Genomic DNA, 576,716 nt, shown 5'->3' with positions numbered 1-576,716 from the left:
TTATTAATTTTATTTATTGTGCTAGATTTTTTTTTATTGTGAAAGTGGTAACATCCACTACTAGTAGAATAATGGGCACAGTCTGATATAAGCTGCCTGAAGTGCTGCCCCAAGGAAAGAATGAATTCACCCCCCCCCCCATCAAACCATAATACTTGGGACAGGTAAAATAAAAAATTCCTTCAGTAGCACCTTAAAGACCAACTAAGTTTTTATTTTGGTATGAGCTTTCGTGTGCATGCACACTTCTTGGTATCTGAAGAAGTGTGCATGCACACGAAAGCTCATACCAAAATAAAAACTTAGTTGGTCTTTAAGGTGCTACTGAAGGAATTTTTTATTTTACTTCGATCCAGACCAACACGGCTACCTACCTGTAACCAGAACTTGGGACAGGCTTCAGCCAGTCCCTTAAAGGGACAAAGCCTCATACAGGTTTTCAACAAGAGAAAAAATAACCATCGAAATATGTTCAAAACTCGAAACAAACAGTCTTAAAAATGTTACAAAAATGCAGATTAATCTAATCTCTCATTTAAACCATTCAGGATAACTGAAGTGAGGTGGAGGAAATCAAAGATTGAGAAGCTAATATGCAAGAATCTTGTCCTTTCTGAATAAAAGCACTTGCTCAATTGTTTAAAACTTCATATATTCGGGTGTATGACTGCTATTTGAAAACATGAAGAGTTAAAGGAGCTTCAAATGTTTTAATTCTGAGCACGAAGAGTGCCATATTTCTGTTTGTTAGTTAACAAGATTCTTTCTCAAGCAATAGGCAGTTTCTGCTAGCGACAATACAGTGATAGAAAAAAGGAATCTCATAATCGTTGTAGGAAAAGCAGGGCTTAGGGCGCTTAAAACTGAGGAGCATGTTTAGTCCTCAACAACACTGGATGGAGATGATTGCAGGAGATGCACAAATCATGGGGGCAGGGGGGAAGGTAACTTTGCCTAAATTCTTTTAAACTCTCTTTGAAATCCATACAGATATATTTCCTGAGGGTGTCCATCCAAACATACCTTCTGTTTCAATCCAGCCAGAGTGTGGAACAGTCAGAGCAACAGCAGCACTGCAAGGAGTTTGGGGGGTTATTCGCAATGGGAATTCTGACAGGAGTAGAGCAAACAGGAAAAAAGCAACAGACAAGCTGGCTGCATTCATTGCTATGTAGTCAGTGTGCAACCAACAAACCTTCATATTGCTGGGCCATCTCATACATTTAAGAGCAACTGGTGCATTTGAGATAATAAACTTAAGCCCAGCTTCGTAAGCAGATTTCAGGACAGCATCAGCCAATGTTAGCCTAGTCGGCGTGGATATCTGAAGATTAAAAAGCCAATATTTTTAAAGGTACAGCGCCTTTATTCAAAGCTGCTTCACTCACCTTGACAGGAAAGGGAGGGAAATTTAGTTAAGATGTCTGGCACTATGATTGTGTACACGCTCCTATTTACCCTGCATGCAGCACATTCCCACCGCTGGTTTGCTAAGCCATGTACATTTGATGCAATCCTAGGGTAGCCATGTTTTAAGAGGTAAAAATTCGGACACAAAAACTTGTTGAGCTTTTTTAGGACAGTCACCCAATAGCTCTGCCGCCACTGCTGAGCCAGTACCCAGGTCGCCTGCACCTGAGCCTGAACCACAGCTGCCCGCACACATTTTTTTTTAATAAAAAAAACCAATATCCAGGACGTTTACTTTAAATTGTAAATTTCCCCCCAGATGGGCCTGTAGGACCCCCAAAAGAAGACCTGTCCGGGAATTCCTGGATGTATGGCAACCTTATGAAATCCACACCTATCCTGTAGTTTCTTGAGAAACACTGCATTTTGATGTGTTTCCTCTGCCAAACAGCTTTGATCTGATAGCTGTGCTCTGGCTTCACAGTTGGAGGCAGAAGTGCTTCTGAATACCAGCTGCTGGGAACTACAGGAGGGGAGAGGGCTCTTGGGCTTGAATCCTGTCTGTGGGTTTCCCATGGGCATCTGGTTGGCCACTGTGAAAACAGGACGCTGGACTAGATGGGGCATTGGGCTCTTCTGGGAGCCAGTGTGGTGTAGTGGTTAAGAGCGGTAGACTCGTAATCTGGGGAACTGGGTTCGTGTCTCCGCTCCTCCACATGCAGCTGCTGGGTGACCTTGGGCTCATCACACTTCTTTGAAGTCTCTCAGCCTCACTCACCTCACAGAGTGTTTGTTGTGGGGGAGGAAGGGAAAGGAGAATGTTAGCTGTTTTGAGACTCCTTTGGGTAGTGATAAAGCGGAATATCAAATCCAAACTCCTCCTCTTCTTCTTCTTCTTCTTCTTCTTCTTCTTCTTCTTCTTCTTCTTCTTCTTCTTCTTCTTCTTCTTCTTCTTCTTCTTCTTCTTCTTCTTCTTCTGTTCTTATTGATGTGTACAATGACATGCAAATGTGATTCGAAACACGGCAGAAGGAAATGACCTGTGTTTTAAGTCAGTAATGTGTACACAGCTGATGTTTGTGAGGCTGGAAAACATTTGATTAGACAGAACATCTCAAGGTTGCAATCCTCTGCACACATACACAAGAACATAAGGACAGACCAGAGCCCTAAGCCAGCACTCTGTTATCACAGAGGCCAACCATATACTTATGGGAAAGTCAGAAGCAGAGCATGAGTGCAATTGCACTGTTTCATTCACGCTCCCCAGCAATTCAAAGAGACACTGCCTTTAATATATGACAGTAAGTCTCATAAGGGGACGCGGGTGGCGCTGTGGGGTAAACCACTGAACCTAGGGCTTGCCAATCAGAAGGTCGGTGGTTCAAATCTCTGTGACAGGGTGAGCTCACATTGCTCGGTCCCAGCTCCTGCCCACCTAGCAGTTCAAAAGCATGTCAAAGTGCAAGTAGATAAATAGGTACCACTCCAGCGGGAAGGTAAACGGTGTTTCCGTGCGCTGCTCTGGTTCGCCAGAAGTGGCTTAGTCATGCTGGCCACATGACCCGGAAGCTGTACACCGGCTCCCTCAGCCAATAAAGCGAGATGAGCACCGCAACCCCAGAGTCGGACACAACTGGACCTAATGGTCAGGGGTCCATTTACCTTTACATCTCATAAACCATAGTGGGCCTGATTCAGCTACTAAGTACTGTAGTTGCACTAGTGGAAACCAGTGCAAGGACTCTCTCTTCTCTTCCCCCCCCATTGGCTTGGGGGGGGCAAGGATAGTTCCCCCAAAAAGTGTGAGGGGGGAAAGAGAGATTATTCCATCAGGCAAGCAAAAATGCTTGCACTCACAGTATGTTTGTGTCAGTGGAATCCTGAGTTCCAGTGGGACTAGGAAAACCTACATAGGATGCACAACAACTGTGACTTCATAAAATGTTATTTGTGGATGATTAAACCCATATATCAATTGACTGTGAAGAGACTAAAATACAGTCCAGTGGTCACCAGACTTTTTTTTAAACAACAACAACAAAAATAAGTGCACCACAAATAGAATCCAAAGTATTAGATGGTGCAACTCTAATGTCGTGAGGCATTTTCCCCTCTCATCTCCTGAGGAGGGAAGTTGGAAGCAGTTTAGCAAAGATGCAAGACTAGGAATCAAGTGCAGTACTGACTGTTTGTCAAAACCAAGCCAGGCCAAGACAACTCGTGCTGCTCCACAGAAGACCGCAGACAACTCATTTTTGTGCTACTGTGGCATCCATGTCACATAGACTGCCCATCCATGTTATTTAATATAAATATGATACACCTATCAGATCTATATTGGCATGTTGGCTTTAGCTCCAGCTTGGTCTTTCCCTTGCCTATTTCAGGTGAACCCCCAAATGACTTCCATCTCTGTTCCCATACTGGTTCAGGCATCCCAAAATGACCATTTTCTTTTGTCTCTTCCTGCAGTTATGTGCACTGTTGGGGGAGGAGGTGGAGAGGAGTCCATGGAATTCAAACTGAATAATCATCTCTTATAAAATATGATTTGGCTTACGTATATTGTCATAAAAATTCCACAAGTTAAACAATATTTATTTTATGCACCATCCCAACTCCATTAAAATATTAATCTTATAGTACTATTGCAGGACTGCTGTGGGTCAATATACATAAATAAACAGGTAATTAGAAGGGAAGGGAAGGGAAGGGAAGGGAAGGGAAGGAAACAACCATTTTTATTAGACACTACTAATATCCTCTTCTCTCAAGATGTCATTTTCCATAAAACCAAATTAGCTTAAAACTAAGCAATAAGGAGAATTTACTGGCCTTCTTTTATGGCCATCAGTTATATGGAAAAGCCTGGTTTTCCCGACAGAGTCAGTCAGAAAGATGGTGCTTTTTGTGGAACAAATATAAAACTCTGTGAATGGGCAGTCGTGGAGATAAAACAACTGGAAAAGATGTTTACTAATTGGGTTGGGGGAGAGAAAATATTATAAAGCAGAGAGAGGTGAAATGACAACAATTACAGTGATAAACAACCTAAACACCACAAAGGTGGCCAATATAAATAAATTAAGAAGCCCCCACATGATGTAAACAGGTTCACCAATAGCACTCCGCATCTCAAGCCTGCAAATAATTCTGGAAATTCTTTGAGGAGTCCAGGTTGTGATTGCCCAGCTGTTGACCCAAGGTAGCTAGCTATCCAGACTGACTCATCAATTTGTAAGGTGCAGACAATGCTTCCTGAATAGGGTTGCCAAACTCAATAGAGGACAGGACTTCTGTGCCTTTAATCGCCCTGCTCTCTCTTGAGTCTGGAAACCTTAAAGAGAAACCAGCAGACCCTTTGTTTAATTTCCCAGGTGGCGCTGTGGTTAAACCACTGAGCCTAGGGCTTGCTGATCAGAAGGTCGGCGGTTCGAATCCCTGTGACGGGGTGAGCTCCCGTTGCTTGGTCCCAGCTCCTGCCAACCTAGCAGTTTGAAAGCACATCAAAATGCAAGTAGATAAATAGGAACCGCTACAGCGGGAAGGTAAACAGCGTTTCCATGTGCTGCTCTGGTTTGCCAGAAGCGGCTTTGTCATGCTGGCCACATGACCTGGAAGCTATACGCACGCTCCCTCGGCCAATAATGCGAGATGAGCGCGCAACCCCAGAGTCGGTCACGACTGGACCTAATGGTCAGGGGTCCCTTTACCTTTTTATTGAGTCTGGCAACCCTATTCCTGAATAGGGCAGGAGAAACAGCCTAAAGGAAAGCAGAGGAAAATGTGCCCAAGGAAGCTTGTGAACTGATGTCTGAGTAATGAGACATAACCAGAAAGTTCAGAACTAAGAGGTTGTATGGAGGAAGAGGGGAAGAGAGATAATAGACCATTTCTAGCCAATGAAAAATCTAGGCTGAAATCCAGTCAAGGTCTGGCTGTTATTATTCATATGATGATGAATGAGTAAGGGTGTCTCTTAAAGTGTGCTATGTCCTTTTGGGACCCAGTGTGTTTAACTGTTATAAAGCATATAGCTAGGTCCTGAAAAGCTACACAGTTGTGCTCTTTTAAGCACAATGCCTAGTATTTTTCAGTCTTAGAAAATGCTACACTAGTCTGTTTGCAAAATAAACATTTTTTTTTAAAAAAAAGTTGACTGTTTATTTCTGGCTCGTTAAAATTATTCACAACATTCACAGCACTGGGAATTCAAGTTAGTGCCTCAGTCATTTTGGGCAGACATTTTGGAATCAATGGGGCATGACCCACTTTTAAGTCCTATTCATTGAAATGAGGAGGTTAAGGATGTACTTAACCCTCTCCCACGAAAATAAATGGGAATGTAGAATGTGTTTCACTTTGATGGGATCTCCCAGCCCACATTGTGGTGTGTGCATTGTTTTGATAAATGCAAACGGGACGGCCTGTGACATTACTATGCAATGTGCAAATTCATACAACATAAATAAAGTGATCATAGCAACAATAATTAGTGGAAACATAATCTTTCTAGATATGTGAATCTAATTCCCATATTGAAAGAGAAATCCCTGGCCTCAAATTCTCAATTAAGCCCTAAGCAAATACAATCAGATGCTGATAAATTCTAGATGAGCAATTTCATACTGGAGCCTGTTTTCTTGAAACATAGCAACTCTGAGGTCAGCTCTGGAAGATGGAAATGGTCTCCCACTGGTTTCTGAATAGAGTTGTACCTTGGAAATCGAACAGAATCTGTTCGGAAATCCTTTGACTTCCAAAACATTTGGAAAACAAGGCGCAACTTCTGATTGGCTGCTGAAAGCTCCTGCACCCAATCGGAAACCGCGTCGGACATTCAGGTTCCAAAGAACGTTCACAAACCAGAACACTCACTTCTGGGTTTGTGGCATTCAGGAGCCAAAAGTTAGACTTGTCAGGCGTTTGGGATCCAAGGTACAACTGTACTACCATGTTCAATGTCTAATGTGTGACCATTAATTCTCTTTCTTAGAAAATTTTGCCAAGCACATTCTTGACCATTGCTGACATATGTTTATTTTTCATCATATTGGTTGGCTGGTGTTGCTAGATCCTGTAAAAAATGGATCTGCAAATGGATCTGAGTTTTTTTGCCAAATGAGGTTACTATCATGCATCTGACACAGCAGGCTCTGGTCAAAAGGTTGTATGGTACAATGGTATAATGAACTTGATCTTCTACTTGTTTCATTGCAGCACATGGCTATTCTTTTGAAATTTTCCACGGGAAGCTTATAATTAAGACCAATCAAAATCATGATTAAAGTGTCGATTATGTGGAATTATCCAAATTGTATACAAAGGATTGATTTGCACGGGAATACAAAATTTCATTTCATTGAAGGAAATAATTAACATTCCCCATGCTAACTGCCCTCTGGGAAGCTTTATTTGCATTTGTCATTTTAAAAAGAAAAAAAGCAAGCAAACACCAAAATGTTATACAGTGGTACCTCAGTTTAAGTATACAATTGGTTCCGGAAGTCTGTACTTAACCTGAAGCGTACTTAACTTGAAGTGAACTTTCTCACTGAAAGTAATGGAAAGTGGATTAATCCGTTCCAGACTGTTCACGAAGTACTTAAACTGAAGTGTACTTAACCTGAAGCGAACGTTCCCATTGAAAGTAATGGAAAGTGGATTAATCCGTTCCAGGTGGGTCCGCGGAGTACTTAAACTGAAGCATACTTAACCCGAGGTATGAGTGTAATTGGTCCTGGAAGTCCGTACTTAACCTGAAGCGTATTTAACCTGACGTGAACTTTCCCATTGAAAGTAATGGAAAGTGGATTAATCCGTTCCAGACTGGTCTGCAGAGTACTTAAACTGAAAGTACTCAAACCGAAGCGTACTTAAACCGAGGTATGACTGTATACATATGTAATTAGTCCTGAAAGGAGTTGAGAATGCTAGTTACTTCATTTCCATCTGGGTAAGATGTTTAGTTTACAAATAATGCTGACCAAAAATACTGTGTTTACCAAAAAAAAGAGTGTTATTGTACTTATATCCTGCTTGCACAGTTCCTATGGGCATCTGGTTGGCCACTGTGAGAACAGGATGCTGGACTAGATGGCCTTTCGTCTGATCCAGCAAGACACTGACATTTTTAAATATTACAGTCTTAAACCTTTGCAGGGAAAACAATTTATAGAGTTTTCTGCTTACCTTTACATATTTTGTTTGTTTGTTTGTTTATCAATCATCTGTACTTACATAAAGCTATATCATGGCAGTATACAACAAATAAACCTAAACGCAGCAAAAAGCAGCCATAAAATTAATAAACATAGCATCAATAAAAAACAAATAAATACTGATTGGTGAAAAAGAGAAAATTCATATCACAAAGGCCTGTTTAAACAGTATAGTTTCCAAAAGACATATAAAGGAAGGGATAGTTCCAGCTTGGACCTCTGTAGGAGGTGCCACACTAAAGGCTCAGTCCATTGTGAAATAAAAAAAATTCTTTCAGTAGCACCTTAAAGACCAACTAAGTTTTTATTTTGGTATGAGCTTTCGTGTGCATGCACACTTCTTCTTAAGGTCAACTGAACTTAAGGAACCACCAGAAGTGCCCCATCAGATCTTAGGGATCAAGGTGGAGCGTAATGAATTGGACAGACCTTAAGGTACTCTGGGCCAACTTGTTAGGATTTTGTAAATTAACACAAGTGCCTGGTAGCCAATTGCCCACCACTGCAAACCTCTCAGCAACAGAGTAACATATTGCAAGCAATCTACTTTTTATGTTCTGAACTGCCCTGAAGTCTGTGGATGAAGGGTAGTATTAAAAAATAATAATTAATAATAATACTCCTGTGAGCAGTCTGGATGGAGCATTTTGGACTAATTGAAGTTTCTGGACCAGATACAATGGCCAGCCCCACATAAAGTAATCTTGAGCATGTAGACAATCACTAGACATGTATATTTTTTTTCTAAATGTACACAAAAGATTCCAATAACTGTACTCAGTGCTTTTTTCTGGGGGGATGCAGGGATACGCATACCCCTAAACATTTTGTGAATCTAAGTTTGGCCTCATTGAAGGGCAGTATTTCAATATGAGTAGGAAAATGAGAGTAGCCCTAAAAAAATTTTTAAAGAAAAAAAGCACTGACTATGCTTACTCTCGGTTTGTTGAATTGCATAGCTTTATTTTCTCGTGGGAAAGTTAAAACACCTTCTTCAATTTGATCTTTAGCAACTGGATAGTAAAGGTTTTCCTTGCAAGAACTGTGAGCAACTCTACAACTCAGTCATTACCAATTCAATATATTGATTGCAACGACTGAAATAATGTAGCAGGGAATAGATGCATGGAAATGATGTCGGAGCAGTCATTTCCCCTCACTTTTTTCATAATATTCCTGCCAGCTATGCTTCTAACAACTTAGCCACTGCTGTGATTTTCATCTAATAATGATTGGAAACAATTTTAGACTTTAAGGCGACTTTCATTAAAGTTCTACTATATCAGAGTTCATTGAATCAGTACAAACGAGCCAGACTATAATAACATGCTTTGGAGACATTCATGGATTTTATAAGCTATTGAGAGTTATGATAAAAAGGGCATATAACCCTTTTCAAATGGGACAAAATGTCAGGTTTTGATGTATTAGCAATTGTCACTAGTTTTGGAAGATTAACCAGTTTGTCTGGCTCCACCCTACTGTTCTTTAAATTTAGGCTTTTCCTAGTGTCTCCTTTGTTGAATGAACATACTTTAGAGTTGTTATTAAGTCTTTGACCTTAATTGAGAAAAAGCCCAATTCAGGTCCCATTGATTCAATCGAGGCATGAGCAGAACTAGTTTTCTTCAGATTCATGTCTTGAGATGCAAATGACCCTAACCATCTTAGCTTGCAAAGATTTCCATTGCTTTACGTATAGCTTACTGTGAAGTAAGTATGCTTACTATTGCAAATTTCAGCCCAGTTCTGTGCTCAACAGGGCTTAATTGCAGTTAAGTCTGACCAATCTGCAGGAGGCAGTGGAAGACAGGAGTGCCTGGCGTGCTCTGGACTATGGGGTCACAAAGAGTCGGACACGACTAAACGACTAAACAACAACAACAAATGCAATTCTATGCATGCTTACTGAGAAGTAATTCTCACTTTCTTCTAAATAAGTATGTGACTACAGTCCTGGGAATGATAAAAGTATTGAAATGTATGTATACAGTTTCGCCACACCCACAGAGTAGGTGCGGCTAAATTTCTGTGAGATCATGCTGTGCCATGTATTTCTTATGTATAGTATTTTATTGTTCTACAATTTGCATTATGCAGAATACAATATAACACACAATAATAAATAACAAAAATGCAATATAAAAAATAAAAATACAATTTAAAAAATCAATATGAACAATATAATATAATGTGCAATATGAACCCGCTATTTTTCCTGAACACACCATGGAATGAAGCTCACAGACCACTTGGTAATAATACTAATAATCTTAATATTTATATCCCGCCCATCTGGCTGGTTTTCCTAACACTTCCTTTCTTTGATAGGGCCTCCTAACCTTCCACCCCACCAGTCTCAATGGACACAAGCCACCACTGCTGAAGTGGAAACTTGACAAGGTGTCAGCCATGTTTGTCTAACCATTGGCTCTGGTTCCACCTACCACAAACCTCCTTGCCTCCCTGACGGGCCGGCTCTAAGGCACCGCCTGCTGCAGCGGCGACAGCCATGGCGGGAAACGGAGCGGGGGGCACCAGAGTGATATTCGCCAGGCGGTGCCCGGTATGCTTAAGATGGCCCTGCTTCCCTGCCACCAGTCCCAATGGATACAAGTCTCCGCTGTTTCCTAGGGTTCTTTGGGGGGAAGCCATGACTGAGTGACAAGGTACTATTTTAAATGTTTGGGGCAGATGGGCCCTTATACAAAAGACAAGGAACAGAAGTGGAGATGAAGCCTAAATCCTTTGATTTGTGGATTTGGTCTGTATCTTCAGAACAATTAGGAATAGCATGGCTTCATGCAGAGACCCAATGGTCCCATGGACAATATCCCATCTTAAAACAATTCTTTACCTGAGAGTTTGAATGGAGAGAGGAGAGATGAAATGGCCCCACTTGAAGCTCCCTTTAGAACATTGCCATAAGAATGAGTTATCGTGCAATTTAAAATCCTAGTTCAGCCTCTGAGTTATAGGGATACCCTGCCTGTGCTGCTAAAACATCCTTGTATTTTGCTGGGCAAACAAAAAGCACAGCAAGCAATTTATGGCACAATTACCAAGGGATAAGATCAGTATTGAAGGGGAAAGTAATTAAAACAAACTAGAAGAAGTATATTCTAATAATAAAATACTGTATTATCTTTCCCAAAAATGGACTAAAATGTGCCGTAGGTATTAAATAGTGTGTGTACCACGTGAACAAACAAATGTTGGGTAGACGAAGAAATGTATACGGCGGTACCTCAGGTTACAGACGATTCAGGTTGCAGACTCCGCTAACCAAGAAATAGTACCTCGGGTTAAGAACTTTGCTTCAGGGTGAGAACAGAAATTGCATTGTGGCGGTGCGGCGGCAGCAGGAGGCCCCATTAGCTAAAGTGGTACCTCAGGTTAAGAACAGTTTCAGGTTAAGAACGGACCTCCAGAATGAATTAAGTTCTTAACCTGAAGTACCACTGTACAAGCTTAAGTTTGTGTACGTGTGTGGTTAAAATTAGGGGTGACCCAGGATTGTGATGCATTGGAGAAGCTTCGGGTATATAACCCTATACCCAGTTTCTGGGGAGTAATCCCCATTGACCTCAGTAGTATCTTTCTTTTGTGTAGATGTGTATAGGATGTGTTGATACACTCCTAAGTGTGTGGTGTGCTCAAAACCAGCAAGCGGTGGTTAATGAAATGGAGCTCAGCATCTCTTTATATATGTGGGACTCCAATGCACAAAGGGAACTTTTGTATTTACAAGGCACTCCCCATTTCTCAGGACAGGCAGATCCTCCCATACAGCATGGAAAAAAGCAGGCTGCTTTATTTTGAACAACAGGTGAAGGCAGAAATTAGCATGCAAATGATGCAGCAAGACCTCTTTTTATAAAAGTGTTGGCCCTAGCAGGGAGGGACCCTTCAGACAGAAAAATGACTGGGTCTGGCTGGCCGCACATTAATCTTGGTGCATTCACAGAAAAGTCCCCAGTAATTGAGATGAATAAGGAAACCTGCTGTCACCATTATGACTGCCGGAGCTTCTGTAGAGTTCTAGATCAAGGATTTACCAGCCACGATCTTCCCCAATCTATAGAATTTAATACATTCAACTAAACAACTCTTCAGTAATCACCGTATTAAATTCAATGTACTAACTTATATAAAGTGAAATAATTGTAATAGACTAGTAATACTAGTGAAGTCTGTTTGAAAGCTGCATGTGCTATCAGTAGCTGTGGGGTTGCTTTCATCTGTGCTAGAAAAATACAGCCTGTTGGTGCAGCTAAGCTCTTCTAGTGGGGTAGGGATGGAACATTCTTATTTATTATTTAGCCTATTTGCATCCCAACCACCTTCAAAGCTGCTCAGGGCAAAATACATGGAGCTGTCTTATTTTATCGAATGATTCTGTGAAGAAGATGAAGCATGTGATAATGAACAGACATTGTGGAGGAGGCTCAGAACACAGGAAGAGCCCTTTTGGGCAAGGCCAAGGCCAAAGACCCATCTAGTTCAGCAGGCTGTTTTCACAGTTGCAAATCAGAAGCCAGTGTGGGCATGTCCTCACTTGTGACTCGCAGTTAAGTGGCATTCAGAGGAATTGTTGCATTGTTTAATTATGTGCAGAATTTATAACTGATTTTATACTTGTAAACTGCTTAGGGGCCATTTTCACATGTCGGCAGTACATATATTAAAATTATTGTTGTGGTTGTTAATTATAATAGTGCCTCTGAGAGTAGAGGCAGAAGATAGCCATCGTGGCTAGTCTTCTCATTGTTTCTAACCTCATCCTTATGGTTTAACTGTGCCTTGTGTGATGAAATGCTTTCATTTATCTCTGCTGAATTTTCTGTCCTTTATCTTTCTTGTATGTCATTGAGTTCAAGTAGTACTGCAACAGCAGCTTCCACATCTGATCAATGCCTATTTGTTTCAACATCTGAGAGGGTGCGCATTGTGTATATGGATGCCAAGCGTCTGAGTATGACTAAGGCCACGCAGCAAACTCCACAGCTGAGGGATGGGGTTGATCTCCAGGCCTCAAAGTGTACTCTGAAATATCAGAATGGCTTTCCTGGGGGCTATATGACCCCATGGATCTTCATGGGGGGGGGGACACCTTCACATTTTGCCACTTCTAAGGTTCCTAAATGTTCCTAAAATTAGAGGGTCCACCTCAAGACCCACAGTTCCAAAGCCCGATGTGGAAAATAAAAGTCCTTGCTCTTTATTGCTCACTCTTTGTGAACACCTGCAGAGCCATAATAATAATAATAATAATAATAAAGCTACATACCTGTAAATGGAAGGGGATGGTCATGGATTCTGAAATTTGCTCTGCTTACCAGAATCCATATACTTAGCAGCTCTTGAGGAGCTCTGTCAAATCAGGGGGGGTGGGGGTGGGAGAAATTAAAAATTAGACAAATGACTCATGGCTAAGGAAATAATCCTAGTTTTAAACTAATGAGAAAGCTAATTGAAAACATTTGTCTCCGTAGCAGGTTTATTAGCAGAGTGCTGTTTTTATTTATGTCATCATATCTACATGTACACATTTATGGAAAGTTCTGATGTTTGCTTGTTTTATGCAGATAAGTACAGTAAACCATAAAGGATTTCTAAATTGCTCGGATGGCTAAGTAAATTTAAAATTAGGCTCTTCAACTCTCCTAAGCTTCCAATAATTCCATTTCCTGAGACAGAATAATCTACCCTAAATTCCCTATTGAGTAAGTACATGGCTCTCTTTTTTCAGCTCCTTCACAAATGTAAATATGAAGATATACAGTGTTACCCGTGTGGTGTAGTGGTTACAGTGTTGGACACGTGAGACCAGGGTTCAAATCCCCACTTGGCCATGAAGCTCACTAGGTGACCTTCAGCCAGTCACTGCCTCCCATCCCGACCTACCTCTCAGGATTGTTGTGGGATTAAAAGGGGAGGGGGAGCTATGTACATCACCTTGAGCTCCTTGGAGAAAATGTAATAATTAAATAAATCTGTGAAGAACGTCTAGCTCCTATATGCGGCTGGTTTTTTTTAAATATAATTGTGGCACTTCAGTTATTGTGCAGTTGTGGATACAGAAACAAGCAGCCATTGGGAATGGAAGAATCTGACAATATTTATTTCTCTGTTCTCATTTTTCCAATCTTACACTCAGTTCTCAACGTTCAGTTTGTGGTGAAATCTTCATGAAAATTCAGCAGCATTTTAGTGTGGATTCCTTTTAATATATATATATATTTGGGTGCCAGTTTGCCTAGTATACATATATTTGCAAAACAATCTCTCCTAATAGAATGTATGCTATTTCCAGCAATTTATTATTTATACCCCGCCCATCTGGCTGGGTTTCCCCAGCCACTCTGGGCGGCTTCCAACAGAAAAATAAAATAAAATAATCTATTAAACATTAAAAGCCTCCCTAAACAGGGCTGTGAATATGTGAATTTATATACGCACATTACCCTTGTACACATTTCTTGGCAAGAGAACTGCACTGCCATATTAGGAGAAGTGTGGGTTTCAAAGGGCATCTGTGTGTTCAGTTTGTGCATTGTTTTGGAAAGTACAAATTAGAGAGGCTTGCCTTTAGATGTGAACAGAGACACAGGTGCTGGGAACATGCTCACTCACAGAGGCTATATAACAATAACATTTGACTAGGGGAATGATGCTCTTCCCTTAACAGTGGTGGCATTCTCTGATGAATGCTATAAGCTATTGCTTATAGCTACAATTCTAAGCTATTCTAACCTATCCATTCTAAAGGAAATCAGCCCTGAGTGCTCACTGGAAGGACAGACCCTGAAGCTGAGGCTCCAATACTTTGGCCACCTCATGAGAAGAGAAGACTCCCTGGAAAAGACCCTGATGTTGGGAAAGATGGAGGGCACAAGGAGAAGGGGACGACGGAGGACGAGATGGTTGGACAGTGTTCTCGAAGCTACGAACTTGAGTCTGACCGAACTGCAGGAGGCAGTGGAAGACAGGAGTGCCTGGCGTGCTCTGGTCCATGGGGTCACGAAGAGTCGGACACGACTAAATGACTAAACAACAACAACAACAACCATTCTAACAGAGATTTTCTCCTTGGCTTGACTGTTTCCATCTGTCTTGCCCCATCCCTAAGGGCTGTATAAGGAAGCTGCTACCAAAAGGAGCTGAGGTGACATACTTGCCTTTGGGTTCAAGTTATAAAAGTTTTTTTTGGGGGGGGGGGAGTCATTAGGGTCTGATTCCATCAGCTTTGGGAGCAATGCTATGCAAAGAATGTTGGGCTGTCTTTACAGTCCTGACATAGCAGGGACACTGCAAGCTATTGTAGTACTTATATCGGATATTGATAACTGGCCTTGCTAACTGGTTGTGTTTCTGATATAAACTTTTGATACATTTTAATTCCCCCCTTTTTTCAATTGTTGGAATGCCAGTGGTCAATGTCAATGGAGCATTGCTAGTTCTCCCCAGTTACGAGGCCACAATGGCCTCCACTAAAAGTCAGGCATTTAGTTCTACCGGTCCCCCTGCTATGGAATACTCTTCTAGCAGGCAGGCAATCTCACTTTTGACTTTCCAGGATCTCTGGAAGACGGTTGTATGCCAGTTGCATAAAATGTTATGTAGTTGTTTAAAACGTTTTTGATTTGGCCAGTCACATTAATGATTATTTTAATGGTGTGTTGCACTTTTATTGTATATGTATTATTGTGCACCGCCCAATATTTTAAGAGATAAAGGTAAAGGGACCCGTGACCATTAGGTCCAGTCCTGACCGACTCTGGGGTTGCGCGCTCATCTCGCATTATTGGCCGAGGGAGCCGGCGTATAGCTTCCAGGTCATGTGGCCAGCATGACAAAGCCGCTTCTGGCAAACCAGAGCAGCACATGGAAACGCCGTTTACCTTCCCGCTGTAGCAGTTCCTATTTATCTACTTGCATTTTGACATGCTTTCGAACTGCTAGGTTGGCAGGAGCTGGGACCAAGCAATGGGAGCTCACCCCGTCACAGGGATTCAAACCGCCAACCTTCTGATCAGCAAGCTCTAGGCTCAGTGGCTTAACCACAGCGCCACCTGGGTCCCGTATTTTAAGAGATAGCAGTATATAAATATTTTTATAAATAAATAAATGAGGTAGCCTGAAGGGATCTTATGTTGGGTTACACCTAGTCAATAATTACAAGGCAAAGAGTTGTCAATTCAGAATATGCTACTGTTACCACAGAATATGTTACTGTCTCAACTCTGGAAACAATTCAGTCTTGGTAACAAAATCCAACTCTCTCTTATTTTTCAACCCCAGACGAAAGCTTATTAAAATGCACAAAGTACAAGCATGAGCAATTAGCACTCAGTTTCTTAGAAGATACAGGCTGCAATATTTACCCAGAAGTAAGTCCTACTGAATTCAGTGGGTTTTATTTCTGAAGAGACTGCACTGTACATGTTCTTTATCTGAAAATTAGGCCTTATGTACCAAGTATCTGGAAATGTCTGATCTCTTTCATTTTACATATGCCGCAAAACAAGTCTTAAAGGACCATATAATGCATACATACATATACTGAAAAAAGATGTGAATATTGGTGATAATATACCAGCTGAGTCTTTAAAAAAACAGTATTTCACGTTTCCGGTAATAAATGAGGGAGTGTGAGTCTTTTGAGAACTCAGGTGTTTTGTTAATCAAGGTGATTTAAAACATATTTAGCAGCACTAACTATTGTCAGTATAGGTAATGGCCCAGATAAGACACCATTCAGAATTACAGACGCTAACTGGATTTTCCAATCGAGAGTTACAGTAAGTGATGGCATTTGTGCTTTTAATAAGGCCAATCACATAAAGGCTTTGGAGGTGAAAGACACTAATCTAATTCACTGTGTTGAATTTGCTTACTGATATAGTCCTTCTGTGACACATGCATCTTTGAATGAGCAAGAGATCAGGAGAGAAATTGTAGGCCTGGAAACGATGCCTTATGAGGAACAGCTTAGGGAGCTGGGTATGTTTAGCCTAGAGAAGAGAAGGTTAAGGGGTGATATGATAGCCATGTTCAAATATATAAAAAGGATGTCATATAGAGGGGGGAGAAAGGTTGTTTTCTGCTGCTCCAGAGAAACGGACACGGAGCAATGGATTCAAGCTACAAGAAAGAAGATTCCACCTAAACATTAGGAAGAACTTCCTGACAGTAAGAGCTGTTTGGCAGTGGAATTTGCTACCAAGGAGTGTGGTAGAGTCTCCTTCTTTGGAGGTCTTTAAGCAGAGGCTTGACAGGCATACGTCAAGAATGCTTTGATGGTGTTTCCTGCTTGGCAGGGGGTTGGACTGGATGGCCTTTGTGGTCTCTTCCAACTCTATGATTCAATGCGGCAAAATGTTCTGCATCTTGTAAAATGGAACAGAATATATGATCATTGCCCCAGACTTTATATAACTTGGGGAAAGTTGTTTAGGAACTTGTTCTGACTGGAAATCCTACGTGCAGAGTCAAGTCCTGTAAATTAAAGGCAAGGCCTTGTGGTTGTCATGCCATCCCCACCCCAATTGCAAAGTTTTTGTACATACAGATTGAGTGATAGTAGAAGATAAACTTGATTATCAGAATTACATGATTAATATGTTTCATGTATATTCATTCATGGGCTGCTCACTAGCTTCTTTTCTATGGAATTTGTCATATTACTTGCAGGCCCTGCTCCAGTCTTCTGGGGACCCTGGCCAGGCTGAACGGATTTAGGAAGACATCAATTTCCATTCCAATCTGAGTTCTGCAGCAGTGTTTCCGTTCTGCTGCAGTTTGGCTTCCAACAAAAAAGTATGTTAATTATGCCATCTTGTTCATTTTAATGCAAAGGAAATACAAATCAAATTGGGGGGGGGGTTATCAACTACTTACCATTTGCAGACTGACAACAACAGTGAGTACCAATCAGATTTGCTGGATTGCTTTCTGTTCCCAACATTGGACGAAGAAGTGAACACTGACAATTTCCACTCCCGGGTTTTGTTTTTGCCATTGCCAACAGTGCTGCAATGGGCCATCACTGGTGGGCTCAAGTGGTGACAGGCTCTGGGAGGCCAGGCAAGGTGCCAATCCCAGTGGGCTCAGCTGCAGTCCCTGGACTCTGACAAACACCCCAGGTGTTGGGCATGCTTACGTGTCATGCAGCATGTGATTGAAAGTTGGACTAGACACCAGGAGAACTGGTTCAAATTCCCCCCTTGGCGATGAAGTTCATGTAGGTGATCTTGGGTCAGTCAGTGTCAGCTTTGTTGTGAGGACCAGTGGAATGCCATGGACATCTCCTTGAACTCCCGGGAGGAAGGGTGATATAAAGATGCAATAAATAAAATCTGATAAGTTTGATTCCTTCTAAACTCCTTACATCTAGTTATCTTGCAGTTTCCTAGAATAACACCTTCTCCATCCAGTGGCCACAGATTTATTTCACCAACTCGTGCTTTTATCAAGCTCTCTGAACTTAAACTATCAGTTTACCTCAGTGCAATGACTCACTCGGCAGAGAGGCAATAGGTCAGTGTCTACTTCCAAAGAAATACAAAGGTGGCCACAAAGATTACACTTTGCCAGTTTAACTATCATTTTGATTAGGAAAAATCTACCAATTGAACCACCTGTATCTTTTCTTCTAGCAATTTTGAAACTTCAGATCTAAGATCCAAAGTGGCTGGGAGTGAGCAGTCCTCATTCATGATACAGATCCACCGACCATCTGGCAATCATTAACTTTTTGAAGAGTAAGAGCTGTGAGACCCTGTAGCCTGAATTAAATATACCAGTTTCGTAATCTTGTTGAATTGTATGTATCAATGATCTCATTGTGATTATATGTCGCTAACAAGGGGTCTAATGAGTCAAGCTGTAATTTAGAAATGATGTTGAAGTCCGTTTAAATCTAGCAGCCCTCTTTGATAATATTTCTTGGAATTTTATGAAAAGAAATTTTGAAAAAATGGAGGTTGGCCAAAATTTTGTTAATGGGCTTAATGGTATCTATTCTGAGCAAAGAGCGAAGATTATTGTAAATAATGTGGTATCAGATGAGATAAGAATTGAGAAAGGAACAAGACAAGGGTGCCCACTCTCCCCCCTGTTATTTATTTCTGTACTAGAGGTTTTGTTGAATATGATAAGGAGCGATGAAGGTGTCAAAGGGATTACAGTGGGTTCGAAACAATATAAGTTAAAGGCCTTTGCAGATGATTTAGTATTGACTTTGCAGAATCCCGAACAGAGTGCAGTGAGAGCACTGCAGATAATTCAAGAGTTTGGCAGTGTGGCGGGTTTTAAGCTGAATAAAGGGAAAACTAAAGTATTGGATAAAAATCTGACACTACAAGAGAGACAGAATATAGAGGAATGCACAGGACTGAAGTGTGTAAAAAAGGTGAAATATCTAGGAGTTAATATGACGTCAAAAAATTTGAATTTGTATAAAGACAATTATGAGAAATTATGGAAAGAAATCCAGAGAGATTTGGAAGTATGGACGAGGTTAAAATTGTCTTTAATGGGTAGAATAGCAACTGTTAAAATGAATGTTTTGCCGAGAATGTTGTTTTTATTTCAGGCCCTACCGATAGTTGATAAAATGAAATGCTTTCAAGAATGGCAGAAGATACTGTCTAAATTTGTCTGGCAGGGGAAGAAACCAAGAATTAAATATAAACTTTTGACTGATGTTAAAGAAAGAGGAGGATTCTCCCTGCCGGACTTAAAGATTTATTTTGAAGCTGCTGCCTTTTGTTGGTTGAAAGATTGGTTTTTGTTAGATAATGATGATTTGTTGGATTTAGAGGGTCATGATAACGCATTTGGTTGGCATGCATATTTATGGTATGATAAAGTGAAATTGCATAAAGGTTTTAAAAACCATATAATCAGGAAATCATTGTTTAATGTCTGGATGAGATATAAGGATTTGTTGGAAAGGAGAACTCCTAGGTGGATTTCACCTCTTGAGGCAAAGAAACCTAAAAGGACAAATATGGATGAGAATAGGTTGAAATACAAAGATATCTTGATGGAAGTGGGAAACCACTTTAAGTTAAGACCATACGAACAATTGAAAGATAGGTTGAGTGACTGGTTTCAGTATGTGCAGATAAATGAGGTATTCAAGTTAGACAAAAAATTAGGATTCCAATCAGAAAAATCGAAATTAGAGACGGAGTTATTAGAGACAGATCACAAGAATTTGTCCAGAATGTATAATTTGTTGTTAGAATGGCATTTGAAAGATGAGCAAACAAAATCAGTTATGATTGAATGGGCCAAGGATCTGGGTCATAATGTGATGATGTCGGAGTGGGAAAAATTGTGGAAGAAAGGTATGAAATTTACGGCTTGTACGGTGTTGAAGGAAAATTTGATGAAAATGATGTATAGATGGTATCTGACGCCGGTCAAGCTAGCTAAAATGTACCACAAAAGCGACAATAAATGTTGGAAATGTAAACAGGATGTTGGCTCATTCTACCATATGTGGTGGACATGCCCTAAGATAAAAGGCTTCTGGGAAATGATTTACAATGAATTGAAAAAGATGTTTAAGAACACATTTTCGAAAAAACCGGAAGCCTTTTTGCTTGGAATAATTGGGGAAGAAATCCCCAAGGATGATGTTAATCTGTTTATGTATGCCACCGCAGCCGCTAGGATTTTATTAGCAAAATATTGGAAAAAAGAAAAAAAAGTAGACTATCTAGGAGAAAGCAAACTCTAGTCCTAAACCTCTGCTGCCTTGTGGGATAGCTTCAGGAGAAGAAAAGGCTAAGGAGTGGAGTCCTTAAGACAGTTGAATGGTACCTTGTACGCCTCCTTCTGGCAACTCCTGCAGCCAAGCTGGTTTCTGTTTGACCAGAACGGTGAGCCCAAGTGGAAGGTCTTGGCATCTGGTCAACCCTAGGACTTCCATACACACTGCCCAGGCTTATAGCCCAGAGGGGTCACTTTGCTGCTTGTTTGACTTCACCCCCAGAAACTCACTCCATTGCCTTTCAATGCAGATGGATGACAACTACAGTCCAGACTGCAGTGTTTAGATTCATTTAAATCAATGGAACTTATACTAGCCATGACTAAAGTCCCATTGGTTTCAGTGGGTTTTCTCTAATGGCGGCAAAGGTTATCATCCTAACCCCAATGATAAAAAGAGCCTGCTTGATCAGGCCAATGGGCCATCATGTCCAGCATCCTATTATTCTCACAGTGGCCAACCAGATGCCCATGGGAATGCTGTGATTCTCAGCACCAGGTATTCAGAGGCATATTGCCTCTGACAGTATAAACAGAACATAGTTTCTGTTGAGTAGCAAGGATTATGATTGTTTGTTAAGTCTTCGCTTCTTCGGAGAATAGTAGGATCATTTTTCTTGGACTAACAAATGTACTTATCACATTTTTCTCCAAGGAGCACAAGCAGTTATATGTAGATGGATTATTTCCTTTTTATCCTCACAAGAATCCTGTGAAGTAGGATCAGTTGAGCAATAATGACTAACCCAAGATTGCCCACAGAGCTTCATGAATGGTTTTGGATCCAGTTTTCCTTAGTCACAGTCCAACATTTAGCCCTACTGTATGGCACTTGGCAGTCACATTCAATAGTATAGGCAGTTTGGTTATGTTACTATCACAGGATATCAGCCATAGATGGAACATTCTGCCCTGTGTCTGCTGTAGTCATCCCTGGAGACAAGCTTGCCAAGTAATAACAGATCTACTTTTGTTGTATGGGTGATCACAGAAAAAACAACAGTGAGTTCTCCCATTAGCTCATAAAATAAACAGCCTGAACTTTGCACATCAATTTAAACAAATTCTATTGTCCTCTAGAAAGCAAAGGCTAAAAAAAAATCCCTCTTCCCTTGAGATTTGAAAAAGCTGGAGAACATACTGGAGTCAATGAGGCAAAAGAGGGCGGCTGGAAGCTAATGCCGCAGCAAATCTTGCAAGAGCTTATGCACTTTAAATGTGACAACTGAGATCATTTACACATACCTCGGAGTCTGGTGAGGTGAATGAGGTTTTTACATGGAATTTATAGGTAACTTTTGGGAGGACTACATATCAGAGATACATTCGGCAGATTCAGTGTTGCCTCCAACAACAACAACAAAAAGCTCATTTTACCATTATTTTATTATTTTCCTTGGGATAGTTATTCATGTAACTCTTGTTGTTGTTTTTGTCAAATTTACAGAGAAATCAAACAGCAGAAACAAAATCTGTCAGAGTTGCACTGTGTTGGTGTCAATCCACCCCCAATTTAGGTGGCATTTTTGACAATATTTATTGTCCAGCTTGTTGTGGTTGCTTTTGGCTCCTCTTCTAGCATTAGGTGGAAGTGGATATGCTGCGTTTCAGGTTATTTTGAATGAACACTTTTAGCGTATTTTTGATATGATTTTTATGGCTACTTTATGGTTATTTTTAGTATGTAATTTTGTGTTTTATTTCTCTTCTGCAAATTAGTTTGGGAATGCTCTTTGTTGTGTGAACCAATAAATTTAAGATAATTTTTGGTTGTTGGGCTCAAATAAATATGTGTTAAACTAACTTTTCCACCTCCAGACTAAGTATTTTGTGGGAGGGAGTCAGTCACATACAGTACTAGAAATTTAGGTTTGCACAATTAAAGGTGATTAGAGTACTCTGGTGCAACCAATCCACTTTTTGTGTGCGTTCTCCTTCCATATGTGGCATAGTTGAGGTAATAGTGTCTCTTGGCATCTTGACTTCCCTTTTGGCCTGTCACTCAGGAATGGTATTTGGCTTTCTGGGCAACGCTTCTGGGATTTCCTTATAAGAACTAGCTTCATGGCACAGGCTATGTCACAGAATCCTTATTGTCTCCATTGGGATATTATCTCTCTCCCCCCCCCCCTTTTTGAATTTCACTTTATTTTATTGCAGTTCTTATGATTTTACAAAATGCTCCGAAACATCCCGAAATATAACAAAATAAACAAATATAATAAATATAACAAAATAAACAGAGTAAGCAGAATAGCAAGATACTCCACGAAATAATATAAAGCCATTGATAAATGAGAATCAAAGAGAATTGATCCAAATACTGCCAAATACTGCCACTTTATCTCAACCTAATTCTTTCCCCCCACCCTTTCCCTCCTCCCTTACTAGTCTCCCTCCCCCCTCCCTCTCCTAACTTCCCTCACCCGTGTACGATCTCTTTTGATCTAACGTGTAAGTTTTCTGTTGCGTTATATGTGTTATAATTAATATAGTTTCCCTTTCCATTTTACATTTTTCTCCTTGCGAGCATTACTCATTTCTGTTCACACTTATTTAATTGTCCTTTCCATACAATTTCTACAATTTTCCATTCTTCCTTCAGTTTTTGAATAGAGCTCCCCCCCTTATTATTGCTGTTAATTTTGCCATTGCCATGTACTCATACAGCTTAGATCTCCATTCCGATATTTCCGATATTAAACCTGTTTTCCAATGACTTGCCACCATTGGGATATTACCAGAGGGGGAAGATCAGTGCCACATAGGGCACTGTGCATTCTGGGAAATTTAAAATGGGACACTCTGGGAAATTAAAATGCTGTCTAGACTGAGAAGCATGGCAGCGTTTTGGGTACTGTTGGTGCTGCCCACTGCCACCAGGTCAGACTGCTGATGGAGAAGAGAGTCCATTTTTTAAGGTGTCCTCAGACCTGAAGCTGACCCTGATTTCAGCATTCTCTGTTTCCTCAACCTGCCTATGTCCAAATATAAGGAGTGACTTGGATCTAATAAAGCATTTCATGCTTTTATTTTACAAAAAGTTCCACAGCTCTTTCTTAACTATAAAGCAATGCGGAGAGAGGGCAAATTATAACTGATCGGTGTGTGTATATGTTAATTCTTCCCATCCATGTTGACTTCCCTTTCTTCTCCTCATATCAACATTTTTCACATTGTGGGGTTCCAGGAGTAGGGGAAATTGAATCTTTTACTTTCTTGTAGTCCATGAGCACCTGGAAGGCACCAGATTCGGGATAGGGATGGGAAAGAAATTTGATTAAATTTACATTTTAAAGTGAACCTACCAAATTCACACTTTCTGAAACAATACAGGGACAGGAATACAGGTATCCTTTGGAATTCACAGTTATTTGAATTTTGCAGTGGATTTTTCCAAACAATGTTTACAAAAATCGCATATAGGAGAGGAAAGTGAGCATTAAAACGCATTAATGGATTGAATTTGCCCCCTTATTCCTATCCAAAGGTAAAATACACAGCTGGAACCCCATGGCATCAATAAATAAGCAAATCATTTAGCAACACTGCACACTTACACAGATAATATTTAGTAAGATCTGCACATTATTAAAGTAGAACTCCTAAACATACTATAATACCATTAGTCAGAGTATAACCTTTTATAGGCTATATATTTCCCTGTCAGATTTTTGCAACACATCTGGGGGGGGGGAGGCGTCAGACCAACAAATTTGCAGATAATCGTGTTTGAGAACATTTTGGATTACTTTCCTATTAGTAGAGCAGTGCAATTAGAAAGAGATCTAATAAAGATCAGGTAGGGGAAGATGTAATAGGATTAATGGAATGTGCAGCTGAGCACTGCCTCTAAGAATGAAGCAGGAGATGTTTGAGGAGACAGATTTATTGCAACCAAAGGAAATGTTAAAAGTAAATGAAACTTTTTATAAGCTACCAAGACCACAAGTTAATGATTTTTTCTCCCCAGCGTTGGAACTCCTTTTCAGTTTTTAAACTATTATTTATGATGGCTTGTTCAGAGTGACATGAAGCATGGTATAGAATATCTGAGGGCAAAGCAAATTCCAGAAGAACAGCAAGAAAACCCCAAACTCATTTCTTGTAAATTGCAGTTGGAAATATTTTTGAACCCCAGTTATTTAGAATTCCTGTGCTCGCTTCGGCAGCACATATACTAAATTTGGAACGATACAGAGAATTTCTTTCTACATGGACTAATCTGTCTCATCTGTTGGGCTGGACTGAGGAATGGTGGGGGCCGCCCCCCTTTCTCCTGAAACTTCCTGAGAACAGGAGGGCAGTATAGATTTAGAACAGTGGTTTGCAGAAGGCTGCAGAGGGGAGAAGCTGGAAAATATTGGAAGAGGAACAGCTGGAAGAAGAAACACCAGGGGAGAAACAGCTGACAGACTCAGTGTTTTTGGAAAGCATCCCTGACCTCCCCCCCCGGCCCCCCTCCCACCCTGTCTTGACTAGGCAGGCATTGAGGGTAGTAAAACAGAAAGCTCAGCAGCAAAAAGCTCAGATCAGCCAACGTAGGGGTGACGTAGAATAGGAGAGATGGAGGGGATAGGACTTTACTTAGAACAACACCATTTCTAGAGAGAGACCGCATTTCAGCTATCAAAATCTAGCAACAAAATCATCAAGTTTGCTGATGACACCACTGTGGTGGGACTCATTTCTGGGGGGGGGGGATGAGTCTGCCTATTGGGACGAGGTGGAGCGGCTCTATGGTTGGTGTGGATATAATAATCTGGTCCTTAATACTGCCAAGACCAAGGAACTGGTGGTGGACTACAGGAAGAAAAAGGCGGACATTCACCCCCTGTATATTGGTGGGCTGTATTTAAGTTTTTGGGTGTTACCATTGAGCAGAGTATGACCTGGAGCACGAATACCACTGCTCTGGTGAAGAAGGCCCAGCAGAGAATATATTTCCTCAGACTTTTAAAAAAGAACAAGCTGAGTGAGAGACTGCTTGTGTCCTTCTACCAAGGCTCCATAGGGAGCATTCTTACATACTGTATCTGTGCTTGGTTTTCCAGCTGCACAGTCATGGATAGGAAAGTGCTCCAGAAGGTCATAACCACAGCCCAAAAGATTATCGGTCATCCTCTCCCATCTCTGGAAGAACTATACAACTCCCGTTGCCTTAAAAAAGCAAATAATATTCTACAGGATTCATCTCAGCCTGCATATAATCTTGTTGCACCGTTACCTTCGGGCAGGAGATTCAGAACAATTAAATCAAGAACAAATAGATTAAAAAACAGTTTCTATCTAAGAGCTGTAACCATCTTAAATGCTGTAACTAAATCATATGATCCCGAGGAGTTGTGATGGGTGTGCATGTATATGTGTGTGTGTGTGGCTGTAATTGTGTTTTTATATTGTTTTTTATGGGATGGCATTCAATTTTGTTGTACTATGTACAATGACAATAAAGTATTCTATTCTATTCTATTCTTTGTCTCTCGCAGTGATTATTGAATAAGCTAATTGGTAAGAACTCTTCTTCTTTTTTTATATCTGCTTCTTTGCTACCGCTGGGGTAGGGATCTGATCCCCCGAAGCCTGACACAATCACATGCAACGGACAATGGGCTGGGATGTGCAGGGAGAAAGAACCCTGTGATGGACTGGAGGTGGAGCGAGGCAAAGAACTAGTCTTCTCTGCACCAGTGTAAAAATGTATGCACAAACCGATCCCTATCAAACACACATTTTTAAGCAGGAAAAATGGAGCCCGTTCATTCCTATTCGTTCCACCTGGTCCAATGTGTATATTTACCTGAAATATACTCGGAGTCGAGAGTGAATTTCATGCTCTTTATTCAGCTCATATTCATCAAGGAGAAGAAGAGAAGACGAATGGCTCTTTTCCCAAAACCCTCTGCTTATATACATTATTTACACAATGGGCCTTGCGTGATTGGCTACTTCAGGGCTACACCTGTGGGCCAATTATATTGTGGATTGACTTCTGCCTGCAGCCTGATTGGCTGCTCCTACAGGCCAATCAGGTAGCAGATTCACTTCTGCCAGCCGCCTGATTGGCTGCTCCAGCAGGCCAATCAGGTTGCGGATTCACTTCCACCTGGAGTTGGATTGGGTAGCTCCCGCTGATTCTGAATCCTATTGTTCTAGGATTCAGCTCAGTACATAACACCCCTCCCCTCTAAGTTCCAGTCCTGCCCGGGAAGTTGCATTCGTAGTCCCCAAGGTCTGCTGGCCGCCTCCGTGTGCGTTGTGGCCTGGGGTGTTCCTTGGTCAGGGGTTCTGGTTCTGGCTCGTGTTCCGAGGCTGCTGGCTGTGCCGGGGCTGTCTGGTCTGGCGCCACTGAACCACTAGGTTGTGACTCTGGTTCCGGTGTCCTTCCAGCCTCGGGGCGCCCCTCTGTGCCTACTGCTTCTGCTTCCCCTGCCCACCCCTCTCGCTCTACAGGCCTCACTGCCCTGCTGTCCCCTTGGGACCCCTCTGTCCCGCTCTCCTCCCGGGTTCCTCCTGGGAATCGTCGCCGTAGCTGGTCGCAGTGGCGGCACCAACATTGCCCCCCTTCCGTTAGTACCTCGTACGACACGGGACCGGTCACCTTGGTGACTGTGGCGGGTACCCATGCTGGGCCTGCCCCAAAATTCTTTGCATACACTGGGTCCTGGGCCACAAATGTCCGGGGGTTCCTGCCTTTCCCCACCACTACCTCATCCTGAGCTCTGTCGGGGTGAAGTCGGTCCAGTCTAGTTGCAAGGCGCCGGCCCATGAGTAGTTCAGCTGGGCTCCGGCCCGTCGTTGTGCTTGGGGTGCTGTGCTGTGCTAGAAGAAATGCGGCAAGGCGGTATTCCCAGTCCCCTTGTGTTATGCGGCGGAGGCTGTCCTTGGTGGTCCGCACCATGCGCTCCGCTTGGCCATTGGTGGCAGGGTGGAGTGGTGCTGAGCGGATGTGGCGGATGGCGTTCTGCGCTGTGAAGGTCTGGAACTCCTCTGACGTGAATGCGGTTCCATTGTCCGAGACGAGGGTGTCAGGGAGCCCGTGGGTTGCAAACAGCTTACGTAGTACCCGGATGGCTGCCGCCGTAGAAGTGGACGGTACCAGTGCGACCTCCAGCCATTTGGTGTAGGAATCCACCACTATGAAGAATGTTTTTCCCTGGAAGGGGCCAGCGAAGTCCACGTGCAAGCGTGACCATGGATGTCGGGCGGACTCCCAGGGCTGGACTGGGGCCCTTGGGGGATCCGGGCGGGATTCTTGGCAGGTCTGGCAGTGTTGGACCCAGGCCTCTATCTCTCTGTCAATCCCCGGCCACCACACATAACTCCTGGCAAGGGCCTTCATCCTCACTACCCCTGGGTGTGTCTCGTGTAGGGCTGTGAGGACCCTTTTGCGGAGGGGCTGGGGAACAACAACCCTGCTTCCCCATAACAGGCACCCCTTGTGGGCCGACAGTTCATGTTTGCGGTTTGTGTAGCCAGCGAATTCTGGCCCGGGGCTGCTGCTGGGCCATCCTCGCCACACCCAGTCCAGGACCCGGGAGATGACCCTATCTTTTGTGGAATGGTGCGCAACTTCTTGTGCCTGAATGGGTCGGTCGGGAAGCAGCTCCAGGGTCATAACCTCTTGCGCAGGCTCTGGGTCGGGGCCTGTCTCTGGTAGTGGTAGCCTGCTGAGTGCGTCTGCGTGGCCCATCGCCTTCCCAGGGCGGTGGATTAGTGCATACTGGTAGCCGGCAAGGAAAATTGACCACCTGAGGACACGTGGAGACAACACTTGGGGGGTCTGCTTCTCGGAGGCAAACAGGCCAAGCAACGGCTTGTGGTCAGTCACTATGGTAAAGGGCCGCCCGTACAAGAAATCATGGAATTTTTTTACGCCCTTCACGATTGCCAGACCCTCCTTGTCAATCTGTGAGTAGTTTCGTTCGGCTGCAGCAAGCGTCTGGGAGAAGTATGCCACCGGCACCTCTCTTCCATCCGGGAGTTGGTGTCCCAGGACAGCGCCGATGCCAGAGGGAGAGGCGTCGCATGCCAGCACCACTGGCAGCCTCTCGTCGAAGTGTGCCAAGACCGAGTTCGAGACAAGCAAGTCCTTGACTGCCTGGAATGCGGCCCTTTGTCGCTGGCCCCACACCCAAGGGGCCCTTTTATCTAGGAGTCTGTGTAGGGGCTCCGCTACCGCTGCCTTATGGGGAAGGAAGGCATGGTAAAAGTTCAATAGTCCCAAGAATGACTGAAGTTCGGGCTTGCTCTTGGGCGCTGGGGCCTCACAAATGGCCCGTACCTTGTCACCGGTTGGATGGACCCCTTCTGCGTCCACCTTAAATCCCAGAAAGTCCACCTGCGGCACTCCCAGTAAACACTTTTCCCGCTTCACCTTGAGGCCCGCCGTCTGGAAACGGTGCAGGACGGAGCGGAGGCGGTCCTCAAATTCCTCTGGTGTGGGCCCGGCGATCAGTACATCATCGAAGAAGGGGGTGACGCCAGGAATCCCTTTAAGGAGAGAGTCCATTAGATTCTGGAATATGCCTGGTGCCACGCTAACGCCAAATTGCAGCCGCTTTACTCTGAATGCCCCTCTGTGCGTCACAATCGTCTGAGCCTCTGCTGTGGCTTCGTCCACAGGCAACTGTTGATACGCTTGGGCCAAGTCCAGTTTGCCAAAGATTTTTGACCCAGCCAGGGTGGCGAGGACATGGCTGACCACTGGCACTGGGTATGCATGGGCCGTGAGAGCCTTGTTTATGGTGCATTTGTAGTCTGCACAGATGCGGACCGAACCGTTAGGCTTGACGGGTGTGACAATTGGAGTTTCCCAGGGGGCGTTGGGCACCGGCTCCAGCACTCCTTGCTCCACGAGCCGGTCCAATTCCTCGTCTATGCGGGGTTTCAGGGCGAACGGGACCCGGCGGGCCTTGTGCCTGATGGGTCGTACAGCGGGGTCTAGCTGTAGGGCAATGGGGGGTCCTGTATATCGTCCCAATGCCCCATCGAAAACCCCTGGAAACTCTTTGCATATGGCGTCCACGTCCACTTGTAAGCTAGTGCGGTTCACCCCGGTAACGGCTAGCCCCAGAGGTCCAAACCATGCCAGTCCCAGTAAGCTAACGTAGGGGCCCTTAACTACCAGCAAGTCCAATTGTTGCTTTCGCCCTCGATATTGCACCCTGAAGGTCCCCACCCCCATTGTAGGGACCTTACGTTTCTGGAAGTCCCGGAGGGTGAATGGGGCCGGCCTTAGTTTGGGACCCCCATTAGGGCACAGTTCCCTTAATGTTCGGGCCGAGATTATGGATAGAGTTGAACCCGTGTCCAGCTCCATGCGGCATGGGGCTCCCTCTATCTGTACCTCTATATAAATTTTCTCTGTGCTGGGATGGGGCAACTGGAATACCTGGTAGTCCGTGATCTCCGTCGAGTTGCCTTGGTGCATGGTGCCGTGTGACCTGGGGCTCCTGGGTCGGTCATCTGATGCTTGTCGACGGGCGAGTCGAGCCCGACACACCCGGGCGATGTGTCCCAATTTTCTGCACTGCCTGCACTCTGCGTTGCGGAAACGACAGGTCCTCCTCTCGTGGTTCTCCCCGCAGCTTGCACAGTTCCCTCCTTCTCGTCGAGGCTGCTGTGGTGTGTGTGCTGCTTGAGTGCGCCGCTGTACTCGGTGTACTTCCTCCCTGTCAGATTCGGATTCGTCGGTGAGGTCTTCGTGGTAGACCCTCGGTTGGGATGGCGGGGCCGGTCGTGCCTCTTGCGTTGACCTCTCGGCGGCTTCGGTTGCCAGGGCTTCCTCCAGAGCAATCTGGAACGTGAGGTCTTTTTTGGCGTAGAGGCGTCGTTGCAACATCTCGTCCCTCAGGCCACCGACGAGGCGGTCACGAAGCATGTTCTCCAACTCTGAGAAGTTGCATAACCGGGCGGCTTGGCGGAGGGAGGTCACAAACCCAGTTATGGTTTCCCCCGGGGCTTGCCGCTTTGCGTAGAAGGCATTTCGGCAAGCTACCACCGAGGGCTGTGGTGAAAAGTGCTCCTTCAGCCGTTCCATTATTGTTTTGTAAGAGACGGTAGCGACATCTCTAGGTGCAAGGAGAGCCCGGGCGATTTGAAACGTCTCCTCTCCACAGACGCTGAAGAATGTCGCCCTCTTCATGGCATCGTTGGTGACTTCTTTCGCTTGCAGGAGGAAGTTGAAACGGGCGGCGTACCCTTCCCAGTCTCCTGATGCTGGTTTGAATGGCAAGAAGCTGCTGTCGGTTGCCATTCTGGGTTCCTTGGGTCCTGGAGCTGAAGCCTGGATGCACGGTGCGATGCAGCGGTGCAGCAGGTGGCGGTGCTGCGGTGCAGTGTGTGGTGGCGGTCAGCTCATCAGCATCCCATCCTCGTCGCCAGTGAAATATACTCGGAGTCGAGAGTGAATTTCATGCTCTTTATTCAGCTCATATTCATCAAGGAGAAGAAGAGAAGACGAATGGCTCTTTTCCCAAAACCCTCTGCTTATATACATTATTTACACAATGGGCCTTGCATGATTGGCTACTTCAGGGCTACACCTGTGGGCCAATTATATTGTGGATTGACTTCTGCCTGCAGCCTGATTGGCTGCTCCTACAGGCCAATCAGGTAGCAGATTCACTTCTGCCAGCCGCCTGATTGGCTGCTCCAGCAGGCCAATCAGGTTGCGGATTCACTTCCACCTGGAGTTGGATTGGGTAGCTCCCGCTGATTCTGAATCCTATTGTTCTAGGATTCAGCTCAGTACATAACATTACCCATGTGTTTGACATTACAATGAGTAAGAATGTCACCACGTAATTTGGACAATGGGTTTGCTTTTAAATATACTTAACTCAGCTAATGAGGTGGAGCAGGAGGCAGTGCTTAGTCTTAGTGTAAGGTTACTAGATTTTTTCAATGAATTCGGCAACAATTTTCAACTTCCTACTAAATAGATGGATTTAGCGTAGTGGGGCTGCTGCTGCTGCTATTGTTGCGTTACTGAATGGGAGGATCAGAGGCAAGGCAATGCTGGATCAGCAATGTGTAGGTACGAGAATACCAGCAGGCCAAAGAGTCAGCAACTGTACATCACCCACACAGGGCTGATTCTTCTTTCCACTGCCTCTGATGCCACATTGCCATCTTTCCTAGCAGAAATATGGATACTGCCTGTTCTGTTACAAGATCATACCCTGCACCTCTTAGCCACTAACATCAGCCCCTTTAAATGTAAAAGGATGACCATTGACTTGGATTGCTTTAAAACAGAATGAGACAAAATTATGCAGGAACCTCAAACTGCCAAGTTATAGAATCGTAGAGTTGGAAGGTAACCTGAGGATCATCTAGTCCACCCCCCTGCAATGCATGCATATGCAGCTGTTCCATACAGGGATCGAACCTGCAACCTTGGTGTTATCAGCACCATGCTCTAGCCAACTGAGCTAATATATAAGTCCTTAACATTAAGGGCATGCCAACAACTTACAGTGACTACTAGCCACAATGTCTATGTTCTATTTCCAGTGTTGGAGGTACTATACCACCGATGATCACTTGCTGAACATTGTAAGCAGGGAGAGTTCTCTGGTGCGCATGCTCTGCTTTCAGGCTTCCCATTGGCCTGGTTGGCTACTGTGAGTGGAGGACAGAGTGCTGGGCTAGATGGGCCTTTGGCTCGATCCTGCAGGTAATCTTTTTAGGATTCTCCATTAAGCTGATCCATTGGGGGGGGGCACGTGGGGCTAAGAAGGAGGAATGGTGAGGTAAAACTCTGGTAAAACTCTCCCTACCTTCATATGTAGTTTATTTCCACATTGATAACAGTGTGACAGTTTTGAGTTGTGGATCCCAGTCTAGCTTACAATTATGAGCTGCACGTTTTTTGTTGGTAATTATGGCTATTTGTAATCATGAGGTTTCGGCAGCGAGCACTGTGCAATATGCATATTAAATAGAATCAGTAACTAAGGTTGTAGTCTTTAATAAGCTTAATCAGTTGATTAATCAGCAAAAGGTTTTGCTGATTAATTGGGGAAGGTCAATTTTATTCAATGAGGACAGATTTTAATGGGAGAGAGACTATGCATTTTTAAATGCAGTGTTGGATCCGAGATGCTGACATAACAGGAAGCACAAAGGGGGAACCGCCATATCTCCCCTAGGGAGAATCTATATATTCCTGTTTTGTGGAGAACAATACATATCTCAGAAGGGAAATTCTTAAGTTCCTCCCTCTCTCCCTCCACACATTGCTATGGAATCTCAAAGGGTGGAAATGCATCTCAACCCAGTTTCACTTTCCAGGAAGCAACTCTTCCTGGAAAGTGAAATTAGATTAATCATAACTTAAATCAGAGTTCAAAGGTTAATGAAGAAGTGGTATGTGAACCAACCACATTTTTATTTATCTTTAGGAGTTGGAAAATAATATATGAGGAGGTAAAAAAAAAGTAAAGGTAAAGGACCCCTGGGCAGTTAAGTCCAGTCAAAGGCGACTATGGCAAGGGTTAGCAACCTTTTTCAGCCATGGACCAGTCCACCGTCCCTCAGACCATGTGGTGGGCCAGACTATATTTTGAAAAAAATATGAATGAATTCCTATGCCCCACAAATAACCCAGAGATGCATTTTAAATAAAAGCACACATTCTACACATGTAAAAACACTAGGCAGGCCATACAAATAACCCAGAGATGCATTTTAAATAAAAGGACACATTCTACTCATGTAAAAACACGCTGATTCCTGGACCATCCGCGGGCCGGATTAAGAAGGCGATTGGGCCACATCCGGCCCCCAGGTCTTAGGTTGCTTACCCCTGGATAATTATGGCTATTTGTAGGTTGCTTAGGTTGCTTAAAGGTAAAGGGACCCCTGACCATTAGGTCCACTCATGAACAACTCTGGGGTTGCGGCGCTCATCTTGCTTTATTGGCCGAGGGAGCCGGCATACAGCTTCCAGGTCATGTGGCCAGCATGACTAAGCCACTTCTGGCGAACCAGAGCAGGGCACGGAAACGCCGTTTACCTTCCTGCCAGAGCGGTACCTATTAATCTACTTGCACTTTGAGGTGCTTTCGAACTGCTAGGTTGACAGGAGCAGGGACCAAGCAACGGGAGCTCACCCCGTCACAGGGATTTGAACTGCTGACCTTCTGATTGGCAAGCCCTAGGCTCAGTGGTTTAACCCACAGCACCACCTGCGTTGCTTACCCCTGGATAATTATAGGTGGCAATGCTCATCTCACTTTCAGGCCGACAGCTTTCTGGGTCATGTGGCCAGCATGACATTGCGCTTCTGGCACAATGGAACACCCTGACGGAAACCAGAGAGCACGGAAGTGCTGTTTACCTTCCCACCAAAAAGGTACCTATTTATCTGCTTGCACTGGCAGGCTTCCAAACTGCTAGGTTGACAGGAGCTGGGGCAGAGTAACGGGAGCTCACCCCGTCACATGGATTCAAACTGCTCACCTTCTGATCAGCAAGCCCAAGAGGCTAAGTAGTTTAGACCACAGTGCCGCCCACTCCCAGTAATATATGAGGAACCCCCTCCTCCACCTCAGTAACTTAAAATGTCTTTGTCGTGTTCATTCATCAGCATCAAACTTTTTATCAGTATAATTGCATGGGGTGGGCGGAGGAGCAGCAATTGTCTGCATTTTATTCAATTAATTTCCAAGATATTGAAATAGAATTGCAGTCAAAATCAGATTGGGTTAACAAACGGAGACCCAATCTTATCTAAAATGATTTTGCTGTGTCGGCTCTGCAGCTCCCTAGCACAGTAATCCTCTTTCTTAATTTTGCTCTGTCATTCACTTGTCGTAAGTCCTATTGCCATCACTTTTAGACTCAAGGTGAACCTTAGCTTCAAAAGGATTGCTTTTTCTCATATGACCTTTGTTTTATATTCTCTGGTTGTCTGTTGTTTTGTTTCCTAAGATGAGGTACTGGGCAGGTTTCTGTGCAATGCTAAGACATGGAGGTGACTGTAAACCATGTTTTATAAGTCAACAACAAACCATAGCTTACAAACATGGTTTGTTTGTGGTGAAGAAGAAGAAGAAGAAGAAGAAGAAGAAGAAGAAGAAGAAGAAGAAGAAGAAGAAGAAGAAGAAGAAGAAGAAGAGTGTGGATTTGATATCCCGCTGTATCACTACCCTGAGGAATCTCAAAGCGGCTAACATTCTCCTTTCCCTTCCTCCCCCACAACAAACACTCTGTGAGGTGAGTGGGGCTGAGAGACTTCAGAGAAGTGTGACTAGCCCAAGGTCATCCAGCAGCTGTATGTGGAGGAGCGAAGATGCGAATCCAGTTCCCCAGATTACGAGACTACCGATAAACCATGAGTATGACACTGAGCTGAGTTTGGATGATCAAATTAATCATATTTTTGGTTTTAAAAAAGCCAATTGCTTAGCATTATTTGCAAACCAGGCCACTGCATCAGTGTTCATTGTTTGCATCTGTTCTCAACTAATAATTAGTGCATCTGATGTAATTGCCATTAATAATAAGAATAGTGATATTAAAAGCTTCCTGTTCTACACAAACAGAATTTTATGGTTGCTTAAATGACCAAAACATCTGTTCAATACTTCTATGCTTCAAGATAATCAGAGTGTAAATGACCAAAACATCTGTTCAATACATCTATGCTTCAAGATAATCAGAGTGTAATGAGATTTTAAATTTACCTGCGCAGAAAACAATACAGTCCTATATTAGAAGAAAAAATGGAAATTGCCACTATTGGCTATAGGGGGGAGGGGGTGAAACCCTCTTTCATCCACTCTCTGCTGTGAGAAAGGCAGCATTTTTCAAACAGGGGAAATGAAAGTAAGGTCAAAATGCTATTAATTACCGATTTGCCTAAGGGATACATGTTTGAAATGTTTTTTTGTAGGATGATGAGTTTGATCATCTCGGTCTGAAAATTTGCTTGAGTTACTCTTCTTGCTTGTTAAGTACTATTCCTGCAGCGTGCCTCTGAACCAATTTGGAATAATATTATTTAATTGCTCAGAATGATGGAACATGTTGTTTTCTCAAATGCTACCCACCTGCACCATTTTTTAAAAAATATTCTCAATGGAACTACAGACAACAATACACTGAAAGATGAGCATAATCTCCATCACTATGCCGAAATGTCAAATATCAAAGCTCAGACATCAACGAGCTCAAAAAAAGTACAGAACACTCATCCCTAAGGGGATATTTTTGCTACAAGCACACTTTAAGGCTTAAAAAGTTGCAGAATTGACCTTTAATGAGTAGTTCTGCCCTTGGCTACAGCATTTTCTCCCACTAATCCTATTAGATAAACTAGTGGGGCTGTAGGGGGCTCTAAACCTCATCCCTCATGAAAGTCCTGATTTGGAATGTGACACTTGTGCCTGTGATTTGAATGGCACAAAGATCACTTCTAAATGAAAAGGGCATTTTTACAGGAGTGCCCCTGAATCACATTTGAAACGACAGTGGGGAGGGAACTTGTAGGAGTCCGGATCCACACTGGCTGTTTAGTGGGTAAGGGGAACAAACCCTGTATTCAAGGACAGAACTATGAAGTTTAGGTCACGTACTGTAGGTTGGCCTTAGTACTTAATCTTTTGGAACAGATTGTACGTCCTGGTGCATCCAGCAGACAGCAGAGAGGTTTTCACAGGTTGCTAGCTACGAACATGAGTTTGACCAAACTGCGGGAGGCAGTGGAAGACAGGAGTGCCTGGCGTGCTCTGGTCCATGGGGTCACGAAGAGTCGGACACGACTAAACGACTAAACAACAACAACAACAGCTGTGAAATAAGCTGTGAAACCGATTGTGGACCAACAGCAGTAGTGCCTACAGAATGTGCTGGTGTTGCTTCTGTATGTCAGGGCAGCATCTGGCTGTAAAAGCTGAAAGTTGCTCACCTGAACTCATGGAAGTACAGCCACCCCACCCCCACCCCCCGCTTATTTGGAAAATACTGTACCCATAGTGGAGTGAAAACTTTGGCATATATTCAGTGATTGCTGGCTCTTGTTAAGTGTTATTGTTGTTTGTTTGTTTGTTTGTTTGTTTGTTTGTTTGTTTGTTTGTTTGTTGTTAAACTACTTGTTTTGTGTGGACATTTTATTTTATTTTTAAGCCCCCTTTGGATATTTTCCCTATTTCTCCATCTCCCCACAACTTTCTAAGTCTGTGGAAATTTGCAAAGAATGAGGATCTGGAGGGCAAGTGATGGTGGACGACCTATTCCAACATGGATGTTTCTGGTATTTGGAGACTTTTGAGAAGTTTTCGCTCATTCACAGGACTTTTAAGTGATAGCGAGAGTATTTCCACTTAAAGGTGTTTCAATAAACATTTGCTGGAAACCATCAAGTGAGAACTAGAGAGGAAAATATGTCAGTGTATTTATTCCACTCATACCTCAATCATTTTTAATTAATGGTAATGGTTATCTGTATTGGTAGAGCCAATGACTCAAATCTTTACCACAATGTTCTCGTTTCCAGTTCTGTTGCAAAGAAGGATGAGTTTGGCATTGTTTAAATGCTTCTAAAATGTGCCTTTGGTATCAAATAAGTAAATGAATCAGAGGAGAGGACTGATTTCACTTTGTGCCATTAGTGCTTTTGTGTAAAGATGGCAACTGAGTTGATCAGCCCAAAGCGGAGTCCATCAGTCATGTACTTAAGACACAAACCACTTCACAGTGAGTACAGTCAAGCAGCACACCACAACCAGAAATATGGATTGCTTGCATTTATTTCCCTTGAAAGCCAATTGTTGTGACACTTCAGAAGCTTGACTGAAGAGGCTTGAAAACCCTGTGGTATTACAAATGGCACCTAGGCAAAAATGTTATGTGCCTGACCTTTCCTCGATGTGCCACACAGCAGCCAGTAACAAAACAAGCTGTCTAAATGTCAAAGCAGCAGAATAAATAAGAAAATCCAATCACTGAGCCGGTAGCTACCAGTTAGTTTCCTCTGCTTATATCATCGGCATGCGGCAAGGGAAATCTCATTTGTTTTACTGCCCCATCATTGAGTCGTCCTAGCCTAGCACAAGAAATGCCAGTGCTGTGCAGTCTTCATATTATGGGTAGACGCCTGATATTTGGGGAGGGGGTGGGACAAATGATATTGGATAATGTTTTTCTATCACCCCATCCTTCTATCGCCCCATCCCCCGATTGTATGAAAGAGCTGATCATGACTTTTCAGAAACAAAGTTTGTCTGCTGTGTCTGGCCTCACTAATGGACTGGATGAGAGCAAACAACATGGAGCTCAATCCAGATAAGACTGTCAGGAGTGGTTGCCAAGTCCAGGCAGGGGAGGCATAACCCATTCTGCATCCTCTTGAATGAGCAGGTGCACAGCTGGGGGGTACTCCAGGACCCATCACTGTCACAAGCCTCCATGGTGCAGGGAAAGGCAAGTAGCTTTCTCCTGATGGTTCTTCATCAATTCTGGTCTGCAGTGTAGACCAGAGGTAGCCAATGTAGTAACCTCCAGATGTTGATGAACTACAACTCCCATCTTGCCTGATCATTAGCCATCCAGGCTGATGGGAGCTGCAGTCCAACAATGTCTAAAGGGCATCAGGTTGGACATAAACTGTAGATAAACCACAATGGACTCAATGGAGATTCTAAAGCAGTGCTCCCAACCCACCAACTTAGAGGAACACTGTTCTGCATATGCTTGCCTCTCTCCAACTGAATTTCCCCCTCCATCCTAGGGCTTGTCACACTATTACATTTAATTCTCCCTTGATCAAGAGCTCTTTTCTCAAAGAGCATGTATAAATAAACCACCCAAAGTTTTGTTTTCCCATTCCCTCCTACAGTGTTGACTTGGTAATGTATGTAAAAGAAAACAGGGCTACTGTGACCTCGTGCTGAGCACAATAAAAGGAGAAGAAATATGCTTTTTGAAAAACATTTCAGCCTCACATCGTCAAGTGCATTAGTCCCCAGAAGTTTAGTTCCCGGAGTTTGCTCAGCAAGCTGACAACTGGGCTGTTTGGCTGCCAAAACGTGAAAGAGAAAAACAGACCTCCAGCTGAGATGCAGCCACTGTTTCTGTATTTTATTTATTTATGTAGATGCTTCCCCTTTCCTGTCTCAATTACAATTTCAAGAGGGCTCATTACAGTATCTCTCTCCCTTGGGCACAGTTCTCGTTTACCCAGTTTTGTACTTTCACAAAGGGTGGGATCCAATGGGTGCTGCTACACTGATGGAAGGCATCCGTCAGCGGAATGGGAAGAGAGGCAGCTCTCAGTGATAACTCCGCTCTTCTGAATCCACCCCGCCGCCCCCCCCCAAAAAAAATGTGCTGGAAGGTTGGGAGTTATGTGGAAAACTATGGGGAGGCTTTCAGAGACAGTATGCCTAGGACTACCAGTTTCTGGGAGCTGCAGGTGGGGAGAGAGCTGTTCTGTTCAGCCTCTGCTTGCAGGCTTCCCGTGGGTTTCTGCTTGGCCGCTGTGAGAACACAGGGCAGGACTACGTGGGACTTTGGCCTGTTCTAATGGGAACAAATCTCTGAAAGCTGCCTCTTTCTTCTCATTCCACTGACAGGCATCTTGCATCAGTGTAGCAACACTCCTTTGCCCCCACCCCCCTTTTAAACCCCCTATGACATAGATGCTTTGTCAGAGCAGAACTCTCCTATCGGAATTTTCCCTGCTCTAGGTACCAAGAGTCTTCAGAACTCCAAGTAGTCTCTTTAGCTTTGAGATACCCCTCATGGGGCCCTTACTCAGAGAGCTTGGTCATCCCCTTCTCCCGCCACTCTTCCTAGTTTGCTTCTTGGGTTTACAGTCCCAAACTCTTCCTTCCTGTTATTCTTTTCTTCCATTCTTCTTGTCCTCACAGAGCTAGCACAATTTCCCTCTGCTGTTTGGTTCTTCCTATGCCTCTCCCATTTTCTCCCTCTGCTCCAAGTCCCGTTGACTTCCTTGTAGTGCCTGTGCTTCTAATTTGTCACTCCTGTCCCTTTCCTCCTCTACACTGAGGTCCAGCGCCGAGGGCCTTCTGGCGGTTCCCTCGCTACGAGAAGCTAAGTTACAGGGAACCAGGCAGAGGGCCTTCTTGGTATGGCACCCACCCTGTGGAATGCCCTCCCACCAGAGGTCAAAGAGAACAACAATTACCAGACCTTTAGAAGGCATCTTAAGGCAGCCCTGTTTAGGGAAGCTTTTAATGTTTGATGGATTTCTGTATTTTGGTGTTTTGTTGGAAGCCACCCAGAGTGGCTGGGGGAACCCGGCCAGATGGGAGGGGTATAAATAATAATAAATTATTATTATTATTATTATTATTATTATTATTATTATTATTATTATTACTACTACTACTACGCTGGGACTAATACTGGGCAGTCCCACACAAGAGCTTTCAAAGAGATTGCGTTTGATGGAATCCCCTCATACCTCCCTATTGACTTTGCCTTCTTTTTGCAACTTCTAGCAGCAAGCCTTCCAAGCATACCTGAATTGTAATTCAATCCCATGTCCTACAGATCCAAGATCCAGGCTTAACTGCCCTATATTTTGTAGGGGGAGAGGTGTTTGATAATTCTAGCCTGCTTCTTATGTCTACCACTATTTTAAGAACATTGCCCTCATTCTGTCTTGGGAGATTATAATGCTTGCATGCATAATCCTACTTCTTAAATGAATTTGCTTCTTAATATCTAGCTCCAACTTTAATAATAATAATAATAATAATAATAATAATAATAATAATAATACTTTTATTATACCCTGCCCATCTGACTGGATTGCCCCAGCCACTCTGGGCGGCTTCCAAGAAAAATACAGGAACAACAACAACAACAACAACAAACATTATACACTTCCTGAAACAGACACTAATATATACACTAGTTGATGAACTTGCCTGTCAACCTTTAGGCATATTAAAATATCCTAAATGTTTTAGAAGCATTTTCTAGTTCCTTGTCAGACTAACCCCAGAGAAGTAAAAATTAAATATTCATCTTGCAGCTGCTAAACACCTGGAACTGTCTTATACTAACTCAGATTGTTTGTTCACCTAGCATAGTATTGTATATCCTGGTCGCTAGTAGTTCTGTAAAGTCTCAGGAAGAAGCCACTCTCAGTAATGCACATGATCCGTTTAAGTTCTAGGAATGGAAAATGGACCCTCCAGCATGAAAAATGTGCTTTACTACTCAACTATGACCCTGCCAGTACTTTCCTGTGTTGATGTTCCTGATACTGTATATGACAGGTTCTTTCTCAGCAAGCTTGTTGCCTGCAATAGCACTGCAGTGGGATTTGGATATTTGATTGTTTGTCTGGGTTGGCCTGATATTTCCAGCTTCTATGATTTGTAAGGTATTCATTGGTTCACATCACAAGACGTGTAGAGTAGTGAAATAATGAGTCCTATACAGTGGGATTCTAGACATACTCATAGTAGTTGTACACATACATACATGGGAATAAGTCCCATCAAAAAACAGTGGGAGTTACTTCCATGGAATTATGCATAGAACTGCAACCTAATAAGTCTTTTTGTTTGACTATGTTTTGTGCTATGCTTTTCCCATTCATTTAAAAAAAATGGTAAAGGACCTCTGACAGTTAAGTCCAGTCATGAACAACTCTGGGGTTCCGGCGCTCATCTCGCTTTACTGGCTGAGGGAGCCGACGTTTTATCCGCAGACAGTTTTCCCGGGTCATGTGGCCAGCATGATTAAGCCGCTTCTGGCAAAACCAGAGCAGCACACGGAAACGCCATCTACCTTCCCGCCGGAGCAGTACCTATTTATCTACTTGCACTTTGACATGCTTTCGAACTGCTAGGTGGGCTGGAGCTGGGACCGAGGAACAGGAGCTCACCCCATCACGGGGATTCGAACTGCCGACCTTCCGATCGGCAAGCCCTAGGCTCTGTGGTTTAGACCACAGCGCCACCATTTGAAATACATTTCATTTAATAAGCATTTTATATAAGGGCATCAGCTTTTCAACCAACCTTTTAGCTGTGTCTTTATTTGAACCAATTAGCAGTTGATAACACTTATCTGCCCCTTCATGGATCAATGCCTTGTCGTGGCGAAGGGGCTTGAATAACTCAGAGAAGCTATGAGCTATGCCATGCAGGGCCACCCAAGATGGACAGGTCATAGTGGAGAGTTTTTTTTTTTAAAACATAATTTTTATTGATTTTACAAATTACAAAAGATGGTACATACATATACACCTTTTCCACCTTCTTCCCACCCCCCTCCATGGGTCCTCCCCTGCCACAGAAGTATCCCACGCAGGTGAACAGTCAGAAGTGGTCCATTTTATGATTGGGTTTCTGTCCTCCTCCCCCTCCCCTGCCCCCGAAGCCCCCCCCTGCCACCAGGGAGCTCCAGTGAACCAGGGCAGTACGCAGGAGTTCATCCATCCAACCATCTATTGTCATACCAAAAAAAAAAAGAAAATACAAAAAGAGAAAAAGAGAAAAAAGAGAAGAAAAAAAAAGACAAAAAGGAAAAAAAGACAAAAAAAAAATTCATCATAATTGTTAAATTCATAATTGTTAAACCATATTTTGTGGGCTTCCCCACCCTCCCCCCTTCCCCGGTTTTCCTCCCTTATTTATCATCTTCAACAGTTTCATAGTTCATATTTTATAACATACACCTTTATATCTTGTACCACTTTTAAACTAACTATTATCATTTTCGCCTATTGTCCAATCACTGAGAAATCAAACTCCCATTTTTTCTTCCCGTGCCTAATTTTTACCCCTCTATAGGCCTCCATATTTTCACCTTTTTCCAGAATCAATTCACTTTTTAAACCTATAATTATTCCCAAACTAACCTTACACCCCCCCGAGTACTGGCTCCACCCCACCAATCCAGCAAGTTCCATAGTCAGCAGTCCAGTTATAGTCCTATTAACCCATCCTTACAATCACAACTTCACTTTCCCTTCACCCCACCCCCTGTTTACAGTCTTTTGCCATCCAGGCCTCCATATCAGACCCCTGAGCTTCTTCTCTTCTCTGCTTAATTTTTCCTTCTTCCCTGTGGTCATTCTGGAGTTCCAGTAAGTCCAATCGTGCCCCCCTCGAAGGGGAGGCACTCCATCCAACTTTTTGTAGAGTAAAATCATCATTTTTTTCGTGATGGGCTTCATTTTGTGTTAAGTCATCACAGTCCTCATCATTGTCATTCTCACATTCGTCTTCTTCAGTTTCAAAAGCTTCATCTTCTAAGAAATCATATTCTGCCATCATCATCTGGAATTGTTGCTGTAACACTTGCCGTTGTGTCTCCTCTTGACATAGTTCTATTCTTGCTTCCCACATTAAGGTCAAAACAGTCCGCTGAAACTCAGGCGGGTACCTTTTTGTTGACATAGTTCAGTCCTGTCAAGGTCAAAACTTGTCACATGGGGTGGAATATAATCGCAGTCTATTTTCTCGACTCCATTTTAACAAGCTGGCTGCATTCTTAAAAATAAAGTTCGAACTCACATTTCAAAAGTATATAAACCAAAAAAGAATTTCCAAAAAGTCCAGAGATAAAGATAGAAATAGAATTTAACTATAAATCCTGATCAACTCACTGGATTGTCTGGGCTGCCGGCTCCCGAGGAACAGAAAGGTCTTTCTTAGTCTTAACTTCTTTCTGCAGGGCAATCACAACCACAGTCTCTCTCCCCTTTTACCCTGCATTTAGGGGAGATTCTCTTTGATGCCTTTGAGGAATCCTTTTAAGTTGAAATCTTCTGTTTACGGCTTCGGGTTTCTGTTTACTGTCTCTTATGTTACCGTAGGGGGGGGTGGCTTCCTCTTTTCCCCTCTCTCCCAGGTCCAAATTGTTGCCTTAATTTACATTCCAAAGAATCCAAATTACTCACAGTCTATTCATTTGCTGAATGTTCTTTGAAGAATTGGCCACCTCCACTTCCCAGACTCGCAGCTTCGCACTCTCAGAGCAGCAATGTCAGCCTGTCCGCCGCGGTTCACCTCCTCGCTCTCGGGGGCTTAAACAAAGCCGATCCGGGGAGGAGAGAGCCCGCTTTTGGCGCCGCCAGGCAAAATCTGTCCCCAAAAAGCTCGATTTGGGGCTTTTAAGGAGGTTTCGCTTCGCTGGAACGATTCCCTCCACCTCTGAAGCGCCGAGGTCCGCTCCGCTGTGCGGACCCCCGTCTGAGCAAGATGGCGTGGTCAACCGGAAGCCCCATAGTGGAGAGTTTTGACTAAACGTGATCCACCTGGAGAAGGAACTGGCAAGCCACTCCAGTATCCCTGCCAAGAAAACTCCATGGACAAAGACAACAGGCATATAAAAGTTATGACGCTAGAAGATGAGCCCCTCAGGTCGGAAGGCGTCCAACATGCTACTGAGGAAGAGCGGAGGACAAGTACAAGTAGATTCAGAGCTGATGAAGCGGCTGGGCCAAAGCCGAAAGGACGCTCAGTTGCGGATATGCCTGGAAGCGAAAGGAAAGTCCGATGCTGTAAAGAAAAATATTGCATAGGAACCTGGAATGTAAGAACCATGAGTGGAGGTAAGCTGGATGTGGTCAAAAATGAGATGACAAGAATAAATATCGACATCCTGGGCATCAGTGAACTAAAATGGAAGGGAATGGGCGAATTCAGTTCGGATGACTATCATATCTACTACTGTGGGCAAGAATCCTGTAGCAGAAATGGAGTGGCCCTCATAGTCAACAAAAGAGTGGCAAAAGCTGTAATGGGATGCAATCTCAAAAATGACAGAATGATCTCGATACGAATCCAAGGCAGACCTTTTAACATCACAGTAATCCAAGTTTATGCACCAACTACCGGTGCTGAAGAAAGTGAAATTGACCAATTCTATGAAGACCTACAACACCTTCTAGAAATGACACCAAAGAAGGATGTTCTTCTCATTACAGGGGACTGGAATGCTAAAGAAGGGAATCAAGAGATAAAAGGAACAACTGGCAAGTTTGGCCTTGGAGTTCAAAATGAAGCAGGGCAAAGGCTAATAGAGTTCTGTCAAGAGAACAAGCTGGTCATCACAAACACTCTCTTCCAACAACACAAGAGACGACTCTACACATGGATATCACCAAATGGGCAGCATCGAAATCAGATTGATTATATTCTCTGCAGCCAAAGATGGAGAAGCTCTATACAGTCAGCAAAAACAAGACCTGGAGCTGACTGTAACTCAGATCATCAGCTTCTTATAGCAAAATTCCAGCTTAAACTGAAGAAAGTAGGAAAAACCACTGGGCCAGTAAGATACAATCTGAATCAAATCCCTTATGAATACACAGTGGAAGTGAGGAACAGGTTTAAGGATTTAGATTTGGTGGACAGAGTGCCTGAAGAACTATGGATGGAGGCTCGTAACATTATACAGGAGGCAGCAATGAAAACCATCCCAAGGAAAAGGAAATGCAAGAAAGCAAAATGGCTGTCCAACGAGGCCTTACAAATAGTGGAGGAGAGGAGGCAAGCAAAATGCAAGGGAGATAGGGAAAGATACAGGAAACTGAATGCAGATTTCCAAAAAACAGCAAGGAGAGACAAGAGGGTCTTCTTAAATGAGCAATGCAAAGAAATAGAGGAAAACAATAGAATGGGGAAAACCAGAGATCTGTTCAAGAAAATTGGAGATATGAAAGGAACATTTCGTACAAAGATTACCATAATCAAGGACAAAAGTGGTAAGGACCTAACAGAAGCAGAAGACATCAAGAAGAGGTGGCAAGAATACACAGAGGAATTATACCAGAAAGATATGGAGGTCTCGTACACCTCAGGTAGTGTGGTTGCTGACCTTGAGCCAGACATCTTGGAGAGTGAAGTCAAATGGGCCTTAGAAAGCATTGCTAATAACAAGGCCAGTGGAAGTGATGATATTCCAGCTGAACTGTTTAAAATTTTAAAAGATGATGCTGTTAAGGTGCTACACCCAATATGCCAGCAAGTTTGGAAAACTCAGCAATGGCCAGAGGATTGGAGAAGATCAGTCTACATCCCAATTCCAAAGAAGGGCAGTGCCAAAGAATGCTCCAACTACCGCACAATTGCGCTCATTTCACACGCTAGCAAGGTTATGCTTAAAATTCTACAAGGCAGGCTTAGGCAGTATGTGGACCGAGAACTCCCAGAAGTGCAAGCTGGATTTCGAAAGGGCAGAGGAACCAGAGACCAAATAGCAAACATGCGCTGGATTATGGAGAAAGCTAGAGAGTTCCAGAAAAACGTCTACTTCTGCTTCATTGACTATGCAAAAGCCTTTGACTGTGTCGACCACAGCAAACTATGGTAAGTTCTTAAAGAAATGGGAGTGCCTGATCACCTCATCTGTCTCCTGAGAAATCTCTATGTGGGACAAGAAGCTACAGTTAGAACTGGATATGGAACAACTGATTGGTTCAAAATTGGGAAAGGAGTACGACAAGGTTGTATATTGTCTCCCTGCTTATTTAACTTATATGCAGAATTCATCATGCGAAAGGCTGGACTAGATGAATCCCAAGCCGGAATTAAGATTGCTGGAATAAATATCAACAACCTCAGATATGCAGATGACACAACCTTGATGGCAGAAAGCGAGGAGGAATTAAAGAACCTTTTAATGAGGGTGAAAGAGGAGAGCGCAAAATATGGTCTGAAGCTCAACATCAAAAAAACCAAGATCATGGCCACTGGTCCCATCACCTCCTGGCAAATAGAAGGGGAAGAAATGGAGGCAGTGAGAGATTTTACTTTCTTGGGCTCCTTGATCACTGCAGATGGTGACAGCAGTCACGAAATTAAAAGACGCCTGCTTCTTGGGAGAAAAGCAATGACAAACCTAGACAGCATCTTAAAAAGCAGAGACATCACCTTGCCGACAAAGGTCCGTATAGTTAAAGCTATGGTTTTCCCAGTAGTGATGTATGGAAGTGAGAGTTGGACCATAAAGAAGGCTGATCGCCGAAGAATTGATGCTTTTGAATTATGGTGCTGGAGGAGACTCTTGAGAGTCCCATGGACTGCAAGAAGATCAAACCTATCCATTCTTAAGGAAATCAGCCCTGAGTGCTCCCTGGAAGGACAGATCGTGAAGCTGAGGCTCCAATACTTTGGCCACCTCATGAGAAGAGAAGAATCCTTGGAAAAGACCCTGATGTTGGGAAAGATTGAGGGCACTAGGAGAAGGGGACGACAGAGGACAAGATGGTTGGACAGTGTTCTCGAAGCTACGAACATGAGTTTGACCAAACTGTGGGAGGCAGTGCAAGACAGAAGTGCCTGGCGTGCTCTGGTCCATGGGGTCACGAAGAGTCGGACACGACTAAACGACTAAACAACAACAACAACAACACAACACTTATCTGAATGAACTTGGACAGTGTATTTCAATTTGATGTAAATGCACATGAGAGTTTTAAGCTTGTAATTCTATATCTGAGAGTCAGACCCCACCCCACCCCAAGACTCAGTGGCCGTTATTTATGAGTAGTCATGCATAGGACCCATGTTGTCAAGGTAGGGGAAAGCTTGAGAAAATAAAAACCTCCTGGGCAGATGCCTGTACAGCTCTGTCTTTCTGATTAATTGCTCACATTTTATTTTTGCGGAAGTCACAGACCGGGCAATTTCCATCATTGACTAGAATATGAAGGAATTCAGCTTGCATTATTCTCAAGTCCCTGTTCTTTGTGTGAAGTAATTAATCATTCTAAACTACTGAAATAAAGGTAAGTGAAGTGTAAAATAACTTATTAATTTACTACTTTGCTCATATCCACTTTTGAAAGAGTTTAACTTAATTTGCTGCCAGAGGAAATGCCTCCTGCTAACTGGCATTATGCTAAAATTGTGATGGATAAAAGTTCCTCTTAATATATACAAGGCCAAATCACATATCTTGCATATTTTAATCAAATTGGAGCTCAGCTGAAATTGATCAGAAAACATTTTTCGGAGAAAGTTTCTGCGACCCCATTTTTTCATCCCCTTAGAAAATACCACTTTGCAGAATTTACTCGGAATATTGTCCCATGTTGTTTAAATGGCAGACACCACTACCCCTCCATAGTGCCCAACTCCTTCTCTCAAGAAGGTAAAAGAAGTTTCTATATTGTATTGATCACGATGAGATTACTCAGCAGTAAGGAGAGCCCTCAAACTGGTTTTCAAATGAGTTCTCATCCATCTAGACAGTCTTCAAGGCAAGATCTTCCTAGCTTCACACCGGGGGCAGGGTGGGGCATGGAAAGTGAATGGATGCCAGCCCAGCCCTTGCTGCCAGTGCCTCCAGAGCGACTCTCCCCCTGAAGCCAAGCAGGGCCACGTTGTGCCGCTGGCCGGCCCACAAAGTCTCGCCCTTGCTTTGTGAGGTTGAGGTTGAAGGGCACATGCCTGTTGCATCCTTCGGGCCCTGCCAGCCCGAAGCTGCTTTTTGAGGCTGGGATCTGATCTGAATAATTCACCTGGTACATCCCTTGCCGCCTGAAGCTTGTATTGTATCTGCTTTTCTGATTCTGACATGGTCCATGCAAGCTATGCAAGTATCTTCCTAGCCTTCACTGACTTGTCCTCCTTTTCACTCCCTATAATAATCTTGCATTGTGTCAAGTTCATTTAAACGATTGCAGAGCAGCCATGCCAGCTTTTTTATCTTCATTTTTTGTAGGCTTACATTTCTCCATCTAGAATAACTCAGTGGAACAGCCATGCCCTCTTGAACTATTTTCTATTAGGTTTTCTTTCGAAGAAGATTCCCTTAATCATGAAGTCTGGTTTTCTAGAATCTTCTTCCTTTTTCCTTTACTTTGAATCACAAAAAGATGTGTGTGTGTGTCCGCAATATCACCCCTGCTTTTTCTCACCCACAAGGCACCTGACACTTGTGTGTTCACTATGAATTCTCCTTTGCTAATCAATAAATGCGGAGTCTAGCTGCCAACTTTTCATATAATATTTAATACAAAAATGCTGTCTGTAGAAGTCTTACCTGAAATGCATCACAACAGTTGCTTAGCTGCTTGTCTCTGTTAATGAGAACCAGATCTAAAACAATTGAGTCTCTACTTGCTGCTTCAGTCATCTGAAGCAACAGGTTCTTACCACAACCCATGTTTTCATGCATTTTTGAAATGAATATCAGTACTGAAGTCCTCCATTATCTGACTTGTGGACAGTTAAATCCTTTCTTCCAGCACCCCAGGCAAATATGTCTTTTATCTGTTTTGGTGGTCTACAGCAGACTCCAATTATAATACCTTACAGAAAACACCAGAGAAATCTGAAGTAATGAGAATGAAGGAGGATAAAATAGCAGAGAACAAAGCAGAAAAGGCAGAGACAGGTTATCCACAAAATCAAACTGGATATTCTAGCTCTGGGAATGAATTAAAGCTTTGTCACAGCACACTTTTCATTTGGAATATGTTTCACTACACAAAGCAAGCAGTGGGTGCCAATGAACAATGGGTGAGGGACAACAAAATGGCGGGTGAGACTTAGGTCCCATTTACACTGTACATTTAAAGCAGTATCATAACTCTTTCAGTTATGGCTTCCCCCAAATGAATTGTAGTTTCTTAAAGGAGCTATGTTAGGAGACCCCCTAGTCCCCCCTCAGAGCTACAGTTCAGAGTGGTTCAACAGTCAATCCCACTTTCCTAGGGAGCTCAAGGAATTGTAGCTCTATGAGGGAAATAAGGGTCTCTTGACAACCTTAAATGTAAACTGCAGATGAGGTCCTACTTCATACGCAAACTGATGCACATGGGACACCCTGACACCGTGTGATATGATCTGAGTTGGCTGTCGCTATCTGGAAAGAGATTTTGGGAGCCCAGTGAAACCATCAACTCACTGTGCAGCAGCTGTGAAAAATGCAAACCCAGTGTTGATAATGATTAGGAAAGGAGTTTGAAATAAAGCTGCCAGGATCATAATGTCTTTATGGTATGGCCACATTGGGAGTTTGGTATCCAGTTCTGATTGCCTGATCTCAGAAAGAATATCACAGCACTGGGAAAGACAGAATGTGGAAAAACTCGATAAAAACACTGGTTGATTGGTTGGTTTGGATACAAATGTTTGTATAAGCACTTGGTCCATTACTTTTTGGGGGGAGGACAATAACTAAGAGGTGGCATGATAGAGGTTTATACAATTACAATTGCCATGGAGATGGTGGAGAAATATTTTCTTTCTTTCTTTCTCTGTAAATACTGGAAGTTGGGTGCCACCCAAATAAATGGATCAGCAGCAGGTTCAGAACAGACAAAAGGAAGTTGTGTTTCATACAACATATAGTTGATTTTAAAGGATTTGATTCCATAGGATGTGGCAATAGTCAGTTATATAAGATGGAGCAGATTGTGCTTATCCACCTCTGTGGGAAGACTTGAAAAGTAGAGGTCTTGGATTCTGCCTGGCAAGTCAGATCAACTAAATTGATGGCAGCTGGCCTCTTCTAACTGCTTGCCGGATTCTGATTTGTCTTTGTGGCAGAGACTTTGTTAAGCTGCTGAAAAGAAGAAATGGATTCGGGTTTAATTTTATTATTGTAATATGTGTGTCAATTAAATCTGTAACTACCTAACAGCATACTTAATGGCAGTGCTCATATAGCTAAATAAGTCAAATTGTGCCTCACAAATAATCCTTTAAAAGGGGATTTGAGTAAGACCGAGATGATAAGAGCTGTAATTTTGGATTATGTGTTCTATAAAGCTCAACATGCATCCGTAATAACGGGTAGTGATGAAGGGTTTTCACCTCAGGGTTGAGTCATTTCCTCCAGCCACAATTACGCAGCTAACTCCTTGCCCTTCACAGAGCGAGAGCCTGAACTTGGCCCTGGATGTGTGTGGTCAGTTGACTGCCAATAGGATGTTAGAAAGTGCTAAGCAATGTTTAACCACAGCAATTAAATGTAGGTAGGCATTTATAAATCATCAAACTATTGTATGGGGTTGTAGTAGCTCAGCTCTTCTAGTTTAAGATGAGCATTTTTGTGTGTTCTGTGATCTTTAACACATCAAAAATATTAAGTGTCCTGCTATAATCAGTTCATATTATTGTAATGATGAGGTCTGAACTGAAATCAAAGAGAGGGGCATTCTGTAAAAAGCTTTCAAAAATGTGCCTCCCTTTAAGGACTCCTCAGAGGGGCTGAAAAATGGGTGCAGGGGTCTATACAGTGCTTGCATCCAGCCATTGCCTGACCCTTTGGGTATTTTAGGTGCCACCTGGCATATAGGAAGCCAGCAGTCCAGGCCGTGCTTTTCATAGCCTCACACAGCTTCAGCACCATTTGTTGACATTGAAAATAGTCATCCTTTCCCAAGAATAAAAAAATTCCTTCCAGTAGCACCTTAGAGACCAACTAAGTTTGTCATAGGTATGAGCTTTTGTGTGCATGCACACGAAAGCTCATACCTATGACAAACTTAGTTGGTCTCTACGGTGCTACTGGAAGGAATTTTTTTGTTGTTATTGTTTCAACTACGTCAGACCAACACAGCTACCTACCTGTAACTTTTCCCAAGAATGACAGCATCACATAGCTAATCAAATTGGGATTTGTGGTGATTCCAATTGGGAGTGAGAGCTGGACCATAAAGAAGGCTGATCGTCGAAGAATTGATGCTTTTGAATTATGGTGCTGGAGGAGACTCTTGAGAGTCCCATGGACTGCAAGAAGATCAAACCTATCCATTCTGAAGGAAATCAGTCCCGAGTGCTCACTGGAAGGACAGATCCTGAAGCTGAGGCTCCAATACTTTGGCCACCTCATGAGAAGAGAAGACTCCTTGGAAAAGACCCTGATGCTGAGAAAGATGGGGGGGACGACGACGACGACAGAGGACAAGATGGTTGGACAGTGTTTTCGAAGCTACAAACATGAGTTTGACTAAACTGCGGGAGGCAGTGGAAGACAGGAGTGCCTGGCATGCTCTGGTCCAAGGGGTCACAAAGAGTCGGACACGACTAAATGACTAAACAACAACAAAGCTAATTCATATTTGGGTTGGGCAAGCACACTTGACATTTCCTGAGCACTGGACATGCATACTCTAAGGATATAGTTGACTGCCGGCATGACACCCTGCCCATCCCAGTAAACATGGGAGAGGATCAGCAGGTCTCTCTGCCAATGGCAAATGATGATCTGTACATCTTCTGTCACGGTGGGGTTTGGCACTTCATGTAGCCAATGTGGTTTGGAGCTTCATGTATGTGGCTGAATTCAGCTTTGACTCAAAAATAAGCCGAGCTACATGTGAGGTTGTGGGGGGGGGGGTCTTTTTCATCCGAACTCAGGGTGTTTCACAAGATAATGTCCCATTCATTATAGAACGTTTTGCTTATGGAAAATTTTCTAACCCAAAAGTTGCTAAGCACATAATAGATTACAAGTTTATTCAGGAATTTTCCCATTGTTGCTGTTCTAGAAGATGCATTGTGCTGGTTCCTCTATTGTGGTGGAGATGAAGAAGTTGCTGCAACAAAGAGCTGTAGGAACTTAATCCATTGTTTCTCATCCTTTGGGTTCCTATTACTGTATGTCAGTTCCTTCCTGGTCTGATCCCTTCCACTTTAGAGCACCTTATGATATTTTGACAGTCATCTTATGGAATATTGTTCATTTGTAGAGTTGCTTTTGTTGCTTTTAGTTTATTGAGCCTGCAATCATTTGTGTTTTATCATATTGTACACCCCACCTTGATAGCTTTTGGTTTATAACTGGTTTATAAATCTGCAAAAACAACAGCAACCCAAACAAACCCAACTTCAAATTCAGCTCACTGAGGATGATGCTTATTGGGTGACCTTTAGGAACACACAATTTCCAGCCCAATTTGCCCTGGAAGGTGGTTATTCAGATAAACGAGCACCGTGACATCAAATTGCAGAAGTCTGGCCATTGGCTTTTATTGATGTGATGAAATCTGACTTGCGTTTCTGGCAGAAAATGTCCTTGTCAAACCCAGTTCAGGCAGTTAAGTCCAACAGATAAATTCCTGTGCTCTGCGCACAATGGAAGTTTTGGTGCATGTTACCCTTCCTTCAGGCAGTGAGAGATTTTACTTTCTTGGGTTCCTTGATCACTGCAGATGGTGACAGCAGTCACAAAATTAAAAGACACCTGCTTCTTGGGAGAAAAAGCAATGACAAACCTAGACAGCATCTTAAAGAGCAGAGACATCACCTTGCCTACAAAGGTCCATATAGTTAAAGCTATGGTTTTCCCAGTAGTGATGTATGGAAGTGAGAGCTGGACCATCAAGAAGGCTGATCACCAAAGAATTGATGCTTTTGAATTATGGTGCTGGAGGAGACTCTTGAGAGTCCCATGGACTGCAAGAAGATCAAACCTATCCATTCTGAAGGAAATCAGCCCTGAGTGCTCACTGGAAGGACAGATCCTGAAGCTGAGGCTCCAATACTTTGGCCACCTCATGAGAAGAGAAGACTCCCTGGAAAAAGACCCTGATGTTGGGAAAGATTGAGGGCACAAGGAGAAGGGGACGACCAAGGACAAGATGGTTGGACAGTGTTCTCGAAGCTATGAACATGAGTTTGACCAAACTGTGGGAGGCAGTGCAAGACAGGAGTGCCTGGCGTGCTATGGTCCATGGGGGTCACAAAGAGTCGGTCATGACTAAATGACTAAACAACAAAAACAACACCCTTCCACCAGCTTCATCTTTTAATGGGCAATGTTGATGAACATAGTGCAAAAACTTTGCTTAGAACAATGATGTAGAAGCCCACATCCCTGTCTTCTTTTTTGATTGGGTGTTTCCCTCATTTAGGTAAGTGTAGAAAGAAATACTCCTACCTTTGAAAGAGAAACAGCTGAATGATACACCTGAAAAGAGAGTTGGGATATATTCCCCATATATGTATAGGATGATTTTCTTGCCAGAAGAGAGCAGTGCATCAGAAGTGGAGCCTTAGCAACACGCACATTGATTTTCTTGCTGCCTGAACTACTGCAGGACAATTGGTCAAGGTGAAAAGAAATGCTGTAAATGAAAACAGAATAGATGGAGATAAATTGATAGCCCGTACAGCCAAAGCCTGAATTAGACAGGTACTTTGTAGGTCTTAAATGAATGGGGGCTTTAAACTCTGGGCATGAATTCAAAAAGGTCATAACAATACTTCTCCGATATCAGTTTTTGCCCTTGATTTGTTTCTAGGTAAATGAATTAAAGCATGACATCATGTTGCCTCAGCATATGATAATGCCAACCAATCAGAATATACACTGTGTTGCACCTTTAGGTCGTTTGATCAGTAGTGCAGTTGTGTTTCTTTGCTTTAAGTTTTTCCCCATCTACAGCAGGGTGGTGTGTGTTTTAGCTTTTGAATATTATTGATTTCCTTGTCTCCTCCTAACTGGCGGGGACTATAGGGCTTACAAAGCTAGCAAACACTTTGGTTGATATGAACATTTAAATGTCCATAATGCAGATTGCTTGGTATGGTGTCATTTAGAAGAAAGTGTGTGTGTGTGTGTGTGTGTGTGTGTGTGTGTGTGTGTGTGTGGAGAGAGAGAGAGAGAGAGAGAGAGAGAGAGAGAGAGAGAGAGAGAGAGAGAGAGAATGTGCCTAAAATGAAAAAAAGACACTATGTGGCAGTGAGTTGAGGACAGGAAAAGGGAGAGGCAGATTTTTTTTTCTACAGCAAAATATACCCTCCCTACACACACATTTCTATTTCTTTCCATTTTCCTGAAATACATGAGGACTGCACCAATAATGAAGGGTGGAATGGGGCTGCACTGCTTGCCTGGCCTCCCTCTGACTGCATTGCTGCTGTATATCAGGATGAAGGGGAACAGGGGTGAAGCGGTGATGTTTTTGGTGAGGCCCAAGTCCACCAGCAGAGCCAATCCAGTGCTCCTGCTGCCACCTTACCCCTACCTCTCTCCACCTCGGAATGCAGTAGCCACTTAGCCAGAGGGAGGCCAGGAACAGCCCCACCACCTTCTCGGTAGTGGCACCCGCCCTGTGGAATGCTCTCCCATCAGATATCAAGGAAATAAACAACTATCTGACTTTTAGAAGACACCTGAAGGCAACTCTGTTTTGGGAAAAATTTTAATGTCTAATGTTTTACCATTTCTTTATGTGCTGTAAGCCGCCAGTCAGATGGGCAGGGTATAACAACAACAACAACAACAACAACAACAACAACAACAACAACCATGCCATCTGCTACAAACTATTCCACAGCACACAGCACTGAGCTTTCTAACCCTAGGTGGCAAATTGGAGAATGCACGAACTAAGCAGCCAATACAGTGGTACCTCTACCTATTAATTTAATGCATTCCGAACGCACATTCGTAAGTCGAAAAAAGTTGTAAGTTGAATCCCATAGGAATGCATTGGGAGAAAAAATTCGTAAGTCGAAGCAACCCTACCTAACAATTCATAAGTCAAAAAAATCCTATCTAAACCACATCCAAGATGGCGGACGGAGCTCCGTTCGTAAGTAGAAACATTTGTAAGTAGAGATATTCGTAAGTAGAGGTACCACTTAACTCTTGGGCCCCCATACCAGACTCTGAGAAAGCAGTGGCCCTTTTCTCTCTCATCTGGGGCCTCTTTTCAAGCGAGACCTCTGGATCCACCCCTTCTCTTCTTCTCTGTGAGAAATTCCACCTGGGCTTACCTGCCCCCAACACAGAAGATGTAGGTGATGGGATATGTGACGTGGTTGGCTACCCCTTTTCCTTTTCCAGGTCAGACCTGGTTCCAGCTAGTACAATTTCCTTCAGTGCTTGGAGTGGGGTTTGCCAAGCTTTTGGCACTCATGGGCACATTTGCAAACTGGAGAAAATGTTGTGGACTGCACAGGCGCACTCACAGCAACCAGGTACTCATCAAAGTCCATTTTATTGCCTACAGTAGATAACTTCTTTGAAGCCTAATTTTGGCAGTGGGCGGGGTCCCCAGGATAGGCCTCTACAAGTGCATGGGTGCCCATGGTGCCAAGCTGTCAGCCTCTGGCCTAGATACTGTAGTTTGTGCAATTACTTTTCATTACATTTATACCCACATTTCCTTAATAGAACTGAAGGGCTCCAAGAAAGGCTTCTATCCAGCCATAGAACCAGATGTGGCCTCATACTAGTTCTGGAAGCAGTGGCTGAAGGCATCACCTATTTTTTACCTGTCTATGCTTTACCAGTGAAAGGACCCAGCTAGAAACTCTGACATATGCTGTAATAAACCAAGTGAAAAGAATGCTTTGGGATAACCTTGAAGGGGTCTAATGAGCAGGCAAGCAAGTGACGTCAGATAAGATTTCTATTGGCAGAAAAATGGAGGTCATACTGAGTTTAAGAAAAGCACAAACTAAGTCTTACTTTGGGCTGTGTGTGTGTGTGTGTGTGTGTGTGTGTGTGGTGTCTTAGTTTTTGAGTGAAAGATTCTGTGTAGTTCTAATAGGAGGAAAGGATTAAATATAATGACACCGGGACAATGCAAAACAATTCCGTTCTCTTGAATAATTGTGCATTCCATAAAGACAAAGCTTGCTCACCTACTAAGGATAATAAAGTACTTAATATTGCAGTGCTTTTTACAGAAATGGGAAGGGCCATAGTTTAGTGACAGAGTCATACATTCATTGCTTTTAAAGTGGCTGGTTCAAATCCAGGTATCTCAAACTGTAGGTTCTCAGATAGCAGAGTTGGAAGACACCTCCGCTTGACATTTTGCAGTACTGTTTCTAATTGAATTAGACAGTATTAGTTAAGTCGGGCTAAGGTTGCATTCGCATGGCAGTTTATTCCCTCTTTCCAACATTTCCCTACTGTTAATTGCACTAGATGGACTTTTTGTCTGATCCAGCAGGGATCTGATGTTTATTATTTTCAATCTCATTATATTACCTGTGGATTCACACATTACATGAGTCACAGGGCTGGTGCTGGAAACATTCCCAGTTTCCCTCCCCACTTTCAAAGTCACTGGCTGCTATCTGTCTGGTGAAGGAAATGCATAATACTGGGAGCTCATGACAACTACTGTGGAGTAAAAACACATAGGCATGTTGATACTGCAACAGAGGGCAATATGGGACGTTCTCTAGCAGCCTTCTGCTACATGGTTCTCTCCACCTGTTTTGGACTACAATTCCCATCAGCCCCAGCCAGCGTGGCCAATGGTCAAGGAAGATGGGAGCTGTAGACAAAAACTTCTAGAGGGCTTCACATTGTGTATAGGGTAGACTTGGCTACAGAGATAGTAGTAGCCCAAGTCTCCTCCTTCATTCTACAGTGCCTGTGTGGAACTGAGGGTGATTTACAATAATCTGAAATCACAATACCGTATAAAACACAACAAATAAATGCAAGAACCATGTGTGTTTCCACTCCTTTTTCTTCTACAGCCTGATTCCAAATCTTTTTATGTTATTTTGTAGATAATTTGACCCTTGCATTCGTCCTGAAACTTGGAATATTCCTTAAAAAAAACCACATGGATACAGCAAGCAGGTAATAAACAGATGGTGTACTCTGTGCGTGTGGGTTTTTTCGTCTGGTGCTCCACAGCAACAAGGTGGGAAATCGAAAAGTCCCCAACACAAACAGATGGGATGGCGAGCAAACTGAGATTGTCAGCAGTGGGTTTGCTTATTTTCAGATGGCGCCCAGCCTTGCTCCACAGGATCATCTGCAATTCTCAAATTCACATTCTGTTGTAAAACTAGCTCCTGCATTTTATTTTGTATTCAGAGGATCACTCCTGTGAGTGACCATGTGGACAAAAGTGTGAGCAAGTTATTTCTGTAGTTTGAGTCCCCGTCCGTGAACTCTGTCAAACAAGACAGTGTGGTTACTCTTTATCTTTTCGGTAATTGTACGTGTCCTTCTTTCTGATTTTTGAATTTTTCTGTGCAACCAAAGCAGTAAGGCAGTCTTGTGCAATTCATGATCTACCAATCTGAATGAAGCCCAGCAGGCTGGCACTGTGCCTGGCTGCTTTCTTGACAAGTCCCTTGTCCAAAAAAATGCAGCAAAAAAAAAAGGCAAAAAAGAGAGAGGTTTGATGAGCCCATAAAAGGAGACCAAAGACTGTTGGTGCAATTTGTGAAGCTTTTGGGATGGTTCCACAGCATTGCAGGAGCAGAGCTGATCTCTCCTGCCCCATTTGAAAATGCCGTTCCAACACAGAGCTGCTGAGATTTTCAGAACACAGCTCCTGCTATTTTCATTCCTGCAAGTCCTGCAGATTGTCCTCATGGTCTTCCTTGGCTTCTCCTGCCCTCCCTGACCCTCTCTAGCAGCTGACCAATCTGTCAGGGCAGCCCTTATCCAGATCATCCAATGACTGTCAGGGGCTTCACCTCCACCATACATTCTTCTTTTTCAAGGTACAAACTACACATCTCTGCACAAAAGCTTCTTTTCATTCCCCTTTCCCTTTTAAGCACGAGTTGTTGCTTAATGTCTTAATTGGCCTAGATATGACTTTGTGCTTTGATCTGGCATGCAGTCTTTGGTCTTTTTCTACTAATCTTTCAGAGGAGCCCTTGAAGAATATATTAAACACCAAACGTCAGGTAATGGATTCTGTTTGTCTGGTTTTATTTGATTGGACACCACGAGACCATGACAAAAAATAATATTCTTTTTAATCTTTACCATACTGTGAAGCTCTGGGTGACTGAAAGTGCTCACCTGCACATTTTCTGTGTTTGTTCACTTGTTTATTTTTTATAAAATCTCTTTCTGCTTCCAAAATACCGTGTATTTTTTTAAAAAACTTCGGCCTGTTTCCCCTTAAATAGCATTCACAGTATGAGTATCACATGAAAGGCAAGTCATAAAATAAAAAATTAAAAAAAGATAAAACATTAATTCAGTTCAGGCGTCAAGAAAGCAAAGCCTTGCATGATTGCAGTTTTCATTTCAATTAATTTGGGGCATTGCATAACCACTGAAGGACATGATGATGCAAACATATATAGCATCACTTAATTTGGACGTAGTTCTTCTCACACAGATCCATACTGCTGAGAATAACAGAGCTGAACTAGATGGATAAGTGAGAGATATCTTTGAGTTTCAGACTGATGGAAAGTATTGGGCATTATGAAAAAGAACAAAAATGTATGTAGTAATTGTGGGGGTACTTAATGTAGTACTCCCCACCTCCCAGTGGATTTTCCTCTCTTCAAAAATGTCTTTAAGGGGAAACTAATGAAAAAAGCATGATTGAACCAAAATTAAACACTTTTGTGTTTTGTGTCATGACAGACCAAAGATTCTTGGTGGGCTTTGTGCATCTGACTGGGAAGTTGTGCAGCACTGGAGTGTTTTTGCCTCATTTTTTCTATGCCATTTCAACATAGGTCAATACTGCTGAGATTCACATATCTGTTCCTGCTACTGAAGAGTTAAAAACAAAGTTTGGCTTTCTCCACCCACACACCCGCACACCCAACTTCTTCTAAATGAATGTCCAAGAGAGATAGGTTTAGAAGATTGATTTAGCCTTTGCAAGAATGATGAAACTAGGATTTCACCTGGAAGAAAAGAAAAGAAATCCCTGTGCCAGTAGACTGACTGATGCATTCAATAGTGTTTGTAATTGGGCAGCGCAACTGAATTATCACCACGGAAACTCAGACTCTCCAAAAGATCAAGGTTAAAGGAGGCAGTATGTAACACTGTGTAGAATCTGAGTTCTTTATGCCTTTCATTTGGGGGCTGTTTTGTTATTAACTTTCAGTTTCCATTATATCTGGAAGACAGATCAGCATCCCATAAGAAGACCTCAGGAATCTTCATAACCAAGCATTCCTCTTCTTCAGCAGTCATACCAATTCTCTCTCTCCTCAAGAAGAGAGGGAGTGGTCTAGCAGTGCACCAACCCAATCCTACACTAAAAAAATGCTTGTAGATCGGAATGCAGCTCCCAGCAGGATCATATACACTTCTCTGAATTTTGCGGTGCAGTTTGAATGTGCAAAAGGCGTGCTCAAAAATTCAAAAAAGCGTAACAAAATGCATACAAAATGTCAATTTTACAGATGACTGCATTCAAATGCGTATCTTATGTCACAGTGTGTAATTTCTGTAAAATTTGTGTACAATTTTAATGTAGATTTTTTGCATATTCTTTTTTTTAAAAAAAAGATCCACATGAAACAAGACAGATGTGCTGTTCCACTTGTGGATTTCCCTTGTTTAGGGAAGATTTTAATATTTGATGAATTACTGTATTTTAATTTTTTGTTGGAAGCCGCACAGAGTGGCTGGGGAAACCCAGCCAGATGGGCGGGGCATAAATAAATAAATAAATCATGATGATCATGATGATCATGATGATCATGATGATCATGATGGTGATGATGATGATATGGAACTTCCCATTCTTTTCCCCATTACAGGCTCCTGCACATCTGGAGTTTAGCTCTGGAGGATTGGGGACCCCTTAGAGTGGGTTTGGGGAGTGCACAGTGGGAGGAGAGATAATGGGAATCCACTGGCCCTGCTTGGAATACAACTCGGAACTGATAATTGAGTGCCAGTGAGACTGAAATGGGATGAAATTAGTTCCATCCCTAACCTAACCCTAACAAGTTCACTATCCCTAGGATAACTCTCTGCACATGGTTCTTGGAATCAAGGATAGAATTAATGGCTTCAGTTATTTCCTCTCCTTGCTTTTAATTGTATACACCAGAGGATGAACATTCATTACTCATAATTAAATATTCCTGACACAATTTCTCCAGCATATAATGTGAAACAAGATGCTTGCTGTTATAGATGCATCGTTCAACCTGGACACTGAGGTCCAGCGCCGAGGGCCTTCTGGCGGTTCCCTCATTGTGAGAAGCGAAGTTACAGGGAACTAGCCTTCTCAGTAGTGGTGCCTGCCCTGTGGAACACCCTCCCATCAGATGTCAAAGAAATAAACAACTATCTGATATTTAGAAGACATCTGAAGGGAGCCCTGTTTTGGGAAGTTTTTAATGACTGATGTTTTAATGTATTTTTGTTGGAAGCCACCCAGAGCGGCTGGGGAAAACCAGCCAGATGGGTGGGGTAGAAATATATTATTATTATTATTATTATTATTATTATTATTATTATTATTATTATTCTACCACTGTACACAGTGAGTGTGCAGATGTGCTGAGGAGCCAGGTGGCATTCTCATACACAAGGTCTCTCAAAGCTTTGAAGGAATATTTTCATGAGGGAAAATAATATCCTCCCACAATAAGACTGTGTTATTAGTTTTTTCCAGTTATTTTTTATTGATTTTCCAAATTTCAACCCAATCTCCATAAATTATTACAAATTAATACCAAATTAATACAATTTTGATTAAATGACTTCCCACTCACCTTTGTTGATGCGACCTTAGCTTCCAATATTACTGCATTGAGTATTTTACATTATCTCCAGTACAATCCATTACCCAAACCAATCCCTTAATTATCAGCTGTATTCATAGCCATTTCCATTCATGTTGAAGCATTATTTAAAGCATTGCATACTTTTGTAAAACTTCAAGTGAAAATAGAATACTTCTTTTCCTTTCATGCTGTGTATGACAGCTCTGATATAAGACCTTCATATATAATTGTCATTGGCTTTATCCTCTGCCATTTATATCAAACGTCTCCATTTCTGAAGATGACCTTGAGCAGCATTCCTTTCTGAGTACCTGCGGTGCTATTACTTTTGTTATTCAGTGCATGTGGCATTTGAGGGTGGCATTAATGCGTTACCCTCTTGGTGCTGATAAACAATGGGAAGAAAAGTAACTTTCAGGCACCACCCATAAACAACCAAGGCTGGCGGTTAGGCTAAAGGTGGTTGAGGTGCCTCCATGCTTAAGAACACGAGAAGAACCCTGCAGGATCACGCCCACCTACTCTAGTATGCTGTTTTCACAGTGGCCAACCAGATGTTGGTGCAAGACGTGGCTGCAACAGTGCTCTCTCCTGGCCACTGGTATTTAGAGACATTCTGCCTGTGAGGGTGGAGGGTATAGTAGTAATTGATAGCCTTATCCTCCATGAATTTGTGTTTTTTAAGCAATCCTAGTTAGTGGCCATCCCTACCTCCTATGGGAGCGGATTCCATAGGGACACCACCACTCTCTGATTCAAACAGAGGGCTGCTGCAATTGCCCGGATACCTTAAACGTGGGCGGATGCGTGAAGAATTTTCATTTTGCAAATTGACTTGATCTGCACTTCCCAGACAAATGTTCAGATCGGGACTTGGAATTCAGTATTCAGCAGCTCCCACAAACTTCAAATATCTCAATGCACTTCTCAGCTCAGAAAGCAAATCAACATATGTTTAGAAATGAGTGGGAGGTGTTTTTTATTATTATTATTTATTTATTTTTGAAAGAGAGAGAAATATGTTTAGAATTCAGATGTGAACTTCCTGGCAGGATTTTTATTTTTAATCACAGATTACTCTGGAAATGTGATGTGGGGGAGGGACATATGGATGCAAAACTGCCACAGATCCGGGGGGTGGGGTGGGGGGGATGCTTTGCTCACCCCTGGAGCAGCTGTTACTATTACCAAACTAGTACGTATATACAAGAGGGGGACAAATGGGAGGACCACCACCCCTCATTGCGCTTGTTGTTGCCTTCCAGTTCATGGAAGGCAAACCTACAGAGTGGAGTCTGTGGAGTGCATCTGTGGAGGCTTCCTGCAGGTTGCAGAACCTGACTTCCCATGGCCCTAACATTAGCTGCCCCTGACATTAGAGACTCTCTGGTCAAGAAAAAGTAGCAGAATAATTTGGTATTTCGCTGCCGCTATTGCCAAACTATGAATCTTCACTTGGCTTTTCTAAATTTGTCAAGTTCTAGATCTCTTTTTACCACTAGCCCCATACCTCCTTCCTAAGGCTGTACCAGTGCCTTGACTAGTACATGTGTTAATTATATCATCTGCTATATCTGAAAACATTAAAGTTATAATTGGGTATGTAGTTACACACTGAAATTTCATAGTGAAATCAATGGGACTTGACCTGTGAACAAGATTGCAACCATCACCCTTAAAACCTATTGATTTCAAAGGATTTGGAACATGCACAATTTCATCTCCAATAGTAGCTGCAATTTGCTTCAGAGAACCCTTATGTGTTTTTTTCATTCTCAATAGGCCTTAAGTGGAGGGGGCTTAATGACATCAGGACACTCATGGACTCTCAGGTTGTCTGAATGTGCAGGTGGGAGAGAATGATATAGTTGCCTTGTGCATTGGCTCCAGGGCTTGATAATTTAGTTACTTAAAATCTTTATTTGATAGATTCATATCTCAGCCTTCCTTCAAACCAGAGCAAGGGGTGGATTTCAACAAGGATAATTAAATAACATTATCAAACTACCGTGTTTCTCATATTATAAGACATGTCTTATATTTATTTTTCCCTCAAAAAAACACACTATGGCTTATTTTCAAGGGATGTCTTATTTTTTTCTCCTCCTCCTGCCGCGGCCGGCATTGCTGCTGCGCCTATCACTATGTCTTATTTTCGGGGTATGGCTTATATTCCTCGAATGCTTAAAAATCCTGCTATGGCTTATTTTATGGGTATGTCTTAAAATATGAGAAACAGGGTAAAACGAGTATTAAAACCAACAAGTCAAGCAATATGTAGGGGACAATAGAGCATTTATAGGAAGTTGCCAGTTTCCCTTCTGAGTTTGTTGAATGCTATTTTAGAGGCTCTAATGGCTTGCAGAAGCAGATTTCATATGCTTGAGGGGGCTACAATCTGAAAGGGAGCTTGTGTTGGTTTAGTTTGGGAATATGTGCAAAATTGCACTAACTGCTTGGTCTGTGTCTTGAGCCAAAACATCCGAGTACTGGTGGACATGCGAAAAAGTTAAAAGATTTTGGGAAATGATATATAATGAACTGAAAAAGATTCTTAGGTATACCTTTCCCAAAAAACCTGAGGCATTTTTATTAGGTCTTATTGGACAAGAGATTGCAAAGGAGGATTATATAATATTTTTGTATGCAACAACCGCGGCTAGGACTTTGTTAGCCCAAAAATGGAAAACTCAGGATCTACCGACGATTGAAGAGTGGCAGACAAAAATGATAGACTATGCAGAATTAGCAAGACTGACTAGCAGGATCCGGAACCAGGGGGAAACAAGGTTCCAAAAAGACTGGAGTAAATTTGTGGACTATATGGGGGAAAAAACTGTAGAAGTTTAAAGGCACTTGCAGGACTGAAATAAATCCTACGAATTGACTTCAAATGGATGGAATAAAGGAACTGAGAGATAAGAGTTAAAAAGAAAACCAAATGAGGGGAGGGAGGGAATTCAAGCTCGGCAGAGCATTGGGAATGAGAGATTTGGGAAGAGTTGTTAAAAAGATAATTGTGTGTGTTGTATTTGTTTTTGAATGTTTGTTTTGTTTATTGTCTTTAATGTGTTTATTTGGAAAATTTAATAAATTGCTTTTTTTAAAACACACACACACACACACACACACACACACACACCCGAGTACCAAGGCATTCGGGATCCAAAGTATGACTGCATTTCAAAAAGTGTGTCTTGAGGCAGTAAAACACTTTACACTGAACTGTGTGGGCAAGGAGTTTTCTTCACTGTCAATGCTGGAAAGCTGACAACTGGAAAGGGAGAAGAATCTGAAGTGCTGCTAGGGCTGGTTGTAATAGTAAGATATGATATCAAAACAGTATCAATTTGCAGTTGACATATTAGCAGTTTGTTGTTCATAGTAGTTAGCCTTATTTTAAACCTTTTGTGGTCCCTTGCATGAAGACACTATTTAACGACTCTATGTGGTTCACTTTATATTTTTCTGAGCAGTGGCTGTGTTATGCTGCTTTGACAAATGATGTTTTATTACAGGAATGTTTCCCTTTCCCTTAAACTTTGTACAAATGCAAGACAAAATTGAATGGCATTTCTTTGAACATGATGACAACTCTTTCACCCTATAATTATGATATAATGTGGAGCGGGTTAGAAGCTAAACTTCATCTCGTTTGCATTTTCACAAAGTAAATAACTTCATGGAGTCAGTCAAATTATACTGTGATACTTATACTGTTGTAATGGAGGTATAATGGGATTCTGCTGTTTTGAGGAACTATTGGTTAAGCAATAGCCTGAATAATTCACTGTTAAATTGGCTTTGGAATATTACTTCACAGACATAAGTAGCTTGTTTTGTAAATGACCTAGAATAGTCTTTACCTCCTCAAATTCCAAAATCCATTGAAAATAGTGACCATGCTGGTCTATTATTCAGATTTATTTTACTATTTTTTCTTTCTCCAGTTATATAATCAGCAAATTAAGGATAAACCAAGGCTTCTTCCCTCTCCCTTCCATTTCTCCCCTTGTGTTTCAGAGCTTAATTCCTGGCCTGGGTCCCCAATTATTAAGATGGTCCAAACCAGCTCATTATGGAAAGATACGTGATTTCTGTTGAAAACTACAGCTCCATATAGAAGAAGGAAATGTATGCTTATTCCCAGAGTTTTCTCATCTTTCCCAACATCAGGGTCTTTTCCAGCCACTCTGGGCGGCTTCCAACAGAAGCATTAAAATACAATAATTTATTAAACATTAAAAGCTTCCCTAAACATGATTTCCTTCAGAATGGATAGGTTTGATCTTCTTGCAGTCCATGGGACTCTCAAGAGTGTCCTCCAGCACCATAATTCAAAAGCATCAATTCTTCAGCGACCAGCCTTCTTCATGGTCCAGCTCTCACTTCCATACATCACTACTGGGAAAACCATAGCTTTAACTATACCAAATGTGATCTATATGTTGTCTTTTTGCTACATAGTTGCTATCAGGAGAACAAGAAGCGGGAGAGATAGGACCCCCTTTTAAAGCTTCTGTCCTGTAGGAGCTGTGATGTGTTGTTTCATCCTAAGATTCTTTAACTGCAGATTCAAGGCCGTAGACTTCTAAAGTTCAAAGTTGGTGCTCTGCTGGGTCTTCTACCCTGTTTCTCCTAAAATAAGACATGCCCACAAAATAAGCCGTAGCAGGAATTCTAAGCATTTGCGCAAAATAAGCCATACCCCCAAAATAAGACATAGTGATAGGCGCAGTTCTGGAGGGCGCCAAGGAAGAGGCTAGGCTGGACCTGTAATAAAAAATGAGACATCCCCTGAAAATAAGCCACTGTGGGGGTTTTTGAGGAAAAATAAATATAAGACAGTGTCTTATTTTCGGAGAAACACAGTATTAACATTGTTGCTGAACTTCCACAAAGTTCTCCTGGACGGGAAACAAGCAAAATCTTGCAATGCATGTTCACATGAGTTGTCCCCATATGCACCATAATGTCAATAAGCAAGTACAAAAAGTTGATTCATAGACCATTATATAGAATGATACAAATGGGACATTTTCAGAAGAACTAGTCCAATGTAATAAAACAACACAGAAGAGAAAACAACATCTAACAGAGAGATCAAGGTCACAGTACCAGGGATGCTGAGTGGAGGTCATATGCATTCCACTTATATCAGAAGAGGTATTCACTTAGTTAAATGGTCACCCAAATGTCAATAATGATGCAGATGAAAATGCACATTTAGATTTGCATCTCTGCACTGTTGTTGGTCTACTTTCACAAGTTAATCTCTTGCTGGACCTGGACTTCTGTATTTTCTAGCGCAGCAGTGGACACATAGGCTTTATGTTGTTCCCCTATTTTTTTCAAAGGGGGAAAAGGTGTATATACAATTCATACTAGAAGTGCAAAAATTAGCCCCTTACAAGTGTCTTTCATAGGAGTCTATTTGTTTACCCCACCTTATCAGGGAGAAAACCTGCAGTTATTTCCAAGGGTTTGATTTACTGTTCTACTCTATCTTTTCATAAAGCTAGGTTTAGGATTGCTACATTATTCATGCCTCAGGCTTCATCTGAAACAAGTAGCATACCCTGGTGAGTAAATAACGTAACCTGACTGATGGTTTACCGCTTTGCCAAAAGGCGAGGTATAAAAGAAAAACTCACACTGTGTACGATCAAGGAAATTTTACTCCATAGATTAAAGGTGTCTTTAAAAAAATTACAAAAGGAACAGATTGTTAGAGATAAATGATCAACTCTTTCATAAGGGAACAGAATTGCAAAGTACAGAGTTTGACAGGGTGTTCTTCAAGCGAAGTTAAGTTACGAGGCAATTTGAACTGTCTCTGTAATTGTAAGCTAAATCCACCAGATGGCATAAGGAAATGAATGTCATTAACTGCACATGTCCCCTGTTCTGGCTTTAGTCCAAACTAAACAACTGACACTAGCATACAGAAAGAAGAAAAGCTTTATTACACCAAAGGGAAATAAAACAGGAATAAAAGATGGCCCTCGTAATTAAAATCTGGGACCGGATCAGATGAAATCCTTGGCTCGTAAGTCATAGGGTAGCATTTGGGAGTTCGGGTGTTTGTTTGGTTTTTTTTAAATGGAAGATGTATTCAAATGGGGCATTTTAAAAAGTTTAATAAAATTATGGAAGATATGGAGAGAATGAATAGAGAGGCTTGGTACTCAAACAACTTGGAACTCAAACACTGCAAACATGGAAGTAAGTGTTCCGGTTTGCAAACTGTTTTCGGAAGCCAAATGCGATCAAAATCTTTCCATGCTCAAATCCATCATTGTTCCATTATTAAACAGACTGTGTCACTAAAGGCACTCCTGGAGTGTACTTATGCATTGCTACAACTCTGCTGTTAAATATTTGCACCCATACTTCTATGTAACTAAAGATGATGAGTAATAATAATAATAATAAAGCAGGTTTGAGGTGGGGGGGGGGGGCAGAAGCACCACTTCCTTTACATAGCTTGCTGGAACGAACAAGGAAATACTAAGGAATTGAAATTACAAGGGGAAATTAATGGTGACAAACTCATTTTGCATCATAAAAGTTGGCTTAATTGTTCCCAAGTCCACTAGAAATCTGTTATACTGAAGAACATTGTGAATTCATCACTACTTTAGGTTTATGAGCAGTTAGCACCAGGCACTCAATATGAGGCCCTATCACACAGCTGTTTCATATCCCTTGGTTCTTCTGCTGCTAAAGGCATCAAAATGCCTCTTATAGACTCCAGCAAAGGGCTGGTGAAGACCTCCGGTCCAGATTAGCCGCATAATGTTCACATTCACAAAATGAGGGTAGATGCCATTAGGCCTTTGACTTATAAAATATCTCTAAAAGAAACACCTCAGAAAAACCGACCTACCTTCTGATACATCTTAGTTTGAACAGAGTTTGCATCGTGATTATTTCATTAAAGGCCAAGGAAGTTTGCATGGGTGTAAGGGGCACAATAGTTCTGGTGGATACATAACTAGTGACAACTAGCACACCAGAATTTCTCAGGGCCCTTTTGTGCCATTTAGAATGGTTTTTATAATTGCTTTCCTTTCCTGATTTCTTTTCTTTTCTTTTCTTTTTTGCCTAAAGAGCAAAATTTAAAACAATCTACATAACTAGGGTTGCCAGACTCAATAGTGGACAGGACTTCTGTGCCTTTAATTGCCCTACTCTCTTTTGAGTCTGGAAACCTTAAAGAGAAACTAGCAGACCCTTTGCTTGGGAATTAAACAAAGGGTTCTGAAGAAGTGTGCATGCACACGAAAGCTCATACCTACGACAAACTTAGTTGGTCTCTAAGGTGCTACTGCTGGAAGGATTTTTTATTTTTATTTTGACTGCGTCAGACCGACACGGCTATCTACCTGTAACCTGTGTTAAGTTCCACATTCTATTTGAGTTTTCACAGGGTGTTCAATATAGTGGGATATTGTGCAAGTTTGGTGGTTATTTCCATGTTATTTTCTGCCAGAAAAAAAAATCTGGAAGTTTGCAAATGATTTAGAAATGAGGGCTAAGCTTGCAATATATTCTACCATTGATCAGCTATATTGCACTATAGTTCTGGAAGTGGATTTTACATTGTGTGAATGCTCAAACTGAATTTGGGGGGAAATTAAAATAAGCTGCCATGTAGATGCAGCCTTAAACTTTTATTGATTCCCACATGCTTCTTTATATCAGGAGAGGCGGGGAGCCTCAAGCCCAGGGTCTGAATGTGGCCCCCTAGGCCTCCCTATCCATCCCTTGGGATTCTCTTGAGGCCATGCTCTTTTGCAATGCCATGTCCCATCTCCCTTGGTCACAAATCTCACCAGTCCTGCTCCTGTGATGATGCTTACCTGGATGAAGAGGTGTGCATGTGTGGAAACCTGACATTTGTGTGGTTGGAATGTAGCCTACTGTAAAGACAAGAGTCATATCCATTGCCCTGCCCATTGCCTCAGACCCCGCCTATCTCGAACATGTCACCTCTTGAAGGTTTGCCTTGGGAGCTGAAAAGGGTTACTCACCTCTTTTAAATATGGTAGGCCTTGCCTTTGGGGCAAAAGCTTCTAATGGTCACAGCATCTTTGGGGAAATCAGCTTCCAGTTGCCTAGATATGCATGGGACATGGCTTCTTGCCTACCTTGGAGATCCTTCTCACTCACCGCTGCTCAGTCATCCTGACTGCTTGTGGATTCTTCTTCTGACACCTTGTTCAGAGCCAGACTTGAAGATTAGAGTTGGGCTTCCTGGAAACAAAATATGATAGCTTGTTTAAAGGGGGGGGGATTGAAATGAAAGTGGGGGGGGAAATACAACATTTGAGTCAGAGGGACAATCCAGAACGAAGGTCAGCGAAAAAACCCCACCAGTACTAACTTTTCTGGTAGGTAAGCAAGGACATTGCATGAATTGTTGAGCTGAGTAAAGAACAGAGAATATTTCTGGCTGAAGGAGAAAGATTAGGGGGGAATGAAGCAGAAGTTGATGGTAGAAAGAGCCACCTGAAATAAGGCAGGATAAAATGAACAGGGAATGGAGACAAGCAACTCAGAACACAATTGTTGGAAATGGACCTAAAATATATACAATAGATTCTATTGATAGGTAGGTTAATGGAGTGGGTAAAGGAGTTTGTGCGGCGTACAGTTTTGTGAGTGCTTTTATGCAACTCTCTCCCAAGATTTCTCTAAAGGTTTCTGTTGTCCCCTGTAGGAAAAGTATTTGGGCAGTGCTCCCCCCAAAAGGTTACCAAATCTGGTCACCCCCCTTTCCTTCTCCCTAAAAAAGCTCAACAACTTTGAGCCGAACCCCAAAAAATGGGGGTAGATCACCACCAGATTTTAATTCTGAAAGTAGATCACAGTCTCTTGGGAGTTGGCCACCCCTGCAATAGAAGGTTGCTTCAAATATACTTCTTCTTGATCAGATTGATCAAGAGAAAGGCTCAGTACAGGTCAGAAGGAGCCAGTATTAAATTAAATCTGTGTCTTTCACACAGATCCTAAACCAAATTCCCTACAAAGAAGAAGAGCTATTTAGTTTGTCTTAATGCTATGGAGGTAGCTTAGGATCACAACTGTCATTTTAACTGCTGACTGGGCATGGTAAATATTTGAGATTGCTTCTATACTTCAGGCACATTTGTAAATTTAATACCCCCTTGTACATGCTGCTACATGTACAAGTGGCAAACCTATTGTTCTCTCATGAATCTGCATCCAGGGAAATCCCTGCATGTTGATCAAAGATGGAGAAAAAGGCTTACAGAATAAGTTGTGGGATTTGACTCACCCGTTGCTTGAAGGCAGGTAGGAATACTCCACACTTTATTCTTCGTTGGCTCTTGTTTTTGCACAGTCACTCAATGCTGGTAAGAATATAACTTAACACCTTATTGTTGTATAGCACTTTTTCGTCCTTCAGTTTTTCACCTACTGTATTTTGTGTGTAGCAGCCAGTGATATTGCACACTTTGGATTCTGTCAGAGTCTGAAGGTTCAGGAACAGAAGAGAATTGATGTTTCCTTCTCTTTCTGAACTGCAGTTTGCCAAGGAAAGTCCTGTCTCTAACTGTACTCCCTGCTGTTCCACCAGCATTTGTTAAACGGACGAGAAGCAAACTGTAGGGATCATCATCAAGCATTTCACTTTGCCCATAGCGCAGGTAGGTTTTCCATTCCATGGGACACCAGGACTTCCACAGTGGACAATAAAATAAAATGACAAGCTCGTTGAAAGGTAGCAATGGACGTTCATGGTTTGCAAAAGTGACAGTACTAGTCTGTGGAACACAAAATAAAAGAATCTACCATTTTCTGAATACTTCATTGGTTCAGATAATTATATTGATTCAAGTGTTTGTTGTTGTTTTCTTTTACTAAGCCATTCCCATGGACTATTTCTACTACCCCTTAAGGGGGTGGCTATGTAACCAGGAGGGAGGCAGCAATTAGAGGATTCTCCTTTTGAGAGTGTGTGAGGGGGGAGTCCATCCACCTTCTCCTCGAACCAGGAGAGCTGAAAGGGTAAAAATGCAACAGAAAGACAAGAGAGGAAGGACTGGACTTTGGCACCCTTTGTGTTGTTGAAAGGGCAGAGACTCTGAGTGAGCAACACTGAGAGCCAGTGTGGTGTAGTGGTTAAGAGCGGTAGACTCGTAATCTGGGGAACCGGGTTCACGTCTCCGCTCCTCCGCATACAGCTGCTGGGTGACCTTGGGCTAGTCACACTTCTCTGAAGTCTCTCAGCCCCACCCACCTCACAGGGTGTCTGTTGTGGGGGAGGAGGGGAAAGGAGATTGTTAGCCGCTTTGAGACTCCTTCGGGTAGTGATAAAGCGGGATATCAAATCCAAACTACTCTTCTTCTACTTCGTAAGCAAGAGCAGTGGGCTCGGTGCTGCTCTCTCTGTGTTAATTGTAAATAAACCTGCCATAAACCTGCCAGAGGCTCATTAATTCTTATTGGAGCTTGCTTGCCAGCCTGAGATCTTTACATCCTATGTGTCTGCCCTGTTGCCATCAAGCATGGCCCTCCTGCTTCTGATGCCCATGTGTCAAAGTGGCACATTTCCCCCGGAGCGAGATCTAAGTGCATGGAGACTAACATGTTTAGACCCCAAGGAAATGAGCTGCACACTTCATTTTTCTGTACAGATCCCATAGGTAGGACCTTTAGGGAGATAAAACGATGATCAAATGCACGGATGTTGGGGGCTGAGGGACTTCACGACGATAGCAGGACAGGACTGCATAGGGTTCTAGGATAACCTTGCAAAACAACTTCTTTGAAGTGCCTCTCAAATAGCAGATGTGTTCTCTTAACAACAGAGCTTTGTCCAATAAAAGAATCAGCAGGCATCATTCTGGCCAACTAGAAATATAAAATAAGCTACACCAGATTTACAAATATTGTTTCTAATGCTGACACATATGCAGTGCTTTAGGGACCCTTTACCACCATTTGAATGGGAAAAGAAAGCACATCAAGTAGGGAACACAAAGGTTAATCACAAGAGCTGGAAATCTTTGTACTACCACTGTACTGAATGCTAAGAATTATCTGTCATTCTGTTATCACCCCGTGTTCATGGCTTAAGCAGATGTCTTTTCTAGGACATGACGAAGGGCTTGTTGACATGACAACCCCATAATTTAACTTCAGTCCCTATAGCTATAATATAAAGTGATGGTGTTGACCTTGAAAGCCCTATGCAGCTTGGGAGCAGATTACCATCCATATGAGCCTTCCTGGGTGTTAACATCAGAAGTCATAGGAGCAGATAGAATCAGGAACTTGGCAGATTGGACATATTCAGTGATGGTCCCGTACATGTGGAACTACCTCCCAAAAGAAGTATGCTCAATCGCCTCCCAGCTTTCTTTTAAGTGGGCCCTGAAGCCTTTACGTAAACCCGTTTTTTGTTAAAATGTGTAAAATTAAATTATTACTGCTTTGCAGTAGCAGATGGTGTGGTGGGCCTGCAATGCTCACCCGTCTTCCTTCTGGCTGCATTGCTGCTGCAAAACAAGAGGAAGAGGAGGAGGCAGCAACACTGGCAGGAATGCTAGATTGGTTCCATCGGCATGTTTGCTTCGCATCAACTTTGCTGCTACTCCGCTCTGTCCCAATTTGCAGCAGTGATGCAGCTGGAAGGGGGTCAGGTGAGCAGCGCAGATCCACCACACCATCTACAACTGCTGCTTCCAGGTGTGTTCAACAGTATTTAGAGCTGATCTGAGATGTAATATTGTGCTGTTTTTTAAAATATTGTTCTTAAAATGTTGAAGCGTTTTTATAATTTTATACTCATTGCATCCTGCCATAGAATAAAATTATATTTTGTAAGGCGGCACAGAATATTTTTAAATGAATAAACAGAGATAAAGCTTTTAAGAACGCAGATGAAAAGCTTTGTAATACTTTGCAGGAAAAAAATGAAAAAAGAGATAGCTACGGTATGTCAGTAACTCTGTATCTTATTTTCATTAGTGTCTTTCAAACTTCTGCAAAGAACTGGTCAACTGGATTTTTCTTTTTCTTTTTTTTGCCATGTGTGCAATTTATTATGATTCAATCAAGGAAAAATGTAGATAGGTCATTGTTTTCAAGGATAAAATATCCTCTGCTGTTATTATACAAGAAAGATAGTTTCCCACAGTCCTTGGTTTTTTGATGGCAAAAGGATCTGGGCTGAATTTTTTTGAAGCGTGTCAAATGACTCCTTTGCTTTATCTCAGTTAGAACTGACCCATTGTTTCTTCCACCCACAGGGACCCCACATTTATTTATTTATTATTTAAAAATCAGTTATATGTAAAACATGACTAAAATCTACCAGCTGATTAAAAACAAATGCATATAAAAACACAATTCAAAACAAAGCTAAAATTATTAAAACGTAAAGATGACTGTAACTAAAGCATGTGTTTGCTGAAAAAGAAAGGCTTTCAGCTGGCATGTAAAACAGTCCAGTGAAGGCACTTGCCTAATGCCAATAGGCAGGGAGTTCTAGAGCAAACCCCAGTTGCAACCAGCAGTGGGTGAAGGGGTGGGGCTGCTCCACTCACCTGATCTCCATCCAGCTAAATTGCTGCATCACACCAAGACAAAGAAAGGGAGGGGCATGGCAGTGATGAGATTGGTGCAGTGTAAATGCGTCAGCAGCAGCACAGAGGCAGCTCCAGCCGTGTGTTGACACTGCACCAACCGTGCCGCTCCCCCTTCACCTCTTTGTCTTGGTGTGTTGCAGGGACTTAGTTGGAAGGACATCTACTGAGTCGAGCAGCCCTCCCATGCCATCCACATCTGATTACAACTTCCCAAACATTTACAGTTGGATTACACATTTTAAGTCCATTACCCACAGCCAGGGGTGGACGAAGGTGTCGTGACACCCAGGGCGGGGCGTCGCTACATAGGGTGCATGTGCGGCGCCACTACGTACGATGCATGCGCTGTACGTAGCGATGCTGCACATGCGCTGTACATAGCGGTATGCCGGTGGCGGCGCTTCAGTGGCATATGGACCGTGCTGGGATCCTCTGCTCACAGCTGCAGCAGTGAACGGAGGATCCTCCGTTTGCGGCTGTAGCGGTGACGGAGGGATCCCACCACTGTCCAAATAGCACTTGAGCGGCGCCAGTGTACAGCGGCGTACAGCACATGTGCGGTGTCGTTATGTACAGTGCATGCGTTATGTACAGAGCATGGTTTGCCGCCGGCACCGGGATCCTCTGCTCACGACTGCAGCAGCGAATGGAGGATACTCCACATGCGGCTGTGGCGGCATAATAGCTGCTTGCGCTGCCGCAAGCCCCTGCATGGTGCCTTCTTGTCACCCTCCCAGACAAGGTGCATGGGGCACACCGCCCCCGCCCCCCCATTGTGACGCCATTGCCCACAGCATTCCCCCTTATCCTATTTCTTTGTGATTATTTGTATCTATTCGTTCCATTTATGATTGGTTTATGGAATAGCTGGACTGTGTGTCTGTATGCCTTCCTAACTTACAATGAAACAGGATCTTTTTACCCATCTGGGATATGGCAGCTATGATCCCAAGGGGTAGTAGTATGTCCAAACATTTCACATCCATCAGATAGAAAATGAAGATATTGCAGGCAGTGGGAAACAAACATGAGTTGCCATAATGAAATGAATGATGTTGGGAAACAAAAAATACAAAGCGTATGTAATTTTAAAGAATGTAATGTGAAATGAACAAGACGTTGAGTAACAAAAATGGATGAATAAACAAAACATTGTTTCTTGAACACTTTAAACCTATGCACACTTACCTGGGAGTAAGTCCAACTGGAATAAATAGAATCTGTGAGCTAGCATACATACATAGGTCTGGACTACAGATCTTTAGTCCACAGAATGTCAACAGTTATTTTTAGTGCATGAATTCAGCATAGGTTGATAGCAGGAAATTTACATCAGAATCAGAAAAAAAATTGGTTGGATATTTGTCAGTTTCTGTAACACCTTGCTGCTAAATATATGCTAGGTTTAGTAAAAGTCATCCTTAAATTACTATGCAGACGCAGAAGATGACAGTCATTTCAAATCTCACTTCCTCAAGTTAGAAATAATGAAGAAGTGGCAGGGGGGAGTCCAGGTTATATAGTGCTCATGAAGAAAATGCACACAGAAAAACACACTTTACTGCACTAGTAAAAATTTACACAGAAAGAAATCTATACATTTTAAACACCTTAACTCTATCAGTAAGTTCATAGTTGTTGTCCTCCACCATATCTTGGAAAATACCAGAATATTATCATGCATTTTGCTTTTCCCACAAGCCTCCAAATGTGAGTCCTAGTCACAGGATGAATCTACTTTCATTTAACGTGTAGGAGTTCATGTGCACAGAATCAGACCCACTGGCCCTGCTACCAATCTCTTCACGCCCAGACAACTATTTAAACAGGTAGGTAGCCGGGTTGGTCTGACGTAGTCGAAACAAAATAAAAAAAATTCCTTCCAGTAGCACCTTAGAGACCAACTAAGTTTGTCATTGGTATGAGCTTTTGTGTGCAGCATCCTCCCCCCTATCCTATTTCTTTCCTATTCTTTCATCTGAAGAAGTGTGCATGCACACGAAAGCTCATACCAATGAAAAACTTAGTTGGTCTCTAAGGTGCTACTGGAAGGATTTTTTTTATTTGGTTTCAACTATTTAAACAGTGGGGGGGGGCTCTATTCAGTGTTTCAGCTGAGCATGCAGATGTTGGGAGGAGGGACTGCTAACTCCCTGTGTTCCTGGAACATGGATTCGGTGTGAATAGAGAGGCTGTACATTTTCACTTCGAGATGTAGCTGGGATTCTGACTGTGCAACATTACAAGAACATATGAAGAGTCCTGCTGGGTAAGAAGAAGGGTCTATCTAGTCTAGCAACCTGTTGCTTACAGGCAGGTGACTAGCTCAGTTGGTTAGAGCATGGAGATGATGATGCCAAGGTTTCAGGTTTGAGCCCCATATAGGGCATCTGCATATTCCTGCATTGCAGGGAGTTGTTGTTGTTTATTGAATTCATATACCGCCTATACCTGCGGGTCTCAGGGCGGTTCACATAATAAAGTTGGACTAGATCAGGGGTCGGCAATGCTTAACTTGCCTGGGCCAGTTCACTGCCACGGAGCATGCAGGGACTCACCGAGTGGGCAGCTCGGTTTGGGGGCAGCTCGTGGACTGGTAAAAAGACCCCCGTGGCCGCTTGTGGATGCAATAGCCCTAGCCCTGCTGTTGCCCCTCAGCAACAAGTATTTAGAGGCATGCTACGTCCCATTCTGGATGTACAGCCATCATGACATGTTGTCTTCGAAAGCCTTATCTCCCATAAATATGTTGAATGCCATTTTGATGCTAAATTGGTTGCTGTCACCACAGCTTGTGGCAGCGAATCACATAGTTTAACTATGTGCTTTGTGAATACTCATGTATGGTCTTCCCTGAATCTCCAATGATTTAGGTTTGTTTGATGACTCCGGATCTAGTATTATGAGTGAGAGAGGAAAAGTACCTCTCTTTTCAATTTTCTTCACACATGAATAGTTTTATTCACCTCTGCATTGACCCTCTTACCTTTTCTTCTAAACTAACCCCCTTACCTTTCATCCTATGGGATTTTATCCAACCCCCACTGAAGACCTTTCAGGTTGTGCTTTTCAGGTTGCTATTGCCTATGACTCGTGTTCATTTCACCTTATGTTTGACCACAGTCTTGGTGCTCATATTTCAGGAAAAAAGCATTCTAGTTCTGTTCTAGTCTTGTGTTTCTAACCATTTGCCTCCAGCCTACTGGACTAGTAATTTCTTCAATTTGTCACTAGGCTGGAATTTTATTGTGCTTGTAACTCAGCCCTCTGGCTTAATGCTTCCTTTTGGTCCAGTGCTTTGACTTTTGACCTCCCAGCCTCTACTTTTGCTTTGCTCCTGGTTAGTTTACTATGTGAGACTTCATCATGACCAGAGTTGTAAAGTTAGGTGATACTGCAAATAGCTGTTTGCATCCTGGTCCTAACACTAACACCCTGTCATCTTCATTCCATGTTGTCCATGGCTGATGTGCAATTTGGTCTTTGTCATCAACATCCCAGGCCATTTTATCGTGGCTCCGAGCCATCTGCAGCACAGAATAGTGACATTGTGCTGGGGTATCTGTCCTGGAATTCATCATTCATGGTTATTTAAAGCCTAACATAGATACTCTGCTAGGAAGAAGAAAAAGGGGAGGGGGGAAATAAAGGCCCAGCTGCATTCATTTCAATGATTACATATCCAGCTATGTCTGATTATGCGAATGTAAAACACAGCTGCATTCATTTAAGTCATTACATGTTGAAACGTGTAGGGGCTGTACTTTGGTCTTTCAAAAATTAAAAGGAGTTTTGCACTGATGGTAGGAAGACTAGCTTTTGGTCATTCATGTGTGTTTGGATTATAAGCGTTTAATAATTCATTTATCTCCCAGTAGTTTTTCTAGGCTAGGAATATACATTTCTCTCGCATACTTAACAGTCTGTTTATTTCCATTAGAAATGAAAAGACCTATTTGTAATTGAGGCATTGCCACTGACCTGTGCAGCATAGATGATTTTGAACCTGCAGCATACTGTCGTAATTACTGCTACAACTCTATAATTTAACGTTCATTTGCATTGGAGTGTTCCAGGTTCCATGAAAACACTGTTCTTCAAAGGGCGAGGCATCATCTGCACTTGTTTGGCACTTGCATTTGAAGTGGGTCAAGCCTAGCAGTTTCCTTTTCCAGAATAGATGGGCAGACAGTGAATGGAAAAATAAGAGATATATGTTGCTGCTGTTTAGTCGTTTAGTCGTCTCTGACTCTTCGTGACCCCATGGACCAGAGCACGCCAGGCACTCCTGTCTTGCACTGCCTCCCGCAGTTTGGTCAAACTCATGTTAGTAGCTTCGAGAACACTGTCCAACCATCTCGTCCTCTGCCGTCCCCTTCTCCTTGTGCCCTCCATCTTTCCCAACATCAAGGTCTTTTCCAGGGAGTCTCCTCTTCTCATGAGGTGGACAAAGTATTGGAGCCTCAGCTTCACGATCTGTCCTTCCAGGGAGCACTCAGGGCTGATTTCCTTCAGAATGGATAGGTTTGATCTTCTTGCAGTCCATGGGACTCTCAAGAGTCTCCTCCAGCACCATAATTCAAAAGCATCAATTCTTTGGTGATCAGCCTTCTTTATGGTCTAGCTCTCCATACATCCCTACTGGGAAAACTAGTATATAATATGTATATAGTACATATTAAATGATTGTTGCTGTTGTTGCTAAAGCTTGCTAGTAGCTTGTTACCACCAAAAGATCTCTAAGTGGCTTACAATATATTTCAATCACCAGCATGAGTAAAAAATACATTACAATATAAGCATTTTTACAAGATCTAATATACAAGATTGCCCTTGGAATCCTTTCCTATTCTACAATTCTGTGATTCTATGAAGATTAAAAAGGCACCAAAAGGATTCCACCCTGTTCCCATCCATTTCATTGCATTGCTGTTAGACATGCAAAAGTGAGAGCTGCTAACAGCACCCCCCCCCCCAGCTTTAATGCATTTTAACGGAACTTTCTAACATTCAAATGTTTTGCAACAGGATCCTACTTCCAAGGACATACCAAGCCACACAGGCTAGCTCACAGCCCAACAGCCTCCGATTCATTCTTGTTCTTGAAAGACATGAGGAGGGGAGAGAGAAAAGAGAAATAAAAAGGGGCGTCAGAGGAAGCGGACAGCAGGTGAGCTCATGCAAGATGACAAGCAAAAATTTACAGTCACTGTGAGAGACGCAGAAAGTAACGAGTATAAGCAACAAACTGAGAATCAGCACAAATTATTGTTGAAGTGAGATTGTCATTGAGCAGTCCAATCATATTATTATGCAATATTGTCCTCATTTATTTAGTCATCCAATCGTTTTCTATCCCCCTTTTCAGGCAGAAGGCTCACAAGCTGGGATGGAATTTGTTTTACACATGGAAATTGGTGGTCCTGACCTGATTTGAGCTTTGCTGGTATTGGATGGCCAGCTATATCAAGTGGACATTCACGTGTGAGCCACTTGTGCTTTTAAAGTTCATATAGAAATAAATCCCAGGCAAATTAGCTGCCTGGAATACAATATTGTCAAAAAAAATAATTAGCTCCCATGACAGCAAATTCAGGTTTTGAGGGGGTGTTTTAAAGAAAAGAAAAATACATAGTGAATTTATGATAGGAATTGGAAGGCAGGTGCCTTCTAACGGTTTGACTTCACCCACACTGAACTCTTCCAGTGTCACCGAGACAGAAGGATGCTAACCAAATAATTTTATATTAAGTCATATTTTATTGCAGAACATGATGAGAAGTTTTTTTAATTTTCAAATCATTAAATAAATGTAAGAAATTAAACTAAATTAAAAATGCATATACTCGGGTAACGTTTGTGTGTGTATAAATGCATACACTAGGAGATAGAATACAATATATTAGGGGATATTAGGGGAAATTCCTTGGCAATAATGTGCATAATAGTCAAAACAGCATGGAAAAATGTGTATATCAGGAGAGATAGCACTAAAAATTTCATGAGGTTTTTTTAATTTTTTTTTTTTTTTTGCAAATGTGGAGATGTGGAGAATTGAACTTTAAATGGGGAAAATGACTAAGTGAGAGAAATTAAAATTGACAGATTCATCCATTCCTACATATAAAACAGTTGAGCCCCGTGCTGTGATGTACTGGTATTTCTGCAGCATAATTTTATATCACCACATCAATATTTTTATTCAGTTTTACACAGTTAAATGCACTATTGTATGTGCCTCTTTATGTGTAAATGAGGCAGATTTTCAGATTAGGGGACAAAACTCTATATTCCACCTTCCCTCCATGGTTCTCTCCCTCCCAGGTTTCTCTGCACAACCGCCCTGTGAGGTAGGTTAGGCTGAGAGACAGTGATTGGCTCAAGGTCCCCCAGTGAGATTCCGGCTGGGTGGGGATTTGAATGCTGGTACCCTAATCCCTGATCCAAGACAACAACGTGCTGCCTTTGCAACTGATGTTCTAGACACACTTCTGAGTAGACATGCAGTGGGTCACACTCTCAGGCGCATTTGAACCCCTGCATTTCTGTTTATCGACTGCTGAATTCCATCACGCCTGCCGCGATTTCATCACGTCTTTGCTGTTCTTGAAAGTGGAAACCATAAAGAAAAAGGGAGGCAAGAGATGGCTGGCTGAAGGAAGGATGCAGTTGAATGGGAGGAAAGCTTTCTGTCCTTGGCAATTATAAAACTCTTTTCACTGCAGCTCCCATTTCTGCTGCTAGTCCACTAATACTGTCCCCCTCTGCTGAGTCTGCTGTTCCAGAAACAGTATTTTCTGTCAGCAAATGACAGGAGACATTGCTTCTGGCAGGGCTGATGCAGTGGGAGGCCAGTAAACCAGAAGAAACTGTGTGGTAAAAGAATTTTTAAGGTCTGCTGCCTGCAAAACAGGAGTTCCCCAGCACATAATAAGGAAAGAAGAGATTTAGTAGTGTATTAGCGTCATGATGGCTTCTGACAGGTACTGTATGGTACAATAATGTTATTACACTATACTCTTTCTTGCTCACGGGGCTATAAATCTGTGTTTCAGTTATGAAGCCCTATCTTTTGTTCCATTCTCTATAAAAGATGTGGCTTTCAAACACACAGATGTTTGACAATTTTGTTCTGCTAATTCTCTCAAGCTGGGGGTGTTTGTGTGAAAAGGGGAGGAAGGAGGAAAAGAATGGAAACCTATCCCATTCGCATGCTCTGATTCTCCCGGCTGTTCAAAGCGCTGAATGATTTAGTGAAAAGCCTTAATGGCTTTACATTAGGCATATAGCATAGATATTAACAAAGGCATCAAGTCTAATTAATCAAATATACTGCACCATATCCCAAGGCGTTTTCCAATGAAGTCGTTCAGAAGAAACAAAAGAGGCAAACAAAGGTTGGATGTGGCTTGGCGGGGGTGGGTGGGTGGGTGAGAGACACTTAGTTAAAGGGTAGCAAACGTCTGGCAAAGTGACCAAATCCAGCCCTCTAGGCAGCACTGTCCAGTCTTTTTTTTCCAGGCCATGTCCCATCAGTGAGCAACTACAGACTACACCTCTTACTAGCCCTGATCTGCTCCCCATGACCTTCAGTGCTTTTGGCTGAGTTGATTCTACACATGCTCTGCCCATTTCCAAAATGGCCGCAGTCGCGCTGCGGCCATTTTGGAACTGGGCAGAGCGGCACCGGAAGTCACTTCTACGCATGCTCTGCCCATTTCCAAAATGGCTGCAGAGCCAGAAATTGCTTCTGCGCATGTCCAGAGACTCCAGACATGTGCAGAAGGAGCCTCCCCGGGCCGGTAAGAATCCGGGGGATTTACGGGGGTTTTAAAAATCCGGGCTGCCGGCAGGAAACGGCTGGAAAAATGGGGGTTTCCTGGGGAATACGGGAGACTTGGCAGCTATGATCTCTTGCTTCCCTGGGTGTGTGGGTTCAGATGTCTAGAAACCTCTGGCTTTTATATGGTTGGTGTACATGTTAATGTTCAAAAGAGAGAGTAAAATTAATCCATAAGTGGTATTTGACCCCGGCCAGCAGGGAAAACGTGGTGAGGCATCTCTGCCCAGGGCTGCCCGCTGGGCATGGAGGCTCTGATGCTGGCTGCCCTGTTTGACAGCTGTGTGGAGGGTGGCCGTCTGCCAAGGATTGAAGGGGTGTTGGCTACATGACTCTCGGAGGTCCCTTTCCAACTCTACAGATCCCCGCCTCAGTTAGCAACCATCCTGAAGGGGCCGTGTGTGTAGGGGGGAAGCAGGCTAGATGGTGTGTGGCCCACGGGTTCTGTGACAAAATGGTGCTCAAGTGGGTGGCCTAGTGGTGAAGTTACCACTGGCACCACTTCCAAAATGGTGCCAAGGCTTGTGGGCGCTTGACAAAGTGCTCACTTTATACTGCCAAGCAGGCCCGCTCAACCTGTATATTGTGTGTAAATATTACAGCTTTGGAGTTCCTGAGTCAAGAGGACAAGAGGATTTTAGGAAGCGAAGGGAGTCATTATTCAGTGGCACCAAACTCTTTTTGAGAAGATGGCCTTCCAATTGAACTGATAAATGTGTAAACACTCTAAATATGATGCTTTGTAAGAAACTGAGTGCAAGCAACTGGGGAAAATCTTTATTCTGCTTAGGAAATTCAAATTTGTTTTGTTTTGTTTTCATCCATTTGGAATGTCTCTTTGGTTTCAAAGCCTAGAGAAATTAAACACCATGATTTGGCTTTAAAAAGGGAGCCAGCATGGTGTAGTGGTTAAATGCGGTGGACTCGTAATCTGGGGAACCGGGTTCATGTCTCTGCTCCTCCACATGCAGCTGCTGGGTGACCTTGGGCTAATCACACTTCTCTGAAGGCTCCCAGCCTCACTCACCTCACAGACTGTTTATTATGGGGGAGGAAGGGAAAGGAGATTGTTAGCCACTTTGAGGTGAGTAAAAGGCGGGATATCAAGTCCAAACTCTTCTTCTCACTTAGGTGGGACACCCTACCATCATAGGCTTCTGAGTTCTGGCAAGATACTAGAACATGGAACCTGACCCTACAGTCACACAACCTCTGTTTTGGCAGGGTGGTGGTAGAGGTGGCAGAAGCCAAACCAAGCAACACTTCCACTTCAGGATCGACCATCTCCCCCCCCCCCCCCCCAGTGTTTAATTAAAAATAAAGACAAAGCATGATTCAAGATAGAAGGTGATTTTTTACAAGGTTGAAGGATAGTTCATATGAACCTGCTTAGGATTTGCCCTCAGTTTGTGAGGCCCTTTCTTGTCAATTCATCCCCTGTCAGCTGATGTCCAACAGGTGGGTACAACAGAGGGGACTATTTGGGGTTGCTGCACCTAAATTATGAAATAACATCCAAAGAGAGATTTGTCTGGCACCTTTTCACCAACTTTTTAAAGGTTCCTGACTGTTTCATTTTCAGCAGGCTAAACCCCCCCCCCTTTATAATGAACTTCCTTGAGTTAACGTAGCTTAGGGGCCATGTCTATGTGTTTCATTTGCGACTCCTGTTGTGTTTTATTCAGTTGGTTTATTGCTGCTGAGGATTGCTTGCTGTTCTTAGAATTGCATTTTAAGCTTGCTTTTGTCATATATATTTAATTTATGACTTCATGAGTGTGCCGTTGACATTGGAAATGAAGCCTACCCAGACATGGAGAATGGTGGCATGTGTTTTTATCTTGTTTTTGGCTTAACAAACATTTTATTTTAATTTTTTTAAAAAAAATGCTTTACATATTTTAACTGGTGTTTTGTTTTTTTTGTTTTTTGTTGGTAATTTTCTTGCTTCTTTCTTGTAAGCTGCTTTGAGGTTTTAATGCAATTCAAAGATACAGAAATCTCGTGAAATAAAATAATAAATGGATAAATGACATTGACGACAGCAATAAATTTCCAGGTATAATTTGAAGCTGAGGCCTAAGTCAATATAACTTATGAAATCTGGACCATATTTGCACACCTGATCAATGATTACCTCACTAAGTGGCAACGGGGAAATGTGTGTCTCTTTCTCCTAAATCATCCATTTCAAGGGGATGAAAAGGAACCAATGTTAGATGTCCGTATAGGGCCTTAGTCAGGATCACTGGCTATAAAGTGCCTGGCATGTTGGAATAACTGAAATTTTCAGGCCTGGCAGAAGGACTTAGTGTCTATTATGCTAACGAGAACTGTCTAAAAATCTATGAGAAATGAATTATTTAAAATAGAATGAATGACTCCATTACAGAAGTGCAGAAAACTGCAGCAAGGGTACAAGTGTGTGACATTATATGAAAATTAATCCAGAATTTCAGGCAGAAAAACAAACTGAATAACATTTAAATAAAATTGAAGAACTCTTTTTTTCAAAAAAAAAAAAAGTATGAGCCAATTACTTGTGGGTTGTTGTGGGGATCAAATGGGGGAGGAACCATGTACCACTTTAAGTTTCATGGGGGAAAGGCAGGTTATAAATGTAGTAAGTATGTAAGATTATCTCAAGAAGGCAGAACAAGACTAGACAATTTGCCCACACTGAGGGAGGGCAGCATATCTGGAAACATTTCATTGGCCATCTGGTATCACCTGACTGTTCAACCAAAGGAGCTTATAGGCTGCACTATGAACATTCCAAATGATAATTCTGTCCATTGACCAGTTTAGTGAACAGAGCAGGAAGCCAGTTTCCTGATCTACAAGACTTCTGGATTGAGTCCTGCAGCTTCTGTCATGAAACGTCTTCTGTTAGGAATATATATTTGATTCTTTGCAGCAGAGTCTTTAATCAAAAGCAAATCCCAGAGTAAATGCCCAGAATCGCCTTCCCCACAGCCCCAAAAGTAACAACTTATTATCCTGGACCAAAATGTTTCTTCTCGCTTTTTGTTTTGAACCCCTTTGAGTATTCTTGTTTTTAAAATTTGAAAATCACCAACTCCATGCTGCTAGATGTGCTGTTTCATGGCATGTACCTCCACGGGCAGCCTCCGGCATTGAGAATTCTTCCTACAGGTCACTGAAAGATTGAAGAGGCCATGCGCCTTGTAAATCCGAAATCATCTGGCACCATTGAACATGCTCAGGTCACCCAAAACCCAACAACATGTGCATTTTAAAAAGCCCATTCTGACTACTGAGAGTAATTAGCTCATGTTTATATGGTCTTTTTACCCACAGGCCAGAACACTGCTTTCTGATAGCTGGAAACCAATAGATCAAAAAGGCAACACAGGTGCATAGCTGAACAAAGGCTAAGACTGACATGAAAACATCCCACAGCAGCCCATCATGTACACTACAAAGGATGACCTACAGGCAAACAAAAATACATGATATAAAATATTGCACAGAGTAAGAAACTAACTCTGCTGACTGGCTGTGGAGCTCACAGGGAGAGGGCCTATGGCAAATTGTCCCTAGAAGAGGAAGAGCAAACACTTTATTTACAATTTTGCTGCAATTGTTACTCACAGAATGACATATTGCTATATTAACCTCAGATGCATACGAGGGAATAATGGCCTATTATGTTTTTCTTTTTTTAAATGTCCAGTCTAATGCCTTTTTTTGCAATAACAGCAGCAATCTCCTTTAAAAATAGTAATGAGATGTATTGCATCTCATAGTGAATAGTGCAGACTGTGAGTGTGTCACACTTTTCATTCAGCCATGGCTAATCCAGCCTTGCGTAATCTCAAGATCTTGCTGGACTATGACTCCCATCAGCTCTCACCATTGGCCATGCTGACCAGGCCTGAAGCGAGCTGGAGTCTAAGAACACCAGGAGAGCACCAGTTTGGGAAAGGATGACACACTGCAAGTACACTCCAATTAGTTTCTACAAATGGAAAATTGAAATTACTTCCTTTCCACATAATCTGTTATGCAGTCAAAATGATGTCCCCTTGATTAGGGTCTTATAATTTACCCCATTTCTCTTGGTGTAGACGTGAGTATTGAGAACTCATGGAGGATGAGTGGGCCTGTTGTCTCCACACTCCTTATCTCAATGTACTAATATTGCACCTTGATAACTCCAATGATTTACAGTTAGTCAAGTTTGTGGGAGTAGTGCATGTGTGTGTTGCTGGGTGAGGCCTATTATTATTATTATTATTATTATTATTATTATTATTATTATTAAATTTGTATACCACCCTATATCCGCAGGTCTCGGGGCAGTTCACAGGATAAAATCACAATATACAATACAAAAACACAATACACAATACAAAAACACAGAATACATAATCAAAATAAATGCACGCGCTGAAAGAGGAAGCTCTGGGTCACGTGCATGGGTATATATAGGTCCCTCGATCCGTTTGGACTGCGCCCCATTGGCCAGATTGAACCTAACATTGAGGGACCTACCAATTGGGTTTTGTGGCTGACCAATCTTACCCACCCACAACACAGGGGATCGGTTTCCAGGTCTCACCGCAACACGTGCCCTCTTTTAGGGAGGACAAGATTTTTCATTAGTGTTCACAACACTTCCATCTCTGACTAGCCTCTTGGATATATAAATAAATGGAAGGTTGAATTAAGTTGTTTGGTAACTTCTCAGTATCAAAAGTGTAAGCAGGCGTAAGAGTGGATAAGGAGCTACTGTGAATCAGCCCATCGCTAGTATTTCAGTATTTCGTACAATATTCAGTTGAGTGAAATTTTAAAAACGTGGGCATCATCAGTTCTGGCAGATAATAGCCCCACATAAAATTTTGCTTTTTTATGTCAGCTGCAGCCTGATTTAGCCTCCCAAAATGTCCAGTGGAATGACGGAATCCGCAGGTCACAAACAAAGTGGCTCAAAAAGGGTGATATGTCACAATCGGGGCAATGCTAAAAGCTTAATTTATATGAAAGCTGATGTCTGTAGCACTTGCTTCAAGAAAAGGGACAAGAGAAAAAGTGATAATACCAAGATAGGATGATAAATCTGCTCAGAGATCCAGTAGCCTCTGCCAGAACTGATGATTTTCTTTTTTAAAATGTCAAACCTCTCACATTTTTATCTGGAAGGCAAAATGTTAATTTTCCATAGCTAAGTGTTCATGTTTGCTTTCCACATACAGTACAAGTGTTCTTGACTAAGATTTGTTTCCAATCTGGTTTTTCCCCCTGAATGCTTGCTGCTAACTGCTCCTTGATTAAAAAATCGAAAGGCAGGCTACTACTACTTCTATGGCTATAAGCCACTATGTCTAGGTTTTTGCCTCCGCTCTCAGTGGCCATATTTATTTGAATTGCTTTATTGCACAACTTTTATATACCATTTGATTATAACAAAACCTCAAACTGGTTTGCTATAGATATTAAAATAATAAAACCAATTAAAAATATTGAAAGATAATTAATATTAACAGCAAAAACAATAACAATATGTCAACATCTAGGTGTCTGGGTAGGCTTGCCTGAAGAAAAATGGTTTTAGGAGGTACCAAAAGGAGTACAGCAAATAGGCAGGAAGTTCCAAAGTATAGGGAGTGGCACACTAAAATATAGATTTTGTAACAGTGCAGATCGAGTATTATGTTGCACCTCTTATGTGGCACTTATAATAGTGCCAGTTCTGCAGATTGAAGTGGTTGACTGGGCAAATATGGAGGAAGGCCATCCCTTAAGTATCAGGAATTAGTTTGACTGGTTCCAAGCTGTTATGGGCTTTATATACCCTCCCACTTGACTCCTTGGTCTGGGCTAGTGCTGTGCCATGTTCTCAGATGAGCGCAGCTGACTTAGGTCTGGGCCACTCAGCTCACCAATCCAAGTCTCAATAATACAGGCCACCTCAACCCCCTGTCAAGATCAAGTCATGGATGAGCATGGTCTTACTATGGACTGATCAAAATTCCAGTTTCTGGGAATCACAAGTGAGTAGAGTGATGTTGCTTTGGGGCTTCCCTTAGGCATATGCCTGGCCACTGTGAGAACAGGATGCTGAACTAGATGGGCCATTGGAATGATCCATCAGGCTCTCCTTGTGTTCTGAGGCTGCAGTAGTTTTGACAGGCCCGCTTCACGCTTAATCAGTGACAAGGGGGAACTTAAAGAACGTTAGCTAACTTATATACGAGGGAGAGCGCAACTGCAATTCAGAATAACTCCTTCTGAAGGTCCAGCCAGAAGCTGATGCTTTTCTCTCTCACACAGCAGCGTAGTAAATATTTCCTATTTCCTTCTGCCCATGAAGCTACAACTTAATAAAAAAAGAACCCAAGGTATACTGCTTTTTTTTTTTTTATGACCACATAAGTCAAAGGTACCGGCTGTATTTTTGAGTAAGTTGCTGAAGGAAAAGTTGCTTGGCAAAAACTAATTTGAAACTTGTTTTCTGGGTTTTCCTGAACATGATTCCTTCTGGCTTACATATTTGGTGTTTATTGCATTGCAGATTTCCTCTGCAGAAGGTACAAGTGGGTGTAGCTCTGTCTATGATTAATTATTTTTATTTAGACCTTATCTCTGCAGGTGAAATTTTTCAAACGATGCCATCAAGCAAATGCATTTGATGCTTTCTCCCTTAGCAACCTCCCAACATTATTTTCTCATGAAGTTGTGATAGGCTACACCAAATGCGAACTCCAGTTTCAAGGCTCAATCAATGCCAGAGATGCTGTAAAACTGAACTGCGAGCTTCTGCATAGTATTTGCATGATGTGAGACCCAAGGTCCTCTTGCCAAGGCCTCCGATTCAAACTGGCTTTTTATTTCTCATGCATGTGTATAGATTCGGCAGTGCATAAAAAACGAAGTGAAATTTCCCACCCATTTCACCCGTTACTCAGTTATCATCATCTTTTGTCACTAACAGCTTTTTGTAATGACAGGCAAGGCTAGTGAAAGGAGAGGGAGGCTATAGAAAACCATGGAGTGCTGTGGTTCAGAATTGCATGTAAATTAACCTGTCATCATTTTTGTAGCATTCCAGGTGCTCTTTCAAGCAATTTGTACAAAAATGCATATACTGGAGACAAAGTGTGAATGAAAACACATATATCAGAGAAAACAACATCCACATAAGCATTGTATTAAGGGAAATTGCTCTCCAAAAATATGTACATTGGGGAAAATTGCATACGAAAATGTATATTGGAAGACTAGCACCCAAATGCTTGTCACTTTTTTGGTTTTCGCAAACTTGTGGAAATTTGAAGAACTGAATTGAAGATTGGAAAAATGAGAGAGAGAATGAAGCCACCATTGACAGATTCTCCCGTCCTTAGTTCAGTGTTCCAAGCAAATGGTTAAAGAAAGTCACCTTCTCTCGGAAAACAGCCACTTGGAGCACATTTGGGTCAAATCCAGTTGGAAGTCTGTTATGGTCACATCTGTACCACTTCACCCACATGCAGCTGGAATAGATCTAGTCTGTTGCTGGGGATGAGGAAGTACCATTTAAAAATAAATAGGTAAAGTACTGGAGATCGCATATTGTGACTACTCCAAGGTCACTAAGAGATTTAGCTACATGTCTGCTACTGCCATCCTAAGTGCTCTTGGACTTCAAGTCCCATCATTCCTGGCCACTAGCCATGCTGGCTGGGGCTGATGGGAGCTGGAGTCCAACAACATCTAGAGGGCACCAGGTGGAGGAAGGTTGGTCTTTTATAATGCTATGGTTAAAAAATAAAGTTTTTATTTCGGACGTTTATTTATTTTATTTCTCTCCCATCCCATAGCGTATCTGCCATGAATGTTGTGTGCATTTCCTGCTAGAAAAATGTGGGAAGCTTAATCTGGCCTGCAAAAGTCTCATTTATTGCTTTTCTTTAGGACTCTGAAGAAATTACTGGCATTAACAATCCTAAACATGCTTGCTGTTTCTGTTTCACTGAGGCTTCTTTGGTACTATCAGCTGGGTGTTTCAGTTCAAAGTGTTTTAGATCTGATCCTTTATCTCATGCATTCACACAACAACTTGTGTTGTAGGTAGGGCATTGTAAAGCCAGGTCCTTGATTCAATTCAGTACTATGCCACAAGGTGGTTGTGTGGATGCGTCTGATAAAGGCTCACATCTAAAGAAAAATGGCTTTTTTTCTGCCTTCTTTCAAAACACGTTTCAGAGGCCCTTGACACTGCTCTGTGAACTACGTAATCTATTCAAAAGAAGAAAAGACACTCATTCGCACACAAGTCAAGATCATGGCACATATGAGCATAATTCAACATTCTGCCCATTCTCTTACATGAAAACTCCTCTATATGTACATTTGAATTGCATATACCCAACACATTTCTTTGCTCATAAAGGAAGAAGAAAGTACTACAGGCATAGGCAATGAACATATTTCAAAGCCAATGAATCATGACCATAAAAGCTTACAGAAATTATTATTACTAAAAAAATATAATGGGGAAAGCAAATAGAGTGAGAAACTATTATAAGGTATGAATAGAAGACAGAATCTAAAGAATTAAGATTTGGTGATAACATCAGGAATTATAGCTTCTTGGCATGCACTCAACATTAACACTGACTTGATGAGGACAAATAAAGAAAAAATATAATGAAAAAGTATAAAGAAAATGTTGGTAATAACTTCGGCTGAAATTGGATTTTATGTTGGAACAAGCCTCTCTGTCATATAAATTTCCTTGGAGGTTTTAATGATCATAAACATTGAGATTCAGCTTTCAGTTCCATCTTTCAGTTAATATCTCCATTAAAATACTGGTAGTTTTTTTTAAAAAAATGTTTCTGCTAGCTAGCAGTTCTAACCTGATGGGTCATTGGGGCCAAGGACTCAACACTACTGCATTTGAAGGGCACAAAAGATGGCATTGTGCTTGCAATGTGGGTGGATTTGTGCACATGGCCATATTTAAGAATTGGATATATGTTAGTTTTCAAATGGAGGGCATCATATGTATAGTAGTCGTACATATGTTCCTTGGGGAGAGTGATGAGGTGCGAAGGAGGCCACAGCTCCTGGGTCTTTAACATTTCATAGGGCATTTCATAGGGCATTCATACTGTGGAAAATTAACTTGCTATTTTAAAAGCATCAGTTCAAACAAAGCATAGACCTGGTATAAGATGATTAATTAAGGATAGCATATAAGGGTATGCCTCAGTCCAAGTTTAAACTTTCCATTCAATATAAAACCAGCTAAAAGCTCGTTTCAGGTTTTTCTTTTCCTTTCCTTTAAAACTTCCACATGGGTCACTATCCTTTGCTTACTTCTCACCTGTTGTCTATTCTCCTGACAAAAACCCCCCTTCATTTCATGGGGCTAAACTGACCTAAAACCACCTCACTTTCAAATTCCTACTCACTGGATTTGGGTGAGCCCAGTAGTTTAACCACACATATTTTTGTTAGACCCCCCCCACTCTGAAAGACATAAAATAGTGGACCTATGGTGGTTAAATTTTTCAAGTCACACCACCTCCTTTCATGGGACCCTAGTGTGTATTAGTACCATTTAAGAACGACTGTTTCGGAGGCACGAGATCCCCCGTCCCCATTGAATTGTTCCTCAGAAAGATTGGCCTGATGCATCCTTTCAAAATTGGCAATAAATAAAGCAGTTATGCTTCAGTTACCTCCTCTATCTTTCTATAGCCAGAGACATACCGCAAACTAAAGCAAGCAACTACACATCAGTCACGCTGCATATACACACTTTTAAATTACTCATTTTTCCCTCCCTTCTAAATTAACTAAATTAAGTATAAAGCCTAACTGGAATTCCCATGCCAGAAGTTTTAAGAAAGTGTTGGGATAAGCACAATTCTTGCTGAGAATACTTTTTGTGGAAGAGACATCAATCTAACAGTTAAGGCAGTTATTCAGTATCGAGTGAGGAAAGACTGGGACATATTTTATTAGCTTCAGTTCGTGAATATAATTTTGTACTGCTCATAATTCAAAGGAGATTTGAAAACTTCGGCCAGATTTCCAAGAGCTGTAAAACTGACTTGTTTCCATTACCTGTAATTCTTATCAATCCTTTGTGTTGCTAAACATCCCACCTCCCCCTACATTAGGCTAGTGTAGCGCCTGCAATTCATTCTGAGCGTGCAGCAACATCTTCACTGTGGCTACAAAAGTTACGGTAAACCTCCAGTCAAACTACTGCAATGTATGGTCCATGGAGCTGCCACTTGTTCAACACAGATCCATGACTACCGTACTAAGTGGAACTGAGCATCAGTGTCATATGATGCCAGTGTCTGAAAAGGCTCTACTGGCTTCCCAGTGTGTTTTCATCCTCAGTCCAAAGTGCTGATGCTCACCTTCATGGCAAAGTCCTTCATGCCTTAAGGTCCAGCTTGGACCATCTCCTCCTGAACTAGTCCATTCTGTTACTGAATCATCCCCTGGCTTCCTCTGCTTTTTGTAGAGTAGTGGTTAGTGAGAGAACTTTTTACAGTTTTTTGTTTTGTATTTCCTGGGGTGCTCCCCTGTCAACTATGTTGATGCCATTTTGGCACCAGGCAAAGGCCTTACTCTCTGAGCCTTTTAAATCTTGTAAGCCTATATGAACGTTGTATCGGCTCTGATTTATTTCTGATGCTTTTCTGCTTCTTTATGCTGCCATTTCATTTAGTTTATGAGATTTCTATCTCGTATCGATTCTGTTATTGTGGCCCACCGTGGCAACACCAGGAGCTAAAGGTACAGGTAATAAATTTAAATAACTATATACATAAAACATATAAAAAGTGTTCAATGTACTAAACACTTTACAGTTACTAAATGTGAAAAGAGGTATACAACATCTGTAGCATTCCTCCTCATAAGACCTTTGTTCAGAAAGGTTTTTCTGAAAAGTATCTGATAATAAAAAGGTGGATGGTTAATCCAAGTTTAGAAAGTAGTCTTTTGAAGGACTTTGGCTCAAACTGGGATGTGAAGTTTTACAAGACTTTTTATATATATAAAAAAGGTGAGAGCCTCTGGGGGTGATTAAGATTAACTGTGCTGGAGTTTTGGAACAGAACCATTTATACCTAGAACTAGAAATGTTTAAAAGTAAAGATAACAGTTTAGATTAAAACTTTATCTGGGTTTTGATAAAGATATGGTGATGAAAATTTCCGGAAATATGTTATTTTGTGACAGAAAAAAGGATTGAGAACCAGAGGCTTATCAGCAAAATACTAATATTTCAATTTGGAATATTTCTATATTTTTAATTGGAAAATATTCTAATATCCTCAGTTATACATACCCAAGCTCTCTCTCTCCCCCCACCCTCTCTCTCTCTCTCTCTCTCTCTCTCTCTCTCTCTCTCTCTCTGTGTGTGTGTGTGAGAGAGAGAGAGAGAGAGAGAGAGAGAGAGAGAGAGAGAGAGAGAGAGAAGATGAACATGCTCCTATTGAGTCTTAAATCTATTAAACAGGGTATTTTATTTTTTTCTAAAAGGAAGCTTGAGAAACCATACGTGGGGCGGGGGGGTTGGGGGGGGAGAATAACATTTCATATCTTTATTTTACTTGAGGTGCCAATTTACTGAACCAAATGCACCAGCACAGCAAGGGATGATAACAGTGGAATCTTCTAATCTGTTCAAATGTAGCTAACAAATTTGGCAACATGACGATTTTTGTGGGGGGACCAATTGCGCTTTGTAGATTAATTTCCTTCAAAATGGAGCCGATAACTGCAGGGTTGGAGTCTGAAAATATTAATTTGGTGCTTCATAGTCTACAAAATCCATCACATAAATTGTAATCAGATTTGTCAGAGCCATTTTTCTTTTCAAAGGCAACATTTTAAGGCTTTTCTGCAAGCACAACTCAGCTTTCATTGCTTTTTTCTATAATGGGAAGCTTATTTCAACACTGCTGCTGAGGCAATGGTGTGCTCCCTCCCCCAACTGTTATTTCAGTTATAACATAAACATGCATTATTTTGTGTAGACTGGCTGCCTTTTCAAGCGCTTTTATCTGTTTTCACCCTGGAAGCACAGTCAGTAAGGGCCTGGGAGCAAGCAGTGCTTTGTCCCCCCCCCCTAAAAAAATGTTTAGTGGTATTCTCATTTTGACTCAAGAAAAACACCATTTTATAGTTCAAATCAGGAAAAATAAATACAGTAAATACAACGAAACTGACTAGATTCCAACTCCTACTTCACACATTAAACACTCACTTCCACCTGAAACTCAGGAAACACCATGACAGGAAATGAGGCCGCCATCGGGGGAAGCAACGGAACTGGCGTTTCACTGTGCTAGAGAAGAAACAAAAAAATGCAGTTTCATCTCCTGTTAGATTCACAAAATGTACCCCTGCATCCCCTCAGAAAAAAAGCACTGGACACCTTTGCAGGTGAAGGAGGCAGTGGCAGAGGCAGAGCGCACGTTCTGGAGGCAGTGGCAGAGCGCACGTTCTGGGGACGTTGTGCGCCTCCCAGAGGGGTGTGACACACGTTCCGGGGGCAGGGTGTGCGTTTGGGGGCAGGGCGGGCACCTACGATGGCGCCCCTTGGAGCCCGCAGCTCGGGGTGGCCCGCCCCCACTGCCCCTATCTTCCTACGCCCCTGTCTGGAGGTGAGTTGGGCTGTGGGGCAAAGAGTGGAGAGATGCTCATCTTTGTAAAGCTGGATACTTGACCATCCTACCATTCTAGTACTTTTGACCCATACTCTTTGAGCATAACCAGGGCTGGCTTGCAAAGATCTGCATCCTCCCACTCTGTTCTGTGATAAGGTTAAAAAATAATAATAAAGGATTCCTGGACAGTTAAGTCCAGTCAAAGGCGACTATGGGGTGCGGCACTCATCTCGCTTCAGGCCAAGGTGTTTGTCCACAGACAGCTTTCCCGGTCATGTGGCCAGCGTGACTAAACTGCTTCTGGCGCAACGGAACATCATGCTGGAAACCAGAGCGCACGGAAATGCTGTTTACCTTCCCGCCGCAGCGGTACCTGTTTATCTATTTGCACTGGTGTGCTTTTAAACTGCTAGGTTGGAAGAAGCTGGGATAGAGCAATGGGAGCTCACCTCATTGCACAGATTCAAACCACCGACCTTCTGATCACAGCGCCACCTGCTCCTGTGATACTTGTGTGCCAGCTCTTACAGTGCAGTCCTGTATACGATGGTCTGTTGGAGGATAGCCCTCTATTTGAAGCCATCCTCTATTTGAAGGGATGTATGGTCCTAGTCCAATATAAAGCGAAAGAACAATTAGAGTGGAGAGCAGGGACCATCAGTTGTCCATCAGTAACTGGACAGCATGTATGAGCATGCAGAAAGCAGGCAGATCAGGCACACAGGTCACCACCTCACATTCTCTCTCACAAGGATGAGAGGCATTGGAGTTCCATTTAAAGTGTACTCATTATTCCCTGATTTGCATTGGCACTTAGAAAGTAACATGTGCACATTTTCTGCAAATCTGTGGCCTCTCTTTGGGCAATGTGTACATGGCCACCCAATGCAATGACCATTGCCTTGGTGTGTTTAGTGATGTGGTGGAAAAAAATTATGCTGAATAGATAGAATGAAGGTAAGGTCATGCTGGTGGGGATTATTCATACCACAGAGATGTGCATCTGCAAAAACACAACATCCAACTTGCAGGCTCTCTTTACACTTGTCACATTGTCAGGGAAGCAGAACCATGTCTTTTTTGCCCTGTCTCTTGAGCTCCATGGATTGGTTCAATTTGTAAAGAGAGCCTGCAAGTTGGATGTTGTGTTTTTGCAGATGAACGTGCCAATTGTACACACATCTTTTGGGGGAGACAGAAAGGAAGACAATTCATATAGCAAAGTAAGGAGGAGGAATGTAAGTCTGCCGCTGAAAAATTAGTAAGCCCCCTAGACATCAATACTTTTGTGAAAATATGCCTACTCGGAAGCAAGGTCCAGAGAGTTCAGTGGAACTTCACTTATGTCTAGCCAAACATGAGTTGACAGCCTAAGTCTCTTTCACTGGGATTTTCAGAAACAGTGTTGCAGGCAACGATCTTGCCAATATATGAGAAAACAAACAAACAAAGCATAATCCTGACATACTCCTCTGCCATGAAAAGCAGCTTTGTATACAGAAACCACGCCTGAAGTTTTTCTCTTCTTGTTTAGTCGTTTGGCGTGTCCGACTCTTTGTGACCCCATGGAACAGAGCATGCCAGGCACTCCTGTCTTCCACTGCCTCCCGCAGCTTGGTCAAACTCATGTTCGTAGCTTCGAGAACACTGTCCAGCCATCTCATCCTCTGTCATCCCCTTCTCCTTGTGCCCTCAATCTTTCCCAACATCAGGGTCTTTTCCAAGGATTCTTCTCTTCTCATGAGGTGGCCAAAGTATTGGAGCCTCAGCTTCAGGATCTGTCCTTCCAGTGAGCACTCAGGGCTGATTTCCTTCAGAATGGATAGGTTTGATCTTCTTGCAGTCCATGGGACTCTCAAGAGTCTCCTCCAGCACCATAATTCAAAAGCATCAATTCTCCGGTGATCAGCCTTCTTGATGGTCCAGCTCTCACTTCCATACATCACTACTGGGAAAACCATAGCTTTAACTATACGGACCTTTGTTGGCAAGGTGATGTCTCTGCTTTTTAAGATGCTGTCTAGGTTTGTCATTGCTGTTCTCCCAAGAAGCAGGCGTCTTTTAATTTCTTGATTGCTACCACCATCTGCAGTGATCATGGAAGCTAAGAATGTAAAATCTCTCATTGCTTCCATTTCTTCCCCTTCTATTTGCCAGGAGGTGATGGGACCAGTGGCCATGATCTTAGGTTTTTTTTGATGTTGAGCTTCAGACCATATTTTGCGCTCTTCTCTTTCACCCTCATTAAAAGGTTCTTTAATTCCCCCTCACTTTCTGCCATCAAGGTTGTGTCATAAATGTCTGCTGCTGTTGGAGATTCAGCTACAGAGAGCAGCTGAAAAATAGAAATTCTGTAGGAAGTGGATTTATCAGTCTTTCTTTCTTTCTTTCTTTCTTTCTTTCTTTCTTTCTTTCTTTCTCTTTCTTTCTTTCTTTCTTTCTTTCTTTCTTATTTCAAAAGGCACTCCTTCCTTTTAAAAAGAAATGCAGCCTCAAAGAATTTCAGAGAAGCGACAAAGGGTGTGGGCAGGCTGCTTAACGCTTTCGTCCCTACTGTGTTCCATCTTCAAATTAACTCCTCTGGCTTTTCTCTCCTGTACGATTTAACACACATTTTCAATGAGGGAGGTATATTTGGAATCTAGCAATGGAAGTTGTTGGGTGACTTTGTTATGAGAAAACAAAATAAAAACGGGGGATACGCATATTATTAGCACAGACTACACCATTTGTGATGGAAGAGAATTAGTGCTATGCGGCTGCAGAAAACACATTACTTAAAATGCTTATTTTAAAAATAGTGATGATCTAATTTCTATCATGGAGTGAAATACAATTTAAAAATTAAGAGGTGGAAGGGTTAGTTCCCTGGTTGCAGAGCTGCCCACTTGGAGTAGCGCAGGAAAGAATCAGATCAGAACTGCAAGGTGAAAGTCCCAGGGATTCCTATGCAGGTGAAAAGGCAGATGGTGGTAATTGCAGGCCAATGTGAGAAATGTTAAAAGGTTAACCAAAACAAACAAACAAACAAAAAACAGTAAAAAGTGCTTTCTTAGACATCATTTAAAAACATGATAAACTACATTGTTTTCAGTTTAGTTTTTGGCTCAAGCAAGAACTTTTACTTATTGATTAAATAACAACCAGCCCTTGAATATTTCTTTTTCTTCACTGCTGATTCTCTGATTGAACACTGGCCATTTCTTAACCCTTACCCTGAAATCCTAAGGTTATGTGTAGAGGTGAATAAAAGAGTTGATGCTCTTATTATTTCCTAACTATCAGCGGAAAAGTTTGAAGTTGAGCATATTCTTCTTCCTATTTTATTATGTAATGAGCATTAACACTAGCCACCGACAGTATATAAAACCAATAGGCAGCTGCACAAAATATAAGGTTTTGTTGTTAGTATATGAGGCCCTGAACAACTTGGGGCCATCACCTTTAAGGGACCCTTGCTCCTTATGTTGTTGCCTGACTATTAGAACTGGAGAAGCACTTTTTACAGTCCTACAAGATGTCCACTCTATGGCAACTTGAAGCCAGGCATTTAGTGTGGGAACAATAGTCTGTGGCATTCCTTACCTATGAGTATTAAGCATCACTGCTACATTTTAGGCACTTGCTAAAAACCTTTCTATATTCACAAGCTTCCCTTGGAATATATTATAGTGATTTATATATATATACCTCATAATTTGATTTGCTTATTGCATGGATATTTCTATGGCCAAGAAGTATATAAATCTGTAAACAAACAAGCAAATTAAAATTCCCCACCATGTGTTTTAAATGTGCTATGTCTGCCCAAACAGCATGGTGTCCATGAGACTAAATGATGTATCCTAGAGAAAACAGTTCCTTGCATTGTAGTGACTGGCAGCAGTTTATCATTGATCTCCCTATTCAAAAGTGGTGGAAGAAATTGGAATGGATGTTTGTTGTGGATTCTGGCAACCCTTGCGGACATTCAAGAAGCCAAACTCCACACCACTGCCTTTAAATGCTCTCATGACATGCCAGATGATACTTGAAGCCCTGCTCATGCATTACAACAATAAATTAGGGCAAGACATAAATTCTCTAATGTGCAGTTAATCACTAAGGAACAAGAAGACACATTCCTCAGATTGTGCTAGCTGCATGCAAATGAAACAGAACAAGGATGCAGAAGGGAAGAACAATACAGAGAATGAGTGAAAATGACTCTGACTCATGCCCATCCTTTGGAATTTTTGATGGTTGAGCTTTTACTAGTCATCCAGTGGCTTTTTATTTATTAATGACCTTCCATCATCAAAGTCTATTCTGACCTGCTATGGCTGGAGTGCTATTAACTTGCACATATGTGGATACTGGTTGACTTTCAAAACACCCTAACTTACTCCTTTCAGGTTTTTCTACAAAGAGCTGATATATTGGTCAGAAAGCTAGCCATGCACATCACTCTGAATTCCTGCAAAGGCACATGTTCTTTGTAAGCAATTGTTTCAAAATCTGAACTTGTAGCTCATAAAAATGGTGATATGTTGATATTTGAATCGGCCCATGATGGAGAAGGCTGTTTTTGGCCTTCTTATTCTACTATGGCTCCCAAATTTTTCTCGTGATGTGCACCTACTATTCCACTGTCTATGACAGGCATCCCCAAACTTGGCCCTCCAGCTGTTTTGGGACTACAACTCCCATCATCCCTAGCTAACAGGACCAGTGGTCAGGGATGGTGGGAATTGTAGTCCCCAAACAACTGGAGGGCTAAGTTGGCAACCCAACCTCTCTAGTCTCTTAAGGTACTCTTGAATCTCAATTTTGTCTTCAGCAGCATTGGTTACCCCTCCCAATTTGGTGCCATCTGCAGATTTGATTACCATTGTGTCAAATAAGTGCTGCCTATTTGTTTATTTAATAAAAAAAACATTGAGGTCATGAATGTGACACAACTGGAAGGCAGCATAAAAGTACTTAAAACTGGATACAAAAAAATGGAGGGATTGAGCTGTAAATCAGAAAAATCCTTTGTCAACAGAAGGACAATTGAAACAAAGTAATTCTGGTGCTTAATATCAATAGGCAAAAACTTCCACAACCCAGTGTAATAATAATAATAATAATAATAATAATAATAATAATAATAATAATAATATATTATTTATACCCCGCCCATCTGGCCGGGGTCCCCCAGCCACTCTGGGCGGCTTCCAACAAAACATTAAAATACAGAAATCCATCAAACATTAAAAGCTTCCCTAAATCGGGCTGCCTTGAGATGCCTTCTAAAGGTCTGGTAGTTGTTTTCTCTATCATCTGGTGGGAGGGCATTCTACAGGGTGGGTGCCACTACCGAGAAGGCCCTCTGCCTGGTTCCCTGTAACTTGGCTTCTCGTAGCGAGGGAACCGCCAGAAGACCCTCAGCGCTGGACCTCAGTGTCCGGGCAGAACAATGGGGGTGGAGACGCTCCTTCAGGTATACTGGACCGAGGCCGTTTAGACACACAAAACATATATTTTTGTTTTCTATTTTTTGTAAACTAGGGTGAACATCATATATGGGCCTTTGGTCTGATCTTCTTTTGTTTCCTGGGCTGCAGAGGGAGAGCTGCCTTCTACTCATGCAATGTTGGACACAACTGATATATATATCAGAATATGGATTCTACTTTTTTTCATGCATTCTCATGGTGCAAGGTTTATGTTCCTTGCTGGCATGGGTTTTAAGGAATATGAAACAAGAGGCTGTTCTCCTGGGATTATGATTGTCACTGTGCCCTGAGATAATGCAGCAGTGATACCAGGAGATAGCAAGGTAGAAGTGATCATTATTTCTGAAACTCAGCCATGCATCAGGTAATGATTTGTTCCTATTAGCTTGGTAACACTGTGTGAATTTTATTAGCCAAAATCAGCTTTACTTCTTATTTCTTGGCCTGGTTTCCAGCAGAGGTGTTGCTTATTGAGTACAGAAGAGCACTGGAGAATGAAAAAGAGAGGAGGACAACATGTGGATTGTTGATTTTCACGTGCCAGTGAGCCTCAGCTAAGATGAAGGGAAAACGTCTACCAACAAGCTATATGGGAAGACGATATTTATTTGTATGGACCTACCCACACCAAATTGCATTTCAGAGCTGGATCCCTGTGAGAGACCATAGAGAATTATCGAAGCGCAATTGTCTTTCAATGCAGAGACTCTCAAGAAGGTTTTTGGAAGTCCCCACTCAGCTGGGGCTCCAGGTGGGCAGTGTTTGCTTCCCAGTGCGGCCAAAGCTAGGACCTTCTTCCCACATGGCTGTTGGGGGGGGGATGCCCAGCACCTCACCTTCCAGTCGCATAGGTCTGGCAGGAAGGCCAACTCTTAGGAATGGAGAATATTTATGCTTCCTTAGATTAAGATGTGGCTATGGTAATGCCTCATGAGCTCATATCAACTAATCAGCATAACGAAGTGAAGATGTTAATAGCTTTTGCTCATGTCAGATAGCTGAGGAAAAACATATGCAATGTTTTCACTTGAGGCATATGCATTGTAAGAGAAGAAGAGGCTTGCCTGGACTGAAGAGGTCCCTCCCTGAATAGGGGTGAGCACATTTGTCAATTTCAATTCATCCTAGTTTCTCATTTTACTAATCTTGCACCCAATTCCCCACATTCCCATGGCACTTCGCATTAAAATCCACATAATCATTATTATTTCAGTGCCAATTTCTAATAGTAAATGCATTTTTATGCAATTTTGACTAATATACTAATATCTTTGCAAGCTTCCCCCCCCTAATTTATGCAATTTGTGTGCTGTTTCCACTCATATATGCATTGCTATGCACCCTTTTAATAATTGCATTTTTGAACCTGTTGTTTGGTTGGAGGTGTATTTGAAGGATAGCTGTATTTCAGTTCACATACTGGTCTGAGAAGTGTGACTCATACAATAACCATTTCCTCACCCATTCCTACTTGCGACTCATGTATTTATCCTTTAGATCAGGCATCCCCAAACTGCGGCCCTCTAGATGTTTTGGCCTACAACTCCCATGATCCCTAGCTAACAGGACCAGTGGTCGGGGAAGATGGGAATTGTAGTCCAAAACATCTGGAGGGCCGAAGTTTGGGGATGCCTTCTTTAGATGCTAAGCTAATGGTGCAATGATTCTTCTGATCCAGACAGATGTGTTAACATTTCAACAGAATCTAATCCTCCCTAAGATTTTGCACACGTTGCATTTCAAGTTCCTGAAATAAAAATCTGATATGAAACCAAATTGGAAAAATATGCCTAAACATTTCAGCATCTGCAAAAAAACCCCAAAACACTTAAGCTCAGCCCACTCAACCGATTTAAATTCATTTAATTACACTTTCTGTAAAGAAGTTCACAGCTTTGTTCCTACCAGATGGAGACATCCACTTATGTGCTTAAATTATGCCAGTAGCTATCTTATTTTCTGCTACTGTTCTTTTTCTCAATGATGACTATTATGCATTTTTTTAAAAAAAATATTTCCAATAAACACATTATAAACATGGACCAAATTGTCAGCTTCATTAACTGCAAGGGGTAAGGGAAGCAGCGGAAATAGCTAGAGTATATAAAGGGGCTGGACACCTGCTCTGTGGAGTAACCTATTTATAGATAAAGCTGCCAGCAGTGACATTGTAAAAAGAAAGTTTTCCTTCCCACTAACTTGGCATTTGTGGATTGTTGGTCATTTGTTGGCGGATGAACACACCTCTTCGCATCTGAAAGAAGAATGATCTACAAAGCATTGCTTCATGTTGGCAATACAATCCATAGTTAACATCAGTGATGTATATATATAGAGAGAGGGTGTGTGTGTATTTGTATGTGTGTGTGCCGGTACTCACCATGAAGTTTTTATAGTAAGTGCCACACTTTAAACATTTTTTTTGGGGGGGAGGGAAGGTGCTGGTATACCCTTGAGCACTCCCAGAAAAATCCCTGGGCAACATCCTCCAGATCAAGATGAACAGGTAACAGCAAAGTTTTCAAGGTTTTTACCTGGGGCAATCAGAATAAGATTCATTATTTGACTATTGATCCAAACCCCCAATATGTATTTTATGTACAATCATACCTCAGGTTACAGCTGCTTCTGGTTGCATCTTTTCAGGTTGCGCTCTGCGCTGAACCTGGAAGTACCGAAAAGGGTTACTTCTGGGTTTTGGCAGGCGCACATGCACAGAAACACTAAATCGTGCTTTGCGCATGCGCAGAAGCACCAAATTGTGATCCACGCGTGCGCAGACATGGAGACACAGGTTGCGAACGCTGTGGGTTGCGAACGTGTCTCCCGCACGGATCACGTTCCGAACCCGAGCGTCCACTGTAATTGACTTTTTCCCTTTATCCTCTGTATTTTGTTTGTTTTATTTCTGTGGCTGGTGGTTGATGCAAATAAAGATTCATTCATCCAGATTTATTCAAATTGTCCTATTAAACAAAGTATACACCTCAAGGGCCATTGGCACCATCTTGCTGCCTTTGCACCACCTCTTTCAGTTTATGGGAGGTATCCAAACCAGTATTTCTGATAGCACAAGCAATGGAATGAATCTGTCGCCTCTCCTCCTGCTTCACATTCCTGCAACCCCAGGAGGGTTGGGGGGGGGGACCCAGAACAGATTTAGGGGGCACATGGGAAGAGGAGGAGAGAGTAGGGAAGTTCAGTTGCATAATCAAAAGTCCTTGCACTCACAGAACTACTTCACTTGATACCACAGGCAATGCCCTGCCACCAGTTAATTGGTAACGCTAAAATCATTGTGTGCCTTTCGGTGTAAGCAGTCGCTCACTCATCAAACATCTATGACCTTTTCAGAAACCATCTTAGCAGACACCTCTATCCCTCTTGTTTCCCATGGAACTTTTTAAAAAATCATAATAATATAATATAATATCTAATTTCAGAAAAAAATACAGTTAAGACAGCCAACCACAAAAGAGAGAGGAACCGAGGCGGTCATTTTGTTTTGTCTCAAGCATGATGATCCTTGTTTCTTTTAACTTCTGAGAGAAACTTTGCCACAGCCAGTGTAATATCATTAGACCCATCATCCAAAAGCTATTTAATATGGGAGGCTTCAGATTTTCCTTCCGGTTTTTTTTTAATTATAGCAGACTATCTATTATTTTGTCTTCTTAAAACTGTAGTTGCTTTCAGACTCCTCTGCTCAGTATGTTCTCAAGAGCAGCTCCTGCTGGCAAACACTCTGTTTCACTTTCTCTTAGAAATCCTGTCTTTGCATCCCCTCGATCCATGGTCTTCCTCTGTGGAAGCCCTCCTACAGCCTGGAAGCACTATCTCCTTCCTTCACCATTCACCAGCAGCAGATCTGTTCCCCTCCCCCTCTTTTTACCGTGGTGTAATCTGCTCTGAAGACGTATGCTGCAATCCTCTGCACATCTCCTTGGGGGCAAGACCTCCTGAACACAGCAGGACCTGCTTTTGTGTAAATATGCATACGGTTGCATGCTTATAGTCTGGGAAGACAAGCTGTATACCACGCATGAGTAATCCTATTGAAATTTGCAGTTGTAGTTGTATAAAACTGCCAGTAAGGCAATAAATGTAAGTACTAGTATTTATGACACACTTTCAAGTGGTCATTTTCAGAAATGGAATTGCCTTCACAATAAATGTAGAAACTGTATCCACACTGCTCATTGGCCACAGTTAATAATCTTACTGCTTGTGGGTACCCTAGTAGTAAATTTATCTGTTCCTCTGAGTTGCTTGATTTCTCTTTCAGGATGTTTTGGACAAACTGCTTTCCCCTTGTAATATAGAGAAATACTCATTGTTTAATTCATGCAGAAAAGCTCCATGGAATACATGCCTTGACATAATTTAAATTATATCTGGCTCTGCTTTCCTGTGTTCATATTTTAAACTCTTCCTTGTGAAGTTTAAATTTAAGCATTTCTGGCATTTGAGGTCAGAAATCTTCACTGCAGAATTGAATATCCTTTGGATAATATATTATAACAGATCATAAATTATCTAAAGCTGTTTTACAATGCTGTTGAAGAACCTTGGTTTCAATTTTTGTCCCTATTTTAAAATTGGATGCTCTCAGGGGATATGCCTTTTTCTGTCCAAAAGTCACTGGAACTATCTTTTCAGGCATCAATGCTAACAAATGTAGGTGAGTGTAAGGTAACAACACTACATTTTAACCAACAACAGTTCTTGCTTGTGTAGATTGCTCTTATCTTGGAAAGATGCTGGAAGGCTAGCAATGAGATGTGATCTTCCAGAAGCTATTGCAATGATTTTGATAGGTAGACCTTGAATTTGAAGTCTCTGTTTTGTTGATATATAAACTAGTTCCTGTTTGCTTCCTGGCTCAGTAATCCAAAAACTGTTGCTAAGTAGGGATGGGAAAGAAATTCAATTCAATTCACACCGGAAGGCCACCCTACCTAGTTCATACTTTCCAAAGTGATACACAAAATGGAAACACAACAATCCTTTGAAATTTGCACTTCTCTGAATTTTCAGATGTAGTTCTTCCGCCAAGTACTGTCTACAGAAACACATTTACTATGCTTCAGTGTGCATAAGAAACAATATATTAGTTCAGATATACAAAAATGTATTAAACTAGGCATTTTATGAGGATAAAACTCACAAACTCATTCTGAAATGTGGAGAACTGAATTTAAGATTAGAAAGATGAGAAACTGAGAGAAAGCAAAACTGATATATTCACCCATCCCTAGTTGCTGGCCAGTTAAAACCCTGCAGATAGATCTGGCCATTTCAGTTCACCCACAAACACACTCTCTTCTCCCTGCCCTCACATATCCACTGAAAAAGGAAGGGAGAGAACAAAGTAGATGCAAAATATCCCTCTCTTATCATTGTTAGCCATGCGAAATGAATCTCCATGTTCTGTGATAATGCTATGGTTAGTTTTTCTACTGTCTTTTGTAAAATTTAAAATGCGTATTTCAAAAACTCAATTTTAAATCAGAAGCTAATAATAGCAAGCATGCAAATCATAGCAGTGCTTTCATTGTTGATTTAAAATGCAAGCTGAACATTTAAACAACATGGGTTTGATGCAATTCCACAGAAAGTGCAGTGCCGGGGGGGGGGGGGGTCACACATCATGAGGTACAATGGTGTTTTGTTTACCGCTCCCCTCGTTCCAAATGAGAGAATGCATGATGGCAATTGTAGGAGGCGAAAGAGTCAGAAGGGCCAACACTGCAAATGGGCAGGGCCACACTAACACCTTCTTGTGTGCATGAACCATACACATAGGGAGACAGGCGGCCACACATACCTAGACACACCTGCAGGCAGGTACAAACATAAACATACTCTCACCTGCAGCCATAGCTTGAAAAACAGAAATTAGAACTAGAACCAATGACAGGCAGAGGCAACTAAATCCAGTTTTGCCCTCATTCGTTCTCTGCAGAGTTCCACAATGGCAATACAGAGAATGACAGCAGGAAACTGACAACTGATTGTAAGTATGAAGGCCAGCAGGTGGGGGCAGACTGAGGTTGGTAGGGAAGCCCCCAACTTGCCCTGGTGCAGCAGCCTGCACTGCTTATAACAAATCAAATTTGGCATGGGAAAATCACTAATGTAGGCAGGCATTAAGAATCCAGACCAAATTTCCCACTGGAGATCACTATTGTCAAAGTTCATAGTACCAATTACCTCTTGAGCAGGCACATGTGTGCACTTCTAGTACTTCTGTTCAATTGGTGGATTGCTTCTGTTGCCATTAGTTGTACAAAAATGATCAGCTGAGAACAGAGCTGAAGCAGGAAATGGAAATGGCTGCTGCACCATTGCAACACTCGTTCCCCTCCCACCCATTGATTTATAGTAATCTGCAAACTATTATAGCGGCAGCTAAAGAATGCAGAAGTAAATCTCAACCAGCTCTTAAAATAAGATGGATGAGAGATTCCAATTAGTTATCATTTACTGAAAAGCTATACAATATTTTATTGCGTGCAGAGGCATTTGAAACACTTTCCATGCAGAAGGAAAGGTTTTGGTCTCCACACGCCAACTACGTTAAACATCTAATGGAATTACATTTGCAGCTGTTAATTAACATAATCAAAGTAGACTCAGGTAGATAAGTTGCTATTATTACCATATAGTGAAGGGAAGGCATTCAGCATTAACAACTAGTGTCTTCCATTTCCATGGGAGTATTAAAATCCCAAATGCGTAATTCGATTTTATACTGCAAGGCAAAGGAGATTTGCAAAAGAGTTTCTGAGGGCGCACTAGATGTGTTCGGAGAACACTTTTCTATGCTGCAGTGGGGTAGCAGACAGAGAGAATGGAAGGATTATATTTACAACCCCAGAGATGGGAATAGGCGCTTGAACTTTTTAGTTGCTTGCTTTCCTTCATTGTTACCAAAACGCAGACTGACAGTGGGCTAATATAAAGCATCTTAAAGCTCTGTTTGTTTGTTATTTAGGGCTGATTTTAAAAATGTTAATATATTGATTCCCAACAAACTTTCAGATACCTTATCAACAAGACGACCCACTATAGGCAAGTCTGTGTCCTAGACCTAGAATATAGTAAGAGAGGAAGGAATGTTCCTTGTATCACATCCACCTGGCCAAGTATTGTGAGCTCTGAGAGTAGCAGCTTTCTGGGATTTCCAGGAGATACTGTATTTCCTATCACTGCTATCTGATCCTTGATGCCAAGGATTTAACCTGGCACCTTTTGCATGGAAAACAAGTGCTCTACCATTGAGTGACAAATGTTTTATTGGTTAAGTGGTGACTCTTAGCTATTCCTAAAAAGAACCATAATTCTCACTCTGGTCAAATGATGCTTTGATAGATGTATGCAGTGAAAAAAGAGGCCATATCCAAAAGTGAAGGGGGCAACAGAGAACATGCAACCTACTGTACAAGGCAAGTGTAGAAAATGGCATTGATCATGAAAAAGACTATGCTGCTCTCACTATGGCTTGAGCTGGGCGTCTATAGCACAGCATCACAGGTCACAGGAGCCCTGCTTTCCTTGTTTCTTTGCCATTCTTTTGAGTACAACTGCTCTACATCAGCAGTGGGGAACCAGAACTAGCCGGTGGACTGGATCCCTGCAATTTATTTCTGTGCGCCAGCTTTGACCACTGGTTGGAGCTGCCCACCTGTGGATCACTTGATGGCACAATGACATCAGGTGACCTGTTTTCCTCTGCCCATGTGGTTTGATTTGTAAGTGCCACCCATAATCAAGTATATATGTGCCCCACCCCTGATACCAAGTTGTTAAGCTAATTTGGAAGGCGAGTCTGATCGGGTACAATGCCTAAGATGAATAGAACACCTGCGTTTCATCTTGCAAAGGAATTCTAGAAAGTTGTCAGCCATTTGTCTATGATCAATGAAAGACAGAATGGGGACAGTCTTTGTCCATATGCTTTCTCAAAAAGCAGTTCAAATTTTGTATTGCAACATGGAGCCTAAGGATTCTAGGTAGAAAAATAGTTGAAGGTAATTATTGTCCCTCCTACCCCAATATGTGTGTGGGACTACCCAATAGGTTCCACCATCTTCTAATTTTAACATTAAAGATCCATGCAGCAATAAAAGCTTCAGTTCTATTGTATTCTGAGTTCAGCAAATTGCCAGAGCTGTTTAGTATCACTCTTTAATATCAATGTCTAGCCTACAAAGAGCCTTTTTAGGCGTCTCATAGGGCTTGTGGATACTCTTACCAAATCACATGGTTTGGGGGTTCCTAGTTATGATATGGCATAATGATGGTAATGGCATGGACAGCCAAAAAGGACCAGATACCTTGCGTAAGGTGAATCCTATCAACTCTTGCTTAGTGAGTCACCAAGAATCTCGGGGAGGGGGGGAATAGCCCCTGCAAGACTGGTCAGCCTATCACTGCCTAGACTCACTAGAGCATTTCTTCTATCTGAGGCCACAACTATGAAGTAGAATGCAAGGCAAGAGGTGGGGGACACTGGGTTTTGGCATCACATAGGGCGCCACTAAAATGTGAAACCCCAAGGTCTGCCACTTTTATGCAAGCTTTCGGTGCTGCTGGCACAACAGATGAAGCTTTCAGCATCCAATAGATGCTAGACAGTAACACAAATGAACCATCTATGAAAATAATTGACTGTTTGGACTTAGGGTCTAGTTAGGAAAGTGCCAAAGCTAATTATATTTGCCATCGTTTAAAGTGGTAAAGAGCCTACCTTGAAGTTAATTAGGCTTTTAAAGGTATTCACTGTTCTTAACACAGTGTACCCACACTGAGGGCTCAGACAATGGTGATTAAGATTCATGTCCAGCATGAGTAAAAGTTTTCTGTTTTCTGTTCTCATATTTAAGAATATATTATTTTGCATTTGTGGCAGCAGTATTGTTAAAATATGGTGATGATGCTGGACTATAACTATTCCAGATGTATCATTTTTCTCTCATTCATTGTTATTTTTAAAATGGTCTAGGATAGCATTGTCTCTAGAAAAAAAGTACATTATTAGTACTTCAAATATGAGCCAGGGAAATTTATGGGCATTATCTCAACTGCGAAAATAGGAGATAACATATGACTATCAGTTAAGCGAACAAATTACCAGTCCAATTCTGGTTTAAATTACAAAAATATGAATCTCGTGAATTGCCTTTAAAATCAGATAACTTACATTTCCATCACAGGTAGGGAAAATTGGCTCAAGTATTTTGGTACAGAGCATTAGAGTTTAATATTTCAGTACCTATATTTTTGTTGTTTCAAAGCAGTTCAAGTATTAGGAGATGATATTGCAGCACAGTTCTATGAGTGACTGTTGCTGCCATTATAATTGTGTGGCAATGTCCCTCCTTCCCAGTGGAAATAAAACACAAGACACAAAGATAGATTTTAATGGGCGAAAAGGCCACAACTTTATTGGTTACGGATGTTGAGCGGTATTGGCTTAGGCATTGGATCCTAACCGACTATGTCCGACTCCAACCCGTGTGTTGGAGTCTGGGAGAAGTTAACCACCAGTAATAATAATATTAATAATAATTTATTATTTATACCCCGCCCATCTGGCCGGGTTCCCCCAGCCACTCTGGGCGGCTTCCAAAAAAACAGAAATTCTAAAATACAGAAATCCATCAAACATTAAAAGCTTCCCTAAACAGGGCTGCCTTGAGATGCCTTCTAAAGGTCTGGTAATTGTTCTCTTTGACCTCTAGTGGGAGGGCATTCCACAGGGTGGGTGCCACTACCGAGAAGGCCCTTTGCCTGGTTCCCTGTAACTTGGCTTCTCGTAATGAGGGAACCGCCAGAAGGCCCTCGGAGCTGGACCTCAGTGTCCGGGCAGAACGATGGGGGTGGAGACGCTCCTTCAGGTATACCGGACCGAGGCCGTTTAGGGCTTTAAAGGTCAACACCAACACTTTGAATTGTGCTCGGAAACGTACTGGGAGCCAATGTAGGTCTTTTAGGATCGGTGTTATGTGATCTCGGCGGCCGCTCCCAGTCACCAGTCTAGCTGCCGCATTCTGGATTAGTTGTAGTTTCCGGGTCACCTTCAAAGGTAGCCCCACGTAGAGCGCATTGCAGTAGTCCAAGCGAGAGATAACTAGAGCATGCACCACTCTGGAGAGACAGTCAGTGGGCAGGTAGGGACTCAGCCTGCGTACCAGATGGAGCTGATAAACAGCTGCCCTGGACACGGAGTTGACCTGTGCCTCCATGGACAGCTGTGAGTCTAAAATGACTCCCAGGCTGCGCACCTGGTCTTTCAGGGGCACAGTTACCCCATTCAGGACCAGGGAGTCCTCCACACCCGCCCGCCTCCTGTCCCCCACAAACAGTACTTCTGTCTTGTCAGGATTCAATCTCAATCTGTTAGCCGCCATCCATCCTCCAACCGCCTCCAAGCACTCACACAGGACCTTCACCGCCTTCACTGGTTCTGATTTAAAAGAGAGGTAGAGCTGGGTATCATCAGCATACTGATGGACACCCAGCCCAAACCCCCTGATGATCTCTCCCAGCGGCTGCATATAGATGTTAAAAAGCATGGGGGAGAGGACAGAACCCTGAGGCACCCCACAAGTGAGCGCCCAGGGGTCTGAACACTCATCCCCCACCACCACTTTCTGAACACAGCCCAGGAGGAAGGAGCGGAACCACTGCATGACAGTGCCCCCAGCTCCCAAGCCCTCTAGACGGTCCAGAAGGATGTTATGGTCGATGGTGTCAAAAGCCGCTGAGAGATCCAGCAGAACAAGGAAACAGCTCTTACCTTTGTCCCTAGCCCGCCAGAGATCATCGACCAGTGCGACCAAGGCAGTTTCAGTCCCATGATGAGGCCTGAATCCTGACTGGAAGGGATCCAAATGGTCCGCTTCTTCCAGGCGTGCCTGGAGTTGTTCCGCAACCACTCGCTCAATCACCTTGCCCAAGAATGGAAGATTTGAGACTGGGCGATAGTTGGCCATATTGGCCGGATCTAAAGATGGTTTTTTAAGAAGCGGTTTAATAACCGCCTCTTTCAGCGGGTCTGGGAAGGCTCCCTCATGGAGAGAAGCATTTACCAACCCGCGAAGCCCATCGCCCAGCCCTTCCTGGCTAGCTTTTATAAGCCAGGATGGGCAAGGATCAAGGAGACAGGTGGTTGGTTTCATTCGTCTAAGCAGCCTGTCCACATCCTCGGAGGTAACAGATTGAAATTGATCCCACAAAACTTGACTAGACAGGACTCTGGCACTCCCCCGCCCCGGCCCTGCTCCAACGGTGGAGTCTACCTCTTCCCGAATCTGAGCGACTTTATCTGCAAAAAACTTTGCAAAATCATTGCAGGAGATCATGTGGCCCGTACTGGGCCCGGATGGAGCAGGTGGTTCCGCTAAATTGCGAACCACCTGGAAGAGTCTCCTGCTGCTGTTTTCTGCAGATGCGATGGAGATGGTGAAGAAGGTCCTCTTCGCCGTCGCCATTGCCACTTGGTAGGCTCGAAGTTGAGCTCTAGCCCGTGTCCGGTCTGATTTAAAATGAGTTTTCCGCCACCGGCGCTCTAGCCGTCTCAACGACTGTTTCATTGCCCTCAGCGCCGGGGAAAACCACGGGGCTGTCCGGGCTCCATGCAATCTGAGAGGGCGCTTCGGAGCCAGACAGTCAATAGCGCTGGTTAACTCCACATTCCAGTGGGCCACCAGGGAATCAGCTGAAAGGCCATCGACATGGGATAAAACATCCCCTACCACTCTTTGGAAGCCAATTGGATCCATTAAGTAGCGGGGGCGGACCATCCGAATCGGTCCCACCTCCCTGCAGAGGGGAAGGGTTGCGGAGAAGTCCAGTTGCACCAGAAAGTGATCTGACCATGGCACTTCTTTTGTTTCGCTTTTACTTAATGTCAGATCACCAACATCCATAGAGGTAAACACCAAGTCCAAGGCATGTCCGCGGCTATGAGTTGGGCCAGACTTATTCAGGGACAGCCCCATGGTGGCCATGCTTTCCACGAAGTCCCGAGCGGCTCCTTGTAAGGTCGTGTCGGCATGGATGTTAAAATCCCCTAAGACAACCAAGCTAGGTGTCTCCAGGAGCACATCCGACACGACCTGAAGCAGCTCGGGCAGGGAATCCTTGGTGCAGCGGTAAGGAGTACATCAGTGATGTACATCAGCCGAAACTCCTCCTGTGATCACCGTTAGGGGCGTGCCTTATGGCCCTGGCCTCACCAGGCTCTGGACCAAGCCCCGCCTCCGGAAACCTTTAACGGAATACTCCATTTCCTGGGCAAATGATGGCACTACCTGCCCCCCACTCATCTTTTACTGTAATATCCAATGCCTAACCGCCAAACCAATAGTTGTGATGGATTGCTACGAGGTAGGCAAAAAAACCATCTTGGCTAGCCCAAGTGGGAAAAGTCCTACCAGGCCCCTGGCCAACCAGGCAACCAACCAAAGTCCATAGCAGCGTCAGTCTATCTTAAATGGTGGGCGGGCGGGTGAACCGATGCAGCTGGGAGCTGGGGCGAAAGAGACTAGGTTCCCGCCTACGGTCTGCTTAAGAACAGCTGGTCACACCCCCGGCCAACCAAATTGGTCGGCTCCGGTCTGACGTAGGTGGGAACACGCCCCCCCCCAATCACGAAGGGGCTGAGCTCTCAATACCACCCAGGTGCGGAAGTGGTTTAACAGTCATATAGTACATTTCACCCTAAATATTACCAAAGATGCTGTACTATAATGCTGAAATAGCAAAGCACAGTCCATTACTTAATTGTTCAAGTTGGAACCTGAATTTCAGGCTGATGACACTGAGATGTACATTGGATACAAATCCATGCATATTCAGAATAGATTATAATAGTTCATTTAATAATGAAGCATAGAAGAAACAGAATAGATGGTAAATGAAGCATAAGCAAATCAGAATAGTCAGCCAGCCTACTGCTTCAGATCTCCAAGTTGCCTTTCCAAATTTTGCATGTCGAGGTCACAAGACATCCCCACAATTATTCACACGGCATACAGCAATTTAAGTTTAATGTTTTTGGCATTATTTTGGCCACAACTTTATTTAAATACAACCAAATGTGAGTGGTTGCTCAGGCATTGGTTAATCCATCTGTCCCCCACCCTGGGACAGATCCACACTGACTTCCGCTAGCCATCTAGAGAAGTCAGTAGGTAAACACCCCGTGGGAGAGGAGGATGTAGCTGTGAGTCAGGCCCTCTCCCCTCCCCGAAATGCTCCCTGAGGCTCTTGCTCTTGTAAGGCCCTACCCCTTGTGGGGGTACAGAGCCCGTCGAGCCCCAGGATTCCTTTAACGGAATACCTCTATAAGCGGCAGCAATTTTTGAGGCGTAGGCCCAGTCTTTCCATACCCCTCCACCAACCAAATTTTTAACCAATGCCTAACCACCAACCACAGCCAATCAGCCAAATGGACAAAGTTCCTACCAGGCCCCTGTCCCAAAGCAGACGACCCCATGACAGGCATAGCAATGTCAATAGCAAAAGACCCTTAAAGAGGGTGGGTGGGCGGGAGATCCGTTGCACTTGGCAAAAGTGAAACCGCAAGCTGCACACAGGGGTTTTTAGTGGCTAAGGCTGTCAATCAACACTTGCAACATGCTTTTTACCCCAGCAACAAGAATGCCCAATCACCAGAGACCATCTAGACTAATCTGCCTAACAACCCAGGGGATGTCTCATTAACCCTTCCGCAACTTGTGCTCTCCATGATTGGAGAACCCGTTTTGCTGAAAAGAAAGATACGGAGGAAAACAGTGGTAGACATGTCATTATTGTGTTTTCCCCATAAATTGTAAGGTGGGCATAGACCAATGAACCTGTCCACCTCACAGCCACTTCTGAATCATCATTATATTTATTAATGAGCCCACAATAAATTTAACAACTTTATGAGAAATTAATGACATGAGATTTTCATTGCCTAGTTAAAATATTTCTGTTCTCCAAGGATTTTTAAATATTGCTGCTTTGGGCATTTTGCTACTCATATCTAAAAAATCTCTAGCATAACTCCCTGAGCATTCTTCACGCAAAAGACATAAATAAAACAAATATGTAAGCTGCAGATTGAAGTTTGGATATTGCCATGTGACTTGCTTGCATAGCCACAAACTTGTGTTAGTTTTATTCTTAACTATACACTTTTATTGGCTTCCTACTTCTTTAGGATGCAACCCTTATGCACACTTACCCAAATGTGCATTATATTGTACATCCAATTGCATGCCTTCCCCAAAGAATCCTAGGAATCACAATTTAGTGAGCAATCACCTTCCCTGCCTCTATCAATCAAACTTTGAGCTTCTTAAAGCATGAGGGGATATATATTGCCAATTAACAAAGCCTCACTTTGAATTTTCTACAGACCCTTCCCCTTTTTAATGTTTGTTGGAGGTGGAGAGTGTTTAGAAATTTAAAGTCACTTCCTTTACAACCATATCACATCATACAGCTCTACACTAGGGGAGTAGGAAGCAAAACATAGATTGCATAGCATTTACCGGTACCACATGCATTGATTTCAAACTTTTTACTGGAGTTTTATTTACACAGTTGCACACAAGTTGCTGTTTCTTTTGCTCTTACAGTTTTGCACAAATGGCTTATCATTCTGTTCCATTTGAAACAGTTCTATGTATTTTGCAATGGTAACGATGTTATCTGTTTCTGTCATTGTATTTTCTATTGCTATCACCTGACCGGGGACCTTGTGGTGAAAGGTGGGTAAGAAATCTTACAAACAAACTAATATGTATACAGTGAAGGAAAACTATAAGCACATACCAAGACCTCATGCAGACACAGTAAAACATCGCCTATTTTTCTCTGTGTTTCATCTGCAGAGGCTGGGAGTGAAATCTCCTGAACATTATCATCAACAAATCCCATCACACTCAATGAGGGATTAAAGAGGGTGGGGGCCAAAGTAGGAGCTTGCATTTTACACTGTCCTTTCAGTTTGGCTCTAGCTGTGCACAACTGATGCAAGAGGGGCATTCTCTCCCACATTAAAAAGGCTTCCAATCAATTCAGTGGGGTCCACCATCACTGCAGTACAGCTGCTTATGTGTATCCCAATGTCTGGATCTATATCTGCACTGCCCACATGTACATGTGTTTCCCATGCTGGTTTAGGGCATTCTTATGTTTAACTTTGCTTAAGTTTCATGTGCCATTGTTGATAGCAGACTTCTCTCTGAATTTGTCCACATGTGTGATGAAGGCAATAGAAGAGGAGAAACCAACTTACTTTCCTCCAGATTTTGTTGGACTGCAACTCCCACGATCCCTGACCATTGACCATGCTGGCTGGGGCTGATGAGAACTAAAGTCCAACAACTTCTGCAGACCACCCCATTAGCTCCCATACAATAGTGACCATCATGGGTGCCACTCCAAGATATATAAACTCTTGAGCCAAACGCCCATCACTTCATTATCAGGGCTGATTCAAACAGAAGGTATGGTATGCAATTCACCCACGATATTCTTCTTCTGCTCCCTGAACTGTATTGAATACAGTTAATTCAAGCCTTTTCTCAAAACTAAGGTGGCAGAGCAGCGCAGAGGGACAAGAGGGAGTTTGTAGAGTTAATAGCTGTGACCTGCTGCCATTCAGCTCTAAATTTTCAAGGCAACATCTGAGTCCTCTCGCCTACTTAAAGTTTTCTTTCATACTCATCTCTGATACAGCTGGCATTCTTCTTCGTGGATCTTTTTATGTATGTGCTCTAATGTACATGGTGAGTCTACTACCTAACATGGGTGCAAAGTGGCTCTGTGGGTGCTGCTGCTCATAGCCACTCAAAGTTGTATATTGTGGGAAGCCTCATACAGTGGAACCTCGGTTTATGAACACCTCGGTTTATGAATTTTCGGTTTACAAACACCGCGGACCCATCTGGAATGGATTAATTCATTTTCCATTACTTTCAATGGGAAAGTTCGCTTCAGTTTATGAATGCTTCAGTTTATGAACAGACTTCCGGAACCAATTGTGTTCATAAACCGAGGTACCACTGTATTAATCTCATCAAGGTGGATAACCAATGGTGGAAATTTCCTTAACACAGGCCAAAGAAATGCCAGGACAGTGACAGCAAGAAGGGGTAATATCACTGAAACTGACCAATTAAAGTCATGGAGCTTCTCGGACAAATTAGAGCAAAGGCAATTAGTGCTGCTGCCATGTTGAAAACCAGAGAGAGGGAGAGGAAAGCAGAGACAGATTTGTGGAAAGCCTATATGGGCTCCTTAATAGCAATTGACCACATCTCCAGACCTACGCAGAGATAAAGAGCAGAACTGAGACAAATTAGTGGCACCCCTGGAGGGCGGGGGGCATGTAGCTCAAGCCCAAAAACCAATTAAGCTTAATCTAGGGGTGCCATGGGAGTGACAACAGTGACACATCAGAAGCCAAGCAGCCCCACAGATGTAATTTTCTATATGAAGTGGTGCCAGATACAGGAGTCAGTATTATATATGTTGTGCTGGCTGAGGGAATTGTCTGAGTGCAATATCACCTCTTGAAAGCTGGTACTTGAAAGGAAGCCTCTTATTTCCTATGGAACTCATTCACAATCCTGTCTCTCTTTCTGTGTAAGTTAGAAACCGGCTGCTGCCCAGCAGAGAAGCCTTCCTGACACTGGAACAAGCAGTTGTGCTTTTATGGAGTGACGATTAATATTCTGACTTCACAGAATGAAGGCGTTTGATTGATACAGATTGTGGTTGACTCTTACCTGTCAAATTTAGCCTGCTAGGGAAAGGAGCAATAAGGATTTGGCCCTACGGTTAGATCCTGTCTCCTATACCTGTCACACAGGCTCAGTTAAGGATAGACAGGCCAATTCATGTGCAATCCCTCTCAGTTTTGCATTGGGACAGGACTAAGTGCATCCTATCCTGTTTCCCAGAGGAATTCACAGAGCAAGGAGCCCAGGGAACCATTCTAGTTCGTAGGCATCTGGAATACTCATGTTAAGTGTTTAAAGCACATAAATCTGTTTTGGCAGAATGGATGCAGTGTGGCAGCCCCTGGACTTTCTAAAGGGATCTGCAGGATGGCAGGTTCTGAAGCACAGCCGTGATCCGTTTGGGGTCCATTTTGAAATCTGAGTTCAGCAGATTCCTCCCTCATCCCTAGGTTCAATGCATGGACAATGAAATGGATGGCAGCCACTTGCGCCCATTCATCAGGAGCTTAGAACACCCTCTGTGCCTATGCATGATGCAAAGATCTCAGCTGTATGGAGAAAGCCCACAGACCTACCAGTTGCATACACATTGGTTCTGCTCTAATATTTGGATTGGCATGTGGAGACTGGTCAATGGCATATGCAGTCCTATATATGCATTTTGCTTGGTTGGCTTTTGAAGGGTTGGAAAGGAGCTAAAGTTGTAAGGGAAGAAAACAGTCCAACTAATATGGGTGGGGCTCATCTTAATGAGTGCAAAATAAAGTCAAGTCAGCCACATCATGAAAAATCAGCATCACTTACAATGATAGAAGACAGTGGCTTGGATTTTTATTTTTAAAAAAGTTGTCATTGCATTCACTGATGGGCAGAGGCTCCCCCCCAAAAAAAAACCCCACCATTGGAAAGAAGTTTTTTTATATTCTCCTTTCTCTCTGCAATTCTTTGTCCTACTCCCCACTATCCAAGAGGATCGGACAACTCTTCAAAGTATATTATGGGGGTTAAGGATGGGAAGAATTGGGGAGAATTACTTCTGCTCCCTCACCAACAGGAGGAATCCATGAGTGAAGTTCTGTTCATGAGAACTTAGTATGCAAGCAATCAGTTGTATCTATAGTAGGACTGAGTAATGTGGTCCGACAGTGCAAGGATTTATCCCTATGCAATGAGACTTCCCTCCTCTCTTCCCCTCTGCACCCCCCAAAAAATCTGTTTTAGGGGTTCCCCAATCCTCTGAAGCAGATTTGGAGAGGGCATGGGACGCACATGGAGAGGGGGGTGGGCAAGTCCCATTGCACAAGCAAAAATCATTATACCAATGGGATGCATTAGTTGGACACTACCTGTTATATCGAGTTAGCACAGCTGATTCTCTACACCAGGCATCCCCAAAGTGTGGCCCTCCAGATGTTTTGGCCTACAACTCCCATGATCCCTAGCTAACAGGACCAGTGGTCAGGAATGATGAGAATTGATCTGGAGGGCCGAAGTTTGGGGATGCCTGCTCTACATTGTCCTTTTTGTGCAATCCAAATTCCTAAAAAAGCATTTTTATCAATTCTCATAAAACAGTCAAATACACCAGACACTCTTTATTAGTATTTCCTGAAATTCACTTCAATTCTGCTTTTTAAAACAAACAAATCACAAACCTATCTGCGCATTTGGGTTCCACGTAGAACTGAACCCAGGAGAAAATAAGTTTCGAATGTAATGGCATGTTCTGAGTTTGGGAGGCAGTCATTCTGGCAAGCACTCTGTGGTTAAGAGAAAACCACCAATAGGGGAAAAGCTGGAAGGGTGTCTCTGTGTAAGAAAGGTAAAAAGGATGAAGTTATCAGTGGTTACTTGCCACAGCAGCTATGCTCTGCCTCCATAGTCATAGGCACTAAGGCTGGAAATCACAGAAAGGGAGGGCCTGATCCAACAGGCTCTTCCTATGTTCTAACTAAGCTGTGGATATGAAGGAAGATTCTCTGAGCCAGCTCTTTTTAACAAAACACGTTTCCTACCATGCTGATCTCAAGATGGTGAAAGAGTTGGAGGGGGGAAAGTGGCAGAACGTGGGTGTAGGCTGACAAGAATATAGATAGAAAATACAACACACCCGCAATAACAATTTCAATGTGTGGAATTCAGCTTTCGCTTCAGTCTCTCAGCTCCAAAGGGAAGAGATGAGAGGCTTGGCCAGTCCAAGCTAATATTTCATTTCTCTTGCAGAGCTGTACTCCTTGTCAACATTCTGTCTGCCGTGATGTCAGGTAATGCTGTGCTTTGAAGCCCCAATGATTGACTGGCTTGGAATAAACTCGAAGTCCCGGCAATGAGCTGCTCACCAAGGACTTCGAAAGCACTGCCAATATGGTCTGGTAGGGCAAATGGAGAGGTGTGGTGGGCCCAATTAGGCCACTGGCTTGGAGGCTCCGTCCGCACCACGCAGTTTCTTAAGGTGTCTTTTTCAATGCCTGTTTTAACATAGCTAAATGAAACCTTTACATCCCAATTTGCTGTGTTTCTGAATACTGACTTTTAAGGGGAAATCAGTAAGGCTTTTACTTTACCGGGAAAAATAGCCATTATGGGTGTAAGCAATGTTAAAAAGCCATTAGACTAAATGTGATTGGCCTCCATTGGCCTCTTAAATGTCCATTTAGGACAGTGGTTCCCAAACCTATTGAAGCCACCACCACTTTAGTTCCATAAACTCATCCCCAGTGACACCTACCCTATAAAAAGAATTATTCAAAATGAAGGTTTGCATGACCCACTGTGGAGGACAACAATACAATAAAGTTCAAAACAGTAAGAATTAATTGCACATTTATTCCAAATCCAATTAAACCTATGTAGTTTGATTAACTCAACAAAATGAATGAACTTGATCTGTTGATACCAGCTTTTCAAAGTCTGATAGTCATTTACACCTACAGCATTCCCCTGCTGCCATCTTGCCTTTTAGCAGCCCTTAGGAAATCTCTGGGAGGCAGGAGTCTCCACGTTAGAAACCACTGGTTTAGGGCATTATAGGGTTGGCATTGTATTAGTTTCAGAGAAACACTGAGATGGCGAGCTGATTTTGCTGGTGAACTTGTGCCAACGTTTTGAACTTTATGGATGAAAATTAATCTTCTAACCATAGAGGAGCCAGTTCCTCCCATGCAATTACATACAGAAGTTGGAAATTTCACATAACTTTCTGCAGCTTGGGAAATGATTTAAGACCCCTTATACTTGTCCTTTCGGGAACTTCTTAAGAAAAAGTCAATGCAAACATTTAAGTGCCTGTTTCTGAATATAGATGCTTTACTAAGCAGAAGGAACAGACAGTTGTTCAGGATGTTTACAGTGATGCAGATGTCAAGGTAGTCATGACTCAGACAGCAGTTGATGGATTTCATATTTTAGATCCCCCCACATTTCCTGCTATTGACTGCGCTTGGTAATAATTTCTTGTTTTATGTCAGTGTGAACTTCCAAAATGTTTAGTGAAAGCACCATAAATATTCAGAGCTGCATATTTTAACACATTGCACTTATCTGGCTGTCACTGAGTATGCATGAGAAAGGATTGCTCTCTTCCGTTAATGTATGTATCAAGATTCTTTTTATCTCCAAAGCTTAGGGTGGGTTGCAGGATATTTTTAATCAAAGGGTTTTTGTTTGTTTTTAAGTTAAAATACAGCAGAGCTTTATTATTATTTTTGAAGAAAAAAAATCTAAGCAACGTGAAGTATCAAGTGGATTTAAATCTCAGCTCACAATGGCTGGACAAAATAGCATTTAAGTTCTGTAAGGCAGTGGCTCCCAACTGGTAGTCTGTATACCCCAGGGGGGGTCTGCGAAACCCACCCATGGAGTCTGTGACACAGGCCCATCAACTATCTGAGACATCCTGTTTTGGGTTGCTGTGCTCTCACACAAGAGTGCAGAGCCCAAAACTGCATGAAATAGCAGCTGGACACATGTGAGCTTGCACACCCAAAAATGTGCATTTTGGGACACCGTGCTTTCACATGGGTCACGTGAAGATGTGTGTACCGGTTTTGTGCTGGGACGTGCTGGAGGGTATGGAGGCATCATTCACATAATAAGCACTAACACAGAGGTATCAACATTTTCAAAAGTAGGGGGGGGGCATGGATTGACTTTTGAAAAGAGGGAGTCCACCATGCTTAGCTAACTGGGATCTACTGCTAAGGCATGGAAATAAAACAAGATATGAGCACATGCAAAAGGTTCCAGCATGAAGGTACATCATTTCCTCTTCTGAGACTGAATCTGAACCCAGCCTCCATAAAGGCTATGGGCAGGAGTCAGCATCATTTTTAAGCCCATGGGCTGTCAGGATGCTATCGGCGGCTCCTGGCTGATTGCCCAGGAAAGCAGCGAGACAGAGGAAATACAGGCTTTTTAATCCCTTTTCATTATTATTCCATTATTATTCGACGCCTGCTTTCTCCGTACTTCCCTATTCATTAGACTCCTCCCCAATCCTATGTTTGCTGTTAAGGGCCAACTGCCTTTGAGCCCTCTGCTCTGCTATTCTCAGTGAACGATTGGTTTTGTGGAAGGGAGCGGGTCCTGGGAGACTCTCCAGTGACAGGGTGTCAGTCAATTGCTGCTCGGACTCTGTCTCCTCAATGCTACCTGGCTCCTCATTTCCCATTATTTCCCAACTTCTTGCCTCTTCTTCCTCCTCTGGGGTGTATCCTGTGTCAAACCAGTCCTGTAGATCTATACTATCTGCCCCTTGCTCCTCTCTGGAAGGCTCCTGGGGAGGTGGTGTCCACCACTCCTCTTCATCTGCCCATTCCCTGACATGGGCACAGTTGGATTTCTGAGCCAGCATGATAAGCACAACTTCCTTTGGTCCTTCTCTCTCCCCTCCCCTGGTTAACTCCACCCCAAGAGACAGAAAGGGAAAGCACACAAGCACACACACACAAACAAACTTCCAGGATTGGGGATTCAGAATCTGAGCCTTGAAAAGTGCATAATGATGAAAAAGGAAGTGGGAAAGATTGTGACTCTTCCAACTTCCTCCTTCAGCTGTATGTGTTTTTTTCAATGCAGAAAGATGTAACCACCCTTACCACCTCATGGCAGTGAAGTGGAGGGAATTCAGAAACTTTGTGGGTACAAGGTATTAGTACATTGCACTAATATGCATCACACTGGTGACTCCAAGACTACATTGTGCAGACCCTTTGTCCTCTTCCCTTCCTTTCCAACCCCTGCACAGATGAATAACACAAAGCGTTTACATGCCTAGGAGCAAGTCTTTTATTTATCAGGAGAAGTAGCAGCCATCACGAAATTTATAGACCCTATTCCTTGACTTCTCACCATTTAAGCTAAATCATGTCCCAGTAGCCTTCCAGAAACCACAACTGAGGAAGCTGGCTAAGGAACACACACAGTGCCAGCATGCCAAAACATTGAAAATAAAATAAAAACCCCTTGGATGTGCCTGCAAGACTGTAATCCAAGATACCAATTTAAACAAAATTATTTCTGAAATTATTGCTGAATAGGACTTTATAAAGAAATATTATTTTTGCTTGCTGCAAAGGGGTCTAGCATGAGTTGAAAGATTTGTTTGTACAAAATGGTGTGTGGGTGCATGTGTTTTCTGCTCCCCTCCCTCCATATGTAGTAACCAACACCATATCTCATGCCATTCCCAAGGGTCTGGATTAGCTTTTTAAGGGCACTGGAAGGTGCAGGAAAGCACTTTGCAAAGTGCTGCTGGGAATTGTAACTCTCTGAGGGGTAAGGTACAGAGCCCAGAATTCTTGGAGAGAAAGCAGGTGCTTCTAATTTGCTTTAAAGGTATAGCCTTAGCATCCAAGCCAATGTCTCACTGCAGGTTGATGGTACCTTGGACCACCCTCCCCCCCTTTTATATCCTTATTTACAAAAGAGTTGTTTCTGTATTGCATAAGCCTATCTAGCAAGAGAACCTGTACCATTGTTCCAAAGTGAAAAGCCAAAGTGGAACGTATTAGGAGTCAGCAATGTTACCTGGTGAGCTTTTGAGTCTGACCTAAAAGCTTTCCTACTTTTGTACACGGTTTTGTTTTCCTGAATGGTAAGAGCAGGTGCTTTCACTCTGGGATGTATAACTAAATTCGGTTGCCAGTGGTTCTGCGGCTGTGCCTTTTTACTTTGTGGCAAGAAGAAAGCAGGACGGAATGCTTCTAAATAAGAACAAGTAATTACATACAAATTTCTGATTCCAATTTCCCTCCCTTAAAGTGGACCTTTTAAAAAAACTTAATAGCACACATTATTATCTTGATGATGCCAGCTGGATTAAAGGAGAGAACTGGAGTAGTTTGTAAGATTATTACTTTTGTACTCTGTTCGGCAATCTTTTCTTTTGAGTTTTTGTTTCATTTCTTTCCCTGTATGGGAGGCAATGTGTTCACAAAGACATCATTCTGATCTTATGAAAATGTTTCTATTTACTTCATTGTGAATTGGGATTGTGTTGCTGGCCTTCTGTATCACATGGATATATTCAGAGACAGATACCGTGTTTCTCCAAAAATAAGACACCGTCTTATCTTTATTTTTCCCCAAAACAACAACACGGTGGCTTATTTTCAGGGGATGTCTTATTTTTTTATTACATGTCCAGCCTAGCCTCTTCCTTGGCGCCCTCCAGAACTGCGCCTATCACTATGTCTTATATTGCGCAAATGCTTAGAAATCCTGCTACGGCTTATTTTATGGGTATGTCTTATTTTCAGAGAAACAGGTTAGCCACGACCAATGACTAGTGATGGTGGCAATTTGATTGTGCAAAATACTGCTCCTGATAAAAAAAGCCACACAACACATTTAGCAGAGGAACAGCTTGTAGATGTACACATCGGTGAGTGTGTAAGAGAAGCAAAGTGGGTCAGTGAAGTTCACAGAAGAAATGTGCTCATAAAGTAGGTTTCTATTGGAATTGTATGGAAGAATGCACAGGGAGTTGAAAAGAGATTGATGCAGTTAGAAGCTATAATGAAAATAGAATTGCATGATTATATGTACATATTGCATGAAACCTCTCAGTAACACCTTAGGAGATGTGATTTTGTCTATATATACTGGTAAACATCCTAAAGAAACACAAGGGATGCAAGGATGGGATTGTCAGTACACACATCCACTGCAGAATGACTTTTTGGAGATAAATACTCTTAGGGAGTTCAGTGAAAGCAACCAGTTATTTGGAAATTGATTTAAATTGGTTACAACTTGAAATGGGGAGTACTAGATGAGTACTAGCACATTGGTCAATACCTTTAGTTGTTATCGGTTGCAACTCAAGTTGTTTTAAACTATTTCTAATATTATTTTTAATGATATAACCTGCCCTGGGACTTTAGGTTGAAGGGCAGGTAAAAAAAATGATGATGTTGATTATGTACAATTAATCCACCATCACCCTCAAAAAGCAAAACAAAATGTATTTCTAAAATAAGGATAAGGATGTGTACATACACATATTGTTTCAAGAAATAGATCACATGAAAGCTCGTACCTATGACAAACTTAGTTGGTCTCCAAGGTGCTACTGGACGGAATTTTGTTTGTTTGTTTTGACTACGTCAGACAGACCAACACAGCTACCTACCTGTAACTAGGTCTCTATTGGTTTAAATGAATGGAGAAGCAACATGCACTAAGGTTAGGAGCCGAACTAACCTAATTAGACAGTTCAGCACTTGAAAAAAATGCAAGAAATACCCTAATATTTTGATGCCACATTTTGACCAATAGCAGCATGGAGTGGAACCCTAACATGTTCACAGAGTACAGAATTACCTTATAGGAAATGCCCAATGCCCAGTGAGACCATTAGTCCATCAAGTTCAGAACTGTCTAAACTGGCTGGCAATGGCATTCCAGTATTTCAGGCAAGCACCTTTCCTAGCTCTATCTGTCTTCAATATATCAGAGAGGTACCAGACGGCCCTTCTGCATGCCAAATATGTGATCTCTAGGACTGAGCTACAGACTTTCCCCAAGTCATATTCATGCTGACTTGGTGTCTTTAGTACTAAGCAGTGGCTTTCATGTGTGAATGAGCCATCAGAGATCAAAAACCACACAAATGAATACTTTTCATATCATCTCACAGAAGTTTCAAAACTGCTCAATTGTTTGTTTGTTTGTTTGTTGCCCACTAGGGCCAGCTGTGATTCATTAAAAACTGGCTAAGGAAGTAATAAGAAACGGAGTTCCAGTATTCTGGACAGAGTGAAAAATATACAATTCTGTCACAGATCTCTTTTTCTAAATTAAAAACTCCCAGCCTAAGCTATTCCTCATGGAGAAAACTCTCCAACCCCTTTATTATTCTAATTGCACTTTCCAAGATCGTGGACACCAGATTGTACACCATAACTGTATACAGTATTTAAACAGGTGATCACTCCATAGATTTATATATTGTCATTTATATATTGTCATTGTCTCTTTCTCTGTATATGTGAGTTCGCAGAATTGTACTACAAACTGAGTGAGATGATGTTGCTGTCTTCTTGCCCAAAGGCCAAGAAGGAACAGGAGTCAGAGTAACTTAAAAAGCCATCTTTATTCAGGAAATTGGGTCCTCCCATCAAGAGAGGGCACGCGTTGCGGTGGGGCTCGGCAACCAGGTCTAGGTGTTGGGGCGGGACAATTGGAGCGGCCGCAACACCCTATTGGTGTTCCCTCTGACAGGGTGCAATTGGGATGAGGGCATGCCAATCAAAAGAGTCAGAGGGAACACTATTTAACCGCTGCACGTAACCTTCAAGACTCTCTTCTTAGGCACAGTACATCGGAACAGACCTGTGTGTCTCCGCTGCCAGCCTGGAAGGAATCTGCGATCCTTCTGGAGAGTGTCGAACGGTGAATCGTTCTTAATTTATTGCCTTTAATTTTCTCTATTCCATCCTATTTATTTGTTTTAGCCAAACCTTCATTCCCCCCCTTCCCCCTTTCTTTTCCCTATCCCCTTTCCTTTTAAAAGAGGACTTTGCCTCAGCGTACTGGGGGGGGGGGTTCCCTCTCTTCTACTGCTGTCACCCCCCAGCTTTGGGAGCTAGTTTCCCTTTGCTTCAAGTGGAGCGTGTGGGCAGCCCTGTTCAGTCACGTTCCAGTAGATCCAGTAGACCAGGCACCCCCAAACTTCAGCCCAGATGTTTTGGACTACAATTCCCATCTTCCCTGACCTGTTAGCTAGGGATCATGGGAGTTGTAGGCCAAAACATCTGGAGGGCCGCAGTTTGGGGATGCCGGCAGTAGACCTTGCTAAATTATTGCTTTAAGCATCTGGAACATTGCTTCAGCAGGCCGGGAGAACGTTGCACTTTCTATATTGCATATTTGGCTTGGCATATCACCCTTAATCGCTGTGGCATTGCTTACCATTTGGGTGGGAGCGTCATTCCCGGGGCTCTGCCTTTCTCTTGGCCTTTAGATTGAGTCATAGCTGCCAAGTCTCCCGTTTTCCCCGGGAAAACCCCTTTTTTACTTACCTTTTCCTGGTGGTCCCCCGTATCACTTCGTCTCCCGTTTTTCTCCGTTATTTTCTCCTGCCGGCGGCCATTTTTTTTCTTTTCGGGTTTGCCCTTCTATGGGCACCAAAAATGGCCACCGCCAGCTTCAAAAGCCGCATGTACGCATGTCCGGAAGTGCATAGACGGCAGCCATTTGTTGGCGGCGGCCATTTTGGTGCCCATAGATGGCGGAGCGACACCGGAAGTTGCGTCGGAGCACTTCCTGACATGCACACAAGTGATTTTCGAAGCCGCCAGCGGCCATTTTGGGTGCCCATAGAAGGGCAAAGTGACACCGGAAGTTACATCGACACAACTTCCGGTGTCAAATGGCTGCTGGTCCTGGATTCTGCAGTCCGGAACTTGGAAGGTAAGGATTGAGTGCGAGCATCACTATACTGGACGGCGGCCATTTTATTTTGGCGCGAATGCTGCCCTACTGAGCCCGTCCTTCTCCTGGGGTGCCTTTGTCCGGGAACGCTGTCCTAGTTATCAGCGGACATTATAATTTTGGTGCAAATACCATCATTGTGGGCCCATCTTTTCTCCTGGGTGATTGAGCAGGACGCCATCTCAATTTCCGGTGGCCATCTTGTTTTGGCAGGAATGCCATCTTGGGGCCTAGCTTTCCCTTTCAGGGCTAGTTTGGGCAGGGTCACCACCTTAAGTCTCGGCGGCCATTTTATTTTGGCGGGAAGCCCATCTGCCCAGTAAATTGATTCATTGCAAGTTGGGAATTTACTTTGGGCATTATGCCTGGAAAGTGCATTGCTAGCCCAGCTCCTCCTGTGAAACGGCCTATCCGCGGCCTTTCTCAGACGCTTCAATCCACCCCCTGCGGGCCTTGCCCCAGTATATTGCAGATCGTTTGCAGTCCATCATGGCCGAGTGGGTACAGGCCCTTCAGCTTTGGCCAGACTCTCTTCGGAGATGGACAATTTCCTATTGTGAAGGTCTAGCCCAGAATGTGCAACATATACGGTTCATATGTACGGTGTATAACTGTATTTGCATAGCAATGTGTTGAGCTTGTTTTGACTTTGTTGTTTACTAAATAATTTGGCATCATCTGCAAATTTTGCTGCCTTGCTATTTCACCATTGTGGCTTGTAGCATTTGTGAGTGAGGTAGTCTGGGAAGCTGACAGAAGAAAGGTGCACTGAAATGAGTGCCTAAACAACAACTACAAATAAAGCAAAGGTGGATGAAAGGAAGGTCGCCAAAAAGGTTACTGTAAATAATAAGAAGTTTGTAAGCAACAAAAGGTCAGTGAGGAAGATGGAAAGGCCTCTTAAGTGATGGCAGCAGCAATTTATTGACAAAAGAAGTAGACAGTTCTATGAAATTGGATGAATTCTATTGCAGCCCTCACAAAAGAGGGCAGGGTGAGATGCCAGAGCCAGACATAAATTTCCCCAGGGCAAAAACTAATGGCAATAATAATAATAATAAATAAATAAATCAGTTTTGTGGCAAAACAGATGCTCTAGAAATCAGCTCATCTGAACTCTGAAGGCTAACGAGACTTGAGGCAGCTCTAAAGGGAGGGAACAATCACACAGCAATAGGAAGAGGTTTTGTTTCGAACAATAATAAGAGGGCTGGTTAAAAAGGCTGCCGTGACCTATTCATGCCCTACCCTGATCTCAGCTGTTATCCGGAAGGTCACACTGGCACGTCACCACAGAAGCCCTAATGCCTCCATTGCTACCTTCTGCTGCTGTCCAGTAAGGACATCAGATGTGCACCCCTGTGTTCAGCCATTATACTTGAAACAGTTCATCCATCTAAGTAATAATAATTTATAATAATGTATTATTTATACCCCGCCCATCTGGCTGAGTCTCCCCAGCAAAGTCTGATCTATTCGACTGATCTATTCAACTCAACGTTCCGTTAATGAATAGAATTTGCTCTGAGCCTCTCCATGAAGCGAGTCCTACTTAGAATGGTGTGTTGGGTAAATTCTCCCATACTGTTGTCACATCATCATAGCTACAAACATAGAATCAAAGAGTTGGAAGGAACTTCAGATTTCGTCAACCTCCGCTTCTGCCCACCAATGCAGGAAATGCACTGAAACAACACCTCTCATATCGTACTGGGAGGGACATATAGGCTTGTGTTTATCAGATGACTGTTTGGAATTCTTAAAGAGTGATAAAAAGGGGTGGGTGAGAGGGAAAATCCAAATAGATAGACTCACCTGTTTCTAGCCAAACTTGCATGCTCCAGGGTTGATGAAGTTCGTTCCCTACTCCCAGATCAACAGTTTTTCCCAGCATGTCCTTAACACCAACACCCTCCCCCCAAGGCTGCTTCCTTTTCACCCTCTTTGATGCCACAGCATTTCACAAGTGCTACAGGGTAGCAAAAGATGATGATGGTGATGGTGAGGGTGATAGTGATGATGGTGATGGTGATGGTGATGATGGTGATGGTGATGATAATCTATATCCCACCTCTTGGAGGTAAAATCTTCCTCCTCAACACTAAATCTCAGTCCCTCTTTCCACTCTCAGAGAGTGAGATTAAATTAATAATCTGACCCCCTCAGATGCCCTCACAGGAATCATAGGGTTAGGGTTGCAGCCTTAAATGCACTTTGCTTTTACCTTTGTATTTTGATTGTGCAAATAGCTTTGGCTTGGGGATTGGGATTGGCTGGTTGTTTTGCTTGCTTATACATTATTTTGCTAGTAATTTGTACTAAGTTTCTTTGGGGAAATTAGATACAATGGATTTTTTTAAAAAAGAAAATAAGTGAAGTGTACACATTCATGCAGCATTTGGTCATCAGAAGCTGTAGAATCTAATGTGGCTAGAAACTTTTCCTAAGACATTGGCCCAGTGGCATAAATACATCAGACCTGACCCTGGACTATTGTTTTCTTGTGTGGTGTCCTTCCAGCTGACTAGCCTGTGCCACACAGGAAAAAAAATTCAAAGCAGGTTTTCAGGCTCTCCAAGCAGGAGAGCAGCGAACTCCTCCAGACTCAACCAATTCTATCTTGTTTTAAAGTACAGAAGTGTTTGTGAGATGGGGCCTCCCATGGTGTGCCCTCTTCCGTAGTTCTGTAGCTTCGAAAGACCCTCTCTGAACTGCCTCATACTGACTGCTGTGCTCAGTAGTGCAGCTGGAAGAGACCCTTGGGGGAAAAGAATAGCTCCAAATCTTTATGAAAGCTCGAAAGCACAGAGCACACCCCAGATTCCCTGAAAGCTTCATTTTACAACAACAGCTGTTGCTACTTACACGGCAGAAATAATTTTGTGCTCTCTGAGGAAGGAGTTGGTGGAAACCTATGAGAGTAGCTAGATTAGTTCCATTTTTATTTTTATTTTTAAAATGAACTAAACACACTTGTGATTTATATATGCTGGGTGTGGATGCTGGGTTCTGTCGATGCCATAAATTAATTGCAAAAACACAAGGGCAAGTATTCAGGCTGGACTTGGCCACATTGATTTTTATTCCCCGCGACTGTGGGAGAGATTTGCAAATGTTTCACTTTTCATAGGGAGGGTATGAAACAGCAAGAAAATGCCTGTAACAAAAAAAGAGAGAAAGTTTATTTTAAAAACCAACAGCAGCCACAAAGACATTCTCTGAAAATGAAGGTTTGAATTCTCCCAGCACCAAAGGGTCCCCTCTTTCTTTCCCTTTATGTATATTTATGAACTATGTGCCTGTGGGGGAAGGAAAAGGATCACATGGCCTGTTCCCTCTCTCTGTTTTCTTATTTCCTCGCGATTGAGTTTGAAGAAACTGTGGCCGTGGCTTTCCTTTTCACAGCATTGATCGGGCACTTGTGGCTGCTGCTACATACTAATGTCTGTCAAACACCTCACTCCTTTTGTAGTCTGGGAATGTTTCTGTGGTTTGCAAGTTGCTATTAGCACCCTGTGAGTCCGAGAGCAGCACGAGTGGTTCTGGGCTTCAGGAAGGAGGCATGAGAGCTCTGACGGGGGCTTTGAGTCCTCCTGTCTCCTTCCCAAAGCTGGACAAGTGCTTACTAGGCTTTGGGAAGTATGTAGCAGGGCTCTAGGACCTTTCCAGAGCTTCTTCCCAAAGCCGTGCTTAAGCCAGTGCCGTGAAGGCTGGGGAAAACGTTTGGTTGTATGGCAGGGGTGGGGAACCTGCGGCCTTCCAAACGTTGCTGGACTTTGGGTGGTATTCAGCTAAGTTTTATGCAGGGTGAAGCCATTGAAATCAAAGAACATGACAAAGTTAGGTACATTAATTTCAATGGGTCTTTTCTGAGTAAAACTTAGTTGAATATTGCCCAATTAACAATTTGTGGTGCCTGATGGGAATTATGATTCAACAACATCTGGCCATTCCCCTTTGCTTTATAGTGAGCTTTCTAAAGGCACCACAAGGCATTAGTTTGACCTTTCAAAAATCTGTGGCTTTTTTTTTAAAGATGTGTGATATTTCCCGGCCCATAGCTGTATGCATCTCTTATGTTTCTGGGTGCACCATAGTGGATGTGCTATTTTTTAATGAATATGTGGTTCTAAGGATATATGCTTATTTGCTACATGAGCTGCCCAAATGCATCCGTTTGCAATGGTGGTTACTTTTGTTGTGAAGACAATAGCACTTACTTGCGTGTGCACAGGAAATATATGCTTGTGGGGCTGGATCTAGACACATCAAAGAAGCGCTTCAGTTTAAAGCATTGTAAATTTAAACAGGGAAAACAGGTAGAGAAAAACGGGACTCTGCATCGCCATCTGGTGGCACAACGTTAAATCGCACATACGACACACATAAATCGCTTTTTCTTTACCAGTCTAGCTGAGTCCTGAGTCTTGGTGCATAAGATACTTATGCACCAATAAGATACTTATGCACCTTGCAAGTCTCAAGGGCCAGATAGAGAGGCCTTGAGGCCATGTTCAAGCCCTTGGTTTGAGCTTCCTTACTTGTACCTTAAGCCAAGATCCTATGTAGTTTTCAGAGTAAACACAGATCCTTAAGTCAGGGTTGGACCTTTAGCTATGGACCCATTTAGTAGTGGGAACATTTCTGAACTTGCAGGTGCCAGTTGCCAAGCATTTTTCATTTAACTTTTTGTTTGTTTATTTGAGAAAAGGCTCACATCTTAGACTGGGGGTGAGGTTACTTTAGTATTTATAGACATTTCCTCACCATTGTATATGCATAGCCCGCACCGACACATTTATGATTAGGTGAAAAAGGGGTTTTCATCCCTCGTCTGTTCTGTTTGCATAAGTTTAGATGGAGATATCACACCTACACATTTCCTTTTCATTTCTCTAAATTGAAATTTCTGTGTGTTTTTGTGTGTTGAACCAAAGGTGAAATGTTCTGGAAGGCCTGCAGATGCCATCTTAGTAGTCAAGACAAACCCAAAACTAATTGGTAGTTTTTGAAAGAATGAGCTCATCTATGTTTATAGTCGCTTGCTTTGATATATGTGAATTGGCTTGCTTTGATGCTATGGGCCCTGGGATGCTGGGCTCTTGGCCCACAGAAGGGAGCTATCTGTAAGCCTTGGATAGTTGCCACCTATGGCCTCAACGGTCAAGTGAATTGATGGGAGGGTATTGACAAACTGCTTTGTGTATAAAAAATGTATAAATGTTTGCTTGGGTGCAAACAAGTCATGCTGACCTCTCACTGTTGCAGTGTTCACCTCACAACTGTAAAGGTGTTGAGGGCTCCGAGGGCTGTGCATGTCCTTATTTTAATAGAGCACTAGAATTGATTGCTCTAGTGTTTTTGACATCCTCCTTTGGTATCCTTGCATCAAATGACTCCCAAGAGCCCACCTTTGGGCTGGTGGATTAGAACAGTGTGTGTGTGTGTGTGTGTGTGTGTGAGAGAGAGAGAGAGAGAGAGAGAGAGAAACGTTTCTTCTTCTTCTTCTTCTTCTTCTTCTTCTTCTTCTTCTTCTTCTTCTTCTTCTTCTTCTTTGGCGATCACTCATAGCTGAAACAAAATTAAAAAAAAAAATCCTTCCAGCAGCACCTTAGAGACCAACTAAGTTCATGAAAGCTCATACCAATGACAAACTTAGTTGGTCTTTAAGGTGCTGCTGGAAGGATTTTTTTATTATTATTTTTAATACGTCAGACCAACACGGCTACCTACCTGTAACCACTCATAGCTGAGTAAGATTGTCTTCCATGACATAAGACGCCTGCACACAAATTTGTTTTATGTGTGGAGATCAAAATAAAAAAAAATTCCTTCCAGTAGTACCTTAGAGACCAACTAAGTTTGTCATTGGTATGAGCTTTAGTGTGCATGCAGTCTTCGCAGTAAGGCTTTGCCTGTTTTGCCGTTGAGGACTTATTGGTTCATTATTTGTCTAGCTCCTTCCCTTTGACCTTAACACCTTGGATGACCCTGCTGCAAGTACGAGACTCCCTATGGCTTCACTCCCTATGGATCACAGGAATTTGCAAGCCCACTCACCATGACAAAGTGATGATCCAGTGGGTGATATTTTTATATCTTCACAGAAACACAGGCAGGTTTCTTCCAAAGTGCTGTAGCACTTCAAACCATATGTTGTGTCTGCAAATCTTTGCAGAGGTTTCTAAATGCTTGTTCTTTTTCTTTTCTTTTTTAAAGTTTCCAAATCTTTGCAGAGTTTTAAACTTTTTCAGCATGAGCAAATTCCAGCAGTTTCGTCCAGTAAAAAAATAAGGTTACATTTTAAAATAAGGTAAGGTTTGTTTGTTTTTGAGAGAGAGAGAGAGAGAGAGAGAGAGAGAGAGAGAGAGAGAGAGAACAATCAGACTGTCATAAGAAGCTAAGCATACCAAAGGTTGCAATATTCAGCTCAATCCAAAACAGACAAACCTTTTCAAACATTTAAACTATTATATACTAATAGTAACACCTTGAACCTGGCCGGGTAGTAAATCAGGAAACACTGCAAATCTCTAAGCAAGGATGTTGTACACAGCGGTGGTGTGTGTGTGTGCGCGCACACACACACACACGCACACACACTGCATTGAGCAGGTCATTACAACTTTTCATGTGCTGTTTCTAGTCTGGTTGTTATCTCAGTACAGTACAGTTGTATCTTGGATCCCGAACACCCTGGAACTCAGACATTTTGGCTCCCGAACGCCACAAACCCGGAAGTGATTGTTCCAGTTTGCGAATGCTCTTTTGGAACCTGAATGTCTGACGGGGCTTCCTCAACTTCTGATTGGCTGCAGGAGCTTCCTGTAGCCAATTAGAAGTCTCGATTTGGTTTTCAAATGTTTAGGAAGTCGAACGGACTTACAGAATGGATTCCGTTCGACGTCCAAGGTATGACTGTAATTTGCAATAATTTGTTTGCAATATTTTTTAATGCAGTGTGAAACCCCGGAGAGCCTCTGCCACATAGTATATGAGCTGTATAGGCCAGTGGTCTGAATCCATTGAACAGCTGAACTGAACTGTTATATGCATAGCTATTGTTAGGTATTAATGTTAAACGCTATACCGCAAACAGGAAATATCAAGTACCTGAGTTGAACTTTATATTGTTCAGCCAACCATGTTTTCCTTTTCCTTTGGCCTTTCAGATGGAAAAATATATTCTGTTGTGAATTTTGAAACAGCTACTTTTATCCAGAAAGAGTTGCATAAAATTATTCAGTGGAATGATTTTATATTTAGTATTTCTAAATCTTCTCTATTATGGATGAAGGAGTTCAATTATTGAGGGACACATTGTGGGAGATGTTTGTTTCAGGTATTCAAAAACTTCTTTGCATTATCCCTTTTGCAAAGAGGATTTCACTTCAGATCCTTGCATGTGGAATGCTATTGAAATGCAAAAATATTATGAAAAACACCATTATTTTAAAAATGAATTCCTTTGCTAATGGTGGGGTTTTTTTACACAAGGCTACTAAAAGGATGCAAAGCAGCCCATTTATCTCAAAATTTGCATTTTAATGACACTAGGCAGAAGGGCAGGAAGGCATTAGAAGTTAATTTTAGAATAGTACTGGAGTGGGGGACCCTCTTAGGACTTCATGCTACAATAAAAGAGGCCTGTCTTGGTGATAATAATAATAACTACTTGCTTTCATTAATCATGTCAAAAAGAGAACCATGACACTGATTAATTAATGATTGGCAAGCCAGTCCTTCCTAATGGAACTCCTCGTTCATTGACAGTACCACTTTGGCTTTTTTTGTGAACAAGAATCAGCCTTTGATTAATGGATTACCATTTTTTACTGCTCTCCAAATGAAGCTTTCCTCTCCCGCTACCCCCCAAAGTGGGGCATCTTAGTTACGTCCGTGACAGTAGCGATAGGTTGTGTGAAGAGTTATTTTCATGGTTGGCATTTCAGGATAATGCAAGCCACCATTACAGCAAAGTGTGGCCAGATCATGTGGTTAAAACAAGTATCTTTTAAAGAAGGGGAAATGCTGGGCTCACCCAAGACCCACTGGTTTCAACTGGAAAACTATAGGATAATCCTGAGAAGTAACTCCCATTGAGTCAACAGGGATTACTTGGAGGTAAGTAGCTATGTGTAATAGGATGGGTCATAAAAAACTTTTTTTGGAAAATGTTTCCTCCCTTGATCTTATATCAGGCGTATGGTATAAACATAGTCAAATTTCAAATTTGGGACAAATCGGTTAATATTTAGACCCTGCTCCTACAGATTGAAATTTTGCCTCACTACGAGTGATGAAAACATAGGGATTTGACTCATTTATTCTCAGTATGTTAAACTGTGATCTAATAAACATAAATTTTAGGTTTTATGTAGAGCAATAATAGTTGCATACTATTATTTTCTGCAATATTTATTTATTTAAGATAAAACGTGTTGATAATTTACATGAAAAACCAATGGTTTTGAACAAATTATATGGAACAATTAAGCAAACGGTGTACTAAACAAGTAAGCATAAACAATAAACAATAAAACACCATTCATATTATGTGTTGCGTCAAAACATCATATTATACTTAATTAGGTAAAGGTAAAGGGACCCCTGACCATTAGGTCCAGTCGTGACCGTCTCTGGGGTTGCACGCTCATCTCACATTACTGGCCGAGGGAGCCGGCGTACAGCTTCCAGGTCATGTGGCCAGCATGACAAAGCCGCTTCTGGCAAACCAGAGCAGCACATGGAAACGCCGTTTACCTTCCCGCTATAGCGGTTCCTATTCATCTACTTGCATTTTGATGTGCTTTCGAACTGCTAGGTTGGCAGGAGCTGGGACCAAGCAACGGGCGCTCACCCCGTCACAGGGATTCGAACCGCCAACCTTCTGATCAGCAAGCCCTAGGCTCAGTGGTTTAGCCCACAGCGCCACCTGGGTCCCTATACTGGGTCCCTATTACTTAGGTATAAATTGTACTAAATGATTACATTTTGTGTAATTAATAAAATTTAACAGAGGAGCATATTTCAATTGTTTCATTGCCTGATGAAAATTACACTTGTGGTCATGTTACACCGGTTGATAGCAAGGTGAAAGACCTACTGTGAGTCAACTTGCAGCAGTTGCTTGTGATGGAACAAACACAAACATAGGTGCCCCGGGAGGAATTAACCATCTTATTGAAATAGACATTGGCCGGCCATTGCAATGGAATATTTGCCTCCTTCCTGCTAATGAACTGCCTCTACAACATCTCATCATTGAACTAGATGGACCCACATCTGGGGCTAACACCTTTTCAGGGCATATTGGGAAATTACTGCCCAGTGTCACCGATTTGCCAGTTGTTGAATATAAATGCTTTGCACAATCAGATTCAATCCCAGAAATGCCATAAGTAGTTTGGAAAAATCTATCTACTGACAAAAAGTATTTGTGGCAAGTTACATCTGCACTCATCTCTGGAGAATTCAGCAGTGACTTACAGCTGCTCAGAATTGGCCCATGCAGCCATAGCAGGTGCCTGTCGTATCTGCCGGCTGTATGGAACAAATGATAAAATGGTCGGATACTGACACATATGAGCCACCAATAATCAGGAACATGGCAAACAATGAACTGTTAAATATTGTGACCACTCCATTAACAATTCCAAAATTCACGTGCCATTCACAAATGGTTGAACGTGCAGTGAAGGAGGTTACTAGAGCATCTAGGATAGTTATTGGAGAGAAAAGACGTGATGCTACCATCAAAACAGCAATGAACAATCGCTCTAAATTCCCAAAACGAGACAAATAAGGACTTTGCACCAAAATAGACATTTAGTGTAAGGCATAAAAGCATATTTTTAGCATGATAATATGGTGAACATGTACAATGTATAATATTGCATAAGGCATAATTTTATTAATTACACAAAATGTAAGCATTTAGTACAATTTATACCTAAGTAATTAAGTATAATGTGATGTTTTGATGCAACATATAATATGAGTGGTGTTTTATTGTTTATTGTTTATGTTTACTTGTTCAGTACGCCGTTTGCTTAATTGTTCCATATAATTTGTTCAAAACCATTGGTTTTTCATGTAAATTATCAACATGTTTTATCTTAAATAAATAAATATTGCAGAAAATAATAGTATGCAACTATTATTGCTCTACATAAAACCTAAAATTTATGTTTATTAGATCACAATTTAACATACTGAGAATAAATGAGTCAAATCCCTATGTTTTCATCACTCGTAGTGAGGCAAAATTTCAATCTGTAGGAGCAGGGTCTAAATATTAACCGATTTGTCCCAAATTTGAAATTTGACTATGTTTATACCATACGCCTGATATAAGATCAAGGGAGTAAACATTTTCCAAAAAAAGTTTTTTATGACCCACCCTAATGTGTAAGTATCTCCCGCTGACATCAACCAAACTTGGAGTGCCTGCAATTGAGGACTCATTCCTAATTTCATTTTCATACAGTGACTCCACAATTCCTGGTGTTCATTAGTGATAACTTATACTTGCTCCCCGGATGTCTGGCACATGTACTGCCCATGAGAAAAAAATGTAATTTTTCCTGTTCCCCAACATTTCTCTTGCTCTGCTTGTTCCAGACAAGAACACGTTAACTAGCCTGCCATCCATTAACAGTATATGTGGACTCCTGATTGGGTTCCTCTTTTCCTATTCTCAATGAAGCCATAGCAAAAAGCTTGTTATATTTCCCGTTATTTGTTTCTGAAGCTACCACCGTAATGCTGAACTTTGGTGTCATGGGAACATTCAAGTGTACAGCTTGTTCCATTTTCCGGTTTCGTCTAATGGAACGTTAGTACTGCTGGGTCATCACAATGCAGCTTGAAATATCTTTGTTTTATTCCTTTGATATATTGCCTGCATATGTGTGTAATTCTAGGGTTTCTTGGTCTTGCTCACCTTATTATTTCACTTGACTTTGAAAGTATTTTTGCAACAGGTTGCTTTCCACTTCTCTCTGTGCGATACGTCTGGAGATTTTACTCAGCTGTGGAACATCAAGAATTCAACTATGGAACACTCCTCATAATGAAATAATAACATTACAGGAGAGTTGTGTGCTGGCTTCTAGCATCTCTCTGATTTACATTTATTTATTTATTTATTTTGGTCCTCGGGCTGTTCCCAAGTGGTTTAAGGACTACGAATACCAGTGTGCTTACAGCAGGCACTATTTGATTAATGAACAATTATTTTGAGTTAATCATTAGATACTTGCCTATGGGGACTGCCTTAATTAGCTAAATGCAAAGAATTTCCTATCTCTACACAGACAGGCTGTGATATTTTCTTTCCATAAAACAAAAATAAGATAAAAAGGATGTTAATCATGCTCAGCCGCCTGTTTGAGCAGCTATTCTGCTGGGATTTTTCCTTCCCAAAGCTCAACATCATTTGTGACTTCAGCAGAAAACAGGTCAAGGTATGCAATGTATTAGGGGTCCAAAATATTCTTCATTGACCTAGCAGTCAAAAATTGCATTTTTAAACTGCTTTTCTACACTGTAGGTAGCAATAGTGATATTTTTATATATAGATCTTGACTTCTGTATAGCTAAAAGTGTTCCTGCAATGTCTTGTAACTGTATCAGTGGCATTCTCAGATGAAACATCTTAGATTTGAACATGCATAGGAAATATGGTAGGTCCTTAAATGTTTGTCCTGCAATGCATCCAGTAGTGTGGTACCAGGCATACCTCAAAGATATTGTGAATTCAACTCCAGACCACCACAATAAAAGCAAATATCACAATAAAGTGATTCACATGATATTTTTGGTTTCCCAGTGCCTAAATGTTACATTTACACTATACAGTGGTGCCTCGACTTACAAATTGAATCCGTTCCGAAGGCACCTTCATAAGTCAAAAAATTAGTAAGTTGAAAAACGCCATTGGGAACGCGATTTCCCATAGGATTGCATTGGAAACGGAAAAATTCATAAGTCGAAGCAACCCTATCTAAAAATTCGTCAGTCGAAAAATCCCCATCTAAAACCGCCACAGTTTTTTGGGGGGATGTCAAGACATTCGTAAGCGCGTGACCATTAGCCCCATTTGTAAGTCGAAAAATTCGCTTGTTGAGTCGTTCGTAAGTCAAGGTACCACTGTGCTATACTGTAGTTGATTAAGCCAGGCCCCCCTGACTGCAGGGGTGGTGGTGCTGAAACAGCTCCAGCTCTAGCCAGCTCCACTCCCGTGGCCAGAAGAGGGGCAGCCGTGAGGGACTTTCTTTCCATGGAAGTGGCCTGCAATATCTATCTAAGAAAGCTATCTAAGAAAGCAAACACAGTAAAAAGTAGTTGGGGTTTCCTTGTCAGGAGCCAGCACATTCATATGCCCATGTTAAGCCACTGTTTGTCTTACATGCAAATGAGGTCAATGGTCCTCATATGATGCAGACCTCATATACCGGTTGCATGAACCTGCACCACAAATTAGTTTGCTTGGAAATTGTTGAGCATCTGTCATGTAACCAACCTGTAGGCATGAGCATGGCTCCATTTACAGTCGTACCTTGGTTCTCGAATGCCTTGGTACTTGTACGTTTTGGCTCCCGAATGCCAAAAACCCAGGAGTAAGTGTTCCGGTTTTTGTATGTTTTTCAGAAGTGGAATGTCCAATGCAGTTGTCAGCTATTTTTTCCAGAGTGCTTGAGCAAATCAGAAGCTGCGCCTTGGTTTTTGAACATTTCGGAAGTCAAACAGACTTCTGGAATGGGTTATGTTCGAGAACCAAGGTACGACTGTACACAGAAAGGTGGGGGTTTCAGAGATAGAATTTCCTTTTAGGCATTCACCAAACTTGGAGGATTTCTAACTACTCATGGCCAGGGGTAAACTAGAAAGCTGCAATTGCAGAAAGAGGAATCACATGCCATTGTAATTTTAATATATCTATATGCTCCTAAAACTTGAACACGCTTCAAGCCTTTGTGTAAAGATGGATTTGCTCTTATTTTTGTTTTATGCCTAAAAAAATAAAATTAATCACCCTTTTATGAAAACAGAGAGAGGCAGAAAAATGAGATACAAAGACAAGGAAAATTGTTTCCATGAAATGTAATAGAACAATATGCAAGTGGAGGGAACAAAATTGACCTTAGTAATCATCCCGCCAATCTCACATGCAGAGAAATACTTTATTCAATTCAACTGTAATTACTTTTGTTCATTAGATTAATCTATATGATCTAGTCTTTGGGCATTTTAAAATAGGATGAAGTAATGCCATATTTCTTCTTGTATTGTAAAGAGATTTTCTGCAAAGAAGTTGCCAGTGTTTCCCTTTTCAAAGGGCTGACATTGCTGAAATCATCATTTTTATGTGAGAATCCTGGTTTGTAAAGTTTTCATTGCTGTCACAGATCAATAAGGACTATGTTTCCATCATATTATTAGTCTCATTATGTTTTAATTTTCTGTGCCAAGCAAAATACCCTATAATTGCCATCTAAACCTGCAATATTACCTTTCGCCTCGTGACCAAATATGCATATATAACAATGATGATGGTTGTTCTCATTTATGACTTATGCAGTATAAATCCAAGTTAAATATCCAACCATATATATGACTGTTTATGCAACTTCAAGATCCATGTTTCAATGGAGTTCTGTGTGAAACTGTATATATGGTGACACCTGGGGCATAGATTGGGAAAGCAAGTAAAAAGTATAAGATGTTTGTAGGTGTCTTCTTTATGAACTTCACTCATTTCTGTTGTTGTTGTTGTTTAGTCGTGTCCGACTCTTCGTGACCCCATGGACCAGAGCATGCCAGGCACTCCTGTCTTCCACTGCCTCCCGCAGTTTGGTCAGACTCATGCTGGTGGCTTCGAGAACACTGTCCAACCATCTCATCCTCTGTCATCCCCTTCTCCCTTTGCCCTCAATCTTTCCCAACATCAGGGTCTTTTCCAGGGAGTCTTCTCTTCTCATGAGGTGGCCAAAGTATTGGAGCCTCAGCATCACAATCTGTCCTTCCAGTGAGCACTCAGGGCTGACTTCTTTCAGAATGGATAGGTTTGATCTTCTTGCAGTCCATGGGACTCTCAAGAGTCTCCTCCAGCACCGTAATTCAAAAGCATCAATTCTTCGGTGATCAGCCTTCTTTAGGGTCCAGCTCTCACTTCCATACATCACTACTGGGAAAACCATAGCTTTAACTATACGGACCTTTGTCGGCAAGGTGATATCTCTGCTTTTTAAGATGCTGTCTAGGTTTGTCATTGCTTTTCTCCCAAGAAGCAGGCGTCTTTTAATTTCATAACTGCTGTCACCATCTGCAGTGATCATGGAACCCAAGAATGTAAAATCTCTCACTGCCTCCATTTCTTCCCCTTCTATTTGCCAGGAGGTGATGGGACCAGTGGCCATGATCTTGGTTTTTTTGATGTTGAGCTTCAGACTATATTTTGTGCACTCCTCTTTCACCCTCCTAAAAGGTTCGTTAATTCCTCCTCACTTTCTGCCATCAAGGTTGTGTCATCAGCATATCTGAGGTTGTTGATATTTCTTCCGGCAATCTTAATTCTGGCTTAATTCCTCATTTCTAGTCTTGTCTTATTCACACACACCCCATTACAATTTATGCATAAAGTTTGGTGATCTTATTCCCCTCACATTAAATAGGAGGAGACAGAGAACGAAAGATACCTTATTTTGTATAAGAATTGTTTCTGAGACACTCAAATTGGGGGGAGAAAACCAAGGGAACTATAGATCTTGCTTAAAATCAATCATTAACATTTATTGGCCTCATCTCCGAGACTCGACACCAGGTAAATGAAAGCAAATGAGTGTCTGTGCCAAAACATAGCACACTGCTCAATGCAAATGAATCATCGCAGTGCAGACAGAGGCTTTTAACAGACTAGACACTTGCAAATTGCAAAGAAATTCCATAGCAGTAAAGAGGATACTGATGAGTCAGGCAACTGCATGACATGCCATTTTAGGGAGTTCAAGTTGGCTCTTGCCGCCTACACAAATTCAGACTTACATTCTCTTCCAAGAAGAGAAAAGGGAGCTTGTTGTTATGGTGAGATAAGAGTTCACGGACATGTCTTGCAACTGAGGCCATGGTTGGCCTAGTTGCTGAGACTGCACCGTATAACAAATACTTTCCAGGAGCTTCAGGGCTGAGTAGGAATTTTTCTTCTCTGCTTGCATATTGGCCAACCCCAACAAGTTGTATTGTAAAAAAATATCTTGTACTGGATTCAGGGGACAAGGGATCTAGGGAGTAGCTGCAATTAATAGGTTGGCCATGTTGTTGGCAGGGAAGGCTATATTAGTTAAGGGAACAGGTGAGCAATCTTAGACACCTTTGCAGGTGAAAAGGCGAGTTGGGCTGTGGGGCCCTTGGCCAGGATAATGTCTGTTCTTCTGGCTAAGCTGCCAGGAGTTGTGGGACCTTGGGTGGGATGGGGCAGGAAAACTTCCCTTCTCACCATACTCACTATGCCTTACTGAGCCCCTTGGAATGGGCAGAGTATTGCTGTCCCAAGGCTGAGATTAAAGTTAGCTTCCCACTCTTCTGATTTACCCTGCAGATGTTATTAATAAAAGGTGGCCATAAGAACTCATCACTCGGGTCTCACCTCTTTTATTCCTGGGTCCAGTTCCAACAAGTATCCATATTTGAGGACAAGATACTAGTTTGGGAAGTGGAGGGCAAGCCACATGGCGCACACACAGTTCTGTCCTCCGATGCCTGAGGCAGCTGCCTGCATTTGCCTAACAATAGAGCCCTGAATGGAAGGAAGGGGAAGATGTGTTTCCTTCCCAACCTGTTCTGTTGGAAGTGAAGTGTCTGTCCCCATACATTTATATCCCCCCCCAATTGTTGGATGATGATGATGATGATAAATAATAATAATAATAATAATAATAATAATAATAATAATAATAATAATAAGTTACTTATACCCTGCCCATCTGGCTGGGCTTCCCCAGCCACTCTGGGTGGCTTCCAACAGAACATTAAAAACACGGTAAAAGATCAAACATTAAAAACTTCCCTAAAGAGGGCTGCTTTCAGATGTCTTCTAAAGGTCAGTTGGTTGTTTATTTCCTTAACATCTGATGGGAGGGCGTTCCACAGGGCGGGCGCCACTACCGAGAAGGCCCTTCGCCTGGTTCCCTTTAACCTCACTTCTTGCAGGGAGGGAACCGCCAGAAGGCCCTCGGCGGTGAATCTCAGTGTCTGGGCTGAATGGTAGGGGTGGAGACGCTCCTTCAGGTATACATGTACAGGATTATTAGAAACTAGATTATTAGAGATGATTCAAGAAGGCTGCTCTTCTATGCATTTTGTAAAAGGAAAAAAGAGAGACGTTGTCCCTATCTTTACAACACAAGAAAATGCTACCTTTTTACTCAGATCATTCAGTGTATGAACAGTAGGACTGGGTCTTAGAAAAACTCATCAGTACATTGTACATTATGATGATTGTGCTAGGATCGCAATACAGCTTGTTAAAAATAAAAAATTGTTAAGTGCCCACAATGTTGAATGCTTTATTTCACAGTTGTACACAGCTGAAAGCAGAATTCTATAGAGAGCCAGCTTCCAGGTAACAATAAATATTGAGGTGCAATCTACCCTGTCATGTAATTCTCCCTTCCTAAACTTAATGGTACATTCCCTTTAATTCTAATGAAGCTTGATATCACCTTTTGAAAAGCAATGATGAAACACTTGTCTTTAAAAAAACACACATCAGTGCTTTGAAATATTCTTTTTCTATGTGTGTGTTTGGGGAAATAATAATTGAATGGAAAGCAATTAATATTTCTGAGTCATTTAGTCCCCATTATTTAAAATAAAGGGAGGATAGATGTCAATCATTGTCAAAACAATGTTGCATGGAAATACACACTGGAGTAGATAAAAGCATTAGTGCTGTCAGTCTAAAATTCAGGAATAATATGTGTTTTGCAAGAATCCATAAGTTACTGGTCAAAGATTTCTGACTAACAGTTTGGGTCTTTTAAATAGAACTATAGAAAAAATATACAAAGGAGCTGGTAGAATGATGGATGGAACTGAACAAATTTATAACTCCTCACTGCTGTTTTGAATACACCCATGCCAAATATCTACAAATCTGAGTAGCAATGAAGATTGCAATAATAACCATCTGTCAGTGCGCTTTTTCAGCTTCTGTTTTCCAGGCTATAAAGTTCTGCTTCATGTACATATGCAGAACAACTCTTTCCTGTTTTATTTCACGGCATATAATTCTGACCTGATGCTGCAGCCAAGCATAGAATGCAGTGAGGAAAAAATTGGACTGGTTATTCTGGTTTAACCCAGCCTTCCCCAACCCATGCCATCCATATGTTTTGGACTACAACACCCATGAGCCAAAGCAAGTGTGGCTGTGCTGGTTGGAGATGATAGGACTTGAAGACCAAATCACCTGAAAGGCACGAGGTTCAGGGAAGCGGGCCTAGCCTGATGAGCCACTGCTCTGGAACAGCTTGATAGTATAATGCTTAAGGGCCTGAGAGCTGTTGCCAGGTGAAAATGAGATCCAATCAGCTTTCAGCACTGGCAGATTATTGGTCCTGAAGGAGGAAGTAGGTAAAGTGGCTATCTGGAAAGGAAAGATTGCAAAACTGTGCTCCAGATTTATTTTATTTTATTTTTTTGCAGTAAGGGCTCTGGGGTGGAAGTTTCCCTGACAGGATGCAGAGATATTTAGCTATGCCCTAATTGTCAGGAATTGAATTCTATGGCTAATAAAAATAGAAATATAGGGTTCACCTGTTCCGCTTCGTTAATGAAACACTTGCTTTAAAGATACAGGTAAATGGTAAAGGTAAAGGACCCTTGGATGGTTAAGTCCAGTCAAAGGCGACTATGGGGTTGCGGCACACATCTCGTTTGTCCACAGACAGCTTTCTGGGTCATGTGGTCAGTATGACTAAACCACTTATGGTGCAATGGAACACCATGACGGAAACCAGAGCGCACAGAAATGCCGTTTACCTTCCTGCCTCACTGGTACCTATTTATCTACTTGTACTGGCGTGTTTTCAAACTGCTAGGTTGGCAGTGCAGCAGCAAGCTATACTACAGACAAAGGTGCAGCACATCTGATCAATCCTGACAAGTTGATGGTAAGAGAGTGCTTTCCGGCCCAAATTCAGCCTGGGAGTCAAGTCTGCTCTCCGTGCGGAAAGATTTGGGATCAGAGGCGGTAAAGGAAAAGTGTTTTGTACAGTCAGCTGCAAGGAGTGAGAACGTTGTCTGTGTGTGTGTACAATCGCGTTGACATTCTTAATCTTTATAAAAATTATGCATGGAGGAAGTTGGATAGAGAAAAGTTTTTCTCCCTCATACCACTAGAATTGTGGTCATCCAATGAGGCTGAATGTTGGAAGATTCAGGAGGACAAATAAAAGGAAGTACTCCTTCTCATGGCACAGTTAAACTATGGAACTCACTCCCCAAGGAAGCTGTGGTGACCAATAGTTGGGTGGCTTTAAAAGAGGAGTAGACACATTCACAGAGGACAAGGCTATCAAGAGCTACAGGTTATGATGTGTTCTACCTCCACTGTCAGAGGCAGTATGCCTCTGAATGCCACTTGCTGGGAACTGTACGTTGGCAGAGTGCTGCCACACTCACATCCTGCTTCTTTGCTTCACAAAGGCATCTGGGTGGCCACTGTGAGAATAGGATGCTGGACTAGATAGGTCATTGGCTTGATTCAGCAGACTCTTCCTGTGACCTTTTGTACTCAAATTTTTGCAGCATTAATTAATCTATATTAATTAACCTTTGTTTGAGCTCTGTGTGGAACCTCTTAGAAGTGTCTTTGTCAAATAAAACCTAAAACAAATAGGAAAAGGACTGATTTCTGCTTAGTAGCAACCACCTCTAAGTGACGCTTATCATTTAATATTTATTTTAATACAAGTTAACAAAAAAAACAGATTAAGGAATTCTCTATCAATGACAATTTAAATGAATCAGGTCAGAAATGCATCTAGCTTTCATTCTACCAATGTTTAATTGAGCTTAATAAAGGTGGCATCATTTAGAACTATGTGCCAGTTTTTACCACACTTAGAATCAAGATGTGGTAAAAAAAAACTGGCTCATAGTTAAACTTCTAAGTGATGCCTGCTTTATTTTCTGAGAAATCGTGTCCTCCATCATGGAGAGCACATGTTGCAGGAAGAGCTCCAGAAACTGCCTCCTTGTTGTTGGGGTGGGAGCATTTGGATAGCCACAACCCCATTGGATGCCCCTCGGTTGCTGGGGTCGAATTCAGCTTGCTGGGAATCTGATTGGCAACCGAGGGGATACTTAAGCCGCTGCATGTCGCGTGGAGCTTCCTCTTTATCATGACGTGCACCGGATCACCTGCCCTCCCTCCCTATATTTAGGGTTCTTCTTTCAGCCTTGCTATGTCTGTTTAGGGGTGGTCTGTTTTGGAGCAGGGGCCTGGTATGAATTTTGCCATTTGGCAGATTGGCTGGTGCCACTTGGTTTTTGCCTACCATGTAGCAAATCGTCACAACTTTGTAAGGTTAGCAGTTAGGCATTGGTTCAATGTTTTGCAGAGGGGAAGTGGTTGGCTGTGCCTGCCCCTCCATTGCCGCTGCTAGGGAATTCCGTTAAAAGAATCCAGGGATTCATCTTGCTTTTGTCCGATCCCCTTTCAGGGGTTAGGGCCACACCAGAGTCCCTGAGAACATAAGGGGTGAACTGGAGCCTGCACTCAACTCCGTGCTCCCCCAGTATGTTTTCCCTTACTGACCTCTGGTGGTGTCCAGTTGTCAGTCCTGTTCCTGCCACCACGCAGGTTCAGGTAGTTGGGAATCATTGCCTAAGCAACCACTCACATGCTGTAATCAATAAAGCTGTGGCCAAATTATTGCCAAAAAACCTTAAACAAATATTCTGTGTCCATTGTGTCTTATTTTGCGGGGTGGTTTTGGGGGTGTTCACACGCTCATCACTCCAATTCTACCTAAGGAGTAGCAGCTTTCCCCATTCCATTTTAAAAAATGGATATCTTTTGAAGAGTAATTGATTTTTGCTCATCATCTAGAACCAATGGAAAGATGCCAAAGATGGGGCCACGATCTATACATAAATGGAGTGAAGTACAGCACTTAATTCTTGAATTTAGGGAGCAAACTGTACACATGCATGGATGCTTGAAGAGTCTCTTAGCAAATATATAGGCCAGCCTCCTCTATGACATGTTGATTTTTGATGTGTATTTGTTGGAGATCAGCTTTGAAAACAGTTTGAAAACCATAAAAGCACAGTCCAGGGGGGAAAGGCAGCATACAGTTTGCTTCATATATAAATTGATTGCTCCTGCTCACGGTTCTCTTGAAATACACACACCACAGTGGCAACAATTGCCTCAGTGTAGCACTCCACAACTACTATACTAAATCAGCCACAGCCATAGCAGAGAGCATATGGAATTATATTAAATTTAGAATGATCATTGGCATAGTCATTGCAGCCTGAATTTGCACACCTATCTGTCCAATAAATCCACAATTAGTGCATTTGGATTATTGTGTTGTCCAAATTTCAAGTGCTTTGGAACTCCCAATGCACACCACAGACTTAGGCTGCATGAAGCATCTAAGCTGCTGGTTGGAACTATAGGAATTCTAATTAAGAAAGGCCAGTTGCAGACTATAATCTTCCTGGATTGAGACGTGAGGACCACTCTATTGGCTGCTATAAGGATGCTAAGACTGGATGACTTCCCTTAGCCTGAACAACTTGTTGATGAGGGAGACATCTGGGATTGCCCCCAGCCTTCATCCAGCTTTCATGTAGCTTTGAACTTGTCATCTGCCCTGAAATCTGAGAGCCTGTTCAGAGTTCCTAATAGCATTCTGCATGTCTCACTCCAAAACAGGGGAACGATGGAAAACTTCACCAAGTAGGTCCTTTGAACCCACAGTACAAGATCTCCCTCCCAAGAGATCCACTTCCATGGAAGAATAATATAGTTATTTTATCTTGGAGAATAGATTGTGTTCATTTCCACAAAACATGGCCACCAATCACCAGCTACAAAAACTTTCCTAACTATTAAGGCTATTTTCTAAGGAAATATTTCAGAATCATCTTTCCTGCACTGCATGTATCTTTTACCTGAGGTGTCTCCTGGTTCAATTATTCACCAGTATCCAGAGGTTACATGTTGTGCTTCATACCTGCTAAGCAATCATTTGCATTCCAGAGCTACATCCTGACTCCTCTGGTTCTTCTCTGACATCCTTCAATGCACAGCATCCATAATGAAGATCAGGTGACAGTGGGCAACTATACCAGCAGTTCCGCTTCTTGAGGCAGGAAATAGTTTTTCCTCTGTGGCTTATAAAGAGTCTGACAGCCCCTTTCAAGCAGCCTGAGCATAAGCAATTAATAGTAGCAATAGAGAGCCAGAGTTGGATTAGCTATTATGCTAAGTATGCTATAGAGTACAAACATAGCCAAATTGAACCCACTGCTGCACTGTAATTATTGGAGAGTTTCTCCCTTTCTCCTAATGATGAGCTCTTTTAAAACTCACCAAGGCTCAGAATGTAGTGGTTGTATCTTCCTTGATAATAAACATTTCCAAGTACTAACGGTCTGCAAAACATGAAAACGTGAGGTAGTAAATAGGAGGAGGAGGAGGAGGAGGAGGAGGAGGAGGAGGAGGAGGAGGAGGAGTCTCAAAGTGGCTAACAATCTCCTTTCCCTTCCTCCCCCACAACAAACACTCTGTGAGGTGAGTGAGGCTGAGAGCCTTCAGAGAAGTGTGACTAGCCCAAGTTCTAGCAGCTGCATGTGGAGGAGCGGGGAATCGAACCTGGTTCACCAGATTATCAGTCCACTGCTCTTAACCACTACACCACTAGGGGACTTCTGGGTGAATGCTGTATGGGTGAACCATTGATATTACTGGGTGCTGCAAGAAAGCCAAAAGAAAGTATGGCCTAGGAATCAAAGAGTTAAGAGGCCCAGGTCATGTGTTTGTCAGAAGAACATTTCCCCCTTAAAACGCAGCATGAAAAATTAGGCTTAGCGATCTCTAAGAAATATATTTAGCTTCAAAAGACATTTAGATTTCTTAACCACACACGTTTCAGCTGCAAAATACTATTAGCTGATTTTCCATGGTTAAATTAGTGAGTAATCTGAATCTTTGCTGCTGGAAGGGATTAGGATATAGTGAGTCCACTGGTGCCTGCTGGTCTCAGTTGACAAGGGATGGTTTTCATCACAGAAATAATGCTTGCAAGTGAAGGGCCCTGGAATGGGGCATTGCAGGACCAGGGTGAGGATGGAGCAGAGATGACCATGGATTGCTGTATCCAGGGCCGGTGCTGGGTTTTCTGTGCTCTAGGAGAGATCACCTTCTGGCGCCCCCTGCCAATCACAGATGACAGCTTCATGAATAGGAGCTGGGTGTGCATACAGGTGTAGGGAAACCAAACAGATAAATGCACAGATATCCCAATCTCCGCTGCCGTTTACAACAGCAAGGGGGAAGCAATCTCATGGTGTTTTAAGCCACTAATGTGCCCACTGACTAACTCCAAAATACGGGCTGTTCCTCTCTCACACACCTCTCCCTGCTGAGCCCTATTCCCCAATGCTAGACTCCCCAATCAGGAAAAATCAACATTATTTTAAAATAAAACCCTGGATTATTCATTCACAGTGACTAAGCTGGCCAGACTACAACAATATGTGCTTAAATAAATAAACTACCATGAAAGCTGTACACCAGATTTCTCTCTCTAAAAGCAAAAACTCTGTAGAGAGAGAAAAAAACTTAATAGGAACTGAACCTACAGGTGCAAAGAAACATAGAATTGTAGAGTTCAAAGGGAACCCATGGGTCATCTAGTCCAACACCTTGTAATTGAGGAATCTCATCTAAAGTATACCGTACATGGCAGGTCGCTACCGAAACTCTGCTTAAAGACCTCCAAGGAATGAGAGTCCACCACCTCTCATGGGAGACTGTTCCATTGTCAAACAGCTCTTACTGTCAGAAAGTTATTCCTGATGTTTATTGAGAATCTCCTTTCTTGTAACTAGAAGCCATTGGTTCAGATCCTAGCCTCTGGAGCAGGAGAAAACAAGCTTGCTCCATCCTCCATGTGATAACCCTTTAAATATTTGACAATGGCTATCATATCTCCTCTTTTCCAGGCTAAACATACTCAACACCCTCAACCATTCCTCATAACCTTTCAGCATATTGGTCGTCCTCCTCTGCACATGTTCTAGCTTGTCAATATCCTTAAATTGTGGCACCCAGAACTGGACACAGTACTCCAGGTGTGGTCTAACAAAAGCAGAATAGAACAGGACTGTTATGCCCCTTGATCAGAACACTATACATCTGTTGATGTAGCCTAGAATAGCATTAGGGGTTTTTGTTTGTTTGTTTTTTGCTGCTGCATCACACTGTTGACTCATGTTAAGCTTGCGGTCTACTAAGACACCAAGATCTTTTTCACGTGTACTACTGGGAAGCTGCTCTGCAGGACATATTCAGGAGAAGAAAAGGCTATTATCATATTTTAAATGGTATTTTAATTTAATTGTTTTTTTTCTGTTTGTTTTGCTGTGATTTTAGTGTTGTTAGCCGCCCTGAGCCTGGTTTTGACTGGCAAGGGTGGGATATAAATAAAATTTATTATTAGTATAATTATTATTATTATTAGGCTGTAAAGTGCAGTACTCCTTGCTCCAGACTGTAACAGGTTGGTGAAAGCAGCCCTATTTTTTTGAGTTCTAGATGCTCCCCCCACCCCAATGTATTTTATTTTATTGTCTATTCAGGATTTTCACCCTAAGCAATTGTGAGAACACCATTTAATCCTCTAGCTCAGGAACACTTCCTTTCGTCTCTCCCACCTTGTGATTTTTCTGTCACATATATATATATACATATATATATATATATATATATATATATATATATATATATGGATTTTTATTGAAGTACGAGAATTTTTACATACATCATATTCTCTCCTTCCAATGTTTAATTTCCCGTACCATTTTTTCTTTCCCTTCCCACCCCCTCCCTCACCCATAATCCATTGGAAGGGTTCAAACAGTTGTCCTCAGCCACGGGCACAATGTCTTTAATTTCCACTGAATGTCTTCTGGTCCAGTAGTTGTTATCCATTGAAGATAGGGGTTCCATCTGGTCCTTATCACAGTAGACTTGGCCTTCCATGTTATATCCTGTGACGTTACTGCCACAATGTCTGACTGAATAAATTCAAACAGATAATTAGTCCAGACCTCTACTGTCCATTTTTCTCTATCTTTCCAACCTAAAGCTATTGTTGCCTTTCCTGCTAGTATCATTGCTTTGAAGGTATGCTGGTCACCTTTCTCTATGGCCGTGTTTCCTAGTATACCCATTGTCATAAGATTGAAGTCTATAGGTAGCTTCACTTTAAAAACTTCATTAATAACCTTAAGGATTTTATTCCAAAATCCCCCTACCTCTGGGCATTCCCAATACATATGGGAGAACCATCCCTTGGCTTGTTCACAGTGCCAGCAGTTAGGGTTCAATCCTGGTATCATATTAGCTAGCTGGGCCGGAGTTCTATACCATTTTAGAAAGAATTTTAGTTCGAGCTCCCTAAATTTGCTTACTTTAATCTCATCTATTCCTTTCATTATCCTTTCGACCTTTGATTCGCTAATTTGTTCTTCCTTACTCCACATCTTTTGAATAAATTGTCTAAAAGACAATTAAAAATTCAGGAACTAGAAATATTACAGAACAAACAAATTATTAGATACTGTTCCAAAACCCAAAATCAAATCAAGGAGATTAAAAAACAATTAGAGGAATTAGATCTGACTTTGCTGTGGAAGAAGGAAGTAATGGTCAGAAATGATTTTCAGAGGAACAATATAAAATCAGTAAAAAGACTTGCAAATTATCTTAAAATAAGGAAAGAGAAACAAAAAGTTAAAAGTTTAAAAATAAACGGTATTAAAATGCAAGACCCAAAGGAAATCAAAGAGGCCTTTGCAAGCTTTTATAAAAATCTATATAAAAAAGGGAGGTAGCTAATTTTCAGGAGAATATACATTTAACAATGAATCAGACTGAGAAAAGTAAACTAGATAGCAAAATTACAATAAAAGATTTTTCTGTCTTATATTATTCTATCTGCTGATTGATTGATTGATGGCCTTCTATTGTACTCTTCTATTATATTTTGTTTTAATATGCTATTTGCCACATTAAGGGGTTTTTGGACTCAAAAGCCGTATATAACAGCAACAACATCTATTTGGTGGAGAGGTGCACACAGACACACTTGCGCAGCAGCACTCATTACTGTGTGCCCATATCTTTGGGCAGAAGCAACTCAATTCTTGGGAGAAGTTGACACCATATTATAAACCTAGTTTTTGAAAAGCTTAGTGAAAACAATGTTTGGCATTGTTTCTAACACATCTTTTTAATTTTTAACTCCACAAGTTTGATATCTAGAAAAGTAGCCCATGTCAATAATTTGGGGGTAAAATTCCAACAGCACGGGTTGCTTTTTTCTTATATTATAGCATTCCTGGCATATATTCTAGCTTTTCTTGACCATAGCCTGGCATGCTATGGTCCATGGGGTCACGAAGAGTTGGACACGACTAAACGACTAAACAACAACAAGCTTTCTTGGCAGAGGCAACCCGGAGGCATGTCCTTGCCAGGCACCAGGCCGGCTCTTTGCCCTGCGCCCCAAGGGCTTTCCCGGCCCTTTGCCCTGCGCAGCCCGCAGCTGCAGCGGCCTCACCTCCTCCAGGACGTGCCAGATGCCCTCGTGGGGGTGTCGCGGTAGTTGGCAGCGGGCAAAGACGTCCGTGAAGGTGCCACTGCGGTCGATGGCAAACTGGAAGTTGCCAGCACCGGGCGCAGCCATGGCCTTACCAAACACCCGTCGTACAGGTAGCGGGTGTGCCGCCGCCCGCCGACGGGGATCGAAGGCCTTAACGATGGTGGGCACCCGGCGCCGGCACCAGGGGGCTCTTTGCCCTGTGCCCCAAGGGCTTCCCCGGCCCTTCGCCCTGCGCAGCCCGCAGCCGCAGCGGCCTCCCCTCCCCCAGGATGCATTGGATGCCCTCGTGGGGGCGTCGCAATAGTTGGCAGCGGGCTCCCTAGCATTTTCCTGGCCAGGTCAATTCCTGATCCCCACTTCCCAGCTTGGCTGGGGGGGCGCGCAACACACAGGAGCCGTTTGGCGGGAGGAAGGTGGTGCAGGGGGCGAGGCCGGCGCCGAGGGGCGGAGCGGGTCCGGCTTCCTCCTCCTGCTCCTGCTGCTGCCGGGCATGGTGGGGCTGGAGCTGCTGTCTGTCGGAGCAGGGCTAACATGGACGGTGGCGGGCGGCGGGCAGCGGGCAGGCTGGCCAGCGCCCCTCCATTTTTTGCACTCTAGGCCATGGCCTACCGTGTTTCTCATATTATAAGACACGTCTTATATTCATTTTTACTCAAGAAAATAAGCCTGTGGCTTATTTTCGGGGGTGTCTTATTTTTTAAAAAATTACCTCCTCTTCCTGCTGCGGCTCGGCGCCCGGAACTGGCTGCTGCACACTTTGTTGGCACTTCAGCAGGGCACGCTGCTGGGTCCTGCCGGGTTGGGGCTCCAAGCTGTGCGCGCTGCAGCTCTTGCTGCGTCCCGCCGCCGGCTTGGAGCTTGGCAAAGCGCGCGCTGCTGCCTTTGCCAGCTCCCGCTCCGTTGGGGCTTGGAAAAGTGCGCACTTTGCCGAGCCCCGACTGAGCGGGAACCAGCAAAGGCAGCAGCCCGCCGCCGGCTTGGAGCTTGAGCCGGCAAAGGGTGGGCTCCCCACCATGTAGTCCTGCTCCCATCCGGAGGAGGCTGCCATGGGTGCCGAGGCCCCGCCTCCTCTTCCTCTTCCTCCTCCTTCCCCGTGTTCTTGTCTCGGCTCTGGCTGAGCTGGAAGAGACGGCGGGAGAGCAGCACAGCGCGAGCACAGCGCGCGCCAGGGAAGGAGGAGCCAGGCCGGGCGGAGCTGCCACACTGCAGTACACGAGGAGCCGGAACACGCATCGCTTCCTCCTCCTTCCAGGGCATAGTTGTGATGACATCACCACACTAGTTTTCTTTCCTTTAATCCATCCCAGCACATGTTCCTTGCTATTGATTATCTGTTCTCCTCACTGTTTCATTATTCAGCAATAACCTCCTTCAGAAATAAGGCTCAATAAATTCAAACAATGCATGGAGGCAGAGATGGATTAAGTTGCCAATTTTGGTTTCTCTCAGTGTTTCATGTTTCCAACTGTGAGTTCACATCCTCCCATTTATGCAGCAATTTGAAAATTTTACTTTAAGAAGTCCAGATGAAAAATTGCATTCCTTTTCGAGCACATTTCTCCTAATTTATACATTGTTTGTGCACAATCTTCCCTTATACAGTGGACCCTCGGGTTACGTACCTCTCTGGATTTATCCGGGTTTCATCGCTTGCGCATGCGCAGAAGCTGGCTTTCTTGTGCAGCCTTAGTCTTTGACACTTTACCACTTTCACAACAAATGATGCTGATTTGGCCCTTGCCTATTAGGGCAGGCAGGCAGCAGTCTCCCAGGTGTCTCTTCCACACCACCAGCCTCTGCACAAGCATGTCTTCCACAAAGTCTGGTATGCTCTTGACGCTGGTAAGTTGGTTACTGATTTCACCTGGGCTACTTGGTTTAGTGTTGTATTTAAGTATTTGGCATAGACAATATATTTATTTTTTGGGGGGAACTCTACAGGACAGGGCAAGAAAAGGCTTTGCTGCTGGTTGCTTCAAGTCGTGGCTTAACTATCTTCAGCTCAGTGGCATCCCCATTGACATTTGGGATAGGCTATAATGATATAGCATCATTCTCATGGGTATTGTGGAGTGAGGAGGAGGAGGTGTTTGGATTTGATATCCCACTTTATCACTACCCGAAGGAGTCTCAAAGCAGCTAACAATCTCCTTTCCCTTCCTCCCCCACAACAAACACTCTGTGAGGTGAGTGAGGCTGAGAGACTTCAGAAAAGTGTGACTAGCCCAAGGTCACCCAGCAGCTGCATGTGGAGGAGCAGGGATGTGAACCCAGTTCACCAGATTATGAGTCCACTGCTCTTAACACTACACCACACTGGCCTCTTCCCAAAAAAAGGCTGAATTTATTGCTCAAATTCTTCATGCAATATTTTTTCTTTTAACTCAACACATTGATGTTGAGTTGTATGTATGTACAGAACAATATCAATAGACTGGGCAATGAATAATAAAACCATTTCTGCATTTTGATTAAGGATCACATGCCTGAGTTTCTCATATTATTCAATGAAGAAATATAAGGAAGAAATGTGTATATAATATTTTCTGGAACAGAATATGAAGATGGTTTCTCTTCACTTATTATGGGGCACCCAAGAAATGAACAGCTATAGTTTGGGGAAAATATTGCACCATCTGTCTGTATCTTCAGCTCCTGTTATTCTACTAATATTTGCTTCAGGAAACATTTCCCAAAAGATGGAATGAATATGCATCACACTGCAATGTCTGGTCACTTAAAAATATTAGCAATTCACCTGATCAATTACATTCAGCTCAAGTATGATCTACTTCATAGTTACACCAGAATACATCAGAAGTCACTATAAATTCAGTACTGTAGCATGGAAAAACTGCTGCTGATTATTTACTTATAGCCAAGATAAAATGAAAACACCATAGCTTTTTTGGGGGGGAGGATACTTACCTTTTTATTGTGATTTAAAATTATATTGACAGTCTTGCTGTGTATTTTAGAGATGTTTGCACAGAGCACCTGGGGAATTTGCTGTTCTCTTAGATGACAGCCCTGTAGAAGTGAGATTGGAAACCATTTCTGTAGAAACAGAGTATTTGAACAGAATACTACTGATTGGAGTATTTTGGCCTCCTTTCAAAAAGGTAATTAAGCATGGACAGTTCTTATATCTACTGAAGAGAATTGTAAATATGATTCAGTGCTCATGTATCCTAGAAAAAACATGTTTGCATAATTTTGCTGATTTGTTTCCTTCGTAATTGTTTTACCTTCACCTGACTAATGAAAGAAGGAGTTGAACAAGGTACAAAAATAGTCACATTTCCTAATCTTTACTACACTGAAGTCAAAACTTTGTCTTCCCTTTTTCACGTGGGTAATTAAAAGTGCCCCACCTTCATCTTATCTTTGCTTGACAGCACATTTCATAGAAAGTGTGTCCTCCCTAAAAAAGAGGGTACATGTTGCTGTAAGACCTGGAGACTGACTTCCTGGTTATGGGTGGGTCTATTGGACAGCCACAACACCCAATTGGTAGGTCCCTCGTTTCTGGGTTTAATCTGGCCAATGGGGTGCAGTCTAAATGGGCTGAGGGACTTAAATATACCTATGCACGTGACCCAGAGCTTCCTCTTTCTGTGTGTGCATCAGAACAGCGAACAGCGTTTCCTCTGTGCAGCTGAGAGATTTGCCTTCGACGATCGTCTTTGGTGATATCCTTCCGTTATCCCCTTATTTTTCTTTCTTAATTCAGTTCCTTAATTGCCTTTCCCCCAGATTTAAGTTGATCCCTTCCCCTTCCATTCCATTCCCTTCCCTTCGGAGGGGCTTGTGCCCCATGGGGCTTTTGGCCCCTGAGAGCTCCCGGTTTAGGGAGCTTGCCGCTGCTCGTTTAATTTCCGCCCTTGGGATGCAATTTACAGCGGCTTCAATTTCTTTTATTTGTACTGCGGCTGCGGCTTCGAGCTTTATGGCCTTAGCGCAGCCTTGGGATTTTTTAATTTTTATTTTTGGCGATTGCTGCTGCCTTGGGTGTTTGTATTCAGCCTGTATCATTTTGCATTATTGAGAGTTCCCTCTCTTGTATCGCGGCGATTTCTGTCCAACTGTTTTGTTTAAAGGCTAGCTGGGGTTTTTCTAAGGGCGAGAACCCCCCCACCTCTGTTGGCCCGGCCACCATTTTGGGTTCCCTTCTGTATTGTATGAGGTCCAACCCTGCATTTTTTGGGCAGGAGCCCCATTTTGTTTTGGTGGGAGCGCCATTGTAGTTAAGGGAGTGATAATTTAATACCCCCCCCAAACTCGGCAAGGAAGGAATTGAGATGTCTATTAAAAGGAATCCCAGTCCTGCTCTTCCTTCTAAGAGGGTGATTAGAGGTCCGTCATAATCCCTGCGTCCAGCGCCGGCCTCAGCGGTTCCAGCTTGGGTGCAATTGTGGCTAATATTGGTTCAGACCCAGCTGCCATTGTAAGGTTCAATTCTGAACTCGAGATGCTGGCCCAGAAGTTTTTTTGGGGGGTAGCCTGAGTCATACTCTGGCCCCTCCACGTCTTCCACTGTTTTTGAGGCTCATGGTCCTTCGGATCTGAGTGAGAAGAGCACTCTTTGGGGGGGCTTGCTTTCTCAACTCCAGCCTTCTAGGATTCCAGTTCTAGCCAGTCTGAGGGGTCGCCCTAGGAGTCCGGGTGCTTTGGAACAGTGGGCCTTTCAGTCCGGGCTGCCTCGTTCACAGTCAGCACTCCTGGGGCCTGGGATCTTGGGGCCCCAGTTGGCACCGTATGTGGAAGAAAGAGTCTTTGTCCAGACAAGCGCCTCACATGTTTTTAGTTCTGTGCAGGTTCGATTGGCCCCTGTGAGGGAGGTGCTCAGTGTCCAGCGGTTTCTGCTCAAACCCAGTTTCTGCTCAAACTAGGGGTAGGGGATAGATTATGCCTGAGGGTAGTCTAGGGAAGAATAATAGAATTGCAGAGTTGGAAGGGACCCTGAGGATTATCTAATTTGAGTCCCTGCAATGCGGGAACTCACAGAACAGGGCACAGGTGAAGGAGAGGGGGGTGGTTGTCCCATCTGGCAAGCAGAAATACTTCTGCTGACTGAGCAGAGCTAGTGTGGTGTAGTGGTTAGAGTTTCTGACTAGGACCTGGGAGACCAGGGTTCAAACCCCCCACTTGGGCCAGTCACTGCCTGTCAGCCTAACCTGCCTCACAGAGTTGTTGTGGGGATTAAATGAGGAAAGGGAGAGCCATGACACTTCTGGCTCCTTGGAGAAAAAGGTGGGAAGTGCATGCAATAAATGTTGTTCTTGTTGAAATGTTGATGCTATTCTTAATAATGCTTGAAATGTTGATGCAATTCATTATAAGAACCCTTAAACATTTTTAAAGTGAAGAGATGATGCCCAAATACATTAAATCCATAAATACATGTGCACACTAACTTTTTTACTTTCTTTTTTAAGTGGGGAAAAGCTAAAAGCACTGTCCACAATCTGCCATGGAAGGAAATGTTTCAGTAGAAGGCTGTGACACCTTTATAAGCGTCAACATTCTATAAAAAATGACATCTGCTTGGCTAACATTTTGAAAACTGGCATACATGATCTAGCAGATGAAATCTACAAATCTGCCAAATTTCAAATTGATACAATAAAAACTGTCATAGGTAGATATAGTTACAACATGCTGTAAAGTGACACATTTACCCATTTCATTCCAAATTTTGAAGAAATATGTCGCATATGTTTATTAAAAAATTGGGAAAACTACTGATGCAAATTATTCTGATTTATCAAGGAAGGAAATCCTTCACTGGTTTGCTAAAGATCAATGAGTATTAAGGTTTTCCCCACCCCATTAAAGCCCAAGGCAGTGAATGCTGGCATAAAAAGGTAAAGGGACCCCTGACCATTAGGTCCAGTCATGACCGACTCTGGGGTTGCACGCTCATTTCGCATTATTGGCCAAGGGAGCCAGCGTATAGCTTCCAGGTCATGTGGCCAGCATGACAAAGCCGCTTCTGGCAAACCAGAGCAGCACATGGAAACGCCGTTTACCTTCCCACTGTAGCGGTTCCTATTTATCTACTTGCATTTTGACGTGCTTTCAAACTGCTAGGTTGGCAGGAGCTGGGACCAAGCAACGGGAGCTCACCCCCTCACAGGGAGTCAAACCGCCGACCTTCTGATCAGCAAGCCCTAGGCTCAGTGGTTTAACCCACAGCGCCACCTGGGTCCCCAGAATGCTGGCATATAAGACTCCCGCTGCTGCTGCGTGATTTCCGTTCTTGTCCTGGGGGAAAGTTCTCAACCCGAGGTAGTACTTCCGGGTTAGCGGAGTTTGTAACCCAAAGTGTTTGTAACCCAAAGCGTTTGTAACCTGAGGTACCACTGTAATTGCAAAGGGAACAAAATAGTGGATGCTTGTTCAATGACTGATCCTTTAGTTATGAATACAGCACTGTGATGCACTGGTGAGTTGAAATTATTAAAAATACCATTCAGTATTTGTATCTGAATGCTATTTTACTCTATGTTGAAATGTGTCTTTTCTTTCAAAACTCATATTTAAAAATACAGCCCTATGCACATTTTCCTGGGAGTAAGAACCAGGAGCAGACATTCAGAGGATTGTAGCATAAATGTGATTTCCTCTCAAAAGTTCAGTGCACATTTTGATGCATTTTAACTGCTGGGAACTGCATTACAATATTTCAGAAAGTACAAAATTTGGTGAATCATTACGTTCTGCCTGCACATTCATTCAAGTGATGCAGCTGAGTTGTACAGAATCCTTTTGGCATTCCTATGTGCAATGTGGGGGCACTAGATATTTGGTTCCCAAAATAATCACTAGTGCAGTTGGGGAACATGGATACCATTTGTTACGTGCTGGCTCTTCCTGACTTTACAATCAAATTCCATTTTGCAGGTAGCATAGCTGCCAAGTTATCCCCTTTTTAAAGGGATTTTCCCTTATGCTGAATAGGCTTCCTCGTGAGAAAAGGGAAAACTTGGCAGCTATGGCAGGTAGTCATGTGTGAAGCAGCCCTGAAAGACATATCCTGACCCTAAACAGACTCCAAGTATCTGAAGGAGTACCACCCTCACAGAGATATGCCTGGGGGTTAAGATTTGAATGAGAGACCCTGTTAAAGGTCTCTGTGCCCTGTGAAATTCTGGTGTGGTAGTGCATAAGAGCAGAGGCAGAGAAAAGTGGGTGCGGTGGGTGCAATCTGCCCTGGGTGCCATCCCTGAGGGGGGGTGACATCGCCACACCGTCCCTGATGCTCACTGTGGGCTGCGCCCCCCTGGGACGTGGCAGCCAGCGCACCCCCCAGGAGGCTCGCAGTGACCAGCGCACCTCCCAAGCAGCTTGCCCCGCCTCCGTGGGTGGCCCACCCTGCCCCCAGGTGCACGCCGCTCCGGGTTCCAGAGCAGTTAGCTCCGCCTCTGCATAAGAGATTTTTCTCAAGGTATGGAATGCCTTCTCCTCTGAGGTGCATCTGGACCCCACATTGAATTCATTTTGGAGGTGTGTGTATGACAAGGTGAACCCGTTTGCTTACAAGTGAAAAATGAGAAAGTTATAATAGTCTTGCCTTTGTAAGTGGTTCTGTTTAAAATACAATTTTATCTATTATTTTAGCTGCTGGTTTCATGTGTGAGTTGTTTTAATCGCTACAATGATTGAGGTATATCCCCCATGGTCAAGGGTGAGTTATAAATGTTTGAAATAAATACATAAATATAATGAATGCATAATATGTAATACATGCATAAATATGGTTATTCAGTCCAGTGTATTGTCAATGCAGCATATGGATGCACAAGCCTGGCCTCCAGGGAGTATATGCAGAGAAATAAATTGCTTGCCAAAATTACCCTTCAGAAGTTGGCAATAGATATTTTCTTTACTTGTTTCTTGGCATCCAGTACAGAAGACTTTTACAACCACTTACTGCAGCCAGCCTTTATATATATATAAAAAAAACCCTAAAGGACTTCTCCCTCCTGGGACATTCCAACAGTCAAGGATTTTTTGTTGTTTGTTTCCCATTCTCATCCTAGATCGGATAGATTAGCTAGGTTATGATGGATCAGTGTAATAAGAACTATAAGCCAATCGATACTGTAGATACTGCAAGGTGAAAATAACAATAAAGCTATAATTGAGAGAAGTGAAAATATACCAGGGACTTGCCATGGAATGAAAAAGAAGAAAGGAATAATGCCTTGGGTTTGTATCAGAGACATAGACGTGGATTTGAAAACCTGCCCTGTGTACAGACACCTGCAGAAACGATGATGGACGAGTCAATTAAAAAGAGGTTGGCAATCGTTTAGATTTGCTGTCAAAACCTACCAATAAAAGAGGAATTCAGGTTGAGCATTGCAGTTCCAGGAATCCAGATTAAATACTATGGTTCCAGAGATTTGGCTTTTTGCTCCAAAGATTCTGGCAGTCGTACAAAAACCCACCTGCTTTCAACTGATCCCACAAAACTTCACTTCATTGTTGTTACACATCCATGAGCACTATGTATATTTTAAACACCTGCATTTTAATGATATTTTACCGTTCTTTCCCACCCAGCCCTACAGTGTAATTCACCAAATCCCACTATGCAAAGTTAGCAGCATAAAGGAAAATGCACGGACACAGAAATCACAAATGATTAATAGAATCATCCAAAAAACAGCAAGGAGAGATAAGAGGGTCTTCTTAAATGAGCAATGCAAAGAAATAGAGGAAAACAATAGAATGGGGAAAACCAGAGATCTGTTCAAGAAAATTGGAGATATGAAAGGAGCATTTCGTACAAAGATTACCATAATCAAGGACAAAAGTGGTAAGGACCTAACAGAAGCAGAAGACATCAAGAAGAGGTGGCAAGAATACACAGAGGAATTATACCAGAAAGATATGGAGGTCTCGCACACCCCAGGTAGTGTGGTTGCTGACCTTGAGCCAGACATCTTGGAGAGTGAAGTCAAATGGGCCTTAGAAAGCACTGCTAATAACAAAGCCAGTGGAAGTGATGATATTCCAGCTGAACTATTTAAAATTTTAAAAGATGATGCTGTTAAGGTGCTACACCCAATATGCCAGCAAGTTTGGAAAACTCAGCAATGGCCAGAGGATTGGAGAAGATCAGTCTACATCCCAATTCCAAAGAAGGGCAGTGCCAAAGAATGCTCCAACTACCGCACAATTGCGCTCATTTCACACGCTAGCAAGGTTATGCTTAAAATTCTACAAGGCAGGCTTAGGCAGTATGTGGACCGAGAACTCCCAGAAGTGCAAGCTGGATTTCGAAAGGGCAGAGGAACCAGAGACCAAATAGCAAACATGCGCTGGATTATGGAGAAAGCTAGAGAGTTCCAGAAAAATGTCTACTTCTGCTTCATTGACTATGCAAAAGCCTTTGACTGTGTCGACCACAGCAAACTATGGCAAGTTCTTAAAGAAATGGGAGTGCCTGATCACCTCATCTGTCTCCTGAGAAATCTCTATGTGGGACAAGAAGCTACAGTTAGAACTGGATATGGAACAACTGATTGGTTCAAAATTGGGAAAGGAGTACGACAAGGTTGTATATTGTCTCCCTGCTTATTTAACTTATATGCAGAATTCATCATGCGAAAGGCTGGACTAGATGAATCCCAAGCAGGAATTAAGATTGCCGGAAGAAATATCAACAACCTCAGATATGCAGATGACACAACCTTGATGGCAGAAAGTGAGGAGGAATTAAAGAACCTTTTAATGAGGGTGAAAGAGGAGAGCGCAAAATATGGTCTGAAGCTGAACATCAAAAAAACCAAGATCATGGCCACTGGTCCCATCACCTCCTGGCAAATAGAAGGGGAAGAAATGGAGGCAGTGAGAGATTTTACTTTCTTGGGCTCCTTGATCACTGCAGATGGTGACAGCAGTCACGAAATTAAAAGACGCCTGCTTCTTGGGAGAAAAGCAATGACAAACCTAGACAGCATCTTAAAAAGCAGAGACATCACCTTGCCGACAAAGGTCCGTATAGTTAAAGCTATGGTTTTCCCAGTAGTGATGTATGGAAGTGAGAGCTGGACCATAAAGAAGGCTGATCACCGAAGAATTGATGCTTTTGAATTATGGTGCTGGAGGAGACTCTTGAGAGTCTCATGGACTGCTAGAAGATCAAACCTATCCATTCTTAAGGAAATCAGCCCTGAGTGCTCCCTGGAAGGACAGATCGTGAAGCTGAGGCTCCAATACTTTGGCCACCTCATGAGAAGAGAAGAATCCTTGGAAAAGACCCTGATGTTGGGAAAGATTGAGGGCACTAGGAGAAGAGGACGACAGAGGACAAGATGGTTGGACAGTGTTCTCGAAGCTACGAACATGAGTTTGACCAAACTACGGGAGGCAGTGCAAGACAGGAGTGCCTGGCGTGCTATGGTCCATGGGGTCACGAAGAGTCGGACACGACTAAACGACTAAACAACAACAACAAGACTTTTGGAGCTGGAAGGGAGTTTGCGGTTCCTATAGCCCCATCTCCTGTTTGATGTAGGAATATTTCAGCTACAACACCCCTGACAGATAAATACCCAACTTCAGATGAAAGATCTCTAGTTTAATGAAAGAGAACCCATCAACTCCTAAGGTTCCTTTTCCCATCATTGAGCAGTTTCTCCAAATATTTAGCCAACATCTGCTTCTTTGCAATTTTCATCCTTCTGTCTGGAGCAACGGAGAACAAGTCTGCTACGTTTTCTATTCTGTAGGCCCTCAGCTATAAAACCCATGTATCCCAAAGTGGAAACATCTGGAGCCTTGAAGTAAAGTAGGCATTTATTTCAGCAGAAAGAATGGAATCACAACTAGAACTAGACAAAATCAGCATTGGAACACAAATTTCACATTGAGATATAATGGAGAATGGTATTCCTTGAGTGGGTTTGTACATAACTTCTTTCAGTGTTCTATTTAATATTAAAATGTGGTCCAAACATAAAACTATTTTATACAGTCACATTTGAAATATCTTCCCCAAAAGGTCTGAGACCAGTAGGTTTAGAAGGTATGTGCTTTTTTCTTGGGGAAGCACTTGCAAAGGTTTTCTAAATCAGGCAAAGCTTTCTAATAGCCCTGTGCTTTAAAACACACAAAAAGGTTACAGAATCCACTCACAGAACCTGCATTAAGTATATGCTGGTTTTGAGATGACAAGTACCGGTATTTAATTTACACACGGGAGCAAATACGAGCAAGTAAATGTGAAAGTTCATTTACCATACACAATCATTTTTTGCCTTCTTTCCTATTCTCACTCTACATCAGGAAAAAATAAAGTTTCAGGATTAACATGTGCTGCCAATTATTTCCAGGCAATTAATTATGGTTCCAAAAACCCATCCTGAATTTTAGGGGGCAAATTAACTGATACTGAAAAGCTTAGTATGAATTTAGCTTTGCCACCCACAATTGATTGGTGGTTTTGGAGAGGCTTGAAGCTGCTTGCTTCTTAGGCTGCAATCCTATATATACACTTACTTAGAAGTAAACCCTAGTGGCCTCAGTAGGGCTTATTTCTGAGTATACATGCATAGGATTGTGCTGTCAGTCATTCCAGAATACACATAAGGGAATTCCATCACTATAGCCAGTAAGCTACTTTGGCGTTTCAGCTGCTTATTACCAAGTCTTGCAGAATAATCAATAACAAGATATATTGTTAACACGTTGAATATCTTTTTAAAAATACAACTAAGAAAACTTTAGTCATAGTTTGTATTTATTTATTTATTTACTGCGAAGGATATTGTTTTAGGAGAGATTTAAATCTAGGACTAAAATAATTTTTGTATTAATTTATAACTTACTAGCTGGCCCAGCCACACCTTGCTGTGGGTAATTTGTGTGATTTCCCCTACCCTGTGCCGATCCATGATGTGTCCCTGTGATTCCCCCACTCCTCCCCACACCCCCGGCTTATCCCTGTGATTCACCCCTCATCCCCCTCCCTCATCCCTGTGAATCTCCCAACTCTGTCCTGATCCATGACCTATTATGCCCCCTCTCCTCCCCCACCCCGGCTTATCCCTGTGATTTCCTCCCTCTCCTCCCCCTAACCTCCCCACTTACCCTTGTGATTTCCCTCCTCTCCTCCATCCACCCCCCCCCGGTTATCCCTGTGACCTGTTCATTTTGCATACAATCATTCCCCCCAGTGTGTGTGTTCTGTAAATTTTTGCCTTGTCCCAACCATGACTCCCCTACCCACGTGTGTTATGTGAAATAATATTTATTCTACCCAAAGGCATGGCCCTGTAAAAGGCCCATATTCAGTTGATTTTATGCTGCGGCCTATTCGCCCCCCCATCCCACCCCCCGGCAGGCTCCACTTTGCAATGTTGGGCCTTGTTGCTGCAAAAGGCCTGTTTTCAGTTGGTTGCTGTGGAATTTTGTGATGTCATCTGGTGGTGCAGCTTTTGAGGCAGCAGTGGGCAATCTGCCTTTCTATTGGATGCTGCTGGAGTCTTCCAAGCTTCTGCTGGTGACGTCTAATTTGGGTTTCACTTTTTTGTGTTTAATCATTATTTTAGGTATGAAAGGTTTGCTTTTTGGGGAAATTTTTAATGCCAGATCCCTCACTGATGGGCATGGAACGTGGCGGCCAATTTTGTTACATTACAGTTCAGCAGTTACAGAGAAAGGCTGTGACCTCTGCGCACGCAATGCCTACAGATAGATAGATAGATAGATAGATAGATAGATAGATAGATAGATAGATGGATGGATGGATGTCTAGTCATCTGAATTTTATGTTGAGAAGACAATCAAGCATTTCTGCTCCCTTGTGTTTCCTTTTACTATGGAAGGCAAAGATATATTGTAAGAAATCAGACTGCAAGCTATAAAAGTGTTATGTAACACAATGTGACTTTAAATTCTGTAATGGATTTGCATCTTGCAATACAAAATGATGTCTAGCTGTCTATATCAATATGAAAAAAACGAAGCATAATTTTGAAGTTGGTTTCATGAAAGCAATCTCTTTAGAAAAGAGATGAGGAACATACCAAAAATTCAAGGGTGTGGGTACTCTTTCATTCAAGATCATAATGGAGTTTGGGGAAAATATCACTATTATAGTCATATAAGTTCTCCGTATTAATGGTAGCATTCACATCAACTTTAGAGTCTTTTCCCATGTGCATTCAGAGCCAAGTCCAGGATGGAGTCATTTGGTGCACCACCCCACCGGGAACACTGGATTGTCTACATGACAACATTTCCAAAAAAACAGGCTTTTAGATTCCTGGCGTAATAGCTTCTATTTAAACAATAAGAGCTGGTTTCTGAATAGGAAACATTCTGTTAAACATAATCAGCAGTGGCTCGGCTAATCTGGCTTGTTTTCCCTTAGATCTCCCCTAGTTCAGGATGGATTTATTCATAAAAAAACAAAATCTGCTAGATGAGTCTATTTGCATCCTGTTTGATTTACAATTTCCTTAATTTTTTTGTATAATGCACACTCCACATTGTGCACTCATAGGTTTCTGGAGCTTTCCATTTCTTCAGCTCATTCAAGTCCCCCTACCACGATACCAATGTCTATATATTCACTGATAAAAAGCTGTCCCATGAGCCCTTGCTGAAGAGGGGAGAGGAAGCCTATATAAGTCTGCTTCCTCTGGAGCTCACAGCCATTTTACTTTGAGAGCTTTCTGCCCACCCACCCTTGGGTTAGAGCCTTCACTGAGCAATTTTGGGCTTCTGGTTGACAGAACTGGAAAGGAATTTCTCTCTCTCAACCTGATTGGCACTTGGTTGACTGTGAGCTCTTATTTCACCCTGTTTGGATGCATTTCTATGCTGGGTACCAGTTTTGTCCTCCACTACATAGTGTTGGTAGTGTAGTAACAAAGGCCAATGTGGCTAGGCAGTGCCCTGCACATGAGACCAGCGCAGCCTCAAATACTACAAGTTTACATCTACCCAGTCATGATACCACATTCTGATCACTCACTGGATGATGAAATCACCCCTAGGCTCATCATAAACATTCATGAAGCCTCTTAAATCCCACAGAAAACCCGGATTTTGTTTTACATCTTTTATGTATGTGTACACACTCTAATAGAGACAGAAATATTCTCTCTCGCAGACCAAAGCAAAACTCCCACCGAGTTCAATGCTATCAAGATGTAACTTACTGTATACTAATGTAGGCTCCCAAGAACAAGTAAATATACTAATAAAATATTTAACACACTATTGAAGCACTCTCCGTCCTCATTTAATCTAGTTAAAAGTTTCAATGTTCAACATGTTTTGAGCTTAAGTTCTAGGACAAGAGGGTAGATCAAGCAAGGCTTTCTGCGGTGTTCCTCCATTAGTCTGTCTGCACTTGTTTGGCAGCTGAGGGGCCAATTGCCCCTCTTCAGGAGGCTAGGAAGGTTGTTAATTGTTACAGATCACTGTATCAGAGGTTCAGAAGGTAAGAATTTCTCAGGGAAACCTAAAGGAGAGAGTTGTGAATTGAAAATGAGTGGCACAGAAAGAGCTAAATATTTATTATCCTTGTAATTGTTCCATCCAGTATCTCCTCCTTGGTGGCGCTGTCCACAATTACACAAAATATATTGAATAGGTGCTTCACACATGCATTTTTCAGAAAGATGGGCCTAATATCCTTTGTAGCAGCATTAGATGTTGTAGAATTTGACCACAATGTGTCTCTTGATAGACCATTGCAAACAACCAAGTTATTAAAAAGTTACATATCCAAATAAAATTTCTAACAGATCAATAATTTTTACACAATTAAAAAAAACACCTTCAGCAAAATATATTTTAATACCTCGTCTTGCTTTCATAGTCTTAAACCACAAAACACTTTAAATTTAAAAGAAGCTATGATTGTGAATGCCTTGGGGGTGAAATACACCTAGCAATGCTTCTATGCAAGCCTTTATTTAAATAAATAGGATAAGTTTAACACTAGCTTGATGGCAGCTCTCTTTCCCATTCCACAATATACACCAGGAGCATAGCTGTCAAGTTTTCCCTTTTCTCGTGAGGAAGCCTATTCAGCATAAAGGAATTTCCCTTTAAAAAAGGGAGAACTTGACAGCTATGACCAGGAGGCTTAGTTTGGTCAGAATCAAGTACACCAGGCATCCCCAACCTGCAGCCCTCCAGATGTTTTGGCCTACAACTCCTATGATCCCTAGCTAACAGGACCAGTGGTCAGGGATGGTGGGTATGTTAGTCCAAAACATCTGGAGGGCCGAAGGTTGGGGATGCCTGAAGTATAGACTTCAAGAGTTAACACTGAATACATTATTTCTGGTAAATGAGCTACCATAGCTGCTAGAGGGTCGTGAAAATTTGTGTCCTGGGCATTTTAGACTTGAGCATGTCAAAGTGCAAGTAGATAAATAGGTACCGCTCCGGCGGGAAGGTAAACAGTGTTTCCGTGCACTGCTCTGGTTCCCCAGAAGCAGCTTTGTCATGCTGGCCACATGACCTGGAAGCTGTACACCAGCTCCCTCAGCCAGTAAAGCGAGATGAGCGCCGCAACCCCAGAGTCGGTCGCGACTGGACCTAATGGTCAGGGGTCCCTTTACCTTTACCTTTAACTATATTCTATCTGAAACCAAAGGGGACCATTGGTTGCTAGATATGAAATATATTGGCTTTATTTTCAGCTCTCCTCCGCCACTATTACTCATACTCAATTTCTGGATTCTAGGCAGTTCTGTCCCTTTCTTCCCATTTCCTTAAAAAATTGGATCATGAGCGCCTTGGGTCATATGCCCCATGCCCCAACCCCCCAGGGCACAATTGGCAATAGTGCAGACACATGAAGAGGCAAGGAAATGTTGGGAAGATGGAACGCCTTCTGAATGCATCCCAAGTCAGAAAACAGCAAAAGGCAGGTCTCTGTGACTGAGCTGGGATATAAGGATTCAAGTGGGTCCAAAGGTATGCTGGACCCAATGCGTTCAAGGGGTTTGTAAATGAATAGAGCCACGAACCTGGCTTTGCAACAGATGGACAACCTGTGCAAATGTTTTAACAATGGTGTCCCATGCTGTCAGCTATCTGCCCCCATCAGTAGTGTAGCCACCTTGTTCTGCACCAGCTGGAATTTCCAGACCAGGCCTAAAGGTCTACCTAGAGGAGATCAAGGCAGACCACACAGAGTGCACTGCAACAATCCAGTACTGAAATGATAATGAAAGTGATTTAGTCCTACAATATTTTATTTGATAAAAAATTCAAGAACTGATTTTCCTTTACAAAGGACTCATTTCCTAGCACATTAAAGCAATTGCTACAATTTTTCCTCTCTGAATTACATGACGTTGCTTCTAGAGGGAATCGTGAAGACAAGAAAAATATTGCCAAAGAGAGAGAAAGAAAAGAAAACCCACTGAAATTTTCAAATTCAATTAGCACTTCCATTTGGCTAAACCTCTGTGTGTGTTGAGAAGAAAAGATTGCTGACAAAATATTCCCTGTGCATGATTCACTCAGACTTCAAAATAGGATGTCTTCAAGATGCTATTACAGTGGAACCTCGGGTTGTGGACGTGATCCATGCGGGAGGCACATCCGCAACCCACAGTGCTGCGTCTGCACATGCGCGTGACACGATTTGGCGCTTCTGCACATGCACGAAGCACGAAGCACTCCAAATAATTCTTATGATCAAACTTCTTATGATCAAACTTCAGATTCCAGGATTCTATTGCATTAAATGTATAGTGCAGATGGGACCTAAATTAATACTGAGAACAAACTCCCCAACCGAGTTCCTGGGTAAGGTAAGGAATGGATGGTTCCCATTTATAGGAGAGGGTGGAAAGGAAGTGGGAAAAACTACTAGAAAGGGAATAGGGAAGAAGTCTAGGAATGTATTTTTTATGGGGGTAGGCCTTTATTTTCTGATGATGCAGTATGCTTGCAATGACAGATGTGGTTGGGCAACCTTTGTTTTGTTTCTAAAAAGAGAAGTTCCAGGAGCCAAACTCGTATCACTGTCCTGCTCCATACAACATGCATCTTCAAAACAGTAAGCGGATATGTAGCATCAGGTAGGTAGCCGTGTTGGTCTGATGCAATTGAAATAAATAAATAAATAAAGTCCAGTAGCACGTTACAGACCAACTAAGTTTGTTCTGGGTATAAGCTTTTGTTTGTATCTGAAGAAGTGTGCATGCACATGAAAGCTTATACCCAGAACATACTTAGTTGGTCTCTAAGGTGCTACTGAACAATTTTATTTATTTTTTATTTTTGGATATTTAGCAGTAAGGGATGTGCATTCTCCATAGGTTAGTGGCACAGTTTTATTTATATATTCCAGGACTCAACCTTGGTATACAAAAACTGATTCTGTGGTTGAGTCATAGCATACATGAAACATGGAGATTTTTCTACTTACAACCACTGACAGCAAGATGAAGTAAAAAAGAAGAGCAGGCTGTGTAACTAGGCCTTGAGTAGGAAAGCAATTCAAAGAGAGAGAACTAGCTTGAGAAACTAAATGGCATAAAAAATAGAAATGAATACATTTTGTTCTGCTTGCATAATATATTATTTCTAGGACAAATGAGGATCTTGTGTATTGCCATTTTGTCCCCATGCTTCCATTTTCTCTCACAGTTCCCATAGTTGTGAAGCTGGCAAGGGCTGAAAACAAAGGACAGAGGTGGCGGATTGGCTGAACTAGCCTCCACTCTCCCTTTAACCCCTGTACTATTTTGGAATGTGCTACGGCCACATTCAATGAAATCAGGGCACCTTTGTGACATCCCACTCAACACTATTCCTTTTCAGAAGTGTCCTTGCTACCTCCATCTCTGTTGTTCTTCTGAAAAATTCCCTTTAGGGGACACCTTGTTTTGTCTAGAAATGTTGGGGAATCCCTGAATTGTGTGTACTCGGGGAGGGGCTGGGGTTGTTTTCCTGCATCCACATTACAGTACCTACATCTTTCTCAAAGTACCTAGAAATCTGCCTACTTTTGTATTTGATGCTCCCACCATTGACTGGGAATGCCAGTCCTTGCTGTTTTGGGGTTTACCCTGCTGCCAAGGATTGATCTCCCTACCCCAGTTGACTGAGTAGTAATACAGTAACCCCCCCCCCTCATCTCTTTCACACAAACACAATTGCTGAGCTGCCCTTGGCTTACTGCCATTCCCCTACTCTTCCTCCTCATCTTTCTTCTGGGATAAACTCCAGTATATTTACACTGATTTTGTATCCTTTTGCTTTTTATTCGGTAAAACTCCCTTGTGGGTTAAGTCACTTTTTGTTTGGAGTTTCTTTTCTTTTCTCGGAAACCTTATGGAGATTTCCTGCCATCAAGACAAAAGACCGAAAGTTACTCATACGGTGCTCCTATTCATTTGTCAAATTGTGCTAGTTTCTGGATTAGCTGTTCCAGCCTGACAGCAGCCTATCTTCCAGCAGCGGAAGAGGCTCACTGAGTGGCGATGGAGTCACTATGCTAGCTTTTTGTCAATTGGGTCAGTGCTGCTTACTGGGAGGGGGAGGGGGCAAGGTGAAGATCAGGTCAGCGTGGTGCAAATGCAGCAGCGGGTAACACGGGATTGACTTTACTACGGGTAGTGCATTTGCATCATGCTGACCTGCCGGCATCTCACCCCTCTGGAAAGCTAGCATAGTGGTTCCATTCCACCTGGTGATCTGCTTCTGTCCAGCAGAATTAGAACCAAGGGCAACATAGAGGAGACATTCCTCCTCCCCCCACCCGCCAGTCATCCACTTGAACAGCAAATATAAATTCAGACATGACTTATTTACTACTATTATTATTACACTTTATTAGTTGCTTGACATATCTCCTAGTGACTTAACTTTTTTTAAAGCCTAATGCGTGGCATTAAATAAGAAAAAAAGAACAATGCATTACATAAGTCACACAACAAAACAGAGCCAATAAAACAGTAAAAGCTTCAGCAGCAAAAAATAATAATAATACACCAATAGACAGCAAAATGATCATACTCAGCAAATGCCTGGGAGAAGAGTTCAGTATAGAAATATGTGTCTTGAGCCAGTGCGGCAACATGAGTTTGAACAATAGCAGTGGGTGACTCAATGGGTCACATGCAAAGCATAGGTGGAAGGAAACGTTGTTCCATTACAGCTGAGTAATGCTATCTTTGGGCACTGCATGCATTTTTGGATAAGTGCCTTCATGGTATGTCCTTCTAGAGGGCAAACTGATATTTCATTGAGCCGTTACCATTTCACACCATCCCAGTAGCCCAGTCTAAAAGCATTGCACTGATGCACCTGGCTGTAGAGCTTGCTTAGCTAATGTAATGCTTCTGGAGATATTTTGCTGGCACAGCATTCTGCGTATGCACATTCTAAATATTTGTTTGCTGGTGCAGCAAGTCTTAGGGAATGGTAATTAGTCTCGCCCTGAAGCGGGCACAAGTGACTTCATGAAAGAAATGGAACATACCCACAATTCTCTTCACATGCATGTTCATTTCTGAGCCGTAGTGGAGTCCTTTTCCTGGATTCTGCATTAATCATGTTTTGTTGTGACACTGAGTATCGGTTGCTTTCCCCCTCCTTAATTCCAGCTCCTGAAAGACCACATATATCGATTTCCTTTTCATCGATGCTAGCAAAAAGTCTAGTTCATGTGGCAGTGAAGAATACCCAAACGTGGTTCAATGACATCTTTGTTCATAACATTGACATATAAACCTAGGCCAACATTTTCTTTAAAAAAGAGTTTGCTATTACCCCTGGTGACCACCTCTACTCCTTCCTCCCTTTCCTTTTGGAACAATACAATGTCAGACAAAGTATTGTTCCAGGGACGTTGCAGGGGGAACTGGTCATACCAAGCGGGTTTCAAACCAGGGCCTTCCACTACCTTACTCCTTGCATCCTGGGTCCTCAGGAAGCCAGGAAGACTAGACCTTAGAGCATCAGTGCCCAGTGCATGGCCCTCAAGATGCGTAATAATACAACTCCCAGCAGCCCCAGCTAACATGGCCAATGGACCTCAGAGATGGGTGGAGTTGCACCCACAGATGAGTCTTTGAGTCAAAAATATAGTTCCAGCCTGAAGATAATCAGCTGACTCTCTAAATCAACTGGAGCACATACATCCAAGCTAGTTCATCAGTCTGAGTAACTTGTCTCGAGCATTTCGCTCTTCTGTTGCTGTTTTGGAAGTTGACCTTCTGCCTGCTCCCAATTTTGCACTTGGCTCTGGCCCTTTAATTCTTGTCTGCTTGATCCAGTGTCTATCCTCCAGCCTGCTGGTGACTATAACTGCTGCCTATGGCCCTCTGCTCCTCATGTTCTCGATCCAGTGACTAACCTCCATCTTATCTATGGCCGCATTATTGCCCTTCTGATACTTTCCTGCCTTCACCCAAACTGGATCCCACCAGTAGCCAACCTTGGGAGGAAGCCAAGGTCAGCAAAAGAGGAACATTAAGGAAAAAAGAAAGCAGTGGTATCACTGCTACACAATAAGCCTCTTGAAATTTGCAAATAAATTTGCCCCCCTACAAAACTTTGCCTCTCGGTAGTGGCACCCACCCTGTGGAACGCCCTCCCACCAGATGTCAAAGAGAAAAACAACTACCAGACTTTTAGAAGACATCTGAAGGCAGTCCTGTTTAGGGAAGCTTTTAATGTTTAATAGATTATTGCATTTTAATGTTCTGTTTTGTTGGAAGCCGCCCAGAGTGGCTGGGCAAACTCAGCCAGATGGGTGGGGTATAAATATATTATTATTATTATTATTATTATTATTATTATTATTATTATTATTTTGATCTCCCCCACCAGCTGATACCTTCTAGTGCAACTCCATCCCCCCTCCCCAAATGTGCAAATAATCCCCAGCTACAAATCCTTGCTTCAGATTTGCCACCTGCAATGGGAAAGTTTTTGTGCCCGTTTTGCTTAGTTTTAGAAACACTATCACCTTTGTTTGTTACTGGTTTCATGAAGCAAAGCATGCTGAATGGGATGCAGAGTCCTCCCTTTGGCCTTGCACCTGACATTGCATAGATTCCCCCCCCCCCCATCATTTTACACACTGAGAGATTTGAAGGACAAAGGTCATGCAGCCCCTGTCAACAGAAAGCCTGGGCAGAAGTTAAGAGGCAAAAACCAGAAGCACACAGTGCTTTAGGATAAATCTCATGGCATCATTTGTGGAACATTGACTTCAAAGCCTTGCACAGTTTGGCAGGACTGCACTTCATACTGTTAAAAGCAAACTGAACAGCTGAACTAGTTTTGATGGAAGCTGTTTCCATTTATTTAACAAGAATAATCAGAAGTACCAGATTTCAATAAAGTCACCCAAAGTAATTTTGGAATTGAAATGTAAATATTAGCCCAAGCTTTTAAAAATGAAAACAGAAGGATAGCTCTTCTAAGCATATTGTGCTCTACATTTGTCAAAATTAAAGGTGACCCTTTTCCCTTGTAGTTATAACCTTGCCTTAGAAAGCTTGGTGTTTGTGGTGTTAAAACTCTAAGGTTGCTTTTTGAAAATCTCACTGCTGGGCATTCAGCCTTTATCCTGGATGGAATGAATCTGAAATTCTTAGCTCAAATGCTCTTAGCAGATACTGTTCTACATCATTTCAAACACTGAATCATAGGTCAGTACAATTTTTCTGGCTTGACTAAAAATGAGCTAGCATGAAGACTCAATTTTCTAGTGAATTACACAGTAATGCTGTTTGTCCTACAGGGCCTTTTAATATAAGGTGACAGTTTATGGAGGATCAGCTACTTCTGCTATCTCAGACTTAAAATAACCAGGCCTTGCTATGAGAAAGTGTTATTACCCCAAAGGAAGCTTGAAAAATAAGGCTGATGCAGCACTATAGCAAAAATGTAGAAACCATGCTCTAGGAAAACCTGGGATTCCTCAGGAACCTTTTCATCTGTCTGTCTGACTTTCTCTTCTTATCTGTTATCGGTCTACCAGAAGGATCTCCAAGGCAATTTACAAAAGAAATTTTGTCTAAGGAGAGCAATGGATGTGATCGAGGACAAAATGACAAGATCAGTAGTGGCAATGAGCTTTACTGAAAGATAATGTGCCAGTGTCATGAAGCTGGCATCCATCTGTCTCGAGAGAGAATGGGGTGCACCTCCAGGGATGAAGTCAAACTACTGAGATAGCAGCACCAAAGCAACCATGAACAGCTCCCTCGTTCTTTTAGAATGGCAATGGTGCCTACCTGAGACATGCCGGAATTGAGTTCCAGCGAGTTCCAGCTGAAAAAAAGCCCTGAGTGCAATATGTTTGGCACCAGCTGGCTGCAGGAGTTGCTGGAAGGAGGCGTACAAGGCACCATCCAGCCATCTTAGGGGCTCCACTCTGGTTTTGTTTAGAGTTTACTCTTTATCCTTTTCTATTCCCAAAGATATCCCACAGGACAACAGAGGTTTAAGATAGGTATCTCCAAACTTTGACCCTCCAGATGTTTTGGACTACAATTCCCATCTTCCCCGATCACTGGTCCTGTTAACTAGGGATCATGGGAGTTGTAGGCCAAAACATGTGGAGGGCCGCAGTTTCGGGATGCCTGGTTTAAGACCAGAGCTGTGCTACCTTCCCAGGTTGATGAGCCCCATCTGTCCCTCACTTCTTTCTACAGAATGTGCAGACACTGCCTTCTTGACGATTGGACTCACTATTGGTCCCATCTGCTCAATCCACCACCTGTGTTTGCATGTAGGGGATGTCCCTAAGTCACCAAGGGCTGGAGACCCATCGGGTACCCTCAGCTGGCTTAGATGGCCAGCTGAAGCTGTTCCTGGGGTGTGGCCGCTGTTGCCTACTGACAGCTTCTGAGAGCCACAGGTGAGAGTGCAGGTGGGAGCCAAAGTTACCCCAGTGTCATGAACTGGCAGGGCAATGGGGAGGTGGAAGAGGATCCCAGCGAGGGATGTAGCTGGGAATGGGACACACTGGGGCAAACTGGGGGTGGGGAAGGGAAGGTTGGTGTAGAAAGTACTCACGGGGTGGTTGAGGATGACAAGGGGATGAGGGTCAGTGCACAGGAACCAGAGCAGCAGGACTCATCACCAGATCCAGAGGGGGCCCTGTCTTCACAAACACGACAGGCTCTGAGGCAGAGGGAGCAGTAGATGGGATACTTTAGGAGGCTGAGGCAGGCAAGGGCCCAGAGCCCAGCTCCCTAGCTGGCCAGGTGGGGCTTGGTGTGTGCTTCCTCAGCTGGAGTAGGCTTGGAACAGGTGAGGGTCACATGGCTCATCAAGCCCAGATGCTGCAATCAGCATGCAGAGTATAAAAGGGCAGCAGAGCTGGGGTGCTGTGTCTGTTCAACTGTCCATGTTGAGGGACCTTGACTTGGATGCTTCTGGGCCTCCATGGGGCTGTGCTTTGGGTTTGACTCTGGACCAGGCATCCCCAAACTGCGGCCCTCCAGATGTTTTGGCCTACAACTCCCATGACTCCTAGCTAAGAGGACCAGTGGTCAGGCATGATGGGAATTGTAGTACAAAACATCTGGAGGGCCGAAGTTTGGGGGTGCCTGCTCTGGACTGTATCCTGACTGCTGGATTTTGGACTTGGCTACTGGTATTGACCTTGACCTTCACACTTTGAACCTTCACACTTTGAACTTGCTGCCAGGTAGGCCAGGGGTTCAGGACACCCAGAAGGAGCCCAACATGTCCCCCCACCTGAGGTACTACTGCTCCCTAACACCCTGTCCATGTAATGTACCCTTTTCAGACTTTCCTTCCATGCTGACCCCAAAGATGCAGAGAGGCCTGGGATAGCTGTATGTCTTGGGGGCTCTTGCGTTGAACACAAGGCACGAATGGGTGGGGCCAGAGGACATGTGAAGGGCACAGCCCGTAAGTTGTGATAACAGTCCAGCTCCATTCTCTGTGTGCTCAATATATGCACAGTGAAAAGGGCTAGAGAAATATAGCTAAGGAGAATATTGGGTGTGTTCTATGACATAATGAGGTATGATAACACGGCAGAATAGTCTTGGCTGGCACTCTTCGTGAACTGACTGAGCACCGTAGGACATGGACCACAATCTTCTGCAACACAGATTCCCTGGTCTCCAAACTGACACAGAAATAGATTCCTGAAGGCAGAAGCTTTGCAAGCGATTGCATTATGGAAAGAAGTGAAAATGTTATTCTAGCTTATATGGGAAGTGATAAGCTGACAAATTTCAACATCTCAATTCAGCTCGAGTCAATGCAAGGGCGATTTTCTCAACCAACACTCTGAAAATAACAATGGCCATGATCCAGGCAAAGTTAAGAATTGTTGGCGGCAATCCTGTACACCTACATGGAAGTAACCCCCATTGAACTTAATAGAATTTGAGAGTAGATGAAGGATTGTACTGCTAAATGTCTGCGCTAAAAATGTAATTAACTGCATTGAAATCGATGTGACCTTAAAATGTTTAACTTTGGCTGAATCTAGCCCATTGTTTTTGTTTGTGACCTGTGGAGTAGGTTTTACAATGATTTAAAGCAAATTATTGAATGCATCTATTGCTGCTAATAGAAGCCATGCTGCTGTGGATCCTTACTATAGATTTTTTTATTAGTTGAAGGAGTGATGACTCCTAATGAGTACGATGCATTACTCATGGCTTACAGTCTATTCAGTGCTGCTACCGCTTACAAAACTAGATGCTAATTGAATTGTAATTGGATTTTAATTGGAATCTAGTCAGAACCAACCCCGGCAGTTGTTTTCACTTCTGAAATTTAAGATCCCATCTGGCTGATATTAAATCTAATTCAGTACTGGCATCTTCTGCCCCACAAAAAGCCTTGTGCCCCAATCTAGGGAACTAGGAACATAGGTTAAAAAAAACAACAACTTTGTGCTACCCAGAAATCACATGGTGTGCAATGGGGTTGTAAGTTGTTGCTATTCTCTCTACCCACTTCCCTCCCTGTAGGTTACAAGTTTCTCCGGTCAGATAGTTAACTAAAATACTGAAGTTTGACATGTTTGGTATTCAGGAAGAAGGAAATGCAATATTGGGGAAAATTTCACCTCTTGAATATCTGCCTGTTGCATAGCTATTAAAGGCTCAGCTCTGTTGGGGAAAAGAATAGTACATTTTACTATTTATATCCAGCCCATCTGGCTGGGTTTCCCCAGCCACTCTGAATGGCTATCCTATTTTGTGGCAATCCTATTTTTGCCACCTTACTACCTACCCATTGGAGACGCTGGGTACCCAGTTTAGCTGATCTGCATGAGGGAACCTGTATCTACATGAAGAGTGCCCATAGTAGTCTAAGATGATTTGGTTGCAATGTGTTCTACAAATATTTGTGGTTTTTAATGGGATTTTGGAATAATAGCTACCGTATATAAAAATCAGGAGGGAAGAGAGTGGTGGGCTGAATTATGACTTTCCTCCAGTCCATAGGGAAGTCTTTCCCTTTGCATACTCTGAATGGAACTTTATCAGAAGCTTGGCTGTTATTAAATTAAAGCCTTCACAGAAGCTGCTCATATGTTTTCATGGTTCTCCTATAAATTAAGCTCTTCCTCTTCTAAAAACGAAATATGATATCCTCAAGATAGTGCAGAAGCTAGAAGATAATGCAGTAGAGCTGTCATCAACAAATGGCAATCATTTTAAATAAATCATGCAAAGAGAGAGAAAGTATCAGATTCATAACAGAAATAGCAAACATTCAAATGCATAAAACTGCCAGAGAGAAGAAATCCATGGTGTTCTCGCCCTCGGAAGTCTGAGAAGCTTGAGCTGTTCCAGAGGCATAGGAAGCTTTTTAAAAAATAAATAAATAAATTGGATAGCATTTAGCATTTGAGCATGAAAATGGTATTATTTATAACTTTTTAAAAAAATGCTATTTCCTTCTCTGAGCCTTTAGCACAAAAGTCTTATAACTAATTAAACTATAACAGATCTTTCCATGTGAGGCTATTAATTTTGAGTCCCGGTAATTCTTTGGAACATCCAGGAGATGGAAATACTTATTATGCACCATTAGGAAATGCAGGGACTGATCCCTGCATTGGCATGCACATTCGCAGTGCCATTTTTTTCTAGAAAAAGAGGTGCTGGAACTTACCATGAACGCCTCCCTTGTTTTCTTGTAATGGCGCCCACCTGAGAGGTGCCAGAACTGAGATCTGGTGAGTTCTGGCTGGGGAAAAAAAATCCCTGAATATTCCCTTATATCTGCAATACCCACAGAGGTAAGAGATAGAGGTCAAATATAAATGTGTGTGACAATGCACATCCAGATCCTCAGTGCTCATCCTCAACCCCTAGATACTAGGTTTTGCATGACTTTGTTGTGCCTGAAAATGCCTGCATCAGGGTCATATTAAAGGAAGAAGCCTCCAAAGACAATCTGGTATTTATGAACAATAGGCTGTTACTTCATTAGTACCTTCTTCAAAAGTATGTGCCTCTGTGTACCTCTCTGCTTTGAGGAGAATTGCCAAAAATAAGAGCTGATGACAGCATAAAAAGCCCTGAGCTGGAGCATCACAGGGGAATAAGTTGCAGAGGGGGAGGAGAAAGCAAGACCTTGGTTAAAAGGGCAGGTTACATAACCCCAGGTAAACTGTATTGCTAAATGCAGCCAGTGCACTTAGCCAATGTGGGGAAACCAGGAAAACATCATGGTGAGAAATGATTTAACTGTTAGCTTTAGCTTCTGCTGCGAATGAAATAGCTAGTGAGTATTTTCAGAGAAGATGGAATCCATCAGGACAAAAGAACTTTCTCAAATGGAAAGCTTCAGAAATTGAAATATAAGGGGAACAGAAGTTATCTTTTTTGTTTTTAACCAAGCTGATCAAAACATGGGTAGGAGGCTCTCAACCTGAGGATTGCCACCATCAATAACCCTGCTCAGAGTACAGCTACCGGTACACACACTGACCATACAGAGGAGGCAGTCGAATTGTGCACCCAGAGAGTGTAACGGATTAGCCCCAGGATGAAAGATTTATTACACCCTGGATTAGAAAGAGTTAATCCACCTCCAGATTAACTGACAGCACATTTTTAGGAGGTGGGATGGTGCCTGGTTTATAAAGGAGGGAATAACCGTTTTGGCAGTTGCAAGAGTGGGAGTGTGGTGACGAAGAGGGAAGAAAGGGTGTGGGGCCAGGATAGTGGTGGTCTTAGGTTAGGCTTAGGATAACTTGAAGTTAAAGTCTGACAGAGTTAATGTATAACTGTAACTAAGCTTGTAAACTTATGCATCATTAAGAAAAGAAAAACCTATGTTCTCAAGAAAATAAAATTCATCTTCTTTTTGTGCCAAAGAGTATCATCTTGGTTATTCCAGCAGCGTATTAAAACTCAGAGGTGGAGACTCAGAAAAGGGCAAAACGTACCTAAGGAAAAGGGGGTAGTTTGTCTCCTAGAGTCACACGGGAAGGGCAGTATGGTGAAAACCTAGAGTGCCACAAGTTTGCCAAGGTGATATGGCAGACTGATACAGTGGGGATCCAAGTTGAGGGAGTCCCTGTTCTGTAGGCAAGAGGTTGTTCATTCAAATAGCCCTGAGTGTTTGTGAGATCAGGCCATGAAAGCTGGAATTAGACTCTCTTTACGGAGAAGCCCCAAATTGAGGGGTTTATTTTAAGGCATAAGGAATTGAGTGGGGATTGCTTTACCCCTGTACCCTTTCGTCTCATAATCTATTGGCAACAGCTACACACACTGGCCATACAGAGGAGGCAGTGGAATTGTGCACCCAGAGAGCTTCATGACTAGGCACTTGTCCAACATGCTAACTGCTATGCCATGTTGGTTCTCAGATATGCTGTCTGAGCTGGGCGTGGGAGGCTGTTCAGTGAAATACAATTTTCAGAAGGTGCTGCTGCTGAATTTTTGCTTGGCTCTTATGCTGCTTATATTTGGCACTACTGAAAAGTTCTGTCTTCTTTTTCATGCTGTTTCATATCTACATGAAACCAGGGGACGAAGTCATCTAGGGATCTAGCTTGCAATATCATCAGTATGTGGATAACACCCAACTCTCATCAAACCCAGGGGAGACAGTGGAAATGCTAAATCAATGTCTGGCTACGATAATGAACTGGATGACGGCCAATAAACTGGAGCTCAATTCAGACAAGAAGGAGGTAGTGTTAGTGGGTGGTGGGTTTTTTTTAAAAAAAAAGATGCAAAAAAATTAAAAGTTGTAACATATACTCGATATAGAAACCACATTGCTGTAATATGGAACATATTTGCAGTGGGCAGATTATTACCCTCTAAATGGACTTGACCATTCCATTGTTCTGGTAATTGGGGTGAAGACTGCTAGGAGATGTGGCAGAGGCAAAATCAAATTAAAAATAAAATCTGTTGTTGCCATCCAAGCTATTGGCTCACTAAAAGATGCAAATAGGTTTGTCCCTGAAATCACACACCTCCCATCAACCAAGTGATTATACTTATCTTCTAAAGCCTTAACCCCATTTGGAGTTGAAAGTTCTTAGAGGATAAATTTTGCCTCAGCTCTATCCCCTTCAATGGCCTTCCTCAAACTGCTGTCTACTGCAAGTTCCATTAGTTGGAATCAGTGCTATTTTTCTAGAAAAAGAGGTGCTGAAATGAACACCTCCCTTGTTCTCTTAGAATATCAATGGCACCCACCTTTGAGGTGTCTGAACTGAGTTCCAGCGAGTTCCAGCTGCAAAAAAGCCCTGGTTGGAATATATGTGAAAAGATAACTGCATCAATTGAGCATGCTATTAAATCTTTACCAGGCCCCACTCACTCTTGGATCTCTCACAGAGGGCAGCCTGTGATCATGTCTATTTATCTGGGTGTGAATCGCACAGTAGGTTGCAACATGTATAGATGCAAGACACTTCGGCCCCAAATCTATCAATTCAGTTAAATCCTATTGAAACTAATGGATGTGAGTGAATGTAGCCAACTTACATCCCATTTTACTCAAAATCATATCTCAATGGGACATACAGCCATCTACATATAATTACAGTCATAATCACAATTGGGTTTAATGAGAAATTTGCCTAAATGTGCCATCATATTTTGTCGTCTTACAGTGACATGAATGTGTTTTGAATAAGCTATTTCAAAACCTTCTGGATAAAATACAGTGCAATCCTGGATGTTCTATTTCTTCCCCTCCCAAACCCACAAAGGTGCTAAATTATAATTTACTATCATCCCATTCAGAAGATTTGTGGGATCTGGCAACAATAAGTAACTTTACAAGTTTAGTTTGAAGATTTGTGAGTTGAAGGAACGAGAGAGGATTGAGGTCTTTCTCTGTTTGAGGAAGCTGAAACGGCTTCAACAGTTTTTATGGGTTTCAGAAATGGAAGGCAGTAGCCTGTCATTTTGTCTGAAAATGATTCAGGAGAGAAAACACAGAGGACCCAAAGGAAATGGGACAATTTTGTGGGTGGTTGTTTTAAAAAAGGGAATGTGTTAGGCACAAGAGTGATGCATGTGTTTGCGATTTTTATGAATGAATGGGAATTATAATTGCAATCTGTCAGTTGCATTTAAAGAGTGATTACACGTCTCAATGCAGAGTATGTTTCAGAGCTTACTTGAATAAGGATTATGCAATAAAAAGTCTTATGAACACCCAGCTGCATCTCTCCTCTCAGTTTTCTATATCAGATGCGTAGATATGATTTGGAACTTACTGCTTATTGACTTTTTAAAAATCTGATCTTTTAAAAATATGTTGACACAAAACTGCAGTCAGAGTTGTGCTGCTATCCAGAGTCTTGCATGTGCTATGAATGATGTAGCCATGAACATTCTGGTCATGCACTATGCCTTTTACTTCATTGAGGAGACATTTCACACCTTACTTTTGATATCCAGACCTGTGCTCCTCTTTTTAATGAATATGAGTATGAAGGTGGTTTCTTCTTCCTCATGAGCATCATTCAAATGTCCAAGGATGTGCTGATACAGCTCGTTTTCCTCCAACCCAACCTGAAATGTCAGTGGAAAGGGCTTGTGAGTGCTATAGGTAGGGGAGTTTGCCCCGTCTCCAAAGCAGCTGCCTTGCACAGTCTTGGGGCACAGGAAGAGACACTCAGCACCCTCAACATGCTTCATCTGCCCTCTCCCCTCCCCCAACACCTGCAGTAACTAAGACAGCATAGCCAGGCCTCCTGGCTTGTCTTGCACTTCCTGAAACTGTGGACTCGGCTTTTGTTGTTGTTGTTTAGTTGTGTCCGACTCTTTGTGACCCCATGGACCAGAGCACGCCAGGCACTCCTGTCTTCCACTGCCTCCTATAGCTTGGTCAGACTCATGTTGGTGGCTTCAAGAACACTGACCAACCACCTCATCCTCTGTCATCCCCTTCTCCTTGTGCCCTCCATCTTTCCCAATATCAGGGTCTTTTCCAGGGAGTCTTCTCTTCTCATGAGGTTTCCAAAGTATTGGAGCCTCAGCTTGAGGATCTGTCCTTCCAGTGAGCACTCAGGACTGATTTCCTTCAGAATGGATAGGTTTGATCTTCTTGCAATCCATGGGACTCTCAAGAGTTTCCTCCAGCACCATAATACAAAAGCATCAATTCTTTGGCGATCAGCCTTCTTTATGGTCCAGCTCTCACTTCCATACATCACTACTGGGAAAACCATAGCTTTAACTATATGGACCTTTAATAAAAAATTCCTTCAGTAGCACCTTAAAGACCAACTAAGTTTTTATTTTGGTATGAGCTTTCGTGTGCATGCACACTTCTTCAGATACACTGGAAACAGAAGTGTCAGACCAGTGTATCTGAAGAAGTGTGCATGCAGTGTATCTGAAGAAGTGTGCATGCACACTTAGTTGGTCTTTAAGGTGCTACTGAAGGAATTTTTTTTTTATTTTGCTTCGACTCAGACCAACCCGGCTACCTACCTGTAACTAGATATATGGACCTTTGTCGGCAAGGTGGTGTCTCTGCTTTTTAAGATGCTGTCTAGGTTTGTCATTGCTTTTCTCCCAAGAAGCAGGAGTCTTTTAATTTTGTGACTGTTGTCACCATCTGCAGTGATCAAGGAGCCCAAGAAAGTAAAATTTCTCACTGCCTCCATTTCTTACACAGCTGCAAATAAAATGTTTTAAATGTGTTGCAGAGTGCAATATACATATGTGACTCTAAATGGTGACAGTGAGCTATGCAAAATTCAATGTATTTTTCAAAACGTTTTAAAATAAAGCCTTTTCACAATGTGTTTTTTATATATTTGTGTAGATTCCACCTGTGTGTCCTTTCAACTTTTATGTTGGGAATCATCTGCTTCCCAGCAACAGCTGTTCTCAATTGTCACTAAGACTTTCATTCTGCAGTACAGTACAGGAGTAGCACAAATGAGGCTATTGGGGAGGTGAGGGGCATGGACTTGGGCGCATCCTTAAAGCAGGGAAGGTGTGATCCTGTCTTTATAGGGCTGGTGCAAACCAGAATATTGGTGTAACTATTTGTTCCAAGTTAACTGCTCAGCCCAGCATGTTTCATATAGATGTAAGCAGAAGCAAGCACCACAAAAACTATTCAAAAAGGAGATGTGATCAGGTTATTCATGGAACATTGCATAAAATGTATGAGGAAAAGTCTTGGGCAAGGCTGTGGGGAAATCTGGGCTTAATTCTTGGCATCCCATTTCTTGTTAGGATGGAAACACATGAATTGTGTAAGGCACAAGGGTATCATCAATCTATCCAAAGAAATAAGCAGAACAGATTTGTGCAAATCAATCAATACACGACAGAGGATTTTCAGCACATCTCTGTTCCTACTAATTCCTCCTGCAGAATAAATCAAAATGACAAATCTAGGGCTGGCATCAGATTTGAGAGGGTTCTGGGCAAAGAGTGGATCACCTGGTTCTGCTAGTGGACCCTGGCAGTCTTATTTAGTTCTGGTAGAGTTGTTCCAGCAGCGCTGGCCTTGGGTGGCTGAATCTAAGCAAATTTCCTACAAGGTCCCATGGTTATGTGAGATCAGGGCATTGTGGTCAAATAAAAGGGTGCTCTGACTACTTGGGCAGATGTGTGTGTGTGTGTGTGTGTGTGTGATGATATATCTAGAGATAGAGATAGAGATAGAGATAGAGATAGAGATAGAGATAGAGATAGAGATAGAGATAGAGATAGAGATAGATATATAGTGGGCCAGGGCAGACATTAGCAGGTAAAAAGAAAAAAAGGGTAAAGGAGCCCTGGATGGTTAAGTCCAGTCAAAAGCGACTATGGGGTGTGGCACTCATATCGCTTGAGGCCGAGTGAGCCAGTGTTTGTCCACAGACAGCTTTCTGGGTCATGTGGCCAGCATGACTAAACCACTTCTGGCACCATGGAACCATGGCAGAAGCCAGAGCACATGGAAACGTCTTTTACCTCCCCTGCTGCAGTGGTACCTATTTATCTACTTGCACTTTTTGGCCTGCTTTCAAACTGCTAGGTTGGCAGGAGCTGGGACAGAGCAATGGGAGCTCACCCCGGTCGCAGGAATTCGTACCGCTGACCACTTGATCCGCAAGCCCAAGAGGCACAGTGGTTTAGACCACAGCGCTACCCACACCCATACATTAGCAGGACTCCTGCAGTTGCCCAAGAATGAAATTTACTGAGGCCAGCCCTGATAGGGTTGTCATATGCCCTCTTTTTCCAAGACACATCCATTTTTTCATGGGTAGAGTCGTAATAGCAATCCATAATTGCCATAAAGTTGGAAAATGTGTCTTCTTTCTTGCTCTTCAGAATATGGCAACTTACCATATATGCCAAGAGTGGCTAATAAAAGCCTTTTAAGTAGAGTGACCATTTACCCAACATAAAAGGGGAGGCACATTTTGCGCAGTCGCGTGCAGCCCCCCCCCCCCAGGATCCCCAAGGCAGTTCTGGAGTTTGGAAGCTGGCACTGCCTACCTGAGGCTGGAGGCGGGAGTCGCCGCCCACTCAGTTAGCAGACCAATCCAGCCAGGGGGATTGGCCAGGCAGGTTCAGGTAGGCTTACCTGCACACAAAGAAGAGGAGCCATTCCAGGGAAGCATTAGAATTGTTGAGATGTTTTAATTGCTTTCTTGCTTTGGTGTTTGTCTCCCCTAACCTCTTTCAGAGGACAGGCACAATATACGTTTAATAAAGAATAGCTCCTCCTATACACAGTGATGTGTTGGAACATATTATTTAAATTTTCTGTACTGGTATTACTCTGCTATGTTCCTTAAGAACTGCAAGGACACCTTTAGGGAATTTGTAGAAGTAAATCAAGAGCTTCTAGATACTGCAGTCCTGGGTAAACATAAAGGAAAGCATATACAGTAGCATCAGAAATATATAGGTATAATATCTAGAGGTTATGTTTGAAGCAGCATAGAAGACATGAATTTTCAGAATGACTCAGCAATGTAATTTTTGCTCAGCTGTGACCATTTACTTTTGTCTACTGAGAATTACCATAATTGCATGTGCTAAGTGCAGATAAGCATGCTGTTCAATATACAGTCTATACAAACTAACGTCAACCCTCCGTTTCCAGTTACTGTGCCCATTAATTTAATGCCTGCCATTCTCTGTTGGGCAGGGTTGTTTTTTTCCTGAGGTACAGTAAAGACTGCAAAGAAGCTTGAAATTCAATGCAAAAAATAATTAGCTAGTATTAATGAGGTTTAAATGAGAAGTGTTAGAAATGGTTTTAGCTCCTCTTTCTCTTTAACAAACTATTAAGCAAAGTGAGAGAAAGAGAGAGAATTAGTAACAGTGTGAGTGCATAGAGGCCAGGCTGACCGTCTGCCCTTTTGTGGGACCACTCAGCCTCTTGTGAGGTGGAGGGAATATCCACAACTTTCCAGGAGAAAATTCTAAAACTTTCAGATGACAGTGGGCTTCCCTTTAAAGGCAAGGTGGCTATGCTTCTTTCTCCTGTTTTCTTTTGTATTGTAAGGCTTTGCCATTGCTTCAGGCAACAAGTAGGCTGCCCTCAGCAGCCCAGAGACATCCCCTTGGAATATTCTATCCCAACTTTTATCAAAATTATACCACATCACAACTTCATGCTCCTGATGATGAATCCCATCTTCGCCCCATTCACCCCCATGCAAAAAAATTATCCAGCTCAAGTGGAAGCTGCATCTGAAGCCACAGAACGTTCTGGAGTTCTGAAGGTTTATGAGACTGTAGGAGGAGCTACTGTGGAGACCTATGAAAAGAATCACTGAGGGAAGTGGGATGGTCTTTGGTTGTGTTCTCCAAAATCCGCCTCCGGTTCCAGCTTGTCAATGTCCTTCTTAAATTGTGGTGTCATGGTGCCCCAAGCTGGACACAGTAGTCCAGGTATGGTCTGAGTCTGACCAAGGCAGAATAGAGCAGTACTATTCCTTCCATTGATCTGGACACTTCCATTGACTCGTGTTAAGCTTGTCTTCTACTGAGACACCTAAATCCTTTGCACATGAACGATCAACAATGATCAGATGGCCCCTTTCCTTATATTTGTGCAGCTGGTTAATCCTGCCTAAGTGCAGAACCTTACATTTGTCCCTATCTAAATTCCTTTTGTTAGTTTGAGCCCAGTTCTTCTATGAAAGTCATATTGAATCCCAATTCTGCATGGCATTAGCTACCCCTCACAGTCTGATGTGATCTGCAAATTTGATGAGAATCCCGTTAATTTCTTCATCTGAAAAGGCTGGACAACAATAGGCCCAGGACTGAGCTGTGCAGCACCCCACCTGACAGTCTCCCCCCCCCCAGGTGATGAGGAACCATTAGTGAGCACCATTTGGGCAATGAATATGGGGTTAAGCATAACATTGTTGGAAGGTCGTCAAGGGTAGTGTGAGTGTCTATTATTTTCCCCATTAAGAATTTCTACAGCGCTCCCAGTTGCCTATGGTTCCTGATCTGAAAAGAAACCCTTGGGTGGAGTCACCTTAAGACATCTTTCCTTAGAATTTAATTGATGCGCAGAGAGCTATGAGGTTGCCTACACAGTGCCTGAAAGCAGTGTGCTCACTGATCCTTTCTTCCACCTTTTAAAAAACGAATTCCCACACCGACTGCTTTAACTGTAGAGATGTGGCATGTAAGAATTCATTTGAGACATAAGATTGTAATCTGCATCTCAGTTACTTTCAGAATCTACAATTAAATCGGTGAGGTCATCAGAGCAATTGGAAGACTGTGGCTTAATTTCTATGTAGGCATTGCCAATGTTCACCTTTACTTACTGGCTGTATTGTTATTGCCCACAAATGGAAGAGATTTTTAAGATCTATTTTTATCCTGATTTGCAGTAAGCTTGAAGCAAGTTTAACAAAAGAAGCCCCACAATTTAAAATTGCAACTTCCATTTTTAAAAGAAGTAGTATAATAGAAAATCAAAACATTGAAGAGAAAAAATAAAACCAATAAGTATAATTGGCCTTTATGCCAAGGTCAGACTTGCACTGTTCATACAACCAATAATTAAGGGTAAGAACAATTTAGGCAGATTCTGCTCTGTGGTAGATCACTGGTAGATCACTGGCTCCCCCCAAAGAAGCTCAACAACTTCGGCTCCCCTAAAAAAAGCTCAATTTTTTCCCCTGCACCCCCCAAAAATGGAGCTTCCCCCCTCCCTAAAAAAGCTAAACAACTTTGACCTTAACCCCGAAAAAGGGGGTAGATCACTGCCAGTTTTTAACTCTGTAAGTAGATCACAGTCTCTCGGGAGTTGGCCACCCCTGTTATATTCCTTTATTTTGTTGCATTGCAGTTTGAATGCTATGGAATGTGTCTTGCAATACAATACAATAAAATACAATATAAGAAAGCAAAGAAGCAATAAAGGCACAATTAAGAAACATACAGCATCTAACACTCATTGAACAAAATTCAAGGTGCTGCCATTGATTTGTCAAGCTCTGTTCAGTATTTGTTGGAGCAGCCTACCTATATCAACTGACCTTGGCTTTGAGATCAGCAGAATGGAAGCACCTTCTTGTAAGTGTGCTATTGCATGCTTGGCAGTGGTGATGAATGGGCTTTCTCTATAATAGATGCCCTAATACAGAATTTGATGCCCACTCCCATGAAATAGAGAATTCTCTAACTTGGATGGTATTCTGGCACCATGTTAAAACATCTTTGTTCTCCAGGCATTTGGTGAATAAAATCTAGGTAAGTCCAGGTCTTTCGATGTGTCAAACGGCTGCTTTTACCTGTAGTGTTTTAAAAATTAACACAATTTTCATTGTTTAATTGTTGTTTCTAAGTTTAATATTAGAGATGGCTTATTTTTGCTGTTATTCAGGATGTTTTTGTATGGTTATTGTTAGACTTCATGAATTATGTTGAGATTGTTTAATTTTGTATTTGAGATGTTTTCATTTATTATTTATGACTCGCTAAATTTGTTGTACTTTTATAAGAGTTAATGTGAATTATGTAATTTTTGATGTTGTAAGCTGCCTTGGGCACGGTTTAACTATGAAAAGGTCACATACAAATAAATGATGGTGATGATGTGTTGCAGCCACTCTGTAATTATTATTATTATTATTAATGAATAATAGTCTGAAGTTTGGTTAATAAAGAACAAAAAAGGAAATAAAATGGCTTTGGATTCCTACCGGAGTTCTCCTGACTATTTTATTGTTGCTTCTAACTCATAATGATTATAAACAAGGATGTGAAGTTTTCGTGTCAAAAATCTGCCTATATGAGGTTTTTTTAAAGACAAATCATATTTCAGAAACATTCCTATAATGATTTTTACCGTATCTATTTATTGATTGAATTTTCACTTACCAGTTTTCTTTTTTCTTTTTATAGAGAAAGAGCCAGTGCCTGCTAATATAGCCAGAAGGTTAGTATCAATGGTTTTATTTAGGGCTTAGAAACTGGAAATCACTGGGCCCAATCCAGCTATCCAACTGATGCCATCTTGTCCCCAAATACAAATTCCAAAGATGGGTGTGATAGAGCAGCATTCATGGGCAAGAAGGCTTGACAAAAGGCAATCCAAGGCAGTGGAATCCTATATAATAAAGTCCAAGTTGTCCCTGCGTCCAAGTTGTCCCGTGTGTCCCTGGGGTACTGCGCATGGGCCCCAGGAACACAGGGATTGGACGGAGAGACAGGACGCACACACACACACACGCTCCCCCCCCTCTGCCAACCACCGCTCTCCCTCACACTCCCCTCTCGCATTGCCACACGGCTCAGGTGCAGGCGGCGGCCGGATCCTCTCAAGCTTCTCCGGCAGGAGCTGGGAGGGAGCGCGGCTGCTGCCGCCCCGGGCTTCCTGGCGGGGCCACCGGCGCTTGCGGCGCTCTCTGTTGTTGCCAGTGGCTGCGCTCCTGGGCACCTGCCCTCGCCCTCCCTCCATCCCGCGGTCGCCAGGTGCGCCGCCGACGCTGTGGCGGCAGCGCGTGGGGGGGCTGGCCCCTCCCACAGTCGCCGTTCGTTGGGGCGCTTCGCTGAGCCCAGCTGGGCAGCGGGCGCCCAGAAGAAGGCCGCAATTCGGCCTCTTTCTGTGGCGGCGGCGCGTGGGGGGGCCGGCTGGCCCCTCCCACGACCGCCGCTTCGTCGGGACGCTCCGCTGAGCCCAGCTGGGCAGCGGGCGCCCAGGAGGAGGCCGCGATTCGGCCTCTTTCTGTGGCAGCGGCGCATGGGGGGCGGTTGGCCCCTCCCACGGCCGCCGCTTCGGCGGGGCGCTCCGCTGAGCCCAGCTGGGCAGCAGGTGCCCAGGAGGAGGCCGCGATTCAGCCTCTTTCTGTGGCGGCGCCGCCAAAACAGGCCGAATCACGGCTTTCTCCTGGGCGCCCGCTGCCCAGCTGGGCTCAGCGGAGCGCCCTTGAGGAAGCGACGGCCGAGGGAGGGCCAGCCGCCCCGCCCCCCGTGCCGCCATCACCGAAACAAGCTTCTCTTGGGTGCCCGCTGCCCAACTGGGCTCAGCGGAGCGCCCACTGCTAAAGGGAGGGAAGGCTGCGGCCCCGCCACTTCTCTAGCGCCCGTTTACTGAACAGGCTGAATGACACTAGTATGAGAATATCCCACCCATTGCCTTTTTAAAGTGCCCCCCACCACATAAAGACCGAGTTACTGTCAAAGTCTATATGGATTCATCTATAAAGGACTGTAAGTTTCCAAGTCAACTCCACAGCCCTATAAAAACATTCTTTCTCTCACACACTTGTCATTCTGTGCAGGGCACACCCCTCACAACATACCTGGAGAGGAACATTTGCAGTGGGGACCCTGCAAGTTCAGGATTCCAGATCATATGGGGATCCTAGACAAAGAGAAAGGTCTCTCCACCGCAAAACACAAGGATGACAATGCAAAGGGAGGGAGGTCAGGAGCCCACCCCTGCTCCCACCCCCAATACACAATGACAGTTAACAGAACTAAATTCCACTATGTTCATTCCACTTGCTTCCTAGTAAGTGAGGGTGTAAGACTCAGGAACTTCAGTGAGATATGCTTCTGAGTAGAGCATGCCAAAAGAAGGCTTTCAACAACCTTGGATCTAAACAAACAAACGAGACACATTTATAGAGTAAGCTTGAAGGACCAGGTCCGCAGCCTGGGAGTCATTCTGGACTCACAGCTGTCCATGGAGGCGCAGGTCAATTCTGTGTCCAAGGCAGCTGTCTATCAGCTCCATCTGGTACGCAGGCTGAGACCCTACCTGCCTGCGGACTGTCTCGCCAGAGTGGTGTATGCTCCAGTTATCTCCCGCTTGGACTACTGCAATGCGCTCTACGTGGGGCTACCTCTGAAGGTGACCCGGAAACTACAACTAATCCAGAATGCAGCAGCTAGACTGGTGACTGGGAGCGGCCGCCGAGACCACATAACACCGGTCTTGAAAGATCTACATTGGCTCCCAGTACGTTTCCGAGCACAGTTCAAAGTGATGGTGCTGACATTTAAAGCCCTAAATGGCCTCCGTCCAGTATACCTGAAGGAGCGTCTCCACCCCCATCGTTCTGCCCGGACACTGAGGTCCAGTACCGAGGGCCTTCTGGCGGTTCCCTCGTTGCGAGAAGCCAAGTTGCAGATGTCAAAGAGAAAAACAGCTACCAGATTTTTAGAAGACATCTGAAGGCAGCCCTGTTTAGGGAGGCTTTTAATGTTTAATAGATTATTTTATTTCATTTTTCTGTTGGAAGCCGCCCAGAGTGGCTGGGGAAACCCAGCCAGATGGGCGGGGTATACATAAAATATTATTATTATTATTATTATTATTATTATTATTATTATTATTAGCTTCTCATTTTAATTTCCCAAACATGAGCATATCTTCCTCTTCCTCCCTACTAAAGCTGCTTGCACTGGCTCATACTGTCACTGAAAATTGAAAACAGACGTCTCTCAGAAGCCTGATGTGTTGTGGAGAACTGGGTAACGGAACACTTTTTAACTTGCTTTATTCTGATAACTAGCTCACTACAATCCCATTTAAATTTATCTATTTTAAGAATCTCCTTATTGCTTGTGTTGCAGGTGGTGGTGGTCCTGTTGTTCATTAATTGATTGCTTTCCCTTTCTTGCTCTTTTGATGTTTTTTTGTGCTTTATTAGATTTCTAAGTTGTAAGCACCATTCAACATAATGCATAAGACACGGAGTGTACAAAAAATATAAATAATAATTAGATTGCAAGCTTTGTTTTATGCCCTGCAACATTCAGCACTTTGCAACCTAATCGTTAGAACTAATGATCTGGTTAACAAATATTAGGTATAATTAACAACTGTCAAGACTTTGCTGCATTACCTTTGTTTTGAATTATTACTTCATTTGCACATTTTTAATTAGTATATGGAGATTGGGTTTTTTTGATTTTTTTTTTTAAAAAAACCTGTTTAATGTTGTAGTTCTTTTGAGCCATTTTGGGGGACAACCTCTTGTGTTTGAGATTGTGAGAGCACCTTGATAAACTGGTATTTTCTGTCCCAGATGACTTTATATTTATACTTTACAGGCAAAGTAGGAATGTCAGCATCATGTCACCTCTCCATAATATACCTCTCCATAATATACAGCTAGTGTGCCTTTTGCTACTGCTTCTGCACAAATAATCTACTCCAGTAATTTCTGAATAAACCATGCCATGCTCCTAAACATGATGGTTGATTCACACATTACACCAGGCATCCCCAAACTTCGGCCCTCCATATGTTTTGGACTACAATTCCCATCATCCCTGACCACTAGTCCTGTTAGCTAGGGATCATGGGAGTTGTAGGCCAAAACATCTGGAGGGCCGCAGGTTGGGGATGCCTGCATTACACTGTTAGCCATGTGCCCACCAGTGTTTGTAGCACTAAACACCTTAAAGCAGTCTTTCTCTGCTTTGTGTCCTCCTGTTGCTGCTGGATTACAACTCCCATCAGCCTTAGCCAGCATGGCCAATGGTCAGGGATGATGGGATTTGTAGTCCAACGACAACAACAGGCTGAGGGAGGCTTCCTTAAGGAATTCTGCCCACATATCCATTAACTGTGTGAAATGGTTCATAGTGTTTAGCGTTACTAATATTGATGAGCAAAAGTCAAGTGGTAGAAGGGTGCCTACTTTAAAAGCTTACAGCAGGGTTCAACCTGAGGACCCCATTCCTTTCTGGGCCATCTTCTGGGGACCACATGTCAGTGGTCATTGAGGCCTGGGGCAAAAGATTGGGTGGAGCAATTACTTTTGTACAGTTGGCTAGTTTCTAAGCACACCTATTTCGAGCCTCCATCCAGGCAAGGAAGAGTCTGGGATACATCTTAGCCAGGGAAAATACTTGAGGGTGCAAAGCAAGGGCAGTGAGTGGCATGGGTTGGGGAGAGGAAGAGTGGCTAGGGATTGGGAAAGTTTGAAGGGTAGGGGGAGGGAGATAATAATAATAATAATAATAATAATAATAATAATAATAATAATAATAATAAATTTATTATTTATACCCCACTCTGGGCGGCTTCCAACAGAAAATTTATTATTTATACCCACTCTGGGCGGCTTCCAACAGAAAAATAAAACACAGTAATCTATTAAACATTAAAAGCCTCACTGAACAGGGCAGCCTTCAGATGTCTTCTAAAAGTCTGGTAGTTGTTTTCCTCTTTGACATCTGTTGGGAGGGCGTTCCACAGGGCAGGCGCCACTACCGAGAAGGCCCTCTGCCTAGTTCCCTGCAACTTGGCTTCTCGCAACGAGGGAATCGCCAGAAGGCACTCGGTGCTGGACCTTAGTGTCCGGGCAGAATGATGGAGGTGGAGACGCTCCTTCAGGTATACTGGACCGAGGCCATTTAGGGCTTTAAAGGTCAACACCAACACTTTGAATTGTGCTCGGAAATGTACTGGGAGCCAATGTAGATCTTTCAAGACCAGTGTTATGTGGTCTCGGCGGCTGCTCCCAGTCACCAGCCTAGCTGCCACATTCTGGATTAGTTGTAGTTTCCGAGTCACCTTCAAAGGTAGCCCCATGTAGAGTGCATTGCAGTAGTCCAAGCGGGAGATAACTAGAGCATGCACCACTCTGGCTAGGCAGTCTGCAGGCAGGTAGGGTCTCAGCCTGTGTACCAGATGGAGCTGATAGACAGCTGCCCTGGACACAGAATTGACCTGCGCCTCCATGGACAGCTGTGAGTCCAAAATTACTCCCAGGCTGCACACCTGGTCTTTCAGGGGCACAGTTAACCCATTCAGAACCAGGGAATCCTCCACACCTGCCCGCCTCCTGTCCCCCACGAACAGTACTTCTGTCTTGTCAGGATTCAACCTCAAATCTGATTTTCCCCATCCCTGGCTTATAGCATCATTGAACTCAAGAGTCATGTTACATCAGGGGAAGGACCATCTGAACCAGCATCCTGGTCTCCATGTCCCTATTGGAAAACAGAAGAAACATCATCGTTGAATGGGAAAGCATCAAATGCAAGCACTATCTTTTGTAAACCTTCCACAAACCCTATTTGCAAAGCTCAGTTCATTTAAGTCAGTGTTTCCTAAACTTGGGTCTCCAGCTGTTTTTGGACTACAACTCCCATCATCCCAAGCTAGCAAGACCAGTAGTCAGGGATGATGGGAATTGTAGTCCAAAACAGCTGGAAACCCAGGTTTTGGAAATGCTGGTTCAACTGGAGCAGTAGATCAGGTTTCCCAAAGTACCCTAACTATGCATTTGCGTTGGCTTGACTATAATTTGTCATTGTGGTTTATTTGAGGGACTAGGCTTTGACAGATATAGTCAATGATACATTGATCTCAGAATCACTTCTCAGTGTGACATCCTGGTATGTTAAGGCCCATTACACTAAGCTGTGGTGACTAACCAGATGCCTAATAAAATGTGTCTCCAGTACAGGGAAGAGGGAGCTTTCTTAAGTTTTAATCCCCCTTCTGAGAAAATGTTTCTGTTGAGAGGCAAAACAGTGATTGAATTCAGAAATTAATCTTCCACTCGCCTTTCCTCCCTTCACTCAAAAATAAATAAGTAAACATCACTCCGGATGTAAATGACAGAAGGTTGGTTTAATGGGCTGAAGGTGAGGTGGCTGGCAAGGTTGAAAGGTGAGGATCTGAGAGGTGGGCTTCCAGTAATAGGTCACCACATCACCATGGTAACACGACTGACTCTGCCATGCAATATGAAGAAATTAAATATAAAAAACACATTCTCACATTAATAGGGAACTGTGAAAAATCATGCTGAACTGAGTACAGTAGCTGCTATTCTAACCGCTGTAGTTATGGAGTAGTGAAAAAAGTAAGAGCTATCAAATATGGTCTTTTTTATCAATATGCACAGTCTTATTTCTCAATAGAACACATCCTCAAACTATGACTAGAATGTGGTTGTATTTGTGACTGTTAAAATGCCTTAAAGATCAGATGGTGTGTAGACAACCAAGATTGGGCATTTAGCTTCAGTTTAGACTTAAATTTGCCAAACCTGGACTGATTCAGGTTTCCGATCTAAGCCCTTAAACTAGTTTATAAATGAGTACCAATTGGGGAACTCTGCTGGGAGCTGGTGCAGGAGGGAAAATTGGTGAAAATCTCTCTTCTCCCCCCCCCCCAACCTGCACTGCCAGGTGGTCAGACCTCACCTGGAGTACTATGTCCAGTTCTGGGCACCACAGTTCAAGAAGGATACTGACAAACTGGAACGTGTCCAGAGAAGGGCAACCAAAATGGTCAAAGGCCTGGAAACAATGCCTTATGAGGAACGGCTTAGGGAGCTGGGCATGTTTATCCTGGAGAAGAGAAGGTTAAGGGGTGATATGATTTTGTTGTTGTTTAGTCGTTTAGTCGTGTCCGACTCTTCGTGACCCCATGGACCATAGCACGCCAGGCACTCCTGTCTTGCACTGCCTCCCGTAGTTTGGTCAAACTCATGTTCGTAGCTTCGAGAACACTGTGATATGATAGCCATGTTCAAATATATTAAAGGATGCCATATAGAGGAGGGAGAAAGGTTGTTTTCTGCTGCTCCAGAGAAGCGGACACAGAGCAATGGATTCAAACTACAAGAAAGAAGATTCCACCTAACCATTAGGAAGAACTTCCTGACAGTAAGAGCTGTTCGACAGTGGAATTTGCTGCCAAGGAGTGTGGTGGAGTCTCCTTCTTTGGAGGTCTTTAAGCAGAGGCTTGACAGCCATCAGTCAGGAATGCTTTGATGGTGTTTCCTGCTTGGCAGGGGGTTGAACTGGATGGCCCTTGTGGTCTCTTCCAACTCTATGATTCTATGCTAGAAGTTGCATCCTGAGCAATCCACTCAAGGGTTGTCACCTTTGGTAAGAGCAAACTCCAGAGCCAATCCATTGTGGTCGCATACAGAGTATATCTCTATGTCACCATTACAGCTGTCGTTGGGGCTTCCACACATACTGTTTGTAGCAGTCTAGCTATTTGTCAGAGACATGGCTGGCAGAGAGGAATCTGCAGAGGGGAAGGAAGAGGCAGAGGGAAACAGAAACTTGCTTCTTTCACAGAACGAAAGTGAGATAAGCCCCTCTCGCTCTGGAATGCTGCCTGTAAGTTTTCGCAGCAGCACAGAGATGAAGGAGCAGGATGCAGGTGGTAGGAACGGGGCTGATTCAACTCCAGAGAAGGAGGAATGGGCTGCACCTGAGTCTCCGAGAAGTAGGAGGCGGAGCAAGCGATTAGAACAAGGGAAGACCAGCAGGAAGCGGGGGCAGGCTTGGGGTATTTCTGGCCTTGGAAGGGGCCGGAAGACAGTCGAGTCAACTGACTCTGACAGTGAGGTATGAGCTGTGGGAAGCTGGGGTTGCTGAAAGCCTGTTGTTGATAAATGAATCTCAACTAGTCGAACTGCCAGCGTGTCGTGTCTTGTGTGAGAGAAGTGCTAAACCTGACACTGTTGTTTGTTCCAAGGGTTTTCAGAGTGAAATTGTAGTGGACCATTCACACCAGTGATGTTACTCAAACTGCAAATCCCAAGCACATCCAAAATGCGGGGCACAGCAGAAACCAACATTTCACACAAAGAACAACATTGTGGAACCATGCTGGAACATTCACAAATGTCAGGTTTTTTTGAGACAGAAGAAAAGGTCGTTTGATAGCTACAGTAACCTGAAAAAGCAATGAAATGATTGATGACATTAAGTTGGAAGCAGGCAGGAAAAACCTGTAGCTATAGCACAGGGCAGGCCAACTTTTCATACCAAGTAGGCTGCAAGAGTACTTCGATACAGAACCAATGGGCCACACCCTGCCTTGTCGCCTGGGCAGGGGAACAAGGCCAAAATTTGATAGCCCAAACCCCCACCCTCCCCATGCACTGCATTTACAAAGCCAGCTAAGTGAGGCAGTGGGCTTTGGGAAGGACGCTGGAGGACTCTAGGACCCTGTCAGAGCCCTGACACCTCCTTCTCAAACTCCAGCATCTTACCCCTTGGGGAAGGCAGCACAAGGGTTGTGGGTGGGTTGTGCATCAAATGTTGCTGAAGGCTGCAAAAGGAGGCCTCAAGGTATGTGCACTGGACCACCCTGCTATAGCTCTACAAATGTTACATATGGAAGGGCCCCTTCTGTACCAAACCAGTATTTCAATGTGCGTTTGGTTGGATCCAGACTGCCTCCCAAGAACAGAAGGGCTGTTTCCATCAGTGGAAGGCACCTGATTCAGTGGATGAGTCCTTCTGGTAGCAGGAGGGGAAGTTATTTCCCTTTATTTTGCCTTGCTGAAATCTGTTTCAGAGCATTGGGGTACCTTTTGGAACAGTGTAGGATGTGGCGGAGGAGAGGGAGACAAAATTGGTGCCAGTTTCTCTTCCATTCCATCCCTGGCCACCTTCTGCTGGCAGGCACCTTCTGAGCAGAACCACACTCCAGGGTGTGTGGGTGTTGTTGCCTCCAGTGTGAGCAAACTCTGGATCCAATCCACTGCAGTTGCTTGCACAGTGCTTTTCAAATAGCAGAGGCATATACAATTAGGATCCTGTGAGCACACACAAGCTAATAGGAACCACTTGAGTAGTGACAGTGATTAGCAGCAAGTATTAGACTGCAGTTGGGACAGCACATCAAGGGCATGGGTCCCTTGAACCTGAATCTCTACCTTTTTGCCAGGGCCAAAGTCATTTAAATACAAAAAGTTAAATACTTTATATTAGCACTGTTCACTCTGAAGGGTATGTATCCATTTCCACATCATAAAAACAAAAACAGGGGGCTGATTCAGACACTGTGTGTCCCTATTTTCCAGGGGTGCCCCTGATTTAGAGAAGCCATACCGGTTACTGATTTGATCCTGGAATGTCCCACTTTTCCTTAGGATGTCCCTATTTTCATTGGAGAAATGTTGGAGGTTATGGAGTTATCCAACCCTCAAGTCGTCTGAAGGAAATCCTGTTTAGGAATTATTATTTTTAATGTTTAATGTTTTATTACATTGTTATATATGTTGGAAGCTGCCCAGTAAGATGTGTGGGGTATAAATAGCAAAATTATCATTATGGAATGGGGTGTCCCTATTTTCATTGGGAAAATGTTGGAGGGTATGCTGATTCTGTTTGAATTTTTCTACAATGTTTATTTGCATTGCAACAACACCTTGCCATTTGACGATGCATGCCCCGTTCACTATTAATTACCATGTGTGCATTTTGCCATTTAAACTGAATTAGCTTCTAGTTAGCATGTTTATAGCTGATGGTTGCCAAATATTTCCTTTCCTAATCTGCCAGAGGGTGAAAAGAAAGAAGCATAGGTTGAATCTGGGAAGCTGTTGTCTGTAATGTATTGCCACTGTATGGTGTATCAAACCATTTTAAATCTTTCTGATGCGTTCTGCATGAGCAATTATGTATTCAGGCAACCGAACTCTCCTTTCTTATGACCCATGTAACCGTCTTTGCTTTCCAGAACAAGCTGTTCTCATTTCATGTAACTGCATTATGCTTTAAATTCTGCATTTCTGTCATACCTTAAAATCTGGGAATCTATTGCCTATCAAAGAGTGGAGTTTTATTTATGTGTCTTGGGAATGAAGGGCATTCAGGACTTTTACACTTTTGTCAAAAACAGTTTGCCAGTAAAAGATGAGGACCATCATGTAAAGAATTTAACCTCTTTCAGAACACACACACACACAAACCCCTTAATGAAATGTGTGACATTTATGCCAACTGTTGGGCTTTTCTCTTAATTAAATGACATATAGAGAGAGAAAGCATAAGGCACACAAACACAGAAAGCAGAAATTTGAATTGTCTCTTAAATAGGTGCCTCAGGACTTTGTGACATCTCAGGGTCTTTAGAGTGGCACTAACATTTCAATATATCTTTTGGGGTGTATTTTTACTTCATTTGTTTTGGTGCCAACTCCCATGCCGCCAAGATCTGCGCTTCTAATTGGCACAATAACTTCCATTTCTAACTGAGCAGAGTACAGCCGTCATATGCACAGTGCATGAGGTTAATTTGAAACTTGTCTGTTAATTTAAAGAAGCCTGAACTGTGGTCTACATTGCAAATCCTGTTGAGTGATGCAACTTTAATTCTAACAACAGGCAGATTTCGCGTCTGTGTGCTTTTCCTTTGATCTTGTTTTGAAGGCAAAAGTGATGTGCACTTCTAGCCTGGGAACTAAGTAGCATCCATGGTGCTCTCGATTCCCTCCCTAGTTGCCACTTAAACTGCTAGTAATAACAAATCCTTCAGGACATCAATAGAGTCGCTGTGTTGAATAATCGCAGGCTATCAGGCAGGAGGCTTGCAGCAGCAGCTCCATTGCCTGTGACATCACTCCTGAAGCTCAAACCCCACTCTAAGCTGCCTTCATTAGTCAGTGTGTTGGTCTGTCTGCTTTCTCCAGATCTACAGACCGTCACACGCGGGAGCAGGCTCTTTGCAGAGGAAGGACTTTGGGAATCAGAAGCACTGGGAGAGACGGCGGAATAAAGAAGGGAGGGAGAGCGGCAGCGAGCCCCAGAGAACGCAACAGACACACTTACAATATGAAATTCATCCTGCCTCGTTACTTGCTGTCCCTTTTCCCTGTTCTGGTTCTCAGCACCAGGTGAGTGCACAGATCTCTGACTTTGGAATGTGTTTGAGAAGCAGTTAGGGTGCATTTTTAAAGCATGATTTTCATTCCGTCTTCTCTCATGCTTGTAAGTTCAGGGAGCCCCTTTTCTTGAACTGATTCCAGGGTAGGTTTTCGTTTCATGTTTCTCCTCTCTCTCTCTCTCTCTCTCTCTCTCTCTCTCTCTCTCTCTCTCTCTCTCTCTCTCTCTCTCTCTCTCTCTCTCTCTCTCTCTCTCTCACACACACACACACACACACACACACACACACACACGTCTTTGATTCTGGGTCATTTCCTAGTTAGTCCAGTCCATTCATCTCCTTAGCTGGTGGTAGCAGGGGAACTGCGAGCTCTGCAATGACCCAAACGCTTTTGTGATGAAGCAAAACTGTTCCTGACGTCCAGTATAGCTGTAGCAATTTTGCATGTGTTCCAGTGGAAATAAAGCTAAAGAAATGGGAATGGAGAACGTGGATTTCTGATGCTATGAGATCTGAGCTGTAAAATAGAATGCCAAAGCCTGGAACAGTTTTATTGCAGTAGGAGTTTTGCAATTGAAACATAACCGTGTTGAGTCTTTCTGCTTGTATTTGTGAATGGCATGAGGCTGGAATGGCATCAGGATGGCAGGGGAAATGTTTTAAAGTTCCAGAAATATAGGAATCTCCCAGTGTGTGGCTTCCAATCAACAAAAGGTTTCGAGTTTTTAATTTGGGGCATCACAGTTTGGGATCTATGGAGAACATTTATTCCTGAGTCAGGTGCAGCATGACCTGCAGCCGGTATACATAGCATGTGCAGTAAATTAGATCTTAAGGGATGACACTCTGTCTCGCAGCCACATTGCACACAGATTGAAAGTTAATACTGTGTGCAGAGTAGGATCTGTTTGAGTAAAGACCTCTTCCGACGTCTTGCTGTCAGTGCATGGCTTCCAATTTCCTGGTGCTTATAAACAAGAAAACGACAGCCTCCTGCTATGTTGGCTATTAAGTACCTTGTAAACTTCTAAGTCCCCAGAGAAGGTAAAAAGGTGTGTGCCCACACCTAGGCATGTCTCAGAGAATTGCCCGTATCCCTTTATGATTAAGTTTTGCTTTCCTGCAAGGTTTCTCCAGCAGTGGATTTGAAGAAGCTTTCTATTCTGGGCTCTAAGTGTACTGTCACTGAAACAAGATTACTCACTAAACAGTTGGGTTTTCAGATGTAATCCTGCCAACTGCAGGTGTAACTGAGAAGGAAGGGTCAAAGAAGTAGGGAGAGAAGGAGCGGGACCACAGATAGTTTTGTGCTGAGATGTGCCAGGACTTCTTACTCAGCTGTCTACACTTTTAAAGAAGTTGTAATTTTAGGTTCTGCCCTGCACAGCCAGTAATGAATCCCTTAGATGCTCTTTGATAGACCATGCAATTCTCTTTGAAGCCTTGCGTTGCAATCTGCTAATTATCTGAGGCTCTGTTTTGATTTACCGAGTAGATCTTGGAAATACCCTGTCAGTATGAAAGTCTCTGTCAATTCAGGCTGCTGATTTGGTGGCTAAACTGGATGTGCATTGCCAAATGACACAGGAGTTAAATTCAAATGGAGGCTTGAGATGGAAAAAGCAACTCACCAAGAGATAGAAGTTTGCATCTTAAATGGGCTTTTGATTGAAGTGCTTTTATAGCTGAGTTGATGCCTGCCAACTTATCCCCTGCTTACAAAGAAAAGGAAAGGAAAGGCATATTTGCATTTCCATATGTTTTCAAAATTTGAATAGATTTTCTGAAAGAAAATGAGATCAGAGTATCAGCTGCTGTAACCTAGAATCTTGGCCAATAAACTTTGAAAGGATGTCATTAAAAAGGTTGTCACGTAAACCTCTTTGACATGAAGTATATCAACAGTAAACAGTTTTCTTCTTCTCTGGACTTACCTTGGAGTAAGCCCCACTGAATTCAGTGGAACTTGCTTCTGAGTAGACATGGTTAGGCTAGCAGCTTTAGATGACAAAACTGGAAAAAAATATACCTGAGTGTCCACCCCACCTCCATCAGTGTAACTTTCAGACTTGAACTCAACTTGCACAGAGTTCTGAAATGCATGTTAGCTTGCTACTTTTCTGGTGATATTGAAAAGATATACCAATGCATGCAAATCACCAACCAGTCATTGATTACATATCAGTGAGTACTGATTTACAAGTAACTTCCTTTTAGAACTTTTATTATTATACGACTAAACGACTGAACAGCAACAAGAAGTTTTGAACCTGCACTGGAAGCCACAAAGATTTACAGCTCCAAGAGAAAGTGATTTTTTTAAAATAACGTAGCTTTTATTTCGGCTCTTAATGAATGCTTAACAGAAAGAAACAAGAGTTGATTGATACTGCATTGCTGCTGGAAGCATGTTAAGAGATGAGACTTTATTGGGAATGCCCATAATTACAGAATAGGAGTGAGAGGGAGGAGACAGTAGACAAATTGGCTCCGGGAACTAATTGGAAGTTACCTTCTAAAGTATTAGTTTTAGGGTGCATATAATTTGAAACAAAGCTGCACCAGGGGGCATTTGTATGTTACATTTTACATTGTGATTTTGAATCCAAACTTTTGGAGAATATATTTTTGAAGTTACCCTCTTGTTTTGGGTTAAATATTGGCATGATCCAATGACAGTAATTCAGGAGGCTGTTGGAAGTGAGCATATGGGGTGGTATTTTGGTAATGTGGTAACTTTGAAGAACTATGGGTATGGCCCCATAGGGACTTCTCTGCAGCCACCTGGTCTTTGCCTTCTGTTGGTTTTTCTCTTGCAGGATTTAGCCAGTGATATTTCTCCTGCAATTTATTCTAGAAGAATGTCATTGAGTTTGTAGCATCCAAGACTGTTCCTAGCTAACATATGGTTAATGCTCAGGCAATTGCCCAAGCTGAGAAGGTTTGCAAGAACAGTTGCTGTAGTGAAGATGGGAATCTATTATCCTGCTGTGTGAAACTGCTTAGCACAGGCATAGCTAAAGCCAAGAGTGCTCTGAGATTTCTTTAGAAGTATTTTCCTGTCAACTTGTCATGGACACAGAACAATCTTCATTTCTTGTATTTACCAGCACTAGAATCAGTGGACAGTCCACTTGATTGGCGGGTGAGGGGAGGATGCAGACAGTTAAGCTAAGTTTACCATTCTTATTCCTTTGAAGGGTTTATCCCCATTTCTCTCTATCTCTCTTTATGAAGAGGAGTATAATTTTAAATAAGTATGCATTCTGCATGCAGTTTTTCAGGAATAACTTATTTCCTTTTCCTTTTCCTAAATTGTATTTTTTCCCATGAGCAAAGTAGAATAATCACAATCAAAGTTCTGGATTTCAGTACCTTGAAACTGCTGGTGGCCAAACCATGAGTCATGATTTGAGTCTTCTGATCTAGGTCTCCAACTGGGGCTTCATCAGTAAAATGGAAGCTAGGTCAAAATAATAAAAAATAAGGTGTACTCTCAAGCTGCCTTGCCTAAAACAGCCTTTGCCAACTTGGTGCCTGCCAAATGTTTTGCAGTAGAGGCCCCATCAGCCCAGCCAGAACATACCTAAGGGTAAAGGTTCGCAGAAAGAGACATTTCTGTAAGATGCACTGTCAGAAATCTATCTGGTGGAAAGTCACTGGGGATTGTTCTTCCTTCCCAGCCTCCAGGCATACTGGGTCAAGAAAGCAGCACTGCGGCATCCCAATACATGTATCTTTTCACCTTTCACTGCCATCACTTCGATAGTTGTAAATAGGGATACAGAAGTTGTCTATGTATTTGTGCTTTGAGCTGCAACCTGACCAACACGTTTGAAATCATGGGAGTTGGTATCTCAAGGACTGCCAGCTTCTATGTGAATATGCCCAAATGGTCATTACCTGAGGCCCTCCTCTGGATGTTCCTGTTTTCTGAGGTAAGGCTAGGTATGTGGCAGGTGGAGAAATGCAAATATTAAAAATAAAAATAAAAGAAATGAGAGCACATCTCCAGTCACCTCATTCCAAAAGCAACCAAACCCAGGAAATCTCTGAAAGCCCTGAAACTTTTCACCAGTCAGGAAAATGGGGGTATGCGTAGCAATGCCCTCTTTTTAACACTTTACTTCAGCTCTATCATTTGCAGGCACATGAACTACTTGAGCTCACAGAACAGTAGGCTGTGATTTTGTAGCGAGCCAGTAGGAATTGCATCTTAATCATTCTAAGCAATTTATTTTCTAGCTGGCAGTCCAGTGGGTCAAATCCATCCCAAGTAGTATAGTTTAACTGTCTTATGGATTGTAGCTTTTCTTAAACAACTTTGCTGGTGTGCCTGTGGACTTTTCCAATAGCCTTACAACCATGAAATAATTTTAGTGAAGCTGTATTGATGTGGCTTTCGATGTATCCCTCTCAGCAAATAATTCTTAGGATCACAAGTTAATATACTGGCTAAGTGGAGAGTACAGCATTAACAAAAGCAGTTTGCTGGGCGGCACAGAGCCACTACTCTAGCCTTCCTGCAGGAACCTTGTTGCTTACCAGGAGAGAGAGGGGTGAGGCAGCAGGGAGGTCTGTGTGGTGCAAACATGGCAGCAGACCCAACCCGGCACTTCTGCCATTGCTTGTGCATGGTGGAGCCACCTGCTGGGAAGTTTGTGTAGCAGGTCTGCCTTTACCCAATGAGCTGCTTCTGAGCATTAAGCACCCTGAAATCTTCCAGACCTCTAATGCAGATCTATGACCCTCTGCTCTAACAGTACACTCTACACTATGTACATTGTTGTAAAAGAACATATGCAAGTATTAAAAGTTTTACAAGACCAGACAGATACTGCTTCTAATCCAGTATTCTGGTAGCTTAAAGCAATGAAATAAAGTTGATATACATATGTCAAAAGTCTGTTCCCCCACACTTTTAAGTTTATAGGCATTGGTGTTCTTTTTCTAATTGCATTTTTTTTGGTCTTTTTTATTTCATTATACCAGAATTGTTACGACAACGTACTGTGAAAAGACATTCAAAGGTTAATTTGCATTTTAGCTTTTTTTTCTTTGCCTGAAGTGTGTATTTTAAAAGATGTCAGAAAGTTACTACTACTGTGAAATTATTATAGATGTTAAAGAATGCTAGGACTGTGCTGAATATTTTCCATATTTGGGTCAAAGCTAGCAATTTTGAAAACTTCTCCCCTCAGAAGCTTAGACTGCCTAAATGCTTGTTGCTTTTTCAGGCCTGCATACTGTCACCCCACCCCCGTTGGCTGTTGTTTCTTCAGCAGAAGAATGGAGAAAAGAGAAAGGCAATATGTATGGGAAGATTTATTAACAAATTACTTATCAGATTTTACAGCACATTTTGAACATCCACGTTCTTCCTCGGGGGAAACTGTAATTCAGGTTCCAGCAAAAGCACAGCTAAATAGATCAAGATTTAGATGGTGAACCTTTGCTAGAAAAGCTATTCTTTCCTGGTGTTAAATGAGTAAATGAACAGTTTTTGCCAGAATAGCTGGAAAATCATTAGAAAAGTAGGATCAGGCTGCTTGTTTTCTGCACCATCATTTGCAAATATGGTTGGTAACCTTTTCAGACTCTGGCTACGGGTGTCACGCTATTCAAAAGCTCTTTCTACTGAAGGAGTGGGGCTGGTTCAAGTCAATGAGATAAGTCAACAACAGCTGACTTATGAAACCTCTTGAGGTTCTAAGATGATAATAATAAACCCTTACAGGCATATGCAGGGTTTTCCAATGAAAATTTACGGATATAAATAACTTGCAACATGTGTATAACAAACCTCAAAATTTTGGCTCCTCCCTGAAGCTTCCCCCGTTCCATCTGACCGAGAGGGTACCTCGTCCCCTTTGGATCAGATGGTTGGGGGGAGGTGATGGCTGCAGACAAAGGAAGGTTCACCAAAAATTGCTTTCCTCTTCATTTTGCTGGCATATGCATTTTGATCTTGGAGCTTAACCAACTGGATTCCACCCAATGTGCTTTTCCACTGCTTTTATTATTAACAGAAACCTATTGGGGTTCTTCTTCCTATGCTAGCAACCTTTTCTATAGTCTGTCTGTCTGTCTGTCTGTCTGTCTGTCTGTCTGTCTGTCTGTCTCTCTCTCTCTCTCTCTCTGTGTGTGTGTGTGTGTGTATCTAAAATGGTATGCAGTGTGAACTGAAACCTGGTCTTGCAGTCATCAACAGGCATGTAATACAACCTTAAGAAAATGCCGTTTACTACTAATAATGTGTGTAATGCCGACACTCACTAAATGGGTGTACTGTACAAATAATAGGGTAAGATTTGGTTTATTTAAAAAAGAAAATATAACTGGGTCTCATAATAGCAGGGGAAAGGTTTATGGTAGCACCCCTCCCCAAAGTTCAATAGAGCCATTCCACGGCCGTCTTAAATTGCTATTATAAAGCACTTTGTAATTCAGTTCAGAGGAACAAGTGCCACATTAGTGACTTTTGACAGAAATGAATATAGATTTCTCGAGTCATGTAGACACGATTTCTGGATTTCATTTTAAATTTACTTATTTATTTAAAACATTCATACCCTGTTACTTTCATGCCCAAAATGCTTATGGGAACAATGTTTCACATTTCTTCCTAAGAACAGCAGAGAAAGCAGTGATGGGTATTGGGTAAAGCCTCTGTTGTTGAAGCCAAAAGTATGATCCTAAAATGAAACTTTGAACTTGCAACATAAAACTACAATATTGACTTTCCTGGCTGTGTGCCAAGGCAACCTCTTTACTTATTGTTTCCTTAGACAATAGGCGGAATTCTTTGAGCACATTAATTATCTCTTCTTACAATGACTGGATCAAGTATAAAAAAAATGTCTGAAGAAAGGCAAGACTAGATATTGGGTCTTTTGAGTAGACATGCATAAGGTTGAACTTTAAATCTTCCCCATCCTATGGGATCACCTCATACTACAAGATGTGAATTGTTGTGTCTGGCTTGCTTCACATCACTATAGAAAGTGGCAGGGGGTTGGACTGGATGGCCCTTGTGGTCTCTTCCAACTCTATGATTCTATGGTTCTAATAAAGGAAGGACCCCCAACATGGAGAGGGTGGGGGAGTAGCTAGCATAAGGCACTAAAGCATCTCCACCTTATACCGCAAGGGTGCCATAATTTTGTTGGCACTAACATCTGGCAACAAAGCTATTTTGAAATTTGTGATTTAGCTCTGCCAAGAATGTGCACATATATAGATATGTGAGCATTGCATTGATGCCATTCAACTTCTGATCTTTCTCTGCTTCTTAACGTGAAAAAGATACTAGTTGATGGCACCATTTCTGAAGCATTCGTCTTCAAAGTTATATAATCAGCTTTACTTTCCAGGTTCCCACCCCACCCCACCCCGGACATTTCATGTTTTGTTTTTTATTGTACGTATTTATAAACCATTTGCCAAAATAATGGACTGGAGGTTTTAGTAAATGTTGATTTCTTTTACAGACAAAGTTAATTAGTACCACTTCCTTTATTTTACAATAGCTTCCCCCAGCCTGATGCTCTCGTTACGTTTTGTACGAAGTTGTTTTAAATAGTTCTGATATTGTGCAATATTGTGATTTCATATTAAACTTGCATTTTCATTGGTGTTACCTACCCTGGGACCTTAGAGAGAAGGGCAGGTGATAAAATATAGTAACAACAACAACAACAGCCACAGTGTACCTATCAACCCCAGCAAATGTAGCCTTGCTTGATAGGAGATACAGTCCATAACCTCTGGTGGACATCAGCTTGAGGAATGCTGCTTTGGGTGCGCATTTAGGAGAGCCAGTTTGGGATAGCGATTAAGAGTTCAAATTCCCATTCAGCAATGACACTCCCGTGGTGACCTTGGAGCAGTTGCCTTCTCTCAGCCTAACCTATCTCACAGACTTGTTGCGAAGCTAAAATGGGGGAAGCCACGCCACTCCTTGGGGAAAAGGCGGGATATAAAGGCAATGATAAATAAATAAAATCAAGAACTGTGACAAGACTCATCAGAGGGTGCTTTCAGAGGGATTTTACTGCCCACTTGTTGCTCTCTTCCTGTAAGCTCCACAACTTTCCACACTTCAGCAAATTATCCCACTATCATCTATCATGTCAAAAACTTTTTATGAGGCAAAGAGTGGCAAGTCCACATTAAAACACCTAGAATGAAAGTACTTGGAGTGTCAAATACAAAAACTCAAAAATAGGCAGAGATCAGTAGACAGATAAAGTGCCATTCCTGCCTGTTGAAGCTTGCCAAACTATTTTTAAAAATGTCCAGTTGGTTAACTATATGCCAAATCACTTATTAATTGTTTAATTGGTTGACTATGTTGACATTGCCAAAACCTCACTCCAGATATATATTTTTAATAAGCAAAGGTTGCAATTGCTCATTAGATGAAAAAGCAGTATTGGGTTTTCTCTACCCCCATCTCAAATTCCATTTACTCAATCTGATGAGAACCAAATACAATTAAAAAGCAAATGTCTCCTGGTACAATCACATACATATTTCTTGCAAAAATAAAAATAAAAATGTTGTGTTGTGCATTACATGCCAACGTGTGTAACAGAAACAAGGGTATGTACGCACCCAGCCCTCAATTATGTTCGCTTCAGAGCGCAGCTACTGTTGTTGTGACATCTGTGTATTCCAAACATTGCTATACTTTAATTTTGCCTGTTTGAATTTCTCTGGGAAGATGAAAGATCAAGCTTTCCTCTTGACACATAATTCATTCCACATTTGCTTTCCTATTGTCTTGGAATATTTTCTGGTTTCTTGTAAAATGTATATCTGAAAGGATGCTAGTTTTTCCTCTGCTTTGTGGGCCATGGACATTGGTGAAAGGAAGGGGAAGGTACTGGTCCTATATTTGAACCTTCTAACTCCTTGGACTTTTCATATAAATGCTCCTTTGTGAGCTACTGTAATGAACCACAGCCACAGTTGATCATTTTTCCAGCATAGCACTCCTAGTCATCCGTCAATTCATTGGATTCCTGATAAACATAATGGTTCATATCCATTCCAGGTATAACTTCCATTGATTGCAAAGCCACAAAAATCAATACAGTATAGCTACATCAGGGATGGACTGAGCTTGAAGACTTAATAACTACGTACTTTGATGACTTATGATTTGGGGGGGGGGAATGCTACAAAATGCAAGGAATGCCCAAATCCCTGTTCAGATTCTTTGACTCTGATAAAAATGCATGGCGGCACCCTCAAAACTCATTTTAAAGTGAGCTCAAACATTATGTCATTCGTGTAATAATGAGCTATTACGCAATCAATCTGAATTTGTGAAACTCCTAGCATGAGGGTTGACATTTTTAATGCATGACTGAAATTTAGACAAGTTCATACAGAGGAAAGACAAGAAGCAGCCCTGAAGACAGCTAAGTAGCACCTATAAGTTTAGAGGCACGCGTGCTGTTGTCTTTGAGAGAGACAGCAGAGAAGGGCTGTTAGGTTCATATTAGTCCAATACAGTTGAATGTCTGAGAGAAAAGATAAGGTGCAGCCCCTACACCATGACACATACAAAAACCATCCAGACTGGTAGCTGAATCTTCTTTCAGCATAGTGCAAGGAACAGCAAGTTAGCTTGGAGAGGGTGTGTGTATGTCCTGGGTAGACCACATTTCTTTTTTTTCTTTTTCTTTTTGTAATTATTTTTATAAAGGATTTTCTTGGGTTACAAAGGTAGTGCAATGTCTCATCCCCCCCCCTCCCATGTATCATTTTTACACATCAATTTTACTTGTCGAGACATTATTAGGAAGGGGGGAAAGGGATGGGTGGGATGGGTGTGGTGGATTGCCGATGTTTCTGTTTTTCTTGATATGTGTAGGGGTTCGGCGTCAGCGTTGTTTGTGCAGGTTCTCTGTTGTTTGTTTGCGCTTCTTTGTTGGTGAGAGAGGTCGGGATTCGTCTTAGGATGTGATTGTTCATTTGTGGTTGGCTGTGATGATCCTTAGTTTCTTGTGTGAGTGGGGAGGGAGGATGTTTCGATTAGGTTAGCCATATTGATTTGTATGCTGACGGTAAGTTTTTGTCATTGTCTTGCTGGGCTGTATAAGTGATGAAGGGAAACCATATTGGGGTGAAGGTTTCTTCTGTTTGTCCCCATGTCAGTTTCAGCTTACTGGTTAGTTTTTCTAGTAGGGCCGTTTCCCATACAACTTGGTACCATTGGTCCATGCTTACTCCTGACAGGTCCCTCCAGTGTCTGGCTATGATGTTTCTGGTTGCTGACAGTAGGTGGATTATAAGTTCTTTGTGGTAGACCACATTTCTGTCCTTTGCAGCTTCCTGGTATCTTCTACATTGAGGCATCTGCTTCATTCTGCCTGATGGTATGGCCAGATTTCCAAACTGTGATTGGCTAATACCACTGAATTTTATCCTTGGTCTGATCCAATTGGGCGCTTACCTTCTTAAGGCTGTTCTGGGGAAAACCTTACACATTCCAGCTACTCGCAACTTCAGAAACTGTACACACCTCTCTGTGTTTGACTCCATTTTGGATGCATATTCTATGGCAAACTAGTGAAATCAATGTGATATCTGGTTCTTAACAGGAATAGCATTTGGATGAAGTTCTCTGGATTCTAAAGGGTTTCCAATATTTGTGTGGAATAGTACCATACACTGGACCTGAAGAGCGTTTGTTTTTAAAAGACTAGAACTGCCCCTAGCATGACCCATACAGAGCTACAAGGCTCAGGCAGTTGATTGGGGTTATGTGTGGCTGCTTGCGATCCCATTTGCCACCTGCAGGGCTACAACTTGCCGTGACTGACGGGCTCAACATTGCCACCCCAGCAGCTTCCTCCCTACTGCTGCTGCCTCCATCCTTCCTCCCACTCGCCTGACCACTCGCTCACTTCTGCTCTACACTGTGGCACTACAGTTACATGGCTCTTCGTTTTGAGGAAGGGGTCCTCAATGCTTTGCAGTTGAGGCTGTCCGGAGAGTGCCTGTGCCACCTACACTTGGCCACAACGGCCACCAATTACTATTCAATATTTAAAATAATATTAAAAAGTGAATTTTTTTCCCTTCTCAGCAAAGCAACAATGGCACCCACAATGTATAACTCCGAGTAAGGACTCCTTCCTCAGAGCAAGGAATTGAGTATCCATCTTTCTACTGCTTTGTCAAGGAATTGTACAAAAACAGCAGTGGTAGGAGGAGGCAGTGGCAGTGCGACTGTCTTGGGCAGTGGAATGTTTTACTTGCCTGGAATGCATGCAAAAGTAAATATTTTGTTGATTTCAGTGAGAAGACTGGCTATCTACTTACTACAGTCAGTCAGTTAGTAAGTACCTTTCAGTGGAAGCAATTGGATATTAAAATGTTTACATTTGAGTGGATCGTGCCTGTAATTTCTAAAAGTTCTAAACACAGGGTTTTATTTAATTTTAGACAAGGTTGCAATTTAGTTACTGCTAATATGCATGTTCAGGCATAGGCAACCTTGGTCCTCCAGATGTTTTGGAACTACAACTCCCGTGATCCCCGAACACTGGCCCTGTTAGCTAGGGATCATGGGAGTTGTAGTGTAGTTCCAAAACATCTGGAGAGCCAAGGTTGCCTATGCCTGTGCATGTTAATTCTATACTATCTGTATTTCTAGCAACTTAGAATTACTTATAGTTACACTTTCCCCCATATAGCCACATTCTTCTTATTGGAATCTGTTGACATTTCTAGTTCACTTCTGGTGTGTGTCTAATTAGAAGTCTGGCAAGAAGTGATACCTATTCCTCTGTACACCAGTATGCTAAAACTGAGGTGCATATTAGTTACACAGCTATGCTTGTCATCCATTGTGGATTTAGTAGAGGATGAGTATGGCTAAGCTCCATCTGGACTGAGGGAACTGGATCCACTGCATGTAAATATCCAATCCCTGAATATGCTGTGTGGAAATATTTGTGGCGGTGGCCACTATTGGAAGCCCCAAGGAAACATGATATGCTCTGCTAATCGTACAGGTACACTAGAAAAAGATGTATTGGATTTGAAACCTAAGATTAGAGAAAATAGTAGACTTTAAAATGGAGAAGCTTATTTTTTCCTGTTGAAAACTCTGCTGCTTTACTATCCTGCTAAACTGAATTGATATTTAACTATCTTGTTAAGTACCACTTCAAGCACACAGATGTCCCCATTTGCAAAACTGAATGGCAAAGCGAAATAATACAACTTGAACTCAGTAGGTTTTCTTTAAAGTCTGTAATATATTGCTATTATTCAGTAGAAGCTTTTCTCTGGTGCTCCCTACTCTCCCCGCTCTCACCTTGTGGCGTTTTGATGGCTGCTCCACTGATTCTTCTCCACACTTAAACGGCTGCCGATAAGAATAACGGGGGATGCATTTAATAATATTTTTTAAACCTCAAAATCTTAGCCACTTTTGTCCTGATGTGCACACATCCCAATTTGGCCCGCAGGTCTTTCTCCCCAAACCACCCTCTCCTGCCCCACCCACTTCTTAAATGTTTCACTGGGGTGGGGGAACATCCTGCCTTTTAGTCCTAGCTGACACAGGGGCTGTACATGTCAATATCATGGTCAGGGCTAGTCACAAAACATGCCAGGGGCTAGGCTAGTTGGTGTGGCTCCATCCTTCTGTTACGTGCAGAGGAGCTGTATCTTCTGAGCAGGGCTTCCACACATGGTGAGCCATGTGAGACTTCAGACAAATAGACCTCATCCTCCTTACAAGAACCTCCAGAAAGTTAGTCTGTTTTTCAGCCCCTGTAAACTGCCACCTCCCTAGAGAGAAGTGGGGTGCCTGCCTGCCTTACTTTCTTCTCTTTCTTATGTGCTAGCATGTATTCATTTGTCTGTCAATGCAATGGGTAATCAATCAGCCAGTTACAAGGGTGTTAAAGTGCCTTCTGTTCTGAGTCAGCAGCATGTGAATTCATGGTGTGGACAGCCATCACCAGAATGATTACTGCCTCATCTATTATGGTCTTTAATCATCCCTTCTGCAGCTTCTTAATTATGGGTCCTGTGGCAGGACACAGTGAAAGGCTGCGACATAAACTAGGGAGGGAAAATGCCATTTGTAATGTGCACTTATCGGTTATACTACAGTAGCAGCAAAAAAAGATTTCCGATATCCTACTGAACCTGAGGAAAGCGTCAGATGTCACATAAAAACTAGTGAACAGGTAATAAAATGTGAGCAAGTTTCAATGGGAGAAATAGCACACCTGCCATCTAGTAACCTACTACAGGGGCATTGTTTAAAGAGGGCAGGGGGTATCCCTTCCACCATATTTCAAACATCAATGTTGCTACCACTGGCTGATGGATGGATGGATGGATTGATTAACCACCACAAGGATTTTGAAGCTGTCTGCGGACAAACGCCAGCTACTTTGGCCTATAGAGCGAGATGAGCGTGCAATCCCAGAGTCGTCCGCAACTGGACCAAACGGTCAGGGGTAACTTTAATTTTTAATCCCCAAGCTTGGCTAACCTGGGAAAGATTTCTTATTGCATGAAAGCCACACTTTCTTACTTTACACCAGTTACAGGTAGGTAGCCTGTTGGTCTGACGTAGTCGAAACAAACAAACAAACAAAAAATCTTCCAGTAGCACCTTAGAGACCAACTAAGTTTGTCACTAGTATGAGCTTTCATGTCTGGTATCTGAAGAAGTGTGCATGCACACGAAAGCTCATACCAATGACAAACTTAGTTGGTCTCTAAGGTGCTACTGGAAGGATTTTTTTTATTACTTTACACCAGTAATAGCCAGCATGTAGGACCTGAAACAGGGCATTGGAGGGGTGGGGCAGGGAGGAGTTGAGCATGGATGCTCTGGATCCCGCAGGAATCCATTTGTGAAATTCATATATTGCCACATGTATTCTGAACCAGTTCTCGCTACCCTTGTTTGTAGGTTGGTTTAGTTCTGTTCCTTTCTGGGATACACACATTCCATTTGAACATGCAAACCAATTCTCTTGTATCTGAGATTTGTTTAAGTTGAAAGCGAGTGAGATTAAAGATCTGTTTGTGCCATTTGCTCTGTGATGGTTTGCTTATTCATTCGTACAAGGCACCACTTGATGTTACAGTGATGAACTTGCATGTGTGATCAAGACCAGATATTTTTGAAGAAAGAAATAAGCCCTGTTCCCGATCAGGGAGAAAGGGAAGCCTTTGGCATTGTTTTCCATTAAGGCTCAGATTTGATTTTGAAATTCATACTTCTATGGATTTTGGCTGGTGGTTTTTTTCCCATACTGTTAACATAAATTTATATCCGATTTTTATTTTTTGTAGACTAGCTTGTAGCAGTGGGCAGGAACCAAGGTGTGAATGTAGATGGGAAAGAATTCAATGTGTGAAAAATTGAAATGACAGATATGGTTGAACAAGCTTTAGACTGACTCTTTGTTCCTCCTGATACAGCAAAGAAATTGAATATCTGCTTGATGTGGAGATAGAGAAGCCTTTCTACATACGAAAGTAGCAGCTGTGTTTTGCCAACTATTTTTTTATATAAAAAACCCACAACCAGTCTCTTTAAAGTCAGCATTTCAGCAAGGTGGGGGCTAATCATGTTCTAGTCAGTGCAGCCTGAATACAAATATGGTATGTATTTTTAACAATGTGCTGACCTGCCATCCCAAGCTATAAGTAATCTCATTTTCACAGCAATCCTACCTGGGGCCAATGTACTCTCTCCCTCTCCCTCCCTCCCTCCCTCCCTCCCCCCCTCTCTCTCCCTCCCCTCAACCTTTTAAAAGTTGCCCCCAAAACTTCATCCATAGATAAATAAGAAGCAAATTTGTGGCTTCCTTTTCAGGTGAACTGCCTGAAGCGCTTCAAGGCAACACTTGTTTGAATCTGCAGCTAGCTAGGTTGCCACAGGATTTTGCTTCAAGTGGAATTCAAGGAGAAGGTGTTAAGTTCCTCCTCAGACAAAACTTCTGAGGAATTTCAAGAGACGCCAAAGGCCTTTTGATATGACCAGCAGATTCCCCCCCCCCCCCCATGAATGGGTAGGTTGTAAGGCCAGTTAGTGAGGTATTGTTTCTCTCTAGGCATCATCTGTTATTACATTTGGCGACTGGAACAGACTTTATATTTGTACTTCGGGTCCATTTGGTGCAATATAAGTGGAGCCAAGCTTTCTAATTGCCATAATGGGTTTCATTGCTATATCGTCACTTTTTAGCTTCCCTTTAAATGGAAGCTTTGAGGCACCTGCTTGAATACCCTTGCAGTCTATAGGTTGGATATAGCGGAGTACTTTTGGAGCCATGTAGATCAACAGCATGGTTCTAACCCTGTCAGAAGTAAGTGCCACAGCTCAGTCGCAGAGCACCTGCAGAAGGTCACAGGTTCCATCTCTGGCATCTCCAGACAAGGCTCCTGCACAAAACCCTGGAGAGCTGCTGCCAGGTAGTATGGACAACACTGAGCCAGATAGACCAATGGTCTCTCAGCAGAAGGCAGCTTCCTACAACCCTATTGAATTAAATGAGATTACTCGCAGCTGAGTGAGTTCAGGGAGCACTGTGGGATTTACTTCTGAGCATATGTGAGTAGGGTTGCACTGTAAGGAAAGCTGAAGTGACAGTATTCATTGCATATAAGGAAGATGACACCAGAACATAGACACTGTGCGTCGAACAGGAGACTTAAGCATTTGCTCTACCACTGAGCTCCGTGGATTTGGGATGTGTATTTTGAAGTTGTGCATAAGATACTGAAAGTGGTCTTCTTCTAGAATTTACCTTAAAAAGATCTGAAGAAACTGAAAGGAGAATCACAGTGTGCCACAATCGTGTGTGTGTGTGTGTACAGTGCCAAATTTACATATAAGCTAAACAAGCTATAGCTTAGGGCTCCACTCACTTGGGCCCCCCCCAAAAAAAATTAAGGGATAAAAAACAAATAAAACAAAACCTACATACAGCAACAGTGTTTGTGTTCCTTCAGTAGCACCTTAAAGACCAACTAAGTTTTTATTTTGGTATGAGCTTTCGTGTGCATGCACACTTCATCAGATACCCTGAAACAGATGAAGTATGCATGCACACGAAAGCTCATACCAAAATAAAAACTTAGTTGGTCTCTAAGGTGCTACTGAAGGAATTTTTTTTATTTTGTTTCGACTCAGACCAACACGGCTATCTACCTGTAACTAGTGTTTTGTGTTGTGTAGACTCCTATGATGTAAGTAATGGGCCCCGCTTGCTAGCCTGCTCCCACAAATACCACTTGTTTGCTCATTTCTATATATAGGGTGCCTAAATTCTGCATGTGCAAATAGCTTTAGATACCTATTAGGTCCATGAATTACCATATAGCATATATTCAAAACAAAAAACAGTGACAATTTGTTGTTGACAAAGGACAGCTGGGCATATGAAGGGCCCCATTACCTTCAGCAGCTTAGGGCCCCATCAAACCTAAATCTGGCCCTGTGTGTGTATACACACACACACACACACACACACACACAAATATGTACACAAACACATGTAAGTCTCAGCACTGGAAGTGGTTGCTCCAGCCTACTACATGCAATGCCTGGGCAATCACAACAAATTTCATAGATGTACATTTAATGCTGGCTGTGTGAGCATTTTTTCCAATTCTGCCACCAGCTAATGAGGAGAGGGCAAGATTCACTGTCAGAGGGTTGTTGTGTGTTTTTTAACTAATCTAATAGCGAACTGCAAGGAGAAGGTTCAGTAGTTTCCAATCCAGCCACCATCGCAGCGTCCCTGATAAAAGTGATAAATAGTTATAAAATCCAACATGGCATCAAACCAAAGCTGAACATTCATCTATGTCAGCAAATTGTCATTCAGTAATGTCACTCAGGGAATTAGATTATACATATTTGTGCAGAGGTGTATATAAGGTATATATCGACAGGTCTAAGCTCCTCAAATGCTATTCAGAAAAAAGCAACATAAAACTACTGGCCTAAGGAAGGTTGTGAGGAAGGGGATTTCTTCAGCCGATTGAATAAAATCGGAGTTTGTGCATTCAGATCTGTGCATTCTTCATAAAATTCCAGGGACACCTGGTGCTTTCATCTGCTGCCTTTGCTTCTCCCATTTCCCCCTCTTCCTTTTCTGTTCCTATAGAAAGTACAATTTGCTTTAAACATACATAATACTAAATGGAGGAAGTTCTTGGCATTTAGGCTTGAAAGTAAATTTCATTGGGAATCAGCAAGTCTTGCTGGAAGTGTTAGATTTCAGTTGCAAAAAAAAACAAAACATATTTTCCCTGTTGATGAATTGGAGTTGGGCTGTTACAATCCTTTACCAGCGGCAAAAGGGAATGATTACCTATGGTGTCCAGAAGAGTATTTTACTGCCATGCAAAAGGGATTATAGAGTAGAATCCGGCCATTTATGTTTATATGTCATACTCCAAGTTTGTTTTCATATGCATGTATGTACATTTGTTTGTGCTTGTATCTATGGCACACACAAACATATACACTTGTTTATTTCTTTCCAACCGAGTTGCTTCTTAGTATTTGGAAAAGAAGCTGATTCCCGTCAGCCATAAAGGACACTCTCTGGTGATTTTGGCACTCTCCTCTTGGTTAATGGAAGAACAACAGTCTCCATTATATTGACTTCGTCAGCTGCAGTTGCTGTTGATCGGAAGCAGCAGAGGAGCTAGCTGTCATACTGTTATGGCACCTGCAGTACTGACATTCTATCCGTCAAAACCCTGATACACATGGCTTTTTTAAGAAAGGGGGAAAAGGGAGCTCTAATCTGAAAATACCAAGTACAAAATGGGGGTGGGGGAATCAAAATCATCTTCTTGCTCTTACAGTGGCGAAGTCAATATTTTCCCAGGTTGACTAGAGACCTGAAGTCCTTAGTGTGTTGGTACACACTGCAACATTTTGCCTTTCTGAAAGTCTTTCCTCAACATTCTGTTACACAGTTGCAGGACCAAAGCAACAGAACATAGGAGGGTCCTTTTCAGGTGAATGGGGGCATTTTTATGCAGATAAGGGTATACTAGTTCCTCCATGGCTGCAGTCACCACTTTCACTGCTGACCAAGCCCTGCCTAATGACGATCCTTGAATTACTGCAATTAATCTCTAGATGCAGAGCAGAATTTCTCCAATGGGTACCATACATGTCAATTTAAAATATCTGATTAAAATATAAATGCCTATGGGCTCTCGTGTCTAGCTGTGGTGGGCTGCTGACAGCCATAGCTGCCAAGTTATCCCTTTTTTACAGGGATTTTCCCTTATGCTGAATAGGCTTCCTCGCGAGAAAAGTGAAAACTTGGCAGCTATGCTGACAGCTATTCAGAAAAGCAAGAATGAGGAGGCATAAAAACGAATTTCTACAATTCTTTTTTACATCAATTTAACAGTGTGGGCCAAACCAAAATTTTCATGTGGTGATTTATTCTCCTCTTCTCAAACCATTGCCTTATTAAATAATGTTTGCTGTTTTACCATGTTTTTAATATTTTGTTGGGAGCATAGCTGCCAAGTTTTCCCTTTTCTCGCGAGGAAGCCTATTCAGCATAAGGGAAAATCCCTTTAAAAAAGGGATAACTTGGCAGCTATGATTGGGAGCCGCTCAGAGTGGCTGGGGCAACCCAGTCAAATGGGTGGCATACAAATTATTATTATTAGTACTAGTAGTAGTATTGATACTAAGCTTCCTGCAGGCCAGGAGTTATTTATTTATAAAGCTAAAATGCTATTTAAATTAATATGCTGCATTGTAAATTGTTCTAGCGTTGCTCTAAGATAGGTTTGGGGAACCTCTGATGCTCCAGAGGCTGTTTGACTCCAACTCCCAACAGCCCCAACTAGCATAGCTAATGCTCAAGGATGATGGGACTTGGACTCCAACCAGGGGCATAGCGAGGTGCCGCGACATCCGGGGCAGCAAATTGCCATGCACCCGGGTGGGCGCGGAGTCTCTACATAATGACGCATGCGTGTTACGTAACAATGCATGCCTCGTTACATGGCGGGGTATCACCGCCCCCCGCGCCTCCAAAGCCACGTGCCTCACTCCAGCTACAAACTGCAGGTAAAAAGCCCGCTCAGCGGGATGCTGCACATGTGTCATTACGTGGCAGGGTATTGCCGCCACCCCCACACCTCTAAAGCTGCACGCCTTGCTCCAGCTACAAACTCCAGGTAAAAAGCCTGCTCAGGGTGGTGCACCTGCTGTGCTGAGCGGGCTTTTTACCTGGAGTTTGTAGCTGGAGCGAGGCGTGCGGCTTTGGAGGCGCCGATCGCGGGGCGGGGGCACAGCCCCGAGTGACACCCCCTTCAGGGCGGTGCCCGGGGTGTACCGCCCCCTGCCCCCGCTTGCTCCTCCCCTGACTCCAACTACTTCTAGAAGGCTGCAGGTTCCCCATGCCTGCACTTAAGGAAAGGAAGACTGTAATTGTGTGTGCACCATACATTTAAAGCACAACCCTTCCAAACTGAAGTTTAGTAAGGGTGCTGGAGTGAACTTCAGTTCCCAAGATTCTTGAGGGCAGGTGCTTTAAACGTATAGTGTGTATACAGCCTAACAGTCCTTCAGTCAGATCCTCAAGGTGAAAGGCTCTTGAAAGTCTTCCCCAGGCTCCTGTGTTAGTTACATTTCTGCTGCAGATGGCTTACTCTGGGACTTGGGAGCAGGCCAGCCACAGTCTTGATTTGTACAGAAAGGATAATTTTTGTGCTTCATCATCTATGGGTTTTCTTATATCTGCCAAATCCTCTGCACTCCCACATACCGTTGTGACCTAGTACAGTTAAATTATTGTCATCTTACCCTCTTCAGGATGTATCTCAAAGAGTACTTCACATCCCACACGAGCCTCCCTTTCTAAATGAAAACACCACAGTGACGGGCCATATTTAAAACACAACATCTCAGACTTAGGCACCTCTCTGTCTCGAACATTGCCAGGGATGAAGGCGCTGCTAGGAGGCTGACCCAGTTCTGCCAATTAGTGCCTTGAAGAAAAAATTCTCTTCCATTCTTTTCGGTCCCTAATGTTATGCATCTGGATACAGTGCCAAGTTTAAAAGAGGTGAGCTAGATGTGGTTAAAGTATTAATCAGACATCCACTCCAGTGTGTTATGATAAAAATAGTTCCCACAGAGGAAAAAGGGACACAGTACTAATTACCACATTACAAATTACTATACTGTATCTGACTCAATTCACACATAGAAGCCTGTGTAAGTTGGGCTATGTCTTCACTTCATTGTTGATTGATATCCGATGAACATCCCCCTGATTCAGGCACCTGCCTGAACACAGAAGAGCTTAAAATGCAGAAGGGGGTGGGGTGGGGGACAAAAAACGAGCTTGTCGAAGCCTCTATGACACATTGGGCAATAGATATAGGCCATAGTATAGATTTCAATATCTGGGGGGAAACTTGGAAGAGTGATCTGAAGTTTACAGCATGATATTCCTTGAAGAACTACCTGAAAATGATTTACAGATGGTATTTAACTCCAAGTAGGCTTGCTAAGATGTACGGTATAAGCAGTGTCAGATTTATGTATAAGCTAAACAAGCTATAGCTCAGGGCCCCACTCTCTTGCCCCCCCCAAAAAAAAGTTAAAGGAAAAAAACTGGATGTACATTTCCAAAATATAAGAAAACAACACAAATTTGATAAAATACATATTTTGTTATGTGAAATGGCTTTAGATACCTAGCAGAGGGGGCAGAAACACACACCCGAGGCCCACTAGCAAAGTCTCCAGGCATGGAGGCTTCTCTGCATATCTTCATGCGTTTAATTTGAAGAGAGCAATTTGTCTCACAGAACACACATCAAAACTTCTCCACAATCAGAGACCTTAACAAAGGTTACGCACTTAGAAACCTTCTTCAGACCTTTATGTTAAATGTGCAAAGGTATCAAGAGGAGTCTGCACACCTGAGCAAGCCCCAAATGGCTCCGTATTGGAGCCACCAGAATGGAAAGAATACAAAGTTCCTTTCTTTTGTCATCTCTATTGCTGTTGAGGTTTAGCTTGTAACTTCCTCTGTTGCAGTCCAACAAGAAATAGGAGAGCCAGAGGCAGGGGCGTAGCAAGGGGGATGCGGTAGGTCTGCCCGTTGCCTCCCCCTCAGCTGTAGGGCCAGAGCCACTGGCCAGAGGGGCCCCATCCCTGGTTTAATGGAAGAGCAAAGTAATGAGAAATAAGTTTTTCTAATAAGGGGGAAATAAAAATGGATTTATCAACCTATTGCAGAATAAATTGGGAAGTGTGTGTCTGTGTGTGTGTGTGAGAAAGAGAGCAATGGCAGGATATGACACAAGGACCATGAAGTAGTTTGTATGTGGTTTCCCTACAGTGACGATTGAGGCTAACGGCAGTTTAAAATCAATTACTTGGGCAGCTTTAACAATTTCTTGCAAAAACGCATGTAACTTTTTTATGGGCTCATTGTGTAATCAAATTGAAGTGGAATTTAATTTTGATTCCTTTTAAAATGACATTGTAATATGTTATTGCCTATGTGCATTGAGCTTGTTTAGTAGTTGTGGACGGATTATCCCTCCCACATGTATCTGTATTTTACATATATTTGAAGACAGATTACATTAATGCTAAGGGACAAAATTAAAATAACAAAGGCAACTATATGTTCAGACAGGAGCACAGATTGAAGAGTGTGGTGGAAATTTTACTGCAACTACTGTAATCATTCAGCAAGCCAGTTTTAAAAGGGGATTGCCAATTCTGCCAAATGATTGTATAAACTTTCATAACTCCTCTAGCTATAGGTAAAGGTAATGGCGCCCCTGACCATCAGGTCCAGTTGTGTCCGACTCTGGGGTTGCGTCGCTCATCTCGCTCTATAGGCCGAGGGAGCCGACATTTGTCTGCAGACAGCTTCCGGGTCATGTGACCAGCATGACAAAGCTGCTTCTGGTGAACCAGAGCAGCGCACGGAAACGCCGTTTACCTTCCCGCCGGAGCGGTCCCTATTTATCTACTTGCACTTTGATGTGCTTTCGAACTGCTAGGTGGGCAGGAGCTGGGACCAAGCAACAGGAGCTCACCCCGTTGCAGGGATTCGAACCACTGACCTTCTGATCAGCAAGCCCTAGGTTCTGTGGTTTATCCCATAGCGCCACCTGCATCTCTCCTCCTCTAGCTATATGCATCCCCAAATGTTTGTATGGTTAGATAATGGCTAAGTTCTTAGCAGTTTATATTACAGCACACCATGGGATGGGCAAAAGGCTGTTTAGTATTAGTGTGATTTGCACTGTTATTTTAAAATCACCACCTTAGCGCATGGGCAGCGAGGCTTTGGATTGGCTGCAGGAACTTCCTGCAGCCAATCTGAAGCGGCGTCAGCATCACCGCCCACCCAGAAGCTGCGCTAGCATTGCGGAAGTCAGTCTCAGTGCGGTGAGGCACCCGCAGATGCAGGGACTGACCAAGCAGGCAACACTTTCCATGGGCCGGATTTACTAGCCTGGGGGCCGCATCCGGCCCCCGACCCGTAGTTTGCTAACCCCCGATCTAGATCTACCAAGATGAGTGACTTGGGCAGATCTCTGGCTCAGTCAGCAGGTTCCCAGGAGCACATCATTGTAAATCCCCAACCCTGGTTCAGCTACAGATATGCCGGCGTAATTCCCTCATCCCACTTTAGCTGGGGCTAAACCAGCTGAGACAAGACTGTTGGAATTTACACTGTTGTAAGGGATGCTTTTGGCACTGTGGGTTAAACCACAGAGCCTAGGGCTTGCCGATCAGAAGGTTGGCGGTTTGAATCCCTGCAATGGGGTGAGCTTGGTCCCAGCTCCTGCCAACCTAGCAGTTCGAAAGCACATCAAAGTGCAAGTAGATAAATAGGTACCACTACAGCAGGAAGGTAAACGGTGTTTCCGTGTGCTGCTCTGGTTCGCCAAAAGCGGCTTTGTCATGCTGGCCACATGACCTGGAAGCTGTACGCCAGCTCGCACGGCCAATAACGCGAGATGAGCACCGCAACCTCAGAGTCGGTCACGACTGGACCTAATGGTCAGGGGTTCCTTTACCTTTAAGTCCTGGAAAATGGGCATTGTGGGGGGAGGAGTGATGGGGTGGGACCAGGAAAGGGAGACATGTGCTGGATCCTTACTCTGTTCAGCTCAGTCCCATGGCCTGACATCCAGTAAAATGTGGTTTTATTCTGACTTTAAGATGTGCTTTCCCTCTGGCAGGCTTAAACTGGTAGGACATAGTTTGGATGCCATCTTAACTTCTCATACTGGGTTCCTATACTTAGAATTGCTCTCTTAAACTTTTAAGATGAGCCAGTGATTTTTATGATTACTCTGTGTTACTTTTAAAGGCATTTATCCCTTTTCTAAATTTTGTCATACACCACCTGGATATATTTTACGAGGGGCTATCTAGGATTTCTTTTACATAGAATATAAATAAACAAAATATTTTTCCAGCAAACTCTGCAAGACATAATGAAATCTGGCACAGGTTTTCCTTTTCCTGCTCACTGAATGACTATTTACCTAATAGAGCTTACCAACGGTACTTAAAGAGAAAACCAATTATGATAATTTTACATCCATGACAATAGGTTTTATCTTCCTAAAGTGAATGACACAATGTGGGATGTAATCCTAGAGTGACATGTGTTGATGGCCAATTGGCAATAGTCTTGATCTGAACAAGGAATCAATGGGCAAGACTAGCCTTTTTAGTTGGCAAGACTTCCTTCTAGCCTGTAGCAAGGAGGTAAATTAACATCTAGAAATCCAACAGCAGACCAAGTGATGGAGAAAAATACATACTTTACAGAGACCAATATACATAGCATCTGTGCCTGTTTTTTTCTCACATGAGGTTAACAGATTGTGTAAGTTATTTTGATTGATGTAAGTGGCATAGGGAGAAAAATTAAAACCTCCTCACTCATAACTGTTTTTATTGTTTTGAAGTTAAAAACCAAAGGAAAAGTTGGGAGATCTGATGATGTGTAGTTTGGTCCTACTGGAGGTAGGCAAATGGATTTGGTATTTTCTTCAAACATTTGTAAATGACAGGGAGGTAGAGCGAAGAGCTCTATATGTGCCACCAAATTATACCAATCTACTTAGGGAATGGAAGCTGTCAGGTTACTATAGTAGCAGAAAGGTAAATTAGAGTAAGTGGAGCAAAAGGTGGGAGAACAGGGATACAGCAAATGCCTTGTGGTAGCATTCAGTAACCTGAGAATACAGAAGCCATGAGCCTGTGTCAAGCTAGGGTTTAGGTTCTGTAAATATAATGTTACTCAGAGAAAAGCCACTAGATTGCCAAGAAAATTTCAGGGCAATCATTTAAAAGATTATAGATCCAAATGCTAAAACAAGGGTTATGGGACTAGAGTAGTTCAGTTTAGATAAGGAAATTGCATTTCCAAATTGGGCTTAAATGCCAATAACAGGTGAGATTTCACCCCACAAAGCTGTTCAGAGCAATGGGAAAGAGGCACAGTGTTTATGACATGTATAAAGAAAATAGCCATCTTCTCCAAAACATCCCCATTGGAAAATGTTGGAGAAAGCTAACATCAGCATTAGTTTTTAGATATGACCCCCATGTCCTAGAAATCGTCCGTTGAAAGCAATTACCAGCTTGACGGAACATAAACGGAAACTGATCCAATTTGTAGATTCAACTCCCATTTTCTTCAGCAGAGTAAAATATCATACCTCAATCCCCAAGGGAGGAATTTGAATGAAATTCTGTCTCCTCTCCTCCATATGCTTATCACCCCTACGAGAAGTGAAGATTGTCTCTTCCTGTCTTGCTGCTCTTCATTTCACAGCAGTAGGAACCTTAACTGGAACTAATATTTTCTCTTAAAATTGCAAATTCTTAAATATTGTGCCAAGTCAAACATCTCTGATATGGTAGATGTTCCACATATCCTATGCTGCCCATGTGCCCAGTTCAGTGCCATTGTCCACAGCCACAGATTTGAAATGTATCCTGAGTAAAGGCAGGTATCAAGAGGTAAACAGTGAAGTGGAGAAGTTTCCAGATGGCAATAAATTATTCCGGATTGCAAAATCCCAAGCAAACTGAAGAGCTCCAAAAGGATCGTTCAAAACTAGATGAATAGACAGGTGTGAGTAGACTAAGTGAAAGGGTGTGTCTCAGTAGAGGCTCTTTATGCAGTGTGTTAGAATTGGGGTGGGGGTTAATTAGAATATAAAGTTAGAATATTGGATAGTAAGAATTTGTGAATTAGCCTACAATGTAAGATTAACCAATATTCTAAGAGTGAGGGAACACAGACAACTTGATAATTTATTTATAATAAAGTGGAACAGGTTTGCCACGTAATGGCAAGACACAATGGTAAGACACAGAAAATATTATTATTATTAGTCATTGAAAACATAATAAAATATCCAATCCTATTTTGCACTTGACAAGATGCATGAAATTCAAGCAACAATGATTGTATGGGTGCTGATGGTGTCTGAACTTTTTTTCTGTGAAGAAAGATGGAAGAAGTTGGATCCTTTTATTTTAGCATTATAAGCTAATGCTAATGGGGGTGTTAGGGGAAGGGTGATATCTTTGGTGGGGGAAAGGTTGTAGCTAATGTGTCTCAACTATCAGTAAGTTAGGGACTTACCCTGCATGCAAAGACAGGCTCTGGCAGATTGAGCAGACAAGACCAATAGTCTGGTACTAGGGTAGGAGAGAGATTCCAAAAATAAAGAAGGAGGTTTCTGTACATGCTATAGAGCAGGCATAGGCAAACTCAGCCCTCCAGATGTTTGGGACTACAATTCCCATCATCCCTGACCACTGGTCCTGTTAGCTAGGGATCATGGGAGTTGTAGTCCCAAAACATCTGGAGGGCCAAGTTTGCCTATGCCGGCACCTGCTGTAGAAGGAAGTGAGGGGCAGATAGGGCTCATCAACTTGGGCAGGTAGCCCATCTAGGAGAAAGAAAACTCTGATCTTATACTCCAACTGGAAGTGAGAGCTGGACCATAAAGAAGGCTGATCACCGAATAATTGATGCTTTTGAATTATGGTGCTGGAGGAGACTCTTGAGAGTCCCATGGACTGCAAGAAGATCAAACCTATCCATTCTGAAGGAAATCAGCCTTGAGTGCTCACTGGAAGGACAGATTGTGAAGCTGAGGCTCCAATACTTTGGCCACCTTATGAGAAGAGAAGACTCCCTGGAAAAGATCCTGATGTTGGGAAAGATGGAGGGCACAAGGAGAAGGGGACGACAGAGGACAAGATGGTTGGACAGTGTTCTCGAAGCTACCAACATGAGTCTGACCAAACTGCGGGAGGCAGTGGAAGACAGGAGTGCCTGGCGTGCTATGGTCCATGGGGTCACGAAGAGTCGGACACGACTAAGCGACTAAACAACAACAACATACTCCAACTGCCTTGTAGGCTATCTTCAGGAGAAGAAAAAGGCTAAGGAGTAATCCCTACACAAATCCGGAGTCATGTCCCGAAAATGGTTGGGTGGTACATTGTATGCTTCCTTCCAACAATTCCTGCAGCCAAGCTGGTGTCAAACATCCTGCTCTGCTTTCCTTTCAACCACATCAGTGAGGCTGAGGTTCTTGGCATCTGGTGAGCCCAGGACCTCCATATGCACAGCCCAGGCTTGTGGTCTGGGGAGGACACTTTGGTGCTGCTAACACAACAGTTTTACTTCACTCCCGGAGGCACTCTCAAGTGGCTCTTGAGACCAACAGATGCCAGCCTACATAAGCAGGAGAAGACAATAGAGGTCTATAAAATTATGAAATGTGTAAATGAATAGGGTAGTTATCACCCTCAAAGTAATATAACTCGGGGTCATCTAAAAAAATTGTTTGGTAGTAGGTTCACACAAGCAAACAGAAGTCATTTTTTTCATGTAAAATTAATGTGTGATATTCATTGCCCCAAGATACAGAAATAGCCACAACTGTGATGACTTTAAAAGATTATTAAATCTGGATGTGGAGAATAGATCTGTTGTTTTTTGCTCTCTTCATGGGATTTCACTATTCAGAGGCAACACTATTTGCTGTATACCAGATGCTTGAGACTAGCAAGGTTTCAATGAGGAGTTTCCAATGCTGGCTACTCTTAGATGCAGAGAGCTGAACTAAAGGGAGCTTTGATCAGCAATGCAATTCTTATGTGCTTACTATACCTTGTCATCTGCCTCAGGGGCAGGAGCTGAAAACTGCCCCCTCTCCTCAAAGCCCCACAAGAATGAGAATCGTTGAAACACTTGAGCTCTTAAATTAGATCAACCTGAATATTTCTCTTATATCTGCCTTTAAATAGAGCATTAGCCCATCACTGAATTATTTTCATGCACCTGAAAATAGTTCCACCCACATTCACAATTGGCTTGACATCACAACCTTGGAAATAATCACCTATTACTCCAGATACAATTTGCATGCAAATGCTATTGCTCCTGACACGACCTCTTGAAGTAGCTTCTTGGACATCCATATAACAGCTGTGAGGCATTTAAATTGAGCAGGTGCATCTTTTTGTGCAAAGGTGACACTAACATACAGGGTGGGTGTGTCTTATGAAGCATAGCTTGAAATAATAGCAGAGGCATCGAACTACAAGCAATACAGTGGGTTGTAATTTTTTTTCTTTTTCCTCTCTGAGCGTTAGTACTTGCAGAATTAATAACAATAGGACTGCTGTCTGTTTCTGCAGCGCTGTACTCCATATGCCTCATAAATTTAATTCCATTTTAAATGCACGGGAGTGTATTTCATTTCTTGTTGACTTCGACTAAAATTCCGAGTTCTGGGTGATAATTTTTGCTCTGTAACAAGTAACCAAGAATTTGTTTCATTAAAAAAGAAAGAGTTACGAATTACAAGTTTAATAAGCACAAAGGCAGCTACAATGAAGAGAGCAGCTGCTTTACATTCCCCCAAACAGATGTTTCCTTTCTTGTTCCATGTCAAATTCCCCCAATGGAGCATTGGTGAAAAGCAAAGGCATGAAGTGTTGTGACATTTAGACATCATACAAAGTATTAGGCATATGGATGTTTCCTGATGCCTGTATGGGGCCCAGTTCTAGAGTGTGTGCTTATTTGTCCTTGCAAGGTGACATGGTTTTAGAGGGTGGCACAAGCTATTTATTTATTTATTTAATTTATTTATTTATTTAATTTGATACCACCCTTCATCCATAATCTCAGGGTGGTTCACAGAATAAAAATACAAGATAAAAATACATATAATATAATAAAAATAAAGCAAAAACAAAGCAATAATCCACCCATACATTAGGGTTGCCAGACTCAATAGAGGACAGGACTTCTGTGCCTTTAATTGCCCTGCTCTCTTTTGAGTCTGGAAACCTTAAAGAGAAACCAGCAGACCCTTTGTTTAATTTCCAAGCAAAGGGTCTGCTGGTTTCTCTTTAAGGTTTCCAGGCTCAAAAGAGAGCAGGGCAATTAAAGGCACAGACGTCCTGTCCTCTATTGAGTCTGGCAACCCTACCATTGATATAAAGGGGTATTGGGTGTTAATCAGCCAAAGGCCTGGTTGAAGAAGAACATTTTCGCCTTACATCTCAAGGTGTACAATAAAGGTGCCACGTGACCCTCCCTGGGGAGATCATTCCACAAATGAGGAGCTACTGCAGAAAAGGTCTACAGTGGTACCTCTACTTACGAATAACTCTACTAACGAATGTTTTATACTTACGAACGGAGCTCCGTCCGCCATCTTGGATGTGGTTTAGATAGGATTTTTTCTACTTACAAATTTTTAGATAGGGTTGCTTCAACTTACAATTTTTTTCTCCCAATGCGTTCCTATGGGATTCGACTTACTTTTTTTTTTTACTTACAAATGTGCATTCGGAACACATTAAATTCGTAAGTAGAGGTACCACTGTATTCTCATGTTACCAACGTCCTGTGGAGGCGGCTCATGAAGAAGGGCCTCAAATGATGATATCAGAGTCTGGGTAGGCTCAAATGTAGAGAGGAATTATGTTCTTGAGGTACTGTGGTCCTCAGTCAATACTGACTTCAGAAAAGCAAGACATGAGGTTACAATGCTGCAGGTTAGCAGGAAAAATCTCAACTCTGTTTATTGATCAGAGAAGCAGCCATCTTTGATGCTAAGATACTCCTTTGCAATTACAGATTGTAGAAGATAGAACACAAGTCAGTCAGTTTGGCCAGTTCCACCCATGTGCTCAGTTGTCCTGATGTTGTCCAGGGCTCCTATGAATATGGGTGAAAGCACATTTATCTTTTGTATCGAAAAGAAGTCATATGTAAAGCCCTGTGAATTAAAAAAAGTTTCTGTTCTTGGAAAGTTTCAACATCATCCCCCCCCAAAAAAAATAAGTGGTTGGAAATGGCTGTTAAATAAATAAATAAGAAAATCTTATTGCCCAAACCAAACCTTGATCATCAATGCTTGTATGCTAAACAATTCACTGGTATTTCCTCTTAAAGGCACACAAGGTCCTAATTCCATATAGCAACAACTCCCCCCCCCCCAATGCTCCAGGGCAACTTTATTTATTATGTATAAGTGAAGTATTAAAATATAATGGTGTTTATGAGGCATGTGTAGAGGTGTGTGTTGAACAGATTCAAAGATTCATCATGTCTTGTTATAAGCTAATGTGCTGGTACTTTCCAAATTGGATTTTGCAAATTTGACAAAACTGCTTTCCCGTTTTCATTTTATAAGCTCTGCAATGAAACGTATTTATCTTATTATTCCAGGAACTGGAGGTTTCCAAGGTAATAAATGACTCCAGTTATTAGGTTTGTCTGTGTCATTTTTCTTTTCTTTTCTTTTCTAAACAAAATATTATAAAGATTGCTTGAAACATGCATACTCTGCATCCAATTATCATTTACCCTATTTCTGGAATGTCTGGACCAACACAGATCAGTACTTGTAGATAGATTGCCGTCATCTTCCTCTGAAACCCTTTGCATATGTTGTATCTGACTGAATATCCGCAGTGGGGGTTGTGGGAGAGCATAGCAGTTGAAGTGCATAAACTTCTTCAGTATATTTTCATCTGTAAATACTCTGGGAGAGTCCCAGGATTTTCTTCCCTGAGGCAAAGGACAAGATGCCTCCATCCCCATGTACAGAAGCCAGCTAGACTGGCAAATGAATTTTACTTCAACAGTGGCTGTCCCTACTGCATATCTGGGCAAAACTTGCAAAGGGGATACAGAGTAGGCTATGTGGTAAACACAGCTCTGTCCTCCAAGGCCTCAACAGCACTCCCCTGCCACCCAAACACCCTCTGCCTGAGGCAGCTGACTTATTCTGCCTAACGATAGGACCAACTGCATAAATCTTGTATGATATGGTATGTAGGTTCTCTGTTCTGCCTAACGATTGTATTTTAATATTTCTGTTGGAAGCCGCCCAGAGTGGCTGGGGAGGCCCGGCCAGATGGGTGGGGTATAAATTTATTATTATTATTATTATTATTATTATTATTATTATTATTATTATTACTACTACTACTACCACCATAGGACCAATTTTGCATAAACCTTGTAAGTTATGGTATGAAGGTTCTCTGTTATTAAATACTATACCACAGAAGTGATAATATAGCCACTAATGATTATAATCATTGAAAGCCAATACAAATTAATATGAAACTAGCAATGTACCATTTAGTTATTCATTTTATTTTATTTTTAAAAGTAAGCATACTCTCTGAAATATTTTATTTTTGGTCTAAGATCTTGAGGATTTTTTTATTTAAAAAGTAATATATGAAAAGTTAACTGCAGTCTTAATTTAAAGTGTGCATTGTTTGTTAATGGCAATCTTCTCTGTTTACTTAGCAAAATAATTGAAGATGTGGTTGGCAAAATATTCAAAAGCAATCAAATTTGTGCACCTAGCATGTGTAATGTCTAATCAACAATGACTACTTCAAGCTCAAAGATTGCTAAGGGATCTCAAGTGAAAGGAAAAAAAAATGCAGGTTATGCTAACTGTACAAGGATTTAACCTACAAAGATTCTAAGCACTAATAAGTGTAACGCCAGCCTTTTAGGTTTACTCACCACAGGGAGCAATATATTTCAAGCAATATGTGTAAAGTAAAAGGAAGGTAAGCCACCTTGCAGCTGGTTCAAGATCAAATGGCAAAAAAGAAAACATCCAGTACAGTGGCACCTCAGTCTAAGAACAGTCCTATTAACGAACGATTTGGGCAACGCACTCTGCAAAACCGGAAGTAGGTGTTCCGGCTAGTGAACTTTGCCCTGGAAGCCAAACAGAAGCTGAACGGTGGAAGGGCACTGGCAGCGGGAAGCCTCATTGGGGGAAAGCGTTCCTCAGTTTAAGAACGCTTTCAGTGTAAGAACAGACTTCTGAAACGAATTAAGTTCATAAACGGATGTATGAATGTAAAGCACATCGCCATACAAAAATAGCAATAAAAAATAGCAAGCTATGTTGTTTTGTTTTCTGGTACAAGAAGTTCAAACATAGTACTGAACGTAGATCAGAAATAAGATAGTCATGCTTGATCCTCATTGAAATCACTGGGACCTATTAGTCATTTGAGTAGGTGAAGTCCCATGCATTTCAGAACTTGATTCCTGCAGGACCTGGCATAATAACTTTTCTGGATGAAAACTGTCCCAATTGGTACAACTACTTTTTAATCTTCTCAATAGGTATCCATATAAATATAGGTTGTTGTCATCGGTGCCCTGTGAGTGGGAACCACCCACACAGCCCGAAATCTGGTGCTGCTCTGTGAGGGGAATACAGGTTTCCTAACAAACCAGCAACCTACAGCTCCCAGGATTCTTTGTGAGGGAAATCATGACTACTGAAAGTGTTATGAAAGAGCTTTAAATGTATAGTGCGGATGGGGTCTGTCTTGGGGTTGGGGAACCTTTGGCTTGCCAGATGTTGCTGGATTACAACTTCCATTATCCATAACACTTGTTGTGCTGGCTGAGACTGATGCTCCACAGTCTCTGGAGGGCCCAGGATTCCTCAGCCCTCCTCTAAGCAATTCCAAGCTTCACACTTAAGTCCAGTGCCAGTCCTCCAGCTCATGCAGCTGAAAACATGGGTCCTACTGAGGTATTATATAATGATGATGATGATGATGATGATGATGATGATGCTTTATTATGTACACCCCACCCATTTGGCCGGGCCTCCCCAGCCACTCTGGGGGGCTCCCAACAGGATATTAAAAACACAACAAAAGATCAAACATTTAAAACTTCCCTAAACAGGGCTGCCTTCAGATGTCTTCTAAAAGTAAGGTAGTTGTTTATTCTCTTGACATCTGGTGGGAGGGCGTTTCACAGGGAGGGTGCCACTGCCGAAAAGGCCCGGGTATTAAACCAGGTTATATATCTCCCAGTTTACATTTCTTTCCTCCTAATCCCTTCCCGACTGTGGAAATGTAGTTGATAAACTCAGTGGGGCAGAGACCTGTTTTCCCCCACTTGCATTCGCTCTCCCAGAAAGCACTGCAGCACAGTGACAGTCAGCGGCGGAGGAAGCCGCTCGGGCACCTGGGGTGATGCGCCCTGGGGCAGAGTGAGCTGCCCTTAGGGGTGGTGCGAGGGCGGGATGAGCTGCCCATAGGGGCAGGGTGCCTCGTGGGGCCTTCAGAGTCTGACTGCCTCCTCCCACTCAGCCACCCTATAGCTGAGGGGGAGGCAGCAGGTGGACTGTTTGGGCAGCATGGAGCCTGCATGTGCCCAAGCCTCTGCAGTGAGTGCCACCTGGCATTCTGTCACCCCCCCCCAGTGGTGACACCCGGGGGGGGGGGGGGAACCGCACCCACCACACCCCCTTCCCTGCTGACAGTGTAATACATATTCAAATAACCATAATGGATAAAATGACCACTTTTCACATACTTTTTATGAGTGTTTCTGACTTCAAGGAGACAGTACTGTCATATAAGTTTTTAGAAAATTGTAACCTAAGTGAATATGAAGAAGCCAGTCCTTGTTGTCTATTTCCAATGAAAATTTCACAACATGTTAATACGGTACATTTAATAGCAGAACTCCACTGAATGTAAAGATGGATCTCAGCACCTACATGAGGCTCTGCTGTTCACCTTTCATTATTAAAGCATTATAAAATGGATGAGAGTTAGAAAATAGCCTTCTTGATAGATAAACAAAAAAACTATATTAAAACAGGATAAAAACAAATCACTTTATATTCTCTGCCTGTGAAATCCCATTTACTGTGGCTTTAGAAACGAAACATGGACTGATGGTTTCTCATACAGCTACCACTTTAGCCATCTTACCTGAAAGATAATGGACTTAGTTGAGGAATAGCCAGGTGCAAAAAACTGCAACACACAGCTAATATTAATATTTATTTGTCACTTCTTCTTTTTCCTGTGCATGGTACCCAAGGTTCTGAATCACAGCTGAGCTGTTTCTCAGTCACAGCTGAAGCAGACCCCTTGAGATGTACTTCCATTTCATTTCCCATGTACAGTAAAATCCTGCTCCGTTTATAGATACAGAAGGCAAATATGGAAACTGTGTGTATCTCTCTATGTGTGTGCAGTGGAATCCACTGTGGTTGCGCATATTGATACACTGCAACCCAAGTGCTGGATCAGAATGATTAAGTTCAGAACAGCTTGCCTATTCTATGTCTATGCCCTTGCCTAGGCCTGCCTGTCTATTTAGCTACACAAACACACAACACACAGGCACATATTTTTAAATACCAATGTCATCTGAAAGTCCTTTCAGTTCCAGATTCAGGTCTCCTTAACTTGATCCTAATTATTTACCGTAGTTTCCCATTAAATCAGTTCAGCTTCCTGAGAGAATATTAGAAACACAAAGTAATGGTTCGTCATGCTAACTTTTGAGTGCTTTTGGGGGACATTCTCCCTTGATTAAAGATGGCATAAGAATCTGCTTTATCAGTTTTGCTTTTCGATAGATAATTGGTTCTTTGGGTGCAGCTCACCCTGTGCCCCCATAGCTCTTGCCCTATCCCACCTGCTTCACCTCTGAAGGCCAGGTAGGGATGGGGGAGAAATTCGGTTCAGTTTCCATTTAAAGGCAGATCTTCCAAAGTCACACTTTCTAAAGCAATACGCAGCCTGAACATGGCACCCTCTCAAATGTGCCATTCTTCAAATGTTGCAGGGCAACTGTCCAGCTTGGTAATGTGTATTAAAATGCATGTATCAAAATGTGCATGAAATTTATATATTTGCGAACATGACATACAGAAATGCATTGGGAAATTTTATCCAAAATGTGTACATTAGCAAAAATTCACATTAAAATGCTATGAATTTTCATGCGCACGCACGCACACATCCACAAACTGTTGTGGAAATGTGGATAATGTTTTATGATTAGAATGCTAAGAGAAACTGAAATTCACCCATCCCTACTGCATTGCTGATCAGTGTAGAAAATACTGCATTATATGGAACAATGTTCTGACAATGTTATTCCTGTGTTCCTGTGTTCCCTATGTCCAATTATATTCGAGAGATCAAAGCATACACATTTTACAATGTGTTTTTCTTCCCTTTACTGATAAGATTATTTTTGAGAACCAAAAATCTTTATGTTAGATCATGAAGTGCTAGCTACAGATCATCTACAGTAGGTGTGTTTAGTTTGAGCCTTGAAGATGTTGACGGAACAAAGAAACCGGGTCCATTAGAATAACCCCCCCCCCCCCAAAAAAGAGACATGGTTCAAAATCCTGCCAATTAAACTTGGGAGGAAACCTGCATAAGTAAACAGCTGTTCCAATCCCTTACATGCTTTTGACTCACCGACAATTTTATTACAGCATTTAAAATAAATAAATAAAATGTTGCTTTTTGTCTTTGTGGACTGAAATGCCTCTGATTTCTTAAGAGAACAATTGGTGAGTTGGGACCCCAGGCAACCTGTTGCAATACAGGAACACAGGAATCTCAACTAAAGCATCCATGACAGATGGCCATCCACTCCATCTTGCATGTGGCAATTCCTTCCACTGCTTCTCTTGCCCCATTTCTAAAAGTTGCCATCATTGATATTATTTCCTCGACTCTAAACGGAATGCTTCAAAGACTTCTCTAGTGAGATACAGCATTCATTTGGAGGATCCAATTGCAGTTCCATATACTTTGAAACTGCTCATATAATTGTCACGCCTTCGGAAACATTTCTTCCTGAGCAGCTCTTCCTTTCTAAAAGCCACCCAGAAGCGAACCAAAGTAGATGAAAGTTCCCTTGATTTCAGTTGAAGAGTAGCATGAGTTTAAATATCTACCATTTTAATCAATGGGACTTAAAAGGTTTTTCACTTCATAAAAGCACGGTAGTTAGGAAAAGAGCTTCATTGAAGCAGTGAAATAAAGTGCCCTAGCCATATTTGGTCTGGATAAAATAAATAGTGCAGTGCAACAGTAAATGGGTAGAATGGTCCGTAAGTATCAATGGAGGAAAGTTAAAGTAGATGTGCTGACATTTGTAAATAAGAGAGAGTACTTAGCACATCAGATTATTGCACCCTGGTCAAATATGCCATCTTGAAAGTAGAAATGGGGAAGAAATTTGCGTTTGTTTGCATAAAAATGTGAAACTACCAAATTTGCATTTCTTCAACTGAAAAAAATAGCTATCCTTCAAAATTCTCAGTTCTTAGAATTTGGGTGATGCAGTTCTCCAGTGAAACAATGTGTACAACATACATTCTCCCATCAGAGAATGTGCCAAAAATGCATATGATAGTGCTAACATTCAGAAAAGGCATTATATCTATAAGTCACCTTGAGTCGGGGGGGATGTGGGGTATAAATGAGTATACTGTAAATAAATTAATATATCATAATCATATTATATTTGGGGAAATGTGGAGAACTGAATTTAAAATTGAAGAGAGAGAGAGAGAGAGAGAGAGAGAGAGAGAGAGAGAGAGAGAGAGAGAGAGAGAACCAAATTTGACAGAACCATTCATCCCTAGAGAAGACTGAGGGGGAAACATGATACCCTTCAAATATGGTAAAGTAAAGACTTTTCTCATGCTGACCCAGAGCTAGCTGGGCTGCTTATAATGGTCCCAAGTAACAAATGGGCAGAATATATTGATAAAAGCACTTTCTCAAGAATACAATTACTGAGAAGAGTAGTGGGAGCTATGACACGGGAGATCTTCTAGCTGTCAGTCTTGGGGACGCTCTAGCTCTTGATTTCTTGCATCAAGCAGGGAGTTGTAGAAGAATTACAAGCCCCCACTTCCAGTCCTGTGAAAATTGTCTCTTGCCAAATATGCACATTTTGAGACAAAGTTTCAGATTCATGAAAAGCATTCTTGATCACACCAAGTGGCAAGCGTCCATGTTAGCAGAAGGAAGCCCATTGTATTTGAATGGAATTCATACTCAGCATGGTGTAGATAAATGAAGAAGTTTCCAGGGGTGCAAGAGAGTAGCAAATTCCTTGCTGTACTGTGAGATAAAAAAGGGAATTTAGAGACATGAGGAGATCAGTGTACCTGAAAGACAGATGTTTAATTTAAAAAACAAAACATTTTGTTCTTAGCAGCTTCTAGTTGACTGCCACATTCTTCTGGAGAACAGTTGAGGTCCAAAGTTATATCCATTCAGAGCCCAAGAAGGAGCCAGAATCCAAACACTGACAGGCTCAGACTATAGGAGCCACTGCTGTGAAGGTTTCTGCTAGTGTAAATTGCTTTCTCGGTTACACTTGGACTCATGACATAACACTGTTGGGTGCTTCATGTCCTGCCACAAGGAGCTAATTAACTACTGACATATCTTCTCTGCCAAATACTTGTCCTTTCTGTTCTTACTTTGAGTTTCTTGTTAGGGTAATTTAAATATTTTGCATGTTAAGAAATCTGACCCATGCTCCACTGGGACTCGACCTTGCTTTCCTGCTGTTTGTATCCTACTGTTCTCAAGTCTGGAAGAAAATGCCTTCAAATAAGCCTCTGATACCAATTTGTGATGCCTTTTAAAAGCTTTTTATTGAGAGCTGTATTAAAAATCACCTTATGGTCCTGCTTCTCTTTCAAAGTATATAAGCTGAATTTCATGAGCCATATGTTCTTCTTCAAAGCTCTAAATTATACATCATTTCTATTCCTCTGAACTCTTTTAAATGGAGTTATATAGCTAAAGGCAATGATGCCCGTTGGATTCCATGGGAACTAAGTGCATTAAAGCAGAAACCAGGATTGGTCCCGTGTTTCTTATGTAACCCTCCAACAATTACCATTGTACGACTTGCAGCACTTTAAGCTGTTAGTGAACTACTGTCGCTAAAATGGCCTCTGACTGAAAAGTTCACACTAAACCTAAGTATATATTGTGTTCCCCTCTTTTGCTATTTTTAAAAGAGCAAAATAATTTTCACTCTTGAAAACAGATATTTTTAAACTGTGTTTTCAGGTTCTTAGAAGTAATACAAAAATATGACATTTCTTCCGAAAGGCATTTAAGACAGAATCCGCCCCACAAAAAGCGCTCCATAGAAATGAACTAGAATTGTTGGTCAATCATTTCAATCATGGCAACTGTGAAACATCACACACCGGTGCATGCCTAATACCGAGCAGGACCATTGGTCCATGTAGCTCAGCAGGGTCAATCGGAAGTGGCTCTCTAGAGTTTCAGCCAGGAGATTTCCTTAGGTCTACCTGGAGATACTGGGAATGGAACCTGGGACATCCTGAACGCAAAACATGTACCCAGAAGTCTCTTCTCCCAGCACACTGCACCATCCTGTGAGCGACTTGAATTGGCACAACTGGGCCAGCATAACTCATGGAACTAGGTTTAACAGCCTCATGATACAGACATGATAGGAAAATTGCTGACATCTTTCCATGACCCAACCATAACCCCATTGTTGTTGTTACATCAACTGCTACCAATGACAGTACTGTAGAAGGAGTTGTTCCCTCTGCCCAAACAACAGGGCAGTGGTGTCACACGAGGAGACTATGATGTGTGAAAAGACAAGTGGCCAAGGGGACCATCAGAGGAATGTGGATACAATCCCTTTCCCCCACCCCCACTCTGTCCACAACCTTTTCCTAGTTGTTAATACTTTGAAAGAGGTGTTTTGCTGGCGGCAGCAAAGCTGTTGTGTCCTGTTCAGGGAGGCACCATTGCTCAGGGGTAGAGCATATGCTTTTGCATAACCAAGTTCTCAAGTTCAATCCCAGCCATCTCCAGGTAGCTCTGGGAAAGTCCTTGTCTGAAACCCTGGTGGTCAGTTCAGACCAGTGGTTCCCAACCTTTTTTTAGCCGTGCCCCACCTAAGCATCTCTAAAATCCTGATCCCCCCCCGTTACGTATAATTCTTATTATTCAAAAAGTGAACTCCTATTCATGAGGTGGAAGTCTAAAAGGCAATTAACTGTTAATAACTCATTCTAGAATTGCTCCCCTTAAAAATAAAATTGTCCCCCTGTGGAGTGTGCGCCCCACGTTGGGAACCACGGGTTTAGACAATACAGTACTGAGCTCGATGGCCCTAATGTTCTGATTTGGCTTTGAGTAAAGCAGGTTCCTGTCTTCATGTATTTCTCTGTGCGCTTCATCAGAGACTATTTCAGCATAAGAGAAGACTGTGTGATGTTTAAAGTTTTTTTTAAAAGCACTTTAGAATAAAAAGGGTGACTAACAGGCCTTAATTTAAAACCAACTATTTAAAATGGAAGGGGGTGATTATTACCATGGTTGAGCTGATAAATGCAGCTTGCTTCAGCCTGTGCAATCCAAGCAGAACAACCAAAGTAGAAATGGCTTCCGCTGGAAGAAACGGCGTGAAACCATCAGCTTCTGAAGTCTGCCTTGCAAAGCATGTGAAGTTGAGATAAGCACGCTGGTTTTCAGATGCTTAGCTAAGCGTGACCTTTAATAGTTGGAATTGCCATATTTCGTATGGTGGGTATTGCTCAGATCCTTCCCTCTGCCAACAAGCTTTCAACTCGCCTCAGATAAGGATAAGGAACGGCTCGTACTGACAGGAAAGCAGACAGGTGCGGTGACAGCAGGACCCTTGTTTTTTGACATTATGTAGGTGGTAGAGGAGCTGTTTGCGACAGATTGCAGGACGAGGAGGAAGTGACACAAACACCCTGTTCTCCATTTCACAGAAAGAGAAACAGAAAACAACAGCCGAGCTCAATTTGTGAGTTCACAGTTGGTTTGCTCTCTCAGGCCTCATCTACCTTTGACTCATGCACAAGTGCTTGACAATCTGTCTATCTCTCATATCTGTACAAAAGCCATACGAGTTAATTCACGATTATTCCCATTCTGCAGATGGGGAATTTAGTCTGAGGATCACTGGCTGCAATTCAAGGGACTGGAAGTGGGACAAAGAATGTCATTTGTCTTCTATCCATGTCTGGATGTACAAAACTCTGCAAGCAAAGCACACAATAAGCAGTATGATAGAGTAGTGGTCAATGAGGCATCTTGTTTACAAGAACTTCTGTTGCTCTGTTTTTCTGTCCACTATCTATGTTTGGATAATTCGGGGTGCTTTGTTGACTCAGCCCAATTCACTTTGCTGCCACATAACTGCAAAACCAGCTGCCAGCGATGCCAAACAAGCTTTTCCAAGTATACAGCAGGTCTTGTATTAAACTAGTTTTGAAAACTGATTTTAATCCTCTCAGCAGTTGATTCTTTCTCTACCCGAGGCTCCTCACTCTGACTTTGTGGTCAACCCCTACCATGTTGAGTAAATGATTAATTAAAAGAGAGCTCTCATTCAGTGTGAGCGTCTGAGTATATAGGAAAAGACCACACGACCTATTAACGGTTTATAAATAAGATTAATATGGCATTGAAAAGTACAAAAAATGATAAGTTTCATAATGCTGCAAGGGTCTTAAAACTGAGCAGTCTCAGCTTGGCTAAGGTAAATATCTGAAGCAAACAAAATATACACAGTAACTAAATGCAAAAAGATTACAACAGTTGAATATGACAGAAGAACACAGCCAGCAATACAAAGTGGTTTTTAACTGGTTTTTTTTAAATCTGTTTGTTTTTATATTGTTTTAATTCTACTATAGTTTAATTACTTTTTAACTATTACGTTTTATATGTTTTTGGGAAAGTGGATATAAATAAATACAACAACAACAACAACAACAACAACAACAACAACAACAACAACAAATCTAAATTCTGTTTCTGAGCTTTCCATAGGCATCTGGTTGGCCACTGTGGAAACAGGTTGTGGAGATAGATGGGCCTTTGATGTGCTGAAGCAAGATATTTCTTATGCACTTGGGTGATAGATGCTGCACAGGGAAGTTGGTCATTTATTAAGACTTACAGCTGTCTTCTCATCTATAAATGTGATTCAGGACAGGCAAAATGAAGTACTTGGAACTTATTTTAATAAGACTTACTTCTGCACAGATATGACTAGGATTGCAACCTTAACAACTGTAGGCTACACCAGCTTTCTAGGAATTTTGTTTGTTGTTTTTGTCAAAGTATAAATTGTTACAGGGAACCAGGCAGAGGGCCTTCTTGGTAGTGGCACCTGCCCTGTGGAATGCTCTCCCACCAGATGTCAAAGAGAAAAACTACCAGATTTTTAGAAGACATCTGAAGGCAGCCCTGTTTAGGAAAGCTTTTAATGTTTGACAGACTATTGTATTTTAATATTTTGTTGGAAGCCACCCAGAGTGGCTGGGGAAACCCAGCCAGATGGGCAGGGTATAAATAAATTATTATTATTATTATTATTATTATTATTATTATTATGAAACATCATGCAATTTAGGACCAAACTCTGGGATCTATTTTGGGATGCGTCTTTTAAAAATGATGGTGGCATAAAATGTTTTTGTAAAATAAGTCTATAATTGTTCTGTAAAAGAAAAATCAATATGGTTGATAATAGGTTTGCTTGCAGCTGATTTTGTGTTGCCATACCCCACCCCCACCCTTGAAATGCCACCCCGAGCACTATTTGAAGGAAAGGTGGGACAGAAATTCAACAATAGATAAACTTCAAAGCAGTGGATAATCAACAACTGTTAACAAAGTCCCAATTGAAAGTCCCAATTGGTAAAAGCTATTCTGCAGACCTAAAGAGGTTTGCTAAAGTATACATTTTAGTAGGTCCAGAATGACAGAATTAAAGTCGAACATGTAACAAAGCTGCAAAATTTAAGCATCTTCAGAAAGCTATCATAGCCCTGAGATTCTGTTTGCATAAGCACAGCTCTGCTTCAGTTTATTTTCATGGCTGCTTTCATTGTGGTAAAATGAGCCAATTCACAGGAAGGACATACTAAGAAAGAGTGGGCCATATTAAAAACCTCCAGATCATTGGAAATAGTTATACTTATACTTTAATTTAAAATATGTGTAGCATTCATATAGCTCCAGTTTAAGACCTGAAAATACTTTTATTATTGCTTTAATTTAAATGAAAGTGAAAGACAAGGTGACTATTTCAACTTCTGCCATACCCAGCTAGGTAATTCCCCATGAAGTGCTCTCTCCGTTTGCAAAAAGTTATACTTAATTACCTTCTTCCCAGGAAATTGGCAGAATTGGCTAGAACATGTCATTTATATATTTATTTATTTTAAAGATCTCCCATTATTGCCATCTCTTGAGGAAGTACAAAAGGTTTAACACCATAGACGTGTTAATAGAGGCTTTCATTCAACAGCTGTTTACTGAAATGTTGTGTGCTATTGATCTGAAGCAAGTTTTTACTCATGAGGAGGAATTAATCATGCTGCATTATGTTGCGATTAATATGATTTGACTGGTGTGTGTTCGTAAATGCCACCAATTCTGCACACTTAGGTACATGAAGGCTTAGGAAATGTGCCAGCTGACACTTTGAACTGCTGATTTTGGAGACTGCCTGGTCAACATGTAGCTGAGCAGCAGTGAACAGAAACCAAATCATATGAGAAAAGCTTGAGTGAACTAGTTGCATATATCTGAAAGGAAAGGAAAATAATAATGAAGGAATAGCTTGAAAGTATGCTGAACTTAATGGGAGAGTGGATGGACACTGAAGCTACTGAGAAAAGGGCAGAAGAACGTGGTAGATATCAGAACAAGCTTCCTAGTTATATTAGCACCTCAACAACAGAGAAAACTCTCTAGGGAGACAGAATCTCCTTCCTTGGAACTTTTTGGGGAACTGTTGTACTTGCACTTGCCAAGGATGACTGAAGTAGAGAATACATTTTTTTTTTTAAAAAAAAAAAGCTCAATAAGGTCTTTGTTCCACGTAGCTCTGTGCACCAGTTTATAAAGAATGTGTATATGTAAACAATTCACACTCACATAGACAAATGTTAACAAATACCCCAGGGAATTATGGGTATGGCTGCAACAATTTCAATTATTGTGGTGGCCATTTTTCTAGCCTCCAAAGTCTCAGGAATTTCCCCTTGGCCATATTTGTCCCTGTTTGCTGCACACATTACCCTTTTTGACACCAACACATGCACGAGTCTGCATATAAATAAGCCTCTAAATATAGAAGCTATAGCCCTCTGATAACAAAAATCCTACTACTACTACTACTTGCTAGTTTTATGGAAGAAGTACTGAAAAATTATGCAATTCAATGTAACATCTCAAATGTAGTATTTTTTTATTTTATTTTTATTTTTTTGTATTCCTGTAAATGGGCCATTTCCAGTAAGCCAGACAGTACTCTTTGGCCCAGATGCCATTGATCACTGCCACAGAATCCAGCAAAATGCAAAGATCAAATAAAAAATGATTACAGAAAAAATAAAGGAAAGTAAAACAATTCTTCTATTCTAAGTAGTTCAACATAATAAAACAGAAGTATTAATTATGAAACCAAATGAAATGTTATGGAACATATACAGAAAGGCCCCTCTAGAGGCCAAAGTCATAAAACACTGCATTTATTTCTTAATTATAACATTTGCATCTTACCCTTCTTTTAAAGTGCTTAGGGTAGTGTAAGTAAATTTGTCATCATGCTATTCTCAGAAAGATTTCTTGCCCAAATGAATTAATCTGCTCAGTGTCACAGCTGAACAGGTGTTCTTTGAACCCCATGCTAGAAACAAAATGCTGGCAGCAATGTCCATAATTACCCCAGTATTAGATGCTTTGTTTCTTTAATATACAGTTCTTTCTCAGACACTATAATAATAGTAATATTTCTGTGCCTCAAGCAGAAAATATAAAAAGTGCTACCAGTTGGTATAAAGGGATAATAATAAATAGCAAAAGTGCAGTTTGCTACTTTTAATGGTACCACCAAATATGTCCCCTAAGGCAGGGTGCTTCACCTCTCTCGCATGCCTGGGAGAGTAAAAAAAAACCTCAAACCTTTTACTCAAACCATATCTTAACACCTTAAAAATAATGTGAATAAGTCCTTGCAAGAGCTCACAGGCAGATAGACTTTGCAAAGTCTGGAATGTATTTATTGCTCAACTTTTAATGAAGCCCCTAATTGGTGTAATTGTTGTGGTCCATATTTCTCCGAATTATTGGCCTCGTGGCAGCCATTACTAATTAGTAATATGTAATAAACCTGTACATTATGTACAACAGTTCTTTTGGGATTCATTTTGTAACATGTCACTGAAACTTAGATTTATGAAATAGATGGCCTTTCCCAATAGAATATTTCTTGTTCTTTCTCCTGTTTCTCCTGTTTCACTTTAATACCAGATGCTCCTACCCTTAAATGAGTAAAGTGCTGTCATCTCCACATATAGAATGATTTCCCCCTTGTCATATTACAGGAATCACTTTCAAGTTCACATATAACATTATTTTATCCAGAGATGAAACACAGTCTAGCACTTAATGGGGACTACGATAGAGATTCTATTCTTGATTCTGCACAGATTTGATGTGAGATCTTCAAATGCTTAACACAGACCTTCTCATTTCCTGGTTTGCCAAAGGGATAATTGTTCATTATGTTCCAGGACTCAGTAGGAAATGCACTGCAGACAGATATGAGGACAGACTAGTATACAAAGAGAGAGAGATTGGATTGAGGAGAATTATTCAAGATTGTTGAAAGACTGCGATTCAGTGTGTAAACTGATGCATATTGGAGCAGAAAAAGATCTAAATGTCACACACACACACACACACACACACACACACACACACACAAACGGGACCTGAATTGGCAATGACTAAATTTCAAGAATCAGTCCTTGGGCTCAGAGTGATTATCTCAGAAATGTTGACCCAGTGTGTGGCAGTTCTACCGAAAAAGGCATCAGGGATCATCAGGGAAGGGGTTAAAAATGAAACTTCCAATATCATAATGACATTACAGTGGTACCTCAGGTTAAGAATTTAATTTGTTCTGGAGGTCCGTTCTAAATTAAGAATTTAATTTAATTTGTTCTGAAGTTTAGAGACTTCAATAATAATACATATAGCAGTTTTCTACATTGATCTCAAATCTCTACGTACATGATTTCAGTAATCCTTCCATGAACTCTGACACTATCCCCACCCCTCACTACTATCACTACTACTACCACCACCACCACTACTAATTTTATAGTTTATATCCTGCCCATCTGGCTGTGTTTCCCAAGCCAGTCTGGGTGGCTTCCAGCAAAATATACAAAATAATAAAATGTCAGGCATTTAAAACTTCCTGAACAGGGCTGCTGTTTTCTAAAAGGATGTTTTCTAAAAGTTTGTAATTCTTTCTCTCCCTGACATCTGATCTACAGATGATGGAGCTTTGGCACTTGCTTAAATTCACCTTGTGAATTCATGCTTAAATGGAGATTGAATCAGGGATTTATACCTCTTAACTACTATACAAACAACAACAACAACCAGAAGCTGCTTGCATTTAAATTAGCAAGATATTTTATTTCTGTCTTTTTCGGGAGATAAAGGGCTACTTTAGAGAAGGGTAGGAGGAGGCAACGCTTACTAGTACTGTTCTAGAACCTGACCTCCAGTTTCCTGAAACTTGTATTCCTCCCCAAGGAGGCTTCTGTGTGTTTGCCTCATGCATAGAATTTCTTTATAATTTTGGTAGGCACGGGGTTGATCTTATTGTATTGCTTCAAAGTGGCTGAGGGTGGTGTGTGTTTCTTTTCATTAAAGATTTAACTAGTACTCTGCAACACACACCCCAGCTGCTCAGATCTGAAAAAAGCCCATAGAAATAATTACCTCATGATGTCTTTGATCAAAACAGAGAGACTGACTACTGAGTGTCTGCGAATCTCTGTTTTTCTTGTGTTATGATCCCTTGTAGACTTCTTGCTCCAGGGTTGAGAAACAACCCCAACCATTTTAAATAGATCCATAGCACTTGCCTACTTTTTTGATGAAAGGTATCTCTTCTCAAATGGGCAATCTTTCGTGTGTGTATGTGTGTGTAGACAGAACCTACAAACCCCATGAAGATTCTGCTCATTCCTGCATGAAGTTCTTTTTTGACCACCCTTCATCGATTAATGAGAAACAAAATTGCATTTGAAAAATTTCAAAGGAGGGTGGAAACTTTTGGGTGAAATTCTCTTTGGTATTCTAAATATGGTTTGTGTGTTGTACTCACCTTACTTTTGCCAAGTGTTAATTCAACAATCCGCCTCACAGGGTTGGTATTCTGCAGCCTTTGCAGTGCCTACAATTCCTGAAAATCCCACTGCATCCTTGTCTGGGCTTTTCTGCAAGAAAGACAGTGGTCCTGTGTCTGCTATGTACCTTAGAACTCTTGAATGAAATCTTTTGTCCTAAAAAATAATAATCATTGGATTAATATTGAAGCATGAAAAGAATATCTTAGAAATGAAAGTAAACATAGCAGGATTGGACTGAACGAATTTCTATAGATGTATTATATTTTCCTGTAGAAGGATACAGTTCCATTCACGCAGCATCCCCCATGCTTTGTAGATATATTAAGAATGAAATAAAGCTAGCCTTCATTGAATGAAATGATAAGGAAGAACTATGTTAATATATTTTCTGTCCTGTCTCTTGGGAGAAAGCACTTGAAAATAACCACCTGCTTAAATAACCAAAAGGTCTAACTGGAAAAGCAAGAGCATTTAGCTTCTGAACTTTTAATTTTTCTCAAATGGGAGATATTGCATATCTAGCGTGTGGCTTGTTTCTCTTTGTCAATAGGAAATGAATGCTTGGATGGACGACACTTTCACTCTTCATAGAGAGAAATCCCACAGGATAAACTAAGACAAAAAGCAACAGTAGCAACATCCCAAACCAGCTCCCATATATTTTAGGCAATGGAATGAAAAACAACTGTGCCAAATTATCATATAAGATTGGGAGCTTTCTCAACAATAATATGTGCTAAAACAGCAGTGCAAACATTCTTGTTTTGAATTCATTTGGCTAATTGGTCCCCTTTGAAAAGCAATGATACAACGTGTTATCAAGAAGTCTCCAATAGATTTTTTGAGGAAGAAAGATAATTGATTTGACAGCATGCAATTACTGTTAAATAAATTTAATGTAATTCCTCTGTGGTTCAGTACAGGTTCCTGAGCTTCAGCTCAAAAGATGCGTTTGGAAAACCTCCTATATTTTTAATAGAAATAATAGATTTAACCAAAGATTTCTCCCTGTTTCCAAAAAGTAAACACTTCATGCTATCCTCTCACATACTTCATACTTCTTCTAAAGGTGATTCGGATCCTACTAGCAGCCATCCGGGATGAAATTCATTTTGCACATCATTTTCAGTAGCAAGGGCAACATTTTAACATAAATCCTCAATCGTATTCATAAACAGTATTTCCGATGTGATAACTTGGGAAATGATCTAGTCACAAATAAACTGCCCATGTGCATATCCCAACCACACCCCTGATTAGTTTGGAGCCTGATAAAATTGGCACAGATTATGGCTACGTTTTAAAATCCTTCTGGCTAGACTGCTCAGCAGACTGCCTCCCTCAGTATTGACCAAGGTGATATGTTAAGATCTTCTGGAGAGATCAGGCTGTGAATTGGTTACAGTACAAAGGGGTGGCAGCACCCACTTTTTTGGGTGTTCTCCCCTTGGTTCCAAGAGGCAGAGATAGCATATAAACTTTACATGAATTATTATTTGCCAGGCTTTGCTGAACGCCGACTGTTAAATTTTCAATTTTCTTTTTATCATGCCCTGCTCAGTTTAACCTATATTATATACGTTTCCTCAGTTGTAACTCAGGTTTTTAAACTTTTGTTTTACTGAATATTACTGATATATTTTTCTATGATATTGATTATTTTCCCAGTGTTTATTTATTGCTTGCATTTAGTCTATTTTTTTTAAAAAAACTTAGAGATCCTGCCTTATTAAGTGATATGTGAATTGTACAAATACATAAATAAACAAACCACAGATACATGTATTCCATCCAGCCTTATTAAGCCTCGGTTTCACTGAGGTTGTTAACCTTTATGAAGGGATATACACCATGCACAGCCAGTTAAACACCTCCAGGATGTAGACCTTCATTTTGCTCTTTTTTTTAAAAAAAACAACCTTGGATGAATACCCTTGAGCTGCAAATATGTTTCTCATCTTTTTGAGGCACTAAGAACTCCAGCCATTAGTCTGTTAAACTCAGCATTAGATTGTCATCAGTAGCATGGAAAGAAAACTGCTTCCCAAGCTTTCCTCTGTAAACTCTCATTTCAAGAGAACAGGGCTGTCCTTATTGTAAAATCCAAACACACAACTAGCTTTCTTTGGTGAGACTTTCTGCCAGCTATATGCCATTTTCCTGGTTTGGATGCCACAAGGGTCAATGCATAATATATTATCCATGCATGTGAGTGGAAACAGTGCCTTGAACTGTGTGAAAGAATCCAATTGCAAATGACAGTGCAGTGGTTACATTAAAGGGAGATTACCAATCTCACTGGTATTGCTGATGCTGTGATATGTGGAATAAGCTTATCAAATGTCTACAAAGGGCATGGTTCATAGGAATGAGAGGAACCAGCATTAGAAGTAGAAACACGTAGCTGGAAGTTATGTTATGAGGTGACAACAGTATAATGGAATTGAACAAAATTTGCATTCCCAGACTCTCCTGAAGTGTTCATGGACCATTTTAATACACATTGGGGGAAAGCAGCTAATATAATATTCTCGCCCTATTGCAAAATGGCAGTTCTGAAATGTCCACCCAATCCTCAGAGACTCAGCAGCATGTCATTCGTATAAACATAACAAATATATCCCCATTGACTTCATTTCTAGGCATGTGGCAGCCTTTCTCTCAGTATCAAAGCAAATGAGTAAAACTTTTTGCTGGGAGAGCTGTACTGGTTTGATCCAGATTTTGTGGCTCCCAAACAGAATGCCTTCCATCTGTAGAAAGCTTCTGATCGAGCCATACCTGCCAAGTCTATCGTGGAGAAATCCGGGATCGACAGTCGTGCGACACCGGAGGTTGCGTAGACGCAACTTCCGGTGTTGCTTTGCCCATCTATGGGCACCCAAAATGGCTGGTGCTAGTGCTGGAAGTCGCGTCTACACATGTCTGGAAGTGCGTAGATGCAACTTCCAGTGTCGCTTTACCCATCTATGGGCACCGAAAATGGCCGGCGGCGGAAGTTGCGTCTACGCATGTCTGGAAGTGCATAGACGCAACTGCCGGTGCCAGTGCCGGTGCCGTCCATTTTTGGTGCCCATTGATGGGCAAAGCGGCACCAGAAAAATGGCCGCCAACAGGAGCCAAAATAAGGGAGATTAACGGGAGAGGAGCTGGAACGGGAGACCGCCGGGAATCGGTAAGGAAAAACAGGGGTTTCCCGGGAAATACGGGGTACTTGGCAGCTGTGGATCGAGCAGAAGAGTCACACTAGAAGAACTGGCAGTCCTCAGTGCCCCCTGGCATTTATTTTAGAGGGTTTGGTGACTCTCTAGAACAGGGACCAGCAAACCTTTTCAGCAGGGGGCCAGTCCACTGTCCCTCAGACCTTATGGGGAGCTGGACTATATTTTGGGCGAACAAATGAATGAATTCCTATGCTCCACAAATAACCCAGAGATGCATTTTAAATAAAAGGACACATTCTACTCATGTAAAAACATGCTGATTCCTGGACCACCCGTGTGCAAGATTTAGAAGACGATGGGGCCAGATTCAGCCCCCGGGCCTTAGTTTGCCTACTCATGCTCCAGAACATCATGAGAGGTGGAGTTCCAGAGAAATTAAAATTAAAATCCCATCATGAGCTATAGAATGAAAGGGTCCACGAGGCTGATCTGATCTGGCAAAGCCCTGGTTGCATTCCCTGTAACTTAGCCGTTAGAACTCATTCACAGTGGAATGAGAGGAGATAAATTGTGCTCTCACTTACATCAGTGTAAAAGTGCAGGCCTAGTAAAACCACTCAAGTTATTCTAGATTTATTGAAGGGCCTCTGGTAAATCTATGACAACAATGTCAGGTTGGAAAGATACAGAAAAAGAATAATAGCATCCATTTGAAAAGAAAGGAAAAGAAAATCTCATTGGCAATAAAGTGAAAATATAGCCATCTTTCCCAGAAATTGTTATGTACAGTAACAATCCACATGACTGCGCACAATGGTTTCTCACATCACACAATGGTAGGTTCTTGTTCTCAGCTTTGATAGTGCTGATTTCCTGTTGGCAGAAGAGGTTCCTCCCCATCCACCATTTCCCAAGTAACAAGTGTTAGTGCCGAAAATGCTAATGATGGGTGTGGACTGTGGGTTGTAGTTGTTTTTCAATTCAGTGCAGCAGTCTCCCCCTGCCTTTCTTACTGTGTTGGATAGAATCAAGGATCTAAAATTAAGGCACCTCTTTGTCCATGATGGAGCTGAATTATTACGGTGAGGTTACCCAAATGACTACATTTTTTAAAAAGATGAACTAGAGTGGTGGTGAGGGGGAACGTATAATGCAACAGATTATTTATTTGTGAGCCTGACATGCTAGATGGCACATGTAATATCCACAAATGTGGGAGCAACTTGCTAAATAATGATATTCACCTTGAATTTTCCCTCTTGACTGGGATTTTTAAACTGTGTAAAACCAAGAGTGCTTTCACTTCAGAGAATGGCTCAGAATTTAGGAACAGAAATCAACAGTTGAAGCTAAAATGAAGGCATTCAATGAAACTACAAATTAAAAAGTTGAAATTTTATCCTCTGTGGATGTCTTTCTTCTTGCTTGCTTTGCAGCTACCTAGCAAATGAATACCTTAGAATGGTTGTCAATGAACAATGCAAAGAAAGCCTTTACAAAAGGCGCTATTCATCTGTTTTGATTGTTGAAACCATGTTCATTTTGCTGCCAAGTTCTGGCTCGCTTTCCCCTTTTTGTTCTTTCCTTGCAATTTCACAACTTCCCTGCTTTGTTCTTCCTTTGCAATTTCACATTATAGAACCATCACTGTTGCAGCCATCTAAGTTCAGGCTGTCAAAGGAGTTCAGGGCAGTTCTCCACGAGGTTCAAGTCAAGAGTGAAAATCCAGGCCAAATCTTTAACACTGTAAACGGAAATCAATATAAAGTTCGAATCCATTAAGGATTTGCACATCTCAGAGCTTGTCTGGATGGTTCGAAGTCTGACCCATCTCCAGTCACATTTTAACCCTCTCAGGAGCAAAGCTAAGTAAGTGTAATCTGAATGCATCCAAGTGTTGATATCAAGAATCGCATAGGAATAGCATTATAATTGCATTGTGTTTGTTATGTTTTATCCTAGTTGAATACTTAGCGTCCTTTTACCTTCCTCCAACACAGCCAATTGTTTTCAAAGCACCACAGCTTATTCTGATTCCTAAGTTCACTAGCCTATTTACCACTGTGGAATAAAGTTGATAGTTATGCAGCCCGAGTTGTGGGGCAACCTTCAGCTGGAGCAAAAATATGTCAAAAATAGTCAGGTAGGCAGCAAGCAGAGAGAGTGAGGAAATAATTATTTGAACACATAAATTGGTCAGAAATCACAGCACAAGGATGGAATTTCCAACCTTTTAAGTCAATTTCATTATTTACATACGCAAATCTATATAAGATATAGACTATGGATTAATGTGACCTGTCTGGTGGGAAGAATAACTGGGAACCCTGCTTTTCTAGGTTATGCCTTTGAAATGTTCCACCAGTGTTTATATTTCCATTCCCATGGTGCTGCTATTGCTTTTCTCTTTATGGTTTTAGCATCTTTTTAAAAGGCAGACACAATCCTAACCATGTCAATGTTATGATGATGTAAATCATATGTCATCATCCAGGATGCCCAGATCTCACATGACAGTCGGTTAGATTCAGCAAAGAAGTTCAAAGCAGCTTGCATAAAACTAACACAGAACTGAATTTTTCATACTTAGCACCCATTTTGGTCCATTATGGCTGTTCTACTGAAACTCTGCTGTTGCTGATGGTTCTGCATGTCCATAATAACAGAGTCTTTTAATGGTGTCTCTGAAAAAAAATTACATATCACCTGGAAAGACAGGAAAACTAATGTCAGTGTTCTGGAAGAAGCAAAGATCACCAGTGTTGAAGCAATGATTTTTCAACATCAACTTCGCTGGACTGGTCATGTTGTTCAGATGCCTGATTATCACCTTCCAAAGCAACTGCTCTATTCCCAATTTAAGAATGGAAAGTGAATTGCCAGTGGACAACAAAAGAGGTTTAGAGGCGCTCTCAAGGCAAATCTGAAAAAGGTAGTATGAACACCAACAACTGGGAAACACTGGCCTGCAAGCACTCCAACTGGAGAATAGCCTCTACCAATGGCATCATGCACGTTAAAGAAGCACAAACTCAGGACGAAAGGGAGAAATGAGCTAAAAGGAAGCTATGTTGGGCAAATCCTCACTGTGATCAACTCCCACCTGGAACCCTATGTCCCCACTGTAGAAGGACGTGTGGATCCAAAATTGGCCTCCACAGTTACCTACGGACACACCGTTAAGACCATATTCATGGAAGATAATCTTACCCAGCTATGAGTGATTGCCAAAGAAATAAGAAAAAGAAAGGGAAAATTTGCCTTCATTATGTATGTGTGAAGAACTCGAATGCTTGGAACATCCACTCAGAAACATGACGTTACAATAAATGACTGCTTCGTATTCATTCAAATAAAAGCAAGCTGTGTGTGCTAGTTATTTAGAGCTGTAGTCCGGCTTAATGTGCAAATATGTGAGTCCCTTGTGCCCCAGAGAGGTGACCAGTGCTGCTAATGCAACAAAACCAATGCAACAAAAACCAATGCAACAAAAACAATGTGGGAGGCAGCAGATAGTGTCTCTGCAGCCACAGCAGGCGCTGTGATTCTCCAGAGGTTTGAATTCACCCCCAGAGATGCACTTCATTATCTTTTGAGAAAGACAACTAATCATACTCCCTTCAAAAACCCAAAACAGACAATTCTTTGCTCCTTGAAATCTAGCAGCACTTACATTTTTTTTAAAAAAGTACTGTGTAAACAACAAACAAAGCTGTTGTCTCAAAGCAACTTTTTCTCCCCATTTGAAATCCTAGGATAGATATGCATTTCTGTGAAGAATAAATTTAGCAACTGAAGGCAGGAATGTTATGTGCCTGCAAGAAAACCGTAATTGGAGTATTCTTCATCATTCTAACCTTGTGGAGTTTTAAGCTCCCCTGCCCTGCCTTTCTTTTTTTTGGTGCTCCTTCCTAGTAATATGCAAGATGGATAACAGGCAGATAAGCATCTTGCAGAGAGAAACAAGATCACATGTCAAAATTCAGAGTTTTGAACACCATGGAAAGTGCTATCCCTGCCCAGTCAGGCTGCTTATCTGGAAGATGCAGCTGGTAGAGCTCAGGGAACATAGCCACAACCATGATGTCCTTAAATAGCTTGGTAATGTTATTTTCACCAAGCACTGCTCTCAGAAAGAGTTTCACCAAATAAATCCCAATTTCGTATCCCAAATGCATGCTTCTCTTGCAAAGAGTATGTTTAAAAAGAGGACATGCTAATGAAAAGTAACTGAAAAACTGAGCAATGGGATTCATGGATATTAATATCTCATTCTGAAGTATTTTGAAAGCTTGTAAGTGTATACAATAATTAGGAACATGGGAAGGTGCCTTCAGCCCATCTGTGACCACATTATTGCCCTCCAGACATTGTAACATAGCTAACATAGGAAGATGACTTGTACTAAAGCAAATTACTGGTCCATCTATCTCAGTAGTGTCTACACTGCATGGCAGCAGATCTCCAGGGCTTCAGGAGAGGACATATTCCAGCATGACCTGCAGATGCCAGGGAATGAAGCTAGAATCTTCTGTATGCAAAGATGCCCTACCACTGGGCTTTAGAATCATAGAAACCCCAAGGGTAATTTAGTCCAAGCCCCTGCAATGCAGGAATTGTTTTGTTCAACATGGAGCTTGAATTTATGGCCCTGAGATTAAGAGTCTCATGTTCTACCGACTACGCTATCCAGCTATGCCTCTGACCATAATCTCATTCAAGGAACTACAGATGCAAAGTAATTGTCCAAGGGTGCTTCCAGAGGGCTTGTTTCTTATGTATTCATCATGATTTGTTTGAGAGGAGGCTAGACTATGTTCCATCAAAGCGAGTCACTGTTAATGGTCCTGTTATGGGTTTGCAGAGGGCAAGGATCCCCTAAAATTCCTGGGTGCCAAGAAGACAAGCCCACTTCCTCAGGAGCTGGGCTTAGAGAGGTGCCATCCAAGAACAAAGACCCTGTCAAAAGGGTGCCAGAATTACGGGGTGTGTGATGTCACCACAGAAAAAGTGCCTTGCAGGAGGTTTTTGAACTGGAGGTTGCCAGGGTGATGGGGGGAGGGGAGAGAGAGAGAGAGAGAGAGAGAGAGAGAGAGAGAGAGAGAGAGAGAGAGAGAGAGAGAGCTAGAAGCTGAAGGGAAGGAGTTGTTTTCTGCAACAGCTGCTGTGAAGGAGGAAGTAGGCAGAACTCCACATGGGCACTGAAGGGGAGCAGCCATACTGGCTGGCTGGAGCAAGCTGTTAGAAACAGACCAGGTGATGGCACTTAGGATGCCTCTGAATCCAACGCTGAGTTGCTGGGAAGGACAAATCCCGCTAGAGATGTAAATGCTGTGAATTCCCTCCATCAAAACCCAGGTTGTTAATATGTGTAGAGTAAACCACATATTACAAAGGCACTAGTGTTTGCTTAGCCTCATTCCCTCGTTAAGTGCCAAAGTCCTTCTGCCGCTCTGCGAGATTGAGGTGGCCTGTAACAGCCTGCCATGGCTTGGACTTAATCTCAAAGCAAAATGGCTGTGAGCTCCAGGGGAAGCAGACTTTTATAAGTTTCCCCTCCCTTCTTCACAAGGGCCCATGGGACAGCTTTTTCCCATGAGCCCATCACACAGAGAAGATACTGGGCCAAACATTGCCCAGTATTTTGTTGCAATCTATGGGCCAAAGCGCCACTGGGCAAAGGCATCCCATGCTTATTGGGCATGGAACGGGGCTTAAACCCAGTTCCTTCTGCTCTGCTTTTGACAGCCCTGCACTTAAAACATTATTTTTCCAATCAATGTATTAAAAAACAAACAAGCTAACTGTCGGACACAAATTTTCTTACTGAGCATTGCTGTGTCTCCATTTGATTCATTTTTACATGTAACCCTGTTCAGTATAGTTTTCTGAGTCAACAATTGAAATATGAAGCCCTAAATAATCACACACACACCCAAAAAAACCTAAAGTGAAATTTATATTTTCTATAATATTGGAGCGATGGAAGATGGAAAGCTATTTTGCAGGATGTAGGATGTCATAATTGTGATGGATGGATGCATACCCACAGTTTACTACATTATCTCATCTTTGCAGAGCTACTCCCACTAGCACTTCCTCATACAGTGAGGGCCGAAACAATTAATTTGTACACTAAATCTATGAAGAACAGTGATAAATGATGAGAGAACAAATGACTGGTTTCTTAACCATAGAGAAGTTAAAACCAGATTGGCCAAACAACTCAAAGAAACACGTCCATACCCAACTTTTATTCAGAGGGCTGCAGAGGAACCTGATTAATGAGAATGGGTGTGGTTTTAGTCCAGTGCAGTTATGTGCAATTAAGACCCATTGATTTCGTTTGGAGCTAAATGCATGCCACTGTATACTGGACTGTGGGAAGTGTTTCATACAATCAATTAGGTTTGTGAATGAAGTGTTCTTTAATGAACGGCTCAGCCACAGTCAGCCTCTTCTATTTGCAAAATTGATTACATTTGAGTCAATAGCTTAGAGAGGGAGTTTAGGTAAGAATGCGTGTCCCAGTGCTAGTTTTCAGTTTTACACTGGCATGAATGATTGTATATAACTGAGCGAATCCTCGAGTCTCGTATAACAAACTTGAGTGAGCCAGATTAATACAAAAGAGGAGATCTTGACATCCTGACTTGCCCAGAGGAAATCCCAACATGAGATTATAAGGTTTGTTTGTTTGGTATTTCCCCCTTTTGGTACTTTGTTTAAGCTTTTGGCTGTAGGAAATAGAAGCGATCCCTTTAATGGGTTTCTTGATTTGCAATTGCTAGCTGTTCCTAGAGCACATTTGCATTTGATGGGTTTTGGTAGAACACCAATGATTGTAATTGGAACAGTGTGCAACCTTTGTGGGGAGCCTGGAACTGGGATATCTATAGTTAATTAGCAGGTTGCCTAGGGGTCCAACTGATGAGGGGGAGTCTCCGTGCATATAAGTGATTATGCTGCAAGGTGTCATTGGTAGAAATAGCTGCACAACTTTGAGGGCAGGGGAAACTAGGAATGAAACCTCACATCTCCTTAATGCCAAAAACACCTTAAGGCAGCTTCTCTTGCCAGTCATTTGTAGCTATTTGAAAGTAAAAAATGACATTATTAGGACATACTCTGCCACAGACCCAACTATAGCTTTTGGGGAGGGAGTCTACAAATGTTAGATTAGACATATGGGCCAATATACATGTTTGGGGTGAGGGAGAAGCATATGGTGAACTCCTGCTAGGATTATACCACCTGAGAAAACAGAAGGAAAATGTATGTTTTAATGCTCCTCTATATGGGAAGAAAATGTCTGTCAAAATCTAGCATGGCTATTTAAAAAGGTGTAGCTTAGCCTTTTTTTCCTGATGTGTTATTTCAAGACTTTTTTTAAAAAAAACAACTGATTTTGAATCTTTGGGAGAAATTCAACATCCCAGATAAAGAGTAGAATAGAAATTTAATAAATAATGATTTTAACCCCTGACCAACCAGCATGCTGACTGGGGCTGATGGAAGTTGGAGTCCAACAAATCTGAAGGGCCAATAGTCCAGAGTGCTTTTGAAGCTCCTCTGAAGTAAAGTCTTTTAAGTCCCATTCTGTATTTCTGCAGATATTTTATTTAAAGTCTTGAATACATTTGGTCTTTACATAAGGAGACCGACACCAATGTATCTGAGGATATTAGCTGGTCCGTGCTGATGTCATAAATAAATAAATAAATAAAACATTTTAATTTGCAGCAGTTGAACTGAAAGCCAGCTTGAAATCAGTTCCACTCAACTGATTTCAAATGAGAACATTATAGCTGCCTGACAGTCCATAATTTTTAGCTGATGTTTCTTACTTAGTGTTTTCTAATGAATTTATTCTCCCAAATCATTTTCCTTTAGCAAAACAAACAAAAAACATGCCCCTTAAATCTTCCCAGACAAAGAAGAGAAAGTATGTTTTTTAAAAGTCTGAAAGTGCCATATGTGTTTAATTTATATGTTGTGGCTAATGCATTGAATGGAAAATGTGCATAAATAATGGTTATTGTGTGCAGGGAGACTGAAGTTCTGTCCTAAAAAAAAAAAATATGCATAGAAAACCAGCATGTAAGAAGATTAGGTTACAAAAACACACACACACATTAGCACAGACCCTCCAAGTGTCCCTATTTTCCAGGGACATCCCTGATTTAGGGAAGCCATCCCAGTTTCTGATTTGATCCCAGAATATCCCACTTTTCCTTAGGGTGTCTCTGTTTTCATTGGAGAAATATTGGTGGATATGGAGTTAACTGACCCCTAAGCCTTCTGAAGGCAATCCTGTATAGGAAAGGCTTTTTTATTTTTAATGAAAAAAATTCCTTCCAGTAGCACCTAAGAGACCAACTTAGGAAAATTATCATTTTGGAATGGGATGTCCCTATTTTCACCCCAAAAAATGTTGGAGGGTATGTTAGCATACTAACTTTCTATTCATCTCTCCTGTTACTATGCTTGCTGTGGGCATCTCCCTCTGTATCAGGCACTGGAAAAACTTAGATACTGGGTGTCAACAAGTGTGAAATGTAGTGTTGATGGAAAAACTTACTAAACAAATAAAAGCAAACAGAGTATGAATGGATGAAGATTTCTGTGCGGTTTCATTTCATTGTATTTCATACAGAAAACCAAAAGAGCAAAACAAGTGATTTCTGAGGATTCATAGGCAGTTGTGGAAGGAACTGCTACAGGTATGGAAGTGACTTGTTCTAGCATAGTTTATGAACTTGGTTGGATAATAGTGTTGTTGCTCCTCCCTGTTGAAGAGAAGGTTGTATGGTTTGCTGTATTTCTCTGAAAAAATAAAGAGCTTTCTTTTCTTTTTTTGCATTTTACTCAATTGCCAAGGGACAAAATTTGGGACACTCAAGGGATGGAATGTCCACATTACCTTGTACACTCAAACCATTAGGAATGGTCCTTTGACTTGTGATATATTTTTAGAAGAAGAAAATGAAGACATTTAATTATAGCCAAGTAAATTTTAGGGAACTGTGTTGGGTGAAACTAGGAATCAATCTGTGGAGGAAGAAAGCAGTAAGGGAAATAGAAAGTGAACAGAACTAAATCAATAGATGGTGAAGAGTTATGTGTGTACAAACAGGCCATAAGAACACAAGAAGATGGAAGAGAAAATGCCAGTATAGATTTAGAAAGGAATTATAATAAGCAATCTTGCCAGATGGCTGAGATATAAAAGCCAGCATTGACCCTAGTTTTCCTGGTGAACAATCTATTTTCATGAGTACTCTAATCAATATTGTGGGAGCATTTTCATTCCTAACTGCTAATCAACATGAGTAAAGACTGCACATTCACACACCCTATTAGACAGGGGGTGGGCTGCGGAAGAAAATGTTGACAGTGTTCTGAACAAAAGAACTTTGAAAAACAGGAGATTTCGAAAAGATTTTTGAAGGAAGGGGGTTTCCCCTCAAGCAAAATTAGTAGGATTTTACTGACAAAAACAACATAGTATGATTTAAAATTAGGGATATTTCTGACATGCCCCTCTTCTGAAGTTCTCTTCAGATTTTGACACTCCAAACTACATGGTTTTATGTCACCAAAATTATAATAAACATTTATGTGGTTCTTTGCCTTTCAAGCAGCATTAAACATGCAGATGAAAAATAATGCCCCCAAACAAAGAATACAGGTGTTGATGAGGATTACAGTAGTTGCTATTGTTTAAGATAGGAAGTTCTCCTCAGTGGACCCATTGTAAGATGAAAGGCACACAGCTATGAGCAGAGTTCAGTAACTCAGAGGAATGGCTGAATTGATTTTAATTTTAACCTCATTTACTTCTTTATTATTTTCATTGGTTTAATTAAATTTGTCTAATTCATTACAATTGCTAAAAGTCTACTATTCATTGCATCATAAGCATAATTGTAATGTGTTTCTATTCAAAAGCGGCAGCAAATTAAAGCGGCCATTAATTTTTTTAAAAAAATTCAGTTTGTATTATCTATCACATTCTGGTAAAATGTAAAAGCAGTTGTTGTTGTTGTTGTTGTTGTTGTTGTTGTTGTTGTTTTAAAAAACAATCCATAGAAAACTTATTTAGTATTCTAATGACTAGTAGGCTTCCTAACTTGAATTCTGAGTAACTTTTTCCCCTATTTAATTAGGTTTGGAGTGTGATTGTGTACAGTAAGTGTGTGTGAGATACATAAATTAATAGTCTGCATAACAGTAAACTGTCTTGTCTTTGGAAGAGTCTTTTTCCATTCTTGATCTAACCCCAGCAGATCCAAGGCTATTGACCATGGATGAGTATGCTGATAACATACTTGCTACCTTCCGTGGAGACAGTGTCCAATTCTGGGCACCACAATTTAAGAAGGATGTTGACAAGCTGGAATGTGTGCAGAGGAGGGCAAGCAAGATGATCAAGGACCTGGAAACTAAGCCATATGAGGAGTGTTTGAAGGAGCTGAGTATGTTTAGCTTCGAGAAGAGGAGACTGAGAGGAGATATGATAGCCACATTCAAGGATAGGATAGGATAGGAAGTTTATTCGGCTTTACGCCCATCATAAAACACAACACAACAAAATAAATCAAATAAAACAGTGGACACATTCAAGCCACAAATAATAAAACACAATTCACAGCTCACAAGGACAAATATTAACAATTAAAAAGAACAGTTTAAGATAATGATTAAAAATTTAGGCACTACGCTAAAATCAATATCAGATGTCATTATAAAAAAAAAATTATAACTATAAATAATCTGCTAACATTCCATTCCGTCTCTTGTACGAGAGGACGGCTGTTAGGAATTTAGCGACCTGCAGAGTAATATGAGGATCCACATCTTGAAGAACCCAGGCAAGCTGTAGGTCAACTGGTTTGTCAGCCATAGGCTGGATAATGGAATTTAGTATACTAGCACGAGCCGAACTGTACATAGGGCAGATAAACATAACATGATGTAGAGATTCAGTTGTTTTAATTTCACAAGCACACATTGAAGAGACTTGGCCCTTAGTAAATCTATGTCTCAGCACGTTTGTTGGAAAAACATTAAACCTAGCTTTAATGAAGGCATATCGGTGAGACGCGGCCGTAAGCGATGTTAAATAGGACGGAGCACGGTAGATAGGGGTTATGCCGAAATTTAACGGCGAGCAAACTCCACCACCAGCTAAGAAATTTTGGTATAGCTCCGCATCATCCAGCCTTTGATTTATACACCTTTTTGCCGCATTTAGATCCAGTTTGAGCAATTCAGTGGGCGAGATCTCATAGGACAGCAATTTGGCATGGATTTTTCCTGACCACAAATTTGTGAAGTCATCCCGCCACATGCATTGAATGAGATAGTGGTTCGGGAGTTTATGCCATAGGGATATCCAATAAATCAAAACTCGCCTCCATAAAACTAATTCCACTGAGGGGATCTTCATTTCTAAGCGAATAGCCGCATTACTTACGCATGTTGGTAATTTTAGAAGTCGGCGTAAGAATTGGCTTTGAAGCGACTCTAAAGGTGAGAGATTTGCAAAGGCCGCCCATAAAGGTGCAGCATAGGCCATTGTGGCCATCACTTTGATGCTATACACTTTCAAGGCCGCAGGGATGAATAAGGCCCCCTCAGAATAGAAAAAACGGAGGAGGGAGTGCGATAGGGCTTTTGTCTTGTTTTGAAGGTATTCAACTTGCGCTTTCCACCCTAAATTATATTGAAAATAAATTCCTAAATATTTAAATTTATGTACTTGTTCGATTTTCGTGCCCTCCAGTTTCCATGTATAAAGTTTTCGACTCCTTGAAAATATCAGTACTTTGGACTTGGTGTGATTGATGGACAGATGATTAAGATGGCAATAAGTCGCAAAAATCTTTAGTGCCCTCCTTAAACCCACTCTGGAGTAAGAGAGTAGCACCGCATCATCTGCGTAGAGAAGTAAAGGACAACGATAATCTGCTATACGAGGGGCGTGGATAGATTTTTGCGAGTCGGCTAATGGGTTACTCATATCGCTGATAAATAAGTTAAAAAGAAGTGGCGCTAAAATACAGCCCTGGCGTACTCCCTTATTTACTGGCACTGGGTTCGTTAGGTCTCCAGCAGGGGTTAATCTCACCCTGGCCACGGACCCAGCATGAAGTTGGGAGATAAGCCACAGAAGCCTTCTATCTATTCCCCAACAGGCAAGTTTATCCCATAGTAATTTCCTCGGAATACTATCAAACGCAGCTTTCAAATCTATGAAAGCTGCGCAAAGTTGGCCCCGTCGAGGTGTTGAGTATTTCCGGGCTAAGTGATAAAGAATAATTGCCTGATCTGTTGTGGATCGGTTTAGTCTAAATCCAGCTTGCTCGTGCCCGATCAGGTCAGCCTCGACTGACCACTTCATCAACCTTGCCAGCAAAAACCGGGCATATATTTTCCCAATGGACGATAGCAGACTGATATTTCGGTAGTTCCCTGGGTCACCGGGGGGGCCTTTTTTGTAGATAGGAATTATAATGGCCTCCTTCCACGTTCCTGGTATTAAGCCCGTGGCATTTATTGCATCGAAGGTTTTAGCTAAAATCCCTGCCCACCATGCAGAATGTAGCTTTATAGCCTCAACAGGGACCAAATCCGGCCCAGGGGCCTTACCAGTTTTCAGCTCAGCTATCAATTCTAGGATTTCAGCAGGATCGGTGTTAGGCCAGACAGGAAGGGGATTAGAAGGTCTCCAGTGAGTGTCCGGAGCTTCTGCCACTGCGAAATATTTTCTCAGGAACTGCTCCCACGTGGGGGCCGGGATCACCATTAAGGGATATTTCCTGTTTCTTCCCTTTATTAAGGACCAAAATTTCCGGGAGTTATGAGATTTTGAGGCAGAAATTATAGTCTGCCAGCGATTTAAATACCAATCCCGTTTGGCCGATTTCTGGGCCTGTTTGTATGCTTTTTTAGCCAGGGGATAAGATGGAGGTAAGGCAGGAGCACCGGAGAGTTTATAATCATTATATATCGTATGTAGATGGAGTCTGGCTTGTTTACAAGAGGAGTTGAACCAAGGGGCGCCAAATTTAAAATAATGGTTTTTAACTCCATAGGCTGGAGAAGTAAAAAAGCGAGTTAAAACTTCTATCAAACAAGAAAAAAAATTCATACACTTAATAGGATCACGCGGGACTATTCCTACGTCCGGCTGATCACCCGGAAACTTTTCTTGGATAAAAACCGTATATCTATGGGCGAGGGCAGGGGACCATCTAGTCCCCTTTATTTTAGTGGACGACTCCACAGTCACCGGGATTGGGTGGGAGCGCTCGAGCAACTGCCAATCAACACATAACTTGGTTGTCAGGGGAAGATGGTCACTAAATTGAGCGTTATCAATTTTAAAAGAGGTGACATTCAAAAATAGATCCCGGGAAACCAATACATAGTCGAGAACACTGTTTGATTTTAACCCCAGGTGGGTGAACTCTCCTGGTATGTCTGGAGGACACCTGCCATTTAATATAATTAAATTAAGGCGTAGAGTCATCTGATAAAGCATCACTCCCGCCTTATTGACTTTTACATCCTTTGATATTCTAGTGGGGATATATACTGGATCGTAGGTTTGAGCGCCGGGGTCAACCCACCATTTAGACTTCATAAGAGCCTCCCGATTTGAAGCTATCCGAGCATTAAAATCGCCTCCAATAATGGAGGGGACATTTGGAGACTTAAGATAACAGGAAAGTAAAAAATCCTCTAGGGATTCCCATCTAGTAGTAAGATCAGCTGCTGACCCTCCCGGAGGGAAATAGACATTTGTGACCAATAAGGAGAAGTTTCCACCAGAGATCAGTCCGGTAATAGCATATGGCGGTAATGCATGCACTAGTGAAAGTTTAGCCCGAAGTTTAAGGGAGATACCAATTGTAAGGCCACCTTTAGGGCGGCCACCATTCGTTGACGGGCTAGCAGGCAGGCATATAAACTCAAAGCCATTTAACTCAATTTCCTCCTCCACCCAAGTTTCTTGTAATAATATGATAAGAAAGGAATTAATATATTTTTGGAATTCTGGATCTAATTTTTTACTTTTCCATCCAGCAATGTTCCAACTTAATATTGAAGGCTGGGATTTCCTCGCTCCTCCCAGTAACTGTCATTCGGAAGGATGGCTCAACTTTAGTACGGGAAGAGGGGGGCCAATAAAAAAATCAGTTATCTTCCTCTGATGAAAAACTCCTCGTAGAATCTGAGTGGGAGGATTTACAAGGTTATCTAACTGTTGAACTTGACCACTCATTCTACTAGGAGTAGGGCCTTGAGCAGGAGAGGACCTCTTTTCCAGAAGAGTTTGGTGGGCCATCCGGTGCGATCCAGCTATCTCATCAGAAGTTTGGTCTCTCTGTGGTCTGCTGCTGGTCTTTTGGACTACTTGATTTATGTGGCCTGTTGGATCTTCAATCAGTTCAGTCTCTGGCCTTGCTGTTGAATCCATAATACTCCGCAATGAGGGATAAGGCAGGGCAAGTGGGCTATTTGGGAAGGTTGGCAAAGGCACCTCTTCTCTTGATTGGACAGTATTATAAGAAGGTTCCAGGTCTGGCATCGATGAATGTGTAGAAGGGGATTTTTCCTGTTGTGTGCTGCTTTCTTCAGGTATGTTTATCGAGGGTAAGTCATGTAAATCTATTAAGAGCACAGCGGGTTGTTCTGCTTGGAGGGAAGGGCTGGTAGTTGCTTCTTGGGGTTGTATCTTATCCTCCATTACCGACATACTTTTAGCATTAGCTATTTCGAGATCCATATGATCTGGTTCTTCTAGGATGTCATGATCGCTATACGTGGGTGTTCTGGTGCTGAGCTTCCTAATAAGTTGGTTTTTAAGCGATTCCAGCCTATTAATAATTTCTTTTTGTTCCACGGCTGGTAAATCTGCAAAGGAGGCAATGAGTTCGATCTCTTGAGGAGGTGTCAGGCCACTTTCCGGATGGTCATTGTTCTTTGTTAGGGGAGTGGAGGCCACATAACACTTCTCCTGGGGTAGAACACCCACTCCGTCATCCACTGGTGGATCAGGATTAACAGATTTTGAGCCCTCTTTGGTTATTGCCTCCAACAATAGGGGTTTAGGCGTAGGGTCTATAAAGGCTCTTGTTGGTGTTACACCACAGCGAAACAAAAATGCTTTCCTTCATAATATGATAGTGGGAATTTTTGTAGATTGGAACGCAAGCAGGACTCTCTGGGATTTATGGTGATGGACAAGAGGGAGGACTGCACAGAGGTCAATTTGTGTTGCCTCAATATTTAAAAGCACCTTCAAGAGTTCCTTGGCACCGCCCAGAGTTCTCCATCTTGGGTCCCCATTTTGTATAGTTAGGCTCACTTTCCTTGGTGTTAAAATCAAGGATTGATGATCTAATTGACGGTTAAGGTTGTATTTAAATTTGTCAGCACATTTGTTATTTAAAGACAAGCTTCTCGTCCCCTTTCTCTCTTCGAGGGACTTAACACCGGCTAACGATGGTGAAGTAGCAACTAGCTTTTGTTGAAGGCTGTGCAGCTGGGACGAAAGATCATCTAGTCTTTTGAATATACAGTGCAAGGTTTTAATTATTAAATGTGACTGTTCAAATGTCATATGATTGGCCGCATCAAGGACCAGTTCCTCCTTCTGAGGAGAGACTACACTCTTACTGTTGGCCACATCGCTTGTTATTTGTGGTATAATTTGCTCTTCGTCTTTAAGTACTGACACACAGTCACTCAGAGGGTTGAAACGGTTCTGAGTTTCTACCGTGTAGGAACATTCCAGTAGATTACTCCCTTCTTTAAAGTGACATGATTCAACCCTTGTTTGCTTTGATCTCGGAAGGGGAACGGGAACTGTCTCATCGGAATCTCTAAGACGTTTCCCATACCCCATAATTCAGATTATCGAGAAGAGGGGTGGGGGTAATATTTTAACACCAACTCAGGTGATAAGAATTTCCTTCGAGCCTACCAGCACTTGCAGTGGGGGTATATTTCACTGCCTGTTCATATGAAAGTCGGCGTCTTCACCTTCACCCTCGCAGGCCGGCAATTTAGTTCTTCAGGGGGACTACCGGTAAGCAACGCAGACCATTCCTTTGTAGTCCTGCTCCCACCAGGTCTAAGACTAATATAAAATTCTAAAAAACCTCAATTGAAGTTTAAAGCTTGAGTTAACTGGGTGTCAAAAAGCCAAATCTCGTTTAGCCTCCACCGAGTCTATTGTCTTTCCTTCCAAGTCTCCACAGCAATGTATTAATCCAAGTTTTTAGCCAGTGGAGAAAACAGCAAGTCATTCACAGCAACAGGCTTCATAAGGCATCCGTTGTTGCAGTAGGACAGATTGAGCAGTAAAACAATAAAACAATAAAACAATAAAACAATAAACTAAAACCAAAGAGAAGCGATGAGGTAGTAAAACAGCCAGTAAAACGTTAGAACTGTGAGATTAAAATCAAGAAGTGGCTAAAAACGACTTAAAAGCTTAATTGAAAGCAGGAGAGTCTGACCAGGCTGCTGTCTCCGTCGCCATCATTCAGATATCTTAAAGGCTATCACATTGAGGAAGGAGCATGCTTGTTTTCTCCTGCTCTGAAGGGTAGGACTCGAACCAATGGCTTCAAGCTGCAAGAAAGGAGATTCCAACTAAACATTTGAAAAAACTTTCTGACAGTAAGAGCTGTTCAGCAGTGGAACAGGCTCCCACGAGGTGGTGGGCTCTCCTTCCTTGGAGGTTTTTAAACACAGGTTGGATGGCCATCTGTCATGGATGCTTTAGCTGAGATTCCTGCATTACACAGGGTTGGGTTAGATCAGGCACCCCCAAACTTTGGCCCTCCAGATGTTTTGGACTACAATTCCCATCACCCCTGACCACTGGTCCTGTTAGCTAGGGATCATGGGAGTTGTAGGCCAAAACATCTGGTGGGCCGCAGTTTGGGGATGCCTGGGTTAGATGACCCTTCCAAAGCTAAGATTCTATGATTCAAGATTTGCAATTGTTGAAATGAAAATTGTGTTGTTTGGGAGTCAGATGGAGTGAAGTAGCAAGTTCGGCAGAAAATAATCTATTCACTGATGAAGACCCACAATCTGTTCACACAAATTATTCATGTGATTAAACATAGTTTCCATGTGATAAATTGCAGCTATCATGTGCTAGCTTGTTTGTGTGAAACTTGTTCTTGCAGCTCTGCTATCTTATTGCCATCTTTTCTCTCGCTCACTGTGCTCTAAGCCTGCCTAGCTTTGTTAGCTAATGACTGATGGAATAAGAAGAATCATCCATAATACAATAGATTCATGATAATGGCTTAACAAAAGCAGATTATCACATGATTGATTCTGTTCATCTCACAGCAAACTATTAACTCTGATGTGTTAACTGATCAGGTAAACTCACCCACACTTTGATTTTCCAAATGAGGCTGAAATAGGATTTGTGCAGGATGTTTGCAGATTAATGATGTTCCCCTTTGCTTAGGTCATCTTACACAGAAGTCAGGTGCAGGGAACTGTTGGCCATTCAAGTGTTGCTGAACTACAGCTCCCATTGCATCAGGCCATTGGACATGCTTGCTGGGAGTTTTAATTCAGCAACATCTGGACAGCCAAAGGTTCCTCACCTATGATAGAACCCCCCCCCAAAAAAATGTAGATTTTTCTCATCCCCTACTTTGGGAGCAAACCAATACCCCAGTGGATCTGATAATTCACACTTTCAGCCCACTGCAGTGAATAGGTTTAAAATGTCCAAATGTTTCAAGGAACAGAGCAAGGGAGAAATCATTGTTAAGTCTTGCACCTGTTAAGCCTTTTAAATATCAATAATTTACTGAAACTGGAAAAGTGTGTGGTTGAGAGGGGTGATCCTTCCCATCACCTCAGAGATAATACTCTGAGTACTGCAAACAGAACACATCGACACCCTGTTTCATGTTGTCTTCCTTGCTCCTCTTTTTTGCGCAGTCAGGCAGAGTCCACCAAAACCCCGGGCAGCCCCCGAGCGGAATAATGACACAGGACCACGTTTTGATGGGATTAAAATTAGCCACAACTTTATTAAGAATTCAGATGTAGGGAGACCTTGGCGCAGGCATTGGTTGTATATCCAACACTGGTCAAAAGAAGAGAGGAGGGAGAACAGGAAGTACTATATATACTGCTTCCTCTCCAGGAGATGGGGCAAAATGACATCACACAGAACCCCCTCCACAAACTGCATTTCTATGGTCAGAGTATCTGCCTCCCAGGAATGCAGTTGTGTGGACTTAGCCCCTTCTCACGCTAGCAAGAATTTGTGTTTGTTAGGTTTGGTTGCTAATCTCCCACATTTTAATCTATTGCATGAAATTGGATGGTTGTATTGCCTCTATATCACACTTGACACATGTGTGATGAAAGCGATATGGTGTGTGTCCACTCCATTATATACAGGCTCCTACTTTCCAAGTGATATGAGAGCCCTCAAGAATTCAGACAGCTCCTGAAACATTAATTTGTCAAGAAAACAGCATTGTGATTAGACACAAAGCATTGTGATTAGACACAACAAAGGTTTAATCCATCTTGCTCATCTTTGATGGCTCTTTTACCTCCATTGTCAGAGGAAGTAAGCTTTTGAATTCTAGCTGCTGAAAACCTCGGGTTGCACTGCTGTTGCACTCAGATCCTGCTTGTGTGCTTTCTCACAAGCATCTGGTTGGCCATTGTGAGAACAGGATGTTGGACAAGATGGGCCTGATCCAGCAGTCTCTTCTTACGTTCTTTTACTCTGAAAGCCCCCCACCCTCCGCTCACTGCCATGTATAATTTACACAATTTTGAAAAGAAATAAAAACAAAATATTGCTACAGAGATCAAGAAGCCCAGTACTACTTCCATCAGCTATAAAGCGGTGGGTTTTTTAGATGCTAAGTTTTACATAGTCCAATATTCTGTTGAAAATAATGAGCTAAGATGCTAAGAGCTATTCTCAAGGGGTGTGTAGGCCCTTTCCCTTTGATGGATATGTCTGCTCTTCCATGTGCTAACTTGGGCTACCCATGAATACCCCATCAGTGTTTTTTGTATCTGCAGTCAGGAGCAAAGCATCAGTACCAAAGCATCATTCTGAGTGTGTGTTTTGAAGGTTTTTGGGTTTGTTTTTTTAATGCAGCAGCTGAAGGACTATCTTCACTCAGGCTCACCTGTTATGTCAGACAGCTGAGGCTTTTTCATGTAATGTGCTGCATTTATGAAATTCCCTCTCAGAAGATTGCTTGCATCTTCATGGAATTTAAAGACTGTTTTTCATTTCACTTTTTCTTGAAATGCCAAGTTGGATTTTAAACCACCATTCCTCTCTGTTTTATATTGTAGGGTGTGACTTTTTACTAGTCAGATTGGAAATTGTTATTTGCAGCTGTGAAATGTTTGCTTTTTTTAAAAAAAGAGAAAGTGTTATTTTGAAACTCTGGGATGTACCCAGTGAAGCCATCCTATTAGTAGATTCCCCTACCCACCAAAAAAGAATAAAATATGATCTGGGTTACACTCCAACCCTCTGGAACAGCTTGCAGGGAGGGCATGTGGGGAAAGAGAGGGCATTGCACAGGCACATCATTGTAAGTTAATAAAGTTTTGGCCTTTCAGCAATCCATATATCCATATTCATTAAAGGGGCAGGGGGGCACGAGGTCTATGCCATTTAGCAAGGGCTTTCAGAAAGCAAATGTCTGTAGGATGGGGATCTCCATATCTTGTACAGTTGAAGAACAGCTGCAATGGAAAGGGCTTTTATAATTGGATTTTATAATGTTGAGCGCTAGTTGCCTCTGAATGGCACCTATAAACTGCCATCATCCCAAAGAGTTGTATTCTACTTTCACAGTGCAATGAGCAGCAGGTTAAACAAGGTTTAGTCAACAGGGAGAATGTGGCTTGCATAATACGACACTAAATCATGCAGTATAGAAATTATAGATTCATTATTAGGAAGATAGTTTATTGATGACTACATTTTATTAATGGATTCTTTTCCATTAATAAACATGCAGGTAAATCATGTGATTTAGTATGGGAAATAAAATTAAGAAAGCTCATTAAAATCAGTAAATGTGCTACAGATACCTGGGAATGAATAATTCATCAACTATACAATGCATTTACTTTTGAAAAAGCTCCCATAAATTGCTTTTATTACTAAGCTAATTCTATTTTGTTGTTTTGTGAAGGGATATATATATATATATATATATATATATATATATCTCCTGTATAAGGTTCAGAAAGTTTAATTGCAAATTGATTAACATGGTGCTTTGCTAATTAAATCAGCTGAAAGAGATTTAGGTTGACACCATGCTAGGTGCTCAAATTAAAGGACTGTCCTATTGCGTTAAATACAGTACATTTGTCACTGATAAACTAACAGCCTCTTTATTTGAGCAGACAGCCAATGGAGGAGAAATGAGGATCTATACAGTACTGGATTTAATGAATATATGGATGATGTCTACCAAAAGTATAAGAGGATATTCATGTGGTACACCTTTCACAGTTAAATGATACTCTTAAACAATTTACGTCTGAGTTATTGTGACATTATGATTTTTTTTCCACTCAGAAATACTGATTGGTCCCATGGTTCATCTTAAGCCCACTAAGACCAGGGACTTTAGTGTGGTGGCACCTGCCCGTTGGAATGTGCTTCAAATGAACAGCAAACAGGCAATTTCAGTACTAAATGTAGACACCTGCTAGACTTTCACTGAGGGCTGACCCAGCTATATTAATCGAATCTACTGTTTTGTGATATAGTCTATACTAGTTTTATGAGTGTAATTTTATTATTGGTTTTATACCGTTCACCAGCCTGACATTTTTTTGTTAACACTGGCAGTATAGAAATGATTGCAAATCAATCAATAAATGTATTCACTGAAGATACATTCTGTTTCACAAATACATATAATAGTTCATCTGGCAATCATAAAAAGCAGGGCAGGGGAGTGGCATACTACTAGAACAATGTCACTTGTCATGAAATAACCGACATTTAGATGCTGAAATATGAATCAAGATATGAAATTCAGTAAAAACAAACAAACCAATATACAGGGTGAGTCTTTTAAAAGAGGCCCCGTGGAACATGTGTACTCTGTATCCACGGGGCCTATTTTAAAGGACTCACCCCATACAAAGAACATCTTTTTAAAAAAAACACCATGGCCATACTGAAGCCCGATTAAATAATAACAAATGCATGAACTGAAAGTCACAAATGAGTAGAAGATAAAAGCTTCAAATGGATAGGGCCTAATCCAGTGAAGGTCCATTACAATAAACACTATTGAAATTGGTAGGATTGGGGTTGATTGTGAGGGATGGATGGACTGCATTTCTATGCACATTTACTTAAAAGGAAGCCCCACTGAAAGCATGGATAAGATTGGATAAGACTGGAAGTCCCATTCATTGCTTACAATGTGACTTAGGGTTGCCATATTTCAAAATTCTGGGAAATTCTGGACGTATGGCAACCTTAACTTAATTGTGATGAACATTGGATTGTAACAATCTGGAATACAAAATTTTATGTCCAACAGGAGCCATTAACTCCAAGATTTGTACTGCACTGTGTAGCAAGAGATTTGGCTCAACATAGCCAAAATTTAAGAAAATCAACCCCCAAGAATGAAAGGACCTTTTGGGTGTGGCTCGTGGTATATTTAGCAAACAGTTTGGCCACTACACAAAACTGTAGAGATTCCTGTTGTCAAGACACTTAATGGTCAGGTTGTGCTGAGGCAGAATGGATCCTTCAAAAATAGGGGAAAATATGTAATGAGATTTTTATCACTTTCTTGTGTGCCAATGTAGGGTTTTATCAACCATGATGTTTATTTCTATGGGTAAAGGTAAAGGGACCCCTGACCATTAGGTCCAGTCGTGACCGACTCTGAGGTTGCGCGCTCATCTTGCATTATTGGCCGAGGGAGCTTCCAGGTCATGTGGCCAATATGACAAAGCTGCCTCTGGCGAACCAGAGCAGCACACGGAAACGCTGTTTACCTTTCCGCTGTAGTGATCCCTATTTATCTACTTGCACTTTGATGTGCTTTCGAACTGCTAGGTTGGCAGGAGCTGGGACCGAGCAACGGGAGCTCACTCTGTTGCAGGGATTTGAACCGCCGACCTTCTGATCAGCAAGCCCTAGGCTCTGTGGTTTAACCCACAGTGCCACCTGTGTCCCTATTTCTATGGGTACTTCATCATTATTCTAAATAGCACTGCTGTACAACCCTGGACAATCGAAAGAGTCTCCCATTCACAGATAATGAAATAAGCTGACTTTTTATACATGGAATAGAGAAGAGTTTGTGGTCCATTCATACAGATCTGCTCAGGCCCTAAGATTGGTCTCAGAGGCCCACCATATAAGTTCATCAGAGACCAGGTCTTTATGCTCACTGGTGGAATTTTCTCCATAGATACTCTCATTTTTATTAGACTTTAAATGGACCTTGAAAACTGTCATATTTCAGTCTGAATTTTACCAACACATTGTGGGGTTTTTTTAAAATAAAAAAGGTTTTGTGTCAGATTCTATATATACATGCATTTGAAGTGTGTGTGTGTGTGTGTGTGTGTGAGTGTGTGTGTGTGTGAATGTATGATGTTTTAAGTCACCTTGGGAGCCCTATGCTATAAAAGGTGGATTATAAATATTTATAATAAATGAACAAATAAAACTAACTACAGGGTTACTGCAAGATAGATGGGACAAAATAATTCTTCAGATGGCTAGGCTGCAAAAATAAAATTAGAAATAAAATCTTAAAGATAAGCTTGTGCTTTTAAACTCAGTTTTGCATACATCAAAAGGCATGTGACCGCTAGTTTGTGAACATATTTGCATATTACAGAAAAGATTAACACTTATAGCACTCATGACAGCCAGAGTTTGGTTTGGAAAGTGAATTCCTTTTGATCATTTAAGCTTTCTGATTCAGAGGCTATTATTAGCTAACAGGCATGGAAAGCTTATGAAGTGAATGGCTCCATAATATCAATTTTATAAATAAGAAGAAGATATCTCTATTACACACTGGTAATTTGGCATATTTCTAACAATTTTATAATCCTTTAAGTGGAAGAAGAAACAGCGAGAATGTATGGAAGAACAGTTTGAGTTTCATGGCAGCAAGTTCACAAGGAAAACATCTTCTGCAATGTCCTTCATCTTTTGGTTAACACGCTGCCTTTCTGCTATCACCATCTTTTTCAAGGCCTTCCTAGTTCCTCAGATTTTCTCCCATACATTCACTATATATGATCGTCTATGGGCCTATCAAAGCCCGCAATCCTCGGCAATTTTACTTGGGAGTAAGTTCCCCATAACTCTGTGGAACTTACCAGTACATGTGAGAAAACAAGCACAGAACTAGAAGGAAAAAATTCCAGCTGCCAGCTGCCATGTTTTTCTAGAGCAAATTTAATGGCATGTAAATTTAGCAACACAAAAGGAAACATGAGTAGGAAGGAAAACTAAAATACTAATGGAAATAATATTAATGGGGCAATTTATAGTATATGGATGGTGTCCTGAGTGTGGCTGTCCCATGTAATACAAATTTCTGAATGGAATGGGGGGATGCTTAATCCTACAGCTTGTTATTTTTGCCATGTGGTTCAAGTTAATAGGGTTCCTGTGCAGAGTGCCACCTACATAATTTATAATTATGTGTCTGACTGATTCAGTGAATACTTATCATTGAATTAATAGAAAAGAATGCTCTGGCAACAACTCAGAAGAGGCTGAACTCACAATGAATACAGGAAGGAATGGTTCGGCCATGTTTATGCGCAACACTGGGATGGGGGTGAACAAAAGTGTTATTACTGGAAAGAACAGGAGCAGAATGAAAAGCTAATTGGAGGAGTCATTTCTGTTGGTTTAAATGGTGCAGCAAGAATGTAAAAGCAGCAAACATTGCAGCAATAAAATTGTGTTTCAACTTGACACATGCAGCTAATTCACAAACTGAAACCCCAGTGGTTCAGCTAAGCTGCCCATCGAATACGTAAAACAACAAATAAATGCAAATATATATATGCAAATATATGTTCACCATGTAATCACATAGCGCAACAAAAAACAGACAAGTGCTCTCAACAACGTTCAAAGTGTTGACTAGCAGAGAAATATGTAAACTGTAGGACAACTGTTATGGTTTGCAGAGTACTATATTATTAATCAAAATACTGCATATTTACTGCAAAATGCATGGCACTTATGATTAAAATGACTTGTTTCCTGTTAAAGAACAGCCTATGTTATGATTCCTATAGCAGGCAGAAAGCTATTAAAAGTAAAATTATGTGCAGCTATATTTTTCATGAAGCTTCTTCATGCCTTTAAAATGTCGAATAGCAACACTAATTCAACCACCGTGCTATCCTAAAAAATGAGAGGATAGTTGAGTTAGGAGGATAGTTGAGTTTTGGCACAGCTGTACAGATCTCCCAGGACTGTACCACTTCAGACTGCAGGTGGGGGATCACATTTTAAATATTCCTCTACATCAAAGACAGCATGGATGCACATCAAATAATTAGAATGCCAGAATGAAGTCAGGACTTGAATCATTCTCACACTTGCTACTTTGCCACATTCACATTTGTTTCTTTATACTGTATAGGGGACTATACAAACATATGATCCCTCTATGCTTCATGAGCTGATGTTGTTCAGAAAGGATGGTAGCACATGATCTTTCAGGATGTGTACATTAGACTTCCATCTCCTTATTTGAGACAGTGAAGGGTGGCCCACCTATTCAGTCTCTAGACCAAGACCATTTAGGTAGATTTGCACACATAGAACAAATGGAAGCCAATTGGATCTTAGACCTTGCAAGCAAACATGCTAGAACTTAGATGCCATATTTACAAATTTCTACAAATTCATTTAGTGAGGTGTGTTGATGCATTGTAATGCTACTGTCCTTTAGAGTTTGCTGTATCTCTATACTGATGAACTTTTGGTATGTGGAATTGAAATGTCTTGTGGGGACCAACATTTCATTGCATTGCATTGGTTTGATTGTCATTTTCTGCACCTTTTCCAGCTCTACAAGGTGTGTGTGTGTGTGTGTGTGTGTGTGTGTGTGTGTGTGTGTGTCCAGGGCAATCAACTCATAGATCTGCTTAGCACCATAATGATCTTAAACTTCCTTTCCTAATTATCCTCAACATGGAAATTACCCTTTTCCCATAGCCATGCATTGGGTCAAAGTTTTCATCCTGCTATTACTAGCAAAAATCAGCACACAATGCTCTAAATGGCAGTGTTGCTTTCCCCTGCACAACAACAAATGGGGTGAAAAGGGAAAGGAGTGTGGCTGTAAAATAACTGTAATCTGCAAAGGAGCTGTTAATGAGCCAGTTTGGCACCATCTGCCTAGAAGACTAAAAATGGAAGTGGTAGGGAGATAACACATTCAGGTCTGGGGGTTGTCACCCCGGTGGCACACCAAGGGAACAGCAACAAAACAATTAATTACAGAATGCTGATTATATTCTGGAGCACGGGGTGATAGTAACTCTGCATCCAAACTGATTGCTAATAGAAGGTGTCTGATGATGAGAGGAGTTCTGAGCTGGAGAAAGTGATCTACTCACCAGCAGTCTCTGGAAGAGAAATGGACCTTCTGAAGCCAAGTGGTCTCCTAGGTTTGGAAAGGAGGGACAGGTTAAAGTCAAAAGCCTTACAGCAATAGTAAAGGTGTCACAGCTACTTTCTCATGAAGTTCCAGTTTTGGGAACTGCTTTGTGTCTGAATGCATACATCATATCTAGCATGGAATCCCTTTACAAAAGAGTTGCAGTTGTGTCAATTATAGCTTCTCTTCCTCCTTTGAGCAAAGATCAAAAGAGAGTTTCCCCATATGTTTGCAGATATGGAGCTGGCACAGGCTGACCTAAGAATAAAAAGTAGAATTTGGAGTGATTATGTGGGCTGCAAATCAGGACTGAAAAACTTGATTAATTATGGCAATATATGAAATTACTTAATTATAAGTCTGATCTTGATATGTAGAGGTGTGCTGTACACCTCCGCCTTCCCCATCTCTCTTATCCTCTCTGGCAGCTTTTCTTCCACAGACACCCTTTTGTTGAGACATTCACCGAAACTGGGAAGCCAACAGCCCCCCTTCTTCTCTCCCTCCAGGAGCCGGTGTCTCAAATGGAACACGACCCAGGGACCGCAGTAGCCTGGGCATGTAATTAGCAGAGCTTATCCACGCAGGGTTAGCAGGGTTAGCGGAAAAGACGAAGCAGATGAGAGGCATCTTGTCTTTCCATAAGCAGTTTTATTTACAGCATCTTAGAACACTTGGGGGAGAGAGAGAGCAGTGCTTCTCCTCCTACAGCAACTAACTCATACAGCATAAAACGGAAATGCATAGACATGTGACACACTATCTCAGCAACATGTCTAACCCTTAAGGTATAATGCTTAAGGTGGAACTGAATTTACCAACACTTTCCTCCTCTCAGAGTGACTGTGGGTTTAATTCATACCTTCTGGTGCTCCCTCCTCCTTCAAAGTATTTCAGGAATATACCCTAGATTCTTATAAAATGTAAATGCTTCCAATGGAAGACTGTTACTAAACTACTGAAAAACATGACAATTGATATCTATTCCTAAAATGTTTCAACTGCTTAATATAAAAAAAAAATCTCTGAGCAGTTTATATAGAGAATATTAAAAATACAAGCAATAACAATCAACACAATTCCTAAAAACTAAGTGAAATCAGAACAAAACTTTATATCTATTAAAACTGAGCAGTGAACAAAACAGAGAGATAAAAATAAACTTAGCAAGGTATGCTCTCTATGTCTTTCTCTATCTCGCTCTTCCTCTCCTTTCATTGTCTCCTTATATTTATCTTTCCTCTGCTCTTCCCACCCCATAGACAGTTAGCAGAAAATTAGGTATTAATTTTTTCATTGTTTATCAGTTCCCACCATTGTTAAATAAATAGTCTGCAGTGGCATATTCTCTGTGTAACATTAAGGGGGTTCCTCACAGAAATTATAGGAAAATAAGTGCAATAGACCACTCATCCCTGCATGAAAACTGAGCACATTGAGAGGCAGTCCAATATGAGCATTCCAAGATGGGTGATACCCAAATATTCTCCAGTAGTATGTTTTTCATAGGCCAATCGGCCAATCTTGAACTACTTTCTCACTTATTTCCCCGTGTAATCGGTTTACCTTGATCTTGCCATGCTGCTGTATATTCTCACTGTACTGTATATACTCACTGTAGTTGATAGTTGTCACACGGAAGGTAGAGTTTGTACAACTTTGTATGATTATTTCTGCAACTGTAGCATAAATACATATTGTAAATTTTGAAATTCCTCTGGCAGCCTTCCATCATGGTTCTCAGGAGGCATTTGGTTTCATCCACGGAAAACTTGGCTCTTGAAAAGCAGTGCTTGAAAAGCACTACTTGTTGGGCAATATAATATATAGTAAATTAATGAAGTCTCACCATCAGTGTCTGAAGGCATCTTCCTTTTCTCATAGAAGAGAACAATGTTTGCACATTCAGCATAAGACAATGATGCACTAATGTGCAAAAGCATTATTTATTGGGCTATATAATTATACGGTTTATATAATTAAACCATTGATGCCTTAGTCCTTGCGTTCTAAATGCATCTTCCCTCATAATAGGAAAAAAGTAAACATGACTCTGCTTGTATATTCAGTGTAAAAGCAAAGATGTGTTTGGCATGACATTGGTGTGTGTGTCTATCTCTCTGATTCTATTCAAAGAGTCAAAACAATAGACATGACCTTCTAAATGTGCTGGATCTGAAAGTATTATCTAGGGAATGTGGACTTTCAATTTTTTATTTTAATAAGCAGGAATTATATTGTATGAATGAGAGAAGAACAAAGTGTTAGAGGGACAAGGTTTCTTACTTACAAAATACAATCTGTTAAGAACATAATGATTCCAGCTATGTAAAGAGTTTTCATCCATCAATACCCCTTTCTCTGAAAGAGAAACGTTATTCTGTAAAATCATCCTATTATGCTCATTTGCTTTTCTACAAAGCACACAAAACCTCTACGTCTAAACCTGAAAGCCTAAGTTGACAATGGCTCATAGTCATCAGAAAACAAGAAGTTTTTGAATTGGGTTTTCCATATGAAAAGCATTGTCATTCATTGCACTTATATGGAGAGATTTCCCATTTCCCCATGTTTCATAAAATGCACTAGCATAGCCACAAACCCTGAGAATGTTGGATTGAGGGACTTGATACAGATGTTTATTTCTCTACTTGTCTTTGTTTGCTTCCTTGTTACATTTTTATTCCACCTTTTCAACCAAAGGTGAAACCTAAAGGGACACCTAATTAAAAGGGATACCAATTAAAAATTAAGATATGAAGACAAGTAGGTGAAAATCAGTAATACCAATAGAAAACTGGCAGTGGCCATAACAATTCAACTGATGATGCCAAAGTTCTGTCTAAATAAAGGTCTTTACCTGGCCAAGGTAAAATCATCTGATAAGAGGCTAGATGGGCGTCTGTTGGCAAAGACTGGAAAGCAGCCACCCAGGAAGATGCTCTTTCAATTTACCAACAGTCCATTCCTGTCTGGTGGTTTGTAGCGACTGGTATTCAGAAGTATACGGTTTCTAACTGTGGAGAGGCAGTATGATTCTGATTACCAGATTCTGGAAACATATTTCGTATTATGATTGTTCACCTGTGCTCACCCTGGACTAAGTTAGAAGATAGGCCTCCCTCCGCAGGCCCCCATATTTCACAAAGGAATGGAGTGTGAATACCATCTATGTTCGTAAAACCCAATAGGTCAGACTCAGACTAAGGCTCCAATCCCAACTCCACCTCCCTGGGTGTAAGCCCCAATGAAGCATAGAATCATAGAATTGGAGAGCTGGAAGGGGCCTGGTGGGTCACCGAGTTTAACCCCCTGCAATGCAGGAACCATTACTAAAGAATCCCATCTGTCAGATGGCCTTCCTACCTCTGTTTTAAAAAAACCCTCCAACGAAGGAGAGTCCAAAGAAGGAGCAGCCAGTAGGACTTACTTCTGGGTAGACACAGCTACTATCAGTAATGCTTAGACTGGACACCCTGAAATCAACAGGACTTAAGTTAGTTAGTCTCATCGATTTTAATGGATCTGTCCGAGTCTGAATTGAACCTAACATGCCTAGGCTAAAACTGTGCAAATGTTTCCCTTAAAATCTGGAAATCAGTTATGTACTATCTTTGGGAAAGCATAGCACAGCTCCATATGAAAGCATCTCCACTTGTTATTCTTCTCCTGAGTTGCCTGTCTGTGTGCCTGCTGATCTTGCCTGCTGATCTCTTTGTGTGACCTGTTAGATTTACTTTATTAGTATCAACCCCTTGTTGTAACCTGTATCTTGTATTCAAGATGGTCATGTTGCTGCAACGGAAAATGTCATTTTGTTTTGCTCTGTGGTTCTTCCAGCTGCACTAGATCAAGGGGAGACTAAGATGTGTCAGGCCTGGAAATGATTGTATTAGCAGTTCTGAAATCATATCATAGGCGACCTGACATACACCTGACAAAACTAGGTACAAAAGAGGAACTAAAAGTTTTAGAGACTAATGATGGAGTTGCTGATCTGGATATTTTACTGAGCAAGCTAGGCACAATCCATATTGCAAAAATATGATGAAAAGTATGTGGGCATAGAATCATAGAACTGCATAGTTGGAAGGGACCCCAAGAGTCATCTACTTTAACCCCCTGCAATGCAGGAATCTCAGCTAAAGCATCCATGACAGATGGCCATCCAACCTCTGCTTAAAAACCTCCAAGGAAGGAGAGCCCACAACCTTCTGAGAGAACCTGTTTCACTGTCGAACAGCTCATACTGTCAGAAAGTTCTTCCTGATTTTTTGGTCAGAATATCCTTTCTTGCAAATTGAAGTCATTGCCTCAAGTCCTGCCCTCTAGGGCAGGATAAAACAAACTTGTTTCATCTTCTATGTGGCAGCCCTTTATATATTTGAAGATGGCTATCATATTTCCTCCCAGTCTCCTCTAAACATACCCAACTCCCCCCCAACCATCCCTCATCATCTTGGTTGCTCTCCTCTACACACATTCCAGATTGTCAACTTCCTTCTTAAATTGTGGTGCCCAGAACCTTGGTCTGACCAAAGCATAATAGAGCAGTGCTATTACTTCCCTTGGTTGGACACTATACTTCTGTTGATGCAGCCTGGCAATACCAGGTGAAATCTCAGAAGTGTTGCCTAATGGCAAAGCGTCGTGAAATGTGTCATTGTTTGTTTCATGGTTGCTGATGTTCTTTTTCCAACTGGAAATTTCCATCAGCCACCTTGGGAGGAAGATACAAATTGGGACTATAGTGTGTTCTTGATGAAAATGGCCCCCTTGCTTTTAAAAAACACAACCTACCCCAAGGTGCCAAAGCAGCAGGTCAGACTTTTGGGAGCAAATAGTAGGTATTGGTCATTTTCAGCATGCAGTGCTACGCCCCTCTCCTCCTGTATATGATATATATTGTACCAAGTGGTAGAATTCAGCCCCTTCCCACAGAGTTTGGTTTAACCTGGCTTTCTTCCTCTCCTCGCCCATCACCTCCATGTACAGTACTGCAGGGTGTTTTTTTCTTCTTCTGTATAATGAGACTAAGTTGGAAAGAAGAGTTTCCTCTGCATTAGATTCCTGTTATTATGTTAAGCAACACATTGACACTTGGGAGAGCTGGAAAGAAATAATGCTACCAGAATGATTTTAACACCACGTTCTTCTCTTTCCCCCATTTTTTTTAAAAAACAACCTGACACATAAGTGTCTTTCACATAATGATAATGTCCCCACTTGCTCAGTTCATTTTCCTGCATCCCCCAGTTTCTTTTCATGGTTGGAGTTTGTGTCTGAATCGGTTTCCAAATACCAAACTTGACACATCCCATGGGTCCCTAAAGAGTTAAGCCATAATAAATACTGCATGCCTCACCTGATTTGCATGGAATTGATATTACACCTCCTAACGTGAGTAGGAGGGTTTTTGGTTTGCTTTCTTAAAAAAGCTGCGAGAGATTTGGCCTGCGAGATTCCCATTAATGTCAGAAAAGAAAAATATAGCTACAATTCTGTGCAGCTCTCTTGACAGGTTTACACGGTGCCATCACGTCTGTCTTTGCTCTTTGCCGGAGTCCTGTCAACATTGTTTTGAGGAATCCAAGCTGGAAAAGACAGTGAATAAGGACAGCAGACACACAGGGGCACAGATTACAGATAAAGTGTAGCCTGCCCACCCCATGCGAGATGCTACCCAAGAAGGGCCAAAACACAGTGGTAGACTGCATGGTTTTCAATGCAGAGGGGTCACCTCAGGTTCACTCCCTAGCTTCTCCAGGTAGGCATGAAACCTTGGAGAATCACTGCCAGCCATTGCCAACAATACTATCTCGATGGACCAGAGGTCTGACAGTACAAGGCAGTGTTCTGTGTTCCAAAGTCACCATTAAATGACAGTGGACCCTCTGGATATGAACTTAATTCATTCCAGGGGTCCTTATGTACCCTGAAAAGTCCACAACATGAAGCACCACTTCTGTGCATGCGTGAGGCATGCAGAGCAATTCTGCACATGCTTGCGTGGCGAAACCCAGAAGTATAGACTTCCGGGTTTGCCGCGTTCGCAAATGTAATATAACTGAGGGTCCACTGTAGAGAGAATTAGTGTCATGCTGAATTTTGTTTTTTTTTGGGGGGGGGTCATAGAATCATAGAGTTGGAAGAGACCACAAGGGCCATCCAGTCCAACCCGCTGCCAAGCAGGTGTTATTATTGTTTTTACCATTCTCCACCAATGTGGAAATCATCAAAGGGGCAAGATGAACTTAACTTCCAGTGTGCCCAAGGAGTGGTTGGGAATGTTGTTTCATTCTTTCTACAAATCACTTCCCTAGTGATTCACAACAACCCTCTTGAATGCCCTCATTTCATGAAAAGCATCAGCTGTAAACATGGGGGAAAGGAGAGGCTGTACAATTGGCAGCTGTGCAAAAGAAATCAATTGTGCTAGAAAGTGCAAATGAATATTGGAATGGATTGAGGCAGGTTGGTACGTTCTGAGCCCTCTTACCCACCTCTATGGTCACAAATAACATTTAGGTGACATAGATACAATTTCATACATCCAGTGTTCTGCTGGATATTTAAAGCTGGAGCCACAATTCTGGAGCAAAGAACTACTTGTTTTAGTACTGTTTTTTTAATGTTGTGACCTGTCCTGGACCTTGGGGTGAAGGACGGATAATAAAACGATAATAGCAATAATAATTGTGTACAGGAAGCACGTGAAAATGAATTCTTGACTAAAGGAGAGATGAAGGGAGATGTAACAAATGTGGCAAGAGGATTTTAAGTGATGAAGGTTGCAGCATTGTGTTGGGAGTGGGAATCACTGCAGCCTGCAGCGTAGTAAAAAAGCACACAACAGTAACTCCCACTTCTGTGTTATGACCCAGAGCGCCGAAGGAAATATCGTCAAAAGCTTAGACTCAGATAAATTCATTTCCTGGCTTGTGCTGGTACAGGGAGATTCCAGATTAAGGAGTTCAGAGTCAACTTTTATTTTCTTTGCAAAAGAAAAAAGAGAGTAAATAATATATTTATTGCTAAAAGCCACAGGCCAAGGCAGAAATAGGAAAAGAACATTGTTTAATTTTAAGATTGTGTCACTAGAGGAGAAAACATTATTATAGCCACAATGAAGATAACTGTGTGTATTGCTCCAGGTACGTTGTGGAGCTTTGTTTTGCACATAGCAGTTTATGGCATCTTTCCTCAACCTGGTGCTCTCCCTGACTGTTGACCATGCTAACTGGGGCTGAGGAGAGTTGCAGCCAAAGTCAGCCAGAGGGCCATCTAGCAACTTCCTTTGACAAACTTTGGGAACTTTCCTAGACAATTTCTGCTGCAGCAATGGGAACCTGCTGAACCAAGAAAACGAGTCCCTTTGGTCGCGTGCAAGGCCTCAGGATCCGTTTATGGTCGTTCTCTGACTTGTGACCAGTAAGTTTTCAAGTAAGAGCTCTTGAGGGAGAAAAGATGCCTGCATGAAAGATTCATAAGTCCTTGTTTCTATAATGTGTTCTGTATCCATTAAGAACCATTTCTATAAATGCTTTCTTCCCCCTCCCTTCCTTTGACACTCTGTATTGTTTGCTTTATGAACGTATCTTGGCAAGGGAAGAAACAAAAAGCACAGCTGACTGAACTCGCAAGATTGTTGCATAGCAATTTAGAGGTAGAAAGAAAAGCATCCTTTGCATCTGAGCTGCTCACTTCAGAGCACAAGGCCATCAGGGAAGTGGGGAGCCACCTGCCATTTAAAGGCCTTGATACGAAAGAGTTCTTTGCAATAATCAAGCGGCCTTGGGTCTCTCTACCCTGCTTTTATTAAGCAAGTACAAAGACACAGGGAAATGGAAGCAGGTTTTCTGGCCACTAGGCATAAGCTGCTAATGTGAATGGTGTTGGTGCTTATTTGAAATGGTAGAATTATTTCTGCAGAAGAAAAAGTTGCTGCTCGGAGACAAAACTTTATACTCACCAGTTCTTTATATGCCAGTTCTCAGAGCTTTTTCATTTCTCAAGCTTTCAGTGTTGGCTCCAGGTATTAAAAGGGCCCTTGGCAGAAGTGGCTCACACTCTAGCTTCCTGGCCATGGCATTGCTGCCACTTACTGGGATGGTGAAGGTGCACTGGCTGGAGTGCCACCTTGGTTCTGCCACCCACACAGCCCTGGCCTTACTACTATCTCCACCCTGCTAAACAGTACCAATGCCAGAAAGCTAGCATTGTGACTCCTCCCCCACTTCGTGAGCCACTTCTGGCCCTGGAGCAAAAAAATTGGCCTTCTTGCCCCATCCTCCCTCAGTGAGTCAATATAAGTTTATAGATCTAGCCAAAGGCCATGACAAACCCGTAGAAACAGTACAAATAAAACAATACAGACAACAAGGCATCCATAATATGAGCCAAAACCTATGATATAAGAACGAGGTTACCAGAGATTCCAACAAACTCAAATCCAGCTTGATTTCAAGTTAAACCTCTGAATCACCACAACAATTTATAGCAATTTCATCTAACTTTTCTCCCCCCCCCCCATCCAGTTGCCTAGAGGGCCACCCTTTGTGTTAGAAAACTATTGTTATCACTCGAAAGAAACTAGGCCATTTCTGCTGGGGTTTGCTTGTGCAAATAGAAGTGTCAGAAATCAATCTCTTGGGTCTCTATATAAGGGGCAGGCTGGTGTCTTCCACCTGAGGTTGAGTCCCACAAATACAAAGTATGTACAGTACAGGACCTTGTAGTAGTGCCATCCAAGACTGCCATGGGCATCACTTGGAAACACAGCTGAATAAAGGCATTTCTTTAGGAAACTGGTGAGAGTTTGGTCAGATAATTAGCTATAAAATGCCCTGTTCTCAGAAGTGGATACCAAGGAGGAAAGTGGGTGTTTCTGATTAGTTGCAGGTCCCTTCTGAATTCTATCCAGAAGAGCTAATCCCTTCATTGACACTTACTCAAGGTCAAAGGAGAGTTCATTTTTGGAAAACCATAGTAGTCTAAACAGGCACGTCCAGCTCCCAAGAAACTGTGATCTACTCATAGTATTAAAAATGTCACTGGAGTTGTCGAGCTTTTTTTTAGGGACGATGGTTTTTTTGGGGGGGGTGGAGGTCAAGAACCAAAGATCGACCAGGATCGACCAGGAACACCCCACAATCAACCAGTAGATCGTGATTGACCTGTCAGACATGCCTGGTCTAAAACATCATGGAAAGCTGCTTTCTAGAGTTCGTTTTCATGCAATTCCATATAGCTCAAAGCAGGGAAATGCTCAATAGACATAGTAGCATATTTTTAGAAATACATTACTTTAATGCAGTTTGCTCTTGTCTTATTGTTGGCAACACATATTCTGTACAAGAGCTGATGATATCATGCCTTGTATTTCTCCACTCACTATTGCAGATTTGCCTTTTCCTGACCGCAGTTACCTCCCCATTGTAGCAAGGTCAAGAGACTCATGTCAGTAGGCTGCTTGCTGGGCCCATGGAAGATGCCTGACCATGCTGGGCCTTGATATCCATCCAGTTTAATAGGTTTTTGATCAGTCTAATATTTTCAAAGGCTTAGAGGTTTTGTGCATACAGAAGAAGTTCTGAAGCTCCCTACATCTACAGATGATGCTCACCTTCTTTAGTTTTTTTTTAATGCTCCAGGCAATGCTCCTGTTACACATGTTGCACGAAGCCTAACTTTGGAAGGAATTGCATGCAGTCTCTACTCTCCCTATTTTCTAGTGCTTCTCCTGGGGAAATCGCAGTACCTCTTTTGCCTTTGGGGATGTTACTCTAAAATGCAGTTACTATATCCATTATATAGCCAAACATTCTTATGAGTGTGTGTTTTAACAAAGAGGGGGAAAAACTTGTTACCACAGTGGCCAGCAAGATGCATATGGAAAGCCTGCAAGCAGGACTTGAGTGCAACATGATTTTCCTCGGGGGTTTTGAGTGCAACATGATTTGCCTCGGGGTGCCTCAGGGTTCTGTCCTCTCCCCCATGCTTTTTAACATCTATATGCAGCCGCTGGGAGAGATCATCAGGGGGTTTGGGCTGGGTGTCCACCAGTATGCTGATGATACCCAGCTCTACCTCTCTTTTAAATCAGAACCAGTGAAGGCGGTGAAGGTCCTGTGTGAGTGCTTGGAGGCGGTTGGAGGATGGATGGCGGCTAACAGATTGAGATTGAATCCTGACAAGACAGAAGTACTGTTTGTGGGGGACAGGAGGCGGGCGGGTGTGGAGGACTCCCTGGTCCTGAATGGGGTAACTGTGCCCCTGAAAGACCAGGTGCGCAGCCTGGGAGTCATTTTAGACTCACAGCTGTCCATGGAGGCACAGGTCAACTCCGTGTCCAGGGCAGCTGTTTATCAGCTCCATCTGGTACGCAGGCTGAGTCCCTACCTGCCCACTGACTGTCTCTCCAGAGTGGTGCATGCTCTAGTTATCTCTCGCTTGGACTACGGCAATGCGCTCTACGTGGGGCTACCTTTGAAGGTGACCCGGAAACTACAACTAATCCAGAATGCGGCAGCTAGACTGGTGACTGGGAGCGGCCGCCGAGATCACATAACACCGGTCCTAAAAGACCTACATTGGCTCCCAGTACGTTTCCGAGCACAATTCAAAGTGTTGGTGTTGACCTTTAAAGCCCTAAACGGCCTCGGTCCGGTATACCTGAAGGAGCGTCTCCACCCCCATCGTTCTGCCCGGACACTGAGGTCCAGCTCCGAGGGCCTTCTGGCGGTTCCCTCATTACAAGAAGCCAAGTTACAGGGAACCAGGCAGAGGGCCTTCTCGGTAGTGGCACCCACCCTGTGGAATGCCCTCCCACTAGAGGTCAAAGAGAACAATTACCAGACCTTTAGAAGGCATCTCAAGGCAGCCCTGTTTAGGGAAGCTTTTAATGTTTGATGGATTTCTGTATTTTAGAATTTCTGTTTTTTTGGAAGCCGCCCAGAGTGGCTGGGGGAACCCGGCCAGATGGGCGGGGTATAAATAATAAATTATTATTATTATTATTATTATTATTTCCTCACTTGTACCTCCAAGCAACTGGTAGTCAGAGCTGCCTCTGACAATGGAGTACAACATAATCATCACTGTTAGTAGCCACTGATCCATGAATTTTTCTACCCTGTTTTTTTGCACTTGCAAGCTTTGTTGTTTAGTCATTTAGTCGTGTCCGATTCTTCGTGACCCCACGGACCATAGCACGCCAGGCACTCCTGTCTTGCACTGCCTCCCACAGTTTGGTCAAACTCATGTTCGTAGCTTCGAGAACACTGTCCAACCATCTTGTTCTCTGTCGTCCCCTTCTCCTAGTGCCCTCAATCTTTCCCAACATCAGTGTCTTTTCCAGGGAGTCTTCTCTTCTCATGAGGTGATCAAGGTATTGGAGCCTCAGCTTCACGATCTGTCCTTCCAGGGAGCACTCAGGGCTGATTTCCTTCAGAATGGATAGGTTTGGTCTTCTTGCAGTCCATGGGACTCTCAAGAGTCTCCTCCAGCACCACAATTCAAAAGCATCAATTCTTCGGCGATCAGCCTTCTTTAAGGTCCAGCTCTCACTTCCATACATCACTACTGGGAAAACCATAGCTTTAACTATACGAACTTCCAAGCTAGTAGCTATTAAATGAATGGTTGCTTATGGTTTAGCTTCAGAATGCTTTTTTCTGAAGTTGTTGTTGTTGTTTTTTAAGGAATGTTTAAGAGACAGTATAAAATTATAGAGACACTGAAAATGGAGGGTTGTTGTTTTTTTAAACTCATTTGAAATAAAAACACCTACATGAAGACCCTAAAGAATGCTATAAAATTCCCTTGGCACTGCTTGCAACGAGTAATGTATACCATGAGATATTTAGATTTTCTTCTTTTTCAGCTAAAAAGAAAAAGAAAACTAAAGAAAAGTAAGTTAGAAGCCCTTTTGAGCTAAGCTGCCACATTTTCTACCAAGGTTATTTTGGAGTAGCTGTTGCTCTTTTTATCTGGGGAGCAAAGAAAGTCAATGAAAGCATTCATCATGTCCCAGGTGCTCTAAAAGTCAACGATCCATTTTAAACAGGTGAAAATTTAGTGTGCTATGACAATTTCTTTGACGAGTTATGGAAATGTAAAGTAGGGTCTATTGTAGCTATGGAGAACAGATACTGTCATTATTCTTTGAAGAATGTTAAATAAATTAGTGTATTGGTTTAAACATAGTGTGCCTGTACTAGATAATAACTGGGCATAATTATTTGAACGTGGTGGCTTATATCTCTCGCGAAGAAGAAACTAGTAAAGTTATTTTTATATTAGGATGTACTTTGGCCTCCCATAAATACTTCTTCCTACCTGTAAGTGCAATGATCAAATTATTGCCTACCCACCCACAGGAAATTCAGCCAAGGGCTGCATGCAAGCATCAGCCCCCTGGTTCCTCATTCCTGCTGCAAAGTAACAGTTCTAACACTCATATATACTGATGTAAATGCCCACGTAACCCCAAGGTATCTGTAAAGATAGAGAAGTAAGAAAGTAAAATGAGAAAACAGACATTCTGGTTGCTTTGCTTCCCCATCCCCAAGTGTTTCTTTCCTCACTGTTTCACTGTATGATTTTCCTATATTTTTAAGTGAAATGATGAAGTGGGGGGGGGGAGAAAAGCCATATTCCGAAGCAACATATTCTACTGAATACCACACTGTAGTTTCCATGGTAAACTCAACTAACAGATTGCAGGCGTTGTTTGAACTGGCAGAAGGGATAGTGAGTTAAGCTCACGGCAATCTATATCCAGTGTCTCGCAATTAGTTTTGTACTCCAGTATTAGCACTAAGTAATAGATACATCAGGACACATGCACTGGTAAATCACATCTTCCCCCACTGAAAGCCAAAACATTTTATTAAAGTATCTTTTTTATTATTATTAAATTTTTATTCCATTTTCTTTTTCGATTATTACAAACTTCACATATCCGTAACATTCCTATTACCTTCTCCCTTCCTACCCCTCCTGGGCTTCCCCCAACTTTCACTTCTGGTTTATTTCCCCCCTATTACACACTGCTATCTCCAAAAATGTACACTATATTATTTCCTTATTTTCTACATATTTTTGTTGCTAAAGGTGTGAGTGTTTATTTAAATCCTGCCATCAAGTCAATAGTCTTCCTTTGTTTCTGCAAGTATACTATAAATGGTTCCCATTCTCTTTCAAAGTCATTGTTGTCTTTCTCCCGTAATCTGTCCATCAGTTTTGCCATTTCTGCATAGTTCATCAGTTTTTCTTGCCATTGTTCTTTAGTTGATACTTTTCCAGTCTTCCAGTTTTGTGCTATCAACATTCTCGCCGCTGTAATGGCATACACACATATTAAAGTTTCAAGCATATATTCAAACAACCATTCATTTTTCACAAGTAGTACAGTATCAGCATCTACTTTGTACACAAAAATCTACATCAAGGTACAAAGTATATTGTGACAAGCATCCCTGGATGCATATATACATCCTTATGAAAATTTTGAACTCAGAGGGATAGGAAGAGTAACAGCGGGGCTATCATAATCTTAGAAATACAGCGTTAATTGCTTTTTAGGAAGTAAGCCAAAGTGTTTTACACTTCCCAAGGTGAGCTTAAAACTCTGCCAGAGCTATGCACCTAATAGTTATTGCAGAGACCTACTCTAATATTATCATTTACAGAGATAACAGTCTTAAAGTTAGGTATGTACAGGCAACTGCATAAATGGCTGGTGGTTGAATGGTTGGAATTTGATACTCATCTGAATACCACTGTTGTGGTGAATCAAGACTAAAGAAGCAGTGGAACAATGGATGGGCTTCTCCCATAGGAAGAGAAGTTGCGTACAAAGAAAAAAACAAGCATATGCACAGTGAAGTGTGTGCCATCCAGTTTTATAGACGGCCTTGATTGTCTCCACCACTAGTGCCACACTTTTAACCAGTGCTTTTCTTCTAGGAAAAAAGATGCCAGCATTGCATATCCTTGAGTACCCTCAGAAAAAAGCATTGTATGTTGGACAGCTTTCCAGTCTGTCAATTTCACTGCTCACATGCTCACTCAGTGCCTTTATGCTTAGCTTTGTGTTATGACCTGTACAAGGTGTCCAGCACTCCAATTCAGACCAGCAAGTTCTTCATGAATCAAATGACTTCTGAATGGAACGTTCCTTTGGAACAGATTCATTTGAATGCCCATTCATTTTTTTTTTATAATTAAAGCGAATGGGAGAAATGGAGTTTGTTGGTTTCATTCTATTTTAAAAATGCACACCCTTAGTGAGCTGGGGCCTGATGTTAAATTGTAGATGAGTGAATAAACAATTGGCTTGGAACATGGCATTAGGAATAAGATGCAATTGAAAATATTGATTTTGTCTGTGGGCAGATTCTCCATCAGATATGTGTTAGAGGTGCCGTGTATGCGTTACAAAGAGAAAACCTGCAAGACTTTGAGGAAGCAGCTTTTAAAGTGAAGTTTATGAGTTGGCACTCAGGTGTGCTTGGGCATTTTTGTATGCTAACACAGGCACAAACATTTATGCATCAATCTAAATGCAAGATCATAGGTGTGTCCCCCCCCCCCCGGCAGTAAAAATCAGTGATGTGTTTGTTTATTAGCTCAGTAACCCATGTCTTGGGTTTCTCCATTAGAGGATACAAAAGTTGGCATTTTCAGATATTTTGATTGTCCTCATCTTGACCTGTAGTTCTGCTACATTGGTTCGTAGCTGAAGCATGCAAACCTAGTCTAGCCGGCTGAATTTGTGGATTATGTACACTCCCAATTATGATATCTGAACCTATTTTCTCCTCACTTCATTTGCGTTTCTTCGGCATTGATTTCTTCTACCTGAAGGGAAATTATTTCTGTTTTTAATTGTGTTATTGCATTGGGTTTAATGGCATTAAAACTGTACATTTCTCCAAAACAACAGCAAATACTCAAAACAACAACAAATATTGTTTAATAAATCTACTTCAGTGGCAAGCAGTAGACAGACTCAGATGTATTTTTAAAAAATAGAGAAGGGGTTTTGTAGTACTGTAGACTGATGGAAGGCACCTTGGTTTTGCAGGTCTTTCTTTGTTTAGATGCTTCTGCTACTAAGGATTCAGAGATACAGCTACAAATAATACGTTTTAGGTATGTTATAAAGTGCACTATACAAATGCGGCACTCGATGGTGACAGTGAGCTATGGCAAATTCAATATATTTTTCAAAACATTTTTTTTAAAAAAAAGCATTTTCACAGTGTTTTTTATATGTGTGTAGATTCCACTTAGGTGAGGGTAGCAGGAGCCCAGATCCCATAATAGCATGGTGATTCAGAATGTTCGTAACCCACAAACTCTGTCATCTGAAAGTACCCTAAAACCTGTCAGATATGGATGTTCTAGGATTGAATGGAAATGGCTTCCTCCAACCTTCATGCTGTTTGTGGGCAGTGAAATTGGGGGTGAGGAGATTTCACCACATATATGTGTATTGGGAAATTACTCTCTTCTGAGTAATTTCAGCTGTTAGTTAATGAAATTCTTTTGTTAGTTCATATTGGTGGAAGAAAGAAGCAATAGGCTAAGAGAAGAGGTCTGGAAAGAGTAGCTACCTAGGCTGTTACACAATATTACACAATACACAATTGGCTCCATGGTTGCACCCAAAATTCACGTTGGAAAACTGGTGAGGCTATCACAAAATATTATCTGGGAGTGGGCTGAAATTCTTGAACAGTTCAGGAAGAACTAAAAAAATGTTTTGGCCTTAGAATATTCAGTGTAGACTAATGCTATTCAGAGTGCAGAATAACAAAATATGAACATTGCAGATCCACTGAATTACACGGTTAGGATTGGAGTATTCTTCTTTGGCGATCACTCGTAGCCGAGTAAGATTGTCTTCCATGAACACGGTTTTAACAGTGAGCCTGTAAGCGACTGTGGAGCCCAATTCTGGATCCATATGTCATTCCACAGTGGGGACATAGGTTTCCGTGTCGGAGTTGATCATGGTGAGGGTTTGCCAAACATGTCTTCCTCTTAGCACGTTTCTCCTTTTTATCCTGAATTCAAGCTTTACTCACAAGGATCATAGGAACGTGCAAGGCCACTCACCATGACAAGGTGATGAGCCAGCAAGTGATAGGATTGGAGTATACAATCAATATAAATGTCCTAAGTGTTTATTTAAGTGTTTTGCTCACTACAGTCTACATATGCAGTTGTTGCTTTTTTTTACCAGTTATATTCCATTTTTATGAGTTTGTTCTAAATAAAAAATAAAAGAAAAATTCAATTTTAGCATGCTGTACTAACTAGATTCAAGCAATTAGCTAATGTAATCTCTCTTGTGAATATATTGATGTAGAAGGGGGATTCGACAACTGGACAAAGGATGACTTTTTACCATCTGAAGATGCTGCTTTTTGTAGCTTACAGGCCTTCACATCAAGTGAAAAATGCTAACCCATTTGCTTCTATTGACTTTTTTTTTTTTTACCAAGGTCACTTAAAATTAATCTCCTGCTTTTCTAATATAAAAACTGTCATCTTTCTCTTTGAGAGGAATTCAGTCACATACTCTCTTGATCATTCTTTCATCTTTTTGCTGCATTTCAACTTGCCAGATGGAATAGACCCCCTTTTTCCCACCATGGCCTGTACAAAGGGATATTTTTTTAAAAAATACCCACCAAAAAACCCTTCAGAGCCAATAGGAGAGGGCAGAAGCCAAGTAGGGGAAGGAGAGGCACAGGCACCAAATTGGTCTTATGACACCTTGCTGAAGTTAAGGAGGTCTGTGTCTGGTCATTGCCTGCCTTGGAACCACTTCTACACCACTTTGGGTTCCAAGTGGCAGGTTATAACTGTAGGTGATGCAAATGTACTACATAATAAGTGGCAAGCAATATGAAGATAATACTGTTTTCATAATGTCCTGAGGACCTGTCCTGAGGACTGTATTCCTGTTCAAAGCATTCCTCTTTGTGTTTTGAGCAAGTAAGCAATTCACAGGGATTGAGGGAACAATAAAAAAATGACAAATAATTGCAGAGGCATTTTGGAGAAGAGGTGACAGATGAACAATGAAGGGCTAAGAAAGTGAAAAAGCAGATCAGAAAACAAGTTGCTTAAGCATGATTCAGTTATGATTTATGAAATCAGCCTGCATAGCATGGATTGAGAGGATTTTAAAACAAAAAACAACAACAAAGAAGAAAAAAACCTTTCAGTTGTGAAGGGGCAAAATGGATACTGCAAGTAATTTAATCCAGGTATCAAATTACATATATTTTCCTTAGACATCTCATCAATAGTTCCTATTGCACTTCTCATGGTAAACTGCTCTCATTGGGAAAGTAACCTTTTAACTCATCATAAGGTAGAGGAACAGAAGATCAATGAGTCAGTTATTTTTCGGGAAATGGCAATATACTTAATACACTCTTGACCTATTTTGAACTTCCCACAAATAATGATAGGATTCTTGTAATGAGTGTTAGGAGTGTCAGATCGATGGCATCAATCAACAAAGTGATTATAACATCAAAACAAATTTGATTATCATTAGACGAGTGTGGGAATTATAGGGTGGAACAGCTGCTGGAGTGTCACCTTGCAACTCAGATCCACAGATGGTGTTGAACTTCATGTAACCATGCAAACATAAGAGCACAGGAATTGCTATTTAGGCAAGTCTATCATGCATCTCATATAATACAATGGTAGGTCTGAACCTCTTAAAGAAAACTGGGTTACCAACAGGTGTTTTCTGTTTTGGTTTCTTTCTTTCTTTCTTTCTTTCTTTCTAAGAGTTGGTGCGTCTGTGTCAGGATTGAAAGGTGTTTCTTCTTCTTCTTCTTCTTCTTCTTCTTCTTCTTCTTCTTCTTCTTCTTCTTCTTCTTCTTCTTTTGGGTTGCTCTTTTTTATTTTATTTTTTGCTGCTTGACTTGTCCTGCCTTTTTAATATCTTTCTGGCTTGTCTTTCTGTTTGACTTCTCCTGCTTTTTAAATAGTTTTTAAATCTGTTTCTATTGTATGTCACAAAGAGGCTTCAGCATGAGGAAAATAAACAAATTCACACATAAACTAATAAAAATGTAAGCCGGCTCCTTGCCAACATAACTGTAATTTTTACTTTTAGCAACCACACACAGTATCAGTTAGAATTCCTTACAGCCAACAGTGCCACTGCTCAGTCTTAACATGAAAGTCTGGTATGTGAATAGTTGGGTTTTCTAACTCTGCCAATGACAAAGCTGCCCCTACAACAGAAACAACAAAAATAAATTGTAAAAAACTAAATAAATTGCAATTATAAGGGTTCCATATTGACATATTTCAGAAGAAAAGGCACTGAGCCTCCCTGAAGGCAAACTAGGGTATCCATGTGTTCTCATCTGCAGATAACAGTCCTCTGCTGAAGAAACTTTCCTGAAAGGGTTCTCAATTCCATTTCAATCCACTGTCATGTAAACATAAATAGAAGTGGTTGATGTCCCTAGAATGAAGAGGAATATCCAACCTCTTTTTCTTTTTCATAGCAGGGCTGCTTCTACGTAAAAGAAAGAAGCATCCTCTGATTTGTTGAAAAAGCAAAAGAAGATATGGTATTCCTTCAGTAGCACCTTAAAGACCAACTAAGTTTTTATTTTGGTATGAGCTTTCGTGTGCATGCACACTTCTTCAGATACACTTGAAACAGAAGTCAGTCCCTTATGTTAACGACTGCTGATGACTGCAATTGGTCCTGCGGGGGGAAAGCAAGGGCTGAGGTGGCTGCTTTTATTACAGAAAAATTTCAGGAACAGACTGGAAAGAGAAGTTGCTGAATTGGAACTCATTACCAAGCTTAAAACCATGGAGCCACCTGGGATGAACAAAGACATTGGATTCTTATCTCATTATGCATGATCAAGCTTTCTTTAGCGCCTCAGCCCTTGCTTTCCCCCCGCAGGACCAATTGCAGTCATCAGCAGTCATTAACAGCCATCTACAGTCCCATCAGCCCATCACCCATTCCCACCCCCACCCCCACCCTCTGTATATACATAAGGGTCTGACTCTTCTGTTTCAAGTGTATCTGAAGAAGCGTGCATGCACACAAAAGCTCATACCAAAATAAAAATTTTGTTGGTCTTTAAGGTGCTACTGAAGGATTTTTATTATTATTTTGCTTCGACTCAGACCTGTAACTAAGATATGGTATTGTTCATTTCCCTTCCAACTACCTGGAGGGCTTAATGAGAAAGCATGAGGAAACTCTGGATAACTGCATAAGGAGGTTAAACAACAGGCCTTTTCCATTTTATTTTTTTCTTGTCTGCCAAGGCTAATAGGTAAATCTCACTTGATGTATGATCAGTCCAGAGTCATGAAGAAACTTTCACTCAAGACTTCATATGCAAAATGTTGCTTCACACCTGTCCAACAGGCAAATTTGACTGGCATCACTTAAAGCTCACATTTCAAAAGATTGATGTGCAAACTTTCATATGTATGAACTGTCATTTGAGTTTGTCATTTGAAAAGCACACAGCCATGCTCAGTGCAGGCTGGCAAAAATATTAACATTAGTATTCCAACCTTTCCCTTTTTCAGTGACAGCTCTAAGTTCAAGAAATGCTCATGTATAAGGAAAGAGCTGTGGGGAATTGTCACAAAAACACTGTTTCTTCATACACCTCTGGCTGACAATTCACAGTTGCTACAATATTCTCTATATTCGACGCAATAGTGGCAGTGTTTATCCAAAATATGTGCATAATGGAAACAATGTAAGCATTGTGCATGATGGCATCTGATAGATAGATGATAGATAGATAGATAGATAGATTATAGATAGATGGAATGGCCATAAGTAAATTGTCAACACAGTTATCAGAGGTCAAAGTTTTAATGTTATATGTGTATATATTTCTACACATTCATCTATATCTATTTCTATCTACAGTGGTACCTCAGTTTAAGTACACAATTGGTTCCAGAAGTCTGTACTTAATCAGAAGTGAACTTTCCCATTGAAAGTAATGGAAAGTGGATTAATCCGTTCCAGGCGGGTCTGCGGAGTACTCAACCTGAAGCGTACTTATCCCGAAGTATGAGTGTAATTGGATCTGGAAGTCCGTACTTAACCTGAAGCATACTTAACCTGAAGCGAACTTTCCTATTGAAAGTATTGGAAAGTGGATTAATCCGTTCCAGACGGGTCCACGGAGTACCTAAACTGAAAGTACTCAAACCGAAGAGTACTTAAACCGAAGTATGGTTGTATATGCACACATACTTTTCCCTTTTTTAATACGTAGCCATAAAGTAAGCCATGGCAGCATTTTTTAGGAGTTGCTATATCTAAGACACCCCCCCCCCCGAAAATAAGACATACCTCTCATACCGTGTACAGTGAGACCGCCGAGCGCCCCAGCCAGCCAGCGGGGCCTGGAACCAGCTGCTGCAGCGGCGAGCCACCTGCCGGAACAGGCGGCTGCAGAGTGGAGCGCTCCACAGCGCCGAGCGCTCAGAGCGCCCAGCAGCGCCGGGTGGAGCGCCCAGCCAGCGGCCTGGCCTCTTCCTGGCCCGGCCGAGGAGGCCTGCCACCCCGCCGCCAGAACAGGCGGCTGCAGAGTGGAGTGCTCCGCAGCGCTGAGCACTCGGAACGTCCAGCAGCACCGGGCGGAGTGCCCAGCCAGAGCGGCGAGGCAGAGCGTCGGCGGGAGCCCTGCTGGCCCTGCCAGGGTGACGGGCGGCGGCAGGAGCCCTGCTGGCCCCATCCGCGCCGCCGGAACGTTGTGGGCCACATGGCCCAAGGCAGAGCGGCGGCGGGAGGCCCGCGGGTCCTTCCGTGGCGCCGTGGCGCGGGCGGCGGCGGAATCGCTGCTGGCCCCTTCCGCCCTGCCGGAGCGGTGTGGGCTGCATGGCCTGCCGCCAGAATTTTGTGGGCAGGGAAGCGGGAGGCAGGCAGGCGGGCTGGGCGATGGGCCCATGGCTGCGCTTGGCGGGGCCGGTAGTGAGCTCAACGCTGGCCTGCGCTGGCCTGCGCCGGTCTGCGCCAGGGGCTTCGGCTCAGTCCGCTGCCAGTGCATGGCGCCTCGTCATGGCCTGGATCTGGGTCATGGTTAGGTGAGTGCCCTCCCCTCCCATAGCGGTGCCCGGGACGAGGCTGCCTCTGAGCATGCACAGAGAGACACCCCCTTCACATCCCCCCCTGCCAGTCCAGTGCCGGGGAAAAGGCATCTTGGAAAGCCGGGGTGGGTTTATAGCTGGGGATGGGGTGGTCTCTGAGCATGCACAAAGTGCCTCCCTCACCGCTGTCTTTGCTCTTTTTTCCTTGTCTCTTTTTAAAAGAAGTTGCTCCCCAGGGTGGGTCCATAATAAAAACCGTAATAAAAAATTAAGACATTCACTGAAAATAAGACACCTTGTGTTTTTTTTTGAGGAAAAAAAGTTATATGACGGTGTCTTAAAAAAGGGGAAACACGGTATATGCAAAACTTGTAGTAAAATGAGGGCATGGCTGACAGAGGAAAAATGGTAAAGCACCGACGGGTAATTCAGAATTTATAGGCATATCTAAAACATTGCCTGAGGGGGTGACTTTTGGTTTTTGTGCTTTGTGAATTTAAAACCCAACAAAAACTCTGATCAACATAACCCTAAATTGGCATAACCCTGGTGCTCTACCAGCATATTTATTTAAAGATCTGCAAGCACAAGGACCTTAATGTAGCTGGCCTGAATAGAATACGTGATTTCTCTGTAAGTCAATTGAACTAAAGCTTTGCTCCAAAGCACACTTACTGGGAAGTCCCATTGGAATCAGTTGGAGTGATTTCTGACTAAGCACTCTAAATGTAAGAAGGTGAAATGTATGTCACTTCACATGCTTGTTGTGTTAGTTAGTTTGTAACTGAGTCTTCTTTATCTAAAATAAATACCATGAAGTCAGGTGGTATCCTGTCTCCTGCTGCCACTGCTACTCCCATTAGAGCAGCCAGTGCTAGATTAGATGGACCATTGGCCTGACACAGTGTAAGTCAAGGTAGCCATGGATATCAATGGATCAAGGAAAAAAATTATTCTGGACTCTGTTGAGTATAATGGAACTTCTCCAAATAGTAACATGTCAGGATTTGTGAAAAGGCGCTAGATCTTGACACAGTGAATGGCTTGTACTTCAAATAATCTAAACAATGGAATTGCTAATAATGGGCTGCTGTTATATTATTTCAATTTAATTTATGTACTACCCTTCATCCAATAAAATAATAAAAAATCTAGAATGGTTTGCACAAATATTTCAGGAGCAGCTACCCAATGTTTGTCATACCCAGAGCAGACTTACCTATAAAAATGGGTCTGAGTGTGACTAGCTTTGGTTATTATCCAGTAAAAACATATAAAATGTGATGAGCATAAAACAAAAAAGCACAAATTAAAACAAAAGACACCTTTTGATGCCTTATGAGGAATGACTTAGGGAGCTGGGCATGTTTAGCCTGGAGAAGAGAAGGTTAAGGGGTGATATGATAGCCATGTTCAAATATATAAAAGGATGTCATATAGAGGAGGGAGAAAGGTTGTTTTCTGCTGCTCCAGAGAAGCGGACACGGAGCAATGGATTCAAACTACAAGAAAGAAGATTCCACCTAAACATTAGAAAGCTTCCTGACAGTAAGAGCTGTTCGGCAGTGTAATTTGCTACCAAGGAGTGTGGTGGAGTCTCCTTCTTTGGAGGTCTTTAAGCAGAGGCTTGACAGGCATATGTCAAGAATGCTTTGATGGTGTTTCCTGCTTGGCAGGGGGTTGGACTGGATGGCCCTCATGGTCTCTTCCAACTCTACGACTCTATGATTCTATGATTCTTAGAAATTAGTGCTGCAGAAGAAGCAGCATGTTTAGGATAGATTTACAGAAAATTTTTGAGGGAAAACAAGCAGCACAATCCAAAAACAAAAAACAAAAAATGAACTCATCTAATTGATTTCAGTGGTAGTAATTTAAATGAGTTTTACTTTTTCCTGTTGAAATCAATGAGACTTGGATAAAGGTGAGATCATGCTCATAACATAGAGATATAGCCAATATATGTTTCACCTTTTTGTGTTGGATGAGCTAGTTTGGAGTAAGAGTTGTATTTCCACAGGATGGCCATAGGCAATCTATTTCTAAAGTTCTGAAATACTGCAGAAATATTATTCACTTCACTTTAATCTTTGCCTGACTGTAGAGCAGGAAATCATGTAGACAGGCTGTTTTTTAAGGAACATCTACTCAATTTTACAGGTGCCAGGGGTCTGGGCAGTTTAAATAAGTGGGATGATTAATTTTCCAAAGCAAACCTGGACTTTGAACCTTTTGAAATTTGAAAATCTGGATTCTCAATCATGTGGCATCTTATCAAAATATTCTCAGCATGTTAATACCCACAGTTAAGAGGAATGGAGCAGAAGTTATGTGCTCATATTTCCTTGAAGGCATTTGAGGCATTTTCACATGACTGCTTATTCACAAGCTTGCAAAGTTGTGATATGAGGATAAGAATCCCTCACTGGATGAAATGCTCAGAAAAAGGAAATAGGAATGGCTGTAAATAGTACACTGAAGAAGTTAACAGTGGGGTAGTATTCAGGAGATTATTATTTTTTTAGTTCAAAATGTCCATTTGATTTCCTTGGCGTTTGAAGAATGTGGGGATCAGAGCAATATATGCAAGAATGTTCAATTGAGTGGGGTTTTAATAGTGGCCAAGTGTTCTACAATGTGTGAATAATAATAATTATTATTATTATTATTATTATTATTATTATTATTATTATTATTACATTCTTCTTTTTCTTGAACTGGGAGGCACTCCTTCATAACTGAAGAAACTTCAGCTCACAGAACTGTCTCACAAAACTATGAAATAAGTAGTGCCCATTTCTGATGACTTCTAGATAAATTGACTGAGCTTGAGCAACTAGACCATAGTTTTGTGTCGCATTCATGAGCCTTGGAATTGTACACTTCCTCTCCTCTCTTCTCTGAGCAACTGAACCAGATGAGGAGATCAGCAGTCTTTGCTTCCAGTCTCAACTAACATTTTTGTGTTTTGTTGTTATTTGTGAAGCTGGAAGTTCCGTCACATACTAGCAAATTCAGGTACTCTTGCACAAAAACAACATCCCCAAACAAACAAACAAACAAACAAAACCACCCAGACTTTTTGTGATAAGGAAAGTGATAGGAAAATGCCCTTGAAAGTGTGAGATAACAGTTGTATGATGTGATGTATGATGTGTTGTATAACCTCCCTGCAAGCAAATAAGAATGAACGCTCAAGAAACAGCCAATATAATCCTGGGGTCTTGTTGTCTTGAAAGCTAATCGTATGAGGAAAGAGTAAGGGGAATGAATAATACACGGCAACTGGGATAGCTCCGTCAGTAGAACATGATTCTCTTAACCTCAGGGTTGTGGGTTTGAACCCAATGTTGGGCAAAAGATTCCTGCAGGGGTTTGGACTAGATCAGGCACCCCCAAACTTCGGCCCTCCAGATATTTTGGACTACAATTCCCATCATCCCTGACCACTGGTCCTGTTAGCTAGGGATCATGGGAGTTGTAGGCCAAAACATCTGGAGGGCTGAAGTTTGGGGATGCCTGGTCTAGATGACCCTCATGTTCCCTTCCAACTCTGCAATCCTATGGCTTTACTTCGGGAAATTTGCTTCTTTTCTAAATGGCACTAGCAATAAGGTAAAGGGTAAAGGTAAGGGCACCCCTGACCATTAGGTCTAGTCGTGACTGACTCTGGGGTTGCGCGCTCATCTCACATTATTGGCCGAGGTCATGTGGCCAGCATGACAAAGCCGCTTCTGGCAAACCAGAGCAGCACATGGAAACGCCGTTTACCTTCCCGCTGTAGCGGTTCCTATTTATCTACTTGCATTTTGACGTGCTTTCGAACTGCTAGGTTGGCAGGAGCTGGGACTGAGGAACGGGAGCTCACCCCGTCGCAGGGATTCGAACCGCCAACCTTCTGATCAGCAAGCCCAAGGCTCAGTGGTCTTAGACCATAGTGTGCAAATACATGAACTCACTGCAATATGCGTATTTGCTAGGAAGTAAATCCTGTTGAAATCAGTATGACTTACTTTTGAGTCAAGGAGCAGTTGGAACGAGGATCATTCCCAATACACCTAACCAAGTGATCAGTGCTCTGAATAAGGACCTATGGGCTTGTTTCTTTTCTTGTCAGCTAAATATTCTAATTCCCTTGGCCTGTAATATTCCCTTTAGATTCAGAAAGATCACTGGAGAGGTTTGCTAAACACTGTGTTACTTTCTGAGATATCATTCAGCTAACTGGCTAATGTTGACAATGGTCTGGACCATTGTGTTCCCTCTTGTTTTCTCCAGCCATGTGGCTTAAGTCTCAGGAACTCTGGGAGTTTGCTTGAAAGCACCAGAAACTTATACTCCATAGGTTTTCTTCAAAGATTTGATATCTAGGCCATTTCAAACTAATCCTAATGATTCTTAGGAAATCTCATATATTTAATTGGGATGTACTTTGAAGTATTCTTAGGAGTGCAGCCATTAGATTTAGCTTTTTAATGCAACATTTTTTAAAACTTTGATTTTCATTGTGTTTTTCTTATTGTCTTGAACCGCTCTGAGACCATTTATACCGAAGGGTAGCATTTGACACCAACCAATTTGGTCCTTCTCTAAGGAGCTTGTAATTTCATCTAATTCAAAACTTTCTAGGTCAAATCATCTGATTTAATTCTGCCACTGCACCTTCCAAAGCACCCAATAATCTAATCACTCTAAGGGTTAGTTTCTCAGCACAGCTGCAAGTATTCTTCATGTTGGCTAGATGAAAAAAGTCATTACATCCTAAGGCAAAAAAGGAAAAAGGGAAAAAAAGATTCATTTGGTACTACTATAATTAGAAAAAAGTGAGATATCCACAAAAAATGCCCCGAATGCTGTTAAATGCCTTAATTTTAGATTGCCTAATCTAAATACTTCAACAGTCTTTAATTTTCAGAATTATTGAGTGTCAGCTTTATGCAAATAAGTTTTCAATTAACATTCCTGGGTCAGTAGTCATTTTTAGTCAAAAGGTCAACTATCCTTTTCTTCAGTCTGATGCAGACAGAGCAAAGGAACTTCATTAGATTAATTTAAGACAATTATATTAGTAAAAATGGAAGCAGCAATTCACACCTCTTTTTCAAAGCTGAATACATAAATGGAAAAATTGTAACCATGGCACTGACACTATTTCAATTAGCCCTTAATTGCCCCATACTACTCTGGTAACAGCTGCTGCCTCACCAAAAAAATGGAGAGAAATTCCTTCTGCTTTCAGGGGGAAATTCCCCCTAAGCTTTCAGTGTGTTGTTGTGGTTTATATGTTAGGTTCTTTTCTTTGCAATGAAATAGCTGACGTCGGAAGAAGTAGTTTCTTTCTAAAGAAATTTTTAAATAGTTTAATGCAGGCATCCCCAAACTGCGGCCCTCCAGATCTTTTGGTGTACAACTCCCATGATCCCTAGCTAACAGGACCAGTGGTCAGGGATGATAAAAATTGTAGTCCAAAACATCTGGAGGGTCGAAGTTTGGGGATGCCTGGTTTAATGACTCCCCTTAGGGGTTGAGCATTCTTAATGTAACCCTTCTTAGCTCTCACCTCAAGTAATTTCAGTTTCCAGGTGGGCTTTTCACACTTCATCTGCTGCCAAACTCTGCTGCTTTATGTTCACTCTCCAGGCTCCCTTCTGTCTTCAGACTAGCTTTTTGAGTTCCTCACTGATCCTCTTCACAGTCCACTAAAGTCTGTTTGAATCCCCTAAACAATGCCAAGCCTGGTCTTGCATTGCCTTCAACCAGGATCTTTCAGCCAATCAGTTTGTTTCCAATAGACCCACACTGGCATATAATTATGGACCAATAGATTTTAATGGAATGTCCAGTAAATGATGAATCATAAACCATGCCATTAGTCAGTACAGTCATACCTTGGTTTCCAAACACCTTGGTACTCATACGTTTTGGCTCCTAAACGCCGAAAACCCAGAAGTAAGTGTTCCAGTTTTCAAATGTTCTTTGGAAGCTGAACATCTGATGCGGCTTCTGCTTGAGTGCAGGAAGTTACTGCAGCCAATCAGAAGCCGCGCCGTGGTTTTCAAATGTTTTTATATATTTCAAAAATATATAAAAATGGGTTGTAATCCCCCCAAAAGGTGGCAAACTGGGACACACACTTCCGGGTTTGATGAGTTTGTAATCCAAAACATATGCAAACCAAGGTACCACTGTATATAAAAGATTTCAAATGTACACTGTGCTTTCCTTAGCAACAGTGAACAACTGTGAGAATTTAACTACAGTGGTACCTTGGTTTGAGAACGCAATCCATTCCGCGGAGGCGTTCACTCACCGAGGCATTCAATCGCCGAAGGCACACTTCTGCACGTGCGCGAAGCGCCAATAGAGTGCTTCTGCACATGCGCGAGCTGCGCAGATCGCGTCTGCGCATCCGACACCATGGAACCCGGATGTAAACACTTCTGGGTCCGCGGCGTTCGTAAACGGAGGTTTTCGTAAACGGAGATAGGCGTAAACCGAGGTTCCACTGTACTACTTGGCAGGCTTTCAGCACAGCTCATATACATTGTATCTATTTTTTGGCTCTATTATCTCTTGATAATAGTATTTCTCCATAGACTGCTCTACACAATCCTTAGTGACCTGGGACCATAATACCAATATGGCTGCTTACTGCTTCACCCTTTTGGACCAGTTATGATTCCCAGATTTAACCAATGGAGCCCCCTCTGAAGTTTCTTCTGTGAGTTAGCAAATTAGAAATAAGGTTTTCTTAGTTGCTACTCTGTCCTTTTGACACCGGGTTAAGTCCCTTTTACTGACTGTATGTTTGATCTAATTTTGCCAGCTTCTTCCATTGTGCCATGCTTATTTTTAGCTAGCTTGATTTCTTTTCTTTCTTTCTTTTTATAAATACACGTTTGTTGATTTTCATATACTACAATTATAAACATTTTTATAATACATTACCAATCATCGTCTACAATGGTTTGTATTACACTTTTTATCCCATATACAGAAAATGATTCAGACCACTAAAAACCAAGAGATGAAACTAAAAAAAGAAAAAGAAAAAAGAAAAGAAAAACAGCAACAAAAAACAAAAAGGAATGAAAAAACAAAAAACAAAATAAGGATAGAGAAACAAATTTATCCAAATCTTAAATAAATCATCAAATTAGACTTCCTGTCAGTCCCCAATGTATATTCTTGTATTACGAATGAATGTACTTTATTTGCTATACATTTGCTATTACATTCTTATATTGACATGTACCCATACTCTAATAATCAACTCATTCTCCCTCCAAAGTCACTCAAAAGCTAGCGTAGATAGCGTACCCTTACTGTATTTTTGAACATATATCTTATAACTATCCCACTTTTCCAAAAAAAATTTGTTTGAAGTTACCTCTCAAAGTATTTGTCAACTGCGCCATTTCGGCAAATTCTTCTGGCTTGTTTTGCTAATCTGTTAGAGTCGGAACCTCTTCTTCCTTCCACCTTTCTGCCACCAAGTTCCGTGCTGGATATCTTTATCAAGAATACTTAATAAAAATGCCTCTGGTTTTTTTAAGAAAGGTAATTCCAAACATTTTTTTCAACTCTTCATATATTAAGCCCCAGAACATTTTGATCTTCCTACACGTCCACCACATATGGTACAGGTCACCATTATTCCCACCACACCTCCAACAAATATTTGCAAGATTTTTATACATCTTGGATAATCTTGAGGGAGTAGGGTACTATCTCTGCTGCATCTTTGACATGTTCTCCTTGACATTATAACTCATCGTAAATTTCATACTTATTCTCCAGAGATTCTCCCATTCAGACATCATTATTGGATGGCCAATATCCTGAGCCCACCTAATCTTTGTAGTTTTCACCTCCTCCTCCTTGACTTCCCAATCAAGGGGTAGGAGAGCTAGCTTTATTTCTTAATATAAACGCTTCATTAGGAGGAGTGTTGATTCAAGATGACAATGCTACCCATACCAGGAAATGGAAGGTGACAGTATTTGAGGGGCTGCAATGTTCTTGTCAGTTTATTTCCTCAGAGGTAGCTTGTATTCCTTTCCTTTGTCTAATTAGGAAAAAGGCAGGAAAGCGTTGACTGTCTCAGACTGTATATATTTCATGTTTTCCAGTCTGTGTGTTATGCAAGAAAGATTGAGATGAGACATGTGGATGTGTTGTTTGGTTATACAAAAGAACAGGAAACTAAAGATCAAAGCTATAATGGAAAAACCTAGGAACGGGGAAATCAATCCATTTTCAGCAAATGTCATTTTTGCATGTATTCATTCACAAGTCTGTTCTATCCTGTTTCAACAGTGATGTGAATTAAAACCAAACCAAACCAGCAGAACCCTTTCATTTAAATGAATAATCTCATATAGTATGCATTATATGCAACTATTATCTCTGAAAATATTAATTTTAAATGCATGGCCCCCTAAAATACACAATTTTGAATGAATTTTGATACATTCTTTGTGCTGGGGGTGTGTCAGAACATCCAGGGAGTGGGAAAGCTGATGGGTAATTGCCCATTCCTCTCTGCACATTAGCCTGGGAAGTGAGTCTCTTCCCGGTTTGCATCAAAACACACAAAGGCTAGTGCCCCAGGTGTGGGCTGCTTAAATGGACATGGGGCAGATCCGAAGGAAGCCTACCTACTCCATCAGCTCTGCCCCCTGGTGCAGCCCATGTCGCAGCCTGCATCCCCATTTACCAAAGCAGGATGCTCAGGAAGAGCAGTCGGAGCCCCAGTGAAGCCTCTGCCGTCCCACAACGCCACTGCACCAAGAGGGGTGAACAGACTTGTTGGTTTGTATCAGAATACACAAAGGCTACATCAAATTTCGACCTACCCCATGATCTCAAACTATTAAACATAACTGCGGATTTTGGACATGCTCTTTATCTTATTTTATGTTTTAAGATGCTTTATTTCACATTTTTTTATCCCAACTTCCTTTTATATCATGGAACTCAGAGCAATGTACTCCTCCACTTACTGGCCACATTCAGACTTACATAGCTTCAGCAAAGTTGTAACCTCCTCCCTCCTCAGACCAGCGGCGGAGCAAGCCAATTGGGGACCTGGGGCGGCCCGTGTGCCCTGCACCCAGGGGGTGGGGCCAGCCGCCCATGGGGACACTGCGGGGCCTCCGACGAGTGTGCCTGCCTCCACCCCCTCAGCCGCCCTACAGCTGAGGGGAAGGCAATGGGCAGACTCTTTGGGGCAGCGTGGAGCCTGCAGGCACTCAAGCCACTCTGTCACTCCCAGGAGAAATGCACGGCTTGGGCACGTTGCAAGCCCTGCGGTGAGTGCCGCCCACCATTTTGTCACCCCCCTCAGTGGGGACAACCGGGGCAGACTGCACCTACTGCATCCCCTTGCTACACCCCTGCTTCAGACCACCCTGTTCCTTTTTTGACATGTTAACCCCAGTGTCAGAGAAAGGCACTTACATATTTATTTCATCTCTTACCTACCCTTTACCATAATGTCCCAGGGCAAGTTAAAGTGCAAAATGATATGGTTAAACATTCAGTGGTACGTCACATGTTTTGCAAGCAAGAAATCCCAGGCCCTGAACATCTCCAGCTAATCAGATTCCAGGGCTAGGGAAGATATCATAGCTAGGGAAAACCTGGAGAGGCACTGCCAATCAGAGCAGAAAATACAGGGCTAGGGGGACCAATGGTTTGACTTACTAGCAAAGCTTGGTATGACATACCAACATTATCCTTAATAACAACTTAGTGGAAACAAATTACTGAAATTACGGAAGGAGTATCATTTTTAAAAAGAATTGATTCAGAGTCTACTTCCAAATACCAGCTGACCTTTGCAAGACATATGAGCATGTAGAAACCAAATGTGATTGCAAAGAGTTGATCTTTTAACCATCTGGGTAAAGGCTAATCTGGCAGGACATGTGACAGGCAAGGATTCTCTTAGATGTATGGTATATACTTTTCTGACAGTTAGTACAATAAGGACATGAAGGAGTTTGGTAATAAATTTGTGTTTATGCTGTCCTAAGGATTTAGTACTTGTTTAATCGAAGTCACATTAGTACTTGTTTGATTGATGGCAAAGGTAGCTGGAGGCCAAAACAGGTGTTCTTTTACGAGGCTGCAAATAATTAAATAAATATGGCAGAGCTAAGGGAGTTTGGTCCGTGAACTCATTTCATTAAACAAAAGCAATTTTCTCAAACTCACTCTCTTCTTTATTTGTGGATTTGTGGAATAATTAACGCTGGCCAAGCTAGATTGTGTGTCCCCACCTCCGCTTTAGTTTTCAGTTTCAATTAGACATGATCATATGCCTCTAATTGAAATCTTACATTATCCTAAATAAATACTGTATGCAACTTTGCCAAAGGGCAACCATGCATAAGGGGAAAGTTACTCATGTAGGCACAAGGTTTAAGGTGAGGTCTCAGTTCTATGCATGAACGTCAGCAACAACCAAAGTATTTTGTGGAAAGGAAATATGTCTTCAATACAAATGAATAATTTTTTTTAAAAAAAATATGATTTCAGCAATATGCATTTATAGATAGATTCCCTTCTATTTGTGCTATTCGTATTTTTTAGTTTTGCTGCATACTTATCCAAAGGATAAGAAACTATTTTGGATCATGGTCTGAGAAAGTGATGGATTTCGTATCTGTTGCTGACTGAATATGTAGGGTTTTAGTGACCATAATCTCTTTAGATTTGAGGTGCTTATAAGGCTTCATAAAAAGTAACAGAGAAAAGATATTTTAAGTGAAGATAAAATGCCATGGTCTCCAAAGCTGATGGAAAGGTGAAATAACAAATAGCATTAAAAATGGGCTTGAATTCATCTCACACTGGTTACCTGTATTAGAGAAATAAAAATTCACAGATAGAATAGGTGCTTGAAGAATGTCTCAACAAATTGAGATATAGTTGTATGTAAAATCCATTCTATAAGGGCTTCATTTTGGTGCAATCCTCAACATGGATACTAATAATGAAACTATTCTTCATCCAAAGTATCTTGGAGAGACATACCAAAACTTTTTTTGAACTTTTTTTGATTCAGTACTGTTGTGATCACCATTAGGGGAATGGTACCAAGAGTGTGATTTAGATAATACAAGTTTATGCACTTCCCTCCAGTATATGCTGGAAGTGGAACTGAGAGTCTTAAGGCAATGAAGGGATCCAGAAGTGTGTCACTTCAACTTGTTTGCTTGAAATTGAGTTGGTGACCTTAACTCTCATGAGCAATTTCAAGAATGCAAATCGCTTAGAACTTTTCTTTATTACTACATGGATGGAATATCAGAGGACTTGTGCACAAGCCACCTGCATGTGATGATTGGCCATATTCAGAGCCAGCACTCCTGCTATCAGATTCTGTACTCCCTTTGAAAAGTGGACCTGGAGGGAGTTCAGGGGATATTGGTTATTCCATGGATCCTGTAGGTGGCCCAATTTATATCAGTGAAGAAGGGTCTTCGGTTGTAATCTGCTTACATGCCACTGTGGTTGGTGGTAATGACTGGAAGCACGTGACACTTGTTCTATCAACATCTCAAAACCATGGAACATTATGGAACACCATAGAAGTGATCAGGGGCGTAGGAACGGAGGCAAGGGGGTGGCCCACCCAGGGTGTCACCCTGATGGGGGTGACGAAATGGCAGGCGGCACTCACTGCGGGGCCTGCAGTCATGCCCACTGCCTCCCCCCCCCAACTGTAGGGCGGCTGAGGCATCGCAGCTCACCCCATCCCTATGGGTGCCACGCACCCTGTCCCTCCCTATAGGTGCTGCATGCCCCACTCCTTCCCTATGGGCGCTGCGTGCCCCGTGCGATATCCCATCCCATCCCTATGGGCAATTGGCCCCACACTATGGGTTTCCTCTACCACTGGAAGCGATTAACTAAGGAGTTCAAGTCAAAGCTTCCCTGAGTGGCCATGCTATGGAGACAAGGAACAGAAGGTACAAACCATGCAGTAGTCTCTTGATTGTGTCTGATTCTACATACATAGGAAAGGGATTGTTTATTTATGTATTTATTACATTTATATCCCCCCTTTCCTTCATGGAGCTCAGTGTAATCTACATGATTCTGCTCACTCTCCTTTTATCCTGACCAAAAAGTAGTGAGGTGGGTTAGGCTGAGAGACTGCGACTGGCCCAAGGTGACCCAGAGAGCTTCATAGCTGAGTGGGAATTTGAACCCTGCTCTCACAGGTCCTACTCTGACACTCTAACAACTACACTACGCTGGCTCTTCCTCCCTCCTCCCTCCATTTCTGTCTTGGGAACCATCACAATTTAAATAATACAGCTAAACCAAGCAGCTAAATAATTCAGCCTAAATCAAGTCGATTTTAATGTTGGTGAGTTACTCGCGTGCTCTACATCTTTATAACCAGTGATTGAAAGGAATAAATTAGACAAGCACACATTTCCTTATTGCTGTCATCATGGGGAACAGTTCGCTTCTCAGTTGTCTGTCGTCTAAATGTAGAGGTACTGTTGAGAAAATAAAGGTGGAAGCCCTCCTATAACTAGAGAGGGGAAGGAGAGTAATGAAGAGTAGTCTAGTGCATTTGTGGAGCAGCTCTGTTTTGTTTTTGTTTTTGTTTTAATGTGTAGAAACCACTATCTTATTTTAATCTACCCAGTTGCTCTTTGGCAAATCAAATAAATAACAGCTCAAGTTCAAGTTTAGACGTTCTCCTTTGTTTTCAGCCCATTAGATAACATAAATTACAAAACTTGTGATAAACATGTTGATGCTGCCCTAGTTGGTAGTTTACTACCTTGCCACTCTCACATATTTTATGAGGTTGGGTCTTAGAGGAACTACAAACACATCATTAAGCTCTTGTGTGTCCCCTACTTTAGATGCAAGCTGCAAGCCAGGGGCAGGACTCATATCTCATATCCATACAGGGGTCTCAGAAGTATGGTACTTCTGCACTTGCTGTTGAATGAACGGGGGGGGGGGACACATTGATTTCCAGAATACACCTCAGAGAAAACACTGTTCCCTGTTGTATTTTAAAGAATACATTTTAAGGCAGCAAAAACATCAGAGTAGCCTAGTCCCAAAATGTGTTCTTTATGGTGCCAGGGTCAGTTCTGCTGAATGAAAAACCCGGAGAATTGCTGCCTTTGAGCAAATGAATTTTTGCTAAAGGCCTGCTGAACATTAATCAGAAACACTGTGTAAAGCAAACCTTCCCCCATATTTCTGAGGAATGTGCATCACCCTATTCTACATGTGTACTCACTCATGTATCCTCTGTATCAATAAGATTTGCAAATTACACATTGAACATGACCTGGAAACATGGGGAGAGCATGGATGAGTATGGTATTGGTCTTGATACTTTATCAAGTATACAAAACACTTTGTATTTAGTTCATATATTTACTGTAAAGCTGAAACACAATTCAAACATTTCAGCAGAATTCAGATTTGACCTTTAAAATCCCAGAGATTTTAAAATGCAGTTTTTGAAATATGATACAAACCCCATATTCAGGCAAATCAAAGCATAGTTATGATGGAACTAAAATGTGTCAACCTTTGGCTGGCTCGTGGATGGAGAACTTTGAGGAGCTCCCTTCTGCACAACCTTTTGACAGTGATGCGGGCGGGGCCAGGTGCAACAGTGGACATAACTACCCATGCAAATTTTACCTGTGTACAGTGAGCTAGCTTGTACACACAGCCTTCTCCAGCATTCATCCTGGCAGGGAAGAAGCATCATCAGACTTTGAAGAGACATTTCAGCAGGGCAAAAACAGTTGTGGAGGGTGCAAAGCAGCCCTGACGAAGGGCATGGCTTGGGGTGTGGCTGCAGGTTTGTTATAGGGAGAATCCCAGGGGATAGTAAAAGAGGATTGGAGGACTACATCCCCTATGAACTTTTCTGATTTCTTAAATTGCATCCAGTCTATTCTGGGCAGGTAATTCTAAATACATAAACACATAAGAATTACTTTGCTGGACCAAATCAAGGGCCCATCTAGTCCAGTGGTCAGGACTTTTGGGCAAGGTCCGAGGTCCCACTCAGCAGAATGAGCAAAAAGGCCCTAAACACAGCACAGCTAGCTTGATACATTTTAAAGTATGTGAAGTATTATACTTAAAGGGGAGGAGAACATCTAAAACTGCACCTGTGCCGGTATTCTGTCTCCAACAGCTGCCAGATTGACCCCTGTGGTAAGCTCATTGTCAGGCTATGAATATGATGCCCGTCAACTGTTTTTTTTGTCTGCAGCATCTGGGCATGCAGCAGTGGTGGGAATAAACCGATGATTGCTTTTGCATGTCAGAATGTATGAAAAGTTGGATTCTGATGCCAAGGGATGGGTTGACATGATCATTTTAGATAATATCACTTTGTTTTCTTTGATATTTGATTTTATGCCCAGATGGGGTCGAGGCCTCATATGTAAAACAAAAAATCTTGTTTGCAAATGGAAACAAATTGGGGTAAATAACTTCAGGGGAACAACACATGCTTTTGGCTCTCTGTTGACTGGAGAGAATAACAAACACTCTTTGCTCCACAAATGATTGTGCTGCTGCAGAGCTTGCCTTGCGAAAGAGTGAAGGCGGGTAGTGCTGCACGTCGAGCGACCAGAGTCTGCTTTGTTTTAAAACTGCTGCAGCAATTTGTTTACCCAAATGTACAGTTTGTTTAACTGTAATTATATTGATCTTTTTCAAACAATTTTTTGTAGAGAGTGAATGAGGTCTGACAACCTCATCATCAAGGTGCCAAATAGTATCAGAGATTCTGTGTGATCATTGCATGTAGACAACACTCTTTTTCTAACTAGGCTTTGCTTATTCAATGGCATAGAAGCTTGAGAAGTTATGAGCACCACAAATTAGTGAGAGAGGGCAATGACCTGCCCTTTTATGGTGTTCAAAGTGCCTTGCATAGTGACACTGCTCTATAAATAATAATAAGTATTGTCATTGGACTTTGATGTCTACCAACTTCAGTTAGCATGGCCAATGAACAGGGATAATGGAAATTGTAGTCCAGCAAAATATGGAGAACCACAGATATTCCATTCATGGCTTATGCTATAATAAAAATTTGATATTTAATAAATTTAAAATAATACAATAAAATCTTTTAGGTGCAACAAGACTATATTATTATTATATTATATTATATTTCATTTCATTTCATATATCATATCATATATCACACCATATTATATTTAATATTATTATAAACAAAAAACAGTATTGAAAGAGAATGCTTATAAGTTAAAGTAAAACAAGAACTGGTATATCATGTTCTACAAAAGTATAAGACAAAAAGATTTCTAATTACTAAGTGCAGATTATAGAAAATCCAGAATTTGTTTTCAATCAGAAGATAATATATAAAACAATGCTAAAGGGGAAACAGTATCAAAGATAGATTACTCATTATAAGCATGTGTCACCTGAGGCTGGATTGAAATATCATATTTGCATGTTGACATACCGGTAATTACATAATTGAGTGATCAGTTTGTCTTCACTTGACCCATTGTATAAAAATTCATTTAAAAACTTTCAAATAAATAAGTTATAATGCAACAGAAGGGTCATAACATAAGAGATATATCTGAAGTGATCATAATTCTGTATATTATTTTGGGTTTCATGATCATGGTCAGATGGTTAACATAAGTATCAGTGCAGCCACTTCATTACAGCACAGCTTTCCAACAGCCATTTAATATCCCCATGTCAATACCATAGCATGTATTCTTACAACATTGTAACATATTTCTCTATTAGGGAAACACAGCAATCTACGGGCACTTTGGAGGGCATATTTAAGATGTTAACAGTTAATCCACACTGCTATAACCTTGACTGGCAATTTATATGACTTTCCCTCTAGGTTGTTAAATATCTCCCTTGAAGCTATTTAATGCTTTTCGTAGATGCAAACGAAGGAGAACAAGCAAGAGAGAGATTTCTTTGATTTGTTCTATTACTGAGGGGGGGAAATGTGTTATTTTGCTCTATTTGCTGTTCGCTCTCTCGCAGTAGGAACAGGCAGTTTCTCACACTACAAAATTACCAAGAAGCTAGTGAAAATACTTTTCGGCGATTGAGCCCTCCAAGGAAATAAGACATGTGCCTTGTTAATGGTCTACACAAGGCACTACTGGTGGTGAGATATGAAAGAATGGAATAGTTAATCATGCTTTGCCTAGACATGTGTGAAATCTGCTCATTTATACCTGTGGGTGTTTCTGCTTTCCTACACATTGGCATATTCAGGAGACTTATCTGCAAATGTGTGCATGTTGCTTTCACAATACAGATCTGTTGCACTAGACATTGAATTATTATTAATATTATTATGAGCATCAGCATCTGTTGGGCTCAGATTCTTCTTGCAGGCTTCCCACATGCACCTGGTTGGCCACTGTGAGAAAAGGGATGCTGGACTAGATGGACCACTAGCCTGATCCAGGTGGATTTTCTTATGTTCTTATCTACTAGGGACTCAGTTGGATTCCACCTCTTTCTAAACAGTCGGAGGCTTAACTGAACTTAATGGGACTTCTGAATAAGCATACTTAAGATTGCTCTGTAAACCATAGCTACACGTCAGATAAATGGTTGCCATCATCTGTGCCTAGCTGCCACTTTTTTCACAGTGTTAATATTATTTCACAGTAATATTTTTGAACTCTGCTTGTGTGATGCCCTTGTCCATTACAGATTAACCAGTGGCTTTGAATTAGGATTGGGATATCACAAATGTTCACTGCATTCCTATTATTTAGATGACAATTTATATAACAATAGGTAAGGTAAAGGGCCCCCTGACCATCAGGTCCAGTCGTGTCCGACTCTGGGGTTGAGGCGCTCATCTCACTCTATAGGCCAAGGGAGCTGGCATTTGTCCGCAGACAGCTTCCGGGTCATGTGGCCAGCATGACAAAGCTGCTTCTGGCGAACCAGAGCAGCTCACGGAAACGCTGTTTACCTTCCCGCTGGAGTGGTCCCTATTTATCTACTTGCACTTTTGATGTGCTTTCGAACTGCTAGGTGGGCAGGAGCTGGGACCAAGCGACGGGAGCTCACCCCGTTGCAGGGATTTGAACCGCCGACTTTCTGATCAGCAAGCCCTAGACTCTGTGGTTTAACCCACAGTGCCACCTGGGTCCCAGCTATATATAACAATACCAAGCACGTACTTATTTTTTCTGGGGGCGGGGGCGGAATCTCAGTGTGTTAAAAACAAGTCTCTCCTCTCTCTCTCTCTCTCTCTCTCTCTCTCTCTCTCTCTCTCTCTCTCTCTCTCTCTCTGTGTGTGTGTGTGTAGTTCATTCAGTAGAAAGTCTGCAAGTGCTGCATGAAAAAAATGCTGCTCAAAAACTTGTAACCAGTTAAATTTCCCCCACACCCAGCACTATCAGGGCCTGTGGTATGGACCGTTTTAGTGTCTATAATTTTACACTTCTGATAAAATGAAAAACAAGTACAAGATATAGAACAGGGCAATCTTATAAAAACAAAGGTTCTTTTATAACTGTTCTTCTTAATACTGCAATCCCCTCAAGAATAGCAGGTTATAGTTCAGGAACAAGGCAAATCAATACAACCTTTGAAGCGTTCTTGGGTTACCTGAGCTTTATTCCTTTACTAAGTGGCTCAGTGCACCTTATGGTAAGTAGAAGTGCTGTCTTTAATAGCTCCATAGAGGAGGCCAACAATTGTTCACTTTGAAAGCCAGGATGACTCCTTAGATTTACAATGTTGTCAGGGAGTAACAAGTCCAGATGCTTCCAGATGGGTGGGTGATGTTGTTTGGCTGGTAAAGTAATGTGCACTGTTTTAGAAGGGCCCAAAGATAAATTTTGTTCCTCTCTTCCAAAATGGTGCCAAGTGCAAAGCATTTTGTAGGATCAGCATCCTTTGGAAAATTGGAAATGTCTTGTGGCCTGGGAAGCTTTCTACGAGTTAGCAAAGATCTCTCTCTCTCTCTCTCTCTCTCTCTCTCTCTCTCTCTCTCTCTCTCTCTCACACACACACACACACACACACACACACACACAAACACACACACCACTCTCCTTTAGGTAGCCCACAACATTTCTTGGTTCTCAACCAGATCGAGACCTGCTTTACTTTTAACAACAAACAGCACATTTTTTCTCAGACTTTTATCTGGTCCCAAGAATATAGCAACCAACACGGGCAGTGATATCCAAAAGCAGCATTATCTGTAAAAGGTATTTGTTGCACTGAATTAGTTAACTTTTGATTATCACCTATGAAATGGAATTAAACACAAACACCCCATTTACTTGAGCACAGAAAGTTCTCCTGCTTGCAAGAGAATATGTGCCCAAGACCATATTTGCAGATACTGAGTTTCCCCACTCAGCTGAATGCAAATTGAACAAAGAAACTTAAACACATAGTGTGCTCCTTATGCACAACACACATTTCATTCTCTAGACTAAGGAGATGGAGCTGAAATGTTCTGCTCACTGTGCCAAATTGGCCCATTTGAATCCTATTGACTGAATGTACAATCACATGGGCTAATGATCTGGCTTTTTTCTCCTTAGAAAGATGGACACAACAAGATGTAAAATGTAGAATTCCTGCTTTTGTAAGCTTGTGGTAGCTGTAGTAAAGATTTTGAAAATGCTGGTGCCCATGGTTCTTTTGTAGCTATGGGCAACCATGGCCATTGCATGATGCTGGTTCTAATTTTATACATCTCTTTCGTATTTCCCCTTGTCTTTTTCTTCCAAATGAAGAGCCCCAAACATTGTAAATTTTATGTTGGAGCCTTCCTCTACCGTTTCTTCCTTTCTAAAGAGCACTTTTCAGCATGGCAAATTTGCTAGGTCCTGCACACAAAGATGGGAACAAGTCCCAATCAACACAGTTCTTAGCAAAAATGCACAGGATCATACTGCATACATGATATAAGGCTGGGGTGAGCAACCTATGGCCATCCATATGCTATTGGAATCCAATTTCCAGCAGACAGCATGGCCAATGGTGAGGGATGATGGGAGTTCTAGTTCAGAAACATCTGGAGGGCCACAGCTTCCCTATCCCTCCAGATCAGTGGTTCCCAACAGGTGGTCCGCGGACCCCCAGGGGTCCGCAAGCTATGCCAGAGGGGTCCGCAAGATGCTATTAGAATAAAAAATATATTAAATATATTTCGTATGATAACAGATTTTTTGTTTTGGCCGCTTCCTGCATGAGCAGAGTCTAGCGCAAAACTAGAATTAGATAGAGGCAGTAGTTCTGCTGTATGCCGTTAGGTGGCGCTTTACAAACACTACTGTTTTGCAAAGAGGCAGCGCACGCATTCTACTAACGCTCACCTCCCCAAGATGCTTTGTGCGTGTCGGCTTCATTTGTGCGCTACTGCGCAGATACCCTGTCTTCTCCATTCCCCTCCCTCCTCCCTGGCGCGCACTGCCTCTTTGCAAAACAGTAGTGTTTGTAAACAAAGCGTTGTTTTTCGCAGAAGCTACAGTTCACGTAGTTAAAAATGGACCATTGGTTAAAAAGTGGTTCGTTAAAACGACAAAGGCCTACAGATGAAGAGGAAGATAATGCATTTGATGTTCAAGCAAGTAAGTCAGTGACTCTCAAACCGATCTTGTCCGTGTCCATTGAACCTAAATCGTCGGCGTCCCTTGAACCTAACCCTTCCAAGATCAGTGTTAAGCTTACTGGAAAAATTTGATTAGGAATTAGGAATTAGATTTAGGATTAGGAATTAATGGGGGTCCTTGTCACAATAGCGGCTCGATGAGGGGTCCTCAAGAAAATTTTGTTGGGAACCCCTGCTCCAGATCATGGGCGTACCATAGCTGCCAAGTTTTCCCTTTTCCCGCAAGGAAGTCTATTCAGCATAAGGGAAAATCCCTGTAAAAAAGGGATAACTTGGCAGCTATGGGGCGTACCCAGGATCAAAACTAGATGGGGGCACACCAGTCGCACCCCCAGCCACGCCTCCCAGCCACCCAATTGGTTGGCTGGCAATGACATGGCCAGGATCCCTCCAGGAGGCATGGTCAACATCCACGCCCCCCAGAAGAAAGGGGGCCATTTCCAAGGCAGCACACGGATCCACCAGCACTTGCACTCCTGCCTCACCCGCTCCTTTAATGGCAGCAGTGACTAAAACGAGGCAGCAGCAGCAAAGCTGCCTCCGTTGAAGGAAACCTGGACCTGGACCTGGGCTAACTTCAGCCCACACTCTTTCAAGTCACAGCGAGCACAGCACAGAAAGTGCTGCCCCACAATGCTCCACGGCACTTCATTTGCATGTGCTGTGGAGCATTGTGGGGCAGCACTTTCTGTGCTGTGCTCGCTGTGACTTGAAAGAGTGTGGGCTGAAGTTAGCCCAGGTCCAGGTCCAGGTTTCCCTCGACGAAGGCAGCTTTGCTGCCACTGCTGCCATTTCACTTCAGCCAAGCAGGCTGAGGCAGAACACAGCAGGCAGCGTCCCTGCCTGTCCTCTCCAGCTGCCCTGCTTCTAGGGGGGGCAGCTGCCCCCCTGCCCCATGCTGGGTACGCCCATGCTCCAGATGTAAAGGAATGGGATTTGTGACATTTCTTTTGGAAACTGGTAGACTGGTTTATCATCCTAACATTTGGAAACAAGTTACTTAAAATTCGGCATTATAATTTTAGTCCAAACACTTCCCGGACATTTCTGACCTTTCATGGGTCTGTTGGTCTTAGGCTTCTTTTGTACATTGTTCACCTCTTCTCCATAATAGCGTGCTTCCCTACCTAGATTTCTCATTGAATTTCCCTTTCCCTCTCATTCTAGTTAGAGGCAAAGAGTATTCTTTATTCATAATGCATAATGGATCACATTCATAACTGTGTAATCTCTGAGGTGCCTTGACTGATGTCATATGTTATTATTAAGATCACAATTTGCCTCAGTGCCTCTAAAAGAGATGAGAGGCAAGTATTCAGGTGTTGCTGTGCTTCCATCTGCAAAAAAAGGTCCTTGGATCAGATATCACATTATGTGCATCTAAACAAATTAACTCCATTTACAGAAGATGAAAATGACATGACTAATGCAGTGCACATTAAGTAGCAATTAACCCCAGGTGACTGCCTCATAAGCTTTCCCCCGATTAATACACACCTTGCTTAGAATATTTTTATATTAAAAAATAGTATTGTGTAAACAAAGATTTGTTCCTATCATTCGCAAACATAATTCGTTTTCATTAAATCAGATAAAAGAGGATGCTTAAAACTGCAGTGCCTGACTCAGGTTATTAAACTTGTTTTCCCTTCTCCAAATGCATTATTCATACATTCTGCAATATCCAGATATCTCACATTCCTTGTTATTAAAACATATATTTTACCATTAAGCAAAAGAAGACTAATAACTGCAAAATAAAATAAAAATAAAAGATTCCGAATGTTTTCTGGATATTTGATTTCAGTTACAAGATCAATGACCAAAAGAAGGATTTTCCCCACATTGGAACAATCATTACTTTTGCTGTTGTACCTACGTGTCAGCAGTCTCTTTGATGTCTCTTTGACTTAACTAGAACTGTAGGATATAAATGTACTTAGATATATAAAGTTAAATCAATAAAAAAATACATGAATCTAACAATCCTAATTCCATATCACAAAAGAAAAGAATTTTGTTGAGGGACACATAATCTAGATGCACACAGTAAAATTAAAAACAATATACTAGAACTCTGGTTTTCAAATCAATAAGAATGTGCAATTATACAAATGCACAAACTGTTTAAAAGCTGCAGGGAAGTCCCATAATTATAAAATAAATTCTGCACTGTTCTGTGTGGATCAACCAGCCATTTTTACCAGTTCTTAATCACGGGCAGAGCCAGCAAAGCTTCACTATAGAAGTTCAATATAGTTTTTCAGCTGTTGAGACTGCAATTCTGTACACACTTCTGAGAACAAGTGCTTTTGAATTCAATGGAACTTACTTCTGAGTAGACAGAATGGCTGTACTCACTTATCTGGCAGTGACACCCAATGACACCCCAAATCTGGAGGGTCATGTGTTTCTTAACCATGTACTTAAATTTATTTCACACATGTCTTCAACTACAACAGTTACAGGAGACAATTTCTATACTTAGGGCTCATTCACACTTCCTCTTGTCTCGCTGCTCCCTCTCCCCAGAAAACAGGCACTGAATCAGAACAAACAGCAATTTGGGTTTTCTCATGTGGGATATGAAATAGACATCAAATGGAACCTGAATAGCACTTCAGGATGAACAGTGGGTGACAGGCAGCATGTTTCTGCTTTCAGAATTTGGCCACCTCGGGAGACAAAATGCTGGACTAGAAAAACTTTGCTTTGCTCTAGTAAGGCAATGCTTAAGTTCTGTTCGTGTCTCCGCTCCTCCACATGCAGTTGCTGGGTGACCTTGAGCTAGTCACACTTCTCTGAAGTCTCTCAGCCCTACTCACCTCACAGAGTGTTTGTTGTGGGAGAGGAAGGGAAAGGAGAATGTTAGCCGCTTTGAGACTCCTTCAGGTAGTGATAAAGTTGGATGTCAAATCCAAACTACTCTTCTTCTTCTTCTTCTTCTTCTTCTTCTTCTTCTTCTTCTTCTTCTTCTTCTTCTTCTTCTTCTTCTTCTTCTTCACGATATTGTGGAGTTCCTCAAAATGCAAACGCTTCCTAACCCATTGTAGGTTTTAGCATACATGTCCATTGTACTCACTATATTTAGAGAGAGGAGGAAAAAGAGAGAACTGTATAATTCTAATCAGGAATTTGGAACCTGTGACCCTCCAAACATTGTTGAAGTCTACGTATCTCCCGTCAATTTCAACCAGCATAGCCAATGATTAGGGATGATGGAACTTTGTGTCCAAGAGCATCCACACCTGGTTTAAACATCCTAAGAGTAAGGAATGTGCCCATTGCTCTTCAGTACTAAAAGCTGGATGTTGTCCTTATAAGCAGTAGATTGACAAAGTAGAAATCCATTAATCAACACTTTACTGTCTAAATATTACAGCTAGGAGCATTCCTCAGAGGGAGAAAATGTGTCTCTTTTCTTTTTGCAACAACCATGAGGGATAGAAACATGTTTCTTTTAAAATCCTCTAGGTGCTAACAAATGCTTATGAACCTGTTGAAGCATTGACTCATGAGGGTTTTGCATACCCATTTTATTGGCAGTTTAAACAGTGGCAATCAAAACATGCTGAGGTGGTATTACTGAGAACACCATTTACTCAGTGGTCTCATAGGATTCCTGTAAGGTTTAATTATCTAATGATTTTGCAGAGCTAGCAATGTATAAGTGCTGAGTGGGTTTTGTTGTTATGCATAACTCCCTTTAAATATATACCCTTGAACAGTTGTTCATACTTTTTCTGGCTAGTATTTCATTCTTTAATATGTATATTTCATTATATAGGGTTTTTTTTATTGCCATGGAAAATCCACTTTCTGATTTAGATGAGGTAACTGCCACCTATAAGCTATGGACATATTCTGGAATCAGCTGTTCTTTCATGTGCCTTAGAACAATTGTGTTCTCTCCATCAGTCAAAGTGCAGTTTTGCAGGAAAGCCCAATGAACAACTGTCACTCTAATGCACCAACATCTATCACAAAACTTGACAGCCTCTTCATTAATCCATGACTGAAAGGAAACAAAAAGATTGGGGTAGGCTGTTGTCACTAAATGTAAAGTCTCCTTCACTTAACTTTGATTAAAGGTGCCAAAAAATGCAGTGCAGTTGTGCAGCAAAGGGGAGCCACAAGCCTCTCACATCAATATTCTGCCTTAATGAGATGTGGGATCAGACTATAATCCTAAAGCAACAAACTCACCCATACCCTAGTGGAGCAGAGTGGCTACATTTGATGGCATTGTTCTATACTGATAGGGCTGAGTGCTCTAAGTTTATTCAAGATGCACATCTTGCTTTACTGCTGTCCACTGTGACTGTAAAATTTATGTGTAGGATTGGGTAGAGCGTGGTCAACCCTCTTCATCATGCACAACAGTGGTAATGGGGCTCTAGACACATCTCTTTCCCCTGCAGCCTTCAGACAGGTGCATTTAGTGCTACTGTGAAATGTTTCACCTTTGCTTGGAATGAGATATCTGTGCACAGTTCACTTTGAGGGATCCAATCATCTAGCTCTTCAGAGTTGTTCAGATAGGTTTCTCCAAGCTTCAAGCATGAATTGGTTGTGTGTGCAACGTTAGGGAGGTCCAAGATACCTGGTTCACTATTAGAATTTGCACAAGGTGCAGTGGAATTAACATGTGACACTGTGTGTACCCAACCAAAGATCACTTAATTGCTGCACAGATCTCCTGTCAGGGACAGAGCTCTGACCATGGGCAGAGAATTATTGTGCTGCTAATTTGGAGGGCAGAAAGCTGTTATGGATAGATTAACAAAAGGTTTATAGCCTAAACTGGTGAAAGCCAAGTCTTTATTACATCTCTTTTTAAAAGTCTATTTCATTTCTGATGGCTTGCCTCAGTCTGCCTTAGGTAATGGGGGGGGGGGAGAATAGTAAAATGCCATTCTAACACAAAGAGGCGTTGTTGTTGTTGTTGTTTAGTCGTTTAGTCGTGTCCGACTCTTCGTGACCCCACGGACCATAGCACGCCAGGCACTCCTGTCTTGCACTGCCTCCCGCAGTTTGGTCAAACTCATGTTCGTAGCTTCGAGAACACTGTCCAACCATCTTGTCCTCTGTCGTCCCCTTCTCCTAGTGCCCTCAATCTTTCCCAACATCAGGGTCTTTTCCAGGGAGTCTTCTCTTCTCACGAGGTGGCCAACGTATTGGAGCCTCAGGTTCAGGATCTGTCCTTCCAGTGAGCACTCAGGGCTGATTTCCTTGAGAATGGATAAGTTTGATCTTCTTGCAGTACATGGGACTTTCAAGAGTCTCCTCCAGCACCATAATTCAAAAGCATCAATTCTTCGGCGATCAGCCTTCTTTATGGTCCAGCTCTCACTTCCATACATCACTACTGGGAAAACCATAGCTTTAACTATACGGACCTTTGTCGGCAAGGTGATGTCTCTGCTTTTTATGATGCTGTCTAGGTTTGTCATTGCTTTTCTCCCAAGAAGCAGGTGTCTTTTAATTTCGTGACTGCTGTCACCATCTGCAGTGATCAAGGAGCCCAAGAAAGTAAAATCTCTCACTGCCTCCATTTCTTCCCCTTCTATTTGCCAGGAGGTGACGGGACCAGTGGCCATGATCTTGGTTTTTTTGATGTTGAGCTTCAGACCATATTTTGTGTTCTCCTCTTTCACCCTCATTAAAAGGTTCTTTAATTCCTCCTCATTTTCTGCCATCAAGGTTGTGTCATCTGCATATCTGAGGTTGTTGATATTTCTTCCGGCAATCTTAATTCCGGCTTGGGATTCATCTAGTCCAGCCTTTTGCATGATGAATTCTGCATATAAGTTAAATAAGCAGGGAGACAATATACAACCTTGTTGTACTCCTTTCCCAATTTTGAACCAATCAGTTGTTCCATATCCAGTTCTAACTGTAGCTTCTTGTCCCACATAAAGATTTCTCAGGAGACAGATGAGGTGATCAGGCACTCCCATTTCTTTAAGAACTTGCCATAGTCTGCTGTGGTCGACACAGTCAAAGGCTTTTGCATAGATTTGTTTATTCAAATTTGTTAACTTGTCATTGGTTAGATCTAGACCGAATCCTGTTTATAGTAGTTCCATTGATTCCAGTGGGTCTCCTTTAAATCTGGATCCAACCCATTGCCTTACAAAATGGAAACTCTCTTTTGAGAGACCAAATGATAAAAATTGTTCAGATTGTTATCCACTAGGCTTTATTTATTTTATTTATTTAAAATCCGATATCAGAAGTATTTGGACACCCTCTTTTCCTAGGGAAAAGCTGACTCCTGAGAAGTACAGCATCCATGTGATTTATTTTGTTAAGGTACGTCAAAAATGACAGTTTACCATAGTGATATATTTGCAAAATCCATGACACCTTTGGTAAAAGCCATTCTCCAATTGGAGCGCTCAGAGGCCAGTGTTTCCCAATTATCAGTGCTTATACTACATTTTTAAAGATTTGCCTTGAGAGCATCTTTAAACCTCTTTAGTTGTCCACCAGTATTTTGCTTTTCATTCTTAAGCTGGGAACAGAGCAGTTGCTTTGGAAGACAATTATCAGGCATCTGAACAACATGACCAGTCCAATGTAGTTAATGTTGAAGAATCATTGCTTTGACACTGGTCATCTTTGCTTCTTCCAGTACACTGACAATTCTTCGCCCGTCTGCCCAAGTGATGTGTAAAAATTTTCAGAGATACCATCAAGGGCCTTCTGGCGGTTCCCTCACTACGAGAAGCCAAGTTACAGGGAACCAGGCAGAGGGCCTTCTCGGTAGTGGCACCCACCCTGTGGAATGCCCTCCCACTAGAGGTCAAAGAGAACAACAATTACCAGACCTTTATAAGGCATCTCAAGGCAGCCCTGTTTAGGGAAGCTTTTAATGTTTGATGGATTTCTGTATTTTAGAATTTCCGTTTTGTTGGAAGCCGCCCAGAGTGGCTGGGGGAACCCGGCCAGATGGGCGGGGTATAAATTATTCTTATTATTCTTATTATTCTTATTCTTATTCTTATTATTGTCCACAGTCACTTACGGACTCACTATTAAGACTGTGTTCATGGAAGACGATCTCAAGTGCTCGCCAAAGAAGAAGATCAGCAAAATAGAGCATCAGTCTGTCTCTCCATTCTCAATGATATTTGAATGTAATACATTATCTGAACAAGATGCCCTGACTACTTGTTTTCATGATGGTACCGTTCAAAGGGCTAGGTAAAGACCCAACTAAAGAGATAGAGGCACAAATCACCCATTGTTTAAGGGATATCTTACCCTCAATGATGAATTCCATGCAATAATACTTTGCTTTGAAATATATATAAATATCTTGTTGAGAATAAGATTCTAAGAACATGATCTTTATGGATGGCCCAAAGGAAGTGCTAGAGAAAATGTGCCATCAAATAATTCTCAAACCTGAATGACAAAAACATTGCACAATACAAAGGGAATAATTGTCTGTTTCTAGCAAAGTTATATAAAAGGTGACATATACTTCTATTACAAAGGAACTAATTGCCCCATTCAACTCAGGAACATGTAAAAATAATCAAGACTTCTAGAGCTTTTTGGTAACAGCGGATCACTTCTAATCAAATCTTAAAAAATAAATGTTTTTTTTAACAGGGTATTACCACTTGGGGAGTAGACTCGAATCACTTTCTTGTCTTCTAACGGTTGATAAATATACCTCTTGGAAAACATAATCAGATCTAGGAAAAAAGACATCCATGGCATCTTACATTGCCATTGTACTCTGTAGATAAATCTGACAATTATTTGTAAAGATGCTTGCAAAATCTGATAGTAATTCAAACCCTTTAAAAATGATTGCACATGATCACAGTACAGCTCTTCTTATTGCATGCAGTAACCTGCTGAGACTGCATGCAGGAGAAATACAACTCAGCCTTCATTTATCCAAAGGCCTTGGAGAAATGAGATTATTGAAGAAAATGAAGTACATCTATCCTGGGAACCTGTGAAAGTTATTGGGGTTCACGGCTCAATGGCTAAAATTAGCAGCAGTGAACTCATACATGAAATCCAGCGTGATGAAGGCTTTACAGATTAAATTTAAACTTCCTGCCTATATTAGCCTCTTCTTGTGCTTTATACTTTTTCAGCATGGTCATGTGTCTCTCTCTGATTTTGCACGATAAGATTCTAACTGATGCCACATTAGATTATCCAGCTGTTTGCAGAAAGACTGCAGCTGGATGGCTGGATCAATGCTGTTGTTGTGGATACATTCTGCTTTGACTGTTTACATCTAACTTCTCTGACTTATTCCTGCTGTTTTCTACAAGAGTAGCCAATTTAACATCCCATAAAAGCAATAACTAAATAGCATATACTGCAATCCTGAACATGGGTACCTGGAAGTAAGTCCTGCAGAACTCAATGGGACTTTCTTCTGAATATATATACATATAATATCGCCCTACTAGTCACTTTCTGCTTTTTATATTTTTGGTATATGAAGCCCATAAGGGCTTGGGGCTGGCTAACTTAAGAGAACGCCTTGCCCAATATGTGCCTACTTAACCACTTCACTCAGCAGAACTTGAAAAGGTTTGTATTTGCTGAAAAGGTTTGTATTTCAACAAGCCTACCCAGACATATACTATAGCCACATATACTCCTTTAAAAGTTTTAAACAGTGTTAAAAACAGTGTTTTTAACTGTGTTTTAAAGACACACAAACACACAGAGACACAAAATTTGTTTTTAATATTTTGGTGGATATTAGCTGCATTTTATCTACAATTTTACTATGGGCAAGGCTTAGAGAGCTCTATTATTAAGTGGATTATAAATCTTTCTAAATTAAATGATAATATACCACCTTAATCCTTCACACACTCTCTTGTTTGATGACAGGAAGGTAAATTAGAGATGTAAATTCAGTCCCAGATCCTGCATAATGTTTACGTCATAGCTTTGTTATTCATAAAACTAGGTAAAGTTATACTTCTCTTAAACTAATGGTGTGGGTTTTCTGGGAAATTTTGGATTGGAAAATTTCCTATGCAAATTAGGGTAATTAGCATTGCAAATTATTCTGTTTGCATCATGCTAGAGAGTGCTCTAGCATGCTTATATTATTTATATATACCAAACAATGCTAAAATGTCGAAACTGTGAATTCTGCCTGATATTGTATTTACAGATGGCATCTAATCATAGTTGCTAATGAACTTAAACATCTCTCTCTGATGTAACAACAAATTAACACCCCGTCTAGATTTGGAATATGTCCTTCTAAATTAACTAATTTAGTTTCAGTTGGACTGGGCTCAAATAAGCGCATTGTAAAAATTGTCCCATTCCAGGCTTTTGGCTTTTTCTTGGGGACATTGGAGACCTGGGGCCTATTGAACTCTAGCTCAGATCCATTCCAAATCCTCTCACTTGTCCTCCCTTTTCCCAAAACCTGCCTCCTGGGAAGAGGAAGCTTTCTCCTTAACATAAGACATTATTAGGCCCCAACCCTTAGCAACATAAAATTCCCAGCACTCAGTTCCCTGGGCAAAGTTTGCTAAGTTTTCTAGTTCCTTACAAAGGATCTAGATGACCTTGAAAATCACCAATCCAGCTTACAGCGATCAAGGGTATGAAGAGGAGGTACTCATCCTCAGGCTTTCATTGGCCCTAAAGCAGAAATGTACAATAGAAACTTCCTAGCAGAAACATTCCTGTAGTTTGCAAGGGGTTCTGCACACTCACTAAGGGTAGGTTTTCAGAGAAGCAAGAAAAGGGCATTGTGGCACAGAGAGTTTGTGCTACTCTGAAATCCAAAGGCAAAGCTCACTAAACCCCATATCAGAGGTGAACCATGGCCATCTGACAGGGATGCTTTAATTGTGATTCTTGCATTGCAGGGTCTGGACTAGAAGATCCATGGGGTCTCTTCCAGCTTTACAGTTCTATGATTCTGTGTGATGGGGTGGAGCCACCATCATAAAACCAGCACACTGTTGTTTACCTGGATGATGTGGGTGGCAGCAAGGTCTGGGCCATGTGTGTGCCCTTGTCCAGCAGAAGCACCCAACTGGTGGCGACAGTTCTGCTGGTGCAACCATGTGACCCAGTCTTCAGTGCTGCCATACTCCATCCAGACAAGCTGCAGGGATGCCTGTATGAGAAGGATGGCTCAACAGCTCCATCCCACCACAACTCACTGCTGCTTCAAATATATATCCCTGAAGAACAGCTCTTTCTAATGTTGCATTGCCAAGAAAGAGTTTGCTTTAAATTTGCAAATTACTCATTTATTTGTATATATTCAGATTTAGAATTACTGACAATGCACAATTTATGCAGGGGTTATGTTTCAAGGTTATGCATGTTTAAGTGAAATCACATATATTTGAAGCACAACTGAAAAAGCCTGCAAAGACCCTGTTCTGCCCTGCCCCCTTTTGTGATGTTTTTGTGTCCCTTCTGGGTTCGGTGTGAAGTGTGCAGTTGCAATCGTGCATATATCAGACATGCCTAAAATGGTTGCTGCCTGTAATTACTATAGTTTTAATAGAAACACAACACATTTCCAGATGATTGACCAGGTGGTCTTGATACCTGCTCAGTCTCCTGCCCAGTTGTTCACTGTTGATGAGCATCTTTAAGGTCTCTGCTCTCCCTTTTCATGGTTCTCACCATCTTCTCCTGTGATGTCCACCTGCAGGAAAGTGTTGGGTGTGTTACAAGCCATGTTCTCAGTCCATGCAGGGTTCCGAGATTGGCCTGCATCATTCATGAACTGTGGGTGCAGCCTCTGTGCAACTCAGGATGTAGTGGTGCTGACATGCCGAGTTGCCTTGACGAGTCAAGTCAATAAGGAAAGTGAGGCTGAAAAATTGCAACAGGGTGAGCATTAAAAAATGTGGTATTAGTAATGATCACATCAATAATTTATCGTGAGGCAGTGCAACTCGGAAAGGCTAGGGAACATCTTTGATTTCAAGCTGAAATCCACCATTTGGTTAACACCGTTTTATTAGACTAACTTGTGAATTATTTAGCAGCAATACACATTTTACAGGAGTCCAACTGCCCCCCCCCCTTTTAAGATCAAGCAGAAGCGCTCAAGTTTTATGTGAATAGCAAAGAGCAGCTTACGTAGCTGGAGAAACACACAAAACTCTGTTTCCCACAGATGTCACAAACATCTAAGAAAGTTGGCACTGCCAAGGGAGCACTGAGAAATAACATCTTTTGCTAATCGAATGCCACTGTGAGAACAACAACAGCAACAACAGGAAGGAGTTGCATAAAGCCTTTTCAGTCTGAACTGTGGGAGCAAATCTGCAGGAACAGACTTAGTATTCCAGAGTAAAATAATGAAAAAAAATCCTTTCAGTAGCACCTTAGAGACCAACTAAGTTTGTCATTGGTATGAGCTTTTGTGTGCATGCACACTTCTTCAGATATCTGAAGAAGTATCTGAAGAATATCTGAAGAATTGGTAAATATATTTATTTGCAGCACTTTAAGCCTTCAGAGCAATTCTCATGCAATAGTATAGTAATTCAAGTAACCAACCCAAGTTTACTTGTCTCTCAAAGTGGTTCATAGTAAACAAGATCTGTATAGCATATTTGGGATAGGATGTCAATCAGCCCACAGTGTTCAGGGATGATGGGAATTGTAGTCCCAAAACATCTGGAGGGCCATGCCTGCTCTAAACCTTGGTTACTGCCCCCCTGCAGTCCATTATAAGATTTATGGATTTTTCCATACAGTTATAACTGTAAGTAGTGCCTGGCTAATCACTGATATGTCTCAGGTCATTCTGCTATGCTCAGAACACAAGAGCATGGAGGCCATGATTATAAATGACTGTGTAGATTGACGGGCCAGGACTGAAAAAGCTCCAGCTCACATTGCTATGGATTAATGCACCTCTTATCCAAAGATGTGTGAGTAGTTGATAGTGTTAGTATTTGGCAGGAACATAGGAAGGTACCTTCTATCAGGTCTATTTGTCCACCTAGCACGGTATAGGCTATTCTGGTGGGTATCTCTAGTTAGAAGCATGCACGTTGCGGGAAAGGTGTCTCTGCAATGTGCATGGTCTCATGATGCCAGGGACTGAGGTTGGGACTTTCTATTTGCATAGTATGTGCCCTTCTGCTGAGATATAGTTCTTCCCCAATGGTTTATCTCTGGTTTCAAAGCAATGAGCTGAATCTCAAATATGTAGAAAATCCCATGCTAATAAATGTTGGAATGCAGCTTGCCTTTGACTCACAAGGAAGGAGACACTTCTTCGTGTGACTCATGTCTGCAGCACTGGCAACATGAAGAATAATGTTACTAAGTACATAAATATAGACAGTGTCACAGAGTGTCTTGTCATCTCTTGTACAAAGGAAACAAAGAAAGATCAGACTAAATTATATTCAAGGATTGTTTAATCACAGATAACTTCAGAACACAAAAGAGTACTTAGAAACTTGCGCTGTTATGGATGCTAATGACCTTTTCATGCAGGCTTTCAATTGCACTGTGAGTTTAAGTTTGTTGCTTGGTTGTGGGGACTCAAGATAACCCCCTACCTCATGAGTAAGTCGTAGGGGAGGTTACATTTTGCCTGATCTTGAAATGCAGTTATTTGGGGCTGGTTCTAAACTACATATGGGTTGAGCTCTGTACACAGAACTCTCCTGCTGCTAGAAGAAGAGAGTCAAATCCAGCTGATTCCTCCTTCCCCTTGAAACCCTCTGTGCCACACAAACACCCCCACCCCACCCCCACACGCTGATCAGGCTAGTCAAATGACCTTCCCCAATCGGTGCTTGGGGCAGTAGTGAGGAGAAAGAAATGAGTTTAAATTGCCTCGTCTAGCAGGAGCTACCAGTGCATCTCAGTCTCCTCCACAAGCTATAATCTAAGCATTTGGCTTGGGGAAAATTGTTTCTTGTTGAAGTAAGTGCTGTGGAAAATAAGGTTGGATGTGTATAACAGACACCCATTGGACAGTTAATTAACATGACACCACTTGGATCACAAGACCGCAGCCACCCACTCACTCATCCCATTTTATGGCCTTTACATTTAAAAGTTCAATGTTGTTGTTGTTATTCTATTCAAAGACTGTACAGTGGTACCTCTGGTTAAGAACTTAATTAGTTCTGGAGGTCCGTTCTTAACCTGAAACCGTTCTTAACCTGAGGTACCACTTTAGCTAATGGGGCCTCCAGCTGCTGCCGTGCCGCCGGAGCACGATTTCTGTTCCCATCCTGAGGTAAAGTTCTTAACCCAAGAAGCAGAGTCTGTAGCCTGAAGTGTTTGTAACCCGAGGTGTTTTTAACCTGAGGTACCACTGTGCTTTTGCTTCAATGTAGGCCTTTTCTAACTTTCTGGCTTCGAGAGGAAACCCTGAGCATCTTTCTAGGGATTACTTCCTACAGAATCCTTATGTAGGACCCAATTCGCTTCTTAGGGCAGCTGAGCCCTTATTGAACTCAGTTGTATTTTGGTGAGCTCCAGACCCCCCCTCACCATGGATCCTGTCACACAGTTAATCTGACTCAGGAGCTGTGTAATGATGTGCAGCTACTGCTAGATTGAGACAGGGTGCAGTGCTCATGTACACCAGCTCTAGAGGTTTCCCCACGAATTTATATTTTCTAAAAGTGATATAGTAAATGGTTCTGAGATGTCAGGCAAAAGCTGATAATAAAAATTCATTGATTGGTCCAACTTGGATTCAGCTGAGTTGCATGGAGGACAGTGGAACTACATAACATTCAGTTGCCATTTATAGAATTCACAAAGGGTATATATTGTTTGAATGACTGTTCTTTTAGTCAAGAGTTGTTTTAAATGACATCATTAGACAACATTCAGGTGAACAACAGGGTTACAGGAAGTAGCTATTGATCCTGCAGTACAAAGGATATTCACTCACTTTTGGTTACTGGCTCCCTGCTGATCCATTCCCCCTTGCCCTGTGTTTTCTTTCATGGCTTCGAAATATAATTTGCTTTATTTCTCGGCAATGCACATGGTTATTGGTTTTCTCTGGCTCCAGACTCAGACAAGTGTTGTGCTGTGGGTTTTCACTTTGGATTAACATTTCAAAAAAAAAGGAAACTCAACTCTTTGCTATTGACCTCCTTTGTGGAAATGAAGGATAGGTTTGCTGGTGCCATGTATCTGAAGAAGTGTGCATGCACACGAAAGCTCATACCAAAATATAAACTTAGTTGGTCTTTAAGGTGCTACTGAAGGAATTTTTTTATGGTGCCATGTAGGTATCGCAGAGTATAGGCTGGAGATTATTGTATAAATCATTAACTAGTTAAGTCAGCAGTAAGACAGTGATGCTCAATACTAGGTGGCATACTATATTTTTGGTAGTGTTGTTAAACATCTACATGGTACTTTATTTTTTATGCATTTCTTTATTTTCATAACCTTTATATTCTATGTGAGAGCTCAATTCCACCCAGGGGAAGGGGGGGGGAATAGTTCCAAAAGGAACCTGGACTTTCTTTATCCAGACACATGATGTTCAACTCTTGTCTTTTCGTATCACATTGAGTAATATTTTATGTACATGTCAACTCTATCTGTGTTTTCCCTCATTAACAATGAAATGTGGGTATATGCACCTTTCTCTCTAAATGACTGAGCAGAATACTGGCAGCACACTTTGCCTCCTACTGGGCAAACCCCAGAAAACTGGGTCATAGGACAATCCTGCAGACTCAAATGAAGCAGTTCATTTTCTAGACCTGAATGACTCTGACATGCTTGACATGGTGAGAGGCTATGAGAGGATGACAGAAATGAGCTCTTTCCTGTCACTAATGGATCCTGCTTCTGTCTGAATGCAAATGTAATAAGCTGGATCTCTGATTTCAAGCTTTGTTTGTTTCAGTTGCTCTGAGAGGATCTCACTGATGTTCTTTCTGGGTTAGACAGGGCTACGAAGAACTGGAAAGACAACTTAAAGAAGTCTTTAAGGAAAGGAGCAACATTCTCCGCCAGCTGTCAAAGACATCCAGAGAACTTGAAGGAATTAAAGTAAACCTCCAGGTACGAATCTTCATCCTCCCCACCTGCCCCAGGATATGTAGCCATCATTCACTCCATTTACTAATGCAATCATTTTGTGATTAATATACTAGGAAAATAGCCATGGAACTTCACAGCCAGATTGTGGGGATTTGGATGAGAGAAATGGACTCTGGCCCTTCCCTCTTCTATTGCCCTTCCCTTCTTGCTATACACTCCTGCCTGGCACCACCACTTCTTCACAACTCACACATGGCAAATATTTTCCCAAATTTTCCCTACTCATTACCAAAACTCGTCTGCACTGTTACAGCTTCTACAACCTGGTGATCTAGTGAAGAAGGCTGGTCCTTTCCTTCCTACATCCATGACAATGGCTTGAGTGATGAAATATGGGGTCTTCTTCTTTTTCTTCTTCTTTGGCGATCACTCGTAGCCGAGTAAGATTGTCTTCCATAAACATGGTTTTAATCATGAGTCCTCTTAAGTGACTGTGGAGGCCAATTGTGGATCCACACGTCCTTCCACAGTGGGGACATTGTTTTCTGGGCAGGAGTTGATCATGGTGTGCATTTGCCAAGCGTGCCTCCCTCTTAGCACATTTCTCCCTTGCGTTCTGAGTTCGAGTGTCTTCAAAGCCCACGACACCTTTGGTAAAGGCTGTTTTCCAACTGGAGTGCTCGCAGGCCAGTGTTTCCCAGTTGTTAGTGTTTATACTACTTTTTTTTTATTTGCCTTGAGACAGTCTTTAAGCTTCTTTTGTTGACCACCAGCATTACACTTTCCATTTTTAAGTTCAGAATAGAGTAGTTGCTTTAGAAGACGATGATCAGGCATCCGCACAACATGACCAGTCCAACCAACCAAGTTGATGTTGAAGAATCATTGCTGACCTAGTTTTAACTAGAGAGAAAGGAGCAGTTCACATCTAACAACAAAAAAACAGTAGTTCCTCTTGATTCTTCATGAATCAATAAAGAAATGGGATGGAGCAGACTTATGAATGAACGTAGGCAAAATTGGCATGGGTAAGAAATATATCCACCCATCTCTCATGGCTATTTTTTTATATGTGGATAGGATAAAAATGACCAGCTCCATGAAATGAAGATTACATTTGAATCTGTCAACGACCTTCATGTTAGGCAGCAGTTCATCTTGGCATAATTACAGAGGGATAAATAGAGATGTTGGGCCTATGGTGGCTTTTTTACGATAATTAAGGTTTCAATCAAAAGAAGTGTGGGAATGTTGTAAGGCCCTGCAGCAGATGAACAAAGCTGTTTGCATTTCCATTTGTTCTTGGCTTAAAATATGCTATTCACAGAAACCATTTTATCAAAAGGGGCACCATTAATAATTTTACTATGGTAAAAATGGTAAAGAGCTCTTGATAACATATTGTTTCTTCCCTTTGTTCTCAGTCTTTGAAAAACGATGAGGCATCTGCTAAAACTGATGTACAGAAACTCTTGGAATTAGGCCAAAAACAAAGGTACGAGTCAACATTTATCTGCCTTCCTTCACACGTATTGCAAAGTACAATGAATTCTCAACTTTTCCTATCATGGCAAAACTGAACCATACAGAAGGAGCAAACTGACCTGAAACATCGCCTTGATATTTTGATTAGCAAGAAACAAAAATGTACACTTAGGGAGAAGGATTGTAGCTTGGTCATAGAACAACTGCTTTGTCTGCAGAATGTGCCATGTTGAAACCTCAGCCTCTCCAGGTAGGGCTGGAAAGATTCCTGTCTGAAACCCTGGAGAGTAGCTGCCGGTCATTACAGACAATACTGAGCTAGATGGACCAATGGTATGACCTGGTATAAGATATACTCTAATCTTAATGGAAGTTTTGTGTGTGAAATTTGCCAGGGCACAATACATCACAGGGTGGGAGAGAGACTTTCTCCTCCATTGTTTCCAACAGGGGGAAACCAGCTTCAGTTTAGATGGGGGTACACTCCTATACACATTTAAGTGGGAGTAAATCCCATGGAACTCGGTGGGAGTTACGTTTGAGTAGGGCATGCATAAATTGCACTGCATATCTCGACAAGAAGTTAAATAATCCCTACTTCACCTGAAATAATAGGTTCTGGTTGTACGTCCCTTCTTCCAGAGATCTCCTACCCTCATTTGAACTCAATATATTGTTGGGTTTTGAAACATCCAACAATATTGAGCTATCTTGTTCTTACAAAAACAAAATGATGTATTTGATTTTTATGTCACATGAGAATTGGTCCCATCATTTAAGAATTGGGTACTATCAGATCCTTGGGGAGCAATCACTTGATAGTAACCATCAGAAGGCCATATAACAATAAGAGACAGATACAGGAACGAATCCCTGTGACAATTTATTTATACTGGCCAACAGAAATGGAATCACACTTCTGCATGGTAGATCTGCCAAATCCTTCTGCTTTCCCTGTCTCAGTGCATCCTTGTCCTCCCTGTGTACTGTTCCAGAAGGTCCCTCAACCCTCCGGAGCAGATATTTTTGGGAGCTGTAGGAAGTGGTAGTGATGATGGTGGTGGGAGGAACGAACTAGGAAAGCTCAATCACACTCACTGTTCTCTGGATCCAACCCAATGTATTATTATAAAATATTATATATTTAGAAATTGATATTCTATTGATATACTACTTGTGTTCATTTGAGGTAAGTTCATTAAATGCAACAAAGTTGACTATTAATTAAATGTGCATGGGATTTTTTTTAAGGGTGGATTGAAATGACCCTCATTTTCAACCTCTTTAGCAAATAGTTGCTAAATTTCTACTGCTATGGAATGAGATTTGAATTTTGTAGGAAGTGGTTGCCAATTATCTTACTAGGCCTCAGCAGGAAGCTGTGGAGAAAGCCTCACACTATTTCCTGCAAATCATACTTTGCAGAGTGTCATGAGAATAAATAAGCATACTAAATACTTTTTGTTGTTTCTGTTGTTTAATCATTTAGTCATGTCTGACTCTTCGTAACCCCACGGACCATAGCACGCCAAGTGCTCCTGTCTTCCACTTCCTCCCACAGTTTGGTCAAACTCATGTTCGTAGCTTCGAGAACACTGTCCAACCATCTCATCCTCTGTCGTCCCCTTCTCCTTGTGCCCTCCATCTTTCCCAACATCAGGGTCTTTTCCAGGGAGTCTTCTCTTCTCATGATGTGGCCAAAGTATTGGAGCCTCAGGTTCAGGATCTGTCCTTCCAGTGAGCACTCAGGGGTGATTTCCTTAAGAATTGATAAGTTTGATTTTCTTGCAGTTCATGGGACTTTCAGGAGTCTCCTCCAGCACCATAATCCAAAAGCATCAATTCTTCGGCGATCAGCCTTCTTTATGGTCCAGCTCTCACCATAAAGAAGGCTGATCGCTGAAGAATTGATGCTTTCGAAATATGGTGCTGAATACTTTACTTATGGTAAAAGCATGCCTGGCCACACAGAAGCAAAACCAGGCCTCCAAGTTTCTGTCTTCTCTCATCTGTCCTCATTTTACAAAGCACATCTCAAACCCATGACTGTTTGTATGCATATAAGAATTTCCAGGTGAATTTCTCCATCATGGTATGCTGAAAGCAGCTCTTCCCAGGGGGCATTACAATTTGGTGTAAGGATGTGACAGCATCAGTGCAGATGCTCTGCCATAGTGAGCTGGAACCAAACTTTCAAAAAACAAATAATGTCTTTCCAGATGTTCATAATCACCAAAATGACTGCAATTTGACCTGAGGGCAGTTTTCCTATCACTACTATGAACAGACAGCATTTGTTGTTGTTTTTTTTGTTTTTTTTTCCAAAGCGAAGTTTCATTTCAAACTTGTCATAATCCATCTGAAATGCATGAAGATTGTTTCCATGGGAAACCACTACAGAGCTTGACTTCATTGTGCTGATTCTCTGAGACAGACAGCATGATGCGTGCAGTGCAGCGTTTTCGGTGAAGCAGCCCATTTTCTTTTGTTTCTTGATTTTTCTTCTGACACTCTAAGAACACACTGTGGAAACCACTTCTGTGGATAATATAACAATTAATGATTTCACACTCCCTGTTTATGGAAGCACACATTTCTAAGATGCTCAGAATGATAAAATGCCAAGACATGAAAACTGGCTTGTTATTAATGTGAGGGATGCGCCACATTCCTTGTATGTTTGGCTCCCATGGAACATAGATTAAATGGCACATCAAAGACTTCCTGCCAGATGCACAACATCTCAGCCCTGAAACATTGTCTTGTGCGCCCTGTGATAAATCTTCTAAAACACAGAATGAGAAGGGCTCTCCAATTTACCTATTGAGCTGTCAGGAATCACTGTGCTGACCCTAATTGGCTGTATACACAGCTGCTCCTAGTTTTAATACCTGACTTGTCCAATCAAAATGTTGTGTCCCAGACTGGGACCTGTCATTCTTCAGCTGCATGTCTGTATTAAAGTTGTGAGCCGCTGCTTGGGTGGAAACCAACATACCTTAATCTCTAGTTCATATTCTTGCTATTTCTATGATCTGGATTGCAAGGTCAGCCCTGCTTCTAGCTGCTGTAAAACAGCCTAAATCACGGAAGGTAAGCTGAAACTAAGGAACAGCTCACAGCTCAATTCACATTTATTGGATCTGTGTCCAACCCATATTCACCAGTTGTGGTAAATCAGATTTAGCAAACTCAGCACTCACTTCAGCACTCAATAAATTTATTTATTACTAATACTTCTAATAATAATATTATAATAATAATTTATTGTTTGTACCCCGCCCATCTGGCTGGGTTTCCCCAGCCACTCTGGGTGGCTTCCAAGAAAGATTTAAAATACATTAACATGTCACAGATTTAAAACTTCCCTGAACAGGGCTGCCGTCAGATGTCTTCTGAATATCAGGTAGTTATTTATCTATTTGATATCTGATGGGAGGGCATTCCACAGGGTGGGTGCCACTACCGAGAAGGCCCTCTGCCTGGTTCCCTGTAGCTTTGCTTCTTGCAGTGAGGGAACCGCCAGAAGGCCCTCGGCGCTGGACCTCAGTGTCCGGGCAGAACGATGGGGGAGGAGACTGGGCCGAGGCCGTTTAGTATTGATATTATTATTTATTGTGTTTATTCACCTCTTACTACAAAAATGTCTCAAAGTGACATGCAGTTATAAAAGTATACATGATGAAAATTTTAAAATGCAACAATAATATGAAGTTATATTAATTGGCTGAAACCCTTCATCTGCAATAACAAATCCTACCCCATGCTACTAAAAGATGGACTCTTGTGCTGGCTAGAGCACAACTAGGGTGAACAGAAAAACCATTGCCAGGTGCCAAAAAGTTGATAGTGATGGAGCCAGGTGAATCTTTTGGGGGACAGTATTCCAGAATTGGGGAGCCACCACTAAAATAAAATAAAAGTTCTTGTGTTGCACCCTCTGCACCTCCCTCCAAAGTACATATGAATAAGAGCCTCAGATTATGAACCCAGGGTCTAGGTAAATTCATGCAGGGAAAAGTGGTCCCTAAACTATTTGGGTCCTGAAGCTCATATGGCTTTATAGTTCAACTCCTAATCAACCCATCTAGCCAATGAATTCTGTGCCAGCTAAGGTTTCTGAACTGCCTTTAAACACAGTCCCATATATAACACATTGCAGCAATCTAATTTGGAGGTTACCAGTGCATGGATAATAGAAACTACACTATCCCTGTCCATATAGGGCCACAGCTTGTGCCTCCAGTGACAGTAGTAGATTCAGAAGTACTCCCAAACTACTGCTCCTTTAGGAGAGTGCAGTTGTCCACCTATCTGGTCTAGGGAATCACCCCTAACCATCCTTTAATTTTATCTGGATTGTGCTTCATGCTTTGTCACCTAAACTATGATCAGTGCACTTCTATGCATGTTTAATCAGAAATAAGTCCCACTGCATTCAGTGAAGCTTATTCCCAAGTTGGCATGAGTGACACATTCAATTCAGTTCACATTCCAAGATCAACATACCTTATTAAAGGTAAAGTTAAAGGTAAAGGGACCCCTGACCGTTAAGTTCAGTCACAGACGACTCTGGGGTTGTGGCGCTCACCTCGCTTTACTGGCCGAGGGAGCCAGCGTTTGTCCGCAGACAGCTTCCGGGTCATGTGACCAGCATGACTAAGCCGCTTCTGGCGAAACCAGAGCAGCGCACGGAAACGTTGTTTACCTTCCTGCCGGAGTGGTACCTATTTAACTACTTGCACTTTGTTTTTGTTTGTTTTTCAAATTCTTTTTATTGTTTTCCCAAATACAGAAAAAGAAAATAACAATAAACAAACAACTCCATCTATTACAAATTAATACATCGGTTACAATAATAATACAATCATCCAATACATACTAACATTCTGCCAAACACGACTTCCTTCCCCTCTCTTGGTTTTCAATTCTTTTCTCTTATTTTATGCACTTTTCCCATTTTATCCCTGTCTATCTACTTGCACTTTGAAGTGCTTTTGAACAAAAAACCAAAGTAAAATACACAAATGGAAAGACAGCGATTTGCGGAGCTCTGAATTTTCCAATGCAGTTATCCGACTAAATAATATGTTGAAAAAAAGCATGTAGTAGGATAAAGTGTGCATTAAAATGCATATACTGTATTAATAAAAATAACATACAGAAATGCATTATATTAGGCGAAATTGCTTACAAAAATGTGTATATCAGGAGAAATTTCGCACAAAAGATGTTGATGGATTTTCACGAGGATGTTTTTTAAAAACAACAACTGAGGCCGAGAAATGAAGACAGAAAAAGTGAGGAACTAAAATTAGTAGATATGTTCATCCCTATTCCCAAGTAAGCATAGAAGTAGTCTGGGGCTTTTCTTAAAATCTGTCAGTTCACTCAATCTCAAATACTGCTGGTGTCTACATGAACAAAAACCTACACGTAGCAGCAACTGTATTCTGTGTAATTAATCAGGACAAAACAGAGGCAGATAAAAGGACCAGATTCTCCCCTCCTGTCATCAGCATAATTTTATATCTCACATAACATGTTCATTCTCCCTGTCCTGAAGATTTATCTCTTTGGATCCTGCTATGTCTAATCCTCAGAACAGCTGTCAAAAAGTGCCACTACGAAGGTGTCATTCACTTTGAGGAACCTTATCTGTCTGAGAACTGGATCTGGACCAATGAGGCCAGAATTAGGTCTTCTGTTTAAGATGCCTATGTTCAGTTGAAGTTCAGTTGCTACCTGAAGATAATGGGGAAAAGATGGGTCTCCCTAAGAGTTTGCAACTGCATTTTTCCTACTCATCCCTTCTAAACAATTGCTGAGGGGCAGGTGGAGTGCACATAGGGGGAGATCTAAGTATAAACAATTTGCTTTGAAAATGAGAGTTAGTGAATTGGAATATGAAGAATGCATAAATAATATTTTGCACAGTTTTCTATACAGTAGACACAAAAGAATTTTCATTTTGGAACCTCACTGGTGTGCACTGGGCACCTGTGGCTTTATTAATAAGCCACCCCAACAAAGCACAACCAGTGGTTATTCTGTGTAATTAAAAGTGCCTTGTCATGAAAAGAGGGTAAACAAAAGCATTCTTTCCTCATGTACAATAGAGATGAAGTTTGTGTTTTGTCTCTTCGATAAACTAGGGAAGAAATGAAATCGCTCCAGGAGGCCTTTCAAAAACAGCTTAATGAGGCAGCTGAGAAGGCAGAAAAGCAGCAGGCTACAGTGAGTAACTTCTCTTCTTTCTTTGTTATTATTTTCCCCAACCTTTCCATGCCCCTCTCTCCTGTAAACGCTTCAATAACTCAAATATGTCTGCATGAACAAGGCTGTTGTATATTGTGTATATTGAATATACCTATTCCGACGTATAAGACGACAGGGCGTATAAGACGACCCCCAACTTTTCCAGTTAAAATATAGAGTTTGGGATATACTTGCCATATAAGAAATACGACCCGGTGTATAAGACGACTCCCGACTTTTGAGAAGATTTTCCTGGGTTTAAAAGTAGTCATATACGCAGGAATATACAGTACTATAGAAGGCTCTTTGTGGAAGAAAAGAATCTCACAGAATTCACTGCTGATAAATATATGAAGGGTATCTTGCTATCACTGTACTAACTATTGTTTCATGGTGGTTTAAGAAGGGACTTTCCAACCTGTTGTTCCTAACTTATCAGGAACTAACACAAATAAAGACGGAAAAGAGTTACAATCTTGAATGACATGGGTATGATCCAATTCAATTTTCAATGGAAGGGAGACAATGAATCAATTTTGGGCATTCTCCTAAAGATCCCCATATTTGAAGTTTGAAAGAATTCTAATCCTCCCCCAAACTTGAGTAACTAGCGTGCTGCTGAGCTCACTTCTGTCCTTTGGTTCTTAAGGTGTGCACCTGTAACCTGAGGTTCTGTTCACACAGACTGTCTGGGTAAATGTGCAGCGAATAGCTGGTTCTGCTTTGCTTCACTGGGTTGGACTAGGTGGCCATTTTGATACTTTCAAATATATTATGTGCTCTGTGTAGTTTGGCTCTTGACATCATCCCACTCTCTTGCTTCAACCTTTGCTTCTTCTTCTGGACTCCTCTCTGCCACAGACTCTTCCGGCTCACTAAGCCCTGTTACCGCTTCACCTTCAGACACCTCCTTCTCCTTCTGATGACTCATCATTGTCCCACCACCATTCCCCGGGCTCTGAGCCTTCTTTCCTTGGGGGTTGCCCAGTTGGTTCCTCCTGTCATTCTTCTGTATCCAAGCTAGTTCCTGACAGTTCTACAAAATCCATGTACAAGTAATGTGTCTACAGAAGGCCTCTTAAATCAAAACAGTGCAACTTTGATTAAATTCATTGGTACCATTCCTGATCGTAGGCCTGGCTGATTGATGAGGCGGGGTGAGACCTTTGTCTTGAGTAGTAGAAGCCCAAGAGGTGATGCCCACTTCACTGTCATGGGTGCTCCCCAGCCAAAGGAATGCATATGGCATATAGATAACTCTTTCTTGTCAAAAGTGGACAGTTACCATTTTTCCTACAGATTTGAATGCCCATGTACACCAGTCTAGCATCCAGGCAGCTATTTCCAGGTCTGTGCTCTATGAAGCAGTTGCTGCAATAGGGGGCCCTCCTCCTCCACCAGTTTATGCACCTCCCACCAACAGGCTGTGCGCACACAACCAGAAACTATGCCCATGTGGAAGCTGCCTCTGCTCTTCCTTCTTCAATCCCTCCCTGGTTCTGGGAGACAGTGGTGCAGGAAAGGTGTGGAAGCGCCCAGCCCTTCACTTGAATGACCTGCCTCTTCTTCCAACTCCATCTCTGAAGCTTCCCCTGCCTCCGGCTGGTACAGGTCCCCACAATTCACTGGACCCCTCTCTTGAGTCAGACTCCAGCCCCCCCTTCCCCCGTGCAGACTTGTCAGTGTCCTGCTAGTCCCTGACACTTGCCTCCACCGCCTGCCCCGCTGCCTCTGCTGCCTGCGGACAAGTGGCACGGGCAGTGGTGCTGGTTTTCAGTAAGATTTTGCAAAGCATTGCCAAAATCTCGCGAGACCTCACAGAACACACAAGATCTCATTAGACTTTGGCTAGATCTTGCAAGATCTCACCAGAATTCAGGGCCACTGCTGGCGCTTCACAACACAGGTAAGAGAGGAGGTGGGGGTGGGTGGTGAGTGGCAGGGAGCAGCATGTTCCCCTTTTGCCTCAAGCATCAAAAAGGGGCATGCTGCCCCTATGTGACGGTAATACAAATAAAAATAACTAACCAACCAAATACCTAATTTTGATTCTGTTAAGATCTGACAAATATGGGTCCCTAAAACTGTGGTCCATGAAGTCTTGCAAAACTTTGCCAGGCAGCAAAATTCAGAAAGGCACTCTAGTTCATGGATCATTCAAGCTATAATTCTTAGAGCAACCCTACAAGATAAACCACTATGATGATCACAATTGTATATAGGTGAAAATTGGGAGTGAGAAAAGGTGTCTTGACTATACTGTACAGGCAAGTCATAGTTAACCTGAAATATGAACTAGGCACTTTCAAATTTATTGCTTATACTCTTAACAACAATATTTTACTAGTTGTGTACCTGCCTGAATGCATTGGGTGTGCGACACATAGTCGTACCTTGGATCCTGAATGCCTTGTGAGTCAAACGTTTTGGCTCCTGAACGCTGCAAACCCAGAAGTGAGTGTTCCTGTTTGAGAACGTTCTTTGGAAGCTGAACGTCTGACGCAGCTTCTGCAGCTTCCAATTATGTGCAGGTTGTCAAACGTTTTTGGAAGTCAAACAGACTTCCGGAATGGATTCCGTTCAATAACCAAGGTACGACTGTGTGTGTGTGGAGTGGGGGGGGAATGCTCAGTATATTTCTAATAATTCAAAGTTTTTAAATTCACATTGTGAGGTTTCGCCCACTGTTTAAAAACTCCTTACTCTTTTTTAAAAAAAATCTTATGTATTGACAGAATGAAAGATTTAGCAATGGGACCAGAACATTTAAGGAATGTTATACATACCTAGGCACACCCACACATCATATTCATGCTTTCACATTTAAATACACACAAGCAATTTTAAACTAAATTAAGCAAATTTTCTCTCTTGGAAGTCTAAGCAAGTTTAGATTGAAGAAACAAAAACAAACAGTGGTTGTTCTATATGCTACTTCCTTAAAAAGCAATTGGAAATCAGAGACTTTAGCTTTTTTTCTTTCAGTAAATCATAAGCAGTCAATTTCTGCAACAATTTACACTCAAGAAACCTTGAAATAAATTATGTTTCTTACTTCTTCATTCTATTACTTTGTACTGCATTAAAGTGGTTGAGACCAACATAGCTAAGACTCTCCCTTGTACCTTACTATATGGGCTGATGGGTGCCTTTTTAACAATATTATCCACACACTACCTTTGACCACAGATGTCAAAGGCAGATAAAAAGCACAAATTGCAGTTTCACAACTATGCAACTCTAGGAGGAAATGAACCATTGAAATCACTTTAACAAACCCCATAGTCTGCTTCTCTGCTTTAGAGAGGGATTGTGTTTTCACGGAAGATGAAATGGGTGAAAGGAGACGTGCTTAATCCTTCTTCCATCTCCCAGTTGTCCCCCTGTAACCTCCCCTTACTTTTCTCTCCATTCTATGTTTGTGATGGAATTAAGTAGAATTATTTTATCTGCATGTATCTAATGTGCAGCGAATTCTGTGGCTAAGACAGAATTTAGCTTGCTGAAATGTTGATAAATGCAGAGTCCATTGACACAATTCATCCTAATGGATTCATCTCAAAAGTCTGTACTATTTAAGGGAAAATTTGGATTGTTTATCCCCATGTTTTGTTTTGTTTTACCATCTTTGGTTCAGAAGTTTTAAAAACGTGGTTCTTTGTATTCCTGGTTTTGTAGTTTCTAGAATAAACATGAATTTAGGAAATTTATTGTCTTTTCGTGGAAACATCCAGCTTTTGTCATTTTACTTCTAATAATAATAATAATAATAATAATAATAATAATAATAATAATAATAATTTTTATTTATACCCCACCCTCTCCGGCCAAAACCGGGCTCATTTACTGGTCTATGCTAATTAATCGTGCTTGTTTGCTATCCAACCTGTGGTAGATGCTAAGCAAGAAACCATTTTGGAGTCATAATTATTTAGACCGGAAAGCAACTCCTGAGTTGGAACTTTCAGCCCATAGTCAAATGAGAGAGAAAGCTGAATCAGAGAGACACACCACAGATTCCTATAGAATAATTTTACAGGCATAAGCGCAATGAGGGGAGGGATGGAAATCTCCCTGTTGAGATCTAGCAACTTGAGGTTTCAACCTGTCTAGACATCCTGCAGGTCTATGCACCTTCAATTGTGTCTGAAGGCTCACGTGGGTTTGTGTGAGGCTTGCTGAAAGCTACACTATTTCCTGCTCCTTGATTTTGCATTTTCATCACTGATACTTGTTTCACAAGTCAGGGCACTGCCCGAGGTGGGAATTTTATCCATTATCAATAAGGCATTATTGCCGTTAGTAATTTTTGGTGCAACATAAATCTCATCCCGAATGCTGGATATGAAACCCTTTGTGTTGTTTGCATTAATAATTAGCTTGAAATGTGTATGTGCTGTTGAAAAGGAATCAATAATTACTTGTCTGTCCTCTGAAGCATTAGCTACTAGGGCACAATCATCCACTAATGATAGCACCCGAACCATTTCTTCAAATACCTTATTTTTTGCTTGGAGCTTTTTAAGGTTAAACAGATTACCATCTGCTCTAAATCAGATCTTTATTCTCTCATTAACATCATGGAAGGCCTTCAGAAGCATAGTAGCAAAATTGTGCAGTAAAAAGAGTTAGTGCATGATCACATCCCTAGTGGAGTTTCAGAAGAGAGTGGCAAAACACCATCTTTCTCCATCAGTCTAGCGTTCCATTGCAAGATTGCCTCACCTCTGCATTAAATCCCTCTGGGCAGCTGAATATAGCAAGTCAATTTAAGATGGAGTCTCTGTAGAAAGTACCAAAGGCCTTTGTAAAAAATCATGCCACACTTAAAATGTAGCACACATTTCCTAGATATCCCAAATTATCCACTAGACAAGTAATGGGAGGAGCCTGTCCACCACATGTCTCTGTGAGTTTACAGAAACACACTTCTATTTTAAACACTATGGTGGCACTGATCGCTAAGAGATCCAAGGAGAAAACATGGAAAACATGCCATGGGAAGTGGTCCTAAGCACTAATTTAGATTAGTGCTTTCTGTAGATATGGGTTAAATATCTGCCCAATTTTGCATTCTGGGCAGGACCTCAAATTGTGTCGGGAGCATAAGGTGTTTTTTTCTAGAATGTCGGTGGTTTCATTTTGAAAACAGTATGTGAAGCCTGATGTAGCTCAGAGATATTCCTGAATTGATCAGCTCCCACATGCCAAAGGCGTTGGTGCAATGAGACTGTGATGCAGTGTTGTGATCCAGACGAGGCGAGAGCTTATCTTGAAAGAAGAGCATTAGAACAACGTGCTGAATAATTTAAAGGTTCTCATATTGAAAGATGTGAATGGGACATTTTCTATTTTGTACCATGGGCAAGGTAAAAATCAGCCAATGGAATGGGTTGAGTCGGGAATCTGCAGGCAAAGGAAAACAGAAATACAAATTACTACACCTATGGAAATGTTATTTGTAAGGGCAAAAAAGCTGCAATGATTACCAAAGAGCAAACATAATCATTTTAAACCCTTGGGGGGGGGTGCACCAGATGGTATAGTTTCACCCTATATGGCAAGCAAGACCAAAGGCAAGGAAGTGAAACAACAATAATGATAATATGCAGTAATAATATCAGACAAAATCCAGATTTATGCCAATGTATGCAATGGGGATCCCCTTCCTACCCTTTGTACCCCTCACAGGAGGGTACACAGCCCTCCAAAACAATTTGGAAGGCTGTGGTGGACTGGATACAGGACAGGAGAAAGGGTAAGTCCAATTTTGCTCAAGCAGAAATCTGTTGTGCAAGATATCCACAATCGGATATCACCCGATACATGGGTATGTTACTAGCCATCTTATGTGTTAAGTAAATGCCTTCTAGAATTACATCATCACCATCTACACATAGTCTATTTTTCAGGGGTGAGAATGGTTTAATTTGAATTTTTCAAGGTCAAAAGCCTGTTATAATAAAGGTCGGGAAATGAAAAATAACCTTCATTTCCTATAATAAGTATAATAAGGTTGGAAACACAAACACACAGTTTTGTGTAGCATTGAGTGCTTGTCTCCTAGAAACAGAATGTCATTGTCCTTCGATAAAACTGGGGAAAAAATACAGAATCCAGATAATATGCTATATTCCCAGATTTTTAAATGGCAGCCTTAATTTAAATATAAAGTAGAGATGCATGAAATCCTCCTGAGATGTGCTGCTAATCTTATCTAAGTGCTTTTTAAGTACTCTTGAACTGCCTACCAATGTTTTGCCTTAGAAAGAACAGATAAATCCTTCAGATTTGGTCCTTTTTCCTGTGTTGGTGCAACAAAATTCACTAATGAGAGCACATTCTTAAATAATAAGCTGTCAACATACAAGTGAGTTAGCAGTGCAATGCAGTGGCTAATAAAGCTATTGCAATTACAGGTTGCATCAATAGAAGCGTGGGGTTCAGATCACAAGAAGTATTGGTGCCACTCTGTTATGTTTTAGGGCAGACCTCAACTGGAGCACTGTGTCCTGTTCTGGGTAGCACAGTTGAAAGGAGATGTTGACAAACTAGAACATGTCCAGAGAAGGAAGTAAAAGATTTTGAGCGGCTGGAGACCAAATGCTAAGAAGAAAGGTTGGACAAGGTTGTTTAACCTGGAGAAGAGATAAATAAAAGAGGCTGAATCTAACATAGCACTGTGTGAATGTTCCATCAGTGCAAGGATTTCTGCTGGTGCAACTTAATGTTCTACCCCATTCCTCCCCACCCCAAAAAAATTTTTTGTAGGGGTTCATGCAACTCAGATCAGTGGAGAATGTGCAGTGTTCATGGGGGAGGGGGAACTCTCATTGTATAAGTGGAAATTGTTGCACTGACAAGATACAGTAGTTGAATACTTCCCCCTGTCTCATTCCTAGGCAGTCACCAATAGGCATATATGTATGTGAAATTTAGAAATTTCCCCCATTGACTCAGTTTGCAGGGGTCCTCTTGGAGCTCTTCACAAAATATTTTTGTTTTAACAACTCTGAACAATTTGGTATCAGCTAACTTGGCTACCTCACTACTTCACAAGCTGACCTCTCCTCTTATTTCTTGACTACTATGGGTTGAGTTGTTTTAAAATGTTGACTGAAGCAATTTATCTTCCATTCCTAGTACAATGAAGAATGTGTGTATAGGATGTAGCCTGAATGTCTAATTTGACATTTACATCTCAACAACTGTTTCCTTTTAGTTAGTTTCTCTGTTTTATGGTTGAAAACGTAACAGCTTTGAAGTATTTCCCACCATGCCATGATGATCCGGGTAGCTGATCTCTTACCACTTCTGTGTTGCTTATATAGTTCATATCGGTAATACATCATTAGTTTCTGATCTCAATTTTGCCCAGATGATTTAAAAGGGGATTGCTCATTATATGAAAACAAACGCAGAGACCCATCATAGATAATCTTGTGGGTTGCAGTTAAGACCCAGACATCTGACAAAATCATTGCCTATGCATCTTTCAAGAAGACAAGAGGAAAATTAGTGCAACTGAAGAGGGAATTAGCAGGCGAGATTCAGTAAATAGTGCTTAGAATGTTCTTACTTCAGGGCTTTTGAAGTCACTTCAAAAAAATGTGTGAAATGAATTTACTTCATCAGGTTGTTCTGACTTATTGGAAGTGAGGTGTGAATGCAAAGAGGCTTTTCCTTACAGACATAAGAAGCTATAAAGAGGAATGTTATTCATGGAATTAAGCTGGTTGACAGTACAATAATACAGTTATAGTGACATAAATCTATTGAATTTAAATATCTGTATCTAGAGAGATGTAGCTATAACACCATGGTTGCTGTGGAGATTGTTAAGGGACCGAACCTTTCAACACTTACTAATGCTCACATGCAAATTCTTTGCCTCAAGGACACCTCTCTGAGAGCTGTTGACTGGCAACATCCAACTGCTAGCAAGGGAAGACTCCTTCAGTCTTGGGCTCAGAGAAGTCCAGCTGCTTAGGCCCATTCACTTACCTCATAGGACCTATTCAGGAGCTGTTGCCTGGCAAATACCAACTGACATGAAGGGAAGACTTCCTTTCATTTAGGGTTGTGTGAGATCCATCTGCTCAGCCTCACTCCCTTGCCTCAGGACACCTTAGAGGGAGCTGCTCTATGGCATATCAGAGAAGAACAATGACGACGACAGGAAATGCTGTCTGAATAAGCTTGGTTTCCTTTGGACACCAGGCACCATGCAATTTCTGTTCCTGACCTAGGTCTCTGTGTGATTTTTATTTTGAGAATCTTTTGTAAGTCACTTCATCAGGGTCTGAAGTCTACAAAGGGGGTGGGGTACAAGTATTCTACATAAATAATAAAATACAAACATTACAGAAATCCTTGAAGGAATCATACAGAAGCCACAATCAATCATGATATCAAATATGAGAAGTCCCACATGCAACCCTGAGATGGGAGTGAGATGAAGGTGGGACAGTGTGTTCCTCCTGACCAAGTAACATATATGGTAGAGAAATGCAAATGATTATGGCACTGCATATTAGTCAATATTTTATCATATGGTTTATTCTGAGTATTAATAAGATTAATTAGCAAGAAGTATGATAGCTGCCCTATCATATGACAAAAAGCTTGGTGAATGCCATCTTCTTCATAGGCTTTATACGTGGAACATATTATTTTGTTTTGATTTTTTCTTTTTTTCTGAAATAATGGATCTCTTTTAGTCTGAGCACATTATGCAATGGAGAGTATCATAATCAATCATATTTACGTCTGAGATTTTATTCCAATGATTCTCCATCAAGTAATGGAAAAACAAATTGCATTCAAAAAGATCAAAAGGGAGAGAAAATTAGGAGAATTTCTCTTTAGTGTGGTGCAGAGTTTTTGATGCACTTACCTTACTTGAAAGTGAATTTGTGAATGTTATTTATTTCATTCTACAAATGATACCACCAGTGATGTGAACTCTGCAGCCCTGGTGCCCAGACTTCAGTTACAGTCCAGGGGAACATAACAAGAGGGAACTCCTCCTATGGGGCTTTGCATTTTTTAAGGAAGAATGGACATTGAGGGAGGCTGCAGAAAACTGGAGAAATGCTTGCTGGAAGAAAAATCACTTTTATCATTCTGGGGTCACAGTGATAAAATAAGCTAAAAATTCTGCATCCATGGATAGTCTAAATACATTATTGATTGGCCAAAGAATGAGACAGAAAAAGTGGTGGTGGTGGTGGTGGTGGGGCTTTCAAGAAACTGGAGGACAGATTTTGGCACAGCACTAGGGTGTTGTTTTTCCCCTCATGTTCAACTCCAGTAATTTTCTATGTAGGCTATTTAGATGCTAGTTACCGTGTTTCTCCTAAAATAAGACACGTCTTATATTTATTTTTTCTCTAAAAAACCACATTGCGGCTTATTTTCGGGGGATGTCTTATTTTTTTATTGAGCATGGTACAGCATTGTTAAGTATGGTACAGGGCTTTCTTGCGCCGCCCGCTGAGCCCGCTCCCGGGTCCCCGGGCTTCGTGCAGTGCGGCGCGGCGCGGCTGGGGCTGCTGCCGGCTCCTGCCGGCTCCTGCGACTTTGTGCGCCGCCCGCTGAGCCCGCTGCCGGGTCCCTGGGCTTCGTGCGGCGTGTCGCGGCTGGGGCTGCTGCCGGCTACTGCGACTTTGCGCGCCGCCCGCTGAGCCCGCTGCTGGGTCCCCGGGCTTCATGCGGTGCGGCGCGTCGCGGCTGGGGCTGCTGCCGGCTGCTGCCGGCTCCTGCGACTTCGCGCGCCGCCCGCTGAGCCCGCTGCCGGGTCCCTGGGCTTCGTGCGGTGCGGCGCGTCACGGCTGGGGCTGCTGCCGGCTCCTGCCGGCTACTGCGACTTCGCGCGCCGCCCGCTGAGCCCGCTGCCGGGTCCCTGGGCTTTGTGCGGTGCGGCGCGGCGCGGCTGGGGCTGCTGCCGGCTCCTGCCGGCTACTGTGACTTTGCGCGCCGCCCGCTGAGCCCGCTGCCGGGTCCCTGGGCTTCATGCGGTGCGGTGCGGCGCGGCGCGGCGCGGCGCGGCTGGGGCTGCTGCCGGCTCCTGCCAGGTCCTGCGGCTTCGTGTGCCGCCCGCTGCCGGGTCCTGGGGCCCGTTCAGTCGGAGCTCGGCGCGCGCTGCTGTGTTTGCCGGCTCCCGCTGGGTCGGGTAGGTACCGGTACCCCCAACATGTCTTATTTTGGGGGGATGTCTTATATATTTTTGCCTTTAAAAGATCGTGCCATGGCTTATTTTAGAGGCACGTCTTATTTTAGGAGAAACACGGTATATGGGTAGCACTGGAATAAAGGGAGAAGAACAGAATTCTGATAAAGGGATAAGATGATGTGAGAAGTGATAAAATTGTCTCCACCAGGAAAGTTGGAGTGTCAGAGGAACGATTTCTAGTCAAAACTGTCCTGAAGTAGTATAGTCCCCAGAAAACACAGCAATGTGTTGTGTTTTGTCTGTGCCTGTATTATATACTGACAGAAAATATAGTCTTGCATTGTATTCTGGGATCATAGTATAATATATCCACTATAATCTCCTCAAGGTACAGCATCTATCCAAAGGGAATTACTCTCTTTTCTACCTTCCCATCCAACCTAGAGAATGATAAAAATGAGGACCAAATGCTCCAAAATTTATCCTGTTTAACTAATGCTCATCCATTTGTTATGTGAGTTTTTCTGAGGGAGACACCTGACAAATTCTGCCATACATTCCAGTTTCCTTTTTCCGCTGTCTAGCCATCTTCATCCTTGTTATCACTAAAAGTAGCCCAAGTTGTTATATAGGACTACTTCCAATGTTTCATCCAAGAGTGTTAATAGTGCTTGGGCGGACAGAAAAGAATCCCCTTTCTAAAAGGTACTCAGGTAAAAGTTGATCTATAGAAAAGTATAAGATGCTTCTCTCGGGAGTTTTTGGGTGGATTTATGGCAACCAATTAAAAGGTTATTTTTCATTCTTAGATTAACTTTTTGAAGACTGAAATGGAAAGGAAGAGCAAAATGATCAGGGATCTTCAAAACGAGGTAAGAGGATCATTAGCTGTCAGAAACATACCTAAAATATGTACAGGTGAAACTCAGAAAATTAGAATATCGTCGAAAAGTATTTATTTCAGTACTGCAACTTATTATTCTTCATTTTAGTTTTTACAAATGCTTTCTTTTGGAAATTCCACAGTAATAAAACAAATAGTTACACAATACAAAAATAAACAAAAATAAACATCGCTATTAAAGGTAAAGGGTAAAGGGACCCCTGACCATTAGGTCCAGTCGTGACCGACTCTGGGGTTGCGCGCTCATCTCGCATTAGTGGCCGAGGGAGCCGGCGTATAGCTTCCAGGTCATGTGGCCAGCATGACAAAGCCGCTTCTGGCAAACCAGAGCAGCACATGGAAACGCCGTTTACCTTCCCGCTGTAGCGGTTCCTATTTATCTACTTGCATTTTGACGTGCTTTCGAACTGCTAGGTTGGCAGGAGCTGGGACCAAGCAACGGGAGCTCATCACCCCGTCACAGGGATTCGAACTGCCGACCTTCTGATCAGCAAGCCCTAGGCTCAGTGGTTTAACCACAGCGCCACCTGGGTCCCTAAAGAAACTTTTTTTTATGTTTCCGCCCGGTTTCGAACCGGGGACCTTTCGCGTGTTAGGCGAACGTGATAACCACTACACTACGGAAACTTCTATAAACATCGCTATTACATTTCATTAATTACATTCCATTTATAATTGACCCGCCTAACAACAAATAATTACAATTACAACAAATAAAGACTTGACGTATCTTGTTTTGCATGTCATGCATCTATCTCATATATTGGTTTCACCTTTTAAGTTACATTACTGAAATAAATGCACTTTTCAACGATATTCTAATTTTCTGAGTTTCACCTGTACATCGTTAATGATAGTGTACAATTATATCAAATATCTGTATTTGTTTCTGTGGAATTAAGTAAAAAATTACAGAGACTGGATGCCTGGGGTATTTACAATACCCAGTTTCTATTCTGCCATATTTTTACACCTTGTTCCTTTGAGCAACCTGGCCCCATCCTAGGTAAATAGTCTTTGCTGTCTCCAATTAATCCCTGAATGATATATTGTGCAACATTAATCTCGTGTTCAAGGCCTGAAATTTGGAACCATGTATTCAGGGGATGGGTAACCTGTGGCCTGCCAAGTGTTGGGAGTTGTAGTCCAGCAGCATTTGTAGGCCAACAGGTTAACCATCCCCAGTATATCCCCACCTGCCTTGTTGTTAATTCTGTCCTGGAGTTTTAGTGCTAATCTGGCATGCTTCTGATTTCTGATTATTTTGTGGTGACTTGTATTTTTGGTAAGCCTGCCTTTCCCAGGTTTCTCCTGTTATGATAGCATGCCTGTTCCAAACTCATGTCTGCTTGTTTTTCATGAAATCTGCAAAAAATAATTCTGATTTTCCTTGTCCTGGGTTCTTTGCCCCTGCCCTGATTGAAAAATGAACATTCAGAAATAACTATGTATGTTTTCCTTAAATTGACATTTTAGTGAATGGTTTTCTTATGGCTAAGATATAATGATGTATTTTTAACTATATGTGCTGAAACATGAGGAAGCAAGTATTTGAAATTCTCTATAGTAAGTCTGATTCTCAATAGGGTTGCCATATTTCAAACAGTGAAAAGCCAACCAGAAAAGGTTTGCCAATTTGCAAAAAAATGACATTTTTGAGCTTTTTTTTGGTAAATGGCACAAACAACCCTGACAACATGGGTTGTCATACATTCGGATTTCCCTTGACATTTTTTTTTACTCGTCATGACACTGCTCCCGACTACAGTATTCCGAATATGTCCGGGAAATTCCGGATGTATGGCAACCCTAAACAGGTTCTATTATATTTCAAAAGAACAAGAGAGAAAGAAAGAATGTACAATTGAGAATGGGAACTATCTGGTTTTGCTTATATTGCATCAAATTCCCAGCACAATCCTACTCAGATGTAAGTTCCACTAAGTTCAGTGATTCATTTCTTTGAGTGTATGAATAAACAGTGTTTCTCAAAGCAATCAAGTTCTATTAAGATCAAATTCAAATAATTCACCAGATCTGTGGTGAGATGTTGTTTGTGTGAAGTTGGTGCCTCACAGTTTAAGGGCATTTACAGTAGGCTGGTGAATCCTCTCCTTTTTTTGAAGAAGAGGCTGTGTTTTGCTAATTTATTTTTTATATAAATATTTATACATAACTTTTTGGCCCCCCATGAGATGCCCCATGAGATGCTCATGAGAGAGCCAGTGTGGTGTAGTGGTTAAGAGCAGTAGACTCGTAATCTGGGGAACCGGGTTCGCGTCTCCGCTCCTCCACATGCAGCTGCTGGGTGACCTTGGGCTAGTCACACTTCTCTGAAGTTTCTCAGCCCCACCCACCTCACAGGGTGTCTGTTGTGGGGGAGGAGGGGAAAGGAGATTGTTAGCCGCTTTGAGACTCCTTCGGGTAGTGATAAAGCGGGATATCAAATCCAAACTCTCCTTCTTCTTCTTCTTCAAAGTGAGTCACAAACACAGTAAAATAATAACAATAAAATCAGTGTAAAAACTTGTGAAAGACAGGAGCATCAGGAACAAAATTCTGTGAATTGGACAATGAAAAAAAAAGCACATTTAAACATAACAGTTTTAAGCCACCTTTAAAGTTATAAATGAGGAGATGGATAAATCTTACAATTTTTGTTTCTCCCCCTCCCCACCCCTCTTTCATTTTTTCCAGTCAGTTCACGGCATTTCTGCATCAGCTTTTATTTTAGGTTCACATGGAAATTCATATGCAGTTGGTGTGCATTTCTCCTAAGATATACATTTTTGCAAGAGATTTTCCCTAACATCATTTACTGTATCAAAATCATTTACCTGGCAGCTTTTTTTAAAAAAAGTCAAGGTGGTTTAAAATATTCTAAAATAAAAATCCATGAAAAAAGCTCAATACATGCAGTGAATGCAATACAGCATTTGCAAGTAGCTTAGTGGAGCAGTTGAGAGGAATGAGTGAATAAATATGTGCCAGAAGCATATTGCCTCTGGCTCCTGACTCACTTCAGAGGGGATGCAAATGACACAGGGTGGGTATTACAGTAGAGAAAAGCCCTCTCCCTTGTCACTGCCAAATGGGTTTCTGCAAGCTGCAGTATGACCCAGAGGGCCTCACTTGCAGACCTTTGTGCAGAGGCGGAGCTAGCTGCTCTGGCACCCGGAGTGGCACACATGCTGTTCACCCACGGGTGGGGCTAGCCTAGAGGGGTGCTGCCCGGGGCGAGCATCCCGGGAGAGGGTGCCACGAGCTTCCTGGGGGGTGCCCGCAGCAGGCTGGCAAGCGTCCTAGGGGGTGCCACAAGCTGCAAGCAGCCCAGGGGGGCAGTGCAATGATGTCACCCCCCTCAGGGATGACACACGGGGCGGGCCACCTCCATCGCACCCCCCTTTCTCCGCCACTGCCTTAGTGATCAGGCATGAATATCCAAGCATTCTTGTACTGTTTTCACTAGAATATACACTGTTATGCACACTTTCTCCCAATATATGCCTATATGTACAATATATGCATTTGGATGGAGAACAGCATCTCAAAAATCACAGCAGTGGAAATTTCAAAGGATAACTCCTTTTTGGCTTGGGAAACACAAATTAGGTAGGTTCACATTAAAATGCAAAAGAAACAAATTTCTCCCCCATCTCTACAGAGTTAGTATCATAAACACACACAAAAAAAATAATACCTGCATTATATTTTGTTGTTTTTCAGCTGCTTGTTTTCGGGTAAAGGTGATATTAAGAAATAACTCAATTTCGGTTTCTTCAAACCATTTGATATCATTTTAGTACATTTTGGGGTTTGCGGCTCCTCCAGCTGTGTGAAGTATTTGATCCCTAGTAGCATAAAGAGCTTTGATCTTCTCTGCCACTTTATATTATATATCAGCTTGGTTGAAGCATTTGTCACCCACCAGCTCCTGCGAGACAATTTCATTTTCTACCTGCAATCTCTCAAGCCTCTTTGGGATGGGAAATGGGCTAAAATGTCTCTTGGGGACATCATACAAAAATCTATGTTCTCCTTTCACATAACACGCTTTAAAAGACGCATAAAAATAAAAGGTATGAAGTGGAAGCTTATGGCTGCTTTGGGACTGTCTGCATCGGTTCACCTAAACGCTTAGCAGTGCCTAATGAATTTTGATGAATGCTATTCTTTAAACAAGAACTTCACAATGCTTTCATCAGCATGTTTCAGTGAACAAAAATGCAAAGCACTGGCCTTTTTGTAAACATCCTTGTCGCCTGGATGCATTGCTAACTCTGTGGTCATACTTTTCTGCAAGCTTGTGAAGTTTAGCTTTACCACCTTTAATAACCCCAAGGAAGCAAAGATATATTCCATGTTATGATTGTTCACAAGGGATCAAAATAATACCCTTTTCTGTTGTTGGAAATTGAATGGGGCAATGATTTGGTTGTTTATATGTGCAATGCAGTCTCAGCTCAACCCATGGGAGAGGGGCTAAAAGTAAGCAATGGCTGACTAAAACCCACATGTGCTGTGAGGTCATGGGTTAAATTCCCATTGATTGATTGGGTAGGTTCTTTCCCCTTCCCTTTGATATCTGATATGTGTGCTTTCAGAGCCTCCTCTATTCTTGTGGCTGTGATCTGTTTCATTCCCCACTCTTTAATTGTTGTAACCCACCCTGGGACTTGCTGGTGAAGGGTAGATAATATATTTAATAGTAATTGTAATAGTAATACCATGGTTGCTGCATTTAGCTGTGGTAGGTTTCTTAGACTGGAGGAGGCAGCCTGTTTTTAATATTTTCAATATTTAATATTTTCAATATTCGATTTGAAGCCGCCCAGAGTGGCTGGGGAAACCCAGCCAGATGGATGGGGTATGAATGAATGAATAAATAAATAAATATCATCATCATCATCATCATCATAAACAAAAGTCTCCTGAATGTGGGAGCTATGGCATAGCTGGATCTGACTGCGAGGCTCAGAACATAGAAAATATGACCGTTTGCAAAATCAAACTAAAGTTTAAAAGATTCATTTTAATTCTTATTAAAACATGTGTCACCAGGAGTGTGCCTACCAGATACTTGCTTTTTTTTAAAAAGAGCATATTGTTTGATATGCTGTGCCTTACTGCTATATGGTTAATTAAATTAAATTAAATTAAATTAAATTAAAAGTGCTGTTTGCAATGCAATCAAGCAAAGTTTAAATAGAAATGGAAAAGGAAAATATAAGCAGTTCCCAAGGAAATGCATGTGTAAACATATAGATATCGTACTTGGATTCTTCAGGACCTGTTAATAAGTATTCCAGGCGAACAGCTGAACACAAAAGGGTGCCATATCTGTCCAAAACCTGCTGCCAGCAGAGTACAAGCTAGAATCCCTTAAGTTTGAGTGGTAGTGTGGGAGTTGAAGCTGCCCGAATCAGTTTGTTATACTGATGCTAGTTATATCTTTTTGTATCTCGATGTGTAGGAGGCCAGACAAAAATGATGGGTAGGTTCATCTTATTTACTCTGAAATCAACCGCTGTACAGGATCAATGAGTCATTTATCTCAGGTAAAAGGTAAAGGGACCACCCCTGACCATTAGGTCCAGTCGCGGACGACTCTGGGGTTGCAGCACTCATCTCGCTTTACTGGCTAAGGGAGCCGGCGTATAGCTTCCAGGTCATGTGGCCAGCATGACTAAGCCACTTCTGGCAAACCAGAGCAGTGCACGGAAATGCCATTTACCTTCCCGCTGGAGCGGTACCTATTTATCTACTTGCACTTTGACGTGCTTTCGAGCTGCTTGGTGTGCAGGAGCAGGGACCGAGCAACGGGAGCTCACCCCATCACGGGGATTCGAACCGCCAACCTTCTGATTGGCAAGCTCTAGGCTCAGTGGTTTAGACCACAGTGCCACCTGCGTCCCATGTCATTTATAGAATAGAATCATAGAATCATAGAGTTGGAAGAGACCACAAGGGGTCATCCAGTCCAACCCCTTGCCAAGCAGGAAACACCATCAAAGCATTCTTGACATATGCCTGTCAAGCCTCTGCTTAAAGACCTTCAAAGAAGGAGACTCCACCACACTCCTTGGTAGCAAATTCCACTGCCGAACAGCTCTTACTGTCAGGAAGTTCTTCCTAAAGTTTAGGTGGAATCTTCTTTCTTGTAGTTTGAATCCATTGCTCCGTGTCCGCTTCTCTGGAGCAGCAGAAAACAACCTTTCTCCCTCCTCCATATGACATCCTTTCATATATTTGAACATGGCTATCATATCACCCCTTAACCTTCTCTTCTCCAGGCTAAACATACCCAGCTCCCTAAGCCGTTCCTCATAAGGCATCGTTTCCAGGCCTTTGACCATTTTGGTTGCCCTCTTCTGGACACGTTCCAGCTTGTCAGTATCCTTCTTGAACTGCGGTGCCCAGAACTGGACACAGTACTCCAGGTGAGGTCTGACCAGAGCAGAATACAGTGGTACTATTACTTCCCTAGATCTAGATGCTATACTCCTATTGATGCAGCCCAGAATTGCATTGGCTTTTTTAGCTGCTGCATCACACTGCTGACTCATGTCAAGGTTGTGGTCTACCAAGACTCCCAGATCCTTTTCACATGTACTGCTCTCAAGCCAGGTGTCACCCATCCTGTATTTGTGCCTTTCTTTTTTTCTGCCCAAGTGTAGTACCTTACATCTCTCCTTGTTAAAATTCATCTTGTTTGCTTTGGCCCAGTTGTCTAATCTGTTAAGATCATTTTGAAGTGTGATCCTGTCCTCTGGGGTATTAGCCACCCCTCCCAATTTGGTGTCGTCTGCAAACTTGCTCAGGATGCCCTCAAGCCCATCATCCAAGTCATTGATAAAGATGTTGAATAAGACTGGGCCCAAGACAGAACCCTGTGGCACCCCACTAGTCACTACTCTCCAGAATGAGGAGGAGCCATTATCTTATCCAGTGCTTTTTTCTAAAAAAAATAATTAGGGGGCACTCCCATTTTGACTCAAGAAAATCACCATTTTGTAGTTCAAATCGGGGAAAATAAATACAGTAAATGGACAAAAGTACAAAGATTCACAAAATGTTTAGGGGTATGCGTGCCCCTCCCCCAAGAAATAAAGCACGGATCTTACCTATCACCTTCAAAATAGACAACTGGTTCAGTTAACCCTGAGGAAAAAACCCTGAGGAACTCAAATAAGATCAAATATTGTTTTAAGCCAAAAATCCTAGCATGCCATTTTCCAATGTCGGGGGACATAGTTTTGATTTTAAAACAGAAAAACCCTCACAAAGTTGTAGAAAAAACTTATTACATTTTTCACCCCATAGTTAATGTAAGTGAAAAGCAATCCTTACATTAAAGGAAATAGAAAAAATTGCTTATGTGGGATTAATGGTACCGGCAAAATCTTTGTGATGAGTTGTATTGATTCTGCCTGGAAGAGTTTCCTATATATAATTATAAAAGGCTGCTTGCCAAAGATGCTTGTGGGAAGGCATATGATGCAAGCTAAGGATGCTGGCCTATTTATAGTTTATTTATATTTATAGTGTATACGCAAAGGTTTCCTTTTCAGATGCTTTCCAAGGTGGAACACAAAATTGAACATGCAATTAAACATTCAATTTAAAATTAAAATGTAAATTAGAATTAAAAAAAAAAACAAGCCCAGAAATGCTAGCAATGGAAAAGTATGATCATTACAGCATGTATCCAGGTGGTGCTGTGGTTAAACCACTGAGCCTAGGGCTTGCTGATCAGAAGGTTGGCGGTTCGAATCCCTGTGATGGGGTGAGCTCCCGTTGCTTGGTCCCAGCTCTTGCCAACCTAGCAGTTCGAAAGCACGTCAAAAATGCAAGTAGATAAATAGGAACCACTACAGCGGGAAGGTAAACGGCATTTCCATGTGCTGCTCTGGTTTGCCAGAAGCGGCTTTGTCATGCTGGCCACATGACCAGGAAGCTATACACCGGCTCCCTCGGCCAATAATGCGAGATGAGTGCGCAACCCCAGAGTCGGTCACGACTGGACCTAATGGTCAGGGGTCCCCTTTACCCTTTAGCCTGCAGTCTTTTGCAGGCTGACTAAAAGGTGAGCCCCACTGTACATAGTGTGTAAATATGCATAGGATTGCATTATTATGCATTCTTTATCTTTCACTTCAAAACACAAATTAAAATGTCGTTGTAAATAGGTTCTCAGGAGCCAATGAATTGTAGACAATGATAAAGCTTGGTGGGCATTGCCCTTGAAAGAGATGTTCAGAAAATGGGTGCCCAAATCTAAACTGCCTAGATGGGTTTGTTGTTGATACATTGAGTAGAGTTTTCCCTCTACATCTCAGGTGCTATGGGATAGTTTGTATGGGAGAAGTTTTAAGTGGTTTTTCTCCTTGTGCCAACTACATCCAATTCAACTTCTTTTTGAAGCCTTCCACTTTTATTCGAGGACATTGGACTGGTCTTCCAATTCTGATACCAGCTCTAGAGCCAGTGAAAACCCCTTAGGTATGTCTCTAAGGGTTTCTTAGCAGCCCTTCCAGATGCATGTATGTACTATGCTTGTTTAAAAACAACAACATTTACAGCATGTCTATGGACCCTGCACTTCCAAACGAGGAAAGCGAAACATCACTTGGAGAATGAGTGAGGCAATCTCCTCCACCTTGCCAGTTGTTATCCATGCAATGGACTGGGAAAGAGGAAAATAGAGCCCAGCTGAGGGTTCACAGTGCTGCAGCTCCATTGCTAAAGAGTACAAGTGGGTGAGCAGGATGTAAAAGGAAATCTGGTGCCCAGAGTAGCCTTGGGAACCAGGTCAACTGGCAGGGCAGTCTCAAGCAGATCGGCCGCCCTGGCGCTGAGGGGCAGAGATCGCTCTGGCGCCCCCGCCCTTTGCCGCGTGGCGCCCCGCCTACCGGCCCGGCACCCAGGCACACCGCGCCACCAGGGGTCTACCTAGAGCCGGCCCTGTCAACTGGTCAATTAGGAGGCTTTCTGAGGTTGGTAGCCAAGTGGAATTGCTGCACAACACAACTGTGCCACACACTATGGTGAGTGCAGCAATGTCATGGCTAGGATTTGAGCTGAGGTTAGATTAGGTTCCTACATCTGTACAAAGCAGTAAATATTTTCCCATAGCAACCTAGCTGAATAGGCACAGCAGGACCCTGTGAACCTCTTTGTCAATATAATAGCTTATAGAAATGGGTCACCAAACTATTATTATTAAGGTAGAAAGATATAAATCTCAGAGTTTCTGGAAAGAAGAATTAAGGGAGCACTTGAGTCTCTCTTTGTACTCGGTTACAAAACAAGTTAAAAACACAGAACAAAATGAACTGTAGGAAATATCTACTCCCCCCCCCCCCGAGGACCTTTTCATGAAAATTTTGTGGAGAATTTTCTTGGCCCTGTGACAAGCCTTTCAGATTTTCTTTTCCTTGCATAGAGGTCACCAGCTGCATGAAGCAACCACATGGATATAGCTGTAGGTCCATACATGTGCCCTTTACAGACTCATAACTTTGTTTAATGGAGACTTGTGGGGCAGAATAAATCAGAATAAATCAAAACAGCAGATGATCTTGCAAATAAGTTACTAACCCATTAAAATGTTTACTATCCCGCCTATCAATATGTGGGAGATTAGCAGCCAAACCTAACAAATACAGTCATACATCGGGTTACAGCTGCTTCAGGTTGCGTCTTTTCGGGTTGGGCTCCGTGCCAAACCTGGAAGTTCCGAAATGGGTTACTTCCGGGTTTCGGCGAGTGTGCATGGGCAGAAGCGCTAAATCGCACTACCCATTAAAACCCATCCCACATTATATTGGGCATTTGTGGCACATTGGGACAATGTATGAAGCAGGCTTCCTCAACCTCGGCCCTCCAGATGTTTTTGGCCTACAACTCCCATGATCCCTAGCTTGCAGGACCAGTGGTCAGGTATGATGGGAATTTTATGTCTCAAAAAATCTGGAGGGCCAAAGCTGAGGAAACCTGGATTAAAGGAAGGAATGAGAGTCAAAAAGAGAGGAGGAGAATGAACCAACAGTCTCCCTATTTCTGAAAGCTTTCTTGCCTGTTTGCCTAGATCAAAGTTTTCCCTTTTCTCGCGAGGAAGCCTATTCAGCATAAGGGAAAATCCCTTAAAAAAGGGATAACTTGGCAGCTATGGCCTAGATGCCATGTTATTCACCACAGGTGGGTAAGTGATTGACCATTTACAAGCCTTGCATAAGAGGCTCAGTATATGTGTGTGGAAGTTCCTTGAAACTTATTATTCAATTGTGTAAGCAATGTTTTATTTATGAAAAGAAGATTCCCATGATTTAAGACAACCACATGTCATTGCTAAACCTCTTAGGATTCCAGGCATAGACAATACCTTTCAAAAACTCTTAGCGTATGCATTGCATTTTTGACAGCGCTTAACACAGCAAGGGATTAACTAGACTGCCACTGCTTCATATCTCTTTTGGCCTCTTCCTTGAAATGTTTAGGTAAATACAATGTATGATGTGCCACCACTGCATTATGTATTTTCCTGTACACAGTGTACATTTTCCCAGTGTAAAATAGCTAACGATGAGAGGTGGGGGCAGAGAAATGCCCAGTGACAGTAACACTTTTATAGTTAGAATAATCTAAATGCATAAAAAACTAGAAAAGCTGTTGCTGAAGTTTCTGTTTCTCTGTATGTTCTAATATATAAGTGTGATGGAAAACAATATGTCGGAGGTCATATAAGTACAGTGGTACCTCTACTTACGAATTTAGTGCGTTCCGAACACACATTTGTAAGTGGAAAAAAATTGTAAGTCGAATCCCTTAGGAATGCATTGGGAGGAAAAAAAAATCGTAAGTAGAAGCAACCCTATCTAAAAATTCGTAAGTAGAAAAAATCCTATCTAAACCGCATCCAAGATGGCGGACAGAGCTCCATTCGTAAGTAGAAACATTCGTAAGTAGAGTTATTCGTAAGTAGAGGTACCACTGTATCTCTGGCACTGTAAGCTGCATTCCATTGGGATCCATTGGCCACACATGTTAAGATGACCATGTGACTCTGCTAAGTACTACTCTTGAGTGTTTGCTCTTAGTGATGTTCATAATGGCAATTTCATTACCTCAGCATATGGTATCAGCTCACATGTAGAGCTGTTTCCACAATGGAAAAAGCATGTGTCCCAGCTCTCATTTGTTCAGAAAGGATTATTGTGTAGGAAAGGGGCTTTTTCAAATGTGACTCATCTAGCCCTCATTTAAGTTATGTGCTGGAATATCTGCACACTGGAAGAATCATGCCTACCTGCTATAGCCTATTGTCTATTGATCAGGGTAATACAGTTTGATTTTTATGAGTCAAGAAACTTGAATGTTCTTTGCAGAACATTTAAATTACTTACTGAGAGTCTAACTGCAGTGTATCTTCAGCAAAACATAAGGGAAAGGTGTTAAATTAATACCCAATTCTGTAGAGTAGAAGTCCTGCATGCTGACATATTGGTGCACAAATAGACCAGGGAGAGTGTTGGAGTGGATTCTATATGTCAGGGGTCAGCAACCTTTTTCAGCCATGGGCCGGTCCACCATCCCTCAGATCATGTGGTGGGCTGGACTATATGGGGGGGGGGAATAAACAAATTCCTATGTCCCACAAATAACCCAGAAATGCATTTTAAATAAAGGCACACATTCTACTCATGTAAAAACACCAGACAGGCCCCACAAATAACCCAGAGATGCATTTTAAATAAAAGGATTCATTCTACTCATGTAAAAACACACTGATTCCTGGACCGTCCGTGGGTCGGATTTAGAAGGCGATGGGCCACAGTTCCCTACCCCTGCTATATGTGGATGTAGACTGGAATTTCTTTCATAAATTCAAACAAACAAACAAACAAAACTATGCCCTGGTGTGTAAAATATTTTCCTCTTGGGTAATATCCAGAGTCTCATTAACAGACTTCCAATCATTCAATGGTGCTTTCCTTCCCTTCTTCACCCATTCAACTCTGCTCCATGCCCAAACTTCTTATCCAGAATGTCCCCCAACTCTGCAGAGCAGATTTTACTGCTGTATGAATGGCTAAAGGAAAGATAAGAGGAAGGAAAAGTTCCATTGTATGAGCAAAATTTCATGCCGTTGGGTGTCTAGAAGTGTTGAATGCCTTTGTCAACATCTCTTTTAAAAAATATGTAAGGACCAAAGGCAAAAGAGGGAAAATATGAGAAATGGTTATTGTTATATGAACTGTATTACCAACTGCATAGTTGCGTGCCGAGGCCCCCCAGAAAATTCCCCCCAATAACTCAGACAGACACATCATTTTAGGTTTTGTTTTTGGCATAATTTTGGCCACAACTTTATTTAAATTACAAATTTTAAATTGAGTGTTGGCCTTAGGCTTTGGTTAATCTTCTGCCCCACGGTGGGACAGGACCAGCTCTGGCTTTTCTACGATAGGAAAGTCAAGCAAACACCCCATGGGGGAGGAGACAGCTGCGTCCAGGCGATCTCCCCCACCAGAAATGTTCCCCAAGGCTCGTGCTCTGTATTGGCCCCAGCCCCGCACCATTGCGGGGGTGTAAGGACTAGAGCCCCGGAGCCCCAGGATTCCTTTAACGGAATACTTCTATAAGAGCATCACTGAGGGGCATGCACCTCCATGCGATACCCCTCCCAAATTTATCAACCAAAGCCTAACCGCCAACCTAACAAGTTGTGACTATTTGCTGAGCAGTAGGCAAAAACCAAATGGCCACAGCCAATCGGCCAAAGGGCAAAATTCCTACTGGCCCCTGAATACAGGCGGCCCCAAAGGCAAAGCACGGTCATTCTAAACCTGCCAAGGAAAGGAGGTGGGTGGGAGGGAGATTCAACCAGCTAGCAAAAGTGAAACTGAAAGCTAAAACGCTGAGTCTTAAGCACTCACCCTGTCAATCAAAGAACTGATACATGCATTTTACCCCAGCAACACTCAGCCCTCCAATTACCTTTACTCCCTTACTTTTAGACCCACCCTTTAACACACACACACAGGCTTTTTCTGCTAGGCCCTTCCGCAACACTCATTATTCCCTAAGGGGTTAATGAGCTTTAGGTGAGTTCCCCTATTGCAACAGTTCATAAAATTTGCAATACTTGAACATTGCTGGTTGTCTTAGCAGACCACTTATTTTTGCAGTTCCAGTATCGTAATCAAAAACGGCTAGGATTCTGAAAAGGGACCCTTTAGCTGGTAATATTTTAAGGGTGGTGGGTTTGAATGGTAGACCCAAAGCCAGATTTTGAAAAACATGTGCCCTAGGTCAGGATATCGTTAACCCATTTGATAAATCCAGCCCAGGGCAAAACTGAATGCCGGGGGGGGGGGGAGTCGTGCAGGTCCAAGTATGTATATTTTCTACCTTTCTGCAACCTTTCCACAGTCCACCTGAATTGAATTCATGGTCTGCAGACTACAGTTTGCGAACACTGCTGAAAACATTTCCATCAACAATGATAAAAATATGCAGATATTCTTAAGGAATCAAAGAAGTGTTAAGTGTACCAAAGAAGTAAGATTTTAAAATGTGAATCAGAGCTAGAGATTTTGTGTGTCAGGCTTGCTAACATAATTAGGAAAGTGATAAAAGGAGCACAGATTCATTTGGAAAGTTGGGTTACAGACAGTACAATCCCATAGTTCAAGCAGAACAAAGTCAAACATGTAACCAGTGAAGAATGGATTAAAGGAAGCACTGACATTTGAGCCATTAACACAGATAACCTTTCTCCTTATGCTCTCTCCCACAAAGAGGATATACAAAGCATGGATTATTTGGTTTAAACAGTATGTGAAATTACCTCATGCATCTCAAGATTAAATCCTTGAACCTACCAGCTGTAAGATAAATAATCAGCTCACACTCAATGCTCACTTTCAGAGACTCTATATAAGAGATTATGGAATCGGTTGCAGTTGTCTTGTTAGAGCTGCTTTAAAAATATGGTAGTGGATTCTAGTGATCTGAAAAGCACAAGAAAATGTGGTGTTGCTATACCTTCTATTTTAGGCCAATAACAGATTCAGTTGACATTCACTATATTTTAAAGTGGTAACTTAAGAATATGTGTCCCTATTTCATTTAAAGTCTCCCAATCGTTTAATGACCTACGTTAGCATCTGAATTGTCGTGAGTCACAGAATGTTCATATGCATTTTCTGAGGTAATTGGTGTGTGTGGGAGTATGCTAAGGAGTGACAGTTGTGTCAATTCCTGTTTCTCTCAATTTCATTTTTTAAAAAGTTTTAAGTTCAGTTAGCCAATTTCCCAGTTTGCATTCCGCTCCCCCCCCCAAAAAATACATTGTGTGTTCTTCTCATAAAATATGTATTTTTGTATAATTTCACTGTGTGTGTGTGTGTGTGTGTGTGTGTGTGTGTGTGTGTGTGTGCAATGTCCCCTAATATAATACATATATCCCAATTTGGTGTCAGCTGCAGATTTGATGAGTATCAATTCCTTCATCCAAGTCATTTATAAAGATGTTGAACAACAACAGGCACAGGACAGAACACCCCACTTACCGGTATCACTTTTTTTCCAGGATGATGAGGAACAATTAATGAGCATGGGTTAGGAGGTCCAAAATACTTGCCTTGCCCTGGGCACTGGCAACCCACGATACGCCACCTTTTCATCCACCAGGGTGACCAAGGCTGATTCCATCCCAAAGCTAAGCCTCAACCCAGACTGAAATTTGTCAAGATAATCAGTTCAATAGAGAACTGTCACTATTCTCTCAAGCACTTTACAGTGGTACCTCCAGTGGTGGACGTGATCTATTCTGGAGCTCCGGTCGGAACCTGAGGTTTTCACAACCAGAGGTGCTTGTTCTGCGCACGCACACGGCACAGTAGAGCGCTTCTGCACATGCGTGCACAGCAACCCGGAAAAATCTTTCTGGGTTTGCTGTGTGTGTATCCCAAAGGATGCGTAACCAGAGGTGCTCGTAAGTAGAGGTACCACTGTACTAAAAAGGGGGCATTTGTGCACGGGTGGCTGTTGTCAAGTACTTCAAGGACCAAGGAGGTCATATTTAGGAGTAATCACACTCCTTTAAGGAACCAGGCATCTTTCCACCTACCCACAAATATGCATTAGGCACACCCTGGACTCTCAGCTAGCTCAAATTACCCATGATGGGTAGAGGTTGAGAGAGTATGCTATGGGTGAAACTGCTGCAAGGTACTACCTGAAATTCTGGAAGCTTGCTTAGATTTCTGTAAGAAAAGCAGCAAATGGAGATTTCCATTTATTTGAATTTCTTCCCCAATCATCGTTTTACAGTTCATTAGTCCCAAATATTAACACTTCAAGAAGCCTAAAACTACCTATTTAACATGTATAATTATTCAGCTCAAATTAATTTACATTTCAAGTACCTTCCATTTTACCTTTATAAAGCCTTATCCAGCCCGATTAATGAATATTTCAATCTTCAAATCAGTTATTTTCAATCATGTCAACATTTTCTTTAACTTATTTTTCTCACTGCCGCCAGCCAAATGACTTACATGATACATCTCATAGTACTTGCATCAATTTGCATTACTATCCTTATTGCCTTTTCTAAAACTAAATTTATCAGCAAGGCCAAATTTCTCATAATCCTCAGATTTTAAAATGAGGACAAAAACTCACATGTGAAGGACAGGTGGGAAAAATTTTCTACAAGGCCCCCATTGCAAAACAGGTGACCAACAACATCCATAGCAAGGCCAACACACCAGATAAAGGGGGTGGGGGGGTGATCCACTGTGCGAAAGCAAAGGGGTCCAGCAAACATTGCACAGGGGTTAAATAATGTTTCTCAGCCACCCCCCAAGCCAAGCCATTGGCTTTAGCAACCAAGTGACTGTGAAACGACCAACCGGAGTGGAGCAGGGCATAGCCCTGTCCACACCAGGAGGTGGAAGATGCCTGGGGGCCCGAGCACAATGTGTACCGTCCTTGAAGAGAATCCAATTCATCATGCACAGGAACTCTGCCAAATACCATATATTAAAGAGTATCTGCTTTCATTCTCTGCCTTATCTCCCCATTGCCACCATCAAAATTCAGGAAGGGGGGGGGAGAATGCCTCTGTATGCATTTACTCACTTAAAGTAGTAGGCTATAAGAATGAGACAAAAAGACCAGGATTTGAAAGTCAAAACGAAATAACTTTCATTTTAGCTTACAATAACATAACAAGATAGATTTATTTGCAGGTTGAATACATTGCAATACTTTGCTTAATAACAGCTTATCAATACTACTGTTGCTTTATAGATATTCCATTTCCTTCAATGCTGTACTCCTGCTTTAAAAAGATGGCTGTGCACTTGCTCTAGTTCCTGTTGCTATACTGATTCCAATTATCCTGTTAGCTTCATTCTCCAGGCTGATTAGAAGACTTCACTGGAAGTCCCACCCACACACCCAATTTTCCATCCCCCTTACCTTAGAGGCCTTTCTGGGTCTTCACCGGATGTCTTTCTAGTGAGGTAACTCTCTGTTTCTTCAGCTTAACGGCTGACACACTGGCCTCAGCTCTTTCCAAAAACTGCAACTGGCGTCTCTTCTTCTTTGCTGATTTTCTTGACTGTTGCTTTCCGTGATTTCAACTTAAGTTGTTGTCTCGGCTCCCTCCTCTCAAAGACTGCCTAACTACCCCCCTAACAGTGCTGAGCCTTATATTATTTAAAGCCAAAACATTCCGTCTAAGAACATTCACTGTACTCCCAAAGCTTCATTGGTTTACATCCGTGGACCAACAGATTTGAATAGAATGCCTACAAAAGAACCTATCAGAAGTTGACCTCTTTATGTTCCACTAAATTATATAATAGCTGTGCATCCCGACCGACTGTTATAATTTGAAATTTATTAAGGCACAAAAGCATCAGTTAAACTGCCTCTTGGCAGAGTGCCAGCTGAACCCCAATGCGATGGATGGTATCCAGTTGTGTCAGGCCAGTCACAACACAACAGCCATTGTGCTTGTGGAACCTTGTACTTTCAAGAGTACAACTGCTGAATCCAACATTATTTCTAGCAGCTATTTGACAAAACTGTAGACAAATAATTAACATAATGCAAAAGATTATGGCTTATAGTTCTTCCACACAGTGTGGTGTTATCTTCTCTAACATAACAATACAAACCCCAGCCAATGGGGTATGACAAATTGATGCAATCTCAGTTCTGTCATTCACATCAGCCAGGGTGGACGGTAAATCCCTGGACCATTGGGGCAGGAAAAAACTGGACCCACAGCCACTAGGCAGATGTTGTCAAGTGATAGCAGTACTTGGGCTCCAGTCCAAGGATAACTAAGCCTCCCCTAATCCATAAAACACACAGTTCTGGAACTTTCCACACACTGCTTCCAGCAAAGATCCCACCAGTGGTACTTCAGCCTGCCTGCATTTTTTCCTGACAGGATGGGCAGAGGTTAGCAGAAGCCAGGAGGTCTGGGCAGAGAAGCATCTCTGTACAATCCAAGCCCTACCCCCACCCGACTTCCAGCCTGCCACAAAGGGCGGGTGGGTTGGAATGAATCCTTAAATATGACATGAAACATGCTAAAATAATATAACACTTTGGGAAAAAGCTCTATTTATTTATTCTATTTAGCAAAATTTGTATACTGCTTAATGGTAAATAAAACATCTGAGCTGCTTACGAAGAACATAAAATCTACATTAAATTGTCAACAAAAATCTATGTTAAAATCAAGTTTTAAAAAAGTATTGACTTCAATGGGACTTATTTCTCTGTCTACATGCACTGTAGCCACAGCTTATATATGTTTCAAGAGACTTTTCTTATAATATGCGTCCAAGGTCACTTCTATATTTTCTCACTGGCCTTTTTCATATTGATAATCTGCACTCTTATCACAGCAGGAAACAAGATCTCAGATAATTTATATTTTTCCTTTCTTGGGAAGAAAGGCTTTGATTTTCAATGTTCTTATCAACTTTGTTCCTTCTCTTCATATTTTTTTTCCATTATTGCTTATTTCCTTCTTACCTGTATCTTTCTTTTTTCTTTTGGAAAAAAAAACAACCAAAACCTGTAATGGCTGTTTTCCAATAACCTCATTCCTTGTATACCATTACATTTCTATTTCCACCAATGGTTTGTAGGGATGTCTGAAGCAGTGTCTGGGCAAAAATTGGAAAAATGTTCAACAACTATTCTGTCTGGATTTTCACTATTTGAAATATGGCCACCCTATGGTGTGTTCTGTTACATTAAGTCCTTCTTTTGATGTCCTTAATAGGATTCACTGTCCCATCCTTCCTTCTGCTTCATATCAAAGGCCTATTGGGTGATATCCCACAGGCCACATGCCCATGGTGGAGAGTGACAGAGGCAAGAGTGGGTGGAACAACAGATACTAGGTTACTTTCCAGCCACACAAATGTCAGAGGTTTCTACAGTCTGTCTCACACACAAATATATCTCCAACCTCCATGCCAACAAGCAAGAGACATTACTATTGTTTAAGGGCACATTTGAGGTAGAAAACTTTCCAGCCCAATAGCCAATCAGGGATGAGCAGGAAAAAAAGTCCTAGTCTCTTAAAAAGCAACAAGTCAGAACCCACTGTGTTCTTTTGTGGAAGTGCCCTGCTTTCATTATCCAACTGAAGATTCAGGAAGTCAGGTATAGGTCCTGCTTTCACCTCTCATTTTCAAGGATTAAAATGAAAAGAGATTAAATTCTGGTTGTGTGACCAGGCGGCAATAGCCCCAGCTCCTGGCGATCATAAGGAAGGAATAAAGACTGTGATAACATTATATGGAATTAAAATTAGGCCACAACTTTATTAAACTTCTGAATACAGTCATACCTCGGTTTAAGTGCACTTCGGGTTGCGTACTTTCAGTTTAAGTACTCCGCGGACCCGTCTGGAATGGATTAATCCACTTTCCATTACTTTCAATGGGAAAGTTCGCTTCAGGTTAAGCACGCTTCAGGTTAAGTACAGACTTCCAGAACCAATTACACTCATACTTCGGGTTAAGTACGCTTCAGGTTGAGTATTCCGCGGACCTGTCTGGAACGGATTAATCCACTTTCCATTACTTTCAATGGGAAAGTTCACTTCAGGTTAAGTACGCTTCAGGTTAAGTACAGACTTCTGGAACCAATTGTGTACTTAAACCGAGGTACCACTGTATAGGAAGACCTTGGCCTAGGCCTTGGGCGTGTATCCCCCTCAGTCCCACAGCTGGGGGGAACTGGGGCTCATCAGGGTAAATGGGATATGGGAGTGCTCTGCAAGATGTAAGTGTAGCAGGCAGCCAAACCCATATCCCTTCACGCAGGGTAGTTTACTGACGACCTTTCAGTGTATGACCAGTGACACCCATATATATAAGCCCTTTAAGAGGGGGAACCTGGAATCGATGCTGCAGGGGGTTGAGTCACCACTTCATGCCCACCCCCATATAGGGAAGAAAAGACTAAAGGGTTCCAGCCAAGGCCATAAACCACCAAAGTTGTGATGAATTGCTATGGGGAAGACAAAACCTGCCAATGCAGGAAAATTTCTTCCCGGTCCTTCAACAGCAACCAGTCAAAGACCGTAGCAGCGCCCACTAAACAGGAAGAAAAAGTTAACCTGCAAACAAGAAACATTAAACAAAGGGAGGGTAGGGAGGGTGAATCTCCAGAGCTGACTGCCTGGCTATTGTCAGCTCCACCCACTATTTATGAATTGGGCTGGCCTCACCTCCCAGCAAGAAACTTGATTACTGAAGCTGGGCATGAACCTCCAAAATTAACACCGAGAGGCAAGCCAGCCTGTTTGCCAGTAAGCTCCCTGGGAGCTGTAGCACCACGCACGATCCTGCAATGGGCACCCACAATGTAAAACAGGCATCCCCAAACTGCGGCCTTCCAGATGTTGTGCTCAGGGAAGATGGGAATTGTAGTCGAAAACATCTGGAGGGCTGAAGTTTGGGGATGCCTGATGTAAATTGTGAGTGCTCAATCTTGTGAAACGTCTAGTGATGTGGGCCCAAAGTATCACAAATCGTGGACCCACATTGCTATTTCTTTCTCTCTCAGCTCCTTTCCCCCTGAAGTTAGCTGCAACAACAGAGAGCACCTTGCTAATTTTAATCTTGTGCAACCTGATCACAGCTACATTTATACGGAAGTTTGATTTCAATATGACTTACTTCCACATATATATGCTTAGAATTGCAGCCTTAAAATACTCAAGCAAAATGATGTGTGTGCACTCCTTGTATTTGTTGACATAGGTATTAAATAGTAGTTGAAAGTGACAACTGACATATTTCCTGTGTCTTATGGCCATGGCATTGCATGGTTTTATCTGGAAGAGGTGCCTAAAGCAGGAATTCTGACAACATGCATTCATAATCTTTTTATAGTTGTGGTGGTAGGAAACACACACACACAGTGAGAGAGATGATTGATGAAAAGAGTTGCTTGCTATTTTTCAGTTCATAAATGATGTTTTGACAGTGGTGTAAGGGAAAAGGACTCATAGGGACTGGAGCTCAGTAGAACACACTTTTCATGCAGAACACACTTTTCATGCAGAAGTTTTCGATTCAATCTCTGGAATCTCCAAGTCTAGGAATGTTTCCCATAGGAAACCCTGGAGTGCCAGTGCCAATCAATGTAGAGCAGTGTTTTTCAACCATGGATCCCCAGATGTTGTTGGACCACAGTACCCATCATCCCTGACCAATAGCTAAGCTCCATGGGGATGATGGAAGTTGCAGTACAACAGTAACTGTGTGCCCAAGGTTGAGTAACAGTGGTATAGATAATAGTGGCCTAGATATCCCCATTATTATTAAAGTGTTTTGGCTAATGAACACTTGTCTTCCATTTGCAAACACCTAGTGAGGCAGAAATGTTCAGCAGATGGTTTTCTTCAAATAGCCATATTCCCAAGGAGCCAGTACGGCACAGCTACCTAGTGACACCGTGTCACATTCTATTAGACCTTTATTTTGTATTGCATTGCTTACAGCATGGGCACAGAATGCATTATGAAAATGGAGCCTGATATTATCTGACATCCTATAAGCATCAAACAAAGGTCCTGTCGGTTCTCAGACAGCTTGTCAGTTTGATCCATGACTGCTTGATCCTATTGATTGCGAGAGATGGCCCTGGAACCTTTCCTTGTTTCACCAGCTTTATTTCCATGCCTTGTAATCTAACATAGTAGAAGGTCCTCTAAGTTAGTAGCTCTTTTCCAGATTTGTTTTACTTCAAAAGATTGCTCATTAGATTCACTCTGAATTTACATAAAGTGTGTGTGTGTGTGTGTGTGTGTGTGTGTGTGTGTGCATGTGCAAACACACAGTGCTATTGATCCCCATCAATCAGCATGAAAATATACTATTTAATAACCACATATTCCAGAGTCACCAAACTCTGCAATGGGTTATTTTCAGCAGTCCAGTCTGTGCTGTCACTTGCCAGTGTTTAATGCTCAGATCAACCAAGAGACAGACTCTTATCAAGGTGAGGTCTAGGTTAGCTGAATTCAATTTCAGAACTTTCCTGGTGTATCATTCAACAACAATAGAAAGAGACTGATTTAAAAAGAATTTCTAACAACTCATAATAGGAAATGGCAGTTGAACATGACTTGAAGACAGATACAACATATGGTGGCAGTGAATTGAGGTGGAGAGAAATGTGTGTGGAAATGAAATGATATAATGACTTGATATGTAGATCAGGGACTTTATGTGTTGATTTTATCCACAGACTGCTAAAAAAGGGCAATCATATAGTAGTACCTTGGTTTATGAACTTAATCCATTCTGGAAGTCTGTTCTTAAACCAAAACCATTCTTAAACCGAGGTGCGCTTTCCCTAATGAGGCCTTCCGCCGCCCTGTGCCCGGATTCTGTTCTTAGACCGAGGTAAAGTTCTCAAACAAGACACTATTTTCGGTTTTGCTGAGTTTGTAAACCAAATCGTTATTAAACCGGACTGTTCTTAAACTGAGGTACCACTGTATTCTAATTATTCTATATTCATGTATGAATGTCAGCTGATACTTGCCCAGGTAGTGAAGTAAAGTCTGGAACTGGACGAAACTGAAGTTGGCTAAGCATAAACTTTAAAAAGGAGAGAGAAATGAAGGGGAATCGATGCCAGAAGGGCTAATATTGCAGTCTTAACAATGTCTGCTCAGAAATAAATCTAACTGAATTCATTTGAGCTTACTCCCTGGTGATGTACTAGTTTAGAAGAAGGTGATACGGTAAGTTTTCTTTTCTTTATTAATTTATAATTTACACAATCTACATAAATATCTTTCCAGTTTTGCATTACCATTTTATCTATTCAAATAATCAATAAAGCAATTACGTATCTCAGAAAACTCAATCTTGCACCCTCTTCCTTCCTTCCCTGATACAAATTATGTCCATTGGTGCATGGCTGCAAATTGTATACACTTCATTAACCATTTCCACACTGTTGGGATATTCTGGGTCTTCCATCTGGCCCATATGATTTTTGCAACCACTATTAAGATAGAGAGCAATGGTTTCAATCTTTAAGCCACTTCTTTACCATTAAAGTTAAAAAGGAACAACAGGGTTGGTCCATCCAGTTTACATCTATAATACATTGTTCTCCAGTAATTTGCTATGATCAGGCATTCCCACCACATGTGAAGTAAATGCCCATTGCTGTCCTGACACTTCTGACCTTTAAAGGGAGTTGTTGGGTAAATATTGGGGTTCAATGACCAATGCCCTGTGGGTTCAACCTAGACAGTCAATACATTCCAGACACCCCAGAGGTTAGCAAAACAGGGCATTTTTAAGGCATTGCAAGGCTGGTGCAACATGACATCATATTTGATGAGTGGCACATCAAGTATGAAAGCAACACAAGTGTTTATACATTTACAAGCAAAGAGGAGAAATGGGACAGTTATGTTCCATACACTTTCTTCTACTAGCTTCTCCTAGTTTAATCACAAGACATAGAAACTTTCTTCCAACTCCCTTACCTTCCCCTGCAACAGTTTCTACTAACAAATTCCTGCTTCCTTGCTACTTCGTCCTTTTTCTCTTACAAGACAACCTGCACTTTCCATTTTATAATTTCAATAATTTATCCAACAGAGTAACCCTGTGAATTCTATTTAATCCTGCATGTGCTAGAAGCCATCTTATTAGTAAATTTACACTATACTTATTTGTTGCATCAGCTTAATAAAGATTTATTCACATGTTTCTCCACTTCATTTCAAAATTGCTCTGTAATATCACAGGATGCCTCTCTTTCCCATCTCACTCTGCTAACTATTCTTCTCCGTGCCTCATATCCACCAGTAACTAGTAATTTTTTGAGACTTTTACTTATATTTGGGGGGGGGGGCATTAAATAACACAACACCATGACCAATGTTCTTCATTATCATCATACAAGATGTTGATGAACTGACATAATAAAATAATGCTTTTGGCATAGCCTTGAGGCCACACTAGCAACAAATCCTGGATTGCTTTATTGAACTGAATGACTTTGAGGATTTCTTAGATACTTCAGGAAATCTTTGGGAACTGTAGTAACCGGTTTAACAACCAGGCCATCATTTCCATAGTAGCAATGATGACTATGTTTTTGCCCCAGAAAGCCATTCAGGTCTCTTGGCTGCCTCTGTAAAAAACACAGTTCCCTTTTTAGATCAATTATGGCTCTGATGTTATTTTTGCCAAAGTGCTGAATGCTGAATGCCAACTTGGCTTGTAAAAAAAGGTATTAATATGAAGAAAAGTCTTAAATCTGTTTCCCTCTGTGCCTGGCATGTGTGCTCAAAGTCTTCTCTAATCACGTATTGTGACAGTCATCTTAAGTGCAACTCCATGCAAAAATAATGCTAGCCATTCTCGCTTCCAGTAAATACATTTTTTTTCTAGATCAGTTGTGCCAAAGTTTTTTGTGTGTGATTATATTACCTGCTATAGTCAAAGGACATGGAGGCATAGTTTAAACTGGATTTTTGGAAGCTAAAACTAAGTTCTGTATTTGTACCACTGGGTATAGAATGGAACGGTTAGATCTAAAGAACCAGGAACAGGCGGAAAAGAGCCACTGATGCTGTTTCACAAATGTTTGGGTACAGAGTGCTATAATAATGAGAAACATAAGAAGCTACTATATACCAAGCCAATCCTAATCTGGAGATTCCAGGGATTCAGCCTGGGAGTTTTACATGCAATGCATGCATTCTGTTACCGAGTTTACAGATATGTAGGAGTAGTTTGCTCCTACTGTATTAAAATATGAAGCTACTTAATTCACGCATTTTGAACCTTATGCAAATTGAAGTGCATTTCAATTTGCTTGCCCTTATAGAAACTAAGGATGGGGAGGCCAACATCACAGATATATAGGAAGCTGCCTAATGCCAAGGCAGACCAATGGTCTCTCTACCTAAGTATTTCCAGAGTTTCAGGCAGAAATCTCTCCCACACCTACCTGGAGAAGCAGGGGTTGACCCTGGGACCTTTTGTATTCAAAGCATTGCTCTACCATGGAGCTGTGGCCCTTCCACGGGGAAGCTGAAGGGAGGCAATGACCTTAGGAGAGATGGAATTGGAGCGGGACGAATCAGAGTGGAGACTCTGAAGAAACTTCCCAGTGTTTTAAGATGATGGCATATATGGTACAAGTGACAGGAAGAGAAGCTGATTAAGGGGAAAGGCATTGATGAAAGGAAGTTGGGCAAAGTAAGCAGTTGTCTGAAAAGGGCTTGCAGAAACAATGGGTAGTGGAGACAAGCAGTTAAAGAAAGAGGGAAGCAAATAAAAAAAGAAATAGGTGTGTGTGTGTGTAAACAAAATGCTATGTGCTAAAAACAGGAAGGGCAGAATGTTCTTAATGGGAATGTGGTGGGCAGGTGAAGGAATAAGCAAGCAGAGCAGAGGTTTGCTGGGTCAGACTTCAGAACTTGATGGAAAATCTTTTAATTGTGATCCCTGCTGTCACCGAGACATCATGACCTCATAAACTAAGGGGGCAATGAGAGCCAAAAAGCATTGTGCTAGCTGGTTTTTTGTTTAACTAACCATCCAGTTCTTTTGTTCAGGCTTCTAGTTTCCTATAAGGATGATCAAACTCCCTTCTCCCCAATTTGCAAATTTCGCACACGCACAAATGTGCATACTGCTACAAAATTGGTTTTGAAAACCAGATAAGGCCTTTAATTAGTTTGTCTTAATGTCTCAGTGTCTCCCTTCCCTTTTGTACAGTGTCATGCTCCTTGTCTTGGCTATCGAACATCCAGGGCCTGGAGAGATTTCCTGATAAGCACTGATCAAGAGAGGTGGGTGGGAATCAGATTTGATCCACAATATCATTACTTTCTTTTGCTGTGTCAATGCTGAAGGCTAATTTGATTGTACTGGTGCTGAAAGAAAGAACTTGATAAGCTTGTAATGGTCATTGCAAAGTTTAGGAACATTCTGAACAGAATCAGTAAGGACCAAGCACAATGTTCAGTTAATCGTGTCATATATTTTCCAGGACTGGGGTCTCCCCCACACTCCACACAAATAGCTCACATGGGTATTCAGTCTGTATTGGGCTCTATCATGAAGGAGGAAGGCTTAAGCCTTTGCATAGATTGAACTTGGCTGCACCTGCTATTGCATAATGAGAAAACGCTCATTACCGTCAGCTGACACAACAGGGTCTGAATGAAAGGCCCCTTATATCCCTCCATACCAAAGTCCTGATCTAGGTGAGCTATCCTCCTTCTCCCCCAGCTAATCATGAAAGAAAACCCTTCACTTAATGGCAAACCACTTGATTAATGTACTATGTAGTTTGGAGCTAAGTTACTGCTTTCATTCACGCTCTTCATAAATTCAGACTTCCTTTACTACGTATTCAGAATTGTGTATGTTATTTCAGCGATGGATTTAAGAAGTTGTGTCTGCAGCAAACAAGAGTATGCTCTGCTCATAAAACCTCTTTTCTTAGTACCGGGGTTGAGGCTAGTGTGTGTGAATAAATAAATAAATAGTTTCCCCACAACAGATCTTATGGCTGGTGCTGAAAAATTAATAATGAGGGACTAGTTGCCAACTAGAAGGAACTGGAAACCCACTCCAGTATTTTGCCATGAAAACTCCATGGACATAAGGAGAAGCTTTGAGAAGGAAGTGAGAGTTTCCAAGGCATGCTCTGGTTCATGGGGTCAGGGAGAGCTGAACATGACTAAGACGACTAAACAACAAAGTTGCCAACCCTAGTTGCCATACATCCAGAATTGCCTGGACATTGCCAGGATTCAGCCATCGAAAATAGTATTTGGGTGGAAAATCACTGAAATGTCTGGGAGAATCCAGACATATCACAACCCACGTTGGCAGTGTAGATTTTGGTGAATTTCTTTTTAAATAGCTCAAAAGAATTCTTTTTTTAAAATGATATTTTGCAAAAAAGAAAGAAAAGGGTTCAACAATTTTTTTTGAAATATGGCAACCCTAAGGGACTGTTTAGTTGTTGTTTTTTGGGGGAGGGACAAAAATCTGCCTTTTCTCTCTGCTCTACACTTCACACCTTGCAAATTACTCATGGTTCCCTACTTATAGTGATTTATATATTTAGGATCGATTCATAAAGACACTTTCTGCTTTTGCCTCAACTCATGAGGATGATCCTTTGATTAGTATCATTTTAATGCATGAGCAGTCTCCAGTGATCTTGACCTCCACTTTTAGTTGACTTCCAATGACATGAAATCATATGATTCATCATGTTAATATGTTTTACTGATGGGTGGGGTTTTTGTATTTGTAATTTTGCCTGTAATGCTGTGATATATATTTATTATGATTTTATTGTGTTTGAGATCTCAGAAACTGTCAATTTAGGAGGTTGTGTATGTTTGTGTGTGTGTGTGTGTGTGCGTGTGTGTGATAAACCTCCCAATACGAAAGCTTCTGTTCAGGAATCCAGCCGCCATGCTATGCCATGTCCTGTATACTACATGGGACTCCCAACAGGCCATTCCACTCCCTCTTCCTATATTACTCAACATTTCATGGTTACTGAGCATGTTCGACACTCACTGGGCAGTTTTAATTTTTTGTTAATTGTACTTATGAAAACCTTGGGGGTCCCCAAAGCTTGTTCATACCTCTGTTTTGTTTCTTAGCGGCCCTGCTTAGGCTCCAATTCTGCAACCACCGAGTTCACTATAAGAAGGCATAATTAAATGGTCATTGTCCTGACCTGTCCCAGATATGGAAGGCACACATACAGTTAACTCTTTATTGGCAAGAGAAGCACTTACAGCAGCTTCCATGGTGCTCTGTGGGATACACACCTGCGCATACCTCTAGCCTATAGGCAGCTGTCCACAGGTCTGGGCTTTATGGAGCAGTTGCAACAACAGTGGGGCCCCTCCCCTCCTCCAGCTTATTTACCCTCCTCTGATGGGTTGTGTGTCTGCAACCTGAGATTTCTCCTGCGTGGAAGTTGTCACTGCTCTTTATTTGTGTCAAACAGAATCACATCAAAAGGTAAATTTGAAGTCATTCTAAGAGCCTAATCAGACCTTTAATATTTTAAATATATGTGTGTGTATGCTACATATGTATTCTATAAAAAGTGCAGATATTGAACTCCTGGGATGAATTTACTGATCTGGATTTTCTCATATGCTCATAGTTAATTCTGCATGTAAGAATTTTGATTTATTATGGCTGCTACTGTGGCATATTTATTAAACTCACAACAGCTGGAATTGGGAGGCAAATATTCAATTAGTGCTGAAGACAGAAGCTATCTTTCCCCTACTCTCAAGCACTCTTAGAATATGCAAATATATCAACTCAAAAATGTAAATTTAGGGTTTGTATTTAATCCAAAGTAGATTTCCCTGAATTCTACTATAAAATGTAAACTCCAAGGAAGGAAAATAAGCCTGACTGTAAATCACTAAGAAATGAGGAAGGTGAGATTGCAATACTTCCATCTACCCCAAATCTTGAACCCTAGGTAATATGAACCAGATTACTATAGCAGCTACTTAGAGGAAATAACTGTGGGTACTTTAATTCACACATAAAACCAGCATTTCAAGTAGCTTGAATATTGCTCAGCAGATCCAGGAAGTCAAATTTATGCCACCTGAACTCCTTGAGAAACAATTACTTGTGAGAATGATCTGAACCCTATATAGCCACTTGCGGATATACAAAACATGTATTGTTAATCTGTTATTACCCTCTGCCTACTACTGCACTGAACCTTCTGATGTTGACTTATCTTCTGTTCTATTATGAATATACCTGTTGTATCTTCAAGAATACTAAGTCAAGTGCCATCCAATTATAGCTAGTATAAGTAACCAAATCACTCTTAAAATGCAGAAGGAAATGTCACTTTAATATACCTGTGATTCTATATGTAGTTTCACTAAGCATATGTTTATAGTTTTAAATCTACTCATTGGGTGTGGATAATTTTTCATTGCTACCTTAACAGTTTCCATTGCTGAAGAAACAAGCTGTTTTCCCCAAACTGAACAGTGGAGTAACTCTTCAGTGATGGAAGCTGTTTGTGGCAACATAAAAGTTCCTGACTGTGTCCCCGCTGTGCTTATAGCTCCTTTGGATTGTGGCTTTTATCGATAAATCTCAATGCTGAATTGAGAGAGGCATTTAAAAATAACATAAATGCAGAATGCACAGCAGTGTGAAAATATTGTTTTTCTTTGCATGCTGGAGACCGGGACAATTATTAGAGATTTGTTTCTGTTCTTCTGTGAATAAGCTACAGCCTTTAAGGAAAGTCAGCAGCAGATACCCATTTTGCTTGTTTGGCTTTGAAGACTTTTGGAAGTTTATTTTTGTGACTTTTTCCTACCATGAACAAATCCTTTGACTTTAAAAAAAAATTCCAGGCACCTGGCTGCATTGCTTTACTCTGAAAATGCTACATAGCTGGAGTCTGGCTTAGCAAATGAAGCATGAGATCTTGAGCAACTAGCACATTTTCTGTTCAGTCTTGCAGTAGTGAGTGGCTAAGCTTTCCATATAAATCACTTGGTAGTCAGTGAATTTATGTGCAATTTATTTTGTGGATTATATTTCTATACAATTTAGTTTCAGGTGTATCAAGCTACACAGCTTTTATTGTTGGATTTTTTCATTATGGCAGCGACCATGAACAATGTCAGCCATCTACCAATAACGATGCTTATCAATGTTTTATATAGCATGTCTAAAGTGCTCTATGCAATTCACATACACCTTAAAGCCCTGCATGATAGACCAGTATTGTGCCCATTCTGCAGATGGAGGCGGAACCCATAGTGGCTTGGTTAAGATCCCTACTCATATAGGGATATCCCATTTACTTAGCCACTGCATCATACTAGCTTCCTTTCTTTCTTGATCAAACATTACAAGAAAAGTGCTCATGGTCACCACCAATTGGAAGAGTTAACCTTTTGTATCACCATTGTATGCTGGCAACTGCTGTCCTCTAAAAAAATATCGATCATAGTTGAATTGTCTCCAGAATAATAACTGCTGTTATGATTTATTTGTTTATTTTGTGCAGCCAAATAAAAATCAATGGGGGCAGGAGACACATAAGTATACCAAGTTCGTGGTTTAATAATGGATGCCTCCAGTACAAACTGCATCCTACATTTTTATACGCTCAGAAACCCAATTCAGCATGTTTCATTCAAGCTATTTATCAAGCAATGGTCTGGAGTATATGCGTATTGGATGGATAATGCATCAGAAATTGATTCTATATTTATTAAAGATTGTGAATGCACACAAAATAGCCAGTAAGTATAACAGCATCTAGTGTTCTCATAAATCATTGTCATACTGCACAAGAAACAAGAGAGGCTACAAAGTTTTATTCGGGGGGGGGGGGGGTAGGTACTGAGCTGTGTTGATTATGTTTACAATTTAAACTGTATAGACATACCCTACAACTTTCTGCAGCCAACTGCAAAGCTGTGCAGTGCTTTTTATTTTCCATTGGTTGTGACTGAAAAGTCTAAGCCAACACTTTCAAGTCCACACCATGCCAAAATTCATAAACAGCTGCCAGTTTCCACCCTGCAACATTTTCTCTTAATGAGGAACAAATGCCTTACAATAGCTTGCTCTTTTTAGGGATCTGCAGGGAATTGGATCGCTTACCAGGTCTTTCAGATTTATCCACCAGACTTTTGCTTGTTTTTTTTAAAAAAACTATTTAAAACAGCACCATCCTGGGGAAAATCTAGATTCGTAAACCATTGGTTAGGAGAAGGGGAATTTCTTTTCAAGCATGAATAGCGACTGTGACACCATATCTCTCTTCTTCACAGAGAAGTGACATTTGATATATTGTTCACAGATATCTCCTACAAGATAGCACATTTGCTACAGATCCACACTTCTTTACTCTAGATTGCCTATTGCTAAGAATTTCATGTTCACACTATAATATTTGTGTTGGGGGGGGGGGAGAATGCAGTTTTTCTTCTGCCAGTGCTTCCTAGGCTGTTTGGAATGCCCGGTGACATCACAGGTTATTAATCCAACATGACTGAGATGGACAAGTGACACAGTCCTCTTTTCTGGTCTTACAATCTTATTTTTTCATTTAAAATTGGGTGGAACTCAAGGGAGTGTAAGGAAATTGCTTCGTCGGTGCAATCATTTCCATTTGTCTGACAATGGAGCTCCTTCCTCCTCTCATGTGCTGTTTTGGGAGATCTCCTGCTGCCCGAGCCAAATTGGGGGTATGCCCAGGGAAAGGGGGACCCAGGTGGCACTGTGGGTTAAACCACTGAGGCTAGGGTTTGCTGATCAGAAGGTCGGCGGTTCAAATCCCTGTGACGGGGTGAGCTCCCGCTGCTCGGTCCCAGCTCCTGCCAACCTAGCAGTTCGAAAGCATGTCAAAATGCAAGTAGATAAATAGGAACCGCTACAGCGGGAAGGTAAACGGCGTTTCCATGTGCTGTTCTGGTTTTCCAGAAGCGGCTTTGTCATGCTGGCCACATGACCTGGAAGCTGTACGCCGGCTCCCTCAACCAATAACGCGAGATGAGTGTGCAACCCCAGAGTCGGTCACGACTGGACCTAATGGTCAGTGGTCCCTTTACCTTTACCAGGGAAAGGAGATGGGGGAGAAATAATAATAATAATAATAATAATAATAATAATAATAATAATTAGCCGGTGGCGTCCCGGTGCAGTACCATGATGCATCTTGGGGTGGGGAGGTGGAGGACGGGCACTCGCTCCCCGGTGGCCTTGGACGCTGCTTCGGGCCGGGCGATGCAGCGCTGGGGGATGAGCCCCCCCCCCGAGGCATTCCCAAGGCAGAGCGCCTGAGCTGGAGCCGCAGCGACGTGGGCGCCGGGAGGGGGACAGGTACGTCGGGAACGAGGGTGTCCTCCAGTCGGGGTGGGTGAAGAAGCTGGCTTCTTGAGATGGGCGCTGTGGATTTAATTTGCTTGAAGGGGGGCAGGGCACCGGAGGGATCTATGAACCACGGCGCTGGGTAGGCTTAAGATGCCCCTGGTTGCCAATCCATATTTCTATGTATGCTTCTTAAAAACAAAGGAAAATGCAGTCATGGCACAATGAGAAGTTTTCAGTGTCCATAATCCTTCTTGTGAGTTGAAGAAAGCTTTATCAATCAGATAAAACCCTGAATGTTCAAAACAATCCCTCCTGTTGGAAAAGGATGGCAGCTGTGGTGCATAGAAAGCAGGTAAGATCTGACCATGGCCTACTTTTGAGGCACTGCCAATAACTTTTTTCAGTTTCATGCATGTGGAAATTTTGAAATTTTCAAGGCTGCTTGGATTGATGGTGTCTTCATCTCTCCATTCCCACTCAAAACGTGACATCAAAAACCTTCACATTTTCTGAACGTTCATTGTTCTGTACAGAACAGATTATACTGAAGATGTTCTAATATGCAAAAATGATCATGTGAAAGCAGAACCCAAGAACACACCACCTCGATATATAGCAGGGATGGTGTCTATAGTGCAGGATTCCTACATGAGTAGAAATTTTAAGTACAACTATTTCTGTTACATCTAAATTGCTCCTCTGATGGTTTTGTGGTCTGTACCAATTTTGCAGCAATCTAAGGTCTGCTACAGCTTACCTTTATCTTTAATGATTCCCATGAGGTTGTGTGTGATCCGGTTGCTAATAGAATTGTTGAGGATCTAGGCCTTAATTTTTATTACAAGGGTTTTATTTGATCTGTGGGGAAAATCAATGAAAACCAAGTATTCATTTGATTTTGGACGCCTGCAACTCTGTGGGAGTTCTTATTTTCTGGTGGTCCCCCCCCCCCACCCGAATGTAGTGGAAACACAGCTGAGTATACTGAAAACAGATGGCACTCCCTCCTTCTTACTCACCCACCCTAAGCCACAACAATCTTAAATAGCACCAACCAGTCAAATTTGTCTGAGGTGCTTTTCACAAGCACTGATGCCGCTGTAGAGAAAATGCTATCAATAATGGGTGAGGGGCAAAAGGATTAATGCAAGAAGATTTTCATGGTGAAAGGATCCCTCTTCGGATAACAACTTGCCCACAGCCTTCTGCAAAACTAGGGGAGGAATCTTTTGTTAAACAGGCTTTTGCTTTAACAAAAGTCTATAGAAGTACCATATTGGCCCAAATATAAGCTGCACCTTTAAAATTAAAGGGGGGAAGAGACAATACCCAAGGAAGAACGGGGGCTGAGGGGGGCCATGGAGGCAGTGCCTTCACTCCATCAGAGGCGGCAGCAGCTGTGGGCAGCAGCGCTTCCAGAGGGTCAGCACCACCATGGCTCCCCCCAACGGGATGGGCGGAGAGAGGTGGAGGCTGGTGGGACTCACACGCCCCTCGTTGGGCTAAAGCCAGGCAGCACCTCTGGCTAGCACCAGTCCCAGCACACCAACTACATCTCCTGTTTCTCCTCCTCCTAGCAGACCACCTCACTCTCTCATCCTCCCTCCCTCCCTCCTCGCCACCACCTGGCTCCCTCTTGGGGACCCCCTCGCCATGCCATCATCTTGGGAGCTGGCCCAGGCAATGTCTGGGGACAAGCCCGCTCCAAGCCAATTTTGGTAAGGTCGCAAATATAAGCCGCACTTTAACTTTTCACAGTCAGAATTTGGGAGAAAGTGTGGCCTATATTCAGGTCAATACAGTATTAAAAAGAGATTGGTAGGGCCCTTCTACTTTTGTTTACAGTGGTACCTCAGGTTACAGGTGCTTCAGGTTACAGAATAGATAGCTCAGCTGGCAGAGCATGAGACTCTTAATCTCTGGGTCATGGGTTCAAGCCCCACATTGGCCAAAAGGTTCATGCATTTCAGGGGGTTGGGCTAGAGGTCCCTTCCAACTCTCCAATTGAGAGTCAGTGTGGTGTAGTGGTTAGGAGCAATGGACTCATAATCTGGTATAGCGGGTTCGATTCCCCACTCCTCCACATGCAGCTGCTGGGTGACCTTGGGCCAGGCCCACTCACCTCACAGAGTGTTTGTTGTGGGGGAGGAAGAGAAAGGAGATTGTTAGCTGCTTTGAGACTCCTTAGGGTAGTGATAAAGCGGGATATCAAATCCAAATCCAAACAGATGCTTCAGATTACAGATTCTGCTAACCCAGAAATAGTACCTTGGGTTAAGAACTTTGCTTCAGGATGAGAACAGAAATCGAGCGGCAGTGGTGCGGCAGCAGCGGGAGGCTCCATTAGCTAAAGTGGTTAAGAACGGACCTCCAGAACAAATTAAGTTCTTAATCCAAGTTGGCACTGTATTGTGATATAGTTGCGGAGTGGGTGAGTGTGTCACATTTTTCAGCATGCTGCCATACAATGTCATCATTATTCAGTTAATATTCTGGAATAATTACCGTAGCTTAAAAAATATTTTTATTCTTCCACAAGCAATCCATATTTTGGGAAAGAACTGGAATGGATTTATGTCATCCCCGTTTCTGTGTGGAGGGGTTGATGGGCATGGCTTGGGAGACATTTTGCATTACTTCCCTCTGACAGGGGCGAGCTGTCAGTTTTCAACCTCAGTTCAAAAGAAAGATCTGGCAGATAGAGACCAAAGTAATGTGCTTGACAGCAAACATTAGCTGCAGACAGAATTACATCACAATAGCCAGGTTCACCATAGACACGTAATCTATGATACTCCCACAATATTCCTGAATACAGTGGTGCTCCGCAAGACGAATTTAATTCATTCCGCGAGTCAATTCGTTTTGTGAAAAATTCGTTTTGCGAATCACAGTTTCCCATAGGAATGCATTGAAATTTCTTTTTTTGCCCATAGGAACACATTGATTAAATTTCAATGCATTCCTATGGGAAACTGTGATTCGCAAGACAATTTTTTTGCAAAACGAATTTGTCTTGTGAGTCACCATCAGATCGCAAGATGCATTCGCCTTGTGAAAAATTTGTCTTGCAGGGCAATCGTCTTGTGAGGTACCACTGTACTACTGGTAGGTGTTAAATAAAAGACACACGCACACCCCCAAAAAGAGAGAGCTGTGAAAGGGCTCACGCTCATGATTCTGACATTTACTGGCTGGAGGAACATGACGGTACGTAAAGAGTATGACTACAGCCATGGATTTTTTCCCCCAATTCAGGCACAACCCAACATTAGCATGGAAAGAAAAACCCCATGTCCACTATGTAATAAGAGTGACATGTGATCACCATAGCTGCCAAGTTATCCCTTTTTTAAGGGATTTTCCCTTATGCTGAATAGGCTTCCTCGCGAGAAAAGGGAAAACTTGGCAGCTATGGTGATCACAGGTGCAGACAATCAGCTACAAATTCGCTCTTCGACACACCAGATGAAATGGCAGCTATACCAGTATAAGGGGTCAGTGCAGAAAGGTTCATAGAGAAAGGTAGCACATGATTTTGCTTTTTAAGGATGGGTAGCCATCTGGGAACTCTTGATGTCTGTTTCTACCCAACGCTGTCATGTCTCTGACAAGGATTCAAGATGGGCTTCAAAATTTAAGTAAATTCAAATTGTTTGTGTTAAACTGATTAGTAACATCTTAGGAAGGCTTTTGAGGATCTTCTGTTTCAACAAGCAGCTCTAACTTTTCATCACATAAATTTATTTTATGAGGTCACTCCAACTCAAACACATATATTTGAGGGAGCCAAACCATGACTTAGTGCAAATGTGTGAGCCTGAAAACTCCTGGAGTCCGGCTACTGCTGCACCACTGTCAGCTAAATTATGGCTTGACTTTGCATATTGTTCAAACCCAAGCTGGTGGTTTCTTCCAGACAAGCCATGAGCTGTAAATCAATAAAAACATTAATTACAGCCTGTGGTTTGTCTGGATAAAGTCTTTCTGAAATGTATCAGATGCCTGCAAGTTGCATCCAGTTCTAACAAAAAACGTTTTTAAAAATTCACTTTCTAAAAAATAATATCTAAACGTTCCTTGCACGAAACCCCCTGTCTTCTCCAAGATCGCTGAAACTCAATCTATGTTTATTTTCCTTCTGTAGGGATTGTTTTACATGCATTTGCAAAACCAGCATTTCCATCAGAATAGTATGTGTCCTGCAGTACTGTCAGGGGTCAGCGGAGAGCCCAGTAGATCGGGACAGGGGCTCTCAGACGATGCTGGAGCCCCAGAGCCTAGCGCCTGGCAGCTTCCTCCGGAAGGTGGGACTGGGGTTCAGGAGGAGGTGCAGACCCTTAGGGATGTTGAGGAGGCAAGAGCTCCAGAGGGAGAGTTGCAGAGGGTGGACCAAAGCACTCAAGAGGGGGAGGCTCCAGAAGCGACAGTGCCGGTCCCTCAACTGAGCAGCTCTAGTGGAGAAGGTGTTCCACCAGCACCCTCACCCCAACAGAGGAGGGGGGAAAGGAGGAGGGACCAACGGAGGAGGTTCAGGGTGCCCAGGGGGCTGTGTTGGCGGAAGTCACGAAGGGAGACACTTCTGGATTCTGAATCGGAATAGTACAGTCATGCTTTTTGATGCTCTATTTTGTACATATGTATATAATAAAACCCTGTAAAAACCAAGCACCGGGTTTGGAGCTGCTTACTCGTGAGGAAGCCAGCAACACCATTATAAGTACTGTATGGAGTAGAAGCTCTTCTTAGGAGATGTGTTTTTCATTCCATTTGTCTTGGTGTGTGTATTGTGTCATCACACTAGCTTTCTCCTAGTGTGATGACACATTGTTGCCTAGAAAATTACCTTTTCAAGAAAGGGCATGATTTGAGCCAGTTCGGTAAAGTTAGGATGAAATGGGAATTTTTTATCTGTGCAAGAAATGAAGATCCTTCTATCACCTAACCTGTGTTCTTTCCTGAAGGGTACAGCCTCTTGCTGAAGCTGTTATTGTAGTTATTTTCTTTATAAAGTGAAGGAGCATAAAGCAGATGGTGGGGGGGGGTAGTGAATGGAATAAAATAAATTCGCATTAAGCAATGTGGGTTTGACTTCAGTGATGTAGGCCAGTAATCCCTGAGCGATTTAAATTATATCAGTCTTGTAGTTGAAAAGGTTAGCTAATGAATTACTATAAAACTACTGTATAATTTTTCAGAAGCACTTTTGCTAGCTCATCATGTGTTAAAACCCAGGTCAGTTTGATCCAGGCTATTGATTATGTGCAAAACGGCTCTCAGAATAAGTGCACACACAGGGCCACAGGGAGGTTAGGCTGGCCTCAACCAGAGCCAGGGCTTTTTCAGCTGTGGCCCTGATCTGGTGGAACGCTCTGTCACAAGAGACTAGGGCCCTGCGGGACTTGACATCTTTCCGCAGAGCCTGCAAGACGGAGCTGTTCCGCCAGGCACAGTCTGACCCCTCTCTCCTTCTGTAATCCTCATAGAACTCTAACCCAATGGTTGCCATTAATTTGATTCTGAATTGATTTTAAAATGTATTTTAATTAATTAATTTTGAATTATGGTGCTGGAGGAGACTCTTGAGAGTCCCATGGACTGCAAGAAGATCAAATCTATCCATTCTTAAGGAAATCAGCCCTGAGTGCTCCCTGGAAGAACAGATCGTGAAGCTGAGGCTCCAATACTTTGGCCACCTCATGAGAAGAGAAGAATCCTTGGAAAAGACCCTGATGTTGGGAAAGATGGAGGGCACTAGGAGAAGGGGATAACAGAGGACGAGATGGTTGGACAGTGTTCTCGAAGCTACGAACATGCGTTTGACCAAACTGCGGGAGGCAGTGGAAGACAGGAGTGCCTGGTGTGCTCTGGTCCATGGGGTCACGAAGAGTCGGACACGACTAAACGACTAAACAACAACAACAACACTGTGCTATTTTTACTTGTTGTTAGCCACTCTGAGCCCGGCTTTGGCCGGGGAGGGAGGGATACAAATATTATTATCATTATTATCATTATTAACTTCCAATCACTGCCTGAAAATGTTTTGAGTAATATTCACATTTAAAGTCTAATCTATGAAATTTGCACTTTCCAATACAAATGAGAACTGAAACACAGCCATACTTCAATAGTCACACATCTGAATTTTGCAATGCAGCTCTCCGGCCAAACAATGTTTACAAGGATGCATATGTTAGATCCATCCTCCCATTGGCTACCACATCCCACACAGCAAATGTTTTCCCTCAAGGCAGTCAGGGGGAGTGTCATTCTTGACCTCTTTGGTTTATAGTGAGATGATAGAAACAAAGTACCTTTTTGCTTCCTTCCTTTGGCTCTTTGTTAAATTAAAATTACAGTCCTTTTTCGGGTGTTTTAGCTCTGTCTGAGTACTAATTGGTGCCCAGGACTTCAATTAAAAGAGGATTTAAGTTTAAAAAGCACTCTTCATACCTGTGTAGAAACTGCATTCTGAACTGCATCGGAATTGTTGAGGTTGTAATACTGCTTCATATTTGATCCCAGCTTTATAATCTGCTGTGGTTTGTATGTCTATGCCAGGAGATGTGAAACTCAGCAGCATTTCTGGCTGTTTGCATGACCACCTACAGAAAGTAGGCCTGTTCAAAGATAGGAGAGCAGCCACTACTTGCCTCCTGTCCAGTAGTCCTTAATACAGGGACATTCAGGAAGAATTCCCAATGTCTTGCCTGGTTTTATGGAGTCCCTTGTGTACCTCTTCCTTGTCTGAGACCTAGTATCTGGGTAAGTTGCTGCTTCTGCTGTCTTTTCACATTCTGATGATATCTGCAATACTATTCTCTTCCCTGTCTGTGCTCAAAATATATGTGACATTAGCCATGTACTTTTGTCACGAGTACACCCCCTTTCCTTTCAAAAATTGCCAGCAAGGGGCCCCTGCTCTGAATTGAGACCCTGTTATTATATTAATATTATATATTTATTTACACCCTACCTCTTTCTCTGATAGAGACTCAATGTGGCTTACAGAGAAAAATAAAAACAGCCAGAAACATTGGGAGGGGAATTAAAACAACAACAACAACCATTAAATATATACAGGCATACTATTAAAACCATACAAATGATTGCAATAAAAACAGCACGGCACCATCTCTTTCATTAAAATAAATCAGTTCCCAAAAAGCCTTTTGGAATAAGAAAGTGTTCACCTGCTAGTGGCAGAACTAACTTCTAGCCAGTCTAACTTTTCTAGGGAGATAATTTCAGAGTCTCAGTGCACATCCTGATGATGTCAAAAGTACACAGCTGGACCTAGCCACCTCATGGCATTTCCCAGTGCCAGACTCCACGGGCACATGCAATAGTTTAAAAAATGGGGGCAATTTTGGAACAGAAAGCTCACTAGCACAACGATTGCCTGCATTTATGTGGGGTGGGGGGTGGGGAACCAGCATACAGATTACATTAATGGGAGGGCAACCTAAGTGTGATTTTTATTCCAAGAATCTTGGTAATCTGTTCCTGTTTCTTCTACTCATGCTCTTTCCACAAGGGTATATTTAAGACAATGGTCACAATACAGTGGAACCTCGGTTTATGAACACCTCGGTTTATGAATTTTCGGTTTATGAACGCCGCGGACCCATCTGGAACGGATTAATTCACTTTCCATTACTTTTAATGGGAAAGTTCGCTTCAGTTTATGAACGCTTCAGTTTATGAACAGACTTCCGGAACCAATTACACCCATGTTTCAGTTTATGAACGCTTCAGTTTAAGTACTCCACGGACCCGTCTGGAACGGATTAATCCACTTTCCATTACTTTCAATGGGAAAGTTCGCTTCAGTTTATGAACGGTTACTCTGCGGACCGTCTGGAACGGATTAATCCACTTTCCATTACTTTCAATGGGAAAGTTCGCTTCAGTTTATGAACGCTTCAGTTTATGAACAGACTTCCGGAACCAATTGTGTTCATAAACCGAGGTACCACTGTACAAATGTTTACCAACCTGCCAGAACTTAATGCACTATTCTACAGTCTGTAGAAGAAAGATAAAAGATGTGGAGCTAAATAGTGGTACTCTGCCTCCTGGCACGCTTGTTCAATGCAGCAGTGTGTTGTTTGGAAGTCAGGAATTCAATAATGCATTTGATATTTTGATTCCCCCCCCCCTTTTTTTTTCTTTTTGCATATATAGCTTCAGGATGTTGCTCATTTCATTTTTATCAGTTTGCCTTTGGTGGTGCTGTCAGTTCACAGTAATGGACTTTTTAAGCCCAATCTGCAGCCTGCGGAGGTCAAACACTTCTGCACCATTTCTCAAATAAATGGAAAGATGGTGCTGCAGGCTGACATATCTCTGAAAAGGTGCTCTGTTTTTACTGAATCTTGGAAGCAGCACTGGAAGCTCCCAATCACTCCCTTCAGGAGAAAGGATCAAAGAATCACCAGGCTTCCTCACTATACAGCCCTGCATTGTGCAAGCAATTACCCCACATCTCAGAATCAAATACTGTAAAATGGGATTCTCTGTTTAAATCCATTGCTTGGTTTTAATTAGAAATGCTTCCTATATGAATGGAATCATTAAGCGAACATGCTTTTCTATAACAAGTTTGGTGTAAACTGTGTAGAAATAAATTGAAGGGTTTTTGGGGAGGCTGCTGTGGGAAAGAGCTATCTTAACACTCATAGATACCGGTACCTCCCGACGAACATATGAAAACCCAGGAAAGAAGCAAAAAGGAGTGTCCAAATTCAGATTCCTTTTGTGGACAATCCAAAGGTCTGGATGGGACCGAGCCCACAAGGGCTAAAGATGAGTTCATGGTAGGTCATAGCAGGGCCAGAGGCAGGAATGTAGTCAGGTCAGGCAGACAACCAAGTTCCCAAAGGCCACAGTTAAGGGGAAGGGAAGGGAGAGACAAAAATCTCTTGAGTAGGTTGAATAGCTGAGAATTTTGTAATGGCTTTTAGTCAAACACAATAAATGATTGCTTGGCTGAAAAGCTGAGGAAGGAACCAAAACTGAGGCAGTGGTTATATAAAACCAGCCCTGCCCCAGCTGCCTCTGCAAAGACCTGGTCTGGCTGGTCTCACAGCTTTGGAGGGGTAAAATGAATTGAGTTGCAATAAGGAATTCAAGTTGGGGCTGAACTGGGCCACTTTTATTTAGACATTAAATTAAAATCAGCAGAGGAGGTTGACTATGGAGCAAGAGGTAACTGAACTGGATAACTATAGCCACTGGATGAACCAGCCTTGCCTAAAGAATTGGGCACAGCTCCCTTGTTGTTTAGTCATTTAGTTGTGTCCGACTCTTTGTGACCCCATGGACCAGAGCACACCAGGCACTCCTGTCTTCCACTGTCTGCCGCAGTTTGGTCAGACTCATGTTGGTAGCTTCGAGAACACTGTCCTTCGAGAACACCATCTCATCCTCTGTCATCCCCTTCACCTTGTGCCCAGGCCCGGCTCGCCGTAGACCCCCGGTGGCGCAGTGCACCATGGCGCGGGGCTGGTAAGCTGGGCGCCGGCCTGGGAAGGAGGGCGCCGCGCGGCAAAGCCGTGCGGAAACCAATTGCGCCCTGCGAGGGCGGGGTGAGCGGCGGAGCGATCTCCGCCCCTCAGCACCAGGGCGCACGATCTGCTCAAGACGGCCCTGCTTGTGCCCTCAATCTTTCCTAACACCAGGGTCTTTACCATGGAGCCTTCTCTTCTCTTCTCAAAGTATTCTCATGGGGTGGGCAAGTCTCCCTAGCATGCCCCAATTCCCTGGCCACACTCTGAAGGTGAGAAGGGAAGCTTTGCTCTGTCACCACCCCCAGGACCACAGAACCTCAGGTGGATGAGGAAGTCTGACCTCCTGACCCAGTGAAAAAATCCAGAAGATTAACCTATTTAACGACACAGCAAACCAAGCATTCCTAGGGTTGCCATAGGTCTGGGTGGAAATTGCTGTAATGTCTGTGAAAATCCATCCGCATGTTGGAAGTGGTAGATTTTGGCCTTTTAAAATGCTCAACAATTTCCCCTACCCCACCCCTGAACCTTGGCCAAACCCTTTTTTCCCAGACTTTTGTATCCAGATTCTCACTTTTAAAAATATGGCAACCCTAAGCACTCCATCCTGCTATTCAGTGTGAAGTAGGCAAATAAAATAAAATAAAATACCAATCTGCAATCCAAATTATGAATAGGGGGAAAAAATCCTATAGGGCCCCCGAGTGGGAACCCTGAAGCACACTGGGAGACAGAGAGGGAAGCTTCTGCAGCAAATGGAGAGGCTGGAGAGAAGGCAGGTTGTTCCTTAAATATGGATCAAGTCTTGCCTACTTCCTTGGACTACCTTAGGAATGCACCAATCAGCAGCAAGGGTTTCCCCGCTCTGCCTCTCTTGCTCCAATGGCACACAAAGGCACCTCACCATCTTGGCACCATCTAGGCTGTTCAGCTGAATGTTCTTGCTGGGGCAGGGTGGGGGAGAATCAATGTGAAACAAATTTCCCTAATTTAAATGCACAAACAAAAATTTGACTTTATATTCTCCTGAATTGGGGGGGGGGGACCCAATCCACTGAAAGAAGTGAAATAATTCTCCCAGAGAAAAAGAAAGAAATGCCACTCTGAAGGAAAAAGTAATTGCATGGAGAAATATCCCATAAATAACTACACACACACACACACACACACACACACACACCTGCACCTGCTCTAGTCCCTGGCATCCTCTTTTCCCTGTTTCTTTGCTCTGCAGACACCTTTACATCTCAGTCCATTGTCAACACTCCCCACATCTCATTGGGTTCCTACATACCTCACTTTTATCTATCATTCTTTTTCCAGGGTGGGTCACCCTGGGACCTCCATATGTTGTTGAACTCAACTCTAATCAGCCTCAGGCAGCATGTCTAATGGTCAGGGATGATGGCAATTGTAATCCAACACCTGGAGGGCCACAGATGTTGCCGCACCTTTTTCGTTTCCTTCCTTCCTTCCTTCCTTCCTCCCTCCCTCCCTCCCTCCCTCCCTCTTCTAATTCAGTTAATTTATTGTCTGTCTATCATGTTAAGAGCCAAACAAGAAGAGGGCATTGGAGTGTGTATGTGCATGTGTGAACACACACGTATGTGTAGTAGCATAGACTGATTTTGAATGATGTTCTCTCTCTGAGGTTGTGGCCCCTCCACTGACACACATTCATTATTGTCTCTTATGTGTTCTTCTTGTTTATAAAAGTTATCACCCATTTCTCTGGCTGAAGTCCACCCCCCCCTCCACCTCATTTACATTCCTTATAGTAAAGCTGCATGAAAGTCAATTTATCTTTCTCTTGTATGATTGAAGGGCTGGGCAACCCTTCCTGGATTTTAGCAAATTCACCATTTCATGTCATATAAAGCAAGCTCCTACCCTGCTGAAAAACAATTTGCATAACTCACAATACCAACGCTGCTAACGAAAACACAGTAGGATGTTCAAAGATATTTATTTGCCCTTCACTGATGTTTCCTCCCCACACACCCTCCCCTGTGCTATCAAACCTCTGTAAAGAGCCATCATTTAATAGGAAATGGGAAATAGCTCATTTTGGCAATCAGCCCTGTCATCGTCCTGAGAAGCACAATGCAGTTTTGTTTTGTTTGTTTTTTTGTTTTTTGGGGGGGGATGATTCCTATATAAAATGTCCTGAAGATGGGCTCGGCATAGTTTGATTTACTCTATTCATTAAGGGAAAGCAGACTCAAATTTATCTTGGTCAAAACAAATAATGCCTTCCAGACAGTGGGTAAAATGTCTAGATTGGCATTGATTGTGGGAAATAATTTTCTGAAAGAGAACGTGATTCTCCTTGCATAAACAAACACTATGCCCCCACTTCTTAATATCCGGGAGAAGCCACTGGTTAATTTGTACTGAGCCTTCCTGCATAATGGCGTTGTTTTTTCTCCCACTGAACAGTACTTTGCCTGCTATTTAATATTAGATATTAACTGTATGGTCAAAATAACATGGTAACATTTCTTTTGGTCAGAGCTACTTTCATTCAACTCTCATGCAGAGCAGTGTCAACTATTTGGGACAGAAACTTTCAAAATGTCATAGAGTCTAGTTTGCTCATGTAAACATGAGCAAACTGTTACAAGAAGAAGAAGCTAAGCATCAAATCTGCAATCACTGTCCTGACATGTTACAAGTTACAGATAGGTAGCCGTGTTGGTCTGACGCAGTCAGAATAAAAATAAAAAATCCTTCCAGTAGCACCTTAGAGCAGCGTTTCTCAACCGCTGTTCCGCGGTACACTAGTGTGCCGCGAGAGGCTGGCTGGTGTGCCGCGACATGCCGCGGCGAGAAGGGCGACTTGCTGCCTTGTCACGTGCCACCGGCCTTGGGCAGCCCCCCCCCCCAAAAAAAAAGAGAGAGAAGAGGCCAGGCGCTGCAGGGCGCTCCGAGCACTTGGCACTTTGGAGCACTCAGCTCTGCAGCCGCCAGCCTTGGGCAGCCCCCCCCCCAAAAAAAAAAGAAGAAGAAGAGGCCAGGCGCTGAAGGGTGCTCCGAGCGCTCGGCGCTTCGGAGCGCTCCGCTCTGCAGCCGCCGGCCTTGGGCAGCAAAAAAGAAAAGAAAAGAGGCCAGGCGCTGCAGGGCGCTCTGAGCGCTCGCCGTTTCGGAGCGCTCCGCTCTGCAGCCGCCGGCCTTGGGCAGCAAAAAAGAAAATAAAAGAGGCCAGGCGCTGCAGGGCGCTCCGAGCGCTCGCCGTTTCGGAGCGCTCCGCTCTGCAGCCACCGGCCTTGGGCAGCAAAAAAGAAAAGAAAAGAGGTCAGGCGCTGCAGGGCGCTCCGAGCGCTCGCCGTTTCGGAGCGCTCCGCTCTGCAGCCGCCGGTTCCAGGCACCGAGGCGGCAGGCCTCGGGCAGCCCCCCCCCAAAAGAAGAGGCCAGGCGCTGCAGGGCACTCCGCACGCTCCCTGCTGCTACAGCAGCAGCAACAGCAGCCGGTTCCAGGCCCCTCTGGCTGGCTGGGGCGCTCTGTGGTCTTGCTCTACAGGGCATGGAGGTATGTCTTATGGAGGTGGTGTGCCTCGTGATTTTTTTCACGGAACAAGTGTGCCGTGGCCCAAAAAAGGTTGAGAAACACTGCCTTAGAGAGCAACCAAGTTTGTCATATGTATGAGCTTTCATGTGCATGCACACTTCAGTGTATCTGAAGAAGTGTGCATGCACACGAAAGCTCATACCTATGACAAACTTGGTTGCTCTCTAAGGTGCTACTGGAAGGATTTTTTATTTTTATTCTGACATGTTACAGTTCAGAAAGGGCCATGTCATTTGCTGATGCTTTATATGAGAATAGGTTCTGGTGTATTATTGTAGAAATGGCGGCATTTGACACATTGAAGGGGAATCACAACCAACCAGCGGAGCTCTTCATGTTTAGCAAAAAGATGTGAATTGGTTCACTTACTGAATTAGATGATACTGATGAATGCCAGTGGGACAATCTCACAGGTTTTAATTAGGGTTTTCTTCTACTGTGGACCCTAATGCTTGCCATGGTCCCACATGGCCCTTCCCTTCTGTCTTGCTAGGTGTTTATACCATAATTAAATAATGTTGAGTTAATAAAGGAAATACAGTCACACATTAATATGGTCACTAAGATTTTGCATGTTTTGTTCATGGTTCCTATCAGTTGGGATGCTGAAATTACTAGGAACTGAAGCAAGCAATAATGTCATAGACCAAGAACAGATTTTAGTTATTAAATGTGCTTAATGAGAAGAGGATGCAAACACTTCACTGCTCTTGTATATTACCCAAATTACCTTGGTGATTCATTTATTTTGGATTTAATGAGACATTTTCACTAAATCTGAGGGCTATGTTTCGTGTTAACAATTACTGTATTTTAAAGAGAAAATGGTTATTAAAAATAAACCCCTGGCTATTTGAGCAGTTATGTTTCATATGCTTAACTTGGTGGTTAAGTATAAAATATATTTTCTATTAATATAAAAAGCATTGAATGAATGCCTTCGTAATGTCTGGACCTGGTTACTGTGTGGATTATTGCACTGTGAATGGGGATGCTTTTAAAGACAATTCAAGTAGCCTGCAGATGAGAAAAATAATAAAGTTGCATCTCCAGATAGGGTGGATGATCAGAATCCTATTAAAGTGGTGTTTAATTCTGCCCTACCTTCCAGTAGATTTGCATGCAAATCAATGTTGTGGTCCCTAGTAGGCTTTGACCTGACATTATCTCACAGGCAGTCTGTGATAGCATTTGCTAAGTGAATGTGCACATATCCCATAATAATGCATTATACTTGTTATAAATAAGACATATAGGGGTTGTGGGAGGGAGAAACCTCCTGACTGAGATGTGTTGAGTATAACATTTTGATTGGGTCTCAGAGAACATCCACTTCCTTTTTCCTTAACTGATCACTGCATTGTGTGACTTGTCCAGGACAATTGCTCTCTTTAAACTTATTCCTAGACAGTAAGACGGCAAATGCCTTCAGAACAAGATCACAGGTGCCTCGCTGCAATCTTTGTCCAAGCTTGACTGAAGGTTTAAGATCATTCATCAGTGCAGAAACCGAATCCAGGCCTAAGTAAATTTTGCTTGACCAAACCGACAGGGCTCTCACTCACATGATGATTCTGTAAGTCAGTGGGCAACTGGGTATATCACGTAATGTGGCAAATTTAAACAAAGCGTGTTCTTCATGGAGAGCACGTGTTGCGGTTGGGGCAAACAAGACATCCATCTGTTGTTGGGTGGGTTAGTTTGGATGGCCACGAATCTTATTGGGCACCTCTTGGTTGTTGGGGAGAATTTGATGTTGCAATTTATGATTGACGGCCAAGGGGCTGTTTATTCCCTGCGTGCAGCGTTGAGCTGCCTCTTTTCGCTGCACACATCTAAGCTGGACAGTATCTTCCTCTGAATTATCATGATCCTCAACATATTATTATGAATACAATGCTATAATTAGTTGCACAGCCAGATTATTTGTCCAACCTGAACACAGGTTAAATGTGCTTTGCAAACTGCAAGTGAAGGAATACCATCAAAATATTAATCAAGATGCAAAGCAATGCCTGTCACAGCAATGTGGTCAGAGCTCAGTACCGGTAACACCAAATAACACTCCAACAATAAACAACAGTGTTCACTTGCTCTTCGCAACAGGTTCCCATGAGTGCCCTTGATAAATTTAACCTGACATCTGGTGAGGTTTGTTGAGTATTCCTTTAATAAGTAAATATGACATCATTATTCATCATGCTGTCAGCAAGCTTCTACACTGATCACTGGTATAACTGTGCCATGGGGATGGGCAAGGAAGGAGGTTGACTGTCCAAAATGTCTCTTAAAAAGAAAAAGAAAAAGCAATCAGGCAAATTCAGTTTTTAATCAAAATTGCTCATGCATGAGTCGTTTTCAAAGTGTACCCAAGGATCTCAGAAATTCCATAGCTCAGCGGTAAAGCTTTGCATGCAGAAAGTTCTAAGTTCAAGCTTTGTCATTTCCAGTTTATTTATTTATTTCTATTCAGCGTTTCCTGAAGGAGCTCAATGTGGTGACATACACAGTTTTCACCCTCCTCATTTCCCCTCTTGCAGCAACTCTGTGAGGCAGGTTCAGCTAAGAGACAGTGACTGGACCAAATTGTGGGAATGTTCAGGAATGTGGATGAGGAGATATTGTTTAATATATCCTATCCCCGCTTGCGCTAGCAAGCACAAAACTTTAGCAGAGTAAAACATTCCCCTTTTTGCAAAATACACAGCAGAAGAACGTTTGCGCAGGCTTGATTTAAGCCACTAAAATAAAGTGTATTTTCCTGGTATTTCCCCTTTTTCCCTCTTAAAAGAAAAGACACAACACAATGCTCTTAAAAGTATAAAAGATGTTTACTTACAAGCATCTCGAGGTACAGCACACTCAAGAGGTAGACTTGCTTAGTTAAAAGGTAATATATACATTGTGAAGTTCACTTATAAGAAGTGAGACTCCATCTCATCTCTCTCTCTAGGCTGGAGGCCTTGAGGGAGAGACTCACTAAGATGTGTGTAGTCCAAGAGGTCTGGTCCAAGAGAGGGAAAATGGCTGTTTCCTTCAGGATTTATCTGCCACTTCCTCAACTCATTTGCATGTGAAGGAAGAGGAAACTACGTTTAGTCATATCCTCCTCCTCAGTCCTCCAAGTGGACTATCTAGGGATTGTTGTGACTTGACTGCACTTAACCCTTTGCATCCCACAAACCCCTTCTCAGGCAATTCACAACATACACAAAAACATACATAAACAACTTTAATCAACCACCCAAGAGTCCCAGCTTGCCACGAAGATCCTGGAACTTCTCTTTTGGCAGGGGCTTTGTTAGGACATCTGCAGTCATCTGGTCAGTGTTGCAGTAACACATTTCAACAAGTCCATCCTCGATCACCTGGCGTATGTAGTGGTACCTGACCCCAATGTGTTTGGTGCGTGCAAGGAACTTTTCACTTTGTGTCAGCTTCATACTGCTCTGATTGTCCTCCATCAAGCTGACAGGTCCCTTCCTTGGCACGCCAAAGTCCTTCAGGAGTTGATCCAGCCAGGCGATCTCTCTGCAAGCTTCCGAAGCCGCAATGTATTGGGATTCTGAGGACGATAAAGCTATACATTTCTGTTTATAACTTCCCCATGCAATAGCTCCGTCCCCATACATAAAAACATAACCACTGGTGGACTTATAATCCTTATTATCCCCAGCCCAATCCGCGTCAGTATACCCAAGCAGTTTAGGGTCTCTGACGGCTGGCAGTTTTAATTTACAGTCCATGGTTCCCTTTAGATAACGAACAACCCTCTTAACACCAGCCCAATCATGCTCAGTGGGACAACTTACTTTCCTACTTAGGATCCCCACTGCACTTGCCAGGTCAGGTCTGCATGTGGTAACCAAATACAAAAGTTTGCCGATCGCTGACCTGTATTGCGTGTTGTTTGGCAGCAACTTCGAACCTTGTTGATTCTTCAAGAAGTCTGTGGCCATCGGTGTCGCAACTGGGTGTGCGTCCTGCATCTGCATGCTTTCAATCAGTTCAGTTATCTTTTGCCTTTGGCTGAGTAAGAACGATCCATCCTCTTCTCTCTCAACTTGAATTCCCAAGTAGTATTTCACTTTTCCAAGTTCCTTGACCTCTACTTCCCTGTTGAGGTGTTTGACTATGTCTTTATAGTCCTTCTCATTTGACGTAGAAATTAAAAGGTCGTCAACAAAGGCTAAAATGTACGAAAACTGTCCATCCCTTTGTTTGGTGTACAAGCACTTATCAGCAGTCCCTTGCTTGTACCCAAGCTGCACCAGCATCTCATGAAGTTTCTGGTTCCAAGCCCTCGCTGCTTGCTTCAAACCATAAAGTCCCTTCTGCAGCTTGCACACTAGATGTGCCTCATTTGGTTTAATGAAACCTTTGGGCTGCTTCATATAAATCTGCTCAGAAATTTCGCCATGAAGAAAGGCTGTCGCAATGTCAATATGGTAAACCGACATTTGCTTAGATGCTGCAATACTTAAAAGTAGTCTGACACTGCTGTATCGAACTGTCGGTGCAAACACTTGATCGTAATCCTCACCATACTTCTGGGAAAAACCTTGTGCCACAAGCCTAGCTTTGTAGCGTTGCACCTCCCCTTCTGAACCCTTTTTAACTTTGAACACCCATTTACTTCCAATTGCTTCCTTACCAGGAGGTAGTTCTGTGAGTGTCCAGGTCCTGTTCCGATGAAGTGCATCTATCTCCTCCCGAGCAGCTTTCCTCCAGAGACTGGCTTCATCCGGTGGCATCCTCTCTATCTCTTCCCATTTGGAAGGTTCCTGTGGAGACGCCGACCTTGAAAGGTAGGACAGCCGTAATGGTGGAACACCTCTGTTGGTTCTGGATGAGTGTCTGACCTCTGGTCTTTCGACCGCATCAGCTTCCTCATCCTCCTCCAGCAGTGGCATATCCCCATACAGCTGCTCCTCATCCTCTTCGTCTCTGGTGCTGCCAGGGGCCTGAACCTCCGCGTCTTCTCGGGTGTCACCTATAGGGGGTGCTACGACACTAGAAGGTGGATTAGTGCTTTGTATTGGTTCAAGAGGATAAAATACAAACTCCTCACTTGTTGGTTCCAGACTTGCTTGATCCCTTTTGCTTGGTTGGGCCATCCTTGTCGACTGGTTCCGCTGGTTCTCTGAAATATTAAGCTCATATACACCGTCCTTTAGTGTGCCCTGAGCACAAACTTCATCATGCTTAGTCACAATACATTGCCCTTTTTCAAATGTAATTTTAAATCCTTTCCTGTCCAAACTGGAAACACTCAGTAAGTTGCAATTGAGTTTTGGTGCAAACTTAACTTCAGTCACTTTTGTATTAATTGTCTCATAATCTACGTTGAATTGCAAGTTCACAGTTCCTGCACCAAATGCCTTTACAATGTTGCCATCAGCAATCTCAATTTCAGAGGATTCATCATTATTAATCTCATTAAAATACTCCTTTTTATAACAGAAATGAGAACTCGCTCCACTGTCAAGAATCCACTTATTGCGCTTATTTTCACGATTCTGGACAGCTAGACTCCTCTCCTGCATCAACATGGTTTGCTCACGACTCCCCTTCTTAATGCCTTGTGGTTTTGAGGGGTGGGATTCAACTTCATCCCCATTTGAACCCTTGCAGTTCCTTGCTATGTGGTTTTTCCCATTGCATCTAAAACAAATTATTTCTCTAGATGTCTCTCTGGACTTTCCAAAATGCTTGGATGCATAGCTGCTATCCTTCCTCCTTGGATTCCTTTCTTGAGAATCAAGGCTATCTCTGCATTCCTCTCTTAAATGGTTGATAAGCTCATTAAAAGTTAAATCCTTTGTGTGATCCATTATACTTTTAAAAGGAGCAAACGTAGGTCCCAATGATGCAAGCATAAACGTTACTTTAGTCACATCATCAAAGGCTCTGGGAGTAAAGGCAATTCTTTGAACAATCTCAGAAAAATTCTTAAAATGCTCTGTAAACTCTTCTCTAGAATTCATCTTCAACTTGAGTAACTTATCCAACAAATATCTATAGGAACTCTCTGTAGATTGTGCATAAATGCGTTCAATGTCCTCTAGGATCTTAGATGCATCATCTTCAAAATTTATCATCGATAGATGCTCATTCCTCAAACTGCTCAAAATTATGTGCTTGGCTTCATCATTTTTAATACTCCAAGCTTCTATCTTGGCTAAAGCTTCTGCATCGGTTCCTGTAGGCTTTTCTTCCTTAATGGCCTGCAGAACACGCCTAGCAGCAAGATAAACTAAAATGCGCTGCTTCCATTGCACAAAATTATTGTCATCAAGCAGCATAAGACTTGGTCTTGCCTCACTACCAAAACTGGAGCTTGCCATCTTAAAACTTCAAAAATTTCCAAAATTTCCAAAATTTAAAATCTTTCAAAAATCAAAATCAAAATCTCAAAAATCTCAAAAATATCTTCACTACCTCTGAGCTATCTCAGTGCTGCAAACTCTGAGGGAGGGGAGGGGTAGTTAATCCCCCAAGCACACTGCAGAACAAAGAGACCATGTGCTCAACCAGGAAACTCTAACTGGAAAAATCCTACACAGCTCAAAATCACAATCCAAATCAATCCTTCAAAAATACACAAAATACGCAACTCTGGGCCGCAATAACCCTATGTGGGAATGTTCAGGAATGTGGATGAGGAGATATTGTTTAATATATCCTATCCCCGCTTGCGCTAGCAAGCACAAAACTTTAGCAGAGTAAAACATTCCCCTTTTTGCAAAATACACAGCAGAAGAACGTTTGCGCAGGCTTGATTTAAGCCACTAAAATAAAGTGTATTTTCCTGGTATTTCCCCTTTTTCCCTCTTAAAAGAAAAGACACAACACAATGCTCTTAAAAGTATAAAAGATGTTTACTTACAAGCATCTCGAGGTACAGCACACTCAAGAGGTAGACTTGCTTAGTTAAAAGGTAATATATACATTGTGAAGTTCACTTATAAGAAGTGAGACTCCATCTCATCTCTCTCTCTAGGCTGGAGGCCTTGAGGGAGAGACTCACTAAGATGTGTGTAGTCCAAGAGGTCTGGTCCAAGAGAGGGAAAATGGCTGTTTCCTTCAGGATTTATCTGCCACTTCCTCAACTCATTTGCATGTGAAGGAAGAGGAAACTACGTTTAGTCATATCCTCCTCCTCAGTCCTCCAAGTGGACTATCTAGGGATTGTTGTGACTTGACTGCACTTAACCCTTTGCATCCCACACAAATTAATCCAATTAGCTTCAAGACTAAGTGGGGATTTGAATCATGGTCTCCTAGGTCCTAGTCCAATGTTCTAACTAGACCTCATAGAGGTTTAGCTGCTTGCAATACTGGGACAGCTGGACAAATAATAATAATTTATTATTTATACCCCACCCATTTGGCTGGGTTTCCCCAGCCACTCTGGACAGCTGCCAACAGAAAAATAAAAATAATTGATTAAACATTAAAAGCCTTCCTAAACAGGGCTGCCTTCAGATGTCCTCTAAAAGTCTGGTAGTTATTTTTCTTTTGGGTGGGAGGGTGTTCCACAGGGCGGGTGCCACTACCGAGAAGGCCCTCTGCCTGGTTCCCTGTAACTTGGCTTCTCTCAGCGAGGGAACCGCCAGAAGGCCCTCGGCACTGGACCTCAGTGTCCGGGCAGAACGATGGGGGTGGATAGTGTGACAATTGTGGGATGTGAAACATAAGTAGCAGTCAAGTACAACATTTATTGTTTTCCTAGAGTGGACATGCAGGGGAATGTTTGGTCCAGTAGAAGTTTTTCTGTTTCCTCCTGACTGGGACATACTTCCTATGCATGTGGCTAGAGGTGGGTGTGACCTTACCTGCCCAGGTAACAAAAGGGCAAGTCACACAGCACACTCTCTCTTTGACTTCCTCTCTTTGACTTCCTCTGTCGTTGGAGCAGCTTTTTAAAGCTAGAAATGCTCTGTTGACTTTCAGCCAATAGAGGGCACTGGGATTATCCCCATATGGGATAGATCAACATGTATATACTTTGTAACTAAGTCTGCCTTCAGGGATCCAACTGTGAACTGATGATGTGAGTAAAGTTTGTGGCATGTTTATTCTTTTTAAGAGGGATTAAAAGGGAATTTACCAGGAACATACAATTCAATACTGAACTTTATGATAGTGAGAGGCTTAAGCAAGCCTGCAACCAGCTATCTGCTGTGCGTTTAAGAGGGGAATGGAAAACTCTGCTAAATTATAGAACTTGCTAATGCAAGTTAGGAAGGATATTAATAAACAATATACCCTCTCCTGCCTCCCTGAACATTCCCACAACAATGTGACCTGGGATAAGGCAGTTTCCTATTTTTCTATAGACACTGCTAAACTTAAGAACATAAGAAGGCCCTGCTGGATCAGGGCAATGGCTTATCTAGTCCAGCATTCTGTTCTCACAGTGGCCAACCAGATGCATGTGGGGAAACCTGCAAGGATGATTCAGGCACAAGAGCATTTTCCCCTCCTGTTGTTTCCAGGAACTGGTATTCAGAAGCAGTGCTGCTACAAATGTGGAGGGCTTAGTGTAGCTATTGTGGCTAATAACCATCAATAGACCAGAATGGCTTTGTCTGCTCCTCTTTCAAGGCCATTGTGAGGCATCACCACCTTCTATTGGGGTGAGTTTCCATAACTAGGCCCTGCATAATGAAGTAAAAGTGTCAGTCTTGGTTAACGTTAAGATAAAGGTCTTTCTTTATTGAAACTTCCCACTCTCTGGTACTAAGCTGGAAGCGATGAAATTGGGTTAACACAAGTACCTTTGAAGAAGGAGCTATCATTTTTTTTGCAGGTTCAAAGCACGATTCCTGCAGCAGAGATGGCAGGGAACTTGTGGGTTGCTCAGCTGCACCTGCTTGTAGTGTGGAGTGGGGTGGTGGTACAAGAAGCAGTTGCAAATGTTTGTGAAGTCTTAACAACTGGGATGTGGGACCCAGGTGGCACTGTGGGTTAAACCACTGTGCCTAGGGCTTGCTGATCAGAAGGTCGGCGGTTCGAATCCCTGTGACGGGGTGAGCTCCCGTTGCTTGGTCCCAGCTCCTGCCAACCTAGCAGTTCGAAAGCACGTCAAAATGCAAGTAGATAAATAGGAACCGCTACAGCGGGAAGGTAAATGGCGTTTCCATGTGCTGCTCTGGTTTGCCAGAAGCGGCTTTGTCATGCTGGCCACATGACCTGGAAGCTATACGCCGGCTCCCTCGGCCAATAATGCGAGATGAGCGCGCAACCCCAGAGTCGGTCACGACTGGACCTAATGGTCAGGGGTCCCTTTACCTTTTTAACAACTGGGATATGCACTCTGTATAGATTCAATGTCCCTCCCCCATAATCACCTCCAGGGGTATCATAGCCAAATGAGCAATGCATTAGCACAGTAATTATCACTGAATTTAGCACCTCCTGCTTTAACAGTGAATAGAAGTTACCTTCAAGCTCATTCTTAATTTGAGATAAAGAGTGTGATGTTCTTGCCTCAGGCTTACCATGTCCTTCCCAGGTCTCAGATTTCTTTCTGTTCCCTGTGAAAATGCAGCCAGATTTCAGTATTCCTCTCAAGCTTTCTTTCGGATTGGTTTATAATTAATCGAGTTATCCTTCGGAGCGCTGTGATGCCCTTGACCTCCTCTTCTCTGGCTTGTCTAGATTGAACTGTAGTTCAGAGTCTCTGCATTTGTCTTTGGAAAGAAAATCACTTTTTGTGCCAGATTTCCCACTGTCTCCTGCCTGGATACTTTGCTCTGGGTTTACAATATTGAACCCTGGGCCAGAAGAAAAAATCCAAATAAAGAAAGAAAGATGTAAGCTCCCCAAAGCTGAAATGCATTGCTGCTGCTTTGAGGCTCCCCTGCTCCATGCAAAAAAATGTAGAATCAATCCATGAGTAAAAAAAAAAATGCCCTTGGCACAGCATAAGACTCAGCAGGTGTAAAGTAACCTAAGGATGGCATAGGTTACGAGTCTACCATTCTTAACCACTACACCACACTGGGTCTAAGACAGATGGCCATCCAACCTCTGTTTTAAAATCTCCAAGGAAGGAGAGTCCACCAACTGGCCCTTGACATCAAGAACAAAAGGGACAGTACAATATAATACAGAGTTTGGTATATAATACAAGAGTTTGGTCAAGTGGCAGGATCCAAACTGCGGGAGGCAGTGGAAGACAGGAGTGCCTGGTGTGCTATGGTCCATGGGGTCACGAAGAGTCGGACATGACTAAATGACTAAACAACAACAAAACCAAATTGTTATTAAAAATATTAAAGAATCTGAAAGGAAAGAAATAATAGAAATGACAGGGATAGAAGTACATTAAAAAGTAAAGTATTTGGGTGTATGGATAATAGCAAAAAAAACATAAATATTTTTAAAGATAATTATGAAAAAAATTGGCATAAAATTAAAAGAAACTTGGAAATATGGAATAGGATGAACCTTTCTTTATTGGAAAGAATTGCAACTATAAAAATGAATGTATTTCCAAGGATGTTATTTCTCTTCCAAACTATCCCAGTAATAATGGGAAATTCATGCTTCACAGAATGGCAAAGAGAGATTTCAAGATTTGTCTGGAATAGGAAAAAGCCAAGGATAAAAAATTAGATACTAACAGATGTGAAAGAAAGAGGTGGATTCTCACTTCCAGAGTTAAAACTGTATTATGAAGCTGCATCCCTAATATGGATCCGTGATTGGATCAAGCTAGATAGGGAGGAAATAACATAACTAGAATGACATGACAATAGGTTTCAATGGCATGCTTAGCTATGGTATGGAAAGGCGAAAATACATAAAGGGTTTCACAATCATATAATAAGGAGATCATTGTTTAAAGTGTGGGGAAAATATAAAGACCTATTAGAACCTAAGACACCTTGGTGGTTATCACCTATGGAGGCATTCTCACTTAAAACTTTGGGGGAAAAGGGAGATTGGCCAGCATATAGAGTTTTACTGGTAGAACAAGGAAAACCAAAACTTAAAGAATATGAAGAAATAAAGGAGCATCTTCAAAGTTAGTTGCACCATAGACAGTTAAAGGATATCTTGAAAGAGGACAATAAGAAAGGTTTTTCATATTCGGTTTCCAAATTCCAAAATGAAGTGTTAGAAGAAAATTCGAAACTATTTAAAAAAGCATATAATATCCTTTTGGAGTGGGAAACTAAAGAAGAAGAAGTACAATCAGTAATGATTAAATGGGCACAAGATATGGGTCACAATATACAATTTGAAGATTGGATAAAATTGTGGAAAGTAAATTTGAAATTTACGGATTGTATATTGTTGAGAGAGAATTACATGAAGATGTATAGATGGTACACATCACTGGACAAATTGGCAAAAATGTATAAAAATGAAAAGAAAGAGTGTTGGAGGTGTGATGCTGAAGGTACTTTTTATCATATGTGGCGGGATTATAAAAATGTAAAATTGTATTGGGAAATGATATATAATGAATTGAAGAAAATGTTGAAAATAGCATTTGTTAAACAATCAGAAGCCTTCCTGTTAGGTATTTTAGGCCAAGATCTGCCGAAAGAGAAGAGGACACTATTTATGTATGCTACTACGGTGGCGAGAATTCTGATACAGTAGCACAAAAGTAGAAGACTGGAGAAATTCCAACTAAAGAACAAGGGCAAGAGAAATTGATGAACTATGCAGAACTGGCAAAATTGACGGACAGACTTCGAGAAAAAGACAACAATGACTTTGAAAAAGAGTGGGAACCATTTATAACATACTTGCAGAAACAAAGGAAGACCATTGACTTGATGGCAGGATTTAAATAAACACTCACACCTTTATCAACAAAGAACATTTAAAACAATAAAAGAAATTATATAGTAGACTCCTAAGAAACAGCAGTATGTAATGAGGGAAACAAACAAGAAGTGGAAGTTGGGGGAAGCCCAGGAGGGGAGGGGAGAAGTGATGTAACATAAATGTTATTGATATGAGATGTATGTAATGATAGAAAAAGAAAAGTGAATAATTAAAAAAAGAAAAGAACAAAAGGGACAGTGTACACTATAGCTGTGAAATGCCAGCTCAGACATATACCCTTGTTGAGGACAAAGTCAATTAATGCATGGCAGAAAACCCTTAGTCTCTTCCAGTTTGTGCTGATTGACTGGGTTGCATACGTGCTCCAAAGAAATGAGATGTGCTGAAAGTGTGAAGTCTGAGTTCTCTGTAGAATAATATTGTAGTTCCTCTTCATTGCCTCATAATGCAACAAACACCTGCATCAAGCAGCTTGAAGCGATTTATCATTGCAGAAGGAGCCACTTTCAGTGGGTAATAGACAGGAACAAGTTAAAATGTGTGTGAAACAAGATGCTGTCTGCTGTCATTACCCAGGAATTGTGCAAAGGACACATGAGGGATTTCAAATGTAAACAATGAATGAGAATTATTTTTTGCATCGGTCTTAGCAAGCAGATTTAGTCCAATAAAACTAAGAAATGTCTTATTTACAACTCAAACTTTCAGAGTTTCCATTAGAATGCAGACTTAAATCTGGCTTGATGTCCTGAATTCAATTAATTCTGTTTCAATTGATAACATGTTTCCCATGCATAATTTTAGAGGATGCTATTACTACCGTAGTTAGAAATAAATTTGCATTACTGCTGCAGTGTGCTTATCTAAAAGAATCAAATGCATAGGGCTTGGTTTCCATATCATTTAAAGCTGGTTGTCATTGAAAGACTTCACATATTTCATTTTTAAAATATGTTTTGATGTCGATTTCCTAGGCACTGCATGCTGCAGTGTGAAAAGTAACGGGATGGCATTTAACAGAAATTAAGAAAAGAGAAATGGTCTAGCCCTTTTATTTTCATTTCATTTTTCGTGAGTGTTATTGCATCAAGGTAAAGGATATTCCTCTGATATTCCTCCTACTGGTTGTGATAGGCAGAATCCCGTCTTTTGCCTCCTCTCCAGGAAGAGGGCCAATCCCTCTCCCCAGACCAACCCTGCCTGTAGTTAATAGAATCACAGAACCATAGAATTGTAGAGTTGGAAGAGACCCCAAGGGTCATCTAGTCCAACCCCTTGAAATGCAGGAATCTCAACTAAAGCATCATAGAAGAGGAGGAGGAGGAGGAGGAGGAGGAGGAGGAGGAGGAGGAATTTGGATTTGATATCCCACTTTATCACTACCCAAAGGAGTCTCAAAGCGGCTGACATTCTCCTTTCCCTTCCTCCTCCACAACAAACACTCTGTGAGGTGAGTGAGGCTAAGAGACTTCAAAGAAGTGTGACTAGCCTAAGGTCACCCAGTAGCTGCATGTGGAGGAGCGTAGACGCGAACCTGGTTCACCAGATTACGAGTCTACCATTCTTAACCACTACACCACACTGGGTCTAAGACAGATGGCCATCCAACCTCTGTTTTAAAATCTCCAAGGAAGGAGAGTCCACCACTGTCATGGTCCGGTCGGCGGGCGTCAGGACCAGAGGCAAGATGGTGGTGAAGAAGCAGGAACAGGCACAGGGCTGAGGGTCCAGCAGCAGGCAGTTGCAGGGTCAAGGAGCAAGGCAGAGACGAAGGTCCACGGGGCAAGAAGCAAGGCGAAGGCTCAAGGAACAAGAAGCAAGGCGAAGGTCCAAGGAACAGGAAGCAAGGCGAAGGTCCAAGGGTCGAGGAGCAAGGCGAAGGATCAAGGAACAAGAAGCAAGGCGAAGGTCCAAGGAACAAGAAGCAAGGCGAAGGTCCAGGGAACAGGAAGCAAGGCGAAGGTCCAGGGAACAGGAAGCAAGGCGAAGGTCCAAGGGTCGAGGAGCAAGGCGACGACAAGGCAAGGGTCCAAGGAACAAGAAGCAAGGCGAAGGTCCAAAGGTCGAGGAGCAAGGCGTCGACAAGGCGAGGGTTCAAGGAGCAGGAGGCCAGATGCAACCAGGCAGGGATAGCGTTGCTGTGGCAAAGAGCTGAAGGGAAATGCTGGGCTTTTATCCCTCCCAGCTCCTGCCACCAGGTGCAGTGAGATCTCAAGTGGCCTCACCTGGGTGACTACTCCTTGCCTCTCCAGCACAAGCTGATGTCTTCACCTGTGTGGCCACGCCTTGCTTCCCCAGCACAAGCTGAGGCAGGCCCCAGTCCTGCAAGGCACTACAGGCCTCAGAGCCTGACTCCTGCCCATACTCCTGACAACCACTAATGAAGGTGTCCATTCCACTGTTGGACAGCTCTTACTGTCAGAAAGTTCTTCCCTATGTTTAATCCCCGCATAGCCAGATTACTTCCCACCTCAGCTAACTGGAGTTCATTTGACTTATTAAATGGTCCTTCCCACTAATAAAATGGAGTTATTGAATTTGGAAGCAAAATCACAAACCACTCCTCCTAAGGCTCTCCTATTGAGAGGTTCCTGAAGACACCTCACCTGCATCTTCCTTGTGATACAATTGTCTAGTTTTGATTGTCTTATCTAGTGTGAAAAGCTTTCCAGACCAACATTTTTTTTAATTGTAAAGATTATGCACCAATTTCATGGTGATTTCCCCAAATAATGAACTCACAAGACCTAAGCACATGTTGCATCCAAGTGAATGTACTGAATAGTGATGACCTTTTTTTTAAAGGGGGAAAATATATATACCTCAGGAAGGGTAGAGAAACAACAGTAGAAGAGAAAGTGCTTAATCCTTTACTTATATGCCTCTTCATAGCCCGGAACATCCACTTTGCTTATGTTGGGTTGCTGCCAAAACATGTTTCAGTACCCTTTGCAGGGCAAAGCAACACAATGATGAGTCTTCTCCCTGCTGTTTCTCTGCTCAGAATCATTCCTTCCCAAAGTGGCGTTTTATAGAAAAGAAATAGGGCCTCCAGGGCTCAAGACAATGGTTCCTGAGCTTTATTTGACTCTGTAAGGAAGTGCTATACTATTATTACACTTGCTGTATAAAAGCCAGAAATGGGGAAATGCCTGAAAGCACTTTCTGCAGTCTGCCTCTCACTTTCCTCTACAGGATCATCCTGTATCCAGAACATCTGCACTGCTTGTCAATGTTGTAATTGTTGTTAATATATTAAAAATGTGGTATTAATTATGCAAGCTCTCCTCGATTGGAGTAGCATGGTGTTTTAAAAAAACATAAGATCCATTAGAAACCACTTTAGCTTTTTCATGAGGCTTCTTAATATCCCACATGTAATGAAATATAGATAGTAATTGGTTTCTGTACAATAATGAGGGCAGAAAATGGAGGTGGGGAAAGAGTGAAAAGACTTAGTACAGCTTTTGTTGCAAAGTATCTGGGAAAATTTTCACATACGCTAAAATGTGTGGCTAGTTTGGCACCTGCATATAAGCGAGCATAGGCTTATGGTCCGCTTCACTTTATTCTTAGCATGAAGATGAATGGAATTAAAATAGACTCAGTCTCTCTGTTTTCCAAGTGAGAATCTGTACATTAAATCAGCTACCAAGTAACAGACTGTGGGGCAGTTCTTAAATTGCTTGAACGGTATTTGCAGCTACCACGTGGTTTCGTATCCAGTCAAATTTGAAGTGTGGTGACTTGTGATATCTATCTTCATTCTTGATGTATTTTTGTCCTCACTGCTATCCAAATATCATATTTTCATATACTATGCTAAAATATTTAGATGATTTCTTATTATTTTAATGCATGCTGGTGATATTTATCTATATATATTTATTCTCCTCCCTTTAGAACAAAAGCCTGAAAAACAAACTCCTTTCTGGAAGCAAGCTTTGTGGCATTCATGCTGAAGAGGTGAGTAAGATTTGTTTTGTTCTGACCCCAGCAAGCTGAATGGAGCAAATAATTTATTGGTGAAGCCTGCTGCAAATCAGGGGTGGATTTAGGGATGTGGATGCAGGTGGCGCTGTGGGTTAAACCATAGAGCCTAGGGCTTGCCGATCAGAAGGTCGGTGGTTCGAATCCCCGCGACGGGGTGAGCTCCCGTTGCTCGGTCCCAGCTCCTGCCAACCTAGTAGTTCGAAAGCACCTCAAAGTGCAAGTAGATAAATAGGTATCGCTCCAAGTGGGGAGGTAAAAGATATTTCTGTGTGCTGCTCTGGTTCGCCAGAAGCGGCTTTGTCATGCTGGCCACATGACCTGGAAGCTGTACGCTGGCTCCCTTGGCCAATAACGCGAGATGAGCGCCGCAACCCCAGAGTCGGTCACGACTGGGCCTAATGGTCAGGGGTACCTTTACCTTTACCTTTTAAGCAGTGAACACTCATTGGGTGCTGAGCCTAGGGGGTGTCATCACAAAGCCCAGTAAGCTTTCCCAAATTTCCCAGATTTGAAAAACAGATGGGAGGGCTGTGGGACCCTGCTGAGCTCTTGTGTCTCCTTCCCAAAGCCAGGTGCCTCCTTACCCACCTTTGGGAAGGCTGCCCAAGGACTAGTGGGTGGAGGCAATTTTTGGCCTCAGACAGGTTACCATAATACCCAAGTCTGCCACTGTACGACTTTATTTCTGGAGTAAAAAAATATTTTGTGCAGGTGTCAAGATAATCCTGTGCACAAAAGTGTCTGGTTACCTCCAGTAGATTCTTAAATGTTCATTCATAAAGCATAAATGTGTCCAAGATTAAGAGTCTTGAAGTCATTTGTGCAGTCAATCATAAAATTCTGCTTTAATCTGCTTTAAGGGGGAAATGGATAAAAAATACTGTAAATAAATCAATATAATAAAACTCCTAAGCAATATTTCAAATCTAATAAAAAGCCCAACCACTGTTTCAAAAACCTTACAATGTTAATGATGCTTCATATTTTCACACACATGGCTTATAGAAAAGCCATAGGATATGTATGTGCTGGGAATAGGATGTGTACCCTGGAATTTTCTGTTTGTTTCACATTCAGCAGCTCTTGTGTCAAACATGTGCAAAATATTTCTACGAACAGAGAGTGGTAGTCAATGCTAGTCCTATTGAAAGGAGACCTATTCAAGTTAATAAACATAAATAACTTAGATAGGACTTAGCTGAGTATCATTAATCAATATTATGATAGCATCCCTGTCCCCCACCCAGCAGAGGAAATTTCAGCAAAGACCTCAGCTAACATGTCACAGAAGTACAGTGGTACCTTGGTTCTCAAATGCCTCGGTACTCAAACAACTTGGAACCCAAACACTGCAAAACCGGGCGTAAGGGTTCCAGTTTGCAAACTTTTTTTGGAAACTGAACATGCTCCGCTTTGAATGTTACACTTCCGTTTTGAGTGTTATGGTGAGGTCTGTCTGTTTTTGCTATTTATTTTGAGTTTTTGTTTTGTGAACACTTTTTTGTTTTGTTTTTGTGACTGTGTGGAACCCAGTTCAGCTACTGATTGATTGAGTGATTGCAGTACATTGTTTATTGCTTTCAATTTATGGATCCATGGTCTCATTAGATAGTAAAATTAATGTTAAATTGCTGTTTTAGGGGTTGTTTTTAAAAGTCTGGAACAAAGCAAGCCTTGATTTTGGAACGCTTTGGTTTTGGAACGGACTTCTGGAACGGATTAAGTTTGAGAACCAATGTACCACTGTAACTGGATATGCAGCTGCAGGCCATGGGTTGAAAATATGAGAAAGGACACACTGTCCTTTTAAAACACCCTGAGTCATTGTTAAAAGGCACCTCAGTTCTCTTGAACCACTTGAGCAGCAGAACCAGAACTCAGGACCATCTGAGGAATTTAGTAGGGTAAACAGCTAGAATAAAGACAAACTTCAATGCAAAAATGGATGTACATGTGATTTGGGCTCATAGAATAGGCTTTTCAAAGTGTTACAAAGCAGCAGTTCATGCAAGGAGGAAGTGGCAGTGGTGCTCATAAGTGGCAGCAGTACTGCTGGTTATTAGAATGGTGACAAGGCATCGTGTTGACAAGGTTGAGGAGAGCCAAGTTGGTGCTTCACAGGTCCATACCATAGATTGAGCCATTTCAAGTACAGATGTGTTACTTTCCTCATGTTCACATGGCTTAGAATATAGACTGATTGGGGGTGGGGGGAACCTCAAAATGGCCCACCTTATTTTCCGAGAAGTTGTCCTCCCGCCTATGAATTCACAACCCCTGCATTCCGACTTAAGATACAGATATCCCACCTAATATTTCTACTGGACTGGGGCTGATCTGTGTTTAAGCACCACAATCTGCTGCCAGTTTGACTCTCATTCCAGATGTTTCTGAGATCAGCAGTGATGCGATGTTAAAGCATGATTAAAAAAAAGTATTGTGCTGGAAATGGTTGATTTCAGCAGAATCAAAATGTGCAGAAGGTTGTTTGAAATCTGTCATCACCTCTATTGTGCAAACAGATAATTTTATACTTTTCACAGGGGTGAGAAGTAGAACATTTCTTTAAAATCTTAATTTCTGCTTTCCCAGCATAATAACATGTTTGGCTATGATAAGGTGTGAATCTCTTTGCAATCACAATGCAGAGACAAATGGGGCAGACCCTTTCTACCATTAAAATATATTTGTGCCGTATTTTATCACAAATAGGATTGTGCTTGTTCTGTGGTAGCTACAGTGCATTTCTGATGAGCCATCCCTCATTCTGTTGCCATAGCAGGATCATGCAAAGCTATCATACTTGCTATCATACTTGCAAGAAGAATGACTGTTGCCAGAATAATAGCTTTGGCACCTACGCTGTTCCTCAGGGGTAGAATTCTTGGTGAACCCAAACAGTGCCATGTGTTTGTACCCTGTCTGGTACAACAGAATGGGTTGGGAGCTTGTGGCTGTCTTGCTAATAAATGGATGAATTGATTGATTAAGCAATTAAAAAATTTTTTTAGCGTATCTTAATACAGCTGATTAGGGGGAATATTTAATGAACATTTTTCTTTCTTCAAGGATCTAAAAAGACAATACTGCACTGAGAAATTAATATCAAAACACAATGCTTTAAAAAAAGGAAGAGAAGGCTCAGGGAGTGTTAACAGCAATGCAATCAACAAACGTGCTTGTCATTTCACAGAGGACAACTGTAATTAAATCCAAATTATTAAATTTGTGATCACTCTCCTGTTCACATGGCATACTTATTAGATAAATTACATTTGCAGATATCACTGGTGAAGGCAATTCAGCCTAGTTTACATTATCATGTTTGCACTAGTTTTAAGCACATTGTTATCCATGTTTTAAAAATCCAGATTACACCCCTAGCCAAAGCCTATTATGAATGTAAAATGTAATAAGTCCATGTCTTTTCTGACTCACCTGGTCTTACTTGCTTCTTTTAACTGCATTTTATTCAACTCTGTTCATTCATTTTGTACTTGCACCTTTCATTTTTGCTTTTAAGTATAATAGAATGAACACCACAAACTGTTAATATATATATTAATGCACTAGATTGTTGGTAAGTATATAGCTGATCTGTCCATGAATGATGACATACCAAGGGACCAGAAATAACCCTTTGGTATAGGAAGAGCTATCTGTCTCACCCCCATATGCTACTAGGGAGGAAAGAGAGAAAGACACAGAAGCAGGTGACAGAAAATAAGAATGAAAAGGAGGTAACCCTGCCTATTTTTGGCTGTGTTTCTTCTCACTGTCTGTGTGCAGCCCCTGACAGATTACCCTTGGGGGAATGCAGTCCTTTACAGACACAAGGCCCACCTAGGCAACTGGAAAATGTACTCTCTTATCTTCCCATATTGTGCTGAGAACAACACAAAAGCCAGAAGTTAAGAGATGTCCCTGCCTCCCCTTGTACAGTGAGCAAACTTCATTCATGTTCATAGATCCTCATTCAAAAGTGGGGGGGGGGGTTAAATGCAGGAAGGCAATTTCGCAGCCAACAGAAAGGGCTGCTCTTTCAGTGCAGCCCTAAATAAAACTATTGTAAATTAGGATATATAGATACTGTATAGATTTCCTTTTCCAGAGGAAAATATAAAAATTCCTTCAGTAGCACCTTAAAGACCAACTAAGTTTATATTTTGGTATGAGCTTTCGTGTGCATGCACACTTCTTCAGATACACTAGAAACAGAAGTGTCAGACCCTATATATATATACAGAGGGTGGTGGGGGTGGGTGGGAATGGGTGATGGGCTGATGGGAGTGGTAACTTTTCCAGAGGGTTCACAATGATTCCCTGAATACATCTTTAGCCAATCATTTGAATAATTTTTCAATATACACAATGTGGAAAGAAGGAATGCTCACCTCTTTGTCATCATATTAATCACCACTTTCTTTTTTAATCTAAATTGTGGATCATTTTAGTTGTGTGGATGCAGCCAACCTCCGTGGTTTTCTTCTGTAACTCCATAACATTTCATTTGGGAACATCATATTTTGATCTGCACTGTTACTTTACAACTGTTCTCTTTCTGTTTGTTTTGCATGATGTTTATGCACATTTTAATATTTGCTACACAACTGTGAATAATGTAACACGAGAGTTTACATTTAAATGGTAAACAGGGAATATTACTTCTCGGTGCCTCATATTAAATCTGTGCCCCTGAGTAATTTTTGCCCATAGATCTTTGTGAGTTGACAAGCTTCTAGAATTGTTCACTGAGCACCTTTCTAAGAGAAATACATTTTTATAAAGGAAGGTTTGTTAATAATAAACCTGCCTTGTGTGGGTTTACCTAATATAACAGAACCTGTAATGGATTCTTCATTTAAAAACAGCAACCATAGCTCAGTGATAGAAGACATCTTGTGCATGCAAAACGTTCAGGGTTAAATCCCAGAGATCTCTAAGTAGGGCTGTGAAAGACCCACTGCCAGTCATTGTAGACAATACTAAGCTTGATGGACCAAGGAATTGGGTTGGTATAAGAAGGCTTCCTATCCCCAATAGCAGGCCATGGGGTGGCACAGTGGCACTCATCTTAACCTCCGGACGCCTATGTCCCTGCTGCCTAACAGGATAGGAAGGGGTGAGGTGGCAATGAGGTCTGTGCAAGGACAGATACACCAGCAGGATTGCCAGGTTGGCTCTGCCAGTGCATTGGCACTGCACTGATCTTGCCACCCTGGCCCTATCCCAGGTATCGTATGGCTAGTAAGACTCCTGTCTGAAGCCCTGTAGGTTTGCTTCTAGTCAGTGTAGTGTACTGAGCTAGACAGATAGATCTGTGACTTTGCTGAGTGAAAGGCAGTTTCCTATGTTCCTATGTTTAGTTGTCTTAGTCGTGTTCGACTCTTCGTGACCCCATGAACCTGAGCATGCCTTGGAAACTCTCATTTTCTTTTCATAGCTTCTCCTTTTTTTATATCCATGGAGTTTTCTTGGCAAAACACTGGAGTGGTTTGCCAATTCCTTCTCCAGGTGGATCACATTTAGTCTAAACTCTTGGCTATGACCTCGTCTTGGGTGACCCTGTACGGCATAGCTCATAGCTTCTTGGAGTTATTCAAGCCCCTTCGCCGTGACAAGGCAAGTGATCATGAAGGGGTCCTATGTTCCTGTGAGATAACATAAACATATGGAATCTTGCTGATTCCAAAGATAGGTCCCTGATTCAGAGCAGCTTATGTAACTTTGGTCACATAGTCACATTATATTGAACTTAGTCAATGTGCTAAAATACTTAGCATGTTAATTTGCAAAATAGTTTGGAAACAGCCCTGTTTGTAGGCCTGCATCTGATCATGGTTGACTGTATTAGGCAATAGGCCCTAATTTTTGGGGGGGAGGGAACATAGCTCTGTGGCAAAGCACAAGCTTTCCATGCAGAAGGCTCCGGGGTTCATTCCCTAGCTACTCCAGTTGAAAGGATTAAAGGTAATGGTAAAGGGACCGCTGACCATTAGGTCCAGTCGTGACCGACTCTGGGGTTGCACGCTCATCTCGCGTTATTGGCCGAGGGAGCCAGCGTACAGCTTCCAGGTCATGTGGCCAGCATGACAAAGCTGCTTCTGGCGAACCAGAGCAGCACACTGAAACACCGTTTACCTTCCCGCTGTAGCGGTACCTATTTATCTACTTGCACTTTGACGTGTTTTCAAATTTAGGAAGCAGGAAATGAGCAAAACCTTTAGACTCTGGAGAACCGCTTGCATTCAGAGCAGATAACACTGATACACAGACTTTCTGACTTGGTATAAGGCAGCTTCCAATGTTTCCCTCAGTATTAATGAGCTATCAATATACTGAATACATTATTAAACTGAAAAATTAATAGCAGCTTGTGTCTGATTATGACAAAGCAGATAATTCAGCATCAGTTTCGCATTTTGAATGAATGATAATACCTTTAAAATTAGTAAGTTAATGATCTAAAATAAATAGCTACGGGGTGGGGTTGCAGGATTTCTGCTCTTGCTTCTGGGTTGTTTATTAAAAAAAGAAAAGAAAAGATAATATTCAGGCAAGACTTGCCAGTGTGACAGCAGCAGTGTAGCATGGACGAGATCAAAGTTGCCCTCACTAACCAATGTCTCTCTCAGCTTAATAGAGTTTTTAAGCCAAGAGATAATGGTCTGTAGCCATATAGCTGTCAATGAACATTTTCTTTTTGAGGTTGATTATGCTCCCTCTAGACCATGAAGTCAGTGTTCTAAATATTGTTCCAAAGGCAAAAAACAAAACAAAAAAACCTTTCAGCTTTATCTTGTGGTGAAGTGTCTCATACCTGCGATTCCAATCTGCCACCATGCCATTAGGCAGCCTGTGAAATAGAACCGGCTGAATAAAATTTCTGCAAGAGACAAAGCAAACTTCAGCATGTAGGGAGGAAGTTCACTTCATGTTTCTGATCTGCAGAGTTTAATTATGAAAAATGATCCTATGAGTGCCTGCAGTTCAGTGTTAGATTGCATGCTTTCCATGCATACGATTATAGGTTCTAATTCAAACCCTGGCTTCCCCAGCTTAAAAGATCACATGCAGCTGGGCTAGGAAATACCTCCTTGAGACTTTGCAGTGCAACTTCTAGTTAGATTAGAAACTAATGAGGCAGATAATCCAGTAGTCTGATTTAGGATGCCATCCCATACAAATCTAAGAGGGCATAAGTCTCTTTGAACTCAATATGCCTTACATCCAAGTAGATATGCATAGAAAGTAAGGTGGGGTGGGATTGCCGGGGGGGGGGGGGGAGAGATGCAGATCCATATTCTGTGAGTTAAATGGAGTCATGAAAAGCGGCTCCACTCAATTTTGGGTCATGTGCCCTCCTTTAACATTCTGTTGCACCTTACCTCACGTTGTTCAGGAAGGTTCTCTGATCACCCATTTTTGAGAGCCAAAGAGAGCTTAAGGGTGAAAGAGGGAAAGGCAAAGGCTCCTTGACCTGACTGAGCTTACTTTGCACTCATGTTCCAGGCCAAGATGTGTGTTCTAGTTTAAGAGCAGTCTCATTCCTGACGTGTTAGTTGTATGTGCCATGTTCCTGAGGATAAAGTGGTAAATTTGGCCCTTTGTTTTATGTGCATAATGTATGCAAGACCAGCATAGCTGTAGCAAACACAGCTCATTACATCAACAGTTGTAATTTTACCAAACCTCCCCCCACCCCGGATATACTTTCCTATTACCTGAACTTTAATATATTTTCCTCTGCAGGTTTTAAAATATAAATTACTTAAAGGATTAATGTATTATCCTCTGCTTGCAGTCAAAAAAGATCCAAGCCCAACTGAAGGAGCTTCGCTATGGGAAAAAGGATTTGATTTTTAAGGTGAGTTTGTCACTTGAGCTGGCAAAGGTATTTGCTTACAGGTAGTGTAACATTAAGGGAATATGGTCCAATGGTTTAATTATTCTAACATGTGCTGGGGGGCAGAAATGACTACCTATCACCATACATATTCAATGGGATTTGTAAAACTAAAGGGCAAATTTGATTTCTGTGATTCATTGTCGAAAATGTCAATGATTTCAGCAGTTTTCCACTATGAAAATGTTCTTAAAGGGTAAAGTCCGGTAATTCTAAATCTTCAAACCATCTAGCACTGTGTACTAACACTTACTTCATGATATTTATATTCAGGCTTCTTACACATCTAGCAAAGTTGTGATGTGTTTTCAATTATTCTCATTAATCACTTTCCCACTGTTACATATTATATAATCATGGAAGGGAAGAAGAAGAGTTTGGATTTGATATCCCGCTTTATCACTACCCTAAGGAGTCTCAAAGCGGCTAACAATCTCCTTTCCTTTCCTCCCCCACAACAAACACTCTGTGAGGTGAGTGGGGCAGAGAGACTTCAGAGAAGTGTGACTAGCCCAAGGTCACCCAGCAGCTGCATGTGGAGGAGCGGGGAAGCGAACCCGGTTCACCAGATTAGGACACTACACCACACTGGAGTAGTTAATAGGTTTCCAGTAGTCTAGCCTTTCTAAGCATGGAAGTGATAGTTTGTATATAATCCATATAGCTTGTTCTATCAATATGAAACTGACACCACCTTAATGAGGTTTATAAATTTTCAAAATATCGGATGTAAAATGACTGTTACAGAAGTTCAAAAATTGTGAGATGAAGAGCAAGACTCTTCTGTTTCTGGCCAATCATACTTTAAAGCTTTCATTTAAGAGGTTGGATTGCTTTTTATTTTATTTTATTGTAAATAAATCATTCCACCGGAGATTTCCTTTCACAGAGATGGTGAAAATCCACTGTTACAGAATTATTTACAGAATTATTTCCCTTCCATTTTACTTAGTAAATGGGCACAACGGGGTCTGGGAACCTGTGATCCTCCAGATTATGTTGGACTCCAACTCCCATGAACCTCAGCTTGCATGGCCATTGATCAGGAATTATAGGCCTTTAGGAGTACCCAGAAAACTGCAGATTGCACTCTCCCCCCAATGGTACCGTACAAGCTGTACAGCACATGTTAGTTGTAGCTAGTGAAGCCAGAAAGGAAGCACAATATCAGCCTGGCAAATGATACCCACATGCCTGCCTTATGCATGCAAAAATAGTGATAATCCTTTACTGCCATTCATCTCCTGCCTCATGGATTTTCATTTGGATTTGAGATGCAGAACCTCAAATTCCCGTCTACAACATGGGTAGAGGTGTTCCAGAATGTCTTTTAAAATGCCATTTCTTAACAACAACTTGCATGTATGTTATTTGATGTAAAGTCTGTGGATTGACTCACCTGTTTGAGTTGCGTGCTTTGCATGCATTTTATCTTTGCTTTGTGCTTGTAGCCAAGTTGTAATCAGGATTTTCTGTTAGGTTAATCTGTGATAGCTTGATGCCATGTGCAAGGTAGTTTTACATGGAAACGTGCCTTGTAAGCATTTAGGAAACATCTGACGGCAGCCCTGTATAGGGAAGCTTTTTAAGGTTTAATGTTTTATTATGTTTTTATATATGCTGGAAGCCGCCCAGAGTGGCTGGGGAAATCCAGACAGATGGGCAGGGTACAAATAATAATAATAATAATAATAATAATAATTGCACACTTTAGTTTAGATGTGTGTTCAGGAGTTCGTCTGAACATGGCTTGAAGCAGAAAATTATCTGCTAAGATTGCCTGTGTCAATTCATTAGTTTCTGTTTAAGAAGTAATTAACTGGGGTTTTAAAAAAATCCTTCTTTCCCTCAAGGAAAAACTGATTCTGGGAAGCAGATTAAAGTGCTGTTCTTCTGGCAGAACGCACATGGCTATATTTATATACACAAGTGGTATATAAATGTTGGGAAAAGAATAAATTGAGTGAAATTTGGGACATTTTACTACCCCAAATTACATTGGAGTTGAGCTCTGAGTAGAAAAATATCCTGTCTGGTTATCTATGTTTATTTCCTAGTTTTTATAGAAAAGGGTGAAAACATTGTTATATGTTCATGGGGGTCAATATGGATGCTATCCATAGATCCCTTACATGTCTGTGATCCTGTATCTGTGAGGTTTGTAATCTAGTAGAAGAAGCAGCTGAACTGTCAGTCAAGTTGTAAGATAATGCCCTTAGGCTGGCCAGTTAAGTACTGCCATTTACATGGCCAAAGAGGTTGCCCTCTTGCAATAGCGACAAATGAGTGAGCCTTTTCCCACCTCACCTGACTAGATGCTGCATCATCCTAGGATGGAGAACAACAGGCCAATGTGGTCTCTGTGTTTTGTCTGATACAGTGGTACCTCTGAAGTCAAATGGAATCTGTTCTGGAAGTCCGTTCGACTTCCAAAACATTCGGAAACCAAAGCTCCTGCAGCCAATCGGAAGCTGCAGAAGCCCTGTTGGACGTTTGGGTTCCAAAGAACGTTTGCAAACCAGAACACTCACTTCTGGGTTTGCGGCATCCGGGAGCCTAAACGTCGGAGTATCAAGGTGTTTGGGATCCAAGGTACGACTGTACTGAAAGCTGGGTTGTCTTTCTATATACTGAATCCAAAGTTATGCCTTTTGAGGTGGGATCTAGGAACCTAATGGGTAGGCAAGATCTGTTAGAGTTTAATGCAGCGAACCCTCCCACCATATATCCATATAATCATATGTCCATTGAACTTCATTCCAAGGAAACCAAAAGTGGGTAAGCTCTGGAACCCCTGGAATCCCTCATTGCTTGGAGGTTGGCATGCACACAACAGCATTATAGCAATCCTGGATACTCTTAAGTACAACCCACCATATTCACTGGAGTTCAGTCCCATTTGGGTTTAGGAGCATGAAGAGATTTTATTATTATTATTATTATTATTATTATTATTACTAAACCTTGATATTCAACAAGTACTTTTTTGCTTGGCTGTACAATCCAAGGTCAGGACCATTATTATTTTTTGTGAACCGCCCTGAGACCTCCAGATATAGGGCAGTATACAAATCCAATAAATAAAATAAATAAAAATAAAAATGAGCCCTGTGATCCTGGAAGTAGGGGCAATTTTTGCATTTTGCTATTCATACCTCCTCAGGAGGAAGCTCCACTGAGTTCAATGGGACAAAAAAAGACATTTCCAGTGTTCCAGCTGGTGTAATTTGTTCCCTGTTGGAAGGGCATGTCCTTTGTGACTTACGTAAATGTGCTTGATTGCATCCATGCCCAATAAGTAGAGCAACTTTTCTTTATTCTTTAGTGCTCTATTCAGTACACTGCCAATGAAAAACACCCTATAAACCATCCTTCTATTGCTAATCATTTTTCTGATGAAGAAAGCTCTCAGAGTTTTTACGTGCCATTAGAACCTATTCTAGACATGTGTTCTATGTTGAAAATTCTATACGGGTGAGCATAAATCCCTTCTATCATCTCATCAGCTTTTTATAACTTGGTTTCTTTTCACCTGAAATTATTAAATCACCAAAAAAATGCAAACGGAGAAATTGCTGCAAATTTAGAGAAACAAAGTAACCCTATATGTTCATTAGTACAGTCTCACTGACTTCAATAGAAATAATTTTAAATAAGTGTGCCAAATTATAGAAGTGTGAGTAATAGCAGACAGCAGCAGAATCAGCTTAGTACTGTAGTTCTTAACTGAGACTTAGTCTCACTGAACACCATGGGATTTATTTCTGAGAAGATATGCATGGTATTGGGCTTTAAGAATGCATGATCACAGTCTAGCCCTGGAATCTCAGGCATACTTTGAAGGATAACTCAATTTGAACTTAGTACGACTTACGTTTGAATAAACATATTTATAATCAGGCAGTGAGTAGCCTGGGGGGTGGGGGGAGTATATTGCAAGTGATCAAGGAAGTGGAAGAACCCATGTGCTGCAGTGAGCAGATTGTTGGAGTCCAGGTTTTAACGCCACTCAATAAGCATAGAGGATGATCTTTGACCACTTGCAATCTCTCAGCCTAAGCCAGCTCAAAGCGTAGTTGTGAGGATGAACTAGGATGATCTCACAGGTTCTGAAACCTTTCTTATATTACTAGGCTTTTTATTACTGATTTTTCTAGGTTTCTTTTTAAGCAATTTCACTGCTTTGTGTTGGTTCTTAGACCTTGTATTCTCAGGTGTTTTAAATTGTTTGGCTTTGTGTGATTTTAATTGCTGTACAGTTATTGTTTTGTTGTTTTCTAATTTTTGTTGGATGCCCTATACTGTATTTTTAAAGGCAGCATGGAAATAATTTCAATAAATAAATAAGAAATCTTAAGAAATCACTGTAAGTTCATTGGGGTATACCTATCTTAAAATTATTGAGAAGGGGACAAGCTAAAGAAGTGGCAAGAAGCTTTAGGTCCGTGTGTATGTGTGTGTGTGTGGGGGGGGGGGGGTAACTTTCAATGCCTATCCTTATTGAACATGTTTTCTTGGACTCTGCATTAAATTGCATCATTGACTCAGATGAGATCTGTATCTGTCGCTGCCTAAAGCAGGAGCGAGGAGTCTCCCCACACCACACCCTCTTCCCAGCCACACCTCATCTCTCCTCATCTCTGAACCAGCCCTTCCTTGCACCTCTCTTTAATGTTTTTGCATGGTTGGAATTGGTCTTTGAACTTTGGCATTGCCTCTTGCTGGCCTTGATAGAATGTTGCTCAGAAGAGAATGCCACCCTTGGGCTAAGAAACCTTGAAACTTTCCCCACCCTCTGGCCTGAAGCAGGAATTGGTCTAGAAGATGTTTCCCCTCCTCAAGAATAAGCAAGTGGTAGTGGTGAGGAACTCACCTCAGCCCTAAACCTTTGCACTTTTGACTCCCCTTCCAATCCATTCCAGCTTTCAGTCTCTACTCTAATTAGCGCAAGGTCTGAAAAGCATGGACTGAAAACATAGATCACTCACAGTTAAATACCCAGAGCTAAGGTTGAGGGATGTTACCCACAGAATGTGAATATCAGAAGAGGCAACTGCTTCATTGAGCATCTCCATTTCTAAAATGAAAAGATCAAGCTTCACCACTGCTGCTAGTGCTGACTCCATATGGTTGACCGCTCTCATGTTTATTCATACAAAACCAAGTGAAATCAATGAAGCAGCACAGTTGCAACTGCAAGCATTATGCCATCAAGTGCATTTATTATGGGAAGGCTTCACTGCTTATTTTCCTATCCTTATGCCATTGTTTTATTTTATTGCCCCTCGGGCTCTTGGATTTTTTATTTAGATTTAAATCCTTAGGCCACTCTTTGGCCACATCAGTATACAAAGCTGTTGATTTATAAATCACATTTGTCGGTCAGGGAGTTAAATTATTTCACCCTTTCAGTTCAGGATAGTTTCATTGGCCTTTAGAGGGCCAAGAGAAAATAAAGGGCTCAGGAATGCTGACTTTTCCAACTGAGGTGTGTTCAGTACTTTTCTAGAAAAACAGGTGTCGGTACTCACCATGAAGTTGTTACAGTAAATACCATACTTTTTAACAACAACCCAAAAGAGGTGCCGGTACTTCATACCCTGGAGTACCCCTGAAGAAGAAGAAAGCACTGGGTGTGTTCCTCTTTGAGCCACAGTGATCTTCAGTTTTACCTTGGTTCTTGAACGGCTTAGTTGCAGAACAAATAGGCTCCCAAATGCTGCAAACCCGGAAGTGTTCCAGTTTGCAAATGTTTTTCGGAAGCCTAATGTCCGATGTGGCTTCTGCTTGAGTGCAGGAAGCTCCTGCAGCCAATTGGAAGCCGCACCTTGGTTTTCTAATGGTTTCAGGAGTCGAACGGACTCCTGGAGTGGATTAAGTTCGAGAACCAAGGTACCACTGTACATAATTTCATCCAAAATCTTATAGGACTATAGAACCACATGGAAACATATTTTGTGAATTGAGAGATTGGAAGAAGAAGAAGAAGAAGAAGAAGAAGAAGAAGAAGAAGAAGAAGAAGAAGAAGAAGGGGAGGAGGAGGAGGAGGAGTTTGGATTTGATATCCCGCTTTATCACTACCCGAAGGAGTCTCAAAGCGGCTAACATTCTTGTTTCCCATCCTCCCCCATAACAGACACCCTGTGAGGTGGGTGGGGCTGAGAGACTTCAGAGAAGTGTGACTAGCCCAAGGTCACCCAGCAGCTGCATGTGGAGGAGCGGAGACGCGAACCCGGTTCCCCCGATTACGAGTCTACTGCTCTTAACCACTACACCACACTGATTGCTTTTATATTCTACCTTTTTCTCCAAGGAGCTCAAGGTGGCATACCTGGTTGACCACTCTTCATTTCATCCCCACAACAACCCTGTGATGTAGTTTAGATGGAGAGGCAGTGAGTGGCCAAGCTCACCCAGTAAGCCTTATGGCTGAATTGGGATTTGAATCCTGATCTTGAAGGTCCTAACATAACAATCTAACTGCTACATCACACTGGCTATCAACATATATTCTCCTTCCTTCCTTCCTTCCTTCCTTCCTTCCTTCCTTCCTTCCTTCCTTCCTTCCTTCCTTCTAGAGTTGTGCTGAAACCTGCCCTCTTATTTCTTGAAAGGTCTCTTCTCTTGTGAATGAGAATTTATTTTTTTCTGTCACTTTAGAGTAAGCCACTTTAGAGTTTTGGTGGGTATCGGGCTGGACTTATCTAAAAGGTGGGGAACTAGATCTGACCAGTGTGCCAGAGAATTATCTCAGAGTAACAGGCACACCAACACAGACCCACAGGCACACACCACTTGCTTGCTGAATGAAACACCAACTCGAGAGGATATGCAATAGCAAAACCTGCACCCCATCCATGAGAATTTCACATAATTGTGTCCTCTGATCATTTCTGGATGCACTTTCTTTTCTCACTCACTGATAGAGAATAGGTGGGGCTGTTGTCTGGCAAACACAGCACAACATGACTTTCTTCCCTCCTCCTATTTTATTTGATGACCTGCTTTGGGCTTGTCTTGCATCTCATCACAGCTGGGTATTCGCCTTCTCTTTCAAGCTCCATTTGGCCTAGAGCTCAGGACAGTTTAAAAATGCACTACTAGCTTTCTGAGATCTTCAGCATCTTAATTATCTCTGGTGCTTCTCCTTGGGGCATCTTCAAAGTCCCAATCAGAGCAAAGGCAAGAACACATAGCCAGCTTGGGCCAGAACTACAACCTTTTTTTGAAGTCAATTACAAAAACAGTTGTTCAGTTTTTCAGTAATAGCAGCACCTGCATAATCAGCTCGAAGGACCCCTCTTGTTTGAAATGGCTGCAGAGCTGCTGCTGCTGCCACTCCAGCTAAATTTATCTGCCTAACCTTGTCACACAAAATAACTTGGCTGACGTATTAAAGGTGCCATTAACTTCAAATGTAAGTCCAGAACCTTAAGGCCACCTCAGGGGCATGCAAACCTTTCCAAATTGGATTTTTTCAGTTCATTAAAGATGTAATAACCTTCTTAATGCACAAGGCCACATTCAAAGCAGCTACAAAACAATAGAAAGACTGTTTCTAACATGTCAGAGATGAAAGGGGTTCTTGTTTCCTTCACAGGTTTATAAAAATAGCAAAGGAATCTTCATGTGAAGATGAGAGAGAGCTTTGATTCATTACAACCTTTGGTTGACCTATTCACCGGTATGGATTAATTACGGCTTTATAGACAATTAACCCAATATCAGCTCATAAATATTACATCGCACAAGCAATTATAAATCTATGTTAAAACTTGAATATATGTGTCCTACCCTTCTTTTTGTCACTATTTCCCTTCATTTGCATTTTAAATGTAGGGGTCTTTTCCAGGATGTAGGCTTTATTCTGTGCTCATTATTTATTTAATTAAAAGATCTCTATTTTGCCTGTCATTAAATAATACCAAAGGCAGTGTGCAATAAAGCAATTCAATACAAAACAATTAAAGTTTAAAACAGCAAATCACAATTGTTGCCCACATGCATGTGGCATATTTTCCAGGAGCCAGTCCCCCACTTGGAATAGCATACAGAGTCAGGTGTGGGCTGAAAATATCCACAACTATATTGGAAACAACAGCCCCAGGGTTTAGTGTGTTGGATGGCTGCCATCAGGGAGCTGTCTGATAATTTGAATCCACCTTTGCATGGGTCATTCCAGTGGTCCTAGCCATCAACTGGAATCTGCTCATGAGCTACTGCTGGTGCTATAATGTAGCATCCTGAGAAGACCCCTTATACGGTCCTTCATTTTTGTATCTGTGATCTTGCCCAGTGACTACTCACCATCACCATTGTGACAGCAGAAGAATAAGAGTTATAAATGTAAGGAGATTAATGCAAGGGCCTTACTCCAGAGAAAGAGAATAGCCCACATCACTAAAAGCGCTTTCCTAATGTTCTTTTTTCTTCATCGGCTTTTCTTCTGAGAAAACCCTGTGCTTTCCCAACATAATTGCTAGAGAGCACACACAATTAATGGAAAGTTATGGCCGAGGGAATATTCCACCACTGGAATCTGTACAAGACCCATGGCCCATAGCTGTCAAGTTTTCCCTTTTCTCGCGAGGAAGCCTATTCAGCATAAGGGAATTTCCCTTTTAAAAAGGGAGAACTTGACAGCTATGCCATGACCTCTAGGAGGGAGAGTGGGTCCAGAAGACTCCTCTGCATTTTATTAAGAAACGGATCTGCTCCAGAAATAGAATGAAACCTCTGGTTCAGGGAAAGAGAAGTGTTTTTGCCTTGGGGAATGTTGAGATGAGGAAGGGAATGACTACAGCTAGGTCCCTATTTCATATCTGCATCCTAGGACAAAAGACCTATAACCCAGTCTCCACATCCACCCTGATGCATCAAGGAATATGCCTTTTCACAGGGCCGGCTCGCCCATTGGTTCTAGTGGCGCGGAGTGCCTGGGCGCTGAGGGGGTGCTGAGGGGCACCAAGGGGTACCCCAGCAAGTGGGGGAGCTGCGCGGCGGCCTCACTTTTCCCTCCTCCTGCACCCTGCACCACTCAGGGCTCAGGGGAGAGCAGAGAGGTAAGCGAGCAGAGCAGGGGCACTAGGACCCTGTTCCGCTCTGCAGTGCCAGGGTCATCCCTCAGCCCGGCGCTGCGATTCATTGGTAGAGGCGATGCCACATGGCACCAGCTCTAACAATGAAAACGCAGCGCCAGGGTCATCCCTGTTGGCGGGAAGGCTCGGGTGCCTTCCTGCAGTCTAGGGCTCTCCCCGCTGGATCCATGGTGCTCCGCTGCCGCGGGAGGGCTCCGGCCCCAGAAAAGGGAAGCTCGCCGTCGGGGAGTGGCTGCCCGTGGGGGGCTTCTGCGAGGAGTGCAGAGACATTGCGGCCTCCCTCACACCCGCTCCGCTCGCTTCCCTCAGCCCCCCACCACCACGTCGGGGTGGTTTCTGCCCAGCTCCTTGCCCCCTCGGCCCCAAGAAACCTCCACCCCGGGCCGCTGCGGAGAGGCTGCCGAGCGCTCCCAAGCCCCGTCTTCCACACCCGCTGAATGGCCGGCGCAGCTGCTGCTCAGCCCAGGCCCCTTGCCGCCTGCCGGCCCCCCATGGACTGTGGGGATGGTGCTGGTGGGACAGGCGCGAAGGGAGCTTTTGCAACTGAGATGGCGGCGGCGCTGCTTGTGAGGGATGCCTGAGAGACTTCATTGAGGCGGAGGCCGCCCGTCCTCCTCAGGTTTGGCTTAAGTTGTTTTTTGGGGGGTGGGGGGGTGGGGAGCCTCCCTTTTTCCCTCTTTGGGGGGCACTGGAGGGATCTTCGCACCACGGCGCCGGATATGCTTAAGACGGCCCTGCCTTTTCATTACCTTGCTATTTCTGAATCAAAGTGAATGAAGAAGCCATTCTGGCCTTCTTAATAAACGCTGGGACTTTAATCAAACAGACTGAAATCTTAACTACCCACTGAAACTCTGCAGTTCCATCCACACCTCTTCTGACCAGCTGTGATATGTTTCATGGTTCCTCCCAGCTGTGCATTGGCTACATTCAGAACCCAATTAGCAGAAAAAAATGGAAGCTAGCCTGCCTTTACTCATCATTTCACTGAGGACCCCTTCCTCTGGATTAGCTTCCATGAAGACCCAGCTTGAAAACACTCCCAGGAAGCAATACAAATGTAAAGCCCCATTTTTTTTACTTATCCATAAATATTTCCCTACTATATTTGTGTCAGGCTAATGAAACATCTTATAGGGCAGTCTGAAAAGAAGTGGAATGTCATCCCACCTTACTTCATCCCATTACATGTATCGCAATACTTAACACATATGCAAAACAAATGTTAGGCTAGAATTATACATTGAGAAGTTGCATCATTAAAAAAAATCAAAACAAAGAGGTCTAGAAATGATCTGCTGTCTGTGTATGTTTCCTTGGAATACATAATTGTGTGTCGAGGTCACAAGACATCCCTCCAATAACTCATACAACACACAAAATTTAAGTTTAAGGTTTTTGGCATTATTTTGGCCACAACTTTATTTAAATACAACCAAATGTGAGTGTTGGCTTAGGCACTAGTTAATCCATCTGTCCGCCGCCCTGGGACAGATCCATACTGACTTCCGCTAGCCATCTAGGGAAGTCAGTAGGTAAACACCCCGTGGGAGAGGAGGTAGCTGTGAGTCAGGCCCTCGCCCCTCCCCAAAATGCTTCCTGAGGCTCTTGCTCTTGTAAGGCCCTAGCCCCTTGCGGGGATACAGGCGAGAGCCCATCGAGCCCCAGGATTCTTTTAATGGAATACCTCTATAAGCAGCAGCAATTTTTGAGGGGTGTTGTTGTTTAGTCGTTTAGTCGTGTCCGACTCTTCGTGACCCCATGGACCATAGCACGCCAGGCACTCCTGTCTTGCACTGCCTCCCGCAGTTTGGTCAAACTCATGTTCGTAGCTTCGAGAACACTGTCCAACCATCTTGTCCTCTGTCGTCCCCTTCTCCTAGTGCCCTCAATCTTTCCCAACATCAGGGTCTTTTCCAAGGATTCTTCTCTTCTCATGAGGTGGCCAAAGTATTGGAGCCTCAGCTTCACGATCTGTCCTTCCAGTGAGCACTCAGGGCTGATTTCCTTAAGAATGGATAGGTTTGATCTTCTAGCAGTCCATGGGACTCTCAAGAGTCTCCTCCAGCACCATAATTCAAAAGCATCAATTCTTCGGCGATCAGCCTTCTTTATGGTCCAGCTCTCACTTCCATACATCACTACTGGGAAAACCATAGCTTGAACTATATGGACCTTTGTCGGCAAGGTGATGTCTCTGCTTTTTAAAATGCTGTCTAGGTTTGTCATTGCTTTTCTCCCAAGAAGCAGGCGTCTTTTAATTTCGTGACTGCTGTCACCATCTGCAGTGATCAAGGAGCCCAAGAAAGTAAAATCTCTCACTGCCTCCATTTCTTCCTCTTCTATTTGCCAGGAGGTGATGGGACCAGTGGCCATGATCTTGGTTTTTTTGATGTTGAGCTTCAGACCATATTTTGCGCTCTCCTCTTTCACCCTCATTAAAAGGTTCTTTAATTCCTCCTCGCTTTCTGCCATCAAGGTTGTGTCATCTGCATATCTGAGGTTGTTGATATTTCTTCCGGCAATCTTAATTCCGGCTTTTTTGAGGGGTAGGCCCAGTCTTTCCATACCCCTCCACCAACCAATTTTAACCAGTGCCTAACCACCAACCTTACAAGTTGTGATGATTTGCTACGCAGTAGGAAAAAATCAAATGGCCACAGCCAACCAGCCAAATGGACAAAATTCCTACCAGGCCCCTGCCCCAAAGCAGATGACCCCATGACAGGTGTAGCAATGTCAATAGCAAAAGACCCTTAAAGAGGGTGGGTGGGCGGGAGATCTGTTGCATTTGGCAAAAAGTGAAACCGTAAGCTGCACGCAGGGTGTTTTACTGGCTAAGGCTGTCAATCAAAACTCGCAACATGCTTTTTACCCCAGCAACAAGAATGCCTCAATCACCAGAGACCATCTAGACTAAACCGCCCAACCCCCAGGGGATGTCTCATTAACCCTTCCACAACTGCGCTCTCCCTGATTGGAGAACGTGTTTAATGTTTAAAAGTAATCTGGAAATGAATACAACTTGTGCCATTTTTAAGGGCACTCAGGGTCCATATGCTAGTTCTTTTCAGATCCAATTATAAATGAAAGGCTTCTGGGATTATTATTATTTGTCTAGAAGTGTTTCAAATGCTTAAACATGTTTTCTGCTTTGATTTGTTTCTTTTGTCTGAGTTAGGGGGGGGCAGTAGAAAAATGATATATTACTTTGTATGTATTTTAGAGGATTCCCAGTAGCAGTGGGATGAAATGAGAGGGGCGGCTTTTATAGATAAATACTAAGACTCAAGTTTATGCCCTGGAGCTATGGATCATGACTTGTGTGTATGTAATTATGGTAAAACCAGGTTTCCTGACAAATATTGTCATGACACCTGCCAACTTCCGTCTCTGCTCTCTTTTCTGTCTTATCATGGTCCTCCTCCTACAAACCAGAACCAAAAAGGGAGAGAATGATTGGCAAATTAATCAAGAAGCCTCACTGAATAAAAGGGTGAGACACACACACACAAAATGAAACCTGTCCTTCAAAGTGAAGACTATAGTTGAGATAGTGGCTTGATCACATCATCAAGTAAAATACCAATGATTTATTCTCATGAGTGTTAGTAAGAAAGACGTGATGTGCAATGGGGGAAAATGATCTAACCCCCCCCCCCCACTTAAAATAATTTGAACTAAGTAAATATACAATTACTCAAATTCTCATAGCAAATATTCCCTTTGGAAAGAAGCTCAGGATTTCATTTAAAATACATACCATGCAAGCGGAATCTAAATGTGGGCAGAGTTGGAAGTAAAATGAAGTCCTAAAGTCAATGGGTTGAACCCAAAAGTGCCCGTCCTAATGCAGAAGGCATGTTCTGCTCATATCAGGGCTAATTTTCAGTTCACATCAGAACACTGGCTCCCAGGCATAGTTAATGGAGGTTTGTTTGTTTGTTTGTTTGGTGAATGCAAAATGGGATAGTTTGAGGGATTTACCAGTAGTTGTCCTGGCAGCCACTGGCTACCATCTTCCCCACCCCTTCCTATATGTCTCTGTGATGATCTAATGTTGTTCCCAGGGGCATTCTGGGGGTAGAAATTGCTACCACCAGCTAGTGTCCATTGGGAAGACTGCCACTGCCACAAAGTGGTGGAAGCAGGGAAGATGGTAAGCCACTTTCATATCACAATTGCCCATCAACATCCCCCAAATTTGAGCTGCAATTTTTCCATGGGCAACTTTTGACTTAGTCTTATCAGCTTCCAGAATCAGAAATCAGGCAGTGAAGCTCCAGATACTACATGTATGTGAACAGCAACCTTTATATGTTCTCAAAAGCTCTGTGAAGTCTCCTAGCAGACATTCCTAGTCCAGGACAACTTATAATTTACATAAATGAAACCATTCCTGGCAATTTAGACACACAGATAGAACTGAAGTAATTTGTACAACACCCATGAACCTGAATAATGCCTGATTGTCATCTCCTTAACTTTAGCATACACACAAATCTAAAAGGATGCAGTGAATTGATGCTGGCACCTATTTGTCACCATACCTTTGTGAAGCAAATGATCAAGTGCTCAAATCCACTAAACTAGAACAATGATTAAAAAATTTGCACACAGACTCACTATTAATGAAAGACAGGACACATTAGGAAGGAGGATGAAAGGAGAAGGCTTTTTCTTTTTAGGACATGTGTGCCATGAACCAGTTTTTAATCATACTTTAAGAAGTTGTTTACACATGAGAAGGTGCATCAGAAAGAAATCCAAAGAGATTTGGAAGTATGGTCAAGGTTGAAATTGTCCTTAATGGGAAGAATTGCAACTGTTAAAATGAATGTATTGCCGAGAATGTTGTTTTTATTTCAGGCCCTACCGATAGTTGACAAAATGAAATGTTTTCAAGAGTGGCAGAAGACACTGTCTAAATTTGTCTGGCAGGGGAAGAAACCCAGGATTAAATACAAACTTTTGACTGATGTAAAAGAAAGAGGAGGATTCTCCTTGCCAGACTTAAAGATTTATTTTGAAGCCGCAGCTTTTTGTTGGTTGAAGGAATGGTTTTTGTTAGACAATGATGACTTGTTGGATTTAGAGGGCCATGATAATGCGTTTGGTTGGCATGCATATTTATGGTATGATAAAGTAAAATTACACAAAGGTTTTAAAAGCCATATAATTAGGAAATCATTGTTTAATGTTTGGATTAGATACAAAGATCTATTGGAAAGAAAAACTCCTAGGTGGATCTCACCACTTGAGGCAAAGAAACCTAAAAGGACAAATATGGATGAGAATAGGTTGAAATACAAAGATATCCTGATGGAGGTGGGAAACCACTTTAAGTTAAGGCCATATGAACAACTGAAAGATAGGTTGAGTGACTGGTTTCAGTATGTGCAGATAAATGAAGCATTCAAGCTAGATAAAAAAATAGGATTCCAGACAGAAAAGTCGAAATTAGAAACGGAGTTATTAGAGACAGACTACAAGAATTTGTCTAGAATGTATAATTTGTTGCTAGAATGGCATTTGAAAGATGAGCAAACAAAATCAGTGATGATTGAATGGGCCAAGGACTTGGGTCATAATGTGATGATGTCGGAGTGGGAAAAATTGTGGAAGAAGGGTATGAAATTTACGGCTTGTACTGTGTTGAAGGAAAATTTGATGAAAATGATGTATAGATGGTATTTGACGCCGGTCAAGCTGGCTAAAATGTATCACAAAAGCGACAATAAATGTTGGAAATGTAAGCAGGATGTTGGCTCATTCTACCATATGTGGTGGACATGCCCTAAGATAAAAGGCTTCTGGGAAATGATTTATAATGAGTTGAAAAAGATGTTTAAAAACACATTTTTGAAAAAACCGGAAGCCTTTTTGCTTGGAATAATTGGGGAAGAAATCCCCAAGGACGATGTTAATTTGTTTATGTATGCCACCACAGCCGCTAGGATCTTAATAGCACAATATTGGAAAAAAGAGGAACTGCCTTCGAGGCAGGAATGGCAAATGAAAATGATGGATTATATGGAATTGGCAGAATTGACAGGAAGACTCCGGGACCAAACAAATGACAAAGTTTTAAAAGATTGGAAGAAATTTAAAATATATATAGGGTATGAATTTGAAAATTAGATTTTGAACATCCAGGAAAATAAAGAAGTTAAGGCAATAGGGAAATAATAGAAGATTGAAAGGGAGAAAATATGATAGATGATATAAAGATGAAATTTTTGAAGTGTTAAAGAGACTATATGATGGGTAAGAAGGATGATTTAGAAACTGCTACAGAAGTTTATAAAAAAGAAAATCAGATAGTAGGGAATTGGGGAAGCCAGAGGACAATGAATATTAAAATGGATTAGAGATGATATATTTTTTTTTGTTGTATTTTTGTATTTTTGTATTTCTGTATCTTGATGTTTACTTTTTGTATTTGTGTTCTGTATGTGTGTTGATAAAATGTTTAATAAAAAATATAATTAAAAAAAAAAAAGAGAAGGTGCATCAGAATGTGGATGTGCTTGAAAATGGGCACCCAACTAAATGTAATGCAGTGCAGGGGTCAGCAACCTTTTTCAGCTGTGGACCGGTCCACTGTCCCTCAGACCTTGGGGGGGGGGGTGAATGAATTCTTATGCCCCACAAATAACCCAGAGATGCATTTTAACAAAAGGACACATTCTACTCATGTAAAAACACACTGATTCCTGGACCGTCTGTGGGCCAGATTGAGAAGGCGATTGGGCTTCATCCATCCCCTGGGCCTTAGGTTGCCTACCCCTGAGATAGATGGTCACAAACAGATAAGCATTCCAATGTGCATTTTTGTGCATATCCAATTTATGTTAGCAGTTCTTGATCTGACCAGTGACATGCCAAAAAAGTTTCCTTTGACACATGACTCTCCTTAGGCAAAGCTGGATTAGGAACACAGCATACATGCGACTATTCACAGAGCTATGTCAAAGGACAAAATTTGTATTTTTCATTTGCGCTGGAGAATTTGGAATTAATGAAGCTAGCTGGATATAATGAACACACAGAGAAATCTCACGAGGAAAGAATCCCCAGAAGTATTTGCAACTATTGTTCACCCTCGGGCTACAGTAGTATCAAAACAGACCTTACTGCAGCCCATTAAGCATGCAGCAGTGCTTCTGGAGTCATTAATGCACTCATCAAAACGACATCTAAAACAATAGTCTTTTTAAAAGTCTAACTCACAGCTGGTAAATGTATTGTTCACATCTGTTTGATGTGCTAAAAGGTTAGTAGCTGACTCCCAATCTTTGATTTAGTGAGCAAGCCAGGTCTGTAGATTGAAAGTCAGCTATTCTATCTCTGATAAAGCATCGAATACAACTTTAAAGCCTGCATACTATTTGGCTGGGAAGATAGTCTCATGAAAGGCATTGTCTCCTTAAGTTATGGTTTAATCTCTCATCTCTCAGTTCTAATATTTGCTATTTTAGCCCATCTCTCTGCTCTGTACCTTTAAAGCACATTTGAAGCACATTCGTTCCCTCAAAGAATTCTGGGAACAGAATAATAGAACTGTAAAGTCGGAAGGGGCCTTGAAGATTGTATTGTTCAACCCGCTGCAATGCAGCAATATGCAGCTGTTCCATACGGGGATCAAACCTGCAACTTTGGCATTATCAACACCACACTCTTTGTTAAGGGCTGCTGGGAATTGTAACTCTGTGAGGGGTAAACTACAGCGCCTAGAGTTTATTTGAGGGAAGGGGTGTGCTTAAAATGTGTTTCAGACACACGGATACATAGACACATTTCTGTTTCCTTAGACGTGTGTGTGTGTGTGTGTGTGTGTGTGTGTGTGTACAGTATCGTAGAGAAATCAATACAAAAACCAACACATTCATATTTCTCAATAAGCATCAAGTGGTTAGGCCAGCAAAGCTGCAACTCCTTGTGGCATTTCTGCTACCACTGCTGTGGGCTTTTTTCCTGACTTCACCATTAAGACCAAGGAATTATGACACAAGTCAAGGTCTCTAGCATGGTTGGTTGAGTAGCAGAAGGGATGCCCAACCACAGAGTAACAGTAAACCAGGAACTGACCAGAAACAGCTTCTAACAAACCCAGCCATTTTACACCTGCTCCCAGCCCTTCCTAGAATATCAGCAGGGCTAATGTTCTAGGAAGATGACACATAAATACTTCTTTTTTCCTATAGAACGAGGCTCATTCTGGCTTCATACTACCAAGTATGCACTGCACCTCTTGGCCACTTGCCACCACATTTGCTCCTGGGGTTTGGGCAACGAGTGTAGAGGGGATAAGATCTGTGATGAGCCAGGGCACACTGAATCCCTCAGATCCATAGCTTCCTGGAGTGGGACATCATTTAGGGCAGGCATCCCCAAACTTTGGCCCTCCAGATGTTTTGGACTACAATTCCCATCATTCCTGACCACTGGTCCTGTTAGCTAGGGATCATGGGAGTTGTAGGCCAAAACATCTGGAGGGCCGCAGTTTGGGGATGCCTGATTTAGGGAGTTTGTGTCAGAGTATTTATCGATCTGACAACCAACAGCCATGCTGAGCCTGGCAGTGGGATCATTCTCCAAGCAGAAAGTCACATACACTTCTGGCTCCAATCTGTTCCTGACACAAAGGTGGTGGGACATGAGACACAGAGATTCTCACTGCATCTTCAAAACTGCCGTTTATTGAAAAGCACAGCAGCAGTGAATTGCCTGTCATATTGAGTAAAATTTCAGGTATGCTGCAGGAAAATGGGGCAACCTAAGTTCTGTCTTGTCTCCTGAAGCAGTGATGAATTGGAAGGTATTCTTCAGGTTATAGTGCAGCAATTTACCTTGTGGGCCACATATCACGCCTCCCCAGAATGTCCTTCAAGCTTCTTTTCTTTTCCTAACCCCAAGTCTCCTCTTGTCATTGCCCCAGTAGTCTTCTTGGCATCTTGCGGTCCTTGCAATTGCCTCAGGCCCAATCACAACCTTTGCAGGTGACATTTCCTTATGTGCATCATTAGAGAAACCGGATGCAGTGGGAAACTGGCCTTTTAAACATCAAAAATTTCACCTACCTGGTCATCTGTGGCTGGCTAAAGCCTCACCTTCTGAGGCTGGTTTTCCTATTTTATGGTAAAGGAGCACTACCTTGCTTTGCATAAGATCACCGTAGTATATATACAAAGCAACACACCTGGGTCTGGGCTATTAGTAGACACTGAGAACTGCTGTTTCACGAAACCCCTAACAGCAGTAGGTAAGGAGACACCCTAATTTTACTGAAGAGGTGATATATATGAATGAAGATATAAAATGTAATTGACTTCGGTGCTTAGAAGCTACATTAAAAGCCCAGTGTAACATTAGCATGTTTTATCTTGAGTTTCAAGCATCACTCTTGCATTCTTTTCAGTTTTCGAAGAAATGAACATTTCAGTACATCCTTGGGGAAAATGGGGAAAAAAAACTTCAGTTTTTCTTGACTGATTATTAATTCTAAGGCAATAGATTCTTTTCTCCTAGACAAAACATTCTTGATGAAGAGAATGGTTTGGTATAGAGTCTTGTTGATAAGGGTGGGGCTGTTGGAGTGGGGTATTACTGCCAGTTCTGAAATCCTTAGTGCGCCCATCCAGAATAAAATAGGTTTCAGTACTTATTCTTGCAAACAATATGCTAACAGCAGTTCAGTAATAAAAATATAATATCTTTCAGATTCTTGTCTCCAGGCTTACGTCTCTTGTTATTAAGATAACATATTGAATTTAGCTGGGGGTTTCTATATCTATTTCTCATCTTTAACAAAGTCACCACTGTGAAATTTCTTTCACAAGGGGAAAATATCTACTTCTTCATATCCAAAAGCTGCTACAAATTCTTTAAGTAATGTTAGTGCAGTGAACTGACATAACAACTCCATTTATTTTGCTATGTCTTGTTCACAAACATATCTAGTTTTTTTTCTTATGTATGTGCAGTATGCACATGCAGTGAGTGAAATTATTCTATTTTATGTCTTTTAAACATTGTAACTAACCTTTCTTCTTAAACAAGATCTCACGTAGTTATACATACTCTTCCTGAACTACAGTCAGTAACCTTTTGCACTAAGGATGTCATATTTAGAATGTATTTCTATTGTTTTTTTATTTACACAGCACCATTAATATGCATGGCAGCTTAAATATACATATCAGTTAAAAAATAGACCCGTGTCCTGCAGAGCTTACAATTTAAATGTTAATAATAGGGCAGACAGCAGAGGGAGATGGGAGAAGCAAGCAATGATTTTAATTTATTTCTGATACTACTCTAGGAGCCCCTGCTAAAAGCCACAAATGCTCTCCTCTATTTTATCTCAGTTTTGCGCTTTGAAGAGAGCTCCTAACAAGTTCAGATAAGATGAGCCAAAGCTTGGGGAACAATCCTGGGATTCGTTGTTTCAGGCAGGCACTGAACTGATGCAACAACTCTGCTTCCCTCCTCTGCAACTCCTAACTGAATTGGGTTTGGAATCCTGCCAAGTTTTTTTTTTCTTCCTCCAACAAACTGGGTTGGATCCAAAGAGCCATAAGCAGGAGGAACATAGCCACTAACACTGTTCCAAAAACATTTGCACCACCAAAAGGTGCACAGTGTGTTAAGAGGCATATTTATTTATTGGGTGACACTGCCAGGCTATAAGGGTGGATTTAAATGTTGCACTCCTCCAATTGTTCTGTCAGCTTGCCAGATGGAATTTCCCCCCTCTCCTTCCCCCTGGTGCTGTTTTGAGAGGAGCCAACTCTTTTGGTGAAGGAAACCCAATTGCTCAAGCAGAAGTGAATCCCCGCCCTAAATTTGGTAAAATTTTGGTGGTATGTAAATATAGGGCGGTATATAAATTACAACAACAACAACAACAACAACAACAACAACAAATGTATCAAGTTTTCCTTCTGTTTCTGTTTCTTTTTTCTTTTCTAAACTATTGTGCTGAGTGCATGACGACTGCAACAGAACGACATTTTAAATCTTAATGTCTCCCATGCCCGCTTTTCAAACATGAAGGGACCCAGCATCACCACTCAGTGTGAATAATTTTAGCCCATTGTTTGAGTGTCTATATTCATCACTGGAGCAATTTTAAAATCTCATCAGATCAACTATGGGCACTTCTAAAAACAGTTTGTGTGGATGTGAGTCACAATGGAGTCTACCCATCTCATTTTTTGCAAAAATGATTAACCGGGGTTACTGCATGTGACAGGTGTGCCGAATCTGCCCCCAAACAAATTAGCTGGAACAGTGTCGATACCACAACAATCACAAATAAAAGGCCTAAGCATATGTGTATGATATACAACTAACTCATGTCTGCACAGTTTGTGGCCTATGATGTGCAACACAGTACCAAGTAGACTATATGGCTGACAAACCCTTCTACTTTGTTTTCTTCAGCTTACAAAGCCCTTTTGAGGCTGCAATACCTGGCTGCATTCAGCTCAGGGGAGATCACAAGGTGTATGAAACTGGGCTAACTAGCACTGACATATTGAAAGGAGTCTGGCATTTGGAACGTTTGAGAGTATTTCAGGCCCCAAGCATAGGAGAAACTGAAGTCATCATGGCCTTTCTGTCTTGCCACGAGTGTTGTTGATTAAACCGGTTTACTTACACAGAGCAAGCTGTTGACAGATTGATGGCACTATAAAAATGCATTTTATAGGGATTTCAATTTGAGGAGATAACAGTGCTTTACATTTTAATAGTGAAGGAATCTTTTTGTTGCTGAAATGTGTTTATCACTTCTACTCTCCCTGGAATATCAGTTTTGTTAGGATATGCTAGGATATGTAATTGGTTACTTTTAATATGGAGAGAACAAGTTAACAGTGCACACTGTTGATGCATTTTTTTAATTTGGGAAAAGATAGAATGTACAGCTGCAGTACAAAGACAATTATGCTTATAGAGAGATATAGATATATAAACAGTACTAGAAATAAAGTCACTTACAGTGCAATCATATGCATGTCTATGCAGGAATAAGCAATGTTTAAATTACATTGCTTATCTGTGTTTTGACTATTTAACTCTGAAAGCTAAAATGTAAAATTGAAAAATAATGTAACGTCATATTTATTACTGTCTTGCAGATCTCTGGTCCAGATCCCTACAATCTAGGGCTTGTAGAGAAACACTTTTATTTTCAGTCTGAAATGAGTGTGTGCTCAAAGAAAATTGGTTGGGAAGTGGTTTGTCAAAAACACAGAGTGAGTTCTGAAGGTTATTTTTAAAAATTCCACCGGTGTTCTGATAAATTATTGTTTCCCATTCCAGAAACATCTGTTTGGATTCTGAAACCTCTCATTCTAGAGATAGTTATGAAAGTTTTTTCTGCTCCAGAGGTGTCTGGGATGAGTAGAGTAGTTACAGTTCTATGGTGAACTGTTGTGTACATAAGATACGCATTGGGGTGAAAAGAGGGCATACAAGGCAGACAACATATGTAGGGCTGCATGTCTATAAGAATTTGTGCCCAAATTAGAATTACATCCATATTGTTGGGGGTGGGCAGGTTCTCTGCCTGCAGTGTTAGGACATACTGGCACATACTGTATCTACTTAGGACATTATTATTATTATTATTATTATTATTATTATTATTATTAAATTTATATACTGTCCTTCATCTGAAGATCACAGGACAGTTTCCAGCATAAATTTACATGTCATTAATAACAGGAGTAAAAGAATGCCTACTTAATGAATACAGGTGGTACCTCTAGTTACGGACTCGATCCGTTCCGGGGTGCCGTTTGCACCCCGAAAAGTCCGCAACTAGAGTGCCGCTTCTGTGCATGTGCGTGGTGCGTTAGAGCGCTTCTGCGCACACGCAAGATGTGCAGAGCGCTTCTGTATACTTCCGGGTTTGCCACATTCGTATCGTGAAAAAACGCAAACAGAGACTGATGTAACAAGAGGTACAACTGTAGTAAACAAAAAACCCAGTCCTAATAAATATAAAATTGATAAATCCATCTATAAATCTGGCTAGGCTTTTTCCTGAAGAATGCCGTCACAATTATAATAAACACGCTACAGACATCAAGTGACTTTGTACATGTTTTCCCTCAAAATGAAAATTATCTCCATGTAGGGAAAAGCTGCCACAAGTGAATCAAATGTTAAACATCCTGACTGTGGAGCTGTGGCTACATTCATGTTGGTCTTGGGGCTGGCCCACCCATGAGGCAAAGTGAGGCAGTTGCCTCAGGGCAGTGGGCTCCGGATAGCTGGGGAAGGCAGCAGATCAGGCCTCCATGGAGCATGCCCTGCTCTTGTCAGACGCCACCATTGCTTTCTCTACCTCCCCTGCTGCGCGCCTGCTCACTGCCCAGCAGACATACAGCAGAGAAGGAAGAGGAGGAAGTGGCCTCTTTGTGTTTTTCCTCTTGTAGCAAAACATGGTGGGCTGGGTCAGGTCACCTAGTAAGAGAACCTGGAAAGTACACCCTCTCCTGGACAGCTCATTCATTCAGTTCCACCTTACTTGACAGGGCTACACATATGCAGTCCTGGCTGCTAAATCGAGCTGAGGAATCATATGTGATTGACCAGGGTTCCTGTCCCCTTGTTGGAAGCCGTATGTGTGAGTAAGGCTCAAGTCAATCATTCATTGGCCATGGAATGTGGCCTGCGCATGCAGAATCATTGAAGAGGTGGGGCCCACCCAGCATGTTCCCCTCGCCCCATCATGCATTCAGACTGAACACCTGAAGAGGTCTTAGCTAGAATGGGATAAAAGGGAACTACAATAGTCTCTGCCAGCAACTTCTTCAGTTGTAAAACTGCTCATTATTTTCGTCTCATCTGTCATTTCCAAAACTTTTAATGGATAATTATTTCTCAGGTCACCAGGATTTAACTCTTCAGTATAATTGGGCAAAACAATTATTATCTGTCATTAATTTTTCAGTGAAACGTTAAACATGTATACCCGAAAGTAACCTGAGAGTAGATCAGGTTTTTAAAAAGGGGGGAAAGAAAGGGGTTTAATTAGAAACAATGAATTGTTCTCAGTTATACAATTGCAGTTTGCAAAATGAAAGATTCTGAAACTAAATAGGATATGTATTTGAAAGGATAATTATTACAATTACTGAATGTTCTTTTAGGAATGCCCTCTTATACTCAGTGTTTACCTATTGTCCCCTTTTCTTTTTTATATTTCAATGAGATTAATTAATTCAAGATCCTTTTTAATAGATAATTACTTCTGATAAAAACTATGCGCAACATACTGAAAAAAGTTTCATTTGGTAACATAGTACCCAATTTAACTATGAAAAGCCACTTAGAATACACCATTATCTAGGAAGCAGGCAATATTAAAATAAAATAAACATTTCGCTATGGTGGGGCATAAGAGACTTCCAAAGATGTTTTGAAAGTACTCTAGAAATATTAGGGCTGGCAGAAATTCTGGTGACAGTCCTGTTCGACAAACTAATGGAAGAACTTCCTGAAAACTTAATGCAATATGGACTTAGTACAAACACCATCTTTATAAATTGTGCATGACCTTGTGCAAGCAACTGCACAATATCTTGTGCTAGCAGTAGCACACTGATGAATTTTAGTTCGCTTTTCTTAAGCAAGGATCTTGCACTGTCATTAAGAGCCCTTTCCTTAGAATCCACTCTACTGATCTACTATTCAGGACAATATTTGAAATCTTCTATTAGATCAATAGTATTCAACAGTAGCTATGCTTGGAATGTTTATCAGATATTAAGTTTTCTTAAATGTGAATTCTCATTAAGTCAACTTTGAGTAACGTTGGCTTTTTCCAGCTGTGGTTCACGGGAGCTGGTGTAGAGTTTGGATTTCATTAACAGGAACTTTAATCCTATTAGAATTTCATGTGTATCATGTGAAAAACAATATGTATTCATTCTGTTTCTGTTCTATATTATATATTGCATAAGTAGGTAGCCTTAAATATAATACACATCATTTACATACTATATCACATTTTATGTTCTGTGTTTGAAAGATGTTATGTTTTTATTTGTTTGTCAGATATACATACGGTGAATTTTTGTTCGCTTGCAACAATGAAACCTATCACGTCTGCCTATTGTCTTGAATAAATCTGAAGTCTATTAAGCTCCCTGGACAAAGTCCTCTGCAAAGTGCTGGGAATCTGTCGAAGATGTGTACTTGGTAGATTATTTAATAACAAAAGGGTTGCTTAAATGAAGCAAGTCTGGAAACCACTGCAGTAGAGAGAAACAATTGCTAAGACTTTCACAACGGGCACTTGAAAAAAGCAACATTAATCTGTTAAAATTCACTTCTGATGATGTGCCTTTGTTCCTGGTACTGAAGTGATACACTCCTTTACTATTACATCTTAATTTTCAATATGCCTCTCATAATGACTACCCCAAGATTGTTTCTCCCTCATTTCCCAGTTACATTTCCTAAGTATAATGATCTCCCCACCTCAACCTGGAGGGCCATATCCTACCTTCTGAAGCAAGCAGAAAGCACCAGATTGTCACCAGTTCCACAGATTATCTTTCCAAAGCAGCCCCTGAGCTACAGCACAGATTGTACTGGAGAGCCCTCCAAGTATTTTGGGGACACAAAGCCCCAGGGTGGGTGCTGTAAAAGACCCTCAGCCTTCTACTCACAGTTTTTCAGAGGCCAACCGTGGCCAGCGTATGCACTTGAGAATTCATTTCAGAAGGCTGAACACCACAACTGATTTTATCCCTTTTTGAACCCCACATTTCTTCCAATGTTCTCAGGGCAGCACAGGGATAGCCACATTCCAATTGTATCATTGCAGCAACCCTGTGAGATAGGATAGGGTGAGAAGTACTGGTGGGGAGAGTGCAGGTTTTCTCTTGGGTCTCCACAGTCCATGGCTATTCTTCATTTGCTACATTGATAGATGTTTCATCATCTTTAATGCAAAGTCCGAATTTGCATCATAATTTATCAAAATGGAAACCTATGAACGTTTTTTTCCCCCTTAACAACTTTGAAAGGGAATTTAGGAATAATCTAAGAATAAAAAGGTAGAGGTTTTAAGCATGATTGACTTTCAAATGACCAATCAATCTGTTGAACCAAACAGCTTTCTACTGCAAGTTTGTTATACAAGTTATGTGCCAGGAGGATTGATACTTCCAGCTTATTGATTCAATGGCCTGTGAACGGAAAAAGGATTTGTGAAATAGATTCAGACATTAAAGTCAATCATGTTTCTGTGTGTGTGTGTGTGTGTGTGTGTGTGTGTGTGTGCGCGCGCACACACACACACACACACACATTCTCTCTCCCTCTCCCTTTCTCATGAAATGGGATTAAATGATAGGTAGGGCAATGCATATATATCTTGTTTAAAAGACTATTCTTGCTAAACTACTAATGGATTTACTGATATGAATAAGAATGTTTATACTCTATTGGGCTCATTATTTTCTATCTTGGAAGGACTGCAAATGGCAGCCATGGCAAGAAAATACTTTTGGTGTCAGATTCTTCCAGGTGCAGCTTTTTCATTCACAAAATTAGAGATGATTGAACTGGATTTAAATTACAGGGAGATGGATTTGGTTTACGTAGCCTCACTGACTGGAGCAACCTTTCATAGCTAAGAATTTCTGGAATTTCCCTCACTGAGGGATTTTCATGAAAATAATGGCATGGTTTTAGGTTGTTTTGATACCAAGGTTGAACTAGAAAGTCCATCAGATCTTTCCTGACTCTAAGCCATTTGGATACTGCTTTACAAAGGTGAGCTGATGGTGTACAGGAACTGGCATGGGACATTTCTGAACTTTTCCATGTTGTTCTTTGTCAATTTCAGCTTAGGTGGGCTCTCCTCTTTGAAGGCTGAAAACTGTTCCATACTTGTTTTGGAGCACACAAAACTCCTGGTGTTATTTGGGGGGAGGGGAAATAAATACAGTGGTACCTCTACTTACGAATGTTTCTACTTACGAATGGAGCTCCATCCGCCATCTTGGATGTGGTTTAGATAGGATTTTTTCTACTTACGAATTTTTAGATAGGGTTGCTTCTATTTACGAATATTTTCTCCCAATGCATTCCTATGGGATTCGACTTACAATTTTTTTTGACTTACAAATGTGTGTTCGGAATGCATTAAATTAGTAAGTAGAGGTAAACGGAACACATTAAATTAGTAAGTATATATATATATGTATGTAGCCAACTGCTGCCTTTTTATATATATTTCAAGGCTTTTATATGTTATTTTCTCTTTCATGGTTTTATTTGCAAAATGCCTAATAAAGGTTTGATAAGTAAGTAAGTAGAGGTACCACTGTAGCACAATATTCCCCCCCCCCCTTCTCAGCAAAGTCTATTCTCTCTTGAACTTCATCTGTAACCCACTGTAATACTTGGATGAAATATTGCACTATGGGCACTCCTACAAAAATTAAAACATACTTGGACATACTTAGCTTGATTCAGGAGCACCCACTGAGAGGGGTTCACTAGATATTTGGACATGAGTCTCCACAGTTAAGTTGAATATCCAAGTCCTTGTGTGGACTGAAATTCTGCATTGAGGTCAATGGGATTTATAGCTTAGTTGGTAGAGTATAAGTCTGTTAATTTCGGGGTCATGGGTTTGAGCCCCACATTGGGCAAGAGATTCCTGAATTACAGGAAGTTGAACTAGATTACCATCGTGGTCCCTTCCAACTCTACAATTCTATGATTCTAAAATATCTAACTTTTCACTGAACCTTCCTAATTTACTTTTCATATTGGTAGAAAAATTCCCATTCACTTTGACATTGCTTTTGCTCAGAGTCTATTTAATATATTTAGCATCCTATCTTAATTCAGTGCATGCCTTTCTCCCCCCCCCTTGCATTTCATGCCAACCAATGCCACACATTAATGATTGAGAGGGTGAAAGTATCTTCTCCTGTAGTTCTGTAAAGGAAATATGAGAGTCAGACATCTGGATGGTGGCATCTTTGGGAAAAATTAGCAGTAAGCTCTAGCAAATGCCTGTTTGGAAATATTTAGCCAAGAGCCCTAAATGTGATGTCCTTTATGACTTATGAGTTAAAACCTTGCAGAGCAATTCATGTGCAAAAAAAAAAAGTTAAATGCCTCATAAAAATGTATTACAGCAGAGATAACCATCTGGTCCAGTATCCTTTCTCCCTTTCCCTATATAAATACTGGATGTAACCACAAAGCCATTTAAATTTACAAATAGAACAATTATACTACTAATAATTTTGCTAGTTTTATTGTAAGATGTGGTTTCTATTTTAGGAATAATTATTCCTGGCCCCAGTAAGCAGCACTGATTCTACTCCCTCCACTATGGGGAATGATCATATTCATGTCCATTTGGATGGTGCTGTGACACTCATTGTCACAAGCCCATCTCCCACACCATTCATAATTTCTGACATGTTCCATTGTCCATTATTTCTAATACCAAGGGGTTGTTGAGCTCCCTGCAGATGGCTGCACTGGTACAGTGCTAAGTCTGCTTTGCCATAATGAATCCTTCTGTGGAGAACGAGTCTCCACAAGTCCATTCTAAAACAATTGACCAGCTCAAATAGCAGCAGTTATCTCATTCTCAGAGGGTAAGTACAACAACAACAACAACAACAACAACAACAACAACAACAACAACAACAACAACAACTAACAGAAGTGAAACAAGACATGTAGCTTAGTACCTTGAGGTCTATCAGAAAGGAACCTAGGAAGTGGGACACCTTTGAAAAAATAGCTGCTTCCTTAAATTGAAGAAATTAAGCAGTGCCTAAGCTACAAATCTTCTATCTAGTGGTCCGAGAAAAATCTAGGATGAAATAAATAGCAGCAATTAGGAGCACATTTTTCACACCACCTATACAGAAAAGCAGTCTTAGAGGAAGCACTTTTCCTACCTCTAATCATGCCCACCCCTCGGGTATGTTTTCTATCTCATGAGACAACATGTGTGGAGATGCAAACATGCATGTGAGATGAAAGAAATGTAAGGAGGCGAAGCAATTTGCATAGAGATGTGACAAGTGTAGAAAAAATTAAGGAAACACTCCTCTTGGCTTTTCTGCTCCACATTACCTATCCTAAAGATGATTTCTTCCACTAGGAAAAGTAGAATTTAGCAACATCTAATTCTATCCTAAGCATCTTAGAAACATACAATGCAGTATTTATTTACCAACTGTGTACGAAACGCATATGCTTTGATGGGGATTGTAAATATTTTAACACAAGATGAGATTCTCCCCCCCCCCATCCCCTTCAAATCAATGACAAAACATTCATCTGAACAAGGCTGGATTTAGATACTGTAATAAAATGTTCCCACACCAAAGGCCTCCTTCAATTCATCAATTGTAATATTCCCCAGAGAATCTGTTATATTGACAAGATGGGGTTTTTTATTCCATCTATTTTTCTTACCTTCCAAAGTAAAACTCTTGCACCCTCCTCACAGAAATGCTAGACGAAATAGGGTTATAATTTATACCAGCTAATTTGTTTTTAAATTTCCCACAGGCACAGCAGCTTACAGACTTGGAACAAAAACTAGCAATTGCAAAAGAAGAATTGGAGAAAGCAGCTCTTGACAAAGTAAGAACTCTTCTGAGCACATCTTTCTGCACTATTAATAGACAGTGATTGCAGTCTAATATGACAACGTAGGATCTTATTCTTGTAAAACTGTAGACATATATTTGATTGTATGCATAATGAGTATTCCCCCTGGAGAGGAGGGAACTTCTTGCAGTATGACAGTCTAAGTACAGGCATTTGTTCATTGAAGATGATGAAAAAGAGCCATCTCTCTTTCCTCTCTCTCAACATGCTCAGTAAGGGGCAAGAGCATCATTATGACTTTTACAACTTCAGATACCCAAATACAGCTGCGACCAAAAAGATGTGATGTTGTAAGAACTATAGCAAAAATCATCATTACAGAGGGAAAATGTGTGTTGTGTGAAAATTGTCTTGAGACAGGAATATGTTTTAAAATATAAAGCAATCTCATCTAGCTAGGTGGCTAGATTATGTCAGCATAATGTGAGGCAATTCTTGGTTCCACCAGCAGCAGAGGCAACACCATAATGAAATCCCCAGAAACTCCAGCAAACATGCCAATAGTCACTGGTCGATGTGTCTTGTTGATAATGCTTTCATCGTACACATGCAGAGAAGGCACCAATAATCCAGTACACATGTCACATAGCCAATGTCCTCTCCAGTACCTAATATTCCCCACATAGACACTTTTCAGAAATTAGCACAAATGTCCTGGTGCCCAGGTGAGGAAAACAAACTTTTTGCAAGAGGCAGACTACGTATCCAAGGAAAGGGTGAAAACCAGGACAAAATGCTCATGGGGATCAGCACCAGAATCCATCTGGTAGTCCAGTTGGAATGAACACTGTGATGAGCAACAGAAGATATGGGCTTGAGTCTTCCCATGGGGGGCTTGTTTTTACTCCTTACTCCTACATCACAGTCACAACATCCTGAGGGTTGTTGTATAAGCAGCAGTGAGGAAAGGTGTAGGGTTAGCAGTGCATTGGATTATTGGGATCTCTCATGTTCCCCTTAGAAGCATAGTGTTCCCTGATAATGTCAGAAATCCAATGCACAACATCCGTTATATGTGGCCATCTAGCAGCTGCTTTATCACATCTAACAGAGAATAGCCCACCACCTTCCAAGGCATTCTGGAGCAGTTCATGCCACCTGGGAACTGTCTTTTTTTATGGCCAAGGCTAAGTTGCTGACCCAAGGCTGGAAGAAGCACAAGGGCAGAGAATCCACTGCTATCCTGTCCTCTTTCCAGTGTGTGAAACACAGGTAGCTGAGGTGAGACAAAAGCTAGGAGTTCCCAAACAGAAAGGCCTCTTTCCTATGGGGAAAAATGGAATAGTACACTTAGCCATTGTGTCACATGCCCGTTTCCTATTTTCATTTGTGTGCTCGATCATACATTGGTTTTCTTTCAGTTTTTTTAGTTGCTGAAAATTGTAAAGAGCGCGAACATAAAAAGTGCAGAGTAAAATATGATCCTCTGTAATCTCTTGTTAAGATCGAATGACATTTCCCCCCTCAGGAGTCACAGCTGAAGGCTCTGAAGGAGACCGTACAACTCTGCCTGTCTTCAGTTTTGCACAATCAGCCTCCCACTACAAATATAATCCCTTCAAGACCGACTGAGAGACAGACATCCCCAGTTACAAATGGTTCAAAAATTCCATTTCAAGTGACAAGCACCAAGGTATCTTTCTTTCTTCTTTTTTTTAAAAAATGAGAGTGTGTCCTGAAAGTCCATCAAACTGGAACTAAGAAGGATTTTAAATTCATTGAAAGATTAGGATGAATTTTGAAGGTAATGCTAAGCCTATCTTTACTGTCACTGAAGTTACTTTTTACTATTTTTCTTGTTGCTGAAGAAGATTTGGGATATTTGCTCTTATAGAAGCCTCATCTGCATAGTTAACTGTTATAGTACATAATCTATCCTATTTGGTATGCAGTTTATTGATGCTGCCTGTAATTAATATACCATTCAACAGACCTTACTGATATAATTCCTATTCCTGCAAAGGCCAGTTGCCACTAATTGCAGCTGAAAGCAATGAGACAAATTGGTTATGACTGAAATCTTATCCCATTGCATTCCTTAGGACTTGGTTATTACTGAAATGCAGTAAGGCAAAGCATAAGTTGAATCAAGCAACAGTGCAGAAAACTTGCAATAATTTTAAATGCTTCACTAATCCAGTAACATATAATGGCAACCATTGGTGCCTTAGTGGTGGTTGTGTAATAGCAGCTGCATATACGGGTAATCACCAAACATACCAGCAATTGCCATCCGTGTGCCAGTAATCCTCTGTTGTAGCACTACTATATAAATAACTTTAAGGATTTTTTTCATGGAGTACAGTATAGACAAGTCCCACTTATTTTCTCAAGTTGATTATGCACATGTATACCCTTACAACTCCAGGCTGGACAGTCAGGAAATTTCATGGTTTTTTACACCCACCCCTTTGTTTACTATCTTGGGTCATTCAGATTTCATTGTAGGGATGTACAAATATGTACACTCCATTGTTTTAAGTGAACATATGAGTGGGGAAAAGATCATGCCCACTAGTCACATTCGCAGGGCTGGTGTAATGGAATCAGGTAATTTCTAATGGCTGAGAAATGATCCTTTTCAATCAGAACAGCCCTAGTTCTGATGCACTGACTGGCTACTATGGGGCTACTATGGGGTCTGAACATTCAGCATTTGTGGGAAAGTAGCTTACACACATGAGACTCCTCCATGCAGCCAAGAACCTGCTCACATGGAGAGGCTCCATGCATGCATATCATTACATGTGTTTCCACCTTTCCACCTTTACAATAATTTTTAGTGGTGTAGCCAGCAGCTCACATGGCTAGTGATCCTTCTTCCTCTTCCTGCTTTTACTGTGTATGTTATCAGAGCTGAACACCCCTTTTGTTTCTCCATGGAACCATGGGCATGAACTCTGTTATCAGAGGTGACACTCTGCTATTAATACTTATTTCGGGGTGAGAACAAGGTAATCCAAAGGCACCTCATTAAAAGCAGAAGAGCTGCTAGTCCAGCATCATGACTCCGAAACATTGCTCCCCTTGGAATTCCTCAGGTGTCTCACCAAAGGAGGGGCTCATAAATTTACTTTAAATTTCTTCTTGGCAACATTTGCTGGTCACAGCCTTGTAGAGCCACACTCCAGGGTTAGAAATCACTAACAGGTGGGTTTTAATATACTCAGCATGTTTACTTAACATCATTCACGAAGAAATATTATCTCTTTCAGAGATATTGCTCATACTGGTACATGCCATGAAAGTGTCTGAGGGAAAATAATGGGTCATAATCCTGCTGTTCTACTCATGGACACCTCATTATTGTAAATCTGTACATTATCCATGATTACAAAACCCTTGAAAACTTGCTACTGTGAAATAGGTTGTCAGGGAATCATGGTTTGAGCCAGAATTATACCTTCTGCAATGGAATTATATCACCGAACACTTTCATGATGACAGCCATTGTTATGTATGTAGTCCTTGACTTTGTCTTCCTATTAAAAGCTAACTAGCCCCAGCTGTAATTGCACAAGCTTTTCCTTTCCATCAGTGTATATGACTCAGGTGTTGTTGTTTTAATGCATGCATGTGCTTTTAAAAAAAGTGACACAGTATTCAGAGTCTCAGTGCTCATGAATTCTGTCACTTTCGATAAGAAGCAGCTTAACCTTCAGTGTATGTCTTGCCTTGTAAATATCATAACTTCAAGGGATTATTCATCCAGTTACCAAATCATGGGCTTTTCTCAGTGTCAAATTTACATATCATTTATAGGTTGAAATGCGTATTACATTGACAATATCTGTCTTGGGCAACGCTGTAGGAGTCAGTGTGTGTTTCTCTTAGAAAGTATGCATAAGGAGATAAGAGATTTTTTGGCAATGGGTGACAGCCAGCCTATCTCTGTGTCCTTTGATTCCCAGGCATGCTTACTAGTGGCAGGTCCATTGTTGAGAAGGAGGGGACACAGTCTTTTACTAGTTTCTTTGTTCCACAAATAAATAAATATAAAATCCTGTTGTCCCCGTAGTTTCATACAGCCCACTCTCCAGCAAGTGGCATGCCTTATATATGTGTGCATAGGACTGCAGCCTTAAGGCCGAATGAGATGTTTGCTCATTGTGCAGTGTGCAGCTATGTTAATTACTGGCCTAGCCATGGAGTTGATGCTTACTGGAAAGACGACACATGAGGGATTTCTCTTCAATATTCCACTGCAGATAGATTGCCCTGCTCCCAATCCATAAAACTAGACACTCTGAAAAATGCCCCTATTTGTGCTACTAGGGGGGATTTCCACTATGGTGTGTTGTGTGTGAGAGTGTGTAAAGATAAGGTTCCCTTCCACACACCGTACCCCAACAAGTTAAAACAATGGTACTACTTCATGTTTGTCACCCACTATTTCCTCCACCCTCTAGCAAAAGAGAGTTGCTCTCCTTCTACCGGTACATAGGACTCTCTTACCAAAGTCTCACCCAATGCAACATGGGTACTAATATGATATACTTTTTCTGAATTGACATTAGCAGAGAATTTTTTAAAATGTTTAACAAACTCAAGAAAAAATGTATGAACTATGATCTCAGAAAGATTATGAACTCCTATCTTAGCTGGCAAGTTTCTTTTCTTTTCTTTTTTTCTTTTGCGATAATACAGTCACAACTCCACTACAATTCTACATCCCTGAATTGTTCTCTGGAGTCTAGATAAAGTATAAGGATTAGAGTCACATCCTTTGTTCCAACCACTTTTGCCTCTGGCCCCTGCCCATCACTGGCAGTCAGCTCCCAGAAGCTTGTCTATGAGGGTATGTCACCCTCAGGCTGAAAAAAGGCAAAAGGCTGAAAAGCGGTCATTTGAGTCACTAAGTTTTTCTGATCCATCACTTCCTTTTGAGGCTACAAATTATGAAGGGGCAGGGAGCTCTGTGCCAGTATGGATCCTATTGGAACTGTAAGCTCCACCACAAAAAGCTCCCCACCTTTGTGAACACATTAGAATGTAGACAGAACTTTAGATCAATCAAACCTGCACAGACTCTGCAGAAATGAAAGTAATTAGCACAACAGTAGTCAAAATCCATTGAAAACAAAATATAGTCCCCATCAATATTATTGTTATTGGCTTCCGTCTGCCCTGAGAGATAAGGGGGCACACCTCTGGGGTGACATCAAACTGCTGGAGAATCACAATACCTGCTGTGGTTGCAGAGACCTGTAACTGCTGCCTCCTGTGTTGTTTTTGTTGCATCAGCAATACTGAAGTTACGTCCCCAGGGCTGCCCAGATGACAAGACACCCCCTATCGGCCTCGCTGATGTGGTCCAAAGGAAGCAGAGCAATATATTTGGCACCAGCTTGGCTGCAGGAGTTGCTGGAAGGAGGCATAGAGGACGTCATCCAACTCCACTCTGGATTTGTGTAGGGTTTACTCCTTAGCCCTTTCTTCTCCCGAAGATGTTCCACAAGGCAGCAGAGGTTTAGGATCAGAGTTTCCCTTCTCAAGCAATATAGGTTCATGGTAATCTATGTGGTTCTAGCCACTGATCTATAAGGCAGGCATCCCCAAACTGCGGCCCTCCAGATGTTTTGGGCTACAACTCCCATGATCCCTAGCTAACAGGACCAGTGGTCAGGGATGATGGGAATTGTAGTCCAAAACATCTGGAGGGCCGCAGTTTGGGGATGCCTTCTATAAGGTAAGAGGGCCAGCCCTCTATGGGTGTGCCCTTTGGATCCAAATCACCACTTCTTGAAACAAGTGATCAGCAGAGCTGGCATTACTAGGAAGATCCAGGCAATAATTATTTTCCTTTGAGGGGAGGCCAAGAAGTGTTCCTAAATTAGAATCCTTTTTTAAAAAAAGAGAAAAGAAGTCACTTTGGTTGCTAAAATTGGAACCAATGCTGATCATTTCATTTATCATAATATCCCAATTTAAATTCATGGTTTGACCTTTTTGCACAAAGCATTCTTCTCCGAAGAGCATATAAGACAATATAAATTTAATTATGTGGTACGTTCTTTTTTCGTTTCTAATACGAGAGAGATATGAAGCTTTCCTAATGCGTATAGGTATTTTTTTTTTACCTCCATGTGCCCTCTCTTATCAAAACATGTCAAAGTCCCTCATTTCTAAAGAAGATATTTCTCTTAGGCAAGAACTTCAAGCTGTTGCTATGACACCCTGTCAGCAAGAACCCAGAAATATCTTGTTTATTGCAGGCCTGTTTCTTATGCCTAATATCTGTGTCATTCATGAGGACACATTGCTTTGTAAGATTAATTTTATCCTTAGAAGGAAAATATTATGTACCTCATGTTGCAGAATGTGAACTTTCAGCAGGCTTTTAGCAAAACGCTTGGCATTCATTTTTAAACTTTGGGCATCATTTTGCAGCTGCTGAGACCCCAACACCCTGGCAGTACTCACCCCAATGCCTATCTGGAGCCCTTCTTGGTGGGGTGGGGTGATTTACCCCATCTTCTGAGTGTCTGGAATGCCATTTTAATTTCCCACAATGAAAAAGGGGAAGGACCATAGTTTATTAATAATAATAATAATAAATAAATAAATTATTATTTATACCCCGCCCCTCTGGCTGGGTTTCCCCAGCCACTCTGGGTAGCTTCCAATAGAAATATTAAAATACAATAATTTATTAAACACCAAAAGCTTCCCTAAACAGGGCTGCCTTCAAATGTCCTCTAAAAGTCTAGTACAGTGGAACCTCGGTTTATGAACACCCCGGCTTATGAATTTTTGGTTTACAGACGCTGCAGACCCATCTGGAACGGATTAATTCACTTTCCATTGATTTCAATGTGAAAGTTCACTTCAGTTTATTAACGCTTCAGTTTATGAACAGACTTCCGGAACCAATTGTGTTCATAAACCGAGGTACCACTGTAGTTGTTTTTCTCTTTGACATCTGGTGGGAGGGTGTTCCACAGGGCAGGTGCCACTACCGAGAAGGCCCTCTGCCTTGTTCCCTGTAACTTGGCTTCTTGTAGCGAGGGAATCGCCAGAAGGCCCTCGGCACTGGACCTCAGTGTCCGGGCAGAACAATGGAGATGGAGACGTTCCTTCAGGTATACTGGACCGAGGCCGTTTAGGGCTTTAAAGGTCAGCACCAACACTTTGAATTGTGCTCGGAGGTTCCGGTTTCCGCCTGCAGGAATGGCGGACCTGTTTTCCATCTCTCTGACCTTCGTAAGGAATTTGGCGGTTGCTAGGGGAGTAAATGGCAACCCCCTACCCTCTCCGGGGGTTACGGAGAGGGGCCGCTGGCCCGCGATGCCCCCAGACCCACTCCGACTGTTTTTGGAGTGGGGGGAGCTTGGGCTGAGCACTTACGACGGCCAGGACTCCCGGACGCTAATCTGCATGGCGGGGATTTCCATGGTTAAAGAAGATAATTAGGCTTAAATCTATGGACATACTTCAGAAGGAGGGGAAGAAGCGCTGTTTACTGCTGAGAATTTTATGCTGCTGAGCGAGAGGAGTCAAAGAATGTACGGCATCTGGAAGAAGGATTGATGGGGACGGAGCGATAAGGGAAGCAAGTTTTTATTTTTTCTTCATATTGTTGCCTCGTATCTTCCCGGACGCGATGTCCTGGCTTGTTTGGAGTGAAAGAGAAGCAAAAGACTGTGTGAGTTGAACTTTGTTAGCTGTTGTTACTGAACATATTTCTTAAAGATGTGAAGTTGCCGATGAGAAAAGCCCCCCCCTAGTCAGACGGAAGGAGTTCTGGACGCGTTCGGAGGATTTATGAGCTGTGACGCACTTTAAATTGGAGCAGCGACCTGAAGCTAAGTTCAGCTATAGGGCAAGGAGATCCATTAATTTACCAAGAGTTCATGGTTGGATGTTTGGGTCGCCTGCCTGAAAAAGCTGTAAATTCTATAAAGATAAATAAATCGTAAATCTTCATGGCTATGAGAGAAAATGAAAGTGATTTGAGCCTTTTAAGATGGCGCTGCTACTCCGTCGCAACAGGGAGCTCCACTAAGAAGATTTATGGGGAGGCTGGACTGATTAACTCACACAGGAGAAAGAACATCTGTGAAACTTCGTTTGACATTTATCTCAGCAGCTGGAACAATCGGATGAAAGTGGAAAACATCTAGGTGACTGTAAGGGGAAGATTTGGAATATTATGAGCTTGGAGGACGATTTGAACTTTAGAAATAAGACGGCAGTGGACAGTTGCGAGGAATTCCCAATTTCTTGAAGCATGGGAACCCAAAAATAAATTATTTAGATGATTTGGCATAACATTCGGTTTGATTGATATATATATGTGTATAATTTGAAATATTGAATGTGATATAATTGGTTTTAATTGGAAAATTAATAAAAATATTTTTTTTTAAAAAAAAAAGAATTGTGCTCGGAAACGTACTGGGAGCCAATGTAGGTCTTTCTAGACTGGTGTTATGTGGTCTCAGCGGTTGTTTTAATGATATAACATCTGTTTTACATGCAGAAGGTCCCTGGTTCAATCTCAAAATCTCCAGGAAGGGCTGGAAAGGTCTCTTGTCTGAAAAGCCAAGAAGCCACTGTAGTATAGACCATGGGTGGGCAACCCCTGGACCAGATTTGGACCTGCATTGGTCCCAGTTTGGCCCATGAGGGCTCCCCCCCCAAAAAAACTGGGTTTCAGGATATGTTCATTCTGATGCTAAAGTAATGCACACTTTTTGCCTTAGATGGGGAGTGAAAAATAAACTGAGTATCACAGAATCGTAGAATTTTAGTGCTGGAAGGGACTGAGAGTGATTTAATGCAACCAGTTTGAAATATGCTTTCCACTATTACAATCACATCTGCAAAATCTGCTGAATCCAAAAGGGAGTTGAGAGCATAGATCTAATGTACTAAACTGAGTCTGCTTCATTGATTTGCACAAACTCTAGATTCAAATAATAATAATAATTTTAAAAATCCACTCACTTACCTGACAATTGTGATGAATACAAAATAGCACCAGGTATATATTTTAGCTGTAGCAAAAAGAGCAAATGCTGTTTTGGGAAAGGAATTGTTTTCTATAAAGTCAAATAAATGATATTTTTATTTATTTAAAATGTTTATAACCCATCTTTCACTCATTAGATATTAAGAGCTACTCCAAGCCCCACGTGTCTGAGTGCCCCACACAATGGGGGGCCTTGGGCCCCCTCCCCCAAAGTACTAAGGGGGCCCAAAACAGCTTATCCCCCCCCAATGAGCCAGCACCCCTAGATAAGCAAAGCTACAGGGAACCAGGCAGAGGGCCTTCTCGGTGGTGGCACCCGCCCTGTGGAACTCCCTCCCATCAGAGGTCAGAGAGATAAACAACTACCTGACATTTAGAAAATACCTAAAGGCAGCTCTGTTTAGGGAAGTTTTTAATCTGTGATATTTGATGTATTTTAATATTTGTTGGAAGCCGCCCAGAGTGGCAGGGAAGCCCAGCGAGATGGGTGGGGTATAAATAATATATAATATATAATAATAATTATTATTATTATTATTATTAAACCATGGCTAATGCCAAGCCTTCCTGAATGTTACCCACATGAAGGCATATGTTGAGATCATACATTATTATTATTAACCTTCTCTATTGCTGCAAGGGAAGTATGAATAGTTTGTAAATTACAAAGCTTGATGCAACTGCCAGCAAACTCCACAAGGAATTAAATGTTATTAAGCATTCATTAATGATTTATATAATGGGTATTAATGTGGTATCTCTATATGATGCATGTATTATTAATCCAGTATTATAAAGTTGTGTTCTAACATAAAGCCAAATTAAAGTAGGAAAGGTGGCTCGTGATGAATTACTCCTCTTTTGTCTGGCACTTGATTAAGTTACCAGCTAGAAAACATTCACTAGAAAAGAGCTTTAATTTTCAGCAATGGATCAGGCAGATTGACCTTTATGATTCAGCCAGAGATTGTAGGTCTAATCATTTAAACTGAAACGTGTTGAATCATTGACCATAAAAATGTGGAGAAAGTGGGCCATCAACAATGCAGGAATTCAATTTATTTTGTCCTGAATGATTTAAGAAACAATCTACGGATATAAGCTGAAATCCTGACAATTCCCAATGGAACTTATTTTTGATTTTCCTATTTGAAAACCTTAGCAGACACCTGAACCAGTTTGACCTTCAGTGGACAGCTAATGTAATAAGTCTCATCTCATTGTCTTTAAAAGCTGGTCTAGAGAAAGGCTTATTGAAAAGCATAGGGGAAGGGAAATCCAATTTCCTGGTGGTTTAAAGAGATGATTTCCCTTTAACCATTCATTAACCATGTTTGAAAATTGAGCAGTGAATATTTATCATCCTGAGTGACTAGATGCTTATGTGCACACTGTACATAAAATAGTAAATGGGTGGCCCTTGTTAAACATAAGACAATATTTTGGCTCTCTTTATTTAAAATAATAATTCTTTGCGTGATAATATGGCACCTGAATACAGCATAATAACTAGTGGGCTCAGTGAGCCCTAATTTCATGGGCCCACTGCGAATAGTTTTGAATGGTCATATGATTTAAACAGTGATAAAGTAACAGTGATTTGAAGCACTTCATCAGCTGATCGTCTTTCACATGAAGGATGTTTTACTGGAGGCAATCAAAGAGCACAAGTGATGGCATTCATCATCCTGTGAATGAAATGTTACCTAGGCAATTATTTATATTTATCCTGAAATAAACAGAGGGGACTTACACAAGATTTAGCTGGCTGAACTGCCGTGGAATGGTAAGTCAATGATGAAGTTAGGTTTCCATTTCAAATGGAAAACGGACAAGCTGCTGCCCCAGGATATTTAGCAGTTTGCAAATCTATGTCTAGTGATATGTTTTGACTTCCCAAAACATTTTAGAAACATGCTTTATAAGCCCTCCTCATAGCACTTAATGTGCATAGCTGCTATATATTCTTATGAGTTTGGGGGTGCCTGGGCCCCCTTCTAATTCCTGGAATAGCCAGGCCATCCTGTTAACGGCCTACTAAGTATGAGTCCTTAAGAGAATAAAGGGAAAGGGGGCTCTGTGCCAGATAGCAAATGGGTGAGGCCCCTCCTTCAACTCTTAGATAGAAGGGCAAAGCCTGAGTTTTTAAGACAGGGTTTGCTGTGATGTGAGTTAGGAGCTGGATACAAAAGCTGCAAGCTGGAGAAGCAGAGAGCCAGGCCTGGTTTCTGCTGGAATCTAAAGCTGTGGCAGGACTTTATTGGGGTGTGAATGCTGTGACACACACACACACACACACACACACACACACACACACACACACACACAAATGTAACACATGTTCTCTGTTTTCTATTTAAGGAAAGTTGTGCCTTCATTATCTGTATATATTTTTATTATTTCTGTTCACTGTGACTCTACCCATCCCTTCAAGAAGTCCCAGATTTCCTTGTGATCTGATTCTGTTTGTTTCTCATCAGTCCCTCTCACCCACAGGTCCTACCTCTGCTCTGATACATTCTAACCTACTTGTGTTTATTTTCTTTGTCGACTATAATTGCCTTTGGGGCCCTGTGTGATAGTCTGTGTGACTGATGCTTTACATAGAACATTGTGCACAAAGAACTGCTCACTAGCCTGTGACTAATTGCTTTTTTATTATCATGACTGCTTCCAAAAGAGAACAAAATAGTTCAGATTCTCCAATTTCCCTAGTCTGTCTTTCTTTCTTTCTTTCTTTCTTTCTTTCTTTCTTTCTTTCTTTCTTTCTTTCTTTCTTTCTTTTTCTTTCCTCTATACAGGAAAACTGGGCCGGGGACACTGGGTGGATGCACTTCCTTGAACCATTTGAGTGCATTTTGTTAATCTTAATCCTTGTGCTATGGTAGCAATGTGGTAATATAGTTAGATTTGAAGGTACCTTCCCTGTTCTGCCTTATGGACCTCAGGCCTGGGGTGTGGTGTGGTACTGCTGTTGAACCAAAGCAAGATGTGGCACACATGATGCTGGTGTGCAGATACACATCACGTCAATGATAGCAGAGCCAGGGACTATTTAAGATCACTCTTATCCCTACTAAGTATTAGTTTTGTTATTCCTCCTCTGAAGTCAAAATGTATGGAATGCTTATTTGTCTCTTGGGCCCAAACTACATGCTATCAATATTATGTGGCTGCCACCACTGACCTGAAACACTTCCCATCTCTCCCTTACTTCCCTCCAGTAACATTTGGTTGAATAAAACATGTGAATGATGATAAGACTATTACTCAGCATTTTCCTGCCCACCCAAAGATGAAAGCTAAGAAAATGGAGCAGGGATAGAGGAATGCTGCGCAGGGATGACATGTCACTCTCCTTAACTTAACATTACCAAGGAGCAAATGCAAATTATTATCTGTTCCTGAGATAAGATGCATATGGTAGGCAGCTGAACTGGGGAAGTGGGCCTAAGGATTCCAATTCTTCCCTGGGAAATGAATGTGTATTAACTTTCAGGTGTAACATTTGCATGTCTTCCTAGGAATGAAAGTGGGGAAAATAAACAGTCAACACTCAGCACTGAAATACTGATATCAACACATTGTGGGAAACCCATGTGCTATTTACCTTTAGTTTAAGAGTAGAGGAAGCAATGTTGTTGGAATTCAGGTCCCAACATCCCTGGCCATTGGCCATGCTGGGTGGGGCTGCTGGGACTTGTAGTTCAACAACATCTAGAGCGCCTGTCAGAAGTGAACATGGACCAATGGTACTAAACACTATGGGAAACAGCCTTACTAGAAAAATTAACCAATAAGACGCCTGCTTCTTGGGAGAAAAGCAATGACAAACCTAGACAGCATCTTAAAAAGCAGAGACATCACCTTGCCGACAAAGGTCCGTATAGTTAAAGCTATGGTTTTCCCAGTAGTGATGTATGGAAGTGAGAGCTGGACCATAAAGAAGGCTAATCGCCGAAGAATTGATGCTTTTGAATTATGGTGCTGGAGGAGACTCTTGAGAGTCCCATGGACTGCAAGAAGATCAAACCTATCTATTCTGAAGGAAATCAGCCCTGAGTGCTCACTGGAAGGACAGATCGTGAAGCTGAGGCTCCAATACTTTGGCCACCTCATGAGAAGAGAAGACTCCCTGGAAAAGACCCTGATGTTGGGAAAGATTGAGGGCACTAGGAGAAGGGGATGACAGAGGACAAGATGGTTGGACAGTGTTCTTGAAGCTATGAACATGAGTTTGACCAAACTGCGGGAGGCAGTGGAAGACAGGAGTGCCTGGTGTGCTATGGTCCATGGGAGTCGGACATGACTAAATGATGAAGAGTCGGACATGACTAAATGACTAAACAACAACAAGCTGAAGCTGACACGGGGACAAATAGAAGTAGACGGCTTCACCCCGGTATGGCTCCCCTTTATCACATATCACAGCCCAACAAGACAATGACAAAAATCCACCATCATACAAATCAATATGGCTAACCTGATCCAAAATACCCATCCAGCCCACTCACACACAAAACAAAGACCACCACAGCTAACCACAAATGAATAACCATATCCTGGGCCAACCCCAACATCTCTTACCACCAAAGGAACACAAACGAACAGCAGAGAACCTACACAAGCGACGCTGACAAAAAACCACACATATTAAGCAAAATAGAAACATCGTCACCTGACCCCAACCCCCAACCCTATCTACCTCTCCCCCCTTTTCTTCCCAATGTCTCAACAAATGAAACTGATTTGTAAAAATATTATGAGAGACATTGTACATATCTTTTTAAACAAAGAAAACCTTTAATAATAAAAAACATCTAGAGCGCCACAGGTTCCCCAAACCTGCTTTAAGCTTTCCTTTGTATAGCTGGAGTTTGTGTGTTCCCTCTACACAAGTTATCTTTGTTAAATTGGAAGTGAGGTGAGATGACTTGTATAACTGCTCCGTGCCATCCCTAATCATGATAGCTTCTGAACAAAGTCGATTTTTTAAAATGTCAGTTTATGACATAATGTATGCAGCTGGGATTTTGTAGTCATAACAAAAGCAACATTTCCATTTTCAAAAATATGTTTTGGAAATGTAATTCCCTATTCATTTTCTCAGTCAATAATTCCTCCCTGTTTAGGCATGATGATTCTCTCCCCACCCACCCACCTACACACTTTTTGCCATGTTTGACTGCTTTTTACCCTGCCTGTTATTGTCATATCTGAGCATATATGAGAGAAGAGCAAGGGTTAGATTCTGAAGTGTCAGCAGAAACATGAACATTGTGGAGTAATTTGCAAAGCCTCTGTGATAAATACACTCATAAATCTGCATCTGTACATGGTCTGTATAGTGTGTGTGTGTGTGTGTGTGTGTGTGTGTGTGTGTGTGTGTGTGTGTTAAAAATACTCTCTAGTGGCTTTCACACTAAAAGTACAATAAGAATCTAATTAAATAATTTAAATGGCTATTATTCAACAGAAATAATTCTGCTAAACAAAATACTAAACAAATGCAGGAGAAATATCACAGAAAGAGAAAATGATGTCTATTCCACACTGTTTCATAAAACATCAAGGCTGAGATCTAAATAGCATCTTTAGACACTGTGCCTTGGGTACCAGTCCACATCCACAGTGCATCTAACATATCCTGTTCATTTCTATGGACTTCAGTACATCTTAACTTTCTCAAGTAGAAGACAGTACATTTCAGTATTACTCTTTGAAGAGATTGTGTCCTCTTTAAAAGAAGACACGTGTTGCAGTGAGACCTGGAGACCGACCTCCTGTGTGGGTAAGATTGGTGGGTAATATTAGTGGGTAATATTGGTCAGCCACAACACCCGATTGGTAGGTCCCTTGATGTTGGGTTCAATCTGGCCAATGGGGCGTAGTCCAAATGGATTGAGGGACCTATATATACCCATGCACGTGACCCAGAGCTTCCTCTTTCAGTGTGTGCATTCGGAACACCCACCCACCTCTCCCTACTATTAGGGCTTTGTTGCGCTTGACCTTGATATGCCGTCATGTGTCGACTGTCATTGGGACAGGCGCATGGCAGGAATTTTCCCCACTTGGCTGATTGGCTGGTGCCACTTGGGTTTCGTCTGCCACATAGTAAATTGTCACAACTTGTAAGGTTGCGGATAGGCTCTGGTTCAGGTGATAGGGTTGGGAGAACGCTCTCGCCATCCCTATGTGAAGGGTATTCCGTTAAAGAAATCCAGGGACTCAAATGGTTTGGTCAACCCCTGAGAGGGGGTTGTCCCTGTGCCTGAGTCTAGGGGGACATCTGGGTGGTAGACATAGCCTGCTCCCAGCTTTCTGCCTATCCAGGTGTTCACCCTTGGCTGACCTATGCTGGTGCCCTGGGTCAGCACTACCTGCAAGGGTGCAGGGAGCTAGTCGAACCAGAGCCTATGCAACCATTCACTTTCTGTAATCTATAAAGTTGTGGCCTAAATTCTACCAAAGCCAAACTACAATTTGAGTCAAGTGTGAATTTATTTGGGGGGGGGGGTGGTTTCTGAGTCTGAACATGCAAGATTAGCTGAGCATATTCAGTAATGTCCATTCCGTGGTATTACTTTGCCATGTGAAGGTCTAATGTAAACCAGCTTGACTGTGAGTGCTGCCTAGCCAGCTAGCATGATATACAGAGGGAAAGGTAATTTTAGCTCCAGACAACACATATTTGACTGTCTCCTTCTGCTAGGAATTGCCTTTTCTCTCTCAGGAGTCACTTCCTAATGTGAAAATAATGAGAAGTATAGGAATTTGTGGCTGTGAAGAACAACAAGGAAGAGAGGAAATAAAGACGTGTAAAAAGCTTCAGAGGGATAAATGGCTTTCCCTAAAAGGTCAGATTGTAACATGCAGGAAACAATATGAAATGATTTGTGGAGCTAGGAAGTTGTTGTATATGTAAGGACAAGAACTGGCTAGGCTTGAAAGTGTAGGCCCTTCCTTTGGACACAGAGGTTATGTTCTCACTGGGAGCTTAGAACTTATTGGAGAGGATCTGGAATGCTGAAATTGCAGTATCGCAGGCCATCAAGGTCCTGTGAAATGTAGTTTTCTTGGCTGTCTGATATTCCCTAAACACATATCCCATGAGTTCTGGTGCTTGGGATATTGCTATATGTGCTAATGTACTACTCATAAGGAGTCCTGGGACATGTACAGTCATACCTTGGAAGTCAAACAGAATCCATTCTGGAAGTCCGTTTGATTTCCAAAACATTCAGAAACCAAAGCGCAGCTTCTGATTGGCTGCAGGAAGCTCCTGGAGTCAATCTGAAGCCGCGGAAGCTCCGTCAGATGTTCAGGTTCCAAAAATAGTTTGTAAACCGGAACACTCACTTCCGGGTTTGCGGTGTTCAGAAGCCAAAACATTCAAGAACTAAGCTGTTCAAAAACCAAGGTATGACAGTAGTCAATACTCCTGATTTTTCTACTTCCTCGGGCACCTTGGGGTGAAAAGGTATATCCCAAAGAATTTTATGTCCACAGTATTCCAAGAGTTATGAAGCGTGCCAGCTTCAACAGCATTGTCAGCTAGAGCAGTTGCCGGTCAGTGTAAACAATGCGACCAATGGTCTAACTCAGTATAAGGCAACTTTATATGCTTCGGGTAAGTTTTTGGGAAAGGAAAGGAGCAGCAAGTGGTAGTGTATGGTGACTTAAGTCACCTTCCAAAGCCCTTCCATTCAGCACTATCACTAGCTGAGACTGCTACAGCAACGTCTTAACCTTGAAGGCTAAAAAAGTATCATGCAAACTGTGACTGTTCTTGTAATTTTTATCATTTCTCACTGCTGTGCTAGGTGTCTGGCAGGCCCTGAAGTGGAGGCCTAGGTGGAGCAGACCTTTATATACCACTTCCAAACCACCATCTTTTTGAAGCCTAGTGGCCCAGACCTTTACTGCTTAGTCTCCACTTTTTCAAAAAACTGTGACTCTGGTGTTTTAAAATTGAATCAAATACCTGTTTTATTTCTCATTTTCTATTTTATTTCAAACAGTTGTATTTATATCCTATCCTCTTTCAGATAAAGTAGATGTGTACACAGGGCAAAAAAAAAAGACTATACTTGCTTAGAAGTAAGTCAGAGATCTTATAATATATTGAATCATATTATTGATGTGATATGTAAACTTGCAGTTAAGTTGTAAAATAAAACTTGGTTTATTATTAGATATAAGATGTTATCATTACTTAATGTTATTACTGTTGCTTCAAGAAGATAGCTAGTTACTTTCCCTAAGTCTAGCCTATAATAGCCTTAGTCAAGTCCCAACTCCACCCCCAGGTAACTCACAGGCTTGTCAAGGTGGCTTTTCTTGAAGTCTTCCCTTTGTTCAGGGTTCACCTTTCTCAGTTACCTTTAAGCTTTACTGAGGTCTGCACCTTCTGCCACCATGGCCTTAGCTGTCTCAAAGGCTGCTGTAGGAGTTCACACCCCCTTTTTTTGCAAGCCTCCTTAGCTTCTGCCTTAGGAAATGTCAGCTTCAGTTTTCTTCATCTGCCAGCTGCCTTTCTCTCTAGCTTTCCTTGAACCTTTTCCGAAGTCCTTTCCTGAACCTATTCACAGTTCACCAAAGACAGCACAACTGACCTCCAAGCAGTACTGAATTTGGCCTTATATGCCTTTCAGCCAGGGCTCTCAATCTAATCAATTCATTTCTGATGGAATTCCAAACCCTCATTAGCCTATAATTATGTACTAATGGATTTGAATGGATTGCCCACCAAATGCCCAGACATTAAATATAAATTGGATGCTACTGTTCTGTATATGGAAGCCAAAAACCAGAATGCCATCTCAGCAACAGGGAACAAGTGCAGCAATTTAACTGCCGCTTGACCCATTGCAAGCAGACCTTTGTATCTTCCCTCTGGTTCTACTTAGGGATAACAAACAAGGTTTTTTTTTCTTTCTTTTTTACATTTAACTATTTACATACTGTTCAGTGTTTAAATCTTTAAAAAAATTTTTTTTTACCTCAACACAAAATTGTTCATCAAAATGTAATGGGGTGTGAGTTTTTTCTTTGGCTGCCTGGCTCAGTTGGTAGAGCATGAGTCTCTTAATCTTAAGGTTGTGGGTTCCAGCCCTACATGAGGCAAAAAGGTTCTTGCATTGCAGGTTTGAACTAGATGACCCTCATGGTCCCTTCCAACTCTATGATTCTAAAATGGAATGGAATGTGTGTTTTGTCCTATTTTGTCACATTCCTGTTCCTATTCCCATATATGTGCCATATTGTAACTTTGTGCCATGACTACCTACTGAAATCAACCTATGATCATATAATAATAATAATAATAATAATAATAATAATAATAATAATAATATATTATTTATACCCCGCCCATCTGGCTGAGTCTCCCCAGCCACTCTGGGCGGCTCCCAATTAAATATTAAAACAATACAGCATTAAATATTAAAAGCTTCCCTAAACAGGGCTGCCTTCAGATGTCTTTTAAAATTAGGATAGCTGCTTATTTCCTTGACATCTAATGGAATGGCATTCCACAGGGCGGGTGCTGCTACCGAGAAGGCCCTCTGTCTGGTTCCCTGTAACTTCACTTCTCGCAATAAGGGAACCGCCAAAAGGCCCTCGGTGCTGGATCTCAGTGTCCGGGCTGAACGGTGGGGATGGAGACGCTCCTTCAGGTATACAGGACCAAGGCCATTTAGGGCTTTAAAGGTCTACACCAACACTTTGAATTGTGCTCGGAAACATACTGAGAGCCAGTGTAGATCTCTCAGGACCAGTGTTATGTGGTAACGGCGGCCGCTCCCAGTCACCAGTCAGGCTGCCGCATTCTGGATTAGTTGTAGTTTCCGGGTTACCTTCAAAGGTAGTCCCACGTAGAGCACATTGCAGAAATCCAAGCGGGAGATAACCAGAGCATGCACCACTCTGGCGAGACAGTCCACTGGCAGGTGGCGTCTCAGCCTGCCTACCAGATGGAGCTGATAGACAGCTGCCCTGGACACAGAATTAACCTGTGCCTCCATGGACAGCTGTGAGTCCAAAATGACTCCCAGGCTGCGCACCTGGTCCTTCAGTGGCACAGTTACCCCATCCATACCTCATGATGCAACTTGACAACACGAGTTGGCACAGCAGTCTTTACTCCAAATTTGCTGTTACAGGAAGTCATAGAGATGGGCCACAAATAGCACGCATATTTCTTGGACATCTTCTCTGACCATGAAATCTGCAGGAAAATGGAATAAGACTTTCTTCAGGAGAAGGCAAAAGCAGGCTTTTTTTAAAAAAAAAACCCACCACAACAAGGTGTGCAGTTAAGCTGCGAAGCTCCATGGAACTTCATTAGCATCTTCCCATTTAAGTATTTTGCCCTAAAGGGAAAAATATCCCTCTCTTATGTGAAAGTGAAATGAAGCACTGAAAATGTATCATCTGAAGTTTACCCTAATTTTAGTACTGTCACGTAAGGTACAATGCAACCATCCTAAAGCTTTTGCCACTTTATATTCCTTGCAGATATTCTCTCTCTGTTAATGGAGAAATGTGTATGTATATATGTGTGTGCATGTGTGTATATATATCACAGATACATAAAAGCAGGTTTTTGTTTGATCTGAAGTACAAAGCAAGGTTACAATTTATTAAGCAACTAAGCATGGGGAAATGATGTTTAAGGAGGTCAGTGAGGTTGTTAAAACTGTTAGAGGGTTACTAGTTTTAAAATCTATGTGAAACCCCCCCCCACACACACACACAAAACCCCCAAGAAAAACCCCTTAAACTATTATAATTTGGCTGGGCATTTTCAGGGAACACTATGCTTTAAGATTGCAAGAAAAAAGTTCCCTGGACAAGTGAAATTTCAGCTTTTCTCTCTAGGACCTAAGCTTACTCTTACCACAAGCCAGGGCCAAACGAGACATGCACTTAATATGTAGCAGGCAGCTATGTATTTCCTAAACTAATTACTAGTGCTGTGCCAAAATCTCTCCTTCACTTTTCTTCCTCAGCAAAATGTTTCCATTGTTGTGCCTCATTGTCAGAATTTCTATTGGGATTTCTATCATATTTTGATCAGTGCAGGATCTTGAGCTTACAATAGGAGGTGACCTCAGGTGATATACAATAGAGATGATATACAGACTTTGGTCAGTCTGTGGTCAGGCTTGGTCAGGCTTGTGTGAGGCCAAAATTGGGCACCTCTCAGCTTTCATTCTGTGCCAGATTACATCATACCCTGTTTCTCATATTTTAAGGCATCCCCATAAAATAAGCCATAGCAGGATTTTTAAGCATTCAAGGAATATAAGCCATACCCCGAAAATAAGACATAGTGATAGGAGCAGCAGCAATGCCGGCCGCGGCAGGAGGAGGAGGAAAAAAATAAGACATCCCTTGAAAATAAGCCATAGTGTGTTTTTTTGAGGAAAAAATAAATATAAGACGTGTCTTATAATATGAGAAACACGGTAGCAGTGTCCCCCTTGGTCCGGCACCCAGTGAGAGTAAACTGGTCATGCTGCCTGGAATCTGCCTCTGCCCTCAAGAATAGATTTGAGGATGGCACAGGAAAATCCAATTCTTTTAGTGCTAATCCTTGTGCTAGCACAACTATTTAGTTGAACACTGTCCTCTGTTTCCTGTAAATATCTATCCAGCACACTGCAGCATCTCCAACTACGCATGCTTCCTGGTTTTTAAAATGGCCCATGGGAGGAGTTACCTTCTGATGTCTTCCCTGGACTTTGACACAAGTATGGGCACCTAGGAGGGCTGCGGAGTGCAGACCGCTGGTGAAATGATTTGTAGAATGATTGAAAGAACACCCACAACACCTCAAAAATAAGCACAACAAGAGCCTTGCACCTCAACCATGAGAATTTTACTAAAATTTGTTTTCCCCATGAATAATAATTTTATAACTTTGAAATGAAAGTTCTTTTCTCATTCATTGGCAATACTAATTACAAATGGGGGTGCCTACATATGGGGATGCAGGTGGTGCCGTGGTCTAAACCACAGAGCCTAGGGTTTGCTGATCGGAAGGTCGGCAGTTCGATCCCCGTGATGGGGTGAGCTCCCGTTGCTCAGTCCCAGCTCCTACCAACCTAGCAGTTCATCAGCACATCAAAGTGCAAGTAGATAAATAGGAACCGCTCCAGCGGGAAGGTAAACGGAGTTCACCAGAAGTGGCTTAGTCATGCTGGCCACATGACCTGGAAGCTGTCTGCGGCCAAACGCTGGCTCCCTTGGCCTATAGAGCGAGATGAGCCTGCAACCCCGGAGTTGTCCGAAACTGGACTTAACTGTCAGGGGTACCTTTACCTTTACCTTTACCTTTACCTTTACCTTTACCTTTACCTTTACATATGGGGAAGGATGACTTCGTCTCTTCAGTGTACCACTGTGAGTGGCCCTTCCTACACAGCTATGAGCCTTGGAAGGGTGGCTGGGAGAGTTCCCACTGGCACCCATGAGGACTTTGTTCTGAGAGGTTGGGGGATGAGACAGTTTTTATTCCAAGATGAGATCTCTATTCAGATCATGAGGTGAAATGAAGAGAGAAGCCTCCATAGCTGCCAAGTTATCCCTTTTTAAAAGGGATTTTCCTTTATGCTGAATAGGCTTCCTCGCGAGAAAAGTGAAAACTTGGCAGCTATGGAAGCCTCCTTAGATGCTGCCTTTGCAGTGTAAATTGGATTTCCCCTGTACTGTAATTAGATATGGAAACATAAGGTTTTAGCTTCCTGCTACATATCTAGTTTGGTTCTTAGGGGATCTGAATGAAGGGAGTCTGACAACACAAAGTAGATTTGAATATTCAACAAGCAGAGGAATCAGAAAACATGAGAGAATTCATGCTTCATTTTTTACGCTTTGTGTAACTTACAGAGTAGGTGCTCATTCACCATTTCAGTGGAGAGATGCATGAGTTTACGCAAGAATTAACTTACTCATATGGCCTGTTTCTCTCACTTGTTAAACTGTAATTCCCAGTGTCCCCAACCATTGGCCATGCTGGCAGGGGCTGATAGGAGTTGGAGTCCAACAACATTTGGAATAGATTCTCACTTTTGCTGAGTACACTAGCTCCTTTTGCAAATATGAATGTGTGTGTGTGTGTGTGTGTGTGTGTGTGTGTGTGTGTGTGTGTATTACCAAAACGAACAAATTTTTTCTAGCGATAATATAGCTCATTTCTTCTTTGATAAACGTATATATGGCAGATGCATTTTTTGAGTTTTGAATATCACAAATATGTCAAGGCACTCATGGATATACTACAAATAAATACTCCTTCACTATGTGGAAGGAGATGCCACGGATCCATGAGCCCCACTTTTTCATCTCATATAGTTTACAAGTCAAGATTCTACACATATGTTGTCAAATGCTGCTGATGCTGTGTGGGAAGCATAGAAATCTTTGCAGTGTAAAGAGAAATGAGTGCTTCTAAGCCCCCAGAGCTCCCTTTGTGAAACTGAAACAAAGCTGCCCATAACCCTTGATATTTTCCCCCATTGATATCAGCTGCTTTCAACCCACCAGACATCAGTGGAATGGATATTGTGTCATTTCTGGAAGGATGGTACATACCACTATGAAAAATAGTCCTTTAAAACATGGATATTGGAGCATGTCATGTGTTACACTAAAAAGGTAAAGAGACCCCTGACCATTAGGTCCAGTCGTGGACGACTCTGGGGTTGTGGCGCTCATCTCGCTTTACTGGCCGAGGGAGCCAGCGTACAGCTTCCAGGTCATGTGGCCAGCACGACAAAGCCGCTTCTGGCGAACCAGGGCAGTGCACGGAAACACCGTTTAACTTCCTGCCAGAGCGGTACCTATTTACCTACTTGCACTTTGTGCTTTTGAACTGCTAGGTGGGCAGGAGCAGGGACCGAGCAGCAGGAGCTCACCCCATTGCGGGGATTCAAACCGCTGAACTTCTGATCGGCAAGCCCTAGGCTTTGTGGTTTAACCCACAGCGCCACCCGCGTCCCAGTGTGTTACACTACATTACCCCTTTTCTGCATTTTTTTGTAATAAGGAAGAGTCACAAAGCAAAGTACTCTGAATGGTACTTTTTGTTGTTGCTGCTGCTCTGGATTTTCCCCGTCATACTGTGATTTCAAGAGACAATTTACAAAGCCCCGAAAATCTGATTAAAATGGAAAGAGGGCAAATATTTAATGGCACAAATGTCAGTAGGGTAATAGGAAGTTTCTTAGCTGTATAATAAATCATCAGGCTGGCTGGCATTTTGGGTGACAAATCTGATCAGATTTATAGGCAGAGTGAAAAACATTACAGAAAAGCCTTTTGGTAATTCCTCTGCTCTATTTTACTTTTTCTATCCATATTTTTTCTGGTTTGAGGATATTGCTCAGATTTCATCTTCGCTAGTGGCAATGACAGTATTTTAATTTACCTACATTGCACACAGCATTTGGGCAAGAATCTGTTTTTAATGGTACCTGGGATCTTCTGCATGCTATGCAATTGCTCTTCCATTGAGGTATGGCCTTCCCTCAAATGGGTTTATGATTTGAATATTCAACACAACACATAAGTATATGTGTGATCTACACACAGGGGTTGCTTACTGGAGTTCTCATGTAGTAGGGTAGCATGAAGGGCTGGAATTATTTGACAGGGTGTACCTGTTGCTAATGGGCAGGCTTAGTTTGCATCAAGGTACTCCATTTAAGAGGGACTCATCATTCCAAGCATGGGGACTAGATACTGGAGTGACCCAGCATAATACAGTGGATAAAGTGCTAGTTTAGGAAGATCTAACCTTGGGATAGGTATCATCTTCTCTTGCCCCTATGTAACTTACAGTGTTACTATGAGAATAAAATGGACAACAAGGTCATGTATGCCACCCTAAGATGGATAGAATAAAAATGTAAATGACCATTACAGCAAGCAGTGTGTCTTGGCTTGACCACTGCTGATTCTAGAATGGAACGGTGATGAGTGCAGGATAACAGCATTCTCAAAGAGTTGTGGAAAGGAGTAGCAGCATCTGATGATTCTAGAAGCAAAGACAGAAAGGACTATGTAAGATGAGAAAGCAAGAGGGGGGGAAATGAATTTTCAAATGCCAGAATCAAAAATACAATTTTATTTCTTCAGGGCCAATTTGAATAAGTAAGCTTCTTGGGTTCATCATTATGCACTTGAGGTGGTGGTGGAGAGAGAACTGCATCACAAATCCCAGAGATGTGCACATTTCCAAGGAGAACTGTGTCTTGGTCTGCATATTGATTTGGGAATTTGAGTAGGTTCATACTAAAATGTGACAAAAACAAATCTCCCCCATTGCTACAGGACAGTGCCTCTTCTTCAGTAAAATAAATCTACAGAAGCATCACTAGTTTCCAGGAGAGCCTGGGCATGATTTTCTCATGAGTCTGTGGCCTTCTCGGGCTCTTCAGAACAGGAGCCTCTTCATGTCTGCCTCTGCACTGTGACCCCCATCACCATCTGATGTTTGGAACACTCACCAGGGGAAGTGCAGCCTGAGTTTGTAGCCTGGATGAAGCTAGCATATTTCAGAATCAACCAGCCCACCCTTCTCTTTGCATTGTATCATCACAGATGGTTCTGTCCTCAGGAAAGTGCTTGAATCATTAGCTAAATTGGCTTTAAAGGAGCACAATTACATGACAGAAGAACATTTGCCTCCCCTTCAAAATCCAGCAGGGATAAAAATCAAGATGCATAGCAAAGCAAATGCAAGTTAATGAGACTTGCTTTCTTCTTAGGTTATCAATGAACTTGTTAACCTTGCTCCTTCCGACCCATGGGTTTTGCATACTAAGATTGCTGCGAAAATGAGAGAGAAGCTGCGTTTGTGTTTCCTTTCCTCCACTGAATATTATGTCCCTGTTATATTTCAGCCAAAATTTTAAGAAGTGACAGAAGCTGCAGGCAGGTGTGGGGACACCCACCCAGTTACAGTAAAAAAATCCCCACGGATAATCACATGAAGCAATTACTTTACCATTGTCACTATCTTCTCAACATATTGATGTTGGTTGTTGGCAATCTCTGTGTTCAGAGGAGGTGGTGTATATTATCAGGAGCGGCATACTACATCGAGCTTGGGAGCTGGCTTTTGTAAATGTTTGCACTAATCTTTCAACTGTTCTCCCTTTTATGTCAGCATCATGTGTATTTTTGTATTTTAATATTCTGTTGGAAGCCGCCCAGAGTGGCTGGGGAAACCCAGCCAGATGGGTCTGGTAATAATAATAATAATAATAATAATAATAATAATAATAAATTATTATTATTATTATTATTATTATTATTATTATTATTATTATTATGTGTTCTCTCAAGTATATCTTCACATGTGGATACAGAAAGATTGAGTGTCAATAACTGCACATGTAGAAGGGCTTTGAGTATGTCCTTTCAGCTCCCCTTGAAATGATGTTCTTTAAACGGCAACAAAATCTGAAAACAATGAGCTAGCACTCTACAGGTAATAAATGAGAAATTATGTAGATTCGTGCTGCTGAATATTGCATTTTCCATTGGATTAGCATAAAATTACAGGCACAGGTGTTTCTGTAATTGGGAGCCATTTGGAAAATTCGCTATGTTCAATGACCCTCTGCTGGGTTGTTTGCCCAGTTGTGATGGAGGTAATGTGTTAATAGTGTAGTTTCTGTCATGTAAAATAATGCAGTGATGTTGTCTGGAATTCAGGTTCCAACAGCATTTATGATGATAATTTTGTTCTTTGCGAGCTTCCGCCCCCTGTTTAACTGTATTTCTTTTTCTCATTTATACATATGCGTTGCAGTCCAAAAATCATTTCTTGATTTGCACAAAGATAGTTTTATGGTGTCAGAACAATGATAGCCTAATCCAAAACCCCATCTCTGAGGGTCCCCAGTATTGCAAAACAGGGTGGTCAGACAGTACTCCAGAATTTGAGATTCAGGGCCTATGTATAGGTCCCATGTGGAGGCTACTGAAAGTCCATCTAGGATTGTAATCTGTAGCAGAACTCATTGAGTGTTTAGACCTTTAAACCTTCCCCAATAAATAAATTCAGACAAGACTCAAATTTTGGTTTGGTTTTTGGCAGAATTTAGGCCACAACTTTATTGATTACATCAGGTGAGTGGTTGCATAGGCTCTGGTTCGACTGGCTCCCTGCACCCTTGCAAGTAGCACTGACCCAGGGCACCAGCATAGGTCAGCCTAGGGTGAACACCTGGAATGGCGGAAAGCCAGGAACAGGCTATGTCCACCACCCAGATGTCCCCCTGGACTCAGGCACGGGCACAACCCCTCGCAGGGTTGACCAAACCATTTGAGTCCGTGGATTCCTTTAACGGAATACCCTTCACTTAGGGATGGCGAAAGCATTCCTCCATCCCTATCACCTGAACCAGAGCATATCCACAAACTTACACGTTGTGACGATTTGCTATGCGGCAGGCGAAACCCAAGTGGCACCAGCCAATCAGCCAATTGGGGGGAAATTCCTGCGATGCCCCTGTCCCAACGACAGATGACAGACGAGGGCATAGCAAGTTCAAGCGTGCAAGCCCTAAAAGTAGGGAGAGGTGGGCAAGTGTTCCGATGCACTGACCAAAAGAGGAAGCCCTGAGTCACATGCATGGGCATATATAGGTCCCTTGATCGGTTTGGCTAGCGTCCCATTGGCCTGATTAACCCAGCATCAAGGGACCTACTAATAGGGTGTTGTGGCTATCCAATCGTTATCCACCCACAACACAGGGTTCGGTTGCCAGGTCGCACCGCAACACGTGTCTTCTTTGAGGGAGGACACAATTTACATACATTCGCTCTGAGAGGCTCTGTTTTGTTAGTTGACATGGCTTATTTTTAAATGTGTTGGAGTTCTTGTTTGGAGCACACACAGAAAATTTATAGGAGGGTGAGAACTCTGGCCGCAGAGGTAAAGAAGTGCTGGATTAATAGTTCAAATGATTCAAATATTTCAAAAAGTCTCTTTGGATAGATTTATTTCTTAGTAACTCGAAACTACCAGTACACGTTGACTCTAAGACTATTCGCTGAAGAAGAATTTTCAAAACAGGGCCCTGTCCTGACGTATAAACTTCACCTGGTGTAAAAACCTCAAGAAATAAATCTCTCCAAAGAGACTTTTTGAAAAAAAATTGATTAATTTGAACTATTAATCCAGCACTTCTTTACCTCTGCGGCCAGAGTTCTTGCCCTCCTACAAATTTTCTCTGTGTTATTTTTAAATGTGTTCATTCTGATGCATTTAAACACCTCAGATTAAAAATTTAAAGACAACCAAAAGGTATAAAAATGCAGTAAAAATTGAAACTGCAAATTCAACATAAGAGTAACAACATAGCAGAAAACAATAAAATGTTATAATAATAAAAACAGCTGCAGCTCTCAGTGGCCCAGTTCAAATTTGAAAATATTTGTCTAATAAAGTACCCTGAAAACAAGCATTGCATTTGATTCAGCACTGCTTCCATTGTTAATTAAACCACAGTTTCTTATTACTCCCAAAGAAAGGTTCATACTCTGGTTTGTAAATGGAGATATAGCTGCAACTGTGGTCTATTGAACACAGGAAGTGTTCTATAGTGCAAAAACATGGAGGCGGGGAAGTGGAAGCATGTGACACAAGACTTGCTCTGAGTCTATTACTGTTGCTACACAGAAACGGGATTAGTAGTCTAATGATGATCAATGATCAAAACTGAATATATATCAGTATATGTAAGAACCTAGAAGGCAAAAACATTCTTCATTCCACAAGGAATATTTTTTTAACAAATATCATACAGATGTTAATGAACTGGTTTACTGAAGTTTCTTTTGGATTTGTTATTAGCAGCAATCATATCCATAATACCAGTATGCACTCAATGTTAATGGACTTTGCAATAGTCAGGAATTTGGGTGTTTAATACCCAGAAAAACTATTTATAGTTTCATATATTCTGATGCCATAAAGGTATAATAAATATAATTTGTTACCGTAGGAAATTTTGTTTTTTTTGATCCAGTTTATTGCCCTGTACAGAGTGGAGAGAATGCCTGCCTCCTGCATTTTTTTCGTCTAGAAATGGGTGATGAGGCAACTGTAGTTAATTAACTGCAATAAGAAGCTTTTGGGTACTCGGGGAATATGTAGTGCTTATAATGGTAGCATGCCTAAAGGAGGTCAGAAGTAAAGTTTTCTCTGGTGAGACGGTTATCTGAAAATGGCACAATGCAACTGTGCTGAGAGAGAAAGTTGAATTTCAGGGTCCAGGCTGAATTGAAGTTCCTGGGTTGCATACTGCTGACTTCTTGCTGTGCATTCCCATAATGCCTATACGTACAATGCATGTCTTTCAACACCAGCAATGTTCAAGCCTATTGCGATCTAGGTTTCCTTTCCATATCAGATTTTTTGGCAAGGAATAGTCTTCTATTAGTCTTCATTAAGTGTTTTAACCAGCCTTTTAAAATAATTGATAATGTTGCTGCCTTTGGCAGTTTTGAATATTTTATATTCACTGTATTTTTATGATATTGTGAGTCATCTTGGGTATTCTATGCCCAAAGTGGCAGCAGATAACTATTTGTATGAATGAATGAATGAATGAATGAATGAATAAGGAATCATTCCAAGCTAGCCATTGACCCTTGGACATTACAAAGTATTCTGTGATGTGTTCAGGGATGTACAGTTAGTTCATATGGTATAGTCTTGCTGAGATTTCCCATACACCTTAGTTGTTGTTGTTGTTGTTTAGTCATTTAGTCAAGCCCAACTCTTGGTGACCCCATGGACCAGAGCACGCCAGGCGCTCCTGTCTTCCATTGCCTCCCGCAGTTTGGTCAGACTCATGTTGGTGGCTTCGAGAACACTGTCCAACCATCTCGTCCTCTGTCATCCCCTTAGTACATGCAGCTAATGTCAGTGATATGTCACAGTGCTGTTTCAAATTGTTTTTATTTCCTTTCATTAATTTGAGCTGTCCTGCACTCCTCCTGGGGAGAAGGAGTGTGATATAAATTGGAATTTTCAGAGAAGCTTGTCTGTTGTTGCTGATCTTCTAACAGAAAAACCTAATATAAGCTTCCGGGGGGGAAAAACCATTTGAAAATGACTGCTATCCGATTATGGATTCTTACATAGGCTTAAGCCAACATGCCATTATTATTTTTTTCTGAATGAAATAACTTTCTGCTACTACAAAGACTGATTTTCTGCATGGGTGTGAAAGGGTGTGAAAGGTGAGAGACTGGTGTTCTATGAATGTAGAACTGCACAGACATTGCCACAGGATAAAACCACACTGCAACAAAAGGTACAGGACCTCTCATTGCAAAGACTGTGATTACCTGTGATCACAGCACTGATTGTACACATATGCTGAACAGCTCATCAGCTTGTAACATTCAATTGCAAGCAATGTTTAGACCACGAAGGTCAGTTGCAATCTACCCCCTGCCATTTGTCTGCTAGGACAAACACGGTTTATGCAGGATTCCTAAGTTTGGTTGTTGCTAACTCTAGAAACAAGAGAATGCAAACATAAATTTCAATAATATTTTTGAAATTACATATTTAAATATTTTAGAAATAAGTATATTTTACAAACTAATTATAGATTGATATATTTATATAGTACTTTGAAATGTTTGTGCTTCTCTATCAATATTTATTATGTAAAGGTAGGTTGAAATCATTATCTTGATATTATTGATGTAGGCTGAGTCTTTTAAAAAGACATCTGAAGGCAGCCCTGTTTAGGGAAGTTTTTAAATATTTAATGCTGTCTTGTTTTTAACACTCGATAGGGAGCCGCCCAGAGTGGCTGGGGAAACTCAGCCAGATGGGTGGGGTATAAATAATAAATTATTATTATATTATTATTGTAAGGTAAAGGTGGAATTTTCATGGCGGTAAAATCAAATCTGAACCAAATACTTCCTCTTAGCCACAACATTACACTAGCTCAGTTGAGGGAGGTTAATATTCTGTGAGATGGAATGCTTTGTCTTGTCCGTTTTATAGTTCAGCAGAAGGAATTTAGGAACAGAAAGGCAATAAAGTAAAGTAAAACAAAACAAATGAACTTGGGAGTTAAGATAATAAAGCTGTATGCTTAAAACAGATCAGTTATGAAGTGATCTCCTGTAGTTTTTGTCTTGATGTGAAAGTAAACAAGGCAGTGACAACATTGACTGTGAAGAGGGCAGTGCCAGTGCTTCCTTTAGAGACCTGCCAGAAATCTCAAAGCATCTGCAATAATACCTAGAGCACTTTATCTCCAGCTGGCAAAGCAGCTGCTACTCTGCAGGGCTGTTCTGCTGATAAGTATTTTTCACAGTTATCAGACCTTTAAACTGAGATGTAAGCTTAAGTGCAGGGTGGCATGGCAGAACTCAAGTCAAAGCAAATTGGATAATTGTGGAAACAATGAGCTCAGATACTGAAGAGAACTCTTATTTGGTCAGTCTCTCTTTCTCTCTCTCTCAACTTGATTTTTAAAAAAGAAACCTACGATGACTTCTTACTTTCTGTTTATTTTGTCTCCAGAAGAAGACATGACATCAAAGTGACAGTCCAGTTGTCAAAACAGCAAGGAACACATCTATTGAAATGCATGGATCTTATAGGATAAAGTGGCTTCAGATTGTATCCTAAATATCCCATTTGTATTCTGAGTGCAATCCCATAAAAGTTGGCATGCTTTTGCACAAGTAGGAACAAAAATGCTGGAATACTGGACACAAATAAAAAGCAATAACCACATTGCTGGTTTTCCCTCTACAATTTCCCATAAGATAAATGTTTTGTTTTGTTTTCCTACATATGCAGTCAATCTGTTGAATTTAGGTTCGCACAGATGCAGAAAACAGGAAACCAGGTCTTGGTCAACCACAATGTCATGAGATAAAATTTAAGTTACAGCCAATAAAAATCTGTTTATTGACCATTCATCCTGATTTGCTTGCACAAAACGTACATGGGGGTCATGCAATATCTGGTCTTTATTGTGCATTCATCCTGATTCGCTTGTGTGGTAGTTACACATCTTTCCATTACTCAAGTCATTTATCCCACATTTTTTCTGCATTTCCCAATCACTTTCCTAACCTCCCATGAAATAGATTTTAAAAAGAAATAAATAAATAAACACAACAAAAGGAGGTGCTGTTGTGTCTAGCCTTCTTCCAAGGTGACATAACACATTGCGCATACCTTTCCTTTAAAAAATAAAAATAAAAACACACTTATCTGGGACTAGTCCAGTTTAAATCTATGGGGCTTGTTTCTGAGCAGATTTGAGTAGGATTGCACTATTAAGTGTATTTATTCTTGGTTTTTCTCCAGTTTATCATCTTTTTTGGTTTATTCATAAGTCATAAGACTTAAAATGTAATACCACTAAACACATGAAAATGACACGCTAAGAACAGTAAGAGAAACGTATCCCTATTTCTTTTTGTAAATACAGGTAAGAGTGTTGTGGCACTTTAAAGACTAAGACATGTACACTTTCTTATGTGTGTGTTTTACTGTTATATGAACACTAGAAGACCCTGCTGGATCAGGCCAGTGGTCCATCTAGTCCAGCCTCCTGTTCTCACAGAGGCCATCCAGATTCCTATGGGAAGCCTAAAAGCAGGAACTGAATGCAACACCACTCTCCCTAGAAGCACCGTCTTTCCTTATTATTTGTATAGCTGTTTCACATAACCAAAAAGCAGTTCTCTGCCCTCAAGAGCTTGCAATCTAAAGTCCATGTATAGCTATACATTTTTGCACTTAATCCCATTGTGTGTGTCTACACACAGACATATACGCAGGGAAACCAAAATGCTTGTTTACAAAGCTATTGTACTACCAACCTTACTGTATGCTTGTGAAACATGGACCACTTATAAACACCATCTCCAACTCCTCGAAAGATTCCATCAACGGTGTCTCCAACAAAATTTACACATCACTTGGGGAGACAGGCGAACTAATACTGGAAGAAGCAAAGATCACCAGTGTTGAAGCAATGATTCTTCAACATCAACTTCGTTGGACTGGACATGTTGTGCGGATGCCTGATGATTGTCTTCCAAAGCAACTACTCCATTCCGAACTTAAAAATGGAAAGTGTAATGCTGGTGGTCAACAAAAGAGGTTTAAAGACTGTCTCAAGGCAAATCTTAAAACATGTATAAACACCAACAATTGGGAAACACTTGCCTGCGAGTGCTCCACTTGGAGAACAGCCTTTAGCAAAGGTGTAATGGGCTTTGAAGATGCACGAACTCAGGATGCAAGGGGAAAATGTGCTAAGAGGAAGGCACACTTGGCAAATCCAAACCATGATCAACTATCGCCCGGAAACCAATGTCCCCCACTGTGGAAGGACGAGTGGATCCAGACAGAATTGGCCTCCACATTCATTTACGGACACATTGTTAAAACTGTGTTTATGGAAGACAATCTTATTTGGCTACGAGTGATACCAAAGAAGAAGACAGAGAATCATAAAGTACATCCCCTCCCCCAAATCCACAAGTGTAAGAAATAATGTTAAGTGTAAGAAACACATAGTTTCCCAGGGGGCGTATATTAAAGTAGTGCTCATGATTCACCCCTGGTTGTTGTTTTTTTGAGAACATCTTTCAGCCTAGTCCCTCTAAGTGGGGCTCTTAGCAGTGTCTGAGGCTTTTGAGAAAAGAGCACTTTCCCCAGGCTCTTGAAATCCCATGGAATGCTTTGTTGTATCTCTTTTAAAGGCTGTTACTGTCATAGATTGATCCCAGCAGACCTCCTTTCCACTATTAGCAACTACTTTGCCCAGTAGGTCTGGGGCAAAGAGTTGTGCAGTGTGGAAAGTTTCAGTGTTTTATAGTGAAAAGATGTATTCCTGTGTTTTTATCAATAGGCAGTTGAAGAAGTTGCCGTTTTTCCTTTGACCCACAGAGAAGATTTTGAAACAAATGAGGGAAAGTGTCACAATTATAAGAGCATAGTTACTAGGATTGGTACTGCATATGTTAATACTTACAACATATGCTGAAATAGGCTATGAGCATGTTTGGAGATGCAAGACAACAATAATCCACTTTATAATGAAAATTATGAAAAGATTAAAGTTTAATCAACATTTCAGAGAAGTGGGAGGAGGACCCACAAAAGTCCAATGGCCAAATATGGAGTTGTCCTCCTTAACACTATATATCCAACACAAGGAATCATTAGAAATTGATGGATATTTGGTGATTTTTAAAAAATATACCATGTACACATGTACTCCAATTCCTATCAAAATTGTCTTTTTCCTAAGTGCAATGTGCACTTAGTGGAATCCCTTTGTTCAAATCCACAAATGGAAAGGCTTTAATTCCAAAATATACCTCACCTAATGGAGTAATTTTTCACCACTTCCCTCTTGTCCTGCATCCTCCCCTCAGCTACTACAGAAAGTTGGGGAGCCTCCAGAACAGCATGGAAGGTGGTACAGGAATATTTAGGGAGAGGTGGAATTGCTCAAAATCACCTTCCACCTTAAATTATCAGAGGCTTCTACTAAATTGTCTGGCAAAGGGTTGGGACTAGGATGAAATTTGACTCTGTTTGGAGGCTCACTATCAGTTGCTTTGGAGTGCTTTTTCTGGAAGAAGAGGAAGCAAACTCCCAGATGCTATTGGTCCTCTAGCAAGCGGCTAGGACCAGGACACAAGATTTCTTCACTTCCATAGTCAATAGCCACAGGTCTGTTGACGTTCTTTTTCAGATGGCAAGCAATTCAGCAGCAGCTTTTTAGTCATGGCTGGGGTCAAGCTGTCCTACCCCTGTTCATTTGCTTGAAGCCAAAGTATCACTTCATTGTAAAACTTATTTACTACAATGGGGAAGTGTGTGTGTGTGAGAGAGAGAGGCAAGACAGGAGATAAAGCAAGGTCCCCGTACAATAATGCTGCATTGCAGAAACTGGTCAGATCTCATCAAGGTGCACTTGCTAAGGAATAAGGCTTTATCTTACACCATAGGATTAGTTACACAGAAACTGCCTTATACTGAGTTGGATCATTGGTCGTATCTAGCTCAGCATTGTCTATATTGACCGGCAGCAGCTCTTTGGGATTTCAGACAGGAATCTGTCCCAGTCTTCTCTGGATATGATATGGACTGAATTTGGGATCTTCAGTGTACCATGCATCTACACTTTCACTATGACCTTCTCTGTGTGGCTTTAGCCATTAAGCAAAGTTTCTGTAACAACTAAATTATTTGGCATAAGCTTTTCATGCTGGCATCAAACCAACATGGAGGAGGGCACTTACAAAAGCCCCCTGGATCCTCTTCCCTTCACTATTGCAATCTGTTTGTTCTCATTCTGGTCCAGAGGGATGAACAAGTAAACAGTGGTGTTGAGATGCAGATGCTTGCTTTCTCACTGGTCTTCTTCTTCTTCTTCTTCTTCTTCTTCTTCTTCTTCTTCTTCTTCTTCTTCTTCTTCTTCTTCTCACTCATCGCTGAGTAAGATTGTTTTCCATGAACACGGTCAAGGAAAAAGAGGCAGACAGCACCTTTTACAGCCCCTTTTCTAGCTCCTCCCCCTTTTGGGGGTGAGCAGAGTGGATCCTAAAAAGGGCTGCTCAGTCATGGATACAGCAGCCAAGCTACTAAACTGCCTCACTCCTGAAGTCAGAATGGCAGAACCTGTATCCACCAGCCATGTGCCGGTTCATGACTAGGAGCTTCCAGATTTCACGGTCCTTCTGCCATTACCATTTGCTGATCACCATGGAACTTTTTTGGGGAGGGTTGGGCTGGGTTTGGGATGGCTTTCTGGAAGACACCTGTGCAAGAAATTGTTTTATGTCTAGAGATCAGTGCACGCAGACCAACACAAAGTCTTTGCAGTAAGGCTCTATTCCGATGGCACGAGTATCATGACGACCAGTAGATTCTTATTTGCTGCAGCCTTCATCTGCCTTCACAGGCATTGTAACATACTGCTTGTTATCATCTGCCTGTTCTGCCGTTGAGGACTTTTTGGATCATTCTTTGTCTAGCTCCTCCCCTTTGTACCTTACTGTCTTGGGTGACCCTGCTGGGAGTACGAGACTCCCAACGGCTTCTCTCACAAGAAACATGCAAGCCCACTCACCATGACGAAGTGATGATCCAGCGAGTGATCCAATGAGCCCTCTACCTGGCTAGTAAGCAGTTAATGGCAATGATGGGGAAAAGAAGCAACCACAGCAGCGAATAATTGTTAGAGTCACTGAAGGAGAGGAGGACCACTGAGGGTTTATTGCCCAGGGGCATCTCAGAACCTGGAGTTGGCAATCTGAGGGTTTCTTTATACAGTGAGGTCTACCAAACTGAATGTAATGCTGCAAGCTAATAGTCTACTGCACATATCAGCTGGGTATTCTCTTTCAAAATATGAAAAGAGGAAGTATTAACTGGTGAAGATTTTTAAAAAATCTGATTATATTATTTCGTTTTAGAGATCTTGACCTCCTTAAAATACGGTTCAGTAAAACCTTTTAGCACAGAGAGGAAATTCTTGTTTATGCTAATTGGTACCTGCATGATGCCTGCAAGGAAATAATCACCACTTTGGGCAATCAGTTTGGTTTAGGGTTTTCCTTTATTCTTTTAATCAAATGAATGCAAATGAATTTAGAATTTCTTACCAGCTGTGTTCCGATTTGGGTAGGGTGACTTACGGAACAGCTGATGAATGCAATGCAATGCTTTAACTTTGGGAAAGGTTTGGCCTAGGATAACCATGAAACTGTCAGATCCTTTACAGAATTTTTTGAACAATAGTGCATGTTCATTAAACCAAACATTATAACAAATGCCTGGGGATCTTCTACCATACTCTTTGTATGTCCAGAGATGTTGTTGGATTACAACTCTCATCATCCCTGACCATTGGTCATGCTGGTTGGGGCTTGGAGGAAGTTCAAATCCAACAACATCCAGAGGGCATCAGCTTGGTGGAGACTGGTTTAAGCACATTTACAAATGGGAGGTTTTTCAGTTTACTATTATATACATAGCTGTTTATTTATTGCATCTATAACCCATGCATCACCAAAAGATCCTGGGAGTGGGTACACAACATTTCAAAATGACAATTAAACAGTTAATCAAAACCTGTTCAGAAAGAATTTTCCACAAATATAATTGTCCACAAATATAACAATATTGCAAAGAGATCAATTCAAAGATCTGAGCAGAGAAATGTGTCATAAACTATTGGCAGAATTTTAAAAGAGACAATACCTGGTGTATCTTCAAGGGGAAGGAGTTGCATAGCCTAAGGACCACCATCTTGTGTATTGCTTCTCCCCAGATTTCAGAAGGCACTCCTACCACAAACAGATCCTCTTCAAGTTGCAATTTTGAGAGGAGAAATTAAATTAAGTTTGCATTTAATAATAATACCTTTATTGTCAATGTACAACCTGTGTACAATGAATACTTAATTTGCACTTTCCGAAACAATTTGCAAACTGAAAAAACTATCCTTTGAAATCAGCATGTTGCTGAAATTCATATTGTAGTTCCCCAGCCAAGTAATGTGTACATATACTAGAGCAGGCATGTCCAACAGGCCAACCACGATCTACTGGTCGATCACGGCGATGTCTTAGGTCGATCACAGTATCAAGTTAGTGATCACCTTTTTGTTCCAACTTTGGTCAAACCCCCCCCCCCAAAAAAAAGATCAACAACTTTGGTCAACTCTCCCCTAAAAAAACCCTCAACAACTCCTGGCAATGACAATGGGTATATCACAGCTGGTCTTTTTATACTGTGAGTAGATCGCAGTCTTTTGGGAGTTGGACGTGCCTGTATTAGAGTATGTCTATAAATGAATATAGTGAAAATAACATACAAAAATACATTATATAAGAGGAAATGATTTTGCAAAAAAAAGTGTAATTAGGGAAGGTAAAGGTAAAGGGACCCCTGACCATTAAGTCCAGTCGTGACCGACTCTGGGGTTGCACGCTCATCTCGCATTATTGGCCAAGGGCGCCGGCGTATAGCTTCCAGGTCATGTGGCCAGCATGACAAAGCCGCTTCTGGCAAACCAGAGCAGCACATGGAAACGCCGTTTACCTTCCTGCTGTAGCGGTTCCTATTTATCTACTTGCATTTTGGCATGCTTTCGAACTGCTAGGTTGGCAGGAGCTAGGACCAAGCAACGGGAGCTCACCCCGTCACAGGGATTCGAACCGCCAACCTTCTGATCAGCAAGCCCTAGGCTCAGTGGTTTAACCACAGCGCCACCTGGGTCCCTAATTAGGGAAGGAGGAATATAAAATATATAACAATCATCAACAGGTTTACCACATCTATCAGCCAATCACCCATTCCCACCACCCTTCTGAGTAATACCCCTCCCCGCCCTCTCACTAGATATAAGGGCCTGGTGACTTCTGTTTCAGTGTATCTGAAGAAGTGTGCATGCACACAAAAGCTCATACCAATAACAAACTCAGTTGGTTTCTAAGGTGCTACTGGAAGGAATAAAATATAATTATATTAGATAAATCTGCCCAACCTAATGTGGAAATGTAGAGAACCAAACTGGAAAAAGTGAGAAACTGAGAAAAACTGTAATCGACACATTTGCCTATCCCTGCTTTCAGTTGTTGTTATGTGTGAAGCATCCTACAGAGGCTTGTGCTTTCGATTCTTCCAGAAGGGGCGGGTCATGCATGGCAGACACAGGTTCTTCACAGAACTGGAGGCCCAGAATGCTGTTGCTAGTTTGTCCTACCAAGCTGCTCTGACCTTCTGTGAAAAAATGCTATCAGATCAATACGTTTTGTCCCAAACAGCAAGCAACAAATCTCCTAGATAGATATTCAAATGCACAGTGGGCCTTGCCAAGCTTAGGTTTAGTCCTGGCCTATTAGTTGCCATCTGTCTGGCTGCTCATCTGTCATTATTGTTGCCTCACAGGGAGTTAACTGAGCTGGCATCAGCAGAATTCAGCTGGCCAGATTGGAGGGATAAGATGAAGCTTCATATTAAAGTGGGCATTTTGATAGAAGTGTAATTGTATTTTAAATGTGAGTAGCCGTACCACAAAGGCAAAGGGTCTTTTTTTTTGTCAAATTTAGAAACATTGCTATCTAAATTTAAGGTGAAATCCTAAATGTCTACTAATGCCTCAGGGTAAAGTAATATATTTCAAAGCTACCCTGGTAATTGGCTTAATAGGCCATGTCTTCAGTTCAGCAGATTTTCCCATATTGGTTATTATTGCATGGTTATTCTTTTTTAAAAAGAGAGAGAGAGAGAAGCCGACAGTTCTCATTGTGTTTACTTGCTTCATTTATTTGATGCAAATTGAACATTTTATCTCTTTGGGATAATAGGGCCTCACACTACACTTGTTATATCTAAATAGTCTATGACTTGGCCATGTTGCTCAAATTTTTTCAAGCAACTGCAACGGAAAAATGGTGTGGAGACAGGCATGTCTTTCAATATTTTATTTATTTGATCCCATTACCAAATATCTAGTGTGATGTTCCCTATGAATATAGGGACTGTCGTTGGTTCATCTACCTCAATATTGTCAACACTTATTAACTGTAGCACTCCAGGCGTCTCTCCCAGACTTACTTGGAAATCCTGAGGGCTGAATATAGGACCTTCTGCACACAAAGCAGATGTTCAATCACTGAGCTACAACCTTCACCACACTCCTGAAATAGAGAGCCCCAATTCATGATTTCCAAGTCAGCTCTGTCCTCACAGAGTGAACCATAAGCTTGTTTCCTGTTCTGTTTCAAGCAGTGATGGCCTCAGCAGTACAGGAATCCTGACCTAAGGAAAGGTCTAGGCCAGGCATCCCCAAACTTCAGCCCTCCAGATGTTTTGGACTACAATTCCCATCATCCCTGACCACTAGTCTTGTTAGCTAGGGATCATGGGAGTTGTAGGCCAAAACATCTGGAGGGCCGCAGTTTGGGGATGCCTGGTCTAGGCTGAGGTGAGGTACAGGAAGGGAGAGGACTATGGCTACGGAACATTCCAGAACAACAAACCATGGGTTCCCAGTGATTTTAAACCAAAATGGTCACATTTTGAATTTTGAGAAAGTGCTGTGGGTGCCAGTCACAAAATGGCTGCCTTAAGTGGCCTGGCATAGCACAAACCTCCCATGGAAACCTCATGGTTGCTGTGAGGTCACCCATGTCCTACTCAGTGCTTTTTTAAAATTAAAAAAGGTGCCGGAACTCACCATGAAGTTGTTACAGTAAGTACCTCACCTTTAACATTTGGAGAGGGGAAAGGAAGTTGTCAGCACTGCGTACCTGTAGACATGTATGCATCTCTCTCACACACACAAATCCCTCCTACTTCCTCCCTCACATTCACCACATACATCTCTCACACAGAGGCTATACGTATATATAAACCTCCCCCTTCCTCCTCACCCTCTCTCTTTTACCCCATTCCTGTGACCTCCCCTGCACCTGCAATATGCCGTCAACGAGAAGCAATGCTGGTTTAAAAACGATACCTGGATGCTTTCAGTTTCCTCACAGGCATGCTGGTGGAAGAGGAGAGAACGGGAATGAATGAGCATGATGTTTGCCCAAGTTAATTCCTGTAATAGTAAATTATGAGTCAGCATTATGTCCAAAGCAAGCTGGAAATGCATAGGTTGCTTCTCATAGGTCACTCAGGGAGTTATGGAGCAGGTTGCTGGACCCCAAGCCTAATGGAAATGGGATTTCCCCTCACTTCATAATAGCTAGAGCTGCCATACGTCCCGGACATTACTGGGATTTCAAAGGTGGAAGTGTCATCCAGGGGAGATTTCCATGATGATGATGATGATGATGATGATAATAATAATAATAATAATAATAATAATAATAATAATAATAATTTATTATTTTTACCCCACCCATCTGGCTGGGTTCCCCCAGTCACTCTGGGCGGCTTCCAACAAAATATTAAAATACAGAAATCCATCAAACATTAAAAGCTTCCCTAAACAGGGCTGCCTTCAGATGCCTTCTAAAGGTCTGGTAGTTGTTGTTCTCTTTGACCTCTGGTGGGAGGGCATTCCACAGGGTGGGTGCCACTACCGAGAAGGCCCTCTGCCTGGTTCCCTGTAACTTGGCTTCTCGTAGCGAGGGAACCGCCAGAAGGCCCTTGACGCTGGACCTCAGTGTCCGGGCAGAAGGAGGATCTTTGTCAAGTAAACCTAAACCAACATTGGGTTTTCCTTTAAAAAAGCTCAACAACTGGTTTTTACTTTTTGAAATATGGTAACCCTATTATAGCACTCCCATGGGTATGTTCTTAAGAATGCAAAGGTGTTACAGTCTGATCCAAAAGGTGTTGTGAGTGAGAAGCTATCTGAACAGCTGAAAATTAGCTTATTCGGTGGGGGGAAAACAGAAATGACATACCAATGTCAAAAAAAGGTCACTAACTAGAAGCATCATGATTAGAGAGCACCGTAGCAGTATTAGGCAGTGAAGAGATAATGAAAGACATGGAAGATTATAATAATACAGAGACGAGAAATGGTAAGTAGTTTATAATGAAAAGGGAACTATATAGATTGAAGCTGAGAGAAAATAGGAAGCATAGACTGGAACAGGAATGTATCATTTATTCCAGCACAAAATTTGGAGAGCAACACAGAAAAATAATGAGTTTGGCTTGCTATTCCATTTCAAGCAACCTGGATGTTTAATTCTTTTTTATATATATTATCTTTTACTGAAAGCTGTGCAAACACAAATAGATTTTAGTTTCATCAGCAAGCCCATGCATAAGTTAAGTGGGCTGCAAACGGCTTTACTTAATTCTTAAGTTTCTGAAATTTGAAACGTGGGGGGTTTTTTTGGTCAAGCATGAAAAGGTCTCACCTGTAAATCTCTCTAATTTGTGAAAGTAATGCTGGAATGCGGATCCCTGCATATGCAGCACACACAGTCCTGAAATATGAAAGTCATCAGCAGGCTTCAGAAATGCAAAGACAAATTGGATAAGGGGCTGGAGTGCTTTCCAAAATGATTCACCCCTGAGTGCACAGTTGTACGAGCAGACTGCTAACTAGGTTTTTATTTGACTTGTGATGGTGTGCTTTTTATAATTAGGGAGTAAATTATAATTAGATATCCATTAGTAATTGCATATCTTACTGTTACAAGGAGATTTAAATAAATTTTATTAGAAACAAAAGGCCACAATATCTTAAGCTCAGTAGCAATTAATTCATATGATAGCTAACAATCTGCATATTTCCAATGGGCAAATTTGGAAGTATTTACTCCACACATGTGGTCGATAATAGCCCTTTTTATAGGCTTCATCTTTGCTGACTGGGGGATACATCCAAATAATTTGCAAACTGATGTGGAAATGTGGAGAACTGAACACAAAAGTGGAAAAATGAGAAACTGAGAGTAATCGGAATTGACAGATTTAACCATCATTAGTTGCACCCAAACCTTCACTGCATGAGATTTTCACATATGCAGTAAGATTTCCCCTTTCCTCCCTTTCCTTTGTAACCCTAGAAATATATTTTTTTTTAAAAAATGTCCAGTAGCACATTAGAGACCAACTAAGTTTGTTCTTGGTATGAGCTTTTGTGTGCACGCACACTTCTTCAGATATCTGAAGAAGTATGCATGTACACAAAAGCTCATACCAATAACAAACTCAGTTGGTCTCTAAGGTGCTAAGTGGGGCTTCAACTCATGCAAGGTGCTTCTAGCATTTATCATCTCCCACTGCAGATCCTAAGCTCTATCCCTGTCCCTCGGACCTCAAGAGTTGCTCAGCCGCGGGAGAGTTCCCTTTCGAGAGTGTCAAACAGTTTTTCGGATCCAACAGATAGCAAATAATAGTTGTGCTGCTGAATGTTTTGAAATAGATTTCTGATTTCCAGGTAGTAATTGTTTACAACAGTTATTTGAAAGAAGGCAGAGACGTATCCGACAGATAAATATCCCTGCAGTATTTTTTCACTGTCTCTTATCTTTCTTGTCATCTAGCAAAGAGCTCCTGAAGACAAAGAGACTCTTCGGGTTTCCTCAAGAAATGAAGATAATAATCAAAGCACCTCGGAATGCAACTCACAAGATGTAAGTTTAATCCATTCAGAAGTCAAGACTTAATGTGCACTGTGTGACTTAAAAGCAGATGCATATTTATTTGGTTGTAATGATCAGAATATGATATATAGCATTATATTAGGGCATAATATATTATATATATTAGGGGGAATAAAGTTGTTTTATATTCAGGTGCTGCAAAGGAGACGCCTTTTGATGTAAAAGTCTACTCTCCCTGGTTTTGCTTGAGAGATTAATTAACAGGATTGCAAAGCTTTCAAAAAGGAATGTTAGAAATGTGATTTAATCATTGGCTGCTTGTAATCCACCTGGTTTATTCACTTGTGAATTTACCACACCAAATCAGTTTATTTTCCATAGGGATGCACATTCTGCTTGCATTGTCCCAAGGTACTTGTATGAATAGTAAGCCACTATGAAGTGTAGCAAATCACAGCAAATCTTTACTAGCCTGATGCCTTGTTATTTATGCCTGGTGGCAGAGATTCAAAATGGAGAAGCGGTTCGTGTGTCAGACTAGAGGGTGGAAGTGGGGGAGAGCCACAGGTTCTAATCCCTACACAGCCATGAAGCTCATTGGGCGACCTTGCACCATTCACTCTCTTTCAACCAGCATTCCTCAAAGGGTTGTTGTGAGAATGAAATGGCGGAGGGAGAACTATATACACTGCCTTGAGCTGCTTGGAAGAAAGATGGGGCATCAGTGTCATAAATAAATAGTGCAAGGCTATATTTGGACGTGTGTCACATAGAATGGTTTGGTATGCTTTGTGAAAATAGGGGATTCGTTGTATAAAGTAAGCAGCTGAATTCTCCCCTCACGTGGAGATGTGGTTAACGATAATGTGCTGCTGGTAGATAAGTAATTATATAACTGCCCGATTAGGAAGGAAGCTTGTCAGATATATTTTTTGTGGGGGGGGGGGGGGAATAACATGAACCAAAAAGCATGCTGTAGCATCCGTTCCTCTGGAATGTTCACAATCTGAAACCTTGAATATTTGTACTATCTTGACATTGGGTGGGCTGTGCTTCCTTTTGACTTTCTGCTAGATTGTTTGAAAAGCCCTAGAAACACAGAATAGTTAGAAATTGAGAGAAGCACTTGTTAACTATTCAGTGATTAGTGCTATAGAATCATATGAACTGTAATTCTGAGTTGCCTATTTAATCAGCAAAACAATTCTGAAGTGGTGGAAGAATACAATTGTGCATCACTAAGCAGGTGATGCGTTGGGTGAAGGCAGGGAGCTTCATTACTTTGATAAGCTGGGCTCCGTTTCCTGACTTGAACACAATCAAAACCTTAACCATTCTCCTCCTGTTCTTTAATCCTCTGCCATTCTTGTTTCATTATAAATAAAGTAACGGAAATTCAGTAACACATTCAAGACTGAATAATAGGATTAGGTTCTGAGTAGTTAGATCTGAAGATAAATTACTACTCGGTAGGAGCAAGTGTGAATTTCTTAGGGCTAGCATTTCTCATTAAGCTTCTGCTTCCAATAATGATCCAAAAGAAACGGTACAAAAGAGGTGAAAGAAGCCATATGTAATTAATGAGCCCAAACCATATTAAATGCAGGTACTCTGTTGAAAACGTATGATTCTTTGTCTGATTATACTAGTTGCCAGACAGAAAAATAGTTTTGCATCAGTGTATTTTCTTCCTCTGTTGAATTCATTCAAAATCTGAAAGTTGAGCACCTGATTTTGTCAATAGCAGCAAAATTTAAAGTGTATTTCTAAATACAGTTGTTGTTGTTGTTTAGTCGTTTAGTCGTGTCCGACTCTTCGTGACCCCATGGACCATAGCACGCCAGGCACTCCTGTCTTGCACTGCCTCCCGCAGTTTGGTCAAACTCATGTTCGTAGCTTCGAGAACACTGTCCAACCATCTTGTCCTCTGTCGTCCCCTTCTCCTTGTGCCCTCCATCTTTCCCAGCATCAAGGTCTTTTCCAAGGATTCTTCTCTTCTCATGAGGTGGCCAAAGTATTGGAGCCTCAGCTTCACGATCTGTCCTTCCAGGGAGCACTCAGGGCTGATTTCCTTAAGAATGGATAGGTTTGATCTTCTAGCAGTCCATGGGACTCTCAAGAGTCTCCTCCAGCACCATAATTCAAAAGCATCAATTCTTCGGCGATCAGCCTTCTTCATGGTCCAGCTCTCACTTCCATATATCACTACTGGGAAAACCATAGCTTTAACTATACGGACCTTTGTCGGCAAGGTGATGTCTCTGCTTTTTAAGATGCTGTCTAGGTTTGTCATTGCTTTTCTCCCAAGAAGCAGGCGTCTTTTAATTTCGTGACTGCTGTCACCATCTGCAGTGATCAAGGAGCCCAAGAAAGTAAAATCTCTCACTGCCTCCATTTCTTCCCCTTCTATTTGCCAGGAGGTGATGGGACCAGTGGCCATGATCTTGGTTTTTTTGATGTTGAGCTTCAGACCAGCAATGGTTTTTTTGATGTTGAGCTTCTCACCAGCAAATACAGTACCTACCTCCGTTATCTCACCATTGCTGGTTTCATCAGCTTCCATCTGCTGGAAAGGCAACCTTCTCTACTGATGGAGCCTCCTGATGTGATTTTGAACCTTCATCCTCCAGACTTATCCATCAGTATTGAATACTCCTCACTGCAGAAGTTCATTTTCTTAACATGAGGAAGGCAATGATTGTTGTAATGGTGATACAACTTATGAGAGTTATGAATTGAAATGCCCTTATGACTTGAAATGCTCTGGTTGGTCCCCACCCACCCCCATTTTTAACAGACAGAGAAGATTATCAATAGGACTGGAGTATGTGCACAGTTCCAATGAAAATGTCACCTCACATCCCTAGGAGGCATATTCTGATAGATACCTCTGGAACCTTGTCTTCCAAGGTTACTAGATACTATGGAGAACACTTTTCATTGGAACTATATCAAGGGAGGAAAAATCCCCTCCCATGCATTCCAAGTTTGATTAAAATCCCCTCCGCTACAACAATTATCGTATTGGCCCAAATATAAGTCACACCCGAATATAAGCCCAGGTAACCAGACAAACATGCTGTTATTATGAATTCAATTCATTAAATGATAATACCATTCATGGAAAATAAATTAAAGCAATCACAGTCTAGCATAAATCAATTTGCTGATGCAATATATGCACAGGAATGTGATGCATAACTTTAATCATTGTTAGTACCACCAAGAATCAGAATCAAGCATTTTATAAAACAATTTACTTTGTTTTCAATTGTTTACATTCATCATCCTATGTCAGATTTCCAGCTCTTTGCCCTTGGTCATTTTTTTCTTAAAAGAAAAAAGTGATAACAGTTTTATTTATTTCCACCATACTTCTGCACTAAACAAATCCTTTTAAAAACCATTAATCATTTGATGGCAGAGGACGCTGAGCAATGGACCATACCATGTGTACATATTTCTCAGCAACCATGGCATTTAAGCTTCATAATTCGATCACTCACCTTTGTCTATTTGGCTCAGTAGAGTTTATTGAGAGGAGAAAATTTAATGTTGTAAAAATCTTATTTGGGATTGACCAACTTTTTGGTCTAAACTTCAGTTGTTCCCTGTTTCCCTTAAAAGGTCAATAAGGGTTAAAACACAGGGATGCACTACTTCATCCCAAGAGAGTTAGCAATATGACTAATGAAGGTGCAGGAGTGTGCTCACAAAGTAGATGGCAAAGTGAAGATACTTCTAACTTCTAAGCTTGCTGAATCAACATCCATCTCAGATGTAAGACAGTTAAGACTTTCAAGCCTGTGCCAATTCTATTCAAGAACTTTACAAATCTGAACATATTGGGGGTTAATCTGTTACTTGGGTTGGGTTGGGGGAGGGCAGAAATCAAAGCATATCAACACGAACCTTATGGAACAATTGGAGCACACCGGACTGTTCCTTGCTTTTAAAATGTTCCTCCTTATATCACTTTCATCCTCCAGTCACAACATGCACCACTGAACAATCCTTTAGCACTTTGTGCATGGTGAAGGCATGGTTACATTTGAAAATGAATGAAGACTGATTGTCTGGCTAGTGTTTCTTTTTCACATAGACTGGTCAATGAGCAATTTTTTTGTTGCACATCTCCCATAGGAGGAAGCACGTGTATGAGTAACTTCAAGGTGGCATGAGAAGATTGTAAATAAGCCCTATTCTGGTTTTTCATTTTTCTTTCCAGTTGGAAAAAAATACATCCCCAGCTTCTAAGGAGCCTATGGAATCCTTATAATTTAGACCTGTTCCATTTTCATCGACCATAATAAACAAGTTGCATGAGATCAGTCAGGTCTGCAGTGTGCCGTTTTCTTAAGCAGAGTCTTGCTTCATTGATTTAGCTGAATACCTTTGTAGTCCCATTGTTGCAGTTTGCATATCCACTTGCATAACTTAATAGCCAAGAGACATGCTGAATTTTACTATTTTATTTTTTCCTCCCAAATTCTTTTAATGAAGATGCATACTTGACTGAGCCACTTTCATAATTTATGCTCCCAGCTGTGTACTTCCCTAGCTTTGCTGTATAATTCACTGGCTGAGCTACCTACTGGAACTTGCTGAATTTCTACATACTTTACTGATCAAGCTGCATATTTCATCACTTGAGTTTTCGCATCCAGGTACTTTTTCTGATCAAACAGCATGCTAAACTGATCAAGAAGGAGTAATGTGTTATGGCAGGAGCCATGCCTCTGATTGTCCAGGGTAGTTTAATATCTCACTTCACAATTTCCACACTTCTTTCTCTTTCTAGTGGCTGCATAAAGAGGGTGATCATTGCATCATAAGCATACATACTTCATTTGGGAACGCAGAAATAAATAAACTTATTTTTTTCCTTAACAGTCATTTGGTAGTCATAAACTGTCAACATCATTGCATTTTACCCACCTAACCTTTCCATTTACTGACATTTGATTCAGTAAACAACAACAAAATGTAAGCATTAGTCAAGACAGTGTTGTTCCCCCATATAAAAAAATGCAAGTAGGGGCAAACCTGGCATTTCAATAAAGCACAGCTGATAGAACTTTTACTTGCCTGCCTTCAATCCATGGCATTTACTAACAGGGTTCAGGGAGAAGCAGATGTTACAGAGAGGAACCAGGAAGCAGAGATACATTTAATGAAATAGATCATTTCTCTACCCCCGCCCCTTTCTTCAAAAGGATAAATTCTAATTACAGTATTATGTTGTATTTCATAGATACGAAAGAGAGCTCTACAGTGCGGTCTACACAGAAATGACTTAAAGGATCGTGACATTATAAAGATGCAACACCAATTAGCTCCATTTATAAAGCATCTGTAATCTTGTCTGCTCAGGCTGCCCTTGGCCTTGCAAAGCTCCATGTTACAGATATTTTAAAACTTGATTAATTAAAATCTGAGTTTGGGGGAAGTTACGGTAGCTATCTGTAAAATGGCCAGTTTGATAATATGAATTTGTTAATTTGAGGTCCAATTATTTAGTTCTGGTTATATTTCTGGAAAAGACCCTGATGCTGGGAAAGATGGAGGGCACTAGGAGAAGGGGACGACAGAGGACGAGATGGTTGGACAGTGTTCTCAAAGCTACCAACATGAGTTTGACCAAACTGTGGGAAGCAGTGGAAGACAGGAGGGCCTGGCATGCTCTGGTCCATGGGGTCACAAAGAGTCGGACACGATTAAACGACTAAACAACAACAACAACATTTCTTCCATAAGTGAAACATACATACAGTATAGTGTATAAGCTTCCTGTTACTTCATTGCCAGAATGGCCTTTCGAAAACCAGCATTGCTGAGAGTACAGAGAAAAAGGATTTTGATATTTGATCTCCTGCTGGTCCTCTATCATTTAGAACTCTGATGAATGCTACCTTAATTGCATGTTTTGGTGTTTTATATGGGGTTGGAGGGATAGATGGATGGATAGTATTTAAGAATTCACGGCCAAGAAGAAGTAGATTAGCTGGTTCTTCATTTCAACCAGGGACTTTAATCAAGCCATAAAGGCAGGGGGGGGCAGAGAGAGGGAAATAGAGAGAGGGGAAAAATGGGACTGCTCCTGAACAAAGTCTGTTAATTCTAACTTAGGACTCAGCTATACAGCCACAAATAAAACGTTTTAAGTGTGTTTTAAGTGCAAGATACAATGTGACACTAGATGGCGATGGTGAGACTTATGGAAAATTCAATGTATTTTTAAAAACGCTTTAAAAAAAACATTTTCAGAACGGTTTTTATGAGTTTAAGGCATTCAGAATGGTTTTTATATGTGTGTTGATTCCACCCTGATTTGCATAAGTCCTTTCAACATGATTGGGACAGAATTATTTATTTATCACTTTTCTTTTTCCTTTACAAAACATATACCTTAAAACCAGCATAAAACAAAATGAAGATTAATCTAAAAATGATGAACTCCACTTTCTAACTAGGCTATAAATGGACATTTTGCGTGCAATAAAAATACAAAGGGAGTATATTCAATCTATAGACGTGCAACTATATGGCACAATATGACAAAGAGTATTTGGAAATGTTTTGCCATAAAATATGCATTTTTAATTCTCCCATTTCTCTCAGGGGAGGAGGATCATTATACAGGAGAATGTGGCCTCTGATAGCATAAGCAGCCACTTTTTTTTCTTAAGGTGAACTTTAGGAAAAAACAAAATTGCTGCCTCGATGAAAAAGGAAAGAGCTGTGGCCTTGGTAATATTAGATTTATTTGTGCTGTCACTAATCTATCTCATACTGTAACCCAGAGATATAACTTCTTTTTTAACTCTTGAGGGAAGGAATGACTTGTTTTCAGGTTGCTTGGTTTTTTGTTTTAATTTATCCTAGTTAAATGCCTTAATGTTGCATATACAGTGGTATCTCAGGTTAAGAACTTAATTCGTTTTGGAGGTACGTTCTTAACCTGAAACTGTTCTTAACCTGAGGTACCACTTTAGCTAATGGGGCCTCCCGCTGCTGCCATGCCGCCGCCGCACAATTTCTGTTCTCATCCTGAAGCAAAGTTCTTAACCTGAGGTACTATTTCTGGGTTAGCGGAGTCTGTAACCTGAAGCGTCTGTAACCTGAAGCATCTGTAACCCGAGGTACCACTGTAATGGAGTGTTGTTGCTTCTCCTTCCTGTGCAATATAATTCAGTAACCTGGTTCTTAAAATAACATAATTCCTCCCATTCTCAAGAGCAGCCATTCCAAAGATAATTTCATGTCAGCCATTCCATCTCCACTGAATTGTATCCTCCTTGCTTAATACAATGGCTTCTCGGGTATACAACCTCATCCATCTTAGCTATCCTCTCTGCCCTCACTCCCACATACTTCACTTGTCTGTCACTCCACATAGAGCTAATAAGAACAGCTACATGAAAATATACCGCCCCATTTTCAACATTGACTCTGAAACATTTGTTGAGCAACTTGGACTTGCAGGTAGATAAGGGAAGCAAGGTGATTATCCAGAGATCATGGCCTTAATCTTCCAAGCAGTGTTACAGAATTTCATTTCATACCATGCTATAGAGATTGAAAGTCCACATTGAAATTCTGTGGCAGAAAAAGTGCAAATTCGCCCTATAAATCCAAAAGAGTCCACATAGGCAAGAAGAGTTAAAACGAACTTTTGCAGCTATATTTTCTTCAAGCCTGGATGCCCTTATGAAAGAGACGAAGCCCGATGGAGGATCATTACTTTTACAAAGGGTTATCTTATAAGAGACACAGAGCTATTGCTGTTACTCCATTTTTTCTTTTCTTTATAACATCAAACACATACAGTGCATGGTGTGACATCAGCACCTTTTGGCCTACCCAGCAACCAGAGAGGTTGTTGGGTAGCTGCCCCTCATGCTGTTGTCCAACCACATGCTGTTTGTATTAGACATTACAAGAAGAGAGGCAATGCCGGATTTATGTATAAGCTAAACAAGCTATAGCTTAGGGCCCCACTCTCTTGGGGCCCCCCAAAAAATTTAAAGGAAAAAAACTCCTGGATGTACATTTCGAAAATATAAGATAAAATACAAATAAAATAAAACCTACATACAACAACTGTGTTTTGCATGTTCAGACCCAGAGACACACACACACCCAATCAATTCACGCTTTTAATTTGACTCAAATTTTAATTTGGTTTTTGGCAGAATTTAGGCCACAACTTTATTGATTACAATCAAGTGAGTGGTTGCATAGGATCTGGTTTGACTAGCTCCCTGCACTCTTGCAGGCAGCGCTGACCCAGGGCACCAACATAGGTCAGCCAAGAGTGAACACCTGGATAGACGGAAAGCTGGGAACAGACTATGTCTGCCACCAAGATGTCCCCCTGGACTCAGGCACAGACACAACCCCCTCTCAGGGGTTGACCAAACCATTTGAGTCCCTGGATTCCTTTAACGGAATACCCTTCACATAGGGATGGCGAGAGCATTCTCCCATCCTTATCACCTGAACCAGTGCCTATCCGCAACCTTACAAGTTGTGATTTTGCTACGTAGCAGGCGAAACCCAAATGGGAACATCCAATCAGCCAAGTGGGGGAAATTCCTGCCCTAGTTGAATATCTTGTCCCCTTTTATCATTTGATTTCAAGAGTTTTGGAACTTATATCCATGAAGTATCAGACCAGATGTTCTCTAAGATGGATAGATCTTGTTAATGGGTGAGAGTCAGATGGATGTCTGAGAATGGAAGGATGAGCCAAAACAACAGGAATTATTATACATGCGCAGCGTCAGCAGTGGTGGCTGTGGCAGCCTAACTTGGATGAGATCAAGACCTGCTTCATAAACCTTATATCTAATCTAAGAAGAAAAATGCTTATCCATATGTGAAAGGATACATTGCCCATGGCACAGTTGACTGCACACAAGACTGTTAGTCACTCCATTTTGGATGGAACTATCACTCCTTCACAAACCGTGCAACTCTGGGTTGGCAATATATTTTGGTTTTGTCTCTGCCGGTTGACACTGATGGGGTTATTGTTATTGTTAATAAGTAAAAGCAGCTGGTGTGTCTGACAGGTTGTCAATATTCCGGGCACTCATAGCAAGAGAGAGGAGGAGGAAGAAGACATGGTGGTTTGAGAATTGTGGTATGTTCAGCATAGTATCCTGTCTCCACAGTAACTAGCTCGAAAGGGGCCAAGATGAGAAATCATGCTGAGAGTGGGAGGGATCCTGTTCTTCGCTTCTAACATTTTATGTAAAACTATATGGGTTTTTTATTACATCCACAAAAAATCTGTTTCCTTCATTGCAACATGTTTCAGTATTTACTTAATTGTTCCATATTTTGTAAAACACATGAACTATAATCCCTATGAAAGATCCCTGATCTAATTCAGTATAAGACAAAAAGACTGCTATCCAAAGGAGTTGAGCACCTGCATGCAAGAAATGCAGGTGTGTAATTTGGGTTGTTTGCTTCTGTACACATTGTGACTCAACTTCTGAGTACACACACATAGGATTCTGCTGCAAATAGACTGATGGGCTGTTTGGTGCTTCAGTCTTGAATGCTGTCTTCTGTAAGAAGATGGGCTGTTGAAGTTCACAATGAGGAACTTTGGAAAACTGAAACTTTGTTTTCTCTTGAACACCCCATGTGGACTTCTGTGCAGATTACTCAAGCTACAGTTACAAAAAATATAAAAATAGTATGGGAGGCAAGACTGCAGTTTCCTTGTTCTTTTGCTTGTGTGGTGGCCAACAGCAGTCTAACTGGATGGCAGACAGTTGGGTTAAATCTATGGGTCACATGCTGCCAAATCTTAGTGGGTCAAAGCAGTAGTTCATCTGGTTCAGCATTCTGTTTCTCACAGTGGCCAATATAAAGAAAGAGCTTTCTCCTGTTGTTGCTCCCAACAACTAATACTTGAACTCCAAACTTAAGAGTCTCTGTAAAGTCACTATTTGTTGTTGTTGTTTAGTTGTTTAGTCATGTCTGACTCTTCGTGACCCCATGGACCAGAGCACACCAGGCACTCCTGTCTTCCACTGCCTCCGCCATTAACTCATTAACAATCACAGTGCCTGGAGACAGAGTGTCAGGTCATGTATCCACAGCAGTGACCAGAGGAAGAATGACTGCTGGGAAAAGTGCAAGAAAAAAAATGCCATGGCGCACCTGTAGCAGTAAAACTGGATGCCTCCCTCTGCCCCAGTTGCAATAAAACATGTCTGTCCCTTATCAGTCTCTACAGACACAGCAGGTGCTATAAATGTCCAGTAGTTTGACTTTAACCCCGAATGCACAATCTTCCATTGTCTCCCAAGATAGACGGGTGCCAACATGAGTTTTAACTCATCCTCCATGGTTTTCTCTAAATGCAATGAAAGTAAATGGCCATTGTTTCATGTGACACTGATTTTGCAACCCAAGGAGCAATTCCCAACTTATTATAAACAGTATAATATTATTTGTTGTTGTTGTTTAGTCGTTTAGTCGTGTCCGACTCTTCGTGACCCCATGGACCATAGCACACCAGGCACTCCTGTCTTCCACTGCCTCCCACAGTTTGGTCAAACTCATGTTCATAGCTTCGAGAACACTGTCCAACCATCTCATCCTCTGTTGTCCCCTTCTCTTAGTGCCCTCAATCTTTCCCAACATCAGGGTCTCTTCTCTTCTCATGAGGTGGCCAAAGTATTGGAGCCTCAGCTTCACGATCTGTCCTTCCAGTGAGCACTCAGGGCTGATTTCCTTCAGAATGGATAGATTTGATCTTCTTGCAGTCCATGGGACTCTCAAGAGTCTCCTCCAGCACCATAATTCAAAAGCATCAATTCTTCGGCGATCAGCCTTCTTCATGGCCCAGCTCTTACTTCCATACGTCACTACTGGGAAAACCATAGCTTTAACTATACGGACCTTTGTAGGCAAGGTGATGTCTCTGCTTTTTAAGATGCTGTCTAGGTTTGTCATTGCTTTTCTTCCAAGAAGCAGGTGTCTTTTAATTTCGTGACTGCTGTCACCATCTGCAGTGATCAAGGAGCCCAAGAAAGTAAAATCTCTCACTGCCTCCATTTCTCCCCCTTCTGTTTGCCAGGAGGTGACAGGACCAGTGGCCATGATCTTGGGTTTTTTGATGTTGAGCTTCAGACCATATTTTGCACTTTCCTCTTTCACCCTCATTAAAAGGTTCTTTAAAAGGTTCTTTTAAAGGTTATAATATTATAAACAGCACTATTTCAGGGCCTGCTCTCACACTCACCACTCCCCTCTCTTATTTCCTGTTCCTCCTCCAAACTCCCCTCTCTCCCACTATTGCCACTAATATAGTTATGATCTAAGTGGGGAGTATTTAGAACATTTATATTAAGAATGCAGGAAGTATTTTTAGCGTAAAATTGTCCTCTTGCATGAAATGTTACATATGTTTGAAAATATCACAAAAATTGATGATACTAGGTGACTCAGATGTCACTGCTTATTTATAACAACTTCTTGATATTTTGATACACCTCAGGAACACATTCTAAATATCTTGGGGAAAGTCTGGTTCAAATTCAAATGATTTCCCATAGAAAGATAGAACATGAAACTGTACATGTGAAATAGTCAGCCACCCTGCATCTCTAATACGGTTGAAGTTCCACGCTGCGGTTAATTGCCAATTAACAGTTTTTATCTCAGCAAGAGAAACAAGAATGTACTTTTATTAAATAACACGAAGAAATGTGTGTGGATAATTTTTTAATTTTTTTGCAAAGAAAATAATTAAATTCCCTGTTCCTCTCTGAGAGTTTTCCTGTTTATTTGCCACAGATAATTTCCATTATTTTAATTATGACATAATGATTATGCTATGAATTAGGACTCCTTTACAGGAAATAATGGGTTTGCGTGTTTTCATATCTGTTCTGTAATATTTGAAGGGGGAATTCTTATTTGCATACTTGTTGAAAATGTGCTCCAGAGCACCACCCAGCTGCACCTTTCCAAGATACATTTCCAACTCTTTGCATTCAAATCTTCAAATGCTACAAAAGATATGGGATTGATGTGCTCAGAAACTCTTGGACCATATTTCCAGTTGTGTACTACTAGACTGAGATTCAAATTATGATTGATTGGTTTGAATCAAGATGCCATTGTTTCCCTTTTCAGGTTGGCAAGACTTGCTTAGGAAACCAGAACAATTCAACCTCTCTCCAGCTAAAGGTGGCAGAAACAGACCCAGATATGCAGGTGCTAATCTTGTTGTCTCTATAAATACTGAGCAAATTATAAAATGTGAAGATTTGTTTTCTTCAGTTGTTTTCATTTCTGAAACATCTGCATTCTGAGAGATGTCTGAGTGCAGTGATTAATGAAAGCATTCCAGGGACGATCATTTGACAGTTTTCATAGACGGCACCACACTTCAAAACAGATGTCCTTATGACCCGAAGAATGGCATTAGTGTGTTGGTGTGGATGTGGCGCATGAGGAACATGTTTCCATCTGTGATGAGAGTGCCCACTTGTAAAGGATTTCTGGTCTAATGTATATCAGGAGGTTTTTGACTAGCATAGAAATTACTATACAAATGACCTCACTGCTTTCATTATTAAATATACAGGCTGGTCATAATAAAGGATTATGTTCTAAGGAACTTAAAAGAAAGCTGTTAGCAGCAGTCAGAATATCTATACCACAAACGTGGGAGACTTTACAGGGCAGATATTTATATGTTTTATATCTTGGAAATCTTTTATATTTCCCTCAACTTCAACTAACCATCAGGACACTTTGGTGCTATCAATGTAGGCTATATGGATTTCTTAAAAATTTTTTACCAATGTCTTCTGACCTTGCTGATGTAAAAATTAAGAGGATGGATGTATTTTCTTGGAAAGCATAAGGTTTGCTGTAGCAAAGCTGTTCCCTTCCAATGAGCACTGATATTGAGAATTACTCCTTCTGTTTACAAGCTATTTATTCCACAAGATTTACATACTACTTGATTGTAATAAAACCTCAAAGCTTACCTTAAAAAAAAAGTTTTTTGCTGGTTGAAGTTACACCTGAAGCTACAGGCTGACGTCTTCCTAAACACCCTTTCCTCACTCTGTGTTTGTTCTTCCTTCCCCCTTCATTTCTCCCACCCCCTTACTTGTGTGGCGAGGTGCCGGGCCCTTCAGTTCCCTTAGATAATAAACACACGGACACAAATATTTAGGTTAATGAGAGGCAAAAGGTGTTCGCCCGTTGGCCGTGCCACCATTTAAACAGCAAGCGGCCATGCCCCCTAGCCGTCCCGATTGGTCAGCTGGGTTGTGTGACATGACCAGGAGTCCCTATGATGCGGGTGGCATCCCTCCGCCGACAGCTGGGACACTGGGAAGTCCCAGATCCTGTCCCACAGCACTGCCCCCCGGGGCAGGGGAGTGGACCTGCCCCACATCTGACATCTTGTATGGTGGGTGCACATGGGTTCCTAAATTAGGAACTTGGGGAGGGAATGCCAATGAGCAAGATTTCTCTCCTCTTCTTCTGGTTTGGCGTGAAAGAGAAAAATCCCCCTTGCTGGTGCTGAGGCTCTGAAAGCCTTGCAAGGCAAGTGAATTGCTACCTGCCTTTTAAGGGAGCCTGGGTCTCATCAAAGGAAATTTGACCACTCTCCTTTGGGGTAGGGAAATATCACTCATTTATTTTATTGCATTTACTTATAAAAAGAAATATTTATATACTGCTGTATCATAAAAAATATACCATGGTTACCACAATATAAAAACATAAAACCAAACAATAACATCCTAAAAAGTTAAGAAACATGTTGAAAGCAAAAAAAAACAAAAAAAACAAAAAAAACCCACCCCACAATAGACCATTGTGTGTGTGTGGGGGGTGTACTCTTAATTGCCTGCACAGGGCTGGCAGAATAGGAATATTTTCAGCAGGTGTTTAAAAGAAGGTGCCGAAGGTTGGAGATTCCTTGCAACATTGTGCTCCAAGTCCCATTTGTAGTATTTTAACACTGATTGTGTTTTTTCTCCATCTGTTAACAGAAGTCACACAGTCCTCCATGGATGAAACCAGAAATTAAAAAATCAACAGAGAGAAAAGAAAACAACCCTGAAGCATTGGCTAAAATCAAGGGAAAGACTCTGTAAACATCACCCAGCTCTCTTTAAAACGTTCTTCATTTGCTATCGTCTTCATCTTTTTAGTCCAGAGGCATGAAAATGTACCAGGTTTCTAAAGCATGCAATTTTTTCACTATTTTATGGATGTTTGTAAATTAGTCTAGACTAGATTTCTGAAATAGATTGATTAGTATCTTTCAGCAATAATCCAAGAGAAATGGATGTTTGGGGGGGGGGAAATGCTTTGTAATACAGTCCAGTTTTTTGAAATATTATTCTGCCCTGATCTGTAACTTGCTTATTATAAATCACTCTGTTTTGTAAAGAAATGCTATTAAGAATTTTTATTTTATTAACCAATCCTGTTTCATAAGTATCATTATTGCGTATCGAGGTTGACAAGTAACTCTGCAAACACATGCACACATCCAATCCGCTAAGATGGTTTTGGCAAGGTGTCTGAAACTCAGTAGCGATGGTGCTTGTTTAACTTCTTGAGGGAGAAAGTTCCCTAGAGTTGGGCAAACCACACTGAAACCGTGACTCCTTGCTGCTTCAGGCCCATAGGGAACCACTGTGCTCCTCCTGATCGACTTGGAGTGAACAGGATAAGGTGGCCCATAAGGTATCCTGGGCTTGTTATTCAGGGCTGTGTACACTAGTACAAGAATTGTATTGAAGGGGAATACTCTAGCTGAGTCTTATCCCTGAGATGCTGATTTGCCAAATGATGCTGGAGGACATTCCTCTGTCTTGCCATCCCATGAGAACCTGCACAATCATCCCTACACTTAAACTACTGTTCAGTGGACTTAACGGACTACTTGAAGGTTTGGGGGCTTCTTATCCTCTTAATCAGGCAATGTAGAAAGAAGCATTCATTGTCCTTGAGTCTATTAAAAACATCTTCAAAACTTTCCAAAGGGATTATCTGTCAAAGAGAGGAATAAAGGGATATTACTGAAAGCTTGTGGGGAAAGCACTGTAGGCGGTTTGGCAGGAGGAGCAGGAGGAGAAAAATCATATTTAAAGTATGTGCTTCATTTAATATTGAAATGCCAAGATGTAGGCGGGGGGGGGGGAGAAAGTGCATCGGAGGAGCTACCATCACGTGAAAGCCACAGGTAAGTTACACATATTGTACAGACAAAAAAAATCTGTTGAGGGGGCTTCTTGAGCCAAAGAACTGAAACCCTGATAAAAGAGAGGCAACTGTAGCTTTTCAATGGTTGTGGCTGAAGCCTTGTGAAACTTGAAGAAAGGGCAAGCCTGTCTTTCAATTTCACCCACCAGGGTAATTCAAACCCATCCTCTTAGGGAATGTGTCAAACGTCTCATGGACTCATGAGGTAAATATAATTTAGTTATTCCAAATACAGCTTGTAAATCCTACACTGCTACTACCCTTGTTAAAAACACACACACCTCCTGTGGGAATTGGTATTTATTTATTTATTTGACTGTGGCCCTCTAAGGTGAGCCAACCAGCTCATCCAATGTTGCCATTGGAAACGCTTGCCCAACATGGCCCTGCCATTAGCTTCTCATTGCCGCCGCCACCACCAGACAGATTTTAGGAATGGGGAAAAGAAAAGGGGTGGTGGAGAGTATGGCTTTTTATCAGTGGACTATATGTTGTGAGGGAGGTTGAGGGAAGCAGGACATCTAGTAAGAATGCAGACCCTCTATGGGTGCCCTGAATAACAAGGCAAACCAGGGATATTCGGGTCAGACTTCCATGCTTGCGAGCCAGGCTGTGCTATTTATCAATGCATGCTGAGGGAGATCCGGAATGCTCCCAATCTTGGTTTCTCAAGAAAGCTAAAACAGGATCTCCCACCCCTTTTCTTTCCTGAGAAATCAAACCAAGCTCACCAGTGAAATGCCCAGAGGCCCCCCCCCCTTCAGTTAAAGCTTGGGAAAGATATAGCAGCTTCTCTTAAGGGCTTTTTCATATCAAGACACATTGGCAACCAGGGAGAAACCATACACTACTTTTCATAGCTGCCAAGTTTTCCCCTTTCTCGTGAGGAAGCCTATTCAGCATAAGGGAATTTCCTTTTAAAAAAGGGAGAACTTGGCAGCTATGACTACTTTTAGCCGTCTCACAATGCTATGCTAAGCTCAGAACTCTGCACTTGCAGATATCCTAAGGAAAATCTTAAGTGCCCAAAGAATTAGGAAGGAAAACGGAAGCCTCTTTTGCAGGGGAGAAATTGTAGGGGTGTTAGGAGGAGGCACTTGGCTCTGTGAAGAGTTCAGCAGCTTTTCATCTCCCTGTGCCTGTACAGTAGTTACGGTGCTACTTCATGATGGTCTCTGGCAGTGCTTTTTTTCTTGAAAAAAAATGTTTAGGGGTACTCTCATTTTGACTCAACCCCCCCCCCCCATTTTATAGTTCAAATCAGGAAAAATAAATACAGTAAATGGACAAAAGTACAAAGATTCACAACATGTTTAGGGGTACCCCCAGAAAAAAGCACTGGTCTCTGATAACGGCACTAGATCCCATGCCCCCAGTCACTGATCAGCAACACTTTGCCTTTATACTTCCAGCAAACTACCTCACGAGCTGTTGCTGCTTCTGCAACATGGTTAACTCCAAGTGACAACTCTTTAAAAGCGTATTTTCAGCCTAAAATAAAGAGTACATATTTTCTTGTTCAGCCTGAATAACTGATGAACAAAAAAAGACAAGGGCATCTGGGGTAATTTTGTATTTTAACATCTTATGATTATTATTTTTCTCTTTGGTTGGCATAATAATTATACACATCCACACACTTTTCAAGCACGGGCTGGCTCAGATCAGTGCGTATTGTAGAAAAGAAAAGTGTTGCATCTGGGTTTTTGTTTTCCACTGATTTCCATCTCAAATGCTTAAATTAAAAGGGGCTTTACAAACAACTTTCAGGAAAGCCAAGCAGCCAATTTTGTATGGAAAGATCACTGTATTTGAGCAGACACAATTTTCTTTTTAATTGTAAAGAAATATGAAAATAGCCTTCTGAGCATTATTCTCTGGAAATGAAGACAGAGAAGTCCCACTTGTTTAAATGTTAATGACAGTAAAGAGACAATGAGGAATGTTAATGAAAGCATGCCAAAAAGTGAGTTTGAGACACATGCAGTAAATATTGGCTAGCAGGACAATTCAAAAGCAGCTGTATTAGATTTTGATTTCCAAAAGGTGCATATAAGAAGAATGGCCCCTCTTTCCTGTTCAGCAGTGGAATTTGCTGTTCGGCAGTGGAATTTGCTACCAAGGAGTGTGGTGGAGTCTCCTTCTTTGGAGGTCTTTAAGCAGAGGCTTGACAGGCATATGTCAAGAATGCTTTGATGGTGTTTCCTGCTTGGCAGGGGGTTGGACTGAATGGCCTTTGTGGTCTCTTCCAACTCTATGATTCTATGATTCCTAGTGACAGTTTCCCTTCTCTGTTCTCTCCCCTTGGATCAGCAGTAAAACATTTGTTTTGCATGTCGAAGGTTGCAGGTTCAATCCCTGACATCTCCAGGTAGAGCTGGAAATGCCTCCTTGGCCAAAACCCTGGAGAACTGTTGCGTGGAGACCTTTTTACCACCACCCGAAATAAATTCAGATATGACTCAAATTTTAGGTTTGGTTTTTGGCAGAATTTAGGCCACAACTTTTTTGATTACAATCAAGTGAGTGGTTGCATAGGCTCTGGTTCGACTGGCTCCCTGCACCCTTGCAGGCAGCACTGACCCTGGGCACCAACCATAGGTCAGCCTCGGGTGAACACCTGGCAAAGTGGAAGGCGGTGTCCAACCAGTCCACCACCCAGATGTCCCCCTGGACTCAAGCACAGGCTCAACCCCTCTTAGGGTTGACGAAACCATAGAGTCCCTGGTTTCCTTTAATGGAATACCCTTCACATAGGGATGGCCAGACCCTGCTCCCATCCCTATCACATGAACCAGAGCCTATCCATAACCTTACAAGTTGTGACAATTTGTTACGCGGCAGACGAAACCCAAGTGGCACCAGCCAATCAGCCAAGTGGGGAAAATTCCTGCCGTGCCCCTGTCCCAATGACAGGTGACACACGATGACATAGCAAGGTCAAGCACAAGCCCTAAATATAGGGAGAGGTGGACGGGTGTTCCGATGCACTGAGCCCCAAAGAGGAAGCTCAGGGATGTGTGCATGGGCTTAAATAGAGGTCCCTCGATGTACTTTTGCTGGCACCCCATTGGCTTGAATCCTCCCAGCATTGAGGAACCTCCAATCAGGTGTTGTGGCCATCCAAACATGCCCACCCACAACACAGGGTTTGGTTGCCAGGTCCCACCGCAACACGTGCCCTCTGTTAGGGAGGACCCAATCTGCCACTTAATGTAGACAATACTGAGCTAGATGGGTCTGACTCAGCACAAGACAGATTCCTATGTTCCCGGCTCCCTCCCCAAAGCCCTGATGCAAGACCACCAGAAATCGGGTCCTCCCTGCAAGAGAGGGCACGCTTTGCAGTGGGACCCGGCAATCAGGCCTAGGTGTTAGGGCGGGGACAATTGGAGCAGCCACAACACCCTATTGGTGGTCGCTCTGATGGGGAGCAATTGGGCTATGGGCATGCCAGTCAAGGAGTCAGAGGGAGCACTATTTAACTGCTACGTGACCCTCGAGATCCTCTTTTCCAGTCACAGTGCATTGGAACACCCACCCACCTCTCCCGAATTTAGGGCTTGCGCTTGACCTTGCTATGCAGTCATGTGTCACCTATCATTGGGACAGGGGCACGGCAGGAATTTTCCCCATTTGGCTGATTGGTTGGTGCCACTTGGGTCTCACCTGCTGCGTAGCAAATCATCACAACTTGTAAGGTTGGCAGATAGGCTCTGGTTCTGGTTGATAGGGGTGGCAGGATTCCTAGCCATCCCTATGCATGGGTATTCCTGTAAAAGGAATCCTAGGACTCATGGTTGGTCTTCCCCCAGCGGGGTTGTGCCCTGAGCCAGAGTTTAGGGTGCATCTGGGTGGACCCAGGCCCAGTCATCCGACGGCTCCTGTCCCAGGTTTGTTGCCCAGAGTCAGCGCTACCGTAGGTAGCTTTTCGAACCAGAGCCTATGCAACCACTCACTTGATTTGTAATCAATAAAGTTGTGGCCTAAATTCTGCCAAAAAACAAACCAAAAATTTGAGTCATGTCTGAATTTATTTCTAGGTCAGGTTAAAGGGTCTCCACACACAATAGTGTTGTCAGCTTCAGAAACAGGGTTGGCCTGCTTCCCTTAATAAACTCAGAATAAAACCACCAGCACCCTAGGATAGAATTTTCCAGCGTTAAACCCTTCAGCAATATACATACAGGCACTCTCCATTTCAGTGTGGAATTAAACAATTATACTTAACACACTCACCGCTCCTCCACATGCAGCTACTGGGTGACCTTGGGCTAGTCGCACTTCTTTGAAGTCTCTCAGCCTGACTTGTTGTGGGGGAGGAAGGGAAAGGAGATTGTTAGCTGCTTTGAGACTCCTTCCGGTAGTGATAAAGCAGGATATCAAATCCAAACTCTCCTCCTCCTCTTCTTCTTCTTCTTTGGTGGGAAGATGTGTCATTTTGTGGTTTGCTCAGGTGCCAAAGTGTCTTGGGCCGGCCCTAGAAATGACTGTGAGCTCAGAACAGTTTTGATTCTAGGGGAAAAAACACCTATAATTGGAATATGTTCCATAGCATCATGTTCTTCCATTCCAATGATATGCCTTTTGCATTGGTTGTGTTTCATAGATCTTGGGATTCCAGTGAAAAACAAAGCATATCCTATGAGCCTGAAGTTTGCGCCCAAGACAAAACTTTTTGAGCAAGCATGACTTTAGAAACAATTAGACTCCTATGATATGCATATAACAAACCGTATCCTGCAAAAGAAGATATTTTCATGGTACGCAGTAGTTAGATACCCAATAGATGCATTCCCCCCACCCCGCAGGAATTGGTAAGACCTGGGGCAATGATTTGTGAAAATGCATTGTAAAATACGGTGTTCACCAGCCTGAAAAGCGTTACATTAAGCTACATGAAAAGAGTGCCGCTTTGTAAAGTTTATGGTCCCTTGTACTAAAACAAGGGACGGCTTGGTACATCCATGTGATGAATATTGCAATTTCATAGGTGCAGGCACTGAAACAAACACTAATTGCAAGTGTCTGGAATTATTTATAGCTCTCTGTTGAACAAGGTTTTGCTAAACAAAATGAATGTAAACAAGAGCTACTCTTCAGATGCATTTTCTGTGATCAGTTGGAGATTTTTTAGCTGCTACAGATTAAGCTTTCTGACGGATTCTCAAAAAAGTTCTGGAAAAAAAATAATTTACCTTTTTAAAGGGCCTGGTGATGGTTATGAAAAACCTCTAAAGCTGAAATTTTATGTGCTACCCATCAATCTCAATAGAAAATACTTTTGGGTAGACGTTCCTAGGATTGCAATGTAAGCCTTCCTTATTTAAATGTTCACAATGAGCTTGGTTGAGGGGAGGCAGAGGAATGGGTGAGACAGGGGAGTGCGACAAGAAGTGGGGCAGTCTATTCCGAAGGCCTAGTTCAGATGCTGTAAAATCATCCACATTAGTGAATGTACTAGTGTCAGCCTAGCTCATGCATAGCTGCGGGCAAGAGGCTTCCAGTGATTTAGGAGCAATGTGGACATTCATAATTAGATTATACAGTGTGGAAAAGAAATGCTGTCGTTTGTCTTGCTTGAATTTATTGTAAACCATTGGGTGATCCTGTGATGTTATCTTCTGAGTGGGAGACAATTTTCTCATTGTACGATTTATAATTTTAAGTTCCCCTTGGTCATCTTCCATCCCAAACAGAACTTAACGCTTCTCTTACTTAGAGATGCTTATCTAACAGTGAACATCTGGGTTTATCTTTTCTGTCCTTTTGCAACGCTACCATACGCTCCAAATGTCCTGATTTTCCAGGGACGGTCCCAGAATGACAAAAGCCAGCCCAACTTCTGATTTGATCCAGGAATGTCCTCATTTCCTCTGCTACTACTGTTCCCACCAAGCTCAGACGGGAGGATGAGCTGGTGCTTGTCCTGAGTGGCGGTAGCTGATGCTGTGAGGAAGCATCCTGATGCCTCTCTATGCAGCGGCAGAGCAAGCCAATTGGACACCTGGGACGGTGTGTGCGCCCTGCGCCCAGGGGCAAGACCAGCAGGGCTACAGCTGAGGGGGAGGTGGCGGGTGGACTGTTTGGGGCAGGGCGGAGCCTGTGGGCACCCAAGCCACTGCGTCACTCCCAGGAGAGATGCGTGGCTCGGGTGTACTGCAGGCCCCGCGGTGAGTGCCACCCAGCATTCTTGTGACACCCGGGGTGGGCCACCCCTACCGCACCCCCTTCTCTGCCCCTGTCTCAATGGCCTCTTCATGGCTGCCGCTGCCAGCCTCCTCCCTTGGGTAGCTTGTAGCAGCTGCCAGAGAGTGGGTGAGGAGGAGAAAAGGCTACCCCACTGAGGCCCAGCTTATGAGTATGAGAAATGTTATTTTTCACCAAACCTTATGGCATTAGGACTCCCAGAAGATGCATTTTTAAGAAGTAATTATGGCTGCTTTTCTTTCTTTTTTTATTTCCCAATGATAGGGTTGCCATATTTCCAAAAGCGAAAACCAGGACACCCTGAAAATTGTTGAGCATTTTAAAGGAAAACTCCAAATGCGCCATTTGTCTAAGAGCCGCCTTTCAGAAATTTCCTCCTGACGTTGAATGGACATTCAACCTTTGAAATCCCAGTAGTGTCTGGGAAAATCCAGACATAAGGAGATTTATGTATCTGTCTATTTCACCAGCACTAGATGCTTATTTATTTATTTTTCCAAATGCTCTCACAGTTCACAAGGTTTATTATCCTAATTTAAATCACTGGGGTGTTTCAAAGCTAGAGGCACAAGTAAACAGGAGGCAGCAATCTAATATAAAATAAGTCAAAAATAGACATGTCCTTTTTCTGACTGAGGTTCCATATATTTCATAATTGGATGGCAGGCATATATATATATATATATATATATATATATATATATATATATATATATATTCCATTTTTCTGTGATGGAGATGTAGTGATTAGTGGGGAATTTTTTTTGTCTTCCATGCAACAATGAGGGACATACGATTCTCTCTGGAAATAAGGTAGCAATGTTGTTTAAGAGGTGCAGTAAAAAATATTGAATATTTTGGAAATAGGTTTACAAGGAAACTCACACAACAACTTACAAATCTGATCTAAGAAGTACTAGGGATGGGAAGGAAATTTGAATTTGTTTGCATTTAAAGGTGAACTTGTATAATTTGCACTTTCTGGAACAATGTGTAAAGTGAAACACAGCCATCTTTTGAAATCTGCACTACTCCAAAATTCTCCAAAATTTGCAATGGATGGCAATGTATACAAAAATCCATACACTGGGGTAAAGTGTCAATGACAATCCATGAAAATTGCATACAAAAATAGCATACAAAAATGCCTTTTATCAGAAATTACTGTGCAGAAAAATATGTTTATTAGGCAAAATAGCATATAAAAATGTGCATACTACATTAGGATACATTTGCACTAAAACACTGATGGATTTTCAGGATGGATTTTTATATCTTTTTTAAAAAGATGTGGGAATGTAGAGGATGCAGAAAACTGATTGGGGGGGGGAATGAAATTTTAGATTGGAAAAATGAGAAACTGAAACGGACACATTTGCAAATCCTTATGAAACACGAGTTGTGGTACTCGATTGTGCTTTTATAAGTATTAAAAGTCTTATCCAATATTTTAGTTCTCCATGAAATTCTGCCTGTACTTTGTTTAAGAACCTCCAAATTGAATTGCATTTTGCTTTGGGTGGAATTCAAGAGCAACCTAGCAATGAATGAAAATCCTGCTCTGTTTCTTGAGAAATTTCACTATACTTGTTAAAGCTTCCCTTAGGTGGCTCTAGTCCTTTTTTTTGTTAAGAGCCTGGTAAAATCTTTCCAATTCATTAGAATAAATAAGGATTAAAAAGAATAAAAGTTGAAAACCAATAGGAAAGTGCCAGGCCAGCTTCATTTCAACAACAGTATTCTAAATATTGGCTCAGGAAGTGGGCAGTTGCATTGAGCTGACAGCTCCCCTTTGCCCAAAGTACCAAGAAAAAGGCTTTGCTTCATTGTCTTTCTGCAGCATTTCCTCCCAAGAAAGACCGATGGACTTAAGGCAGCTGGAAGCAGAGCAGAACTGCAATCATTGCAAAGCTTGGATCACTGAAGCAGCTTGACTTTCAGATTAAAACAGGCATAGGCAAACTTGGCCCTCCAGATGTTTTGGGACTACATTATGTGCATTGGAATAAAATATTGTTAACATCTTAATTAAAGATCTCAACAACACTGACAACACTGGAAAACAGATAGCCTTACTTTTGTCTTGGCTATTTTTGCTGTTCCTAGAATATTTATTTGCTGGTTTTCTTAAGTGTTTCATCTCCTGTCACAGACTTTCATAATCTGCATAGCTGCCAAGTCTCCCGTATTCCCCGGGAAACCCCCGTTTTTCCAGCTGTTCCCAGCCGGAAAAACCGATTTTTTTTTTGTTTTTCCCCAGTTTATTCTGGCGCGGCGGCCATTTTGGAACAGGGCAGAGCAGCATGAAAAGTAGTTTCTTATTTCTCAGGCCGGAACTTGGCAGCTATGAATCTGGCATATTTATATTTGCTTCATGTAAGTAAAAACTGAAGGACATCATAAGTTTTGATCTAGGAAAGACTCCCTCTCTCCCTCCCTCCCTCTCTTTCTCTCTTTTATTCTTGTGCAGTGCAATGGTCTTGTGAAAATGACCCCAAGCAATAAGGAAGCTATTCATAACATGTGCTACAGGGTAAATTTTGCCTTGGGGAAAGTCAGTGTCTCTTGGGGGAACAATTAAGCGGATGCTCATACAGAAATAAATGGTGTTAAGAGTGTTTAACTTTGGCTAGGTCAAGACCCAAATTTTCCAGCTTCACACCACCCCTTGCTCCTTGCCAATCAAAGAAATTCTTTCATTTATAGGAAGAATCTCTTGCTAGGACTGACAAGTGCTTCCCCCAACAAAGTGACTATTTTTATTCTTTGATGTGAATTGAAGTTGAATGGCGGAAGTTTTCCTTTTGAGAAAATTTGTCCCACCAGCTTCTTTCTGAAGGAGGGAGAAAAGGTTCCAAGTGCAATGTGACAATTTAAATCACTTTGTAGCTTAGATCATTTAAGTGTAAAGAATCCATCAGTTTCTTGAATAAATTACCATACTTCCATTTCTTCCTTCTGAAGTTATGCTCCTACAAAGCTGATTCACTTGAATGTGACTTTGCCATTTTAATGGCAGGGGAAGAAAAAGTGACCCCTTTAAACGTCATCAGCCACCATTTGAGAGAAACTCAAAGAAAGAGGCTAACCTGGAAAGTTAAACAAAGTCCTTACTTACATAAAGAGCAGTGTGTGTTAATAGGCTCCAATTATTTTTTTTTAAAAAAATAAAACCTAGATTTAACTTCAGCATTCAAAGCAAATGGCTCATATAAGCTCACAATTAGGCAATTTTGAAGGGTAAATGTTTTGTGGTTTGTTCTCTTCTCAAATGTTCTTGAGATGAATAGAAATGCTTGAAGTCATTCTTGTTTATGTAAATAAAGAAGTCTGAAGCTATATGTCACACAACCACTTTTTTCAGGGGGTAGTCAAGGACACACCGGCACCTTTTTTTTCTAGAAGAAAAGCACTGGGCACAAATATAAGAAAGAGACAATCCTGAAAATTAGGGATTCTGCATCACACCAGGAATGAATATAAAATAATAAAATGACATTGTTTACTCACTTTGGCTCACTTTTTGCTCACTCACTTTTGTTTACTCACTTTTTTTCTGAAGCTCAACATCAAAAAAACAACAACACCAAAAACCAAAGATCATGGCCACTGGTCCCATCACCTCCTGGCAAAAAGAAGGGGAAGAAATGGAGGCAGTGAGAGATTTTACTTTCTTGGGTTCCATGATCACTGCAGATGGTGACAGCAGTCACGAAATTAAAAGACGCCTGCTTCTTGGGAGAAAAGCAATGACAAACCTAGACAGCATCTTAAAAAGCAGAGACATTACCTTGCCGAAAAAGGTCTGTATAGTTAAAGCTATGGTTTTCCGAGTAGTGATGTATGGAAGTGAGAGCTGGACCATAAAGAAGGCTGATTGCTGAAGAACTGATGCTTTTGAATTATGGTGCTGGAGGAGACTCTTGAGAGTCCCATGGACTGCAAGAAGATCAAACCTATCCATTCTGAAGGAAATCAGCCCTGAGTGCTCACTGGAAGGACAGATCCTGAAGCTGAGGCTCCTACTTTGGCCACCTCATGAGAAGAGAAGACTCCCTGGAAAAGACCCTTATGTTGGAAAAGATGGAGGGCACTAGGAGAAGGGGACGACAGAGGACAAGATGGTTGGACAGTGTTCTCAAAGCTACGAACATGAGTCTGACCAAACTGAGGGAGGCAGTGCCTGGCGTGCTCTGGTCCATGGGGTCACGAAGAGTTGGACATGACTAAACGACTAAACAACAACAACTCACTTTTGCCTTCATTCTTTTTATTATTATTATTAACTTTGGTTGTATGTTGTGCTTAATAAAGTAACAGTGGAGTCATATAGAGAACTGCTAAGTGGGGATTACTCTCAGGTAAGCAGGTATAGACATCATGAAAATAATGATCTCAAGTGAACTTACTCTCATTTTAAAGCCATTTTGCATCGAATGAAAGCAGGCACATATTTTATACCTGCAGTTAAAAGAGTTTCTAAATCAAAAACAGATATATGACACCGGACTAAGTGATAGCTTTATGGCTAAGTGCCCATTTGTGTTTGATGCTCAGTAAGTGTGGCATGCCACAAATGTTGCGGGATGTAAAAGTAAAGCACCTGGCAAATGGCAAACCCCAATGATTCATATGTTGTTCACGCGCGCAAGGGCTGAGGCCATTTCATTATCTGAATGCTATCTAACCAACAGCTTAATATGTCTTCTCAGAGTGTCAGTGCTTTGCACCATACGTCACAGAATGAGGCTCAATGCAAGTAATGAAATTACATTGCTTTTACCTTTGCCAATGCAGATGAGATGAGTGCCATCTGCAAGAAATTCCCACAAGTCACAGTGTGAAACTAAATTTAGCATCACCAGCTGGATCTTGTTCTCAGGGTGTAATAACCTTAATATCATAATACTTCTTTCTTGATGGGGCAAATGATCCTGCAACAGCAAGGAGCCTGTTTACAGCCAGCCTGTGGTGCTTATGACAGCCCTTACCTTCCAGGGAACACTAGTATGAGGAACAGTAATTCCACCTAACAACCAAGAAATAGACCCGTACTTGGAGGATGTAGAATCCAGGAAGGTCTGGGTTCCGTGAGCAGAGAAGACTCTCCACAATTGATGGATGCCTTTCCACAGAAGGAAGAGGACGTTGCTGGCTGTAGGGGTGCAATGGACAAGAAGGGAGAATCAGTTTCAGGGCCAATTTCCTTTCAAGAAATCAAATGATGTGTGGGAGACAATGGTCAAACAGAGCTATTCTGATATGGGTGGTATTGGTATCAAGTTTATTGCTTATAGCCAAAGGCTGCTGCAATGTATACAATGTCATTCAGTAAAATATATACAAATTTGGTACGAAACTTAGAACATTTATTTATCAAAACATGACCTAATCAGCACAAAGCTATAGAAACACTTTAATATACCAGTTGAAACATTAAATAATAAAATTTATAAACTAAAATCATCACATGGCCACTGATGTATTAAAAGAAATATTAAACAATACAATTGATAATTGTGTACAACTTTGGTGAGAGAAATGCATCTTGGTATGGACGGGGTCAGATAAATTAATCTCCTTTACAGTTAATAGCTACCTCAGCAATATTTTTTTTTTCTAATTTTCCTGGCAGCGGTTGCAAAAAGTGCTACACGCCAGGTCACATATTTATCTGTGTCTGCAAGGAGATAAAGAATCATATCAGAAGGATTCTGGCCAGGGGACCTTGTCATTATAGGTGTCAAAAACCGTTCTCTCGCATCACTGTATAAAGGACAACATAACATATAATGCGTAAGGTCCTCTAATTCAGGCCATCCTCTAATATAAACACGTTCATTTACTGGAATGCCTCTGTGTCTCCCATCTCTATAAGCAAAGTTTATTGTGTTTAATCGTAACTCTGTAGAAGCTTCCCGGAGTTGTACAAAAGTCAATTCATTAAAATACGTATGTTCGTGGGCCTCTCTAAGTTTAAAATATAATGGAGCACATGTGGATGAATACATGGAGTTTAAGTCATTTTTAGTAGCCACTGTCCTTATGGTATGTTCGGGGGGGGGGGGGAATCTGAGCATGTAGGGGAAGCTCTTTAAGCTCAGACATTGAGAGATCATATTTGCCCATCAGTTGTGCAGTGTGATGTACCCAGTTTTTGAGGGGTAATCCATTCACGAGCTCAATCAGGCATTTCTTGGGTAACCTGATGTTGTCCATCTGTTGAACTCTGAACCAGTAGCAGAGGATCTCTATGCTCAGCATACGAGTTTCCTGATATGGGTGAAATCCAAACCATTCCCAGCCTGAACGAAAGAGGCAAGCTTGAATTCAGCACCCACCATCTTAAATTGGGTTTCCATTTTCCCTTTGAGAATATGTTTAAATGTCAGTTGTTTCAAGGCTGCTCCTTCACTTACTTTTCCTCTTGCCTCAGCATTAATACCCATGTGAGCAGAAGAATGTGTAATGAAGTATCACAAATGTCTATTTTCCAATTCAGAGATCGAGAAATCCTGTTCTTGTTCATCTCTGTGGCCACGTGTAAGGAAAGAAATGACCATTTAGACTCTCCCTCTCTGGCGGAGCATACATCTTTGAAAAGAATTATTAATTCTGATGTTTGAGGGGGGCGAGAATATATATGAGAAGTTACCATGAGAGACCCAGAAGGTGTGTAGACTGAAGCTTGGTATAAAAGAGGATGTACAGAACTATGGTTAATATTTCTATAACCCAACTTTCTCCAGGAGGCCCTGGGGTGGATTACAACAATCTGAACTTCAATGTCAAAAAGAGTTTTAAAAAACCATGTTCCTAGGAATATGACTGGTCTCAAAAACATGTGTCTCAATGTCAAAGGCCATAGCAAAGTGGTTCATCTTCAGCATACCACATTATACAGCATATATAGAAGCGACATTGATCACATGCAGTCTGCAGTCCGTTGGCAGTAGGAGCACAATATGGGCATGTTTTTAAGTTAACAGCTTACATTAAAAACCTGACTGTAACAGACTACCAAAGGTTATTCACAAAAGCCAGATTAAACGTTTTCCCCTCTGCAGTGCTGGAAGGTAGGATGAGAGGAGTCTCCTACCAGGAAAGACTGTGCTCGTTTGCCCAAGACACAGACTCTATAAAACATATTTTGCTGCACTGTGTAAAGTTCAAGCAAGCTAGGGCTGAATTGATTTCACCCTTGCTAGCCCTGATCCCAGGAAAATCAGAGGAGTATTATATCAAGTTCAAATTGGAAGACTGGTCAAATGCTAGAACATTAGCAGTGGTGAAGTTTCTGTCAGTGGTTGCAAGAATCAATGATCCCAACTCTAAGTTTGAACAAAATGGTTTTGAAACCTGAAGGCAGGATGTCCTTATTGGGTATCACTTTGTAATGAATTGATGGGTCTATGGACCGTAATAAAGGTTGTTGTTGTTGTTGTATAATGAAGATGCCAGACACACCTCTTTGGGGAGGGAGTTCTACAACCTAGCAGTTATCACAAAGAATGTCCTCTGGTACGCTGCCCCCCCGAACTTCGAAGAGTGGTGGAACTACTAAGAGCATATCTGCCAAGTTCTGCCTTTTTAAAAAGGAAATTCCCTTATGCTGAATAGGCTTCCTCGCGAGAAAAGGGAAAACTTGGCAGCTATGACTAAGAGGGGTTTCTCTGCTGCTCTTAACATGCAAGAGGGGCTTCAGGGAAGCTATTTGGCCTGAAATGTTAAAAAAGGGTCATTTGTGAGAAGTTTAAAAAGGAAAATACCAATATCTTTCACAAGAAGAAAAAGGTTTATATTTTTATAGGCTTCACAAGAAGGGGGAAACGAAAAGGAAGAAAATGACTGTCAATTATTTGACAGCCATTATATTTCCTGAAAGTTTTGTGCTCTTAGCAAACTGCAATTACTTTTGTGTGCTCTGTTTGAAAGCTAAAGAGAAGAGAGTTTTATTACAAATGAACCTAGGAGAAATACATAAAATTGAGCAAAACGAAAGGTAACTGTCATGTGGGCATTGCTTGGAATGATTTGCGGTATTGCTTGCTCTCTTCTTCTCAAAACTGAAAATGGTGATGTTTGGAGGAAATTCCCTAGACTGACCTCTTAGGAAGGGCATTGACTTCTGGCATCTGACATGGATTCAGCTACTTTGCCACATTTCCTGGTTAAAATGAAGAAGAAAAAGAAAAGAGTACTTAGCTATATTACACACACCCTCACCCTTTTATGTCCAATTTAATAATCACGCCTCTGGTTGTTCAAATACCTTCCCAGAGCAGGTACTCCTTGATAAGGTACAGGTAATGGCAGGAAGCGGGTGGCATTGTGGTCTAGACCACTGAGCCTCTTGGGCTTTCCGATTGGAAATGCCGATTGGCGGTTTGAATTTGTGTGATGGAGTAAGCTCCAGAATCAAACATGGAGCAACACGTGACCATACATGGGAATGCAACGTCAATTCTTAAAAAAACTCTATATAATGTCAACAGGGCAGCAAATGATAGTATACAATATAAACAAATCATAAAAGATGCTCTTCAATACATAAGTAATAAAGCAGGATTCAAAAGTTGGATATTGATATTGCTGTGCCAGCTCCAGAAGCCACAGGATGCTCTTATGAGATGTTTGTGGGGCCATCCAAGTTCCTGTGGAATTTCACAAGAGCTTCCTAGACCCTGTGAGAGGAGAAAGTCTGCTTGGAAAGCAAGGCAGAGGGAGAGCTTCAAAGCTCTTTTGTGTCAGGAAAATCTAGGTGCTCAGCACTTTTATGAACATATAAACATACCTGCCAAGTTGCTGTCGGAGAAATAAGGGACCGGGCGGAAGTAACAGACCGGAAGTAGCACTGCAGCCATTTTGGAACTGGGCAGAGCAGCATCATAAGTCGCTTCTGAGCATGCTCCGCCCAGTTCCAAAATGGCCACCGCGCCAGAATAAACCGGGGGGGGGATCAGTTTTTCCAGCTGTTTTCCCGGGGAATACGGGAGACTTGGCAGCTATGCATATAAAATCCATACTATAAAGAATTCCATGTTCAAATTGAAGGCTGTATCCCCTATGCTGTTTTAAATCTACATGAAACTACTGAATGGGGTTATCCAAAGCTTTGAAATATATTGTCAGGAATATGCTGGTGACCCGCAGCTCTACTTGCCCTTTCCATCTGTAGGTAAGGCAGTGAATGTGCCAAATTGTTGTCTTGGCTTGGTAATGGATTGGATGAGGGCCAACAAATTGAAGCTCAAGCCAGATAATACTGAAGCACTGTTAGTGGGCAATTCCCTAGACTGAATGGTTGGAAGGTGGCCTGCTCTTGATGGGGCTATAGTCTCTCTGAAGAAGCAGGTAATAGTTTGGGGGTACTTATGGATCCATTGCTGTTGGTTGAGGCTCAGTAGCACCATCAACAATGTGCACCCCAAAATAGTTCTAGTGTTATCTTCAACTGTTCTTAAGCTAATATTCATTTATTTTTTTGCAAAGAATGTCAAAGTGATAACATGAAGTTGGAAAGAACTAGATGATGAGAAAGCCTTGCAGATTGAATATATTGGGGAGGAGGGGAAATAAGGAAATATTATCTTTTTTTGTAAGAGGGGATGCTGCTGAGCAATTCCAGAAAAGTCAGGGGTCAACATTGCATGATTTTCTTTGAACATCCCAAGAGCTGAAATTGTAGGGGAAGAAACTTTCGGAGCCCATGTATTTTATTAAAGAAAGCAACAATCGTAAATGAAAGTTGTTCAGTGTTCTGCCTAAGGAAACAGAAGTGACAATAGGAGATTGAAATAGTGGTCAGTCTAGACCAGTTCCTGTTATTTATAGAACCAGAGCCTGTACTGACATGCAATGAAGGAGCAAGCAAGAAGATGATAAGAAAATACTGGAGGACAGGGCTATTATAGAGCTTCTCTCTACTAAAACCCAGGACTATCTATTATTGATGTGAACTATAGAGGCAAGTGCATTCAGTGTTAACTTGAAGGATTTATACATTTTCTGTGTAATTAGTGTAAAGTTCCATGTTAAATAGTTTTATCTATACTAACACCAATATGAACTCAAGGGAAGGTAAATGTAGGGAGTATCTATTTATGCTGTTGCCTCTGAGGGGCCAGAAAATGGAGGTCCTCAGAGGATCCCAAACCTATGGTTTTGCTCCAACCGAAACACCTCATTTTGGGGATTTCTGTTTGTTGTTGGCAACAGGATTGCCAATGGTAGTTTACCATCCACTTCGATGGATCTCAGGCCTCTATCATAGCAGAGCTCCTTTCCCTCTGCCATTAGCAGGACATATTACTGCTGGCAAGGAGGTGAGTGTGCTTGGTCCTAAGTTATAAGCCCAACCATCAACAGCTGGGTGTTAGGCTTGCACACATACAAGCCCACACTACAAACTAAAACAGAATTATTCCAGAAGTAACTTTCTTGCTAATCTCATGCAGTTACACTTTGAGTTCTACAGGGGGATAAATAGGCACCATTTTTGTGCACAGCTCATTGATCAAGAATATCAAGTTCTTGGATATATTTCACACATATTAGATCCAAGTTTCTGTTGGTCAATTTGTCCGTTTCCGCAGAGATTTCATCAACCATTCTCTAGGCAGAAGAAGAGTAGAGTTTTTGCACTGGTAGTAAATCAGTCACAAAACTGTTTAGTACATATGGAATGGTTACATGAAATAACACCTTCATAGGAACCTAATTCCGATTAAACCTTACTATATGGGAAATTTAAAAGAAAAAAACTAAGGATATTAAAAATAGGTCTGAAACAATATGAAGTTTATTGTTGTCACCCAATTTGATGTTAATAATATAGAGAAAGAATGCACAACATAGTTACTTTTGACTTAGCATTCACTATCTCTGTAACATGTCAACAGAATATGGAATTATATTGTCCGTTCTGAAAGAAAACAGTTCATGATGTCAGAGGAAACAATCCTTACTCCTAGCTCCTTTTTTTAGTAAAACGCCAAAAGGCACAATTTTTCAATTGACTTGCCTAAGCTCCAGGACAAAGCACAGCCTTTCGGAAATCCCTCCACCTGGGAGTCAATTCTGCCTTTGAAATCCTGGTAATGTCCAAGGAAATCCAGACGTATGGCAGTCCTATAGTTATAGGCTGGTGCAGCAGAGAGGGCTGAATCAGAACCACTGCTTGTACCGGGGCTGGCTAGGATTCAGCAGTTTCCTTGTTGGGTCGAACTCTGTGATCTTCCTTGCCCCATTTCAGGGAGTTCCACTGGAGTTCCATTGTAGCAGGGCAAGTGATGCTGATAGCAGCAGCGTCTACCCTGCTGCACCTTTTACAGAAGCAGCAGAGATTCTCAGAAAGGTTCCCCCACCAGCAGACCCCAATGGAGCCAAGAAGAACTGGGCAGGGACATCATCATCATCATCACTTTAAATTTGGGACAGTGTGGTGGATCAGGGTCTTGGATTTCTGTTATGTTAGCTTGCATGCTCACTACAAGAATATGCCCTATGCAGTGTTGTACGAGGAACAGTTTGTTAATAGACGTCAACCTAATGACTTATCCAAAACTTATCCTTCCTTTCTTCTCTCCCTCCCTCCTTCCTTCCCTTCCTCTCTCTGCCGTTTTTGCCAACTAAAAGAAAAGGTAAGGAGTCATACAGTCTGTACCAGGTTCTCACTACCAGTAATAGATCTCAGGAGTGAATCCATCCAAAGATGTTTGTAAAAGAGAGATGCAATATTTCAGTGCTGTAGTCAGAAAAAAATATTGACCTCAAGAAAGAGCTAAATGGAGGTCAGTTCTGTATTTTGACAGCATTGTACAAGGTGGCCCAGTGAAAACAGAAGCACCTGAAGAGAAAAGAACAAGAATAAATATTGCAAGGTATCAGAAGGCACATACATTTCTTGGCTAAACTGACAAGAGAATTTGCTTCTTGCACTTGAGTTTACTTAGGAGAAAGTTGCACAAAACTTCCTCTTGCCATTAAACCGCAGCACCTTTTCTACCCCATCACCTTGCAAAGCAGCAGGAGGCAGATCTTCTCTCCTCACTACAGGTTAGAGTACAGCAGTAATAAAAATCAAAACTCGGTTGGTTTTGTCTCGGAATGCTGTGAGGTAATCACCAGATAGTTTTTTTCTGACTCATATTTCACATCATTTCCCTCTCTTCCAATTATAAAAATAGAAGTAACTTTCAAACAAGTGGAAACTGTAGCCAAAACATTTAAAAAACAAGCCATCCCAATAAAAAAACTCTGCCTTTCCTGGCTGCATTTTTTTTCCTACAGTCTCCTCCTAAATTTCAGAGAGGAAATTTAGGGCAAGGGAGGTCAAGGGCCCTCTCTGGATCCTTTTCCTACATCAGGCACTCCAGTTGTTTTTATGCAGAGAATCCAACCTGACACACACTATTTTTGTATATCACAGCATCATGGTACTGCATCCCATTATTCTCTCTCCTGATTTTGGATGAGTATAGGATAATTTTCTTGTTTAACCACAACTAAACACTGAACAGATGTCTTCTCTGAATTGCCTCCTATGATACACAAGAGGCTTTCATTAGCTAAGGTAATGGATTCTGAGTCCATTAAAGCTTATGAATAATTACTGCAATCCTCTTTCCTCTTGATTTATTAAGCCTGAAATCCTACAGATGCTTGTTGTTGTTGTTGTTTAGTCGTTTAGTCGTGTCCGACTCTTCGTGACCCCATGGACCATAGCACGCCAGGCACTCCTGTCTTCCACTGCCTCCCGCAGTTTGGTCAAACTCATGTTCGTAGCTTCGAGAACACTGTCCAACCATCTTGTCCTCTGTCGTCCCCTTCTCCTAGTGCCCTCAATCTTTCCCAACATCAGGGTCTTTTCCAAGGATTCTTCTCTTCTCATGAGGTGGCCAAAGTACTGGAGCCTCAGCTTCACGATCTGTCCTTCCAGGGAGCACTCAGGGCTGATTTCCTTAAGAATGGATAGGTTTGATCTTCTAGCAGTCCATGGGACTCTCAAGAGTTTCCTCCAGCACCATAATTCAAAAGCATCAATTCTTCTGCGATCAGCCTTCTTTATGGTCCAGCTCTCACTTCCATACATCACTACTGGGAAAACCATAGCTTTAACTATACGGACCTTTGTCGGCAAGGTGATGTCTCTGCTTTTTAAGATGCTGTCTAGGTTTGTCATTGCTTTTCTCCCAAGAAGCAGGCGTCTTTTAATTTCGTGACTGCTGTCACCATCTGCAGTGATCAAGGAGCCCAAGAAAGTAAAATCTCTCACTGCCTCCATTTCTTCCCCTTCTATTTGCCAGGAGGTGATGGGACCGGTGGCCATGATCTTGGTTTTTTTGATGTTGAGCTTCAGACCATATTTTGCGCTCTCCTCTTTCACCCTCATTAAAAGGTTCTTTAATTCCTCCTCGCTTTCTGCCATCAAGGTTGTGTCATCTGCATATCTGAGGTTGTTGATATTTCTTCCGGCAATCTTAATTCCGGCTTGGGATTCATCTAGTCCAGCCTTTCGCATGATGAATTCTGCATATAAGTTAAATAAGCAGGGAGACAATATACAACCTTGTCGTACTCCTTTCCCAATTTTGAACCAATCCGTTGTTCCATATCCAGTTCTAACTGTAGCTTCTTGTCCCACATAGAGATTTCTCAGGAGACAGATGAGGTGATCAGGCACTCCCATTTCTTTAAGAACTTGCCATAGTTTGCTGTGGTCGACACAGTCAAAGGCTTTTGCATAGTCAATGAAGCAGAAGTAGACGTTTTTCTGGAACTCTCTAGCTTTCTCCATAATCCAGCGCATGTTTGCTATTTGGTCTCTGGTTCCTCTGCCCTTTAGAAATCCAGCTTGCACTTCTGGGAGTTCTCGGTCCACATACTGCCTAAGCCTGCCTTGTAGAATTTTGAGCATAACCTTGCTAGCGTGTGAAATGAGCGCAATTGTGCGGTAGTTGGAGCATTCTTTGGCACTGCCCTTCTTTGGAATTGGGATGTAGACTGATCTTCTCCAATCCTCTGGCCATTGCTGAGTTTTCCAAACTTGCTGGCATATTGGGTGTAGCACCTTAACAGCATCATCTTTTAAAATTTTAAATAGTTCAGCTGGAATATCATCACTTCCACTGGCCTTGTTATTAGCAGTGCTTTCTAAGGCCCATTTGACTTCACTCTCCAAGATGTCTGGCTCAAGGTCAGCAACCACACTACCTGGGGTGTACGAGACCTCCATATCTTTCTGGTATAATTCCTCTGTGTATTCTTGCCACCTCTTCTTGATGTCTTCTGCTTCTGTTAGGTCCTTACCACTTTTGTCCTTGATTATGGTAATCTTTGTACGAAATGTTCCTTTCATATCTCCAATTTTCTTGAACAGATCTCTGGTTTTCCCCATTCTATTGTTTTCCTCTATTTCTTTGCATTGCTCATTTAAGAAGACCCTCTTGTCTCTCCTGGCTGCTTTTTGGAAATCTGCATTCAGTTTCCTGTATCTTTCCCTATCTCCCTTGCATTTTGCTTGCCTCCTCTCCTCCGCTATTTGTAAGGCCTCGTTGGACAGCCATTTTGCTTTCTTGCATTTCCTTTTCCTTGGGATGGTTTTCGTTGCTGCCTCCTGTATAATGTTACGAGCCTCCATCCATAGTTCTTCAGGCACTCTGTCCACCAAATCTAAATCCTTAAACCTGTTCCTCACTTCCACTGTGTATTCATAAGGGATTTGATTCAGATTGTATCTTACTGGCCCAGTGGTTTTTCCTACTTTCTTCAGTTTAAGCTGGAATTTTGCTATAAGAAGCTGATGATCTGAGTTACAGTCAGCTCCAGGTCTTGTTTTTGCTGACTGTATAGAGCTTCTCCATCTTTGGCTGCAGAGAATATAATCAATCTGATTTCGATGCTGCCCAGATGCTTACCTGGGAGTAAATCCCATTACCTGGGAGTAAATCCCAGTAAATTACCTGGGAGTAAATCCCATTGAACTCAGTGGAGCTCGTTTGTGAGTAGACATGCATATAGGAGTGTACCATTAGAGTGAATTTTATGTACCCATCTGCATATCCATCTGCGTAAATTCTATTAACTCGTTTTTTAAATCCATGTATCATCCCATATCACCAAGTGCCTGACCAAACTCATGATGGTAATCAGAACTATGTGATATTTTTGTGACCCATATGCCAGCATTTGTTAAGTCACGTAGTGGTGTAATTTTTACTAGTAGCCAGAATCTGATCAAACCCAGAAGAATGAAAATTCTCCTCAACAGTGATAAAGAAGACTGTTGACTGACTCACCAAATGGTTGCAAGTTAACTGTAATAAATTACCCCTTGCTAACTAATTCTCTTTTCCTTATGCAGAGATTCCAGTCTTTCATTCTCACCCTAACATGGGAAGCATGCCTCTCTCAGAAGACCAGCTTTCATGAAAATTGTCCAGCATTTTAACAAAAAGAATCATTTGTGCCTAATATATATGTCTTTGCTAGGAAATTTTTGTGTGTTATTTTCATTAATTTATATGTATTTGTATGCATGCTTTCCTCTAGCATATGCATTTTCATGCCTGCTAAAAATATTCTTGTTTAGACAAGCCTACCCAGATGCTTAGAATGCTTAGGTCATTTTAATCTGTTTTAGTATTTTAGCTTTTGTATGGTTGTGGATTTTTCTCAATTTTATTGTTTCATCTATTTGTAAACCCCGTTGAGGTCTTCTTTAAACAATCAGGCAGTGTATAAATTTTATGAATTTAATTTTTTGGTACACGTTATTTGCAAAATTAAGAGAAATGCAAATATGAAATCATGGCTGCTCATCGGTCTGTTGATTGTTCCAGAAAGTACAACTTAGGTAGATTTGCCTTTAAATGTAACCTGAATGGAATTTCTCTCCCATCCCTCATCCCAGCAGTATTATTACTTCACACACCATAGGTCAGTGTGCCTGCTTTCCCTTAACAGCCATTCCCAGGTTTCACAAGCTAACCTGCCACTTTGACAACTTGAAAATAATATGATCCTTTCCCTCAATTACATCGTCACACCTACATTAGCTAGCCAAGAGCTTGAATGCTGAATCCCAGCATTTAAAATGTACACTGTGTCACTCTGAAATAAGCCATATGACAAGTCCCGTCTTTTGAGGGGGTCTTCATAGTCACCTGGGGAGTTGCCAAAAAGACACCTTTAAGATTTTGCACAAATTAGCTTTGAGGAAAGATAGTATTTTAAAAGAAAGGCAGTATGATCAAATACAGCTAAGATGTCGCTCTGCAGATTGAATCAGAAGAACACAACTCCTTTGTAGATGAAGACATTCCATTTTTATGCAGATGTTTTTATCAGTGGTACTTAAAATGTTTTAAAAGTGGCAGAATAATGTGGTGGTCATTCAAACATTTGAGAGTCAAATGCTTATATTGGCATTTCTTGCATAGGTTAATGAGTTACAAGACTATTAAGCCAGCTCATTAAAATTTGTCACAGTGCTTACCTTGATGCCATAATAATCACAGCTCTGAAGTAGAGCGAATGATCAGAGGAAAGTAAGGAAAACACATTTGCTTCTCTGTGCATTTTTTTTTCCAAGCCAGCATTTGTGTCATTAGTTTGGTACCTTTCGCGACACCTCGAAGAGGGTTGAAAAATACTCTGAGAGGACTTCAAATTCTCCTTCCTTATGTCCACTGCTTGAATTTTCCTGTGTCTGATGTAATATATGGTGTTGGGTCCAGAAAAGGTGGGTGTGGGCTGCTGAAAAAGACCCGGTGGCCCAGAGGTTCCCCACCAATAAGTCTGATGCTAAGCAACTGCACCATTGTTGTGCTTGAATCAACAGTATACTTGTAAGGAAATAGGATGAGGGAAAAATGAGAACCAGTTTCCTTCACCTAGGATATTCCCTTTGGCTCCATCTTAACTTAGCTGCCCCACTAGGTCAAGTGATGACCATCTGCCACTGCTAAATTGCATTAGCCAATAGGCTGGCCAACAGTCAGGAATCATTGGAGTCCAAGGATTGTTCCCCATAAATGACTTATAGCCAAACAACACACTTCAGAATATCCATAGCAAAACTGGCTTGAGATTACTACTTCAGATTGCAGGTAGAGCCAGATGTTTGAAGGTTCCCTCTGTCACAGTCCGGTCAGCGGGCGTCAGGACCAGAGGCAAGATGGTGGTGTAGAAGCAGGAACAGGTGCAGGGCTGAGGGTCCAGCAGCAGGCAGTCGCAGGGTCAAGGAGCAAGGCAGAGGCGAAGGTCTGGGAGTCAAGGAGCAAGGCATTCGCAAGGCAAAGGTCCAAGGAGCAAGGCGAAGGCTCAAGGAACAAGAAGCAAGGCGAAGGTTCAAGGGTCGAGGATCAAGGCGTCGGCAAGGCACGGGTCCACGGAGCAAGAATCAAGACGTCGGCAAGGCAAGGGTCCACGGAGCAAGGATCAAGACGTCGGCAAGGCAAGGGTCCAAGGAGCAAGGATCAAGACGTCGGCAAGGCAAGGGTCCAAGGAGCAAGAATCAAGGCGTCGGCAAGGCAAGGGTCCAAGGAGCAAGGATCAAGAGGCCAGATGCAACCAGGCAGGGATAGCGTTGCTGTGGCAAAGAGCTGAAGGGAAATGCTGAGCTTTTATCCCTCCCAGCTCCTGCCACCAGGTGCAGTGAGGTATCAAGTGGCCTCACCTGAGTGACCACTCCTTGCCTCTCCAGCACAAGCTGAGGTCTTCACCTGTGTGGCCACGCCTTGCTTCTCCAGCACAAGCTGAGGCAGGCCCCAGTCCTGCAAAGCACTACAGGCCCCAGAGCCTGACTCCTGCCCATATTCCTGACACCCTCATGTTGGGGGGGGGAGGCCTCTTTCTGTCCATGTCACTATTGTGTTACACTTTCAAGAGAGTAAATATACAATCCCTCATTGCCAGTTTTGATCACATTTTGCCCTGATCGAATGCTTGGCTGAATAACTTGGAGCAATTTGTAGGGGTTCATAGATGTGGAATATTTCTAACCAACTCGCTTATGATGTAATTCAGAAATCCTACCAAGCTGCAGTTTACATGGTGGTTCTTGGAACAAATTCCTCACATAACTAGACAGGCAGACATGTAACGAGTCCCCTGAGATTACATGGGGCACTGAGGGGAAGTTGAGTGGAGAGGGAACTGTAGGAGGCCTTTAAAAAGCAGAATGGATTTAAAGACGAGAATGAGAATGATTACTGATCCTTTTTAATGGTCCATTGAGGATCCTGTAGAAGAGGGTAATGATTCAGGGGTGCAAAATCAGCCACCAAACTTTTGAGGGGGAGGAAAGGTGTAGGGAGGTGAAAGAAGACCCAAAAGAGGACTTGGGGGAAAGGGCATAGGAGGGGAAGAAAGATCCAAAAGGAAAGGTTTGGAACATCTTCAAGAGACATTTAACTGCTCTTTCATTACATATATTTTGATTTTTTGAAAGCTGTGATATCGTCTCCATTTCTCCATTGAGTACCTTGCATGGGCACTCAACTACCTAGAATATACAATCCATAAACTACCCCTGCTTGGATCCTTTTGGAATTTTGGTTAATTTAGGCCAGCCCTACTGGAAAAATACCAGCCTGTTCTCCAAGACAGAGACAAGATTGCAGATGGGAATGGTTCCCCTAGCACAAATTTAAGATACATTGCTCTCGTCATTTCTTCTCCCAAGGAGTTTATCCTCTGACAATGGAGAAGCAGTCTGCAGATGCAAGTCCCAAGCAAACATAGTAACAGCACTTTTCAGCATTCCCTGTGTTGTCTGAGCTGAAAAGGCCCTTTCGTTTCTGGCTGCAATATAGCTAATGTTAATTCCATGTGTTAAACACTGCTTACCAGTTCTTGATGTGTAAGGACATAATCTAGACCTTAACAATACCTGAGTGAGAGACTGCCTGGGAATTTCCTATGTGGAACTCCTTAGAGAAAGGGCAGGACACAACTTTTTCAAAGACATACGTCCGCATGCACTTAGTGGACTCTCTACATGCACTAGTAAAAGCCAACCCCAGCGGTTGCTTTGAATAACATGATCAAAGATAAATGCACCATTATATTTTCCCTTATGGGGCAAAATGTAACTGGAAGGAGACCGTTTTTCTGGGAGAAGTGTCATGAGGGGACTGGGTGAGGAATAATTCCTGTATTGGTTTTCTACTTTAGTCTGCAGACTCTTGCCCTGCTTGGTCATTAGGCCTGTATAGGGAATTTAAACAGAGTTTGGGGGCAGGCATATGTCTTACCACACCTGCAATGTCTTTATGCACATGCTGGCCTTAATAGGTTCCTACCCCAATGTTCCCATGTTAAATACAGTTTAAGTATGCCTCGGTTTGAGTATTTTCAGTTTAAGTACTCCGCGGACCCGTCTGGAACGGATTAATCCACTTTCCATTACTTTCAATGGGAAAGTTCAGGTTAAGTACGCTTCAGGTTACGTACAGACTTCCGGAACCAATTACACTCATACCTCAGGTTAAGTACGCTTAAGGATGAGTACTCTAATCCACTTTCCATTACTTTCCGTGGGAAAGTTCAGGTTAAGCACAGACTTCTGGAACTTCCGGAACCAATTGTGTTTGTAAACCGAGGTACCACTGTAATAAGGACTGATGGGATTCTTAGTGTCCTCAAGTGAATGTAGTTAGAAGCCTCCATGCAATCAAGAACAATGATAATGCAGGGTCCCTGACTGGTTCTAAGCAGGTACAATCAAGCACATAAACAAGTGGCCCTCAGACCTTCACACTCAACATGTGGCACATAGGTCCTAGCTTACAAAAGGATGTTGAGATGGACCTGTTTGCATGTGTCAAATGCTCTCTACTTGCATTTTCATTTTGTTGAAGCATAACAAAACTTCTGCAGGTCCATTAAAAACAAAAACCAACCCAACAAACCAAACATCCAAGAAATAAACTAAATACCACTGAAGGTTATGTATAATTTCAATTTGACCCTTAGGTCAGTCATGGTTCAAGCTTCATTAGCTGTATGGTTTGAAGGCAGTGAATTTTAGAAGACCTTCAGTATGGCATACACCTTCTCTTTTTGTAACTGCAGAGAAGCTGAGTTACTGGAATGTGGAAAGAAAGGAGGATTTTTATTTTTATTTATTTTTAAAAAGCAATTAAGTGGTATTCTCATCTGTTTCCAAAACTGAGTACAGGCAAGATTTGAAATGCATGGAAATATGTAAGAAAGGAAAGTAATTGTTCTGCATTTGATATATTGTGCATAACTAACACTTGCTTCTGAATTGAATACTCTTCAAGCTCCCTAACCACCTAAATGAAAGTTTATGCCATATTAAAATTGCCAACAGAGCTCTGTCCCCTAACACCTTTTGAAACAATCCTAATTTGCCAGCTGCTCCAAATGAATAGGCTTACTTCAAGAAATGCTGTAGTTGGTAATTGTTGGATTAATCTGATCCTTTGAGCTTCTGTGTAACACATTAAAATGTTCCCACTTCCATTTCATTGTGTTATGATGTAGGCAATGATACTTGCAACAGGATTTACTTAATCGTGAAATTAGACTCTTTAGTACATATGGTTTAGAGGTTTAATTTCTCCACCCTTATTTCAAGACTTGGTCCATTCTCTGCCCAGGGCCTGAATGGGCCTCATTGATGTAATGAGCAACACTGCAGAGCAAGCAGAGACTTTCTTTTGAAGTAAGGAAATGATCTGAATTCAATCTCATTCAGTGGAGATTTCCATTGAGATGACTCCAGCTGTTTCCATGAGAATTTTGAAACAAACAACCTATCCTTGGGCGCCGAGCAGCATGCAAAATAGGAGTTCTGTTTTGTTAAGATTTGTGTTTAAAATCAAAAAGGCTCCCCTTCCTGAGCTAATGGACTATTTTGCTGATATGTCCATATTTACAAAATCAGGGGAAAGAGTCTCAGAGCATAGATGAACAGTTTCGGTTAGAAGGAAGGCTGCGAACACTTGGTTCTGAGATCCCATCCGTCAGTATGTTTTGGAAGTAATTCACTAAAGTGCAGTCCCCGTTTTCAGCTTACCAGGAACAGTCATTGTGGACGAGTGTGGCCGTAGGGGAAAGGGTAGGAAGCTGAAGGAAGCATCTGCTCAGGGTAAGGCTCCTCGTAGCTAGGCAAAGAGAGGAATCTGTGGGTGGAGCTTGGAGTCACATTCTTTGGCTCCAAATAGGTGGGGCTTCTGAAGCAGCCAGAGAAAAGGCTTTGGGAGTCTGGTCCGCTCCAGGAACTTAAAAGGATAACCAACCTACCCAGGCTCTAATGTTGGTGTATGCAATTTTTATTTGCTTTCAGATTGTGCCACAGGCTAGTTGGACACAGAGGAATGGCAGAACGAACCAACTTGCTTGTAGTTTCCTTCCTGCTACTGCATTCGCCTACCACCAGCTACACTACACACAGGTCTTCAATAAAGGTGCCTCAGGCAAAGCCACTCTGTAGGGGAAGGGGTTATATGAGGAGAAGCCGTGATGGGTGCTTAACCCTTTCTCTGCCCACTACTTCTCTGTTCCACATTGTCCCTGCCACAGCTGCCCATCCCCCAAGTCCAAAAATGCATGTTTTGGCCCTATGCTGTTTCAAGAAGTTTGGATAGAAGTAAGTGAAGGGCTGATATCTGAGGGAGGAAGAGTGAACTGACAGAATACCTCAGTGTCAACATCAGAGTATGAACTTCCTGTTTCTGACTGCTTCTATGTATACTTGAAGTTTGCATTCAGAGGATTCTATCCCTAGATCACAATGTCTCTTTATTAACATATTCATATTCCAATCTCTGAATTTGTCTGAGGTGACAGGCTTACAGCTAACTCACATAGTCATGCTACTAACATCAATCACTACCTGGTGAGTACATGCATGGATCATTGCTTCTTATCATTTCATATCTTGGTTCCCAACTGGATAATGTGCCTGAGGTGGCAAGAGGCAATGATCTGTGGTGACTCACCATGTGGAGACAGATGCTAGTATTTCCACATATCCAGGTTAGCATATTATAAGTGAAATCATACCATATGATTAAGCTAGTGAATGAACTCACCCTTAGCTGGCCCAAGATAAAGGGTTCTGTTGGGATTTACTGCTATCCTGGACATACACACTTCACACAGAAGCAAATTGTGAAGGAGGAACTGAGCTGCTTCGGGGAAAACCAAAGAACACACCCAACACACATTCCTTTAAAAAATAGATACCTAAATCTGCTTTAAGAATGCTTTCCCCCCTACTCTCCCTTTGTAGTCATACATACTCCTCTCTTTGAAATAAGATCATTAAAAAGAATGCCTTTTCCTACCCCACCATTCAGAACATGAACTATCCCACGCAGAAGGTCATCGGAAGAAGGTTGCCTCAAGGAACTTCTTCAGCTCTTGTGTAGTAAATCTTAACGATTCCTAAGAGAGAGGATGCATCTTCCTCTTTCCTGATTCTTAAACACTATATGCTGTCCCCAGGTTAGAAATAAACTCAGAGTTGTTGTTGTTGTTTTTTACATCACCTACATAACTCTTTGCTTATACTGCTCTCCCCTTCTTTGCAGCACTGTCTAGATGATATTATTTGCTAGTGAAGGCAGCCAGACACTCCTGCAACTTCCCCTACCATAATGAAGCTAGCTCCTCTGCGCCAGGAAGGAATTAAATTAGCAGGAGTATCATCTTCCCTTAAGGCTCCACAAGCACCTGCCATTAAGGCTAATTGGAGTTACATGCTCCAATTGCATTAATGAGATAAAGAACGGAACCCAGAAGGAATACATTTACACATATGTAGTGGGGGGTGGCGAGAAAAGCAAGGGTAAATAAGGCCTAATCTGTCCAGGGATGCTAATCTATGTGACATCCATAGGAAATGAAGGTGCATGTTCCAAGCAACTGGCTGCATTTCTCGCTGAGATCCAATTTCTGGCATTCACTTTCATTTAGCTCAGACTCAAGCTCCGCTTCTGTAATATGCTGCAAATATAACCAAGCGTGTTTTAAAATGAAACTCACCAGCTTACAAAATAATCAGGAAGCTACAATACAGCTCCTTCTTCTACCTTCCAAAGCAAAGGGGGAAACAAAGTTTTATTCTGTCACAGATGGGGAATGGACCTGTAGATGTCAACCATGGCAGCCCAAAAGTGAGTGTGGTGGGGCAAGCTGGAGCTACATAAGTCCTACTTCCTGTCTCTATTGGCCTCATTTGCAGTTGTTCTTGGGCCCGTGAGGTGTGTAGAAACTAAAGAGAAGGAGGTAGCGATGGGAGGTGAGGTATAGTCTAGAGGGCCCGAGGCACCTGTTTTGTCAGTATGTGAACAATGCAGTAGAAGAGTAGTAATAGCCCTTAGGGCCTATATTTTGTGCCATGTGTGGGCTGAGGGTGACTGTAAGCTATCAGCTTACACATTGCCCCCCAAAATGAAGATATGTACCACCCAAAAACGAAAATGAAAGAGGAATATATAAGCATAGGTGGAAAATTAGAAAATAAATAAATTCTAGTAATCATTGCTAAATTTGCATCTACTCTTTTACCTCATATGCCTGGGCACTTATTTATAGCCTGAGGGTGGATTTACACACAGGGGGGGGACTATAAACAAGTCAGGATATAAATCATTATAACAAAAGAGAAAAAACGCTATGGAAAACTGCAAATAATTTCTTTTGTTCTCCTGCACCATCTGGTGTTACATCTTTATAACACATTCAAAACACTGTTGTTGTTTTTTTTGACAACGTAGCTGAGTCCTTAGTGTAGCCCAGTAGCAATTCTTCAACTAGTTTGTGCATCACCTTGGATCACCCAAATAAATTGTTCCTTGTCAGTTAATTTACCCCCAATTAATTTCAAACTGAGATCCTGTCCCAAATTAAATTCCTTTCAATTAATTGGCCCTCATTCACCAATTTAAATTACATTCAAAATAAACAGGGTGAATTTTCCTCAAAAGCAGCTAACAATTCTTAGAAATTCTACATGCAAAAACTGAAGCACCGTCATAAAACTTAACATAAGAAGACCATGTGAGTGGAGGATATGCTGGAGGGTAATTTATCCTCCTATTTTCTTCCTTATTTTCTTCTGAAACCCCAATGTACTACAATGAATAAAGTGGTGTCCCTGTTCAACCCACAGTCTCTGACTGTTCATGTCTCCTGTGTACCTGCCTGTTTTCACCTGATGCACACCAGTCCTTTTCTTGAGAAAGCAAGAATATTGCCACTAAGGCAGTGGCACTCGAAGTATCTCCCACCAGTATTGAACCGCAGTATTTAAAACATATGCAAGTGACCAATATCCTTTAGGTATTTACTTCCTTCTTATTAGAAATTGATTTTGTCACCATGAAAACATGGGTAGGAGTAAATATTTACTTTTCTTTCTTTCCCCTGTTGCCTTTAAAATACTGACTGCTAACTTCAACAAAGAAGAAATCTAGGGTGGCTTCCAAGGATGTGGAGACCTACTACCATGTCTTCATTTGAAAACAAAATAAAAAAATTCCTTCCAGTAGCACCTTAGAGACCAACCAAGTTTGTTATTGGTATGAGCTTTCGTGTGCATGCACACTTCTTCAGATACCTATAACTACATTTGAAAAGTTGCATGTAGTAATTTCTCTTTTTACGATGTGACACTTACATAAAAGAGCACTCCTTATTGTTTACACCTGCCTCCTCGCCATAAATTGAGTCAGTCAGTCTGTTCGCCTTTCTTTTGTGAAATATACAGTGTTGTTATCCATCACAATAATATGGGCTTTTGGACAGAAGATTCGCTTAGTCAAAACATAATGCATTGCAGGGTAAAGCGCATAGCACTTGTCATTTTCGAAACACAGATTTTCTTTTCTTGAAATGAGAGGAAATATATTTACAGCTGACTAATCTGCATGGAGGGGGCAATAAATCAATGGGAACCAGCATAGGGTGCTCTCTATTAAACAATATGAAGCCAAACTCTGTTGAATAAAACAACAGGGTCTCAATTTATGAGTGAAAAGGCACTGCAGACAAAAACAAAAGAGATGAGATAGAATTTGCAGAGCGAGAAGTCTGATGAGTGATTACCCACCAAGAACCTTCAAGCAAGATGCTAGAAGATATTGGTCTGATTTTCCTCTAACTGGGAAGCAAAGGCCATTCTGCGAGCAGAACAGACAGAATCAGATTCCATCCATCCTTTAAGCTGGACAGGAACACACTTCTAAACTCCCACTGTTTTCGGGCTGAATTCGTAACAGAAAATTCAGACTGCAGAATCAAAGCTAGTTTGGAAGTCTTGCAAAACAAACCCACTTCGGCAAAAGATTGGACTTTCAGCGATAAGGAAAGAGAAGTGGAAATGCACTGGGAAGTGTGGGGTAGCACTTGCTTTGACCAAACATCATCTAATCTCTTCACAAACAGATCAGGAAGAACACTCATTAAATAGCTGTCTAATCTTTTGGCAAACAGATCAGTCTGATTGCTCGTTAAACACGCTTTTCTGGAAGCAACCTTAGTAATCAGTCCCAAATGACAGATGTGTACTTAAACTTTTGTAAATCCCTCAGTTTTGTTGTCAATCTCTCTCTCTCTCTCTCTCTCTCTCTCTCTCTCTCTCTCTCTCTCTCTCTCTCTCTCTCATACACACACACACACACACAATATTTTTTTATTGTAATTCGTAATGCATAACAATAAAGAACCAGTCCCCTTCCTCTGAAGACAGAGATTCACAACTGAGGAACCATCTTTAGAGCCATCTTCACCTGTGGAGGTCTAGGCAGCGTCTGTGCCTAAGAGCTCCTACCACCCACTTTGACTAGTCTAGTATATCAACTGCACCCTTTCATGGATAATTTGGCTATCATGTCAAACATTAGCAACCTCACATTTGGACTACATGGGGCTTTCCTTGCAGTTAGTCTGGAGGCACACACAATAGAAACCAAGATCACGTATAAATGTGCTCAACCACAAAAGAGATGTGACCAGCTGATAATTGTCTCAAAATTGCATAATTATTATCTCTCTTTGTGGGAATTTCAACTGCATTTGTTGGATTGGCGGGATTACAGAACTTTCGCCGGACTCTACAATATGTGCTGTACACCTTTGATAATTACTTTCTTACTTCATGGACTAGCAATACTACAAGCATTATCATTGGAATGAACTCTTGCATACCTTTGAACTTCCTACAGTACTCTATGGGAGCAAGGGACTTGATTTGAATTTGGAAATATTGATGTCTTAGTTTTGCTTTAGTTTATATATAATAATTATGCAATTTTGAGACAATTGTCAGCTGTTCACGTCTGTTTTGTGGTTAGTCTGAAGGCTGCAGCTGGGGGAGAATGCTGTGGCCCAGTTTGTGAACAGTGCTCCTTATCAGGCACGTATCAGGCTAGTACTACAACTTCTGCACTGGATGCCTATTAGCCACAAAACCACTTTAGACGTTCCACTACTTACATATAAAGCCCTCAACAACTCTGGGCCAGCTCTGAAAAACTGTCTTCTTCTCCACTGCCAGCTAAGCGAATTATGATCAGCAAATGGAACCCAGTTAGTTTTGCCCAAGGACAATAATATCAATAGGAGTATAGCATCTAGATCAAGGGAAGTAATAGTACCACTGTATTCTGCTCTGGTCAGACCTCACCTGGAGTACTGTGTCCAGTTCTGGGCACCACAGTTCAAGAAGGATACTGACAAGCTGGAACGTGTCCAGAAGAGGGCAACCAAAATGGTCAAAGGCCTGGAAACGATGCCTTATGAGGAACGGCTTAGGGAGCTGGGTATGTTTAGCCTGGAGAAGAGAAGGTTAAGGGGTGATATGATAGCCATGTTCAAATATATAAAAGGGTGTCATATAGAGGAGGGAGAAAGGTTGTTTTCTGCTGCTCCAGAGAAGCAGACACGGAGCAATGGATTCAAACTACAAGAAAGAAGATTCCACCTAAACATTAGGAAGAACTTCCTGACAGTAAGAGCTGTTCGGCAGTGGAATTTGCTACCAAGGAGTGTGGTGGAGTCTCCTTCTTTGGAGGTCTTTAAGCAGAGGCTTGACAGGCATGTGTCAAGAATGCTTTGATGGTGTTTCCTGCTCAGCAGGGGGTTGGACTGGATGGCCCTTGTGCTCTCTTCCAACTCTGTGATTCTATGATTCTAATAATGATTGGCTTTTGGTAGAAAGTGAGGATTTTTCACTGGTGTCACCAATCTTATGGAATGCCCTTCCTGCTGAAATATGAGAGAAATTGTTAGGTTGTTAAACTGTATTGTTGTGAGTTGTCATCCTTCCTTTTCATTTCTGAGTAGGTGTGCAAGGCATAAGCAACAACCTGTTGTAACAGCAACACTTTCCCCCGATGAGAGTGAATCTCTCCAAAATGACTTGTAACAATCTGGGGGCCCTTGAGAACTGGAGAACAGATAGTTTGCCGAATGCATCTTCACTATAGAGAGTGCAATGACCTGTCACAGGAATAACAACTCCCTCCTTTTCATTCACTTCCTCTGAGAGGGCTCACAGATAGATTTGTAGCAGCCATTAAGTATTCCACCTTGGCCTTGCCTGAATGATATAAGCACGGGGGGGTTACTATATCTGACAGAATGTGTTCACCCTCCTTTTGAATTCCTCAAACCCTGCAAAGCAATAGCCATTTGCACTTTATTAACCTGAGGTTCTGTGGATGTTTTTACAACAGGGTGTTGTAAAAGTGAAACCCCAGTCATTCTTACCATAATACAATGGTCTGACTTCAACAGAACCTCGAGAACTCAATGGGCAATGAAGAACTCCTTGGTACTCCAGGGTGAAGAAAATGCTTTCGACTGGGGCTCCAATAATCTACTTCATGTATTAAAGACTGCCGTTTCTTTCCCTACTCCAATGCTTTCATTTCTCCCAGCGCAGTATTGATTCACTGCACTTCCCAAGGGGAATGCCAGTTAGCTTAGTCCTGGGTTGTTATTTTTTCTCTCCAGTTTCTTTCCCGCCTCCCTGCTCTAGCACATCAATTTTGGTTTAAGTTGTGAGCCCTGAGGGCAGGTTTTGAATGTCAGCGGCAAAAAAAAAAAAAGGCAAGCCAAACAGATTTCGTAAAAAGAAGAAGAAAGGAAGGCTGCATCTTCATTAACCACCTCTTTCAAGGTGGGTTTGGGAAATGTGTGCTCATTTTAAGGTTATTTTGGACTAATGGATGAGAAGAAAGCAAAAACAATCTCAGTGATATATATATATATATATATATATATATATATATATATATATATAACCCTGTGATAGTTTCTGGATTCAGGAGAAACTATTGTGGTCAGTGATAATAAAACCAGGAACGAGGGGTGTCAACTTGAGTAAAATATTAGGGGGACCCAGGTGAGGACCACCACACATAATCTATCAGAAGACACGACACACACACACCTTTTGAATTGCAATGCCCATCAACTGGGGGGGGGGATGCCCTCAAATATTTTATTGGGGAAGCTGAAGGGACCTTGGTCCCTAGGAGTTGGCTCTTATGCTGTGCTTTTCCTGCATTATAACCTCAACTGTGTGTGTATGCTCACAATGAATGAAAAGCCCGGAAAAATTCAGGCTATGACATGCATTATGTAAGCCACTTGGCAGGGATCTGAATCAAATCATTGCATTTATCTCTACCAAAGAAACTTCCAGTGTAAACCTTTGCACTTATATCGTCCAAAGGTGCTGACAATGTGGAGTAGCCTTTGGCCATAGCAGTCCCATCAAAAGTGAATTCAATTTGTGAGGAGCGTAATGTGAATTGATGGCAAGTGTGCACAGAACCTTTACCTCTCTGGATAAATATAAGTTGATCATTTGCATTCCTTCCAGTTTCCATTTGGTTGAAAAGGCTTTGGTTTCTGCATCTTTCATTCATCCTAATGGGAGCTGAGCGGCTGAAGTGCCACACACTGAGTTGACAATCTCGGCTTTAGGCAAATGTGGCATAAATTAACAGGAAGCTGTCAGCTGGCAGAAAAAGATCAAAGCCAACTCATGACAATAGAAGCTTTTTAACCATTCCAAAATACAGAAGACGGAAAGAGATTGAGAGTGTGGATAAAAGTGGGAATTGCAATAGCACTATTTCTTAAAAACTTACATTATCCTTCCTTTGCTCAAACACAGTAGGTTGTTGCATACATAAATAAAAGGTTAGGCTCCCTATTAATCTGCAATCAATGTTCAAATAAAAACTAAAGATTTTGGCAGAATAGGCATTTCTCACGAAAATCACTTTGTGCAAATAAACAACTTTTTCCCAATGCCCTTACGTTTCATTGTTTCCCCTGCTTTGTACTTTTTCAGTACCAGATTTTATACTGGCCTTTTCTTCTTCCTCCATTTTTGGATTAACACAATCTGGCATTGCAGTGTAATAGTGATGATATCAGATGTTACATAGCCAGTCAGCTTTAGCTATTTGATGTCGTTGATGGTATGTGAGGGTGATAGAAGTCAGGGTAACTGGGGGCAATTGAAATGAAGAAGCAAATATTTTTTGGAAAGAATGCTGAGAAATGGTAACTGTGTTTTCTAGCATCAAAGCAAATGTTCACAAGAAGTTTTGAACAACGAACAGCCCTACTAAAAAGTACACTGTGACACCAGGTCTTCCAAAAGTAAGTTGCAGTGTGAAATCAGTTCACAACAACCATGATTGCAGGCTAAAGTATTAGATACTTCGCACAGACATCTTTTTGTCCAACATGTTTATTTAGATACCGTGCACAGTGCAGGTCTATTCACTGGAAGCATTGCAGTTCTCTTTAAGTTATTTGGAATTTTGAGAGCAGCATTGTACATTAATCTGCAACACTTCACACAGCAGCAGAATTATTAGTGTTAAACAAATGAAAACATTCAAAAGAAGTATGATTTCTAAGGCAGTCACTTTGTGTCTCAAATTGCAACTCACTGAATAACCAGCAAAGCATTATGTGAATAGCCACTAACAAGGGGGGAAAGCATCCAATTGCAGTGATTAAGAGCGGTAGACTCATAATCTGGGGAACCGGGTTCATGTCTCTGCTCCTCCACATGCAGCTGCTGGGTGACCTTGGGTAGTCACACTTCTTTGAAGTCTCTCAGCCCCACTCACCTCACAGAGTGTTTGTTGTGGGCGAGGAAGGGAAAGGAGAATGTTAGCCACTTTGAGACTCCTTCGGGTAGTGATAAAGCGGGATATCTAATCCAAACTCTTCTTTGATTTTATACCTTTCTCCACTGTGTGAATGCCGATTCCCGTGTGATGCTTGAAGAGAGGTCTCATGTGGCTTTTATGCCTCTTTACAACACCTGCTTTGTAAAGCATAGCTGATTGCTGCTTTTAGCAAGTCCTGTGAAATCATATAGCTTTTACTGGACATGAGTGGGAGTTAATGATAGGTAGACCTAATCTCTTATGTTGCCTGCTAATCTTCTTCCACTGCTATCTATAGATTTCGTGAATCATTTATTGAGAACTATTGTGCTATACATGGAAAAAACCACCATGTTCGGCTGTGTATTTCTTCAACCCCAAGTAGTTTTTTTCTCAGATTATGTTCAGAATTAGACACATATCTTGAAAAATTGTAATAATGAATTCAATCGCAGTCTGAATCTATGGGCTCATCCATACTGTTGTCTAACATGGACAGCAAGCTTTCTGTACCCCCATTAATTGTGTTTTGTCCACATGACATTCTCATCCAAATCACCACCTTCCCACACTTACCATTCCCTCAATCTTATACCTTCTCCTGTAATGATGTATGTCTGAAACCTACATGTGTATCATCATGATATGACCCCAAAATGTAACTTTAGCAGGTGTTCCTTTTACCTTTATCCCCAATAAAAGTTTCCATACCAATAAACAGGGCCGTCTTAAACGCCCCTGCCGCTGTGGTGCGCCGGATCTCTCCGGCGCCCTCCCGCCCCATTTCCCAGCACGGTGGGCGGGTGGGCGCAGCGGCGGGTGGGCAGGCACAGCGCGATCTCTCTGGCGCCCTCCCGCCCCGTTTCCCAGCGCGGTGGGCGGGTGGGCGCAGCGCGGCTCCCACAGGCGCAGCTGCGCGGCGGACCGGCGGATCGGCCGGCCAGCGGGCGGGCGCAGCTCGCGGCGCCTTTCTGGCGGGCCGGCGCCATGGTGCCCTGCGCCACCGGGGGTCTACCTAGAGCCGGGCCTGCCAATAAACTCTCAAAAGATTGGTTTATTACAAGGAAAAGATAGTGTCTTGCCTTTAAACAGTGAGTTAGAAACTGATCATATACAGGCAGCACCCAATCATTGATACATTTACACACCCTATTGTAAAGCAAAAGAGATCCTAATTATTTTAAAGGTATGTAAAAAGTGGGCATCCAACCTCTGTTTTAAAACCTCCAATGAAGGGGAGTCTGTCCCACTTCTGAGGGAGTCTGTTCCACTTTCAAACAGCTCTTACTGTCAAAATGTCTTCCTAATGTTTAGTCAAAATCTCCTTTCTTGTCATTTGATTCCACTGGTTCAGACCCTACCCTCTGGAGCAGCAGAAAATAAGCTTGCTTCATCTTCTGTGTGAGAGCCCTTTAGATACTATCATGTTACCCTGCAATCTTCTCTTCTCCAGGCTCAACCATTCCTCACAAGCCTTGGATTCCAGACCCTTTATCATCTTGGTCACTTTTCTCTGGACATGGTCGAGCGTGTTCTCTAGGTTTGGAGCCAGATATTATGCTGCTGACTTGCCGCTGAAAAAGTTATAGCTTAAGTATGTTTTGGGGTCTCACTTGTTCTTTTTATGTGAAAGTAAACCATAAAAACTTGAAAAATGAGGGAGGGGGACCAACAAAGAGACAAAGAAACATACAAACCCCGGAACCCACCATAGACCCCAAATTGGAAACAGATTTAAAAACAGAAGCCCAGATTACTGGGTAAGCCCAGGTATCCATCTGGCACTGAAAATACTACAAATGTGGCATCAGGTGAGCCTACTGAAGAAGGCTATTTCATAAGCAGGGTGCCACTACTGAAAAGGCCCTAACAATTCCCTGCCTATCATCATTCATTGAGGACACATGGAACAGGCCTCCCAAAAGGCTCTCAAGGCTTGAGAAGGTGGCCTTTCAGGCTCATGGGAGAAGGCAGAATAGTCCTTAACCAGAGCCCTTTTCACAAAAACGATTTTATTGAATGCATGAACAGACAGAAGAACCATGCTGGCTTGCCACATACCCCAGTGACTGGCCATGCTACCTGATATTTGTGCATTCAGTTGAACACAGTGGCATGTTATTGGGGTTTCCAAATGCATGGAAGAGCACAAGGGCACCTTTCACTTGTTCAGCTGAATGGGCAGTTGCTGCCAACGTAGTCAGAGGGGCACGCTGACCTTAGCTGGTGTGTCTCTGTGTGTCCTTTCTCTAGTCAGCGAACATGTGAATGGGTGTGTGAGAACAGCTCCGGAAATAGCTAGTTCCAGTTAATCAAGACTTGTATGTATGTATGTACATATGTATAAAAGTATTCATATACCACACAGTCATAAAATATCATGCAATGAAAAACCAGTGCTTTTTTCTGGAAAAAAAGGTGGAGTGAACTCACCACAAAGTTAGTTAGTTTATTGCGGACCCATTCGCAGTGCCACCTCCCACCACCAAGCAGTGGCTAAATGTAAAATGTGATTAATAAACTCAAGTAGACAATAATCTGGATTAGAAATGGCCACAACTTTCTTGAATACAGATATTTAAGTGGATTTTTGGTTCAGGCATTGGGTGTATAGCCGTTCCAGCCCCTCCCCTCCCCCCCTGCCAACAACAAAAAATGTTATTAGATTTTTAAAGGGTATGGGAACGCAGTTCCCCTAAATTCCTGCTTTTGGGGAAAGCCCATGTGTAAAACCATTAAAATATATATTAAAAGCAATACAGGACAATCATCAGCATAACTGGGTTGCTCAAGAAAATTCTATGCAACTGCATAAGCCCATCAAGGAAAAAAAAACAATTTTCAAGAGATGCCTGAAAGTCAAAAGCACAAACACCTGCTGAATCTCTGCTGGAAGAGTGTTCCACTGCATGGGACTGGAGCATCAATCTTGCACAATTTAAAAGATGGAGAAACCATTTGACAGCGTTTACATTAGTAGTGACAGCGCAGCTATTTGAATTGCCCAAACATGGTGATTCTGTTGATTTTTTTGTTGACATGTACATGAGTGGAAATCAAATCTGCTCTATCAAAATCATTTCTTTCTTGTCCTCAGAATAGGCTCCCCCCCCCAACTCCTATACTTTTTTATTCTGATTTTATTCTTTTTTTTATTGCCTGGAATGCAAAGGGGCCCCTCGTTCTTCTCAGGGAATTTTGCATATGAAAGAGAGAGTTGCTGATTTTACTTTTGGACTGCCACAATTAATACACCTCCAGAATACATCACTGCTTCTTGGTTCCTGCTCTCTGTGATTTCCTTATTAAAATGTATTTATTTATAAACATCTTGTTGTTGTTGTTTAGTCGTTTAGTCGTGTCTGACTCTTCGTGACCCCATGGACCAGAGCACACCAGGGACTCCTGTCTTCCACTGCCTCCCGCAGTTTGGTCAAACTCACGTTCGTAGCTTCAAGAACACTGTCCAACCATCTCGTCCCCTTCTCCTTTTCTTTCCCAACATCAGGGTCTTTTCCAGGGAGTCTTCTCTTCTCATGAGGTGGCCAAAGTATTGGAGCCTCAGCTTCAGGATCTTTCCTTCCAGTGAGCACTCAGGGCTGATTTCCTTCAGAATGGATAGGTTTGATCTTCTTGCAGTCCATAAGCATCTATAAACCAGTTATTATTTCAAAAATCACTAAGTGCTGTTCTCCTCGTTTAAAATTTACAATTAGGCCTAAAATAGTTAAGTTTTTGTTTACTGCAATTTTCAGTTTTCCCATAGTTGTGTTGTTTGTAGCCTGAGAGTGGCTCCAAAAAGAATAGAATTCTCCTTTCAGAAAGTTAGAAAACCACTCAAGGTATAGCTTCACATTTAGGTATTATTATTATTATTATTATTATTATTATTATTATTATTATTATTATTCCTAAACCCACTTACCTGGGAGTATGCCCCTGAATTCAATAGACTTAATTCTCAGTAGATGTGCCTAGGATTGTGCTGCTATTTTCAAGATCCCTTATATTACCAGGCCAGATCATTTGCCAATTTATGGCAGTATCAACTGCATCACTCACTCTACAGAAGCTTTGGATTGCAGCCTAAGGTCAGGAACAATTATATTCCAAAACATCTGGCAGGCACCAGGTTGGAGAAAGCTGGCCTCCTCTGGACCATTCTTCAATGCACCATATAAAATAATAAAAGGATCCCAAAGGGGAATCACTGGACTGTATGTAACATGAAGTTCCATGCTGACTGCGTCAGAGCAATAGTCAACTTGATTCTTGGTTTGTTTTCCATTTTTCAGAGATCCTCTTGCTTTGACATCATGGGTTGATGTTCTTTTCCTCTGAACCTTATTACAGCTCTTGAATTGATAACTGCTTAGTTTATATTCATTTTACCTTGGAACCAAACATATCTTTGAGCTCTTTAATGAAGCTGCCCCACATGTCTCTGGGTGAACAAATTTAAGACTGGATGAGAAGGTTGGGCCAGTATGTGGCTTTAGACCTATTATCAAAACACACACAGTCATCTTTGAGTTTTGTATAGTGAATATTGTGTTAATTTGATGCAATTTTCACATCAAAAGCAGGATTTTCTGCCTGACATTGTGTTCAACCTAGATGTAACGTTGTGTTCTGCTGGGCTCCTCCACCAATCATTTGTAAGACTTCCACTGTCAAACACATGCCATGGATTCAGAATGGTACAGAAGAAAGGTTCAATTTTGTCAGCAAGCCCAGCAGAAGTGACTCAAAGCTCAGCAGGGAAAACTCAGGTAATCTACAGGGACCCAGTAATTGTGAGCCATTTCCAACAGTACCATTATTGCAAATGTAAGCTGCTGAACACAGCCACTGAATTGAAATCCTAATGCAAACATTGTGGGTGAATTTCAAACTGAGACACACGTGTTAAGAAATCTCAACTAAAATTAATAGGAACTGGATGCACATTCAGAGCTATAGGCAACCTAGGTTCAAGACCTTGAATGGAAAGGAGGTAGCTGTTTTGTCATCTCAGCCTCCTTAGGTTAAATCTCAAGGCTGGAAGATTTCCTGCCCTTCTACAAATGCTTCTCAGCTGGTGGTTGCAGATATTGGTGGAGGCAACAATACCTTCCTAACCTCTTAGTGAACTTGGCATGTGAAGCATGTGAAAAGTAGCTTTCAAAAACTCCAGACTTTAAGTTAACTTCCTGGCTTAAACTTTTTACTTCTGATGAAAGAAGTCTGAACCACTTAAAACATTTCAAGGAGTTTTTTAGGCCTATGTCAAATCAGGGCTTTTTCTTCTGCCGGAACTTGCCAGAACTCTGTTATGTTATAATGGTAATGGCACCCACCTCAGAGGTGCTAGAACTACGGAGGCATTCATGGTGAGTTCCAGCACCTCTTTTTCTAGAAAAATAGCACTACGTCAAGTTTTTTCTGCTTTCAAGTTTGGAGGTGTGAAAAGAAATTATTTGTGTGGAATAGAAAGAATTCCTGAAAAAGTACTTTGTGGAAATATCTGCCTTTTAAAACATCTTGTTTGGTACCATTATTGCTCTTACCTGTGGCTGCTTCAGTGTCCTTTTCACTCTGATGGGTGATTCCCCGTCATTTGTTGTTGTTGTTGTTTAGTCATTTAGTGGTGTCCGACTCTTCGTGACCCCATGGACCCTAGCACGCCAGGCACTCCTATCTTCCACTGCCTCCCGCAGTTTGGTCAAACTCATGTTTGTAGCTTCGAGAACACTGTCCAACCATGTTGTCTTCTGTCATCCCCTTCTCCTTGTGCCCTTGTCATTTACCTAACTGTAAAAAGTCTAATGCATCTCTGGGTTACAGAATTCTTTAATTGTGCAAATCTAAACTTCTTGTATGTGCTTGAATCTTTTTTTGCAAATACTGGAGGCAACCTGGATTGCTACTTACTCTGGCACACATTGTACCTATCAAGTACCTATAATTTTAAAAAGGATGTGGGATGAATTATTTAGCAGAATGCCTATTAACATGATTTAGGATGTCACTTTCCTCTCACTATTGACTTGTCATTCTTTTTTCCCTTGTTTGCGGCAGAAGTAATAAAAACAGTTGAGGTAATGCATTGACAAACCCATGGTATCATTAAGGGGTATTTATCTAGCAATAAAATGCTTTTAAGAGTCCCACTGATCTCAATATTCTCATCAAGGAAGTGACTAAAAAACAGGACAAGTGTTTCTTAAATCTCTAAAAGGGAGGGGGGAAAGATTTCAGCTTCTATTCTAATGATTACACTTTGGTTTCATAAAGAGAGTGGGTAACTGGAAAGCAAACTAAGGCATTAATAGAATTTTAAACTGACAAAGTATTTTAATTTGTGCTTTTGCAGTCTGTCCCAGACTGAAGAGACTTATACCCATTTAATGCAAAAGCCAGTTTGTAAAAGTCATTGGGCTAGTAGTTATTTCCTATGCAAAGATTCAAGTGCAGATAGGGTTTGTTTTTACTAGCCTAGATAACCTAAAAGACTTAATAGTCTCTCTATAGTCTCTGTATAGTAATTGGTCAGATGTAAATGTAAGGGATGCGGGTGGCGCTGTGGTATAAACCACTGAGCCTAGGGCTTGCCGATCAGAAGGTCGGTGGTTCGAATCCCCACGACAGGGTGAGCTCCCGTTGTTCTGTTCCAGCTCCAACCTAGCAGTTCAAAAGCACATCAAAGTGCAAGTAGATAAATAGGTACCGCTCCGGCGGGAAGGTAAACGGTGTTTCCTTTCGCTGCTCTGGTTTCGCCAGAAGCAGCTAAGTCATGCTGGCCACATTACCCGGAAAAACTGTGGATAAACATCAGATCCCTTGGCCAGTAAAGCGAGATGAGCGCTGCAACCCCAGAGTCGTTCACAACTAGACTTAACTGTCAGGGGTCCTTTACCTTTTTAAAGACTTTTTACAAAAAACAGACTCATGGCTTTACCACCAGCCAACGTTTCCTCTCCCCTTCTTTGTACACCATCTAGCCTGATGAAAAGTTCTAGGGAACTCGGCTTCCGGTCCATCACGCCGGCGGAATAGGACGCAGGGACTTTGCGCTCCGAAGTCCCTGGCATCGCGGGGGGGGGGAAGTCCGCAGAGTGAGCGGACTCCCCGAAAAAACACCGGGAAGAGCGTCCCGGTGGCATAGCTGCCCAGCTGAAGCTCCAGACGCGATTCCTCCGCTGCCCGAGAGCTCAGTAGAGCGATCGAGAGCCAGCGGAGTGGAGTCGCGGGAGCCATTTTGGGAATCATCTTACCTCCTTGAAGCGAAGCTCCGAGTCCTTAGCCTGCAAGCGGCGGATTCTTCCAAGAAAAATAAAGATTTCCATAAAGTAAGTGAAATCTCCATTTGGACTTTAAAAATACTAATTTGGAAAATAGGGAGAGATTCCAAAAAACGGAAGTCGATCTCTTCCTAACGGCTAATTAAGAGGCGCAGTAAATATTCCAAAGCCGAAAGGAAATTTATCTGTTTCTGCAACCCAAGAGAAAGAGAGACTTTTTACCCCTTCCCAAGCCCCGGAGCCGGCACCCCTTGAGGAACAGCAAGAGTGCAAAGGGGGAAAGTGCTTTGACAGCTGTCAAAGCTGTCAAAGCTGTCAAAAGATAAGGGAAATTTACAAAGAGTTTCTGAAAGTTTAATTTGCTACATGAATATGTTAAAGGTAAAGCATTTGGACTTATGATATGGTTTATATGTGAAGAAGTTAAAGACAATGGAAGGATCAGCCAAGATGGAGGAGAGCGTGTGGTGAATGGAAATTTCCAGTGTGCTGTGTCCCCTAATCTCCTGCCTGCTTGTGGTTAAAAGAAGGAATGAAAGCAATGTATTCACCAAACTTCCAGGAGGCGGTGCTGAACTATTTGGGAATTTTGAAAGATATACACAAGAGACTGCAACACTCCAGTGCAACATGTACAGAGACTTTGGTTCAAGATCAGGACTTAGAGGACAATTCTGAAAGCCAGTTTGAGATTAAAGAGCAAGAAATTGATACTGCTAAAACTGAGTTGGATTATAAAAAACAGGTTCTGGAGGATGTACAACAAGGACTTGAAAAGAAAGAAGACGAGACCAAGGAGCAACAAAATGAAATGAAGATTCAAGAAAAGAAGACCCCTGGAGGGACTGAAATTTGGAGATGTGTAATAGAGGGAAAGGAAAGGCAGAAGGAGGGGGGGACAGAGGACTGGATTTGGAAATGGGAAAGATGTGGGGTCGGGTAAAAATCTTAGTTAAGAGATATTTAGGTTGAATGAACAACGGTTTCTGAAATCTTGGCTTGTTAAAGGAAATGCTGATCCGATTGGGGGAAAGGTACCGGGGGGGGGGAAGGTGGGTGAGTAAAAGTAAATTGTTAAGATCCAGATTAGAGAAAGGAGTATATATAAAAATGGAGTTTTCTGGAGGGAGAAAGAAGAATGGCTGGGGAAAGGAATTCTAGATTTGTATTAAATGTCTGTGTTTTGATAGGTGACTGGGCAGAGAGCCACCTTTCCTCCTCTCTTTACTCGGAAGCACCTGGTGGCAGGGGGTGCCCTGAGGGGGGAGGGGGGAGGGAAACCCAGACACAAAAATGGATCTCCTTTGGAAGGCCGCACCTCACGGGCTCCTCTCGTGGCAGGAGGGGACCCGTGGGGAGGGGGCACGAAGAAGGAGGAGGATAAAGTGAATATTTGAAGGAAAAGATTTTGAGTTAAGTTTAGAAAATCCGCCATAATTATGTGAAGAAATTAAGAAGACCAGGAAGAAGAGATTAGAGAAAGCCACAAGTATAATGTTGAGATATAAGAATTGGAAAATGTGTTTGTTTGTTTTATATGTGTGTGTTCAAGGATTAGCTGGGGGAAATCCAAACCATACTACTCTTCCGTACCTGGCCTCCTGGTGGTGAGAGTGGAGGAGGGGGGGAGGACAAACTCAGCTTTAAAATGGACCCCTTTAGCTCTCAACGCCTACTGGTCCTACTGGTGGCAGAAGTGGACTGGTGGGGGGAGGGAGGATGGAGGGACAGAATATATACATAATGTTGTGTTTTGTCTTTGTTTATATAAAAATTAATAAAAAGTATTTTTTTTTAAAAAAAAAGAAAAGTTCTAGGGAACTCAAAGACTTCCACACCACTTTGATCTAAAAAAAGCTTTCACTCTAATATGGACTTTCTTATTCTGGACCAACATGTCTGCATTTTGTGTAGACATATATGGTAGCAGATCGTGAAGCTGAGGCTCCAATACTTTGGCCACCTCATGAGAAGAGAAGACTCCCTGGAAAAGACCCTGATGTTGGGAAAGATTGAGGGCACTAGGAGAAGGGGACGACAGAGGCCGAGATGGTTGGACAGTGTTCTCAAATCTACGAACATGAGTTTGACCAAACTGCGGGAGGCAGTGGAAGACAGGAGTGCCTGGCGTGCTATGGTCCATGGGGTCACGAAGAGTCGGACACGACTAAATGACTAAACAACAACAACAATATGGTAGCAGTGATTTTTTATCATGTACATATTGTATTCATGGTTAAATCATCATCATAGCAATTTATTATTTGCCCTTCTCCCTAACACCCCATTCTGTGCCAATTTCTAAGGAAATTGTGGCCACAAACAAGCGAATATTCTTAATATTTGATGTTCTGAAATTATGTCCCAGGTACAAATATATACCAGTATATATAATAAGCATTCTCCCCTTCCCTCTCTTACACACCCGTGTGTGTGTGCACGCATGCACACACACACATGCACACAGCATACAGGGCTAAAGTATGGATTAAAATGATGTTTCTTCTAGTTGCTGTTAGTTAATAATTCTGAAATAAACAGTTAGTTTTACTACTTTGGGGTTTTTAAAAGGCAACAGAATACATCTAAGCTAGTTTGCGTAGAACTGCTCCACAAGTGGTTGTGCCTCAGTGCACCAGGCATATTGACTGATTCTTAATTGAATCTCTGCTCTGTTGGCCACCAGTCAAGGAAGCTGAGCTCATGCAGATCACATTTGAACACCAATCTTTCAACAAAATATAGCCATGCTGATAGAAAATGAGAGGAAGTAGTTTTACATTTCTCCACACATTGTTGTATTCTGAGAGAAGATAAAGGAGCATTATTCTGATGCAATGTATATTAACTATCATATAACTGCATTGAGCGCTGCTTTCGCCTACCCCAATTTCTACGGTTGCACAACTCTGCCCATTTCTGTTCTGCAAGATTCTTGTTTTTCTCTGGTCTTAAATTTAGTTCTCCACTTTTCTGCCATGATTTGTGATTAAAAGAAAAAATCCTCATTACAAAATTAGTGCAAATCTATCCCAATAAGCATATGTTTGTATGCAGTTTTGCCTCTTAGATGCATGTTGGCAAGCAACTTCCCAAATATAATGCATTTTTGTATGTTGTTTTCACGAAATATTCCTGCATTGCAGGCGAGCAGACTAGATGACCCTCCAATTCTACAATTCTAGGAATGTATACCTTTTAATGCCCATTTTTTCCTAATGCATGCATTTGTTGCAAACATTCATTAGAGAACTGCACCTCAAACTTGGAGAAGTGTTAATTTCCAAGGTTCAGTGTGTTCCACTTTGCACTTTGTTTGAGAAGAGTGAATGTGGTAAGTTTGCCTTTAAATGCAAATTGAACTGAATTTCTCACCCAATCACCCAATAAAATGTTCCATGTGTATGGGATAATGCAACCATTGGAGTCTCAGCAAAATGTATCTACAGATCGGATTTGTTTCAAGCATAATTTCTAATAGTCACAAGTAACCAAAGTGCTACATGACAAAATGGCAGTCAAAACAACTGAAGGTACAGTTGGCCTCTACCTACAGACTAGTATTGGAATCCCTCTCATCCTCAGGCCATCAGTAGAAGCCTCCTTCCACACCAGCTCTCAGCTGTGTTAGTCCCAACTGTATCACCACAATGCCAGGCATTCAGTGTGACCGCCAGGCTATTCCTTCCAAGGCAGGCTTCTTCTCAGAGTTGCAGCACATGCTTGCATGCAGAAGGTCTCCAGTTCGATCCCTGGCATCTGCAGTTAGGGCTCGGAAAACCTTCCATCTATTCTCTCCAGTAAAACACGAATTACGTAATTGAGTAAGTGGGTGCAAAATAATTTCAGGGAAACCTACAGAGATAGTGACCTGTAGCATAACAACATTCTTTGCAAACTGCTGCCCAAAGCAACTAATCTTCCATTTTAACAGACTGCATGAGAATGGCACTTCTTCTTCTTCTTCTTCTTCTTCTTCTTCTTCTTCTTCTTCTTCTTCTTCTTCTTCTTCTTCTTCTTTTCTTTAGGTTAAACCTCCTTTGTCATCTCCAGGGTCTTCATGAAAGTTGCCGCCCACCCCCATGCCTCCTGCTATTTATATAGATTAAAAAACTGCCATGGTTTCTCTAATGACTCATTGTGCCTCATTTTTATTTTTTATTTTTTATTTTGACCCTCAGATGATATTAATATTTTAAAATTTATTTTCTTGCAATGCCTCTGCCCACTCTGTGTTTTCTTTTAAAAGAAGAGATCCTCTTTTTCAAAACACAAAAATGTACCGTGGGATCTGTGCTGCCTTCATCTGTGAGAGGAAGTTTAACAGTTCTGTTAATGTGAAGTAAATACAAGTTAGAAGGAAGAATCTATGAAAAAAAAAGGATGTGTCACAGGCTTTCAGGCAGTTGTTAAACCATCCTGGGCTTCAAAAATAGCTAGGTGAAAAGAACTGTTATGAAAATGGAAGTAATATAAGCATCACTTGTGGCAAATTTGTCCACAAGTTGAAATGTTTAGTGCAGAAACGCTTAGCGCAGGGCTAGGGAACTGTGCTACAATCTGACCCCACCTACCTGGTATGCCACTTTGACAGATGGGTAGGGCTGCCCACCTGGCAATCACCTGATATCATTATCTTTCCAGGTGATAGCTTCAAAGGAGCTTCCTGTAGCACTGACTGAGAACCCTGCTTTAACCATTTGTAGGTGTGATTGGGATTCAAACAGGCACCTGCAAACAGACAGTTTCCCTCAGCTGACTGCCTTTTCCCCCTCTGCAGGTGTCTTTAAAGTCTTTAAAGAAGCAAACCACGCCTGCAAATAAGCAAAGAAGAACTCACTCATCAGTGCTGCCAGCAAACCCTGCTTGCCAAGGAACAACCAAGAGTGCACTTTTTAAGCTCCCAATTGCTCCTTGGCAACTGTATCTTTATTTGTCCCACACCTGACATCACAACTGACCCTGGTTTGAAGGAAATGGGTTTGCAGGCCTAAGTAGGCCCATGTACTGGGGGTTCCTCACAGCTGGCTTAAAAGGGCTCTTGCCTCATGCTCAGGAACAGAAGCACAGCTACTCAAAATGTGATGAAGTCAATTCATGTAAAAAATGTGGCTGGTATGTGTATACTTGTGTGTAGGTAAGTCACCCCACACCACATTTCTTTATAGTCTTAGTTGAATGTTGAATGACTTCACTCACTAAAGAAATACAAACGTTACACTAGATTTCAACTAAGGTTGAATTTATCTCATAAATGATTGGATCCATCCTCAATCAAAACTTACCTGAAATAGCATGCACTGTGCCTGGCATTAAAATATAAATAGGGCCATGTATCAGTATTGTAAAGGATTCTCTGAGAGCAGTAGAGGAATTCTGGCTCATAATGCTATTACTGGCTGCAGTTCAGCTGATAGGAAAACAGAGAAAAGCAAGCTGAGAACAAGCTGTAGTCTTCAGTGGCTCTTTCAAGTTAGAATTGCCACCAGATTTTGCACGTTACGTTTCATGAATACTTAAAAAGGAACGTCAAAAAGGGCATCACAAGGGCAGCAAGAAGCAAAGCTATAATTCCTGGTATACACATAGAATTTAATGAAGTATTTTCATTGAGTCTTACCCAGTTAAGTCTTCAACCAACAGGAGACAGAGAGCATTTTATCTATAGATACACAAATAACTGTTCACTTTGACTTAATGGTTGAATCTGATCCCCCTGCTTGACAGTCTAACTTGAGTAAATGCATGTATTCCAAATCTCATTATATCAACTGTGAATTCTGAAAATAGGTCACATTTCAAGAAGCTGGTGTTTAATTTCCCTTCTTAGATTTAGATCCCCCCTCCCTTTCCATCTTCTTTCATAAAGATGCTTGTTCAGGGCTGATAGATATGTAACCAGGGGCATTGGGGGGCACAGTATTAGGAACTCTGTCTGCATGCCCCTCCCCCCCCAATTGCTATCAGTAGATAGCATAGCATATTGAAATAAATGGGATAGTGACATAACGAATGCATTATATAGTTTAGTATTTAATGGTGATAAATCCATTAATAACCATATATGTTACTTCACTAGATTGGCAAAGCTACTTTAATGGAATGCAAAAAAAAAAGGTTTAGGGTGGTACTCAACTAAACCCTTGCATATATGGAGCCTGAAGTTCTTCACACATTTTTCCATGTCCAGACCCTTAGTGAAATATCTACAGTGGTACCTCGCTTTATGAACACAATTCGTTCCGGAAGTCTGTTCATAAACTGAAGCGTTCATAAACTGAAGTAAACTTTTCCATTGAAAATAATGGAAAGTGGATTAATCTGTTCCAGACGGTCCGTGGAGTACTTAAACTGAAGCGTTCATAAACTGAAATGAACTTTCCCATTGAAAGTAATGGAAAGTGGATTAATCCGTTCCAGACGGGTCTGCGGAGTACTCAACCTGAAGCGTACTTAACCCGAAGCATGGGTGTAATTGGTTCTGGAAGTCTGTTCATAAACTGAAGCGTTCATAAACTGAAGCGAACTTTCCCATTGAAAGTAATGGAAAGTGAATTAATCCGTTCCAGATGGGTCCGCAGCATTCGTAAACTGAAAATTCGTAAACTGAGGTGTTCATAAACCGAAGTTCCACTGTATAGTGTTACCAAACACAGCTCACAATGGCAATGAACACTGGGTCTATCCTCTCACAAAGGGCTGCTGCCATGTTCTACCGTATCCCCCACAATTTATAAATGTTCCTTACCCATTGTTTGTTTGTTTGTTTGTTTGTTTGTTTAAAAAACTTTTGAACCATTGGCAGTGAACCTATGAAGCAATCCAAACAGGAACAGTGTAATGGACAGGAGCCTCTATTGCTAAGGTGATGAGCCATTTTAGTCTGAGGGCCACATTTGCTTCTGGGAAAATTTCCAAGGGCCACAAGCCAGTGGTAAAAGGGTAACGGTAAAGGACCACTGACAGTTATGTCCAATCGCAGACAACTCTGGGGTTGCGGCGCTCATCTCACTTTACAGGCCGAGGGAGCCAGCGTTTGTACGCATACACTTTTTCTGGGTCATGTGGCCAGCATGACTAAGCCGCTTCTGGCGCAACGGAACACTGAAACCAGGGCAGCACACAGAAACACCATTTACCTTCCCGCCAGAGCGGTACATATTTATCTACTTGCACTTTTTGGCGTGCTTGCGAACTGCTAGGTTGGCAGGAGCTGGGGCTGAGCATCGGGAGCTCACCCCATCGTGGGGATTTGAACCACCAACCTCCTGTTCGGCAATCCCGAGAGGCTCAGTGGTTTAGACCACAATGCCACCCACGTCCCTTGCCAGTGGTACCAGAGGCAAATGTGGCCAAAGAGAGACACATTTCACTCTGGGGCAGGGAAGGACTGGGTGGGCACCCCTGCAATGAGGCCATTTGCCTTTCCTGCTGTGCTAAATCTGACACACAGCCAATCCCAAATTAAGCAACTCCACATTCCTGATTATCTAATTTAATGTCACGCAGTGATGATGTAAAATACCACTTCCCAGTGCATTGGAAAGCAATGGCTGAAAATATAAGGAGAGAGGTTTTGTGTCTGAATTTGTGCATTGTGAATTCAATGCATTCTTTTAAATTCAATCATCTTTGCTGTGAATATTTGCTGGAACCAGCACAATGATGGATAATGAAATGCTCTGGCGCATGACTGTACGTTGCCCACTGGGTACTGATTATGTAATGTCAGCTCAGGGTTCCTTCACATGCTGCACAATGCATTAACATCTCACATATATTAGAAGTGCAAAATTCTGCTTTTTCCTGCCCTAAGACCCTAATGAAGAAAAATAAGTTATATTAACACTGCAACCCTAACCCCACTTTCCAGGGAGTCAGCTTCTTTGCATTCAATAGGACTTCTTTCTGAGTAGATATGGTTAGGCTTGCATTGTAAATTAACATCTTTTACAGACTTCTGTACATCTTTTTTACAGACTTCCCTTTACCTGGCAAACTAGAGGATGTAAGTGAAGCTGAAAGACTTTGAATGATTGCTGTCTTTCAGAGACCTTGCTCCTGGTGACGTAAGGTGTTAAGGTTTGGAATGCTAGCAGGACAAACGTAATGTTATGCAACTTTGGGTTAGCAAAATTGCTATTTTCATCCAGAGGGCTTATATTCATCTAATGATAGCTACCCAAAAATATAATGGAAGGGTTGGCTTGAAAGGAAGTGCCAATCCACTCAGTCCTGCCAGCCTTTGGTGCCCTCCAATCTCACTCCAACAGTGCAGACTTCCCCCTTCTACCTGCTGGACATGTAGGAAGGCAAAAGTGCCACTGGCAGGATCCCTGTTGGTGACAGCCAGCTAAAAATAACCACTGGATCTTCAGCCAGCCCTGTTCATGTCATGTGATAGCATTGGGCCTGATTCAGGCCAGATTGCTGCACCACCTGTGGTCTTCTTTGTGTACCTCGCTGTCAACAACACAAAACTATATTTTGTGATCCAAGCCTCCAATAGGGTCAACCTGGAAAATGCACAAATTGGCCATATTTAAACCACTTCTAAAAGTACATAAAAATAATCTCTATGCAAATAAAGCAGCATTTCATTCATAGCATCTCAAATAAAAGAAAAAAAGAAAATGTCCCCCACCTTCCTTCCTGTCTTCCTTTCTTCCTTCCTTTCTTTCTTTTAACAATAGCACATAGCTATCATAGAGATAAATGCTACAAAACAGTTTCAGAAGACATATTATGGCTAAAATCCACAATGTTCCTACTCCAGAATGACTTGAAAGTGCAATCTAAATGAAATAGATTTTGCTTGCTGAGTCTCTGTCTAGTCATAAGAAAAACATGGAATACAAATCTTAAAATGTCTGGCTTTATAATGGAAAAGCCCTCAACTAGCACCATATTTTTCATTCACCTGTACCAACTGTGGTCAATAGTATGAAAAATATCAGTGTGACAAAGCAATACCTCCTTCACCAGTTGAGTGTTAACCCCCCCCCCCACACACACACATACACAAAATGCCTTTTGAGGTATTTGGTTGTCTCAAAAAAATAACAACCTATATAGAGACAATTATGAGCCAACCTGGAAAGAGTTGAAATTAAACTTGGAAACCTGGAGCAGGTTGAATCTATCCCTCTGGGGCAGGATCGCTGCTATTAAAATGTCGCTCCTCCCGAGAATGTTATTCTTATTCCAAGCCCTACCAATAATCACGGGCCAATCAATCTTTAAAGAATGGCAGAAGATAATATCCAGGTTTGTGTGGCAGGGTAAGAGGCCCAGGATCAAATTCAAGCTCCTTACTGACAAAAGAGAAAGGGGGGGGGGTTCTGCCTCCCGGATTTAAAATTATATTATGAATCTGCTGTAACAACTTGGATAAAAGACTGGTCGACCCTAGAAAATGTGGACACCCTTGACTTAGAGGGTTTTAAGAACAGATTTGGGTGGCACGTGTACCTTTGGTACAGCAAGGTGGACGTACATAGAGATTTCTTAAATCACACCATCATCAGACCACTATTTGAAGTTTGGTCTAGGTATAAAGACTGGTGGGAACGAAAAACACCTTGGTGGCTATCGACACAGGAAGCATTTGCGGTTAAAAGAATAACTACAGATAGGGCTTGGTTAACTTATCGGGATCTTTTGGTCGAAGAAAAAAGCACAAAAACCTTTAAACTGAAGCCTTACAAGGAATTAAAGGATAGACTGGGAGGGTGGTTGGAGTATCACCAACTGTACAATATATTTGTAAAAGATAATAAAAGTAATGGATTCCAAAGTGGGGCCTCAGAACTGGACAAAATGGTAATCCAATCAAACACCAAGACGATAACCAAGATCTATGACTTCTTATTAGAATGGAATACCAAGGATGAATCAGTAAAATCTGTGATGATCCGCTGGGCCATTGATTTTGGATATAATATCGAATTTGAAAAATGGCATAAACTTTGGAACACAGACATTAAATTTACAGCAAGTGTCACGTTGAAAGAAAATTTATTCAAAATGATGTACAGATGGTACCTCACCCCGACCAGGCTAGCTAATATGTATAAGACAGGCGATAAAAGGTGTTGGAAATGTGGTGAAAAGGACGGGGATCTTATCCATATGTGGTGGAAATGTGAGAAGTTAAAAACCTTTTGGGAATCCATCTATAACGAGCTGAAAAAAATCCTAAGATACACCTTTAGAAAAACACCAGAAGCCTTCTTACTGGGGATGGTTGGGGAGGATATAGAGAAAAATGACCGTAAATTCTTTCTCTACGGTACAACTGGGGCTAGGATTCTTCTGGCAAGGTTGTGGAAACAAAAACAACTCCCATCACTAGAGGAATGGCAACAAAAAATGATAGAATACCTGGAAATAGCTAAATTAACAGCAAAGATCAGATACCAGAGCAATGAAACCCATCTGAAAGAATGGAATAAATTTATGAAATATATAGACAAAATCTGTGATTAAATCAATGGGAAGTAAACTAGACTAAAACCGCACCACGAACTGTTAAGAATCAATGTGAGGAAATAGAAAACTTAAGATGTTTGACCAAAGCAATGTCAAGTGTTATAAAGACTTTAAGAAAATTTGTGTTTTAACATGGTTAATATTCCAACTCGGCATATTCACAAAATAAGAAACAAAAATTGTACTTGGAAAATGAAAAACACAATGATAAATAAGGAAGACAGTAAGAAACAGCAGAAGAATGAAGGGAAGTCACAGACAACTTTATTTTTTTATCTTTATTTATTTTTATTTTATTTCTCCTTTTTCTCCCAGGTTTGTTCTAGAATTGTGGTATATTTGTACTATATATATATATATATATATATATATATATATATATATATATAGATTACAAAATTATATAGGATATTATATATATTACAAGAAACAATTGAAAATTATAATACAGTAATTATGACTCGATTGTAAAAGTGTCTGTTTTATAAAGTTAATAAAGATTATGTTGCAAAAAAAAAAGCCTTTTGAGATTCGGTAATGTCGCTGCAAAGATTAGCCTAAATATTCTGATTGCTCCTTAAAAATGTTCTTTGCAATAGAAGGATGTGTGAGGAAAACATTAAATTATGCTGGTTTTAGTATTTTGAAGCAGCATTGCTACTGATAGCAAATTCCAATCTAACTAGTCTTGATTTACTGCTATGCAACATCTGATCTCATTAGCAGATGCAGTTACCCTTGTAAAAGTTTGATGGTTTTTAGTGAGTTTTAACAATGAATTCATTTGACCCAATTCCATCAATCTTGGTTCTACTCCCATAAGGAAAACAAAGCACATCAACCTCAGTGTCTGCTTTGAGGGCTATACATCTTTGTGAATTGCATATGTGAAGGATCTAGTGATAGGTTACGGAACGCTATAAATAAGAAAAGCTGAATGAAAAGTAGGATTAAGTATTCAGGAGGGTCTTTTGTGGACATTTTCAGTCTTTACAAAAATTGTCTCCTCTTTGGGCAATTTGTTGATTTTCTCGAAAGCAGGCAAACCATATTCATGACATCTGTCCCTTACTGCCTCAGCAACTGGAATGCCTTCCATCTCTCTTTCCAACCCCCCCCCCCAAACAACACACCATTTTAGAGTGAAGGCAATACTTGGCCTCATTTATTCTAGGGAATATTATTGTATACCACAATGGTCATTGAAATATACTCGGAGTCAAGAGTGAATTTCATGCTCTTTATTCAGCTCATAGTCATCAAGGAAGAGAAGAGAAGACGAATGGCTCTTTTCCCCAAACCATCTGCTTATATACATTATTTACACAATGGGCCTTGCGTGATTGGCTACTTCAGGGCTACACCTGTGGGCCAATTATATTATGGATTGACTTCTGCCTGCAGCCTGATTGGCTGCTCCTACAGGCCAATCAGGTAGCAGATTCACTTCTGCCAGCCGCCTGATTGGCTGCTCCAGCAGGCCAATCAGGTTGCGGATTCACTTCCACCTGGAGTTGGATTGGGTAGCTCCCGCTGATTCTGAATCCTATTGTTCTAGGATTCAGCTCAGTACATAACACCCCTCCCCTCTAAGTTCCAGTCCTGCCTGGGAAGTTGCATTCGTAGTCCCCAAGGTCTGCTGGCCGCCTCCGTGTGCGTAGTGGCCTGGGGTGTTCCTTGGTCAGGGGTTCTGGTTCTGGCTCGTGTTCCGAGGCTGCTGGCTGTGCCAGGGCTGTCTGGTCTGGCGCCACTGAACCACTAGGTTGTAGCTCTGGTTCCGGTGTCCTTCCAGCCTCGGGGCGCCCCTCTGTGCCTACTGCTTCTGCTTCCCCTGCCCACCCCTCTCGCTCTACAGGCCTCACTGCCCTGCTGTCCCCTTGGGACCCCTCTGTCCCGCTCTCCTCCCGGGTTCCTCCTGGGAATCGTCGCCGTAGCTGGTCGCAGTGGCGGCGCCAACATTGCCCCCCTTCCGTTAGTACCTCGTACGACACGGGACCGGTCACCTTGGTGACTGTGGCGGGTACCCATGCTGGGCCTGCCCCAAAATTCTTTGCATACACTGGGTCCTGGGCCACAAATGTCCGGGGGTTCCTGCCTTTCCCCACCACTACCTCATCCTGAGCTCTGTCGGGGTGAAGTCGGTCCAGTCTAGTTGCAAGGCGCCGGCCCATTAGTAATTCAGCTGGGCTCCGGCCCGTCGTTGTGCTTGGGGTGCTGTGCTGTGCTAGAAGAAATGCGGCAAGGCGGTATTCCCAGTCCCCTTGTGTCATGCGGCGGAGGCTGTCCTTGGTGGTCCGCACCATGCGCTCCGCTTGGCCATTGGTGGCAGGGTGGAATGGTGCTGAGCGGATGTGGCGGATGGCGTTCTGCGCTGTGAAGGTCTGGAACTCCTCTGACGTGAATGCGGTTCCATTGTCCGAGACGAGGGTGTCAGGGAGCCCGTGGGTCGCAAACAGCTTACGTAGTACCCGGATGGCTGCCGCCGTAGAAGTGGATGGTACCAGTGCGACCTCCAGCCATTTGGTGTAGGAATCCACCACTATGAAGAATGTTTTTCCCTGGAAGGGGCCAGCGAAGTCCACGTGCAAGCGTGACCATGGATGTCGGGCGGACTCCCAGGGCTGGACTGGGGCCCTTGGGGGATCCGGGCGGGATTCTTGGCAGGTCTGGCAGTGTTGGACCCAGGCCTCTATCTCTCTGTCAATCCCCGGCCACCACACATAACTCCTGGCAAGGGCCTTCATCCTCACTACCCCTGGGTGTGTCTCGTGTAGGGCTGTGAGGACCCTTTTGTGGAGGGGCTGGGGAACAACAACCCTGCTTCCCCATAACAGGCACCCCTTGTGGGCCGACAGTTCATGTTTGCGGTTTGTGTAGCCAGCGAATTCTGGCCCGGGGCTGCTGCTGGGCCATCCTCGCCACACCCAGTCCAGGACCCGGGAGATGACCCTATCTTTTGTGGAATGGTGCGCAACTTCTTGTGCCTGAATGGGTCGGTCGGGAAGCAGCTCCAGTGGAGCTGAAGCCTGGATGCACGGTGCGATGCAGCGGTGCAGCAGGTGGCGGTGCTGCGGTGCAGTGCGTGGTGGCGGTCAGCTCAGCAGGATCCCACCTTCGTCGCCAGTGAAATATACTCGGAGTCAAGAGTGAATTTCATGCTCTTTATTCAGCTCATAGTCATCAAGGAGGAGAAGAGAAGACGAATGGCTCTTTTCCCCAAACCATCTGCTTATATACATTATTTACACAATGGGCCTTGCGTGATTGGCTACTTCAGGGCTACACCGGTGGGCCAATTATATTATGGATTGACTTCTGCCTGCAGCCTGATTGGCTGCTCCTACAGGCCAATCAGGTAGCAGATTCACTTCTGCCAGCCGCCTGATTGGCTGCTCCAGCAGGCCAATCAGGTTGCGGATTCACTTCCACCTGGAGTTGGATTGGGTAGCTCCCGCTGATTCTGAATCCTATTGTTCTAGGATTCAGCTCAGTACATAACAGTCATCAACACAGTACTCATGGGCAGCTGAAATGAAAGGGAGCATGGTGAGAACAGCTTGTACATTTTGGCCTTCTGTGGTAAGCATAAGGTTATCAGGAGTGGCTGTCTCTTTGCATTATTCCACCTCCATAGCAACTATTTTGTGACTGGAGCCCCCAGCACTCTCTCAAAATTCAAAATGTGTCCACTGGTCCAAAAAGGTTGATGACGCAGGAAAGCCTAATATGTTTAGCTTTGTAGTGCTATGACTTTATTGTGGATACAACATGATTCCTGATTGGCCGGAATCACTTGGAGAAGAAGCAAGCCTTGGGACATGAGAGATAGAGAAAAGAAAACTATGAACATCAATTTTTTTGAAAAAAAAATACGATGTTGTTGTTGTTGTTTTGGCAAAGGAACATTTTGATCCACTCAAGGTGTGGTGGATGGAAAATAAAGCGGAGGTGGCGGTAAAGATTGAAGAAAAAATACTCTGGAAAATGCAGAAAACAATTATATCTGAAAATTGATTCATGAATCAACTGTATAGTATTGTGTTAATCTAGGCTAAGCCATGGTTATCAGTGCAAGTTCTTCCTGGAGCACCTGTCATGGGATATCACCATGTTACTTAAAAACAGAATAATCAGCAATTTATAGTTATGCTCCTGAGTTTTATTTTCAATTTCCCACAGTATTTTCCTCAACCTTTGACTGTCAAAGTACATTCCATAAGCTGTAGAACTGTTTCAACCATAACAGATGCATATTCTTAATTTAATTTTTAAGTGTTTGGGACAAACAAGAGTAATTCTATGCACAGTACCTTCTCCAGACTTTCTACTGGATGTAGGAAGTTTTGCCAATCACTCTCCCACAGAATGCACTATCCCTAGATAGTGGATCTCCCTCGACCCTACCTCTCATTCTAATGATCTAATAGCACATAAATATATTTCACATCCATAGAAGTGGCACAAAGGAATTAAGAAGCATTCTTGTCCAGTAACATTACCTGCAGAAAATAAAGCAACCTGGTGTCTCACTGAGATTAAAGGGTTTTCAGAGTACAGTTTAAGAGCTTAATGAGCTTCCTTATCTTTCTTTGGACCATCCCATTCTTTCTGATCTGGAATCCCAAGCACATTCATTTCTGTGAAAGAAAGCCCCAATCACCAAATTAATCAAAGCAACTAAGTTGTGCCTACTGGGGAAAAATGTGTTTAATTATAGAATTCTTGATTGGAAATTACCAGCGATTTCTATTCCATTTGAGCAATATTATTGATGCGAAAGAACTGAAATAATTATTGATGGGAAATTACAATTGTCCGTTACATTTGAGCACAATTACTGACATAAAGAATATTAATTCTGCAGTGAACTAATTATTGTCCAGCAACCTGTTTTCATAGCCAACCAGATGGGAAGGGAAGCCCTGAGCATAACAGTATGTTGCCCAGAATTGCGCTGTATGTCTCTTTTTGACAGTGGCCATTATCAGATACTTGGGAGAAGGCCACAAGAATCAGAGATGAACAGAGCCCCCCAAAGTAGAATGTTGATCTGATCAGTGTGTATGACAATCTTAAGACTACTTTGAGCATGTTGCCACCTCTTCCCAATGGCATGAAACTGACAGGTTTCCATTTGACCACAAAAACAGTACCTAGCAGTAGTGGTAAGGAATTTGGGGTACTGGAAAAGTGGGTTGGGCTCAGAACTTAATGTATATTATTATTATTTTAATCCTGCCCTTCATCCCAAAGGAGCTCAGGGTGGCAAACACGTCAGTGATCATTTAAAAAGCCAATTAAAAATAAATCAAAATAATATTCAAAACATCAGGCTGTCCCTCTTATTCTACCCTCCTCATCAGATCACTTTCCCCATCTGATAAATGACCAAAAATTTGTATCCAGCGAAACAATCAGAAGTGAAATGTTACAATCCTCTAACTCAGTATGGAAAGAGCCCAGCATTCCCGAGAATTTTTCACTTTGGGTGGAATTCAAAATCAAATTATTCCAGTCCTTCTGCCTATGCAAACATTCCAGTTTGCCAGAGAAAATGTCCTCCCATCTCTCCCCTGCGCTGTTCTGGGGGTGTTCCTGAGTCAATTTCTGTGGCATGGGGGACCCACAGAGAAAACTAGGAGCAAAGCTTCATTGGCTCTGGTTAGGTGAAGATCACCCTTAGCGTTTTAGGTGGTTAGGTGAAGATCACCCTTAGCGTTTTAAATTTAACCCTTCAAACATTCCCATGTACACAGCACACTGTGTATACACTGTATCAAAAGCAACCCTATTCCAACACACTTTAAAAGGTTATTTCTCCACAGGCTGCATGGCACTGATGGTGGCAAATATGGCTTAAGATAGGCCTTTGGTTGAACATGCAAAGGAATTTTAAAGAGACCCATCTCACTATTCAATTAGAGAAAATATTAAAAGATACGTTAAGGATGAAGATGTGTTTCCTAACCATCTTTGCTAAAATCCATTAATGAATAAAATACGTAATGCCACATATCCTGCAGCTGGCTGACTTAAACATAAATGCCGGTGCATTTATTAGCAAGACAAGATGAAATGTGAGTGAGTCGCAGAAATGAGGGATTAATATCTGTGGGGTAATCAACTATTCTTAATACCAGTTTTAAAATATATATATGTCAGATAAATTTATTATTTGCTGCAGACCTTTGCAATTAGAAATTAACATTAAAGCTGATTTAAAAGAGAGATTGCTTTAAGCACACCTGCTAGTCATGAAAATGCTGTGGTGGTGGACATGCGAAAAAGTTAAAAGATTTTGGGAAAGTTTATATAACGAATTGAAAAAGATGTTTAGATATACTTTTCCAAAAAAACCAGAAGCATTTTTGTTAGGAATAATGGGAGGAGAGATTAGAAAAGAAGATCAAACACTGTTTATGTATGCAACAACCGCGGCTAGGACTTTGTTAGCCCAAAAATGGAAATTACAGGAATTACCTACAATTGTGGAGTGGCAGACAAAAATGATGGACTATGCTGAACTTGCTAGATTGACATGCAAGATTCGTGACCAGGGGGAGACAAGGTTTCAAAAGGACTGGAGTAAATATGTGGACTATATGGAGAAAAACTGTAGATCATTAAAAACTCTCGCAGGATTAAAATAAACCTTACGAATTGACCAATATGTCAAAAAAGGAACTGCAAAAAAGGGAATTAACAAGAAACCCGCATGAAGGGAGGGGGGGAAGTCATAGCTCGGCGGAGCAAGGTAAAAGATGTGAATATAAGATTTTGTATAAAAGATTGGTTTTGTTAATTTGTTGAATTTGGAAAATTGGAATAAAATGTATTTTTTTAAAAAAAAAGAAAATGCTGTGGCAGTGTAGTGGAAGGTTTCTCTCTTAACTTCCACCTCCCTCCCCCCCCCCCCCCAGCAAAGAAAACCAAACATCTGGTTACCTGGGAAGCTAAATTTGCATTGGGTGGAACTCAACATATTGGGTATCCATGGTTTCCTTCCTTTCTCATGATAATCCCTGCTGTTGAAAAATATGCTCCAAAGGCTACAGTTATGGGAGCAATTTTGTTACATTTAAATGTATGAGACAAATGATACTTACCAAACTGTTTTTAAACTGGGGGTAGAATTGCTATAATGTATATAATTATTTTATATCAATTTAACTGCCTTGCCAAATTTATTTGCCATGCTGTGTTCTGAAAGGCATGCTAAAAAATACATTAATAAAATATAAGCAGAAGGGAGTGCCCATGCCTAGGGTATGGTCTGAAAGCAAGTGTGACCACCACTTTGTTGAAGAGTAGCAGGCATATGCCTAGTCAGTGTCTGGATGGGAGACTTTGCCATCCATAAGTATGTGACCGTGGATTCTGCAAAGGGGAAAAAGAACAGGATATAAATGTAAGAAATATATACCAATAATACAAAACCCAAATCACTATGCAATAAATCGGCATGATAATGTGTAATGTCTCTAATCTCTAATGCGTTTTCCTAGTATTACCAGGTCTCTGATTTTAAGGATTCATGTGCTGCATATTCTAAACAGATACCATTTATCCTGCAGTTTACTCACCCAAAAAGGATATCATAAAAAATTCCCTACATTAAGAATGCTCGAATGGCATTGATAACTACAGAACAAATGCCAGAGTTCTGTAACAGGAACCTAGGAAGTGGGATAGAGAGAGAGAGAGGGAGGGAGGGAGGGAGAGAATCTGTGTTTGCCACCAGAGAAATGCAAGGCCAGCTCAGGACATGTTTCTTCCTGTGGCAAAGGACAACATGATGCATACAGAAGCCAATCGTACTAGTAGCTGAATCTTTCTCCAGTACTAGTGAAAGGACAGTGCCTTCCACTGCACTTGAGGGCAGCAGATTAGAGTAGGGGGGACAGCACGGCCGTCTCTAGGCCTGGGTCTGGTGGCGCGCCTCTCAGCTGCTTCAGGCCGCTCTCCGGAGGCGTGTGGGCCTGGGGCTGCCTCCACCGCGCGCAGGGGCGTCGCAACAGGGGGCGGGCAGCACCCCCTGGCCCAGGACCAACCCTACGGCCAGGCTGGGTTGCGCAGGGCTCCGGCCCTCCAGATGGCAGCCGCACTGCGCCCGCCCACCACGCTGGGAAACGGGGCGGGGGAGGAGGCACCGGAGGGATCTGTCGCGCCAGAGTGCCAGGTATGCTTAAGACGGCCCTGGGGGACAGGGTAGGCCCAGACCCTATAAGTGTCCCTATTTTCCAGGGACAGTCCTGGATTTACAGAAGGCACTCCAGTTTCTGATTTGATCCCAGAATGTTCTGCTTTTCCTTAGGACCTCCCTATCTGAGAAATGTTGGAGGGCATACTCCAATTTTCATCAGAGAAATCTTGCAGGGTATGGAGTTATGGGACTCCCAAGCCATCTGAAGGCAGCCCTGTATAGGGATCTTCTTCTTTTAAATATATGCTGGAACCCATCCAGAGTGGCTGGGGCAACCCAGTCTTATGGGTGGGGTATAAATAGTAAAATTATTATGGAATGGTACATCCCTACTTTCATTGGAGAAATGTTGGCCGGTATGCAGACTCCATGGCACTCATAGCTCTGGCCACTCCCTGCACCGCAACAGCTGCTGCATGAGGCAGCTGTCTCACTTTACCACATCATAGGGCTGGTCCTGGGAGAATGGCAATGTCTACCAGCCTTAGCCTACCTGCCAGTCCCAGGAGCCTTAATATTCCACAAGAACTCTGAGGGGACTTTTGGGTTGAGGGATAAGGTGGGAAAGAGTTTCTAGGTAAGAAGGTTATCAGCTCTGGGATTACTTTTGGAATAGGGAATTATTGGGTATTTTCACTTGTTAGCTTTATGCTCACTTATATTTTGATGCATTGTTGCATACTAAATGAACTTAAAAAAAGGTAAAGGTAAAGGACCCCGGGCAGCTAAGTCCAGTCGTGAACGACTCTGGGGTTGCATCGCTCATCTCGCTTTACAGGCCGAGGGAGCCGATGTTTGTCCACAGACAGTTTTTCCGGGTCATGTGGCCAGCATGACTAAGCCGCTTCTGGCAAAACCAGAGCAGCACACAGAAGCACCATTTACCTTCCCACCAGGGTGGTACCTATTTATCTACTTGCACTTTGACGTTTTTTTTGAACTGCTAGGTTGGAGCTGGGACTGAACAACAGGAGCTCACCCTGTCGCGGGGATTCGAACCGCCGCCCTTCCGATCGGCAAGCCCTAGGTTCAGTGGTTTACACCACAGTGCCACCCGCATCCCTAAATCAACTTAGTTGTTAGTTATTTTTAGTGATAAATTGTAGTGATGCTATACTTGTTATTATCTATTATTACTCTACTTCTGTTTTCAAACTGTTTATGTCAACTGCTTTCAACACAGATGTATTTTTTTTTAAAAAAAATGTGGTATATAAATAAACTGGCTCTGTCTAAAAAATTGCCAAATGTTTGTTCATCAATCTTTCCTTCATCCCATACAAGGGTTTTTTAATTTAAAAAAACATGGGGAACTTCTGTCTCTCTAAACAGATGCTACTCTACTGTCTTCATTTCCCCCCATCTGTAAGATCTGCTTGAAATCATTCCCTGCCCTCGCCTAAGAAAAATCTATATTTAAGGCACCCCCCATTCCTCACTATTGAGATCTCTATTTTCAGAATTTGTATAGTTAACATGATTGTGGATGGCTAAGAAAGGCTTTCCTCGACTTTCTATCCCATGTCATATCCAGATACCCTGAACTCCTGCTGACATCATCCTTTGTTTGCTTATTTATCTCAAAAAGAGATGATAAACTGAGCTGTATATACCAGTGCTAAGTATCATTGTTCTGCGACTATAGCTGTGGGTCCTTTACTGTGCTTCTCGCCAGCCCTTAAAATTGACAGCGGGCCCTGGAACAGTTTAACATTTGTGAGTTTAAAAGTTATTGGCGCTCATAGACAAATATTACATCTTAAACCATAAGGGTAGTTTTATTAGGGTTCAATATTGGAGTGGAATATTAGAACAACTCTGCTAGAAAATTAATATTGACTTCCTAAGGTGTGCTCTAACTTAGAGGTGATTCCAGATGACTTCTTCATAGCTGCCAAGTTATCACTTTTTTAAAGGGATTTTCCCTTATGCTGAATAGGCTTCCTCGTGAGAAAAGGGAAAACTTGGCAGCTATGGACTTCTTTACTGAGTATTCCTCCTATTTGCTTACAGGGATACGATGAACATTCACTCTTTGTTAGTAGGGAAGGCCCAATTTTTTTTGGGGGGGAGTGGGTTTGTTGTGCAAGGACTGCCAATCAACTACAGTCATACCTTGGATCTCGAATGCCTTGGCTCCCGAATGAATCGGCTCCTGAATGATAGAAACCTAGAAGTGAGCGTTCCAGTTTTGAAAAGATTTTTCGAAGCCGAACATCCGACGGGGCTTCCGCAGCTTCTGATTGGCTACAGGAGCTTCCTGCTGCCAATCAATGTCGGGATCCACGGAATGTTGTGTGAGATAGTAAGTCTGCAGCTTGAGTTTGCTAGTAAAGTGAGACTAGCTGATGCAACTTGCTGGTGCGATCAGCCTGCAATACTTTCTATAGAAGTGCTGGGTCAGAATGACTCAGCAGTAATGTGCTGTCAGTTGATTGTCAGTTCATTGGTTTTAAAGGGAAAGCTGTCCAGCAGTGAGAGTAGTTTAGAAGAGGGTGTGGTCAGAGAGAAAGAGTGAGAGGTTTAGACAGAGAAGTCTTCATGCATGCCTTAAGGTGCAGCCAGGTACTCTGCTTATTTGTATCAACTGCTCATGTATCATAGCCTGTAGATATTTGTATATAGCTCACAATATATATATATACTGCACTGAAGAAACTGAGACTTTGTGCATCTCTGCTAAATTGCCGAAAAGGAATCTGTGACAAACAGATGCTGTGCTTTGGTTTTCAAACATTTTGGAAGTTGAAGGGATTTCCGGAATGGATTCCATTCAACTTCCAAGGTACGACTGTATATTTGTGCAGCTTCTGAATGTGCAAGCTTGTGATCCACTTGAAAATAGTGACAGACTGGAAGTGCCCTTGGCAGGCATATGTATAAACTTAAGTTTCAGCAGTGAACTTCCAAAGGTGGCCACACAGAGCCACATGGCCAGCGTGTGTCTGATTGTGGCTTAGCTATCTGAAAGATTATCAAAGGACATCTAGTTGAAGATGTAGCCTCCTTTTTTGAGGAGGAGGAATTTCAGTACAGTGGTTTATGAACTTAAGCTGTTCCGGAAGTCCATTCTTAAACCAAAGCCGTTCTTAAACCAAGGCGTACTTTCCCTAATGAGGCCTCCCGCTACCAGTGCCCTTCCACCATTCGGCTTCTGGTTCCAGACCGAGGTAAAGCTCACTTCTGGTTTTGCGGAGTTCGTAAATCAAATAGTTTGTAAATGGCTGTTCTTAAACCGAGGTACTACTGTACTCCATTTTAAAATTGTGATCCAGCAACCGTATTTTATCTTTCCAGGATTGACCATATTGCAGTGTGACTTTTTTCAAATAATCTTATTCAGACATATTTTATGGGTTATCTATCTTTCTTTAAAAATAAATCAGAAATGACTGTTTCACTACAACAGAATCGATTGTATAGGGAAATCCCATGGCTGTTCACTCTAAAGCCTGACTGCACAACTTGGGACCTGACAAAGTGAATTTATTTATTTATTTCTTTTGCAATCCCAGGCAAAGACAGCAAATGCAGTTGGTCTATCAAGTCTGCAAAAACTACAACACATTACTGGTAGGCTGTATGTTCTGCTGACCTGCTCTGAGCAAGCAAGAGAAGTCATTTCTGTTTACTTAAGTTTCAGATCTTGGAAATCTGTGATTAGTAGAGTCAAGAAAACCCTCTTGTTGGGAAAGTTGCAACTGTGATGTAATAAACTGAGGATCAATGTTTCTAATTTAAGCTGCTACTCCCAAAAGGGATAGAATGTTTTCTTTAGTCATCTGCAATTGGTTAGCCTCTTGGAAATGAGAAAAGGGGTCACAATACGAATCAAGCATTTATTTTTTTAACAACAACTCTCTCCCCTTTTCAAACTCTCTGTTGGAATTAACTGGAATTCTCATTATCAGTATGAGAAAACATTAAAAGAAAATTGAAGGTAGATGATGCATTTCACTGTGCCTAGCATTCATTTCGAAAGAGAAGTCACAGTGATTGATATTTATCTTTCCTTTGTTGTTTTCTGGTGATATCTGGAGATACTTAATTTTGTGCACAAATAATACCCTGAAGGGCACAGACAAAGAGGAAAAACATGCTATGAGAAAACACCTTCTGAAACAATGTTGTAAGGGTAATATGAAAAAGAGAGAGAGGGAGGGAGGGAGGGGAATATATTATGGCAAAACTGATTGGTCAAAAGACACACACCCTGGATAATAATTTGAGTTGTGCTGCAGGCTACCAATATAACCTTGAGAAAGTTTCCGCACCACTCTTACCTCATGTTATTAATAAGGGTATATGGATACATTCCCTGTTTCATTGTGGTGGTAGAAAACTCCATTAATTACTCATTTCCTGTTTAATGCTATCGAGGCAGAAATGAATGAGACTAAATAGCGGCATCTATCTTACTTTAACAAAGGAAGCTAAATCAAGGCGGGGAGGAGGACAAAATTTCATTAATTTTACATTTGAAAGAAGTTCTCTAGTTCACAGCATTTCAAACCATATATTTCACATTTAAAGCAGACTGCACCCTTAATTATCGTTTGCTGCACTTGGAGGAGAAAAGGCAGGCATCACATCAAGTTGCTAGGCAGTGTTTCATCTTTCCCCCTCATCACTGTGAATGTGTGTTGCAATATTATATATTTGTATCATTGACGTAATATCCCGCTTTAAGCAATTAAATAGCAGTACAAAACCTTGAAACGTGCAGCAGGAATTCAGTTTCCCTAGCTTGAAGCACTGAGCCTTTAATCTTAAAAATTCTGTAAACTGATTAAAACATTGGGCAACTATTTGCTGTACTTCCTCCACTCAGTACATGATCTGTTGTTCACTCTCATTTGTGTCCCTAGATATAATTCCATATATGTAGCTTCTTCATTGTACCTTTAGTGTGCAATGAGGCATGAACCTTGTAGCCTCAAAACTGTATAATCATATCTGCCCCCCAGATGAACCATAACCTCTAGATTTCATTTTATTAAAAGATGTCAAAAGTTTGTAGAACCTGAGATACAAGGCAAAAAATGTACAGGCACTATTTTTCTCAATGTTTTTGTAAGAAATTAGCCTGCTCCCTTTCAAAGTTTTACTCTTCCTCCCCCCAAAAAATCCTGTGAATGCACATGAAAACAGCTTACCCAGCTCCATTCTAGTCATGTGATAACTGCTACTAATGGCCCCATCAGCAGTGGAGCTATGGCAATATCCTCCCAGTAGCACCTCTGTTGCGACTTACCAGGGAGGCAGTGGAGACATCAAGGCTGTGCAGGTGCACCAGTAAAGTCCATCTATTGCCCTAGATCAATCTACTGATCCATCTACTGATGCGCAACTACAGCCCTAGCCTCATCCTTCCCACTAAGCAGCAATGGCTGCCTTGCCAGGAGGCTACTTTTATGGCTTCATCCCACATAGCGATCTACTCCTGAGCCCCTTATGGAGCTGTGTTTTGCCACCCATCAATCTACACCTGCCTCAAGTTCAGGGAAGACTGGAAGCAAAGCAATGCGCATTAGCATCAGCATGTACATCAGCATCACTTGTATATATGCACATCATCCCTGCTGGCTTGGGGTGCCTGACTTCCTTGAGGGTAAATATTTTTGCTCATAGTTGCACTCAGGGCTGTCTTAAGTATATTTGGCGCCCTGGCGTGACAGATCCCTCTGGCGCCCCCGCCCCGCCCCATTTCCCAGCGTGGGGCGCAGCTCCGCAGCGGGCGGGCACAGCTGCCTGGCGCCCCCCTGGCGGGCGGTTGCCCTGCGCCACCCAGCCTGGCCATAGAGCCGGCCCTGGTTGCACTGGTTGTGTTTTGTAGTCTGAAGGCAGAGTACACACTGTAGTCTGTTTCACGTGTACCTATTTCATTCCCACCAGCTATGGGTTTCGCCAAGATTTCAGAAGATGGCTTATTGTGAAAGCTTAAAATAGTACAATGCAAATATCATGGATTGCCCTTCTGAAAATGAAAATAACCTGAAATCCAGCGATAGCTCTTGTGGGCAGAAGGAAGCAGGCAATTTCCGCTATTTACCTCTTCACCAGCAATTACTTTGCCGTCTTTCACACTATTCCAGGGGGTCTGGATCCATTTCCATGAAATTCCCAATGTTTCCTGATCCTATATCAACATAGGCACATCTGTTGAAAACATAATTGACCACAGTGCAGACACAAGAATTTCCAGAACAGAATTCTGAATTCCCAAAACCAAAACCTGCCTTCATTGTTTGTGTGTGTCTGAGAGAGGCACAGAGAGAAAATATTTAGGTGTCACTGTTTATCTACTAAAGCAACTATCTAAACAAGGGTTTCTCATTCCAATGTAAAAGAGCTTAGAGTAAGAAACCAGGCATGTATTTTAATTTACATCTTTATTCATATAGTATTCTGGAAAAAACCAATGTCACTGTATTTTCACTGCAAAAACCAGGCTAGTTTAAGAAATGGCTTTGGACGGCCCATCATTAAACCTAATTGCAAATTCATTAGCCTTTTGCAGTTTTATTCAAAAATCATTTTGTCATGATAAATGGCCCTGAAATTCTTTGGTTTATAGTCCTACCATGAAAAAGGCCCTGGGAAGATTAATGGATAAAGAAACCACAACTCAAGATTTTTTTCTTTTTAATTGCACCATAGCCGAAAGGCATCCGATTCCCAGTAAAGGCCTAACTGGTATAAATCCATCATGATGTACTTCTCTCCCAAGGTTTTAAACTGCTGCTAGTCATATTTTAATTATGTCTCCCAGTTTTTGAATTAGAATAAATTGTTGGTGGTGGTGGGAAATTATAGCACAGCCCTGGAGTGACTCATTGAGTAGTAGTGCAATTGTTCCTAATGACATTGCAGATTACCACCATGTTACTAACTCTGTTTGGCTTTGCTGTTCTTGGTTCCTTAATGCCATGTAAATGAGGTTTTTACCTGTCCTTCTAAAAACCTTCTCTTCTGTACCTGTATAATTAAGAGGCATGCCTTGCAAGAAGGTTCCTGGATAAAAGCAGAATATCATAATATACCAAGATCTAGAAAAGTGTGAAACATACATTCCCCTTGTCCTCCACTGTAAGGGACATTTGCGCGCGCACACACACACACAGAGAGAATCATTATATCAGTTTCCTTTGTCTGTTTGCCATAATAAAGGGGGGCTTTTGTTTGTGTTTGACTTCTCCATCATGGATGAATTACTAAGAGTATTTTGCTTTCAGGGAAGCAGAGAACATAGTGTTGCACTAACACCACAATTCTAACCATGTCTACTCAGAAGTAAGTCATATTGAGTTAAATGTGGTTAGGATTGCAAAGGGCGTCCTCCAATTAAAGGAAAGCGCAGGTTGCAGAAGGGTTAAAAGACATCTCCTAGGTTGGGTGGTGGTACAGGTGTGTGTGTGTGAGAGAGTGATTGGTCCGTTGACTGTGGCTGGGGTAAAAAGCATGTATCAGTATTTGATTGACAGGGAGGGTCCTTAACACCTTGGCGTGCAGCAGCTTGGTTTCACTTTTGCAAAGTGCTTCGGATCTCCCTCTCACCCACCTCTTTTTTCAATGGTTTAATTTTAGCCTGACATTGCTTTGCCTGTCATGGGGTCGCCTGCTTGGTAGGGGCCCAGTAGGATTTTTTCCATTTGGCTGATTGGCTGTTGCCATTTGGTTTTTGCCTACTGCTTAGCAAATCGTCACAACTTGTTAGGTTGGCGGTTAGGCATTGGTTAATTAATTAATTAGGTTGGTGGAGGGGTATGGAAAGGTTGGGCCTACCCCTCATTAAAGTGCTGCTGCTCATAGAAGTATTCCGTTCAAGGAATCCTGTGGGTCGATGGGCTCTGTCCATACACCCCCGCAAGGGGCTGGGGCCTTACAAGAGCACAAGCCTCAGGGAACATTTCCGGTTGAGGGGAGAGTGCCTGTACACAGCTACCTCCTCTCCCAGAGGTGTTTACTTGACTTCCCCAGATGGCTAAGGAAGTCGGAGCGGATCTGTCCCAGGCAGGGGACAGATGGTTTAACCAATGCCTAAGCCAACACTCACGTTTAATTGTATTTAAATAAAGTTGTGGCCAAAATTAATGCCAAAAACCCAAACAAAAATTATGTGTCTGGTGTGAGTTATTAGGGGGGATGTCTGGTGACCTCGACACGCAACAGGCATGTCAAAAGTCTGTTTTGGGGGCCTAATCCAGCCCTTCATCAAATCTGGCCCTCTTTGAAAAAAGTTTGGACACCACTACAACCTACGTTGTTTAGCAAAAATGGATTTGCTTTGCTGTACATAAAATAGTTTTCTGTCTGGCTTGTATATGTAATAAAGGGGAGCCACACCAGGGTGAAGGTGTCCTCCCTTGTTTGTCCCCATGCCTTGGGCCCTCTGATCTCTTGCTCTACCAACAATAACCACTCCCCACATCAAATGGGGGACACCTTTTGCGTGGTTGCACACACACAGCCCCCCCAGATCCCATGTGGCTCCCAGCAGTATGGGCTGGTTTCACCTTCCCCAGGCTGGAAACCTGGAGGTCTCCGCCTACCTCAGCCAATTGCCCAATCCCGCCTGGGGAGGCATTGCCAGGGAATCGGCCAGGTAGGGGGAGGGACCACCCTGCCCATACAACAGAGGGTGGATCTTACCTGGGAATCGTCAGTTGGCTCAAGATCTTCTCCTATCCTGCCCTCCTTGTTAAGCCTTCTTTTGCAGGTTAACCTCTTCTCCACAGGTACTCAGGCGATGCTATGTCATGGTCGCTGTTGAATGGCCGGAAAGGAATTTTCCTGCATTGGCAGGTTTTGCCTTCCCCGTAGCAAAACGTGACAACTTGGACGGTTTCAGGCCTTGGGCAGAATCCTTTAGCCTATCTTCCCTATATGGGAGGGAGGCGTGAAGTGGTGAGCCATGCCCCCATTGCGGTGGCAATCCCAGGGTTCCCCATTAAAGGGGTCTTGAGGGGAGGCATTGGCCATATGCCAAGAGGTTGTCATTGCTCTCTCCTGCGACGGTGGTGAAACGGGGGGCAGGCTCTCTGCTTGAACATATGTTCTCCAGAGACAGCCCAATCCCCACACATTCTGAATAACCCTGAAGTCTCCCAGATCCCTGGCTGGGGACTGGGAAGGATAACCTCCCAATGCCTGAGCCAAGGTCTCCCTACACCTGAAACGTAATAAAGTTGTGGCCAATTTTAATCTCATAGCATGTTGTCTTGATTCATTATTCCACTCGGGAATCGCCTGGGGTTGGGGGGACTCTGCCTGTCCACGCAAAAATAAGACACCTATCCATGTGATGCTGACAAAAAAAGCTTCACTCATATACTATGTAAAGAATGAAAGTTTACTGTCTCCCGAACCTAGCCCAATGCAGGACATCAACCAACATGGTTTTTCCAGCTCTTATTTCCCCCACACATATATCCACTGTTTGTTTATGCTCTCACCACCAAATTCAATGGAAATGGAATCAGGCCTTAATTTAATTTCCTTAAGTTGTGTCTGTGAGGAAACTTCCATAAGGACTTTGAGTTAATAATGACTGTTTGAAGCACAATTGTTCTACCTTTACTGCAAATGGTACTAAAGGACTCAATTCTGCCACTTAAAAACTGGATGCATGCCAACTCAATTTAAAATTGTTATTTCACTGAGTTTGCACAACAGCAGTTTTCTTTAAGAATGTCAAATGAAAATATGCCTTACCAGCTTCAGTGGGGAGTAGGGAGCAGGGATGGTGGTTCATAGCAGTAGCAGGATAGGGAAAAAATTTCCCATGTTGAAATGCTCTAGACATTAGCTAATGCTGAATGACAGACATTGCTGTGTTTTAAAAATGCTTTTAACACTTCCTTATGTGCAGTATCTGCTCGCATAATATTCTATATTCTGCCTACATCCCACTTATATTAACCTTGCTTTTTTTATAAAAAAATCACAGGATAAAGAAAATCTGCTAGAGCTACTGGGTTTAGTGAAAGTTAAAGGATGAAGCTAAATATATCAAGAATGATGTTGCTCATGGCACAAGGATGTCCACAGTCTTGTTTATTTTAATTATACTATGTTATGGTTTTAGATGAGATGTGATGAAGGCTGACATCAGGAAACTAATAAAAGGAGAAAGATTAATGTTAAAGTTATACACGGGGAAGGGGGGCAATGTGGTGCTCCCCAGATGTTGTTGGACTCCAACAACCATCAGCCCCAGCCAGCATAACCAACATCTGGAGGCCACAATGTTGACTAACCCAGCCATCTTGGTAAATACAGCACTGCAATGGGGACACTGCAATCCCTCTATCCCCTTCACACCCTAGTGATGTATGTTGTGCTGTAATATGTTAGAATTTTTTTTAAGCCTCCCCACAAAGTCAGAGTTAAATTTGCGCAACCAGCAAACAATTTGCACAGCGTGCAAAAATCCAACCGGCTGTGGGGAGCCTGAATATGGCAACCCCCTGCAAGTGGTAGGAATAGAGAGTTGCATTTGAACAATCAGTTTCCTTGGTAAAGATTGCTAGAATTGTACAACACGGAAGGCAGCATTTCGGAAACTCCACTTAGTAGTGTGTCAGCTTCTGTGACCAAACTTCCACATGTAGCTCCTAGTATGCGAGTGGAGGCGGTGTGGGGTTGTAAAGCCTCAGTAAAGCAGCCATTCTCCTTTCTCAAATTGTTAACTTATTTCCAACTTGAACACAGCTTGAAATTTAAGGAAGAGATAATGCCCCCCTCTCCTCTCTTCTGTGGCCTGGTCATGACCAGACAATATCCACAAAAACCTTAGCACAGCTGTTGCTTTTCCTGCCAAGCTGTTTCAAATTCTCTGCCTCCAGCTAATTAGTATATTTGTGATTGTACTTAAACTTTGCAGGCACTTGCTTTTTTTTCTCCTATGGAGCTACTGTGCATTAACATAAAATCCCACACATTCAAAACAGGTTTACTGCATTTATCATCTTATATCCATGTACACTAAACTGACACCACATTTTAGTATGAGGAAGAAAGAAAATGCCACTGCTGATAGAAATTCTATTAGCTCCTTCGCAGCGAATGTACAATAATCTTACTGAAAGTCTTGTTCAGGTTTATTTCTACCTTATGCTGCCCAACACTTATAATTCAGGGTTCACTATGTCAGCACA

The 576,716-nt window shown here is 41.9% G+C and overlaps 1 protein-coding gene and 1 non-coding gene across 6 annotated transcripts; one reads left to right on the top strand and one right to left on the bottom strand.

The window, feature by feature from the left end:
• The first annotated feature begins 199,349 nt into the window (after window positions 1-199,349).
• LUZP2 (leucine zipper protein 2) lies at window positions 199,350-502,404 on the top strand. 5 transcript variants are annotated; one of them, XM_060279056.2, is made up of 13 exons: window positions 199,350-199,555; window positions 329,870-329,987; window positions 331,391-331,461; window positions 337,607-337,688; window positions 348,693-348,755; window positions 409,045-409,107; window positions 416,939-417,001; window positions 438,285-438,401; window positions 445,720-445,794; window positions 447,290-447,454; window positions 487,859-487,948; window positions 500,084-500,164; window positions 501,967-502,404. In XM_060279056.2, exons 1-13 carry the CDS (start codon window positions 199,494-199,496, stop codon window positions 502,069-502,071), a joined length of 1,155 nt encoding a protein of 384 aa, XP_060135039.1. In that variant the 5' UTR covers window positions 199,350-199,493; the 3' UTR covers window positions 502,072-502,404. The 5 variants fall into 5 exon arrangements, with proteins under 5 accessions (XP_060135039.1, XP_060135084.1, XP_088524288.1 ...); XM_060279101.2 differs by lacking the exon at window positions 438,285-438,401; XM_088668162.1 differs by lacking the exon at window positions 487,859-487,948.
• On the bottom strand, window positions 349,342-349,414 carry TRNAV-AAC (transfer RNA valine (anticodon AAC)). The gene has a single exon. It is a non-coding gene; the product is annotated as a tRNA-Val (tRNA).
• Window positions 502,405-576,716: the final 74,312 nt, after the last annotated feature.

The sequence above is a fragment of the Zootoca vivipara genome, chromosome 1, assembly GCF_965207765.1.
Source record: "Zootoca vivipara chromosome 1, rZooViv2.hap1.1, whole genome shotgun sequence".
Lineage (NCBI taxonomy): Eukaryota > Metazoa > Chordata > Lepidosauria > Squamata > Lacertidae > Zootoca > Zootoca vivipara.
Note: the sequence above shows the minus strand (reverse complement) of the source record. Positions and strands in the feature narration are given on the sequence as shown.

Coding starts and splice junctions, on each gene's coding strand:
- LUZP2 (XM_060279056.2), top strand. CDS start 199,494: ATGAAATTCATCCTGCCTCGTTACTTGCTGTCCCTTTTCCCTGTTCTG. Junction 337,689..348,692: donor CAGAAAAGCAGCAGGCTACA/GTGAGTAACTTC, acceptor TTTCATTCTTAG/ATTAACTTTTTGAAGACTGA. Junction 409,108..416,938: donor GTGGCATTCATGCTGAAGAG/GTGAGTAAGATT, acceptor CTCTGCTTGCAG/TCAAAAAAGATCCAAGCCCA.